Source organism: Carcharhinus amblyrhynchos, chromosome 8 (assembly GCF_965287045.1).
Source record: "Carcharhinus amblyrhynchos chromosome 8, sCarAmb.v2.hapA, whole genome shotgun sequence".
NCBI classification, from domain to species: Eukaryota; Metazoa; Chordata; class Chondrichthyes; order Carcharhiniformes; family Carcharhinidae; genus Carcharhinus; species Carcharhinus amblyrhynchos.
Window position 1 is genome coordinate 28,795,208 of NC_137331.1, and position 451,149 is coordinate 29,246,356.

The 451,149-nt window shown below is 44.4% G+C and overlaps 2 protein-coding genes, 1 long non-coding RNA gene and 1 pseudogene across 9 annotated transcripts; 1 reads left to right on the top strand and 3 right to left on the bottom strand.

Moving 5' to 3' along the window:
- Positions 1-17,597: 17,597 nt before the first annotated feature.
- Positions 17,598-49,686, bottom strand: LOC145346489 (uncharacterized). The gene is made up of 3 exons (XR_013887700.1): positions 49,609-49,686; positions 39,157-39,316; positions 17,598-19,114 (listed from the first exon to the last, which is right to left on the bottom strand). It is a non-coding gene; the product is annotated as an uncharacterized LOC145346489 (long non-coding RNA).
- Positions 49,539-151,637, top strand: grhl2b (grainyhead-like transcription factor 2b). Of its 2 annotated transcripts, XM_080193811.1 has the most exons (16): positions 49,539-49,860; positions 63,521-63,710; positions 63,806-63,873; positions 73,994-74,411; positions 88,944-88,999; positions 90,194-90,350; positions 95,896-96,007; positions 124,029-124,123; positions 131,948-132,106; positions 135,759-135,846; positions 135,964-136,103; positions 140,295-140,332; positions 141,219-141,307; positions 142,510-142,595; positions 148,450-148,514; positions 150,464-151,637. In XM_080193811.1, the coding sequence occupies exons 1-16, from the start codon at positions 49,841-49,843 to the stop codon at positions 150,576-150,578; spliced, it is 1,896 nt and encodes a 631-aa protein (XP_080049937.1). In that variant the 5' UTR covers positions 49,539-49,840; the 3' UTR covers positions 150,579-151,637. The 2 variants fall into 2 exon arrangements, with proteins under 2 accessions (XP_080049937.1, XP_080049938.1); XM_080193812.1 differs by lacking the exon at positions 148,450-148,514.
- Positions 138,886-139,550, bottom strand: LOC145346917 (cytochrome c oxidase assembly factor 3 homolog, mitochondrial pseudogene; annotated as a pseudogene).
- Positions 151,638-164,599: 12,962 nt separating the features above from the next.
- On the bottom strand, positions 164,600-432,739 carry LOC145346490 (neurocalcin-delta). Of its 6 annotated transcripts, XM_080193816.1 has the most exons (9): positions 432,608-432,739; positions 350,290-350,340; positions 286,525-286,600; positions 208,793-209,253; positions 182,001-182,106; positions 175,790-177,197; positions 170,618-170,739; positions 165,688-165,816; positions 164,600-164,783 (listed from the first exon to the last, which is right to left on the bottom strand). In XM_080193816.1, the coding sequence occupies exons 4-6, from the start codon at positions 209,168-209,170 to the stop codon at positions 177,100-177,102; spliced, it is 582 nt and encodes a 193-aa protein (XP_080049942.1). In that variant the 5' UTR covers positions 209,171-209,253; positions 286,525-286,600; positions 350,290-350,340; positions 432,608-432,739; the 3' UTR covers positions 164,600-164,783; positions 165,688-165,816; positions 170,618-170,739; positions 175,790-177,099. The 6 variants fall into 6 exon arrangements, with proteins under 6 accessions (XP_080049942.1, XP_080049939.1, XP_080049941.1 ...); XM_080193813.1 differs by having other exon boundaries at positions 164,600-165,816; XM_080193815.1 differs by lacking the exons at positions 350,290-350,340; positions 432,608-432,739 and adding an exon at positions 330,547-330,798 and having other exon boundaries at positions 164,600-165,816.
- Between the last annotated feature and the right edge of the window lie 18,410 nt (positions 432,740-451,149).

A 451,149-nucleotide genomic window follows, 5' to 3' on the forward strand; every position in this document is an offset into this window, starting at 1 on the left:
TTTCCGACTCCAGCCCAGCCCCAGTGTATTTGCTCTGCTGCTAAAACCCTCATTCATTCTGTTACCTCTAGACTTGACTAATCCAAAACAATCCTGATTCGACATCCACATTCTACCCTCCCTAGACCTGGTGTCATCCAACTGCTGCCTGCGTCCTAACTCATGCCAAGTCCTATTCACCCACCATCCAACTCCTAGCTCCCAGTTAAACAGTATATCAATTCTGAAATTATCATCCTTGTTTTCAAATTGCCACGAGTTCACCCCTCCCAATTTTGGTAAATTTCCCAACCCTCCAAAATTTCTGTACTCCTCTGATTCTGGCCTCTTACAGCATTTCCAATTTAATCACTTTACCAATCTGATAGTTGTGCCTTCAGTTACCAAGGCCCTAAACTTTGGAACTCCTTCCTTAAACCACTCTGGCTCGCCGCCACCTTTCTTTCCTGGAAAGTGCTCCTTAAAACCTACGTCCTTGTCCAAGCTTTTAGCCATCTATCCAAATATCTCCTTTTATGACTCAGTGTTAAGTCCTTCTTTATGACACTCCTGTAGTAGCACAGTGGTATTATCTCTGGAGTAGTAATCCAGAGACCCAGGGTAATGCTCTGGGAACCAGGGTTCACATTTTCGTATTGAACGTTGGACCCTTAGAGGATGAGAAGGGGGACTTAGTGGTAGGGGATGGGGATATGGCTGAGGTCTTGAATAACTTTTTTGTTTCGGTCTTCATGGAGGAGGACGTGAATAACTTGTCGGGTGTTAGAGATGGAAAGGTGGTAGGACTGGAGGGTCTCAATGACATTACTGTTACTAGAGAGGCGGTCCTCAACAGACTGGAGGGGCTGATTGTGGACAAGTCCCCAGGACCGGATGGAATGCATCCAAGGGTTCTGAAAGAAATGGCGGAGGTGATAGTGGATGCCTTGGTGGTTATTTTCCAGACGTCGCTGGATTCCGGGGAAGTGCCGGAAGATTGGAAAATGGCTAATGTTACGCCGTTGTTTGAGAAGGGTGCCAGGCAAAAGGCAGGGAATTATAGGCCGGTTAGTTTAACGTCTGTTGTAGGTAAAATGTTAGAATCCGTCATCAAGGAGGAAATAGCGAGGCATCTTGCGGGGAATTGCTTGATAGAGCAGATGCAGCACGGTTTTGTTAAAGGGAAGTCGTGTCTGACAAATTTACTGGAGTTCTATGAGGATGTGTCTAGGGCGGTGGATAGAGGAGAGCCGGTGGATGTGGTCTTTCTTGATTTTCAGAAGGCGTTTGACAACGTACCTCACAAGAGGTTATTGCAGAAGGTCAGGGGGCATGGAGTTGGGGGTAGGGTGTTAGCGTGGATAGAGGATTGGTTGTCAAATAGGAGGCAGAGAGTGGGGGTCAATGGGTGCTATTCGGATTGGCGGTTGGTAACTAGTGGAGTGCCCCAGGGGTCGGTGCTGGGGCCTCAGCTATTTAGCATTTATATAGATGATCTGGAGGAGGGAACCGAGTGTGTGGTGTCGAAATTTGCTGATGACACCAAGATTGGTGGAAAGGCAAATTGTGCAGAGGGTGTGCAGAGTCTGCAGAAGGATCTAGATAGGCTGGGCGAATGGGCCAGGAAATGGCAAATGGAATTTAATGTTGGCAAGTGCGAGGTGGTCCACTTTGGTAGGAATAATGGTAGGAAGGATTATTACTTACGTGGCGAAAAACTGCAGCAGGCGACGGTGCAGAGGGACCTCGGGGTCCTTGTGCATGAGTCACAAAAACCCAGCTTGCAGGTGCAGCAGGTGGTCAGGAAGGCAAATGGGATGCTGGCCTTCATAGCGAGGGGGATTGAATATAAAAGTAGGGAGGTCTTGCTGCGGCTGTATAGGGCATTGGTGAGGCCGCAGCTGGAGTATTGTGTGCAGTTTTGGGCGCTGTACTTACGCAAGGATATTTTGGCCTTGGAGGGAGTGCAGAGGAGGTTTACTAGGCTGATGCCGGAGTTGAGGGGGTTGAGCTATGAGGAGAGGCTGAATAAACTAGGCTTGTACTCGTTAGAGTTTAGAAGAATGAGGGGAAATCTCATTGAGACGTATAAGATGATGAATGGGATGGATAGGATAGAGGTGGAGAGACTCTTCCCCCTCAGAAAGGACAGTAGGACTAGGGGGCACAGCCTCAAGATAAAGGGGGGGGGCGGTTTAGAACGGAGTTGAGGAAGAATTTCTTCACTCAAAGGGTGGTGAATCTCTGGAATTCTCTGCCCGTTGAAGTGGTGGAGGCTACCTCGCTAAATATTTTTAAGACGCGGGTTGATGGGTTTTTGATAAGAGAGGGGATTAAGGGTTATGGGGAGAGGGCGGGAATGTGGAACTGAGCCACGACAGATCAGCCATGATCTTATTGAATGGCGGGGCAGGCTCGAAGGGCTAGATGGCCTACTCCTGCTCCTATTTCTTATGTTCTTATGTTCTTATGTAAAATATCTTAGGATGTTTTACTATGTTAAAAGCACCATATAAAAACAGGTTGTTGTTGCTGTGTACAGATACACATGAGCTAATGTTATAAATTGTTTACTGTAATTAAAAATAAATATTACTGAGTCCTTTGGTTATGGGATGTCTATTTTTCCCCCTATATTAATTATTTATGTTTAAATTTTCTGAAATTCTCATGTTGGGATACAATTCTGCCTGTGCCCCCAGATCTTGATGTCTCACCCAGATCTACAATTCTCATTGTCCCCTTTCCTGAAGGACCAGACTCTTAATGCTTCATGCCTTTCCACCACATTTCCTAAGAAACCTCACTGAAGTAACCTTCAGGAGGGATTTCTGCTCCTGTTTTTGTCAAGTGAGATTGACAATGGGAATGGAAAATCTTGAAAGATGTCTAAATCACGTTTCTTTTTTTATTAGTGTCACATGTCGGCTTACATTAACAGTGCAATTAAATTGCTGTGAAAATCCCCTAGTCACCACATGTCGGCACCTGTTCTGGTACACGGAGGGAGAATTTAGCATGGTCAATGCACCTAACCAGCACGTCATTTGGACTGTGGGAGGAAACCCACACAGACACAGAGAAAATATGCAAACTCCACACAGTGACCCAAGCTGGGAATCAAAACTGGATCCCTGTTGCTGTGAGGTAGCAGTGCTAACTACTGTGCCCCCATGCTACCCAATGTTTCATGCCAATGAAAAAGGGTGATGCAATTGTCCCTGACCCCGCCGGTGACATAATGGAATTCCCGATGTTTAACATTGGGAACATCATTTCCATACATTTACATCTAATTATTAGGCTTCTCTGCCTGAATCCTCTGCCTTCATAAGAAAGCCTATTCACATTGGCATGAGGGTAGACTGGTGTGAATTATAGCTGGTCTCTCAAGGCGTGCATATGGTGGATCAATATACCAGGGAGCTCAGGTGAGTGTATCACTCAGTGGGGAGACAGTCATGCCTGGGCACTGCCTGAGCTATTTCAGGTGTCATGCTCAGGCAGTGCCAGAAGGGAGGGGGATCCATATGAACCTTTGTAACTGGGGAGGGCACCCTGACCTTCATAAAACCAAGTTGCTGACAGGGTGGGCTCTCTGCCAGTGTGATGTTATGGGACCCACCGCCCCTTTAGGTATTTTGCACTAGATCCTGAATGATGCAGTGGAGAAATGCGACTTTAGTACTGGCAGCTTCAATGCCACTCTTCCTGCCTGCTATTGGCCTTTACTGATATTCTGCCCATTGTTTCTGTGTGAGCAAATGCAAAGTGAGTGTTGACAAGCAAACCCATATCCAGTGGCAATCATCACGTTTGGGCCTAATCTTGTCCCTGACTGGTGTCCATACATGTCATTTTCCTCAGAGACCACAGGATTGCTGAAAAGTGAGAAGTTAAAACTGTTTTCATTCCTTTGCAGAGGCAAAATGTTGTCCAATCTGAGATCAACTGATGCAGTGCAAAATAAAATCTTCTGTATGGTTTCAATATCTCACAGTATACTTAATAACAAGGCTCGGGGAGATGCATTACATAAATTTATCTATTCTAAAGTTGATCCAATGAGTACCTGAGACATTTAGACTGGACCAGGTGTGACTTCTCATCTATAAATACTCTCAGCTGGAGCAACAACTAGGCTATGGTAGAACAGTTCTTATCTAACATACTTAAGAGATGTAGATTCAAATAGCACCATGAGAATTTGTGAATTTGAATTTGTTTCATTAAATAAAACTGAAATAAAAAGCACATATCAGCAATGGTGCCTATGAAGGTACTGGATCATCGTAAAACCCAATGGGTTTGCTAATGTCCTTTATGGGAGGAAACGTGCTCTCCTTATCTGGTCAGACCCACAGCAATGTGGTTGACGTTTAATTATCCTCTGAAATGGCAGGCCACTCAGTTGTATTAAACCACTGAAAAAACATTCAAAAAGTACCACATTGACTGCAGCACAAGGGCAATTAACGAATGGCAATAAATGCTGGCCTTTCCTGTGACAGTGACATCCCACAAATGAATTTTCTAAAAATTGCAACTGGCCTCAGGACTCAAGACTAAAGGAGGTAAAATTAGCTTGAATTCTTGCTCCTGACTGATAATATGTAGAGTCCGGTAAAAGGCAGAATTACCTCTTGTTATAAGTGGCACTCATTGTGAAGCCTCTATGAAACATTCAGAGGTCCAGTTGAAGGTCTGCCGATTATTGACTCAACCTACACAACTAGTTGCTGTCAAATTGCAAAATGGAATGAAGTACTAAGGTTAGTGTGCATCAGCATGAAAACAGTTGGCTTAATGTCACAGGCATTTAAAACAGCCTGAGGCATTAGGTCAACGCCTTTTCACTTCTGTATGTACTTGTTGCGTCATGGGAGTGTTAAAGACCACACATATTCACTGTGGCTGGTGTGTGTGTGTGAGCCCTGATCACTGCCAATGTGTGGGTCTCCCAGTGTTGTTGGTGCAGTAAACAAAAATATAGAGAGTTCCTAAATCTGTTGGTGACAGAAAGCCACAATTTCCAGGAGTCTTGGTCTCTTGCTGCCTGAGTACAGTACAGATGTGTTATGCCACTCTGATGTAAATCTAGGATAATTCAGTATCTGTCCCCAAACACACAACTGCACTTATTTTTAAATAGGCAGCAGAAAACTCTTATAGTACATTATTCTTCGTCTGTACTTCCAAGATGGCCGTTTGAAGTCAAACCAGAAAAACGGGGACCCCTTCTTTTGCATATTTGGAGAAGGGAAGAAAACCAAGGGAAAACAGAAGAGAATTTATTAAAATTATCAACTTGCTTAGGATTGGCTCCTGTTTACTTTCGTCAATTAATTTGGGGCTTTTTGTCAAATACTTATTTTAAGTTTTCCTTTTGTTTTCTAGGTTTTAAATTAGTTATTGTTTGTACTTGTTATGAAGCCAGACCACTCACGTAATTGTTAGATTGGCAAAAGGTGCAGCAAAACGCGATCTGAATTTGGAGTGGCCCACTTTTAGACACATAACTGGAAGTGCGCATAAAGTATGTCCCCCACCAAGAAAATCCAGAATGTTGGACAAAAGGCCTCATTTGAATAATTTGGGGGAGCTGTCATTACTTGCTTGGATTTTCATTGCCTAGTTTTGGGACAATCAATTTGGAAAATTCCTGTGGTTGCCGTAAATGACCTAGAAGAGGCCTACGCACCACAACAATTCTCAGATGGTTAAACATCTCCACGGTATTTGGCGGGGGTTGATTAAAATGGCAGTGTTACTCAAGGAAAAGCATAGATTTTTAAAGATAACTTATGCTTATCACTTCCTTAAAAGAAGCCACTTGGACAATCCAAAAGTAGTCTTGTGGCAACCAATGAAAAAGTAGGGAGCTACTTCAAAGAGAACTTCAAGAGGATATATGTTAAAATATATGGGATTGTTCTTTTATAGATAAGAATGCAGAGCACAAAAAGGAGAGAGTTGAGAATTAAAACAAGTCGTTGGGTAGGCCTAGACAGAATATTATTTAATTTTGGATATCTTATTTCAGGAAGGGTATCTAGGCAAAGAGAGAGTGCAGAAAGTATTTGCAGAAGATGGTATTGGGGCTGAGAGGCTTTTAATTATAAGAGGCAAGGCCCAGAATTTTCCAGCTGTTCAAGCTGACGGGATCTTCTGATCCCGCTGAAGGCACACCCCCACTGTGGGTTTCAGTTAATGGGAAATCAGCCAGAGAGTGGTGTATCTGTGGAACTGTTTGCCATAACAGGCTGTGGAGGCCAGGTCATTGAATGTCTCTAAGACAGAAATAGATAGGTTTTCGATTAATAAGGGGATGAGGGGGTTATGGGAAAAAGGCAGGAGAATGGGGATGAGAAAAATATCAGCCATGATTGAATGGCGGAGCAGACTCGATGGGCCGAGTGGCTTAATTCTGCTCCTATGTCTTATGGTCTATGGTCTTATCCCATTGACAGCGGCAGGACCAGAAGATCCCATCGCTGGTGAACAGTGCACCACTTCCCTTTGTGAGAAGTATGCTGCAGGAAGGCCTGAGAATCCCTCCTCCAAGAGAACAGCAGCTTTTAAAAATTTGACCAAAGTAGCTTAGGAGGGGATCTAACTGAGGTTCAAAATTCAGAGGTTAAGATGAGGTAAAAATAGACAACTACTCCCACTAGGTTTTACAAATTGGGCCAAATTACTTCTATGTTGTTGAATAATTCAGTGAAATCAGAATTCACATAACTTTTCATGTCTCACCATCCTACTGATAGGCTAAATATGAAACAGAATGAACTATTTGGGACAGGAGAATTGCTGCGTTATGAAGGAATGATGACAAAGAAATACAACTTAAACTGTTTACTATAAGATCTTCAGCAGTTCTGACACAACATTCTCCCACCCTCTGCCTTTTCAAAAAATGACACTTGTATACATCCAAAGTCAGTCCATAGTCCTTGAGCTTGAGGTGTGCTCTGATCAGCCATCCTGAGTGTGTAATAACATCAGTTGGCTGTGCTTCGGATGCACACAGCGCATAGCATCAGATGTGCTTGTGCTGTGTACAGTGACTGCAGGAATTGGTGCATTAGTAACAGGAGAGGGATCCAACTCTATTGGTGCAGGAGACGAAGATCGTGGACTTGGTGTGTCAACCTGGCACTCACCTGATGAAGGAACTGTGCTTCAAAAGCTTGTGCTACCAAATAAATCTATTGGACTTTAACCTGGTGTTGTGAGACTACTTACTGTGCCTACCTCTGTCCAATGCTGGCAACTCCGCATCATCTGTATGCCAGCTAAGTAATCAACTTCAAACTACCCTGAGGATGAATCAACAAAGACCAGATGCTGTTTCCCATTCCAAGCAGAAACAGTGATGGACCATGGAAGGTCTGGGCCCTCATGGAGGTGCAGTGGTTTTTTTGGTTCAATGAGGTTTTAGCATGCTGCTTGGTACACATCTGGGCACTTCCCTCTCTATGTCACCCGACAGTGAGGGCCATTACATGATTTTCTTTACCCTATACCTTCACCTCAAGGTGTTCTTGGTGGAATTGCTGGGCATAGTCGTACTTCTGTGGAGAGCTGAGGATTACGAACCTCCGGCCATGCAGTATCAGTTCATATTGTACAGTTAACTCCTCTTCCATGATGGAAGAAGCATGGAGCTCATGGGGAAGCTGCTTTGACATCACAGGCCATCTTTTCATCATGACATCATGGAGCAGCTTGCATGGGTGATTCATTTGTAGGGCAACTTTGTGTTCTTCAATTATGCGAGATGACAATACTTGAATTGTAATAATATCAGTGGCCTGAAGATCCGCATGCTACATTCTGGTAAGGAAGCCCTGGAAGGGCATCAGCGAGGTACAGCTCCTTATCGTGCTTGTAGATCACACTGAAGTTGTAGCATTGGAGCTTGTGCATCATCTGGTGCAAGCGTGGTGATGCAGTATGAAGGGGCTTTGTAATATTGGTGATGAGTGGCTGGTGATCAGTTTTATTGTTGGCGGGAGGGATGGGGGAGGGGGCATAGATGAAATCGTGGAATTTCTGATATGTGAAGACTAGGGCAAAGAGTCCTTTCTCAATCTGAACATAGTGAGTTTCCACGTCAGTGAGAGTCCTTGATGCAAAAGCCACTGTTCTACCATTCTAGATACTGCTCTGAGTCCGTGCTGAGATGCATCTGCTGATAAGAGTAAAGGTGCACAGATCCCTGAGTTTGCTGAATGCAGCATTGTGATGCTCCTGCCAACACCGTACTACACCCTGATGAGAAGTTCCCAGAGCAAATGAACTTTGATAGATTGTTCATTATACTGAGCCACGGTCCAGGACATGCTTGTCCTCAGGAGTGGATATTTGCCGTATAGTCTTCATAGAATCATAGAATCTTACAGAGCAAAAGGAGGCCATTCTACCCATTGAGTCTGCACCAACCACAATCCCACCCAGATCCTATTCCCATAACCCCATGTATTTACCCTGCTAGTCCCCCTGACACCAAGGGGCAATCTAGCATGGCCAATCAACATAACCCACACATCTTTGGACTGTGGGAGGAAACCGGAGCACCCAGAGGAAAACCACACAGACACAGGGAGAACGTGCAAACTCCACACAGACAGAGGCTCAAGTGGGCAATTGAAACCAGGTCCCTGGTGCTGTGAGACAGCAGTGCTAACCACTGTACCACCGTGTTGCCCATTGTCTTATCTGGATCTGGCTCCGCACCATCGGCTGTGAGCAGATGGTTCACATAGGGAACCTGGCTGACCCTGAATCTGCATTTAGCAGAGTTGAGCTTCAATTGTCTGGTCCTGATTCTGTTGAGCAGAGGTGCATCATGTTCTTGCATTAGATGACCCCAGACAAGTATGGCATCGACAACGATTTCACAGGGCTGTCCTGCAAAGAGCTGCTCCATAGACTGTTGGAAGTCTTCACTGCTAGTGGAGGTACCAGTGGATGGCATGTGGAGGAACCCATGTCTGCCCACTGGAGACACAAACATAACGAGCTTTGAAAATTCTTCATCCAACGGGATTTGCCAAAATCCACTTCCAGGAGATTGAACATCTTAGCATTTGACATGTTAGCTATGTTCTGGTCAACCATCTCCATAGGATGGTGGTGTCTCAGAATTTCTTCATTCAGGTGAACTGGGCCACTGCAGATCCTGACCATGCCATCTTTCTTTACCATAGCTACCATCGCAGAAACCCACACTGTGGCCTCATCTATGAGGTTACGACACCCAGTCTTGTTACTTTATCCACTTCGTCAACTACTTTCTGTTCCATGGCAAGGGTAGCAGGCGTTACTGAGTCATCTAGCCTCAGGTGATATATGGCAGACAGCCTCTGAATAATATTTCAATCAAATAGGTCTTTGTATTCTAGCAAGTCTGGGGCTTAGTGCTATGGAGTGTGTACATTCAGCCCAAAGTGGAGTAGTCCCAGTGCAATGCTATCCTAGAGACCCAGCAGCGGTTTTATGTTGTGATCAACTGTGTGGAACTGAAACGTGTCCTGCATGCAGTGCAGGGTGACTTTGCCTTCTGCACATATGGTTTGTCCACCGTATACAACAAGAATTATCTTCTTGGTGGAATCTAGTGCAGAACAGGACTCAATTACCCACAGAAGCAGTTTCGATAATACATTGCATTTTGCTCCAGTGTTGATTTTGACTTTAAATTTGGCATTGCTGTGAGCAATATTTAACATTGCGAATACATCCTTGAAGAAGCTGATACTTTTGCAGTCAAATGTTTTAAGGTATTTGATGCTCTAGTTGCTTTGATTTACCTCCAGCTCATTCTCTTTGTTCTGAACCTTGGTTGATAGCCAGCTGCAATGTTACTCATGATTGTGGCAAGTTGCTGTAGCTTTGACCTGCAACACTTGGCAAAGTGATTTCATTTGCTAGAGATCTTGCAATGCTTATTAAATGCAAATTTAAACGTTTCTTTTTTGTGGATGCTGGCTGCTGCAGTCTGGGCAGGATGTGTTCTACAGTGAGAAAACGTCCGTTTATCCCCTTAATTCCTTGGTGTACTTCTCGGACTGCTCATTTAGCATGCAGGTACTAATGGCGGATTCTAATGTGAGATTTTTGTCGTGGAGAAACTGCTTTGGCCATAACATTGCTGTGTATTCCACACATTATACAATCTCTTTTTTGCCAGAATTTTCAATGTTGAGGTATATGATTGTACTGATTCATCAAGTTTCTGGTTAGTGGTCTTAAAAATGTGTTTTTCCATGATGACATTTTTACATATCTGTTCAATTTTTTCTAATAGTACCTCAGGGACCTCTTGGTCTTCCTCCCCTTGGAAGAAGGATTCCAATTTTTTTGACCATCCCTGTGCCCACTAGGTTCAATAGTGTGTTTGCTTGTATTTTCTTCAATATAGTAAGAAGTTCACAACACCAGGTAAAGTCCAACAGGTTTATTTGGTAGTAAATGCCACTAGCTTTAGGAGCACTGCTCCTTCATCAGGTGAGTGGGGAGTTCTGATCACAAACAGGGCATATAAAGGCACACACGGTTTACAGAATACTGATTAGAATGCGAGACTTTACACCTAATCAAGTCTTAAAGGTTCAGACAATGTGAGTGGAGATAGCATTAAGCATAGGTTAAAGAGATGTGTATTGTCTCCAGCCAGGACAGTAAGTGAGATGTTGCAAGCCCAGTCAAGTCGTGGGGGTTACAGATAGGGTGACATGAACCCAAGATCCCGGTTGAGGCTGTCTTCATGTATGCGGAACTTGGCTATCAGTTTCTGCTCAGCGACTCTGCACTGTCATATGTCATGAAGGCTGTCTTGGAGAACGTTTACCCAAAGATCAGAGGCCGAATGCCCATGACCACTGAAGTGTACACCAACAGGAAGAGAACAGTCTTGCCTGGTGTCGAGCGGTGTTCATTCATCCGTTGTCCCCAGTATACCATGCCTCAGGACATCCTTTCCTGCAGTGTATCAGGTAGACAATGTTAGCCGAGTTGCAAGAGTATGTGCCGTGTACCTGGTGGATGGTGTTCTCGCGTGAGATGATGGCATCTGTGTCAATGATCTGGCATATCTTGCAGAGGTTGCTGTGGCAGGGTTGTGTGGTGTCATGGTCACTGTTCTCCTGAAGGCTGGGTAGTTTACTGTGGACAGTGGTCTGTTTGAGGTTGTGTGGTCGTTTGAAGGCAAGAAGTGGGCTAGTGGCGTTTGTTACCAAATAAACCTGTTGGACTTTAACCTGGTGCTGTGAAACTTCTTACTGTGTTTACCCGAGTCCAACGCCGGCATCTCCACATCATTTTCTTCAATATATCAGAGAGGCCGGCTTGGCTGTATATGTGTCATTCCTTTTCAAATCGTTTCCAATGTTGGCGATATTCTCATCAAAAATTAATGGGTTGATCTGCTGAAGACGTTGTGCTACCTCAGCCCCCTCTTGACACCAGATGAGGTTGTTGGGTTGTGTCGGAATGATGATAGAGTCATAGAGGTTTACAGAATGGAAACAGGCTCTTCGGCCCAGATTGTCTATGCCACCCTTTGTTTTAAACCCCTAAGCTAATCCCAATTGCCTACATTTGGCCCATATCCCTCTATTCCCATCTTACCCATGTAACTGTCTAAATGTTTTTTAAAAGACAGAATTGTACCCGCCTCTACTATTACCTCTGGCAGCTTGTTCCAGACACTCACCATCCTCTGTGTGAAAAAAATTGCTCCTCTGGACACTTTTGTATCTCTCCTCTCTCATCTTAAACCTATGCCCTCTAGTTTTAGACTCACTTACCTTTGGGAAAAAATATTGACTATCTAGCTGAACTATGCCCCTCATTATTTTATAGACCTCTATAAGATCACCCTTCATCCTTCCACGCTCCAGAGAAAAGAGCCCCAGTCTATCCCCCTCTCCTTATAACTCAAACCATCAAGTCCCGGTAGCATCCTAGTAAGTCTTTTCTGCACTCTTTCTGGTTCAATAATATCCTTTCTATAATAGAGTGACCAGAAGTGTACACAGTATTCCAAGTGTGGCCTTACCAATGTCTTGTACAACTTCAACAAGACGTCCCAACTCCTGTATTCAATATTCTGACCAATGAAACCAAGCATGCCGAATGTCTTCACCACTCTTGTCCATCTGTGACTCCACTTTCAAGAACTACAATTTAAGTATTTATTATAAGATCTTTAGCAGCCCTTACACACAATGCCTGTAGCCACACTGTTGAGAACTCCCTCACTAATGACATATCACTCCCTGTGTGCAGGTCATGGTAATACCTACATGAATACACATTCTACACTGAGATTTCTATGTGAATGAAGACTGGACAAGCATGTGTAACTTAATGGCCAGTTCATTAGATGCAGTTCCACCATATGATGGTTTGTCCTGTGTTAAAGATTCTGCACATTTATATTATGGGTTGTTTTCAGAAGTAGGCAGCAAGCCAAAACAATTATACAGATTTGTTATTTAAGGATTATCATTGCAAGTTTAATTATCTGTTACTTCACCTTGTCTGAAGCAAGGGGAGGGTCCTTGGTAGCCAACAATCCAGAAGCCCATCCTCAGTCACAACATTTGCATTTTGTACCTGCTTAGAGCTACCTGTGTCAGTTTTTTAAATTACACCAGTAAAGTTGAGACTGCCATGGACAGAAGTGCTGAAATGTAACTAAATCAAGAAGAAAGCAATGGAATTTAGGCACTCAGACAGAAGCAAAATATTGCAGGTGCTGGGAATTTGAAATAGAAAGAAACAATGCTAGAAAAACTCAGCAGGTATGGCTGTCTGACTTGCTGAATATTTCCAGCAATGCTTTGTTATTGTTTGTAGTTCAGATTTGGTCGATGGGGCTTTGTTGTGTTTTAAAATAATTTGTTCAGAAAGGTGTAATTTCTGAGCTGTGACTTGTACAATCTAGTCCCCGACATTCACTTCTTTAATGTTACTCCGATCATATGACAGTAATTGGTGACATTTTTCATTTGTATGACATTAACTCTTGGAATCATTTCATTTTCTCTGCACTCTTGTTACATTTGTGTGGAAAAAAAACAACCACTGTGCACAGTTTAGACATGCCTGTGTGTCTCAGAGCTAGAGATGTCAGCTTAATTGTGCATCATGTGAAGTGATGAATTGGATTTCAGATTTTGCACTTTTTTATCCTCCCTTTGACTCATGCTATTGCATTGTAAAATCCTTGTGTTAATTCAGAGTGGGCAGGGAAATTCTGCATAATAGTTAGACTGGTGCAACCAAACATAATGTTGAATGCAAGTCAGTAACCATCTTTACAATATAAAGCAAATAATTTGCCAACAGAGACTTGACGAGGAGACTACACCCAAAATGTTAACATTTCTTTTCCCTCTATGCACCATGTTGCAACTCTGTGCATTGTCACTATATCCTGTTTTCTTTGCAGTAGCATTGTTGAATCAAAAAGGCAGCAGAATTCTTAACTGAAATGGGCACATAAATTTGAATCAGAAATTCCTGACAAGAGGGACTCAGTATCTATCCGGCAATGTAAATACTTTGCTTGTAGCTGATGTAAATGGGAAATGCCAAGGCCAAAGTGTGTAAAATCCTCATCTATGAGTTGCTGATGATGCCACACTGACATCCCATACTGACATTCTCTTGTAGCAGCCAGTAGATCGGTTCTCCCCGAGCCTGCATGTTGGACTGACAATCAGCATCAGGAAGATCAGGACGTGGACTTCACCGCCCATCCACATCGACAGTCTCATTCTGGAGGTTATCAACAATTCCAAATAATTAATCACCAGCAACATGTTCCTTTTGTGACACCGAAATCAATGCCAGGAAAAGCCGCAACTATCTGTCAACGTTGAGAAGGTGAGTAGCAGTACGGTGGCACAATGGTTAGCACTGCTGCCTCACAGTGCCAGGGGCCGGGGTTCAATTCCGGCCTCGAGTGACTGTCTGTGTGGAGTTTGCACCTTCTCCCCGTGTCTCCGGGTGCTCCAGTTTCCTCTCACAGTCCAAAGATGTGCAGGTTCGCCATGCTAAATTGTCCCATGATGTGTAGGTTTGGGGGAAAAGCAGGGTAAATGTATGGGGTTACGGGGATAGGGCAGAGGAATGGACCTGGGTAGGATGCTCTGTCAGAGCGTCAGTGCAGACTCAATGGAGGGACTCTATGATTCTGTCAGTGTGGAGCAATATCATAAACTAACCAAAAATACTAAGCTAGTGTGTACCAGGCCTGAGTTCTCAGCATCCTTGTTTACAGTGACAAATAATGGACGAGTTACGCAAGGCAAGAAAAGTAGCTGAACAGCTTCCCCCTCTGCCTCAGATAAATATTGCGCAATTCCTGGCAGGACAGAGTGCCGAATCTAAAAGTACACCTGTGATCACCAACATGTTTGCTCTCTTTAGTTAGCAGCAACTATATTGGCTGGTTTAAGTTTATTTTATTAGCGTCACAAGTAGGCTTACATTAACACTGCAATTAAGTTACTGTGAAAATCTCCTAGTCGCCTCACTTCAGCACCAGTTGGGGTAAACTGAGGGAGCAATTTAGCATGGCCAATGCACCTAACCAGCACATCTTTCAGACTGTGGGAGGAAACTGGAGCACCCGGAAGAAACCCATGCAGAAATGGGGAAAATGTGCAGACTCAGAACAGACAGTGATCCAAGCCGGGAATCGAACCTGGGTCTCTGGCGCTGTGAGGCAGCAGTGCTAACTACTGCGCCACAAAGATAACAGCTGCATTCCCAAAATTGAGCTTGCTAGTGGCGTGAGACCACGTGGTGACCACGTCTGCAATACAACAACATCTGCAAGCAAGACCTCAAATTGGAGTTGGTCCAATTAAGGCAGTAAAACTAGTTGCGCACCTTCTTCAACATCATACCGTCATTTACAGGCAGACTGGGGGGTGGCGAGGGGCTCAAGTGATAGCTGGCCACCTTCCCTGCTAGGTTGAAGGTGGTGGAGAATGAAAAACATTATCACCCCAATTTTCCATCCTTTTCAATCCGATGTTGGGCAGAAACGCAGATGAAAATTGATTATTTCCTCTTCGTCATGTACTGTGATATTTTTTGCATGTGTGTACACTTCAGTTCAGCTGGATTGTTCAGTAGTGATTTCAAGCTGGCGGCACGGTGGCACAGTGGTTAGCACTGCTGCCTCACAGCGCCAGGGACCCAGGTTTGATTCCTGGCTTGGGTCACTGTCTGTGTAGAGTTTGCACGTTTGCCCCGTGTCTGCGTTGGTTTCCTTCAGATGCTCCGGTTTCCTCCCAAAGTCCGAAAGACTTGCTGGTTAGGTGCATTGGCCATGCTAAATTTTCCCTCAGTGTAGCCAAACAGGTGCCGAAGTGTGGCGACCAGGGGATTTTCACAGTAACTTTATTGCAGTGTTAATGTAAGCCTACTTGCGACTAATAAATACATGAAAACCTCCACTGGAGTCTCCATAATTGAAGATTGATATCCTTGGCATTGTTGTGAAGGATCCTGAAATCACAGTATTGTTACAGTGCAGAGGAAGGCCATTTGGCCCATCGTGTCTGCACTGGCTCTTCAAATGAGCTTTATGAGTTAGTGCCATTCCCCTGCATTTTCCCTGTACTGCTGCATATTGTTTCTATTCAAATAATCATGCACTGCCCTACTGAATGTGTTAATTGAAACTGCCTCCACCGTACTCCAGGCAGAGAATTTCAGACTTGGACAACTTGTTGTGTGAAAACGTTTTTTTTCTCTCACATTTGCTTCTTTTGCAAGTCACTTTCAATCTGTGCTGAATTCTTCTGGATTCTTCTATAAGCAGGAACAGTTTCTCTCTACTTACTGTGTCTAGCCGCCTCATAATTTTGAACATCCCGTAGTGTTCTATTTCTAAATCTCTTAACCTTCTTCTTTCCAAGAAGGAAAAGGTCAGAAGGAATTGACAAGATGGCAGCTTTTCAGCTATATTTAATGCATTTAAGATGTGAAAACTGAAACAAAATGTTGGAGGTTTGTACACAATTTTATTGCTGGGTGATTCGTTTACTTTAAGATGAGGTATAATCTAATGATTTGTTTCTCCTTGTAGCTGTTCCCACAACTGTCCTAACAATATCATTATCAGATTCACAGGAGGGGAGATGGAACTATTGTGTGTGGGCAGTATGGTGGCACAGTGGTTAGCACTGCTACCTCACAGAGTCAGGTACCAGAGTTCAATTCTGGCCTCAGGTGTCTGCGTGGAGTCTGCATATTCTCTGTGTCTCCGCGGGTTTCCTCCGGGTGTTCTAGTTGCTCCCACAGTCCAAAAGACATGCTGGTTAGATGCATTAGCCATGTTAAATTCTCTCTAAGTGTACCCGAACAGGCGCTGGAGTGTGGCAACTAGGGGATTTTCACAGTAACTTCATTGCAGTATTGTAAGCCTACTTGTGGCACTAATAAATAAACTTTAAATTTTAACTTTAAATTGTCCCTTAATGTCCAAAGATGTGTAGGTTAGGTGGATTGGCCATGGTAAATAGAAACCTTACAGTGCAGAAGGAGCCATTTGGCCCATCGAGTCTGCACCGATAACAATTCCACCCCAGACCCTATCCCATAACCCGACACATTTACCCTGTTAATCCCTCTAACCTACACATCCCAGGACACTAAGGGGCAATTTAGCATGGCCAATCAACCTAACCTGCACATCTTTGGACTGTGGGAGGAAACCAGGGCACCCGGAAGAAACCCACGCAGACATGGGGAGAATGTGCAAACTCCACACAGACAATGACCCAAGCCACTAATTGGGCCCAGGTCCCTGGAGCTGTGAGGCAGCAGTGCTAACCACTGTGTCACCATGCCGCCTAATGGATGCGTATAGGGAAGTGGTGGGGTGGGGGTAGATCTGGGTGGGATACTCGTTCAGGGAGTTGGTGCAGACCTGATGGGCTGGGTGGGCTACTTCTGCACTGTAGGGATTCTATGATGATATTTTTAAACATTGCATCTCTGGACACAGCTATGAGGATTTTATCTAGGTCTCACTAGGTGCAGGAGGCAACCTGTCTACACTTGTGTTAACACTGTCCTTGCATTGTTCTGCGCTCTCTTTGCCAACTCGTAGACCTCCTGGGTATCATGTCACAGCTTCTAATAAGAACCTTCCTCATCACTACCAACATATTCTGCCTCTACAGAAGAACTGGGACCTCCTGGGGGGCCAGGCTTGTGGGGGATAACTCTGCAGTGCCACTGCCCGTTCTGAAATTAGTTAGGCATTGGTCCAACTGGAGGTGGGAGGTCATGTGATGAAACTTCCCCGGAAAGCATCCAACCAAGGTTGGCAACCCTGACTTTTGGGCCAATGATGTGGGTATGCCGGCGTTGGACTGGCGTAAACACAGTAAAAAGACTGACAACACCAGGTTTTAGTCCAACCGATTTATTTGATAATAGACTCACAAGCTTTCGAGGTTTCCCTCTTCGTCAGGTGAATGGAGAGTTCTGAGGCCAGAACTGAGGCCAGCTTGTGAGTCTATTATCAAATAAATCGGTTGGACTAAAACCTGGTGTTGTCAGTCTTTTTACTGTTTTGGGCCAATCCCAGCAAGTGATTAGCATCTAAAGAACAATACTTCAGTGCAGGCAAGGAGGTAGTGCCTTCAAAGAAGAGAAAAAAATTGGCAAGAAAGGAAAGTTCAATGTAAGCACAGAGTAATATGAGAAGACCAAATAACACTTAGCTCACTGACTCTTCCAATGCACTGAAACATCAGAGGCTTTGCTGAAGGAGGTGAAAAAGCACAGGTGATGCCTCCAATTCCATGAAATCTCCCTAACACCTCAGGCAGAGTTGTCCATACTATGGTTCCTGGCCCAAGTGGGATCCGTGAACCCTGGATATCTGATGTATGAAGACCTAGTAAATCTTTTTCCTCTTCCTGTGATTGGCAAATCTAATTTATTTCTCCTGCATTTTATGTTTTAAATTCAGATCTGCAGGTTACCTCTCTACCATTTTTTATTTTCTCACATTGGGTTTGTGTGGCCTTCCCATGTCCTTTTCCTCCTTCCATTTGCACATTCTTTGAAACCTTTATGCCTCTACCAATAATCTCTTTTTTTGTGTACACTAGGCTGTGAAACGGGAGTGTTACAAGCACCAACTTATTTATTCAGTGCAATGATATTGGGTCACGTTGCATTGCTCTGGATGTTCTTCATGTATTCTCTAATGCTGTGGTCCAGTGTTCCCCCTTCACTTGCTGCTACACTGAAAGAGGATGCTGAACTATTACTTCCCTTGTTCTGGATGACTTTGGCAAGTGTCCTCTGTGAGGCTGAGGCCTAGAAGGCCCTGCCACATTAGTAGAATCCTGCTAACTGGCAGGAGGAGCTTCTGTCACCATGGCACTGGTTGAGGACTGTCAGTAGCGGATGGATGGAGCCCCAGCAGAAGTTCCCTGAGAGGTGCTTCCAGATGGCAACCGTAGCTGCTAATCTTCCGTTACTAGGTCTGTGTTGTTCAATGGCTTAATGTCCATGCTGCCAGTCCTCCAGTTGCCCTGTCCCTGGGTACCTGAGCTCAGGTGATGGTATGCAGGTTGGAACGCAAAAGCACGATTGCATCTACAATATATTCAGTTTGCTCCTCTAGGACAATTGCCAGTCTGTCCATGGAGGACACGGCACTCCAAAGGGTGGGTGATCTCAGTACAAGTTGCCTAGATGGAGAGCTCCACAGTCTGGGCCAGAACATGCAATCCCTCTGGTATATTCATCAAATCTTCATACACCTCTTACTTGACATCCAGCATCTGCCGCCTTCCAGTGGAGTCCAAAGGTCCATCATCTAGTCTCTGGATCACATTGCACACTCCTCAGAATGTCTGAGGTCTGCTCCACCATACTCTCCAGCAACTGCACATGCAAATGTAAAATTCCCTCTCCAGATTGTGACGGCTCTTGTCCTGAGGTACCAATCTGTGCCGAGATGCCAGTCGCTGCGCTGGTGCTTGGGTCAGAGAGAGGATGTGATAGTGATTCCTCCCAGTGTTCTTCCTCATCCTTGGAGGGGAATGATCAACATCCTGGTCCATTGAAGAGGCTTCATCTGCACAAGAGAGATAGAGGTAAGTGTTTAAGTCACAAACCTGTCCACAGCTGTGCAAGGCCACAATGTTCGGCAACATTACAAACATGTACAACATGAGATATGACACAATGTAAACACACTGCAACATCAAAATGCTTTCGACTAGGAAATTTCTAAGCAACAATGCATCTGCAATCATAGAATTCCGACAGTGCAGAAGGAGTCAGTTCAGTCCATCAAGTCTGCACTGACTCTCTGACAGAGCAATTTACCAAGGCAGTCCACCCATCCTGTCCCCACTGTGTCCCCATAACCCAATGCATTTACCATGCTAATCCCTCTAAGCTACACATCTTGGGACGCTAAGAGGCAATTTAACATTCCTAATTTCCCTAACCTACACTTCTTGGGACACTAAGGAGCAATTTAGCATGGCCAGTCCACCCAGCTGGGTAAATATGTGGGGTTACGGGGATAGGCCCTGGTGGGAATTATTGTTGGTGAGGCTTAATGGGCCGAATGGCCTCCTTCTGCACTGTAGGGATTCTATGATTCACCGAGGAACGTCGCTCAGCTTCTCCAATCTATCCACGTAATTGAAGTTCCTCATCAACGCAACCATTCGCGCAAACATTTTCTGCACCCTCTTCAATACCTTCACGTCCTTCCTAAAGTGAGGTGCCCACTATTATCCAGTTGTGATTATTCATTATAACTTCTTTGCCCCTTGACTTATTCAATTTTTAAAGGATTTTTCTTTAAGGCATCTGTTGATGGGTACACACTCGAAAATACACCCATGTCTTCACATAACAGAGGCTCAGTAAGAAGTCTCATAACACCAGGGTAAAGTCCAACAGGTTTATTTGGAATCATGAACAGTGACTCACCTGATGAAGGACCCATGCTCTGAAAGCTCGTGATTCCAAATAAACCTTTTGGAATTTAACCTGGCATTGTAAAACTTCTTACTGTGTCTACCCCAGTCCAATGCCGGCATTTCCATCTCACAACAGAGGATGACTGACCTGCCGTGCTTCTCTAGCATGGTCTTTTTGTTCAAATTTCCAGTAGATATGTTGACTCATCCCCCCCCATTGCTTCCTCATGAAAATAAATGAATGACACCAAATTTAAACAATTCCTTTGAAATTCAGCTTGGTGACAGGGTTGGTGCTGTTGTGACTTTAATTGTGACTGAGCGTGTGTTGGAGTCGCTCCTATTTGTACTCTTCGAATTCAGTGCTTTGCATTGTGAGCCCAGGCAGTGAGCATTAGCAAGTTATTCAACTATGGCTAAGTATTTACACATGACTTAAAGTAAGCAAACTGGACAATATAACAATGTGACTAAGCTGCCCTCAATCAAATCATGCTCAAGAGAAAAAAGGGAGTTCAAAAGGTTCTTTGTGATGAGGCCTATTTTAACTCTTTACCCTGTCTTGTTAAACCAGGTGAGCATAGAATCAATTGTTGGCTCCCATTTTTAAATTGTAGTTTGAGTTCTGTCCATAATTAGCCACAACCTATGAGGGAGTGTAGACATATCCCTCTGTTAGAGAGGGAGAGAGAGAGGGATAGGTGGTTACCATTCTGCACCAAGCATGGCTGACCAGGAATCTCTCCCTCTCTTGCCACTTACCATGGGCATGTTGGAATCTGCCCATCGTGAATGCTCCTTCCGTATGGAGAAGGATTTAAAGCCAGAGCTTTGCCTCAGAGACCAGGATGCTACCTAATGAGTTAAGTAGGGTTGAGAGACTTATCCAAATATAATATAATTCTATTATCTTGATTACTGAATTAATGAATGACATCTTTAACATATAAAAATGTTCTCCAAGAGTTGGAGATTCAAATTCCAGACAGCATGATTCACACCGGTGCGTTTCCGAGTTCTGATCTTACTGGCCCCTCACCGGAGCAGCAGTGTGAAACACACCGTGGGACCGCAGAAATTTTATACATTAGCATGTCATTAGTGACCACGCTCTCCTGGGCTTCCCCTATCCCCCCTCACCAGGTATTCAGCAGATGCCAGTGTACCATCATGCCGGTGCCATTTACAACAGATTCACCTAGATATGAGCCTGTCACGGGGGTCTCCCTGGGGTCATAATTGGGGAATATTAGGCAAGCGGAGGGGGGGTGTGGTGTACAGCCCCAGGAGAGAGGGACATGGCCGGGCAGTGACCTGGCAATTCCACCTGGCAGTGTCCCTTGGCACAGGTTGGCGCTGGCAGCCAGGCACTACGGCAGTGTCAACCTGGGCCAAGGGGCACACCTCTCTGGGAGCGTCATGGTGTGGGGGTTGGGGATTTAGATATGGAGGTGGCCAGACGCAGTCAGAGGAACAAGGATTGCTGGCAGTGGCTCTTTTGGGTGGCGGAGGGGTGCTGGCTCAGACAGTGAGTGGGGTGGATGGGGGATTGTAAGGTGACAATGATTGGGGGATAGCGAGAGAGTGCCGATGTTCGGGTAGGGGTAGAGAAGTGCCGACTCTGATTGTAGGGGGGAGACCCAGAGATCACAGTGGTGGGCTGGTGGAGAGGTTTCCTCAGGGGCACCCCAATTTCTAAGAACCAGGATTTTGCCAGCATCTGAAGCCACTGCCCACTTTATGTTTTTTGGCACAGTGTCATAAAATCTGGAGAGAAAACTGACCTGTTTCAATGGAGAGAAACACATGGATTTTCTTGCCAGAAACAACACTGCCATTTTTTGGTAAGATTTCACCCATGGTGCTTTGAATTAATTTGTTTTTTAAGAACAAGCCATTGTGTATTTCCCAACCCCTCGGTTTTTGTGCGATCCAATTTCTGCTCATATCCCACAGCAGACTCGAGTTAGGATTTGTTCTGAAGGTTAATTTATTGCACATATCCAAAAACCACAAAAAAAAGTGTCCACAATTTCTTACCCTGCATTCGTATAGTAAAGGGAGGGATACAGTAAAGGAAGTTATATTGTGCAGGGACCATAGAGAAAGTAAACATTGGAACCCATGTGAATCAGAGTCCAGAATCAAAATCAAATGAGGAATCTTTCAAAGATGCCAGATCCCTGATGTTTGATTGTGTAAGATTCACTTTTCCAGTGATAGTGTTCTCACAAGATGAAGTAGGAATGCAGAGATTGAATCAGTTCTGTAGGCAATGTTATGAAAATTTCCCAGCAGAGTCAGGTTAGATGGGGCCAGTTGTCCAACTTGCCCAAAGCTTCCTTCTGTGTGGCCTGTCCATTGGATGTTATGAGGTAGAGATGCCGGCGTTGGACTGGAGTGAATACAATAAGTCTCACAACACCATGTTAAAGTCCAACAGGTTTATTTAATAGCACAAGCCACTAGCTTTCAGAGCACTGTCCCTTCATCAGGTGAGTGGGAGTTCTGTTCACAAACAGGGCATATAAAGACACAAACTCAATTTACAAAATAATGCGAGTCTTTACAGATAATCAAGTCTTAAAGGTACAGACAATGTGAGTGGAGAGAGGGTTAAGCACAGGTTAAAGAGATGTGTATTGTCTCCAGCCAGGACAATTAGTGAGATTTTGCAAGCCCAGGCAAGTCGTGGAGGTTACAGATAGGGTGACATGAACCCAAGATCCCAGTTGAGGCTGTCCTCATGGGTGCAGAACTTGGCTATCAGTCTCTGCCCACCGACTCTGCGTTGTCGTGTGTCATGAAGGCTACCTTGGAGAACGCTTACCCGAAGATCAGAGTCCAAATGCCCGTGACCACTGAAATGTTCCCCAATAGGAAGAGAACACTCTTGCCTGGTGATTGTTGAGTGGTGTTCATTCATCCGTTGTTGTGTCTGCATGGTCTCCCCAATGTACCGTGCCATTGGACATCCTTTCCTGTAGCGTATCAGGTAGACAATGTTGGCTGAGTTGCAAGTGTATGTATCATGTACCTGGTGGATGGTGTTCTCACATGAGGTGATTGATGGCTTCCGTGTTGATGATCTGACATGGATGCCATCATCGACATGGATGCCATCATCTCATGTGAGAACACCATCCACCAGGTACACAGTACATACACTTGCAACTCGGCCAACATTGTCTATCTGATACGCTGCATGAAAGGATGTCCCGAAGCATGGTACATTGGGGAGACCATGCAGACGCTACAACAACAGATGAATGAACACCGCTTGACAATCACCAGGCAAGACTGTTCTCTTCCTGTTGAGGAACACTTCAGCAGTCACGGGCATTCAGCCTCTGCTCTTCGGGTAAGCGTTCTCCCCAGCGGCCTTCACAACATACGACAACGGAGAATCGCTCAGCAGAAGCCAATGGCCAAGTTCCATACACATGAGGATGGCCTCAACCAGGATCTTGGGTTCATGTCACACTATCAGTAATCCCCGCGACTCGCCTGGGCTTGCAAAATCTCACTAATTGTCCTGGCTGGAGACAATACACATCTCTTTAACCTGTGCTTAACCCTCTCTCTATTCACATTATCTGCACCTTTAAGACTTGATTACCTGTAAAGACTCACATTCCAACTATTATTTTGTAAATTGAGTTTGTATCTTTCTATGCACTCTTTGTGAACAGAACTCCCCTGCTGAAGGGGCAGCGCTCTGAAAGCTAGTAGCTTATGCTACTAAATAAACCTGTTGGACTTTAATCTGGTGTTGTGAGACTTCTTACATTGGATGTTAAATAGCAGATCAGGGTATGCAACTCAGAGAGTAATATTAATCTCACATAACAGCAGAAAATGCTGGAAAATCTGAACAGGTCTGACAGCAGCTGTGGAGAGAATCAGCTGTATCAGGCTATATCAATTCAGCTGCCCTTTCTATATCATATAGCAATGTGCATAAAAACCAGCTGTATCAATATCACCCATATTATACCATCACCCAAAGTCAGAATTACCCCTTTGTTTGAATAACTCACACTGCTTCAGAGCTGGGGTGTAGAAACAATTAGCTGTCATTTAATCTCATCAAACAATCGCAACATTCTCACTCAGCTTTTCAATGCTCTTGCATCAGCTGTTTAAAATACAATTGTTCTTCATTTAAATGCCCATTGCCTGATATTTATATACAAACATATTGGAACAGGAGTAGGGCACTTGGCCTCTCGAGCCTGTTCCCCCATTCAATAAGATCACGACTGATCCAATTTCAACCTCAACTCCACATTCCAGCCTATCCCCAATAACCTTTCACCTCTTGCTTATCAAGATTCCATCTGCCTTTGCTAAGAGTGGTACAGTGGCACAGTGGTTTACACTGCTACCACACAGTGCCAGGGACCTGAGTTCAATTCCTGGTTTGGGTCACGATCTGTGTTGAGTCTGCACATCCTCTCCGTGTGCATGGGTTTCCTCTGGGTACTCTGGTTTTCTCCCACAGTCTGAAAGATGTGCTGTTCAGGTGCATTGGCCATCTAAGTTCTCTCTCAGTGTACTCAAACAGATGCCAACTGGGGGATTTTCACTTAATTGCAGTGTTAATGTAGGCCTACTTGTGGCACTAATAAATAAACTAAAGATATTCAAAGACTCTGCCAGAACCACCTTTTGAGGAAGAATTCAAAAGTCTCATCAACCTCAGAGAAAAATATTCTCTTCATCTCTGTCCTTAATGAGCAACCCTTTATTTTTGCCCCTAGTTCCAGATTCTCCCACAAGAGGAAACATTCTCTTCACATTCATTGTCAATATCCCTCAGGATCCTATATGTTTCAATCAAGTCACCTCTTATTTTACTAAATTCCACTGAATCCAAGCTTTGCCTGTCCAGCCTTTCCTCATAAGACAACCTGCCCATTCATGATATTAGTCTAGTAAACCTTCTCTGAACTGTTTCTGATGCATTTAGATTTTTCCTTAAATAGGGAGATCAACACACTCTCCTGTACTCCAGATGTGGTCTCACTAATGCCCTCAGAACCATCATGGAATCCTAACCTCCTTATCACCATTTACATTCCCTTTGTCCAATTACAACCCCCGCAATATGCCCCCACCACCCTCATTGTGTAAACCTTGTCCTTTCTTTTCTTCAGTTCTGATGAGGGGTCATCCTGACTCGAAAAGTTGGCTCTATTCTCCCTCCATAGATGCTTTCAGACTTGCCGAGTTTTTCCAGCATTTTCTGTTTTTGTTTCAGATTCCAGTATCTGTACTATTTTGCCTATTTCAAGTCAGTTTCAGGCCCTTCAGTTTACACTATTTGTTTTGGTGCTTCCAGTTCACTTGAGGGCCTAAACATTCAACCTTGTGGTGCCAGTTTTCTGCCAATAAACAGTCTCCTCAGCTTTCAATATTGGAAACGTATGCCAATTTTTTTTTTGGTGTGTTTAGTGGGTACCTATCCCACAACTTCCTCACTTCACACTGTTACATCTCTTTCAATGTTGGAGTCTGTTGGTGAGATACTGTTATAATGGAACATCTGGCAGATCTGATATAGAATTTGCTGCAGAAATAATGGTGAGGTTAATAGTGTTATATTCAGCAGGACCTGGACAACATTCAGGCATGGACTGCTCGGTAGCATGTAACTACACGTGGCACAGTGGGGCAGCACGGTGACACAGTGGTTAGCACTGCTACCTCACAGCGCCAAGGACCCGGGTTCAATTCCTGGCTTGGGTCATTGTCCAAGTGGAGTTTGTACATTCTCCCTGGTCCAAAGAAGTGCAGGTTAGGTTGATTGGCCATGGTACATTGACCCTTAGTGTCAAGGGGATTAGCAGGGTAAATAAGTGGGGCTACAGGGATAGGACTGAGTGGGATAATGGTCAGTACAGACTCAGTGGGCTGAATGGCCTCCTTCTGCACTGAAGGGTTTCTGTGCTTCTGTGTAACATTCATGCCACACATGTGCCAGGCAATGGCCACATTTAACACAGAATCTAACTATCACCACTTGACATTCAATAGCATTAATATTGCCAAATCCCATACCATTAATCTTCTGGACCATCAAGTTGACCAGCCATATAAATACTGTGACTACAAGAATATGTCAGAGATTAGGAATCCTGAGGCAAGTAACTCACTTCCTGACTCCCCAAAGCCTGTCCACCATCTACAGGGCACAAGTCAGGAGTCTGATGGAATATTCACCACTTGCCTAAAAGAGTGTATCTCCAACAACACTCAAGAAGCTCAGTGCCATCCAGGACAAAGCAACTCACTGAATCAGCATCGCTACCACCACCTTAAACATTCCCTCTCCCCATCACTGATGCTTAGTGGCAGCAATGTGCACCATCTACAAGATACATTGTAGCAACTCACCAAGGCTTCACCAAAAACAACTTTTAAACCTGCAACCTCTACCACCTAGAAGGAAAGGGGCAGCAGACATCAGGGAACACCAGCACCTGCAAGTTCCCCTCCAAGCTGCACACCATCCTGACTTGGAAATAAGTCACCATTCCTTCATTGTCACCTGGTCAAAATCCTGGAACTCACTCTCTAACAGCACTGTGAGTGTACCTACAACACATGGATTGCAGCAGTTCAATTAGGCAACTCACCAGCACCTTGTTAAGGGTAATTTGGGATGGGCATTAAATGCTGGTTTAGCCATTGATGCCCACATCATGTGATATAAAAAGCTTAAAATGGTTATAGCACGAAAGGAGAGCAAATTGTCTTTTCCTATCCAGGCTGGCTGCAGGCAAGAGTGAATCCCACTCCCCTGCCATTTCCTCAGATCAGGCTGCACCTTCAGTACTGTGCCCAGTTCTAACCGCTGAGCAACAAAGAAGCTATTCAATGTCTGCAGTCATAGCAGAGAAGAGCCATGAAGCTGATCCCCCATGTCAGGGGTTCAAATTGTGAGGGAAGTTTAGAGAAAAGCTTTCCAGCTTAAAAAGGAACCTTTTGAAAGGTGATTTTACAATTTGTATACAAAATAAGGAAAAGCATGAAAAGATAAATATAAAACACTAATTTAAATTAAATTGTGGGGTAGGATACGGATTCAAACTAGTGAAAGGTAAATTTAAGACTTAATATTGGAAACAATTTCTTCTCAGAACTCAGAATGTATTTATGAATAACATGGTTGAGGTTAAACTGTAAATTTGTTTAATAATAAGTTTCATGGAGCAATGTGGGACTCTAGGTTCTTTCTGCACAGATAAATTAGACTGTACCAATTGGTCTTCCTCATCAGTAAGTAAGCATCTTGTAATCTAAGTCCTTTATCTCCTAATTGTGCATACTCACCCATATGGCAATTAACAGTCTTCTACCAATTACATCATCTGCTAAAGCTAACACATTCAACTATCTTTCCATTCACAGATTAGTTAACAATTCTGCTAATGTTGCAATGATGTGGCTTGGATGGTTCTAATTAACATAACAATAAGCAGGGATGTTAAAAATCCTAAACACACCTACTTATAGCCCCATAAAATACTTCCTTCTACTGAGTATTCTTTCGTTTTTTTGTAAAGGGGTTTTAATGATTATGTGCTCCTTGATGGATTAGTGCCAGTAGTATAATGATCAGCAGATTCTATAGGGATTGTTCTGAGCAGACATGAAGAGTGTATTGGGGGAGGGCACGGGATAGTGCTTCAATCTGAAGCTTTTCAACTTTAGCCCTTGCACTTTGAGGGCATACCAATGAGATTAGCTGCAGTGTTCCCCAGCTACTGCTGACACTCAGACTACTTGTTTGAACCCTGGTGCTTGGAGTCTGCATTAGTCCTTTTGCATACTCAACCCTGTTCTCAAACAGCAGAAGCACTTTATCAATAGTACTTATTTCAGAATCTAACTTAATCAAGTGTTGCTATAAATGGACTACATGTAAAGTTCTTACTGAAGATCATTGAGCTGAAGTGTTGGGCAGTATTTCATGCCCTCCACATGGCAAGTTTATTGGCATAGATGGCATTTAATCAGATGGGAGGGTGAAGAGTAGAGCCCTTACCCAACTATCACTCTCCTCCACCCCACCCTGGTTAAGTCTGTGGAGGCAATTAACACCCAATTAAAAGCTCAGCCATGTGGGAAGCACAACAAGCAAACCTGGGGAGGTTTGAGTGAGGGGGGAGGGAAGGTGTGGTTTCTCTCAGAGACACTACTTAATAGCTAATCGAGGAACCTGACAACAGGAAGCTTGGGAAGGGAGTCCACTGACAGCAATATTATGGTGGGTGGCCAATCAAGACCTGCCCAGCTTGGACTGCTTTTGCTGATTGGACTAGCACTGCATGGGGGGTGGGAACAGAGTGGGCACCAGGTCCAATGGGAACTCAGCCAGTGGAAGGCATGGGAGGGTTTAAAAACTCAGAAAGCAGCTCCCTGAATGCTCCCAGGAGTTGTGAGGGATGTTGAGGGAACTATCTATACCCAATATGATAACTTCCCTGTTGTCTTGCAATGGCATCAACACATGGTAGTCATGGAAGGTTCTGCACGGACTCTACCAAGACAAAGACTAATGCACACAGACTCTCATGGATCTGTGCCAGATTGCCCATGCAACATCTGTGCCTGATGGATGACTCCAGAGGTTCGTCACCTACCTCAGACTCAACAATGTCCTGGTCTCCAGAGGTGCTCCCACTGTTGGCACCCTTTCTTCCTCTGTCAGCTCCTCACATGAGTGTGATGTACCCTCAATGCCACACTGCAGCTGATAACCTAATGCACACACTGGGGCAAGTCAGGTGGGCACTCTACTCTGTGTTTTTCTGATGCATGCCTGAGAGTCCTATGGTGCAGATCAGTGCCAGGTTGCACATTCTCATGTCTAGGAATGGCAAGAGAAAGTCACTTCACTTGATCAAAACTGCCTGTCAGAGGTTGCTGCCCAGATCAGTGGATATGATGTGGTGCATCAAACGTAGCTTCTGTGCTGCAAAATGTTCAATAACCTTGTGCGATTACAAGGGTAAGTGCGATGGCATGGAGCTGTCCGGAGAAGTGTAATCAGATGCCCATTCCTCTGTGCTGTCAGTTAGCTCAGCTTGCTGGACAGCTGATTCATTCAGAAGGCCCTGCCTTTTCAACTTTGTCCCTCACCTAAAGATGTGGTGATCCTCAGGTTAAATCACCACCAGTCAGCCTATAGACAAGGGGTGAGTTTACCTTTACCTCTGTGCCCTCAGGGGTCTGAATATGTATGCCAATGGGCATTAAAGCCTGCCCTGTCATGGCTGGAATGTCAGCCCAATAGGTCTCAGTGCTTTGTCAGGAGAAGTGTGCCTCAATGGAATGGACCTTCAGGGACACAGAGTACTACTGAGGCTTTGTATTGTTTCCTGTCAGGAGAAGACAAGTTACAATGCAGCAGAGCTCTGTAAAACCAGTGCGGGCTCCCAAATCTGCTTGTGTAACAAAGCATGAGTGTGATGCACTGGAACTGCACTGCCACCAGCCATCTCACTCCTCTATTTGAGGTGAGGCAGGGGTTTGTGGTGAAGGTTAGAGTGCAGATCCCACATCTGTGTGCTGTAAGTACAGAAAATATTACGGGCTTCTGTCATCAGAAAGTGAACTGTCACAGCCAGATTGTCCATTGAAGCTTCAATGAGATAGTACCATGTGTTCATCCGGCAGTGAGGATCCTCCAGCAGCAAACAATAGGACCTGGGTGGAATTGTGACCAGTGCTGGCTCGATGGGCCAAGTAGCCTCCTGCACTGTCAGGATTCTACGATTCTTAATAATAAACACCTTCACAAAGCAAATCCAAAGTAAAGGTTTAATAAAGAAATTTCATTACACAACCACCTGGGCCAAGTGCTGGGCTACACAAATGCTCCCCTAATCTCCATCTCCTTCTTATTTCTACAGCATCAGCTGACCACCACAGCATGTTGCCATTGGTTACATTGTAACGCCATGCAGCAGGTCTCCATTGTCTTCTCAGCTTGCCTAGCTACATAGTGACTGTGATGATTGAATTTACTGATCTTGTGCTTCCATTCTGCAGATAGACCATCTGCAGGAGCTGCAAGTGACCACAAGGAACCCCAACGTTAAGCTTTCAGGAAGACAGCACTCCTTCATTAGCTCACACCATCTCTCAGGACCAGGTACCAGTGCAGAGACTCACACACCGGTGTGTGCATTAGGTTATCAGCTGCAGTGTGGCATTGAGGGTACATCACACTCATGTGAGGAGCTGGCAGAGGAAGAAAGGGTGCCAACAGTGAGAGCCCTCAGGAGACCAGGACGTTGTTGAGTCTGAGGCAGGTGACGAACCTCTGGAGTCATCCATCAGGCAACAGATGTTGCATAGGCAATCTGGCACAGATCCATGAGAGTCTGTGTGCATTAGTCTTTGTCATGGTAGAGTCCGTGCAGAACGTGAGTACTGTGTTGACCCTTAACACCGAGTGCATAGCCTCCTCAAATGAAAATGTGGCAACTCGTGGAGAGGCAGCTCCAGGAGTAGAATTGGGGGTTTTAGGGGCCATACTTGGACTTGCAATCCAGCACACTGACTTTGACCTCAGGAGGTCACTGCCAGCCTGATAGATGGATGAGGTACCTATTCTCTCTGCTATGTGTCCATCCATCAATAATGAGGTGTACCTCACTCTCATGGATGAGCTCCCTGTCATCTCTGTGGGCTCCTCTCAGGGTGCTTTGGACAAGGCCACCAACTCCTCCATCGCTCTATCAGTGGCTGCTGCAACTGATGATGCCATGACTGTTACGAACTGCCCAGCCACTGGCCAGAGGACGATTGCCAAGGTCATTACAGGCACTTAGACAGCAATGTCAGCAGGCTGCCTCCAATACCACTGCCAGTGAGCCTGGGGTGGAGTTGAAGGCACCTTGAGCACAATATTTACATGTCACGGGTGACATTATTTGCATTCATTATTTTGAAATTTGTGTTAGCATGATAAATTTTGTATGTTCTTTTTCTGTTCATCTGAAGCAACATAAACATTTCCATTACTTTAATGGACTGAAATTGGCTGGATGCTTTGAATAGATGCCAGATGCTGCACAGGCTTGTAACTGGCGTTGTGTGGTGCTGACATTCTGGGTTGGGCACTCATTTAATGATTGTAAAGGAGAAAGTGCCATTGAGGCTTGTATCTAACACCAGCAAAATTTCAGCGGTATGTCCCATTTATGTCAGAAGTGTTGCTAGACGCTCCTCTTTAACCTTGGCAGTCAGGTGTTGAGTATCATGTTAAGAGATAATTTTTGTCTGTAATTAAAGGCACAGCACATGAATGGCTATTGCTATAGTGGAAAATGCTATGCTCTACCATTTGTTTTCCAGTTACAGGCAATTTAGGGCAGCATGGTAGCACATTGGTTAGCACTGCTGCCTCACAGCACCAGTGATCCGGATTCAATTCCGGTCTCTGGTCACTGTATGGAGTCTACACATTCACTTCGTGTCTGCGTGGGTTTCTACTGGCTGCTCAGGTTTCCTCCCACAGGCCAAATATGTGCAGGTTAGGTCAATTAGCCATGGTAAATTGACCCAAGTGTCATGTGGATTAGGTAGGTAAATATGTGGGGTTATGGGAATAGAGCCTGTACGGGATTGTGGTCAGTACAGACTCGATAGGCTGAATGGCCTCCTTCTGCACTGTAGAGATTCCATGTTTGCACCTATCCCAAACAGCAGAAGGAGCAAGGTGGAAAATGTAAACTGCAGTTCTGACTTTGAAAGTGGATGTGTACAGCCTGTCACATATCTGGCTAATTCTCTACTGCTACTCTGAAATAAGCCTTGCAATGTAAAGATATTCTCAACACCTTGCTTCAGTTGAAAGAAAGGGAGAATGTGCATTTATATAGCACCCCTCACAATCCCAGACTGTTCCAAATTGTTTTATAGCCAATGAAGGATTTCTTTTCTTTTGCGGTGTAATTGTAATATAGGAAATGTACAAGGCCATTTGCACATAGCAAGGTTCTACAAACAGTCTTGATACAAGTGATCCGAATACTTGTTTTATTGATGTTGGCTGCTGAAGAATTAATATCGGTCAAAACATCAAGCAAATCCACCCTAAATTTCTTAGAAATAGTGCCATGGGATTGTTTACATCTACCAAAGAGGGCAGATGGGAATCTTGGTTTAAAGACATCCCCAGTACTGCATTCTCTCAGCACCACACTGAGTATTAACCTGCATTTTGTTCTCAAGCCTCTGTCCTGCATAACATGACAAATTAGTGGTCAAAAATTTATTTTGTTTGATATTTATTATCTTCCTTGCTTTCAAGGAAAAGAACTTCAGATGCTTCTTGTTGTGATGTTTTCTCCTTTATAGCTTAACCCAAAAGTAGGGGTTGTCAGCTAACCCAATCATTGGATCTGAGTGCTGCTATTTAATGGGTCACATGGAAACGTGTCTGTGTGAATGACTTAACCTTGCTTCAACCCAGCCCCTTGATAAACTGCCTAGACTCTTCTCCCGTTGTCCTAGCTTGGAGCAAGGTCTTACCACTGCAGAATCATAGCTTATTCCCCACGCCATCGCTCAATGATGTAGTGCACTCTATACCACCCATCTATTATAGATTAGATGTAGTTTACTGAATGCCTGAGGGAGACAATAGCTCACTAAATAGCTCACAAGTGACATGCTGGAAGTTCTATTTACAACAACAATAACAATTTACATTTATATATTGCCTTTAACATATTAAAAATCTAAAAGCACTTCTTGCATTTATTAAACCAATGTGACACCAGAACATGGAAGGACAGATGACCAAAAGTCTGCTCACAAAGTAGACTTTAAGGAGTGTCTTAAAGAAAGAGTGGGAGATAAAGAGGCTGAGAGGTATAGGGGGAGAATCCTAGAGTTTGGGGCGACCGCTAATGTTGAAGCAATTAAAATCAGGGCTGAACATAGGGCCAGATCTGGAGGCATGCAGAGATCTCAGAGGAGTTTAGAGCTAGAGGAGGTTAGCCAGCGGTACTCAATACACTGGGAGATGTTAGAGAGAGTGAGATCTAGGGAGCACTGGTGAATTGATCATTGAAACTATCATCACAAAGTTCCTGCATCAATACAGGAAGAGAGGAAAAAGATCTAGGACATATAATAAGAGGGCTGTAACATTGGTTCCAGGATGTTTATTTCGGGAAGTGATAGTGTGTTTGTATAGCACACTGGTGCAACCCCATGATATGGCTGAGTGCAATTCCCAACACTGTTGGGACATCTTGGTTTTCGAGAGGCAACATCAAAGAGTAACTAAATCTCATATCGAGATTTGGGTACCTGAACAATGAGAGGTTATATAACCTTGGAATGTTTCATAAGAGAAAGTTTAGGGGAATCTTATTGAAGTATTATTCCAAAGTCCTGAGAGTTGAACTCAGCCGTAATAATGCATTTAGTACAGTCACAAATCCTATAACTCTCAAACTCAGGAGAAATGAGCAAATAATTTAAACTGAATGTGTTTACACAGAGGGTGGTGAATGTGTGCAAATCACTACTGAGAAAAGTTGTGGAACTGGATTGTACATTGCCGAATTTAAGATCAACTTGGATGTAGATGATTGATTACTATGAAAAACTGAGCCATGTTTGATGTTTCCTAGACTTTTGTCACCAATGTAACAGTCTTTTCCAACGTTTTTGATGGCTGTGAGCCATGCTGACCAGGACGGTTTCATTCCACAGTCTGTGCTGAGTTAACAGAACAGTGATCTAAAATTGATCTCAACATCCATGGCTGGAGGTTAATAATGGCAAGAGATCCATGGCTAAAGGACAACTCAGTGGCTAGCATTGCTGCATCACAGCAGCAGGGATCCAGGTTCAATTCCCGGCTTGGGTCACTATCCGCATCTTCTCCCTGTGTCTGTGTGGGTTTCCTCCAAGTGCTCCGGTTTCCTCCCACACTCCAAAAGACACGCTAGTCATGTCCATTGGCCATGTTAAATTCTCCCTCAGTGTACCGGAACAGGTACCGGAATATGGCGACTAGTGGATCTTCACAGTAACTTTATTGCAATGTTAATGTAAGCCTATTTGTGACACTAATAAATAAACTTTAAACAAACCCTTCCGACAATAATGGTTCAGCGTTTCAGCAGTCACTACCTACATTTTCAGGTGAAGAGTGGACACTCGCACATGATAGCGGAGAATCACATATAGGGGTGAAACTTTTCTATTTATTATGGATTCCAGAAGATAAGGAGTCAGGAAGGAGCTTTGAGGCCTGTTTCTGTCAAATGTTAATGGAATATAGTTTTGATGAGCTGTCAAATTGGTCTGTTTTTACAGTGAGTAAAAATTCATCAAATCTTGCTTAAATCATTTTCTTTATTCATAATTTGCAGAAACAAAGCATCAAGACAAAGATGGACTGATTCATCTATCAATAAAATACAGTGGCCTGCCAACATTGTGGGTAAACGTCTTTGTTTATCTAAACAGAAATGTATAGAAAACAGTATTGTTTGGGGTATATACAGTACTTAGAATAAAGAAACCTAAATAGCATAGATCAGCTTTGTTTAATCCAGTCAACATTCATAATCTTAAGATAAGCAAAATATTGTGGATGCTGGAAAAGCAGGTCTGACAGCATCCGTAAGGAGAGAAAGCAGAGTTAAAATTTCGAGCCCTTTGATGTTTCATCAGAACTGAAGAGAGGGAGAAAATGTTAGAGTTGTGAGAGATTGCAACAAAAAGTAGCAACTTTAAGAACAAAAGACAGGTGGTTTGATGCAGGAAGGTAAGGGGGGGGGTCTGCACTGAGGCAATAAATGTTTGGATTTTTTTTAAAAGGGGTTTAGATATAGGAGGAAGTTCAGAAGTGGAGGGAAACCTCAGCTAAGGAAAAGGTAAACATGTCAGAATGCACCATTTTCAAAGGTGACAGCATCAGAACAGATGTGATGGAGACAAAGAAACTGGGAGAATGGGATGGAGTCTTTACAAAGAATGGGAATTGGGGGTTTGTAATGAATATTGGTGGTCAGTCCATCATTGGAAAGGGAAGTCAGAGAGGTCAAGGAAGGGAAGTATTGGAGATGGACCATATGAAGGTGAGAGAGGGGTGGAAATTGGAAACAAAGTTGATCATTTTTTCCCAGGTCCAGACGAGGATGAAACGACACCAATTCAAGTATCAATGCAATAGAGAAAGAGTTACAGGGGAGGGCCTGAGTAGGACTGGAACAAAGAGTGTTCCACATAACCCACAAATAGACAGGCATAACAGCAGCCCATGTGGGGACCCAAAGCCACACCTTTTACTTGCAGGAAGTGAGACAAGTTAAGGAGAAATTATTCAGTGACAGAAAAAGTTCAGGTAGAGGAGAGGTGGTAGTGGACGAGGATTGTAGGAGGGTACAGATGATGGAACAAACTGGTTTGTTAAATAAAATTAATGGTATGCAAATCCAGTTTCAGATGACCTTCAGCCATGAATCAGGACTGCGAGTTCCCACCTTCATTTCACGCTGTCAGGAAACTGATTCTTTTCCCTCTGGTCACATTCTCGTCCCCTCCTACCCACCATGACCCCCAACGCCGACATTTGATGACGGGAATTCCACTGTGAACCTGCCCTATGTCATTTAGGACACCCAAAAACGGGATCTTTATCTAAGGATTTGAGCACATAACTGGAATGACACTGGTGTGCAGCATTGGGAAAATGCTGCATTGACAGAGGAGCTGTTTAGAAAAGGTCCAGTGTACCTCTTCCAATTAAAATTGATGGTAAGTATCCCAAGGCACTATTAGAAGAGCAGCAAGGAGTGCTCAATTATAGTTCATTATTTGTAAAGTGTTTTGGAAATCTTTGTGGACAGTAAGATGCTGTATAAGTATAAATTTTTTTTTAGGTGCCTTGCAACCAATATCCCAAATTTACATTAAATGGTAATTTATCTCCTTGCTGTTTGTGAAGTCATACTCTGTACAATGAGGTAATCATGTTTTGTACATAACAGTAGTCTCTGTGCTACACTGTAATTCATTGGCGGAAGTCTCTGGCTGTTTGCTAACGGTGGATTCTCTGGTCCCACAGCCAGCCCACCCCTAGCATGGGTTTCCCGGCGGCATGGTGTGGCTACAATGGGGAATCCCATGGAAAATGTCAGGACCAGAAAATCCCGCTACTAGCAAAAGGCCTGTCACTGCTGAGAAATCTGCTGATGGGAAGGCGGAGAACTATATTTAAAGCACTTTGAGAAGTTTCTGAAAGCTGTGACCAAGTGCATAAATTAATATATTTTCTTTCTCCACCATGGTGATTGCAGGGGTACTGCCTGTGACCTCAGTACGAGGTGAAAATCAGCTATTACACTCACCCCTGATAATTATCCATGGATTCTCCAAAAACTACTATTGGACATTAGGAAGGAGGATGAGACTGTGCTTGGATGTGCTCATAACCTACATAGTCAAATAGTTCACATACATTCAAAGCTCAGATGTAAATAATTGCATGCATATTGGATGGGTCAGAAGTGCTCGTGAAATTGTATTCCAAAAAGATGCTAAAAGGGGAGGGAAAAGTGGCCAAAGGAAGATCATCTCAACAGACCAATGATAATTTTTTTGGAAAGTCTATGCCTATTTGATTTAATGGTTGGGTGGTTGGTTACTAGGATAGGTTGTTGGTGATCTGGACACCTAAAAACTTGGAAGCTCTTGACTCTTTCTACTTATCCCCGTTGTTGTAGACAGGGACATGTTCTCCTCAATGCTTTCTGAAGTCGATGACAATCTTCTTCATTTTGTTGACATTGAGGGAGAGATTATTGTTGCCGCACCAATTACCAGATTTTCTAGCTCATTCCTGTATTCTGCCTCGTCGTTGTTTAAGATCCAACCCACTACAGTGGTGTGTCAGCAAACTTGAAAATCGAGTTGGAGGGGAATTTGGTCACAGTCATGGGTGTCAGATAAGAAGAAACAGGCCCACGATTGGGTTCCATTTGCCAATGAAACTTGTTTCTCATGTTGAACACTTGAACTCTGTACACACTGCACAGCAGTCTGAAGATGCATGCAGATTACTTACCACTAACTTGCAAATTCAAACTATGCGTTCAGAGTTCTTGGCCTGAAGTTTATCCCAGTGAGGTTCCGTGTTGACACTTGTGTTGCTGCTCAGAGGTTTCATTCCAGAAGTCAGCATATTACATGGCAAAGGGAATGCAAGGAATCAGAAACCCTCAGTCACCCTGAGGCATTCACTTATTTCCAAGATTCTTTGAGGCAAGTTTACATTTGCCAATTGTACAGTTCAGGATTGCTGCTACAGCAGACATCTCTCTCCTGTGACAAGTGCATTTCCTGCATAAAGCCCAGTCCACACAGGCAACGTGGAATAATTATTATTAGAAACATCCCTCTCAATACATCGGAGGACACCCCCCCTCCCCTTGCTGTATGCTGAGCATTAACAACATGCACTTTCCAATGAATCTGCTGTTGTATTTACTGCAAATGCCCCACATTCATGTTTAGTTGAGATTTTATTTTGGATCAGAGGAATTTTGGTTTGATCTAATAGCCAAATATTTCTATTACCTCAAAACTACCCATTCAGATCATCAGTTGCCTTAATGTCATTCCATTTGCTTTGGGATAAAAAACAGTTACAAAGATTAGTCTCAAACATTTTTTTCCCTCTTCCACACACCCAGCAGGAAGTTACTCATCTTGCCTGAGAAGGGTTACAGAGATAAATGGCTTGTTCTGGCTGGGTGCCGGCTGCTACGTCCCCTCCTGATGGAGGAATGATGGGTGTGTAAGAGACATTGTTAGAAGAGGATGGAACACTGTATGATTTTTGTGGCTGGAAAACTGTGGATATGAGCCGATAGCTTAGTCTTGCTTTAGAAGCAATTTTAAAAAAAAGGGCCATAAGGATATTGTATACAGATAAGAAAAAAAAACTGGGTGCAAGGGTTGGTCATTTTCGAGTACCAATGCCTAGCACAATAGAATAATGTAGTATTGTGCCTTGAATTTCTCCATTGCCATCACTTCTGATGAGTTCTCAGACTCAGCTTAATTAATGAGCTCCCCATGATGCAGATGAGAAAGAGAATGATGTATCCAGCACATGCTGGGCTAAATTTCCACATGGATGGTGAGGTGGGACCAGAGATATCCATGCCAGCAATTTTGCAACATCTGTCAACATGTTCTGCTAGTGGTCTGTTTTGGGAGGCTGCTTCTGCAGGGCACCAGCTACCCAGTGAGTGATATATGGCCTTTTATGGCTGCTCAATGTCGTCAGTTTGCCAGGGCTCCCAGAGGAAACAATTTACTTGGAGGCCAAGTTCGAAATCTCCCTCAGGATTCTGCTGCCAATATCTGGGTTCCTGATATCCGTCTTGACCTGCGAATGAAAATATTGCCCATTGTTTTTAGCTCTCTCTTGAATAGCAGCTATTTAGGTGAAGTACCAAGGGAACCAGTGCCTCTGGAACCAGATCTCAGCAGTGGTCAGTAACTTCACATAGGGTAGGATTAGCTTAAAGATGACACCTCAGGTGCCTTTGCACAGAACTTCCTTTCTAGTCTCAGTTCCATCTCATCATCATGTTGCATATCCAGGGGTACTGCAACTGCAGTACATATCTACTGCAGGCTCTGTGGACAAATCAACAAATCAATTACCTTCCCTGCAAAGATGCTGTGGCATTCCCCAGCAAACCAGCAACTCACCTCCAGTTACACTGCACACTTCCACAAATATTGTAATCGAAGAGGGAAGCAAAATCATCTCACCTGCAAGTTGGATGGCTGGCCCTTTAAATAACACTGATGGGGAGATCCCTCCTGCTGGTGATCACAAATGGGTGAATATCACCTGTGCTGAGTGGGCCTGACAGCCCATGTTTCAAAAAGCTCCTGTCAAATACGTCAGAATGGTTTTTTGATGTTGAACTCCAACCAGCTGGGACACTTCTGGTGCAAGCACAACACAAGCCTGCAGGAGTACTCTGCCCAAAGAGTGCCATACTGGCCATGTCCAATACACCATGTGTGTTTGGGTGAGAGGTTCCAAAGCATCAATTCCAATGGAAATCCTAAAGGAAGTTAGAGGGAAGAAAGACATTTGAAAAGTTATGGTTACCTGCTGTTCTTGGGCTAGGGTACCATATGTGTGCTTGGGTAGAAAAGGATCCAGTTCAGCAGTTATCAGTGCCATCACCTCATTCAGCCTTGCTTATGGAGATATTTCTCTCACTGCTGAGCACAGCTCATCTTCTTTGGAATATTTATGCATTTTAGGTCTGTGAATGCAAACATTTGTCATTTGATCTTATTTTTATGGGAAGGGGATGAGTATGAAAATATTAGTTTCTTATCTCATATCCCAAAGTGATAGCAATTAATGCCTCAATGTATTTAAAAATTGTACGTTTTAACTCTGACACCGTGAAGCAGAGCTGGGATAGCACTCCATAACCATCTCTTTGTAGGCAAGCCTTTATGGTACTGGGCAATGCCTCCAGCAGAGGATCAGGCTTAACTGGTGATTCACCAGAGTTAAATAAGCTGCAGGTACTTATTTTAACATTAACACACAGTCAGAGAGAGAGACACATTGATGTTGGAGGAAGTCTCGGTGGGATCCAAATGCTCATAACTTAACGTAACATGGGAAAACGTTTTTGGATGGATGGGCCAAATGAATATATTTGGGGGAGAAGGCAGGTGAATGACAGGAAATGAATTGCTCATTCATAAGAACATAAGAAATAGGAGCAGGAGTAGGCCATCCAGCCCTTCGAGCCTGCCCCGCCATTCAATAAGATCATGGCTGATCTGTCGTGGCTCAGTTCCACATTCCCACCCTCTCCCCATAACCCTTAATCCCCTCGCTTATCAAAAACCCATCAACCCGCGTCTTAAAAATATTTAGCGAGGCAGCCTCCACCACCTCATCGGGCAGAGAATTCCAGAGATTCACCACCCTTTGAGTGAAGAAGTTCCTCAACTCCGTTCTAAACCGCTCCCCCCTTTATCTTGAGACTGTGCCCCCTAGTCCTACTGTCCTTTCTGAGCGGGAAGAGCCTCTCCACCTCTATCCTATCCATCCCACTCATCATCTTATACGTCTCAATGAGATCTCCCCTCATTCTTCTAAACTCTAACGAGTACAAGCCTAGTTTATTCAGCCTCTCCTCATAGCTCAACCCCCTCAACTCCGGTATCAGCCTAGTAAACCTCCTCTGCACTCCCTCCAAGGCCAAAATATCCTTGCGTAAGTACAGCGACCAAAACTGCACACAGTACTCCAGCTGCGGCCTCACCAATGCCCTATACAGCCGCAGCATTCCAAGCACCAGTGCAGACATAATGGGCTGAATGGCCTCCTTCTGCATTGTAACAATCCTATGATTCTGCTCACAGATTGAACTAAGCCACCTATAATGTGTGGTGCCACATGGTGCAAGAGACCGCTCAGAAAATCTAAAACTATATTGTGCTTAGGAAACATGTGGTTATGATGCTAATGGCCAGAATTTTCCGGCCGTTCACACTAGTGGGAGTCTCTGACCCTGCTGTAGTGAACGGAGACTTGGCTAAGCGCCAAATTCTCCGTCCCCATTTGAATGGTGGTGGGACATGAATAGTCAGAAAATTCCAGTCAATACGTCCCATTCAGACTGTAAGTAACTGATTGTTCCTTACTGTTATGCTTTGGGGCTCTAGCCTCTCCTACAGCAACGAGCAAAAGAATAGGTAGCCACAACGCGGATTACTTATTTGATCCATTATTGTCACATGTATTAGTGTACAGTGAAAAGTATTGTTTCTTGTGCATTACAGACAAAGCATACATTTCATATAGAAGGAAATGAGACAGTGAAGAATGTAGTGTTACAGTCATAGCTAGGGTGTAGAGAAAGATCAACTTAATGCAAGGTATGTCCATTAAAAAGTCTGAAAGTAGCAGGGAAGAAGCTGTTCTTGAGTCAGTTGGTATGTGTCCTCAGACTTTTGTATCTTTTTCCTGATGGAAGAAATTGGAAGAGAGAATGTCCGAGGTGCTTAGGATCCTTAATTGTGCTGGCTGCTTTACCGAGACAGGGGGAAGTGTAAACAGAGTCAGTGGATGGGAGGCTGGTTTACATGATGATTGGACTTAATTATTTAACCAACAAATCAGCATTTATTGAGATAAGTGTTCCCCCGTCACAGTCTAAGACAGAAGAGAAATAGTACCCTGCGAATGCCTCCAGTGACGTCATAACAAAGATGCATTGCTTTACAATACATAACACTAATGCATACTACCAACGATTTAATCTGATCCAAGGGAGCTTGTGTGACCTCTTCCCACCACTGCCAAAAGGTGCAGCAGGTTTGTCTGTTTAATGAGTGGCATTTTTAAAAAGAGGCACAGTGGCAAGCCCTGCTGCCTCACAGCAAAAAGTCTGACAACACCAGGTTTTAGTCCAACCTATTTATTTGATAATATACTCACAAGCTTTCGAGGGGACTGCCTCTTCGTCAGGTGAATGGAGAGTTCTGGCCTCAGACAGAGCATATAAAGCACAGACAGTACCAGGGACCCTGGTTCAATTCCCAGTTTGGGTCAATGTCTGTGTGGAGTTTGTGTGTTCTCCCTGTGTCTGCGTGGGTTTCCTCCGGGTGCTCTGGTTTCCTCCCACAGTCTGAAAGGTGTGCTAGTTAACTGAATTGGCTGTGTTAAATTCTTCCTCAGTGTCCCAAATGTGGTGACGAGGGAATTTTCACAGTAATTCACTGCAGTGTTAATGTAAGCCTACTTGTGACTAATAAATGAACTTCAACTTTAACTATCCTGTTGAACATGTTTGTAATTCCACGCTAGCAGTTTTAATAGCACATCATCCTTATAATGATATGTTTTGTACTTTTCCATTCTACAGCTATACACTTTGATTTATGATTGTCACATGTATTAACATAAAATGAAAATATTATTTCTAATGTGCTATACAGACAAAGCATACCTTTCATAGAGAAGGAAACGAGAGACTGCAGAATGTAGTGCTACAGTCACAGCTAAGGTGTAGAGAAAGATCAACTTAATGTAAGGTAAATCCATTCAAAAGACTGACAGCAGCAGGGAAGAAGCTGTTCTTGAGTCGGTTGGTATGTGACCTCAGACTTTTGTATCTTTTTCCCAAAGGAAAAAAGTGGAAGAGAGAATGTCCAGGGTGTGTGGGGTCCTTGACATAAGAACATAAGAAATAGGAGCAGGAGTAGGCCACCTAGCCCCTCGAGCCTGCCCCGCCATTCAATAAGATCATGGCTGATCTGTCGTGTCTCAGTTCCACATTCCCGCCCTCTCCCATAACCCTTAATCCCCTTGCCTATCAAAAACCTATCAACCCGCGTCTTAAATATATTTAGCGAGGCAGCCTCCACCACTTCAACGGGCAGAGAATTCCAGAGATTCACCACCCATTGGAGTGAAGAAGTTCCTCCTCAACTCTGTTCTAAACCGCCCCCCCTTTATCTTGAGGCTGTGCTGCTGCTTTGCGAGACAGCGGGAAGTGTAGACAGAGTCAATGGATGAGAGGCTAGTTTGCGTGATGGATTGGGCTACATTCACGACCTTTTGTATGTAGACCCTAGTGGTCTTGGGCAGAGCAGGAGCCATACCAAGCTGTGATACAACCAGAAAGAATGCTTTCTATAATGCATTTGTAAAGTTGGTGAGAGTCGTAGCTGACATGCCAAATTTCCTTAGTTTTCTGAGAAATAGAGGCATTAGTGGGAGAGAAATAGAGGCATTTCTTAACTATAGTGTCAGCATGGGGGGACCAGGACAGGTTGTTGGTGACCTGGACACCTAAAAACTTGAAGCTCTTGACTCTTTCCACTTTGTCCCCATTGATGTAGATAGGGGGATGTTCTCCCTTCTGCTTCCTGAAGTCAATGACTATTTCCTTTGTTTTGTTGACATTGAGGGAGAGATTATTGTTGCCGCAGCAGTTCACCAGATTCTCTATCTCATTCCTGTACTCTGTCTTGTCATTGTTTGCGATCTGATGCACTGTGATGGTGTCGTTAGAAAACTTGAAAATCGAATTGGTGGTGAATTTTCTACACAGTCATAGATGTATAAGTATAGTAGGGGGCTGAGAACACAGCCTTGTAGGGCACCGGTGTTGAGGATGATCGTGGAGGAGGTGTTGTTACCTATCCTTCCTGATTGTGATCTGTGAAATAGGAAATTCAGGATCCAGTCACAGTCGAGGTGCCGAGGCCCAGGCCATGGAGTTTAGAGTTGAGCTTTGTGGGAATAAAAGTGTTGAAGGCTGAGCTGTAGTCAATAAATAGGAGTCTGACATAAATGTCCTTGTTATCTAGATGTTCCAGGGTTGAGTGCAGGGCCAGGGAAATGGCGTCTGCTGTGGACCTGTTGCATCAGTAGGCAAATTGTAGTGGATCCAGGTAGTTCAGGAGGCTGGAATTGATTCGTGCCATGACTAAGCTTTCGATGCACTTCATAATGATGGATGTCAGAGCCACCGGCCGATAAGTCTTACTTCCATAAAGATATCCTAGCTTACAGTGAAAGAAATATAACTGAATACCTTGTAGTTATTCATCCTAAATGCAGGGTGAAAACTCCTTAATATTGGGTATACCCAGGGTTTTGAAATAGGAAACCGGTATCAAATGCAACAACATAGCATTTTTATTAGAGTAAATGTATGGAAGTGCTTCACATAATCAAACAGACACGACAAGCCATCGTAGAAGAGTTCTTTAGAAGTGTAGCTAGAGACAGGTCCTTGGGAGGCTTTGCTATATAGTTATGAAGTGGATTGCCAAGATGCCTGAAGATTCTGCTACTGTTGGTGTGTTTAGGCAAGGGAAGAATAGGTAGAGGAGATCACAATCAAAAAGAAGAGGACGGGCTAGGACTTGGAGTTGGAGGAAGTTGGAAAAGCACAATGAGCTAAAGAATTTACAAATCAGGATCAAGATTTACCAAATCTTTCAAAGTCTTGATATTGACCAGAACCATGTGCCGAGAACAAGCACAAGTATCCAGCAGGACTTCCTTCCTAATTTCAATCTAATTAAGTTGCTGCCATCAGGGTTGCTGTTTTGTTCAATAAGGTCGCTCTCCTAGAGATACCAGCCCTACCAGAAAGCCAGAAGGTCACTGGAGGTGCTGCCTGCTGCCGAGTCAGGCAGGGCTCCTGCAGCATTCAGGAAGCAGGTCAAAAATGTTAATAGAACCAACTCCGAGGAAACCTCTGGTTCGACGAGGCCTATCTTCCCTCCCCACGGGTCTCACAAAACTACAAAAACTCTTCTTCCCCAGACTGTCCCTGGGAGGCCACTCTCATTCAGCTGGCCACCTTTCCCTTAGAGGTGGTAAATGCGCAGGGGCTGGCGAGCCTGGCAAAACTTTAATGGGGCCTTTGCATTTTTAAATTGCCTCCTTGTGGCAGAGAGCCTGCCCCATTTCATTCCTGCTGTCGGTAAAATTCCTTGATTGTGGGACATGGTCGTGGAACGGATCCGCCACAGCGTCCTGCGATTTTATAAGCCCTCCCATCTTGTTTTCCATCTCACTGCTGGCTGGTAAAATTCTGCTGTTTTAGATGACTGAGGCTAATCTCCAGCATCAGAAAATGTCAACAAATCTATCAGGTTAGTAATTTAGCACAGAAGCTGCTGCATTCGAGCAGTGTTAGTACCTTATTCAAATCATGTTAAGCTCCATGTGATTTCTTCGCAACAACTACACCAACAGAAATACTTATTGGCTTTCTGTGGAATTAAAACATTTTTCTAAAATTACTGAGGACCTCTTTGTTCTACAAATGCACTACAGCATACAACTGACCTATCAACCCTACCACTTCATGCAGCAGATTACTGAAGTTAGGATTGCTATTTTTTGCTAAATCCAAAATTAGATAAGAAGTTGCAAGGCAACAAAGGATAGGTGATAGACTCATGTCAATAATTCTAATAATAAATCCTTTAAAGTTTTGTTGACTAGTATGTATTGGCACTCCATGGGAAATTTTATTATTGTTTGAGGGTAGGTTTTGCAAAATTTGCATTTGATGTTTTCTTTGCTGATTAAAAACTTCCTCGAAAACTTTAATCCATAACTCCACATTATAAAACACATTGGCACAAAGTGTTGTAGAAGGTTTCATGTGCTAATGGATCTCATAACCACAGTCATAACTTGCCCAGTGAACCATGTTGGGAAGTGCATATGTGTGCAGAACAAGAATCCCCTAAGGCTATCTCACGCTCAATGCTTTTCCGTTTTGGATTTGGCTGAGTGCGGTGGTTCGTCAGAGGGCTATAGCAAGAGCCAAATTAATGGCTCAGCTACCAGGAGGGTAGGAGGAAGAGTGGAAGTTCTATAGTGGTAGAGGATTCTGTAGGGGAGCAGCCAGGTGCTTCTGCAGTCATAGACAAGACTCCAGCATGGTATGCTGACCTTCTATTGCCAGGGTCAGGGATGTCACAGAGCAACTGCAAGACATTCTTTTGGGGGAGGGTGAACAGCCAGAGATCATGGTTCACATTGGGATCAATGATGTATCTAAGGGGATGAGATCCTGAAAGCACATTTTAGGGAGTTAGGAAGGGAATTAAAAAGCAGGATCTCAAGAGAAATGACCTCAGGATTACTCCTGGTGTCATAGCCTATTGAGGATAAGAATAAGAGAATTGGGCAGTTCAACATGTGGCTGGAGAGACAGAGAAAATGAGGGCTTTGGATTTCCTGGGGCATTGGGATTGTTTCTAGGGCAGGTGGGACCACTACAAGGAGGACAGGTTACATCCTATAAAAACTGGGACTAATGGCCTCATGGGGAGGTTTGCTAGCGCTGTTGGAGAGGGTTTAAATCAGATTGATTAAAGTTAGTTTTGGTGAGTTAGCTCATGTATAGTCTCAGTGGCCATGGGCCAGTGAAGAGAAAAAAATCAGCCAGGGATATTGCATCTGTTCACTGCTCATGCCCATGTAGCCCAGCACAAGTTACAACTTCAGGAGACAAGGCGAACAAATGTGAAGGGAAAAGATCTGTTTTTTTTTTACACAAGAAATACATTGGAATTAGTTTCTTAGCTGGGGATGCACCTATCCCATTATCAGAATATGATTTCCTTAACACGTAGCTACAGATTCCTCCTATGTTGATAGTTTTTTAGTTTTCAGCATGGTAAAAGTTAATAAGCTGCTTTAAGTCACTCATGATCTGTTTGAATTTATTTTGACTACAGTTAAGCGTTATATATCTCATCAATAGATTTAAATCAAGCTGAATAGGACATGCTGGAAGGACTTAGCCGGTCTGACAGCATCAATACAGACAGAAACAGAGCTAACATTCCAGGTCTGTGACCTTTCTCTCATCACAGGTGCTGTCAGACCCACTGAACCTTTCTGTTTTAATTTCAGATTTCCAGTATCAGCAGCATTTTGCATTTGTCTGAATGAGCTAGGAACTGTTTGCTTGTTTTCTTATCTCCCTTACCAATTCTTTCTTTGGATTTTTCCGTTCCATAATGTACAAAATACATGAACTCTTTCCAGTGCATTTCTCAAAGTTTATCATTTATATGATAATTGATTGTTTTTCACTGAATAGTGAGACCAGCAATGGTCACAGTCTATGGAACCATAGAATCCCTACAGTGCAGAAAGAGGACACCCGACCCATTGAGTCTGCGTTGATAAAAATCCCACTCAGGTCCTATCCCGTCACCCCACACATTTACCCTGCTAATCCCTCTACCTACACATCCTGGGAAACTAAGGGGCAATTTAGCATGGCCAATCAACCTAACCCACACATCTTTGAATTGTGGGAGGAAACTGGAGCACCTGGAGGAAACCTATGCAGACACGGGGAGAATGTGCAAACTCTGCACAGACAGTGACCCAAGTGGGAATTGAACCCAGGTCCCTGGAGCTGTGCGGTAGCAGTTCTGACCACTGTGCCACCCACCATTTGTCATGCAAAGAACGTGCAAACTCCACACAAGACAATCACCCAAGGTTGGAATTGAACCTGAGTCCTGATGCTGAGGCAGCAGGGTGCACCCTGTGCCACCCTATTTATATTTCAATCTATAGTATTTTGAATAAATCTTGGCTGGCTCAGGGAATTCTATTGCTATAATAAATGTTGATTATTTGTTTCTAATTTTCTCCCAAGTGTTAAAATCAAAAACAAAAACAGAAAACAGACCCTCAGTACATCTGCATTTGTGAAGAGCACAAATTAACATTTTGGACATATCAGAAAAGTAGAACAAAAGCTAATTTCCTTCCTTTCAGAAAACAATGGTCTACACCTGAAACACCAACTTGTATTCTTGACACAGACACTGCCTGTGGCACGGAATGCTGCCAGCAATTTCTGTTTTTGTTTTGAACATCCCCCTGTTTATAAAATATTGTCCAGTGTCTACACTGTTGATTCCCGCTTCCCTTGGATATAATCAATTAATTAACTATCATGCTATGCTTATCCTTTATCTTGTTGCCTATTTTGCCTGATGAACATCAGACACCACTGCCATTTCTCAAACTAAGTTTCATTGCTCTGACTCTACAGGGTCTCTAGAAACAACACTGATTGGAAAATCCACTATCTTGAATGTGTCTGGTATTGACATTTTGCATTCTTAAGTGCTGGGCTTCTTCCGCGTGCTATCTCTCCCTCACATTGCATTTATTTATTAGTCACAAGGAGGCTGACATTAACACTGTAATGAAGTTAATGTTAAAATCCCATGGTCACCACACTCTGGCGCCTGTCAGGTACACAGCGGAAAAATGTAACATGGCACATCTTTCAGACTGTGGGAGGAAACCCACACAGACATGGGGAGAATGTGCAGACTCTGCACATACAGTGACCCAAGCTGGGAATTGAACCCAGGTCCCTGGCACTGTGAGGCTGCAGTGCTAACCGCTGTGCCACTGTGCTGTCCATACAATGCTGCAAATTCCATCATTTAAGTTTCAATGCCAGTCTTTCCTTACTTTCTTGAAAGCCACAGGCAATATTGGGATGGGGTTTAATGACCAACACTAATCAGACATCATATCCAACTGACTTTCCTTCACATGGAGACTCGATGGTGAAAACAGAGAGGCATGGCCGAGCAAACTATTTCTCTCTACGGATGGTGCGTGACCAGAGGTTTCTGATCCTATCTCAAAAACACGTAACATGTAACTTTTCACAGGATAGCAATCAGCAGGGAAAACATTGATGGATTTTCCTCCTTCCTAACCAAAGGAAACTGACATCAATTATTTGTCCTTCTCCAATTAGTTCAGTATGGACCATGGATCAAAGCAGAATCTTACATGATCTGCACAGTTAAATAACACACCAATTGGTGTACGTACCCCTGGATCCATCGGTGAATCTAATCTTACTCCATATAAATACATATACTTACACAAAACATTCATATCAACTTGATTTACATTTAATGTTTCAAGTTTGGCTTTCTTAAAAAGCATGAATAATGAGTGCAGAAGATAACCTATCACATGTATCTCCTAAGCTAACAACTGTCATTTACACAGGGTTGTATATGGAGGTTGAATAATGGATACCGTGCCTTAAAGTGATTACAGAGCAGTAATCCAATCAAGCAGTGTTTGAGAACTTGAAAACAAAATTGCAGTGGTTTATATAATTGTCATCTGAATCCTGAAATTATGTTGCTGCCTTGAAACTACTCCAGGTTACTGGTTTTTGAAAAAACTATATGGTAAGCTTCGTAAAATGATTTTATTCAATTCTGAGTACATTTCAGTGCCAACAACAGGTGGTGGAGCAGAAGGCAGTTGCCAGTGTATCTCATGCTGTTGATACACTGACTGAATGATTAACAATTGTGTTACAATCCTAACCAAGAAATACTTTGCAACAAGTTATCATACATTTCTACAGCCACTTTCCACACACACTTAACATATTCCATTTCCTCCATTTAGCATAGAGTGATATTCCCTTTCAGTGATGTTATTACAACAAACAACACTTGTGATCTATCTCTGGGCAGCTATTTTCACTGGTAACACATTTTGTTTTCTCCCTCAGTTCATCTTAATGTTATTGTTTTATCCCCATGCTCATTTCTTCCATTTGAGCACCAAACTCCACATTTCCAGCACTGTCCATTTTTTTAAAAAAAATCCATATTCTTCTTCTCAGGTGTGTGTCAAAATCCGTGTTGGTGTGATATTCTCCAAGATTAGACACCATTGCTCTCTTTCACTCTTCCACCCCCTCTCAGGTACAGTACCTCTGTGTCTGCATGTGTGTGCGCGGCTGTGAATTCATGGTGGGTGGATCTATGCACCTTTCATCCAGTCACTTACCTGGTTTCGACATCTGGTGCCGCCCACTGGAATCTGAAAGCATTCCGCCTGGAAAAAACTTTTTTTTTACCTCCAGCACCTCACCCAACTGAAATCTGCATTTTCACACACACACACACACACACCTTTATATATAAAAAAAATTCTTGTTTTCTTTTGGAAATTCTCTTATCAACTTGTACTCACAGTCGAGTCCCACTATATTTTTCAGAAGGAATTTTGATTTCATCCCCTCCTCCTCTTCACCTTATGCAGTCCTGCAAGTCTCATGTAGCCCAGGTACATCGTGGGACTGCTCTCATCGCACCGGTTCTGCAGAAAGTGGAAAAGAGGAATTACCTGTAGCCCGGGTTCTGCCTTCAGACCGCACCGCACCGACTTGAAAGTCCAGTTTCGCAAGAAGAAGAGCCGGGGAAATATGTCACAGGAGACGGACAAGTAAGTGAACCTACTGGTTCTGGCTGTCTCTTTATCCACCACTTTATCTCTCATGGTCTCTTCTTTTTCCAACACTTCCACTCCCACCTTACCTCAGCAAACCTGACTTCTATCCGCATATTTCCACTGGATCATAATTTTATGAACTTTTTTTTATTAGTTACTGGATTCTGCTCAAGTTTGCCCTCCCCAAAAAAAACAAAACACCAATCGGCCATTTTCTGACCAGGGATCCAAGCTGGAGTTTTTTAAATTCTCCCCTCCCTCAGGAAAACAAAAAGAAAAACAAATGTTTTTATTTAGTTTTGGTGATACTCCCTCCCGCTGGTGTTGGGTGGATTTAGGCGGGATGGGGTTTTTTTGGGGGGGAGCGAATGTGCGGCTTTTCAGTGCTGGGCCCTGGATGAGGGGGGACTGAACCTGACCAGTCTCCCCCCACCCCTCTCCAGCCTGGGGGGAGGGGAAGGCTGTTAACGTGGCTACGCTTCCCCTCTTCCCCCACCAACCCCCCCCTCCAGCCACGGAGGGGGGCTGTTACCTGGCCAGTTTCTCCCCCACCCCCCACACCAACAGACCCTCACCTGTGGCTGGGGCTGTGTTACCTGGCCAGTTACCCCCACATACCCTCACCTGGGGGTGGTGCTGTGTTATCTGGCCAGTTACTCCCACAGTCCCTCACCTGGGTAGGGGTGGGGGTTGTTCCCTGCCCAATGTTTTTCCTGCCCCCCTCACCACCCAGACCCTTACCTGAGGGGGGCTGTTACCTGCCCAGTCTCCCACACCCCCCCGACCCTCACCTGGCGGGTGGGGGAGGGGGAGGAGGTGGTTATTATCTGACCAGTCTCCCCCTCACCACTCAGACCCTCATCTGGGGAAGGAGGCTCACATCCCAGGTGGGCTCTCCAAGTGCGTCAGCATTGCGCCAACAATTTGTAGAGAAGGGGGGAGTGTGAGAGACTCCTATCCCATCCCCTAGGGGGAAATGTGTGCAACTCCCACCCCTCCCTAGGGGGAAGTGTGTGCCACTCCTACCGTTCTCTGGGAGGGAGTGTGTGAGATGCATAAAAAAAACCCACAAATGAGGAGGAACCAACAATTGGAGTTTCCTGTCTGGGTTGTTTATGATGCCCCGATCGACCACCTGTCCCACCCCTCTTCACTGTTGTAAAGTTGACATGATATATAAATGGAGACTTTACTTTAGAATGAGCAAAGACGCACACGCACACACCCTCTTCCATATTGTGTGGAGTAATTTGAAACCCACGACTATATTTCAAAACATGCAAATGCCACAATAATCAAAATCCTGCCTGAGGATTTGTTTTTCTCTCTGTTTGAGGGTTGTTGGACTAAACAACTGGTCTCCGGTCTGTTGCTGGGGGTGAAGTCTGGGGATCTCACACACTCTCCTAGCTAACATTAAGGGCCTTTAAATGGTCATTGGATAAACATATGGATGATATTGGAATAGTGTAGGTTCGATGGGCTTTAGATTGGTTTCACAGGTTGGTGCAACATAGAAGGGCCTGTACTGCACTGTAGTGTTCTGTGTTCTTCCCCCCCCCGCCCTTCCCAGTGCAGTGTGGGAGGTCTCAAATACTACACCGCCCCCCCCCCCCCCCCCCCCGCCTGCCACCAGAGGGGGAGGGTGTGGAATCTCAACATGCCCCTCCTAGAGGGGTGAGGGCCTCCAACACTCTCCTCTGGTGGGTGGGAGTCTCCAACACTCTGCCCTGGTGGATGGGGGTCTCAAACACTCTCCCCTAAGGATGGGGGTCGCACCCCCCCCCCCGAGCGTGGAGTGGGGGTCACATGTACTCCCCTTGAGGGTGGGGTGAGGGTTGCACAGACTACCCCCCCCGAGGGTGAATTGGGGGTTGCACACACTTCCCCTGAGGGTGGGGTGGGATTTGCACACACTTCCCCCGAGGGTGGGGTGGGAGTTGCACACACTACCGCCCCCCCCCCCCCCCAACCCCCGCCGAGGGTGGGGTGGGGGTCACACACGCTCCCCCCTAGGGAGGGATGGGGGTTGCATACATTCACCCCCAGGGGATGGGTTAGGAGTCTTTCACGCTCCCCCCTTCTCTAACATTTAACACCATCTTACTTCTCTCCAGTGAGTGCAACATCCCTCTTGTATTTATTCCTTTGTGTTTCACAATTCTGCAAGCATGCCATTCATTAGTTTGCACTCATTCCTGACTCATTTTCTTTTCATTTAAGCAATGCGCGGACAGATCCTCTAGTGTAAATATTTAGAATTTTGTTTAAAAAAAACTCACTTACTTGCCTGGGTATCTAATATGAAAGGTGGAAGAGGACAAGTTTCTTAATGTGAAGGACTTTAAAAGAGATCCCAGGCCACTGTCTAGGACTGAGGTTGAACTGGGTGAGAGTCCCTTTAATAATTCTCATTGTAATAAAGAGACAATATTTGTGTTTCTGGATACTAGCCTGGGGAATGACCGATCGTCTTTTCTCACATAGAAGTGGATCCCGGGGTAGCTGCTGTTGTTTTTCTTGTTTACTGCCACCTTCTCCCCAGTTGTATAAACTTTGTTTTTGGTGGAGGAGGGGGTAAGTTGGGAGGCAGGAACCTGTTTTTAAAGTACACCCCAAAACAGCTGTTAGTTTAAAAAGGGGGTATTTAGGCAATACCCCCTTTTTAAACTAACAGCTGTTTTGGGGTGTACTTTAATTCCGCTGAAACCTGAACACATTCCGCCAAATAAACAGGAAAGGAGAGGAAAGCACCCAAAATAATCTTGTGGGGGATTAATGGGTGACCATTTGATCTTTGTTTGATTCCCCTTTATCCATCTATCAATCCTATTGGCTGTGGGGCTTCTTTTCCCATATTGACACATATCAACTCTGAACTCAGTACAATAATGAGCTCGAAACAGCTGGAAATGCAACACTAAAAGATAGCAGCAGATCAGGCCTAAAGCTAGCATGTTGCCACGAGTCTGACCTGGAGCAGATGGGTAATGGTGTATCGTCCATAAATGGGAATTTAAAAGCAAAACACTGTAAGCGCTGCAAAGCTGAAATAAAAACAGGCTTGGTAGGTCAGAAAGCATCTGTGAAATATTGAGTGAAGTGGGGGTGGCATGACGGCACAGTGGTTAGCACTGCTGCCTCACAGTGCCAGGGACCTGGGTTCGATTCCTGGCTTGGGTCACTGTCTGTGCGGAATTTGCACGTTCTCCCCATGTCTGCGTGGGTTTCCTCTTGGTGCTCTGGTTTCCTCCCACAATCCGAAACACGTGCTGGTTAGGTGAAATCGGCCATGCTAAATTCTCCCTCTGCGTACCAAACAGGCGCCAGAGGGTGGAGACTAGGGGATTTTTACTGTGACAAATTAATAAATTAACTTGAAAAAAGGAATTCTCTCACTTTGACTAAGTGGCTGAGCAGGAACATAAGAGTATTTCCTGCTGCAGACGTTGATGGGAAAACATGCCAAATCTTCTAGCACCAACCTTATTAATTATGCACTAGTATATTACACCATATTCCATGATAGGGTGGCCTGGATGGTGCGTAGTCCATCATCATGTCCGGATGCCATATTGAAAAGGTGCTCACAACACTGACCCACTATTGGAGAAAGAAGATGGACCTCCTGAAAATGAAGATAGAGTCCCTACAGTGCAGAAGGAGGCCATTCAACCCATCAAGCTTGCATTGACAACAATCTCAGTTAGGCCCTATTCTTGCAACCCCATGTATTTGTCCCGCTAATCCCCCTGACACGAAGATCAATTTAGCATGGCCAAATCAACCTAACCCGCACATCTTTGGACTGTGGGAGGAAACCGGAGCACCCAGAGGAAACCCACGCAGACATGGGGAGAATGTGAAAACTCGGCACAGACAGTGACACAAGCCAGGAATGGAATCTGGGTCCCTAGCACAGTGAGGCAGCAGTGCTAACCACTGAGATGGATCATTGGGAGCACTATGAGACAAGAAGATGGACAAAGGTGGATGTCCAGGAAAATTCTGAAGCTAGAAGCTGGACCCCTTCCAGGACTCCAAATCTGGAAGGTACACCTGACCCCTGACCCATTGCTGTGGTGTTCCAGGGTCAGGGGCTGCAGGCAGCCTCCACTCTGAACTCCAGAGGCAGCCTCAGCCATTGTTTTATTATTGTCACGTATTAGCATAGTGAAAAGTATCACTTCTCGTGCACGATACAGACAAAGCGTACCATTTATAGAGAAGGAAAGGAGAGATTGCTACAGTCATAGCTAGGGTGTAGAGACAGATCAACTTAGTGCAAGGTAGGCCCATTCAAAAGTCTAATGGCAGCAGGGAAGATGCTGTTCTTGAATCATCTGGTATGTGACTTCAGACTTCTGTATCTTTTTCCTGACGGAAGAAGGCGAAAGAGAGAATGTCTGGGGTGCATGTGAACCTTAATTATGCTGGCTGCTTTAACGATGCAGGGGAAAGTGTAGACAGAGTCAATGGATGGAAGACTGGTTTGCAGAAAGGACTAGGCATCATTCATGGCCCCTTGTTGTTTTTTGCGGTCTTGGGCAGAGCAGGAGCCATACCAAACTGTGATACAACCAGAAAGAATGTTCTCCATCATGCATCTGTAAAAGTTGGTGAGAGTCGTAGTGGACATGCCAGATTTCCTTAGTTTTCTGAGAAGGCTATGGTTCAGGTTGTTCAGGTGAGTCTTGATATCTGCACGCCACATTGTCCCAAATTTGCTTCCCATTAACTTGTTTTCCCACTGGTATTGTGGGAAATCTGGCATGTGGAGGGCGGCAGGGTTGGGCCTTCCAATTTTTGGGATGCAAATGAGGTTCACACTGGCCTCTGATGAGTTTTCTGTCCCACCATAACGGGCACCAGCAAAAGGAAGTCATGTCTGACAAATTTACTTGAGTTCTATGAGGATGTGTCTAGGGCGGTGGATAGAGGAGAGCCGGTGGATGTCTTTCTTGATTTTCAGAAGGCATTTGACAAGATACCTCAAGAGGTTATTGCAGAAGGTCAGGGGACATGGAGCTGTGGGTAGGGTGTTAGCGTGGATAGAGGACTGGTTGTCAAATAGGAGGCAGAGAGTGGGGGTCAACGGGTGCTATTCGGATTGGCGGTTGGTGACTAGTGGAGTGCCTCAGGGGTCGGTGCTGGGGCCTCAGCTATCTACCATTTATATAGATGATCTGGAGGAGGGAACCGAGTGTATGGTGTCGAAATTTGCTGATGACACCAAGATTGGTGGAAAGGCAAATTGTGTGGAGGGTGTGGAGAGACTGCAGAAAGATCTAGATAGGCTGGGCGAATGGGCCAGGAACTGGCAAATGGAATTTAATGTTGGCAAGTGCGAGGTGGTCCACTTTGGTAGGAAGAATGGTAGGAAGGACTATTACTTACGTGGAGAAAAACTGCAGCAGGCGGCAGTGCAGAGGGACCTCGGGGTCCTTGTGCATGAGTCGCAAAAACCCAGCTTGCAGGTGCAGCAGGTGGTCAGGAAGGCAAATGGGATGCTGGCCTTCATAGCGAGGGGGATTGAATATAAAAGTAGGGAGGTCTTGCTGCGGCTGTATAGGGCATTGGTGAGGCCGCAGCTGGAGTACTGTGTGCAGTTTTGGGCGCCGTACTTACGCAAGGATATTTTGGCCTTGGAGGGAGTGCAGAGGAGGTTTACTAGGCTGATGCCAGAGTTGAGAGGGTTGAGCTATGAGGAGAGGCTGAATAAACTAGGCTTGTACTCGTTAGAGTTTAGAAGAATGAGGGGAGATCTCATTGAGACGTATAAGATGATGAATGGGATGGATAGGATAGAGGTGGAGAGACTCTTCCCGCTCAGAAAGGACAGTAGGTCTAGGGGGCACAGCCTCAAGATAAAGGGGGGGGCGGTTTAGGACGGAGTTGAGGAAGAACTTCTTCACTCAAAGGGTGGTGAATCTCTGGAATTCTCTGCCTGTTGAAGTGGTGGAGGCTACCTCGCTAAATATTTTTAAGAAGAGGGTTGATGGGTTTTTGATAAGAGAAGGGATTAAGGGTTATGGGGAGAGGGCGGGAATGTGGAACTGAGCCACGACAGATCAGCCATGATCTTATTGAATGGTGGGGCAGGCTCGAAGGGCCAGATGGCCTACTCCTGCTCCTATTTCTTGTGTTCTTAAACTCACATTGGTGTGAAACTGACTTCTGACCTCTCATCACAATTCCCACTGTATCCACCATCAAACATGTTGGCGGAGGCTTGGGAGAATTCTGCCCATTAACTCTTTTTTTTACTCCATGGATACTACCTGATCTGTTGAGTATTTCCACATTTGAGTATTTCTAGTGTTTTTTGTTTTTATAAATGGATATGTAAAGCTGTTTTCTTATTGCTGAGTTAAAAGTGTTTTTAGTTTTAGTTTTAACATCAAAATCCAAGAGCCTCAATAGGCAGGGTAGGTTTAGAAAAAAATAGTTAAAATTGCCCTTTTACTCAGACCATCAGTAACACGAATTGTTTTTTTTAAATATGCAGTTAAGTGAAATGACAACCCACAGTTCGTACAGTTTATTGAATTCACTCATAAGTCTGAGTGGCTGTTCTAAAAATTTGTGTGTCATAGAAGCAGCTGTATTAAACTCTGCTTCCTAAGATTGTTAGCCTGGGATTGTGGAGGTAGCAGTATAAGCCAGTCCTAGTAGTGACATCTAGCATAGAGTGAACTAGGAAATACATAATATTGGTACAAGTACCAATGTTGATATAAAAAAGATAGACTGGAGCAGTTTCAGAAATACCCAAGGAGAAAAAGTAACAGCATCTTTTCAATTCTTTCATTTTAAATTTTCACATTGACATATCTTTGGACAAGAACATGAACATGATAACTGAATGCACCTGATTTAAAAAAAAAGTCAAATTTGTTGCTGAGAATCCAGTGCCAATGTTCTTTGTACTGGAGATGTGATTATATGTATATAGTAGGCATGCACGGTTGTATCACAAACACAGCAGGCACATATTTTGGTACCTGATTTTCAGTGTGATAAATGGAATATTTCTATCTCCCACCCCCCCCCCCCAAAAAAAAAGCTGGGATGGATCAGTTCCTGCTGATACACTCAAAATATCAGCCACAAGGTGGTGAAAATGGACTTGAATGACTCTTTTTGATTTTGACATTTGATTTGATTTATTTTTGTCACATGTATTAGGATAAAGTGAAAAGTATTGTTCCTTGCATGCTATATAGACAAAGCATATTGTTCATAGGGAAGGAAAGGAGAAATGCAGAATGTAGTGTTACAGTCAGAGCTAGGGCTCAACTTAATGCGAGGTAGGTCCATTCAAAAGTCTGATGGCAGCAAGGAAGAAGCTGTTCTTGAATTGGTTGCAACATGTCCTCAGACAAGGTCATTGTGTCAAGGCCATAATACCAATGGGTACAGATGTTTTGGTTTTGTTCCCACCTTTCTTGAAAAGGCTGGTTCACCGTGGAGTATGGTTTGTAACTAGCAGTTGCCCTTTGTTATATTATTCAGATGGTTCCTTTGTGAGCTTTAAACAGTCAACTGGAGGGATGTTTGAGGGGGTGGAGAGAATGGTTAGAGAAAGAAAGTGATAAGCCCAACTCAGATTATGTGCATGGATTTAGCAGCAATCACTGAATAGTGCCTGAACTATGGTTCAATCTTTCTTTCTCCTTGGCTCACATGAGCTGGATGTAGTGTTCAGTACGAAGGGCTATTAGGATGCAATGTTAGCCAAACATATATAATTAAGCACAGGTTATAAATTAATATCTGGCCTTTCTGGGTGGCATTTACTCAGTAAGAAATTTACATAACACATTTTACTTCCACTTTTAATAGATTGGGAAGAGAATACGGTTCCCACTTCAAAAAAGGGAATTACGAACATTTGTTTGCATTTCAATCCTGTGCAGGATTATTAACTTAATTGTTAAGAGTAAAATGAGTGGTTAGTGCTGCTGCCTCACAGCACCAAGGCCTTGGGTGACTGTGTGGAGTTTCCACGTTCCCCCTGTGTCTGCATGGGTTTCCTCCAAGTGCCCTGATTTCCTCCCACACCCCAAAGATGTGCAGGTTAGGTTGAATGGCCATGATAAATTGCCCCTTGGTGTCAGGGGAATTAGGAGGGTAAACATGTGGGGAAATGGGGATGGGACTTGGGTGGGATTGTTGTTGGTGCAGGCTCGATGGGCCAAATGGCCTCCTTCTGCACTGTAGGAGTTCTACAATTCTATGGAGAGTATAATAAGACCAGTAAATAGCACATCAACACGTATTCAGACAGAGAAAGATCCTGGATGAGCAGCCTCCTTGCTGGTGAACCTTCTTTTCACTCTCTCTAAAGCTTCCATGTCCTTCTGGTAATGTGGCGACCAGTAAAACAGACCAATAATCTGCCTTATTGCTACAGAAATGTTGCTAGGAATCAGATAGAACCAGGTTGCTAAAATATTGAGCAGTGATGTACAGGATGCCCTGAGGCAATTCCATAGTATCGAATTTATTCACATAAATCATCCCTTCTATTCTTGGCACTGCTTTTGTTTATGACTTTTCTTGCATTCAGCTTCTGTGGTGCTCACCAGTTTGACAGTTATTAAAATTCAGTCTCGCGCTCAGGCAACAAAGCACTTTCCTCATAGTAAAGTCAGATATTTTCTGTGCGGGATTTTTCTCAAATGTTTATTGAAGAGTTGGGAATTTTTTTTGTCTTCATGTGGGTTCAAATCTTCTTGAAGACTTTGTGGTAGAACTTCTACCGGCTTACTGGATTTCTCATCGGAGTTATGGCAGCGAATGGGAGAATCCCCGCTGGAAGTTCTGGCGTTATTCAAACTTGCATTGGACTGACTCATCAACAAGGGTTGGCTTTTCCTGTGCTTTTTATTTAAAGTAATTGACTGAAAGCCTGTACCAAAGAGGGGTGATCACATAATTCATTGAGATTTTCAACAGGGTTTGTCAGTTGAGGATTTGTTAGAATGACCTATTTATTTTTTTCCCTCTCTTTATAAGTATTTTTGCCAGTTTTCTTCCCCAATTTTCCTTATCCCACTACCTTTCATAGGACTATAGTTCTTCTGATGCTGGAAGCATTTTGGTACCTAGGTACCTCTTCTTTCTTGGACAAAGTGTCAACAGACTGTTCAGTTGTAAGTGGTGTTGTGTTTCAATTTAATTAGGCCCATACCTAGAATACTGCGTACAGTTCTGGTCGCTGCATTGCAGCAAGGATGTAATTGCACGAGACAGGGTACAGAAGAGACTTAGAAGCATGTTGCAAGGAATGGAGAATTTTAGCTGAGAGGAAAGCTCAAATAGGCTGGAGATGTTTATTTGGAACAGAGGAGGTTGAGGCGAGATTTAATTGAGGTGTACAAAAATTGAGGTGTTTGGTTAAATTGGATAGGAAGCCAGTATTTCCCTTAGCAGAGAAGTCAGTAACCAGGGGACCTAAATTTAGAGTCATTAACAGAATGATTAAAGGGGAGAGAAAGAGAATTTCTTTTCACCCAGAGGGTGGTGGGCACCTGCAAGGGTACCTGAGAAGCAGAAATGTTCAGTACGTTTAAAAATAATACTTGGATGTATGCTTGAGGTACTGTAATTTATAGGGCCACAGACTAAGAGCTGGAAAGTGGGATTAGACTGAGCTGGCAGAGCCACAATAGGCCAAATGGCCTCTTTCTGTAAACTTTGTATGTTATGTTTCAATGGGATCACGATGCCACGAAAATAACACCAAAAACAAGAAAGAGCTATTTGGAGCATCTCGCTTCCTTGTTCTGATACTTTGGGCAGGAAAACTGGCCAAAGTGTGCTGGGAATCATAGAAAGCCTCTTGTTCCTCAACTAACTCAGAACAGGATGGGAATTGTAAACCTAAAGGTTCAGGTATTCACTCCTAAGGGGATAGTATGTCAGAAATTTCTCAGTTCTGCACTTCCGCCTTTGAAAAAGTCCTAGGGGTTGGGTACAAAATGGAGACAAGCCTACCACCCTGGGCATAGATCGGAGGCAGTACAGGGACTGCCAAGTGCCTAGGTGTGCTGTTTCTAAAGTCTGCCTTTGTTCTCTGGGACACCCCAGTTGTTTGCTCATATTTTAGACCTTTTAGCTCTTATCCCTAACTTCCTCCACCTGCTCCTATGCTAACTCTTGCCACGCACTCACCTCAATTGTCCCCATACCCTCCAAGTCATTTCATGCCCTTAATAGTTCCCTGTGTCAACTTAATGCCAACTCATGCCAACACACCCACCACCTTTTCCCTGATGAAAGTTGTCTGATTGCTACAACTGACCTCCGTGCTCCAGGCAGGGGTTTAGACAAGAAAGGGTTCCTGTTATTGGCTATTCAGTAAGCCCACCTGGGAACTGTACATGTGTGGTTGTCAGGTGAGCATGTTTAGTGATGCTTGTCCTGTGATCAGCTGGCCTGATGCTGTTTGCTATCTAGACTTGCATGTGAATATTTATTATTTAGATGAGTTAGTGAGTGGGGAATGACTGTCTGGAACCATGATGTCTGTACCTTCAAAGGAGTGAGGGGCAGAGGGGGTCTTGTTATTTTTCAAGGTTTAGTTTACTACCTAATCTTCATGAAGTGAGTGACTAAATCCTGAGCGAAGCTTGAGAAGGTAGCACTGAAAATTCTAACAGTGAACCAAATAATTTATGTGACCATATGCCCTTGAGTCTCAGTCGTAAATACCACTTTCCATTGCGACCATTTTATATGCAGGCCATTAGAAAGTGAATGTTTGATTCCGATGCTTTATATTTATCTTAAGTTTTTTGAAATCATCTTTCAGCACAGAGATCCAGGTTCAAATCCCGGCTTGAGTCACTGTCTGTGTGGCGTCTGCACGTTCTCCCCATGTCTGCGTGAGTTTCCTCGGATGCTCCGGTTTCCTCCCACAGTCCAAAAGATGCGCTGGTTAGGTGCATTGGCTGTGCTAAATTCTCCTTCTGTGTACCTGAATAGGTGCTGGAGTGTGGCGACTTGGGGATTTTCACAGTAACTTCATTGCAGTGTTATTTGTAACACTAATAAATAAATTTTAAACTTTAGCACTGGCAGCTTTAATTACATGATTCTGTAATGAGGAACTAACTCTCCTAAGTTAGCTGGTACCCTGCAAGGGCAGTTGAAAGCGTTGGCTCTTGCTGATGTGTGGTTCCTTGCGGGTTCTACCCCCTCCTCTGTTGTGTTCTCTGTCTCTGCCTCTCTCTCTCTCTCTCTTTCCTAACACCAGACTTCCTGTATGTCCGTCTCTCAATTCTTTCTTTTTTTCTTTCTTTTCCTTCTCTTTTACTCTCCCACTCTTCCCTCCAAGCTGTCTATGTTACAACTCTCCTAAGTTTTCCTCCTTAACTCCTCCTAAGCTGCAAATAAACATTTGACAAATCCTTCCTGTTTTAATACTTCTCAAAGTTCTGACATCAATACCTTGTGCTTTGCTTCACTGATTCTGTCCAAAGACCTCAGAACTGTGGGGCATCTTACCTTATTCTGTTTTCCAAGCCTGTCTCCATCAAGTCAATACTGGGTCTCCTATTTTTATTTGTCGTTGGTATTATCTTGGATCATGGGTTGTTGTATAAGTTTACCAACTTAAAAACAGCCAGATGCTTGGTGTGGCTTTTAATTGTGAGGAAATTGATCAAAAATAACGCAGACACGACAGATTTACTGTTTGAGTGCTTATTGTTTAGCACTGCTGATAATCAATTTTCTATCAAAATAAATCAGGAGTTGGATTGACTGAACAGGATCCAGGTCCAACCCTCTGGCAAGGCAACTCCAGAGTTACATTTTTAAAAAGAAGTGAAAGAAAGACTTGCATTTATAGACTATCGTTCATGGCCACAGAATGTCTCAAAGCTAATGAAATACTTTGGAAATGTAGTCACTGTTGTAGGAAAAGGGGGAGGCAATTTGCTCAGAGCAAACTCCCACAAACAGTAATGAGATAATGACCAGATAATCCGTTTTTGTGATGTTAATTGAGGAAGCCAGGTCACTGGAACACTCTCCTGCATTTTTTGTGTGAAATAGTTCCACTGTATCTTTCACATCCACCCAAGCATGTCGATGGGGCCTTAGTATAATGTCTTATTCAAAAGACAGTGTCTCCGACAGTGCCACACTCCCTTGGTGCTGCACTGCAATGTCCTCTGCCTTGATTTTTGTGCTTGAATCTAGAACCTTGTTACTGGGCAAGAATGTTGCTCACGGACTGGCACTACTAACTTTCGTGCCTGGAATAACTCTGATTTTTAAAAAAATACTGCAATCTGATGAACTGTTTGCAAAGTTCAAAGTTTACTGTTTGTGTTCATGTGCTTTTATTTCACGCCCCAATTTTCACCATCCTCTTTTTTTATCTAAAGGCTTTGACTCCTTGCTGGCATGTGGTTCCATCTGGGTTTGTAGTTATGATGATTCCCAAAGGGGGTTCTCTTCATTCTCTCAGAAATGAGTCTTCAGTGTTCTCCTAGTTGAGACACATTGATAAAAGTCTAATTGCAGGTCATGTATCCTCCCTTGCTGTCAAATGCATGCTAAAAAACTGGGGGAAATTTGCTGACTAAATGCAATGAAATGAGTCAAATCATCTCCTGAGTGAAACAAATGAACAAGGGTTCAGGATTTAGTGTCAACCTACACTTCACTTTCACTGGGGCGAAATTGTATAACTCATGCGTTTGATTTGATTTATTATTGTCACATGTATTGGGATATAGTAGGAAACATTGTTTCTTGCGTGCTATACAGACAAAACACACTGTTCATAGGGTACATGGCGAGAATATAGTGTTGCAGAATATAGGGTGCAGAATGTAGTGTTGCAGTTACAACTAGGGTGTAGAGAAAGATCAGCTTAATATATTGTAGATCCATTCAAAAGTCTGATGGCAGCCAGGAAGAAGCTGTTCTTGAGTAGGTTGGTATGTGATCCCAGACTTTTGTATCTTTTTCCCGATGGAAGAAGGTGGAAGAGAGTATGCCCTGGATGGGTGGGGTGCTTGATTACACCGGCTGTTTTTTCAAGGCAGCGGGAAGAATAGATGAGTCAATGGGAGGCTAATTTACATGATGGACTGTGTACGTTCCCAATTCTTCGTGGTTTCTTGCAGTCATGGTCAGAGCAGGAAAATGTATGATACATCTGGAAAGGATGCTTTCCATGCTGCATCTATAAAAGTTGGTGAGAATCATAGCAGATATGTTGAATTTCCTTAGCTTCCTGAGAAAGTAGAGGTGATGGTAGGCTTTCTTAATTCAGTGTCAGCGTGGAGGGACCAGGACAGATTGTCAGTGATCTGAAGACCTAGAAAATTGAAGCTCTCAACTATTTCCACTTCCTCACTGTTGAAGTAGACAGGGGCATGTCCTCCTCTGCGCTTTCTGAAGTCCATGACTATCTCCTTCGTGTTACTGACATTGAGGGAGAGATTATTGTTATCTCACCAGATTCTCTATCTCTTTCTTGTACTCTGTTTCGTCTTGTTTGAGATCCCACCCACTAAGGTGGTGATCTTTGATTGCTGGTCTGTTAATACAACAACTACACTATACCATTAGAATAGATAGTCAAATATTGCTCTGATTAGTAATCAGATTTGTTCTCTTCTTTTGCCAGCAATAAGCGTTTGGTCGTGGTATTACAGAATGACACAAACCTTCATCCTAGACGTGCTTATACAAGCGAAGATGAGGCCTGGAAGTCGTACCTTGAGAATCCATTGACAGCTGCTACGAAAGCCATGATGAGCATCAATGGTGATGAAGACAGTGCGGCTGCCTTAGGATTGCTTTACGATTACTATAAAGTCAGTCTGCTTATACATACCAGTTACTAGTTTCTGCTCAGTCTTTCCTTCTGAATTACTGTTATATTCACTCTCTGAATTTGTTCTGTCGTTAGGTTCCTCGAGACAAAAGACTTATGCCAATTGGGAAAGTAGCTGATGCACAGGATGATCAAGAGAAAAGGTACATTTATTATTTTCTCAATCTTCTGGCAGTGGAGGGTGTTGGGACCGACTCTGTAGATATATGAACTGGGGTAGTGGTAAGTGGGAATCGAATAGTTGAATTAATGAATTCCTGGCCCAGGATCCAGATGCGCAGTGCTATTTAGAAAGGTTGAATTGCTGTGTTGACAATCTCTGATGATGTTACTTCTCCAAACCTTGGTGCAATCCTCCACAATTCAACAAGGTCGCATGAGGCTCCTTATGATCCACATCTAGGGATATTCCCCCAGATCTGGCGTACAATCTGGCCTAGCATGAGGCTACATGCAGAACAGAATAACATAGTGGTACAAATAGGGAGAGTGAAATGTGCAGGCCTGCAACGACTAAACTAAGGTGCAATCTCCAAGATTATAGTGTGTGCATTGGTGTTAACATTGGATAATGTATCACCTTTTATGGTGAATTAAACTTTCAGTCTCTAACAAAGGACTGAGAAAAGTGAACAGGGCAGAGTGCATGCCCTTGCTTTCCAGAGAGGGGCATCCACACACAATAGTTGAAGTTTCTTCCCTTCACACGGGTGAGATTCTCGTCAAAATGAATGTACTGTCTGCCTATGGAACTGATCAGTCCCTCCCACATCAGGGAAACCTTCTCTCCTATCACTATCAGTTAATCAGTGATCTGTACAATGCTGGCTTCCACCAAAGCTAACTTATGAAAACCTACAGAGACTCAGGGAAAAGACACAGGGATAAAATAACCATGGAGGGATTTAAAGACAAATACAGTTTGACACCAAGATGGACAAAGCTTAGAATCATAGAGTCCCTACAATTCAAAAGGAGGCAATTCGGCCCATCGAGTCTGCACCGAACACAATGCCACCCAGACCCTATTCCGGTAACCCCTCATGTTTATCCTGCGAATCCCCTTGCCACTAGGTTTAATTTAGCATGGCCAATCAACCTAACCCGCACATTTTTGGATTGATGGTATTACTTATCGAATACAGGAATGATTAATGATATATGACTTTGATATGAAAGGACGAAAGACTTGATATGAAAGGAGACGGCACGGTGGCACAGTGGTTAGCACTGCTGCTTCACAGCTGCAGGGACCTGGGTTTGATTCCCGGCTTGGGTCAATGTCTGTGGAGTTTGCATATTCTCCTCGTGTCTGCGTGGGTTTCCTCCAGGTGCTCCGGTTTCCTCCAACAGTCCAAAGATGTGTGGGTTAGGTTAATTGGTCATGCTAAAATTGTCCCTTAGTGTCCTGAGATGCGTAGGTTAGAGGGATTGGTGGGTAAAATATGTAGGGAAATGGGGGTAGGGCTTGGGTGGGATTGTGGTTGGTATGGACTTGATGGGCCGAATGTCCTCTTTCTGCACTGTAGGGTTTCTTTCTATGATCTATGATGATACAAGTCAGCAATGAGTGTTCTCTGCCCACTTGATAGTGTGAAATGGAACAAGAATCATAGAAGAAGCACTGCAATCCAGAAGGAGGCCATTGGCCCAAGGTATCTGCACTGAGACTCTTTCAGAGTATCTTACCCAGTTCTTCTCTGTCTGATCCCATAACCCTGCACATTTAGTATGGCTAATCCACCTTTGGAGTGTGGGAGGAAACCAAAGTACCTGGAGGGAGTCTAAGCAGACAAGGGGAGAAGGTCACTCAAGGCCAGAACTGAACCCGGGTCCCTGGTGCTGTGAGGTCCATTATGTCACTCATTAACAGGAGCTCGGATTTAAAGTTTTTAAAAAGTTAAATTATTGGTCACAAGTAGGCTTACATTAACACTGCAATTAAGTTATTGTGAAAATCTCCTACTCACCAACTCCAGCACCTGTTTGGATACACTGAAGGAGAATTTAGCATGGCTAATGCACCTAACCAGCACGTTTTTCGGACTTTGGGAGGAAACTGGAGCACCCAGAAGAAACCCATGCAAACACAGGGAGAATGTGCAAAGAATGCAGAGACAGTGACCCAAGCCGGAAATTGAATCAGGGTCCCTGAAGCAGCAGTGTTAACCACTGTGGCACCATGCTGCCCACTTTTTAAAGATTTTATAAGCACGGGTAATTGCATCTGGCCAGTATGGGGATTGAACCAATGATCTGGGCATTAGTAGAACCACATTCTAACCGTCTGTGGTAAATGACCAACAGCTCTGGCAACTGCATAATTTTATCCTGATAAGACAAAGCCAGTTGTTGCTCTGCCACTGTTGTTCCCTCCTCCTGACTGGAAACAGCTGGCTAAACAGGCCAATGATCAAAGCTAAGAATTTATAACTCAACGAATAAGTGCCCCGATGATTAAAAGTGTTACATGTCAGAAGAGCCGCTGATGTATTTGAATCATACCATTTGCAGTTGAAAGCAGCTAGATTCCAAGTAAAATGAAAGTGTGAGAATGCGAGAAATGTGAGCTTTGTGAAGTGAAAAGACAGGTTAACAGTCCTCATGTATCATCTATCAGGATATTACCAGTAGGGAAAGACTACTTCATTCCAACACAGCCAACAAAATTGTCACTCTGTTATTCAAATTACTTGAATGTCCTGCATACTGTCAAAAATGTGCAAATGCCTTTGAGGGTGCTAATGACTTCAGTCAGACACAGGAACAGCATCCTTAATACAAAGTATTGAGGTTAGGAGACCCAATCACACTTGCCTTATCCTGACCTGCATTATCAATGTATGAGGAGCAGTGAGGAGCACTTTGCTTTGTACTGAAATATTTAAAAGATGTTGTTTCATTTAATTCAATGTTTAACATTGGAAGTTGATGTTTGGGAAATCACACTTTCCATCCAATTAAAGTATAATTTAGACTTGGAGCTGATGAAAATCCTCTAGTGAAAACTGAAAATGCTGGAAAAATTCAACATCTCTGTCAGCACCTCCGGAGAAAGAAACGTCTATTAACTTCCCGAATCCGTGTGACTCTTCTTCAGAGGAGTTCCAAATTGGGAGATTTCTGACTGAAATTACCTGTGTTGTGTGCTTGAGAAAATTCCTCTCAAAGTAATGGGCAAGCTGGTGTATACTGTAGCAATGTAATTTGTGTGAAGTGAAACTGGTGGCAAACAAAAAATACCGATTCCAAGTTATTGGGCATCATTTTCTTCTGATGACAGACTGACTGGCAAACCAGATTGCTGACCTGTATGAATTTTGCTTATATCCAGGCAAAATGAAGGTACTTAAAAAAAAAATCAAATTCAACTTCGGAGATTCAACTGGACATATAGTGCGGCAGATAAACCACTGTTTCATCATTGCCAGTGAAGTTTTTATTCCACCCTGCAGTGGGCATGCAACTGGACAGCAAGAAATCAAGGGCTGTAGGGTAGGGTGGGGGTGGTGGTGGGGAGAGTAGGACCAGAGTATTAATTTTGATGATCAGCCCTGCCATGATCAAAATGAATTGTGGAGCAGGCTCAAAGGGCCAAATGGCCTACTCTTGCTTCTGCTTTCTTTGTTTTAACCCCAGAGACCGGGACTAATGCTTAGGGGACATGAGTTCAAATTCTGCCATGGCAACTGGTGAAATTTAAACTAAATTAAATCAAAATAAAAATGTGGAATGAAAACCTGGTCTCAGTAATGATGATTATGTAATTACTGGATTGTTGAACTCCGCTTCTTCACGAATGTCCTTTTAGGGAAGGAAATTGTGTTGTTCCTACCCAGTCTCACCTATATGTGATTCCAGATCCAAAGCAATGTTGTTGGCTCTTAAGTATCCTCAGAAATGGCCTACAGGCACTGAGTTGTATCAGCTAGACTGGGCCTGCAACTGGTGATGGGGGCACCATCATGAGGGGAAAAAGTTACTTGACCTCATTTTCACCAGTTCATCGGTGGTAGATGCCCCTGTCCGTGCCATTATAAGTACCAATGACCACCTGCCAGTCCTTCTGGAGATGATGTCCCACATTCAAGCGAAGCAGACAATCCATCATGTTTGGGATTTAATATGACATTGTGGCTGTCATATTAAATGGGATAGATTCAGAGCAGAATTGGTAGCTCAAAGACACTGTGAGCCATCAGCAGCAGCAGAACTATATTCCACCATAATCTGTGATCTCTGCAATAAATCTTTGGAGGCAGAAGTCCGTTCACCAGAATCTCTTTATTTACAATTCCAACAGCAGTACTCAGAGTGCTAGCAGTCAGCAGTACCAGAGGAACTGACACTTCCAGTTGAATACCAGGAAGAGACTCCCTGATTGGCCAGTCAATTGCCTCCTTAATCAGGAAGTTCATATTCCAGTAGGCCAACCTCAATGGCCTGATTGAAGTCATTACATCCTCGCACTATTACCATCGAGTTAGGGGGTACAACCAGATTCAATGAGAATTGCAGGAAATAATGAATGGAATAGCACCTGATATACCTAAAAATGAGGTGCTTGCTGAAGCTACAACACGGAGTTGTATAAGTGTGAAACAGCAGAACTAGCATGCCATAGTCAGAGTTAAGTGACACTGCAATCAGAAGATCAAATCAAAGTTCTGTTGTCCTCCACAACCAGTTGTGAATCAAGGTGATAATTAAACATCTAATAAGAGCACGAGGTTCTTCAAACATCCCCATCCTCAATGATGGTGGAGCCCAGCACATCAGTGTAAAAGGTAAGGCTAAGGTTTTTGTAGCCGTCCTTAGCTGCTTCATCAGTGACCTTTGCTTCTAGGGAACAATTCCCTGGGAAGGCCAGGAATATGGAGTATTTCCTGCTACAAAGGCTGATGGAAAAGGGGAAGAATTCTTGCCCCAACCTCATTAATTATGCAACTGAGTGAGTTTGCCCAGTTCTGTGATGGGGCAGGCCTGATGACACAAACTCTGTGAGAAGTCTCACAACACTAGGTAAAAGTCCAACAGGTTTATTTGGTAGCACAAGCTTTCAGACTGTCGGAGATTTGGTAGCACAGGCTGTCAGAGATTTTGCAAACCCAGGCAAGTTGTAGGGGTTACAGATAGTGTGACATGAACCCAAAATCCCGGTTGAGGCCGTCACTAATTGTCCTGGCTGGAGACAATACACATCTCTTTAACCAGTTTTGATTACCTGTTAAGACTCGCATTCCAACTGTTATCTTGTAAATTGAGTTCGTGTCTGTTTGTGAACACAAATCCTCACTCACCTGAAGAAGGACCAACACTCTGGAAGCTTCTGCAACCAGATAAACCTGTTGGACTTTAACCTGGTTGACTTCTTACTGTGATTCCTCAGTCCAACACCAGCATCTCCACATCATGACAAACTCTACCCTCCTATCTGGGCACAGCATTGAAAAGATGCCCAACATGACTGACCCACTATTGAAGAAAGAAGGTGGACATCCTGAAAATGAAATCGGATCTCCGGGATCCCCCAAGAATGAAGATGGTACTCCAGGAACGTTTTGAGGCTAGAAGATGGACCACTTTCTGGGCACTGAATCTGGAAGGCCCACCTGTTGATAAGAGAATAAGGGATATCATGGTGGCATAGTGGTTAACACTGGTACCTCACCGCCAGGGACCTGGGTTCAATTTCCGGCTTGGGTCACGGTCTGGGCGGAGTTTGCAGAGTTTTCTCCGGGTGCTCCCATATCCTCCCACAGTTCTGCGATGTGTGCGTTAGATTGATTGGCCATGCTAAGTTGCCCCTTAGTGTCAGAGAGTTGCCCCTTAGTGTCTCCTTAAATTTGTTTTTGTGTTCTGCGCTCTAGGGCTCATGTGTTCTGCACTCACGATTCATGATCGTTTGAGTGAAGTCATTCCTCCTTATTTCTGTTTTAAACCTGCTACCCCTTGGCATAAAACTACAGCCTCTCATTTTAGAATATCCAACAAGGGGAAATATCCACTCCACGTCTCCCCTGTCAATCTCCCTCAGCATCTTGTATACCTTCATTAGATCTCATTCTTGTAAACTCCAGTGAGTATAGGCCTAAACTGCTCAATTTCTCTTCATAAGGCAAGTCCACCATCCCTGGGATCAATCTAGTAAACCTTTTCTGAAACGCCTTTCATGCATTTGTGGCCTTCCTTAAGTAAGGGTTCCAAAACTGTGCAGTGCTTCAAATGCAGTCTCTCCAATGCCCTGCACAGTTGCAACAGCACTACTGCAATCCTATCCCATTAGTAATGAATGCCAAAATGCTGTTTACCTTCCTTATTACCTGCTGCACCTGCATATTAACTTTCTGGGATTCATGCATAAGGCTCAGCTATTTACCATTTATATAGATGATCTGGAGGAGGGAACCGAGTGTATGATGTCGAAATTTGCTGATGACACCAAGATTGTTGGAACGGCAAATTGCGCGGAGGGTGTGGAGAGTCTGCAGAAGGATCTAGATAGGCTGGGCGAATGGGCCAGGAAATGGCAAATGGAATTTAATGTTGGCAAGTGCGAGGTGGTCCACTTTGGTAGGAATAATGGCAGGAAGGACTATTACTTACGTGGCGAAAATCTGCAGCAGGCGACGGTGCAGAGGGACCTCGGGGTCCTTGTGCATGAGTCGCAAAAACCCAGCTTGCAGGTGAGCAGGTGGTCAGGAAGGCTAATGGGATGCTGGCCTTCATAGCAAGGGGGATTGAATATAAAAGTAGGGAGGTCTTGCTGCGGCTGTATAGGGCATTGGTGAGGCCGCAGCTGGAGTACTGTGTGCAGTTTTGGTCGCCGCACTTACGCAAGGATATTTTGGCCTTGGAGGGAGTGCAGAGGAGGTTTACTAGGCTGATACTGGAGTTGAGGGGGTTGAGCTATGAGGAGAGGCTGAATAAACTAGGCTTGTACTCGTTAGAGTTTAGAAGAATGAGGGGAGATCTCAATGAGACATATAAGATGATGAATGGGATGGATAGGATAGAGGTGGAGAGACTCTTCCCGCTCAGAAAGGACAGTAGGACGAGGGGGCACAGTCTCAAGATAAAGGGGGGAGCGGTTTAGAACGGAGTTGAGGAGGAACTTCTTCACTCAAAGGGTGGTGAATCTCTGGAATTCTCTGCCCGTTGAAGTGGTGAAGGCTACCTCGCTAAATATTTTTAAGACACGGGTTGATGGGTTTTTGATAAGCGAGGGGATTAAGGGTTATGGGGAGAGGGCGGGAATGTGGAACTGAGCCACGACAGATCAGCCATGATCTTATTGAATGGCGGGGCAGGCTCGAAGGGCTAGATGGCCTACTCCTGCTCCTATTTCTTATGTTCTTATGATATCCAGATCCTTCTGCACTGAAGCATTTTTAAGTTTCTGTCCATCGAGATAATAATTTGCCCCAACTGATTAACTTTTTATTGGTTAGCCAATTCTCTATCCAAGCTAATAGATTATCCCCAACCTTGTGGGATATTACCTTGTGTATTAAAGAACTCCTAATCCAACAAACGACAATGGTCACAGGTTTGATTTCAGGTCGTGCTGAATTAGCTTATCTCAACTGGGGCAACATTTGGCCTTTGCAGTTAGTCATGATACTGGATGAACAAAATTAGCTGCAGTTTCATCTTTTGAACCAAGAACTATGGGGTGGCTTGGGTCACTGTCTGTATGGAGTTTGCATGTGCTCCCCATGGCTGCGTGGGTTTCCAGTGCTTTGGTTTCTTCCCACAGTCCAAAGATGTGCGGGTTAGGTGTATTGGCCATGCTAAATTGTCCCTTGGTGTCAGTGGACTAGTTAGAGCAAATGCATTGGGTTATAGGGATAGAGCCTGGGTGGGATTGTGGTTGGTGCAGGCTCGATGGGCCAAATGGTCTCCTTCTGCACTGTGGGATTCCATGATATACTGTGAATCTGTGATTCTATGAACTCCCTTTGAAAGTCACTACTGGTACAATAATGAGGCTCACGCATATAGAATTATTACTTGAACTCCATCACTGTGGTGTTCTGGGGTCCAAGGTTACTGGCAGCTTCTATCCTGAACTGCTTTGATTTGGTTTATTGTTGTCATGTGTTTTGGTACAGAGTGAGAAGTATTGTTTTTGCATGCTACAGACAAAGCATACCGTTCATAGAGAAGGAAAGGAGAGCGTGCAGACCGTAGCATTACAGTCATGGCTAGGGCATAGAGAAAGATTAACTTAATCCGAGGTCAGTCCATTCAAAAGTCTGACAGCAGCAAGGAAGAAGCTGTTCTTGAGTCGGTTGGTACATGACCTCAGACTTTTGTACCTTTTTTCCAATGGAAGAAGGTGGAAGAGAGTATGTCTGGGGTGTGTGGGGTCCTTAATTATGCTGGCTGCTTTTCCAAGGCAGCGGAAATGTAAACAGTGTCAATGGATGGAAGGCTGGTTTGAGTGATGGACTGGGCTTCATTCACAACCCTTTGTAGTTTCTTGCCAGAGGCAGTCACAGGCATTGTTCAGGTGAGTCCCAAATTCTGCACCCCACTTCATTCCAGATGTGTTTTGCACCAGCGTGTTTTCCTGCTTGTGCTGCAGAGAATTGGTCATGGATGGTCAGGCCTTCATATGCATTCCATTAATGGGCTGCAATTGAGTTGGATGCTGACCTTCAGTGGATTTATCAATCCACTGTGATGGGGCGCAGTAGAAGATCCAGCTGTAAATTCACACTAGTGTAAAACTGATTTTTGGGCCTGAATTGGCTGATCTCTGCTGGGGCAACAACTGGGCTTTGCAGTTAGTTATGGTTTTTTGGGCAAAATCAGCTATAGTTTCAGCTTTTGACCCAATTGGTGCATGGTGAACCCTCTTTGAAAGTCTATATTGGTACAATATTGAGGCTTTCATATAAAGAATTATCACTTGAGCCAGGAATTGGAACTGACCCTATTGCTCATGGAACTGTTTTTAGTTAAGGAGAAGCATTTTTATTTATCATACTATCAAAATCTATTTATTTCTTTTATTGTTGATGTGATTTTCTTTTCATATTCTTTTCTGATGGTGTTTATTGCTTGATTGAGTATTGTCTAGTCTCTGGTTCCATGATGCAAGTCACCATCATTTGTTTGAACTGACAGCGCATGTTGCTGGACTGTTTGGGAGATCTTGGGTCAGTATTACAGATAAGCCCCTGTCAAGCTTCATCCAGCCATATGCATGCAATTCTGACTGGTAGTCATTAGATGGCCATCAAGCAAGAGAACTCTGGCCATCTTTCATTTTTGTTTTCCTCCCTCACCCATGGGTGGCAAGAGCCACTTTTCCAACTCAACACGGATTGAGCCTGGGACCTTTCCGATGCATGACTCAGCTAATTAAATCATTGACCAAGGGGAGGGAAGAAGCTGACAAGCTTGGGGGAAAAGGAACAAAACGTCTGTTCATGTTCATAAATTCTAAAAGAAGTGAAAGAAATGATGGAGAATACAACCCTATTATGTCATTGCCACTCCATGTTGAGTATAAGCCCATAAGACCGTAAGATACAAGAGCAGAATTAGGCCATTTGGCCTGTTGAGTCTGCTCTGCAATTCAATCATGGTTGATAAGTTTCTCAACCCCATTCTCCTGCTTTTTCCCCGTAACCCTTGATCCCTTTACCAATCTAGAACCTATCTATCTCTGTCTTAAACGCATGTAATGACTTAACCTTCACATCCTTTTGTGGCAATGAATTCCATAGGTTCACCATCTTTTGGCTGAAAAAATTCCTCCTCGTCTCAGTTCTAAAGAGTCACCCACAAAGTCCATGGGTGGTATAGAGGTTAGCACAGCTGCCTCACAGCGCCAAGGACCTGGGTTCGATTCCGGTCTTGGGTCACTGTCTGTGTGGAGTTTGTTCGTTCTCCCTGTGTCAACGCAGGTTTCCTTCGGGTGCTCTGGTTTTCTCCCACACTCCAAAGATATGCTGCGTAAGTTCATTTGCCATGCTAAATTGCCCCTTAGTGTTTATGGGGAGGCTTAGCAGGGTAAAAACATGGGGTTATGGGGATAGGACCTGGGTCAGATTGTTGACAATGTAGGCTTGATGGGCCAAATGGCCTCCTTCTGTACTGTAGGGATCCTATAGATTCTATGTCCCTTTACTCTGAAGCTGTGCCCTTGTGTCCTAGTGTCTCCTGCTAAATATAAGTAATGTTGTTTTCCTTGAATCCCATTTCAAAAGCTCTTATTCTCCCATTTTTTCCTGTGCCTTGATTTATCAGAAATTGCCTCACATCATCTGATAATCAGAACGATCTAGAAGTCCATGACAATCGAGTGCAAGTTCTCAAGTCCCTTCCAGTGAACCTGTCCTTGCACCCGGAGCATTTGGACACTTCAAAGCGGGGAGAGCCTTATGGCACGAATCCAGCTGAGAACACACCTGTGTCGGTGGCTGGGGTGGCGGTGGTGAGCATCAAAACGGAAGGATACCCCACCAGCTACTCGGGGACAATGACTCCCACTGTGCACTATAGCAGAGCTGAGAGCGATGAACAGCGAGGGGTGATCTTTGAACCGAACCTTGGCAGCAGCCAGTATGAAGTGTTCACTGTCACACACACCAACTACCTCAAAGATGACCAGCGCAGCTCACCTGACAGCAGCTACAGTGAAACATTTAAGGATGGAACAGTGGAAGTAAGTTGTGGTTTCAAACTAAACCGATATGAACCTATGTTATGTTATACTTATGAAAATATGCTTCGTTCCACCAAGGATTTGTACATTAGATACATTAAGGGTCACTTTCTCCATGCCAGGGCTGTGGTTGGACGCTGGGTTAATTGAAAGTTTCAAGGGTATAGTTGATGCATTTTTGTTGCATTGGGGTATGTAGCAAAGATGGTGAAATGGAACTGAGGTACACGTTAGCCGTGACACAACTGAAAGATAGAACAGGCTGGAGGGGCTGAATAATCATCAGCCCTATCTTCTGTTGTCAATGAAAGGGCATATCTAGGTCATGTTGAGATGGCTTTTGGCATTAAATGACTGAACTAACCATATATGATACAGGTACAATATCTCAGACCCAGTTGTCTGAAAACAAAAGATGTCCAAAACTGGGCATTTTTATAAGCTGCCATGCGTGAATTTTAATTTTTAGTAAATTGTAAAATAACTTGGCTGCTTATCTGGCTTGGTACTGCATTGGTGCGGTGGTGTGCCGGACCAGATACTGGCTTTGCTCATTGGATTTTTCCTGCACTTTGCGTTGTCCCAGTGACCCTTGACCCCCTCCCAACTCAGATTCAGCTGACCTGGTCTGAACCTTCCAGGCTGACCCTGCCTCAATGCCCGACCCAAAAGCTGCCACTGTACATTAATGTTCTGCTCTCCTAACCCCTATCTACACCACACTTATTTCATTGATCAGGCTGGGGAATGAGTTCTTTGTGATTGCCTTTGACACCTGCACTTCAGTTAACGTTAAATCAGGATTGGGTTTGCTTTCAATTCTTTGCTCTTTTCAGTATTTGCCTCTGAAAACTGCCAACGTGATATTTGGTGTTGGTTTTACAGTAGTTCTTCCTATTCTGAACAAAGAATCCTCCTGCCTTATTTGGGTTGTTGCAAAACCTGTCTGAAGAAATGAGAAGCTTGGAAAATAAAGGTTAAATTTTAAAAGCAAAAATGACCACACCTCTGTGGACATATACACAGTTATTTGTGTACACTCAGTGATTTCATTAGCTTAACCTGATGCTTTCCAATCCCAGAACAAGTCAGTGAAAGGCGTGTGCAGAAAACTGCCGCACATAGATATAAACTATTAACATTTAGGGAGCAAATGAACAGGTTTTCCCCATGTCTGTGTGAGTTTCCTCTGGGCGTTCTGGTTTCCTTCCACAGTCCAAAGATGTGCAGGTTAGGTTGATTAGCTGTGGTAAATTGCCCCTTAGTGTCAGGGATTAACAGGATAAATACATAGGATTAAGGGGATAAATCGTGGGTGGGATCATTGTTGATATAGACTTGATGGGCCAAATAGCCTCGTTCTGCTCTGTAGGGATTCTATGTTCCCGCTGAAGGAAGGGTTAAGAAACAGAGGACACCAATTTAAGGAGAATGGCAAAAGAACCAAAGATGACAAATCATTAGGATTTAGATCTACCTGAGAGTGTGTTGAAGGCTGATTCAACAATGACTTTCAAAAGGGAATTGGATAATTATCTGAAGAGAAAATGATTTACTGGGTTTGGGCAGAAAAGACAGAAAAATAGGACTGGTTGGGTTGCCATTGCAGAGACCTGGCATTGACATGATTGGCCAGATGACATCTTGTATGTTGTGACCATTTTATGATAACCTCAATTTTCAGTATTTAGCAATTTATTTGATGTACACTATACTCTGAACCCAACTGAGTTTAAATCCCATTTTAATATTTAGAAATTCTGAAGGACTGTTTCAGATGAATAATTTTATGATGAGAGGAATATTTTCATTCCGATGTAGCAATAGCTCTTTGAATATATAATGGAGTAGTATGTATGTTATTATTTTCTTTTTAGTTGGGAGTTTATTCCCAATTGTGGAACAATAATTTATTTGGATTATTTAGGAATACGAGAAACATTCCAAAGGTGAATTTATGCAATGGTTTTAGTGTCAGTGGGAAATGATTTCAACTTCACATCAATGTCTAAATATGTGACCCTGTGAAGGGAACAGCTCCTCAAGCTTCATTTTGACTTTGCATGGTGATCAAATCCAAAGTGCATTCAAAAAATTTTCAGAATGTGGATCATATTTGTTTTTCTAAAAGGACGATCACATTTGTAGTCTTACCAGTTGTTCCATTAATTACTCGGAGAGCAGAAGTTCTCCTCTTCCCACTCTATAAAGCAACTAAATTAATGACTTTCAGGGTGGCACAGTGGTTAGCACTGCTGTCTCTCAGCACCAGGGACCTGACCTCAGGTGACTGTCTGTGTAGAGTTTGCACGTTCTCCCCATGTCTGTGTGGGTTTCCTCTGGGTGCTCCTGTTTGCTCCCACAGTCCAAAGATCTGTGGGTTGGGTTGATTGGCCATGCTCATTGTCCCCTTAGTGTCAGGGGGAGTAGCAGGGTAAATGCATAGAGTTCCGGCGATAGGGCCTGTGTGACGGTGTTGTCAGTGCAGGCTTGATGGGCCGAATGGCCTCTTTCTGCACTGTTGGTATTCTGTGATGTGTGTGTTCAGCATGTACAGAGCACCCCGTACTGGACAGCGTTCTACTATCCAGGGACTGGAGTCTGCAGCTACTGATCTCAGAGTGATAGCTGTACAGTAAATAGTTTATTGATGGGATAGTCCAGGAGACCGGTGATGAGGAGAAATTTTTCCTAACTATTGAAAATTGAATTCATCTTTAAAAGTCAAAGTGTGGGTAATCTTCTGTTGTGTTATTAATTCAAGGTATCTTAAGCCTGAACATAACTGTGGAGTTCTTCAGAATTGTAGAGGTGCTGGAGACCTTCATAACAACCTATAAAACATTCCACCATCATATCCATAAACAAGGGTATTCCTATATTGTTTAGTGAAATATGTCTCAATGTCATTGCTTTCAAATCACATTGAGTACCAGTAAATCTCCAGTTGTTGCAATATAAATCCTACAGTGCAGGAGGTCATCCAGCCCATTGAGTCTGCACCAACTCTCCGACAGAGCATTCCACCTAAGCCCTAACCCCAAAATCTCACAAATTTACCCCGCTAACCCCCCTACATACCTTGGGACTCTAAGGGGGATGGCCAATCCACTTAATCTGCACATCTTTGGACTGTAGGAGGAAATTGTAACACCTGGAGGAAACCCACACAGATATGGGGGGAATCTGCAAACTTCACACAGTTATCCAAGCCTGGAATTGAACCCAGGTGCTGTGAGGCAGCAGTGTTGACCACTGTGCCACTGTGCTGCCCTCCTAGTAATAACACCTAGCAATAGCACCCCGCCTAGCAATAACTGAAAACCAGTAAGAAATGATTCTGTTTGTAGGTGTGATAGATAATAACGTGCAGCTTTACTTGCACAGTGGCTCATTTTCTCAACTCTCTTTCGTATGTTACAATCGTGCAAAACATTACAAGCGGTGTGTGTCCACCCATGTGAAGATTCTGGCTAGTTCACCATAGGTCATCATTGACCTACTCCAAGATCAAAGCCCAGGAGTTCTTAAATAATTAAGAGTGCAGCGGAAACAAGAGATTTATTCTCAACAATGTATCATGACAAAAATGGTCAACCCACAATAAATGTAAAGCCAGCTTATCCTCATTTGTCTACCAAAGGTTTGAGTGAATGAGCTAGAGATTTGAGGAGAAGGACTCCAATGAGGATTAGTAATCTATACCTCTTGTACATTTTGTATCCCTTTGCTCAATGGAGACGCAGCAGTTCTGGTACTGACTGATGGTACTCATGATATTTCTCCACTAGGATTAGCATCCTGGACTACAAGGAATGTCCATCTTTATTCCCTATAAAGGAAGTAGGACTGATATTGACACATTCAGTACAATGAATTTGCTTTTTTGCAGGCAAAGAGAGATTGACTTGATCTATCTTGGGGCAGCAAAATGAAAATGTTCTGCTCAGGCAGGAGATGATTTGGTTCCTTTCCTCTTCCCCTGCCTTCCCCTAAGGGCACTGATTCACTCTGAGCTCACAGCATGTCATCAAATCTCTCTGAGTCTGAACACTGACATTACAGCTGGGCTCACTTGTGTTTTTGCTTTAACCTCTAACCTCTACTCACTCAGATTGAGCATCAAAACCCTGGTTGGTTTGTTTGTCTTCCCAGACTTAAATTTTGATCCATTTAAATTATAATCTCTCAGCAAATGTGGCAGCCAATTTGTGGATAGCAAGCTCCCATCTGCAGTGATTCAGTAATGGCCAAATGATATTTTTATGATGTTGACTGATGGACAAATATTGATCAAAAACACCAGGGGTAACTTCCCTATGCTTCTGTAAAATAGTTCCATGGGATCTTTTATGTCCATCTGAGATAACAATCAAGACCTCCAACCAGGAGAGGTAGCTCTGACAGCACAGTGTTCCCTCAGCGCACCGCTGGAGTTGTCAGACTTGAGATTTCTACTTAAGTCCTGGAATGGGACATGAAATCACAACCTCATGGCTCGTGAGTGAGAGTGCTGCTAGCCACTGAACCTCAGCCTGAATGAGGTCCAGGCACAGATCAACAATGATCTAATAATTGTCGGAACTGGTTCGAGGGATTGAGTGGTCTACTCCTGTTCCAATAGGCTGAATTTTAACCTAAAAAGAACCTGTGAGTTTACATCAGTGGGGGATTAAAGTGCATGAAATTTCTTTTGTGACCTAAACCTGCCTCCAATCTGTCCATTTCCAGTTTTAACTGAAGCCAGAAGTTAAGTGGGCAGCTAATCTCCTGCAAGGAAGCTGTGAGCCTCATTATCGTGCAGGTTTCCAACTGTCAGCCAGCTTGCCCGGGCACTGGCATGGTCATGGTACATTCAGGAGTTAAATGTCTTCACTACTACCTCCAGAATCCAGTTGTCTTCCAGAGAAATCTCCACGTTCGGGTGACTTCCGGAACCTCTTTTCTCAGGCCTGCCATTTTATCCACATCACCAGGCAGTTGACCTCCCCTTCACTGAGCCACACCCCCACCCTCCAACCTACCCCCCAGCCCTGCATTGGCTGCCCACCAGATTGACCTTCCCCATTCCCACCTTTCTTCAAGCTGAGACATTGGTCAACCTCTTCCCACCATCCCTGACAGAAGCATACCTGTTGCTAGCCAGCTCCCTGCCTAACCAATGCCCTGTTAGAGAATTGATGCAAACTCGATGGGTTGAATGGCCTCCTTTTGTACTGTAGAGGTTCTTTGGTTCTTGGAATCAATTGGCTGCAAAATGCTTTGGGATGCCCTGTGATCATGAAAGGAAAGCTGGTGGAACAGAGGTAATGTCATTGGAATAGTAATTGAGAGGCCCAGGCCTCTGAGGACACAGGTTCAAGTGCCACCATGACATTGAATTTAAATTCAGTTAATAAATCTGGAATATAAAGCTTGCTTTGGTGATGGTGATCACTGTTCTGAGGACCTGTCTGGTTCACTAGTGTCCTTTTAAAGAAGGGAATCTGCCATCCTTGCCCTGTGTGGCCTACATGGCAATATGATTGACTCTTAACTGTCCTCTGAAATGTTCAGCCTGCCAGTGAAGCCCACATCCCATGAAAGAATAAAAGGAGGTAGGGTGAATATTTCTGCTTCTTCAGTCTTCATCTTTTTGTTGTCCTTTCCCTCATTTGACGAATATCTGTGACGTGATTGTTGGATTAATTTACTCCATATGAAACAGATAATAAGCCTGAGCTCTCCCCTCCCCCCCACCCTTTGGATTGTTAAAGTTCTGCATTCCACCATTGAGGGTTCTACTAAACGTTGCCTTGAGTTATTCAGCAGAGAAACAGACCACTTGGCCTGTGTTTATTTTCCACTTGAGCCTTCTCCCGCACTTTACATTACCTCACTATATCAACATAGTCTTCTCTTCCTTTCTGCCTTATGCATTTAAAATATCTCTTTAAGTGTGCCTAATGCAACATTCCTTTGGGTTTCGTTCTCAGTATGATTACCTTCTTGCATGTAGGGTGACTTTTGAAAAATTATGGCCATTAAAAAATGGTGGAAATCATTGATACAAGTAATGGATGTGAAATTGTATTTCATTGCATGGTGCATCCCATCTCAAAGCTCCTTGACTGCAAAACCCATTGCCAATTAAATCAAAAATAATGTTGGAAACACTCTGCAGGTCAGGCAGCATCTGAGGAGATAGACAGAGTTAATGACCTTTCATCACAACCAAGGAAAAATGGAACTAGAACAGGTTTTGAGTAAGTGAAAGGGGTGAGGGCGGAGAAGAAATAGTAAAAGGAAGGCCTGTGATTGGACATAAAGATTAAATGACAAAAGATTTTGTGGTACAAAAGCCAAATGGAATGGTAGTGAATAAAGAAACAAAAGATGTGCCTGGATGAGGTGTGAATGGCTGGGTAGCAGCTGTCCAAATGCGAAGGAAAGGAATAAAGAAAGTAACCAGAGTAAAAAATAGAATCAGCAATGAAATAAACAAAATGGAGGCGGGGCACTGACTTATAACAGAGTTCAACTCCATGATAAGTCCAGTAGCGATGGTGCGATAAGTTGTAAGATGAGGTGCTTATGCTCAGCTTCATGGTGAGAAGGGAGGGGGTAGAAGGGCAGGTATTGTGTCCCCTCCACTTGCAATGGAATCAGCATGTGACCAGGAAGAGAAAGTGTCATTACTTAGGTAGGGTGAAAAAAATTGCAATGTAATGAGATGGGTTTCTCCACAATAGAGCTGCAATAGATTGCAGGATTGGGGGGTTGGGGCACTGCGGATGAGTGGCTTCTGAGTAAGCCTTTGCAGCTGATGATTTTTTTTAAATGAGCTCAAATTCCCCTTGAAGGTATGTTCACAAAGTCATGGATCACCACTAGACAGAATCTTTTTGTTTAAATGCAGTCTACCTTGGGACACAATTAACCTGACCATTCTTACTATGCTGTTAAAAGTGTGGTGTGTTTCTAATTCCTCGAGCGTAACTAAATCTGCTAGCATTACCCTCAGCAAAGTTTTATTTGTCTTAACTGTTTTGTACACAGTTGGTGAAAAGTGTGTTTAACTGAGGTTGGAATTAAAGCCAGAGTTGTTGCACAGGGGGAATGGAAGTGAGTTAATGGTTTTTGATAGTTTGAGGAAAGGCCATGGGGAAGTATGGAGCAGCTGCTACATTGTACTAAAACCTTTATTTTGGTTTCTGTTCCCTCTCTTCAACCTCCACCTCCTTCGTTTACACCCGTCCTGCTCTAGAAGTTCTGACTTTTACTAGGGTGCAGTTTCCACAGCTGTGGAACCTCCCCTTCCAATTTCATGCATGAAGACAATAATTGACTGTCAACAGGACTGCTCACAGCTGAGTCTGAATCTGACCTTAACTACTTCCCATGCAATTGCTAAAATTAAAGCAAACTTGCATAGAAACTGGAAATCTGAACTAAAAACAGCAATTGCTGAAAATTCAGCAGGACTGGCAGCATCTGTGGAGAGAGAAACAGTTAATGTTTTGAGTCCAATGTGACTCTTCTTCAGAACTGAAGACAAGTCACATTGGACCCAAAATGTTAACCGTTTCTCTCTCCACAGATTTTTAATTTTTTAGAATTAATTTAGGGAATGTGGGCAATGCTCGCTAGACCAGAATTTATTTCCCATCCTTATATACATCTTGAAAATGTTGTTATGAGTAGCCTTCTTGAGCTGTTGCAGCCCATGTGGTGTAGGTGCTGTTAAGAAGAGAGCTCCAGGATTTTAAGCCAGTGACACGAAGGGACAGCAATATATTTCTAAGTCAGGATGGTGAGTGCTTTAGAGGCGAACCTCCAGATGGTGATGTTCCCAGGTATCAGCTGCTCTTGTCCTTCTAGATGATAGCAGTCGTAGGTTTGGAAGATGTTGCCTAAGGAGCCTTGGTAAGCTCCTGCAGTGCATCTTGTAAATGGTACACACTGCTGGCATTGTCCATTGGTAGTGGAGGGAGTGAATGTTTGTGGAAGGGGGAGCAGTCAAGTAGGCTGCTCTATACTGGATTGTATCAAGCCTTTTGAGCATTGTTGGAGCTGCACTCATCCTGGCAAGTAGAGTTCTATTACACGCCTAACTTGTGTCTTGAAGAAATTGGACAGGCTTGTGGTGTCAAGAGGTGAGTTACTTGCAACAGGATTCCTACCCTCTGACCTGCTGTGGTAACCACAGTATTTATATGACTAGTCGAGTTCAGTTTATTGTCAGTGGTAACCCCTCGGATGTTGATGGGGGATTCAGCAATGGTAATGATTTTGAATGTCAAGGGGTGATTGTTAGATCTTCTCTTTGGAGATTGTCATTGCCAGGCATGTATGTGGCACAAATGTTACTTACCACTTTTCAGCCTGGATATTGTCCAGATCCTACTGTGTTTGGACACGGACTGCTTCAGTATCTGAGGAGTCACAAATAGCACTGAATATTGTGCAGTTACTTGGAAGGAAGGTCATTGATGAAACAGTGGAAGATGGTTGGGCCTAGAACACACCTACAGTGGAGTTCTGGAGCTGAAATAATTGACATCCAACCACTACGACCAACTTCCTTTGTGCCAGGTGTGATCCAACTAGCTGAGAGTTTTCCCCAATTCCAGTTTTGCCAAGGCTCCTTGATGCCATGCTTAGCCAAATGTTGCCTTGATGTCAAGGGCAGTCAATCTCACCTCACCTCTGACATTTATCTCTTTGGTTCATGTTTTAACCGAGGCCGTAATGGGGTCAGGAGCTTTTGGCCTTGGTGGACTCAAACTGACCATCAGTGAACAGTAAGAGCTGCTTGATAGCACTGTTGATGACCTCTTGCATCACTTTGCTGATATTTGAGAGGATTTGTCCTGTTTCTTGGGCAATCTGGACAATTTTCCACATTGCCGGGTAGATGTGTTATAGCTGTACTGGAACAGCTTAGTTAGGGGTGCAGCATGTTCTGGAGCACAAGTCTTCACTACCATTGCCAGAATATTGTCAGGACTCATTGACTTTGCAGTATCCAGTGCCTTCAGCTGTTTCTTGGTTTCACCTGGAGTGAATTGAATTTGATGAAGATAGGGATCCGTGATGCTGGGGACTTCTGGAGCAGACTGAGATGAATCATCCATTTCTGGCTAACAATTATTGGGAATGTTGCCACATGTCTAGCCATTTCTGGTTTTAGCCCAAATGATCACATTTTTCAGAGCAGACCTCATTGGGTAGCTGGAGGCGGTATCCTGTCTGACTTCACCTCACCTCAGTCAAATTTAATATCTCCGCCCCAAATTATTCAAATTTCCAAACTTGGTATACAGACTGAAGATTGAATCTGAGATTGCACAGCTTAGTATTGTGTACTACTATGAGAAATTAGATTTTCAGAAGGAACTCCTAGAAATACTCTGATGAATTGTCCTGTTTTTTCACATTCTAGGAACTACTGCCCTCTTAAGCTTACCTTCCTTGGGTGTTCACCTTTCATAGTCAGTTGAGTAATTGACTTGCGCAACAGACATCGCAACCATCGCCAATAGCTGAAGCAGTCAAGTTGCTCCCATATGATTTATAATGACATCAGCATCAGTTGCTGAATCCAGCTACTCTCACTACAGTGCTGTAGAGTCTCCATTGCATTTTGTTTTAGTGATGCACTGTCTTCCCAACAAGCAGGGGCTTTAGACCTTGTGGTTTGGAGTTTCTATTTTGGGTGCAGTAGGGAAATTGACCCAAAGATGCTCAAAATTGCATCAATTTGGTTATTCTGAGAGAATTTATTTGCATAGTCAAAAACTGAAAATCTTCTATATACCAGGAATTGTAATAGAATGTAATTATTTATTCTTTTTCTTCCCAAAACAATTATTCCTTCATGCATTAGGTGTGTCGTTATAGCAACAGTTAAAATTTGGGGGTGGCACAGTGGTTAGCACTGCTGCGTCACAGAGCCAGGGACCCGGGTTCAGTTCTGGCCTTGGGTCACTCTCTGTATGGAGTTTGCACATTCTCCCCATGTCTACATGGGTTTTCTTTGGGTGCCCCAGTTCCCTCCCACAGGCCCAAAGATGTGCAGGTTAGGTGGATTGGCCATTCTAAATTGCCCCTTACTGTCAGGGACTAGCAAGGGTAAATGCGTGGGGTTATGGGGATAGGACCTGGGTCGGATTGTGGTCAGTGCAGTCTTGATGGGCTGAATGGCCTCCTTCTGCACTGTAGGATTCTATGATGCTATGTAAATGGGCTTAATACCAAAAATTAGTCACTTTAATATGGTTATCCGGTTTTGATTGAGTGTTAAAATAACATGCGGTTTAGCTCAGTTGGCTGGACACTTGGTTAGTGATGTAGAGTGATGTCAGCAGTGCGGCAGAGGTTATTCATGAAGGTATTGCCTTCTCAACTTTGCCCCATACCTGAGGTGTGGTGACTCTCAGGTTAAATCACGACCAGTCAGCTCTCCTCACTCAAAGAGGAGAGCAGCCTATGGTCATCTGGGACTATTGCAACTTTAATCTTACCCAAGATAACAGAAAATGTCTTTAGAGAACTATGCTGTATTGGTCTACACCAGTCAGTATCCTAGAACTCTTAGTAAATTCCAGGGGAAGGTAGGGAGAAGCGTCTGAGATTTGGCACTCTGTCGCTGCAAGATGGAGGTTGGTAAGCCAGACAACAAGCCCTGTGCTTGTCAGCAGGCTCAATAACAACGTCACAGAACGGAGTAAGGGGTAAGGGGAGCAGAGAAATTAAGATGGCCAATGTCATGCTGACTGGTCTTAAGGTGAGAGATTACCTGTCTAGGTAATTTTTGGGGAAGTAGTGGCATTTATTCCACCTACAGTTTTTTTAGATGAAAAATCAATGAAATTTGAATGAATAAAATGGGTCGCTATTTTTAAAATGATATTTCTCACAGTGCTTAGAAAAGTAAATTGGGGAGAGATAGTATTTGGAAGTCTACACAGATTCGAAAGTCTCACACAAAGTTTTCCATCGATATTTGGAGATCTGGGCTAGGAATCTAAAACATTTCACAGAAATGCCTTTTTCAAATGTGTTGAATGTCTTTGGAATAATCTTCCTTTAATAATTCAGCAAAACCGACAAGAGCAAAATGGTCAGATCAGTGGTATAAATTGGCCATAAAAATCCTCTTGCTAACTTTTAATAATGTATCTCTTTACTTGCTTAACCCTTAACTTATTAAATATTTCACTCAGCTTCCTGATCACTGCTTCCCACCCCTAGATCGCTGCATCTCTCAACTTGTCATTTCTCTCTCTGACTCTCCTGTTCGCTGTCTCCCTCCCTGACCCTCCTGCTTCCTTCTTGCATGCTGTCTCCCTCCCTGACCCTCCCACTTGCCACCTCCTATCTGCTTGCTGATCCCTTCTCCCCAACCGTCGATGTGAACAAGGGCTCAGGAAGAGAAGTGGTGAACACATGAGTGGCGGCAAGTGGAAGGGCCAGAAAAAGAATGAGCAAGTGGAAAGGGAGGCAGCAAATCAGAGACAAGAGATAGTGAGCGAGAGGGTTGGGGAGGGAAGCAGCAAAAGGGATGACCGGCAAACGGGAGTGAAGTGATGAGTGTGAGGGAAGCAGCGAGTGGAGGGATTGATGAGCAAGCCTCAGGAAATACAAACTCTTGAGTGACAGCTTTGGACTCCAGGAAGTGACGTGAATAACTCTCACCTGTCAATTCCACCCAGTTAATCAGGTCAGGCGTGGCTCTCATTTCTTACTCTCCTCTCATGGAGGAGTCTACCAGTTCTTTATTTATGGGTCAGAGTGTCAGGAAACCTCAGTTAACCATCAGGATGTGTATGGCTTGTAATAATGACATGACCGTACAGCTTTGGGGAAGGGAGGAGGGGAATCTGCTCTTTGGGGCAGCTTTTCACTGGCATGGTTGGATGACAACAGGGTGGTAGAGCCTGAAAATAATGGGATCAGCAAGGATCCCCCAAACCAACCCATGGAATCAGTGAAATAACCTCTTCTTTGTTTAGTCAATTTGATCCAAAAGTGGCATTAAAAATTATACTTCTGGCATGAGCTGAAGGAAGTTACTAAATTCTGTAATGGTCAATAAGCATGTGCACGAAGTTAGTCATTTAATGTTAATCCTAGCTGAAAGGAGCTTTCTCCCTGACACACAGGCCACCTCCGCTGATGTTGGCAGAACCTTTTTCCAATGTTGAGTATTCCTGAAAAGAAGGGGACTCAGGCCAGTCAGCTGGTCACATGCAGTGACCAGCCAATTAGCAATGTACATTTCAGGGGCACAGCCAATTGTGTGGTGGGGCCGGAAAACACTAACACCGCTTTTACCTCAGGGGTCAAAGGTACGGGCGCTATGATTGAAGAGCACTCGGACAGGCATCCACTCTCTGTAAAGCCAACAGCATTGTTCTGCCAGTCTGAGAGGAAGAATTAGAATTGAACCCCTCCCCACTTGGCACCTTTGGATCCCTGGAGCAGTATGGCATCACCCTACAACCTCCCATATCACCCAGGCACTGCCTTCCATGACCCTCGATCACTCTTGATCAACCTAAAGCTGGCTCCCACTATCAACATTAAGCTGTTCCCAGTATCCAGGCCCTCTCTCTACCCTTCACCTGTTCTCACCCAACCTCAACTCCATCACCTTGATCTCACTCTATCATACTTGAGCTGTCTTGGCCACAGATTACCTTCCCTTTATCCTCCAGATACCTCCCTCTGTCCCCCATGATCCCCCTTAAGTTGCTGTGGCCTCACCCTCCTTGCCACTGACAGCCACACCCTGATCTCCCTGGATAGCCACCACTGTCCCTGACACAGGCAGTCATCCCCTGACTTCCCTGGACAACATTACCTGAGCTCTGCCTCCTCTCCCCTGGCCCAACAAAATTAGAAATGTGGCTTTGATGAACTTCAAATCTATTAGGAAGACTTTTTTGCCTGCTGCCCATCACCGTTAACTAGTTGAAATCTGAAGGCACATGTTTGCGATAGTAGATTCAACTTGCAAAGATGCAATTTAATCTGGAGACTGTGTTTTAATGTGTATGCCTGACATGCTAACACATTACAAATAGGTTCCTGTCACTTGCTGTTTGGTAGCCGTGTTCTGGGATTTAATCTGCTTCTAACTTCATGCCCCATCTTCCATCCCACCATTAAGAAGCTGACATTTCACCCCCCCCACACACAATTAAGTGTCCCCAGCCACCTCGTTTCCTGCTTCTGAAAGCTTCACATGGGTCCACGTTGTGTGGGAAGTAGGGCTCGAAGTTGTTCCTACATATTGTGTATTAGAGAGTTGCCCAGATACTCGAGGGGGCAACAGGGGAAATTGTACTTGTGTGGGAGACAAAGATTCACCCTGGGAATTCCAGTTTTCATCCTGTTGTTGCAGAACTGTCACACCCAGAGAGTGCTATTCCATCCATTTTTTTTAAAAAATGACAATGTGATGCATGAGAAAATAATCAAAAATGAAAACTTAACTTTTTTCAATGTCTTGGATCGATAAGTTAAAACATTTGAAGATGATGGATTTTTCTTTGGGATGTGTCTTGCTTTGTTTCGGACATGTATGGATGTTTGCACCAGGGACAGAGAGGTGATGTTAATGAAGTGCTTTGATGCTGATCTTGCAAACTTCAGCCAGCATCAATCAGCTAGGCTTGGATTGTGATGAATAATCACTCACTTACGTGACATTGGGTTGGAACCCAACAGTTGGGGATCACTATTTTGGGTTGCCAAGCCTGTAATTTCTTATACAGGGACTACATAGCTGTGGGAAGTAAGTGTGTGTGTGGGAGGGGAATTCTCATGATCGTATAAATAAGACACTTTTGGAAGGAAGGAAGATTTTAAGAATACTTGCATCTTGAACGAATATTGAACAACAATCAGGGAAGCAGAGCACAATTTTTTAAGCTGTGAATCAGAGGTCATGGAGAGGGAGCAACATAAATTGCTCACATCTTAAACAAGTTTTTTAAAGTGATTGGAAAATAGCATTACAAGTATTATATGTACGTCTGTAAGTATCGTTCAGTATTGGTAACGTGTAATATTTTCACCTTGTGTCACCCTAGAGTAAATCTATAGTTTACTAATGGGTGAACTGTTAGGCTGAAGTCAGACCAACAGCTAAACATCAGAAACTGTGCTGCAAATCCTTGTGTGTACAAGATCCTTTTCACATCAGAAAAGTCAAAATGATAGGGGTCTGTAACAGATTACCCGACATAAATAAGGTGCTACACAATTCCTTCCAACTGAACCTGCAGCCACTGCAATATGTCTCTGTTTTATTGTGACTGGAATATGATGGCGAGATACAATGTATGACAGTGAATTTTTCTTTGTCATTTTGTACTTTCCATCACAAGTTGGGTTGCTGAGCTGTAAGTTCATTTGGCAACTGGGGAAAGGGGCAGCCTAAACGTTCCTAATGATTCACTTTTAAAATCTTTGGCTCTGTCATCTACAACCACTTACTGAATATACTACTAATCCCATGCCTTTTGCTTCCTTTAACTGCAGAAATACCGCAGCTCTTCATTAGGGGATGAAGAATTCATCTATGAGCATTCAGGAGGGTAAGGCATTAGAATCTCTGGAGAGATCTATGTATTTGGAAACTCCATATTATGAGAAGCAGCCAGATGCCCTGGTCAAGCACAATGTGTGATAGACCCTATTCACTAATTTCTTGGCTCAGTCTTTTATGTGAGTTGAATGGTTTCTGTGTTCGACCCTATGTGAGTCTGAGGTAATGTCCCCTGAGATAAACTAACCCACTGAACTTGTTGCCAAGACTCTTGAATGAATGTGTGGGTGAAGTACTGATAGGTGCCCAGTACTGAACAAACAATATCCCAGCAAGGAGTTAATGGCCTCAGGAAAAATGAATTTAAGATGAAATAAATTAAAGACTATCAGTGTTGAACAGTTTTCTGTTCTCTTGGAGATATTTTTCTGTTCTCCTGGCTATTTTCTCCCTTCCTTTCTTTGCATGTTCTCCGGGTGGAGTTGATGCAGGTTTGTCAGAAAGATTCTGATGATGGTTGAGCATCTGAAATGCCAACTGCCTTCACCAAATAGATCGTAGAATCTCTACAGTGCGGAAGGAAGCTATTTGGCCCATCGAGTCTGCACTGAACACAACCCCACCCAGGCCCTATCCCCCATAACCCAATGCATTTACCCTAGATAGTCCTCCTGACACTAAGGGACAATTTAGCGTGGCGAATCCACCTAACCCGCACATCTTTGGACAATGGGAGGAAACCAGAGCACCTGGAGGAAATCCATGTGCTATGGCTGTTTGCTGTTTTTAACCAGTCTCTCGACTCCCTAACCGAGGGAGGAATATCTGGACACCTTTCCAGGAGTCCTCCTGGCTTCTCAAAACTGTTCCATTGCAATTGAGACAATCAGTTGGACACAAAGCTTCAGCCCTCCCAGGCCCTTCAACTAGTTTTGCTGCTGTTGGTATGTCTTAACCAATCATGGTATTTTATGAAGCTGGTTTGTTTTAGATTGGTGCTGCTAATTTAATGTACTGCATTTTATAGAAAATAAAATTATTCATGTCATTTAGGAGAGTGTAAAGAAGATCTCTGTGATAAGCAACTGCGGTGCCACACCTTCTGAACAGACATTAGATCCAACCAGTATTTGTGCAAATTTTTAAGTCTACCTCCAAAGTATGAACATTGACACTTACTAGACCCTTAGCATGTTTCCTTGAACTGTGCACTCACCCATCATTAATTCTTCCTTTACTCCAGAGATTCGTTCCAGTACATGTTGGAAGCCACAAAGTCTTTACGTCAAAAGCAGGGGGAAGGGCCGATGACCTATCTGAACAAAGGACAGTTTTATTCTATAACACTCAGGGAAACAGGAGCCAACAAATGCCTTCGCCATCCGATCAGCAAAGTTAGGGTAAGCTGTTGTGTTTCTGAGTGGAATTATGTTGATTTGCAGGTAGCCTGCATGTAGTCACTGTGTCTTTTACCACCAGTCAATAGATACAATGCAATTTTCATGCATTTGAAGGAAATTGCAAAATGGATCTTTGCACACTTGGGTTAGGGAGGGTTAAAATTGATTAGTATTTGTGATACAATCAGAAAATACTGGGAACACTGGCAGCGCCTACAGAGAGAGAAGCAGAGTTAATGTTTTGAGTTGAAAATAACTTCTTCAGAACTACAAGACTTTCACGTGAGGGGAGAAAACTGCAGAGTGTTGGGGGGAAGAGGTGCTGGCAGTGAATACTAAGGTAAGGGGGTATTTACTATTATTGCACAATTTGGTTTTAAACCGCGAATGTCCAATCCAGATGGCTGTTTTGTAGTTTCAAACTTTGCATAAGTGTTCCTGTGTGAGAAGGTTGTGCTTGTGATTTGCATAAAAGCATCGAACCAAAGCAGCATAATTCCAATACCATTTTGGACAGCAATACTTAAGTGATGCAGCCAATGATTAGTTTAGTTTATTTATTAGTCACAAGTAGGCTTACATTAACACTGTAATGAAGTTACTGTGAAAATCCCTAGTTGCCACACTCCGTCATCTGTTCGGGTACACTGATGGAGAATTTAGCATGGCCAATGCACCTAATCAGCACATCCTTCGGACTTGGAGGAAAGCAGAGCATCCGTAGGAAACTCACGCAGACATGGGGAGAACGTGCAGACACAGCACAGACAGTCACCCAAGCTGGGAATTGAACCTGGGTTCCTGGCGCTGTGAGGTAGCAGTGCTAACCAATGTGCTGCCTGTATTAAATGCTGACATGAATTTAGTGGTTTCACTGGTTGTGGACTCGAGCCCCACTCAGAATCTAGACTGACATGACAAGTGTAAGGAAGAAGTCTGAGCCACAGTGTCTGATGAAAGGTCAAACTGAAGCTCTGTCTGTCTTCTCAGCTGAATTTAGAAAGATCTCAGAATCGCAAAGTACTACAGTGCAGAATAGGCCCTTTGGCCCATCGAATCTACAGCATCACACGAATGGCCCTGACCTCACCTAATCCCACTTGCCAGCACTTGGCCCATAGCCTTGAACGTTAGGCATGCCAAGTACTCATCCAGGTAATTCTTAAAGGATGTGAGGCATCCTGTTCCGCCACCCTCCCAGGCAGTGCATTCTCATTGTACTGTTTTGAAGAATAGGTATTCCTGGTGTTCTGACTAATATTTTTCTCTCAAGTAACATCACTAAACAAATGTCTTGGTCAGGATTTTATTGATGTTTATGGGTCCTTGCTATGTAGATGTTGGCTGTCCATAGTTCCTACATTTCTGAAAGCAGTTTGGAGAGTCCTAAGGTTGAGAGCCACAATTCAAATGAAAGTCTCTTTTTCTCTTCATGACAATTTGATTAAAGCCTGTGAAATAATTTTTCAATTTAGTAGTTAGGAAAAATTGAAAAATTTAATACATAACTGTTTCCATTTAAATTAAGTGTAATTCCAAGAGACATTCATTTCCACTTGTTAAGCAGAACCTTGAAAAACAAAAGCACTGCCTAATGCAGAAGCTGTTTTTAACAGACACCAAATGGCTTTGACAGATAAAGGGCAGGATTTTCCAGTCCCCACCCTGCGGCATGTTTTCTGTTGGGGGAGGCAGCTTGCCATTGGCCACTGGCGAAATCTTCTGATCCTGCAATTTGTGTGGCTCGTCCAATATGCCATTAGGGAACCTGCCTTGGAGTGGGGTGTGTGGGGGAGCCTTTGGCAGGAGCAGAAGATCCTGCTGGCAGGAAGGGGGAAATGCCATCCAGTGTGTCTCATTTACCCATTGTCAGAGCTATGCCTCTGATATTTGACGTTATATGCAGGAGGAGGAAGAAAAATAATTCAATTGACAGACTCAACAGCATTGAGAGGGAGACCTGCATCCATAATAACTAGAGACAAAATTTTATGGCCCTATAGTGATGGGGTGGGCTGTAAAATGTAACAAGCTGTTCAAAAGTCTAATGACTTTGGTGGGACTATAAAATCCACTGGCGTGGAATTCTGTCTTCAGCTCTGTACATATCAGCAGGGCCCATAGAATATAACACCAGGCAGAAGAGCCCATTTCTGGAGCTGAGGACTGCATAGAACTGGTCCGTCTGGGGTCATTTTACAGTTTAAAAAATACCGTTGCTCATCGTTCTACTGCTCAGTTGCTTCTCTTGCTTAAAAAATGATCAGCCTTACTCTCGAATGTACTGATTGATCCATTTATCTTTCCCTGGAGTCCTTTTCACACACTTATCATCTATGTTCAGTCTAAACTGTTCACCTTTCCCCTCTCCTCCTCTCTTCCTTCCTAGCTTCAGTTACACGGTTTATGAAGCAGGGCTTATCTATATTCTTTAGAATTGTGAAAAATGTCAGCAATTGCCTTTTCTCCAGTGGCAACATTTCCAATTTATTCCAATTATATTTAGTGTCTAGAATTTCTGGAATCTGTTTAGTTACCTGCCGTATAACATTCTGCCCTCTTGAATGCAAAGGTCATATTCACAATTATTCTTCTCTTCAAAAGCCCCAGGTTTCCTGTGGGAATTATTTTTTGAGTAATTGGCTCATAATTCTCTAAATGTGGTTAAAGAGAGTCTAAACCCTCCGAAGTACACACACATAGTTTTGGAAAACATTTAATCTCTCTCCCTTACATTTGCAATAGCAGATTCATTATTCTGTTTAACAGGCTGAATGTTTTGTGATGAATGTAAAAGTGGAAGATTTTCTATCCGTGACAACCAAGGCAGAATTTTAATTGCCAAAGGAGTGGGGGATTGCGGGTGTAGGGGGCTAATGCCTTGAAAAGTGGCATTGGATCATGACATCGATCCTGTCTTCTGAATTTAACCTGGGTAGATTTTCGGATGAATAGGAGGCTCCTGCAGATCTGGAGGAAGAACATAGGAACATAGGAATTAGGAGTGGGAGTAAGCAATTCAGCCCTTTGAGCCTGCTCCATCATTTAACATGATCATGGCTGATCATATCCTGGGCTCTACTCTACTTTCCTGTCTGCTCCCCATTGCCTCTTATCCCGCTTTTCATTAGAAACATATCTAACTCTTTCTTGAATCTTTTGATTGATCCTGCCTCCACTGCAGTATGGGGCAGTGAATTCCACAGATTCACAACCCTCAGTGACTAAAACATGTATATCTCCAATTACCTGTAATGTGGAAATGCTGGTGTTGGACTAGGGTGGACGCAGTGAGAAATCTCACAACACCAGATTAAAGTTCAACAAATTTATTTGGAATTATGAGCTTTTGGAGCACTGCTCCTTCATCAGGTGAGTCACTCTTGGGGGCAATAGGTAAAATTGTGCTTGTGTGTGAGACAAAGGTACAACCTTGAAATTCTAGTTTTCACCCTGTTGTTGTGGAACTGTCACACCCAGAGAGTGACTCACCTGATGAACGAACAGCACTCCGAAAGCTCGTGATTCCAAATAACCCTGTTGAACTTTAACCTGGTGTTATAAGACTTCCTACTGTATCCAATTACCTGAGGATTTAAGCTGGCAGGCTGATATTTACAGCCTGTGCATGGATTTCCTGATCAGTGTGGGGTCAGCTAGGTGAGAACAAGGCAGGGAGTGCTTCGTCAGTGAAACCGATAAGCTGGGAAGCCTTCCAGCAGTGAAACTGAAGAGTAGCTGCAGTCATGCCTAAATGACATGTTGCTTTTCAAAGAACAAAGAACAAAGAAAATTACAGCACAGGAACGGGCCCTTCAGCCCTCCAAGCCTGCACTGACCGTGCCGCCCAACTGAACAAAAACCCCCTATCGTTCCAGGGACCATATCTCTCTCTTCCCATTCTATTCGTGTATTTGTCAAGACGCACCTTAAAAGCCACTACCGTACCCGCTTCCATTACCTCACCTGGCAACGAGCTCCAAGCATCCTCTACTCTCTGTGTAAAAAAATCTGCCTCATACATCTCCTTTAAACCTTGCCCCTCGCATCTTAAACCTGTGCCCTCTAGTAATTGACTCTTCCACCCTGGGAAAAATCTCCTGACTATCCACTCTGTCCATGCCTCTCATAATCTTGTTGACTCCTATCAGGTCGCTTCTCAACCTTCGACGTTCCAGTGAGAACAAACCAAGTTTCTCCAACCTCTCCTCATATCTACTGCCCTCCATATGAGGTAATATCCTGGTAAGTCTTTTCTGTACCGTCTCCAAAGCCTCCACATCCTTCTGGTAGTGTGGCGACCAGAATTGAACACTACCTTCCAAGTGCGGCCTAACCAAGGTTCTATAAAGCTGCAACATGACTTGCCAATTTTTAAACTCGATGCCCTGGTCGATGAAAGCAAGCATGCCATATGCCTTCTTGACTACCTTCTCTACCTGTATTGCCACTTTCAGTGACCTATGTACATGTACAGCCAGATCCCTTTGCCTATCAATACTTTTAAGGGTTCTGCCATTTACTGTATATTTCTATCTGTATTAGACTTTCCAAAATGCAGATTAGGTGGATTAGCCGTGGTAAATGTGCAGAGTATAGGGGATAGTGTGGGTGGGTTGTGGGCTTGAGTAAATGCTGAGTTGGTGCAGATTTGATGGGCTGAATAGCCCCTTTCTGCATTGTAGCAATTCTGTGATTGATTCAACGGGAATTGAAATCACTTTGTTTTGTTTCTGCTTCATAACAGAAGTTAAAAATTTGTTAAAGTGCCTACCTACTGCTATTGGCTATTTACTGAAATAAATACATAGCTTTGCATGAAAATGGTCTTTTTGCTGATATGATGGTTCTAAACAATTAATTACACTAAATGCTGCTCTAATAGCAGAAGCATACATTAGGTCTCAGCTTGCATCTCACAGAGTTTAGCTGAAGATTGTATGAGATGGTAAGGACAGTGTTATATCTCTTTTCTGTAAGAACTACAGCTTGCTCTGTTTCAGTGGAACTGGGTGTAGGGTCTGTACAAATTGTAAGTGATGAGGAAAAAGGCAGCTTGTTTGCAAAACATGACTTTGAAGATAGGGTATAGGTTCTTTTTGAGGGACTACAATATGAATAATGAGAGCTTAAACTACCGAGTACAAACAAATGTGAATGGAAGGAATGTGCAAATGGTTAGCAGTGCTGCCTCACAGCACCAGGGATCCGCATTCAATTCCGGCCTTGTGTGACTGTGTGGAGTTTGCACGTTCTTGCTGTGTTTGCATGGGTTTCCTCTGGCTGCTCTGGTTTCCTTCCATAGTCCAAAGATGTGAGTTCATTTCTTGCAATACATTTTCTTTCTTTCGGAAAGTTTTATTGTGGAATAAAATCTCTGGTGTATTCCCTGGTAATGGTAAGGAACTGCAGCCAGTTATGGAGTAATTATGCTCTGGTGGAGAAAATATCAAAAGGCTATAAGGATTGAAAAATGATAAATCTGAATGCTTTGTAATTTATTGCGAGATATTAAGAATATAACCTGAATAATCCTCTTCCCCAGAGTGTAATAATGGTGGTATTCAGTGAAGATAAGAACCGTGATGAGCAACTGAGATATTGGAAATACTGGCATTCTCGACAGCACACTGCCAAACAGAGAGTCCTCGATATTGGTAAGTGACTGTCCAAATGGAGCCTGTGCCTATCACAGAGTTATTATCATAATTAAAGCAAAAGATTCTGTAATTGTAATGATACCAGTTAATTACTATGCAAAAATTTTGATATTTTAAAAGAGAAGTTTTTAATCTGTGCTGGTCTTGCGGGGAATTTTTATTAATTTTGCAATGTATTTGGGGTAGAAATTTGTCTTGGACAGTGGCACCAAATAAGGAGTATTGGATTGGCTGCCCATTACATGCGGCATCTATTATTTAATTCCATTGACTGGAATGACATAAAATATCATACTTAATCAGTATCCAGTTTGATACCACCTGTTTGGTGCCACCACTTGAGATGAATTTTAATCTCTTTGTGTTTGATTTAATTTTTTTGGCCAGTATTCTCCCTTTTGCTCAGTAAGGCAGTGAACTCCTTCTGGGTGTGAAATGAGTAGTTGTCCAGTGGCAAGCTTCATAAGTAAGCTTAGACTGTGTACTGCTGGGTAGCTCAACATTGGAGTGTACGTCAGTCAAGTGCAATATTGTTCTCACCCAACACCCCTTATGTACTTCCTGCCAGGAATTATGAGGTATCAAGTCAAGGTGATTATGTTAGCTGAGATTCTCCCACAGTCCTTCCTAAGAATTCTGCAGCTAGATGTCAGCCAATATCTATTCTGGTTCGGACCAAATATTAGTCAAATGCAGGACTGAACTTGAACTTCTAAGCGGCTTAGCTGTGTGAATGTAGCACAATCCAGCATGCAAACCAGCCTACCGTCCGTTGACTCTGTCTACATTTCCTGCTGCCTTGGAAAAACAGCCAACATAATTAAGGACCCCACACACCCTGGACATACTGTCTTCCACTTTCTTCCATCAGGAAAAAGATACAAAAGTCAGAGATTATGTGCCAACCAACTCAAGAACAGATTATTCCCTGCTGCTGTCAGACTTTTGAATGGGCCCACCTCGCACTAATTTGATCTTTCTCAACACCCTAGCTATGACTGTAATACTACACTCTGTTCTTTCCTTCTCTATGAATGGTATGCTTTGTCTGCATAGCAAGCAAGAAACAATACTTTTCACTGTATACTAATACATATGACAATAATAAATCAAATCAAATCATCACACTGGGAAGTATAATTATCCAGAAGAGCCCTAGTGGGGTCATTTTTCAAAAATTTTTATGTTCTTCGAATTATTTGCTTGACATAATTTCCATGGCACCTAATCCACAAAATGTCACAATTTATTGTTCTATACATCTGAACATAATGAGTTGCTTCCAAGTCAGTAGAGGGAAAAAAATAAGTATGTAGGTTTTGCGAATTTGGAGTCTTACATTACATGTTTCCTGAGGTGCAACTTTGCTTGTCACTCCGTTAATGGTCTGAGGGGCTTCTGTTTAAGGATGTTCCCATTCTGTCTAAAATCCTAACTACAGTAGGATTACCGAAGATATGACAGTTGTATAACTGTGTAAACTGAATTGTATATTTGTGCCTTTCTCACGCGTGCTTCTCCAATTTCTTTGAAGGCTGAGAAAGCACTTGATGAAGTGAGACCACGTGTGACTAAATAAAGTGCATTACTTCACACCTAAAATACAAAAGTGTCTTTCCACCACCCATCTGCCTGTTCCTCTGACCTGACTGAAATTTTGCAGAATGATCAGGATAGGCACCTGGCTCATCCTTGGGCCAGTTGAGGCTCATAAATGGCCAAGCAATGGTCGCTTAAGGCTTCATCCTACTCCCACTGGTATTTTACCTGAGGCCATTGGGAATCATGACAGCTTTAGCTATGAGTGCTACTGTCAGGCAGGGGAATAATGATGGGACCTCCTTTGCAGGTCCCCTGGTCCCAACAGAGTGAAGCCCACTGCCTCTAGGTCCTGCTTACAACCCTCACTAAGACCCCCAAGCCTGTACTAGCAGAGCTCCTCAGCATTTCCAGTGGTGGCCATAGCTCCTGGCTGATGCTGCCAGGGATAAGAGCCGCCAGCCATCTGATTGACCGATGGCAGCTTTTTAACGGTGGGATTTCCTCCTGAGAAAGGGGTGGAAGTCTTGCCTTAAAGCAGTTAATGCTACTCCCAGTATTACAAAGCTATGGAAATGCCATCAGGATCATGAACTGGCTCTTCTTCTGCCATTTTAACTGGGGTGGTGACCAGCCAATAAAATCCAACGCATTGTATGTTTTTATAAGCTGATTCTGATGACTTTGTTGCCTTCTGTTTCCAGCTGCTGATGTTTCTGTATTTTACCTTTCTCTGATCTTCTCATGGCCAGAGAATTATTGGGGACTTTCCAATGTGATGGGTGTGAGATGTTTGTTGATTCCAAAACAGGCTAATAAATTGCTTATTGTTTATAGTTTTGGGAGCAGGTTCTGCTTTTTATCTGGATGATTTTTTACCTTTCTTCAATTTTTTTGGTGTTAAAAGAACCTTCTCATTTCATCTGAGCAAGCAGAAAGGGCCTCACTTGATCTCCTCTTGTGTAAGTTTGATGTTGCTTTATTGGGATTAATTTGATTGAATCTTAGTAAATAAATTCCTCCATCAAGAATTTGACTGTTAGTTAGCATTACAGCTACGCTCTGCCACTGCATCAAATTCATGAATTCTACTGAAAAACATGATTACAATCAATACATTAAAATAAATTATTCTGGAGATGTTGATCATTTTGGTATGGCCATGTTTAGAATCATAGAATCAAATCCCTATAGTGCAGAAGGAGGCATTCATCCCATCAAACCTGCAGCAGCAACAATCCCACCCAGGCCCTATCCCCGTAACCCCACTTATTTACCCTGCTTATCCATCTGAAACTAAGGGGCAATTTCAGCGTGGCCAATCAACCTAACCTGCACATCTTTTGGACTGTGGGAGGAAACCATGGCACATGCAGGGGAAACCCACGCAGACTTGGAGAACGTGCAAACTCCACACAGACAGTGACCCAAGGCTAGAATTGACCCTGGATTCCTGGCACTGTGAGGCAGCAGTGCCAACCACTGTGCCACCATGCCCATTGTGTCAGTACCTTTGAACTCCGCAAGGATCTATAGTTGGTTGTGTGCTGTTTCTGATCTAGATGCTGTCAGATGGTGTTAGCCACATTCATGGTGCACAATTTGAGCTTGATGTGAGTGAATGGGTTTTGAATGGGTTAAATTTGGGCCAGTGGAGTCAGCTGCCATGCATATGCGGACAGCAGTTTGGTCATGCCATGTGGAGAAGGCCTAATTTCAGTAGAGAGGGGTGTGGCTGGTAGGGGCCGACCATCAGACTTCATACAGGGCATGGCTAAGATAACAATCAGATGTGCCATGAAGTTATTGAATGACGGGAGCAGGCCTGAGGGGCAGATTGGCCTCCTCCTATTCCCAATTATGTTCGTAAAATCAGCACTACAAAGATGTAAGCGAATGGACATATACTGAAACTCATCTAGTGGAACAGCATGAGCGATCAACCAGTAACACTTCATTTTCAATCAAAGATTTCCAAAAAATGTTCCATCTGTCCTTTAAAAGAAGTCTGTGCCAAGTTTAAACATTCAGAAAAGTGTGGGATCTCATGCTATTCATAAATGAATGTATGACTGACTGATGCTATAGGACTCTTACATCGCAACACAAGGTTTCTTTATGAGTTTTACCAAGTGATGATTGGCGCATTATAATGAGCAGAATAAATGCTCATACATTTTTCTCACACTGAGAAGGTGCATTATTACTATCAGGACTTGTCCACAGGACGTATGGCATAGAGTAGACCCTCGCATGTCACACATAGTATCAAATGTTGATCAGGTTTTTTTCCCCAGAATCAACCCTCTTGTCACTTTAAATGAATAGAACTTTAATTTCAGACTTGAAACAAAGGTAAGCCAGTTCTGTGGATGGATGAGGCAGGGTAGATAGGTCCTGTGCTATTATCTACTCGCATTGCTGTCACTTGGATTGCTGTTGTTGATAGCAGTCCAGACACGAACAAAGGTAGAGGAAGCAGTGTTACTGTTCATTTAAATTCATTCTTGGTGAGGGCATCGCTGGCTAGACAAGGATTTATTGCCCATTGCTTATTGCCTTTGAGAAGGTGATGGTGCCTTCCTGATCAGCTACAGGCCATGTGGTGTAGCTATGCCCACAGTTCTGCGAAGGAGAGAGTTCTAGAATGTTGACCCAGCGACAGTGAAGAAACAGCAATATATTTCCAAGTCAGGAAGGTGTGACTTCGAGGCGCATTTCCACGTGGTGTGTTCCCATGTATCTGCTGCCTTTGTCCTTATTGATGGTAGTGGTTGTGAGTTTGGAAAGTGCTATCTCAGGAGCCTCCGAGAGCTCCTATAGTGCATCTTGTCGATGGTACACACTGCTGCCATTGTTCATTGGTAGTGAAGGTAGTAAATATTTGTAGAAGGGGTGCCAATCAAGCAGGCTGCTCTATCCTAGATAGTGTTGAGCTTCTTGAGTGCTGTTAGAGCTGTACTCCAAGCAAATTGAGTATTTTCCATCAGACTCCTGACTTTTGTCTTGGAGATAGTGGACAGATCTTTGGAGAATCTGGAGGTGGCTAACAACTGCAGGATTCTTAGCCTCATACCTGCTCTACTCCCCACTTTCCAATTTAAATGTCTTGATGCTGTTTTTAATACTTTTATCCACTATAAAATCCACCTTGTTGTCACTCTAATAGACAGTAAGTTATTCCTTTACAATTGGGAATGCTGACAGTTCAGGCGCACAAATTGTCAGAAACTGGAGGAGGGTGGTTAGCGGAAGGTTGAAAGGAAGCTTGATCTTTATGGCACATGCCCCACCTCGCAGTTAATTTACTCTGAGAGCAGCAGAGCAGCTTATTGTTGTGGGTTTGTAACGATCAGAGAGTACAATCTGTGGCAGTAAAAGTAAAAACCTTTCAACTGTGTCCTAATTTTGAGAACTTACTTCATCTTCATTCTCGAGAGTTGAATGATAATTAGTGCTTGATTTCAAGTGTTGGACAGCTTAATGGCTGAATAATAATTTATACGATATTCTGGAAATCTCCTGCCCACTTCCCATACCATATCTTTTTCTTTCTCTGCTCTTCTTTTAATTTTAAGTAGTTTTTACGCTCTTAGTGTTATGTTGCCTGTTTTAAAGACCGACTTTGTACCACAGAATTACCAGAGAAGTAATTTGTCATACAGGTTGGAACAGTATCCCTTTGACCTCTGATATGTACTGTTAGTTAACCTTGGGTTTAAGATATGTCAACATAGGCTCCAGTATAATGCAGATATTATTCTTAGGGGCTTTAATTGTGATTTCACCCCCCCACCTCACCCCCCCCTCCCCTCCCCACCCCACTTCACATTTGACTCCCTCCTCACCCCACTTCACATTTGACTCCCTCCTCATCCTGCTATTGACGCTTGCTACTTTGGGCTACACATGAAGAGTACCTTTTGACACTTTGTACTGTTTTCCAAAATATGTCACAGCTGTCGATGGAGGAGGAAAGAAAAGGGAAAAATACTGGGGTGCCTCATTCTACTTGAACCATATTGTTTGCAAGATGCCACCTATGTCTCTACATGCCAGAGATGTGTGCTTCCAACTACATGTTTCAACAAGCTGCTTCATATTATGACATGACTCAGTCCAACATGACTTCATCAGTCCAAAACATTTGCATGAACGTATCAGTTTAAACTTGTATTGGAGTCACACACACACACACACACACACACACACACACACACACACACACACACACACACACACACACACACACACACACACACACACACACACACACACACAAACCCACCACCCCCCGCCCCCCACTTCACTTGTAACAATGAGGTAGGATTAAGGAGCTACAATTCTGAAGTCCAACCCAACCCACCGTCATGCAACTGTACAGTCAGGATCAGTTAACCCTGCATGTACCTAAGAATTTTTTTTGGTGCAATGACTTAACTGATTTGTTTTGTAAACTTTCTAGAGCCATGTGGTTGAACTTTTTAAGCCATACTAAAAGTTTATTTATTAGTTACAGGTAGGCTTACATTAACACTGCAATGAAGTTACTGTGAAAATCCAGTTATGCTAATAGCCAATTTTTTTTAGTGGATCTGATTAAATTGTCCAGTTGCAGTGAAGTTTATTTGCTCTGAGCAGCATTTTTGAATTGTATGTAAATGCTGTTCCTAATGCTCCAACATAACATCTTGTTAAACTATTGTATTGGAAGGCCCATGCTTATTGCTCAGGAGGAACAGTGACTAAGGTGCCGACTTATTCTCAGAATAAAATATCTATGGAGATTTTCTCCTGTTCCACTGTTGATGAGTTCTTGCTCGGTGGTAAATTCTTCATTAAGTTTTGGGTTTTGAATTAATCCTTGTCAACATTCATTCCGGACAGGAGTGCGCAGAGACCAGACAGATGTTGCAGAGCAAATTTCCTTCTTGGGGTTCTGTCAATTACGGTTTTCTTTCTTCCATCAGTAATTTTTATATATTTGCTCAATCTGTTTTAGCAATTGCAACTGCTTTATTGTGCTATAGGATGTAGTCCTACTGCTGACAAGAATGTAGCAGAGTCTTTGATCTGTGATGAGGCAGGTGATGGAAATTTGGTTTTGGATATTAATCTAAATATAATTGTTCAAGGAATGACATAGGAGCTGGGCGTTCTGTGTAGCCTCTAGTACATTTTTAGTTTTGCATCATCCCATTTGTGGCATGCATAAGATGGGCATTTTGATTTGTGAAAAAACACAGGGCCTAGAAAAAGTGGGCGCTGCTTCAACTCCCGTCAACAGTTACCTGAGGTTCTCTGCACTGACTGTTCCGCTGATCCATTATTGGGGCTCACTGCAATCTCATGCCTCAGCTGGGAGCATTCAGCACTAAGTCAGGTGCCATCTATTGAGAGGGGCACGAAACGAGGCTCAGTTGGGGGAGGGGGTGGTGAGGTTGATATTTGCATATGTTTGTCATTCCAGGGACCAAATGAGCAAATTTCAGAAACACGAGGGGTGGGATTCTCCCAAAAAATTCCAAGTGTCAAACTCACATAAGAACTGTAGTAAATCCTACTGGTTTCTTTCAGTGAGATTTTCAAAATGAATCTCCCATACTGTATGCACTGCAGAGTGCACTAGTGTAAATCTAATTTAAAATCTGTGAGCAGGGTCTATTCCTGCTGGAGAGGCTGGCAGCCGAGCAGGCCACTGCGCCTGCACTGAAATCAGCACTGCCCCGCACTGCTGACATCCCGATCGCTGGCCAGCTCAATGGCTGGCCAGCTCCATGACCCTTGATATTGCTGGCATGCAGACACCCCCAAGGCGCCGATCGTGGGCCAACCTCGATGCCCCCCTCAAATCAGCCTCTCAAATCTCCCAACCCTCCCAGCCTCCCAACCCTCTCAAATCAGCAACCCTGGTCGCTGGCCCCTCTCTGTCACTGCTACATGCAGAATGGCAGTGGGACCCCCACACTTACCGATTGCCCAGTAGGCAGTGCCACCTTGTGCCTTATGCAGTGCCGGGGGCCAGGCTAGCACTGCCATGCTGGCAATGCCCAGGGGATCCCTTACCCCAACCTCCTGAGGGTCCTCCATGGCCCCACCATCACTCCAGCGGGGTCGGGCTGTCAACTCCCCACTAGTGGGAAGCTATTGTAAACCCACTGAAGGGAACCACTCCTGGTGGGAGAGGGGATTCCAGTAGGCCCGAGACTTCAGTATTTGAATACATTATACAGCTCCGTGCCTATTTCTGGCGTGGAGCTGACGGTGCTGTAAATCCGATGGCCGGAGACTCTGAGAAGCCTGCAACATGGCCTCTGCTTGAGTCTCCTGACAGTGGAGCGTAGCAGCCTGGAAGAATCGCACTCGCAGTTTGGGACAAAAATTAACTGAATTTTTTTAAAAAGAGTTGAGTTTTTGGAGAAAGAAACAATTGCTGAGCAAAAGTACAGCAATGTCATAGCAATAAATTGTTAAGTTTAAAAAGAGTAAGAAAAATAATTAGTGTGTGAGTGGGTGCGTGCATACGTGTTAATGTGGACTTGAGTAAAACCTTCGATAAGGTTCCTCATGATACAGAGGCTGAAGTCATGTGGGATCCGACGAGACCTGGTAAGATGGATACAAAACTGGCTTGGGCACAGAAAGCAGAGGGTAGCAGTGGAAGGGTACTTTTCTGACTGGAGGTCTGTTCCACAAGGATCAATGCTGGGATCTCTGTTGTTTGTAATATATAAAAACGATTTGGAGGAACATGTAAGTGGTCTGCTGGGTGTGGATCGCAGAGAGGTCTGCACTAACCAATTTACCACAGTCTACCTCTCCAATAGGACATGGAACTACTTGGAGAAGTCCAGGAGTGTTCTCTTGTTCAGCCAATGTTATTCCATCAACCAATATTGGTAAAACATTTTCTTGTCATATATCTCGTTGCTGTTTAAGGAAAGATTGGATAGATTAGTGTTGTTTTCTTTGGAACCACGGAGATTGAGAGGAGAGCTCAATGAAGTTTGTAAAATTATGAGTGGCCTAGATAGGGTGGATAGGAGGACCCTTGGCTGAGGGTCCAAAACCAGAGGATATCAATTTTGGCTAGAGGGTTTAGAGAGGAAAATTTTCACCCAAAGGGTGATGGAGACCTGGAACTCACTGCTTGAAAAGAGGCAGAAATCCTCAGAAAATGTGTTGGTTGTGCACTCGAAATGCTGTAACCTACAGGGCTGCAGGTCAGGAGCTGGAAAGTGGGATTAGGCTGGTTGGCTGTGCGTCAGCCGTCACAGGTACAGAGGGGGTTAAATGACCTCCTTGTGTGCTGTAAGTTTTTCAGATTCTATAACCTTTCTAGGTGTGAATTACATTTCTCAGCATTGGAAAAGTGACCACACTTCATATGTGCTTCATTAGCTGCGGAACATTGTGAAATGTTGAGAAAGGCAAGTGTATTTTGTTCTTTACATCTTATACTTGTTCATCGCATACACGCGATGGGTCGTACTTGGGCTGCTCTTGGTTGTTCGAGATTGGCCTAGTGCTTCAAGTCGTTAGTGTGTGCCTAAACTGGACCAGATACTGGGCAAGACGACAGCTCAGTGGCTATCACTGATTGCTGTACAGACACATGGATTTGGGCCAGTGTCTGTGGGACTTTGCGCATTCTCCCCGTGCTTGCGTGGGTTTTCTCCGCGTGCTCTGGTTTCCTCCCACACCCCAAAGATGTGCTGTTAGGCTGATTGGCAGTAATAAATTGTCCCTAAATTAGTTTCCCTCAATGTGGATGGCCATAAAACATTAGACAAGGGTCATGGGTGGAGGGGGGGCTGGTGGTGTTAAGATGGTGGCGCGGGCTCGTTGGGCTGAAGGGCCTGTTTCCCGGGCTGTTTTTGTTCTTTGTTCTTTGTATCTTCTGGTAGATTGCCATATTAAACACATTGCCATGTGTTTAATATGCAAGAAAATGGCAAACATTCCTGTGATAGTGACCATCAGCGATGCGCGCTTTCTGTGTGCTGCTTCCAGCTGCTGAGCTTTGAGCTTGATTCTCGGTGACCAGACCTGAGCAAAGTACTCGAGCTGTGGTCTGCCCAGAGTGCTGCACAGTTTGATTATGATTTCCTCACGTTATATTCTATTCCTTGCCCATGCAGTTCAATATTCCATTAGCTTCATTGATTGCCGCTTTGCATGGGTTGTAGACATTTCATATTGAACGAATTAAGATTCTTGAATCTCATTCATTTCTATGCTAAACTAATTCTGATGCCATCTGGGAAGTATTTGCATTGCTCATTTCCCCTTCCTGTGTGTAGCACTTTAAAATTAATTGAATCTCTCATTGTTTGGGATGTGGGAGTAGGAGAAAAAGTTTCAATATCTTTATTACTTGGAAATGCTGAAAGCCAGGACATTTCTGGCCTTAGTTCTAGAAAAAATGTGGCAATGTTGTGCTATGTAATGAGCATTCCCAACATCTTGTGTAAAAACAAATGATGTTGATAACAACACAATCATGGGAATGTAATTTTTCAAATTCATTTATGGAATATAGATGTTGCTGGCTCGGCCAGCATTTATTGCCCATCCCTAATTGCCATTGAGAAGGTGATAGTGAGCTGCGTTCTTGAACTGCTGCAGTCCCTTAGGTGTAGCTGCACCCACAGTGCTGTTAGAGAGGGAGCTCCAGGGTTTTGATCTAGCGACAGTGAAGGAATGGCAAAATATTTCCAAGTCAGGATGGTGAGTGACTTGGAGGTAGTGGTGTTCTCAGGTACCTGCTGCTCTTGTTCATCTAAATGTTTGTAGTCATGGGTTTGGAAGGTGCTGCCTCAGGAACCTGCAGTGCATCTTGTAGATGGTGCACATGGCTGTTTCTGTTTGTCAGTGGTGGAGGGAGTGAATGATTGTGCAGGCTGCTTTGTCCTGAATCGTGTTAAGCTTCTTGAGTGTTGTTGGAGCTGCACTCATCCAGGCAAGTAGAAAGTATTCCATTACACTCCTGATTTGTGCTTTGTAATTGGTGGACAGGCTTTGGGGAGTCAGGAGATGAGTTACCTGCTGCAGGATTCCTAGCCTTTGATCTGCTATGGTGGCCACAGTATATATGTGGCTAGTCCAGGTCAGTTTCTGGTCAATGGCAACCCCCAGGACATTGATGAGGACAGAATATTTTTAAAATTTGTGAGAGGACGAATCATCATCCAGTATCATTAATTCATGCGAAAATCATATTTTCAATGCATTATCATTTGCGGGAGTCCGTGATGACAATGAAAGTCTGTCTTGGCAGCTTACCAACAGACTTTTAAAAACAAAAAAACTTGTCATATTTCAAAGCTAAATAAGAACATAGGAATTATAGTGGTAACGAACAGGAGAGAAAGCATCTCATTTTATTTCTCAGAAAGGTGAATTAATTAGAATACTCGCTGGATTGTGTATTTAAAGGAAGATTTCTGCCCTACTTAGTTTTCAGATCACATTGAGTTTATCTGAAAGGGTTTAAAGTTCACTTGATTTGTTTAACAATGTTTGTTCCTTTTCTTATTTAGGATCCCTATTGAACCCCTGTGACTGTAAACAGCTGTGCTGTTTAACTTCCATTAATTAGATCTTTGTTTATTTACACAATCACTAACCAATCAATCATGTACTAGATAGCTAAATATGTTTTAAATATCTTTTATTGGTTATTTATTTCCTATTGCTGATAGTGCAGGCCCAGTCAGGTGTCCCACGTGTTTGATTAATGTATATTTGGTAACCATTTTCCAAATTTAAAAAAAAGTTAACTTTGGATAAATGGATATTTAATCCATACCTCAGACTCCAGAAGACCTTAATTTAGAGAGCTAAGGTGCATATTTCATAGAATTCCTACAGTGCAGAAGGAGTCCATTCAGCCCATTGAATCTGCATCGACTCTCTGACAGAGCACCTTACTCATAGAACATAGAACACTACAGCACAAACAGGCCCTTCGGCCCACAAGTTGCGCCGATCACATCTATACCTACCAAGCCATAGAACTATCTGTAACTTCCAATGCCATTAGATCCCATATACTCATCCAGAAAAAGTCTTTTAAAAGACTCAGGCCCTCTCCACTACCCTATCCCTGTAATTCCACACGTTTATCATAGCTAATCCACCTAATTGCACATCTTTGGACACTAAGAGGTAATTGAGCATGACCAATCCACTTAAAATACATCTTTGGATTGTGGGAGGAAACTGGAGCACCCAGGGGAAACCCATGCAAATGTGGGGAGAACATGCAAACTCCTCACAGACAGTTGCCACCATGCGCCCCACAGCACGTGTTATGCAGTGGTGATGCTGCCCAAGCAATCTTGCTGATGGATGTTGAGGTTTCCCATCTCAACGACATTCTGTACTCTTGTTTTGTCCAAGCTGTGTTCAACATGGAGGAACCCTGATTCAACAGTTGAGGGTGGTTATAGTTGATCAGCAGGATTCCTTGCCCATTTTTGTTCTGATGCCATGAGATATCATGGGGTCCAAAGCCAATGTTGAAAACTCCCAGGGCAACTCCCTTCTAATTATGTGCCTCTGTGCCCACTTCTGGTGGGTTGCCAATGGGACAGGATAGTGATGGGGATGGTGATGAATGAAGTCTAGGACATTGGCCATGACATATGAATTGTTGAGTAGGAGACTATGTTAGACTGTTGAGTGATTTTTCTGTGGGTCAGCTGTCCCGTTTTTGAAGCAAGTTCCCTGATATTAGCACATTGCAAGGTCAGTTAGACAGGTGTACTTTGGTCCTTTCCAGTGCCTTAGTCGATGCAAGATGATCCTCACTCAACTTTGCTCAACAGATTAATATAACTGAGATGTTTTCAGAGGGTAATTGAGAATCAAGCACATTGTTGTGAGTCTGGAGTCATGCCTGGACTAGACTGGGTAAAGGCATCTCCATCCCTGAAACATGAGTGAACCAGACAAGTTTTTAATGAGAATCAATAGTTTTTTTATGATCATTATTCCTGAGGCTTGCTTTTTATTTGAGATTTATTCATTAAATTTAAATTCCGTCATGGTGGGATTTGAGCATGAGTACTGGTGTCTGGCTCATATAAAAGCACTCTGCCGTTGTTCTGTCATCACCACTGCTGTGGAGTCCTGTGGGCCTGGTTGCCTCAGGTATTAGTTTATTAAGCCAATCAAAGGCATGGACACTTATTGCTTCCTGAGGTGGGGATTTCATTTCCCAAAACCTTGCGGTTGAGTGTTCTTCCTTGTGGCCAGTTTTAGAAAATGCCATCTGCAGGTTTGTTGATCGAGCAGAAGGAACGCAGTCATGTGAGGTTTTTTTTGCATTCAACTCTATGGTACAATTGCCTGGGAAGTGTGGTTCTTAGGCTGGCAACACCCTGCCCATTCTTTGTGACGCCTTTTCAAATGAGCTTGAGCACCGAGGGAGCACCTGTGTTTGTGCATAGCCCAGCACCACAAACACTGAAGGGCTGAGGTACAGTCCAGGTGCAGGGCCGGTTTGCCCTTCCAGTGGTGCTTGCCAGTTACTTACTGAGTTGCCTTCATCAGGGCCTCTAGAATACAGTAGAATCTTGGGGTCAATCTCTACCCAATTTCTGAATCACATTAATAAACTTATTTTTATGTTTAGAAAATTTAATGGCTCTTTATTGAAAAATGCATTATAAAAATAAAGGTTTACTCAACTATAGTTAAAATTAAGCATAACTGGCCATTATTGTGTGTACATAAATATATGTTATATTTTATAAAGAAAAGCACTTTCACCACAAACTTCCTTACAGAGGAAAGCAAAGTTTAAAACTAAATTTGATTCAGAAAATGCTATTAGATGCAACATAATGCTTTTCCACAGATTAAACTGCCATTAAAACCTAACTTTAAATAAAACTTTTGACAGGGCAGCATTAGGTAGCCGTAAGACACCCCTTCAAGTTATCGAGCCCTCCGAGTCAGTGTAGCTATATCTGAGGAGCTCTGTCCTGCATGCCTGAAATTCTGATGTGGAGATGCCGCGTTAAGAAATAGGAGCAGGAGTAGGCCATCTAGCCCTTCAAGCCTGCCCTGCCATTCAATAAGATCATGGCTGATCTGTCGTGGCTCAGTTCCACATTCCCGCCCTCTCCCCATAACCCTTAATCCCCTCGCTTATCAAAAACCCATCAACCCGCGTCTTAAAAATATTTAGCGAGGCAGCCTCCACCACCTCAACGGGCAGAGAATTCCAGAGATTCACCACCCTTTGAGTGAAGAAGTTCCTCCTCAACTCCGTTCTAAACCGCCCCCCCCCTTTATCTTGAGGCTGTGCCCCCTCGTCCTACTATCCTTTCTGAGCGGGAAGAGTCTCTCCACCTCTATCCTATCCATCCCATTCATCGTCTTATATGTCTCAATGGGATCTCCCCTCATTCTTCTAAACTCTAACGAGTACAAGCCTAGTTTATTCAGCCTCTCTTCATAGCTCAACCCCCTCAACTCTGGTATCAGCCTAGTAAACCTCCTCTGCACTCCCTCCAAGGCCAAAATATCCTTGCGTAAGTACGGCGCCCAAAACTACACACAGTACTCCAGCTGCGGCCTCACCAATGCCCTATACAGCTGCAGCAAGACCTCCCTACTTTTATATTCAATCCCCCTTGCTATGAAGGCCAGCACCCCATTCACCTTCCTGACCACCTGCTGCACCTGCAGGCTGGGTTTTTGCGACTCATGCACAAGGACCCCGAGGTCCCTCTGCACTGTCGCCTGCTGCAGTTTATCGCCACGTAAGCAACAGTCTTTCCTACCATTATTCCTACCAAAGTGGACCACTCGCACTTGCCAACATTAAATTCCATTTGCTATTTCCGGCCCATTAGCCCAGCTTATCTAGATCCTTCTGCAGACTCTCCACACCCTCCGCGCAATTTGCCGTTCCACCAATCTTGGTGTCATCAGCAAATTTCGACACCATACACTCGATTCCCTCCTCCAGATCATCTATATAAATGGTAAATAGCTGAGGCCCCAGCACCGACCCCTGGTGCACTCCACTAGTCACCAACCGCCAATCCGAATAGCACCCATTAACCCCCACTCTCTGCCTCCCATTTGACAACCAATCCTCTATCCACGCTAACACCCTACCCCCAACTCCATGCCCCCTTACCTTCTGCAGTAACCTCTTGTGAGGTACCTTGTCGAACGCCTTCTGAAAATCCAGAAAGACCACATCCACCGGCTCTCCTCTATCCACCGCCCTAGACACATCCTCATAGAACTCCAATAAATTTGTCAGACACGACTTCCCCTTAACGAAACCGTGCTGCATCTGGTCTATCAAGCAATTCCCCTCAAGATGCCTCGCTATTTCCTCCTTGATGACAGATTGTAACATTTTACCGACAATAGACGTTAAACTAACCGGCCTATAATTCCCCGCCTTTTGCCTGGCACCCTTCTTAAACAACAGCGTAACATTAGCCGCTTTCCAATCTTCCGGCACTTCCCCGGAATCCAGTGATGTTTGTAAAGGCATCCACTATCACCTCCGCCATTTCTTTCAGAACCCTCGGATGCATTCCATCTGGTCCTGGGGACTTGTCCACAATCAGTCCCATCAGTCTGTCGAGCTGGACTGGGGTAAACACAGTAAGAAGTCTGACAACACCAGGTTTAAGTCCAACCGATTTATTTGGTAGTAAATTCACAAGCATTCGAGGTTTACCTCTTCGTCAGGTGAATGAATGAATGAGTCATTCACCTGACAGAGGTAAACCTCGAAAGCTTGTGAGTTTACTACCAGATAAATCAGTTGGACTTGAACCTGGTGTTGTCAGACTTCTTACTGTGCCTGAAATTTTCCATGGGGTCCCCCTATCATTTCCGGATATTTCCAAATTCTTTTTTATGAGGTGCATCTATGTCTGCCGCTTACGAAGAAGATGTCTGTAGTCTTGGACTCGGGCAGGAACTCAGTATGGTGAGATATCATGCTTTCGTGTCTAATACCAGGCAATCATGCTAAGCCAATTGCTCAATTTCGTATAGTGAGAATCCCTAACCCTAAGAGAAGACATTCTTCGAACAAGGTACACGTTAGGATAGCAATTCTGTGGCTGTACATAAATCTCACAGTTAATTCCAAGGATATGGAATTATGGAATGCTTACAAGCCTTGGCTATCCTTTAAATGTATCATTGTTATCAATTAAATGTTACGGCGTTAGCTTTGTTTCTTTACCAGTTTCCACAGTTTGAAGGCGTGAACTTGTAATGACTTCAGTCAGGCCATTGAAGTTGGCCTATTGCAGTATGAACTCTCTGATTAAGGATCCAATTGATGGGCCAGTCAGGGAGTTCATATTCCAATAGGCTAATCTGTTGGTCTGATTGAAGTCATTACAGATCTGCTGTAGGGTTACAGGAAACAAAGGCAGGAATTTTCTCATGGAATCAGAAGGAGGCCCGGAGATTCTGAAATAGAAGCATCAGACTGGCTCCCCGATGTGTTCCTGTCTCTGGCCACTTTTCCCAAGGTTGGGTTTGGTGTCGCAGGTACTGGTTTATTAAGCCAATCAAAGACATTGGACAGGCCTGGCAGCAGTGGAATGCCAGTGAAAGCCAATGAGATAGCATGTAACCAGCATTTTCATAGCACAATGGCAATTTGCTGGAGGTGAATTCTACCCCTACCATGTTTGCAACTCTCCTCCTCATTAGAACAAAGCAGGAGGTCTGAGACCATAATTTGAGTTTGCATGTTCCTGTTTAAAGAAGATTTTATGCAGCACCTGTGCAGAAAAATGCAGTCATTTGAAGATCATGCCATTACAGACTAACCTCCAAGATGTTATTTCCCAATACTTAAAGGATTCTGTATCCATCATTAGGTGAGTGCCTCCATCTTGTGGTGCCCTCTCACTCTGTCTGAGCAGCACTCCCCTCTCTAAATGGAGTGAGGAGCAGTGGAGGATCTTTAAGGAGATCTTTCTTGGTGCTCAGCAGAAATTTATTCCGATGGTTAAAAAGGACCGTAGGAAGAGAGGTAATAAGCCGTGGATAACGAAGGAGGTGAAGGAAAGTGTTAAATTAAAAGCGGAGGAATTTAGAGTAGCTAAGAGTAGTGGGCGAGAAGAGGATTGGGAAAGGTTTAAATGTCAACAAAGATTGACAAAGAAGTTGATAAAGGAGGGTAGAAGAAGCTATGAGGCTGGGCTAGCACTTAATATAAAAAAGGATAGCAAGAGTTTTTATAAATATATAAAAAGGAAGAGGCTGGCTAGGGTGAACGTTGGTCCTTTAGAGGATGAGAAAGGGGAGCTAGTGGTAGGGGATGGGGATATGGCTAAGGTATTGAATAACTTTTTTGTTTCTGTCTTCACGGAGGAGGACGTGAATAATTTGCCGGGTGTTAGCGATGGAAAGGTGGTAGGACTGGAGGGTCTTAATGACATTACTGTTACTAGAGAGGTGGTGCTCGACAGACTGGAGGGGCTGATTGTGGACAAGTCCCCAGGACCGGATGGAATGCATCCGAGGGTTCTGAAAGAAATGGCAGAGGTGATAGTGGATGCCTTGGTGGTTATTTTCCAGACGTCGCTGGATTCCGGGGAAGTGCCGGAAGATTGGAAAACGGCTAATGTTACGCCGTTGTTTAAGAAGGGTGCCAGGCAAAAGGCGGGGAATTATAGGCCGGTTAGTTTAACGTCTGTGGTAGGTAAAATGTTAGAATCCGTCATTAAGGAGGAAATTGCGAGGCATCTTGAAGGGAATTGCTTGATAGGGCGGACGCAACACGGTTTCATTAAAGGGAAGTCGTGTCTGACAAATTTACTGGAGTTCTATGAGGATGTGTCTAGGGCAGTGGATAGAGGAGAGCCGGTGGATGTGGTCTTTCTGGATTTTCAGAAGGCGTTTGACAAGGTACCTCACAAGAGGTTATTGCAGAAGGTCAGGGGACGTGGAGTTGGGGGTAGGGTGTTAGCGTGGATAGAGGATTGGTTGTCAAATAGGAGGCAGAGAGTGGGGGTCAATGGGTGCTATTCGGATTGGTGGTTGGTGACTAGTGGGGTGCCCCAGGGGTCGGTGCTGGGGCCTCAGCTATTTACCATTTATATAGATGATCTGGAGGAGGGAACCGAGTGCAGGGTGTCGAAATTTGCTGATGACACCAAGATTGGGGGAAAGGCAAATTGTGCGGAGGGTGTGGAGAGTCTGCAGAAGGATCTAGATAGGCTGGGCGAATGGGCCAGGAAATGGCAAATGGAATTTAATGTTGGCAAGTGTGAGGTGGTCCACTTTGGTAGGAATAATGGTAGGAAGGACTATTACTTACGTGGCGAAAAACTGCAGCAGGCGACGGTGCAGAGGGACCTCGGGGTCCTTGTGCATGAGTCGCAAAAACCCAGCTTGCAGGTGCAGCAGGTGGTCAGGAAGGCGAATGGGATGCTGGCCTTCATAGCGAGGGGGATTGAATATAAAAGTAGGGAGGTCTTGCTGCAGCTGTATAGGGCATTGGTGAGGCCGCAGCTGGAGTACTGTGTGCAGTTTTGGGCGCCGCACCTGCGCAAGGATATTTTGGCCCTGGAGGGAGTGCAGAGGAGGTTAACTAGGCTGATACCGGAGTTGAGGGGGTTGAGCTATGAGGAGAGGCTGAATAAACTAGGCTTGTACTCGTTAGAGTTTAGAAGAATGAGGGGAGATCTCATTGAGACGTATAAGATGATGAATGGGATGGATAGGATAGAGGTGGAGAGACTCTTCCCGCTCAAAAAAGACAGTAGGACTAGGGGGCACAGCCTCAAGATAAAGGGGAGGCGGTTTAGAACGGAGTTGAGGAGGAACTTCTTCACTCAAAGGGTGGTGAATCTCTGGAATTCTCTGCCCGTTGAAGTGGTGGAGGCTGCCTCGCTAAATATTTTTAAGACGCGGGTTGATGGGTTCTTGATAAGAGAGGGGATTAAGGGTTATGGGGAGAGGGCGGGAAAGTGGAACTGAGCCACAACAGATCAGCCATGATCTTATTGAATGGCGGGGCAGGCTCGAAGGGCTAGATGGCCTACTCCTGCTCCTATTTCTTATGTTCTTATGGATGGTCAGCCCTCCCTTCAGCCTCTCCGATAGACTCTCCCATAACATTATGCCACCCACCATAACTATTTTGATGGAGAATGCAGAGTGGAACTATAAATTGGCCACTACCTGAAAAATTAGGCCAATGGGCATGATGCCAATGTCCTTTCAATGACGTTGTTATGGTTTGGTGATGTCAATTATGTTAAGTTAAGGGAAACAGGTGGTAGATGGGTGACTGGCCAGTTGTGTGTTGTAGCAGTCAAGCCTAGAGATAACATGAGGGTTTCAGCAGCACTTTAACTGGGATTTGAGGTTAGTTGGGTAATGTTACAGGGGTGGAAGCTAGCAGTCTTGGCGTTGGTGACTTGGTTACCTTGGAGACAGTTACAACACCAAGATTTCTCACAGTCAGTTCTGCCTCAGGCAGTTGCGAAGAAGATTCCACCCATTGTGTTTTCAGATAATATTAAGGGGCAGCATGAGAAATACATGAAATAACATGAAATATAGCACCTTTCCCAAGCCCCGAAATTCTCAAAGCATTTCACACCCAATGTATTGCCCAGTGCAATCACTGATGTAATATTAGAGAACACAGCAAACAACTTACATGCAGTGAGATCAGGCAAATGGCCAGATAATTTGGGTTAGTGATGTTTTTGAAGCATAAAAATTGTGCTGGAATACTTGCCTATTCTTCTTCAAAATGCCACAGCAGCTTTAATATCCACTTGAGGGTGATGTTTAAAGTTCCATTTGAAAGATGTTACTCTGCTGAAATGTGAGCCTGATGTGCTGTAGTGCTTGAATTCATGACCTTGTTGAGTTGAAAATGCCTCTACTGAACCTAGAATGACAGCAGAAGTTAAATTGTACCTTGTGCCACTCTGGAAACTATGACTCACTTATACATTGATCACAAGTTCATTACAGAGCAGAAAGGCCATTCAGCACATCTGAATTCATCCAAATTCTTTCACATTGTACTATCCAATTCTTTCTTATTCAATTCCACCATGCCACCATGTGGGTGGCACAGTGGTTAGCACTACTGCCTCACAGCGCCAGGGACCTGTGTTCAATTCCAGCCTTAGGTGACTGTGTGGAGTTTGCATATTCTCCCCATGTCTACGTGGGTTTCCTCCACGTGCTCTGGTTTTCTCCCACAGTCCAAGGATGTGTGGGTTAGGTGGATTGGCCATGATAAATTAGTAACAGGGAGATTAGCGTGAAAGATATGTGGGATTATGGGGATAGGGCCCAGGTGAGATTGTTGTCAGAACAGGCTCGTTGGTCTGAATGGCCTCCTTCTGCACTGTAGGGATTCTGTGATTCCATTTGGATATCCATTCCATGTATTAATCATTCTTATTGATGTCAGTCTTAAATTTGCCTACTTCCATTTTGAACATATCCCTTTGACCCACTCTCCCAAGTGATTTAAAGTCACTTTCTGGACTCAGCTTTTCCATTCCATGAAGTATCTATTTACCGCTGTAAGAGTACCTCTTGAAGGCTTGTTTTCCAGGATGAAACACCCAGGTTTCTTTAGACCCTGTCCTATAAACCAGGCCTCTGGGGCTTTTCTTTGGCCTTTGATGCTTGGGTGTGCCCATCACGTCTCAGTAACAAGGACTGGACACAATTGTAGTTTGATGAGACATCAGGGCCAGATTTCCACAGTTGGGAAGACTTCACAGGTCTTTAAAAAAAAACTGGTGGGCTGCACCCAGATGCAGAAGTTTCTCTTTCCGGGAAAATCCAAATTTTCAATTTGGGGAAAAGGGGCAGGACGTGATTCACTGAGGAGGGAAACTGGAACTGAGCAAGCCATTTGAATTCAGTACTAAGTTCAAGGGCCATCTTAACTGTTTCAAGAGCCTTGACTAAGTGTGGGAGTCATGAATGGATGAGATAGATGTATGTAAATACTCTTGCAGGATAGGTAAAATCTGTATAACTCATAACCTGAGGATTTTTAAATGCTCCACTCTTTAATGATGTAATAAAAAAACAAGCTGCATATTTGTTTTGATTTATTATTGTTGCGTGTATTGGTATACAGTGAAAAGTATAGTTTCTTATGCACTGTACAGCCAAAGCATACCATTCACAGATTACATAAGATATAGGAGCATAATTAGGCCATTTGGCCCATCGAGTCTGCTCTGCCATTCAATCATGGCTGTTTTGATTCTCATTCCCATTCTCCTGCCTTCTCCTCATAACCCTTGATCCCTTTATTGATCAAGAACCTATCTATCTCTGTCTTAAAGACACTCAATGACTTGGCCTCCATAGCTCTCTGTTAAAACCTGGGGAGAAGGAAAGGAGAAGATGCAGCTGTCCATCAACTTAATAAGACACCTGTGCTGGACTGCTTTGATTGACAGGTATAGGTTAGAGAAAAAAACATTAGCACCAGTTTGTGATGTTTCAGTGGAGCTCCTTGTTGACATTTTCCTAAGGTCTATCATTATGTCATTACGAATGCTTGGCCTAGTTTCAAAAACTGAAATTGCCTCAGCAGTGGTTCTGAATTTACAGTTTGACTGACAGCTAAGAGTTTGTTGAAGAATTAACTGTCTTTTGTATGGGATATGTAAGAAGTTTGTTTTTATAAATGATCAACCAGTTCAGATTTTGAAACTTTGGGTTTTATAAGAAGGGGCTTTTCTCACTATCAAGCTCATAGGAGTGAGAGTTGTATTAGATTATTAAAAGCTTATTTTTTCATCTCCACATGTCTCCTGAGGTCTGCCTATGGTGGATATTGGATGAGTGGCAATGGAGATGGCATGGAGTGTATGAGGGGTGTTTGGAGGTGAGTAGGGAGTGTGATGGATAAGGGACAGACGGTCTAAATAACTGAGCTGAAGTTCCAGAGAACTGATGTACTTCTGGGTTTGGCAGATCCACTTCCATCCCGCAGCCACTCCTGCCCTCATGGAGCAAAAGTCCCATGAGTGGGGGTACTTTTTAATCCAGGCAGTCTGCAATTACTTTCTTGGGAGCCAGTATCAGGCCCATGTCAACTTGTGTTTTACTGTTTGGCTGTACAGTTTGGCATACATTACTGATTGATTTCTTGTACTGGTTGAGAATTGAGTCCAGCAAGGTCCTTGCCTGACTCTTTAATACCATTCACAAAGTAATTGTTATTTCTTTTCTCCTCTGTGCAATTCTTTACAGTTGTCTAAAATTAAGTCTGACATTCCATTGCTTTGCAACTTGGATATTTTGTGATTTCTGAATCCTCCACCAATTTGGTATTATCTCCAAATTTGACCAGTTTGCATTGAGCTTCTAACTCCAAATCATTGATGTAAATTCCAAATAATGCTCCCTGGGGCATCCCAGTCTAATGCAGTTCCTCCGACATTTAGCCGCTTCTCATTCTTGCACAGTATTTGCCATTAATTTTGTGTTATTTTACATGACATTGTCACTTATGCCTGAAGATTTGTCTGTTTTGAACCATGTTTGCTGCCCAGGATTTCTGTCTCAACTATATTGATGACTAATTTTGTGTGGGCTATCTGTGTTTATGAAGGGAATGTTGTTCATGCCTTTCTTTATGGATACTTGGAGGAAGTAAGTCATTACCCGCCCATCTGACCTCCACTTTAAAATGGTCATTTTCATATTTATATCTCTCTGAGGCTTTGCCCTTCTCTTTCTCTGTAATATTCTTCAATTCTACAATCATGTCGTCCAGAAGTCTCAGAGATTCTGGGCTTCCTGTATATCCTCCCCTATGTCCCACCATTGGCAAATGTGTCTCCTGCCATTAGACCGAATGTTCTGAGATTTTCACCCCAAACACTTTGGCCTCTATACTTCCCTTTCCTACTTCAGTGCCCTCCTTTAAACCAAATCTTTGACTAAGCATTCGATCAGTGTGACAAGCCTGTTTGTACCTTTGTGGCTCCCAGCTCTTCCATCTGCTATCTTATTGCTGAAATTATACAAAGGACTTATTAGCTTTATTTCATTCCAACAGCTATATTTATTTCTTAGTCTATCTTTTGCACCCCTGACAGTTTACATTATACTTGCACTCTTACCCCCTTTATGCTGAGGCTGCTTGTAGCATTCGTACCATTGCTGAGGTTTAACACAACCTGAGCCTGGATTGACTGTGGGGGTTCTCTGTTCAGTTGCATGTTGGATACTTCACTTTCCAACTGAACCTTGAAGGGAATCTCAGCCTCGCCAGGTTTTACTGCTGTTTCTATTCCCTGTCTTTCCTCCATCTCTTCTGAAGATGTTGGTGCCTTGCTGGGCTCTGGCTTATGGTGTCAGGCATCCCCCAGGAGGCCATTTGTGGATTCTTCTGGCATGGACTGCTTGGTAGGAAGTTGAAGCAGTGAACTGTGCCCTTTTAATTTCTCCTCCATAACCAAAGGATGTGAAGGCAATTTAGGGAGCCCTATTGACGCCCTCGCTGAGTTCAACTTATTTACCACAGGCCAGAGGTGAAAGCACAACCATCCTGGTCTCCATGACTCCAATACACATATCCTTATTCAACTGAGCTTTCAGGAAAATCAGTGCTGAGTTTTAGCTACTGGGTACAGAGTGTATCACTGACTGGGTACATGCTGACTTTTAATAAACTGACACCTTTGTTTGTGGATAACCTGACCTGAAATGCGTGCCAGTATGAAGTACTGTAGCCTAGAGGTGGCGAGAATTCTACATGCATCATCTACAGGCTAACCAGAAAAGGCTGTGGAGATATTTGTGACCACACATTTCAGCCCCTGAGCAGAAAACCCTGCTGGGAAAAAATATAGCAGGACGTTGCAGAGTAGAAATGGGGGTTGTATCCTGGAGCAGGTTGAGGTGGGCAATCTGCTTTCCACAGTAGTGCAAACAGTGCTTCTGATAGTCATATACTTGATCGTGTTTACCTTGCACTGATCAAGCATCAAAGCAAATGTATTCAGGAAGTTGTGGTCCTCGGGAATTGTTAACTAGATTTGCTTGGCTTTGTTCAAGGTTAACGGGACCTTTCCTGATACAATCAGTTAACATACTGTCAGCCAGGAGCAGGCTGCTTTGTTTGATCATGGGCTCATTCAGCCACAGCTCATTTGATATGGGCCACTGGGGTGGAGGTTTCTGTTTTATGTTTTGTTTTAAGGTTCTGACTTCATGCTTTTATGAAGCGATGTTTATCCCTGGCTCCTTGGTATTTAATAATATTAAATGCAATGCTTAAGCAGGGTTTCTTAATCATTGACTTGGATTTTGTAGAATAACATCCATCCTTCAGTGGTTTAGTGGCTCTACGTATATTAAACTGGCTATTGCTATCAGCATGTCAAATTATTGGGTGGGATGAGCAGAGCAACTCGTGTCGGTAAATATGATGGTCCTACCTTTTAGATTCTATGTCATCTAGTCAGTGTCCAGGGTGTCTTTAAATGGAATTGCAATACAAATTGTACAACTCTGGGCTGAGGCCTCACTCTGTTGGACTTTCACTTTTTTTAACAGATGACAAAAGGTTGGGAAGTGGGATTAGGCCAGATGACTACTTGTCAGTTGGCATAGACACAATGGCCGGAAGGCCACCTTCCATGTTGCAACTTTCTATGATTCCAGGAAGAGCCTTGAAGCTCTGTGATATGGCCATTCTCTGTAAAAGTGTTAAACTCTTGCAAATTTGGTTTCTACAGCAGATCAACATGTAAGGAATAAAAGGCATGCTTTTCTGAGCAGCATCACGTTCTGCAGTGCAAACTTGGCTCAATGGTAGCACATCCGTTTATGAATGAGAAGGTGTGGGACATAAAATTCATTCCAGCACTTAAACTTGGCTAATAAATCAATGCAGTGGTGGAACATTGTTTATTTTTTGATGGGAAATTAAACTACTCGTGTGGCTGCTTAAAGAAAAGCCTCTGATGGCATTATTTGAAACAAAGCAGGGGAGCGAGATTTCACAGCATTGTTGGCAGTTACCTTGGAACCCAGTGGTCATGATCTTTTTGTTGTTGGTGGAATCTTGTTGTGCATAAATTGACTATTGCATTTTCCTACATAACAAGCGACTAGACTTCAAAAACGCTACGTATTCGCTGTGAAGCAATTCAGCATATCTGGGAATACGATCCCTGACAACAGCACGGTCAAGGAAGGATGCAAATACCTTGGAAGTGGGTCAGAGGAAGTTTATTAGATTGTTACAGGTGGGACAGTGGTTAGCATTGCTCTTTCACAGCTCCAGGGACCCAGGTTCGATTCCTGGCTTGGGCCACTGTCTGTGTGGAGTTTGCACATTTTCCCATGTCAGCGTGGGTTTACTCCAGGTGCTTCAGTTTCCCCCCACAGTCCAAAGGTGTGCGGGTTAGGTGCACTGGCCATGCTAAATTGCCCCTTAGTGTCCTGGGATGTGTGAGTTTAAAGGATTCGCAGGGTAAATATGTGGGGTTGGGGGTTAGGGCCAAGGTGGGATTTTTGTCGTTGCAGATTGAATGGGCCAAACAGCCTCCTTCTACACTGCAGGGATTCTGACGTCTGTCAACGACAAGAGTCACAACTCCACAACCAAGAGAGCACAGTTATGGGGGACACGGTGACACAGTGATTAGCGCTATTGTCTCACAGCGCCAGGGACCCGGGTTCAATTCCCGGCTTGGGTCACTGTCTGTGTGGGGTTTGCACATTCTCCCCATGTCTGCGTGGGTTTCCTCCAAGTGCTCTGGTTTCCTCCCACAATCCAAAGATGTGTGGGTTATGTGGATTGGCCATGCTAAACTGCCCCTTATTTTCAGGGGATTAGCCAGGGTAAATGCATGTAGTTATGGGGATAGAACCTGGGTGGCATTCTGGCCAGTGCAGACTCGATGGGCCAAATGGCCTCCTTCTGTACTGTAGAATTCTATGATACCTGGAATGAGCAGGTTGCCTTGAGAGAAGTATGGAAAGACTGGGTCTGTTTCCACTGGAATTTCGGGGGATGAGAGGTGAATTGTTTGAAGGCTATAAGATTCTGAATGGTGGGCATTGAAAGGATGTTTTCTCTTTGTGGGTGAGTCCAGTACGAGGGGGCACTGATTTGATATTGGGTGTCACCCTGATAGGACAGAGAAGAGGAGAATTTTTTTGTCTGAGGGTTGTGTGACTTTGGAAGTCTACCTCAGAAGGTGGGGTAAGTGGGGTTGTTGAATATATTTAAGGTAAAAGAAGGCAAGGGAATCAAAGATCTCAGGGATAGATGGGGAATGTGGAACTCGACACAAACAGATCAGCCATGATCTTATTGAATGGTGAAGCAGGCTTAAGGGGACAAATGGTCTACTTCTGTTCCTTTTTGTATGTTTTGTAAATCACCATTGACTTCGGCGGGGCTGGAAGATCCCACTGGCAGAAAGCGTGCCAGAGTGGGAAGTGTGGTGGTGGTGCTGGAGAATCGTTTCCTTGACGTCTCAGTACATTTGCTCAGTGAGTTTATCCCAGTAAGTAATGGAGTGATGCACAACCAGCAAGGCCTTGTATATGATCTCTGCTTTGTCCTGACTTGATTTTATCCAGGTCAGTGGTACGGCCATCAAGGATGAATTTAGGGAGCCTGTGCTCTGGGGCAGAGAAACTGGCCTGAGTCATTGTTGTTGATGTACTATCCAGCAACCTTGGTTGATAGTCATGTGGCCTGACTATCAAGATATGAAACGATAATGACAGTTTAAGTGAATTGGAAAAAACTATGGCGTATGGATTTTAATGTTGGCAAATTGAGATTGCCCACCTTGGACTAAAATGGATAGAATAATTTCTAAATGGTGAAAAGCTAGAAAAATCGGAGGTCTGAATACATAGGTGTCCATGTACATAAATCATGAAGATACCATGGACAGGCTGAATTAATATTCAGAAATGTGAATAGAATGCCAGTCTTTTATCTCGAAGACTAGCTTGCAAGAGGGCAGAAATCATCCTTGAGCTATATAAATCCCTGATTGAACTGGGAGCAATTTTGGGCAGTACATCTTAGGAAGGATATTTTGACTTTGGAAGGAGTAAAGTGTAGATTTAGCAACAAAACACTCGGACTCCAGCTCCAACTTACAAGGAGAGATTACACAAACCAGGGCCATACTCCCTGGAAGTTAGAAGGTTCAGATCTGACTTGCTGTAAGATTATTGAAGGATGCAGAGTCAATAGGGAAAATCTACATTTGCTGCCAGGGAGTCTGGGACTAGGAAGTGTGGTCTAAAAATGAGAGCTAGACCTTTCAGGAATTAAATTTGGAAACATCCACACACACAGGCTGGGAGAGGTTTGGAAGTCTCTTCCGCAAACAGCAATTGGTCAGTTGTTCATTTCAAACCTGAGATTGATAGATTTTGGTTAACTAAAGTTATTGAGGGGTAATGGGCAAAATTGGGTGTTTGGAGTTAGGTCGCAAATCAGCAATGATCTCACTGAATTGTGGAATAGGCTCAAAGAGCTAAATAGGCTACTGCGGGTGCTATGTTTCTCATTTATTGAATGGCCTTCCGGATAGAGGAGTGGGGGCCAATGCCCTGGAGTCATTTAAGAAACTTGATTGGAGGTTGGCAACTTAACTTGTTCCTTGAAAATAACCTTCCTCCTTTGTATTTATCTTGCAATCTTGTAATACATACAGAACCCTTTTTGTCTGAATATTGATCTGCAGCTTTTGCAGTTCTGTGGGTTTGCATAGCTAAATACTGCTACTGTTGAAATATGGTATCAGATGATGGTGTAGGTAAAGTGCAGTGAAAAGTAACATAATTTGCTGTTTCAGATTACTCCTTACTGAATAAACTGGGATGTTGCCATCTAATCTGCAATACTCAGAACAAAAGAGTACCTGTCATTATTAAACTTGAGCTTTAGGATCTTCATCCATGCTCATCCATTCAATTATTTTAAATACAAATTATACTTTCCAACTTTCCTTATAACTTGGTAAATGACATGGGCTATCATTGTGGACATTCTACTTTAAAATTAAGTGTCCTAAAACATCTTTAGTTGCTCTGGAAAGGTGTTTGGGCCATTTGAGAGGGCATTAAGATGGTATATATTATGAGACTTGTGTCATGTGTAGTACTGGATCAGATAGCAATGCCAGGTTCCCTTCCCTGATGAACATTATGGCACCAGTCATGTTTTTACAACAATCCCATAGCTTTTCTTGTACATTGCTTGGAGAGCTAGCCAGTCTCCAGTTCATGATGGCCATTCTATGCCCTTGAGTCTAGTTATTGCCAGGTGGTTATTACCATTAGGGAAACACCACAGAAGAGCCTGTTCTTTTTTCTAATGTCGGTCCTGACCTCATCCTCAAGTCACGCCTCTTCCTCCACAAGCTAATGCTTTTGCTCCTTTTAAGGTTGACACTCATCTCTCTTTTGTTTTTAACCTCTACAGCTGATTATAAAGAGAGCTTCAACACTATTGGAAACATTGAAGAAATTGCCTACAACGCCATTTCCTTCACATGGGACGTGAATGAAGAAGCCAAGGTGAGTTGATTTTTATAATGAATGGTCTTTGTTGATCCTGTAACTCAGTCATTTGAATCAGAAGGTTGTGAGTTCAAGTTCCACTCTAGAACCCACAAACAATCTTGGTCATTACTCCAGTAGAGAGCTGAGGGACCTGTCAGATAAGGTGAGCTATTAAGCTGAGACCCTTCCTGCACTCTTGTCCAGGCTAAAAAAAATCCCTTGATGGGATGTTGAAGAAGACCAGGGGAATTGACCCCGGCGTCCTGGCCAATGTATAGCCTCGTTTTCTTTCAGTTGTCTTGGCTGAAGAGGAATTGGTCAGTGTGTGTCTGCTATTGACAGGTGAGGTCATTTGGTCATCACAGCAGCAAATCTTCAAATGGAAACACAACATTCTATTACCTGGGAATTCTCTTGGATCTGCCCAAGTCAGAAATGCAGAGACCCTGGTCTGCATGTATGTATGGAATTTCCTCTGCACTTTGCAAAGTTTCAACAGAATGGGACAAGCTCAGAGGAAATCATTGTATTTAAGAGTGTTTTTAACTTTGTGTATTGTTTTTCAATATTTGCACTCCAATCAGAATAAACTACACGGAAAGTCATTAATCTTGAACCGAAATGTAAGCTATCAGTACATTAATGCTGTCAGGTATTCAATGGCTGTGATTGAGAAGTTCATCGTAAATAGAGAGGGGGTAAACTTGAAGTAGAGTTCGGGAGTTCTCCCTTTTAAGCAGGACTGATTGATTACCATTCTGTTAGTTTAACATTTGACAAGGAGCCAATTAAGCTGGTCAGGAAATGTGATCCCATTCAGGATGGTAGGAAGGGAGAAGTTGGTGGGTGAACAGAAACCATGATTCTAGCTGGGCCTACTGGGCTGAAAGAGTGCCACCAGTACTCTCTGCCAGAAAATCCAAAACTACTTACTTAAATGCACATAATGAAATAGCCAATATTGGAAATCCATTGATTAGGAATAATTCATAAACTTACCTCATGCTTAGAGAGAAACAAAAATATTTCATAGGAACATTGAAATAGGAGCAGGAGTTGGTCATTTGGCCCTTTGAGCCTGCTCCGCCATTTGTTATGATCATAGCTGATCATTCAACTCAGTAAGCTGTTCTTGCTTTTCCCCCATATCCTTTGATGTCTTTAACCTCAAGAACCATAATTAACTCCTTGAAAACATATGATGATTTGGTCTTAACTGTTTTCTGTGGTAGAGAATTCCACAGGCTTACCACTCTCTGGGTAGAGAAATTTCTCCTGATCTCAGTCATAAGTGGTTTACCTTATATCCTTTGTTTGTGACCTCTAGTTCTGCCACAGGGAACGTCCTGCCTGCACCTACCCCGTCCTGTCTTGGTAGAATTTTATGGGTTTCACAGATTCCCCTCTTATTCTTCTAAACTTGCAGCGAGTATAATCCTAACTGATTCAATCTCTCTTCATAAGTCAGTCCCGCCATCCCAGGAATAAGTTTGGTAAACATTTGCTGCACTCCCTCCATAGCAAAAGCATCCTTACTCAGATCAGGAGGATTAAGCCCATTTAGAATGTGCGTGGGTGTCTTATGTTTGACCCTTTTTAAGGAAAGGTACATACATTCCAGAATAATCTGCTGGTTTTTGCCCCATCAGACTTGAGTATCTGACTGTGCCCATTTGCAGATCAGACATAGTCTGAATTTTCACAAAAAGACTAAGATCTGTAGTTGACAGGAGAGTGGAAGGGAGACTCTGAAGTTTTAAATCAGTGGTTTAAACCCACCACTCTTTCCACTAAGCTAGAATGCAGAGCTGAAGTGACACGTGTAGGGTCTGGTGAAAACCCCAGTTGGACATTTTGATTAAGCAGAGCTGTCAACTCTTGGCAGACTTCCCTATTGTTAACATCCCCCCCACTCCTCTTGTGTTGTCTGCTATTTAGGCCATTAAGAGAAAGGTTGTGTTTTGATAGTGTTGAATGACTGCCATTGACTGAGCATTCCTCTGGTAAATGGATAGGCTGTGTTATCTCTTATGACTTTAAACTTCTCGACAAGGCTTATGCAAAAATGGTTTTGCAACAATCATTGTTGGCTACGAGACTGTAGCTGTCCCAAATTAAATTATCGATTTAGTCAAACGAAACAAGAATATTTAAATCCTGTTCTTGAAACGTGGCTTAGCTTTTAAGCCTCCACTCTACCACTCCAGACACGAATTGTCTGCAGGACTAAGGGTTACAATTAAACTTACTATGACATTTCATGTTGCTAGGATACAGTCATAGTTGAACTGACTTGAAAGGTTACTGCAGGAAGAAAGTTTGTCAGGTACATATTATTAACAAACCCTGGCTCTCTCAATCGCCCCTTTCAAATATGTGAATTTTTGACAAAGGATGCTGCTACTCCTGCCTGCCAAAAATGGTTGCAATGATTTGCACACGTTGGCGCAACATGGCAGGTATAAAAATTGTTCCTCTTAGTTGGTTTGTGTATTGGGTCAGCGCTGTAAATCGGTAAATATTCTCTGCCATAGTATGCTTGGATGAATGTTCAAGTCCTGCATTTCACCGTTACTGTCTGCAGCTGCATTGAGCAAGTGGTCAAGACGATAGATTAATGATGTAATCCAGTTGCATGCAGTCAGAAAAGAAATCCTTCCCAATGTGGTCTCTGGTGCCTCCTGACAGCAAAGCTACAAGATGTTTTCTTGGCAGTTGGGAAAGTAAGCCTTAGTTTTGTTGCCTTTCTTGGTTGTTTTGCCATTGGCTGTCTCCACAGAGTTTATCATCTTTCCTGTTAGAAGTCTACACTGAAGTTCAAATGCACCAAAGATCTGTTGAGTTTTTGTGAAAGTTGGAATGTGTGCACAATGAAGTCTATGATAGTTAAATATTAAAGTGTTTCCTGACAATGTGTTTCTTTTGACATCTCTTAATTTGCCTTTGGGCAAACGTCTCATGACTATCACCAATCACACTTTATAATCAAGGGTGGAATTTTATGCTTTCCTCAGGGCGGGTTCTGAGGGGATGGGAGGGTGAAGACTGTAAAATTGCGTGGGTGGGATTCCACCCAGAATCCCATCTGCCCCAACCCAGATGCAATTTCATAATTGGGCGGTCAGGACCTGAGGTGGGAAACCTATTAATGTCCTTAAGGGTCTTTTCCTGCCCAGCCTCAATTTTTAGGCTGGAGGAGCGGGTGTGAGTAGGGTGGGAAACAGAGAAATAAACATTTCTCCATCTTGGCAGGGAGCTAGGGAAGGTGGGGGTTGGGGGGGCGGCGGGGCGGGTGCAGGGAGAAGGGAGGGGCACCTCCAGGACCTTGGAGCTCTGGGCCTCCCTACTCCTCTCACATCATCCCAGGTCATCCCCTACCCTCCCACCCCTGGGAAGTGAGAAATGTCTTGGGACTCAGTTCCAGGCAGAGCATGACATACCATTTCAGGCCACTGCAGCGCTATGCCTAGCTGGGTTGGAAAGCAGTTGGCCAATCTGATTGGCTGACAGCCCTCATGGGTGAGTCTTCCTTCCAAAGGTGGACAGAAGCCCTGTCCATTCCCAGTCAACGCTCAAATGTATGTTAAGTGGCAATGGACTTCCGAGAGTTGAAGGAGTGTGTTATGTGCCAGTTCCAAGGATGGCATGTGCCGATCACTCACCAATTTCATAATTCTACCCCAAGTTATAAGCAACAGAAGGAAAGAATATTTTTCAGTTTATATTCTTGTGCGAAATGCTTGTAACCATTTCTTTCTACTTTGGTTGACTATCTGACGAATGGTAGATGAAGTTTAATTTAGATAAATGTGAGGTGATGCATATTGGTAGCTCGACCCAAGGCAGGACATATTCAGTTAATGGTGGGGTGTTGGGAGAGTTGTAGAATAAAAAAACCTAGGGATGCAGGTTCATAACTCCCTTGGAAGTGGAGTCACAGGGAGATAGGGTGGTGAAGAAGGCATTCGGCACGCTTGGTTTCATTGTTCAGAACATTGAATACAGGAGTTGGGATGTCTTGATGCAGTTGTACAAGACATTGGTAAGGCCACACTTGGAATGCTGTGTACAGTTCTGATCACCCTATTCTAGAAAGGATATTATTAAACTGGAAAGAGTGCAGAAAAGATTTACTAGGATGCTACCAGGACTTGCTGATTTGAGTTATAAAGAGAGGTTGGATAGACAGGAACTTTTTTCTCTGGAGCGTAGGAGATTTAAGGCTATTTCCCCGGGTTGAAATGGTCGCTACGAGAGGACACAGATTTAAGGTGCGGGGAGGAAAGTACAGAAGTGATGTTAGGGGTAAGTTTTTCACTCAGAGGGTGGTGAGTGAATGGAATCGGCTGCCGTCAGTGGTGGTGGAGGCGAACTCGCTGGGGTCTTTTAAAAGACTTCTGGATGAGTATATGGGGTTTTATGGGATTGGGGGTTATAGATAGGTCTATAGATTGGTAGGTGTTGATGTGATCGGCGCAACTCGTGGGCCGAAGGGCCTGTTTGTGCTGTAGTGTTCTATGTTCTATCTTATAGAGGTTTATAAAATAATGGGGGCATAGATAAGATAGATAGTCAACATCTTTTTAAATGGTAGAGGAATCTAAAACTAGAGGGCATAGGTTTAAGATGAGGAGGAGAGATACAAAAGGATCCAGAGGTGCAATTATTTCACACACAGGGTTGACAGTGTCCGGAACGATGTGCCAGGGGTAGTATTAGAGGCGGGTACAATTTTTATTCTTTTAACAAGTATTTAGACAGTTGCATAGGTCAGATTGGTATAGAGGGATATGGGCCAAATGTGGGCAGTTGGGACTAGCTTAATTGTAAAAATGGGGCAGCATAGTCAAATTGGGCTGAAGGCCATTTCAATGCTGTAAATCTCTATGGCTCTATAAAGGCCACCTTCCATTGTAAAAACCTTTATTCTCTAATTGGGAAAAATAAAAGAACTATTAGTACAGAAGGAACCATTTAACTCCTTGACCTTGTTCTGCTAGTTGCATCAAAGCTGACCTCTACCACAACCCTATTATCTGACTTTGACCATATCCCTTGATACCATTACCTCTCCACCTCAAAATTTCAGATGAGTCAGTATCCACAACCTTTTGGAGAAATAAATTGCAGATTTGCTCTATTAAGAAAACTGCTTCTTGACTTCATGCCTGAACAGCTTACCTCTCATTTTAAGAGGATTCTCTCTGGTCCTTACAAGAGGATACGGTACCTTGTATCTATTCTACCAAATACTTATATATCAGTTACAAGAATCCACTTTTGAATCCATCCGCCATTGGTTTGCCCATAAGAAAGAGAGAGAGAGGAAGCAGCCATTGCCACCGCCAGTTGTGCCGCAGAATCAGACCCAGAGTGTTCTAAACCCGGGAAGGATGCTCACCTTTGCGATATCTGCACTTGCCCTACTCTGACCTCCTGAACATCCCCGATTTTAATTGTTGCCTCTTTGGCCATGCACTATAGGGTTTCTATGAAAAGTATATATTTGAACCTTCAACTGCAAGGACCCTAAGCTCTCGAATTGCCTCAGTGATCCACACTTAGCTCCTCTACCTCTCTTTTCTCCTTCAAGATGCTCCTTAAAACCTATCTCTATATTAGAGGCTCTTTATCTGAATGCACGCAGCATTCATCAGTTCGAATCCCTACAGTGCAGAAGGAGGCAATTCAGTCCATCGAGCCTGCACCTACAACAATCCTACCCAGGCCCTATCCCTGTAATCCCACATATTTACCCTTTTAATCCCCCTGACACTATGGAGCAATTTAGCATGGCCAGTCAACCTAACCGACACATTTTTGGACTTTATTTATAAAGTTAATTGATGAATTATGGACACAAGTGGAAATAAATGGATATGATGTGATCAGCCATTGCAGGGATGTGGTTGCAAAGTAACCAATGCTGAAAGATGAGTATTTATGGGTTTTTGACATTTTGAAATGATAGGAAAGAAGGAAAAAGAAGTGAGCTAGCTCTGTTAGCAAAGGGTGAGATTAGTATGACAGTAAGAATTGATCTTGGCCTGAAAGATAGAATCAGCTGGGTTGGGACAAGAAATAGCAAAGGAAAGATGTCACCGATAAAAGTAGTCTGCAGGACCCCTAACAAAAGCAACTCTATAGGACAGAGCGTAAATCAAGAAGTAATAAGGGATTCTAATGAGAGTACTGCCATAATTGTGAATACTTTTAATCGTCATATTGATTGGACAAACCAGATTAGCAAAGGTAGCTTTGAGGGTGAGTTCAGAGCATATTTGGGACAGTTCCTTTGAGCAGTATGTTGTGGAACTAACCAGGGGATAGGTTTAATGATCTCACAGTAAAGGATTCTCTAGACAAGAGTGATCAAAACAGGATAGAATTTCATATTCAGTTTGAGGGTGACAAATGTGCGTTTGAAACTAATGCCTTAAATTTGAATAAAAACACTTTTATATAGGTACATATAAAGACAGAGTTAGCTAGAGTTAACTGGAAAAATAGATTAAAAGGTAAACAGTGACAGACATTTAAGAATATTTCATTAACATGGAGTTTAATTTAGACTAATGCGAGGTGATGCATTTTGTAGATTGAACCAGGGCAGGAGTTAAGAGATTTAGGGGTATAGCTCCTTGAAAGTGGAGTCACAGGTGGACAGAGTGGTGAAGAAGGCATTTGGCATGCTTGGTTTCATTGGTCAGAACATTGAATACAGGAGTTGGGATGTCTTGTTGAAGTTGTACAAGACATTGGTAAGGCTACATTCGGAATACTGTGTGCTGTTCTGGTCACCCTATTATAGAAAGGATATTATTAAACTAGAAAGAGTGCAGAAAAGATTTACTAGGATGCTACCGGGACATGATGATTGAGTTATGAGAGGCTGGATAGACTGGGACTTTTTTCCCTGGAGCGCAGGAAGCTGAGGGGTGATCTTATAGAGGTTTTTAAAATAATGAGGGTCCTAGATCAGCTAGATAGTCAATATCTTTTCCCAGAGGTAGGTGAATCTAAAACTAGAGGGCATGGGTTTAAGGTGAGAGGGGAGAGATACAAAAGTGTCCAGAGGAGCAACTTTTTCACGCAGAGGGTGGTGAGTGTCTGGAACAAGCTGCCAGAGGCAGTAGTAGAGGCAGGTACAATTTTATCTTTTTTAAAAAGCATTTAGATAGTTACATGGGTACAGTTACAATGGATATAGAGGGATATCGGCCAAATGCAGGCAACTGGGATTAGTTTAAGGGTTTTAAAAAAAAAGGGCAGCATGGGCAATTTGGGCCAAAGAGCCTATTTCCGTAATAACTCTCAAGAAAGATGTGTTTAAAAGCCTCTACGAGAAGGATGCTCCACCTGTGACTCACTAAGGAAGTGGGTGAATTCTCAACTGAAAAGTCAAAATTCCAATTCTAGCCATGAGCGATATCTGGGTTCCAATGCAGATCGTAGCCCTCCATTTTGCGTGTGGGGATGCCTGAAGACTGTCGATCCCGTCAGTCGGTCATCTGGCAGTTTAAGACTGTTTAGCAAAGAGGATAGTGAAGGCCCCATAAGGGGATGAGGGGAGGCAGTAGCAAGAAATTTCCTTCCTTGTAATGTGAGATGACTTCACGGTGACCTCCAGCTCACTGCTGTGCTGCACCTGCATTATGGAACATGAAACCCCGTCGTTATGTTTACTAAACAAGTGGCGCCCATCATGTTCTTTTGATTTTGATAATCCGTTAATGGGTGGCGTCTGTTGCCTAGGGAGCCATTGAGTGTGTTGATGTCACTATTTTGTCAATATTCACAGTTGCTGGTGATTTATGACTTTTTTATTTTCTCCCCCAGATATTCATTACTGTGAACTGTCTCAGCACAGATTTCTCCTCGCAAAAAGGGGTGAAAGGACTTCCCCTCATGATACAGATTGACACCTACAGCTACAACAATCGCAGCAACAAACCCATCCACAGGGCCTACTGCCAGATCAAAGTGTTCTGTGACAAGGTACGGTGTACAATGCATGCTGGAAACAGCATGGATTATATTTTTCAGTTTTTTTGAAAAAACTTCTCAAGTTCCTTGAAACATTGTTTAGGAACAACAGGTTCATTATCGTTAGAGGGTTCTTGTGCAATCGTAGATCCACGTCAGGAGTTCCCTTCTCAAAGGAAAAGAATAGCTTGTATGATGACTGCCAAAATGAAATGTATAGGCTTGCTGTGTCGGCACTCTCTAATCCAACAGGCCAGGGAGCCATTGGCTTTTCTTAAACATGGTTTTCTTACTTGCTTTATAAAACCAATATCTCCTGCAGTTAGTACATTTCTGGGACAGTACTGCACCACAGATTGTGTGAGTGCACAAACAAGTAAGCTTTCACAAAGAACCGTATGGGAGCCAAAGTTTTTTTTCTGTGACCAGTTTTCATTACATGCTGATACGACATGATAGCACCATCTAATGCTCATTGTTAGAATTACACAGAGCAGGTCCAATGAAGAGATTGTAAAACGAATCATAGAATCCTTACAGTGCAGAAAGAGGCTGTTTGGCCCATTGAGCCTACACCAACAATCCCACCCTGGCCCTAGCCCCTTAACTACATGTATTTATCTTACAAATGGGCAATTTAGCATGGCCAATCAACCTAACCCACACATTTTTGGAAGGTGGGAGGAAACCAGAGCACTCGGGGAAACCCATGCAGACACGGGGAGAATGTGCAAACTTCACACAAAAAGGGACCCAAAGTCAGAATTGAATCTGGGTCCCTGGCGCTGTGAGACAGCAGTGCTAACCATGGTGCCACCATGCTGCCCCTTATGTTGTTATCAACAGGTAAACCTTCCAGATTTGGTGCCCAAAGGTCAACTAGGTTATTGGTAAGTAGATTTGCTTTGGTGATTGGGAAGGGTCTGATAGGGCAATGAGTGAGCAGTTAGATTTTTTTTGTGCTTACAGCAGTCATAACTGAACTGGAATAGTGGGTAGAGACTCACGAGACCTGATGCACAAGCCTTCAGTATTACAGTTTTTAAAAAATTCATTCATAGGATATGGGCATTGCTGACGAGGTTAGCATTTATTTCTCATCCCTAGTTGCCCAAGTAGGTGCTGGTGTGCACCCTTCTTGAAATGCTGCAGAGGTACTTCCACATCTTATTGTAGCAGTTTTCTAAAACTCAGAGGTTTGTCCAGTCATTCCAGAGGACAGTTAAGAGGCAACTCCATTGCTATGGATCTGGAATGCTAGCAGGGCCGGTGGAAAGTTAGGTTGATGATGATGAGGTCAAGTTGATTTGTCAGTCCATTTCCCAATTACGATACAAAGTCGAAAAGCAAGCTGTGAGGGGAGGATATGAAGAGTCTGCAAAGGGATGTGGATAGATTAAGTTTGCGGACAAAAATGTGGCAGTGGAGTATAATGTGGGAAAAAGTGAGGTTGTCCACTTTGGGTGGCAAGAATAGAAAAGCAGAATATTATTTAAATAGTGTGAGACTGCAGAATATGGTAAACCATACTCTGCTGTATGTTGCCAAAGCAGAATTATGGACCAACCCCAAGCAAATCATGGACCAATCTTGCCTAATGGCAAGCCATGGTTGCCATTGCTCATAGAAGGCATGGTACTGAAGTAAAAGGAGGAGGAAATTGCAGGATTTTATAGTACATGGTGTCCTCGTACGTGAATCACAAAAAAAAATTTGCAGGTGCAACAATAATTAAGAAGGCAAATGGAATGTTGGCGTCAATTGCCCTGGGATTAATGTAGGGATATCTGTTATATCTGTGCCTTACATTGGTGAGCCCACATTTAGGGTACTGTGCATAGTTTTGGTCTCCTTATTTAAGGAGGGATATAATTGCATTGGAGGCAGTTCATAGAGGTTCACTAGGTTGATTCCTGCAATGAAGGGATTGTCTCGAGGAAAGGTTAAGCAGTTCAGGACAATACTCGTCAGAATTTAGAAGAACACGAGGTGATCTTACTGAAACATAAGAGATTCTGAAGGAGCTTGACAGGATAGATTCCAAGAAACGTTTCCCTTTGTCAGAATCTAGAATGAGGAAGCACAGTTTCAAAACAAGGGGTTTCTCATTTAAGACAGTGATGAAGAGAAATTTCTTCTCTTGGTGGGTGATTGATCTTTAGAATTCTCTTCCACAGAGCAATAGAGATTGGATTATTGAATATATTCAAGGCTGAATGAGCAGGTTGCCGATTGCCAAGGAAGTTGAAGATTCTCAGGAGGTAGAAAAATGGAGTTCAAACCATAGTCAGATCAGCCAGGATCTTACTGAATGGTCAAGCAGGCTTGAGGGTCCAAATGGTCTACTCTGCACTTATTTCTTATGTTCAATGTTCTGACAGCTGTGCCCTTCAGATTTTGACCAGCATTATGAGTGATGCTGCAGAACTGAAGTTCCTCACTCTCATCCATGCCCTTGCTTCCTTCAAGTAGTGTTCAGGGGTCAGGCAGTAGAAGGTTTTGAGCAAGAGGTTTCCTTGCACTTGTTTAGTCAATAGCCATGAAATGTCCTGGAATCTAGAGTCGATGTTGAGAGCCACCGGACTGTGCACCACTATGCCCCCAAATCAGCTGGGTCACTCCCGCCAATGGGACATGACATACACAAGGATATTGATGGAGAAATGGAAGATTGGCTATTTCTGTGGGGATGGCTAAGATTGCCTCTCGGAGCTTCACCAATCACCAGCTGTTGATGAGGATGAGATAGCAATGTTGATTGCCTAATGCACTGCCAAGGTAATTGCTAATTGGTCTATAAAATATTTTCCCTATTATTCAGTTTCATAGTGATAGTTTTCGAGCCACTACAGAAGGTGTTTAGAATAAACCACATGTTGTAAGACTGGAGTTGCATGGCAGATTCCCTTCCTGATCAAAATTAATGAACGGGATTAGTTTCCATGATAATATAACTACTTTTGTAGTCACGTTTTCTGTCATAAACACAACTAACCTGATTATCATTTTTGGACAGCTTATCATTGTGGAATGGCACGATGGCACAGTGGTTAATACTGCAGCCTCTCAGCACCAGGGACCCAGGTTCAATTCCTGGCTTGGGTCACTGCCTGTGTGGAGTTTCCATGTTGTCCTCGTGTCTGTGTGAGTTTCCTCCAGTTGCGCCTGTTTCCTCCCACAGTCTAAAGATGTGCAGGTTAGGTGCATTGGCCATGCTAAATTGTCTCTTAATGTCCAAAGATGTGTAGGCTAGATGGATTAACCATGGTAAATGTGTGATGTTACAGGGATAAGGTGGGGAGAGGGGCTGGGTAAGATCTCTTTGAGAGTCGGTGTAGACTTGGTGGGCCAAATGGCCTCCTTTTGCATGTAGGGATTCTATGATATGAAATGACAATCTTTAGCTTCCAAATCCAACCATTATACTGCCAAACATATTAATTTATTCTTTTGCATTTAATCTCTCTCATTCCCAACTTTTGCTGTAATTGCAGGGGTGAAGCCAATCAGTTTTCAAATGAGGAATATCAAAGAATTTGATTGTTTTTAAAAAAAGTCTCTTCACTTCATGTCCAAATACAGTTCCCACTTCCTGATGCTGATGGTCTTACTGTAGTAACACAGGGATTTTTGTATCTATCAAATCCCTTTTTCTTACCCTTAGGGAGCTGAAAGGAAAATCCGGGATGAAGAAAGGAAACAGAACCGGAAGAAAGGGAAAGCTGCGGGAACAGTGAACCAAGTAAACCCTCGTAAGCAGATTCAGTAACAAAATAGTCTTTTTTTCCCTTAAGAAGTTCAAGTTCTTATTGTTACCTCGTGCGAGACATTCCTTTAGGATAATGATGTGTTTCCTCTATGGCATTCAGCATCCGAAGGCAAATTGAGCAACGCAGCCTCACAGAAAAGGAGTGATGCTACTTTCTTCAAAACTATGACTGACCTGGATTCCCAGCCAGTTCTCTTCATACCGGATATTCACTTCGGGAATCTCCAGCGGAGTGGACAGGTAAAAACAATTCCCCCTTCTGTCTCCTGGCTGGCTTCCGCCGCGTAAGCGTCTCCATTTTAAATAGAGTAATGATAATATTTAGGCCGGGATTATCTGGTCCGACGTTGGCAGGCATTGAGATGGGACAGGGAAATTTGGAGATCCATTAGGTGGGATTCTCCGATCTTGTCCGTGCCACCCCGTTTTTAGTGAGAACGGAGAATTTGATGTTCCGACCAAAACTCTGCTCGCTTTCAGCAACACCAGAGAATCCCAGCCACGACTGAGGATGGAGGCTGTCTGTTCTCCAGAATTTCTTGTCCAGCCCATCAGTGTCGGAGCTGGAAAATCCCACCCCTTGAGGCTTAGTTGTTTGACTGATAGGGCGAAATTGTCTTGTCCCGCCTACCACGGGAATTGGACTCAGTGGGACAGGACCATGCAGAGATCCTTTGACCTTGAGTGGGATTTTTCCAGTCTTGGGGTAAGCGCTGCTGGAAAATCCTGTCCATAATGTCCAGTATTTGAACATGGAACTGTATATAATCTTCATGGCTTCATATCACACCACGTAATATGATGATGCATTGAACCCGTGGAGTGTTTGTTTGAGGGAGGGGAGTGGGAGTGAAGGTTGGGGTGGAAAGTCAGGTTAGGAGTCAGCTTGTTTGTTATAGTTCCTTAGCTTTTATCATCTTTTATTTGCCTTGTTGGTTTCTTCAGCGACAGTGACTGCTTGTTGTAGCACTCTTTACAAGTGTCGTGCTTCCCAGCTCATTTCCTTTGAATAAGCCGCATGCTTACTTGTACATGGGCAAGCACTGTCTTTGAAAAGTCACCTTTCGTTTTTGAACATGTTACCGTTTTTCTAAGAGGGTGGGGCAAAGAGGGGGCAAGTGGATAGTGTTGCATCCTGGGTGCTGTGACTGATAGGAATGCAGGGAAAAGAGTAAAAGTTGTGAATAATCAACTAATAGTAGCATTTTCCAGTAATTGACCTACTATTTCAAAGATTCCTGTGTTGCCGTGGATGGATGAAGTTAGTTTATCAATACAGGTACTAATCTACCTAGTAAGCCAGTTAGAGCAGGAGGTGACTGCACGTTTTGTTCACCATGTTAGGGAAGGAAATAAATAAAAGCCCATTATTCATGCCTGAAATAGGTGCACACCCAAGTCCCTGGCGCTTTGAAGCCACTGTGCCACCCAAATGTTGTACAACATTGGTTTGCTGTTCAAGCCCGCACTGGCTTTCAGGTAAGTAAGTTCAGGATTCATGCTCAGATTCATGTCAGGACATGAGGAATCATTTCTGGCTCTACACTCAGGTTACTTACTTCCCTTCTCAGTCGGCAGGTGCTCCCTTGGGCTAGTTTCCCTCGAGTACCTAACATACTCGAGGGGCATAACATCCATCCGAAGCTCGCTCTGCAAGATTGGTTTCCCCAAGAATCCCAAGCTGCCCTTGGCTGTACTCGAGGGAAACTAGCCCAAGGGAGCACCTGCCATTGAGAAGGGAAGTAAGTAACCCAAGTGTAAAGCCAGAGACCATTTGGATTGTTGCTTCATTGCCACATTAGAGAACTGATTGTTGTCACTCCTACCACATTATACCTGGCCTCTTCCACCACTTGTGCTTTGGTTTCTTATGCCAAACACCTGATCCTCCTCTATACTCCTCATGTCCTGACATGAATCTGAGCATGAATACTGAACTTACTTACCCGAAAGCCAGCGTGGGCTTGAACAGCAGACCAATGTTGTACAACATTTTGGCGGCACAGTGGTTGGCACTGCTGCCTCAGTACCAGGGACTTGGGTTCAATTCTGGCCTTGAGTTACTGTCTATGTAGAGCCTACACATTCTCCCTGTGTCTGTGTGAGTTTCCTTCGGGTGCACCGATTTCCTCCCACAGTCCAAAGATATACAGGCTAGGTGAATTGGCTATATTGTCCCTCAGTGTGGGATTTTCTGGCTGCACTTGCCCCAAGACCAGAAAATCCCACCTGAGGTCAACGGACCTTTGCATTGCCCATGTCCCGTCCACTGTGATTCCTTAAGTGGGCGGGATGGAAAAATTATGCCCTTCGTATCTAAAGATGTGTAGGCGAGGGGATTAGCAGGCTAACTATGTGGGGTCATGGGAATAGGGCTTGGCTGGGAAGTGTTGGTGTAGACCCAAAGGGCCGAATGGCCTCCTTCTGCGTTGTAGATATTCAAGTCATCTCCATTATAATGATGCTCAATATATGGGAATGAAGAACCACATCATTCACATTCAGACCAAATCAGTGTGTCTGCATTCCTGGCCCTTCATCTTTTGTACATTTTTTATTAAAGTGGGAGTACTGTACTCTCTCTGATAACAGTCTTTGGGAATATTTTAGCAATGATGGGATAAGAGCCACATTGTGTATTCACCCTGCCAACACATTTTGATATGATTTGCCTTGACATTTTATACACTGCAAATGGAAGAAAAGAATACTAATGTTTTTTAATAGAATGCCGATTAAACTGCTTTAAGAGTTTAAATAAAATAGCTGATAGTCTAGAAATGAATGCTTGTGATATGTGCATAAGAATGCAAAACTTGATTGGATGACAGTGGGTTCTGTATTTGGATAGGAAATGCAATGATTTTTTAATTCACAATTTGATTAGGTTTCTTTTTAAATACATCATGGGATGTGAGCATCACTGGCTAGGCCAGCATTTGTTACCCATCCCTAATTACCCTTCAGAAGGTTGTTGTGAACTGCCATTTTGAATCACAGTGGTCCATTTGTTGGAGGTCCACTACTTTGATGTAAGGGGAGGAATTTTGACCCAACACCAGTGAAGGAACAGCGAGACAGTTACATCTTTTGCTTCTTCTTCCAAATCATCCAAAAATCGTTCAGATGATACTGAATAAAATGTGTATCCATAGATGCCCAAGATGATTGCCCCAATAGCCAAGCCTGTAAACACATTCCTCCCGCGCCGTATCTGCAGATTTGTTTTGCCACTGAGCTGGCTCTACTTTCCGCATGAACTCAATTTGTTCCTTGGTCAGATTATTGCTCTTTGAGTCTACACATTTAGCAAACTCCAGACCTCTTTGAGAATTTGAGGATGGTATGTGACTTGAAGGAGAACGTAAAAGGTGGTGAATTTTCCATGCATCTGCTGCTCTTATCCTGCTACACGGGGGAGGTCATGGGTTTGGAAGGTGCTGTCAGAGGAGGTTTGACAAGTTGCTGCTGTGCATCTTGCAGATGCACCATAGAAAGTAGTCTTTCTGGTTGTATCACAGCTTGGTGTCGTTCCTGCTCTGCCCAAGACCACAAGGAGCTACAAAATGTCGTGAATGTAGCCCAATCCATCACACAAACCAATCTCCCATCCATTGACTGTGTCTACACTTCCCACTGCCTCGGCAAAGCAGCCAGTATTATTAAGGACCCCACGTACGCCGACATCCTCTCTTGCACCTTTTTCTGAGGTCGCGTACCAACCGACTCGAGAACAGCTTCTTCCCTGCTGCCATCAGTCTTTTGAATGGACCTACCTTGCGTTAAGTTGATCTTTCTCTGCACCTTTGCTATGACCGTAACACTACATTCTGCATTCTCTCATTTCCTTCTCTATGAACAGTATGTTTTGTCTGTATACCACGCAAGAAACAATACTTTTCACTGTACATTAATACATGTGACAATAATAAATCAAATCAAAATCTTGTATGTAGTACACACTGCTGCCACTATACACTAATGGTAGATAGTTTGAATGCTGAACATGGTGGATAGGGTAGCAGTCAAGCAGACTGCATTGTGCTGGATGGTGTTGTGCTTCTTGGGTGTTGCTGGAGCTGAGTATTTCATCACACTCCTGACTTGTGTCTTATAGATGGTGGATGGGTTTTGGGGAGTCAGGAGGTGAGTTACTCACTGCAGAATTCCCAGCGTCTGATCTGTGTTAAGCCATTTAAGCAAATAGCAACTTATATGTTCAAATGTTGAAAATAAAACACTGCTGGCAAGGGGGTTGAACTGTAAAGCGCAAATCTGTCAAGCTTGCCAGATAAGACAGAACTGGAAATTATCCACAGTGGAGGAGTTTCAAACTGACATGCAGAATTTTATGATTTCTCCTCCTTGTCCAGCACACAACATACAACACTTTGCATCGTGTTTCTAAGGATATATTTTTCTGTTTTATAGATGTACAGTGTCAGCACTGATGATATGGAGAGAGAAGGGTAAGCATTCCATTATGTTTGTGTCAAACTGATGGTGATGGAGGGTTGATTTTTTTCAGTAAATTGCCTGTACTGGCAACGGGCAGAATAATACAGAGAGAGTTGCTAAAAATGATGTACGATCACCAGAAGCTTCAAAATATGTAGTCTGGACATCACAGTTGCATTAAAACAGAAGACATGGGAATTCTGATGTAATGAAGAATTTTTATTTTTAAAAACACCAGCCAGAATTTTCCAGCCACCCCCTCTCTCCCAGCTGCAGGTTGACAGAGGGAGCAAACAGCAGGACAACCGGTTGACAGTGGGGAAACTTGCAGATCTCACTGCTGGTCAATGACAGGCCACGTCCACTGATACAAAACACGCTGTGCGGAGGGTGGAAAATCCCAACTACAGTGTCTCTCCCTCTCCCTCTCACTGCCAGCAAGTTCAGTTCCAAACACCGAGATTGATTTGGGCAATCCTTCACATCAGGCTTGTTCATGCAAAGGGTCTCGTTCCAATTTATTTTGCAATCACAAAGGTTGATTAGCAAATTTCAAAATGACATGGATTGGCGCAACTTTAGACATGAATTTCATTAAAATGTTGAGGCATGAAGGAAAGAAACCACTTGTTGAGGGGAAAAAAGTAAAACAATAAATTGATAATTTAAACTAATGAGTAATTAATAAAGATGACCATTAAAATGTGGAAGGGTCAAATTGGGACAGTCTGCGTAGCTATATTGGAAGTATGATCGACCAAATGCACTTCCTTATTCATCATTCTCCAGTGTAAAGGCAAAGCATTCTGTGGAAGAATATTATATCTTCTTAGTCCATCTGAAAATTGTTCCATAATGGGCTTAAAATTCTAACAAGTGAACTTATTTCTTAAACAGTGTCCTTGTGAAAAGGTTGTTTCGGTCGTTAGATGATGAATATCCACCAACAGCCACTAAACAGATAAGAGAGGACATACATAAAAAAGGTACTTTCCTGACCTTCGTTATATTATTTTGAGATTGAAATGATGCTTTGCAGAACGGGGGTGCTGTGGTGGTAATGTAAACGTGCGTTTAAATCCTATCAAAGCAACTGGTGGAGTTTAAATTCAATTCATAAAAATTGGCAATATAAAGCTAGTCTCAGTATTGGTGGAGACTTTCGGACCCATTTGGGAAGGATATCCCATCTTGGAGAGCAACCAGCCAATCCAATTGGCAGCAGCTCTGTAGTCCCTGCAGTGCCAGGTTTGAGTGGTGGTCAAAGCTGGCACTGCAGCCGTTGCCAGAACAGGGAGAAGTTAAGAGGCTGGAGTATAGGTAAATCAGGAGAATTGGTGGTGCCTGGCTGACAGGTGAGGAGTACTAGATTTGGGAGTCTGGGAGTGGGGGGATGTAGTCTGGGGGTGAGTTGTGTATGATGGGCGCAGGACTCCCAAAGGAGGCTCCCTAACCTTGTGCCCAACACCAGCTTGCCCAATAGAAGATGCTAGGGTACCTGCTTGGGATTGGCCTCTCCTTGTTTTAAGTGGCCATTTATTGGTCATTAAAGGACTTCAGTAAGCCAAAGGCAGGCAGGTCACCTGACACCCCCACCGCAACGCATGAAATTGGAGAACAAGTTAACGCAGGGGGGACACTTGTGTTTTATAAGCCCCATCCCACCCACCTTCAAACCTGTTGGCAGGAGTCTGTAAAGTCCAAATCAGGTGTGTTTATGAAGTTGTTTTCCAACAAATTTATCAAAGGAGCATTCATTGTGGTAAGAAAAAGATCAAGATGTAATTATGCAATGTGCAATGGGAGAGCAAGAGACCATAATAACTGTCTTCATGTTTTGGAAGTAAGCACTCCAAAGACCTGTGGAAGCAACAATCGGGTGGGAATAGTGAAAATAAAGGGGAGGGGGAGTTCAGTTATGTTGGTGATTTGGGTATCTGTGCTTCATCATTTTTCAGCCATTAACTTTAGTCAGCCAGAAATGAAGAGTCTCATTAGGAGTTGCTGACCAGTGCTGTGGACAGCAATACACTACCCCAGGAGCAGGATTTCATTCGAGCAACTTTTATTCATCAAACTGATGGTGAAATCCAGATTCTGGCACAGTTTTACACTGATTCATTTCCCTGTGACAATGGGGTAAGCGTATTAAGATGCTTTTAAAGCCCTGAACCCTTTGTATTTCCAGTCCTGCTGTATGTACGGAAAGAGTCTGATGAGGTGTTTGATGCCTTGATGCTGAAGTCTCCAACCTTGAAGGGGCTGATGGATGCAGTTAAGTCGTTACTTTCATTTTAAAATCTGAATATCTCCCTCACTTCAAAATTAAATACAGAATGTCATGCCAGAGTAACAAGCAGTAATGTGTAGGTTAGAGTTACTAATGACAGCTGCTTCTGGACTGTGACAGAGACGGGATTAGGAGAGGCAATGGATTGTGGAATCTCAATTTTAATGCTTCTTATCCAGAGAGAATGGGAAGAGACTAAATTTGGTCATGTCGAATTAGTGGCCCGAGGCCGCCGACCTCCATCCCTGCCCTGCCAAGGCCACCGATGTTCCTACCATTGCCTCATTGATTTTCCAGTTGCCAAGACTCCCACTCTTATAAGTAGGTGTTGTGCAATGTGCCTGCATGTATTGTAAGGTAAAGCTTCCTCGGCAGAACAAGGCATATATCTGGGATACACCACACACAGTATGATGTATGGAGTTAAATTTCAATATCGCTGAGCATGCAGTCTACAAACTGAACTCTGAGTAAACAGCCTACCTGAATGGAACAACTCCATGCGTGACCGTACCTTGGATCTGTAAATAGTTAAAGGCTAACAATAAATGGTTCATGTTTAATTATGCAAGTTTCAAGGTCTCCTCATTGAGACACCTAACAGAATCAATAAATACAACATCTGGTGGCAGCAAAGAGAACCATAAATATGACATGGTTGGCACTATTGGGATTCTCTAGAAAGTATCACAACAGTAGGTGGGTAGGGGGGGTATAAATTCAAAGGTCAGAGCCTTAATAAAAAGTCAAGGGTAGTCCTGTAATGTCTGGAGCCCAGCAACAGAACCATGACGGGAAGCGGCAGCTGGCCAGGAAAGGCCAAGTTAATTTAAACATTTCTTGACAGAATTTCTCGTGGGCCAGGAGGTGAAGGAATTCTGCATTCCCAACCAGCAAATGGCTGCCCTGGTATCCCCTTCTTCCCCATCTTTCACCATGATCACTTCCAGAACTCTGTCCATCTCCACTAGCTACTGGGGGCCTTTCCAACAGATTCTCATCAGCAGTCTCCTACCATCAGACTCCCATTCATGTCAGCAAATCAGGCAATGACTCTCACTGGATAAGGGGTGGGATCCCGGATCTTGTATTTCAGTGAGTCTAGGCTGTTAAGATCAGCGGTATCTCAATATTCTCGAGTGTGCTGCCTGCCTTGAACGTAAGAACATAAGAACATAAGAAATAGGAGCAGGAGTAGGCCATCTAGCCCTTCGAGCCTGCCCCGCCATTCAATAAGATCATGGCTGATCTGTCATGGCTCAGTTCCACATTCCCGCCCTCTCCCCATAACCCTTAATCCCCTCGCTTATCAAAAACCCATCAACCCGCGTCTTAAAAATATTTAGCGAGGCAGCCTCCACCACTTCAACGGGCAGAGAATTCCAGAGATTCACCACCCTTTGAGTGAAGAAGTTCCTCCTCAACTCTGTTCTAAACCGCCCCCCCTTTATCTTGAGGCTGTGCCCCCTAGTCCTACTGTCCTTTCTGAGCGGGAAGAGTCTCTCCACCTCTATCCTATCCATCCCATTCATCATCTTATATGTCTCAATGAGATCTCCCCTCATTCTTCTAAACTCTAACGAGTACAAGCCTAATTTATTCAGCCTCTCCTCATAGCTCAACCCCCTCAACTCCGGTATCAGCCTAGTAAACCTCCTCTGCACTCCCTCCAAGGCCAAAATATCTTTGCGCAGGTACGGCGCCCAAAACTGCACACAGTACTCCAGCTGCGGCCTCACCAATGCCCTATACAGCTGCAGCAAGACCTCCCTACTTTTATATTCAATCCCCCTCGCTATGAAGGCCAGCATCCCATTGGCCTTCCTGACCACCTGCTGCATCTGCAAGCTGGGTTTTTGCGACTCATGCACAAGGACCCCGAGGTCCCTCTGCACCGTCGCCTGCTGCAGTTTTTCGCCACGTAAGTAATAAGTAAGTAAGTGTGGAAAGAGAGTTTCAGTTTTGACTCTGAGCCTAGGAAGCAAGCTGTCCAGTTTGGCTGGGAGTGGACGGGGAAATCTCAAGTTGAGGAGCACGTAGTAGCCAAGGAATTCCAGTCTATTTGACTTTTGAAAGCACTAAGCTTTGAGCTGAACAGATTGACCCAAAGAATTTACATAGAACATAGAACACTACAGCACAAACAGGCCCTTCAGCCCACAAGTTGCACCGATCACATCTATACCTACCAAGCCATAGAACTATCTGTACCTCCCAATACCATTAGATCCCATATACTCATCCAGAAGTCTTTTAAGAGACCCCAGCAAGTTCGCCTCTACCACCACCGACGGCAGCCGATTCCACTCACTCATCACCCTCTGAGTGAAAAATTTTCCCCTAACATCTCCTCTGTACTTGCTTCCCAGCACCTTAAACCTGTGTCCTCTCGTAGCGACCATTTCAGCCTTCGGAAATAGCCTCCGAGAATCCACCCTATCTATTCCTCTCAACATTTTATAAACCTCTATCAGGTCGCCTCTCAACCTTCGTCTCTCCAGGGAGAAGAGACCTAGCTCCCTCAACCTATCTTCATAAGGCATGCCTCCCAATCCAGGCAACATCCTTGTAAATCTCCTCTGCACCCTCTCAATAGCTTCCACATCCTTCCTGTAGTGAGGTGACCAGAACTGCGCACAGTACTCCAAGTGGGGTCTGACAAGGGTCTTATAAAGTTGCAGCATTACCTCTTGACTCCTAAACTCAATACCTCGATTAATGAAGGCCAGTACACCATACGCCTTCTTGACCACATCCTCCACCTGCGAGGCCGATTTAAGAGTCCTATGGACCTGGATCCCAAGATGCTTCTGCTCTTCAACCTAGCTAAGACGCCTACCCTTGATATTGTACTCCTGCATCCCGTTGGTCCTGCCAAAATGGACCACTACACATTTATCCGCGTTGAAGTCCATCTGCCACTTCTCCGCCCAGTCTTGCATCCTATCTATGTCATGCTGCAACTTCTGACATCCCTCCAGACTATCCATAACACCACCAACCTTCGTATCGTCGGCAAACTTACAAACCTATCCCTCTACTTCCTCATCCAGGTCATTTATGAAAATGACAAACAGCAAGGGTCCTAGAACAGATCCCTGGGGCACTCCACTGGTGACCGACCTCCATGCAGAGAAAGACCCATCCACAACCACTCTCTGCCTTCTGCAGGCAAGCCAGTTCTGGATCCACAAGGCCAATGCCTCTTGGATCCCATGCCCTCTCACCTTCTCAAGAAGTCTTGCATGGGGGACCTTATCAAACGCCTTGCTGAAGTCCATGTAAACCACGTCCACCGCTCTTCCTTCCTCAATGTGTTCGGTCACATTTTCAAAGAACTCAACTAGGCTCGTATGGCACAACCTGCCCTTGACAAAGCCGTGCTGACTATTCCTGATCATTCTAAACTTCTCGAGGGGATTGAGCTATGAGGAGAGGCTGAATAAACTAGGCTTGTACTCGTTAGAGTTTAGAAGAATGAGGGGAGATCTCATTGAGACGTATAAGATGATGAATGGGATGGATAGGATAGAGGTGGAGAGACTCTTCCCGCTCAAAAAAGACAGTAGGACTAGGGGGCACAGCCTCAAGATAAAGGGGAGGCGGTTTAGAACGGAGTTGAGGAGGAACTTCTTCACTCAAAGGGTGGTGAATCTCTGGAATTCTCTGCCCGTTGAAGTGGTGGAGGCTGCCTCGCTAAATATTTTTAAGAAGCGGGTTGATGGGTTTTTGATAAGAGAAGGGATTGAGGGTTATGGGGAGAGGGCGGGAAAGTGGAACTGAGCCACGACAGATCAGCCATGATCTTATTGAATGGCGGGGCAGGCTCGAAGGGCTAGATGGCCTACTCCTGCTCCTATTTCTTATGTTCTTATGTTCTTATGTTCTCTAAATGCTCATAAATCTTGTTCCTCAGAATCCTCTCCATCAACTTACCAACCACTGAGGTCAGACTCACTGGTCGGTAATTTCCCGGGCTATCCCTGTTCCCTTTCTTGAAAATAGGAACCACATCCACAATCCTCCAGTCCTCCGGAACCTCTCCCGTCTCCATCGACGATGCAAAGATCATCGCCAGGGGCTCTGCAATCACTTCCCTCACCTCCCACATTAATCAGGGGTACATCCCATCTGGTCCCGGCAACTTATCTATCTTGATAGAATTTAAAAGTTCCAACACGTCCTCTTTCTTAATATCCACATAGTCAATCTTTTCAGTCTGCCGCAAACCTGTAGTACAACCTCCCAGATCACTTTCCACCATGAATACTGAGGCAAAGTACTCATTAAGCACCTCTGCTATTTCTTGCGGTTCCACACAGACTTTTCCCCCTTCACCTTTTATAGGTCCTATCCCTTCTTTTCTCATCCTTTTAATCTTCACATATTTGTAGAACACCTTGGGATTCTCCTTTAATTTTACCCGCCAAGGCCTTCTCATGGCCCCTTCCGGGTCTCCTAATTTCCTTTTTAAGCTCCTTTCTACAAGCCTTATACCCTTCTAGATCCTTAACATCTCTTCGCTCTCTAAACCTTTTATACGCTTTTCTTCCTGACCAGGTTCACCACAACCTTTCTGCACCACGGCTCCCACGACCTACCACAACGTCCTTGTCTTATTGGAATGTTGTCGTGCAGAGCTCCAGTCAAACATTCCTTGAAAATCCTCCACCTTCCTTCAGTACTTTTCCCCAAGAACACCACCTTCCAGTTTACTCGTCCAATTGTCTGCCTGATGTCATCATATTTCCCCTTACTCCAGACAAACACCTTCCTAGCCTGCCTGATCCTATCTCTTTTTCCAATGCTATCGTGAAGGAAATAGAATTATAATCTCCATCCCCGAGATGCTCTCCCACCGAAAGATCTGTCACTTGTCCTGGTTCATTAGCCAGCACCAGCTCAAGTACAGCCTCTCCTCTCATAGGCTTATCCACGTGCTGTGTCAGGAAACCCTCCTGAACACACCTAACAAACTCCTCCCCATCCAAACCCCTTACCCTAGGGATATTCCAGTCGATATTTGGGAAATTAAAGTTCCCCATCACGACAACTCTGTTATTACTACATCTCTCTAGAATCTGTTTCCCTATCTGCTCCTCAACTTCCCTGTCACTATTGGGCGGCCTATAGAAAACACCCAGCAAAGTTATCGACCCTTTGCTGTTCCTATCTTCCACCCACAGAGACTCCGTAGACAGTCCCTCCACAGCATCCACCTTCTCTGCAGCCATGACACTGTCCCTGATCAACAGTGCCACTCCGCCACGTCTTTTGGCCCCTGCCTGTCGTTCCTGAAGCATCTGAATCCCGGCACCTGAAGTACCCAGTCCTGTCCCTGAGACATCCAAGTCTCTGTAATGGCCACCACATCACATTCCCAAGCAGCAATCCACGCCCTAAGCTCATCTACTTTGTTCACTACACCCCTGGTGTTAAAATAGACACACCTCAGACCCTCAGTCTGGGCACTTCCCTTCTCCATCACCCGTCTAACCTCCCTCTCATACTGTCCACAGTCCTTCTCTACCTGGGAGCTAACCTCCTCGCTCTCAGTCTCCTCATCTCCATTCCCTCCCCCCAACCTTTCTAGTTTAAAGCCCCCCCAGTAGCCCTAGCCAATCTTCCCGCCAAGATATTGGTCCCTCTGGGATTCAAGTGCCAACCGTCTTTACTGAACAGGTCACACCTGCCCCTAAAGAGGTCCCAATGATCCAGGAACCAGAATCCCTGCCCCCTGCTCCAGTCCCTCAGCCATGCAGGATTTATTTTATTTATTGACAGGAAATTTATTGACAGGAAATGCTAATTATGCCCCTTTTTTCTCTGCAATGATAGTTATCTGACAAGTATGGATTTCCAGCAGAAAAGATTGGAAAGATTTACAAGAAAAGTAAAAAAGGGTAAGGTACCATGAGGGTAAAATGGAAGGGGCCTTGAGTGTCTTGATTTTTTGTTGCCTTAAACTTTTTTTTCTTAAGGTGGTGCCGGAGCGAGGCGACTTCTTGCAAGCTGCGCCCAGCATACCTTCTAATTCTATCTTTGACCCTTATTTTGTGCTTCTACACTCTAGCTTTGATTGTAATGCTGCATTCTGCACTCTCTCCTTTCCTTCTCTACGAATGGTATGCTTTGTCTGTGTAGCGCACAAGAAACAATACTCTTCACTGTATGCTAATACATGTGACAATAATAAATCAAATTAAATAATGATGGAAGCAAAAAAGTAGCAAACATTCCTGTATTCTGTCACTTTGCTTTTCCAGGGTAAGTTGCAGATCTAAGAATCATTTATCAACTAGAAATTCAGGGTGGCGATACCCTATGTGTTTTCTGTAATAGAAGTTGGAGTGCTCATTGATAACAGTCGTATGTTCTCTCCTACTACACAAGCACAAGAAAATGAGATTAGCTACTCGGAATTAGCTTTCAAGAGCCTGAATGGAACGACAGCATGAAAGATTGTTCTTTCCATTGCTGCCACAGTTTCTTTTTAAATTGGATTCGATGATCCTAGGGAGCATCACACTGGGTTTAAGAAAGGATGCAGATTTTTTTTTCTTGAGCCATTGTACTGTTTGTGTCCTGATGGACTTAAACACTGGACTGGCTCAGCATTTTAGAATCTCTACAGTGCAGAAGGAGAACAAAGAACAAAAACAGCCCGGGAAACAGGCCCTTCGGCCCAACGAGCCCGCGCCGCCATCTCAACACCACCAGTCCCCCTCTCCACCCATGACCCTTGTCTAATGTTTTATGGCCATCCACATTGAGGGAAACTAATTTAGGGACAACTTATTACTGCCTATCAGCCTAACAGCACATCTTTAGGGTGTGGGAGGAAACCGGAGCACCCGGAGAAAACCCACGCAAGCACGGGGAGAATGCGAAAACTCCCACAGACACTGGCCCAAATCCATGTGTCTGTACAGCAATCAGTGATAGCCACTGAGCTGTCGTGTATGCCCCTCGTTGGACACAAGGCAGACCGACTTAAAACCTGTGAATAAAAAGAAAAAAAATTATTGTACCATATCCATTTATCTTACCAGGGACGCCCCAATGCTAATGACCCTTATTTAAAACAATCTCCTATATCCACCCATCTCCAACCCAGTCATGTGCCTGTCTAAGTTACTCTTAAATGACTCTAGCGTGTTTGCCTCCACCACCTTACTTGGCAGAGCATTCCATACCCCCACTACCCTCTGTGTGAAAAACCTCCCTCTAATATCTGTGTTATACCTCTCCCCCCTCACCTTAAGTCCATGGCCCCTTGTCCTACGTGTCTCTATCATAGGAAATAGCTTACCTCTGTTTACTCTGAGACCATTCAGACTATCAATCTGCATCTACTCTCCGACAGAGAAGCCCACCCAGGCCCCATCCTCATAACCCCACATATTTGCCCTGCCAATCCCCCTAACCTACACATCTTGAGGCAATTTAGCATGGCGAATGCACCTAAACTGCACATCTTTAGACTGTGGGAAGAAACTGAAGCATCCGGAGGAAACCCATGCAGAGACGGGGAAAATGTGCAAGCTCCACACAGACAGCCACCCAGGGCTGGAATTGAACCTGGGTACATGGCGCGGAGAGGCAGCAGTGCTAACCACTGTGTGACGTGCTGCCCTTAGTGTGGTACAAGCTCACCTGATAGTTTATTTGAGCCAGCAAACCTGAAGTCTTGGGGAATGCTTTTTGTATCTTTTAAATTTACGGAAGAGGATTGTGTCAGTCTCTCAAAAGCCGGATAACTGAGCACTGTAAAGAAAAACCTATAGTAATGGTTATTCTGTAAAGCTAATGCTTTTTGTTAGATATTAACCTTTGCCTTTCATTAAACTAGAATTTTGGTAAACATGGATGACAACATCATTGAACACTACTCCAATGAAGACACTTTCATTCTCAACATTGAAAACCTGGGTGAGAGCTTCAAAATCACACTGACTGAAATTTAACATGGTTTTGGCATCACATCTAAAAAAATGTCCTCCTTCGAGAAATGGATCAGTCTGATACACTTACAGACCTGATTGCTGGTTAATTATCAATGATGAATGAAAAGGAGCTTGCTTCTATCAAGTGGACAATCTTTGTACATATTTCAGAAATCAATGAAGCGGAACTGGCATTTTCTTCTTACATTTTACATCATAACATATAAATATTGACTTTATTAATATAGTGCTAAATTATTGCCCCAAAGACTTCAGAATAAGCAGAATGGTGGTGTTACTGTGAGGACAATATTTTAGCTCTTGTCAGATATTTGGTATGGACAACTCAGCCTGGCATCCTCCTCTCTCCTTTCTCCTGTGCTGATTGCTGTCGGTTTTGCGTTCAGTTATTGGTTCTGATCTCACGCCGGCCTATCCAGCAATACCTCAGAACAATTGTGAAACGGAAAAAAAGTAAAGGTCAGTCTAAATGAAGGGCAATAAGACATGTTTCATTGCCTTTGAAGGTAATTGTCAGAGCGTCTATATGTGATTGCATTTGTGATAAGATTGGCATACACTTAACACTCTGGCAGGCCACACATTGTCACAAGTGTGTTTGCTTTGGTTCTCTACACAGGACCAGTAACATCCATTTTTAGTAGAATTTGACACTAACTGAAATAGAAATAGCAAATATAATTGTAAAAATTGTCTATAATGTGCAATATTAAATTTTACATAAGGCACGTTTACTGCCATTATGCTTTGGGTTGAGGGTTTTCATGGTAGCTATGTATTTTTATTTTTTAATATGAAGCCTGTTTCCTCCTTGTCTATATATTAAGTTTGAAAGGCATCATGAGATTATGCAAAATAACTGTATAAACTGCTATCCAGGGTATTTAAAGGATTTGGGAAACTTGAACATTTTTACAAATTGAGATTTAAAAAACTGTATACAAGGTAATATTTTTGGAACTGGGAGTTGGGGTCTTTTCAGACTTTAAAAAGACAGTTGTATTTTATTTTTTGTATATTTTTTTTAAAGAGCAAAATAAACTTCAGAATGTAAATTGATTTCAGTCATACTTGTCCTATTTGGGAAGAGGCAATTGTAGCAGAGGCCATTCCTCTCCTCCCTTGAAACATCTACCTACTGCCAGACTCAGAAGTTCAAATGTTAGTTAATTTTTCACTTCCTTTCAATCTTTCCCCTCCTCTCCATCACTCTGTCTCTCCCCTTTCTGCCCTCTTTCTCCCTCCCTCCTTGCCTCATCCCTCCAGTTCTTTTCCATCCTTTTACTTTCTTCTACATTTTCCTTTTCCCCTCATTGCTTCACTACTTCTAAAACTTTTCCTGCTTCCCCCACCTTCCATTTATTTTTGTCTCTCCCCCATCCACCCCCACTTCCAGTTTCGCCAGCACCCTCTTTGATGTTTCTTTCACATTGGTTTTGGTTGCTTTTCTCTGACGCAGAGTTTGCACGTTCTTCCCGTGTCTGCACGGATTTTCTCCGGGTGCTCCAGTTTCCTCCCACAGTCCAAAAGACGTGCTGGTTAGGTTCATTGGCCATGCTAAATTCTCCCCCAGTGTACCCGAACAGGCCCTAGAGTGTGGCAACTATGGAATTTTCACAGTAACTTCATTGCAGTGTTAATGTGAGCCTACTTGTGACACTAATAATAAATAAACTTTAAACTTTTCTTCCATCTCTCAGTATATTGTTTTCCTTGGTACTCTCTCACCACTGTCTGATAGATGACGAGATACCGCTAGCCCTTCCCCCAATCAAAACTGCTATTTAAAAAGTAGCTTAAAACAATGGCAATTCTGCATGTCAATGTGAGGGTGAGATGACAAATCAATCTATAAAGCAACATGTTCTGTTCTGGTTTAAATATTTTCATTGAAAACCTTCATCCTCATTCGTGGCTGGGATTCTCCAGTGCTGCTGAAAGTGAGTGGAGTTTTGGCTGGAACACAAAATTCTCTTCTCATTTGCAGCAGGACGGCCACAGGCAGGATCGGAGCATCCTGCTTCTGTCTGTGTAGCCATGATTCGCTTAAGATGGTAAAGATTAATCAGCAGCATCCTCAGGATATGAATCTCTCCAACGCCAACAAAAATAATCCTACAGCTACTAAAACAGCTGTGAAAAATCATGCATTTTGTATGAGTGATGTTTGTAAACGAATTGGCGCAAACATTTCTCTCACAGGAGAGTGGTTCTCACTATAACCTTTTGTTAACTTTTGAGGTGTGGAATTCTGTAGAGAATTTTGTGTGTGTTTCTTGGGGGAAGGAAACGTTGGATAGCATGGAATAGGAAGGTAATAGGACAAGATCGAGGTTGGAGTGTTGGGAAATAGGAATGGGTTGACCATGTAGGAATGGTACTGATACCTAGGTGGAGATTGAGAGTGGAATACTAATCAGGGGAAGGGTGAAGAAAGAGCAGACAAAAAGTAAAGGAAAACTGTCACTAAAGTGGACACGGTAAGTAAAGTAACTGTGGATTTAATTTTTTTGTGAAGTGAATTTTTTTTGAACAAGTGTAATTAAAAATTATTTGGTAGCTGATGATGGCATGTTTGCTGATTGTTGAAAGAACTCTGCCCAACATGATCTCTAAGTATCAAAAGCATTTATATTAGAGCTTGGAACAGAAGGCAAATTGCCTTCATGGGAACCCAAAAGTTTGAAGATCCTAAAGGAAGGAGGTAATCATTCTCCTCAATCTTTGATAAACACCTCTTCCTTCAGATCTCTGCATGATACCAGCAATATATATCCTAAATGTCACTGGTCGCTCTTCATAAGTGTCTTTGTCCACATGGGTTGTTTGGATGTACAACAACAGTTCATATAGTTGAGCAGTCTTCTGCTTTGGAATAAGTTTTGACTTGCTTTTTGCTTCCTTACTGGCTAATCAGATTCTGCTCTCTAATTTTCCTCATTCCCTTCACATCCTAGGCTTCAATTTTATTATCCCCAGATGTGATGAATAAGCACTTTTCTGACAATAGCTTTCCTATACGAGCCCATTCTCAACCCTTATGCATATTGTATCTTTAATAGCTTAGTAAGGAATGTGGGCATGATGATAAATGAGCTGATTTGATTTATTATTGTCACATGTATTAATAGCCAATGAAAAGGATTGTTTCTTGCAAACTATACGAAAGATTACCGTTCATAGAGTACATAGGTGAGAAGGCGCCGAATGTAGTGTTACAGTCATAACTAGGGTGTAGAGAAAGATCAGCTTAATACATGGTAGGCCCCTTCAAAAGTCTGATGGCAGCAGGGAAGAAACTGTTCTTGAATCAGTTGATTTGTGACGTCAGACTTGTATCTTTCCCCAACAAAAGAAGGTGGAAGAGAGTAAGTCCGGGGCATGTGGGGTCTTTGATTATATTGGCTGCTTTTCCAAGGCAGCAGAAAATGTAGATGGAGCCAATAGATGGGAAGCTGATTTGCGCGATAGACTGGGCTATGTTCACAGCTCTTTGTAATTTCTTGCGATCTTGGTCAAAGCAGACGCCCTGCCAGGGTATGATACATCTGGGAAGGTTTCTATGGTGCACCTATAGAAACTGGTGAGATCGTAGCAGACATGCCGAATTTGATAAGACTGTCAATTTGAAGCAAAATTGAACAAGTTATTAAGTAAATGACTTGCTAAGCTAGGCATTAATACACACAGCCATGGGCCAACAGAGCATTCAAAAACCCGGAAGCAGTTTGTCTCATAGATTTCACAAACTCTGGGATTTAAACTCTCAGTGGTCTCATTACACTTTACTTTGTTCAGTCTTCTCATTGTTTTGGGTCTTGTATAGTTTCTCCTTTTTGGAGCTATCTTCACTACAATAAACCTAATTTTGAACTGCTTCCTTTTACACTAAACAGTTCATTCGTCTCCTCTTTTACAAACCAGCCAATTGACTGGTTAGCAGGACACATCATTGATTTTTTTGATTGGCCTAAGCATCTGGCATCAATTCCTAATTTACAACATTCCTAAATATAGAGATACAGAGGGACCTGGGAGTGCAGGTGCACAACTCTCTGAAGGTGTCGACACAGGTAGAGAAGGTTGTGAAGAAAGCTTATGGAGTGCTAGCCTTTATAGGAAGGGGTATAGAGTATAAGAGCTGCCGTCTAATGCTTCAGTTGTACAGAACGTTGGTTAGACCGCATTTGGAGTACTGTGTCTAGTTCTGGTCACCTTACTACCGGAAGGACGTGGCAACCCTGGAGAGGGTGCAGAGGAGGTTTACCAGGATGTTGCCTGGCATGGAAGGACTGAGTTACGAGGAAAGGTTGGAGAAACTGGGGCACTTCTTAGAAAGATGGAGATTAAGGGGGTGATATGATTAGAGGTATATAAAATACTGATGGGAATAGATAGAGTCAATAGCGGTAGGCTGTTCCCTAGATTGGGGACAATTATGAGAGGTCACGATCTAAGGGTGAGGGGGGAGAAGTATAATTTGGATATGAGAGGAAGGTTTTTCACGCAGAGGGTAGTGGGGGTATGGAACGAACTACCGAGCAGGGTGGTGGAGGCAGGCACATTGGACTTGTTTAAGGTTTACTTAGACAGACACATGAGCGAAGCAAGGATGGAGGGTTTATAGTAGAGGGTATTAAATCGGGTCAGAGCCTCGGGACGACACCGGAAATGTAGTTTTAGATGTTAACGTATTGTCTTTTTATTCCACAGGGTTGGTCCACCTTGTTGTCAAACGAGGGGCATGCACACAGTGGGTCGTGCGTGGGCTGCTCTTGGACGTTCCGGGAGTGGCCTAGTACTTCATGTCGTGTGTGCTTGATCCTGGACCAGCAGATGGGCACCGCAACAGCTCAGTGACTATCACTGCTAGCTGTGCAGATACATGGATTTGGGCCTGTGTCTGTGGGAGTTTGCGCATTCTCCCTGTGGTTGCGTGGGTTTCCTCCGGGCGCTCCGGTTTCCTCCCACACCCCAAAGATGTGCTCTTAGGCTGATTGGTGTACCAAATTGACACTATTCTCCCCTGAATCTGGCTACATTAGGGGTTCCACTCACATACACACAGGGCAGGGTAGGTGTGGGAAGATGCGGCGCGGGCTCGTTGGGCTGAAGAGCCTGTTTCCCGTGCTGGAATGTTCTTTGTTCTTAAATAAGAAAGTGTTCTCACACTTCCAGACACCTTATCAATTTGTATTGATTCTGGAGCATTTACAGCAATTTCACGTAATTATGAACAAGTATGCAGGCTAAGGTTCGCTCAAAATCCATACAAAAGTGTGAAAGCGACAGAATTTGAATGCATGGTTTGAGTCTTCTACAATGTGTGATTCTAAGGTATGATATTCTCATAAGGGAAGAAGATTCATTCCAGAATTAAAATTCTGTTGCCTCCTACAGAATTTATTTTCTCTCATCACTTCTTCACTCAAGTCCAAAAAAAGTCTCAAGATAGAACTAATGATGAGGCAGATTATGTGTTTTAAATATTCAATCTTGGGATGTGGGTGACACTGGCTAGACCAGCATTTATTGCCCATCACTAGTTGCCCTTGAGAAGGTGGTGATGAGCTGCCGCCTTGAACTGCTGCAGTCCATGTATTAGTACACCCACAGCACTGTTAGGGAGAGCGTTGCAGGATTTTGATCCAGTGACGGTGAAGAAATGGTGATGTATTTCTAAATTAGGAGGCTGAGTGGCTAGAGAGGAGTGGTATTCCTGGTGATGGTATTGCCAGTTTCTGCTGCCCTTGTCCTTCTAGATGGTAGTGACCAGGGGTTTGGAAGATGTGTTTGAGGAGTCTTGGTGCATTCCTGCAGTGCATCATTGATGATACCCATTGTTGTTACTATGTGTTGGTGGCAGAGAAATAAATGTTGCCAAACAAGTGAGCTGCTTTGTCCTGGTTAGTGTCAAGCTTCTTGAGTGTTGATGGAGCGGCACTCATTTAGGCAAGTGAAGAGTATTCTATCACACTCTTGACTATTGCCTCATTGTGGGCAGGCTTTGGGGGTGTCAGGAGGTGATCTACTTGTCCCTGGATTCCTAACATCTGACCTGGTCTGGTAGCTGCAGTATAGATATGACTAGTCCAGTTGAATTTCTGGTCAGTGGTAAACCCCAGGCTATTGATGCTAGTGGATTCAGTGATGGTAATGCCATTGAATGTCAAGGGGTGAAGCTTCAATTCTGTCTTGTTGGAGATGGTCATTTCCTGGCAAATGGTGCAAACGTTACTAGCCACTTGTCAGCTCAAACCTGGATATTGTCCAGGTCTTACTGCATTTGGACTGCTTCAGTAACTGAGGAGTTGAATGGTGCTGAGCATTGTGCAAATGATTAGTGAATATTTCTGAATTCTGATCTTATGATGGGAGGAAGTTCATTGATGAAAATTGATGGTTTGGTCCCAGGACACTACCCTGTAGAAGTCCTGTAGTGATGTCTTGGAACTGAGATGATTGATCTCCATCAGCATCAAACCGTTTTCGTTTGTGTTCAATATGTCTCCAACCAGCAAAGAAATTTCTCCATGATGCCCATTGACTCGAGTTTTGCTAGTGCGCCCTGAAGTCATCAAATACTGCCTTACTATCAGAGGTGCTTACTCTCACCTCACCTTTGGAGTTCAGCTCTTTCGTTCATATTTGAACCAAGGCTTTAATAAGGTCAGGAGCCAGCTGTCCCTAACAGAATCCAAACTGGGTATCAGTGAGCAGATTATTGCTAAGCAGATGTTGCTTTATGGTACTGTTGTTGACCCCTTTCATCACTTTGAGAATAGACTGATGGGATGATAATTGGTCGGGTTGGATTTGTCTTGCTTTTTGTGTTCGGGACATATCTGGGCAATTTCCCACATTGTCGGGTAGATGCCAGTGCTGTAGCTGAGCTAGAACAGCTTGGCTAGGGCTGCAGCAAGTGCTGAAGCACACGTTGTAAGTACTATTATGGAATATTAAATATTTAGTGTTGCCATCTTAAAATAGCAAATTAAATTCATTGTCTCTGCTGTTGCAAAAGTTGTGACTTTGGGATTATTTCAACAGACTTTGGATCTCCTCATTGGCTTAACTCATTGGTTAGCTTAAAAGAAACATTAAACACGATGCTTTGTGTGGCTGAAGGAGGACATCATTTGGAATTTAAATATTCAACATGTTTTATTATTTTCACAAGGAAAGATTTAAAATAGGCAGTGCAGCTAGAAGAAAACATTAATTTTTAATAAATTATTTTCATGTTTGTGAATAAGCCATGAGAGATCCTATGTATGCTTAGCCCTGGTTGCTTCAGTCTACATAAAGACTTCATTTTAAGATATTTCTGCCTATGCAATTACATTTAAATGCTAGGATGTAGGGGTTAACTAACACTGTTAACTTGACTACATTTTAAAACTCAGAAGGCATGCTGAATTAGCTAAAAATTAACTGCATTCCTGAAAGGTACTCAATGCAGGCAAAACAAGTTTTTCATAACAGCAGCTACAAGACTTGTTTTTCTAAACAGAGACAGAATGTGAAGGACACTTACAACAATGAGATAAGGGTTGAGATATATTGTGGAATATTAGGGAATTTCCCTAATAACCCAGGGAATTATAGGCCGGTGAGCTTGACTTCAGTTATAGGCAAGCTAATGGAGAGGATCCTCAAGGATAGGATGTATGAACATCTGGAGCGCTGCAATCTGATCAGGGATACGCAGCATGGCTTCGTTACAGGGAGGTCGTGCCTTACGAATCTAGTGGAATTTTTTGAAGAGGTGACAAAAACGGTTGACGAAGGACAAGCCGTTGATGTCGTCTATATGGATTTCAGTAAGGCGTTTGACAAGGTCCCTCATGGTAGGCTGATAGAAAAGGTGAAGGCTCATGGGATACAAGGCCAGGTATGTAGATGGGTGGAGAACTGGCTTGGGAGGAGGAGACAGCGAGTAGTAGTGGATGGCTCCTTTTCCAATTGGAGGTCTGTCACCAGTGGTGTGCCGCAGGGCTCGGTACTAGGACCTCTTCTGTTTGTGGTATATATTAATGACTTGGAAGAGGGGGTAGGTGGTGTGATCAGCAAATTTGCTGATGACACTAAGATGGTTGGATTGGCGGGTACTGAGGAGCAGTGCCTGGCAATGCAACAGGACATAGACAGGCTGGTAGATTGGGCAGATAGATGGCAAATGGAATTTAATCCGGAGAAATGCGAGGTGATGCACTTTGGCCGGAATAATGTGGAGGGGAGTTATACGATAAAAGGTAGAACTATCCGGAGTATAGATACGCAGAGAGACCTGGGGGTGCAAGTGCACAAGTCCCTGAAGGTGTCAGTGCAGGTGCAGAATGTGATGAGGAAAGCGTATGGTATGTTAGCCTTCATAGGAAGAGGTATAGAATATAAGAGTAGGAGTCTGATGTTGCAGTTGTATAGAACGTTGGTTAGGCCTCACTTGGAGTACTGTGTCCAGTTCTGGTCGCCGTACTACCGGAAGGATGTAGAGATCCTGGAGAGAGTGCAGAGGAGATTTACCAGGATGCTGCCTGGTATGGAAGGGCTGTCTTACGATGAAAGATTGAATGAACTTGGGCTGTTTTCCCTTGAGAGACGTCGGCTGAGGGGGGATCTAATAGAGGTTTATAAGATTATGAAGGGGATAGATAGAGTAAATGGTGGTAAGCTTTTTCCGTTATTAGAAATAGATAGAACGAGGGGTCACGGGCTTAGGGTGAGGGGGGCTAGGTATAAGACAAATATTAGAGGGCAGTTTTTCACGCAAAGGGTAGTGGGGGTGTGGAATGCACTGCCGAGTAAGGTGGTGGAAGCAGGCACGCTAGGGTTGTTTAAGAGTCACTTAGACAGCCACATGAGCGGGCTACATATAGGGGGATATAGTAGGCCTTACTAAACATTGTAGGCTTGGGAATACGTTTTGCCTCAGGGATGTTACAGTCTTTGTCTGTTTAATAATGAATTTTTTGTCTCCACAGGCATTTAAGTCCGGCAAGGGGCATGCATGCGGCAGGTTGTAGTGGGCTGCTCTTGGACGTTGCTTCGGGAGTTGCCTATTGCTTCATGTCGTTAGTGTGCTTAAACTGGACCATCTCGAGGGCAACATGACAGCTCAGAGACTATCTCTGTTGCTGTGCGGACACATGGATTTGGGCCTGTGTCTGTGGGAGTTTGCGCGTTCTCCCCGTGGCTGCGTGGGTTTCCTCCGGGTACTCCGGTTTCCTCCCACATCCCAAAGATGTGCTTTTAGGCTGATTGATTGGGTACTAAATTGTCCCTAAATTGGACCTCCCTGATCCTGGCACATTAGGCGTAGACTAAAATCATGAATAGGACACTGAGACAGTGGGACGGCGGCGCGGGCTCGTTGGGCCGAAGGGCCTGTTTCCCGTGCTGTGTTGTTCTTTGTTCTTTGTTCTAGTATGTGTTTTCAGTTCAGTTTCAGGATCCTGTTCAAGCTCAGTTCAGGGATTGGCTTAGCAGCCAGTCTCCAAGTTTGCTTTTTCTTTTTGCTTCTATCATGTTAATTTTCTTAAGTCCTGTTCAGTAAAATAAATTCATTTTAAAATTTGTAGCAGTACTGTCCCCTCGTCTGTTCAAAGGCATGAATGGACCGAACAACATGCCTCTTCCATTCACTGTAATACACCCCATAATTGTGAGAGTTACAGTCAGCTGCTTGACTTGAGGTGCAATGGATTTCAGAGTAAGTCAATAGAAGGAGCAGCATGTGTTAAATTACTTGAAGAATTTCCTCAGGCATCCCTGAAGAGTTCAAACATATCTATCAACGAATGATAAAGCCTGGGCTGTGACTGACTAGAAGGGAGAAGGCTCAATTGGGAAGACACAAAATGCAACAAGAGATTTTTGGTAAGATCATACTAAAAAAATGTTGCTTCTGGCATGAAAACAGAGTGATTCCTGCCAACAGCACTCCATGTTTTCCAGCTGAATCTTTTGTCTCATTAGTGAACACTTACATGCCCATGAGTATCACACCACATTTACGGTGTGTTCTCTCCGTTTCACCCATCCCGCAATGATTTAACTGCTGTGAGAACTGGGGAGCTTCATATAAATGGCTCCCCAGCACTTGTCCCACAATGACAGCAGAAGATGGCAGCGAAGAAGGGAGCACTGTACTTTTCAATGAGGATCTTCACCAAGATGCTGGATGGGCTACACTACCTCGAGGAACTCCTGCAGTGATATCCCAGGACCTGCACCATCTTCCTTTGTGCAAGGTATGACTCCAATCAATGGAGAGTTCCTCTGATCCCATTGTATCAGTTTTGCTAGACTTGATCACATGCTGCCTTGATGTCAAGGGCAGTCACTCTCACCTCACCTCAAGTTCAGCTCTTTCACACATGTATGCACCAAGGCTGTAATGAGGTCAGGAGCTGAGTGATGCTGGTAGAACCCAAACAGGGGTTTGTGTGAACAAGTTATTGGTGAGTAGATACTGCTTGTGAATGCTGTCAACAATAATGTCCATACTCTGCTGATGATCGTGAGTAATTTGATGGGGCAGTAATTAGGTGGGCTGGATTTGTCCTGCTTTTTGTGGACAGGACATATGCCTGGGCAATGCCTGACGTTGCTGGATAGTTGATGGTGTTGTAGCTGTACTGGATCAGCTTGGCTGAGGGTGCAGCAAGTTCCAAAGAAAAAAGTCTTTAGTACAATAGTTGGAATATTGTCAGAACCCGTGGTTTTGGTGATACCCAGTGCCTTCAGCCATTTCTTTATCACGTGGAGTGCATTGAATTGGCTGAAGACTGACAGCTAGAGGAAGCTGGATGGATCATCCACTCGGTATTTGTGGCTGAAGCTTGTAACAAACACTGTGATTCTGAAATGAACCAAACATGCTATTGTAGTTTACTTCTAAGTTTCATGTAGAAATCAGGACGCATTAAATATTTCTGTATTTTGAGGCTTTCAGGAGTCATTAGCATTGAGGGTGTGCACGTGGAGACGTTAATGCTAAACTTTGGTTAAAACCTGTACAATCAGTATTTACAAGAATTTAGAAACTAGTAATATATTTGAGAAAAGCCAATATGATTATGCCCCTCTGTATTTCTATTTCCTCTCAACAAACTCAACCATCTATAATGTTCATATAGTCACCATATAATGGTAAGCATGCTGCTGTCTATGGTAAAATTATGTCCTCCTTTCTTGTTTTTACACATTGGGCATGACCTAGCAGCCTCGTTAGCCACAGGCACAAATCCCGTAAAGCCCGTTAAATCTTGGGAGCGGCCAAAAACAGATGTGCGCCAGTGAGATCTCACTTTGAAATCTTTCCTGCTCCCCCACCCTGTCCCGGAAACCCTGGCACCACTAGTGATGTAATCTTTCTGAGCATGAACCAGATTTCCATGTGTTTTAATTAATTTAATTACTGGGTTTGACCCCACAACATCTGCCCACAACAATTCTTTCCCCACCTGATGGCCAGCGCAAATCATTACTGATTATTGATCTATTCGCAAACCAATAGAACTTCAGAACCATCGTTCTAGACGTCCTTACACTCTGCAATGTTAGTCACCGCCTCAAAAACACAGCTAGGTTCATTAGATGTAACTAAGCTTTTACAAATCTATGCTGGCTCTCTTGCTGGTCAACTCGTTTGTACAAATGCTCTGTTATTCTGTTTCTAATAATAGATTCTAGCAACTTCCTTACAACAAGACATTGGATTAATAGACCTGTGACTTCCTAGCATATCTTCCCTCAAATTTTTAGACAATTGAATGACTTTCATCATTTTCCCAGGGGATAATTGCTGAATCTAGAGAACTTTGATCGAAACGATCACACCTGAAGCATCTGTGATTTTCACACCTCCTTCTATGAATATTTTGGAGTCTATTTGTCTATTCCTAATCTCATTAGTTTCTACATCACCATTTTTTTAAAAGTCATACTGAATTTTGTTAGTTCCTTCGTTTATGATTTGTTTTTTCTTGTATCGCTGGTACGTTCTCATTCTTTATGCTGAAGTCCAGTACAATATCAGGTCAGGCAGCATCTGTGAAGAGAAAAATGGGGCACTGATGGAAGGCCAGAGACCTGAAACATTGGACTGAATTTTTGTGGAGTTAAGATGACCTTTAAAAATAGGGGGACAGGTTCCATTTTTGCCAGTAGGGAAAAGGGAGGTGGGTGGGATGGGATGTGAATTATACAGGAGGGAAACCTAAACTCAGCAGAGCCATTTGAGCTTACTGCTCAGTTCAAACACATTCCATTTTGGCTGTTGAGATATACTTAAGGTGTAGTGCAGAGTCATGCGTTGGATGGAGTAGATGTAAACTCTCTTACAGCATGATTAAAGTCTGCATAATTGTCATGATCTTAAGTTTTTAAAAAAAATCTACTAGTGAAACTGTTTGAAAAAGATGCAACTGTCAGCAATTACTTAAATAAATCCTCTGTTGGACAGCTTTGATTGACAGGATATATTGTGTAGCATCTGTTCAAGCTGTTGCAATGGACTTCCATGTTGACATTTCCCCAAGAGCTAATCTTAGTGAATGACTGCATTTCAAAAAGCTAAAATCACTTCAAAGTCTGAGTTTATAGATCGATTGAACAACTTAAAGGCATTATTAAAGAGCTGAGAGGATATGACCAGAGGTTTGTTAATATAAGTGGTGAATCATTTGAGGAGATTTAAGAACATTAATGCTTTCATGAGTGGGAGATTTTTTCAATATCAAGTCTGCACAGTGAGAGCCACAATAGCTGTTTAGAAGTTTTTTCATCTCCTTAAGGCTATTGAAGTCTGCCCATGGTAGATACTAGGTGACAAGATATGGAAGGGGCTAAAAATCTTCTAAAATAACTGAGACCACATCCTAGAGAATGAAATAAGCTTTCTAACTAGTTTGCTTCGACACTCATTTAGTGGGTCATCCACTTTATCCCACTGCCTGCTCCGCTGGAACAAGAATTCTGTGATTCGTGACATGTTTTAACAGAGGTGGGTCCAGCGAGTTGGGAAGTTTCCTGACTTAAGCTACCTGCCTTGATAGTCAAAATGCAGCCTGTTAACTCTGTTTGTCTCTCCAAAGATGACTCCAATCACAATATCACCTATGACTGTGTCTTATGGGGCCTAATTACCGTGGTCAACTTCTTTCTCTCTAATACTTGGGAGAAATATTGAGTGTTCTCTCAAAAGTTTGTTTCTTGCATTCCCTTTCTTACTGATTTGAAATTTATGTTGGCTTTCTTGGCGAGAAGATTGGAGTACAAGGGCAGGGATGTCTTGCTGCAATTATACAGGGCTTCAGTGAGGCCACACATGGAATATTGTGTATGGTTTTTGTCTCATTATCTGAGGAAGGATGCTCTGGCTATGGAGGGAGTGCAGCGAAGGTTTTCCAGATTGATTCCTGGAATGGCGGGACTGATGTATGAGGAGAAATTGAGATGGTCAGGATTGTTATCACTGGAGTTCAGAGGAATAAGGGGGGAAATCTTACAGAAATCTATAAAATTCTAACTAGCAAGACAAGATAGATGCAAGAAGGATGTTCCTGATGGTGGTGGGGGGTGTTCAGAATCAGGGATCACAGTCTGAGGCTGCAGAGTAGACCATTTAGAAGAGAGACGAGGAGAAATTTCTTCACCAAGAGAATGGTCATTATCACAGAAAATTGTTGAGGCCAAAACATTGTATGTTTTCAAGAAGCAGTTAGATATAGCTTGTGGGGTGAAGGTGATCGAAGAGGAGGAGTAGGGGCAAGTGGGACTAGCTACTGAGTTGGATGATCAGCCACGATCATAATAAATGGCAGAGGTGGCTCGAAGGGCTGAACAGCCTCCTCCTGCTCCTATTTTCTATGTCTCCTTTTGATGCGAGTTAAATCTCTGTCAGTCCCTGGGATTTCTACTGTTCTTTTCATGACTTGAGGTTCAATCAGAGCCATTTAGTGTCCGGTGAGGAGCAGGGTTTGCACTCCCTTAGTGAATTATTGAGTCTGGGTAGGTTCATCAACTTCCCCGTTTATTTCGTGAACACAATTCAATTCAACACAGAATCACATTGAGTGCTGCACAACGTTTTCTCCCCAACATTTTAATCAAATGGAACTTTTTTCTTTTATAAATGCTTATTTTTGTAAAGAGGATCTCTTTTCAACACATTTGGCAACATTGAAAATAGAAAGTTAACTGCAAAATACACAAAAAAGTACATAGTTAAAAAGTAAGTCTTAAAAAATAAAATCAATAATCACAGCTTAAAACATACCCAGCCCCACAAAGTATTAAAGCATACTTATACCCATCTGCTAAACATGGTGCAGTTAGTGTTAATGAGCTTTGTATCTGTTCTCCTTACACCATTCACAAGGTAACAATCAGAATAACATGTCATTAGCATGCTACATACACATTATGGCATGCACCATGTACCAATGTATGGGAAACCATGTATACTTGATTGTACAAGCAAACAATTAAACACAGAAAGGGAAGCAGTGGCTTGTGCTGAAAACACACCAATGAAAGTAAAATAATCTTTTTGTCTTCTCCAATTTTGCCCTTTACACAATTTCTCCTAAAACCTGGTGGAACTGAATGTGAACCCTATGGAAGCAGCCAGTCAGTATGAACTACACCGTGCATTCCTCCCTACTGATATGTGTTAACATCTTTGCTGAAATGCTTAGCATCATATCGCCTCCATGAAATATTAAACTGAAAATAGATTAAGCTCCTGTGAGGTACTGTACATGAATGCATTGAACAATTAATGCACAGTTCCTAATTTATTTTGGACACCATTGAGACCAGATCATGGAACAAGACTAGTGTTTCTGCTGGGGTGTTTGATTTTCTTTTCTGAAATGTGACTGAAGAGGAATTTTTTTTAGCTCAGTTGCCAAGGATCATTTTCACAAGAGGAAGGCAGTTCTTAACACTTCCATTACATTTGATTTCTCCTCATTCTATGTCCATTTCTCTTGATACTTATTTTTCCTTCTGCAATTGGGTAACTAAACAGAAACTGTTTTATCTCTAGCTACGAGTGCATTGTAAAGTTCTGGGATCTTTAATAACAACAAAGGCTTACTTTGCAAAACTCAGTTGAGCAGTAGCGAGAGCGATATTTGATGGTTCCTCCTCAAGTGCTTTAAGCCTTGGTACCTGCTCAATATGACCAGTATGATTGCCTTAAAACAATGGTTCATCACAGTGCTTCCTTTAAACAAGAGGACAGTCAGTAAATCTTCTCAGGTAAGAGGGAAAGGAACAGATATACCATTAAATATTGTACAAAATGTGAAGGTTCCATAAAGTCAGATAAAAACACATAGCTGCAACCTTAGATTTCTTCTCAGATAGTGTTCAATTGGCCTGGCTACAAGTCACCATGTGACATCTTTCCAGTCATAATGATCTTACTTGTGGGAAAATACGATGGAATCACAATGAGCATTCCTGGCCACTCTCAACTTTGAGTGAGCTTGACTCCACCCAGCCATCTCAATAAGGAATGGCGTACTGCAAAAAGAAACTAGGCGTTGGAATTAGTTATAAAGGGAAAAGAACGCTGGAGGAAGTGAAGACCTTTGACAGACATACATGTAGGACTGCACTGAGATCCAGAACCAGGAATAGACGTAGATGGAAGTCATTGGGTGACTGAGCAGGGGCTGCTCCTAACACAAGCTATGCTGTTAACACGATGAGAAACATGTGAATTAGGAGCAGGAGTAGGCCATTCTACCCCTCGAGCCTGCTCTGCTATTTGATAAGATCATGGCTGATCTGATCTGCCCTTAACTCTACTTTTCTATTTACCCCCTATACTCCTTGACTCCCTTGTCAGTCAAAAGAAGGATCTAACTCAGCCTTAAAAATATTCAAGACAGTAATTCCACTGCTCTTAGGGGAAGAGAATTCCAAAGACAAACACCTTCTGAGAGAAAAATTTTTTCTCATTTCCAGCTTAAATCCAGGAGATCTCTTATTTTTAAACTATGTTTCCTAGATTGAAGAAATTGGGGCTCTTTTCCCTTGAAAGACGCCGACTGAGGGGGGAATCTAATAGAGGTATATAAGATTATGAAGGGTATAGATAGAGTAAACAGAGGTAAGCTATTTCCTATAATACAGTCACGTAGGACAAGGGGCCATGGACTTAAGGTGAGGGGGGAGAGGTACAACACAGATATTAGAGGGAGGTTTTTCACACAGAGGGTAGTGGGGGTATGGAATGCTCTGCCAAGTAAGGTGGTGGAAGCAAACACGCTAGAGTCATTTAAGAGTAACTTAGACAGGCACATGACTGAGTTGGAGATGGGTGGATATAGGGGAACCTTTAATTAAGGGTCATTAGCATTGGGGTGTCCCTAGAAATGTAAATGGGTATAGTATGATAATAATGTTTCTCTCTTTTCATTCACAGGTTTTAAGTCGGTCCACCTCGTGTCCAATGAGGGGCATACACACGATGGGTCGTACTGGGGCTGCTCTTGGTTGTTCGAGATTGGCCTAGTGCTTCATGTCGTTAATGTGTGCCTAAACTGGACATGATACTGGGGAAGACGACAGCTCAGTGACTATCACTGATTGCTGTGCAGGCACATGGATTTGGGCCGGTGTCTGTGGGAGTTTGCACATTCTCCCCATGCTTGCGTGGGTTTTCTCCGGGTGCTCCGGTTTCCTCCCACACCCCAAAGATGTGCTGTTAGGCTGATTGGCAGGAATAAATCGTCCCTAAATCAGATTCCCTCAATCTGGATGGCCATAAAACATTAGATAGGGGTCATGGGTAGAGAGGTGGTGTTGAGATGGCAGCGTGGGCTCGTTGGGCCGAAGGGCCTGTTTCCCAGGCTGATTTTGTTCTTTGTTATTTGTAGTTCCAGTCACCCCCATAAAGGGAAACATCCTTTCAGCATCCACCTTGTCACACCCCCTCAGGTTCTTATTTATTTCAATATGGCCACCTCTTATTCTTCCAAACGCCAATGGATAAGGCCCAACCTGTCTAACCTTTCATCCCAGGCATCAGTACACTGAACTTTCTCTGCACTGCTTTCTATATTTTTCCTCAAATAAGGCAAAAATACACAGTCTTCCAAATGTTGTATCACTCACATCCTGTACAACTGTAACAAAACTCCCTACTTTTATATTCCATCCCCCTTGTAATGATGAGAACATTTTAATTGCCTTCTTAATCATGGACTGTACCTGCATACTAACTTTTCCAGGTTCACATATCAGGACACCCAGATCCCTCTGTACTGCAGAGTTCTGCAATCTCTATTTAAATAACATTCTTCTTGCCAAAGTGAACAAGTTCACATTTTCCCCCCTTACTTAACCTATCATTAACCCTTTGCAATCTCCTTAGGACCTCTTCACAAACTCTCCCACCTATCTCTGCTTTATCATCCAATTTAGCAACCATGCATTCAGTCCCCTCAAATAAGTTATTGATTTGGATTGTAAATAGTTGAAACCCAAGCACTGATCCCTGTGACACACCACTCATCACATCCTGACAACTCAAAAATGACCCATTTATTCCCACTCTTTGCACCCTGATCAGCATTTATTGCCCATTCCTAGTTGCCCTTGAACTGGACAGTAAAGATAACCATTTTGCTGTGAGTCTGGATTTACACGTAAGTCAGACTAGGTAATGATATCAGATTTCCTTTCCTATGGGCATTAGTATAAGGATGTTAGAGGTGAGTACCGAGTGGCAGGCTTTTCTGCTGTGTTTGTGATGAGGTTGTCATGAGTCTGAAATTTTATGTGTGAATGCATTTACGGCACAGTGGTTAGTGCTACTGCCCTGAAGGGCCCAGGTTTGATTCCAGTCACTGTCTGTATGGAGTTTGCACACTCTCCCCATGTCTGTGTGGGTTTCCTCCCACAGTCCAAAGATGTGCATGCTAGATTGGTTGGTTATGCTAAATTGGCCATTTGTGCCCCAGGATGTGTAAATTAGGGGGATTGGCAATCTAAATACATGGGGACCTGGAGAGAGGGCCTGGATGGGATTATTGTCACAGACTGCAAGCTTGATGGGCCGAACAGCCTCCTTCTGCACCGAAGGGATCCTATGATTCATACTCTTCGATGACCTGAATGACTCTTTTGGTGCTGCTACAATGCTCTAAATGTGGAATTCTGTACAAAAACTACCTTTGGCACCTGCTCCCTCTTCTGAGGTTCATTCATGAAGTCTTCCTAACCATGCACCCCCCCCCCCCCCCCTCCAACCGCAATAGAAACACAGCTTCCTTCCTGGCCTCCACCTATCTGATTAATACCATGCGAATCTTTCCCTGGTATGTCAACATAGCTGTTGTCACTGAACCTTCTTATTTGATACCCAGCATCCTGGCATACATTCCATTTTACAGGTTCTGTTTATTTAAAACGGAAAATCTGGAACGCATGGTTAGTTCTGAATGAAATTCAGCCTCAATACAATGCCACAGAGATAATTGACAGCTTATGGCCAAACTACACTCGTGCGCTGCTTACCTCAAATCAAATTGGCGTTGGCAAATCACAAACTGCAGCCCCTACTCCTCAACAACAGGGATAACAACAAAATGAATTTCCAATCCACAGTACTTGAACAGGTTTAGCCATTGAGAAGAATTGTGACTGACTGCTGGTTAGTAATGAGCTGGCGTGTGCGCTCGCCTTCCATCATGACCGATCTGCTTCTAAACACAAAAAAGGCTTCAGACCATTGACAATGTCTAGTAAATGTGGAGTTTTATCTATTTAATACAAAGCTGAATTTTCCAGTTTCTCTCTATCCAGTTACAGGCTATGAGCATTACTGGCACAACCAGCATTTATTGTCCAGCCCTGATTACCCTTGAGGTGGTGGTAGCGAGCTGCCTTCTTGAACTGTTGTGGTCCATGAGGTATAGAACCAAACCTCCACCCCCCTCCCTCCATGTTGTTAGGGAGGGATTTCCAAGACTTTAACCCAGCAACAGTGAAGAAACAATAATACCAAACTTGTGAGAGCCTGTGTGAGAGTTCCCAAGGAGAAGGATGGACTTGGTACATTTTAAACCAATGATAGATAGGTCAGGGCATTCACTAAATGATAAGAAGGAGGGAACTATAAATGAACTAATAGATTAAGGGCTGCTTATACAGATATCACCTAGAGCTATTGGGTAGGAATAAAAATTAATAAAAACACTAATGAAATGTTGACTTTTACCTGTGGGAACTGTAATACAAAGTGGTAGAAGTCTATTAGAATTATATAAAGCTCTGATTTGACCTCATTTTAAGTTTTGGATTCAATTCTGGTACTAGATTCAGTTCAGTTTATTTATTAGTGTCACAAGTATGCTTACATTAATACTGCATTAAGTTACTGTCGCCACATTCTGGTGCCTGTTTGGGTACACTAAGGGAGAATTTAGCACTGTCAGTACACCTAACCAGCACATCTTTCGGATTGTGGGAGGAAACCAGAGCACCCAGAGGAAACCCATGCAGACATGGAGAAAACATGCAGACAGTGACCCAAGTCAGAAATTGAACACGGGTCTCTGGCGCTGTGAGGAAGCAGTGCTAACCACTGTGCCACCATGCCATCCTGGACATCAGGAAGGTGATATTGAAGATGAACCTTCAAAGGGATGCAGCACTGATTCACCAGATTGGCACCAGGCCTTCAAGTATTCAGTTATGAGGGCAGGAGGCACGAAATGATGCTGACTTTCCCTTGAGTATACAAAATTGAGGGATTAAGGGACTAGCTAACTGAGGCCATACAGTTCAGCCATGATCTAACTGAATGTCACAACACAAGTAATCCTGTTCCTTTGTTTCTCATAGAAAATAGTTACTGGGAAGAAATATAAGAGGAACTGAAGCAGTTTGGATGAGTCAGAAGCTACACAAAGGCAATCACTAACACTGTTTAAATACTGTGGATGCTGGAAATCTGAACTAAAAACAGAAATCGTCTATTCCATTCTGCTCACAGGTTATAAGCCTCTCGCCATAATGTTTTTTGCTCAATAGATGGCGCTTCAGTACCTCCAGTATGTTCTGTTTTCACCTCTATACAGCTGTTCAGATGGTCCATCGATTCGTCCAGCACAGGTTTGCCAACAAATTTCCCCTTGGAAAAAACACCAACTTATTACTTTCAAATAACAACATGGCAAAGCAAAACCTTCAGGAATTCACAGCCCACAAGCACAGATGACATCCCTTTTCAAGCTGCAATCCAAAATGAGTTTATTAAACAGAAAACCAGCAACAAGATTGAAAATAATTAGCCGGCGAATATTTCACCCTGCATCTTCAAATGCCAATTTGTTTTGTCCTAGAGTACAGAACTGGTGCATTGAGAGAACAACCTCCCCATTTGCAATAACATCTCAGGCTCCTTTATGCAGGCAAATTGATGCTGTTGTGTGAGGAAACAAAGGAAGAGTGGAATTTAATCTCATTTTAGCTTCTTTGTGCATCAGCATGCATTTACAAACCTGATCAAACTTTCCCCAATAATTAATTATCCCAAGATGCCGCCAGAGTGAGGTGATTTCTTGTAAGCTGTGCCCAGCAGATCGCCTAATTCTATCTTTTACTCTCGTTCTATGTTTCTAAAACTTTATTCAATCTCTTTTAAACTCTCTAACAATGCTCTAATCCATCTCTTACAGATATGTCGAATGGACCTACCTCGCATTAAGTTGATCTTTCTCTGCACCCTAGCTATGGCTGTAACACTGCATTCTGCACTCTGTCCTTCTCTATGAATGGTATGCTTTGTCTGTATAGCATGGAAGAAACAATACTTTTCACTGTATCCTAATACATGCGACAATAATAAATCAAATCAAAAACCAAGTCAAAGATGCAATATGATGTTAAGCTTCACTGATCAAACCCCTTGCAGATTTAAAAGTGGCAGATTTGTTACCTCCCCTAAGGTTCAACCATTTCACAAATTAATTTCCCAAACTTTACAGTTTTTCTCAGAACAGAACAGTAAAAGAAATTGATTTATGTTCTTGCAGGAAGATGCACACACATTATACTAAAATGAACTCGCAAGATGTTTGAAGAGGTTCAAGCACTTGATAATCATCTCACCAATTACACTACAAAACAGAGGAGCTGATTCTTATCTGAAGCAAATGATTGGAATTCCACACGTGAGTCTTCAGATTATATTGTTCAAGATACAAATGGAAACAATCAGCCAAATGACATGAGTGAAAAGGGAACTCTATTGTGGACAAAACAGAACGAACGGAGTGTAGGAGTATACTTGCAAACAAAATCCCAATAAACATCTTGCTTATTTTTATGCCATTATTTTTACACAACATAGCTCCACAGCACAAGCTGGCCCCAAGAAGGCCATTCGGCCCAGAATTCAATGCAGGAAGGGGATAAAGCAGCAGCCACTCGGGAGTGAGAAGTTGTAACATTTCAAGCACCATACAGTTCAAAACATCAAAGAATGCGGCTAAGTCACAGAAACCAATTACTTTTAAAAGAATAGTGTTTCTCCTTTGGTGTTACGTGCCAACATGGAGCACTTATCCATAACAGTAGTATAAACAATTCAGCACTTAGAACCTAAATAGAAACTTAACCAGGCATAGACCCAATATAAAGAAGTTACTTGTTGGTAATTTGGCCAATTATTTCTCATTACTCAATGAGAGAAATGTGTATAAATTAGATATGTCACTGACAAACAACAGCCAATTCCTCTTAAACTAAGTAACTCTCAACTTCAAGATAAATAAAATTCTGCAAAGCCACCTGATCTAGAAGGAAACAATAGTGACTGAATGCTGGTTGGTCGGGTAGATGACTGCCAGGAAAAGAGTGTGTTTCTTGCATCCAATGACAGTTTTGAGATTTCCCCCCTCAATTACTATGCGGAGCTCAGTCTGATTGACCCAAACTGTCACTTTACATCTGTTTTCTCTGTTGCACCAGTGTATGTACTGTAAATTACAGCATATAAGCCAACTTTTGAATCCCTCAAAAATCCTTCCAAAAAGGGCGCTAACTTATAAGCGGAATTAAAAATGTGAATCGCTGGTGTGGCTGGTTTGAATGTGAAAAACGTCCACTAGTAATTCATATTAAATTAATGGCCTGTTTTATTGAATTAATTAATTCTACAAACATACCTTTAATTACATTCAAAGCTTTTTAAAATCATCAAGTATATTGTCTTTGGCATCCAATGAAGAGGGTTCATCAGATTCATTCTGAGCCGCTTTGGGCTATGGTATCATGGCAAGGATCATTCTCTGGATCAGTTTTGCTGTCAGATTCATCACTGTAAAACAAATCATCTTCTCCCCTATATCCGTTGAAGTGGATATTCTGCATTTTTGAATCTTCTGATGATATCTGATGCATTAAGAGCGTCCCATGATTTAATAAAGTGACCATGGCAGCACAGTGCTTAGCACTGTTGCTATACAGCACCAGGGACCTGGGTTCGATTCCCAGCTTGGGTCACTGTCTGTGCAGAGCTTGCACATTATCCCTGTGTCTGCGTGGGTTTCCTTTGGGAGTTCTGGTTTCCTCCCACACTCCAAAGATGTATGGGTTAGGTGGACTGGTTGTGTATGGGATTGCAGGGATGGGATGGGGGTGGGGTCAGCCTGGGTGGAGTGTTGTTTTGGTGAGTCAGTGCAGTTTTGATGGGCTGAATGTCCACCTTCTGCACTGTAGGGATTCTATAAAAACCTCAAATTTTTCCACTCTCTCTGAAGGTTTATTGTCTGTCAACCATCCGCCTATTACATTCAGTATGAACAAGATACTTGAATGGTTTGTTGACACATGTTTCCAAAGGTTGACCCATGGACTTGCTACCCATGGACTTGCTAGTATAACCCACAATGTGGTCATTTCTTTGCACCCTTTAATATCATTGATTAATGGAATCAGAACATGTCCCATGCTAGTAAGCGACATGCTTTACATAGGCCAATGAAACGTCTATTTCCCAATCCATAATTTCAACTGCACCAATTGTTGTCAGGGATACAGGAGTTTCTACAGAAACTTGATGCTCAGCATGGGTTTATATTAAAAAATTTCCATAGGCTTTAATTTCAAACCATTTGCCTTGCAGGCCTGTACCACCATCAATCTTGCCCTCTCATATACTGTGGTTTTCATTTGAACTATTTTTAAACCTTTCCAGTCCATTGTGTGGCTTTTTGGAATATAGAAATCCATGAACTTTTCATCCTTCTGTCAATGTGACTTATTGTTTGCTGATGTTCTTGTTGCTATCTGGCCTCTGAGTGATCTTAATCTTCTGCCACAACACAAGACTGTTCCATTCCATAAAGTGGCCTCACTGACTAGCTGTTGTTCTGAAATCTTTGTAGGACTCAGGGATTGATTTGGCTCACTTAAGGGCGTGCATGTTCATTACCGACAATGGCTCCCATTCGTCTCAGGGATGTTTGGCAACGGGAGTGGAAAATATCGTGAAGAGTGCAAGTTTGCATTTTATGTCAGTGCAAGTGTTATGTCACAGTTGTTCACCCCCACCGCTGCCCATGAGTAACACTATCAGACCTGGACACACCAGAATCATCCTCTATCCAGGTGGCATGATAGCAGAAAGGTGTGAAGCCTGGCTGGTCTCTGAAGATGTGCACCTAGTGAGCAGACCTCCTTCCCAGGGAAGCTCAAGTGGTGCAGCGCTCAGTGGGAGAGACTCATGCCCAGATACCCCTAGCATTGCCCAGGCACCCTCAGGCTGGGTGTGCCAAGGTAGTGCCTGGAATGGGGCGGCCTTTGAAGTTGGTAATCCAGATCCTTGAGTTTCTAAGTTGCTGACGGGGTGGGTGAATCAGAGACCACCCTGCCAGCAATATGTTGGGCACCCATCCCTTGACGTTCTTCTTCAATGTCCCAGAATACATGGCTGAGAAAACGTCTTCGCTGTCGCTGGCTTCAACACCACATTTCTGACATCAGCCTTTGCTGATTTCCGGGAAAAACCTGACCAATGTAATCATTCTGGAGATGTTTGAGAATCCATTCTGATAGATGCCTCTTAAGATTAGGCCAGTGGCTGGTCCCTGTTCTAATGGCACATTTGGTTTCAGGCATCTTCTTCAGAGCAGATTCTTTCTTCTTCCAGTCTTACAGCAGATTTTCACTAACAGCAAATTCTCTTGTTGCAACACAATTATTTGATGAGTTAGCTAATACGAAAGCACCTTCATACTTCATCTGTTTCACTGGAGGACCAACTTCCTCTCGTCACTCGCCAGGCCAAGTGTCGACTGCTCTTGCTGGGCGTGTCTGAAACACCTGCGCATTTTCTTTGCAACATAACCTACATTGTCTGCTTGTTCCTGCTTGGGGTGGCATGATAGCATAGTAGTTAGCACTGTTGCTTCACAGTTCCAGGGACCTGGGTCCAATTCCGGTCTTAGGTTACTGTCTATGTGGAGTTTACATATTCTACCCGTGTCTTCTTGGGTTTTCTCCAGGTGCTCCAGTTTCCTCCCACAGTCCAAAGATGTGCAGATTAGATGGACTGGCCATGCTAAATTGCCCCTTAGTGTCCCAGGATGTGTAGGCTGGGGGATTAGTGGGGTACATACGTGGGGTTACAGGGATAGGGCCTGGGTAAGATGGCTTTGTCTGAAAATTGATGCAGACTCGATGGGCCAAATAGCCTCCTTCTGCCAACCTACAGTACAAGGCAAGTAACACATACATTACAAGGGTGAAAAACTGAGGCCAACCACTGTAGCATTCAGTAGATGGAAACAAGTGGTTGACTTATACATCAGCATCTGCCAAGCATTTGACTTCTGGTGCTGAAAAAATGGGGTCGTCTTATATGCCACAATTTACAGTATTCCCAGTCTGTCTAGCCTCTGTGTATATTCTTGTGAGATGATCCCATTATTAAGTTGTTGTTTGGGACTCTGGCCCTTGAGAAATGGTCAGTGGCTATGATGCAAGTGTATTGTTGGGAATGGCTGAGAATTATCTTAAAGATTAGATTTGAAATAAAAGTGATGTGTTTAGGATGCAGACACACTCCATCATTATGGTAACATGATTTAGGGGAGCCAATCATTTATATCTAACAGTGAGGCTTGCACAACAATAAATGTCCTATAAACTATATTTAAAAATCTACATACACTTACAATGCCATTTTCTTTCCACTGTAAGATTCCAAAGTCCACATTTACAATGGACTCTGCCCATGTAAACTTGTCACGTTGTAATTACACCCTCCAGTGAGTAGGTGGCGTTGTCGCTCCTCAATATTGTATCTCCAAGCTCCCAACATGCACCTATCCTCCAGCTGACTTCTTCCTGTCAAATTGCTGCAGGTTTTGTTATTTAACTATAAATAATAATATAAAATCAAAGTATTATATAAAAATAAGGACAAAATATATGACTTTAAAACAGAAATAATATTGGATTCCTCCATGCCCTGGTCCAATTAGCTCTTGTCCTCTTCACCTGAACACTGCACTCGACGCCCTGGGGAAAAACGTTCAACTTCAAGAGGTCAGTGGGAAGAGAAATGGGGGAGGGTGCATAATGGACAGCCTGCTCCATTATTGCCTACTTTACTCTCCTGTCAAAGCTGAAGGTTTCACCCCACAGTGCAGTGTAACAGGGACCAACCCTAACCGCGTAAAGTGTGACATGAAAACATTGGCAGTAAACCTCCAGTAACCTTATGACAAAGAATTTTACAATCAAGAGCTTTGCAGGATAATCCTGACAGTTTTATTCCAAACCTTTCCTAACTCATATTTGTCAGACTTGATCTAACTCAAGTTTAGCAGCAGGCAGTGCTAGTTCTGATACATGGGTACCAAGTACCCCCATTACAAGTTCTACAGCAATTAGCTCTCCCATTTATACTCAATCCTTTTAATTTGAACAACACTGGGTTTGACTTACTCCCAATGTACTTGAAGGTTTGTACCTCTTGTACAAGGGCTACAACATACACATTCGCCTGACTGACTTCTGCTTGTCTTTAACAATATTGATAACTTTGCTTTCTCTCTGAACTACTTCACTGGCATGAAGAGTAACTGGCATCTGATCTGCTAGGGAACATCTCACCAACACAAGTATCTGGCCTCTTCCAGTTCCATGAATGAGAGGCACAAGGTTACAAGTCCTTCTTGAGTAGAAGTAAAATCAAAGCCTTTTTCTTCCTAATTCAAATTAAAAATTTCAAACATCTAAGAGATTTCTGTTCAAAGTAACTACAATTATTGTGACAATACATTCACACAGCTTTTTTTTAAAAAAAAGGTTCTGGGAATATTTCCGGACACAGTGTTTAATTAAACAGCCATTTACAAATTCAGAATTAAAAAGCAACAGGGCTAAAAGATGGCAGGTTCAGCCATGAACATGTGACCAAGTCACTGGTGGTGTCATGGCAGGAAGCAGAGACACAGTCACACTTTTCTTCATTTTGGAATTAGAATTGACCAGCAGTGCTGGGGTCACACTGAAGGAGACGGACGATGGAAGGGTCACTTTTGGCACCTCGGATGAACTCTTCAAGGGATAGCTTTCCTAGGATAAACCAAGCAGAATTTCAAAGCATGAATCATTTAAGATAAATCAAACAGAGCGGAAAAGTAGAAAATGTAAATGACTAGGCAGAAATACTGGTTATTCTGAACACATTTTTGATAATTTTCTTAGGCTTTCTGAATAATCAGCCTTGCGTATCTATGGGCAACAGCACTTCAGGATTCTTTCCACCACTGGAAATCCATACTCAAATCAACATTTCACCTTTCACCCCAAAATACCCACAGGGTCTATATTCTCTTTCATCCTTCATAGAATCCCTACTGTGAAGAAGGCTATTCAGTCCATCAAGTATACACCCACTCTCCAACAAATCTAGGTCCACCCACACCACCACCATACTTACCCCCCTACCCCGCCAACAATCAAACCCCATGCATTAACCAATGCTAGTACCCCAATTTATCCATCTTTTTACATGAAGGGGCTATTTGGCATGGCCAATCCACCTAACCTGCCCATCTTTGGACTGTGAGGAGGAAATCGGAGCACCCGGAGGAAACCCATGCAGACACAGGGAGAACATGCAGACCACACACTGTCAGTCACCTAAGGCAGGAATCCCTGCCGCTGTGAGGCAGTAGTGCTAACCATTGTGCCACAGTGCTGTCAAATTACCAGCAGAGCATTTTCAATTGGAATATCTTGCCGATCGAGAATGAGGTGGAAAGTCTTCCCCAAGGACTGTATAGGTCAACATATTGTAAGGCTAGGTATGAAGCTAAACTGGAGAAACAAACAAAGGCTTGAGGCTAACATTGGAAGTAATCATGGGTTCTGGAGCGAGGTATGGCCCAAACCAAAACACTTGGTGGGTGCATGTTCCCCTCATCTTCATTTTCCCTCTACCTGGTTGCAGGGGTTGGGAGAGACGATGGTGTAGTGGTAATATCACTGGATTAGTGAGCTAGAGATGCAGACTGTGCTCTGGGGGCAATGGATCAAATCCCGCCATGGCAGCTAATGAAAGTTAAATTCAACTAATAAATCAGGAATTAAAAGCTCATCTCAGGTCATGGTGACCATGAAACCATTGTTGATTCTCATAAAAACCCATCTAGTTCACTAATGTCCTTTAGAAAAGGAAACCGGCCATCCTTACCTGATCTGGCTGACTCCAGAGCCACAGCAATGTGGTTGATTCTTAAAATGCCTCTGAAGTGGCCTAGCAAGCCACTCAGTTCAAGGGCAATAAGGCATTGCAACAGATGCTGGGCCTTGTCAGTGATGCCCACATCCCATGAAAGGCTAAAGAAATAAAGATTCTGATGATTTAGCTCACAGTCCATGCCAGCTCATGGGCAGCACGGTGGCACAGTGGTCAGCACTGCTGCTTCACAGCGCCAGGGGCCTGAGTTCAATTCCAGCCTCGGGTCACTGTCTGTGTGGAGTTTGCACATTCCCCACGTGTCTGCGCGGGTTTCCTCCGGGGGCTCTGGTTTCCTCCCGCACTCCAAAGATGCGTGGGATAGGCACATTGGCCGTGCTAAATTGCCCCTTAGTGTTGGGGGATTGGGAGGGTAAATATGTGAGGTTACGGTGATAGGGCCTGGGTGGGATTGTTGTCAGTGCAGACTCGATGGGCCGAATGGCCTCTTTCCGCACTGTAGGGTTCTGTGATTCTACGTATTCTGTATTAATATATGAGATAAATCAGTTTAAAAAATAATCAGAGTTATGAGGGATGTTTTTCCTAACTCAATTTCAAACGGTAGACCAAATGTTAAAAATGACAGTCAGGTTCTTTGATGTGTAGATTAGGTGAGAAGCAGAAGCTTTGTTTTGAGGCACTAATCAAATCATTGGCCTTTTGAAAGACAACGGATAGCTTATTTATTGATGCCAAGTGGAACAGTAATATGGTTTCAGTTGCTGGAAAAGGCTGGAATATGTAAGTTTACAGACAGATGTAATATATCTAAACAACTGAGCTATCAAGGGAACACTGTCCAAATTTGAATTGTTTAACACATCAAGCCAATTTGTTCATTAGCAAACAGATGACTGATTGTCTGTCTTTTGGTCTGGATTATATGCTGGACCATTTCTCATTATCTTCAGTCCAGTTCCAGTAATTGACGTTGTTTCTTTGTTAACTTCATCAGCCAACATGAGATTGACTTGTTCATATCAAACATCACATCAATAAAGGTTTACAAAAGACATCATCAAAATAACTGACTGTGTCATCAATTGGTTGAGAAATACATTTGAGAAAATAACAATTTAACCCTTCTGTTATTATTTTGGGTGGCACGGTGGCACAGTGGTTAGCACTGCTGCCTCACAACACCAGAGACCTGGGTTTGATTCCCTGCTTGGGTCACTGTCTGTGTGGAGCTTGCACATTCTCCCAGTGTCTGTGTGGGTTTCCTCCGGATGCTGTGGTTTTCTCCCACAGCCCAAAGATGTGAGGGTTAGGTGGACTGGCCATGATAAATTGACCCTGGTGTCAGGGGCATTAGCAAGAGTAAATACATGGGGTTGTGGGGGATTGTGGTTGGTGCAGATTTGATGGGCCAAATGGCCTCCTTCTGCACTGTAGGGATTCAACGATTTAACAGTTTCAGCAACTTATTGCATCTTTTGTTTATGATCTTAAATAAAAAGAGTCTGATTATTTAATTTAGCCTGAAAGTGTTGGTGTAAATATTGCTATTTACTGTCTTTCAAAGTAAACAAGCAAGAGTATGGGGAATTCTGCATATCGCAGTTCAGTTGGATATATGTTATCCATTCATAATGGTGTATGTTTGAGTTTTTTGCATGGGTTTATCTGTTTATGAAGTGTCTCCCTGCTGTGGTTTCATGAGATGGTCTAAACTGTATCAATGCCAATGCAAAATGTTAAATAAATTATATCTCTGGCTTCTGATATGTCCAGTAATGGCCAGCTACTCTCCTCATTACACATGGGGCTGCCTCAGTGTTCCAAACTGGGAGAGAACAAAAGGGTTTCAGGGAAAGGCCAGGAAAGTGGGCTTGAGGAATGTCAGATCAGCAATGATCTTGAGTGGTGGGGCAGGCTCAAGGGGCCAAATGGCCAATTTTTGTTCCTATTTCTTTTGGTCATATGGTCTTAAAAAGACAAAGTTCAATGTTCCTTGTTAGGATGTGAATGATTCATGGAGAAACCTTCAGGGCTCGGTGACCAAGCCTGTGATATTAGCCCTGAGACAAACAACCTGACAATGCTCACAGTACGATACTCCCTGTTTATAAAAGCCTCACACAGAATCAAATCACTACATTGCAGACAGAGGCCATTCGACTCATGAGTCTGCACCAACTCTTCAACAGACCATCCTACCCAGGCCCTAATGCTGTCACCCCACATATTTACCCGCTAATCTCCCTGACCCACACATCCTGCAACATTAAGGGGCAACTTAGCATGGCCAATCAACCTGACTGGCACATCTTGGACTGTGGAAGAAAACCGGAGCACCTGGTGGAAATCCATGCAGACATGGGGAGAAAGTGCAAACTTCACACAGACAGAAAGCCGAGGCTGGAATTGAACCTGGGTCCCGGAAACGCAGAAGCATTTAATTCCTTTGTGTGTTATTTTCAGTGCACCCATTACCTGGTAAACAGCATCATTTTGAAGATATAAACCAATGGGGCAATAGCTTTAAAACAGCACAGACAGGGATTTTAAGTTAAAATGAGCTAAAATAGTAAATATAGAACCATAGCATCCCTACAGTGCAGAAGGAGGCCATTTGGCTCCTTCAAGTCTGCACCAATAACAATCCCACCTAGGCCTTATCCCCATAACCCCACATATTTACCCTGCTAATCCCTCTAACCTATGCATCCCGGGACACTAAGGGGCAATTTAGCATGGCCAATGCATCTAATCCGCACATCTTTGGACTGTGGGAGAAAACCGGAGCACCTGGAGGAAACCCACACAGACATGGGGAGAATGTGCAAACTCCATGCAGACAGTGACCCAAGGCTGGAATCAAACCTGGGTCCCTGACACTGTGAGGTAGCAGTGCTAACCACTGTGCCGCTCCTATGTATGTATGACGGGAACAGATAATATTTATTTATTGCTCATCAGCTGGTCACATTGACGAGAAATTTTCAACACAGTCACCATTCAAGATTTGTTCTCACATTTAAAAACAATGTACTCTGGGAATTCTGTAAGAAACTTGTTCTGAAAGATAAGTATCAATGGAAAGTAATGATTAGCACTGCTGCCTCATATCGCCAGGGACCTGGGTCCAATTCTTGACTTGGATCACTGTCTGTGTGGAGTTTACACATTCTCCCTGTGTCTGCGTGGGTTTCCTTTGGGTGCTCTGGTTTTCTCCCACAGTCCAAAGATATGCAGATTAGGTGGATTGGCCTTGCTAAATTGCCTCTTAGTGTCTAGCAGGGTAAATCCATGGGATTGTGGAGATAAGGCCTGGGTGGGTTGTTGTTGTTGGTGCAGGCTCGATGGGCCAAATGGCCTCCTTCTACACTGTAGGGATTCTATGATACGTTCTGCAGCGCTGTATTAAAACTAGAGCTATAGATAATGGACTCTAGTTCCCAACTATCCTAGCTTCTGTACAAAATGCTGAATACGCTGGTGCTAAATTCCTCTCATGCTATTTTAATAAGTGGTGTTAACCAAGTTACCTCACATAAACCCCACCAGTCAGCAATACATCCCAGTGTGCCTTACGGAGGAGGTTATGACGTTGAGCTACAGTTTGAAGACATTTTGTAAGAATTAAAGGCTGGAGGCGATTGGAAGAGAAGTCCCAGGTATGAACTCACCATCTCGGTTGGTATCCATCTGTCGGAAGATTTTTTCCGTCCTCTTCTCAGGCGTCGACTCATCTTCTGGCATCTTCATCACAGAAGAAACCATCTTATAGATTGCCTATGTCAAATTAAAAGATACGTCAGGCAGTTTTATATCAACCCAAGTTCTCACCAGCAAAGCTTGGCTATCAACCTAATGTTGAGTTTGGTGTCTGTGCCTTAAATGGACAAAATTTGGATGGAATGATCTCCACGTTCCTTTCTGAGGTTCAGAGATCATGAAGGTGATCTACATCCTGTTACAAGTTTTGGGTTTGCCTTAGGAACATTGAGATTAGCTACATAAGCGTCCGAGTGTTTAACATTTAAGAATGTGCTAGTGTCTCCCAGAGTTAAGTTAAACCTAGCAGTATAAGACCATAAGACAGCAGCAACAGAAGGCGGCCATTTGGTCCATTGGATCTGCTCCACAATGATAGTATCCCCCAGATGATCTGAACTGAATATCTTACCCGAGAAAATAAAAGCTTAAAACTGTGGATGCTGGAAATCTGGAATAAAAACCAGAATTGCTGGAAATAATCAGCAGGTCTGGCAGCATCTGTGGCGACAGACTTCAGAACTGGAGAACAGTTTCATTCTCTTGAAACATTAACTCTGTTTCTCTCTCCACAGATGTTGCCAGACCTGCTGAGTTTTTCCAGCAGTTTTGTTTTTTTACATGTGGCCCCATGCTCCTTTCTCCAATCTGTTCTTGAAGATGGGCCAAGATGCCTTTTTGAGACAAGGTCCGATATTAATATAAAAACAACCAGATTCTATCAGAAGGTACATAAAGTTCAAATTCATTTCAACCATGTTAGCCAACAAAAGAAGAAAGTATCAGACCTTTTCAAAGGAGATAAATTTGAATCACAATGAGTGGCACAGAGGTTAGCTCTGCTGCCTCACAGTGCCAAGGACCCAACAAGTTCGATTCCAGGCTTGGGGTCACTGTCTGTGCACATTCTCCCCGTGTCTGCATGGGTTTCTTCTGGGTGCTCTGGTTTTCTCCCACACTCTAAAGATGTGCAGGTTAGGTGAGTTGTCCATGCTGGATTGCCTTTCAGTGTTCAAAGTTGAGTAGGATAGGCAAATTGGCCATGGTAAATGTGTGGGGTTACGAGGATAGGGCGGTGATGGGGAGGCCTAGGTGGGATGCTCTTTCAGAGAGTGGATGCACACTCAATGGGCTAAGTGGCCTCTTCCTGCACTGTAGGGATTTTGTAGTTCTATGCCAACTGAAATGCAATTGTTTTACAGGCAGACATCAATATTCAGAATGACAGTTAAAATCAAATCTCAACTTAATCCAACAAGATGACTTGAGAACAAGAAAAATATGCATCACACTGCCTTTATTACTTAACCTCTCCTGTTTGGTTTGCTGTTTGTGACCAGTTCTGGGTTTGCTCTAACTGTGGCTTTCCTTGTGGGGCCCAACTTCCTCTGCTGCCGAGGTCTTCTACTTTCTCTGAGTATTCACAGAAAGTGGAAGGCTGAGGTCATCCACACCTCCTCAATTCAAGGATTCATCAGGTGTCCTGTCAATCATAGCCAATGATCCGTTCTCCCACAAGACTATTATCAACAAATACCTAATTGCTGAGCTCCTCTCAATAGTCGTAAAGACTCGCCAAGTTCTCTATAACTGTCTGCTTTGGGTATCTCTTCTGAATCTTGAACTGTGGTTCCCACCTCTGGCTGTTCTGTGAATTTAACCTATTGAGAGTGACATTTAACTCAATTTTTAACAAAATTAGCACCACAAAACCCTCCCCCTATATATATATGTATGTGTGTATATATATATATATATATCTTGAGGCACTAAGGGGCAATTTAGCATGGCCAATCCACCTAACCTACACATTTTGAGAGTCTGGGCGGAAACTGGAGCACCCAGAGGAAATCCACGCAGACTCGAGGAGAACGTACAGACTCCACACAGAGAGTCACCTGAGGCTGGAATTGAACCTGGATCCCTGGTGCTGTGAGGCAGCAGCGCTGAGCACTGTGCCGCCCACTTCAGAGCCTCTCACATGTAGTTCACAGTGGCACAAACCTTATCACATGACTTGTGCTGTAGAATACAAATGTTCATCTAACTGGAACCATTTCAGTGTTCTAACTCTATCTATTCACATTTCATATTGAAACCAGAGTTAACTGGTTGTTGATTCCATTGTCCTGTTGCAGGTCTCTGTGCTTTATAGATCCTATTCTATGAATAAGAATGGAGAAGGGAAAGCTGTATGTGGGAGATTATCAGATGGCCACAGAGATTTCTTTGCAGCAAAGAATCTATTGCACCCCACCCCCCCCAACGTGTCCAATCTAAGATTAGACATTCTGAATTGTAGAAAAGATATAAAATTTAGTTCAATTCAAATTGTCTGGTTTGGTCTTCAAGAACCAAAAGCCAGAGTTTTCCTCCATGGGTTAGGCAGATGTAGGTGTAGCGTAATACTGGAAGGGACGAGATTCCCTCTGGGTTCCTGCATGCCCTGACCACACAGCGATTTTATGTCAAGGTGGGTAAGGTCTCAGACGTGAAGCCCACCCTTGCCTCAACTGATGCACTTCAGTGGGCAATTAGTGGCCACTTAAAGGGCCATTTCCCACCCAGCCCCAGCTTTTAGACTGGCAGGGGGATTGAACTTTCATGGGGGAGTCCTGAAATACAAGTTATATCATGTATGGGAAAGGCGGTGGGGGGACAGAGTGCCTCCAGAAGCCCCCTTCTTAAATCAAACATATTTTGCCCCCCCCACCCCTGTTTAAGATCCAGTGGTCTCCAGATATCCCTCCCCTCCAAGATCTGATAGCCCCCACTGTTGACTGCAAGGCTTTCCCCCCTGCCCTGGAGCCCCTTGAACTTACTTTCGCCTCCAGAACCTGACTTTGGTCTCCAATGTCCTGTTGGACTTTCTCTTCTGTCCACTGCGGCGCAGTTGCTCCAGGGACTGGAGAGCTGCCGGCCAATCAGATTGCCTCATGTAAGGGGGTGCAAGTCCCACCTGCAGCCAATCAATGCTCATTGAGTCATGGTTTGGCTGGGTGGCAGACAGTGCTGGAGGGGACGTGTTCCTTGCTGACTCTTTAGATGGTGGGAGAGAAGATCTGACCATCTGAAGCATTCAGGACATAGTGACAAGCATCGTGTGAATAGAAAAACCTCCTAGTGTAACAGCGTGGAACAATTTTCTGCCTGTGGTGCTGGATATAGTGAGAATGGTACCCTCTGTCTTTGGCTATGTGTGACTGAGGGAGTTTGATGATCAGAGACATTTACTGTCCATTATTGACGTTTCTCATCCCAGTGACTACAATCAAATTACCAAGAGAACAGACAACTTTGATATTCAGAATATAAAATGTGTCCTGTATCTTCTTTTTTTGTTCTGAAGAATAATGTATATAATCCACTAAAACCCTTTTTCTCTTGATTCATAAGAAGAAAGAGGCTTTGAACTGCTTCAAAGATAAAACCTGGTAGAAAATTGGTCTATATAAGCACTGCTGCGCGTAAACAGTTTAAAGAGGTTAGGGAGAATTGTGGATGTAGTGTACTGTCAGCATTGCTATGGCGATGGCAAATGGCTGTTAAGAGGATGCAGTTGGTGACATTGGAAGGTTTTCTGTTTAACAGTTGCGATATTAAATGTCTTCTGCAGCTAGTGAGTTACGTGTTGTCTTTTTTCTCCCTCAATTATTTCCTCAACCTCTCATTTTGCTGTTTCCTCAGAACAAGCCCTGCACCCAGTCATGTCAGCTGGAATCCAGTCTGTCCCTCTAGGTCCCTGCTAATTAAGCCACCGAGGGATTGGTAAGAAAGAGCAGCCTTGGGCAACAATCTCCAGAGTACGCCTGCGGATTTCAACTATTGGGCTGTCGGCAGTGCCAGCGGGGGGGTGTCCCTGGTATATTTTGAGGGTGTGGCCCCTGTTACTATGCACTATAACTGGGTGCTGCCAGAGGCTCACACAACAAAAATATGCCTTGAGGGAGGAGAAATCTGGACTGGCTGCTGGGTGTTTATTCTTGCAGATTCCTGAGATTCACTCCTGCTCTTGGGGATGCCACAGTGGTCAGCACTGCTGCCTCACAGTGCCAGGGACCTCGGTTCGATTCCCAGCTTGGGTCAAAGTGTGTACATCCTCCCTGTGTCTGCGTGGGTTTCCTCCAGCTGCTCCAGTTTTCTCCCACAATCCAAAGATGTGTGGGTTAGTTTGACTGGCCATGTTAAATTCCCTCAGTGCCGGGGCGGGGGGGTGCGGTTAGCAGAGTAACCATGTGGTGCACAGGGATAGGGCCTGGGTGGGATTGTTGTTGGAACAGCTTTGGTGGGTTGAATGGCCTCCTTCTGCATTGTAAGCGTTCTATGTTTCTTCCTGAACCTTCACATATAGCCCAGAATTTTTCAACTGTTCACGTCCCACCATCGCTGATAGCAAGGTTGGAGAATTTGGCGCTTAGCCAAATCTCCGTTCACTGCAGCGGAACTGGAGAACCCCACTGGTGTGAAGGGCCAGAGAATACTGCCATGATTTCAGCACCTGACTTCTCAGGCCTATTCTGGCCATATTATTGAGTAGAAGCCCCATGGCTGACGCTTTGCCCAGCCGACTGTTAACAAGGCCTTGTGATTCCATATGAGTTTAGAGGAATGAGAGGTGATCTTACTCAAACATATCAGATCCTGAGGGATTTGACAGGGTGGATGCTGAAAGGATGTTCCCCCCTTGTGGGAGAGATTATAACCATGGGACTCAGTTTAAATAAGAGAGATTGCTTGGTTAAACCAGAGATGGGGAGAAATCCTTTTGCTCAGAGGGTTGTTAGTCTGTGGAATTCTCTTCCCCAGACGTCAGTGGAGGCTGGGTCATTAAATATTTTTAAGGCAGTTAGGTTCTTGATTGACAAGGGAGTCAGAAGGAGAAGACCAGGAAAGTGGAGTTCAGGCCACAATCAGAACAGCCATGATTGTGCTGAATGGCGGGGCAGCCTCAAGGGGCCGAATGGCCCTATTCCTGCTCCAAATTTGTATGTATGAATCAGATGTGACTGCAGCTACATCATTAGGTCTATGGTCTAGTATTACATGTACAACAAGTCACACAAATGCTTGGCATTTACTTTAACAACATTATTAATTACGCGAATCATAAACAAGTGTTCCAACGCTCCCCAAACGCATAACTGAGATGGAGCTTCACCTTTCTCCACAGGAACTGCAGTCGGTATGTTGACATTGCTGAGTTTACATGGCCTTTTCGCTCCTTAAAAAGAAGTTCACGTATTTGAGTGAAATCTCTGAACCTGAATGGCAATGCTTCTCCCACAGATCCCACCCAACCCCACCCCAACCCTCAACCCTTTCCAGTTCACAAAAATCACCTCATATTTTGCCTCTTCTCTCTGACTCAGACCGAATTGGAACATAACTTCAACACAAAACCGGTGGCAGAGGGTTTGGAACTCTCTTCCATGAATGATAATCGATTTTAGGTCAATTAGTAATGTTAAGTCTCAGGTTGCTAACGTTGATTAGTTTACAAAAATCAAAGGGGTGCAGAGCAAAGGAGTTAAGCTGCAAATCAGCCAAGAATCCACTGAATGTTGGAACAGGCTTGAGTGACTAAAATCCGGACTCTTGTCTCTATGTTCCTACATTCCTTATTTAAACAGGATATGGCAGCCACCACAGGCATCACCCCAATCCCATTGAGCTGTCACACCCTCCACCCTATAACTCACTCCATTCTTCCAAAGCCTTGGTCTCAGTCACACCCGTTCTGATCATACAACCTTCTACACCAGTGTTTCTGAGGTCTCATCCAATTTTGCTCAACCAAGGAATCCCCCCCTTAATCCGTGCCTGACGGAACCCCTCCACCCTGTCTGCCACATCTTCTGTCATTACCCCTTCCCCTCCCTCCTAGAACCATAATAGGATTCGCCTAATCCTCACCTTACACACAACCAGTCTCTGGATTTAACAGGTCACTTTCCACCACCAAGCATACCTCCCCCTCCCCTCCCATTTCAGCATCTGAGTGCACCAGGCTATCACAGGGTGATATCACTGCACCTCCATCACTCCCAAAACCCAGTCCCCTGCAAACCCCAGCTTTCCCTGTAAAGCAGGAGATTGAAACACCTGCTGTTTCAGTTCCTCTCTCAATGTCCAAAGGCCCCAAACACTCGCGAGGCAATGATTCAAGTGCACTTTTTTTAATGTCAATGTGAATTCCTCAACACTGCCTCCCAACCACTGACTGTGTCTACACTTGCTGCTGCCTCGGCAAAGCAACTAGCATAATTAAGGACCCCACGCACCCCAGCCATTCTCTCTTCCACCTTCTTCCATCAGGAAAAAGATAGTAAAGTCTGAAGTCACATACCAACCGACTCAAGAACAGCTTCTTCCCTGCTGCTGTCAATCTTTTGAATGGACTTACCTTGCATTAAGTTGATCTTTCTCTATACCCTAGCTATGACAGTAACACTACGTTCTGCACTCTCTCCTTTCCTTCTCTATGAACGGTATGCTCTGCCTGTATAGCATGCAAAAAACATTACTTTTCATCATAAGTTAATGCACATGACAATAATAAATCAAATCAAATCAAATCTCTGGCGAGACCAAATGCACATAGCCTAGTGGTATTATCGATAGACTATTAATCCAAAAGCTCAGTTAATGTTCTGGGAACCTTGGTTCCAATCCCAGATCAGATTTCCACCATCCTCAGTATTTTGCATTTGTAAAGTGTTGAAATGTCGGGTGGTGAATAACGGTGTTTTAAACTGTCCATTTACTTCCAAGATGACTGAGAGTCGGGTCTCAAGGACAGCTAATCAGTAATTCCACCTGGAAACATATGATTCATGTTGCCATGAGTTGGGCTTTGAGAGGAAAAGTGTCTCCAAGATGGCCCTAGAATTCACAGAAAAGTTAGTCTGCTGAGATCTGGGAGAGAGCAACCATTGGCAGCAAGATACTATGGTTCATCATATAAGAATGTGAGTGGAGTTGCACTCGGATCAAAAAGATTATTTATGAGGAAGCTGGAAGATTTGCCTAGCTTTTGTTACAGGAAGAATCTCTTAGAGGAAAGGATCATTGTGACAGTTCTGATATAAAACATTCTCAGGCTGAGAAAGGAAAAGAACAGAATTAAGCCCTCAGGAGCTTAATTCTTAATCTTGGATCCCTACAGTACAGAAGGAGGCCAATCGATCCATCAAGTTCATACTGCCAACAATCCCACCCAGGCCTTATTCCTGCAACCCCACATATTTACCTCTCTAATCCTCCTAACACTAAAGTCTATGGTCTATCAATCTAACCTGCACACTTTTGGACTGTGGGAGGAAACCCACACGGACATGGGGAGACTGCAAACTCCACACAGACAGTGGCCAGAGGCCGGAATTGAACCTGGGTCCCTGGTGCTGTGAGGCAGCAATGCTAACCACTGTGCTACCATGCCACCCTTAGACTTTTCTGGCAGAATTGAATGTCTACTTAAAGGACAGTGTAAAGTATATCTGTGAAATGCATTTTCAGTTGTGCTGAAGGGAGATTGTCCTATTTTGTGGTTTACGTTATAAGCTAACAAAAAAAATGTCTAGTCAATAGCGCTTTTAGTTTTTTGTTATAGTAAAAATCTTAAAATGTGAAATCTCATTCGGTCATCCTTTCAGCTAGCAACTGGAAGTTCAAGTTCCTTTCAAAGTCATCTATCTCTATGGAGATCATAACACCTATCTAAGCTCATTTGTTGCGAAAACCCACATTCATCCCTTTGTTACTCAACTGTTTCAATACAATTTTGGCTGGTCACACACAACCTACCCTCAGTAAAGCTGAAGTTACTCAAAGCTTTGCTGTCAGCATCAAGTTCCATTCCCTTATCGCCCCTCTGCTAGCTGACCCACAATGGCTCCTAATCAAACAATGTCCCGATTTTCAAATGATCATCCTTGTTTTCAAATCCCTCCATCACCAGACCCCTTCCTCACTCTTTCAGAGTTCCATAGTCATCCAGACGTCTGCACTTATGTAACTGAGAACCCTGGTTTTACTTGTTCCAATATTGGTGGTTACACCTTCACTTACCCAAGCCCTAAGCCCGAAATACTCTCCCTACACCTCTCAGCCACTCCACCACAATTTTCTCCTTTAAGATACTCCTTCAACAAAAATATATCTCTGAGACCAAGCCTTTGGCCATTTGATCGAATTTCACCTTACACAGTTCTTAACCTCCTTCTGACAGCAGAAATTGTCATGCTAATGGATCAGTATTCATGCTCACAGGGTGGAGATTGCAAAGAAAACAGCCTGTTTGTAACCTGGGACAAAATGAAGGGCGGCGCAGTGGCACCATGGTTACCATTGTTGCCTCACAGCGCCAGGGACCCGGATTCGTTCCTGGCTTGGGTCAATGTCTGGTGTTTGCACGTTCTCCCCGTGTCTGCGAGGGTTTCCTGCCACAGTCCAAAAATGTGCAGGTTAGGTTGATTGGCCATGCTAAATTTCTCTTTAGTGTTAGGGGGATGTCAGGGGGATTAGCCAGGGAAATATGTGGGGTTACGGGACTTGTGTCTGGGTGGGATTGTTGTTGGTGCAGGCTTGATGGGCCAAATGGCCTCCTGCACTGTAGGGATTCTATGATCGTACGACACTGAAATACTGAATCCTCATTCTCTGGACTGCAGATGGCGCTATGTTTATGCTGTTCCACACATGCAGTGGGTTGTGCTTTGTGGAGGTGTAAATGGTATTACTGTCTGATATTGTTAGATAACATAGGGTATACGACACAGAAACAGGACATTCGGCCCAACCTGTTGATGCTAGTGTTTTTGCTCCACTTAAGCCATTCCTTCTCCCCCAAATGCTTGTCTATTTTTCCCTTAAATGCATCAACCACTCCCTGTGATAGTGAATTCCACATTCTCGCCACTCTTTTCCCTTCTGAATTCCCTACTGGGGTTTTATTTGAATTCATCATGGGCATCACTGGCTGGCCAGCGTTTATTGCCCATCCTACTTGCCCCCGGAGGGTAGTTGAGACTCAACCACATTGCTGTGGTTCTGGAGTCACATGTAGGCCAGACCACGTAAGAACAACAGATTTCCTTCCTTAAAGGGCATTAGTAAAGCAGATGTGTTTTTCTGACAATTGACAAATGTTTCCTGGTCATCATTAGATCATTAGTTCCATATTTTTTATTAAATTGAATTCAAATTCTGCCATCTGCCGTGGCAGATTTGAACCCGGGTCCCCAGAGCATTAGCTGAGTTTCTGGCTTAATAGGCGAGTGAAAATACCACTCGGCCATCGCCTCCCTGATTGGTTTCTTGGTGACTATCCCATACTGATGGTCTCTGGTTATGCTGGTTATGTGTGGCAGAGTGGTTAGCACTGCTCTGTCACAGCTCTAACACAGTCAGAAGTCTCACAACACCAGGTTAAAGCCCAACAGGTTTATTTGGTAGCAAACGCCACTAGCTTTCGGGGCTCTGCCCCTTCATCAGGTGAGTGGGACGAAGGGGCAGAACCCCGAAAGCTAGTGGCATTTGCTACCAAATAAACCTATTGGACTTTAACCTGTTGTTGTGAGACTTCTGACTGTGTTTACCCCAGTCCAACGCCAGCATCTCCACATCATGACTGCTCTAGGCCCCTGGGTTCAATTCCGGCCTTGGGTCACTGTCTGTGTAGAGCTGCATGTTCTCCCTGTGACTGTGTGGGTTTCCTCTGGGTGCTCCAGTTTCCTCCCACAGTCCAAGGATGTACAGGTTAGGTGGATTGGCCGTGCTAAGTCGCCCCTTTGTGTCAGGGCAAATTGAAGGGTAAATATAAGGGGCTATGGCGATAGGGCCTGGGTGGGTTTGTTGTCAGTGCAGGTTTGTTGGGCTGAATGGCCTCCTTCTGCACTGCCGGGATCCTATGATTTACCCCACAAGAGGAAGCATACTCTCTGCACTTACTCCATCCAAAGCTTCCATATTTTTAAATATCTCCAGGAGAACACCTGTCAGCTGTCTTTTCTCAATGCAGAAGAGATCCCGCTTTTCCCTGACACATACCCACGCATTTCCAGTTATCTTCCTTGTAAACCTTCTCAGCACCCTCACTGGTGCCTCTATATCCTTTTGATAATTTGACAATTAGAGCTACTTGCAAGGTTCGATACAGGTTTAGTGTCATTTATCTACTTGTTAATTCTATCCTTCCAAAAATGAAAATTGGGTTCTTGGTTAAGACCTTATGGCCTTGTTCACCTTTAGTAATTGTTGTATTTGTACTCTTGTTACTCTATCTTATCTAGACTTACAACTTCAAAGTAATAAATGACATTACTATTCTTTCTATCAAGATGTGCTACCTCACATTTATCTGTGTTGAATGTAATTAGTCAATTATTTTCCATTATGCAAATATATTCATGTCTTAGAATCACTACAATGTAGAAGGAGGCCGTTTGGCCCATCGCATTTGCACCGATTCTCTGATAGGGTAATGTACCCAGGCCTGCTCCCCCACCCTATCCATATAACCCTTGACCATGGCTAATCCCTCTAACCTACAGATCTTTGGACACTAAGGGGCAATTTAACATGGCCGATCTACCTCACCTGTACATCCTTGGAGTGTGGGAGGAAACTGTAGCACCCGGAGGAAACCCATGCAAACATGGGGAGAATACGCAAACTCCACTCAGACAGTGACCCAAGGCTGGAATTAAACCCGGGTCCCTGACGCTGTGAGGCAGCAGTGCTAACCACTGTATCACCATGCTGCCCTGTAATTTGTTGCGGTCCAATTTGGTATCATCTGCAAATTTAGAAGTTGTGTTCTTGATTCCAAAGCCTGAATTTGCTGAGAGCAGCAGTGATCCTTGTCGAACATGACTTCCCACCTTCTGCCACTCTGCATAAATACGCTTCACTCCCACTCTCCACATTCTGTCTTGAAATCAGCCAGCAATCCATTCTGCCACTTGTCCCCTGACTTTGCATTCTCTGGCCTGTTGTGATCCTTGGCCAGATCCCAAGTTGTTGGTGAGATCTAGTTTGGGACCAATGATGTTTTGTTTAAAGTAGACAACGTGTGAGATTCAACACACTTACCCAGTGAATAAAGCCTCAAGATTCCACGAGTTTCAAACAAATAAAAACAATCAAGTTCAGAAAGATAAAATAATTTACAATCTCTGTCTTACATTTTAATATTTAGGGTAAGTGTGTGGTACATGTAAATCATCAGGCACAAACTCACCTAATAAATTAAAAATACGACCAAAACACATTCCACGGGTTTCTCAATAGTCCATCCAGACATTAGTTACATTGTGAGCCAACCAACCCCACTGAAGCATTGTCTTTCACATGAAGACTTTTAATCTTTACCTTTGAAGATTTCGCCTCAGAATTCTTTCCAAAATTTGCTCCCACTCAGATGGTTTCAGTTGATGGATTCGTAAGGTTTCTGTCTCACCTTCCGAGATTCTGTTCCCCTGGATTCCAGAATATATTCAAGGATCACTCACAAGCATATTTTCAGCAATTTGGCCATTCCAAGCAGAACACCACTGTTCCAAAGAGGCGCCTTTGTCCCAGAGGCCCATAGTAGAGTTACCAATCTCCAGTTTCCTTCTCAGATCTTCAGGGATTCTCTAACACCTACTTCAAGCCTCAGGGCTTTTCCTGAGCCCGGTTCACTTACAGTCTGTTTTGTGTAGCTCTTTCTTTGATTGGAGACTGGTTCTCTTTTTCTTCATTTAAATGAGCGCTTGAAATGCCATAGCACACAAAACTACAGACCAATTGCTGGAAAATGGTGGCACAGTGGTTAGCACTGCTGCCTCACAGTGCCAGGGATCTGTGACTGTCTGTGTGGAGTTTGCACATTCACCCTGTGTCTGAGCAGGTTTTCTTCGGGTGCTCCGGTTTCCTCCAACACGCCAAAGATGTGCAGGTTAGCTACATTGGCCATGCTAAAATGTTCCTTATTATCAGAGGGATTATCAGGGTAAATATGGGGCAGAGTGGAAGTATGGGAATAGGGCCTGGGTGGAATTGTTGTCAGTGTAGACTTGAAGGGCCGAATAGCCTCCTTCTACACTCGTAAAGATTCTATGATTCTATAAATAGATAGGTGTTTGATGGCTGGTGCAGACACGATGGACCTGTTCTGTGCTGTACAGCTTCATGACTCAATGACTTAACTCAACAGTTGGTGCAGTTCAGCATCCTCGTTTTGTTTGGGCCAGCGTCCAGGCGATAAAGAAGGTGGCTGTATATACTTGGGACAGATGACCAGATATGGAGCACCATAGAAGGCGAACAATCCAGCGAGTGACCAGGGAGGGGGAAGGAGTGGAGATCCCGTGAAATGTTCTAGGGGTAATGGACCTGTTTCTATGTCTTCTCCCTGCCTCTAGGACACTTCTTGGGATCTTTCCCTGTCCCCTTACCTTGTCCATTACCCCTAGAACATTTCATGGGATCTCCATCCTTTTCCTCTCCCTGGTTCGTTCTGTATCTGGTCATCTGACCCCTGTATATACAGCCGCCTTCTTTGTCACCCAGATGCCAGCCCAAATGAAGTGAGGATGCTGAACTGCACGTGTACAGCCGCTCCCAGCCTGTGCATACACAGGAGGTCCAACCACTGTGGCAACTTGGAATTCTTGACCTTTGTTCCCAGCTAGTAGGTGAGGAAAAGTTTCATAACAGATGTTATTCACTACTCTACAATGGGGGGACCTATTACAGAGCTTTAGAAAGTCCATATAAATTACATCCACTGCATAACCTTTGTGTAACTGTTACAGAGGTGATAAATCATCATTGTTGGTTAAAGACAGCTTCATTTAGTTTGATTACTTTATTAGTGTAACACTGCAATGAAGCATCTATCCAGCACATCTTTCGGACTGTGGGAGGAAACTGGAGCATCTGGAGGAAACCCAAGAAGACACGGGGAGAACGTGCAGACTCCGCACAGACAGTAACCCAAGCTAGGAACTGAACCTGGGTTCCTGGTGCTGTGAGGCAGCAGCGCTAACCACAGTGCCACCGTGTCACCCTTGGAGCAGTGAGAGGAAATCTTTTGTACAGCTTCCCCTGCTGTGACACTGTGAAGAGACAGTGACCTGCAGCAGCCCAGCTCTCTCACTGGCAGTGTGGGGTAAGAGAGAGCAGAAATTCTCTGCATTGGCAGTTCTTTCCAACACAAAGAAATTTCTATCAACGTTGAGTTGGAATTGGCAACTTTCGATCGCTTTCTCCCTGGCAGCAGAATCAGTTGCAAATACATCCACTGAGCTTGTTTATCTAGGGGTATAAGGAGTAAGATAAGGGAGTGGGAAGAAGATCCAATTAAGTGCTTCATATTGCCGTTCCTGCATAGTTCTGGCACCTATGATTGATCTAAGAACTGGTAACTAGAAACAGATGATCTTCACGAAGGCCAGTGAATAAAAACCTATCCTGTGGCAGTCGCCACCATCCATTCTTTTCTTATGAAGATTAAAAACTCCCACTGTGTAACTGTGATAATCGCTACTCTGCTATGGTTAGTTGAGTCTAAGGACACTGAGAGAATGCTTTCAATGGTACAGCCTTTTTACAAATGTCATGTTTCAAGGCAAGTTAGAATCATAGAATAGAAAAAAGTACAGCGCACGTAGAGACCATCTGGCCCATTGGGTCTGCACTGGCACTTTCACTGACCAGTGCAGTAATCCCATTCCCTAGTTTTTGCTGCTTCAATCTATTTTACCTCCTGCAAATATTGTGAAAGCTTCGATTAAATCTGTTTCCAACATTCTATCAGGCAGTGCATTCCAGATCGTAACCACGAGTTACATAAACAGGCTTTTCCTAACGACACCTCCTGCTTCTTTTACCAAACGCCTTTTATAGGACAATAACCTTTCCCTCAATGTCAACAAAATGAAAGAGATTGTCATCGATTTCAGGAAGTGTAGCGGAGAATATGCCCCTGTCTACATCAATGGGGACAAAGTAGAAAGGGTCAAGAGCTTCAAGTTTTTAGGTGTCCAGATCACCAACAAACTGTTCTGGTCCCCCTATGCCAACACTATAATTAAGAAAGCCCACCAATGCCTCTACTTTCTCAGAAGACAAAGGAAATTGGCATGTCAGCTACTTCTCTCACCAACTTTTACAGATGCACCATAGAAAGCATTCTTTCTGGTTACATCACAGCTTGATACAGCTCCTGCTCTGTCCAAGACCGCAAGAAACTACAAAAGGTCATAAACGGAGCCCAGTCCATCATGCAAACTAGCCTCTCGTCCATTGACTCTGTCTACACTTCCCACTGCCTTGGCAAAGCAGCCAGTATAATTAAGGACCTCACACACCCCGGACAGTCTCTCTTCCACCTTCTTCCGTTGGGAAAAAGATACAAAAGTCTGAGGTCACATACCAACCGACTCAAGAACAGTTTCTTCCCTGCTGCCATCAGATTTTTGAATGGACCTGCCTTGCATTAAGTTGATCTTTCTCTACACCCTAGCTATGACCGTAACACTACATTCTGCAATCTCTCATTTCCTTCTTTATGAACAGTATGCTTTGTATAGTGCGCAAAAAAAAACTTTTCACTGTGTACTAATACATGTGACAATAATAAATCAAATCAAATCAAATATTAAATCTTGTCCACTTGTTTCCACCCTGCAGTTGTTAGAAACAGTTTCCCTAATTGGAACTCTATGTTTTTAAACGCTAATTCTCACTTCACTTCCTCTGCTCAAGGGAGAACAAGACCCACTTCTTCAGTCCATCCACATAAAATTTAAAGTTTATTTATTAGTGTCACAAGTTAACATTAACACTGCAATGAAGTTACTGTGAAAATCCCCTAGTCGATATACTCCGGCGCCTGTTTGGGTACACTGAGGGAGGATTTAGTATGGCCATTGCACCGAACCAGCATGTATTTGGACTGTGGGAGGAAACCAGAGCGCCTGGAGGAAACCCATGCAGACACAGGGAGGATGTGCAAACTCCACACAGTCATCCAAGGCTGGAATCAAACCTGGGTCCCTGGCACTGTAAGGCTGCAGTGCCAACCACTGTACTCCCACTTGGGCACTCAAGTAGGCAGCAGTGGACCGTCTTGAGGATCGAGGGCCCGAGTGGGAGAACAGAAGTCCCACCTTCTTACAGATATTAGCCAATAAGAGGCCAGCACAACTGGGGAGGCCTTGGCTCCTGCCAGAATGGCAACCATCACAGACCCAGGCTCCACGAGTGACCGGACTACCGGTAAGGAAGGGAAGGAAGGGTTTTGCAGGGTGGGGGTTGGGAGAGAGGGGTATGAGGGCAGCAAGATCGGAGGGGGCACGGAGTGTGGTGGTTTGAAGCCAGCAGCCTCCTTTGAGGTCAGGTCCCTCAATCAGGCTTTGAATGAGGAGCTTCCTTTGGGAGACTGCAAGCTGGCCATATGCACACCTCTGCCTATAATGCACACCACAGGTCATTAATACCAGCAGCAGAATGAGGCCCTTAAGCTGTTACCAGTTGTCTCCTTAAAGGCTTCAATCGGCAGCTGGGGGCAGGAAGTGGGGGTTGGGTGTCCAACCATGGGCCTTCCTGCAGCTGACTTAATACTGGCAATGGTGGGAAGGCAGGGGTGTTCAGCGACACCATCCTGTTTAATTAAATGCCCTTCCTGTCCCCAAACACGCCACACGAGAGGCAGAAAATTTTTACCCACCGTATTTTTGCCACAGCATAAACCCTGCCCAGATTTAGTCTCATGAAGTGACGTGGACAATATATTGTGGCAGGAGCTGGGCAAAAGCAAGGCTGCCCTCCTGCCTGTGGACGGGGAAACTCACCAGGGCACAATTATCAGGATTTCACCTCCGGACAGAAATGGCCTCGATCGACTCTGTGCAAAAACTATTTGAAACACTTTCAAAACATCTGGGCCACGATTTCTCAGCGGGTAAGAATCTAAGCTGTACCGCAGAATCCACCCATCTTTAAACAGGATAATGCATTTTAAAATAGGAGCCAAACAAAGTGAGAAATTACAGAACAGGGAGAAAAATTGGATCACGATTTGGAAGTACTTACACTTCAGTGGTTTCTGGGAAAGGAAATGTTTGGTGCTCAGCCAGTTACACAGATTGTAAACTGAGTCGAGATCCTTTCAATACACACTGCCATCCATAAAGCAATATCGCTACTGCGATTTTGTACAGACTGATGATACTGATGGCATGTTAGCAATATGGTAGTTATTGTGTCTATTATAACGCTCCAGGGGATCTTAGAGTCATACATTACCAAAGAGACCCTTTGGCCCATCGAGTCTGCATCGGCAAAACTTCACTAAATCCTCACTAATCCCACTTTCCAGCATTGATCAATAGCCTTGAGTGTTGTGACAGTTCGAGTGCCTGTTCACATACTTTGTAAAGATTGTGAGGTTTCCTGCCTCTACTACCCTCCCTGGCAGCGCATTCCAGATTCCCAACACCCTCTGGGTGAAAGATTTTTCCCCAAATCCCCTCTAGATTCCCTGACTCTCACACTAAAATGATGCTCTCTCATTACTGAGCCTTCGACTAAGGGGAACAACTGCTTCATATCCACCTTGTCCACAGTCTTATACACCTCAATCAGGTCCCCCTTCAGCCTTCTCTGTTCTGAAGAGATAACCTGAGCCTCTCTAGCCTCTCTTCATAGTTCAAATGCTCCATTCCAGGCAACATCCTGGTCAATCTCCTCTGCACCTTCTCCAATATAATCACATCCTTCCAGAGGTGACCAGAATTGTGTACAATGCTCCAACAGTGACCTAACCAAGGTTTGTACGGCTCCAACATAACCTCCCTGCTCCTATAATTCATGCCACCACTCACTGATAAGGGCAAGTGTCCCATGTGTCTTCCTAACTACCCTATTAACTTGTCTTGCTACCTTCAGGGGTCTGTGCACAAGGACCCCCAGATCCCTCTGATATTCTGAGCTTCCCAGTGTCCTGCCATTCACTGAGTACTCTCTTGTCTTGTTACTCCTTCTAAAGTGTATCACCTCATACTTTTCAGGGTTAAATTCCATCTGCCACTGATCTGCCCATCTGACCAACTCATTTATACCTTCTTTCAACCTAAGACCTTCTTTCTCACTGTTAACCATCTTAACAACCTTCATGTCATCTACAAACTTATTTATCACCCCTCCCTCTCCCCCCACCCCCATATATCACATCCCACCCCCCACCTATATATACATAAACCACAAACAATAAGGAGCCTAGAACTGATTCCTGTGGTACTCAACTGGACACCCACCTCCAGTCACACAAATAGCCTTCTACCACCACCCTCTGTCTCCTACCACTCAGCTAATTTTGGGTCCGACTTGCCAAGTTACCTGAGATTCCATGTGCTTTTACCTTCTTTATCAGTCTCCTGTGTGTGACCTTGCCAAATCCATATAAACTACATCAACTGCAGTGCCCTTATCTACAAACCTGGTCACAGAACTATAGAATCCTACAGTGCAGAAGGAAGCCATTCAGACCCTCAAATCTGCACCGACCACAATCCCACCCAGGTCCTATCCTCATAACCCCATGCATTTACCTAGCTCGTCCCTCTGATGCTAAGTGGCAATTTACCATGGCCAGTTCACCTAACCTGCACATCATTGGACTGTGGGAGGAAACCAGAGCATCTGGAGAAAACCCATGCAGACATGGGGAGAATGTGCAAACTCTGCACAGAGAGTGACCCAAGCCAGGAATCAAACCTGGGTCCCTGGCACTGTGAGGCTGCAGAGCTAACCACTGTGCCACCTCCTTGAAAAATTTGATTAAATTTGTTAGGCATGACCTCTCCCTGACAAAGCCATGCTGACAATCCCTGACCAAACCTGGCCTCCCCTAGTGGAGATTAATTCTCTCCTTCAGAACAGTTTCCCTGCCATTGATGTGAGATACATTGGTCTGAAATTCCTTGTTTTATCTCTACCATCCTTCTTGAAAAGTGAAATCACATTAGCTGTCCTCCAATCTTCTCCCCTGTGGCCAGAGAAGAATTAAAAGTTTGGGTCAGATCCCCTGTAATTTTCTCCCTTGCCTTCTACAGCAGCCTGGGATATAACTCACCCGGTCCTGGGGATTTGTCCATTTTTAAGACCACCAAAACCTCCAATACCTCCTCACTCCCTATGTCTAAACGATCAGGAACAGTGAAGCCTAATGGAGATTAGGCCCATATTTTCAACCTGGAAAATCCCGAGTTAGGCCATTTCCCAATGTCTTAACCCTGCCCCCTGTCTGGCAGTGCCTGGCCCACACTATTTTCATGGTCAGATGACAGGGACTTTCTGGCAAAGCAGGTCAAAGACCGGAATAGAAGCACATGGACGCTGAGGTTAGGGAAGGTTATTAGGTCATTGGCCCAGGTCTGTAAATGACTGTTAGGCACCCAATCCCTCACCCTCTCACATTCCTTGTGCCCCCTCTGCACTCCAGCCCCCATGCACCTCCCCCGCCCCACCCAGTTTTCACTATGGACTGAACTTATGAGCCTATAATAATATTGGGAGGTCTTTGAGATGCTCACAAAACAGCCAAATAAACAAAGTCATCTGAAAACCTCTTCAAAATATTTTAACCCTTTTAGGACCTCATAAAATTGGTAATCACAAAGCTCTTAGTGCCCTTGGGAATTGTATCTGCAATCCCTGCTGCATTGAAGCCTTAAAGGGGTTTGGATCTTTGCCAAGCTTTTGCAATAGGATTCCAAAGCACAACTGTGTCAACAAAGATTCTAGAGCTGCACACGCTAAAGTATTTTGGAGCAGTGGAACAGAAAACCATCTGTTGCAGTGCTTCAAAGACTTAGCAGATGATTGAACTGTCGTACAAATGAACGATTAAATTACAGGGGAAAATCTGAATCTCAATGCTCTTGAATGCAGAATAGTACTTTATCAACTGGATAAATACTCTAACATATCTGAACACTTTTTCATCTTTATGGTGCTGGTCAATTTAATGATCATTTAGCTTTCCTAAACAAAATTCTCCCATTAACATATTTAACTTATCAAATATCTATATAACAAATGACGTTGTCAACACATTTCACACTTTGTCCAAACTAGGCTCCCTGTATGGTTTTCATGGCTCCTCTGAGTGACATGGACCACGTTTCCTGCCAAAACACACACGACTCTATGGAAATAGTGGCCGGGTTGGGGATGTAAATATCCCACCCCAGCAGTGGAGTAGACAAAGGCAGGATTGCTGATGGTGAGCTCACTACCCTCACCTGTATCCTGGGGCCATAAAATCAATCCCACAAGATGGAAATAGGAGCAGGAATCCCAGAATGGGGCCCCATCCACTGACTTTAAATCCCACCCACCTCTCCTCTAGCCTTTTCTTTCAAATGTGATAGGCTTATCTGACTACAGGCTGAATCTAATTGGCCTAAAACCAATTTCGAAACCAAAAACAGGAGACTGCGTGACTCACTGCAATCGGGGAAGGTCAGGATTTTGATCTCTGATTGAATACTAAATGAAAACTTGCCAACAAAGTTGTAAAAGTGTTTTGCTCAGACACCAGTATCAGATTACTATCTTATCTCCATGATCTGCGTTTGGGTAGAGCCAACGAGCATTGTATTCAACTGAGTTTGAAATGCAAGGGCTGGAAATTGCTCTGGCTGATTTGATACAAGTCTGGATGAGATTTATAAGTTCTTAGTTAAGCCACTGTACAGGGAACCATATGAAAGGAACATCTGATTAATTATCTTTTGCCCGATTTAAGCCACATCACCGTAGAGGGAGCAGCATTGATAAAATCCACGAAGAGTACGTAACAATGAGTCTCGCTCACTCTCCCAGCTGGGACAGTTGGCAGGGTGATGTGGGGGGGCGGTGTGACATAAAACAGAAGAGATAAACACCATCAGGAATGTATTAAAATAGCAAATATTGCGTTGGTAAAATGACTGTTTCTTACTGGATTACTGGCAAGGGTGTGCATTCTGACAAATGGAAAACAAAATAATCCACTATCCAACTGGGTCATACAGAACTGGTTTACTTCTCAGGCACCTTCGCTGCTCAGTATTTAACACGGGAGATTCATCTGGCACAGACGACAGCCTTTGGTTGTATGGTTTGGTCATAAGAGATAAGAGCAGGAGCAGGCCATTCAGCCCATTGAGCCTGTTCTGCCATTGAGAAAGAATGTGATGGATTTTTGTTATGTTCTTCATTTCCTTTCTTATCTCTCTAACTCTCGATTCCCTTGTCAATCAATCATCGATCTACCACTGCATTGAATCTATTTAATACATCCAGTCCCCATTGTTCTCTGGGAAGAGAATTCCAAAGACTAATACCCCTCTTGGAGAAGAAATTCCTCCTCATTTCCATTGTCAATTGGAGACACCTTGTTTTAAAAATCGTGTCCCACGAAGGTGGGAGGCGATGGCCCTGTGGTATTATTGCTAGACTATTAATCCAGAAACTCAGCTAATGTTCTGGTGCCTGGGTTCAAATCCCATCACGGCAGATGATGGAATTTAAATCCAATTTAAAAATCTGCAATCACTACCTGGAATTAAGAATTTACCAATGACCAATGAAACAAATGTCAATTGTCGGAGAAACCCATCTGGTTCACGAATGTCCTTTAGGGAAGAAAATCTGCTGTCCTTCCCTGGTCTGGCCTGCATGTGACTCCAGAAATATGGGTGACTCTCAACTGCCCTCGGGCAATTAGGGATGGACAATAAATGCTGCCCAGCCAGTGATGCCCATGTCCCACGAATGAATATAAAAAGAGGAAACAGCCTCTCAACATCTACCCTGACAATACGATCATTCTTCCAAAGTCCAGTAAGTAAAGACCCAACTGGTCAACCTTTCCTCATTAGAAACCCTTCATCCCAGGGATCAGCCTAGTGAACCTGCTCTGAACTGTTTCCAATGCAAGTACATCCTTCTTTAAGATGCTGTAAACTGTACACAGTCCAGATGAGGATCACTCCAATGTCCTGTACAGATGTAGCAAGTCTTCCCTGCTTTTATAACGCACCCCTTTGAAATAGAGGCCAACATTCAGTTTGCCTTCCTAACTACCTGCTGCCCCTGCATGCAAACCTTTCATGATACACTGCACTTTAGTCAAAGATCTGTCTCTCCCTTAGGCTGACTGAGAAAATCTACCTCTAATCTGCCTAGAAGATTTAAAAAAAACATCTTTCTGCATTCACCGTGAAGTCCGAAACAATACGAGTAAACACTGTTGTCTTGTGTTCTGCTGATTATTCCACCAGCAATGACCCGTCCCACCACCTCTGCACCATCTACTGTAGAGAAGGACAAATTCCACCAACATCGCCAAGGCAGATTCACACCCAAGCCACGGGGCACCCTGACTTGGTACTATGTCGCTGTTTTTTACTGTAAACCTTGTAGGACAAAGAAACATAGAAACTAGAAGCAGGAGGAGGCCATTCGGCCCTTCGAGCCTGCTCTGCCACTCATCTTGATCACGGCTGAACATCGAATTCAGTATCCTGATCCCTGAGGACCGAGGGAAGGAGTCATCAGTCTCCCCACAACCCCAGACTTCCCAATTGCCAACTCCTCCAACAACCTCACCCCCCCCCAACACAATTTGGCTGCAGTGGACAGGGATCTGAACAAGAACGTACAAATGGAATCTGGATATTAATACCAACTGCACCCACCTTCTGTAAATATTGGGGCTATGGAGTCAGTAGTGGGGGAACTTATATCCGCCTGTACCAAGCAGTGAGGGGGCAGCACAGGCCATCTATAGAATTAAGCTCATCGATTCTGTCCTTACACTGTGTCTCAGATTCCACACCCCCCCAGCTCAAAGTAACTGCGTATTTTGTAAACATTATTTGACGCAGTATGGTAACTTTTATCACCAAGTGAGAAATGGATGACAGTGAATTTTCTTCAAATTTATTCATGGAACATAGGCATTGCTGGCTGGCCAGCATTTATTGCCCATCCCTAGTTGTCCTTGGAGGGCAGATTGCTATGGATCTGAAGTCACATGTAGGCCAGACCAGGTAAGGACAGCAGATTCCTTTCCCTGAAGGGCATTAGTGAACCAGATGGATTTTTCCGACAATCAACAATGGTTTCAGAGTCATCAGTAGATTCTTAATTCCAGATTTTTTTTATTGAATACAAATTCCACCATCTGCTCTGGGTGGGATTCGAAGCCGGGTTCCCAGAACGTTAGTTGAGTTTCTAGATTAATAGTCTAGCGATAATACTACTAAGCCATCGCCTCCCTACTCCATAGTGACTGCATGTTTTACACACTGCCCAATTTTGCATGCCTGGCAGTGAATTCACTATTGCCTGCTTTTTAACCAGTAATAAAAGTTTAATTAATCCTCCCTTTGCATGCTGTTTTTTCACTTGTGCCTTTGCCACACTTTCTGGCTATTCACATACACTCCAAAAACATATTTCAGCCTAGATGATGTTCTCCAATGCCAACTTGAGTCATAGAATCCCTATAGCCCTTTGCACCTGCACTGAATTTCTAACAAAGTATCTTAGCCAGGCCCTCTCTCCCACCTTATCCCCTTAGCCCCACACAGATCCTGTGGCTAATTCACCAAACCTGCACATATTTGGACACCAAGGGGCAATTTAGGATGGCCAATCCACCTAACCACCACATCTATGGACTTTGGGAGGAAACCAAAGCACCCAAAGGAAACCTGCACAGACACAAGGAGAACGTGCAAACTCCACACAGACAGTCACCCAAGGCCGGAATTGAAGCCAGGTCTCTGGCGCTGTGAGGCAGCAGTGCTAAACACTGCGCCACCGTGCCGCTCTGCTCAACATCTGAAGTTGGAAGATCTCCTGTTATTTTATATCATTTATTCTGGTTTCATTTTGCTGTCACTCTCAGAGAGCAGTCTTCAATACGCAGACAAAAGATAATGCATAATCAAAGACCACAATGTTCTTCAGAGCTACATGCTTGTGAATTTTAAGAGGTTTCTGCTGCTTGAAAACTCAGTATCCATTTTAATTCTCCCTCATTACTTTCACAGCAATGACAGGAGGCTTTTTTTAAAATCATTTATTATTCCTGAAATAACCAATGAAATCCTATTTTATTTGGTTAGATAAATTGTATGAAGCAGACTTTATTTTTAGACATTTTTGAATAAGAGGCTGCAACAACACTCTTACTGATACCTGTAAGTGAGACACATGGAGTTATATTTATTTTATTTAATCGTGGGACATGAGTGACGCTGGCTGGCCAGCATTCATTCCCCATCCTTAATTATCTAAGGGCAGTTGAGAGTCAACCACATTGCTTTGGCTCTGGAGTCACACGTAGGCCGGACTTGGCATTTGCATTAGTAATAACAAGAAGGTCAGGTGAATTTCTGCAGGGGTTTTCCTGCTGTCAAACCCTAATTTCAGAATCCTGGAAAAATACTCCTCCCAGCGCAACAATTCTTTGTTAAACTTTATTTGTCATTTACGTTAATGATTTGGATGAGAATTTAGGAGGCATGGTTAATAAGTTTGCACATGACACCAAGATTGGTGGCAAAGTAGACAATGAAGAAAGTTATCTAGGATTGCAATGAGATCTTGATCAATTGGGCCAGTGGGCTGATGAATGGCAGATGAGGTTTAATTTAGATAAAAGCATTTTGGTAGATTGAGCCAGGGTAAAATTTACTCAGTAAACGGGAGACGGGAGACCATTGGGGAGAATTATAGAACAAAGAGATCTCGGAGTACAGGTTCATAGCTCCTTGAAAGTGGAATCACAGGTGGGCAAGGTGGCATGCTTTTTAGAAGACAAAATTGTACCCGCCTCTTTGGCGTGCTTGGTTTCACTGGTCAGAACATTGAAAGCAGGAGTTGGGACGTCTTGTTGAAGTTGTACAAGACATTAGTAAGGCCTCACATGGAATACATAAAAGTAAAGTAAAAAGTTTATTTATTAGTCACAAGTATGCTTACATTAATACTGCAATAAAGTTACTGTGAAAATCCCCTAGTTGCCACACTCTGGTGACTGTTCGGGTACACTGAGGGAGAATTCACCTAACCAGCACATCTTTGGACTGTGGGAGGAAACCGGAGCACCCGAAGGAAACCCATGCAGACACAGGGAGATCGTGCAAACTTCACACAGTGACCCAAGCCGGTAACTGAACCTGGGTCCCTGGCGCTGTGAGGCAGTAGTGCTAACCACTGTTTCACCGTGCCACCCCGGTACAGTTCAGCTCACCCTATTATAGAAAGGGTAATATTAAACTAGAAAGAGTGCAGTAAAGATTTACTAGGACGCAACTGGGATTTGATGGTTTGAGTCATAAAGAGAGGCTGGATAGGCTGGGACTTTTTTCCCTGGAGTATAGCAGGCTTACGAGTAATGTAATAGGAACCTACAAAATAGTAGGGTCATAGATCAGCTAGATAGTCAATATCTTTTCCTAAAGGTAGGGGAGTCTAAAACTAGAGGACATAGGTTTAAGGTGAGGGAGAGATACAAAAGGGCCCAGAGGGGCAATTCTTTCACACACAGGGTGGTGAGTGTCTGGAACAAGCTGCCAGAGGTAATAGTAGAGGCAGATACAATTTTGTCTTTTAAAAAGCATTTGGACAGTTATATGGGTAAGATGGGTATAGAGGGAAATGGGCCAAATGCCGACAACTGGGATTAGCTTACTGATTAAAAAAAAAAGGCGGCAGGGACATGTTGGGCCTAAAGGCCTGTATCCATGCTGTAAACCTCTATGACGCTATAATTTTTCAAGTTTCCATTGCTCTTGCAGACCATTAAAGCACATCTCTACTGTAATCAAAGACCCAGTGAACTCAGTGGAACAGCTGGATGAACTATTCCTTCCAGGTTTAATCACAAGTTGAATATTGAGAAGAAAATTGCAATTATTGATGTTACCCAATGACCTAAAAGGGAATTAGGAGAGAACATGATATTCTTATTCCTTCCCTCACACTGTCAATACCATTATGGTGATTCGGTGACATCTTAGTATGGGATTTGAATTGAAGCCCTCAGATCACCAAATTTATTTGGCACACCAGTTTTCAGTTGTTTATGACTACAGATCATAGAATCATAGAACCTACGGTGCAGAAAGAGGCCCTTCGGCCCATCGAGTCTGTACCGAACACAATCCCACCCAGGTCCTACCCCTCCATATCCCTACATATTATACACACTAATCCCTCTAACCTCCACTACCCTGGACACTAAGGGGCAATTTCTTAGCATGGCCAATCAACCAAACCTGCACATCTTTGGACTGTGGGAGGAAACCCGAGCACCCGGAGGAAACCCATGCAGACACGAGGAGAATGTGCAAACTCCACACAGATAGTGACCCAAGCCGGGAATCGAAGCCAGGACCCTGGAGCTGTGAAGCAGCAGTGCTAACCGCTGTGATACTGTGCCGCCCTACCACTGTGCTACCATGCCGCTCTGGAACAAGCTGCCCAGACAAGGTCCCAGACTGGATGCTGTAGTGAGCCTATTGATCGGAGCCTAATACATATTGCTATGGGTCACATACTTCACTTCATTAATGAATTAAACTGTAACAGTTTGGATCGCCTGACAGATTAATTGGAGCCTTTGTTGTTTTATTTTTGAAATTGTGGCTATGCATGAGTAATACTCCCTGTCCAATTAAACATCATCAGGCACGGTGGCACGATGGTTAGCACTATTACCTCACACTGCCAGGGACCCGGGTTCAGTCCTGGCCTTGGGTCACTGTCTGTGTGGAGTTTGCCCGTTTGCCCTGTGTCTGTGTGGGTTTTCTCCGGGTGCTCTGGTCTCTGCCACAGCCAAAGATGTGTGGGTTAGGTTGATTGGCCGTGCTAAATTGTCCCCTAGTGTCAGGGGGATTAGGAGGGTAAATATGTGGGATTGTGGGGATAGGGCCTGGGTGGGATTGTTGTTGGTGTAGGCTCGATGGGCCAGATGGCCTCCTTGTGCACTGTAGATTCGAAGATTGTATGATTTATGATAAAACGGCACTGCAGAGAAATCAATAATGAGAAAGTATGTGTGCCTTGCCTGAATCTTTTGCTCTGTGACATCCATATGGGCAAATTAACTTCCAATCACTTCACCTAATGTCTTCATTCGGCACACAGGGCACAGTGATTTCGAGCACAATAATGTGGCTATTTTAAACTCAGAGTCTAAACCCAACTTATCGCCATAAGTGGAGACAAAGAACATAAGAAATGGAATCCACATCATTATTCATTTATGGGATGTGGGTGTCACTTTATTGCCTACCCATAATTGCCCTTCATTTCTGAGGGCATTTAAGAATGAACCATGTTGCTGTGGCTCTGGAGTCACCTGTAGGCCAGGCCAGACAAAGAGTGCAAATATCCTTCCCTAAAGGACATTGGCGAAACAGATGGATTTTTCCAACAACGGTTTCATAGTCCTCGTTAGACTTTTAATTCCAGATTTCAAATTCAAATGTTACCAGATGCCGTGATGGGATTCGAACCCGTGTCCCCAGATCCTGACCTGGGTCTCTGGATTATTAGTCCAGTGACAATACCATATGCCATTGCCTCCCCATCAAACGTTGTAATTGTATGTTGTAATATATAATAAATTCAAAGCATTGAAGGGCATTACCTGGACAATCTCTAACATTTCTGACTTGCTGATATATCCATTTCCGTCTAGATCGTACATGCTGAATGCCCACTTTAGCTTTTGTTCCAGCTTGCCTCGCGATGTGACACTCAGTGCAATGATAAACTCCCGGAAATCTATTGTCCCGTCCCCATTGGCATCAAAAGTGCGAAAAACATGCTCGGCAAATTTGGAAGCGTCCCCATAGGGAAAGAAGTTCCCGTAAATTTTCTTGAACTCTTCCATTGATAAATTCCCGCTGGGACAATCCCTGAGGAAGCCCTTGTACCACTCTTGGATCTCGTGCTCTGTGAAATCTGTGCTGTCCAGCAAATCCTGCATCACCTCAGGCCGTAGCTTGCTGTTTTGCTTCCCCATCTCGAACTCAAAGGCCTTCAGCTGTGCAGCAATTCCAAAAGAACCCTTGATTTAAGCCACAGTAGAGCAGGAGCCAGTCCGATCTGCCAAGGAAAACGATATTCCCCATTAGCAAACTGCACAATGTCAAAGTTTAAAAAAACATACATTGAAATACACGCTAGAAATAGAATCAAAAAATATTCAAAATACACAAGGGGTCAGTCAATAACTGAAGGGTGAAAGTAAGTTAATATCCTGGTTGAAATCCATAGCAAGACCTTTATTTGAGAGAGTTCTTGAGTATTAGCAAGAAGGTTTCTTTCACAATCACCTCAGTCCTGATGCCTTGCTAGATGTTAAAGAGATGCTGCATTAATGAGACAGATTTGTCAAATCTTTCTTGTGCTATATTTAGCAAGTAAGCACAGCCAGGAGAAAGTTCATCATTATTATCACAGAAGAATCAAACGCACATAATGTAATAAAAACAGAAAACACTGGAAAATCTCAGCAGGTCTGACAGCATCTGTGGACAGAGAACAGAGCCAACGTTTTGAGCCTGGATGACAGTCATAAAATTCAGGAGATTTTTTTTTAAATTGCCAGTTTTTTTTTACAGAGATGCTTTAAAAAGCATTCATTATCAACTACTAGAAAATTTTAATCTTCATATAGACTGGGACAATCAAGTTGGCTAGGATAGTCTAGAGGATTAGTTTATTGAATGCTTTTGCGACAGTTTCCTGATCCACTAAGGGACCAACAAGGAATAAAGCTATCCTTGATCTAATATTGCATAACAAAGCAAGGTTTATTAGTAATGCCATTGCAAATGACCTACTGGAAAATAGTGACCATAATATTATCGAATTCCATGTTAAGTTTGAAAATGACATACTGCAGCTATAACTGGCTATAGTTTCTTAAATGTGGAATTATGAATTGTGATTCTCGTTGTTATAAAGGATTATGCACTTAAATGAAATTTGTCGTTATAGGGTTTTACCTGCTTGAAAGGAAGCAAATGTAGTAAATTATTTTTATGAATAAGATTGTTTTTTTTCCCATACAGTGAAGTCTGCAATAGACACTTTGAACTATATGCAATTTTATTCCATCTCATCTCTGTACTGATCCTGAGGTCTGCCCATGGTGGATACTGGGCGAGTTGGCATGGCAGGTATTTCACCCAAAGGGTTGTGAATCTTTGGAATTCTCTACCCCAGATCATTATGGATGATCCATCGCTGAATATATTTAAGATTCAGATAGGCAGATTTCTGGTTCCTCAGAGAATTGAGGTAAATGGGGCCTGGAAGGGAAAGTGGAATTGAAGCCAAAGACCAAATAGGGCTGTAGTGAATGGTGGAGGTGGCTAAATGGGCTGTACTTGCATGATCAATAATTATTATAAAATACAAGTTATTTGCCCACCTTCTTATTCCTGTCATTGTCCGTTTGCGCTACACAAACTCATACTGATTTTCAGTTATCCTTTCATAATTGTCACAAGTCACAGCTCATGTTAATTTCCCCTCTATTAATATCCTATAACATTCTCATTTAGCTCTCTCCTTCTTGGCCATTTTGCAATCTAACACCACAATTCCAGAATCAAGATTGACTAACGCCTTAACAATTTTTCACCCACTTCTTTTACTAGCTTGAGTTATCAATTTTGGATCCAGGAGATTTGGCTACTAAAATTCCCCATTACCATTTTTTAAAACTTGTATCGAATTTGTTAGTTCTTCCCCTTCACTTTGTATCTCTGGTGCTTTATCTTCTACCGAGCAATCCATTGCTGCTATATTTAATTATGCTGCCAATTGCTGATTTTGAATTATAGTATTACTTGTATCTGCCATAAAGGTAGCCATGTTGCGCTGAACCACCCTCTTCCTCTTAAGATATATATATTTTTCCAAGTTAGTTTTTTTATTATTCATTCATGGGACATGGGCATCGCTGGCTGGCCAGCATTTATTGCACATCTCTATTTGCCCTTGGAAAGCACTTGAGAGTAAACCACTTTACTGTGGCTCTGGAGTCAGATGTATGCCAGATGAGGTAAGGACGGCAGATTTCCTTCCCTAAAGGGCATTAGTTTCCCAGATGGGTTTTTCCGACAATGGCTTCATGGTCATCAGTAGATTCTCAATTCCAGATTTCTTTTTATTGAATACAAATTTCACCATCTGCCGTGACAGGATTCAAACCTGCATCCATAGAAGATTAATAGTCTAGCAATAATACCACCAGGCCATTATCTCCCATCTTGCTGTAAACATCCATTGCAATCTTTCCTTGCCTTTCCATAGATAATGTAGAGCAAACCCTCACTAAGAGCTATGAATGTGACATTACTTTAGAAAGCTTGGAACAAAATTTTCTATTGACTTCAAATATCTTCTGTTGCAGAAGGAAAAGCACCCTTACTGCATGGCAAGTGTCAAAGACATTTGAGAACTAACATTTGAGTAATTTGTTGCCATGTTAAGCACAGACTATAATAGTTAGTTGAAGGGGATGCAAGATAGCACATTGCCTGCCACCTCCAGGAACCCGACCATCAGGTCACACCGCCCACCACATGAAGCGGGCAATGTACTAGATTAAAAAAATCTACCATATGTTGTATTATATGCAGTAAACAATTTTTAGGGGTGAATTCCATTTATGTACAATTCAGTGCAAGTGTATCATGTTTATACAATACAGCAAAATTCAAGCCTGGTGCATTTCAATGCATTGAACTGAGACACGCTGTAATTCAAGACTCTCAATGAAATCAAAGATGACCAAATTAGGGAACGTCTAACTAAATATACACACACACACACACACACACACACACACACACACATATAGAGAGTAAGATGGTTCAACTACCATCTTGAGTTTTCACTCAGCAGAATGTTTATCTGGATAAGCAGCACAAAATAAATTCATCAAAATAAAATAACTCTATATCAAATGTTAATTCTTACTTAGAATTGGCTGCACAATATTGTCATGACATGGGCAGCACGGTGGCACATTAATTGGCACAGCTGCCTCACACTGCCAGGGACCTGGGTTCAATTCTGGTCTCGGGTCACTGTCTGTGTGAAGTTTGCATGTTCTCCCCGTGTCTGTGTGGGTTTTTTCCAAATGCTCAGGTTTCCTCCCACTCCAAAGGTGGGCAGGTTAGGTTGATTGGCTGTGCTAAGTTGACACTTTGTATGGGGGTTTGGCAGGATAAATATGTGGGGTTACAGAGGTGGGGCTTGGGTGGGGTTGTTGTTGGCACAGGCTTCCTGGGCTGAATGGTCTCCTTCCGCACCATAGGGATTCTATGATTTTATTATGTTCCAGTACATTTTGAACCTCCAGGAAATGCTTGAAAATTTTGAACAGAAACAGATTAAAATGGCAACTGCCAATTATGTGATCTTTGGCATTTTGAGTTCCTGACAGTCCTGAGTCTCAAGCAAGTATTTAATTCAATTTGGGATTAACAGCCTTGCTTAAAAAAATACACATCCCTTTGTCTAAGGATGGACCATCAGAGAAACAGCTGTAACATTCCCAACTGTTTTACCATGAACAAAAACAACATCAAAACTTCATGCATGTTAAGTCAATGTGAATGGATCCATTCAACTTTTCAACCTATTATGATGGCCACTCATCCAAATGAGACTGGGTGAATTTTAACACTGGGTCAAATAACAACATAGTATATGTAATCATCACGCCAACCCTTCCTGGAAAAAAGCACTTTGACCTTGTACAAGTCACATGGTGAGGAGACCATTGTGAAAGCTTTTAAAATAACAGCACAAGCTGTTCCATGATAAAGCCATCAAACTTGATGAGAGTCATCCAAGCAGCCAAGGTAGTAAATACCAATACTGTAGGAATGAGAAAAGGACTCCTTCCAACCTGTTCCAAGTTTGAGTTCACCTGAGACCAACTCCCCCCTCCACCGGAAATCAAACTATAGGAAGTCTCGCAGTTTTTTGCTTTCCAAGACCTTCACTTCAACTAAAGCATCAATACAACTAAAGGCCTATTCACTTGAAAATGGCAGGGAGGAACCTGATTCTAAGGTTGTGCTTCACCAACAGATGCCAGCCCCACTGTAGGAAATGGAGCGGCCAAACTAAATGGAGAAATCAGGGGGCTGCTTTGTTTGATTGCTGGATACTAATTAGAGTCTGGTTAGAGCCTCCAAGTATCAGGAGGAAAGAATTCCTAACGGAAAGGGAAGTGCCGCAGTGCAGTTGAAGCATGTTTTTGGCGTAGCATTTTTCAAGCAGATTGGAGCCTCTTGCTCCAACACGTACTTGCTCTGCTACTGGAAGGCCACCCATGGTTTCACAGATAGCCTCGTAACGTGACAGCTATCCCATGTGCCGGATTAAGAATCCAATTCAGGGTCAGGAGAGCACCCTCAGGTAAGGCCACATTTGAGTGGGGGACTAGTATTCAGGACCTGTCGCCCTCCAGCTCTTCCCAAATCCCTGGGAGTGGGAAGGTCTTGGAAAACCAGAGCGCCACCCATGGATGCAAAGTTACCACCTTGCCCACCTCCTCAGCTAAACCAAAATTCAGAGCACCCCCACCCTCATCTCATGACTTGGATCTTTCTGTGTGACACTACATCCTGTCCAAACACAATGAAAAAAACTCAGCTAAACTGCTTTTAGAGATGGCGGAGTTATATCAGTGAGCATCAGTGGAGTTCAGCAAAGTGACTTGATAGATCAAGGAAACGGTTACATTTGCTCAAATCCACTTTCACCCAAAGCTCCTCTACCTTTTATGTTCACGCTTACGATACTGTAGGGTTAGGCATAGCTTTTTTGAGGCGATGCTCTCTTTCCAAGTGTTAGTCGCCAAGTTTCTATGAAAATTAAGAGTGAAACATGTGAATTGAAGGATGAATCAGTTTTCTGACATTTGTTTTCCAACCAAATCTATTATTCAAACCTTGTTTCCATCTGGTGAATATTAGATTTATGGAGATACAATTGGTCGGTTATTATATCACTAACTCTGACTCATTATGGGGCCTTTAAGGGCTCCTTTTAGTCATAACATAGGATCATTTGTTAACAGTTGTAACTCTTCATACATCTCTGATAAAGGATAGCTACTAACTAGCAAACCTGAAAACAAAACCCGACTGCCACTTGTAGTTTTAATCCTATTTAAACTTCTTGCTGGTATTTTCCTTAGGATCTTTTATCATTGTCCTTTGAAGCTATGACTCACACTGAAAGCTCTACAGCTGCCTGCAGTTCCCCCAGACAGTAAAGCTTTAAGGTCAATGAATAGGAAGGACAGGAATGGGATAAGAAAGCCACCTGCTCGAACTGTCAAGAAGAAAGGCACTGGGGCGGCCTTCTTGCAGAATTCCTTCAATACTCAATGCACTAACCTCCCTTCCTCAATAGTCATTCCTTCTATCTCTTACACACACCCCCAGTTGTTAACAATTCCTTAGTACTGTTCTTCCTGCAGCACAATGGTTAGCACTGCTGCCTCGCAGCACCAGGGACCCAGGTTCGATTCCAGCTTCGAGCAACTGTCTGTGTGGAGTTTGCACATTCCCCTGTGTCTGCTCCGGTTTCCTCCCACAGTCCAAAGCTGTGCAGGTTAGGTGGATTGGCCATGCTAAATTGCCCCTTAGTTTCCCAAGATGCGTAGGTTAGTGGGGTAAACACCAGGAGCTACGGGGATAGGGCCTGGGCAAGATGCTCTGTCAGAGAATTGGTGCACTTGATGGGCAGAATGGCCTCCTTCTTCACTGTATCTATGATAAAGTTTATTATTGAAATGTTGTTGGGAGATCTGAGGTATATAAGATGCTAATGGGGATTGACCAAATAGACATGGAGAGGATATTTCCTCGTATGGGGGAAATCTAGAACAAAGGTCATATTTTAGGATAAGGAATAGCAGCTTCAAAACAGAACGAGGAGAAACTACTTCTCTCAAAGGGTTGTGAATCTGTGGAATTCACTGTCCAACAGCACGGTAGATGCTGGGACATTGAGTAAACTTAAGGAGGAGATAGATAGTTAGTAATTGGTTGAAGGGTTATGGAGAACAGACAGGAAAGTGGAGTTGAGGCAGAGACACAATCGGCCATGATCGTATTAAATGGCAGAGCAGGCTCAAGGGGCTAAATTGCCTACATTTGCTCCTCGTTCTTATGTTCTTACACCTGTACGGCAGCTAAAGCAACATTCAGGGATTGTTAACAATTGAGTATTCGGGTGGTACATGGAAGAGATGACTATTGGTTATTCCCAGTCAGAGAGCAGGAAACAAAGAATGTAAGAGGGGGACAAGGAACTGGGATCACTTTAGTTCAACAGTCTCACAGTGATGAATTTAGAGGTCATTAATGTCCAGAAGTAGTAGAGAAATGGAGTTCAATAGAGGAAGAAGGGGATTTCTGTCTGGGACGTACCAAATAAAGTTGAGCAAGCGGCTGTGTACTGGTGTACAATCCAGAGTTCAGCAAGTTACAGCAGCATGGTGGGCATGAACTCAAAAAGTTGGGCGGCACGGTAGCACAGTGGTTAGCACCTCTGCTTCACAGCTCCAGGGACCTGGGTTCGATTCCCGGCTTGGGTCACTGCCTGTGTGGAGTTTGCACATTCTCCTCGTGTCTGCGTGGGTTTCCTCCGGTTTCCTCCCACAGTCCAAAGATGTGTGGGTTAGGTTAATTGGCCATGCTAAAATTGCCCCTCAGTGTCCTGGGTTGAGTAGGTTAGAGGGATTAGCAGGTAAATGTGTCAGGATATGGGGGGGGGGGGGGGGTGGGGCCTGGGTGGGATTGTGGTCGGTGCGGACTCGATGGGCCGAAGGGCCTGTTTCTGCTCTGTAGGGATTCTATGTTCTATGTACTGTAGGACTTGAAGCAACTCAGTAGCAGCAGCTGAATCAGAGTAAACCCCTTAGACCTGAGGAAAAGCCCTTCAAATAACAGTCACTCAGTTAAATGATAAGTTTGGCAATATATGCAAGATTAAGTGGTCTATTTTCCTCAGCACTTACCCAAATGTGTATGTTCCACATTATGGAGTTAGCAATCCTTTTGTTGCTTTTTCTTTAACAATGTTATACAATTGACACTTGCTGTATCAGATTAACTTGTAAAATGACATATAGAAGAGTCAATTTCCGCGAAAGGTCTATTCCGAGAACTGATACTGCCAACTGACTACACAGCAATTCACGAATCGAACAAGTGACTGTTCAGCAATGCCACCTGATCCCTGGGATGAGATGAGGTTATAAATCGCGTACTGCCAGCAAATTATCGCATGGTAGTTACTGACCAGCTTAATACATTCAATCAATACTGCATAAAGAAAAGGAAGTTGAAGGAAATAATAATTGTGGGACAACCATCAAAAATCTACCGTGTGAAGCAGTTGGTTAATGGAGACGAATCATTGAATAGAATCTGTACAGTGCAAAAGGAGGCCATTCAGCCCATCGAGCCTACACTGACAATAATCCCACCCAGGCCGTATCCCCAAAGCCCTGCGTATTTACTGTGCTAATCCCCCTGGCACTAAGAGGCAATTGAGCATGGCCAATACACTTGGGTGGCAATGGTCACACAGTGGTTAGCACTGCTGCCTCACAGGTCTAGGGACCCCAGTTTGATTCCTGGAGAAGTCTGCACATTCTCTCCATACCTGCGTGGGTTTCCTCCAGTTTCCTCCTATAGTCCAAAAGACAGGTGGTAAGATACATTGACCATGCTAAATTCTCCCTCAGTGTACCCAAAGAGGCATCAGAGTGTGGTGATTCAGAGATTTTCACAGTAACTTCACTGCAGTGTTAATGTCAGCCTACTTCTGACACTATTAAATAAACGAACCTGCACATCTTTGAAGTATGGGAGGAAACAGGAGCACCCGGAGGAAGTCCACGCAGACATGGGGAGAAAATGCAAACTCCACACAGCCAGTGACCTGAGGCCGGAATTGAACCCAGGTCCCTGCTGCTGTGAGGCAGCAGTGCTAACCACTGTGCCACCGTATTGCCCACCACTGTGCCGCCCTGTCACCCTAGCAACATACATTGAAAAGGTTAACAATGTCGGAACATACCAGAAACCTATATTTTGAGCACAGCACTGATTCTGGTGCTATTGCTGTATTCTGAACAGGGTGGTACCTCGGAGGCCAGCAGTCAATTCCTTGCTAAGATGTCAAAAGCAGGGTAAGGGAGAGCAAACAAGAATGAGCGCTGGGGGGCCCCAGTTTGTTCTGGCCTTGGGTATCCTCACATTTTTAAAAGTTATCATTAGCCTGACCAGACACTGGGCAAGGTCTTCCATTACAATATTCAAGTCTTAACAGAACAAGTCTGCATGAGTAGATTCAGCACTGGATTCAGAGCTCCGTGACATATCCAGCAAGATAGCAGATAAAAGGGTCGATTTCCAGGATCTCTGAAACCTCCCATATTCTTGGGGAAAATAGTTCTGTGATGGACCTACAATCAAATGACAATAAAGCCAGGGCAAATTTATATAAACACAAAATTATTGCGCACGCTGGAATCTGAAGCAGAAAATGCCGGAAAATCTCAGCAGGGCTGACAGCATTTGTGGAGAGAGAATAGAGCTAACATTTCACCGGCAAGTCTGTCTGAGGTTCGTATGATCTCACCCAAGGCCAAAGGAGAATGCCGCTCTCCGAGCCTCGCCCGCGCCCAGAATCAGGGTGGGGATGCTGGTAAAATTCTGGCCTTCAAGTCTGGATGGCCCTTTGTCAGAGCCACATCTATACAAGTCAGGCTTGGCCTGAGGCACTTCTTTGAGTTGATATCTCAGCACAAGAAATTAGTAACACGTTCGCAAGCACATTCTCTGACTGGTATTTCACCAAGAGGTGTGAGCTCATTTATATCAATTCCGCTAATGCCTTTGTTAAAGCATCGCAGCTTTAAACACTGGTTAAACATTGGTGGAAGCGTTGTCAATAACAACACTTAAGAGGCATCTGGATAGATACCTGAATAGGCGGGGAATAGAGGGATATGGACCACGGAGAGGCAAGAAAATATTAGATTAGAGGGGCATCTGTGTCGGCACAAACTTGGTGGGCCGAAGGGCCTGTTCCTGTACTGTTACTGTTCTTTGTTCTAATTTCATCCAAACCTGTTAAAAAGTGTTTCCCTCCCCCACAGAACAAATACAATAGTTTCCCCACCCCAGTAACTGTACTGATTTTAACAACAGGACAGGAGTAAACGGAAGGTTGTCAGCAAGTGGCAAAGGATTGCTGGGAGGATTGAAAAGTGCGCAAACAATTTTAAACTGATCCTGAAGGCTCAACTGCAGCTAACACTCAGAGTTTTAATTTGGCGTAATAACAAACTTTACATCATTTCATTTTGTAGGTTACATGTTGCATTCAAGTCATAACAAGTCTGTATGAATAGATTCAGCACTAGGTTCAATGCTCCCTGATACACCCAGCAAGATAGCAGGTAACAGAGTCGAATTCCAGGTTATCAGAAACATTTTGTACCCCTGGGGAAAACAGTTCTGCAATGGACCTACCATCAAATGACAATAAAGAATCGTACAGTGCAGAAGGAGGCTATTCGGCCCATTGAATCTGTACAGACCACAATCCCACCCAGGCCCTATTCCCGTAACCCTCATTTACCCTGCTAATCCCCCAACACTATGGCCAATTTAACACGACCGATCAATCTAACCCAGACATCTGTGGAGCATGGGAGGAAACCGGAGCACCCGGAGGAAACCCATGCAGGTACACAGCGAACGTGCAAACTCCACACAGACAGTGACCCGAGGCCAGGAATTGAACCCGGGTTCCTGGTGCTGTGAGGCAGCCACGTTAACCACTGTGCCACCGTGCTGCCAAGGCAAATTTATACGAAAGTAAAATTACTGAGGATGCTGGGATCTGAAACGCAAACAGAAACTGCTGGAACACTGTTGCCTGAAATAAAGTATTTAGCGGCATGTTTAATTACATGAGTACACATGATTACATGAGGATATTAAGTGACAGTTTAGGAAGTGGGACGTATTTAAAGCAGCGTCCAGCTAGACCCCGTCCTTAAGCCATGAATATAGTATCTGACTCGCTCGCCACTCCCTGCACAATATGTTTAGCTCCATATGCCCTTACTGACCTCTGCAATATTTATATGCTGCAATCTATTTCACTATACACTGCACTCCAGCCTATCACATGAAATATTAACATTCACTAAGGACCAGTTATGACTGTTGGTGAAGGCAGGTTTGCCCCATGGTACACCCCAAACACTGATTCAATTTTCCATCCAGTTTTTTTTTAAAAAAAGGTTGTTTTAAAAAATTTCCATTGGGTTGGGTTTGTTTTTAAAGAGCAAAGCAGCTACTTTTCTACTCATCTCTCCTGGTCTGGGGAATTAAACATTAAGACCATGTGAGTTGCATACTACGGACAGTCAGAAACATTTGAGCATGCACAATATCCCTGCCATGCAATATCGGGGAATTTTGTAGTTAAGTTTATTTATTAGTCACAAGTAGGCTTACATTAACACTACAATGAAGTTACTGTGAAAATCCCTGAGTTGGCGCACTCTAGCATCTGTTTGGGTACACTGAGGGAGAATTTAGCATGGACAGTACACCTAATGCTCCCTGATATACCTTGCGGACTGTGGGAGGAAACTGGAGCACCCAAAGGAAACCCGTGAAGACACGAGAAGAATGCGCAAACTCCACACAGGCAGTGACTCAAGCCGGGAATTGAACCTATGTCCCTGGTGCTGTGAGGTAGCAGTGCCAGACACTGTGCCACACTTAGATAGTAGATCATATTTCTAATTATGGATGTATCGATCAAACCTGCAGCCTTTGATCATTTAGACATGAGAATTTGACTGACAAATCCAATTTTTAAAAATTTATCCATGCAATGTTGGTGCTGGTTCCAAGGTGCATATGTGGATGTGTGTGTTTGGGTGTGGGTGTATGTGGGTGTGTGGGTGTGTGTGTGTATGGGTGTGCGCATGTGTGTGTATGGGTGTACATCTGTGTGCGCGTGTGTGCATGTATATGTGTATGCACATGCATGAGTGTGCGCATGTGCATGTGATTGATCACCCATCCCTAATTGTCCTGGGAAAGATGGTGGTGAGCTGTCTTCTTGAACCGTTGTAGTCCCTGTGGTGTGGGTTGAGCTGCAATGCTGTTAAAGAGAGAGTTCAACAACAGTGAAGGAACGGTGCGATATTTCCAAGTCAGGGTGGTGCGTGTGACTTGAAGGAGAACTCGCAGATGGTGGGTGCACCCAAGTGTTTGCTGCTTTTTTCTGCTGGCTGGAAGAGGCCTGGCGTTTCGGAGATGCTGACAAAGGAACCTTGGGCCAGTTGCTGCAGTGCAGCTTGTAAATGATACAGGTACAGTGTGTCAATGCTGGAGAGAGAGAGAGAGAGTGAGTGTTTAAAGTGGTGGATGGGGTGGCAATCAAGTTGTGCTGAGCGGTGGGGAGTTGTGAGTGCTGTTTGAGCTGCATATCCAGGATGAGAAGCATGCTCACTTACTGTAATAAGTCTGCGGAGGCAGCAGTTCCTTCACCAAAATCCCTTTATTTACAAATTCTAACAGCAGTACACAGAGTGCTAGCAGTTAGCAAACTACCTCCGGGGGTGTCAGAGGAACTGACATTCCCGGTTAAATACAAGGAAAAGACTCCTTGATTGGCCCATCAATTGGATCCTTAATCAGGGAATTCATATTCCAAAAGGCCAACCTCAATGGCTTGATTGAAGTCATTACACTTACGTAATTAACAGTCCAACACTCGTAGCATGCTTGCCCACGTGTGTATCTGACTAACAAGACTGAAAAGCAAGGGGTGCCCCTTATATTGATGAGTGAACAGGATTGGAGTTAAGTAGTTCCCTGACTGTAGCTGACATTGTAAGATTGAGTTCATGGTTTGATCTTATATGTGACTGACAGAGCAAAGTTGGATTGTTTTCTGAGTATTTAAAAGCAGATTGGGTAAAAGGTTGAAGTCTGGGCATCGTTTGACTGTGTCCTCCTGTATTTGTCTAGAATGAATAAAAACAGCTGTTTGAAATGTTCTGCTGATTGAATTTGGGAGACGGCAAATTAAAATCAATCACATCACATGATCCATATCTTAACCATACACTATTTACTTTCATCTATTTGGTGGAACGGATTTTTGCTTCACCGCACACAATAGCTTCTCCTTGGCATTCTAACCCCAGTGCCATGTGGCTGGTTGATTTTTGTCAGTCGACAGTGACCCCCATGGCCCTGGCCCCCCCAGATACGGGGGCAGCAGTGTGAAAGGTCCACAGCGGGAAAGCACAACATTAGTTTGTTCAGCTGCATTTTCTTTCGTAAAGTGTGGTCTCTGATAAAGGGCTCACAATTACATGCTAGCTTTATTTAGAAATTTAAACAAAAGCATATGCCCACTGCCTCTTGGCATTATAACTTGGCACTGACTCACCCATAAAAGCACAGAAAGCTTTCTTTTGCAGAGTAATTTATCCAATGAATTTGGATCAATCCATACCATGAAATGCTGGGTCTGTATCTCCTAATTGTTTGCAGCTAACAAGCATAGATAGACAAGATACATGCGTGTGTGTGTGTGTGTGTGTGTGTGTGTGTGTGTGTGTGTGTATGTATGCGTGTGTCTGCACACCTGTATGAGTATGCATGTACACGCATGTGTGTCTATGAGGGTGCACATGTATGTGTGCACGCGTGTGGGGGGTGTATGTACGCGTTTGTGTGCACGTGTATTTATGTGTGTGTTGTATGCGCGTGCATGTGCATATGCATTCATTGTGTGGACGTGCATGCACGTGTGGATTTTAATGTCGCAATCCCGTTACAGTGAAGTACGTGCTCTATTTGTCAGTGACAGCAGCTATTATTAACCGGGGACAGGTTCAGGCATTGATCTGAAGTCTATATAAGAACTGGATTCTATCTGTGTGGGGGGGAGGAGAAGGGAGTCTGTAGCTGTGGGAAGTAAGAGTTCTGGTCTGAACTGACATTCCATTTTCAGGCATACAAGACCACTTGAGACCAGTACTCATTTCGCATTGGGTGGGTTATGTGAATAAACCTACGTTAAAGAAATACAAACAGAAGATGATGGAAAAACTCATCAGGTCTGGCAGCAGCTGTGGAGAGAGAAACAGAGTTAATGTTTCGAGTCTGTTTGACTACTTCAGAGCTAAGGAGAGGGTGAAATGTGATGGATTATCTGCAGTCCAAGAGGGGGTCGAGGAGACTACACAATCAGTGATAGGTGGGAGGCAGACGAGATTGCAACAAAGATGTTCAGGGCACAAGACAGAGGAAATGTTAATGATAGTGTGAAGGAAGATGGAAGCTGCTGAGAGCACCCACCAACAAATCAAATAAAGCCCCCAACAGTTTCACATTTTCTTGTGCGTTCAAACAACAAGTGTAAGGCATGGTAAAGAGGAGGAAGTAGAATTTGTGATTTGTTTTGCAGCCAATGTGTCAGATATGGTTCTTAAATTTGTAGTGGTTTGGTTTTGGATATGAATCATTTTCGGGTGTGCGCTTTCTGATTCAGCATCACACATCTTGGACTTGTTGGAATGTGAAAGTTTAGCATCTGAATTCTGCTCAAGGTGCGTTCCCTCCTGGAAACAATGCATCAAATCTTTCACACTAATGTGCCTGCTGTCAACAACAACAACTTAGGATTATATAGCACCATGAATGACAAATCCCATGCAGCTTCACGGGACAGCTATAAAATGATAATAGAATACCGAGCCACATACAGTGATACGCGGTCAGATGAAAGACCGGTAGGTCAAAGAGGTAGGTTTTAAAGAGCACCTCCCAGGAGAAAGCAAGGGAGAGTCAGAGAGGCTTAAGGAGGAAATTTCAGAGTTTATGACATAGGCAACTGTAGGCACAGTAACCAATATTGGAGCAATTGAAATCAGGGATGGGCAAGAGGTCAGAATGAGATAATGGCAGACTCAGAAGGTAATGGTGTGTCTTATAGGCTGCAAGTTTTACACAGAACATAAAAACTCCACAGTGCAGAAAGAGGCCATCTGGCCCATCAAGTCTGCACAGACCACAATCCCACCCAGGCCCTAGCCCCATATCCCTACATATTTACCCGCTAACCCCTCTAATATGCATCTCAGGTCACTAAGGGGCAATTTTTAGCATGGCCAGTCAACCTAACCTGCACCTCTTTGGACTGTGGGAGGAAACTGGATCACCCAGAGGAACAGGCGTAAACACGAGGAGAATGTGCAAACTCCACACAGACTGTGACCCAAGCCAGGAATCGAACCCAGGTCTCTGGAGCTGTGAATGTGCCGTGTGAATGTGGCTCGAATTAACCAAAAGGGTTCAGATAGGAAAAACTTCAGGATTGAGGAATAGTTATCGATTCTTCAGGATTGAGGAATAGTCATCGATCCTTCAATCCTTCAGGATTGAGGAATGGTTATCGATCCTTCAATCCTTCAGGATTGAGGAATGGTTATCGATCCTTCAGGATTGAGGAATAGTCATCGATCCTTCAGGATTGAGGAATAGTCATCGATCCTTCAATCCTTCAGGATTGAGGAATGGTTATCGATCCTTCAGGATTGAGGAATGGTTATCGATCCTTCAATCCTTCAGGATTGAGGAATAGTTATCGATCCTTCAATCCTTCAGGATTGAGGAATAGTTATCGATCCTTCAGGATTGAGGAATAGTCATCGATCCTTCAATCCTTCAGGATTGAGGAATGGTTATCGATCCTTCAGGATTGAGGAATGGTTATCGATCCTTCAGGATTGAGGAATAGTTATCGATCCTTCAATCCTTCAGGATTGAGGAATAGTTATCGATCCTTCAGGATTGAGGAATAGTTATCGATCCTTCAATCCTTCAGGATTGAGGAATGGTTATCAAATTGCTTAACTTAAACCAACAGCTGTTCTCCCATCCTCTTTGGTTTAGGCCCAATTTTCAATGGAAGAGATCATCAATGGTCTTAGTGTACAGATTGCAATGTAATGCTGTGAACTACACCAAATTGTAAGATTACAGGGATGAAAATGGATTACAGCTCACCTTGTACTCTGCCACATTTTCTCTTTCTATTGTTTCACACTCCACAGGCGGAATTTTCCAGCCCTTCTGGCCAGAGATTTTCCAATCCCGCCAGACTTTTGAACAGTTCATCGCATTTTCCCTGCAGCAGGGACATAAAACTCCTTTCCAAGTGTTCATCCAATCTTTCAATTAACTTCAGGAATAAACATATTTAACTAAAGTTGGTTCTTCGTATAGCAAAGGGTGGGAATCTCCAGTCTCATCCGTGGCTGCCCGGTTGCGAGTGAGAACGGAGAATTTGGAATTCCAGCCAAAACTCCATTCATTCACAGAGGCACCGGAGAATCCCAGGTCAAGAGTTTTATGGCGATAAATTCACAACTATGATTCATAGAATCATAGAATCCCTATAGTGCAGAAGGAGGCCATTTGGCCCATCAAGTTTGCACCGACCACAATCCCACCTAGTCCTGTCCCCGTAACCCCACATACTTACCCAGCTAATCCTAACCTACATATCCCAAGACACTAATGGATAATTTAGCATGGCCAATACACCTAACCCACACATCTTTGGATTGTGGGAGGAAACCGGAGCACCCAGCGGAAACCCACACAGAAACGGGGGGAAAGTGCAGACTCAGTAGGAATCATCAAAAAGAACTTCAGTGCCATTCACATTTTGTGCAATTAGCAGTGAAAAAGTTACTTTGGTTTTAAAATCTGCAAGGAAAGTGTGCAGAGCAGGACAGCAGACTGCACCTGGCCATTCCTTAATGGATCTTGCAAGTCAATTCTAACTGCGCATGCACAGCAAGATCCCAGCTGCAGCACATGAGCCCAAACACACATCGGAAAGGAAGGGCAACAGCATCAAAGCACAATCCCTCCAATTTATAGTGGGCCAGTCCGCCCAGACACTATCTGCCCACCACACGTGTGGGCCAGTGTATTGGATTAGATCAATTTTTGCCAGAATGGGGGGTGGGGTGGGGGGCAGAATCTTCAAAGCGATAGTCAAGAAAAAGCTGCTGTTCCACCTTTTCTCTGACTACTTATCTAAAATATACTGGAGACAAGGACAGTAAGCCCTGGTATTGTAGGAATCAACTGTTTTGTTCCAAGGATGTGACAAGAACGGTTTTACATTCCTATGGCCTGAAAATCCATCTGTGACGGGGTCACTTCCTCCCCAGTCGGATTTTGTGGAATTGGAAATTTTCTTGGAGTGAAACTTCAGCTTTTAAATGTCTAAATGGGGTCAATGTTATTAACGCTGATTCCTGTTTCCCTGGCTACTGTCTCAGATTGAACCAAACTGATTGCATCTCTGCCAGTGTGGCTCATTTAAGGGGGCGTTCCCTGAGGGCCACGTGCTCGGGCTGGACCCTATGGAGTGTCGAGGCAGGAAACAGAGGCAATTGAGTGTGAGGGCACATACCCCGGGTCAAAAAGGCTCAGCAGTTAAAGTTTATTTCTTTATTAGCCTTTCATAAGTAAGGCTTACATTAATACTGCAATGAAGTTACTGTGAAATTCCCCGAGTTGTCACAGTCCGGCACCTGTTCAGGTCAATACACCTAACCAGCACGTCTTTCCGAATGAGAGGGGAAACTGGAGCACTTGGAGAAAACCCACTCAGACACAGGGAGAACGAAGGAACTCCGCACAGTGACCCAAGCCGGGAATCGAACCTGGGTCCCTGGCACTGTGAAACAGCAGTGCTAACTACTGTGCCACCACGCTGTGTACAGTCACATAGTTATTCATAGAATCACGGTCCAAAGATGTGTGGGTTAGGTGCATTGGTCATGGTAAATTGTCCCTTAGTGTCCTGGGATGCGCAGGTTAGAGGGATTAGTGAGGTTATGGAGGGGTGTGGAGTTATGGAGATGAGGCCCGGGTGGGATTGTTGTAAGTGCAGACTCGATGGGCTGAATTCTGCACTGTTGGTCACTCAACAGATAACGGTTACATGCTAAAAACACGTTGCAACGTCACAATACAATGACCTAAAAAGGTGTATGTAAAGAGATCAATTCCAGAGGCAGCAGCAGCAAAACTATCATACAATTGATCAATTGCTTGGATTGGTCTAGGGTCTATTCTGTCTGTTCCAATTTGTATATATATCATTAATCATTGCTTTAACACTAAAGCCTTTAGTTCTGAAGCATCAATTCCACAATTAAATCTTGCTCACACATCATACATCGCCCACATCGACTCCTGGATATGTGAGCTATGTATTCTGATTTTTTTTATTTGTTCATGGGACATGGGCGTTGCTGGCAAGGTTCACATTTGTTGTCCATCCCTAATTACCCTTGAACTGACTGGCTCGCTACACCATTTCAGAGGATATTCAAGAGTCAACCACATCCTTAGCTCGCCTGGTGTCACATGTAGGCAGATTTCCTTCCCTAAAGGGCATTAGTGAACTAGATGGGCTTTAATGACAATTGATACTGGTCATAGTTAGACTTTTAATTCCAGATTTTTTATTGAGTTTAGATTTCAACATCTGCTGTGATGGGATTCGAACTTGAGTCCCCAGAATATTACCTGAGTCTTTGGATTGCCAGTCCAGTGACCATACCACTACACCATTGCTGCTCACCAGATAGATGAAAATGGCCTTTTACAGTCCCAACTCTGAGCTTCCCATGACATTGGAAGGGAAACGGACAGATAAGTCTTTCTAACGGCAGACATATACAGTAGATAGGTGATCTTCCAAAACCCCTTCACAGTGACTGTGGAATGCAATCGTGATTAATAATGATCCACATGAAAGAGATCAGATAGAAATCAGGATGGGTTATACTAAACAAAAACACAAGATAACACAAATGTTCGTTTTGACATCAGAGCTAATTTTCCAAGAAAAGTACTGGAGTTTACATTTGCCATTCACCGCCTCCCCCCACCCCATCCACTTATGACAACAATGAACAGAAATAGCTAGGAATTATTTACTCAAGTCCAAATTTACTGCCTTTGATTTTTGGCCAGCAGAATCTGGTGGTACTAAAGCTGGAGCAGTGAGGAAAGCTGACAAGATAATTGTTCAGCTGCTCCTATGATTCCAGTGACCCCCGCACGCGATTCGCTGGGACCAATTGCCATGGAAACAGAATAAATAACATTCAGGAATAAAACTCTGCTTTTAATGGCTCAGCTGCATTAATTTGTCCTTTTTTTAACACTCTCAGTTCCTCTGAATGATTTCAAACCAATTTGAGCAACCTGCCATGGTTGTTTCTGGGTTCTGATCAACGTGAGAGGCGCAACATTTTAAGATGACCCCTGACTGCTGCTTTTCCAATGCAACTCATTGAGAAATCAGTCAGCAAAGTGTTAGCAGACATTATTGCCAACAGGCCTTCCCATTCTCATAAGCATGGTGGCACAGTGGTTAGCGCTGCTGCCTCACAACACCACAGAGACTCGGGTTCGATTCCCGGTCCAGTCTGTGTGGAGTTTGCACATTCTGCCCTGTGCGCTTCAGTTTCCTCCCACAGTCCGAAGATGTGTGGGTTAGATAGATTGACTACACTAAATTGTCCCTTAGTGTCAGGGGGATTAGCAGGGGAAATGTGTGGGGTTTCGGGAATAGGGCCTGAGTGGGATTGTGGTCGGTACAGACTTGATGGGCCGAATGGCCTCCTTCAGTACTGTAGGGATTCTATTCTATATGGGTTGAAAATGATACGCAGCCCACCTACCCCACCTGTACTTGTCCACTCACCATTTTCAGAAGGATTGAAGAAAGCATGGAATGAGAAAAGACCATGGCCAGAATTCGATCATACTTTATGCCAGCGGGATTTTCCCATCCCGCTGCAGTGAATGGAGATTTGGCTGGCTGCCAGATTCTTCGACCTTCCTGCAGCGGGAGCGCAGTGTGAACGCTCCATGAGATCACGCCCCATTTCTTCAGAACAAGCGCGCTAGGAATTTAGTTGCCCAAGTGGACATCCAAATACCTCCCTAATTTCACAACTTCCATTATTCCATCGTGGCTATTTGCTCACGCAGGATTACATTTCCACTCATTCCCAACTGCACCAGAACCATATCGTTCCCATAGGACACCTGACCATCTTTCAGATACAATACCACGCGCAACAGTGCAAATCAAGATTCCAAGAGCGTGCTTTTCCATTATTTTTCTTTTGATGGCAGATTAAGTTTTTTTTTATTCATTCATGGGATATGGGTGTCACTGGCTGGCCAGCATTTATTGCCCACCCTCAATTGCCCTTGGAGGACAATTGAGAATCAACCACATTGCTGTGGCTCTTGAGTCACATGTAGGCCAGACCAGATAAGGGTGGCAGATTTCCTTCCCCAAAGGACATCAGCGAACCAGATGGGTTTTTCCGACAATCAACAATGGTTTCATGGTCATCAGTAGATTCTTAATTCTAGATAAATTTTTGTTTACTGAATTCAAATTCCACCACCTGCTGTCACGGGGTTCGAACCGTGATTCCCAGAACATTTGCTGGGTTTCTGGATTCACTGTCAAGCAATAATACCACTTGGCCATCACCTCCCCAAATTGTGGGTAGTTTGTGCCAGAATCTCCAATTGGGGCTACCTGGGATTGAGGATATAGATGTGGGGACAGGAAGTCCCCGCTGACAACACGTGCTCGTGATGTGATCTCTCCACTGCCCAGTCACCATCAGAATAAACCTGGACTGTGCAACATACCAAGTGAATGAACTGTTTGAGGTTGACTGGAGAGGGACACAGAGAGGGAGAAAGAACCTAAGAAAGACAGGAGGAATAAAATTCTGGGATGGACAAAATATGAGTTCTTTCCATCAAAGGAAAAAAATTCATTGGAATAAACGTGGGCTGAATTCTCCAACCTCAGCTGCAGCTGGGAGTCCAGCTGCAGTGAACAGAAATTTGGCTGAGCATCAAATTCTCCGTTCTGGCAGGCAGCGGCAGCGGGGTGTGAATGGCCAGAGAATTCTGGCCTCAAGTGCTGGATAATGGCAGCGTCTATGGAGAGAGAAACACAATTAACCTTTCGCGTCCGTAAGACTCTCCTTCAGAGTTCTGCATCTTGCTGGGGCTGCTCCACAAAGTATTGGAGTGTGTCTGTGCACTTTTCATAACTGAACCACAAGACCCTCTGAGTAGTAACAGCTAACACATTACTGTACTGCATAGCTTACAGGTGAAGTCCATAGCAGTAGATAATGACAATAACAGATTTTGCCACAAACAGCGTCAGATCATCAAGGCTGCTCTGTAGGCAATTGAAAGTGATATAAAATGTGTTGAGCACATTTCAATTCAAAATGCTGTTTGATCAGAATGATGGCATGAATACACGTCACCTAATTTGCACAGCAGACTTCTGTCCAGCCAGCTTGTAATGTGGTATTGCTGCAGCTTTATACTTGCTTCCCACTGCTGTGCAACTACAGACAACCAGGGTGGCACAGTGGCTCAGTGATTAGCACTGCTGCCTCACAGGACCAAGGTTCGATTCCCGGCTTGGGTCGCCGTCTGTGTGGAGTTTGCATGTTCTCCCTGTGTTTGCTTGGGTTTCCTCCGAGTGCTCCGGTTTCCTGTCACAGTCCGAAAGACGTGCTGGTTAGGTGCATTGGCCGTATTAAATTCTCCCTCAGTGAACAGGCACTTTTCACAGTAGCTTCATTGCAGTGTTAGTGTAAGCCTATTTGTGACTGCCAAATAAACTTTATTATATTTAAATCAGGTCCTATAATGCATTTCGTACCCCTATGCCATTTGAACTAAAAACCATACAAGTCACATCCAGTGTGAGATCAGCCAATAATCCTGGCATGATTGCTGTCCCATATCAACCGAAACAGTATTTAAGAGAGACACTCAGATAAACTAAGACGGATGATTTGCATTGCCAGGAGCGTTTCCAGGTTACTTCTTCACACAAAGGCTTGTGAATCTGTGGCATTCCCTGCCCAGTGAAGCAGTTGAGGCTACCTCATTGAATGTTTTTAAGGCAAGGATAGATAAATTTTTGAACAGTAAAGGAATTAAGGGTTAAGGTGAGTGGGTGGATAAGTGGAGCTGAGCCCACAGAAAGATCAGCCATGATCTTATCGAATGGCAGAGCAGGCTCGAGGAGCCAGATGGCCTATTCCTGCTCCTAGTTCTTATGTTCTTCCTCACTTTTTCTGCTTCATCACCCTCAGTAATCTCCACTCATTACGAAGTGCACTATGATCACTACATTCATTCGAATGAAGTAACAGCCATTTGAGTCATAGTTTGAAGATCAGGGATAAACCTTTCAGAATCGAGTTGAGGAGAAAAAGTGAGGAAAAACTAAGAACATAAGAACTAGGGACAGGAGTAGGCCTGGCTCCTCGACCCTGCTCCGCCATTCAATAAGATCATGGCTGATCTGTCCGTGGACTCACCCAGAGAGTGGTGAATGTGTGCAATTCACTATCACAGAACGTGATTGAGGCCAAAACATTGTGTGATTTCAAGAAGAAATTAGATGTAGCTCTTGGGACTAAAGGGTTCATGGGGTATGGGGGAACGGGGGGACCAGGATACTGAAATCGATGATCAGCCATGATCAAAATGAATGGCAGAGCAGGCTTGAAGGGCCTGCTCCTGCTTCTAGTTTCTATGTTTCAATAAGGCCATTGCCATCCCAGGGGCTACGTGTGGAGGAATCTATCTGAAGAGCAAAGTGCCCGGGATGTTATGTTTCTCTGGTCAGGCTGGAGCAGGATTTCTGCTCCCTTCAAGCAGAGCAGGCTGGCTACTGGATCAGGGGAGTCTTGTTTTGCCAGTGACCCGGAAAGGTAAGCCTTTAGCTTTCTCGCCGCTGACTCATTTCCAAATACTACAGGAACATCTCCTACTCTGGCAGCACACAGCTACATTAGCAGGTCACTGACAGCCTCAGTGTTGAGCAATATGTCACCGTGCCCATTGACTCAACATGAGAGATCTGTAATCAGAGCCTTTAACAAACTGCTATTTTCTGTATAGTACGGAACCTCTACGACAGCAGCTAAACAGCATCGATTCTCCCCTCTCCAGACAGGCAATTTCTACACAGACAACTGTTCTAAACAGGAAACGTCAGGGTCACTTGAGTTCAAGTTTCCATGTTGATGTTTCTAAGTTGGTTGGATGACATCTTGTGTTCTCCCTTATTGATGCAAGCATTTAGAAATGCGCAGGAAATAATCCTCAGTGCGACAAACTAAAAAGCTGACTTCAAGTAATGACAAACTGGGGTGATGGGGGGAGTGGGGTGTGTTGTTGGTGGTGATGGACACTCTGACTTCCTGGGTATCAGTCCTGTACCCATTAAAGGGTTTGAATAGGTGATTGGCACTGGATAAGCTATCAACCCCCAGATGCAGGGTATATTAACAAGCTTGCGGTGTCAGGGCCCAGTGTTGGCCAGGTTACAATGCCCATCAAGGCAGTCGCCATCTTGAGATGGAAGATTGCAGCAGGAAGAGGACCAGGGGGTAGAGTTCCCTAACACTTCAGCTAGAGAGCTGAATGTTGCTCACACAAACTACTGAGACCAAAACACCCTGTGCTAACCACCCATTCATCCTCTGGGGATCAGTAAATTGCTCTCTGCAATCACCGGTTGTGTTATCGATTATAAACCAATGCAGCTCTGTGCAGCTTGTCACCTGATTATGTGGTGAGATTTTCACTCTTTTCCATCCAGGACTGTAAATAAGCAACATCTCTCATAAAATGGTCAAGGAACCCACCATGTGGCAACATTTTCATCCTTTTATCCTTGCTGTTCAAGTGAGTTGACCCCATTAATACACGACAGGCTGTATACATTTTCTTTCTGAATAATTAGTGTATCTAAACTATGTTAAAATTATGATGTGGAGTTGCCTGCGTTGGACTGGGGTAAGAATAGTAAATAGTCTCACAACAACAGGTTAAAGTCCAACAGGCTTATTTGGTAACACGAGCTTTCGGAGCGCTGCCCCTTCATCAAATGAGTCTCACCTGATGAAGGGACAGTGCTCCAAAAGCTTGTGCTACCAAATAAATCTGTTGGACTTTAACCTGGTGTTGTGAGACTACTTACTGTGTTAAAATTACTTTTGGATAGTTGACTGCTTATTGTAGGTATTTTGTGGGCCTTGAATACAAACATCACACAGATCTTAAGGAGCTGTAGATAAGGGGTAAAGGAAACTGTGCTGAGATGCTGTCCAGTTGGCTGGCGACTTGGACAGTTGTACCCACTCTTGCTGCTCTTGTGAAGGCATTACTGCCAGTGACATTGGCTCTCTTTAGCAATCACTGTCTTAGTCTCGGGCTGCCCCTGCAAATGATAGATAGCATCTCCCTCATTGTCCTCATTAGTTCCACTGTGACCTACAGGGAGGCAGCAAGAAACTGTGGTGGAGGGAGCTGGGGGGTAGAAGAATGGGTGCCTTTACGTATACTATCTAGTTTATCTGTACGACACAGTGGCACAGCGGTTAGCTCTGCTGTCTCATAGCTCCAAGGACCCGGGTTCGATTCCCGGTTTGGGTCACTGTGTAGAGTCTGCACGTGTCTGCGTGGGTTTCCTCTGGGTTCTCTGGTTTTCTCCCACACTCTAAAGATATGTGAGTTAAGTTGATTGGCCATGCTAAGTTGCCCCTTAGTGTCCCAGGATGCGTCGGTTAGAGGGATTAGCAGGGTAAATATGTGGGGTGACGTGGATAGGGCCTGGATGGAGTTGTTGTCAGTGCAGGCTTGTTGGGCCGAATGGCCTCCTTCTGCACTGCAGGTTTTTTATGATTCTATAACAAGGGGAGGTGATGGTCTAGTAGTATTTTTGCTAGACTATTAATTCAGAAAAAAAGCTAATGTTCTGGGGACCTGGGTTCAAACCCCACCACAGCAGGTGATGGAATTTGAATTCAATAAAAATATCTGGAATTAGGAGTCTACCGATGGCCGTGAAACCATTGCCAATTGTTGGAAAAACCCACCCGGTTCACTCATTTTCTTTAAGGAAGGAAATCTGTCATCCTTACCCGGTCTGGCCTACACGTGACTCCAGAGCCACTGCAATGTGGTTGACTCTCAACTGCCCTCAAGCAACTATGGATGGGCAATAAATGCTGGCCAGCCAGTGATGCCCATGTCCCATGAATGAATTTACAAAGTATCCATGCAGAAATGAAGGGAGAGAATGTATTCTTGCTCTGGCAGGTGTATTCCCACTTTAAATAAACCTTGGTATGGGCCCAAGGGTTTGTTTTAAAATTTCCATGTTGGGTAATACAGGAACAAAATACCAACGGGTGTATGGACTTGTGAAACTCTCCTTTTCAAGGTACTTTTTTTTGACTAATCTCTCTCAGCCCCCCCAAGCTTCACCCACTTGTGTCTGGGCTCAGGATGGTCTGATGTAAAAGGCCCCCCCAACTAAGAGGACTCTGAAACCAGCCATCACAGGCAGTCCAAGGGTGACAAGCCATCCAATTCCTCCACTGGTGAGTACCAGACTCCCTGCATGAATTCACGACTCAATCAGAAATTCGCGTACTTGAATCCCTGCACCACAATCCATGGAATAATGTCCTAACATTCCCACACCACGCACAAGCCAATCTTTGAAATACTGCTGTTTGGTGACAGCATGAAATATTAACGACTATAGATCCATTTATAAAACCGCTTTGGCGCACACAACTCATAAAAAATCATTCACGCTGCTTTAAAAACATTATCCATCTCACGATATGTCATTCTGGAAAATTAACAGTTGTGTGTGATTAATTCTGTTTGATATCTGTGTCACTTTTATTGGTCATAAAGTTCACTCTTCATATTTCCCTCAGATCAACAGGTTTAAGTATTGATATTTGCAGCTTGGGAGCTTTGGCCCTTGTGAGCTACCTGTTGGGGCTTGATCACAGTTGCGGGGGGGCTGTGTACTCCATGTTCAGCTCCCAGCATATGCTGTTTCCTGTTCAACTTGCATAATTTTTAAAAAATTCTTTCACAGGATGTGAGCACCAGTTTAAAGTTTATTTATTACTGTCACAAGTAGGCTTACATTAACACTGCAATGAAGTTACTGTGAAAATTCTCCAGCGGTTACACTCCGGTGCCTGATTGGGTACACTGAGTGGCCAATGCACGTAACCAGCAGGTCTTTCGGAAAGGAGGAAGGAAATCGGAGCACCCAGAGGAAACCCATGCAGACATGGGGAGAATGTGCAAACTCCACACAGGCAGTGACCCAAGCTGGGAATCGAACCTGGGTTCCTGGTGTTGAGAGGCAACATTAACCACTGTGCCATCATTATCAAGGCCAGGGTTTGTGGCTCTTGTCCAATTGCCCTCAAGATGATGATGGTGAACCACCTTCTCAAGCCACTCCAATCCATTTTATCATAGGACAGCAGATACCATTGGTTGGTCTTAACAAAGACTTTGTAGTTAGCTGTATGTATTAACTACAAGAACCATGTACAGTAAACGTTACACGCTAGGAGCTGTCTACATGCTCGCCCATACACACATCTCTGTCCAACACTAGACTGACTCCTAGGAATAGGTTATGTGTTCTCTTATATCACTGTGTGAGTGTCCTGTACTTGATCCCACATTAACCTAAGTTGTGCCAGAACCTTACATTACTCCTTTGGTGTTGGTACATCTTCAGTGCTATTAGGAAAGGGATGCCCCAAGGGACTTCACAAAAAGGAGAATGAGCTTTAAGTAGGAGTTAGTTAGGAAGATCTGGGGTGGAAGTTTCCTCTCCCTTCCATGGTGTGTTTTGCAGGGATGGGAGGCGTCACATCGCTTGCTGGTGGCAGGATCCGGCCGTTGCCAATGGCGTTTCCCATTCCCTCACCGCCCGGAAATCCGTGGTGGGGAGGCACCGTCATTGGGAGCATAAAATCCCACCGGCGTAAATGGCATCAGGATTTCGGCGATGGTTTAATATATACATTTCTATGATGCAGAGGGAGACGGAATGTCGATCAGATTTGGAAAACGCATATGTGTGTTGCGAGATTCTCTGGCCTCCCAGCCTCATGTTTCCTGCCCGTGGGAGGTGGTGTGTTGTTTGCTAGTGGCGGGATTCTCAGGTCCTGCAGTGGTCAATGGGAATTCCCACTGACGTCACCCTACACCGGCGGGACTGGAGAATCCCAACAGCGTGAACGGCAGGTTCTCCAGCCGGAATATGGAGCAAGTTTTCAGCCACAGCCTGGTTGAAGTCTAAACAACAACAGTCAATGCTGTAGCGAGATAAGCAGCTTTGGTTATGGATACAGCATGGAGCTCCAAGCTCGGTTGGAGATACGAGGATGGTCAAGCTGTACACTGTTGCAATCAGCAGTATTTCATTTCAAAGTTGTTTCAGATGTGTAATGCAGTCCAATTGCACAAGAATCTCAATGTGTCCAATCATTTTTCAGCATCTTCGACCATCACAAAATTCCTTTCTATTTCTTTCAGATTGTGATTTTTTTTAAAACCACTTCTGCTGCCTTAATCTCACAATATCTCAATAAGTTAGGGCGTCATGGTGATTAGCACTGCTGCCTCACAGCACCAGGGAACCGAGTTCGATTCCTGGCTTGGATCACTGTCTGTGTGAGTTTCCTCCGGGTGCTCCAGTTTCCTCCCACAATCCAATGTACTGGTTAGGTACATCAGCCAAGCTAAATTCTCCCTCAGTGTACCCGACAGGCACCAGAGTATGGCGACCAGGGGATTTTCACAGTGACTTCATTGCAGCCTACTTGTAACACTAGTAAATAAACTTAAGTGATGAAGCACTTCTGTGAAAGTGCATTGCTAGTACATTTACCATTGATGTTGCACTTTCACTTATGTAAGTACATATCCACAGTAAATATTCAACGTGGTCCCATTTCTTCTTTCATTTACCATGTTGTGTTTATCAGTTTTCAAAGGGTGCTCCTGACTACCCTTCGAATATAATTGTAGAAGTATTTTGTGCTGAATTTCATATTCCTGATGTGCTTACTTGCATACTCCTTTTTTGTAGCCATTACTATCTGTTCACCTTTTCCTGCTCTTTGCTTCTCTCCCATTCACCAGGGTTAGTATTTTGTTTTGTATTTTTGTGTGTTTTTTTTAAATTTGACAAAATGCCAATGTCCGTTGCTTCTGACAAGTAGAGTTCTTGCTTTGTAGGTTTGCTCTTTATCAAGTTTTTTTCTGAGTGCCACACAGTAAGTTCCCTACAGGTAAGAAATGAAAATGTTCACTTTTATATCTACATATAAGTTGTATGTACCCTGGCGAGCTTGGTTTCTTCCAGGACTCTGAGGTGTGTACACATGCTTTCTGCGTTCTTGGGGACTGCTCACACCTTGGCTGATCCTGCGTGCCAGTAACACAGGCTGGGTGAAGACAGCAAATGTGGAGAGTTGGCTGGAAGGACCAAGTGGAGGCTGGGCAGACTAAGAGGGGGATGGGCTGGGGTGGGAGAGAGGCTGTCTGGGTCCCTTTAAACATGGCAGGCAGACCTTGGATTCCACGAGGTAGCAAATTCCTGCCCGCGCAGGATTGGGCATCATCAGTACCCACTTCCCTCTCCCAGCAGAAAAAAAATCTGAAATTACAAATCTACTGATGACCATGAAACCATTATCGATTGCTGTAAAAATCCATCTGATTCACTAATGTCCTTTAGATAAAGGAATCTGCCATCCTTACCTGGTCTGGCCTACGTGTGACTCCAGAGCCACAGCAATGTGGTTGATTCACAACTGCCCTCTGAAATGGCCTGGCAAGCCATACAGTTCAAGGGCGACTAGGGATGGGCAATAAATGCTGGCCAGCCAGCGATACCCATGGCCCATGAATGAGTAAATCCTGCATCTTCTGCATCTCCCAATCAAACCTTCAAAGTGGAAGATTCCACTCTCAGTAACTGTTTTTGCTTTTCTCTTTTTGAATCACAACTCTGGACTCGATCATATTGCTATATCATATCTGATTGCTATTACATAAATGGTCAAGGCCATTAGGCTGTTAACTAAATTTGTCTCATTCCCTCAATCATTAAATATGAGATGACTTGTCATTAATGATTATGTTTCAGCCTCAGCTTGTTTCCAGAGCACCTTAGATTGAAGCTAAAAATATTTAGCGTCGCCATTTGTTTACAAGAGGAGAAGGTCCAGAAGGCCCATAATGATGCAATCATAATAATCTAAAGATCATTTATGCTGGTTTCCCCTGGCTAGTGTTTGAGTGGGATGGAGGAGGGGATGCAGTCTCGGAATAAGAGGTCAGCCATTTAGGACTGCGATGAGGGAGAATTTATCAGGCAGAGGGTGGCGGCTTTTTGGGATTTTCTATCCCAGTGGGCTGTGAAGTCTCACCATTGAGAATATTCAAGATGGATATCGATGGATTTCTAGATATTAAGGGATATACGGATCGAGTGGGAACTTGGCACTGAGGTAGATCTAGTTAAACAGTGGAACAGGCCAAAGGAGGCCAAATGGCCCGCTCATAGAATCCCTACAGAAGGAGACCATTTGGCCCATCGAGTCTGCACTGACCACAATCCCACCCAGGCCCTATTCCCATAACCACCCAAATTTACCTTGCTAATCCTTCTCAGACTAGGGTCAATTTAGCATGGCCAGTCAACCTAACCCGCACATCTTTGGACCGTGGGAAGAAACTGACACAGGGAGAACGTGCAAACTCCACACACACAGTGAGCCGAGCCTGGAATTGAACCTAGAGTCCCTGGAGCTGTGAGACAGCAGTGTTAACCATGCCAAAGTCCTGCTCCTATTTCCGATAAGAATAATCACACAATGGATGTCATAAGATTGAGCGATTATGAAGAGATAGAAATGTAAATCTACTCATTTTGTTCATGGAGATGGTGCCCTCAATACTTCACTGTTATTTTGAAGTAATTACTGTGGTCTTTCTTTTCATTCTTTCCCCACAAAACTAATTTCTGTGAACCATCTAAATAACTCGCACCATTCCAATACCGTCCTCATTAACTTAATACAATCTGTCTCCTCGTTACTGCACCTTCACAGCGAGATGGTGCTCACCGTGTTACTCAGACTTCAGACAGATCTAACACTGGAATGTGATGGTTTACAGCTCCGCCTCACCAGGGAATCATGGGACAACATAACAAAGGCTCAGGCTAGAATTTTCTAGAAGTCCATAGAAGGGAATGTCCCACAAGAAGACAAGTGGGTTGCAGAAATGGCTCCCTCCTTCAATAAGTAGTCAAGGATAAACCAGGAAATTGTAAGCCAGTTGGTTTACTTTCGCTCTTGCCATGAACAGCTGCAGACAGATGGAAGCAGATCTGACGAAGGGTCATCCAGACTTGAAACGTTGGCTCTATTCTCTCTCCACAGATGCTGTCAGCCCTGCTGAGATTTTCCAGCACTTTCTGTTTCTGTTTCAGATTCCAATATCTGCAGTATTTTGCTTTTATTATATGAGGCAGATCTGGGGACGGACTAGGTGAAGGATCTGTTGAAAAGTCATTCCACTGATCCATGTCACTTCCAGAATGTTCTGTTGCGCGGTTAAGGCAAGAAGTTGAACACAGTCATCCAAATGTGGAAGCACGTATTCAAGTCACTAAGTAAAGTCCGACAATGGCTATGATGCACTTTGCACTGGCTGGAATAACATTTGATGTGCCGAATGGCCTTTCTGCGGCATTCCATAGTTGTACAATTCTATTTCGTCAGAGCCTCAAACAACCAACTTTAGATAGGTTAGAATCCAGTTTGACCTTAATACTTCTGTTGTGTTCTTGGTTTCCTTCCTTTAAGTGCAAACTCCATCCAAGTCTCCAATTCTTTGACACCAGTCTGCTCACAGCTGATCTCCCCTTGGGACTTGGGCCTATTCTTTCCAATTAGCTTATTTCCTAGTTGGCCCATTCAAGGTTGCCTCTTAGTCTGAAGCAACCTTTCACACCTACCTACAAGGTAATCATTTACTTAAAGGCTCTATGGTCAGGCCAATACATTACTTGGCAAACTGGTTACTTAGAAGGTTGAGTTCCAAAAAAAGTGAAGTATTATCCAATTTGTATAAACATATTGAGGATACAGTATGATAAAAATGTTGACACAACAAAATGTGTTTTTTTTATTCATTCATGGTATATTGGCATTGCTGGCTAGCTAGTGTTTATTGTCCATCCCTAGTTGCCCTTGGAGGGCAGTTAAGAGTCAACCACATTGCTGTGACTTTGGAGTCACGTGTAGACCAAACTGGCTAAGGACAACAGATTTCCTTTCCTAAAGGAACCAAATGAGTTTTTTCTGCCAATCGACAATGGTTTCATGACCATCAGTAGATTCTTAATTCCAGATTTTTTTAATATCGAATTCAAATTCCACCATCTGCTATGGCGGGATTTGAACCTGGGTCCCCAGAACGTTAGCTGAGTTTCTGGATTAATAGACAAGCGATAATACCTCTAGGCCATCATTTTCCCTTATGCTTCATATCTTGGGAAGGTGGCTGTGGAAAAAGATTCTGGCACTGTAAGCCTCAGCAGAAATACATACCGAGGAAACTCTGACTAAAAGCTTCAGTTGAGATTTGACATTAGATAGATTTAAATGCATATAAAATGGGATCATTACCCTGGAACAGCTTAAAGGTTACTGACTTGGCATTCCAATGTTCTTAAGGACAGGGTGTGACTGTCATAAGTATGGAAAAGTAACACCACAAGTTAGCAGGAAAAGTTTTAACCACTCAGGTCCCTGTTGTAAAGCTGTAGGAGTATATTATTGGAGTTCAGGCTTTGAATTAACACACTTGCATGATTTTCTGCCCATTAAATTGAGCGACAAACAAAAAACCATTTGAAATGCCTTGGTGGAAATTAAGTTGTAATTCCAGCTATGACCAAATATTTAATTCACTTTATTCTGCAAGATGAAAGATTCTCACTTCAACTAAAACACCATGGAGTTGCTGGGACTTGTGAAACAAGAATTAAAAGCAGTTAAAAACTACTGATGCTGTTTACGTTACAACAATTGTGGAAATTAAGTTATGACAAACAACTCTGTCAGGTAATGGAAATGCTCATTTGCAAACAAGACCTTCAGTGAGGCCAACACTTGTGTAGTCAGGATAAGAGACTAATCTAACCTTGTGTCAGTTTCATAATCACTGCATTCCAGACTAGGACACAGCATGAAAACAAAGACAAGTTACCATGACAAATACCAAATAACAAGATATGATGACATATTTCACTAATGAAAGAGACGGTTTTCTACTGGATTAGAAAGGACAAAAAGTTATGCTATGATTGGGGGACTATATATGCAAATGAAGGATTAGAAAGTTGCTGATTTCTCATTTTCTGTCATTAACTATAAGTGCTAAGTATCTGTACGAATCGACAGAACATCATAGTGAAATTCACTGTTCACTGTGTCTGATCTCTTTGCTAGAAAGTAATAATGGAGGGAGTGCAGAGGAGGTTTACTAGGCTGATACCGGAGTTGAGGGGGTTGAGCTATGAGGAGAGGCTGAATAAACTGGGCTTGTACTCGTTGGAGTTTAGAAGAATGAGGGGAGATCTCATTGAGACGTATAAGATGATGAATGGGATGGATAGGATAGAGGTGGAAAGACTCTTCCCGCTCAAAAAAGACAGTAGGACTAGGGGGCACAGCCTCAAGATAAAAGGGGGGCGGTTTAGAACGGAGTTGAGGAGGAACTTCTTCACTCAAAGGGTGGTGAATCTCTGGAATTCTCTGCCCGTTGAAGTGGTGGAGGCTACCTCGCTAAATATTTTTAAGACGCGGGTTGATGGGTTTTTGATAGGAGAGGGGATTAAGGGTTATGGGGAGAGGGCGGGAATGTGGAACTGAGCAGCGACAGATCAGCCATGATCTTATTGAATGGCGGGGCAGGCGCGAAGGGCTGGATGGCCTACTCCTGCTCCTATTTCTTATGTTCTTATGTTCTTATATTAATAAAAAACTTAAATATTTGAGTACTCACCATGCATTATTTGGGTTAATCCTCAACACCCCCACCCCAGCATGTCCAAATTCTTGATAAAGCATTTTGTCCATGCAACGCTCGCCATAACGGGGGGAAGAAAGGTGAACGGCGGCTCAGATAAGTAGACCGAGTTGTGCATAATGCAGACAATGGGATCTCCATCTTTAAGAAAAGATATACTGGCATTGGAGGCGATACAGCAAAGGTTCACTAAACAGGTCCCCCTGGGATGGGGGAAGTTGTCCTATGATGAGAGGCTGAGTAAATTGGGTCTCTATTCTCTGACGTTTTGCACAATGAGAGTCAATCTCATTAAAACCTACAAGAATCTGAAGGGGCTTGACAGAGCGCACGCGGAGGAGGGGTTGTTTCCACTGGTCGGGAATCTAAAACTCGGGGGCACAGGCTCAGGATAAGGAGTCAATCATCTGGATTTGAGATGAAGATAAACTACCTCATTCAGACTTATGAATGCACTTACTTTATATTAAGCTGATCTTTCTCTACACCCTGGCTATGCCTGTAACACTATATTCTGCACTCGCGCCTTTCCTTTTCCCCTATGTACTCTATGAACAGTATGTTTTGTCTGTGCAGCCCACAAGAAACCATACTTCTTACTGTATCCCAGTACATGTGACAATAATAAATCAGGTCCATGGGTTGTGAATTTTTGGCATTCTCTACCCCAGAAGGTTGCAGATGCTCCATCATTGAATATATTGAAGATTGAAATAGATATTTTTTGGTCTCTGAGAACCATGGGATGGGGAGGGTGGGCAAGAAAGTAGAAATGAAGCCCAAGATCTGTCATGATTGTATTGAATGTTGGAGCAAGCTGGATGGGTTGAATGGTCTATACTCCTGCTCCTATTTCCTTCTTCTCGTGCTCTTGGAACCAACAAAGGAAGGTGGCTCCCTCTCCAAGGCTAAAGGGCATATTCCAATAGAAACAGGGCTAAGGTAGTCACCTCACTCCTTTGTACCTCTTTGTAAATGTGCAGTGTGTCTCCAAGTGGCTGCACCAGTGGTGTTGGGGTGAGACTCTTACAGAACCATACGTTGGACATCAATTACCCACTTAAGCACCTCAACTAGCAGTCAGGTGGAAAATTTGCCCCTGAGCCTTCCTCTGGCAGACAGTGGGAAGCCTGCCTACCTCAAACAGCAACCACTCCCGTCATCAAACCCGCCTTTACAGAATGGCATGAAATTCTACCCCAGAGGCTGCTGGGTATTATTACCGGTTTCTGTTGAACCAGGCCCAGATTTTCACTTCCAGGTCAGGTGCACAGTGATGGGAGATTGCCTGGCTCTGCAAACCTGAACCTGACCTTTAAAAATAGTTTCCTAGACATTGGATTGTCAGTCTGGGGAGAGGGAGTTGGGGGGGGTGGGGGGCGGGTGGAGACAGGGATGGTCATGCTGGATATAAAGTCCTGAGTGAGCCTGGGCAGAAGGCCTGTCACAGGCTCCAGCTCTACGTCCAAACCAAAAATTAAAACTTTAGCCCTGCCATCCTCACACACTCCCAAACTCCCCATCCAAACTAACCCATACCACCTCATGTCCCCCACCCATCCCCATAAGCCTTTATCCTGACCATGTCAACCTATACCTTTCCCCACACCCCATTAGGCTCTTTATCACCCCTATGCCAACTTAGTGCCAACTCTTCTCAACCCATGCCACACCCCACCCATCATCCTTTATCCTTATATCTACCATGTGAACACACTCAGTTTCTAACCACGGGCAGACCTCAGAATCCAAGCAGAGATGAAATAAAATTAACTGCTATATAATAAAGCTTTAAACATCTATTGCAGGTTTTACAATTTTGAGAAAAAATGCTCCCATTCATAAAAATCCCAATTACTACATTTACGTTCTTTCAACTAAATAAAGCCTTTTAACGATAAGCATTTCATTTAATTGCACAATCTTTTATAACAGCAAACAATGGAAATCATAGTCTTATATCAAAGCATCTAACATTAGTAAGCTACCAATTTAAACTATGAACTTTCAGTCACCCTACTGTGATAATGGATGGTTGTGAAATCAGTCAGACACCACTAATCCAATAATATAAACCCATAGGTTTATGTCAACAGACAGATTGGAATAATTAGCTTTTTTTAAAACTTTTCAGGTTTTCTTTCAAAGGTTTAAAGGACAAGACTTTTAAATTCCTTAACAGCTTTGCAAGTCCTTTTGACAACTCCCTTTGACATGCGCTTCTGACAGTTTTAAATGTTGATTTTGACAGGTTTGTTCACAGTTCCAGTTAGCTTGTGTTTATCCACACTTATGCCTACTTTTAACAGTTCAAAGGGATAGCTGACCTCTACTAAAAGTGGCCCGGGGCCAGATACTAAAGGTATTTTAAAATGTAAAGAAACAGCACCAATAAGACAGAAAATAAGAGATGAAAAGGATTCACAAAGACAGAGCAGATGAAGACAGAGAAAGAGGGCACATCCATTTTTCTTTTACTTTTTTTTCAATCAGATATGAACTCTACCACCTGGACCTTATTAACTCTTCTGACTTCAGCATTTAGTAACTTTTCTAATTTTTTTTTGGAAGAAGCAAATTAAGGACCACTCGATATCAATCTGGCAACATAACTGGGCTAATCTTAAGTGAACTCCTCCGTGGGACAAGGAATGTTGCGAGCTGACTGGGAACCTTGCCAGTATGAACTCTGCCCTGAAGACGTGTGTCCTGTAACTATGGTGAAGGCATTTATGCTGTCTGATTACTAACTGACTTGGCTTGGTTGAGTAGTCTCTTCACGAAACTTTCTTCAGCCCTAGTTTGGGAACAACCAGCTCCTAAGATTCACCCTTGGCCCTCAAATGTCCTACATTTCCAGCACCAGACATGCCTTCCTGATCCCTTTCAGCTTTCCGAAGGGATCATTCCCTCCACAACACCTTGGTCCGACTGTTCAATCACCCATAACAACCCGTCCCCCTTCCCCAGCAGGTACAGGAGATGCAGCACCTGCCTTTTCACCTTGTCCCTCCCCAGCCCCCATACACTCCCTTGTGCACTTAGACCTCTTGCAATGTAGCATACTGCAGTCACGATGTGTTTTCCCACATTGGAGAGATCAAATACACATCGGGGGAAGATTTTCAGAACATTTCCATTCCGTCCTCAAATGTAACTTTTGACTTTCTGAATGCCTTCTATAATGTTCCAATAGAGCTCAAGGAACAGGACCTCATAGAAATGGCAGGAGGAGGCCATTTTGCCCATCACCGCTTTTCCAACAATGCATCTTACCCAGGTCCATAACCCTATGTATTTATCCTGCTAATCCACTTAACCTACATATCTTGGGTCACTAAGGGGGAATTTAGCATGGCCATTGTATCCAACTTGCATACCTTTGGAGTGTGGGAGGAAACTGGAGCATCTGGAGGAAACCCATACAGACACGTGGGTTTCCTGGTGGGGGTATAAAATAGGCTGGATACCAACTCCATCCCTTCTTGCTCAGCCCTTTAGCATGGTAGGTGGGGGGAAGGGAGGGGTTAAATCAGCAGTCTGTCTATCATATTTAAATAAATAATCAAGGGTCAATAGAGCTTATTAACAAGTCAACTGTAGCTCGGTGGCGCAGTGGTAAACACTGCTGCCTCACAGTGCCAGGGACCCGGGTTTGATTCCCTGCTTGGGTCACTATCTGTCTGGAGTTTGCATATTTTCCCCATGTTTGCATGGGTTTCCTCTGGGTGCTCTGGTTTCTTCCCACAGTCCAAAGGTGCGCAGGTTAGGTGGATTGGCCATGCTAAATTGCTCCCCACCCTTTAGTGTCAGGGGGACAAGCTAGGGTAAATATGTGGGGTAATGGGGATACGGCCAGGGTGGGATCATGGTCAGTGCAGACTCGATGGGCCGACTGGCCCCCTTCTGCACTGTAGGATTCTATGATTCTAACTGACCCCAATATTACACTGCCCATGCTTTAACACAAGTTCCTGCGTGTAGACAGGTCGGAATGGACAGGCTGTTCGTTTTTAGAAGGGCGGGAAGGAGAAGGGATACTATTAGCAGACAGTGAAAAGTATTGTCTCTTGCACACTATACAGACAAAGCATACTGTTCACAGAGAAGGAAAGGAGAGAGTGCAGAATGTAGTGTTACAGTCATAGCTAGGATGCAGAGAAAGATCACCTTAATGCGAGGTAGGTTCATTCAAAAGTCTGATAGCAGCAAGGAAGAAGCTGTTCTTGAGTCAGCTGGTGTGCGACCTCAGACTTCTGTAACTTTTTCTCGACTAAAGAAGGTGGAAAAGAGAAAGTCCAGGTGCGTGGGGTCCTTAATTATGCTGGCTGCTTTTCCGAGGCAGCGGGAGGTGTAGACAGAGTCAGTGGATGGGAACTATGTATCATTGGTGGCCATACTATAGCCACTTAGGCCCTTAAGCACACCCCCATTCTTTTCCTCTGAACAATCCAACCCTTTCTCCTGTCTTCCCTCTTTCCCCAGTCAATTCTGCTCCCTCTTACCATTCCACCCAAACCAGCCTCACCTCTTATTCTTTAACTTCCCACCCACTCTCCCTCCTGAAGGTGCACCATCCGAGACAGGAAGGAGAAAGGGTGCCCTTTTGCATTAGGTTCACCTCTACTGCCTGTCACTAAAACCCGCCACCCCCAACCCCCTCCCTAAACATCTCAATTGTTGTGCAGTGAATTGGCTTCCTGTTGACTTTGTTTCTGGGGTGAGTGAGGAGCGGGGTGGGGGGTGGGGTTCAGCAAGTCATCCATTCTCCTGTAATACACAGTCCTTTACCTGTTCCATTTGGTATATACCGCTCTGTTTTATCGTTTCAGACCAGATTGAACTCGCAATTCTATTGCTACCTTGAGTTGTCAACCGATGGGAAGCACAAGGGAAAACTCAATCAGAACTGTCCTAGGGGCTGGGATAGGATAGATAGGAAAGTATAGAGAGAGAGAGATCATAGAGAACAGAGGGGATGGGAGTGAGACTTTGGATTTGACTGCAGTCGATAGAATGTGATGGTGAAGGGAAATCTTGGATGGTGCACCTTCAGGAGGGAGAGTGGGTGGGAAGTTAAAGAATAAGAGGTGAGGCTGGATTGGGTGGAATGGTAAGAGGGAGCAGAATTGACTGGGGAAAGAGGGAAGACAGGAGAAAGGGTTGGATTGTTTGTTCAGAGGAAAAGAATGGGGGTGTGCTTAAGGGCCTAAGTGGCTATAGTATGGCCACCAATGATACATAACTCCCATCCATTGACTCTGTCTACACCTCCCGCTGCCTCGGAAAAGAGGCCAGCACAATTAAGGACCCTATGCACCCAGACATTCTCTCTTCCACCTTCTTCTGTCAGAAAAAAGATACAAAAGTCTGAGGTCGCACACCAACTGACTCAAGAACAGCTTCTTCCTTGCTGTCATCAGACTTTTGAATGGACTTACCCCGGACTACACTGATCTTTCTCTACACTCTAGCTATGACTGTAACACAACATTCTGCACTCTCTCCTTTCCTTCTCTATGAACAGTATGCTTTATCTGTATAGTGTGCAAGAGTTAATACTTTTCACTGTATGCTAATACACGTGACAATAATAAATCAAATCAAATTCAATCTTGGCATATTCAAACATCAAATGGTAGGTGTGGGTCCCAAGTGAAGATCCAGGTCCTCTGAAGAAAAATTGGCAGATTTTCTTTTTGATTTGTTTTAAATTTGGTCCCCTGACAGATCCTTATGAACCTGCGCAGAGACAATACTGGAGCTGTCAGCTGGGCACATATACCATCATCTTCTCTGGACGGTGGCTGCATCAGACTGTCAGAGCCAATTAGCCTAAAAATGACTATTAGTGACAAAGGGAAATTGGATAGGGCATCTGAAGAGGAAAGAAAACCTGCAGGGCTCTCGGGAAAGGTCAGGGGGTGGAACTAGCTATGTTCCTCGGGCAGAGAGCCGAACAGACATAATGCACCTTCATAGTTATAACCATTCTGTGCTGGTACATGGATACCTAACCTTTTGTATGTCAAGCCTCTATTTTGAAAAAAGTGTTAACCCATTCTAAATATCAGGCCACTGCCTCTGAAAAGATAGCAGTTGCCTACACAGAGCTTTTCTACCCAAATCCCACACAGTAATTCCTGTCTTCCTTCTTACTCTTTAGACCTCTTCAAAAAGACTGATTTTGACTTAAAGACTTAGAAAGGAAAAGGATTGTATACAATCATTTAAAAAAAATCAAATTATTAACTATCTGTGAACAGGAATCTGGAACTGCATTTAATTATTTTGGATGATCCTGACTATTTCCAGTGCAATCTACAATCTAATATACCCTTATTGATTACTGATGCCTATTGATTAGGCAGTTAGATTATTGGCAATCTATTCTACTCCTATCGATTTCTGAAGTCTATCGCTTCCATCAGCCCAGTGGGTAGCACTTTGCCAGGCACCCGGATTTGACTCCCGACTTAGGGAGGCACGGTAGCACAGTGGTTAGCACTGCTGCGTCACAGTTCTAGTGACCTGGGTTCGATTCCCAGCTTGGGTCATTGTCTATGTGGAGTTTGTACATTCTCCTCGTGTCTGCATGGGTTTTCTCCGGGTGCTCCGGTTTCCTCCCACAGTCCAAAGATATGCGGGTTAGGTTGACTGGCCATGCTAAAATTGCCCCTTAGTGTCCTGAGATGCATAGGTTAGAGGGATTAGTGGGTAAAATATGTAGGGATATGGGGTAGAGCCGAGCCAGGATTGTGGTCGGTGCAGACTCGATGGGCCGAATGGCCTCTTTCTGTGCTGTAGGGTTTCTGTGATTCTATGGAACTTGGATCACTGCCTGTGTGGAGTCTGCACATTCTCCCCATTTCTGCATGGGTTTCCTCCAGGTGCTCCGGTTTCCCCCCATAGTCCAAAAGATGTGCTGGTTATATGCATTGGCCATGCTAAATTCTCCCTCAGTGTATCTGAACAGGCACCGGAGTGTGGCGACCAGGGGATTTTAACAGTTACTACATTGCAGTGTTAATGTAAGCCTACTTGTGACACTAATAAACTCAAAGCTGTTAGAAAACACCAGGTCATTCTAAACCTTTGTCTCCAAATAACAATGCAACACACAAGGCGGAAAGAATATGGGATTGGTTCTAACCATTTTCAGTCCTGTATTCATATTGATTTGATTGCTGCTGACAGGCACTATCCAATCAATTCGATTGGTTCTGACAGTCACTGGTTACATTTTGCAACTGACCCGGTCCGTCTTTCAATTCTCCTGGAAATTGCCTTGTTGGTTAGGCCATCCCGTGGCCATCCAGCATGCCCTGAAATTGGCACCATGCCCACTGCTCCTACAACACGGACATTGCAAGTTCCTTTCCAATACTAATCTGCTACTGCCTGTAGCCTGGGGCCCAAACCCCCTCCAGCTACTGATACAGTAAGTAGAAATGAAATCTGAATGTGGAGCCTGACCAAGCAGGAGGGCTCCACAGTGTGTGGCTCCGGCACATTCCCTTCCCATCCCACCCTCCCCTAGACTCTCAGTGTAGACTCTAAATTGGAACTTGAGCTGACTGATCCCACTCTTCCCCTGTAATCAGCTTCCTGCTATCCTGGTTGGTAACGGGAGCACTCTACTAAGGAGGCCAGTGGATAAAGTTCCAATGATCCCACGCTCCTTAATTCAATGTCTTAGCCACTGTCTCTCATTGCTCCTTGTGGAACCCAGCTGGGTGCACATTACCTTCTTGTGTTCCCCTTCATCATAGCATGGAGTACATGTTACTAAATTCTCAGGTGCTCTGGGACAGCTAGTGGTCATGAAAGGCACCTTATAAATGCAAACTCTTACTTAGAATCATAGAATCCCTACAGTACAGCAGGAGGCCATTCAGCCCATCAGGTCTGCACTGACTCTCCGACACAGCATCCCACCCAGGCCCTATCCACATAACCCACATATTCATCCCACTAATCCACCTGACATACAAATCTTGGGAAACTAATCATAGTTCATAGAATCCATACAGTGCAGAAAGAGGCCATTCAGCCCATTGAGTCTGCATCGACCACAATCCCACCCAGACCCTATCCCCACAACCCCATGCATTTATCCCAGTAAATTGCCCCTGACACTAAGGGACAATTTAGTGTAGCCAATCAAGTGGATATTCAGAGGCTTTTTCCCAGGGCTGGAATGGTTGCTACGAGAGGACACAGGTTTAAGGTGCTGGGGAGCAGGTACAGAGGAGATGTCAGGGGTAAGTTTTTCACTCCGAGGGTGGTGGGTGAGTGGAATCGGCTGCCGTCGGTGGTGGTGGAGGCAAATTCGATAGGGTCTTTTAAGAGACTTCTGGATGAGTACATGGAATTTAGTAGAATTGAGGGTTATAGGTAAGCCTAGTAGGTATGGATATCATCGGTGCAACTTGTGGACCGAAGGGCCTGTTTGTGCTGTAGTTTTTCTATGTTCTAATCCACCTAAGCTGCACATCTTTGGACTATTGGAGGAAACTGGAGTACCTGGAAGAAACCCACGCAGACATGGGGAGAACATGTTGACCTCGCACAGACAGCGACCCAAGCTGGGAATTGAACCCAGATCCCTGGTGCTGTGAGGCAGCGGTGCTAACCATTGTGCCACCGTGCCACCCACTCCTCACTGGTCATACATTTCCCAGAGGGCATCACTTTTAATGGAGTTATAAATTCACAATTGCTATCATGCTCCCACTACAGTACCTACTTCCTTTCTCATTGGGGGATAATTTTTAAACAAATCCATCTTTCTCGGCCTACCAGAAAGGATGTACACATGCTGGAACAGCCATTTTCCACTTGCCTGCTCCTTCTGCCTGTAAAACCATGCTCAGCTTTTCAAGCAGTGATTACCAGCTGCAGCCTTTTGCTCTGAGGAACTTTTCCAAATGACAAGTCACAAATTTATAATCCTTAATATAAATGTTTAGCCAGCCAGCTCTCAAAGTGTTTCTCCAGCCCCCAAGCAGATTAATGATTTATTCTGTTCAACAGCAGCTCAGTGCGAGTCATTTTAATATGCGGAGACAGGGATGGGACAAGTACTCTTCTCCTAAACATGTTTGGGCACACGTTACTACAACAGAACGCACTTAAATTGTTAATCCTCTATTAAGGGGAGAGGCCCAGAGTACAGAACACCACCTTGATTGAAACAAAGGTCAGAGGGATGGGGCAGAAAAGTTGGCAACTGTTTTGTACACGTGAACATTCATTTTTGACAAATCGCTCTATCCCCTTTAACAGCATTGATTTCTCTCTGGGGCATTGCTACATGGGTGCTGAGCACAGTTGTAAAGCTCACCTTCAAGTGGTCACTCTTCGTGTCTGAGCTTAGACCATAAGATATAGGAGCAGAATTTGGCCATTTGGCCCATCAGGTCTGCTCTGTCATTCAATCATGGCTGATAAGTTTCAAACCCCATTCTCCTGTCATTTCCCCATAACATTTGTTCCTCTTACTAATCAAGAGCCTATCTATCTCTATTTTAAATACATCTAAAGACCCAACACGGTGGCACAGAGGTGGGCACTGCTGCCTCTCAGCGCCACGGACCTGGGTTCAATTCTAGCCTCAGGTCACTGTCTGTGTGGAGTTGCACATTCTCCCCATGCCTGCGTGGGTTTCCTCCAAGTGCTCCAGTTTCCCCCCACAGTGCAAGGATGTGTGGGTTAGGTTGACTGGCCATGCTAAATTAACCTTAGTCGGGGGATTAACAAGGTAAATATGAGGGGTTACAGAAATAGGGTTTGGGTGGTATTGTGTTTGATGCAGAATCGATGGGTTGAATGGCCTCCGACTGCACTGTAGGGATTCTATCCTGTGATTTCATGGCCTGGTGTTCACAGCCTTCTGTGGCAATGAATTCCACAGATTCACTACCTTCTGGCTAAAGAAATTCCTCCTCATATCGGTTCTTAAGGATCATCCATTTGCTCTGAGGCTGTGCCCTCAGATCCTAGTCTCTCGTACTAATGGAAACATCTTCCCCACATTCACTCTCTCCAGGCCTTTCAGTATTCGAGTAAATATTTCATCATGCCTGAGGAGGGCATCACAACTGAACCTCATCTTCACCTCCATGTTTCTGATGAGGATTCCCATCTTGTTTTTTAACCAGGTGCAATACTGCCAATCATGGCCTTTCTTCTGCCACCCTGGCTAAAATCAGCTAACTCAGCACAAAGTGGAGGTCAAACCTAGAGTCATCATCTTCTAGGGGACATCGGCTCAAGGTAAAAGGGGGAAAGTTAAAAGGAAACGTGAGAGGCAAGTTTTTTTTTACACAGAGGGTGGTATGTGCCTGGAATGCGCTGCCAGAGGAAATGGTAGAAGCAGATACTATAGCCACGCTTAAGAGGCATCTTGACAGATACATGAATAGGCAGAGAATAGAGGGATACATATCGTGTCGAGACAAAAGGTCTTTAGTTTAGAAAGGCATCATGTGTTGGCACAGCTTTGGTGGGCTGAAGGGCTGGTTCCTGTGTTGTATGTTCTTTGTCATTATCATCAACTTGTGCCTTTAATGTAAATAAACACCACGAGGAACTTCACCCACAGGAAACTTTCCACTGTTTGTGTCAGCTGCTAATTGTGTAAATATAGGACATCGTTCTAGCATTTGGCAGTAATTATGAGTATTATCCCTGGCAAACACATTGCCTATCATCTTTTCAAGAACATGCATTATTCCAGGAATACATGCTTCCTTGTACTGTGGATGGTTCACAGTGGGACAGAATGGCCTTTACCATGAAGCCGGGAAAGACCGAAAACCAATAACGATGTTTGGGAAGATGCACATCTCTCACTGCCTTCACAACATTGTAGTGTAAACTGCAAACAACTCTCGATCAGGTGCAATAAACTCCACTCACAATGAAATTAAAACAGGCATCTAACAAATTCGAGGAGGAATCTGTGACACTATCCTTTCTTTTAAAGACATTACCACTATTCAATCTATGAAACTTGGGTTGGAAACTTAGCATCAGTTCAGCATTTGACTGGTCTATCACAGTGTACATGATTTTTAACATTGTATTAACAGCAATGGAGTTAGAAATGGGTAATTTCTTCTACTGGGGGATTTTCATCAGAATTCAACATACAAGAGAAATACTGCGTCCTATCTCATCCATTGACTCTGCCTACACTTCCCGCTACCTTGGAAAAGCAGCCAGCATAATTAAGGACACCACGCACCCGGATATTCTCTCCTCCGCCTTCTTCCATTGGAAAAAAGATACAAAGTCTGAAGTCACATACCAACCGACTCAAGAACAGCTTCTTCCCTGCTGCTGTCAGACTTTTGAATGGGCCCGCCTCATATTAAATTGATCTGCATTCTCACCTTTCCTTGTTCCTTATGTACTTTGTGAATGGTATGCTTTGCCTGTACACTAGCAGTACGGTGGCAAAATGGTTAGCACTGCTTCCTCACAGCGCCAGGGACCTGGGTTCAATTACCTGGTTGGGTCACTGTCTGTGTGGAGTCTGCACATCCTCCCCGTGTCTGCATGGTTTCCTCCGGGTGCTCTGGTTTCCTCCCACCGTCCGAAAGATGTGCTGGTTAGGTGGACTGAACATGCTAAATTCTTCCTCAGTATACCTGAACATACGCTGGAATGTGGCAATTAGGGGATTTTCACAGTAATTTCACTGCAGTGTTAATGTAAGCCTACTTGTGACTAATAAATAAACATTATAGCACGCAAGAAACAATACTTTTCACTGTATCCCAGTGCATGTGACAATCAATTAAATTAAATCAAATCAATATTTGTAGGAGATATCAAACTGCAGGTATAATTAACACTGAGCAAGCGAACATTAGCAAATTTGCCAACTGGACAATTAAATGGCAAATGAATTTAAAAATGTGAGAGAATGCACTTTGGCAGAAAAGGCTGAAATGTCACCCTTAGAAATGATAAACCAAATAGGATGAACGAGCAAAAAAGATCTAAGGATCAACTTGGAAAAAAAAATTCAAAGCAGCGTAGCAGGTCAGCAAAGCAATTAAAAATGTTAACAAAGTACCGGGATTCATTTCTGGATGTGTAGAATTCAGAAGTAGTGTCTACACAAGACCGTGATTAGGCTGCATTTTAAGTAACGTTTTCAAGTTAATTTCAAGTTTATGGGTGGCACAGTGGTTAGCACTCTTGCCTCACAGTGCCAAGGGCCTGGGTTTGATTCCTGACTTGGGTGGAGTTTGCACATTCTCCCTGTGTCTGTGTGGGTTTCCTCCAGGTGCTCCAGTTTCCTGGAAATGAAAATGAGTTTCCTCATTTTTAGCAGTCTTAAAATGTGTAGGTTAGGTTGATTTTCCATGCTCAATTGCTCTTAGTGACAGGGACAATTTACTAGGGAAAATGCATGGGGATAGGGCCTGTGTGGAGTTGTGGTCAGTGCATACTCGGTGGGCCGAATGGCCTCCTTCTGCACTGTAGGATTCTATGATTCAATAAATTGCACAATTCTGGTCTCTACTGTAGAAAAAAACACAAGGAGGAAGTGCAAAAAAGCTGTAAGAGGATTCTACCAGAAATGAAAGATGACTGCTGTTTGGACAGGTTGGGCTTTTTTTCTTGAGAAAAGTGAAGACCTGGAGGAGACCTTATAGAGATCTTTAAAATTATGAATTGGCTCAACCAACGAAGATGCAGAGAGTAGCCAAAGCTAGTGGCATAAAAGATGAGACAGTGGTGTAGTGGTCATGTCACTGGGCTAGTAATAGAGAGGCCCAGGCTAATGGCTTTGGGAACACAGGTTCAAATCCCACTATGACAGCTAGCGAAATTTAAATTCAATTAGTAAAACTCTGGAATATTAAGTCATGGAACTCCCATTAATTGTTGTAAAAATCCATCAGGTTCACTAATACCCCTTACGGAAAGAAATCTGCCATCCTTCTTTAGGATTGATGTGACTCCAGACTCAATGTGATTGGCTCTTTACTCTCAACTGAAATGGCCAAGCAAGCCATTTAGTTGAAGGGGGCTTAGTGATGAGCAACAAATACCAGCCTTACCAGCGACAGCCACTTCCTATGAAAATATTTTGAAAAAATGTACAAGATAGCTCCTGTAGATTCAAAGAAGAAATTTGATTATAAGGTGGAACTGTTGAGGCAAAAAGCCTTTTAAAAGGAAACAGACAAGTAAATGAGAAAAAAAGGATAGGGTTGGATGAGAATGCTGTAACTTTGTAAACAGAACAGAGCAGTTACTTTGTTTCTATGTTGTATTATCCAAGTAGTTGAAAATTACAGCTCAGAAACAGGCCTTTTGGCCCTTCTTGTCTGTGCCGAACCATTTTTTGCCTAGTAGTTGAATGCAATGAATTGTCTCTGCATCCAATGTGACATCTACTACCTGTCCTGGTCCCCGCATGCCGACACTATAGTTAAGAAAGCCCACCAACACCTCTACTTTCTTAGGAGGCTAAGGAAATTTAGCATGTCGGCTACAACCCTGACCAACTTTTACAGATACCCTACAGGAAGCATTCTTTCTGGTTGAATCACAGCTTGGTATAGCTTATGCTCTGCCCAAGGCTGCAAAAAACTACAAAGGGTCATGAATGTAGCTCAATCCATCACACAAACAGGCCTCCCATCCACTGATTCCATCTACACTTCCTGCTGCCTTAGAAAGGCAGCCAGCATAATTAACACACCCCAGATACACTCTCTTCCACCTTCTTCCATCAGGAAAATGATACAAAAGTCTGAAAACATGTCCTAACTGACTCAAGAACAGCTGCCATCAGACTTCTGAATGGACATACCTCGCAGTAAGTTGATTTTTCCTCTACATCCTAGCTATGACTGTAACGCTACATTCTGCACAGTCTCCTTTCCTTCTCTATTTACGGTATCTTTGATTGTATAGCATGCAAGAAACAATACTTTTCACACGTATACCAATACATGTGACAATAATAAATCACATCTATACTTGAACTTCCCTCTGATAAGGTAGCAGAAGCAGCGGGACTCAGCGTACTGCAATCCTAAACTCGTTTTCGGTAGAGTCCGTTTTGGAACCACGATAAACCAACGGAAAACCCAGTGCCTCCAGCCTATTGTTGACTTCCCATTCTACCCCAGCTCACTGTCCATCACAGTTCTAGGCCTTTTCAGTTCTGTGGGAGGGTCAATGGACTCAAAACGTTAACCATGTTCCTCTCTCCACAGTTGCTGCCAGAACTGGCTGAATATTTCCAGCATTTTATGCTTTTATTTCAAGAAAGCTGGTGCGGCTGGGTCAGAAAGCTAAGATTACCATTGCACATGACCATTAAGATTAAACAGAAAGTAAAACCGGCGACCAGCACAAAAGTCATTTGGAATCACGAACACATACTGAGCAGGAATAGGAGCGCACATTCGATAGACAGACTATTGGTTGCTTTGATAATTGCCTGTACATTCATGGAACTGAGGAATGGCAGTCCCATGTAACGAAACATCCTGCACAATTTTTCCATCAAGTTCCAGCGATTCCAGAAATTACATCATGCAGAATAAAACTGCCTCAAAAATGTGGGCTTGTCCTGCCTAAGAACAGCATCATGTATTTCATTACTTAATCAATGATACTCCCAATACCAGCCACGTCTGAGGTTTCCTTGAATGAGACTAACATTTTAATACTATATTATGGATGGATGGCGACAAAAATGAATTCAGAGGTACCTACTGCTGTGTCCAACCCTTTGGAATGTTCCAAGATATAATCTAAGGTGCTATATAAATGCAAGCACTTTATTTTCTTAACTTGGGCTACAGAGTGTATAGAATTACCCCAACCAGAATCTCCAAGTCTAAATTCCAAAGGGGCTAGTTTTGGGGCGACAGTGTTTAGCACTGCTGCCTCACAGCGCCAGGGACCCGGGTTTGATTCCAACCTTGGGTGGCTGTGCAGAGTTTACACATTCTCCCGTGTCGGCATGGGTTTCCTCCGGATGCTCCGGTTTCCTCCCGCACTCCAAAGTTATGCAGGTTAGGTGGACTGACCATGTTAAATTGTCCCTTAGTATCCCAAGATGTGTAGGTTAGTGGGGTTGGCAGGGTAAATGTGCAGAGTTATAGGGATAGGGAAGAGGGATGCTCTGTCGGCGAGTTGGTGCAGACTTGTTGGGCCGAATGGCCTCCTTCTGCACTGTAGGGATTCTGTGAATTGAAAGTGAGACTGATGGAGGCCACTTCAAGTAGGATCTTTGCCATTATGCTGGCCCTGAGAAGTGTAGATCAACCATCTGTTTATAACCATCATAACACATACATATCTTAAACCAAGTTGGAAAAGAAGTCTTACTTTAGCATCGTTGAAGAACAGCTAGGATCGAGCACACTGTTAATATTTCATTTGTTCAACAGAGTTCATCCTATTGCAGGATCAGCCAATGCCCAGGATCTTTCTAATGGTATTGTTTGACTAGACCTTTGCCCTTATCAGTGGAAAAAGGCCCACTCAGGGATAGAATGGTAGGGGAAATCATCTGGAAAAAAAGCATCCCACTCACAAAGGACTAGCCAACATGCTACTTCTAATGACCCTGTGATTGACACACACTAATCTTGTGCACTGACTAATTCTTTTCCGCCCTCAATGCAGCCAAAGTTCCAGACATTTTTATTCGCGGGTTTACCAAACTGCTGCGGTTAGTGAAGTAAAGCACCCAGAGGCTCAGAAGCTTTCTTCTTCTGAAAATTTAATTTGATTGAAGCTTTTAATGAGAAATCCCCCCCACCGCTCATCAGCAATCAAGATGTAGCCTTTGTCTTGCTGGCTCCCATCAAACAAGCGCTCAACTGTGTGGGACATGAATCAAAGCCAAAACAAAATCCTTTGATTAAACTATTCAAAGGGGTTTTGCTTAGGCTCCCATTCAATCCTCAGACTGGCTCAGTCTGATAGGAACTGTCAAAGGGGTTATTTTATCAGTCTCCTGGGGGAGTCCCTGTTAACCCTTTCACATACTGTAGCTATTATGCTGTTAGCTAGGAAACACTGCAGTGTGCTCTCTACTCTGTGTTGGTCCGCTATTCAAAAACTGTTCTAAGAATTCACCAACAATTGGATGAAGCTTTTACTGCCGACACCCCTGCAAGAATTTCAATATGATCTGAGCTAAAGTGATTTTATTTTTTTAAATTCTGTCCTTCAGTCATCCTTGAAAAGAGCAGGGGCAGATTTTTTCTCTGCACGTGAGAAATGTTTAGACACATTAAATAAAAATCCCATCAAAATACACACAATGCAAAAGCTTGTGAGGAAAATTATTTACAAAGGGACACAGCCCTTTATTTAACTGCTCTCTCAAGCTGTTATGCTACCTTCAGTGCCTTGTTCACAAATGCACGTGAACGTGATCAGCATTGTGTAGCTATGATCGATACAAACCATTGTCTTATGCAGAGAGATGCAGACGATATTCGAGGTTCTGATAATCTCTGCAAATTGTGAGGATGGGGCTGGGGGCCTGTTTTTAATGCAGTTACTTTCATTAAGCAAGCAAAAGCTTCGTTCTCCATGATGTTAACAAACAAGTACTAACAAGGTTAGCAATGCTTTGATTTCATTTGATTTGATTTATCAGTGTCACATGTTTTAGTATACGGTGAAAATATTCTTTCTTGTGCGCTATACAAAGCGTACTGTACGAGACCCCTTGGGGTTGAGTGACCATAACATGATTGAATTTTTTTTATCAACATGGAGAGTGAAGTAGTTGATTCAGAGACTAGGGTGCTGAATCTTAATAAAGGAAACTATAAGGATATGGAACATGAGTTGGCCTTGATAGATTGGGGAGAGTTACTTCAAGGGATGTCAGTGGATAGGCAATGGCAAACATTCAAGGAACATATGGGGGAACTGCAGCAACTGTTTCTTCCTGTCTGGTACAAAAGCAAACTGGGTAAGAGGGCCAATCCATGGATTATGAAGGAAATTAGAGAGTATCTGATCTAAGGAAGAAGCATAAAGATTAGCCAAGAAAAATAATAAGTCTGAGTATTGGGAGCAGTTTAGAATTCAGCAAAGAAGGACCAAGGGATTGATTAGGAAGAGGAAAATATGGTACAAAAGTAAGTTTGCAGGAAACATAAAGGCTGACACTAAGAGTTTCTATAGATACAGGAAGAGAAAGAGGTTGGTGAAGACAAATGTAGGTCTCCTACAGACAGAAATGGGGGAAATGTATAATAGGCAAAGAAATGGCCAAGCAATGAGTACATACTTGGGTTCCGTCTTCACAAATGAGGACACAAACGTTGGAGAATGCAAGATTTAGAACAGGGAAGAACTGAGGGAAATCAATATTAGTAGAGAAATGGTGCTGGGAAAATTGATGGGATTGAAGGCAAATAAATCCTCAGGGCCTGATAATCTACATCCCAGAGTACTTAAGGAAGTGGCTGTAGAAATAGTAGATGCATTGATAGTCATCTTCCAGGATTCTATAGACTCTGGAACAGTCTCTGCAGAGGGTAATTAATGTCACTCCAATATCCAAAAAAAGGAGGTATAGAAAAAACAGGGAATTACAGACCAGTAAGCTTAATATCTGTAGTGGGGAAAATGCTCAAATCCATTATCAAGGACTTTATAGCAGAGCATTTAGAAAGCTGCGGCAGGATCAGACAGAGTCAGCATGGATTTATGAAGAGGAAATCATAATTAACAAATCTGTTGGAATTCTCCGAAGATATAACCAATAGAGTTGCCAAGGGGGAACTAGTAGATGTGGTATATTTGGACTTTCAGATTGCATTTGACAAAGTCCTGCGCAAGAGATTGTTGTGCAAGATTAAAGCGTATGGGATTGGGGCAAGTGTATTGAGATGGATAGAAAACTGTTGGCAGAGAGAAAACAAAGAGTAGGAATCAATGGGTGCTTTTCAAATTGACAGGCAATAACTAGTGGGGTGCCACAGGGATCGCTGCTGTGACTCCAGCTATTCACAATATATATTAAAGATTTGGATGAGGGAGCAAAATGTAACACCTCAAAATTTGCAGATGATACCAAATTGGGTGGGAGGGTGAACTGTGATGAGGATGCAGAGATCCTTCAGAATGATCTGGACAGGTTGGGTGAGTGGGCTAATCAATGGCAGATGCAGTATAATTTGGATAAGTCTCAGGTTACTCAATTTGGAAGCAAAACAAGGTGGCAGATTACGACCAGAATGGCTGTAAATTTGATCTGATTTATTATGGTCACATGTATTAACACATAATGAAAAGTATTGTTTCTTGCATGCAATGCAGACAAAGCATACCATTCATAGAGAAGGAAACGAGAGAGTGCAAAATGTAGTGTTACAGTCATAGCTAGGATGTAGAGAAAGATCAATTTAATGCAAGGTAAGTCCATTCAAAAGTCTGATGGCAGCAGGGAAGAAGCTGTTCTTGTGTTGGTTGGTATGTGACCTCAGACTTCGGTATCTTTTTTCAATGGAAGAAGGTGGAAGAGAGAATGTTTGGGGTGCGGGTTCCTTAATTATGCTGACTGCTTTGGTGAGGCAGCGGGAAGTGTAGACAAGTCAATGGTTGGGAGGCTGGTTTGTGTGATGGAATGGGCTACATTCGTGATCATGAACCCATGATCATGGATTGGTAAGTTTGCTGATGACACAAAGGTTGGAGGTGTTGTGGATAGTGTGAAGCGATGTCAGAAGTTGCAACGAGACATTGATAGGATGCAAGATTGGGTGAAGAAGTGGCAGATGGGCTTCAACCCAGATAAATGTGTGGTGATTAATTTTGGCAGGTCAAATAGGATGACCGAATATAATATTAAGAGTAAGACTCTTGGCAGTGTGGAAGATCAGAAGGATCTTAGGGTCCGGGTTCATAGGACACTCAAAGCAGCTTCCCAGGTAGAGGATGTGGTTAAGAAAGCATATGGTGTACTGGCATTCATCATTCGAGGAATTCAGTTTAGGAGTCGGGAGATAATGCTGCAGCTGTACTAGACCGTGGTCAGACCTCTCTTGGAGTACTGTGCTCAGTTCTGGTCGCCTCATTGCAGAAAGGATGTGGAAGCCATAGAAAGGGTGCAGAGGAGACTTACAAGGATGTTGCCTGGATTGGGTGGCATGCCTTATGAGGATTGGTTGAGAGAGCTCAGTCTTTTCTCCCTGGGGAGACGAAAGATGAGGGGTGCACTGATAGAGGTGTATAAGATGTTGAGAGATATTGATCGAGTGGATTCTCAGAGGCTTTTTCCCAGGGCTGAAATGGTTGCCACAAGAGGACACAGGTTTGGGGTGCTGGGGAGTAGGTACAGTAGGAAATGTCAGGGGTAAATTTTTCACTCAGAGGGTGGTGGGTGTGTGGAATCAGCTGCTGGCAGTGGTGGTGGAGGCGGATTCAATAGGGTCTTTTAAGAGACTTTTGGATAAGTACATGGAACTAAGTAAGATAGAGTGTTATAGGTAAGCCTAGTAGGTAGGGACATGTTCAGTGCAACTTGTGGGCTGAAAGGCCTGTTTGTGCTGTAATTTTTCTTTGTTTCTATTTGTAGTTTCTTGCAGTCCTGGGCAGAGCAGGAGCCATACCAAGCTGTGATACAACCAGAAAGAATGCTTTCTATGGTGCATTTGTAAAAGTTGATGAGAGCTGACATGCCAAATTTCCTTTGCTTTCTCAGAAAGCAGAGACATTGGTGGGCTTTCTTAACTATAGTGTCGGCATGGGGGGACCAGGACAGGTTGTTGGTGATCTGGACACTTAAAAACCTAGAAGCTCTCGACTCTTTCTACTTCGTCCCCATTGATATAGACAGGGGCATGTTCTCCTTTATGCTTCCTGAAATCGGTGACAATCTCCTTTGTTTTGTTGACATTGAGGGAAAGATTATTGTCACCGCACCAGTTCACCAGATTCTCTATCTCATTCCGAAACTCTGTCTCTTCATTGTTTGAGAACCGACCCACCACGATGGTGTCATCAGCAAACTTGAAAATCAAATTGGAGGGGAATTTGGTCACACAGTCATAGGTAGATAACCAGTAAAGTAGGGGGCTGAGAACACAGCCTTGTGGGGCACCAGTGTTGAGGATAATCGTGGAGGAGGTGTTGTTGCCTATCCTTACTGATTGTGGTCTGTGAGTTAGGAAGTTCAGGATCCAGTCGCAAAGGGAGGTGCCCAAGTCACGGAGTTCAGAGATGAGTTTCATGGGAATAATGATGTTGAAGGCTGAGCTGTAGTCTGAGATAGGCATCCTTGTTACCTAGGTGTTCCAGGGTTGAGTGCAGGGCCATTCATTGGGAGAGGGGGGTGTGCAGCGAGACCTGGGTGTTCTTGTGCAACATTCACTGAAGATAAGCATGCAGGAGCAGCAGGTGGTAAAGAAGGCAAATGGTATGTTGGCCTTCAGTGCGAGAGGCTTCGAGTACAGGAACAGGGCTGCGTTGCTGCAATTATACAGGGCCTTGGTGAGGCCACACCTAGAGTATTGTGTGCAGTTCTGGCCTCCTTTTCTGAGGAAGGATGTTCTTGCTCTCAAGGGTGTGCAGAGAAGGTTTACCATGTTGATTCTGAGGATGGTGGGATTGATGTATGAGGAGAGATTGACTAGGTTAGGATTGTTTTCACTGGAGTTCAGACGAATGAGGGGGGATCTCATAGAGACTTATAAAACTCTAACAGGACTAGACAGGGTAGATGCAGAGAGGATGTTCCCGATGGTGGGGGAGACCAGAGCCAGGGGTCACAGTCTGAGGATTCAGGATAGACCATTTAGGATGGAGTGATAAGACATTTCTTCACCCAAAGAGTGGTGAGCGTGTGGAACTCATTACCACAGGAAGTAGTTGATGCCAAAACATTGAATGCATTGAAGAGGCGGCTAGATATAACACTTGGGGCAAATGGGATCAAAGATAATGTGGAAAAAGCAGGATTAGGCTATTGAGTTGAATGAACAGCCATGATCGTAGTGAATGGAGGAGCAGGCTCGAAGGGCGAAATGACCTCCTCCTGCTCCTACCTCCTATGTTCATAGAGAAGGAAAGGAGAGGGTGCAAAATGCAGTGTCACAGTCATAGCTAGGGTGTAGAAAAAGATCAACTTAACGCGAGGTAGGTCCATTTAAAAGTCTGATGGCAGCAAAGAAGCTATTCTTGAATCGGTTGGGATGTGACCTCAGACTTTTGTATCTTTTTCCCAACAGAAGAAGATAGAAGATAGAATGTCCGGGATGTGTGGGGTCCTTGATTATGCTGGCTGCTTTTCCAAGGCAGTGGGAAGTATAAACAGAGTCAACGGCTGGGAGACTGGTTTGCGTGATGGATTGGGTTACATTCGCGACCTTTTGTAGTTTCTTGCGGTCTTGGGCAGAGCAGGAGACATACCAAGCTGTAATACAACCAGAAAGAGTGCTTTCTTATGGTACATCTGTAAAAGTTGGTGAGAGTCGTAGCTGACTTGGCAAATTTCCTTAGTCTTCTGAGAAAGTAGAAGGTTTGGTGGGTTTTCTTAACTATAGTGTCAGCATGAGGGGACTAGGACAGGTTATTGGTGATCTGCACACCTGAAGCTCTCGACCATTTCTATTTTGTCCCCATTAACGTAGACAGGACCATGTCTATAGTAGGCCTCCATTAGGCTTCGTCAAGTCAATAACAATCTCCTTCATTTTGCTCACATTGAGGGAGAGATTATTGTTTTAGCACCAATGCTGGAGTACAGTGAGGCATAATTAGTTTTAGATTATGAGCTTGACAAACATATAGCCTGGGATTCTCCGGTCTCTCACACCCAGCTACCATTGTCGGCGAGAACGGAGAATTTGGTGCTCAGCCAAATCTCCATTCAAAATAGCAGGACTCTCTCGTTTCCTTTTGTATAAACTGTGCACTTTGTCTATATAGCGTGCAAGAAACAATACTTTTCACTGTATCCTAATACATGTGACAATAATAAATCAAATCAAATCACCCCAATATAATTGTCCCGTACCAATTGTTATTTGAATGCCCAATACAGTGATTTGACTTCATGAGTCAGCAATACTGAGAATACAATTCAAATATTAAGTATGCACCATCCAATGCAGCACTGACACAGACAGTGAAGTCTTGCCTTAGTCTCTGCTGACAATGCAATGATTGACCTCGATGACTGAGCTAGACAAGGGGGGGAAAAGCATCATCTGGACCTCCTAGAATCATAACTGGAATCATAGCCTGATCTAGGTCAGTGCCTTCATGAAAAGAGTAGCATTAAGGAGAGGAAAAACTCTTTTATTCCTTTAACGTGCACCACCAGCATTAGCGCAAAAGGGCTTGCTTGTTAAATATTTCAACTGAACACTGTATCACATGCTACAATAATACCAGGCTGCATGATCAGCCATCACGCTGTGATGGAGTGCTGATGTGATGTGCTTAAATAGCATCATCCAACAAATTTATCCATCAACATCATTCTTGCCCTTATAAAGTCCAAAGTGCTCAGTGGAAAGTTAGACCTCATGGAATGTGTGCGCAAAGCTTCTGGCCCAGAGGTAAAGACACCATCCACCATACCACAAAACCTCCCTCCTCTCCATGTGATACAGAGTTACATGTTAAATCTGTCTGTGTGATACAGAGTTACATGTTAAATCTGTCTGTATGATAGAGTTACATGTTAAATCTGTCTGTGTGATACAGAGTTACATGTTAAATCTGTCTGTGTGATAGAGTTACATGTTAAATCTGTCTGTGAGATACAGAGTTACATGTTAAATCTGTCTGTATGATACAGAGTTACATGTTAAATCTGTGTGATACAGAGCTACATGTTAAATCTGTCTGTGTGATACAGAGTTACATGTTAAATCTGTCTGTGTGATACAGAGTTACATGTTAAATCTGTCTGTGTGATACAGAGTTACATGTTAAATCTGTCTGTGTGATACAGAGTTACATGTTAAATCTGTCTGTGTGATACAGAGTTACATGTTAAATCTGTGTATGATACAGAGTTACATGTTAAATCTGTCTGTGTGATAGAGTTACATGTTAAATCTGTCTGTATGATAGAGTTACATGTTAAATCTGTCTGTGTGATACAGAGTTACATGTTAAATCTGTCTGTGTGATAGAGTTACATGTTAAATCTGTCTGTGAGATACAGAGTTACATGTTAAATCTGTCTGTATGATACAGAGTTACATGTTAAATCTGTGTGATACAGAGCTACATGTTAAATCTGTCTGTGTGATACAGAGTTACATGTTAAATCTGTCTGTGTGATACAGAGTTACATGTTAAATCTGTCTGTGTGATACAGAGTTACATGTTAAATCTGTCTGTATGATACAGAGTTACATGTTAAATCTGTCTGTGTGATACAGAGTTACATGTTAAATCTGTCTGTGTGATACAGAGTTACATGTTAAATCTGCCTGGATGATACAGAGTTAAGTGTTAAATCTGCCTGGATGATACAGAGTTAAGTGTTAAATCTGTCAGGGATCGGAATTCAACTTTGGCCTCGGGTCACTGTCTATGTGGAGTTTGTAAATTCTCTCCATGTCTGCATAGGTTTCCTCTGGGTGCTCCGGTTTCCTCCCACAATCCAAAGATGCAGGGGTTAGGTTGATTGGCCATGTTAAATTGACCCTAGTGTCGGGGGATTAGCAGGGTAAATATGAGAGGTTACAGGAATAGCGCCCGGGCAGGATTGCAGTTGGTGCAGGCTCAATGGGCTGAATGGCCTCCTTCTGCACTGTAGAGATTCTGTCGTTAGCTGTGAAAATTTGGAAATGGCAAGGTTACTTTAATCTTTATGTCCCCCCCAACCTGGTCAGCTGGCAGGATTTTAAAATCACAACAGCACTCCATTCTGCATCAGCGATTTCCTTTTCTCACAGGTTACAGGCTTGAACAGATCCCTTTGAAGTTCTCTGAAAGAGGAGGTGTCAATTTCACTGGGGGTTCCATTCAACATACACAGCTATTCACTCAGCCCCAGTGTGTTCACATAGCTGTTATTTGAAGTTTCTGAGCTTTCCCAGAAAGCTGAAATCTTTGAAACTCTGTTCCATTGAAAACCTTTGATCGCTTTCAATTTCATAATACAGTGTTTTGAAATAAGCTTTGACAGACAGGCCTATGGATTTCTACTCAGCCTCCAGTCAGCTGTGTTTATTTACCTTTCCCTTCATGCTTGAATGCATCTCAAGTACTCCCATCGTTAACTACAATGTTGACAAAGACTCTGACTGTCACCTGTGGCATTTTCAAAGGGAATAAGTGATTTAAAAAGGGCACCCCAATCTCTGACCAGCGGAGCTGGGTTACATGAGTTGCAGATTCATCTATTTGCATCCATTAGGTGGGTGAATCTCACCTGACAGATGACTCCTGTGCAGTGTGATTCACTTCCATTTTCATATGAAAAAAGGGTGAATCGTGCCTACAAATGTAAACTGTTACCTGGCAACAGGCCGCAATTGTATCCATGTTCTGTTCTTAATCAGTTTTATAATAACGATACTTGTCATCCTGAAACATAAAAAGGGGGCACAGTGGTTCGTACCCCGCTGCCTCACAGCGCCAGGACCCAGGTTCAATTCAGGCCTTGAGTGACTGTGCGGAGTTTGCACGTTCTCCCCATGTCTGCACGGGTTTCCTCCAGGTGATCTGGTTTCCTCCCACAGTCCAAAGGTTGACTGGCCTTGCTAAGGTGCCCGTTAGTGTCGGGGGATTAGCAGGGTGAATACGAGGGGTAATGGGGATAGGACCTGGGTGGGATTGTCATTAGTGAAGGCTCAATGGGCTGAATAGCCTTCTGTTGCACTGTAGGGATTCCATGATTCTATGGTAAAACCAAAGAGCTTATGGGGTAAATTGTACCATCCTGGCTGCCATGGGAATCAGAGTGGGTGAGGGGCGGGCCAGCAAAATGTCCATTGATCTTGGGAGGGATTTTCCGGCTTGGGGGCGAGCGGGTCTGGAAAATCCTGCCCTATATCTCCAAATTCCTTCAAATTGCCTGTTTGAAGTACCTTTGTGACTTCTGCAGTGGAAATCACAAGATACAGATTGTCATCCTGTCCACTGACACTGACTGGCCAGGAAACCATGGAATGATGTGTTAATAACTGGCTGGCTTAAAGAGCCACCAGCAAACCTCACTGACTTCACGACCCCTATCCCAGCTCCTGGCATGTTAGAATCTCTAACTCCAGCCCAGTGCCTGTACGGTGTTAAGCTGCAGATCATTCCGATATGGAGCTGTGTCTCAGCAAAGCGACATCTATTTCCCACATTGGCAAACTGCATTTGTGAAAGGTCACCATTACGGTGATGGTTTGCAATCTGTTGCGGGTGGACGGTTGGAGATTTTCACAGGTAGTGGGCCCGCCAAACATGATCAGAAAGTGAAAATGTAAGCCCTCTTTCTGGAAAAAAAAAACACTGGGCACAAAACTCAAACAGTGCCTAAAATTCCAATAAATTACTCAAGAATTAATACCCTAAAATTAAATAATGTCTGATTTTTTACAAGAATGCACTGTCATATCAACGTCAACTGGTGAGGAGAGTGTGAGAACTGGTATTCAGATAGAGGATCAGACATGATCACACTGAATGGTGCAGCAGGCTCAAAGGGCCAAAAGGCCTACCCTGCTCCTATTTCCTGGGTTTTGAACGAAGATGATTGATTTGTCAAGATAATAGATTCAATGGTAGCACTACATTTCTTCGACACACTGTTCAATCATTGAAAACAAGCCTAAGACAAAAGATAGTTATAGCATCTGCAATTGCATCTGGTATTATCATTTTGTCACCTATTCAAAGCCCAAGGATCATTCATTCTGTTCCACATTTACACAAGGCTAATTGAAGAATGCTGGAAACTCACAGTAGTTTGTCATTGAGCAGACAAGGGACAAGAAAATCCAGCCCCGGCACTCGGTTTGAAAACCAACCTTTGCCAGATATTACAAGCGCTAATCCCATCATAATCCTGGACATTTACCTGGATGGTGTGAAATTCAGGCATTAGAAAGGCGTGATTATAACTCACACTTTATTTATTTGGGGCTGCTTCATAGAATTCTGCTACAGGCCTTAAATACCCTAAAAGGGGCAGTTCACAAAGACCAGCTGCAAAACACGTGGCCAGATTTACAGATTCAGTTGGAATCATAGAATCCCTATGGTGCAGAAGGCGGCCATTCGGTCCATTGAGTGTGCACTGACTATCTGACAGAGCATTTTATCCAGGCCCACCTCATTCCCTTAACCCCACACATTTACCCTACTAATCCCCCAAGTTTACACATCTTGGGTCACCAAGGGGAATTGGAACACAGCCAGTCCGACTAACTGGCACATCTTTGGACTGTGGGAGGAAACCCAGAGGAACCCCGTGCTGATATGGGAGAACATGCAAACTCCACATAGTCACCCGAGATCGGAATTGAATCCGGTTTCCTGGTGCTGTGAGGGCCCTTTGGATTGGAGAGCTGAATGGTCACAATCCAAGTAACTTGGAGAGGGTGGAGGAAAGCAGGACCGTACCATGGCCCCACGCTCTGCCTTTTGGTGCAGAGGCCTAGATCAGGGAAGACAAGCTGAGAAACCCAGACCTTCTAACAATGCATTTCATCAGCACTGATGTCAATTAACCTGATGCATATTCACATTCTTAAAGAATCATCCAAGAATTCCAACAGTGCAGAAAGAGGCCATTCCACCCATCGAGTCTACACTGACCACAATCCCACCCAGGCTCTCTTCCCATAACACTTTATATTTATCCGGCTAATTCTGCCTGACACTGGGGTTAATTTAGCATGGCCAATCAACTTAGTCCATCTAAGGACATCTTTGGACTGTGGGAGGAAACCAAAGCACCCAGAGGAAACCCACACAGACATGGGGAGAACATGCAAACTCTACACAGAGAGTGACCCAAGGTCGGAATTGAACCCAGGTTCCTGGCACTGTGAGGCAGCGGTACTAACCACTGTGCCACCCTGAAAGGTTTTGTGCTGTGATTGTTTACCAACAATGCCTGGAATAAGAGGGTTGTCGTGGTTTTTATGAGGGGAGATTGAGTAAAATGGAGTTGGATTGTGGGAGGAAACCAGAGCACCCGGAGGAAACCCATGCAGACACGGGGAAAATGTACAAACTCCACACAGAGAGTGACCCAAGGCCGGAATTGAACCCCGATCCCTGACAGAATAAACGATCATTTTATTGATGCATAGGATTCTGAGGCTTGATGATAGGTGCCAAGAGACTGTTCCTCCTGATAAGAGTCCATACCTGGGGTCATAGCTTCTGAATAAGGGGTCTCCATTTAGAACGGAGATTGGAAGTAATGTCTTCACTCAGAGGGTTGTCAATCTTCGGGAATTCTCTACATCACAGGGCTGTCATTGAGTATATTCAACGCTGAGATTGGCTGACTTTAAGGGAATTAAGTCAGAATCAGCGAGGTGAAGGATGGCACGGTGTTACAGTGATTAGCACTGCTGCCTCACGCCGCCAGGGACACAGGTTCAATTCCTGGCTTGGGTCACTGTCTGTACGGAGTTTTCAGATTCTCCCCTGCATGGGTTTCCTCCGGGTGTTCTGGTTTCCTCCCATGGTCCAAAGATCTGTGGGTTAGGTTGATTGACTTTAGTGTCAGGGGGATTAGTTGGATAAAAGAGGGCTGCGAGAATAATGCATGGGTGGGATAATGATTGGTACAGACTCGATGGGCTGAATGGCCTCTTTCTGTGCTACAGGGATTTTATGAAAGACCAGCCATGTTTTATTAAATGACCGACAGGCTTGTGGCCTACTCCTCACATCTTTAAACCCTCGTGAAATACTGCTTGCTACCTACACCAGCCATAACACTGGCTAACCTGCAGAGCCCAGTTTTACTGCACCTCATTTTAATCACAGGTCCCTCATTTTGTATCCTTTTCAAAAAAAAGGCAATAGCTGTGGGAAATTCATAACACGTCAGGAAGGCCAACCCCTCTACGAGAAGGGCGTTGTGCACATTTGGAGAAGCTGTGACGCCAATATCAGCTGAGGGTCTCTTACAGCCCATTCTGCTCCTCTTGTTTCCTACATTAATAGCCAGCTAACCATTTCCTAAAATCCTCGCCTCTCACCCCTTTGACTGAACATGATTCCGAATCTTCAGGAAACCATTTCAGTCGTCCTTCCTCTTTGCTTCCTCTGGGAACAGAATGATAACTCACAGGCAACTCAGTGCCACCCTTCTCAACCTGTGTACTCACTCACTCATGCTACAAAGCACACTGGTGAGGCCACAGCGGGGGTATTGTGTGCAAATTGGTCCCCTTATTTAAGGAAATATGTAAACACATTAGAAGCAGTTCAGAGAAGATTTATTAGACTAATACCAGAAATGGGTGCTTTGTCTTCTGAGGAAAGGTTGGATAAATAAACTAGAGCTTAGAAGAATAATAGGCAATTTGACTGAAACTTTTAAGACCCTGGATTGGGTGACCGTCTGCGTGGCTTTCCTCTGAGTGTTCTGGTGTCCTCCCATAGTCCAAAAGACATTCTGGTTAGGTGCATTAGCCATGTTAAGTTGTCCCTCAGTGTCCCAAGGTGTGTAGATTAGATGGATTAGCCATAGTAAATGTGCAGGATTACGGGGATAGGATGTGGGGTGTGGGTGGCTGGGGAAGATGCTGAGTCAGCACAGACTTGATGGGCCGAATGGGCTCCTTCTGCACTATAGGGATTCTATTGATAAGATGGATGCGGGGAGGATGTTTCCTCTTGTGGAAGTATCTAGAATCAGGGGTCATTGTTTGAAAATAAAGGGTCGCTTATTTATGATGGAGGTAAGGAGAAATGTTTTCTCACAGAGGGTCGTGAATCTATGGAATTTTCATCCTCAAAAGGCAGCGGAAGCAGAGACTTTGACTATTTTTGAGGCACACCTAGATAGATTCTCGATTAACAAGGGGGTGGAAGGTTATCGGGAGTAGGCAGGAGTGTGGGATTGAAGTTACAAACGGATCAGCCACGATCTTACTGAATGGCAGAGCAGGCTCGAGGGGCCTACTCCTGCTCTTCACTCATATGGTCCTAATATCTGAGCATCTGCAGGTACTGCTCCTTGGGCATATACAGGTAAGGGAATCCCTCCTGGTATACTCTAACAGGGCAATATCAGTAGCTGCAGTTAGGTTACCACCTTCAGTGCCTTTCCATTGCTCATCTTCTAGTTCAAGAAGGAAAACAGAGGCAAGTCTCTATTAAATAACGGCACCTAGCAACGCACAAAGGCAGATGGCAATGTAAATGGTAACAACTGTATAAATAGTGAAAAAGGCCAACAAAAATAATGGCAAGGCACTGACTGCAATATAAACTTCTCAAGCTGGTCTCTATAAACAGTCTTAACATCTAAATAGCAGTTTCAAGCTTGCCTGAGTAATACGCAGCATAAAGGAGGTGAAACTTATTAAAAATGGTGCGCACGGTGGTAACATTTCATTCCCGACTCATTAATACATACACATTAAAGTAGATGGACAGGCACCTCTAGTGACCATGGACTATTGCGCAGGTCCAACTGCCCAAGTGCCAGGCTGAAGTAGAGCTGGCTAAACATGGGCCGGCAATTTCTGGTGAAGGGAGGTTGAATGAAGGGTGAACTCCGCCAGTGCGGGCAGGAATTCGGGCTGGAACTTGTGTTTGGCCAGGTTTTTACCCCATTGCAAGAAACATGCAAAAATCCCAGTCAAGGAAAACCTTCTGCCTGCTCTCTGAGTCAGGGAGTGGTACCTGGAGCTGGAGTACAAGTAGAAGTGGTTCCCAAACTAATCCCGGAACGTTGGCATTTCACGTCCTTATTTAGGCCTTCTAGAACTTTCCCCCATTGAAAGCTGGCATGCACCCCTCATGTTCCTTTCTATGTCTGAACTGCCCCAAGGCTAGGGCCAGGATTTTCCAGCCCCACCCAAAGCCAGGTTCTTCCAGTCCTGCCAAAAGACAATGGAGTTTCAGCTGGCTCGCCGCAATGCTAAACCTACACCCTCCGCCACTAAAACAGGTCTGCCCCACGTCCCCCATCCCCAACCAAAACTGGCCCCACCACACCGAAACTGGAAAATCCTGGCCCCCATCCCCAAGATTTGGGTCAAGATCTGTAAGCTTGTCCGTGGGTGCACGAGAATCCCGTCCCACTGCACACCCCTTGACAATGTTGACATTCTGGAAATTCAACAACAACAACTTGCATCTTTTAACCTTGTAAAGTGAAGGCACTTCCCGAGGAGCATTGAAATAAAATGACACTGAACCACATTGGGCAGTATTAGAGCAGAGTAATCACAACACTGGCATATTGGCCTCCTGTCCTGCTTTGTGGCCACATTCCTTCCAGCCAAGATTTGGAACGTTGGGTGGGATTTTCCAGCTGTGCTTGCCCCCCCCCAAATCGGAAAATCCCGACTGAGGTTAACGGACCTTTGCATGGTCTGCACCCCTGCTCCCCAACCCCCCTTTACGATTCCTGTGGCAGGCGGGACTGGAAAATTCCCCTCATTATCTCCGAGCTTGCTGAAGTTTTATGTTCACCTTGGTCCAGAATGCCGAAAGTGACAAACAGCAATAGAGGCGAACGGAACATCTTTTTCAGCAGCGTTTCCCCAACAGCATCAAGCACATCAAGGAAATGGAATAATCGAGTATTCTGAAACCGGACAGCTTGTCGTCAATCTAACATCACTGGCACGTACTTCACTGCATCAATCTTTCACTTACAATTCTTACAGCAGTCATGTTCAATGGGCTTTCTGGGTGAAATTGGCCATTTAATAACAATCTATGTGAAGCAGCAAGTCATTTCCTGCGGCGATTTTCTGAGCACCAGGAACTGAACTCATTCATTTGGAGCTCATTTCCTGCAGATTTTCTACATTCCAGCAGCTTGGCCTGGGTTCAAACCCGCATGTGTGAGATGAAAGAACAATCCAGTGCGTTATAGAGCTGTGAATTCCTCGAACGTGACCAGTGTCTTTTACAACCAAAAAAGTAACAGGCAGCCATTCAGATTCAAAGGGCCAATTTCAAATTGGGAATTGTAAGGGAAATATCTTCACTTGGTGAATCCGCAGGAATCTATTCCTGGCCATTTTTGTTTGGAGACTGTACTGTTGGTGGCCATAAAACAATCCTTTCTGCTGCTGAATTCAATATTAACCTGTATTAACTTTATTAACAAGTATTAACCTTAACCTGGTGTTGTGAGACTTCTTACTGTGTTTACCCCAGTCCAATGCCGGCATCTCCACATTATGCTGAATTTAAGCACAGAGGGCAGGGGGAGGGGGGAGAGCCTCCTCTGGCACCTTGGGCGAGCCGTTGGGGCTGAAAGTACTTTTTAGAAAAGGCATTTTTTGTTGCTCAACTACTGGGTTCCATCAGCTGACAAGGGCAGGAAAAGGGTGGGGCAGCGGCTCGAACATATCACACAATGCCATAAAGGTTTATTCTGATAGCTGGAAAAGGTATGTTTCTCTGAGCTCAAAGTTTATCTATTAGTGTTACAAGTAGGCTTACATTAACACTGCAATGAAGTTACTGTGAAAATCCCCTCTCTCCCAGTTAAGGGACATGTGCGATAGTTAGTCGTGACTCAGTTTGCCAACACAGTGGGAGGCTGAAGTGGCCAAGAGGAGTTCCACAATGTTATTGGAGGCAATCTTGGACAATTCCAGGGATCCTAATCCCATTGGTGTGTCACAATCTCCCAGTATGCAAAGGGTATCAATCCACCATTTTGGATCCTTTAAATAACTCTTCCAGCTTTTACAGATGCACCATAGAAAGCATTCTTTCTGGCTGTATCACAGCTTGGTATGGCTCTCGCTCTGCCCCAAGACCACAAGAAACTACAAAGGGTCGTGAATGTAGCCCAGTCCATCACACAAACCAGCCTCCCACTGACTCTATCTACACTTACCGCTGCCTCGGAAAAGCAGCCAACACAATTAAGGACCCCACGCACAGTCAGATTACTAGTCCTGTATCACAATCGCCACACATGGGGGCAATTTTCCTGTCCCGCCTGCCATGAGAATCGTAGCAAAGAGGGTAGACCATGCAAAGATCTGTAGGCCTGAGGTGGGGTTTTAAAGTTTTGGGGTGAGCCCGTCTGGAAAGTTACTTCACTTCTGACAGAGCCAATAAGAAGAAGAATTGAAAATAAACAAGGGTCAGGAATTCCTTCTTACAAGAGTTTCCATTGTACGACTGTGAAGCGATGACAACGGGAGCAGCTGTTCCTCTGTGGAAGCTCTCGCCAAGAATTTTATTATTCCAGTGGGAGATATGGAGGACATCACGAAGCGGGGAATCAAACACAGGCGCAGAATGTGCACTGTCTGGAGAGCATAATCCACATCTAACCCCACTGGACAACTGGACGAGAATTGTCCAAGTTCAAACTCCTGATAGGATATTACCCTGTGCTGGGAACCATCCCATACTCAGAATGAAATGAGAAACTTTTGATTATTCCAACTCTCTTAGCAAAGTACAGGATACGTTAACACTCTCCTCTCCCCCGGTGACCCCCTTCCCGCCCCCTCCCCCGGTGACCCCCCTCCCGCCCCCTCCCCCCAGTGACCCCCCTCCCGCCCCCTCCCCCCAGTGACCCCCCTCCCCCCAGTGACCCCCCTCCCGCCCCCTCCCCCCAGTGACCCCCCCTCCCGCCCCCTCCCCCCGGTGACCCCCCTCCCCCCGGTGAGCCCCCTCCCGCCCCCTCCCCCGGTGACCCCCCTCCCGCCCCCTCCCCCTGGTGAGCCCCCTCCCGCCCCCTCCCCCCCGGTGAGCCCCCTCCCGCCGGTGACCCCCCCCTCCCGCCGGTGACCCCCCCCTCCCGCCCCCTCCCCCCGGTGAGTCCCCTCCCGCCCCCTCCCCCGGTGACCCCCCTCCCCCGGTGACTACTCTCCCGCCCTCTCCCCGTGACTACCCTCCCACTCTCTCTGTTGTTGGTCTTTCTCTGTATCCCCAGCTTGATTCTTCTATTCCCCAGTAGATGTGACACTGGGCTATGTGCAGTGGAGCAACTAATCTACCAGCTACAAACAGCGCATAATATAAAGAAAGGAAGTCAAAAGCAGTCACATCTGCCCCTAAAATATGTCACCAGTTTAAGGGCCCCTCCAAAGCACATTATTATTAATCTTAGACTTCAATTGAAGGAAACTATTCCTTTACAGCCAGCCACTGCACAAATACCCAGCTGGGAATTTATAAAGAACTGTAAGTGGTTACAGACTGCAACAACATTCCCTGCAGAAGCTAATATCTGTTCTCTCCATTACGGAACGCAGATTGCTTTACACAGAAAGGATTAGATTTCTCCGACGTGCGGCAATCAGTTTGCAAATCAACTCACAGGCTGCACAATCACAATTATTTCTTCCTGACTGCACCCCCTCTCCCACCCAGATACAGAAAGACATTTCTGAGCCATGAAGTTCTGCCGCTTAAATCAGCGGATGAGATTGCTGCTCTGAATTATTGACAGGATCTTCATCTTTGCTCACTGAGTGACGACTAAGGATTCAAGTTGCCCTAAATACGGGGTGAGTTTTCCCTGCCTGTCCGCCACAGGAATCGTAGCAGGTGAGGGGGCGGACTGCCCAAAGGCTTGTTGATCTCGAGCAGGGATTTTCCGGTTTCAGTGCGAGCGTGGCTGGAAAATCCCACCCTCTTTGTTTCAACACATTTACCTGGTATTTAATTACAATCACCGGAACACTACCACCTCACCCACCATTCACCGCGGGTGAGGGTCCGACAACAGAAATCTCCATTGGTCTCGGGTGGTCGTTTCTGGTCTTGCCCCAGCCAGGCCGTAAAATCCTGCCCACTGAGTGGGATTTAATGCCTTCCCTCCCATGGTGATGGGGGGTATTTAATTGGGCAGACGGTGGTGAGCGAAGACCATGTTCAGCCCTATTACCACAAATGCCTGTATAAGGCCCTCGTCTCATCATCACTGGAATTCACCCAGTGCGGGACAGGGCGTCCGCCATGTTGGAAAATCCGAGGGGTAAATGTTCGGGTCGCTTACAGGCTGACGGGATGGGTTCCTCATTCAAAGGCAGTCGGTCCCTGATCGAAGGTTCGAGCACGAGGAGGTGGGAGGCCCACTGAGACTAATTCTCTTCTTGTTGCTCACCAACCCCCCCCCCCCCCGCCCACCGCTCCTCCACTGCCGGTAGGCACCGTACCAGCAGCAGCCAACTCTCCACCAGCGGCACACCTGAGCAATGAAGAGCTGCTGGCCTCTGATTGGCTGGTAGCTTTCAGCTGATGGGACCTCCACCTTTGGGGTCCTTGACCCTGGAGAATGCCCACTGCTGCCCAGTGAAGTGCCTGTTTTACACTCAATTTAATAGACCTCCCCAAAAGGAGGTAACACAAGCCTCCTGCTAGCTCTCTAGTCCTGTTGCTTCCATTAAATACTGCCCTGTGTAACTGCAAAGTATATTATAATGTTGTATCAAATTCTGTTATATCAAATAATGAGGCATTATCTGTTAATACATCAACAGATACTTGTTAAGGCTGTGGCCGGATGGTCAACAGCAACAGTTAAGGCAACAGTTTATTGTAACTTGACTAAAATTCCCAGAGAGTAAAGCATGCTGGGAATTTGGTCAAGCCATATTAAACAAGTCAGGGACGACTGCAGCAAGACATGACCCGACCTGTGACCTGACATTGACCAAATAAGAAAGGTTATTTTCACTGGTGCCAGACACCCCGGAGCTATTGTTACCTTATATGGTGAAGCTGTATAACTTACATACAGCTTGGTATAAACATTTAGGAGTTATTTCGGAGTAATTCTACTGAGTATAATCGAATATTGTGATTAGATTCCAGTGATATTATTGGCTGAGTGCCAGAGAACATTCTGGAAGAGTGTGAGAAGTTTAAGCCGTGCTTTCAATCTTTACCTTCAGCAAAAGCCTGAGACTCACATTCGCAACATGTTAACAATGCGATTCAAGCAGCTTCACATGATATTGATTTTTGTATGACAATTTTATCAATACATTGCAATGGTCAACTTCCACCAACAAGGGATTGTACAAGAGGACAAAATTAATGAGAACAATTGACAATAGGAATAATATTGATAACTGTCAACAGCTAAAGTAAATTCAATACCCAGTATAAAGTACATACTGGGTATATTATGTATATGGAGCAGCATGGTGGCACAGTGGTTAGCACTGCTGCCTCACAGCGTCAGGGATCCGAGTTCAATTCCGGCCTCAGGTGACAGTTTGTGTGGAGTTTGCATGTTCTCCCCATGTCTGTGTGGGATTTCTCTGCATGCTCTGGTTTCCTCCCACACTCCAAGCATACACAGGCTAGGTTGATTGGCCATGTTACATTGACCCTTAGTGACCCCAAGATGTGTAGGTCGGGGGATTAGTGGGCAAATACGTGAGGGTTATGGGAAAAGGGCCTGAGTGGGATGTTCTGCTGGAGGGTCAGTACAGACAAGATGGGCCAAATTGCCTCATTCTGCAGTGTAGGGATTCTATGATGCTCTTCCATGATACATATATAACATACACACACAAACACAAAGACACACACACACACACACACAGCTCAACAGAGAATAAGGTCCTTGTAGGGTCTGCTGCAGAGGAGTCAGGTGAGGACTGAGGTTGGTTGTCCTATTCCTTCACAATTTCCTTCGCCGTGACTTTATCAGCTCACACTCTCAGCAGCTTGCAGCCTTCAGGCTAATGCAGCACCTCAAGGTTATAATTCACATCCCTGATCCAAAATTCCTCCACAGCCTCACACTACCCCTCCCTCACCCCGTGCCCCCCAATCCCCCACCCTCTCTCTGTAATCTCCCACAATTCCACAACTCTACAGAAATAGCAGTGATCATCTAATTCTCACCACTTGGCCATCCGCACTATTAACTGCTGTGCCATTGGTGGCCATGGGATGCCAAAGTCCTAAACTCTGGAATTCCAGCCAAAACCTTTCCACTTCTTTATGTCTGTTTATCCTTTAAGTAGCTCTGTAAACCTAACCTGCATAACTAAGCTTTTGGCTACCTGTCCTAACTCCACCTCAAGAGCAAGTCTAATTAACAGTTGACACCGTCTGTTGTTTGGCCACAGTCGAGCGATGACCCCTTGCACTGTAGAATCACTGCACGACCCCTGCTGTCGGTTCAGCAGATGTATCGACTGTGTCCAAGGCAACAGGGAAGACAACGGGAAGACTCAGCGCAAAGCAAATCTTTCCATTTGACTCTCTTAAAAAGAGCCAATCAATTTTGTTTCTGGTTGCTACTAATTACATGAGACTCAAGTTCATTCATTTATAGGACATGGGCGTCACTGGCTGGGCCAACATTTATTGCCCATCCCTAGTTGCCCAAGGACAGTTCAGAGTCAACCACATTACTATGGCTCTGGAGTCACATGTAGGCCAGACCAGGTAAGTACAGCAGATTTCCTTCCCTAATGGACATTAATGAACCAGATGGTTTTTTTCCGACAATCGACAATGGTTTCATGGTCATCAGTAGATTCTTAATTGCAGTTTTTTAAAATTAAATTCAAATTCCACCATCTGCCGTGGCAGGATTCGAACCCAAATCCCCAGAACATTAGCTGAGTTTCTGGATTAATAGTCTAGCAATAATATCACTAGACCCTCACCTCTCCCTGTGTTGTGAGGTTGAGGGAGGGACACACAAACAATATGAAAACAGCTTTAATGGCAGGAGTAACATAGATGGAACAGGTTAGACTGAGGGGCTCGCTCATCATAAAGCTTTCTCTATTCATTCAAAAAGGTTTGTTCATGTGAGGATGGTAACAGTGCAGATTAGTGTTATTGTTTGGGTCACCCTCTTGCCCAGTGGCTCAGTTCCAGTTTTCTGTGGACTGATTAGTTGCCTGCCTTTAGACATTGCTTCATTCATGACTGTATTCGGATGAGCAGTCAAACTGCCCAGTTTACAAGTTGTGCATTGTTACGCTCATGACATTATGAAATGACTAACAGCAGCGAGGTCGGTTCTGGGTTTAATCATTTATTGAACACAGCAATGTTAATTGGGAATTTAAATAAAAACAATGGTTTTATTTAAAGTAATGGGTACTTGCACTTCCTAAATGACAAAACGCATTTCCCACGCATATCGTACAGGTTTATTCATCGACCCAAATCTTCCCATCTCCAGACAGTCCAATCGGATCCCTCAGGATATGCTTCAGGACTCTGTGAAAGACCCAGTGGAATGACTCTATGTGAACTGGGTAACTTCCCCCGTTTGTCAGGAAGCTCCCAAAGTCTCCAACTCTGAGGTAGAATCAGAGGCTTAAGATGGTTTTGACATATTTACCTGGTTATTTATCCAGACAGATTAAAACCCAGTTTGGCATCTGGTAATTATACAATCTGCCCCTGGTTGGCACTGCTGCCTCACAGTGCCAGGGACCCAGGTTCGATTCCCGGCTTGGATCACTGTCTAAGCAGAGTCTGCACATTCTCCCCATGTCTGCATGGGTTTCCTCCAGGTGCTCCAGTTTCCTCCCACAGTCTGAAAGACGTGCTGGTTAGGTGGATTGGCCATGCTAAATTCTCCCTCGGTGTACCCGAGGTGCTGAGTGTGGCGACTAGGCGATTTTCACAGTAACCTCATTGCAGTGTTAATGTAAACCTACTCGTGACACTAATAAATAAACTTTAAATCACTCCCACTGATGCAACCCACACACCCTCGATCTCAGCTGATCCTCCAACTCACCCACCCCATCTGATTAGCCCTCAGCACCTGACTCCCCGCTAACCCTGACCTCCGACCCAACCTCACCCACCTACCACCCTACCTTTCTATTCCCTTGCCTCACTGACCATACCCTCCCTTACCCGTTTATTTTATCCACCCGATCCCTCACTCAGTTACCTCACTGATCTCGCCCCCTCACCTCTAAAACACTTATCTCACTGACTCTACCCCCTCACCCACTACCTCACCCCCTCATCTTCTCTCTTAAAAGAAGCACTGGGATGTTGAAACTCTTTCCGTACCAGTATACGGCAGCTTGGATTGGAAAGCAGCTTCTGCATGGATTCGCCTCACCAACGTCTCTGAGGTTTCTCACGCTGAATCAGTTTGGAAGGATCCAACCATCGGATGATTGCCCCAGAAAAAAACCAGAGGAAAGCGAGCGTGAAATTTTTGTCCGGTCAGGCTGCGAATGGAAAACTTGGACCTTTGTCTTGGGGTTTCGCTCAGCAAAAAGTTCATGTCTCATTGCAGACAACATTCACAGGCATGTACAATGAGAACCCTGGGATTTGACTACAAATACTCAGCGGGGATATAGCCACAATCTGGCACATCTGGCTCTGAACTGGCAACCCTTCACTCAGAAAGGCCATTGTTATCAACATCAAACTCTCCTGGGTCAGGAACATGGGTCAACAAATGACAATCTTGCCACTTAAGAACAGGCCTTAAAGAGCGTTCCTGTTGTAACAACGCAAATTCTTCCACATCCCAGATATTATGAATTTTCTGTGTAAACAGGCTGATTAATCAAGAATTATGGACACTTGTTGATAGCTACATGACATTTCAGGATATTCTCCTGCCTATGGCCCAACTCATAGCAAAGGAAGGAAAGATATTTACATAGTACCTTCTGATAGCCTCAGACCAGCCAACACACTTCCTCAGTACTGCGGTGCCGTCACTGTTACAATTGAAGCAAATGTAGCACAAAGCAGGTCCCACACATTGAAAATGAGATAAACGGCTAGGGAATGTACTGATTTACTGGTCTTTCATTTCTTTTGGCCGGTGGCTGGTTTTGAATTTATGCGTTACTTGACATCCAGAGTTTAGTTCGTAGACGAACACCACGACCTGGTGATGTGAGAGGGCCCATTCTCTCAACAAACTAAGAATAAGTTGTTTGTGCAAACCCTGACAATGGTTAGCACTGCTACCTCACAGCGCCAGGGCCCAAGGTTCAATTCCAGCCTCGGGTCACTGTCTGTGTAGAGTTTGAACATTCTCCCTGTACCTGCGTGGATTTCCTCCGGGTGCTCCGGTTTCCTCCCACAATCCAAAGATGTGCAGGTTAGGTTGATTGGCCATGATAAAATTGCTACTTAGTGTCAGGGGATGTGGGGTTTCGGGAATAAGGCCTGGTGGGATTGGTGTCAGTGCAGGCTTGATGGGCCAAATGGCCTCCTTCTGCACTGTACAGATTGTCTGATTCTACTATCCCACTGAAGTAACTGAAAATCACCTTCTGATTGCCATGCATATTGACAAAAACTATATTTATCCTACAATAAATCAACACTTCAATACATATTTATCTATTAATGTCACAAGTAGGCTTACATTAACACTGCAATGAAGTTACTGTGAAAATACCCCAGTCACCGCACTCCGGCACCTATTCTGGAAAACCGAGGAAGAATTTAGCATGGCCAATGGACTAACCAGTATGTCTTTCAGACTGTGGGAGGGAACCAGAGCACCAGGAGGAAACCCACGCAGACATGGGGAGAATGTTTAAAATAAGTTTAAAGCACTTTACTCTTTGTAGAACTGTTTAAAGCATTTATTTATTGTATTTACTGCTTTAAGAATTCTGAGGGTGTGGTGAAAAGGCATTTGTGGACCAGCCAGCTTTATTTATCAAGGGGCCACACGGTGAAGCCTTCCATTGTTTGCTGGAGCTGAGAGAGAGAGAGAGAGCTAAGATTTTACCTGTTAAACACCTGTTTAAAATAAGTTTAAAGCACTTTACTCTTTGTAGAACTGTTTAAAGCATTTATTTATTGTATTTACTGCTTTAAGAATTCTGAGGGTGTGGTGAAAAGGCATTTGTGGACCAGCCTGCTTTAAATCAGCGCCAGGTTTAAAAAGGAGGCCTGGTGTAGACAGCGGGCAGCGTCTGAGCGGGCAGCGGAGTGAGTGGGAAGCAGAGTGAGTTAATAGGGCTTAATATCAAAAAGGGCTGGAAGGAAAAAAGGCCAGGTGAGTTTGTTTGAAAAAAAACAAGGAAAAAATTTTTTTCAAAACTGCTACAGCAAGAAACAAGGAAAAAAATTTTTTTCCCCATAAAAAATTACAGTGAATAATGGAGGGGCATGTGATGTGTGGTTTCTGTATGATGTGGGAACTGGTGGACCCCAGGGTCCTTCCCAGTGACCATGTCTGCAGTAAGTGCAGGTTGCTGGAGGAGCTCCAGCTCAAGGTTGGTGAGCTGGCCTCTGAGCTACAGACACTGAGGCTCATCAGGGGGAGAGAGGGTGCCCCTAGACTGGCTAAATCTAAGGGTCAGGGACAAAAGGGGGCTGCTGGGAGGAGGAGGAAGGGGGGTGAGGAGCGGAGGCCTCAGCCTCTTAATCTGCATAACAGGTTTGAGGTTCTTGCTTCCAGTCTGGAAGAGGACGAGGCAGGTGAGGTTGGTGAGCAAACTGCACACGGTACAGTGATGCAGCAGGACATAGGCAAAGAGAAGGGGAAAAGGAACGTAGTAGTGATTGGAGATAGTGGGGTGAAGAGTATTGACACTGTCCTTTGTCACAATGACAAAGTGCACAGAAGGGTGTGTTGTCTGCCTGGTGCTCGGGTATAGGATGTCGCAGCTGGGCTGCAGAGGAACCTGGAGTGGGAGGGTGAGAACCCGGTCGTTGTAGTACATGTGGGTGCCGGCGACGTAGGCAAAGTGCGGACTGAGGATCTGGGGAGGGAGTATGAGAAGCTGGGAATGGAATTAAAAAGTAGAACCGACAAGGTGGTCGTCTCTGGGCTACTGCCTGAACTGAGTGCAGACGGGCGTAGGATTGACAGGATAAAGGAAGTGAATGGGTGGCTCAGGGATTGGTGTGGGAGGAATGGGTTCGAATTTATGGGGCATTGGCACCAGTATTGGGGTAGGTGGGACTTGTTCGGGCGGGATGGGGTTGGTCTGAATCGTGCTGGGACCAGAGTGTTGGCGAATCGAGTAAAGAGGACTGTAGACAGGGCTTTAAACTAATTAGGGGGGGGGAGGGTGCGAGGGTAGGTGACGCTACGAGGTCTAAAGTTAAGGATAGGGTACAGGTAAGGGAAGAGGCCGAGGATGTCCCAATTGGTGGCGTTACGGCAAATAGGGTCCAGGTGAAGGCTGGGATGAAAGCGCTTTATCTGAATGCACGAAGCATTCGGAATAAAGTGGATGAGCTGGTGGCGCAGATCGACACAAATGGATACGATCTGGTGGCCATTACAGAGACGTGGCTGCAAGGTGACAGGGACTGGGAGATGAATGTACAGGGCTATCAAGTGTTTAGGAAGGATAGGCAGGAGGAAAGAGGGGGTGGCGTAGCTCTGCTGATTAAGGATAGTATCAAGGTGGTAGCAAGGGATGATATCGGAGCCAAAGAGCAGAACGTGGAATCGTTGTGGGTGGAGATTAGGAACAGCAAAGGGAGGAAGACGCTGGTGGGTGTCGTCTATAGGCCCCCGAATAATGATCTGGAGGTGGGGCGGGCTGTTAACACGCAAATAAGTGCGGCGTGCAGGAATGGGACGGCAGTAGTTATGGGAGATTTCAATCTGCATATTGATTGGTCGACCCATGTTGGACGAGGTGGGCTCGAGGAGGAGTTCTTGGAATGCTGCCGGGATAATTTCCTTGAACAGTGTGTGTTGGAGCCGACGAGGGAGCGAGCTATCTTGGATCTGGTGCTATGTAATGAGGCGGGTAGAATTAGGGACCTTGCGGTGAAGGATCCTCTTGGAGAGAGTGATCATTGTATGGTGGAGTTTCTGGTGCAGATGGAGGAGGAGAAAGTGGGTTCCCGGACACGTGTCCTTTGTTTGAATAGAGGGGAGTATGGTAGGATGAGAGAAGAATTGGCGAATGTGGACTGGGGGAGTGCGTTGGAAGGTAGGTCTGCTGAGGAGCAGTGGAGGATCTTTAAGGAGATCTTTCTTGGTGCTCAGCAGAAATTTATTCCGATGGTTAAAAAGGACAGTAGGAAGAGAGGTAATAAGCCGTGGATAACGAAGGAGGTGAAGGAAAGTGTTAAATTAAAAGCGGAGGAATTTAGAGTAGCTAAGAGTAGTGGGCAAGAAGAGGATTGGGAAAGGTTTAAATGTCAACAAAGATTGACAAAGAAGTTGATAAAGGAGGGTAGGAGAAGCTATGAGGCTGGGCTAGCACTTAATATAAAAAAGGATAGCAAGAGTTTTTATAAATATATAAAAAGGAAGAGGCTGGCTAGGGTGAACGTTGGTCCTTTAGAGGATGAGAAAGGGGAGCTAGTGGTAGGGGATGGGGATATGGCTAAGGTCTTGAATAACTTTTTTGTTTCTGTCTTCACGGAGGAGGACGTGAATAATTTGCCGGGTGTTAGCGATGGAAAGGTGGTAGGAATGGAGGGTCTTAATGACATTACTGTTACTAGAGAGGTGGTGCTCGACAGACTGGAGGGGCTGATTGTGGACAAGTCCCCAGGACCGGATGGAATGCATCCGAGGGTTCTGAAAGAAATGGCGGAGGTGATAGTGGATGCCTTGGTGGTTATTTTCCAGACGTCGCTGGATTCCGGGGAAGTGCCGGAAGATTGGAAAACGGCTAATGTTACGCCGTTGTTTAAGAAGGGTGCCAGGCAAAAGGCGGGGAATTATAGGCCGGTTAGTTTAACGTCTGTGGTAGGTAAAATGTTAGAATCCGTCATTAAGGAGGAAATTGCGAGGCATCTTGAAGGGAATTGCTTGATAGGGCGGACGCAACACGGTTTCATTAAAGGGAAGTCGTGTCTGACAAATTTACTGGAGTTCTATGAGGATGTGTCTAGGGCAGTGGATAGAGGAGAGCCGGTGGATGTGGTCTTTCTGGATTTTCAGAAGGCGTTTGACAAGGTACCTCACAAGAGGTTATTGCAGAAGGTCAGGGGACATGGAGTTGGGGGTAGGGTGTTAGCGTGGATAGAGGATTGGTTGTCAAATAGGAGGCAGAGAGTGGGGGTCAATGGGTGCTATTCGGATTGGCGGTTGGTGACTAGTGGGGTGCCCCAGGGGTCGGTGCTGGGGCCTCAGCTATTTACCATTTATATAGATGATCTGGAGGAGGGAACCGAGTGCAGGGTGTCGAAATTTGCTGATGACACCAAGATTGGGGGAAAGGCAAATTGTGCGGAGGGTGTGGAGAGTCTGCAGAAGGATCTAGATAGGCTGGGCGAATGGGCCAGGAAATGGCTAATGGAATTTAATGTTGGCAAGTGTGAGGTGGTCCACTTTGGTAGGAAGAATGGTAGGAAGGACTATTACTTACGTGGCGAAAAACTGCAGCAGGCGACGGTGCAGAGGGACCTCGGGGTCCTTGTGCATGAGTCGCAAAAACCCAGCTTGCAGGTGCAGCAGGTGGTCAGGAAGGCAAATGGGATGCTGGCCTTCATAGCGAGGGGGATTGAATATAAAAGTAGGGAGGTCTTGCTGCAGCTGTATAGGGCATTGGTGAGGCCGCAGCTGGAGTACTGTGTGCAGTTTTGGGCGCCGCACCTGCGCAAGGATATTTTGGCCCTGGAGGGAGTGCAGAGGAGGTTTACTAGGCTGATACCGGAGTTGAGGGGATTGAGCTATGAGGAGAGGCTGAATAAACTAGGCTTGTACTCGTTAGAGTTTAGAAGAATGAGGGGAGATCTCATTGAGACGTATAAGATGATGAATGGGATGGATAGGATAGAGGTGGAGAGACTCTTCCCGCTCAAAAAAGACAGTAGGACTAGGGGGCACAGCCTCAAGATAAAGGGGAGGCGGTTTAGAACGGAGTTGAGGAGGAACTTCTTCACTCAAAGGGTGGTGAATCTCTGGAATTCTCTGCCCGTTGAAGTGGTGGAGGCTGCCTCGCTAAATATTTTTAAGAAGCGGGTTGATGGGTTCTTGATAAGAGAGGGGATTAAGGGTTATGGGGAGAGGGCGGGAAAGTGGAACTGAGCCACAACAGATCAGCCATGATCTTATTGAATGGCGGGGCAGGCTCGAAGGGCTAGATGGCCTACTCCTGCTCCTATTTCTTATGTTCTTATGTTCTTATGTTTTTAATGTGCAGACTCTGCACAGACAGTGACCCAAGCCAGGAATCAAACCTGGTTCCCTGGCGCTGTGAGGCAGTAGTGCTAACCACTGTGCCGCCTCTTTATACCAGAGATTTCGATTGCACTCCAATCCAGTCAGCCATTTTTCTAAAAAACATATGAAAAAAAATTGCCATCGGAGTACGACCCACTCTGCCCACCACTGCTCATTGGATCTGGCCCATCCTCGGTCATTGCTAAAGGATTTCCCAAATCCTTTCATTAGACTTAGGAGTAGAACCCTCTGCCCCTTCTGGGTTGGCAAACCCACTCCCTGGTCACTGATTGGCCTGCTCATCAAAATCACATTGGGTGCCACACAGTGAAACAAAATGGAGTCGGGACCTGTAAAAGCGGCCAATATGGGGGTCACAAACCACCCCCCCACCCCCCGCACAAAACTCCAGCCCATGGGACTCAAGTCAACATTAGCATTCTGCCCTGGTACTCTGAGGGGCAGCCAGTACCCGGGGAATTCTACACCAGTCAGTGCCCTCAGACATGGCAAGAAAAGTTGGGCGTGGATTGGAAATTATGAGTGTTACCATCCCTCATTTTCCGAAAAATCACTCTGTGCAATTAAGAAAAAAAAACAAGCATTACGCGCTGGCATATCTTAAATGTTGCTAAGCAACCGTATTCAAAGCTTAATCTTGTCAATGTCAACAAAACGTTCCATTGAAAATAATCCGTCTGCAAAGCAGAAACACAGGAGGAATGCACCATAAATGTCAGATATATCCTGTAAAAATTATATATATACAAATTTGATCACTTGAAAATGGAAAAAGCAAAAAATAGACCAGAAAATAGTATTGCTTTCGGCTAGAAACACCTCTCACAATGTTCAGTATCGGACTACAGCATTCAACACGCTCGCAAGCTCACACAGTAATATTTCATCACCACTACACATCCCATTTGACAGAAAGCAGAACACTATACTCACTCGCTCAACCAAAATTCACGGCACGTCTCCGACAGTCTCAGAATGGCTCACCCTCACACTGCGAAGCACCAATAACCTGCAAAGTGAAACATCTTCAATTAGCACCTCATTAATAACTCCCATCAAATGGATTGATACTGACAGGAATGGTGTTGTGTATCAGCACGCAGAAACCTGTCCTCACTGCACTGAAGGGTTAATATTACACCCCCTCAAAATTTCACCAGAACTACAGTTTATTCCTCAAGTGCAAAACTCTGTGTGTGTGAGTGACTGTGTGCGTGTGCGTGTGAGAGAGTGTGCATGAGAGTGGGTGTATGTGTGAATGTGCGTCTGAGTGTGTGTGTGTGTGAGCATGAGAGTGTGTGTGTGTGTGAGCATGAGAGTGTGTGTGTGTGTGAGCATGAGAGTGTGTGTGTGTGTGTGAGCATGAGAGTGTGTGTGTGTGTGTGAGCATGAGAGTGTGTGTGTGTGTGAGCATGAGAGTGTGTGTGTGTGTGAGCATGAGAGTGTGTGTGAGCATGAGAGTGTGTGTGTGTGTGAGCATGAGAGTGTGTGTGTGTGTGAGCATGAGAGTGTGTGTGTGTGTGAGCATGAGAGTGTGTGTGTGTGTGAGCATGAGAGTGTGTGTGTGTGTGAGCATGAGAGTGTGTGTGTGTGTGTGAGCATGAGAGTGTGTGTGTGTGTGTGAGCATGAGAGTGTGTGTGTGTGTGAGCATGAGAGTGTGTGTGTGTGTGAGCATGAGAGTGTGTGTGTGTGTGAGCATGAGAGTGTGTGTGTGTGTGAGCATGAGAGTGTGTGTGTGTGTGAGCATGAGAGTGTGTGTGTGTGTGAGCATGAGAGTGTGTGTGTGTGTGAGCATGAGAGTGTGTGTGTGTGAGCATGAGAGTGTGTGTGTGTGAGCATGAGAGTGTGTATGTGTGAGCATGAGAGTGTGTATGTGTGAGCATGAGAGTGTGTGTGTGTGCATGAGTGTGAGAGTATGAGAGCGTGTGTGAGAGTATGAGAGTGTGTGTGTGTGCGTGAGAGCGTGTGTGTGAGCGTGAGTGTGAGCATGAGAGCGTGAGTGTGAGCATGAGAGCGTGTGTGTGAGCATGAGAGCGTGTGTGTGAGCATGAGAGCGTGTGTGTGAGCATGAGAGCGTGTGTGTGAGCATGAGAGCGTGTGTGTGAGCATGAGAGCGTGTGTGTGAGCATGAGAGCGTGTGTGTGAGCATGAGAGCGTGTGTGTGAGCATGAGAGCGTGTGTGTGAGCATGAGAGCGTGTGTGTGAGCATGAGAGCGTGTGTGTGAATGAGTATGAGTGAGAATGTCTGTGTGAATGAATGTATGTGTGTGTGTGTGCGCGTGTGTGTGTGTGAGAGTGTGTGAGCGTGTGTGTGACTGAGTGTGTGTATGAGTTAGTGTGTGTGAAAGTGTGAGTGAGTACGTGTGTGTGTGAGTGTGTGTGTGAATGTTTTTATATATGTGTGTGTGTGTGTGAGTGAGTCTGTGTGTGAGTGAGTCTGTGTGTGAGTGAGTCTGTGTGTGAGCGAGCGTGAGCGTGAGCGAGCGTGAGCGTGAGCGAGCGTGTGTGAAAGTGTGAGTGAGCGAGTGAGTATGTGTGTATGTGAGTGTGAGTGTGTGTGTGAATGTTTTTATATGTGTGTCTGTGTGTGTGTGTGTGAGTCTGTGTGTGAGTGACAGTGAGTGTGTGAGTGAGTGTGACAGTGTAAGTGAGAGTGTAAGTGAGAGTGTAAGTGAGAGTGTAAGTGAGAGTGTAAGTGAGAGTGTAAGTGAGAGTGTAAGTGAGAGTGCACATGCGTGTGAGGCACAAGGATCAAAATGAATGGGGAAGGTTTTGTTTTAAATTGCATCCGCCATCACTTGCCGTTGGATAGATGTGTCCCCTGTGCACTCCAACTCAAGATATTATTGTCCGCTAAGTTGCTGAAGGTGTGAGCTGGTCCCAGCTGGGAGGGTAAGCTGGGGTCTGAGTGAACCAATGAGATTTAAAGATTGGGAAAAACAAACAGTCGGATAAATTTTCCAGTCCCGCCCACCTTGTATGTGTGTGTGTGAGAGAGAGTGGGGAACATCACCGGCAGGACAGAAAATTTAGCAGGAACATTGAAAGGTTGGTTGATCTCGACAGAATTTGTGGTCTCGGTGCAGACATGACCAGGAAATCCCACCCAGTGAGTGAGTTCAAGGGGAAAACAAAGTCAAGAAGGGACAGTTCCGGGGGGGGGGGGGGGGGGGGGGGGGGCGGAGGCGGGGGGGGGGGGGGGAGAGTTCAAGGGGGGGTGGAGAGAGTTCGGGGGGGGGGGGGCGTGGAGAGAGAGTTCGGGGGGGGGGGGGAAGAGTTCAAGGGGGGGTGGAGAGAGTTCGGGGGGGGGCGCGGAGAGAGAGTTCGGGGGGGGGGGGAAGAGTTCAAGGGGGGGTGGAGAGAGTTCGGGGGGGGGCGCGGAGAGAGAGTTCGGGGGGGGGAAGAGTTCAAGGGGGGGTGGAGAGAGTTCGGGGGGGGGCGCGGAGAGAGAGTTCGGGGGGGGGAAGAGTTCAAGGGGGGGTGGAGAGAGTTCGGGGGGGGGTAGAGTTCATGAGAGGAAAGAGAAGAAGAATTAAAGAGTGAGAAGGAAAAAAATGGATTGACAGAGAAAGGGAATAGAAAAGCCAAAAAGAACAAAAAAGAATGTAAAAGTTGACCATTTTTAAATCTTCTGAAACTGAGAATGTCACATGAAATTTTCAATACCTGAGAGGTTCCTGAAATTAACTTTCTGTAGCAAAGGCAACTAATGGACAAATAAAGCATTAGGATCCTGGACCAAATCCCACGATATATTGCAAGTATATTGTAGACTAGACCCCAACTATTCTTTTATTGTTTGGCATAAATGTGAGGAAAGGATACATCACTCCAGGAGTAATCCTACTGACAAATTCGGGATCTTTTATCAAACAAGTTATATTCATAACACAGTTAAATATAACTCTCACACAATAAAACAGTTTAACTTTTAACAAATGAAAAATCCTTAAACATGAAAAAACCCTAATTTCTCACTTATCACTAATTCAGATGCAAGTAAGCAACAGTCTTCCCAAAGATTTAAACCCACTTTCAATATAGTTAGCAAACCCAGGCATACTTGCTTTAAATCGGTTTAGAGCCATGAAGCCATCACAAAAAAGACAGGCTTGCAGAGAGTATCTTGGTTCAGAGAAAGAACAGGCAGTAACTAACCCCAGAAAGCTGCTTCTCTCTGCTACAAAACAAGCACCTTCCATCAATCTCATGATCAAAATTTTAGAGGAGGCACTGATAGTCATCTTGTTGCTGGACAAGTAATCCAGAGACCCAGGGCAATGCTCTGGGAAACCTGGTTCGAATCCCACCAAGGCAGTTGGTGAAATTTGAATTCAATAAAAATTTGGAATTAAAATATCTAATGTCCTTGAAATCATTGTTGATTGTTGTAAAAATGCACCTAGTTCACTAATGTCCTTTAGGGAAAGAAATCTGCCGTCCTTACCTGGTCTGGCTACATGTAAATCCAGCTCCACAGCAATGTGGTTGATTCTTAATTACTTCTCAGGGATGGGCAATAAACGCTGGCCCAGCCAGCAACACTCATATCCCATGAACAAATAAAATGGAAATATGACCCTGTATGCCTAAATTCACCTCCTACTACTTTAATCAAAAAAACCCCAGAGGTCCTCTCTATTTACAAACAAGAGTGAATTAGCCTTCTGCTAAATAAACACCACATGGGCTAAAATGAGTTATTATCCTGCCTTCTCCACATCTCAGCTGCATTTCTTCCAGACATACCGACTGGCTGTAGAAAAAAACTGAACCTTAAAACATTCTACAGAAGCATAAGAGATACCAAAAGCACAGTATCATCACAAAAGCAAGTTCCTAACACAAGGGAGGAGCGAACGGCCAGATCCCAACTTTTTGGTACAAGTCAGACAGAAACTTTTGGATAGCTCTGCTTAACCACACATCTCCAGCGCGTTGTTGCTGCAGTATTAACTGATAAATAACAGAGAATGCCATTAGTCTGGCTGTTATTTTGACAGCAAACTCTGGCCCATTACCTTATCATTGTCTCAATTTGTGAGGACCTATTCAGAACATATAATTTGTTATCATGACATTTTTCACGCTTCCAGGAGTCTGTGGTAAGTAATTCTTTGAAGAAGCTGGATAATGGTGACCATGGAAACGGCAACACTGCATTATATCACTAAAGACAACAATTCAGTGTGGCAGCATTTATGGGTTACAGTTTACAAAGTGAGAGAAGAGCAGAACGCACCTCTACCTTGTATCTTTCTCATTGAGTGCCTAACCTTTCACTACCTAGTCAATCATTTGTGGGCGGCAGATTGCTGTAATTCTCCAGTTTCAACTGTGTTCCGCACACTGAGAAGTTATAACAAGGAGGATGAGATCTCATCTACCCAACATTTTCATTCCCCCTCCTCCCAAGGCAGAGGGGGAACGATTGTGACAGTTCAACTCAAGGGCTTCTTTCAAGTGAAGGAGCATTGTTGTTGTTTTTCAGGCCTGGATCAAACTAAAGTCAGGTTTATATACTACAAGAGAGAGGCAAACTCTGGTATCTAGACACCACCCAGTTTAGTACTGGACCCCATAAGACCAGTCATGTCCATGCTAACTCCTTACACGGGGGCTACAAATAAGAAGATTTCTGTTTTCTCTTTGGTCTTTATTGACCCCGTCAGTCAAAATCTGGCGTCAATAGGTGCAATGCTGCCTCTCAGTGCGAGGGACCTGGGTTCAATTCCGGCCTTGGGTGACTGTCTGTGTGGAGTTTGCACATTCTCCATGCGTCTGCGTGGTTTTCCTCTGGGTGCTCCGGCTTTCTCTCACTAAGATGCACAGTTTAGGTGGATTGGCCATGCTAAATTGCTCATTTTTGTCCCAAGGTGTGCAAGTCAGGTGGATTGGCCATGCTAAATTGCTCATTTTTGTCCCAAGGTGCGCAGGTCAGGTGGATTGGCCATGCTAAATTGCCCGCTTTTGTCCCAAAGTGTGCAGGTCAGGTGGATTGGCCATACTAAATTGCTCATTTTTGTCCCAAGGTGTGCAAGTCAGGTGGATTGGCCATGCTAAATTGCTCATTTTTGTCCCAAGGTGCGCAGGTCAGGTGGATTGGCCATGCTAAATTGCCCGCTTTTGTCCCAAAGTGTGCAGGTCAGGTGGATTGGCCATACTAAATTGCTCATTTTTGTCCCAAGGTGCGCAGGTCAGGTGGATTGGCCATGCTAAATTGCCCGCTTTTGTCCCAAAGTGTGCAGGTCAGGTGGATTGGCCATGCTAAATTGCCCGCTTTTGTCCCAAGGTGTGCAGGTCAGGTGGATTGGCCATGCTAAATTGCCCCTTATGATGTGCCGATTAGGGGGATTAGCGGGGTAGATAAGTGGGAATACAGGGTTAGGGGCTGGGTGGGATTGTTGTTAGAGAGTTGGTGCAGGCTTGATGGGCTGAATGGCCTCCTTTTGCACTGTCAGGGTTCTATGATTCACAGCAGCAGGATTGAGGCACTCTATGACCTATTCCTGTTCTTAATCTTGTTAGATACCAGGAATCTTGAGTTTTTGCTCCTTTTCATGCCCCTGTCTACATCAATGGGGACGAAGTAGAAATGGTTGAAAGCGTCAAGATTTTAGGTGTTCATATCACTAACAACCTGTGCAGGTACCCCCTATGCCGACACTATAGTTAAGATAGCCCACCATGCCTCTATTTTTTCAGAAGACTGAGGAAATTTGGCATATCAGCTATGACTCTCACCAACTTTTACAGATGTATCATAAAAAGCATTCTTTCTGGTTGTATCACAGCTTGGTATGGCTCCTGCTCTGCACAAAACCACAAGAAATTACAAAGGGTTGAGAACAAAGCCCAATCAATCACTCAAACCAGCCTCCCAACCATTGACTCTGTCCACACTTCTCACTGTCTCGGAGAAGCAACCAGCATAATTAAGGACCCCACACACCCTGAATGTTCTCTCTTCCACCTTCTCTCATCAGGAAAAAGATGCAAAGATCTGAGATTACGCACCAACCGACTCATGAACAGTTTCTTCCCTGCTGCCAGACTTTTGAACGGACTTCCTTGCATTAAGTTGATCTTTCTGACACTACATTCTGCACTCTATCCTTTCCTTCTCTACGTACTGTATGCTTTGCCTGTATAACGCACAAGAAACAATACTTTTCACTGTATACCAATACATATGACAATACTAAATCAAATCAAATCTTTTCTGGAGTTTGTTTTCCACCTTTGAAGATGTCAACCCCATACTGTCCAGGCCTCAGGGTTGCACATCCTCAAGGCCCCCTACAAGACTTCCTTGTACTGATTTACCTCTTTCTAACACATGCTGCTAATAGTTATTCTTTCTAATCCCCGGCACTCCAGTTTACTTATTCAATATGGTCCCACCACTATCTTGGTTTAAAATGGAAATGAGAATCAGCCACCATAAATGGAACTCATTTTATCAATTCATGAGAAGTAACAAAGTTCTTCAACCCCCAACTTAATGGAGAATCTTTTTGCCTTTCCATAAAATACCTGTGGGTTGAATAACTGAATCACATAACTAGCCACAGAATGTTTCTAAGGATGTAAAATATGAGCGAGATGTTGGGAAGGTTTTTAAAAGATACTTTTGATCTCATATGTGGAAAATCGTGTTGCCTGAACCCGGATGTACCTTTCTGAATCCTTATCCATCAAGAGCAAAAGCCCTAAAGTATTCCTGTCAGTTCCGAGATGGCCCTTCTGTCTCAGTGTGGGACTTGGTTCTTAGACAGACTGTAGATGTGCTCTGATTTCTGCTTAACACTTGTTTATTAATGGATAAATAAATTAGTGTAGGCACATTGCTCCTAGGCATGACTGCAGCCACACTCTCAAGAGAGTGTGAGAGAGATTGTCTTAACACTGCTCAGCTAATGTTCCGGGGACTCAGGTTCAAATCCCGCCACAGCAGATGATGGAATTTGAATGCAATAAAAAATATCTGGAATTAAGAATCTACCGATGACCATAAAATCATTCACTAATGGTTCACTAATGTCCTTTAGGAAAGGAAATCTGCCATCCTTAGCGGGTCTGGTCTACATGTGACTCCAGAGCCACAGCAATGTGGTTGATTCTGAACTGTCCTTGGGTAACTAGGGATGGGCAATAAATGCTGGCCAGCCAGCAATGCATGAAAAAAAATATTTCTGACTGACGTCATCCTCATCTTTGTCATATATTAGCATATCCCACCTGTTAACCCTTTGTACTAGGCATTCAAAAAGAAAATGAACCTTTTCCAAGTTAGATTTGCATTCCGTGATAGATATGCAGTCAAAGGTCCCGAGAGGCCAAACTCAAAACTTTTGAATTTGTCCCTTTCAATGGCAGAAACATCCAGAGCTGGAAAAGCTGGTGACGCAACATGTTCACATGTGACATTCCTCTGTGGTTAGCCTCACAGCGTCAGGGACCCAGGTTCAATTCCCAGCTTGGGTCACTGTCTGTCTGGAGTCTGCATGTTCTCCCCATGTCTCCGTGGGTTTCCTCCAGGCGCCCCAGTTTCCTCCCACAGTCCAAAGGTGTGTGGACTGGCCATGCTAAATTGCCCCTTAGTGTCAGGGGGATTGGCAGGATAAATATTTGGGGTTATGGGGATAGGGTCTGGGTGGGATTGTTGTTGATGCAGACTCGCTGAATGGCTTGTTTCTGCACTGTAGGGATTCTACGATTCTATGAATTAACGGAATGAGACTCCACATTTGTTAATTTTCAGGGCCAATGAGGTTGCTTGGCAGTTGTTAACACTTACCATGGAGTTGAAAGGGTGCTTACACGGAATTGGATAAGATATAACTTTCTGTGGCGAGATTAGTTTCTTTCTGTCATGCCAAGAGAGCAATTTCACATCATCCGATGCAGTTCAACAGTGAGACAGACATTGAGATGCCATTTTTGCAGAAGCTGGCAATGGAGTAGGGCAACTGCCCCTCAACAAAAGCTGACGTATCATTCCGGCTTAAATAACACCCAGTACCATCAGCCTCACCTTCTGAAAAATCTGAGCCATTAAGAATTGTTGCACTTGGTCCAGAGGCGAAAGGGAGTGATGTTTCAAAATGTCTCCTTGCCGGCTCTGGCTCATATTTTTCTCCCTCATGTAATAACCAAATGAGCAAGGAACTGAATACAATTTCTAACTTCAACGCAATACTTTCTCAAGGTTCAAAGCCCCATTAAATACACACACCGGCATGTTAGTGGAAATAAGCACTTGCATTTTATAAAGAGCCACCTCAGGTATACCACCGCTAATAGGTTTGTGCTGTCCAAACATAAGGAAAAATATCATCAGAACGGAGGTGGCTAAACATTCAAGCCCCCAAAGTTTTGCAGAGGCTCTCATAGGATCCTGGCAATCCCCAAGTGAAACTATTATGCGTGCCATTTCCCCAGTTTCTGTGGCATAGTAACATCCCTGCCTCTGAGCCAGAAGCTCTGGGTTCAAGTCCCAGCCCGAAACTCGATGACCAAGGAAGGTGCATTCATAATGTGGTCAAACAGTGCCAACCTTCAGATTCCTTCCAATCCTGCCAATGGCTGGTGGTAAGAGCGGGAGAGTGTCCTAGTCAGCCATGTTTGGTGCAAAGTGGTACCCCTCGAGCTATAAGTTTCTGGTGTCAGACCAGAGACCTATTCTAAGAGTTACGAGCAGTGGAAACAGATGATGTCTTAACGCAGCCACTAGTTACAGAAGGATTACCCAGGTGTCCGATGAATTCCTCTCCAGAGTTACAGTGAGTTATAATGGGAATTTAATGGGACAGTAACAATTGTAATTCAATACTCCAGGGGTTATTATAATCCTTGGGAGAAGAGAGGAGATATAATTAATTGTTTTGGGAGGTGGGGGGGGCAGTGACAGGATTGAAGAGCTGGGGGTTGGAGGGTTGCTGCTGAGGAACACAGTATGGTGAATTCAGCAGAAACCAGAACTGGAAGTGTGGCATTCTTCCCAGTCAGTGAACGTGTTTCATGCTTGCTTTATTTACCCTACCCCCCGACAAAAGAAAACTTCTCACGGCTTCCAAAAACTTCAAGAATCCATAGGGTTAACCCGGGAATGCAATTTAACTCTCCACATTGTACCATCTTTACACATAGCACCAGTGTAATAGGAAAAGTGTTTTTGCTAACGTCAGAACCAAGGAGACAACAACAAAAAGGCTATAATAAATTCATAGCAACTTTCGCACAAATCCCGAACACACCAGAATATGAAAGGCAAATTACTTGTGCATATTCCGTGTGTCAAAGCATGGCTCACATCACGCATCCACCGTTTCTGCCAGGCTACAGCGAGTGATGTGAACACAAGAAGAAAGTTTCACTGGAAAATGAGAAATCATAATTGGCACAAGTGTTATTTTTGTGAATTTACTGGCGTGTTTCTTTGCTACCCTGCCAATTCTGAAGATTTTCCAATCAACCCAACCACACAAGCAACGCAGTCATAAACATAGTAACTGCCATTGTTAATGTAATTGGGTTTGTGTGCATTTCAAAATGTGGATTTGCTCACATCTTTCCTCAGGTTTTATTATTAAATTGGATTTGAGATGTGGGGGCCAGATTTTCCGACCTCCCTGTGGTGGTTTTATTGGCAGAGGGAAACTGCGAGCCAAGCACTGATCCTGATCCTGCCACTGTCAATGGAAATTCCTATTGGAGTCACGTCACCCCCCCCACACACACAACCCCACCATCAGGGAATCCACGGAAGGGGGCTGGGCTAGAAAATCCCGCCAGTGTGAATGGCCAGAGAATTCCAGCCATGGTGTGTGGCAGAGCAGGCTGCGGGGAGGCAGGCAGGCATTCCAGCTTGGTGAGCAATGAGGTGATCTTATGAATATATACAGTGCCCATCGGAGATGCAACCCCCCCAGATGAAATGGTAAACTGAGGGCCCATCAGCTGGAAGAACACTAGAAAAAGGGGAGGACGAGGCCATTCAGCCCCTCGGTGAGCCTGCTCCGCCATTCAATAAGATCATGAATAATCAAATTTGTGGCCTTATGTCCATTTTCCTGTCTGACCCCACCCCATAATCAATGACTGTCCTGTCAACCATAAATCTATCAAATTCAGCCTTAAATATATCAATCACCCAGCCTCCACCATGACCTGGGGGAGAGAATTCCAAAGATTCAAGGCCCTCAGAGAAAAAAATTCTTCCTCACCTCCGTCTTAAACAGAAGACAACTTATTCTGAATCCGATCCCTGGTTCTCGATTCCCTCACAAGGGGGGAAACATCCTCTCAGCATTCAGCCTGTCAAGCTCCCTCAGAATATTACAGGTATCGGACCCCATACAAAATGGCTACCGCGTTCCTGCATCCATCAGTCAATCTTACCCAGCGCCCACCATTTCATGTACTGAAATTCCTTGCGGACAACAGAAGGAGACTGGAATGGCTGTCAATTGTTGGCACTCTGGCAAAGCGGGGGCTCTAATAATAAAGCATTTCCTCTCTTACTTCTTCCACAGATTCAGGGTCAGATCTGCCATCCATATGGATCACCAAAAGCCATCTCTTCATTTGGGGACACAGTTTCAAATATGGTGGAGCGAGGTTAACTCTACACAAAGCTGACATCTCACTGAGATACCTGCACTTACCCCACCAATCTTTCAGCGCACAGAACTCATCATCTTCCTATAATTTGTCCATAATCATCCCTCCACATGGGATATCGACTGACTGTGATGTCTGGAAATGATTGGGGAAAAAAATCACTACTCCCAGTGGCTGGCCTACCTTTCCGAGTTCTACCCGCAATCCAGCTTGACTGGTCAATCTTTACACAGGGCCCGAAATACTACAGTTCTGGCTGTCATTGGTCTAAGGCACTGGTGTAAGGCTCCAAACACTCTAAAAATGGGCAAAAATTTCCCAGTGGGAAGCTTCTGAAATTGGGAATGTCTGAACTGGGAGGATAGATTGGGTAAAAAGTCGTGACATTATCTGAAAAAAAAGGATTCCTCAGTTTTCCTCTCTTCCCCTGCTCCTAGGCGGTCTTTTGGAGTTTCAAGTTAGTCACAAAGCAGTTTCTTGAAAATTAATTCTCAGGATATGGGCAGGGCCAGCATTTATTACCCATCCCCAAGTGAATGGCTTGCTAGGGCATCTACTGCTAATCACATTGTTGTGGATCTGGAGTAGACCAGACCAGGTAAAAATCACAGATTTTAGATGGGCTTTTAAGACAATTGACAATGGCTTCATGGTCATCATTAGAATTTTAATTCTAGATATCTACTAAAATTCAAATTTCACCATCTGCTGGGATAGGATTTGAACCCGGGTACCCAGAGGGGTCTCTGGATTATCGCCACTAGGCCACTGCTTCCTTCTGCCAGCACAGAACTCCAGGGCACCCAATTTTAGTATCATAACCGCAGCAACATTTGTAAAAGACATGTGATCCGACGTCTCGATCGTGTGGCCAGAACATCACTGCTCCAGTAATGCCTTGACTGATATGTTGGCAGCCTTAGTCAGATTGCAGAGAGTTAATTGGACTCTGAACTTCTACCCTGAGGTATATAGTCTTGGAGCCAGCTAACCATCCCATTCCCCACCCCCATCCCTGCCACCACCCAACCCTCCCACTCCCACACTCCTGCGGAGGCCTAAACACATTCCCTGCACCTATAAGCTGAAGTGGAATATTTTCATTCTGTTTTCAGAGTGTGCGCGTTCCCACTGTGATCTCAAAATAGAACATAGAACAGTACAGCACACTACAGACCCTTCAGCCCTTGATGTTGTGCCGAGCTATGTCCGAACCCAAGATCAAGCTATCCCATTCCCTATCATTCTGGTGTGCTCCATGTGCCTATCCAATAACTGCTTGAAAGTTCCTTACGTGTCCGACTCCACTATCACAGCAAGCAGTGCATGCCACACCCCAACCGCTCTCCGAGTAAAGAATCTACCTCAAGACATCCCTCCTATATCTCCCACCATGAACCTTAAAGTTATGCCCCCTAGTAACAGCTACATCCACCCAAGGAAATAGTCTCTGAATGTCCCCTCTATCTATCCCCCTCATCATCTTATAAACTTTATCAAGTCCCCTCTCATCCTCTTGCGCTCTAAAGAGAAAAGCCCCAGCTCCCTCAACCTTTCCTCATAAGGCCTACCCTCCAAACCAGGCAGCATCCTGGTAAATCTCATCTGCACTCTCTCTAATGCTTTGACATTCTTCTTATAGTGAGGTGACCAGAATTGCACACAATATTCCAAATGTGGTCTCACCAAGTTCCTGTACATTTGCAGCATAACCCCACAACTCTTAACCTCAAACCCCCTGTTAATAAACACAAACACACTATAAGCCTTCTTCATGGCCCTATCCACTTGAGTGACAAATGTTCAAACTCTACTGCCTGCAGAGTGCTGCTAAACATGGTGCGGCCTGTCGCTAATCAACTCTGCAGCCGCTGGGTTCCCCCCTTCCAGCAGTTCTGAAGAGACAAACGTGAAGGCTGGAAAAGCAGATAACAGCGTGGACAAATTGAAATGGACAATATTTAAAGCGTCCAGTGAAACTGAATATTGCTAAGGACAGGTTACAGGGACTCAACTACACATTGAGTTGGCAGCAACTGACAAGGACTGACCGTGAATCACATCTCATACAATCATAGAATCCTACAGTGCAGAAGGAGCCCATTCGGCCCATCAAGTATGTACTGACCACACATGCCCTATCCCCATAACCCTATGCATTTACCCAAGCTAGTCCCCCTGACACTAATGGACAAATTATCATGGCCAATCCACCTAACCCGTGGCACAGTGGTTAGCACTGCTGTCTCAAAGTGTCAGGGACTCAGGTTCGATTCCCAGCTTGGGTCACTGTCTGTGCGGAATTTGCACATTCTCCCCATGTCTGCATGGGTTTCCTCCAGCTGCCCCAGTTTCCTCCCACATTCTGAAAGACGTACTGTTAGGTGTATTGACCCAAAACAGGCACTGGAGTGTAGCAACTAGGGGAATTTCACAGTAACTTCATTGCAGTGTTAATGTAAGCCTTACTTGTGACGAATAAATAAACTTTAACTTTACTTTAGCTTTGGAATGTGGGAGGAAACCGGAGCACTCGGACATAAGCAGAACGTGCAAACTTCACACAAACCCGAGGCAGGAATTGAACCCTGTGAGGCAGCTGCGCTAACCACTGTACCACCATGCCGCCCAATTTAGCCCTCCATTTCCTGAGAGAGCCGTGAAGGGTCCACTGGTGCGGTGCCAACAATCCCTCCCTCAATGTCAACAAAACAAAGGAGATAGTCATTGAGTTCAGGAAGCATAAAGGAGAACATGCCCCTGTCTTCATCAATGGGGATGAAGTAGAAATGGTCAAGAGCTTCAAGTTTTTAGATGTCCAGATCGCCAACAATCTGTCCTGCTTCCCATGCTCTATCCAAGATGCAAGAAACTACAAAGGGTCATGAACAAAGCCCAGTCCATCACTCAAACCAGCCTCCCACCTACTGACTCTGTCTACTATTCCTGCCGCCTCAGAAAAGCAGCCAGCATAATTAAGAACCCTACCCACTCTGGACACACTCTCTTCCACCTTCTTCCGTCAGGAAAAAGATTCAAAAGTCTGAGGTCATGTACCAACCCACTCAAGAACAACTTCTTTCCTGCTGCCATTAGACTCTTGAATGGACCTACCTCGCATTAAGTTGATCTTTCTCCACACCTTCGCTACGACTGTTAGACTGCATTCTGCATTCTCTCCTTTCCTTCGCTATATATGGTTTGCTTTGTCTGTGTAGCGCGCAAGAAACAATGCTTTTCATTGTATACTAATACATGTGACAATAATAAATCAAACCATTGACTGATTTATGCCACTAGTAGTTGCTCATTCATGGGATGTGGGCGTCACTGGTGAGACCAGCATTTATTGCCCTTAAGAAATGGAAACAGATTAGCAAAGCAGCCAAATAGGAATCAACAGATAAGCATAGATAAAACTCAAGGATTCTCCCAAAGCACCTGCTAACATAGCCAAGAACAATGCAAAGCTTCACAAATTACACCTGCACACTGAACACAGAGTTTAAAGCAGAATTAAATCCAAATTTTGGAAAGTGCACAGCACTCTCAAGATTAATAAAAATCAATACAGGCATTTAATAAAGAAGAACTTGGAATTACCTCACACCTTACATTGTCCCATAAACTAAATTGGACTTAGTAAGGTGCCATAAATAGCAGTGAGATAAATGGCCAGTTAATCTCTTCTGTTTCCGTGATAAATGTTGGCCAGGGCAGTGGGACAAATCCCCTGCCCTTTGCCAAATAGTGGCATCCACGTGACGGATGGATGGACAGAACCACAGCCTACTGTGTCACGCAGAGGCCAGAACTCCCTTGTCACCCTCAATGTGTGCCAACCATGGGGCGAGCCAATACATTTATGTCTCTGACTAAGCTAGACTCAACAAATAACAATGATGCCTGTTCACTTACTCACAGACACAGAGTGAACACTTGATTGTCACTTGTCCAGGCGCTATGTAAACCTTCAACATCGCACTTGCCACATTTGGGAAGTTTCTTTCAGTTTTGAGATTTGATTTACATTTACATTCGATCCATCATATCAGGACAGGAGCTGCTAATCGCTGCCTTAGATTGGATCTCAGATCAGGGACTAGTTGATCATCACTAGCATCAATATATAAGCTGCACTCCCGCGAGAGGAATAGGACAGAAATATCACTCACTACCCACACACTTGGGGTGTCCAGCTAGAGACTGAGATTCCCCAGAATGGTTCAGGAGACTCGAGGTACTTGGGCCAGGTCACAGACACAACCAGGACAGATAGCAGCCCACTGATGTATGAAGTAGATGAAATATCTGTCAGAGCTGACAATTTTAGAAACTTTGCTCGTGACAATGGCAGTCAGAGTAGGCAGGTGATCTAGGTCTGGCCTCAGGTACAGAGTCATTGACTGCACACAGACATGGCAGTCCAGGGCCTCCTAGAATAGCACGTGTATTTATCACTTGCAAGAGCTTCTACTCACAGCTTGGTATGGCTCCTGATCTGTCTAAGACCGCAAGAAACTACAAAGGGTCGTGACTGTGGCCCAGTACATCACTCAAACCAGTCTCCCATCCATTGGCTCTGTCTACACTTCTTGCTGCCTTGGAAAAGCAGCCAGCAGAATCAAGGACCACACGCACCCCGGAAATTCTCTCTTCCATGGGAAAAGATACAAAAGTCTGAGGACACATACTAACCAACTCAAAAACGGATTCTTCCCTGCTGCCATCAGACTTTCACATGGACTTATCTCACACTAAGCTTACCTTTTTCTATATCCTAGCTATGGTTAATACAACATTCTAAGCTTATCCTTCTCTATGTACGGTATACTTTTTCTGTATAGTGCACAAGAAACAATACTTTTCATTGCATACTATTGCATTCAACAATAATAAATCAAATCAAATCAAATCAAACAGCATATGGCTGGGGTGCAACCACAAGATGTTTATGCAGGGATTTACGGGATTCCCAAGCATGTTGCCACGGTGGTTTCATTCTGCAGCATTCCAAGCTACTCTTATGTATTTGGATCTGGAAACAAGTGTAAAAGGTAGTCACTAGTGGGTAAGGGATACCCCCTTTCAATGTAGTTGCATGATACCTGTCAGAAATGCCAACCCAGAAGCCAACCAATTCCATAATGACTGCCATATCACCACCAGATGCGAGAATCGCTGGCTTGCTGAAAATGTGTTTTAGTTGCCCAGATCTGGGGAAGTCCTACAGTTCACGCCAGCCCCAGGATCACAACTGCACAGCTTGAACCAACAGGAGGAGCAAGGTCACCCAGATTGTATCAATGGAACCATGTCACCAGGAATTGCAATGGCCACGTTGCCTGCAGCCCAACCAGTGCCATTGATACACAGCAAACACTGAACATCCCACCCCATTGGTTCCAATCACGTTTTCCTATTCACTGTCAAACAAATGAAAAGACATCTGACCACCTACAGCCCAAGAAAGATGGAAGAATGGTGAAAAAAGTAACATTTGTGTTACATGTACTATTATCATTTGTGCAACATTTACCTGTCATGCCAACATTGCTTTCCTGACAAGTAGTGATAGAGTCATAGAGATTTACAGCATGGAAACAGGCCCTTTGACCCAACTTATCCGTGCCATCCTTATTTTAACCACTAAGCTAATCCCAATTGACCGCATGTCCTTCTATACCCATCTTACCACATAACTGTCAAAATACTTTTTAAAACACAAAATTGTACCTACCTCGACTACTACCTCTGGCAGCTCGTTCCAGACACTTTATAACATTACATCAACAGAGTAAAACGGAGTTCTCACCCATTTTACACGAGAGTTCCTTTCACCCTTGGGCTCGACGACATGCATTCACATTGCGTAGAACGGTTCTGATTTCATCCTGATTCTCGAATGTCACTCAGGACACCGAACAGAAAATACACTCTTCTGTTTTTGCATAAATATTGTGGAGCATTTAGAACCACGGCGCAGTTAGCAGCACTCTTGCTGTTAGGTCAAAAGGTCCTGGATCCAAGCAACTCCACAGATTTGGCTGCCAGTGTGGTGCTAAGGGAGTGCTGTACTGTTGTCGATCTTGCACTTGTGATGAGACAGTGAGAAGGCCGTGTCTGAAACTCGAATGGCACGAGATGCAGGAAGTTTGTCCTGCTCAACACAGCAAATACAACTAAAAATAACCCAGAGTGATTAGTCACTCATATCTCTCCGTCAGGACTGCTGGTGGAGAAAGCTGCAGTGTTTGCTTACATAACAAGAGTCATACATTTCAAAGCAATACATTGTCCAAGGAGCTTTGAAATGTTTAGATTTGAAAGGTACTACATTAATACAGGTCTTATCAAACCACTTTGCTCTTTTTAAACAAAAAAAGTGATAATTCCCAAATAATCAAAAGAGTTAATTAAAAATCCACCAATGGAAAAGTCTTCTTCATGTTTGGCCACACAAGTTTCACTAAAATTAAAACAGAACAATAAACTTTGCACAAGGACCCCATGGATTAAAGCTGTGAGGAAATGTAAATTAGGTATTACTTATAAAGAAGGACCCCTGGATCCAAATTGACTACTTAAGAAGTCTCAGAGCAACAGGTTAAATCGGAATCATGAGCTTTCAGAGCGCTGCTCCTTCATCACATGAGTCAATAACGCTCCGAAAGCTCGTGATTCCAATGAAACCTGTTGGACTTTAACGTGCTGTTGTGAGAGTTCTTACTGTGCCCACTCCAGTCCAATGCCAACATCTCCACATGGTTACTAAATTGACAGTTTAGAGTTTTATTTATTAGTCACAAGTAGGCTTACATTAACACTGCAATTAAGTGACTGTGAAAATCCCCTAGTCACCACACTCCGGCACCTGTTCAGGTACACTGAGGGAGAATTTAGTATAGCCAATGCATCTAATGAGCACATGAGGGTGACACGGTGGCACAATGGTTAGCACTGCTGCCTCACAGCACCAGGGACCCAGGTTTGATGCACAACTTGGGTCACTGTCTGTGTGGAGTCTGCACATTCTCCCCATGTCTGTGTGGATTTCCTCCAGGTGCTCCCATTTCCTCCCACATTACAAAGATGTGCGGGTAAGGTTGATTGGCCATGGTAAATTGCCCCTTAGTGTCAGGAAGACCAGCAGGGTAAATATGTGGGGCTACAGGAATAGGGGCTGGGTGGGATAATGGTTGGTGCAAACTCGAATGGTGTCCTTCTGCACTAGGGATTCTATGATCTTTTCTGTGGGAGGAAATCGGAGCACCCAGAAGAAACCCACGCAGACATGGGAGAGAACACGCAGACTCCGCACAGACAGTGACCCAAGCCAGGAATCGAACCTGGTTCTCTTGCGCTGAGGTAGCAGTGCTCAGTCAAATGTGGTCACTCTCATCTCTTCTCTGACATTCAGCTCTTTTGTCTACGTTTGAACCAAGGCTGTAATGAGGTCAGGAACTTAGTGACCCTGGTAAACCCAAACTGGGTGTCATTGAGTAGGTTATTGCTGAGTAAGTGTTGCTTGGTAGCGCTGTTGATAACTCCTTCCATCACTTTAAGCTATTAAAACAAAAAGTGAAAAGGTTTTGCTGCAAATGAGTGTGAAAACTTACTTCACAGTAAGCTCACATAAGTAACTTCAGACAATCTACTTTGATATATCGGTGTTCAGGATGAAGGAGGATGGTGTCAAAGCAGCATTTAAATAAGAATCCATTCTACTTTCATTCTCTCCCTCCCATCCCACGTACTCTCCTTAAATTTAAAAAACTTTTATTTTTGTTACTCCTCCTCAATGATTCCCTTGGGATCAAGTGAATCTCTTGAAGAGTATACTGGGTGTAGGAGTAGAGTTAAGAGAGAAATCAGGAGGGCAACAAGGGGACACAAAATTGTTTTGGCAGATAAGGCAAAGGAGAATCCAAAGAGCTTCTACAAATACATAAATACAAAAGGGTAACAAGGGAGAGAGTAGGGGATCTTAAGGATCAACAAGGTCATCTATGTGCGGATCCACAAGAGATGGGTGAGATCCTAAATGAATATTTCTTACCAGTATTTACTGTTGAGAAAAATATGGATGTTAGGGAACTTGGGGAAATAAATAATGATGTCCTGAGGAGTGTACATATTACAGAGAAGGAGGTGCTGCAAGTCTTAAAAGTGCATCAAGGAAATTGCGGGTCCCTTAACCGAGATATTTGAATCATTGATAGTCACAGGTGAGGCGCTTGAAGATTGGAGGGTGGCAAATGTTGTGCCTTTGTTTAAAAAGAGCTGCAGGGAAAAGCCTGGGAACTACAGGCCAGTGAGCCTCACATCTATGGTGGGTAAATTGTTGGAAGGTATTTTAAGAGACAGGATCTACAGGCATTTAGAGATGCAAGGGCTGATTACGGACAGTCAGCACAGCTTTGTGAGTGGAAAATCATGTCTCACAAATTTAATTGAGTTTTCTGAAGGGTAACCAAGAAGGTAGATGAGGGCAGTGCTGTTGATGTTGTCTACATGGACTTTAGCAAGGCCTTTGACAAGGTACCGCATGGTAAGTTGCTGCATAAAGTTATATCTCATGGGATCCAGAGTGAGGTATCTAAATGGATACAAAATTGGCTTCTTAACAGAAGCCAGAGGGTGGTTGTAGAGGGTTGTTTTTCAAACTGGAGGTCTGTGACCAGAGGCGTGTCTCAGGGATCAGTGCTGGGTCCACTGTTATTTGTTGTTTATATTAATGATTTGGACGAGAATATAGGAGGCATGGTTAGTAAGCTTGCAGATGACATCAAGATTGGTGGCATAGTGGACAGTGAAGAAGGTTATCTCCAATTGCAATGGGATCTTAATCAGTTGGGCTACTGGGCTGACGAATGGCAGATGGAGTTTAATTTAGACAAATGTGAGGTGATTTATTTTGGTAGATTGAACCAAGGAGGACTTACTCAGTTAATGGTAGAGCATTGGGAAGAGTTGCAGAACAAAGAGACACAGGTGTACATGTTCATAGCTCCTTGAAAGTGAAGTCACAGGTAGAGTGAGTGGTGAAGGAGGCATTTGGCATGCTTGATTTCATCGGTCAGAACACTGAACACAGAAGTTGGGATGTCTTGTTGAAGTTGTACAAGACATTGGTCAGGCCACACTTGGATTACTGTGTGCAATTCTGGTCACCCTATTATAGAAAGGATATTATTAAACTAGAAAGAGTGCAGGAAAGATTTACTAGGATGCTACCGGGAATTGATGGATTGAGTTATAAGGACAGGCGGAATAAACTGGGACTTTTTTCTCTGCTTAGGAGGCTGAGGGGTGACCTTATAGAGGTCTAGAAAATAATGAGGGGCATAGACAAGGTAGATCTTTTCCCAAAGTTAGGGGAGTCTAAAACTAGAGGGCATAGATTTAAGGTGAGAGGAGAGAGATACAAAAGTGTCCAGAGGGGCAACTTTTTCACACAGAGGGTGGTGAATGTCTGGAACAAGCTGCCAGAGGTAGTAGTAGAGGCGAGTACAATTTTATCTTTTAAAAAGTATTTAGATAGTTACATGGGTATAGTGGGTACAGAGGGATATGGGCCAAATGTGGGCAATTGGGATTAGCTTAGGGGTTCTTAAAAAAAAGGCAGCATGGACAAGTTGGGCCAAAGGGCCTGTTTCCAAGCTGTAAACCTCTATGACTCTAATAACTGAAAACTAAGAACAGCAGAGAAGGCTAGTCAGTCCCTCGCATTAGATGCCATTTGAAAATGTTGAGAGAATTTTGCCAAACAATTAATAAGTTTTATCTATAGGACACTCCTGAACAATTTTTTACCAATCTTCAGGCAATTAAAATAAATGTAGATGCAATTAACCAAATAGTTAGATGTTGACGCCTTCAGGGAAGGTGGTGGTTTCGTGGTATTATCGCGAGACTATTAATCCAGAAACTCCACTAATGTTCTGGAGATCTGGATTCGAATCCCGCCATGGCAGATGGTGGAATTTGAATTCAATAAAAAAAATCAACTGATGACCATGAACCATTTGTTATCTTAGTTAGGCCGCACTTGGAATATAGCGTTCAATTCTAGTCGCCACACTAACAGGAGGATGTGGAGGCTTTGAAGAGAAAATTTACCAAGATATTGCCTGGTATTCAGGGCATTAGCTACGAGGAGAGGTTGGAGAAACTTGGTTTGTTCTCACTGGAGCGATGGAGGTTGAGGGGAGACCTGACAGAAACCTACAAGATTATGAGGGGCATGGACAGAGTGGATAGTCAGAAGGTTTTTCCCAGGGTGGGAGAATCAATTACTAGGGGGCATAAGTTTAAGGTGCAAGGGGCAAGGTTTAAAGGAGACGTACCAGGTGGATTTTTTACACAGAGAGTAGTGTGTGCCTGGAACTCGTTGCCAGGAGAGATAGTGGAAGCGGATACGGTAGTGACTTTTAAGGAGCATTTTGACAACTACATGAATAGGCTGGGGATAGAGAGATATGGTCCCTGGAAGGGTAGGGGGTTTTAGTTAAGTTGGGCAGTATGGTTGATGCAGGATTGAAGGGTTGAAAGACTTGTTCCTATGCTGTAATTTTATTTGTTCTTTGCTCATTGTCAATTGTTGGAAAAGCCCATCTGGTATTCTAATGTCCTTTGATGAAGGAAATCTGCCTCTCTTACGTTGTCTGGCCTACATGTAATTCCAGATCCACAACAATGTGGTTGACTCTCAACTGCCCTCGGGCAAATAGGGATGGGCAATAAATGCTGGCCAGCCAGTGCCACTCATGTCCCACGAATGAATAAAAAGAAGGTAGAGCAGACCAGTAACAAATAATATTTTTATTTGAATTTAGGTGGTATTTTTGTTATGCAAGCTGATTGCCAATCGTAAATAGCTCCTTCTAGAACACTGAACAGCTTCTATTCATTATACATCAAAAGCTCTGGAATTTCAACAAATGCCTTGGTTATAATTCAGCTTTAGAGAATATCTTTAAAAATGCTTATAACACACCAGCGCAGTTTTCCAAAGGAAAGATCAGCGGCCTTGACAGTCAATGAGGATGAATAGGGCAACGGCTCCAATCTCAAGTTGGCTTCATGCCCAGTCAACTGTAGACTGCGATCAGGGCCAAGGTTGGCACTGCCAAATACTAGCAGTCAAATAATTAGGAACTTATGGAATAGGTGCTTATTAAATTATCTTCTTCCAAAAATACATTGGATGGTGTTTCAAGCAGATAAAAGGGATTTCACCCAGTGGCTGGGAGAGCCCCATATTACCTCTTTTTGGAAATGCCCATCAAATCAGGCAGCATAAGGACACTTTAACAGGGCAAATGTGGGCTTTCTGGTGGATGAAGTACCCAGAGATTGACAGCCCCACCTTAGCAGTGGTGGCTGTTGCCAGTACTACACCCACCCGAGGTCTTTGGCCCAAGAACAGGAGAGTAATGGCAGGTGGACAGGGGTCGACAGCAAGGGCAAAGGGGTGGTTCTCAGCTGGACTCGCCATTTTCCGATGCCATGTGTCTCAAAGAGACACAAAGTGCCTGGGATTGCACAATTCCCTCCTCCATCCCCCCCATCCCCTCAGGAGTCTGCAGGTAAGCACAACAGGGTTTATTTTTTCAGGCCTGATGAGGGAGCCGCCATCGCCCGAGCTGGGTGAATGCAGAAGCAACATGAAATCCTTAAGTGGGCATGATTACCACCCCCACCCCAGGGTCTAAACTGGCAGTGGGGTGCAAATGCTACCCAAGAGCCTTCCCAATATGGACTTAAACTGGGGAGTGGTGTGAAGGCAACACTCATTTAAACCCCAACCCCCACACCACCAAACTTACCATAGGGAGGACAGTAAATTCCAGCCATTGCATCTAAAAGATCTCCTCTGAGTGGGAAATAGAAGCAAAGGGAGCGTTAAGGAACGACGAGGGCTCAGTTTGCCAATGGAGGGCCAGTGAGAGACCAACATCGCCTATAGGAAAGTCCTGTCGATATTTCCTGCCAGTCAGGCCATGGAAAGGTCACTGAAGGGGTTTGGGTCGGGCTGGAGGCTGAAAGTCTCGTCCACTGAGAACTGATGGCCAATCAGAGGCTGGTGCTGAAATAACATCCGCTGGAGGCCCAGGAATGTGGGTCAGAGGTCGGGGACGGCAGGGCGGGGTCGGGAGGGCGGGGTCGGGGGCGGCAGGGCGGGGCCGGGGACGGCAGGGCGGGGCCGGGGACGGCAGGGCGGGGCCGGGGACGGCAGGGCGGGGCCGGGGACGGCGGGGTCGGGGCCGGCAGGGCGGGGTCGGGGACGGCAGGGCGGGGATCACCGGGAGGGGTTTATAGGGAGGTCAGCAGCAAGGGCAGAGGGTGGTTCTCAGCAAATACTCGCCAGCTCCCTCTATCTCCCTGATGCCAGGTCCCTCATCAGGTACATGCGGTGGCACAGTGGTTAACACTGCTGCCTCACAGCGCCAGGGAGCCGGGTTTGATTCCTGGCTTGGGTCACTGACTGTGCAGAGTCTGCGTGGATTTCCTCTGGGTGCTCTGGTTTCCTCCCACAGTCCGAAAGCAGTGCTGGTTAGTGCATTGACCGTGCTAAATTCTCCCTCAGTGAACCCAAACAGGCGCCGGGGTGTGGCAACTATGCGATTTTCACAGTAACTTCATTGCAGTGTTAATGTAAGTTTACTTGTGACACTAAAAATAAATAAATACATAAAGTGCCTTCAAATGGGGGCCTGCTGGGATATCTCGAGTGATCCACACAGGCCGTGCTCCCTGCATTGAGACTCAGTCACTGTTGAGTCAAAGCATTGGCAGCCAGAAGAGGCCCTCAACCCAGATTTTACTGTCCCTGAAATTCCTCAGTTGGTGCTCCGGTGGGAAGGCTGCCAACGAGCTTGTTTGACTCTGCCTTACTTGGGATGGAATTGGGAACGTAACAGGGTCCCCTCCTCTCCCAACCCCACCCCACCCATCCAATTAAACCCTCTCCCCAGGTCCAAACTCAGAATGGGGGAGGGGAATATAAAATACTGCCCTTATTCTAAAGAGACCAGTGCACAAGACAGATGTTTTTCATTTGGAACTTGCTGCGTTAAGACACTCCTGTGGCTCACTGTATGTATACTATCTGATGAATGAGCTCCAGTATGCGTGCTCTGTGTCGCCCTGGTCCATGTTGGCTTTGAACCACATGCTGACGCCAAGAGGACCTTTCAAATTGAGAGACCATTTCCTCTGCTTGCTATTTATAGCAACATCTTCAGTGCGTGTACAAGCAGAGTGTTTACTCCTTGCAATGAAATTGTAAACAAAGGAAGTCTTCCCCTGACTCTAAATTCTGTGCCTTTAACCCATGATTCAAAAGGTTTTACTTCCTATGAACACTGTCTGTGAACAGGAATATCATTTATATAGACGGCAACTGAAGATATTCACTATCCGACAGGGGTTTATTACTCGCTCAGTTCCCAATTCCTCTACCCTGAGAGACCCATATCTCAACAACAACTTTGATTTAAATAGCACCTTTAATATGATTGAAAAGTCCCACTGGCTTCACAAGGGTGTCTGAAAACAACCTCTGAAGGAGATTTTACACCAGGTGACAAAAAGCTTGGTCAAAGAGGAAGGTTTTAAACAGTGCCTTCAGGAGGAAGGCTAGCTATAGAGAGCAGATGTTTAGCAACTAAAGGCAGGGCCCACCTATGGTGAGGCTGTTAAAACCGGGAATGGGCCAGGATCAGAGGAGTGCAGGTATCTCAGAGGATTGTGGAGCTGGAAAAGATGGAAGAAAGCAGGAAGACAAAAAGGGGACACGAGATTGCTTTGGCAGATAAAGCAAAGGAGAATCCAAAGAGCTTCTACAAATACATAAAGGGCAAAAGAGTAACTAGGGAGAGAGTAGGGCCTCTTAAGGATTAACAAGATCATCTATGTGCGGGTCCACAAGAGATGGGCGAGGTCTTAAATGAATATTTCTCATCAGTATTTACTGTTGAGAAAGGCATGGATGTTTGGGAACTTGGGGAAATAAATAGTGATGTCTTGAAGAGTGCACATATTACAGAGAATGAGGTGTTGGAAGTCTTAAACTGCATCAAGGTAGATAAATCCTGAGGTCCTGATAAAATGTATCCCAGGAAGTTGTGGGAGGCTAGGGAGGAAATTGCGAGTCCCCTAGCAGAGATATTTGAATCATTGATAGTCACAGGTGAGGTGCCTAAAGATTGGAGGGTGGCAAATGTTGTGCTTTTGTTTAAGAAGGGTTGCAGGGAAAAGCCTGGGAACTACAGGCCAGTGAGCATCACATCTGTGGTGGGTAAGTTGTTGGAAGGTATTTTGAGAGACAGGATCTGCAGGCAGTTAGAGATGCAGGACTGATTAGGGACAGTCAGCATGGCTTTGTGAGTGGACAATCATGTCTCACAAATTGGATTGAGTTTTTTGAAGGGGTAACCAAGAAAGTAGATGAGGGCAGTGCTGTTGATGTTGTCTACATGGACTTTAGCTCTTTGATAAGGTGCCACATTGTGGTTGTTGCATAAGATTAAATCTCACAGGATCCAGGATGAGGTAGCCAAATGAATACAAAATTGACTTGGTGACGGAAGACAGAGGCCTGTGACCAGCAGTGTGCCTCAGGGGTCAGTGTTGTGTCGACTGTTATTTGTCATTTACATTAATGATTTGGATGTGAATTTAGGAGGTATGATTAATAAGTTTGCAGATGACACCAAGATTGGTGGCATAGTGGACAGTGAAGAAGGTTATCTTGGATTGCAGTGGGAATCTTGATCAATTGGGCCAGCAGGCTGATGAATGGCAGATGGAATTTAATTTTGACAAATGCGAGGTGATGCATTTTGGTAGATCGAGCCATGGTAAGATTTACTCAGTTAATGGTAGGGGAGAGTTATAGAACAAAGAGGTTTAGGGGTACACGTTCATAACTCCTTGAAAGCGGAGTCACAGGCAGACAGGGTAGTGAAGGCGGCATTCGGCATGCTTGGTTTTGTTTGTCAGAACATTGAATACAGGAGTTGGGACATCTTGTTGAAGTTGTACAAGATGTTAGTAAGGCTACACTTGCAATACTGTGTACAGTTCTGGTCATCCTATTTTAGAAAAAATGTTATTAGAAAGAGAGCAGAAAAGATTTACTAGGATGCTACCAGGGCTTGATGGTTTGAGTTATAAGGAGAGGCTGGATAAACTGGGACATTTTTTCTGGAATGTAGGAGGCTAAGGGATGATCTTAAAGAAGTCTATAAAATAATGAGGGGCACAGATCAGCTGGATAGTTGATATCTTTTCCCAAAGATAGGGAAGTCTAAAACTAGAGGGCATAGGTTTAAGATGAGAGGGGAGAGATACAAAAGGGTCCAGAGAGGAAATAGTTTCACACGAAGGGTGGTGAGTATCTGGAACAAGTAGCCAGAGATACTAGTAGAGGCAGGTGCAACTTTGTCTTTTAAAAAACGTTTGGACAGTTACATGGGATATAGACCAAACGTGGGCAATTGCGACTAGCTTAGTTGCTTAAAAAAAAGGGCAGCATGAACAGGTTGGGCCGAAGGGCCTGTTTCCATGCTGTAAACCTCCATGACTATATAGGGAGTCATGATGTGGAGATGCCGGTGTTGGACTGGGGTAAGCACAGTAAGAAGTCTCACAACACCAGGTTAAAGTCCAACAGGTTTATTTGGCAGCTTTCGGGGTGTAGCTCCTTCTTCAGGTGTTCACAAACAGAGCACATATAGACACAAACTCAATTTACAAGAAATGGTTGGAATGCAAGTCTTTACAGGTAATCGAATCTTAAAAGGTACAGACAATGTGAGTGGAGAGAGGGTTAAGCACAGGTTAAAGAGGTGAAGACATTGTGGTTCAGGATGAAGCAGATGAGTTATCAATTCAACTCAGTTATCGCTACAACTCATCCGCTTCAACTCTCTCCACCCATATTGTCTGTGCCTTTAAGACTTGATTAGCTGTAAAGACTTGCATTCCAGCCATTATCCTGTAAATTGAGTTTGTATCTTCATATGTCCTCTTTGTGAACACAAGTCCTCACTCACCTGAAGAAGGAGCGACACTCTGAAAGCTTAGGCTACCAAATAAACCTGTTGGACTTTAACCTGGTGTTGTGAGACTTCTTACTGTATAGGGGGTGGCAAGATTTGATAACAGTATGATAATACCATAAACCTGAGAACCCCAAAACCTCAACCCCGAGGATCCTGAAGCCTCAAACCTCTGCCATGTGGGACCTTGGGACAACATCCACCGCCCCAAGATGAAAATGATCAATTATCTTCATCAATTCCTCGAAAAACTCAATCAAATTAGTGAGACATGACCTCCCCTTTATAAAACCATGTTGCCTCTCATGAATACATCCAGCTACATCCAAGTGGGAGTAAATCCTGTCTCGAAGGATCCTCTCCAATAATTTCCCTACCACTGATGTCAGGCTCATCGGCCTGTAATTATCTGGATTATTCTTGCTACCATTTACCAATCTCGTCCTTCCCTTAACCAAGTCTCTATAATAGTAACAACATCACAGTTCCAAGTACTAATCCAAGCTCTAAGTTCATCTGCCTTACCCGTTACACTTCTTGCATCAAAATAAATGCACTTCAGTCCACTTTGATTAGCAACCTCACTTGCCTGCTCTTTCTCTGAATCTTACTGGCTCTACTCTCTGGTTCCCCTTTAGTTAATTGACCTTTGCTTTGGTTTCCACTCCCCTGCCAAACTAGTTTAATCCTCCCATGGGACACTAGCAAACCTCCCGGCCAGAATACTTATGCCCTTCCAGTTTCAATCCAACCTGTCCTACTTGTACAGGTCCCACCTGTCCCAGGAGAGATCCCAATAGTTCAGATATCTGAAACCCTCCCTCCTACACCAGCTGTTTAGCCGTGAGTTGAGCTGTACTAACTTCCTATTTCACTGGCACAGGTTATAATCATGAAATTACAACCCTGGACGTCCTGCTTTTTAATTTTCTACCTAACTCCCTAACCTGCTGCTGCAGGACCTCGTCACTCTTCCTACCTACATCGTGAGTACCAATATGTATCACAACCTCTGACTGTTCACCCTCTCCCTTCAGAATGCATTCTACCCATTCAGAGACATCCTCGACCCTGGCACCAGGGAGGCAACATACCATCCTGGAGTCTCTTCCACGTCTGATGCACTCAGTGCAAACTGCACCAGGTATCAGATGGACTGCAGCAATTTTTAAATGCAATTAGAGATGGGCAGCAAATGGTGGCCTTGCCAGGCTGGTGTGGTCAATCTTTACGGGGTGTATCCAAGGCTGTGATGCTTCACCAGGCAAGATGTGATGTATATATTCAGTCACCATCAGGCAGAAAATAGTAGCAGACCCTGAGGTTCCACTTATCAATCAGCCTCCTTGCTATTGTTGTACAGTGTTCTTTCTTCAGATTAAAGAACACAGTATTTTAAGTTACCATTCCTTTTCATGGGTGGCATGGTAGCACAGTGGTTATTCCGCCTTGGATCACTATCTGTGTGGAGTCTGCACATTCTCCCCATGTCTGTGTGGGTTTTCTCTGGGTGCTCCGGTTTCCTCCCATGTCAAAGATGCGCAAGTTAGGTGCATTGGCCATGGTAAATTGCCCCTTACTGTCCCAAGATGTGTAGGTTGAATGGATTAGCCATGGTAAATGCGTGGAGTTATGGCGATAGGGAGTGGGAATGGGCCTGGGTAAGATACTCTGACAGAGAGTGGGTGAAGACCTGATGGGCAGAATGCCTCTTCTGCACTGTAGGGATTGTGGTTTATGATTCAGGTGAGATCAGAAAAACACAACAATGCCCACTTTTTTTTATTCATTCGTGGGACATGGGTGTCGCTAGCTGGCCAACATTTATTGCCTATCCCTAGTTACCCTTGAGAAGGTGGTGGTGAGCTGCCTTCTTGAATCGCTGCAGCCCATGTGCCGTGGGTTGACCCACAATGCTGTCAGGGAGCGAATGGATCCCACTGAAAGAATTTAAAAGTCTTTTATATGCTTCAGCGCCTTCCATTAACTTCCTGCCATACTCTGCAAAATGCTGTAAAGATCTACAATGTTAGGGTATTAAACGAGCATGCGTTGCTGTGTACGCAATAAGTTCGGCCTTGAGTCTTAATATTACTCAACAGCGAGCTGTAATATCATCAGTATTTGGTGGAGAGGAATTGTTTGATGGAGCTGTAGTTTCCTCGGAGATGCTTCTTCTGTGTCTGGGAACGGTGGCACGGACCTGACACTGAAGCTACTGACATGAAGAGAAATGGAAAAGAAACCAGAGAGAGTGTAATCATTACGTGCAGAACAAGCCCAGCCAACAGACTGAAGCTTGATATATGTGCCTGGCGTGGACTCGATTCACAGGAACAAGATACAAAGAATCTGGCTTCTGAGCAAAAGCACTTAGACAAAGAAATTTAGCTTAAATAAATATTATTAAATTGAATAAGTGAAATCTTGTTCCAGATCAATCATAATTTCCACTCTCAGATTCTTTTTGGCTGGGTTCATGTGCTTGTGGGAGTTGAAGTAATTCTGGCAGGAGCTAAACGCTAATCACGCAGTTGCCATCAAACCGTTAGCCAGGGTCCAGCCTGCCTCCTTCCATGGTCAACAAAGTATCAACTGGTTAAGTGGAAGGTCAAAGATGAGAGAGAAAGTTGACCAACTTCACCAGAATTGTCCCTTTCAAGCCCATAAATGGAAAGATTCAAGCAACTTGGATAATATTGCCCACATCTGGGTCAGACTGGTATTTCCTTTCCAAAGGGTTAGCTGCAAACATCCTGGAAGGTTTCAGTCCCATTTTGGTTAAAATGGCACCTCAAGTGAAGAAAGTAGCAGGGTGGGCAGGGTCCGCAGGGGGAGCTATGCAGCTGTTTCTGGGCGGGTGACTTACCGTTGTTATAATTCAGGTCAGAAAGTCCAAAGCCTTTTATGAAGTCTGCCTGGATCATACGTTTTACACTTTGAATTCGGCTAGGGTGAGCATAAGATATTTCACTTAAGGTATGATGCAACTGACCCACTAGGGAGCTTTTATCAAACAAACTTTATTTAAGAATACAGTTAACATGTATAAAAACAAAATTAATAATAATTTTCACCAATGACAAACAAACAAAAAAAGCAACCAGGATATTAATAGCTAAATACCATTCCAACCAAAAATATTCCACAAAAAAAACCCTTGCCACAGAAAATTTAGCACAGAAAATACAAATGCTCACATAATGCTAGAGCTTAGTCCTTTGGTTCGACGCTTCAGATCTCTTGATACACACACAGACAAGCTTGAAGTCAGAACAGCTTCCTAAAACACCAGGGAGGGGGAAAGGCTCTCGGTACGAGCTAGCAAACCACCAACAGAATTTTCACTTCAGAAAGGCAAGAAGCCTCGCTTCCAGTTAGCCAGCAGAATTTACAATCCCAGGGAGAGAAACACTGCTTCTCAGCCTGATGTCCAAACATCTTCTAACTAAAAAAGCAGCCAACTGAAAACAAAAGAGCTCCTGTCACCAGACCTGCCAATCATTCTTCCCCCTAATGATGCAAGTTCATAAAAAATCCCAGAAAGTACCCAAGGCCCAGAGCAAAGATAAACAGAATCCCACTTAAACCACTGAAGCAGCAATAAAAGGAATCCTTGTGGTCTGGCAACAATGAGAAGAAAATCCCAAAGCTGCTTAACTGCAGAGAACATGATTTAAAAAAAATTCTTGAAGTTGCACTGATGTCAAACTGTGTGATATCTTGCCAACTCTCTTTGCTAAAATAATTTCTCACAGCTTTCTTGAGAACGATTACTCTGGCTGAAGTGCAGCTCCACTAGTGCACAGCAGACATGTTGAGAGTGGAAGATGTGAGTGGCAGCTCTGGGGCCAAGCAGGTTAGTCCATACTCTACCAGAGGATAATGACCAAGAACAGGAATCCTGGCCATTATCCCCAGATTCCCAAATGTGCTGAGGCCCAATATGATTAAAACGGAAACACTGGCTGAGTGGTGTTTCTGTTTTAAAGGGAAGGCTTGTACCCTTGCATTGGAGGCAGAAGGTTGAGAGTTCAGGACCTTGAGTGCAGTATTGTGGGTCTGCTGCATTATCAGAGGCGCTGTCTCTTGGATGGACATGATGGGCTGGATTTTCCCCCTTCTGCACCGCCCCAGAATGTTGTTAGGAATGGGTAAAAGTTGGAATCCAGTCCAGTCAACACCCTGTAAGCAGATGCCCTGTCATCAGGTTCCCTATTATAAAGGTCTAGAGAAAATTGGAACTTCACTTCTCAGGCTATCTTTGTCACAACAGGGATTTCGTAACCCTATTGAACCACTTGGTAAGGCAGGATGTGAATCTTGGGGGAAGCTTGCTGAGGAGTCTGAAACCTTCTGACAGGTAAGTTTACTTGCCAATGCCCCCCTCTTATTCCCAATGCTGTGCCCCTGCATATCTTCTGTGCCCCCTTCCATAGCCCAGCCATGCATCCTCCATACCCATTCTTCCACTGTCCACAATGCACATGAACCTTTGGCCAATCTCACTATATTTTAAAATGCTCCTGAAATTGATACAATAAGCAAAGAGGCTTTGTACGTCTCCTTTATAAAAAACTGTTTATCCTATAACCTTTCAAAAATGTCCATCAACAATGTTCATTCATAGTAGCAATGAAATAAGTTTTCATCTTCTAAATACCTCTTAAGCTTGTCCATCAAACAAAGCTAGCATTCCCCTTCAAGCTGCATAAACAGCCTCATGCTAAGCTAAGTCCATTCACCATTCTTGGAGCTCAGCCAAGCATTCACAATGAGCCCATTTAGAAAACAAGGTGCCTGGCCACTTATTCAAAATATTTCTGTGAATACAGTTGCCAGATGACCCATTATGAATGTTTGGTTGAGGTCCAAGATGGGACACTGTAGATAATGTTGACAATTTGAAGTGCCGTACCAGCTTTGTTTGACTGCTAGTTTCGTGGTGTTTTAATAAGTTTTTCTTTCTTTGATCTGTCTTCCAACACCTGGAAATAAAAGTACTGTGGGTATGGAGTAATGTGATGGGACCCAGATTGCACAGTCAGGAGATGGCATGACTTGCAGTTCTCAGTGCTGAGGGGACCAATAGATCCCATTGTGCTACAACAACAAGTTCAAAGAAAATCAGGGGAGATCTCTGAGCTACTATTCACTTGCAAAGCAACATCTTGCGTCTTTCTTAGTGGTTCTCAGATTTATAGAACAATTATCTTAGAATTCCGACAGTGCAGAAGGCCTTCAAGCCTGCACCAACATCAGTCTCACCCAGGCTCTATCCCTGTAACACCATATATTTACCCTGCTAATCTCCCTGACACTATGGTGTAATTTAGCATGGACAATCTCTCTAACCCACACAACTTTGGAGGAAACCAGAGCACCCGGAGGAAACCCACACAGACATGGGGTGAATGTGCAAACTCCACACAGTCACCCGAGACTGGAATTGAATTTGGGTCCCTATCTCTGTGAGGCGGCAGTGTTAATTAATGTGTCACTGTTCTATTCAGAAGTAGAACCGTACAGTTCCTCCAACCTTCTCTATTCAGCTGCATCATTGCTGGACTGCTCAACTCCCTTTATGCACCTTAACTCCATATCCCTCCATACTCTTACAAATCCAAAAAGAACAGAAATCACTGGAAGGTGTTCTGAAGAGCTCAGCATGGTTCCTGTCAAAATAACATTGCATGCAAGGAATTTAAAATGTATTTTTGCAGCAATAAACCTTTGAAACATCAATACAAATAATATGATGTGATGTGAGTGTTATGGAGCAGTGCATTCATCAACACAGTTACAGCAATGCCAATAGCAATATTAATGGCAAACACGCCCATTACAAAAATTCTGAATGAATCAGACTTTAGGGTTTTTGTTTGATTTGAATTTGGACAGCCCAATAAACACAAGGGCTAGGATTCCCCAGCTATGCTAGTCCAAGGCTGGAAATTCCCACTCGAGGTCAACGGATCTTTGAATGGTCTGCCCCTGCCTGCTACGATTCCTGTCGTGGGCAGGATGAAAAAATTCTGACCAAGCTCTCTGGGATCTCTGCCTCTGGGGTGGCACGGTGGCACAGTGGTTAGCACTGCTGCCTCACAGTTCCATGGACCTGGGTTCAATTCCTGGCTTGGGTCACTGCCTGTGTGGAGTCTGCATGTTCTCCCCATGTCTGTGTGGGTTCCCTCCAGGTGCTCCGGTTCCCTCCCACAGTCCAAAGATGTGTGGGTTAGATGGATTGCCCATGTTAAATTTAAAAGGGGCATGAAAGACGTGCTGGTTAGGTGCATTGGCCATGCTAAATTCTCCCTCAGTGTACCTGAACAGGCATTGGGGTATGGTGACTAGGGGATTTTCACAGTAACTTCATTGCGGTGTTAATGTAAGCCCACGTGTAACACTAATAAATAAACTAAACTAAACTCAGGTTTGACTTTTATACTGAATGAAGTTCACTCCAGCCAGAGAAAACGAACACGACAAAATTATTCAAGACTAGCAGTTCAAGTTCAAGAGGGAGCACTTCACACTGCCAATGTATCTAACTACCATATCCTTCAGACTGTGGGAGGAAACCCACACAGACATGGGGAGAATGTGCAAACTTCTCACAGACAGTGACCCAAGGCCGGTAATCAAATCCGGGTCTCTGGCGCTGTGAGACGGCCCAATGCTCTACCTTTCTAGAAGTTCCCAGAATATTGGTCCCATCCATCCCTAACCCACACACCCCTGCTGCTTGGCTTTTCCAATTTCCTGCTCCCTCCATCCAGACCCCTACCCACACTTCCCAACATCACCCCCCACCACACTCCCAAACCCACCTGCCGATTACACTCAGTTTCTTTGTAAACCTGGAAACATTTTCCAATTGGCTCACAGGGCTTTCTACTGTTCCCTCATCATGTATAGAAAGCTAAAAGTGAGTACTTTACTCAATTGCTGGGTTCCACTTGTACTCATTCCAACTCCACAATTCCTCTCTCTGACCCCAGTATGCTAACAGCTGACTGCTCCACCTTTTTGTTTCCATCTCCATCCACATTATTTCATAGAAAAACTACTCCACTGTTCCAACAGAATCAAAAGTGAATTTACTGGCATTACAATTATATCTATGGAACGTTTTATTATTAAAATGCTTCAACTACAATTAATTCTGATTAGTCCGTATAAGCTTGCAAACTGGGAAAGACAGAAGTCGAGAACCCGAACCAAAAAAGTGAACAGCAGCCGTGAACTAAAGGGATTAATTTGTGAAGGGGACACTAATTTTCCTGTATCTCAGCTTGCTTCTGCACCTATCTGTGGCACCATTCAAATCCTATTTTTGGAAATGAGCATAATCCCGGTTGCCTTCAGTATTACTCATCAGTTTGATTAATTACAGAAATGTCTCACTTCCAGGAGGTGAAACAAAAATTTAACTCGTCATGCGAGGGAAATTGACATTCATGCCAACAGAATTAATGGTTTGCTTGGTACGTTCGAGTAAAGTGATTGTAATCTCTTCATAAATTGTTTGGCAACTTCCCAGTAAAACACAAACAGTTAAATGGCTGGTAACAATCTGAAGGGTATTTTTATTCGTTCATTGGACATGGGCTTTGCTGGCTGGCCAATATTTATTGCCCTTCCCTAGTTGCTCGAGGGCAGTTGAAAGTCAACCGCATTGCTGTGTCTCCGGAGTAACGTGCAGGTAGACTGGGTAAGAACAGCAGATTTCCATTCCTAAAGGACATTAAAGTGGACCCTAAAGTGAACCAGATGGGTCTTTACGACAATCGACTATGGTTTCACAGTCATCAGTAGATACTTAATTCCAGACTTTCTTTTATTGGCTTCAAATTCCACCAGCTGCCGTGATGGGATTTGAACCCGGGTCCCCAGAATATTAGCTGAGTTTCTCGATTAATAGTTAGCGATAATACCGCTTGGCCAGAGTCTTGGTTGTGGACAAGCTGACAGTTCGTAATTTTAGCACAATGGGACAACCAGCTGAGCAATTGCAAACCACTCCAATGAAGGGTCATCCAGACTCGAAACGTTGGCTATATTCTCTGTCAGATCTACTGAGATTTTCCAGCATTTTTTACAATTATACTGTAGTGCCAGTGTACCAGCTGAGCTTGTGTGGAGTATAAACACTGGCAGGAATGACAGGGGCTGAATGGCCTATTCCTGTACAGTAAATGTTACCTCCCATCAGGATAGAGTTTACCTGTCTCCACGGCCAAAATGACGCATTGGAGTGAATCCATCTGATTGAGACCTGACTGCAGAGTTACCCAAGGAACCCACTTGGCATCTAACACGTATAAACTGCCTCGGAATTACTGTACATTTCCAGCATTTTCTGCTTTTATCACTAGCGATTTAAAACTATATATATTTATTAGTCACAAGTAGGCTTACATTAACACTGCAATGAAGTTACTGTGAAAATCCCCTCGTTGCCATACTCTGGCGCTTGTTCGGGTACACTGAGGGAGAATTTAGCATGGCTAATGCACCTAACCAGCACATCTTTCTAGACCGTGGAAGGAAACTGGAGCACCCAGAGGAAACCCATGCAGAGATGGGGAGAATGTGTAAAAGCCCACACAGACAGTGACCCAAGCCAGGAGTCGAACCTGGGTCCCTGGCGCTGTGAGGCAGCAGTGCCATTGTGACCAAAAAATAGCAGGTTACATCAACAACTTGCTCATCTCAACCTTCTTTCATGACCAGAATCCAGCCTAGAATTCCTCTACTTATTGACGTTACAAATAGCTTTTCACTTGGCAGGAGTGTCGGAGTAAAGTCTAACATAGGGAACAAACAAAAGACCGATGGGTTAACAACAATTGATAACTATTCCAGAATGGGCCTGTTTAAAGACACAAATAAAGCCAACTGTTTATTGGAACACTTTTTAAGTTTTCCAAATGTTAGCAGCATACATTTGCTTGAAAGCTGATACACAGCTGAATGATATCAAGTCTTGCAGACTCATTAAATGGGATTGAAAATGGAGCTAGATTTAATGCTGCTTAAAGTATTTCCCAATAAACCAGCTCTGTGTAATGAATTCTCTATGTAATTGGGTTAACACCAATAAGATAGTCACCACCAATCAAACTGGGGCGAGGAATATGACCAATCTACAATGAAAACTTGAGGTGGATGACCCTGGGCAGAAGCGAGCCACACGGGTTGGCAGTTGACTGACATTATTCTGTGGGCTCAGGGCAAAAAAGTTCCAACATTTCTGGTGTCGTCCTTCGAGCAAGCTCAAGAACTTCCTGTCAGCGCTGTTCAGCTACTCAATGCCTAGCATAAACTGAGAGAACATGTGCAGCCTGCACTCCACTAATCTGGACTTTGAATCATAGAATCACAGGATCCCCACAATGCAGAAGGAGGTCATTCAGCCCATCGAGTTTGCACCAACAACCACCTCACCCAGGTCCTATCCCCATAACTCTATGTATTTACCCTGCTAATCCCCCGACGCTAAGGGGCAATTTAGCATGCTGAATCGACTTAACATCTTTGGAGCGTGGGAGGAAACCCACGCAGACACAGGGAGAGCGTGCAGACTCCACACAGTAGCTCAGCGAAGGACGGAATTGAACCCAGGTTCCTGGCGCTGTGAGGCAGCTGTGCTAACCACCATGCCGCTTCACCTGAAAATTGTAAACAGAGTCAGAGAACTAGTGTAGCTCTCCCGGTATGCACACTCAGGCAGCTCCCTACCTCAAACAGGCATTTATCGGACCATCTGAAAATGTCATCACGCCAAGCCTTGGTTAGCAACGGAACAACTCGGGTCAGTCCCACAAAATTCAACTGCCAGTTTCCTAAAGCTTTTCTGGGCAAGAAATCCGCATTTGAAGATCATCCTGGATATTTTCCAAGTTTTCTCCTCATAATTGATTAAACTATCTTGTGTCAGACTTAGAGGGATCTGGTTACCTTGTACGGTTGTGTCACATTGTTGGAAAATGGGTTTCTGATTGAAGTTCTCAACTGCTCACAAATCTGATCTTTTCCTTGTGTAGGGGTGGCACAGTGGTTAGCACTGCTGCCTCACAGCACCAGGGCCCGTGGTTCAATTCCAACCTCCAATGACTGTGTCTGGAGTTTGCACTTTCTCCCTGTGTCGGTGTGGGTTTCCTCCGGGTGCTCCGGTTTCCTCCCACAGTCCAAAGATGTGCGGCTTAGATGGATTGACCGTGTTAAATTTAAAATTTAAAAGGGGCATGCTAAATTGCCCCTTAATGTGCCAAAATGTGTAGGTTATGGGGATTAGCCATGAAAAATGTGCAGGGTTATTGGAATAGGGGCAAGGACCTGATAAGAAACTCTGTCAGGAAGTCGGTGCAGACCCAATGGCCTCCCACTGCACTGTAGGGGTTCTACGATGCTGCGGGTTAAACGAGATGTAAATCCTAGGCTGGCTGAAAGAGCTGAAAACAAAGATACAGGCCCAATAGTGTTATTTGCATTTTGGGTTGCTTTTAAACCGTGCACCTCAGATCCGAATGCTAGCAGTGGCCCACCATCCCTTCTCCTTCTCCTTTACATTTTCCTTTTAATAATTATATAATCAACCTTTCTAAAAATCAAAATCTCAGTCTCAAAGCTGTATCTTTAAAATCCAGAAGTGAATTGAATCAAACAGAAAGCATACGGCCACTCCTGACACTGTGCGATACCTGGGGTCACAATCCCAAACTATAACATTAGTTGAATTATCTGATGCGCTTTTTGAAAAAAATGTAATTAAAGATACTGCCAGAGTTTGAACTGGAATTAAGTCATAACCCTGTGTTTCAATTGTAAGAGGTTATTCTTTGAAAACCTTTTTTTTTGAAAAAATGTAATTTCATTTGAGAGGTTGGGTTAGGGATAAGGTTTAGGATAGTGTTTAGCAGGATGAGGGGGGGGATCTTATTGACACTTACAGGATACTGCCAGGTCTGGATAGAGTGGACGCGGAGAGGATGTTTCCGCTAGTAGGAAAAACAAGAACCAGAGGACACAACCTCAGGCTGAAGGGACAATCCTTTAAAACAGAGATGAGGAGGAATGTCTTCAGCCAGACAGTGGTGAATCTGTGGAACTCTCTGCTGCAGAAGCCTGTGGAGGCCGGGTCATTGAGTGTCTTTAAGATGGAGATAGATAGGTTCTTGATTAAGAAGGGGATCAGGAGTTATGGGGAAAAGGCAAGAGAATGGGAGTGAGAAAAATATCAGCCATGATTGAATGGTGGAGCAGACTCGAATGGTGTCATTCTGCTCCTATGTCTTATGGTCTATAGTCTTATAACATCTGCTTGGAGAAACTATGTTGCTTGAAAGGTTTTTGTCTGCGTGATATTTTTGCAAACAACTGGCAAATTAATAATTAATAAGAAGTGGCTGGCTCATTTCCTAGGGGACATCCAAACCACACCAATCCGGATGGTCCGAACTCAGGAAAGGCCTATATTTATTCATGGGATGTGGGTGTCACTGGCTGGGCCAGCATTTATTGTCCATCCCTGAGAGCATTTAAGGGACAACCACATTGCTGTGGATCTAGAAATCTACCCCACCAGGTAAGCTTGGTGAACTTCCTTCTCTAAAGGACATTTGTGACACTGCTGCCTCACAGCGCCAGGGGCCCAGGTTCGATTCCTGGCTTGAGTCACTGTGTGCACGGAGCGGTGTCTACAAGTTCTCCCTGTGTCTTCTCCGGGTGCTCCGGTTTCCTCCCACAGTCTGAAAGGTGTGCTGGTTGGGTGCATTGGCTGTGCTAAATTCTCCCTTACTGAGAATAGCCTAGTACTTCACGTCGTTAGTGTATGCTTGTACAAAGATGTGCTGTTAGGCTGATTGGTGTAACAAATTGTCCCTAAATTAGTCTTCCCTCAATGTGGAATGCCATAAGCATAGACAAGGGTCATGGGTGGAGAGGGGAGTCATAATGTTAAAATGGTGGCGTGGGCTCGTTGGGCCTGTTTTGTTCTTTGTTCTTTGAACAGGCGCCAGAGTGTGGCGACTAGGGGATTTTCACAGTAACTTCACTGCAATGTTAATGTAAGCCTACTTGTGACTCTAATGGATAAACTTTAAAGGAGGATTTTTACGACAATTGGCAATGGTTTGACTTTAAATTCCAGATTTTTACTGAATTCAGATTTCACTAATGCCATGGTGGGTTTCGAACCCGGGTTCCCAGAGCGTTACCCTGGGTCTCTGGATTGCTAGTGCAGCAACAATACCGCTATGCCACTGCCGCCCCTGCAAATCTCCCATTTAACGGACCTGGCCATCTCTGGCCAGCTTGATGTGTGCTAGCCTGCCACAGTGATCAGATCCTCACATTTAACAACTGACAAACAGGATTTGTGGTTAAAGAGCTGTGAAGAGGGTGGGAGTGATTCAGCTACTCACCTCTGTTGAGCGAGATGATTCATCAGGTCGTCACAATTCCTCAACATCAACAAAATGAAAATGAAAAATTTCTTAAGCCATTTGGATCACTGCACAAGTGATATAGGCAAAACAAGTTGAACAATAAGGGCAATAAAATTCTCTCAATAAAGGAAACGTCATCCCTTATTCATGTTGACGATCTGCGATCTTTGAGTTGGATCAAATCAAACATTGAGGTCTTGACTCAGACAATTGCCTGCAACTCAATTCAGATCTCTCTGACCATCATCCCAGTACCAAAGAAAAACCAAACAGCGTGCCTTAATGACCATTGTCCGGGGGCTCTGACATCCATCATTATGAAGTGCTTCAAAAGGTTAGTCTATCACACAAACCAGCCTCCCATCCCTTGACTCTGTCTACACTTCCTGCTGCCTCGGCAAATTAGCCAGCATAATTAAGGACCCCACGCATCCCAGACATTCTCTCTTCCACCTTCTTCCATTGGGAAAAAGAGACAAAAATCTGAGGTCACATCTTGACCGACTCAAGAACAGCTTCTTCCTTGCTGCCGTCAGACTTTTGAATGGACCTATTTTGCATTAACTTAATCTTTCTCTACACCCCAGCTATGACTGTAACACTACATTCTGCGCTTTCTTGTTTCCTTCTCTATGAACGGTATGCCCTGTCTGTATAGCGCACAAGTAACAATACTTTTCACTGTATGCTAATACATGTGACAATAATAAATTAAATCAAATCAAATCCCCAGTATTATTATAAACGTTATTTGGTAAAAGGTGGAAAGGTGGCACAGTGGTTAGCACTGCTGCCTCACAATACCAGGGACCCGGGTTCAATTCCAGTCTCGGGTAACTGGCTGTGTGGAGTTTGTACATTCATCCCATGTCCTTTGGGTGCTCTGGTTTCCTCCTGGTGTTATCAGACTTTTTACTGTGTTCCTCCCACACTCCAAAGATGTGCAGGTTAGTTGGACTGGCCATGCTAAATTGCCCCTTAGTGCTATGGGGATTAGCAGGGTAAATACATCAGGTTACAGGGATAGGACCTAGGTGGGATTATTGTCACTGCAGGCTTGATGGTCTGAATGGCCTCCTTCTGCACCGTAGAGACTCTATGATCACAAAGGCCAGGAGGATGTGAGATGTTTCGCTTGGCAGTTACACTGGTATCGGGTGTTAGTCTGCTTTCGTCCTTTGCTGTAATTGATCACCATGTTTTATGCCATCATATTCACAATGGATAACGGTGAGGAGATAGGTCTCAAATACTGCCTCAGCCACAAATGGAATTGAACTGGTGCTATTGTCATATTTGACACCTCATCCTGAATCCACTGAGCTCACTGATCCCTTGCTGCTGAGCTCACTATCCTGTCGTACCTTTGGAAAATCATCCCTCAGTCATTCTATTTCTGTTCTTTGTAATTCTTGCTGCAATACCAGAGATCAGTGTCTTATAGGACCATAAGATATAAGAGCAGGAATAGGCCATTCAGCCCACCGAGTCTGCTCTGCCATTCAATCATGGTTGATGAGTTTCCCAATCCATTCTCCTGCCTTTTCCCCGTAACTTTTGACCACCTTACCGACCAAGAACCTATCTGTCTTTGTCTTAAATACACTCAATGATCTGGCCTCAACAACTTCTTGTGGCAAGGAATTCCACAGATTCACCACCCTCTGGCTGTCCTTGCTGCCTCTCCAACCTGGACGACTCCTTAACAACCAGGACCTGCACGTTATTTGGGATACAGATTGACGAAAACATTGCCAAAGTTTCAGATTGAATTCAATTGAGTCAACAGTGTAATCTCGCATCCTGTTTACGTTGTTTGTCATCATCTCCTACTGCTTCCACACAGCGAGTAATATATCAACTAGGTTCCCTTCAACCCTTTGACAAGTTCTATCCCACTCCCTATGTGTTTTCGCTAATATTGCTTCTGGACATTATTCCTATAGAAATGTGGAAGTTGGAAGCAAGAGTAAGCTAGTTGAGCCTGCTCTGTCATTTGTTATGATCATGGCTGATTGTCAAATTTAATATCCTGATTCCCCCCCAAATATCCCTTAATCCCTTTAGCCCCAAAGTTATATCTAATTTCTTCTTGAGATCACACTATGTTTTGGCCTCAACTACTTTCTGTGGTGTGAATTCCACACATTTACCACCGTCTGGGTGAAGAAATTTCTCCTCACCTCAGTTCTAAAAGGTTTACCCCTGACCTTCAAACTATGATGCCTAGTTCTGGACTCCCCCACCATCAGGAACTAGGTGGATAGTCAGAGGCTTTTCCCTCAGGTGGAAATGTCCAATACAAGGGGGGCACAGGTTCAAGGTGAGAGGGGGAAAAGTTTAAGGGAGATGTGTGGGGGAAGTTTTTCCACGCAGAGAGTGGAGAGTGCCTGGAACAGCCAGTAACGGTGCTAGAAGCAGGCACATTAGCAACATTTAAGCAGCATCTGGATGGGTACATGAATAAGGAGGGAATAGAGAGATATAGACTGAGTAAGAGCAGAAAGTTTTTTTTAGTTTAGTTAGGGCATCATGATCAGCACAGGTTTGGAGGGCCGAAGGGTCTGTTTCTGTGCTAAAGTTTTCTTTGTTCTTCCTAAACCCACCTTGTCTTATCCTGTCAGAATTTTATACGTTTCTATGAGATCACCTCTCACTCTTCTACACACCACTGAATATAATCCAAACCGATTTAGCTTCTCCTCATATGAGGGACCTGCCGTGCCAGGAATCAGCCTGGTAAACCTTCGCTGTACTCCCTCTATAGCAAGGAAATCCTTCCTCAGATAAGGACACCAAAACTGCACAATACTCCAAGCGTGGCCTCACCAACACTCAATACAATTTCAGTAAAACATCCCTATTCCTTTAGTCAAATCCTCTCAGTATTATTAGTGCATGTGACCTAGTCTATATTTTCAGAGTTGAAACCCTTTTAAGACAGCCCCTGACACCTTGGTTCCACAATGTACATTGACCCTAATCAGTTCATATTCTAAAATGAAACTGAATGTATTGAAACAATATTTACATCCCATTATGAGACTGGGAATGAGAATTTAATCTATCATTCAGAAAGTTTAATTGGGACTTAATCACTTTGAATTTTTTTACAGCTTATTATTAGTCTCCAGTGAGCATAGAATCCCACAATGCAGAAGGAAGCCATTCGGCCCATCAAGTCTGCACCAACCACAATCCCACTCAGACCCCATCCCGCTAACTGCTGTGCCACTCTGCCACAATATGCTGAGTGTGCGCGGCAGCATTCACCTTCCTTCTACTATAATCAAGACCCCTTGCAGTGATTTAGCTGTTAAAAGTGTGACCTTCCAGCTTGGACGTATTCCAACAATGAGTAGTCCACCACCCCTAAACCTGGTAGGAAAAACGGTCTTACAGTTTTGATGCACATTAAGGAAATGTTTCTAATGATGTACGAGAGTGAGTATTACATTCTTAATATGTGATATAGGAATGTGAAAATGATGGCATTCTATAGTTTGGCTCTTTTAATCATAGAATCCCGACAGTGCAGAAGGAGGCCATTTGGCCCATTGAGTCTGCACCGATTACAATCCCACCCAGGCCGTATTCCCATAACCCCACTTATTTATCCTCCTGATCCCCCTGACACAAGGGTCAATTTAGCATGCCAATCAACCTAACTGCACATCTTCGGACTGTGGGAGGAAACTGTAGCACCTGGAGGAAACCCACGCTGACATGAGGAGAACGTACAAACTCTGCACAGACAGTGACTCAAGCCGGGAATCGAATGCAGGGCCCTAAGCACTGTGAGACAGCAGAGCTAACCACTGTGCCATCTCATCACCCCAGGGATTTCAATTTGCTAGTAAAATATTTGGGAGAACGTTACCAAGTAACTCAGTTAATAACAATGTGTTCTCCCACAGCTTTGAGTGTGTTACGGGCAGCTCCATAGTCTCTCTCTCCCTGGAACTTATTTCTCCTTACACAAGAGTATCAATCAAGCAGAACAAAATGGCGCGCAGCATTAACTAGTTCATTCTCAAAAAAGAAACCAAAAGGTTAGAGGGGAGTACCAGAATAAACTAATCCAAGAGACAAAATGCAATTGAAGGGAGAAATGCAGTAGAAAGCAACTTTATCATAAATATTTCAGAGCACTTCAGTTGTGCTTGGTTTAAATGTAGTTCTTTACGAAAGAAATGGATAAGAAACAAAACGCAGTAAAATGAAAACCGACGCAAAGTAATGACATGACTGTAATACATTATTCCAGATACATTAACTGTCAGCGCTGTCCCATCCCCACTTCTAGGAGGGTTGCATAGGAGGAAATTCCTCCATAACACAACAGCGCAAGAGTTAAAAACAGGAAGATTGCAAGCATGGAACAATTATTTCCATGCACGCGCCTGCTTGTGATCTTAATTTGAAGAAATAGAAGGAGCCTCTGTGAAAGCAGAAGAATTATAGCTGGTTGCCACCATGACTCAATGTGTAAATGTGACAATCCTGTGATATATGTCACCTTCCTGGTGTGTTCGAAAATTCGGGGAGACTTTGCAAACGTTTCTCATGAAGACAGCTCCAATTTGAAATGACTTAGGACTCAAGCTGACATCGCAAACTCACTCGCTGATCAGTTACACGATAATTATCCTTAAAACTCAGTGGCAAGTTTATTGAAACAAAGTGAAGCTTCATACGTTTAAAAATGATGCCATGATAACTAGCGTGGTAACCACAAATAAGCTTTCATATTGCTTTCCCCAAAGGTATTAATCATTTTGCAAAGCTTTACTTTGCCGTATCTCACCTGCTGTAGAATAAACTTGTCATTGGTTCTGACACGAGATGCAACAGTGCAGCAAGCAGTTCTAGGAGCCTGAGCCCGGCTGAAAACTCCCCTTTCGATCAGTGAACATTTCTCATCCCTTTGTAAGCTGCATTTGATTTTAACATTTTCTTTTTCAATGGTCCTCTCTCTATTTTTATTTTGGAGCTACATGTACAAGTTCACTCGGCCAATCGTTCCACTGCTTTGTGCCTGCCTCCTCCGACATATCTCCACCAGCCCAGCGTGGCCTCAGCTTAATTACTTTTGCGTCAATGGTTACTAAGCAGTTCCTTGAAGGTCAACCCAATTATTTCCTTTAGTCGTGAAATGTTACTTAGTTACTTGAAATGTCAGTCAGAGGGGCACGACATTCTTTGAGTTACTCATTCACTTTTATTGGAGTGACTGTGTGCGCACACAGCTCGGAAGACAATACCTGACCACGTTGAGGCCTTGTCACAGGCCGTCCATTAACGTTTTGTGATAGGCTTTAAACAACAAAGTTGCCTTACCTGACAAACAGGCTCCATGCCAGCTTGCTAATTGGTCCAAAGCCACCCTGACACATTAGAACCCTAAAGGGATCTTCACTGAATGTCACATCAGCCAGTATGGCACAGGAATAGGCAACTGTACTCGGTCAGTTTGGGGAAACGAACCCAGGACCTTGGTGTAAGTAGCACCACACTCTAACTGTCTGAGCTAACTGGACATCCTGCCTTCAGGCAATTTCGTAGCTCCCCATCAGGGAATTGAACACCAGTCACCTGCGTGATAGCAGGGATACTAACCACTACACCAATGGGAAACTGCTTTTTTGCACGGCTGCGATGCAACTGAGAGGCAGTCTGCACTGCACCAACCAAGGGCTTTACACTGAAATGACACCAACCAGCACTGCACAGACACAGGTAATTACGTTTCACTAGTCGTGTTTCAGGGACTTGTAAACTCCTTCAGCGTAAAGGAGAACACGCCCCTGTCTACGTCAACAGGGATGAAGTAGAAACGGTCAAAAGCTTCAAGTTTTTAGGTGTCCAAATCACCAATAACCTGTCCTGGTCTCCCCATGCTGACACTATAGTTAAGAAAGCCCATCAACGCCTCTACTTTCTCAGAAGACTAAGGAAATTTGGCATGTCAGCTACGATTTTTACCAACTTTTATAGATACACCATAGAAAGCATTCTTTCTGGTTGGATCATAGCTTGGTATGGCTCCTGCTCTGCCCAAGACCGCAAGGAACTATAAAAGGTCGTGAATGTAGCCCAATCCATCGCTTAAACCAGCCTCCCATCCATTGACTCTGTCTACACTTCCCGCTGCCTTGGCAAAGCGGCCAGCATAATTAAGGACCCCATGCACCCTGCACATAGTCTCTTCCACCCTCTTCTGTCGGGAAAAAGGTACAAAAGTCTGAAGTGACACGCCAACCGACTCAAGAACAGCTTCTTCCCTGTTGCTGTCAGACTTCTAATTGGACCTGCCTTGCATTAAGTTGATCTTTCTCTACACCCTAGCTATGACTGTAACATTACATTCTGCAATCTCTCATCTCCTTCTCTATGAACAGTATGTTTTGTCTGTATGGCGTGCAAGAAACAATACTTGTCACTGTATGTTAATATATGTGACAATAATAAATCAAATCAAATCAACTTGGCCCTTTCCCAGGCCTCCCACTGTATGAATGGCAGAAGCTTCCCCACCTCCTATCTAAACCAGCAGACACTAGTTTATTCCTACAATAATCTCCCACCAATCCGGGAACACAACAGTGGAATTTCTGGAGTCCTGTCTTTCTGCATGAGAAATGAGATCGGGGCAAATTTTGCCATTTCGCCTGCCAGGGGAATTGGAGTGGGTAAGGAGCGGACCACGGAAAGGCCCACTGACCTCGGGTGAAATATTCCGGTTTCGGAGCAATGTGGCCAGAAAATCTCACCCATTGTGTTGCAATGCTTGCCTTTTCACTGCTGCTTCACATAACTTCAGTTTAGGTTAAGTTGATATGTCAGGAGCCCTGTTCATGGCTTCCATATTATGGAAGAACCCGAATTTTGTGTGGCCCCCAAATCAGGAGCGAAAACCCCCTTGCCATATCTAACAGTGTGGTGATTGTGTCGCTGGACTAGTAACCCAGGAGCCCATCTTAGTCAGGATTTAAATCCCGAAATGGCTTTGGACCACTTCAGAGGCTAGTAAAGAATTAATCACATTGCTGTAGATTTGGAATAGCATGTAGGCCAGACTGGGTAGGGACAGCAGATTTCCTTCCCTGGTGTGCCTCAGGGATCTGTTTTGGGGCCACTGTTGTTTGTAATTTTTATTAATGATCTGGATGAGGGTATAGTTGGGTGGATTAGTAAATTTGCTGATGACACCAAAGTTGGAGGTGTGGTAGATTGTGAGGAAGGGTGTCATAGTCTGCAGGGAGACTTAGATAGGTTGCAGAGCTGGGCCGAGAGGTGGCGGATGGAATTTAATGCGGAGAAGTGTGAGGTAATTCACTTTGGTAGGAGCAACAGATGTGTCGAGTATAGGGCTAACGGGAGGACTTTGAATAGTGTGGATGAACAGAGGGATCTAGGTGTGTGTGTACATAGATCCCTGAAAGTTGGGAATCAAGTAGATAAGGTTGTCAAGAAGGCGTACGGTGTCTTGGCGTTTATTGGTAGGGGGATTGAATTTAGGAGTCGCAGTGTAATGTTGCAACTGTACACTACTCTAGTGCGGCCGCACTTGGAGTACTGTGTGCAGTTCTGGTCCCCGCATTACAAGAAGGATGTGGAGGCGTTGGAGAGGGTGCAGAGGAGGTTTACTAGGATGTTGCCTGGTATGGTGGGGAGGTCCTATGAGGAGAGACTGAGGGATCTAGGGTTGTTTTCGTTGGAAAGAAGGCGGCTAAGAGGGGATCTTATTGAAACATATAAGATGATTAGAGGTTTAGATAGGGTGGATAGTGATAGCCTTTTTCCTCGGATGGAGAAAGCTAGCACGAGGGGGCATGGCTTTAAATTAAGGGGGGGTAGCTACAGGACGGATGTCAGGGGTAGGTTCTTTACCCAGCGGGTGGTGAGGGATTGGAATGCCCTGCCTGCTGCAGTTGTAAATGCGTCTAGTTTGGGGGCGTTTAAGAGATCTCTGGATAGGTTTATGGACGAAAAGGGATTGGTATAGGCTAGTGGGTCATTGTTTTTGTAACTGGTCGGCGCAACATCGTGGGCCGAAGGGCCTGTTCTGCGCTGTAATGTTCTATGTTCTATGTTCTATGTTCCCTAAAGGGACATTAGTGAACCGAATGGGTTTTTATGACAATCGATGACAGTTGCCATGGTCACCATCACTGAGACTCCCTTTAAATTCCAGATTTTTTTAAACTGAATTTAAGTTTAGTCAACTGTTAACTAGTCCAGTACCACTACTGGGGCATCACATACTGAAACACTCCACAAATACCACTAGTGGCCAGCAGTTCTAATCCTGCTGCATATAAGGCAGAAGATGATGTACAGAATGTGGTGTTATGATTACAAAGGGGAGGGTAATCTTCTCTCTGAGAACCAACACTCAACCCTCAAAGATAAGTATCTTCCTTTCATAATCTTTTAAGGAGTGTGTGAGAAATGCTACAATCTGCCTCCAGCAATTTTTAGTGATTAAACCAAAAAATAACTACCTGGGACTCTCTCTTTAAAAGAAACGAATAACACTTTATCTAACCAATGGTGAACAGGTTAACTAGACTATTAACAAACTGAATCAAATACTATTCTAATGGAATGCTCTTTAGATAATTACAATTCCCACTTATTAACAAACAATAAAATAGAGTTTCTTAGTCACTCTCAAATGTCAATTAGGTTTGTAGTCTTCCGGAATCTTCTTTCTTCTATTCTTGTGTCGTTCTGAGACGAAATGAGATCTTAAGACATAAGATGTGGCTTTTACATTGGCTGAGAGTTGTCTGTGTCTCTCTGCCTAGCTGTTAGCTCTGGCAGGCTGCCTTCTTGTGGCATCGGGCCCTTTGGAGCTGGGAGCAGTGGCATTTATACCGTTGATGACACAGCAAAATTCACACAATAGGATTGGTTTATTGGTTATCAAAATATTAGAATTCAAATCTGATAGGCTGAAGCGATTCAATGCTTATTTTAAGTTGATTGGTTAACATTCAAAATCATGTTGTGATTCAAATGCTAAAGCCTGCTACCACAGAAACCCTGTTGTTTTTGCCTCTCCGTACAATGTTTCAATCTGCACTAGATTCTTGCATCTGCAACTCCCCAGCACACAGATAAATTTAAAATCACCTTTTAAACAAATATTTTTTACCACTCTTAGCATTTTACCCATATTTATGTTTATAATTTTACAAATACTAATTTCACAACACTGCCCACAACTATTTCACAAATATGCAACACACTCGCTAACACTTTTTTTTCTTCCTCCGATACTTTCCTATTATAGCTCTCCCACAGGACACTGACTCACACTGGGATACAGTTCTTTGCGTGTTCCGCTAATCAGTTAGATCCTTGAAAAACATGTAAATTACCTTCCAATTTCCCGATGTCATACAGACTGTCAAATAAAGACATCATGAATAACAGCCAGTATGCCATCGCCCAAACAAAGAACAAACTGATACGATTTATACAATTATAAATGGAAGTTTTTTTTAAGTGTTTGTAAATTTAAGCATAAATCGTACTGGCATGTTTCAAAAACACTTGGAGTCGCAATTAAATGGAGATTTTCATGTCATGAATGTGTGTTCCCAGGAAAGTCAGTGGAAAAGGAAATTGGGCACTGGGTGAAATCAAGTGCCAGTTCATTAAGGGCCATTTTGACAATTTTACCAAAGAACCACATTAGCCCCAGTGGTCGATGGGAACTCAAATCTGACCAAACACATCCCCAGTGAAACACAAACATCAAATAAAATCAGAAAATTATCAAAACCTTGGGCTGTTTTACCCAAACCCCTATGAATACAAGGGCCAAGCCAGATGTTGATGGATGGTTCATGTCATCTCTCTCACCCACATCCCCACCCCCAACCCCCTTCTGTCTAAAACCGGGGTGAATGGTGTGCATTTGGCATGCTTAAATTCTGGGAGGTGGCAGCAACGTGTTATATAGTCAGAAACGAGTGACCCTGGCAGTCCTCAACATCAGGGATGGGCAATAAATACTCATCAGCGCCACCCACTCTCTGTGGCCATTTTTTAAACAAACTCCACAAATCACTGCCTGGGTTGTCACGGAATTGGGGAGATTCTGCTCAGGATTGAAAATTGAGGACAGGTCCCGGATCTAGAAGTCCCAAACCCATTCTTGATGTTTCCAATATTGAAGCTGTGTGAACGTGGGTGGGGTTTTCAGCCGGGCCATTTAAAGAGATTGGGTGGCACGGTGGTTAGCATTGCTGCCTCTCAGCGCTAAGGACCCAGGTTTAATTCCAGCTTCGGGTGACTGCCTGCGTGGAGTTTGTACATTCTCCTCGTGTCTGCATGGGTTTCTCCCATTGCTCCAGTTTCCACCCATGCTCCAGATAGAATCTTAGAACACTACAGTGCAGAAGGAGGCCATTCGGCCCACCATGTCCGTACCAACCATAATCCCATCCAGGCCCTTTCCCCATAACCCCACCCATTTACTCCAGCTAGTCTCGCTGACAAGAAGGTACAATTTAGCATGGCCAACCTATCCATCTGCGGACTGTGGGAGGAAACTGGAACACCTGGAGGAAACCCATGCAGACATGGGGAGAACATGCAAACTCCTCACAGACAGTGACTCGAGCTGGGAATTGCACCGGGGTCCCTGGCGCTGTGAGGCAACAGTGCTAACCACTGTGCCATCATGCCTCCCAAGATGTGCAGATTGGCCGCACTAATTGTCCCTTGGTGACCCAAGATTTGTAGTTTAGGCAGGTTAGCAGGGTAAGTGCATGGGGTTATGGGGATAGGGTGGGGGATGGGCCTGAGCAAGATGCTCTGTCAGAGAGAGTCGGTGCAAACTGATGGGCTGAATGGCCTCCTTCTGCACTGTAGGGATTCAATAACTCTATGAAACTGGTCAGGAGAGCTACAGGAGACAATGAAACAGAATTCCATCTCCCCATCCCCCTCTACCCACCAACTCCACAGAAACGCCCGTGCCACTACTTTGTCTAATGCACAGCAGAACAGGAGCACCTCTGAGGTTCTGATCCAATGAAGTCCTGGGAATATAAAACAATAACAATGTCAAAGTCTTTGACAAGTAATCAGAGAAACAGTTAAGTTGTCAAGTGATGGGGAATATTAGAAATCAATTTGTCACGTCCATTTTCACAGAGGAAAGCTGAGAGGCAGGAACATGAAGCAGACGGTGAGGTTGGAGGATGTAAAGCAGTGAGAGGAAGAACGGATTCTCCTACCTGCCCCTCTCGGCTGGAACTTTTCCATCCCACCGCAGTGGACAGAGATCTGGCTGGGTGCCAAATTCTCCAACTCTACTGCAGCATGAGTGATGGTGGTAGGAACGGCCATTAAGGGCGTGCCCAGAATGTCTGCTTTCTTTCTACCATGAGTGATCAAGAATTGGAATGGGTTTCAAGGGCGGATGGTTGCTTCCAGGACACTAGTTCAATCTAAGTGCTGGAGTGGGTCACAGTGGCTTGGTGTACTGAAAAAATGGGTGGGAAATGGGCTGAAAAGCATCTTTTTCATCCAATCCAATAACTCGCAATCACTTTATGAGCTAAAACATGACCAGGCCACCTTAGTAAATGCAAGATACGATTTTCAAATGCTTAACCTTATCCAACACAGTTCCTATGCTCATTTGTATAATGATGCAGCCGTGCTGAACACTCACATGCAATGCCAGACCTTTAAGAATAGCACAGGACATCAGTTTACACTGTTCTACTGACAGCACGATGTGGAGGTGCCAGCGTTGGACTAGGGTAAACACAGTAAGAAATCTCACAACACCAGATTAAAGTCCAACAGGTTTATTTGGTAGCAAAAACCACTAGCTTTTGGAGCACTGCTCCTTTGTCAGGTAAGTGGGAGTTCTGTTCACAAACAGGACATATAAATACACAAGCTCCATTTACAAAATAATGGTTGGTAAGCGAGTCTTTACAGGTAATCAAGTCTAAAAGGTACAGACAACATGAGTGGAGAGAGGGTTAAGCACAGGTTAAAGATGTGTGTATTGTCTTCAGACAAGAAAGTTAGTGAGATTTTGCAAGCCCAGGCTAGTCGTGAGGGTTACAGATAGTGTGACATGAACCCAAGATCCCGGTTGAGGCGGTCCTCATGTGTGCGGAACTTGACTATAAGTCTCTGCTCAGCTTCTGACAGCGTACATCCCTGCCAGTGGGAAATGCGTGTAGGCCTTTCATCATCTAAATCATTTCAGATTGAGGCAGGATTAAGGAGCATTCTGACTACAGTATAATCTTAAGTATATTAAAAGAAGTATAAAACATCAAAGAAAAATTTATGTTCAGCTACTTTCTAATTAACAAGACTTGTCCTTGTGTAGTTAATTTCATGAACTTTGGACCCAAAGCTCTTTACAGCCAATTGAATACTTTTGATGTATCATTGCTGGATGAAATGGGGCAGCCACTTTGTGCACAGCAAGCTCCACACACACCAATGTGACAATGACCAGATAACCTAGAATCATCGATTCCTGACCGTGCGGAAGGAGGCCATTTGACCCATCGGGTTTGTACCCACTTTCTGAAAGAGCATCTTACCCAGGCTCACCCTGTAACTCTACACATTTACTGCCACTAATCCCCCAAACCTACACATCCTGAGACACTAAGGGGCAAGTTAGCACGGCCAATCTGCCTAACCTACACATCTTTGGACTGTGGGAGCACTCAGAGAAACCCACACAGATACAGGGAGAACATACAAACTCCATATAAAGGGCCCTGAAACCTCTTTTGAAGTTCTTAATTGATGTATTAGCAATTGCAAGAATCCAGACTAAGGAACATATATCCTTTGTCAAAGACAAAGTGGATAAGTCTTCTTCTTTGGCAGTTCCTCAGGGTTGAGGGTGACTTGCTTCCACTTTGGGGAGGTGGGTTCTGTGGAGGGGTGAATAGTCCAATCCTGGAGCCGCTGACTCTGCCACAGGTTTAGCGTAAATTGAACTCGGGTCCCTGGCGCTGTGAGGCAACAGTGCTAACCACTGCCACCGTGTTGCTCTGTTTAGGGACGGGCATTTGTCAAGACATCAGGAGAACTCTTGCGGTCTTATTTAAAATAGCATCATAGAATTTTTTAACATTAACCATGACAGATCATGGGCAGGATTCTACGCTCTGCTCCCCCAACCCCCAGAAACCCACCCATTCACCTACTTTAAAAGTGGCCACTAGGGGCCTTTCCCACCCTGCCTCAATCTTTCATTGAGTATCCACTCATTGCAACTGGCCATTCTTCTCTCCCCAATATGTTCACCAATCATATCTCAAATCTTCCAGGTTGCTGGTTTCAGAGATGTCTTCGTCGTCTCCAAACATCTGACAAGGCCAGTGATTTAAATTGGAATAGGAGCCATTGAAATCCTACAGTGCAGGAGGCTATTCAGCCCACTGAGCCTGCACCAACAACAATCCCACCTATCCCCATAACCCCACATACTCACCTCACTAATCCCTCTAACCTACGCATCCCAGGACACTAAGGAACAAATTAGTGTGGCCAACGTCCCTAACCTGCACATCTTTGGACTGTGGGAGGAAACGGAACACCCAGAGGAAACCCATGCAGACACAGGGAGAATGTGCAAACTTCACACAGACAGTGACCCGAGGCCAAGAATCGAACCCAAGTCCCCGGAGCTGTGAGGCAGCAGCACTAACCAGTGTGCCACCATGCAGCCCTGGGGTGGGTGGCAGGGAGGTGCCGGGCGATGGGATGGGGACTGAACACCAGTTAATCTAATCATTAAGCCTGCCTGATGATTGACTCAGGCAGAAGAACCTGGAATGCCAGCATGTCCTCATGGTTTGGATAGATCTACCCCCAACTCCCCAACCCACGTATTGGTCTCTAAATCATCAACAAGGTTCACGTATACAGTTACTGCCAACAACTACTATTCATCCTCCCAAAACTTCTCAACCTAGCACCCAGAATTTTGTGTATGCGGTGGGCAACTTAAAACTGTTCCTGACAGTATGAATGCCCATTATTCAAGAAAATTAGGGAAACTCCCCCATCTCCATTCCTGAAACTCCCCAAGAATATTTGGATATCATTCTTAATCCCTCTTTTTAGCACTCAAGGTAAAGTAAATAGTTACATTCATTTAGGATCTTTTATATTGCAGGATTTCTCAAATTAATCACTTATGGACTATAGCCACTGTTTAGTTACCAAATGTGGCAGCCAATCTGCAACAGAAGAATTTCCTGTCCCAGGGCTGTATTTTTATATATTAATTTATGACACTTTAAAAATCTGGACAAGGTCTTTCAAATGACTGAAGCCATGGTTGGCTTTGACTCAAACAAAAGGGACTTTCAGGTACTCAGACAGGCTGACACCTCGTTATCACTGAGGAAATGCCAATGAGCTGGTCAGTTGCAGAAGACCAACTTCCCAGGGAATTATACAAAGGCAATTTACATTTTACAAGCCAAATCTACCAGTCTGATTGAACAAAGGGCCCTGAAACCTCTTCTGAAGTTCTTAATGGTTGATATATTAGCAATCGCAAGAATCCAAACTAAGGAACATACATCCTTTGTCAAAGACAGAGTGGATAAGTCTTCTTCTTTGGCAGTTCTTCAGGGTGACTTGTTTCCACTCTGGGGAGATGGGCTCCGCGGGGGAGGTGGGTTCCGGGGTGGGGGGTGGATGGTGAATAGTCCAATCCTGGAGCCGCAGACTCTACCACAGGTTTGGCGGGTGGTGTTTGATGACGTGGGTGAGTGAATGGTAGGCTCTGTGCTCTCTTTCCGCTGTTTATGTTTGGCCTCTGCATGCTCCACCTGGTGGTGTTTGAATTGATTAGTGCCTTCAAAGGCGCTCCTTCTCCAGTTTGTGCATTCTAAGGCAAGGGATTCCCACGTGTCTATAGGAACGTTGCATTTATTTAGGGAGTTTTTCAGAGTACCCTTGTAGTGTTTCCTCTGGCCTCTGAGCGATCGAGTGCCATTGCGGAGCTCGGAGTAGAGCACATGTTTTGGGAGTCTTGTCTTGAGCATGTAGACAATGTGGCTCACCCACTAGTCGAGTGTGACTAGTGCCTCGAAACTGGAGAACACTCTCATTGGTATGCATTAACTGCCAATGAATTTGCAGGATTTTGTGGAGACAGCGTTGGTGATACCTCTCCAGGGATTTGAGGGTCTACTGTACATTGTCCATGTTTCTGATACATACAGGAGAGCAGGGACCATGGCTGCTCTCTAGAACATGTGCTTGGAGCAGGTCTTTGAACACTCTGTTCCTCGGGCGCCTGAAAACTGCACTGGCACACTGGAGTCGATGCTGGATTTCATCATCGATTTCTGCTCATGCCGAGAGGAGGTTTCCGAGATACGGGAAATATTCCTCATTGTCCATCTCCGTGGATCCTGATGGTCGGAGGGGCTGTTTTATTTGGCAGGTGTAAGCTGGTAAAGAACCTTTGTTTTCTGGATATTTAGTCGGAGGCCCATTCTCTTCCATGCCTCGGTAAATGTGTTTGTAGCTCGGCCTCTGAATGTGCGCACACGTGGGTGTTGTCTGTGTTCTGCAGCTCAATGACAGAAGTTGGGGTGGTCTTGGTTCTTGGCTGGAGGTTGAAAAGCCTCCTGCTTGTCCGGTAGGTTAGCTCCACTCCAGCGGTGAGCTTCAGGGTGATAGGGCAGAATGATGCTGCGAAGGAGATGGAGAAGAGCGATGGTGCGATGACGCAGCAACAATCCCCAAAGTTAGTAGAACCTGTAATATTATCTTGCAGAGCTGTAAGGCACAGTCTGTCACCTTCCCTCAGCCAAGCAGCCCGTGTACAGGTTTGAACTCCTGGCTCCATCTACGCTGTTTCTGCTGGGACCTCTGAACTCGGTACCATTGCTTACAAGATTAATTCACCTCTACGAACCCACCTCATTGTGGAAGTCACCTCCACTGGAAAAATAAGTTATCCAGCATCAGTTTTCAACCAACTGACCTCTGCAAATCAATACACCATTGAACCTTTGATTCCAGACTCTCAGAAGTTCTTCTTTTCCCTGTACCTCTTCTATTTTTGTATTCCTCTTTTATTGTGTGAATGCAAAAGGGCAGGGGGCGTTGGGAGAAGACATTGTGAACCCTCATCCACCCTTTGAGAGTGTACAAAATAAACTAACTCTCTAAATTTACCTTATCTCGGGTTTGGTGTGGGGTTATTAACACTAAATTGGATCACACCAAAACTGTGGGGGTTGGGGGAAAAAAACCACCGCTTTTAAAAGGGAGAAATCAAAAATCTAATCAGGGTTGTTTAAATTCCATTCCATCCTGTCCGCAACATCCCAAATAGTTGAAATGAGGGCCCCTGTATTAAGAAGGAATGTTAGCCAGGAGAACTCTGTACCCCTCCCCAATTAATACCCTGGGATTAATTTTACAACGTATCCAATATAGTTTACTCCCTCAACGCTATGTGGAGGTGCCAGCCTATTGCACACAATCTTGAAGACGACTTGAACCTACAGGAGAACCTCCAAGGGGAAAGCTGCGACTGAGCTAGCCTGTCCATTTAAATGCAAAAGTGGTATACGATATTGAGGTGCCTTAGGCATAGGTAGTTGGGATCTTTAATCACAGGACTTCCGAATGTTCTTGCTAACTTGATGCAAGGCCGAGGGTCTTTTTAAGTGATTGTCCAACATGTCATTCTGATGCCTTATATCTCTGCATCACAGAATTCCTACAGTGCAGAAGGAAGCCATTTGACCCATTGAGTCTGCACCAACTCTCTGACAGAGGATCTTATCAAGCCCTTTCCCTCACCCTATCCCCATAACACTGCACATATATACCATGGCTAATCCCCCCTAACCTATATGTCTTGGGACACTAAGAGGCAATTTAGCGTGACCAATCTACCTAAGCTGCACATCTTTGAAGTATGGGAGGAAACTGGAGGAAACCCATGCAGGCAGAGGGAGAACATGCAAATTCCACACAGTTACTCGAGGTCGGAATTGAATCCAGGTCCTTGGAACTGAGCGGCAGCAGTGCTTACCACTGTGCTGTCTTAAATTAGATGGACAATCTTATATCTAGTCCTGTTCCACACAGTTCAAAGGTTACTGAACCTTTCACACTCAATCTACACCTGACACATCCAACTCAGTTACTATTTTGACAATGTTATTAATGATCACATTGACAAGTCAGGTCACAGGATGATACATTTATCTGACAGTTCTTTCAAACACTTTACAATCATATTGCATGGCTGAGCCAATGGGACAGCTGACAGGTGTGGTGACTGATGCAAAGCTTTCAAAATTCAGGTTTCCTCTGAACTGATAAGGCACAAAGATTTTTTAATTATAAAATGCAATAGCTGTCACTAGAAATGAGGGACTTCCCAGGTCTGTTGATGTAACCTTAACTCCAGTGCTAAGCTGTGTTTACATTTAAAAGGAATCCAATATATCTTGCTCACTTTACCGGTTCCATGTGATGGTTGCAGTGTTAATAATATCACAACTCTCAAAATCCACACAATTTCTTGATAAACAACAGCCCAACAATATTGCAGCTGTTCACTCTTTCCTGGATTCAACAAGAACAGGTGAATGCAGGGACTCTGGGTTAGCTGCGCTGTTACCAGTATTCAGAGACAGATTATGTACAGGTGACATGGTGGCATAGTGGTTAGCACTGCTACTTCACAGCACCAGAGACTCAGGTTCAATTCCGGTAGCAGGTGACTGTCTATATGGAGTTTCCACGTTCTCCCCATGTCTGCATGGATTTCCTCCAGGTGTTCTGATTTTATTCCCACACTCCAAAGATATCAGGTTGATTCACCGTGCTAAATTGCCCCTCAGTGCCAGGGGGATTTGTAAAGTAAATAAGTGGGGTAATAGGGATAGAGCCTGGGTGGGATTGTGATCGGTGCAGATTCGATGGGCTGGAAGGCCTCCTTCTGCACTGTAGGGATTCTACGATTCTATGGATTCGATGTGTTAATGGGAGGTAAGAGCAAGCCTCAGAACGGAGCCAGCCAGTGTTGGCTTCACCGTAAAATATCCCCATCGAGTGTGGTGAAAACCAGCAAAGTTGACAACCCACCAACTCCGAATGCTGCAATCGTTCAAAATCTCAAAGGTGAGTGCTCTACAGGTGAAAAGAAAGGGTGTGTTTTCACGATACCGACCAATATTTATTAAACACACGGGGAGGCAGTGGCATAGTGGTATTATCACTGGACTAGTAATCCAGAAACCCAGGGTATTCGAACCTGGGTCCCCAGACTAATCCCACAATGGCAATGAAATTTGAATTCAATAAAAATGTGGAATTAAAGTCTAATGACGACCATGAAACCATTGCCGATGGTTGTGATAACCCCTGTGGTTCACTAATGTCCTTTCGGGAAGGAAAATTGCCGTCCTTGTCCGGTCTGGCCTACACGCGACTCCAGATCCACAGCAAAGTGGTTGACTCTTAAATGCCCTCAAGGATGGGCAATAAATGCTGGCCCAGCCAGCGATGCCCGCATCCCGTAAATATAGAAATAAAAAGGTATTCCAGTTGTGAATCTGACTGTCTGCTGTGGGAAAAGGTTAACACAAATGTTCAGAGATTCCTCTCCTGGGTAATTTCAGCATCAACAAACAAACACGCTAAATTAACAGAGAACAGAAATTTGGACAAATTCCGACATCTCATGGAGGTCATTCCAGGGCATTGCTTTAAATTCTTCATTTTTGGTGTATTCAAGGGGTGAATTCAACTTCTTGGTTTTGTTAAAACTAAATTAAGTTAAATTAAACTAATCCCTTCTGCCTGCCCTTGGTCCATATCCTTCTATTCCTTGCATATTCATGTGTAAAAGCCCCTTAAACTTCCCCATATTGTATGTGCCTCCACCACCATTCTGATCAGTGCGTTCCAGATACCTACCACTCTGTGTAAAAAACTTGCCCCCAAATCTCCTTTGAGCTTTCCCCCCCTCACCTGAAGTGCACACCCGATCCCATTGATCCCAGAGGATAACAATCGTATAGATCCCAGCGGATTGACAGCGAGCTGCACAGCACCTCTTCTGTTGTAAAATAGGGGGAGGGGTGACAGTTTGGATCTTCTTAATAGGGGCAGGGTGTGGTCAGCACTGCTGCCTCACAGCGCCTGGGACCTGGGTTCAATTCCTGACTTGGGTCACTGTCTGTGTGGAGTTTGCACATTCTCCGCGTGTCTGCGTTGGTGTTCTCTGAGTGCTCCGGTTTCCTCCCACAGTCTGAAAAACATGCTGGTTAGATTGACTGGCCATGCTAAATTGCCCCTTAGCATCAGGGGGATTAAGAGGATAAATATGTGGGGTTACGGGGATGGGACTTGGGTGGGATTGTCGTCAGTGTAGGCTCGATGGGCCAAATGGCCTCATTTTGCACTGTAGGTTCAATTTCTATGACTAATATCTCCGATTGAGTACTGATAATCTGTAACGCAGTTCGAATGGAAATGGTTTCTATATGGTGTCATTCAACAAATGTTAAATAGAACAACAGATGCTGTGTCAATATGCGTTTAACTAAAGCATTAAGGCAGAAGCCAAGTTTGTCACAAGGAAATAAACTTTACTCCACATCCTCTTATTTTCATTAAACACCTTGTTGTATTTGTAGATCACTGACAGCTGACAGTGCAAGATCGTGACACGGAACACCAAGGATTCAATTAAAAAAAGACCGATTACAAACCCTCTGGCTTTCATCTCTATGTCAGGGATGGCACAGTCATTAGCACTGTGGCGTGGGCTTGGGTTACTGTCACTGTCTGCGTGGAGTTTACACACACTCCCCGTGTCTGTGTCAATTTGCACACTCTCCCCATGTCTGTGTGGGTTTCCTTCCACAGTCCGAAAAATATGCTGGTTAAGCACATTGACCATGGTAAATTCTCCCTTGGTGTACCCGAACAGGTGCCGGAGTGTGACAACTAGGGGATTTATACAGTAACTTCATTGCAGTGTTAATGTAAGCCTACTCATTAATAAATAAACTTTACAAAGATAGAAAGTTAAATGCTGTAATCTCAGAAAAAGGGAGTATTGCTCTGGAGAATGACAATTGTGCAGGCTGGAAGGAGATATTCCTGAGTGGCCTTCAGTTCATTCCACTCGGCACAAAGGACTGTCACACTGTTCACAAAGGGATATTCGGGAAAACTCTCCAGTTTTCACACTTTTGTTGGATTTTAATTTTTAAAAAAAAACAGGAAGATGAACTTCTGGAGCAACTGATTAGAGGGAGCCTGGGTTTCCAATTTTGACCTCACTGTTAGCTTCAAGCGTATCCAGGTTAGGTTCAGTAGAGATGACAGTGGGGAGGTTGTGCTATTAACACTACTTAAAAGCCCAAAATGCAGAAGGAAATACCTTTAAATGTTCCCAGTTTTCTGAGCAGCAAATCTTAGCAGCGCTGAGATCCACATTTTGGCGCCAGCTTGTAGCAATTTTCCCCATGAAACGAGATTTTAATGAAATTATCAATGCATTTCAAATACAAGCTAAAGAGTCAAGAGTAGGTGTTGGTCCATTGGACAGGGATCTGCATATAGTGCAATTCTCCCAGAACATTTCCAAATGCAGTCGCTGGGCAAATCTACCCACACCAAAATATATTTTTTAAGAGGTTAGGGAGATAGTGGGGCCTAATGACACCGGCAAGACATGTTTCTTAGAGATTGGCGCACCCTTTATAAAAAGCACCAAACTCAAAGTAAAGTGACAGCACCCCACCCCTCCATCCACCCAATCCCCAACCTCACAAATGTCAGGGACATGGGGTACACCCCACAACCCTTGACCAGAGAGGGGCAACATACCCCTTACCATCCCTCCCCACACCACACAGGCATTAGGGTGACCTGACACCTGCCCCCCTCTGCCCAACCTCAGCAACATCAGGCCCCCTCACCCTTGACAATGTTGGGGTATCAGCCCAACACCCCTCCCCCCGACCCAATCACAGGCATAAGCCCCTTCCTCCCCCCAACAATGTTAACAACACCCCGATCTAGGGTTGCCAAAGGCCTCAGCCCCTGAATAGCAAGTTCAGGAATAAGTTAGGGAAAAAGATCCTCGAATGAGCTCAGATTGTACAGCTGTGCTTTCTAGAAATCACTTCAGAGTTGAAAAATATCCCCTTAAAAAATGAGCTCAGACTGAACAGCTGCACGTTTCAGGAAGCACTTCAGAGTTAATGGATCGTGAAGGGCTATATGAATAAACAAAGATAAACCCACCTTTGAAAGAATCAGGAACTGCCACTCAAGGTTAGTGGGGTGTGAAATGGAATGTGAACAAAGCCCTTCAAAGCTTTTGAAAGCCACAGAAGGAAAACTAACCCCTGCAACCTCAGTTCTTTGTAACTGCCACACAGAGATAGTTCAAAGCTTTTAAAAGCTAAAGAGATTAGCCAGTGACCACCATCCCAGGGGAAATCCCCGAACCCTGCCCCAAATTCCCCCCAAACCCCAGCTCCTTTGAAGGATGCCCCCCCCCCCCCCCCCACCAATCACCAGCAGCCTGTCAATGGATGCTTTGCTCACGGGGCACACTGGAGGTGGGCACTGAGTGGTACTCACCTGTTACTGAAACGTTCAACTTTAATCTTGCTAACAAGATTAAAATCAATGCAAATGAGCTCAGGTCGGGATCATGCTCTTTCGCCCAATGTTTCTGATACAATAGGGGACAGAATAACTTCACACCTTTTGATGAACCGTTGTACATTAATATCCCTATCTGTAAATTCCAGGCCCACATTTCAAATGTGTGATATACTAAACACAGCAAAAGATTGAAGTGCATCAAAGATACAATGTCCAGCATGCATGGGGCCCTTAATTATGCTGATTGCTTTGCTGAGACAGTGGGGAGTGTAGACAGAGTCAATGGGAGGGAGGCTGATTTAAGTGATGGACCGAGCTTCGTTCACAAACCTTTGTAGTTTCTTGCTGTCTTGGACAGAGCAGGAGCCATACCAAGCTGTGATATAACCAGAAAGAATGCTTTCTATGGTGCATCTGTAAAAGTTGGTGAGAGTCATAACTGGTGTGCCAAATTTCCTTAGTCTTTTGAGAAAGTAGAGGTGTCGGTGGGCTTTCTTAACTATAGAATGGAGAGACCATGGTTGGTTATTGGTGATCTGGATACCTAAAAACTTGAAGCTCTCGACCATATCTATTGATTCTCTATCTCTTTCCTGTACTCCGTCTCATCATTGTTTGAGATCCGACCCACTACGGTGGTGTCATCAGAATCCCTACAGTATAGAATGAGTCCCATTGAGTCTGCACCAACCACAATCCCACCCGGACCCTATCCCCATAATCCCATATATTTATCCTGCTAATCCCCCTGACACTAAGGGGTAATATAGCACGGCCACCCAATCCACCTAACCTGCACATCTTTGGGTTCTGGGAGGAAACTGAAGCACCCGGAGGAAACCTATGCAGACACGGGGAGAATGTGCAAACTCCACACAAACAGTCACCCGAGGCTGGAATCAAACCTGGATCTCTGGCGCTGTGAGGCAGCAGTACTAACCATTGTGCCGCCGCGCTGCCCCCGGGACCATATTTTGGTCCTGCCACTGTCAATGGCCAGAAAACTCTGGCCAAATAATGTGATCGCTCAGAAAATGAACAAAGTTTCACACACAATGTGGATTACAGATTGGCTACTTGACTGAGAATCAATGAACAACGGGCCATTTATCAGAAAGTCAGGGATTTGCTCCATTTGAAAAACAAATAACTTTGATATGCTGATTTCACGGAGCAGTGGATTTTCTCGTGCCTTTGATGGCTTTCCAGTCATCTCAAATATTTCAACGGTGGGGGTGGGGATGGCGAGGAGGGGGTGTCAATATTCTTCTGCTCTGACAGAGTGTCAAACAATCAACAATTCAAATCTCATTCTGAAAAATGCCATCCTTTGTGATTGAGCTTTGTCTGAGCGTACCTTGACAGGGATTCTGAACAATATTTCTGTGGTGACTTCATTTAGAGTTCAGTTAGCAGGGGCGTCGATGGTGACACTGGCTGCTTTGCACCTTAAAGGAGCTGAGTAACCCATTAACACTTCTACTGCATCGATCTATGTTTCACCGTCACTATCAATGTGTACAAAGATTGCTGGAAATCTGAAGCAAAAGCATGAAACACTGGAAACATGTAACACATCAGTCAGCACGTGTGTAAGGAACGTGTGTTACTGCTACACGTGTAGGCCATAAGATACAGGAGCAAAATTAGCCCATCACATCTACTCCACCATTCGATTGTGGCTGATAAGTTACTCGACCCCATTCTCCCACCATTTACCCCATAACCTTTGATCCCCTTACCAATCAAGAACCTATCTATCTCTGTCTTAAATATGCTCAATGACCTGACCCCCACAGCCTCCTGTGGCAATGGATTCTACAGATTCACCACTCTCTGGCAGGAGGAATCCCTCCTCATCTCGGTTCTAAAGGGCCCTCCCTTTACTCTGAGACTGGGCCCTCGGATCCTAGTCTCTCCTCCAAATGGAAACCTAATATCAGAACACGAGATGGTTTAAAAATGTGCCACACTGCACTGAAAGCGGTTCACTCGCCAGAATAATAATGAGCTCATGCTTATTGACTGAAATGTAAAACAGGAAATGCTGGAAACACTCGAAATGTCCGGCAACGTCTGTGGAGAAGCAGAGGGTAACTGCCAAAACCTTCTCTCTCACACCCATCCCTGCCTTGCCCCACCCCATGGTGGACATCCCACCCCATCCCCACCTCAGTCCCTTGAGTGGCCAGTTAAGGGTATCTCACCACCTCCTGAGTCTGGCCTCTCTTCTCCCGTCCTGCGAGACCCTCCCTTCTCCCCTCTAAAACACTTCACATTTTCCTGGCTTCTCCCTGTGGAACTGGGACTCTGGGGCTTTGTGGGGGCTGGGTTGTACTGGCAGCAGCCACAGTCTCCTCCAGGGCACCGTTGAGTGCAAGAACTACCAACCCCTGATTGGCCAGCCACTCTTGGCAGGCAGGACGCCATCCTCTGGGGTCCTCAGTGAGGAGGAAGGCTGTCCGTTTAACTGCCTGATGGGCAGAAGATAGGATAGACTTTCCCCTTCTGAGTCAGTGTCTCACCTCGTTTTTAGGCAGTGGGCGGGACACCCATCGTGAATAGAAGATTCAGCCCAATCTTTCTGGCGTGCGACCGTTCATCAGGACGCTGATGGTTGAGGGGCACATATTGACCTGGAGAACTTCCTGTTCCACTGCGACTAACGCCCTTTGACCCTTCACCTCAACCCAGGTGGGCAGGCGGGGCCTTAGTTTTAAGCCTCATGTGACTGACGGCAGCTTCTTTCCCAAATGTATAAAAATTAACTCTGGATACACGGTCCCACCACAGAGCACATCATCGCACAAAAACAGAGCAGCAGCTGCTTCATGCTCACACTTCCATGTTAGTTTTTTCCTACCTGGAATCTCTCGGTCCTTATCTCTCCCTCGGAGTGGGAGCCTCTCGTTTTCTGTAAGAGGTAAAAACAATAACATTGTGAGTTCATTGCAAGTTCACGCTTCTTTTGGAAAGTTCAGTTTGAAATTCAGGTGATGGTGGTGGATGGATTTACTGATTAGTAAAGCACCATTTCCCTCTAACTCTCCAACACCCACTTTCAGCAGTCAAATCTGGAAGCACAAATTCAGAATATTACCCCCCCGAAACACATTCTTCATCACAAGCTCGTACAATCCTAATAGCTTGTTTTTCAAGTGGTGACAATCTACTTACAATTAGTCCACTTCCCTGCCAGGTTTGTGAATATTCTGTCACTGTACAGCTACACAGATTATAATTCACATGAGTTGCACTTGCTATCGCCATTGGAGCAAAGTTAACTTAGGGAGCAAATCGGGAATTTAAAAAAAAAGCAGCTCACAGTTCTTAGGATAAGGGGCAGCAAATTTAAAACAGAGCTGAGGAGAAACTACTTCTCCCAAAGGGTTGTGAATCTGTGGAATTCGCTACCCCAAAGTGTGGTGGATACTGGGACAGTGAGTAAATTTAAGGAGGAGTTAAGGCAGATTTTTAATTGGTAATGGGTTGAAGGGTTATGGGGGGAGGACAGGAAAATGGGGATGAGAAGCATATCAGCCGTGATCAAATGGTGGAGCAGATTCGATGGGCCGAATGGATTAATTCTGCTCCTATATCTTATGAAGTCTCAGTAATGGTGACCAGGAAACCTTTGAATTGTCAGAAAAAGCCATCGGCTTCACTAATGCCAGAAGGAAATCTGCCGTCCTTACCCAATGTATGACTCCACACCCAGCAGACACCTATGCTGGCACAGAGGAGGGAGATCCACGGCCGGGGAAGCGATGGCCTCGTGAGATTATCGCTAGACTATTAATCCATAAACTCAGCTAATGTTCTGGGGACCAGGGTTCAAATCTCACCATGGCAGCTGATAAGATTTGAAATCAATAAAAAATATCTGGAATTAAGAATCTACTGATGACCATGAAACCATTGTCGATTGTCGGAAAAACCCATCTGGTTCACCAATGTCCTTTAGGGAAGGAAATCTGCCGTCCTTACCCGGTCTGGCCTACATGTGATTCCAGAGCCACAGCAACGTGGTTGACTCTCAAATGCCCTTTGAACAAGGGCAACTAGGGATGGGCAATAAATGCTGACCAGGCAATGACCCACAAATGAATCCAAAAAATATATATCTTTTGCCCTTCAGGCAATTAGGTGGAAACAGTAAGGCCTTCTGCCAGGCAATAAGCAACTGCCTGCCAATCAGTGGCTGGCAGCTCCTACGCTGAGCAGGGGCACGGTGGCAGTGGGGGTGGGGAGGTCTCACAGGCAGGAGGGGTGGGGGTTTGTAGGGAAAAGCAGAGGCGGTGTAGCTGTGCAATGATTGAAGTGGAGGTAGGGCAGGAAGGCAGACCATGAGCCTTCCCCAGAACTCCCTTCCAGGGGAGGTGAGAAGTGGTTGCTTAGCAGTCCCCATGCCAACCCGCCAAATCTTCAGGCCCGCCCTCCTCATTCCCAGCCAGGGGGCAGAGAATTCCCACCAATTATCTCAGGATGACAAAAAGGCACAATTCACAGGTTGATGATCCAAAATCACAGAACGTGCTTTCAAAACAGGAAAATCTACAGGATTTCAACACAGCAAAGCGTAAATGTACCGCACTCCAGATTCACACAGAAACCTGGCCAACCAGACATAACAGCTGAGGTAAAATGAAAAAAGGATAAGCAACCAAGGCTGATCTGCACTCAATCTGGAAACTTACATTTAGAATTTTAGAAACGCTACAATGCAGAAGGAGGCTAATCAGTCCATTGAGCCTACACCAACAACAATCCCACCCAGGCCCTATCCCCCCAGCAAACCTAATTCAATCATGTAAGCTAAAGGATTATTTTTGATACAAGTGCGGTGGATTGGATGGAGCTGCCGGCCCAGACAATTTCCATCCAGATTCCTGAAGGAGTGGAGATTTGGTGGAGGAGGAGTTTGTAAGATTATTGGAAAATGGCAAATGCATCACTTTTATACAAGGAGGGTGGTAAGGGCATTCCTAGCAACTACAGCGCCAGTCAATTTACCACCAGTTTTCTTTTAAAGGTGCTTTCACTTAATAAAGAGCAAATGATACACTCACTACATCCTCACTCCTATCCAATGACTTCCCTCAGTATAGATTTGCTTCACCATATGGGCATCCAGGCTCGCTCTGAGACTCCATTGAACACAATCCTCACCATCAAGCACTGCTGCCTCACAGCTCCAGGGACCCAGGTTCAATTCCAGACACGGGTCACTGTCTGTGTGGAGTTTGCACATTCTCCCCATGTCTGCGTGGGTTTCCTCCAGGTGCTCTGGTTTCCTGCCACACTTCAAGGATGTGCAGGTTAGGTTGATTGGCTGTTCTAAATTGCCCCTTAGTATCAGGGGGACTAGCAGGGTAAATATATGGGGTTACAGGGACCACAGCCCAGGAGGGATTGTTGTCAGTGTAGGCTTGATGGGGCAAATGGCCTCCTTCTGCACTAAAAGGATTCTATGATTGGAAAACTACATCTGCACCATAATCTACTCATGCCTAGTCCAGATCAAATGCACATTAGGCCGCAGTCTAGTGGATATTATTTTACCTCACATAGGGACCCTCAGGCTGCTCCAGAACACCCAGAGGGGCTTTGCTTAAATTCACAGTGCCCTCCACACCTTCTGGTTGTCCTGGAACAACTGGAGATCCTTTGGTGCCCGAGGGTCTGGAGTATTTGCCAAAGCATCAGCATCTTTCCAGTTCTCCTTCACGGATGTATTGAGTGAGTGTAGAGTGAGAGTTTGAGGTGAATGGGGTGTAGACACTCCAATCTACTCCTCCTCCTTAAGCAGTTATCTTGCTAACCTCCACAGGTTCACTCACACCAGTAGCGGCTGTGTCTAGAAATTCCCCTCAGAAGAGGGAAGCTTACCTCATGGCACTTTAACTAACATTAAGAAATGACAGGATGGATGAGGAAAACTCCTGACCTCCTGTCGGAGGAGCCTCTCGCGTTAAAGTTTATTTATTAGTCACAAGTAGGCTTGCATGCGATGAAGGTAGTGTGAAAATCCCCTAGTCACCACACTCCGGCGCCTGCTCGGTTACGCCGAGGGTGAATTTAGCATGGCCAATACACCTAACCCACACATCTTTGGACCGTGAGAGGAAACCGGAGCACCCAGAGGAAACCCACGCAGACACGAGGAGAATGTGCAAACTCCACACAGACAGTGACCCAAGCCAGGAATCGAATCCAGGTACCTGCTGCTGTGAGGCAGCAGTGCTAACCACTGTGCTACCAAGATTCAAAACTAAACAGCAAAAAACAAATTCACGAGAGTCTGGAGCATGCTGCACCGTTAGATGTGGAATCAATTGAGGCATTTGAAAGGAAAGTCAGAATTCAGTATGGAAATAAAGAGTCATTAAAGGATACAAAGCAAGGGTAGAGATTTGGGATTTTAAAAAGAGTCGTCCCCTCTCTCACAAACCAATAGCATGTTTGTTGGGCCTACCCTTCCTGTTAAGTTCCTACAGAGGCTAACGTAATGCAGATGCTGATATTTTCTTAAAAGCTAAATAGTTGGTTCCGTGCCGATAAATTCCTTGAAAAGAATAATACTTCATCCCCCATACTCTTTGTCATCTGTTATTTCTCGGCCTGCCATAACACAGCTGCTGCCAAAACTCAAAATTTCACTCAGATGAAACACTGCTACTAGTCTGAAATGTCTCTGTCCAGGCAAGGCGCCATTAACCCCACGTCAATTGTCGCACAGTTCATGTTGTTAGCACGGATCAGTGCTGAGAGTATGAAGTACAAAACTGTTCGCTGCCTCATCTCAATCCTCGATGGCCCTTTGAGAAAAATAGAAAATAACGGATATAGCCAGAGGGTCAGTTGGCACTGGTGGAGAGTGCAGGGAAGTTAACATTCAGAGATGTTACACCACAGGGTGAGATTTTCCAGCCCTTCTCACCATTGGGATTGTCCAGTCTTGCCGAGGGTGATAACCATTCCCTGTCGCCACACCCCACCCCCCAGCTGCCCCCGTGTAGTAGGTTTCCTGGTGACGGGACAGGCAAGCCATACAAATTACCATCAATCCAGCGAGACTGGAAGACAGAGATAGGCATGCCATACAAAATACCTCAGTGGGACTGGAAGATGGGGACAGATGTGCCATACAAATTACTGTCGACTTCGGCGGGACTGGAAGACAGGGACAAATAAGCTATACAAATTACCATTGATCTCAGTGGGCGTGGAAGATGGGGACAGGCAAGCCATACAGAATACCATTGACCTCAACGGACCTGGAAGACAGGGACAGGTGCTCTATACAAAATACCATCGACCTCGGCAGGACTGGAAGAAGGGGACTGGCGTGCCATACAAAATATCACAGGCCGTGGTGGGGACTGGAAGAAGGGAACGCCATACAAAATACCATTGCCCTTAGTGGGACTGGAAAATCTTAGCTGCTTTTTTTTTCTGTCATCACTCTTCCACTAACACATTTAACGTGTTCTTAATCATTGGCACAAAAATCGCAGTTTGCGACAGTTGTGTTGAAAATCAACATGACGTTCACAATAAATGAGAGTTTGCTTTTGGGGCCAAACTGGAAAAACATTACTGCAGACAAGTCAATTCCAACAAAGGTCATTAACACTGTGTACAATTTCTGAAGATTCCGGTCCCTCACGTAGTCCAGACAGTCCCAAGCCTTTTTCCCCAGACTGCCATTACTAATCACTGGAAGCAACTTTAAACAGCACACTTGTACAAAAGAATGTCAAACGCTTTCCACTAAAGGTTACTAATGCAGTGCTTCATTCAAACTGTCATTGTCATGGTGACGAGTGCATCCCTGACTAACAATTTAACCACTTCTTGTGGAGAAGGGTCTATTAATTGAAGGCAGGAGCTTTTTTCATCACATCATTGGCTGCTGCATTGGCTCTTCTGAGTGTCTTGGCAAATTCACACACAAAAAATAATTCTCCCAGCAACGCAAGCACAACAAAACATGCACAGAGGAGAATCCTTCCACTCTCCCTTTCCCAACAATTGCTTTTAACCCTTAGTGTCAGGGGATTAGCAGGGTAAATACATGAGGTTATACATAATAGGTCTGGATGGGATTGTTGTCAATGCAGGCTCAATGGGCCAAATGGCCTCCTTCTGCAGTGTAAGGATTCTATTGTTCAGCTTGGATGTATAGTGTCTGTGGAACTTTCATTTTTCCTCCTGTACCTAGGTTTGACATAACCCCCTCCCGAGTCCCATCGAAGGTGAGGAATTGGGGAGGGCACCAGCCAATGACATTGAAGGCACCACTACTATTCCCTCAGTGGTGGGTCCCCCATGCCAACACTAACTGTGCCTTCACTGATGGGTCCCCCATACCAACACTAACTGCTCCCTCACTGGTGGGTCCCCCATGCCAACACTAACTGCTCCCTCACTGGTGGGTCCCCCATGCCAACACTAATTGCTCCCTCACTGGTGAGTCCCCCATACCAACACTAACTGCTCCCTCACTGGTGGGTCCCCCATGCCAACACTAACTGCTCCCTCACTGGTGGGTCCCCCATGCCAACACTAACTGCTCCCTCACTGGTGAGTCCCCCATGCCAACACTAACTGCTCCCTCACTGGTGGGTCCCCCATGCCAACACTAACTGCACCCTCACTGGTGGGTCCCCCATGCCAATGCTAACTGCTCACTCACTGGTCGGTCGTCCATGCCAGCACTGCCTGCTGTCTCAATGCCAAGTTCCCCCATACCAACACTAACTGATGGGTTTAGCCCATCAGCTTTACTTTATCAGGCGATGGTGCTTTGATTGTCACGAGGTGGGATCTCCATCCCACTCCAGGAGGAGATCCTAGCTCAGAGAGCTGTCAACCAGAGAGCGGGGGTGGTGGTCAATGATGGACACAGACACTTGGATACACCTAAGGGTCTAGCTGGGGCCAGGCTGACAGACTGTAATGACTGAGGGGGTAGGGGGTAGGTGGGGTGGGACCTCTGATTAGCACCCCGTCAAGGGGCAAGGCCCCCCACTGTGATCCAGAACCACAGCAATGTGGTTGACTCTCAACTGTCCTCAGAACAAGGGCAACGAAGGATAGACAATAAATGCTGACCAGCCAGCGACATACATGTCCCATAAAATGGATCAAAAGAATAATTAATTTCCCACTGAACGGCCTCAATTGGTGAATCTGTGGAGCCCTTTGCCACAAAAGGCATGTGGAGGCCTGGTCACTGGGTGTCTTTAAGACAGAGATAGACAGGTTCTTGATTAATACGGGGATGAAGGCTGGGGAAAAGGCAGGAGAATGGGGATGAGAAAAATATCAGCCATGATTGAATGGTGGAACAGACTCGATGGGCCGAGTGGCCTAATTCTGCTCCTATGTCGTATGGTCTAATTGGGTCACAAGCCGGAAACCCACTCCAAACCCCCACCATTCAGTCAGAAAATTGTGGTGGGGGGGGGTTGGTGGATATGGGCATGGGTTGGCAGGCATGTACCTCTCTGTTTCATACACTGTTCTTGCCCTTGCTGAATCATAGAACCATTAGGACCCTACAGTGCAGAAAGAGGCCCTTCGGCCCATCGAGTCCGCACCGAACACAATCCCACCCAGGCCCTACCCCCATATCCTTACATATTATACCCACTAATCCCTCTAACCTACACATCCCTGTACACTAAGGGGCAATTTCTTAGCATGGCCAATCAACCTAATCCACACATCTTTGGACTGTGGGAAGAAACCACAGCACCCAGAGGAAACCCACACAGACACAAGGAGAATGTGCAAACTCCACACAGACAGTGATCCAAGCCGGGAATCGAACGCAGGACCCTGGAGCTGTGAAGCAGCAGTGCTAACCACTGTGCTACCGTGCCGTTTCACTGCCACATTGCTTCCTCCAAATTTCCCCTCATTCCCAAGGTGGGAACTGAATGACTGTCAGGCAGACGGCTGTTCGAGCTCTTTGCTACAGAAATTCAGTCTAGCCGTCTCGAGAAGAGCCGGAGACGGAGCCACCCCAGCCGATCAAAGCAAGCGAGCATCCACAGCCGGATCATTCTTTCCAGTGTTGTACCAACAACAACTGCACTGACTCGCACGTTGCGGGGTTACTACAGTTCACAGCACTGACAGGCATTCTGTGGGTGCTGCAGTCAGAGATCTGCCCACGATTATGACGGCTTGTTCCATCTGTAAATCCTCTAACTTGTGAGCGTGTGGTAGATAGATTGGAAAAAGCCAGGGCTGTTCCCCTCCCTCAGGGTGGCACGGTGGTTAGCATGGCTTCCTCACAGCGCCAGGGACCCAGGTTCGATTCCGGCCTTGGATAGCTGTCTGTGTGGGTTCCCTCCGGGTGCTCTGGCTTCCTTCCACAGTAGTCATGATATGGAGATGCCGGCGTTGGACTGAGGTAAAACACAAAGAAATCCCACAAATCCCAGTTTAAAGCTTGCGGCGTTTGCTACAAATAAACCTGTTTGGACTTTAAACTGGTGTTGTGGGAGTTCTTTGTGTTTTTCCTTCCACAGGCCAAAGCAGGTTAGGTAGATTGGCCATGTTAAATTGATCCTTATGTCAAGGGGATTAGCAGGATAAATACGTGGAGTTACGAGGGTGGGGCCTGTTATTGGTGCAGACTCGACGGGCCGAATGGCCTCCTTCTGGGGTTTCTATGATTCTAAGTCTAGATCAGTGAAGCAAAAATGATCAAAAGTGCTGAGAAAAGACTGGACAGAGGTGTTGAAAATCATGAGGGGTCTCAACTAAGAAATTTTACCCACTGGTGGGGAAGCAGGTACACAGATCCCAAACTGTGAGGCACAAGAACCAAACACAACCTGAGGAAAATCTTACCTGGCCAACGAACGGTTATAGCCTGGAACACACAGTTTGAAAAGGCTGCTGGAGAGAGGTAGATTCAATCATAGATTTAAAAGGCGAGTCGGATACGCCGGCTTTACAGCACTTTGGGGAATGGGACCAGCATAATTGCTCTTGCAGCAAGCCTGTGTTAGCCTTATAGGCCGAATGGCCACCTCCCTGTTCTAACCATTGTATAACTCAAATCACTGCAGGCATTTCTTGCCCTGCGGAAGTATGCACTTTGCTTCAGGAAAGAACACTCTTCACAGCTTCTTAACTAAGAAGCAATAATCAAGGAAACAAGTTTCAGTTGGATGAGGGGTCATCCAGACTCGAAACACTGGCTCTCCACTCTCTGCAGATACTGTCAAGCCTGCTGAGTTTCTCCAGCACTTCTGTTTTAGTTTTAGTTAGAGGACTGGCACTCCATAAGGCCTCAAACTGATAATCCATAGAATGCCAATACAGGAATAGCGAGGTCTTGCTTCTATTGTGTCAGAATAGCATGTGCAGATTTGATCCCCTCTGTGTGGAGTTTGCACGTTCTCCCTGTGTCCACGTGGGTTTCCTCAGGATGCTCCGGTTTCCTCCCACAGTTCAAAGATGGGCAGGTTAGATGGATTGGTCAAGCTAAATTGTCCCTCAGTGTCCCAGGATGCGTAGGTTAGACAAAGTAGCTGGGTAAATATCTGGGGTTATGGGGATAGGGCATGGGTGGGTTTGCCCAATGGCCTCCTTCTCCACTGTAGGGCTTCTATGGATTCTATTACCTCAGAAAGGTGGAATGCAACAAAGGTTGACCAAACTTGTTCCAGAGATGGTGGGATGTCTTGGGAGGAGAGGCTGGACAAACCTTATTCTTTGCAGTTTCAGAGAATGAGAGGTGATCTCATTCAAACCCACAAAATACTGGAAGAAATAGACAGATACAAGTAAGATGTTTCCCCGGGGCGGGGGGGAATCTCAAAATAAATGGGATGTCACTTAGGAAAGAGAGACAAGGAGGAATTTCTTTACTCAGAATGTTGTGAACCTTTGGAATTCTCTAGCCCAGAGAGCTGCGGAAGCTCAGTCAGTGAATGTCTTAATGCAGAGATTGATATATTTCAGATTAACAATGACGCAAGTTATTTTGCGAGATTTTACAGCCTCGCTTGACCCGAGACTGGAAAATCCCACCCAAGGTCAACAGACTTTCCCTTTGTCCACCTCTTGCCCACTCCAACTCCCATGGCGGGCGGGGTGATAAAATTCCAGCGACTGAGATAGTAAATGCCTGGAATGTGCGCCAGAGTAGGTGATAGAGGCAGATACAAAAGCAATGTTTAAGGGGCATCTTGACAGGTCCATGAAGAGGCAGGAAATAGAGGGATATGGGTAGTGTAGAGCTAAGGGTCTCTAGTTTAGAAAAGTGACATGTATTGGCACGTGCTACATCGGCCAAAGGGCCTGTTCCTGTGCTGTACTGTTCTTCGTTCAGGTTATGGGGATAGTGGATGCAAAAGGCACTGAAGTGTCTGATGAGCCATGATCATGTTGAATGCCGGAGAGGCTTGATGGGCTGAGTGGCCTACTCATGTTCCAATGCGAGTTCAAATCACTCCAGCGTTTGAGAATTTGAAATCAACTTTAAAAATCTGGAAATGAAAAGGCCGGCATCAGTTAAAAAGTGGCTACGAAATGGCCAGGACCGTTATAAAAACACAAACTGGTTCAGAATTGTTCTTGATGGAGGGAGTCTACCATCTTCGCTCGGTCTAGCCCCTGTGTGACACTAGCCCCACTCCACTAAGTCATGATAATTAATCTGATGCTGTCCCAGAGGGCAGTCCACTGCCAGCTTCTCAGGGTAACGACAGATGGGCACTAAATGCCACCTTTGGCAGTGGGTGCCCAGAGGATCAATGAAAAGGTCACATCCATTAACCATGTTTAATTATTCATTTTTGCCATTTAAAGTTCAAGGGTCGCCATGATTTATTCTGACAATACGTACCTGAAGTAACTTTACTGTTAAACAATGGGTTGCGTGTGACTATTTGCCACAAGACAGCAGCTTTGATAGTGGAAGGCGGTTCTCGACACGTGCGCTGTAGTGAACGCAGAGCCCTGCTATCAGCACTCGCCAGCAATACTTCAGCTGGCAAGAAATTCGAGGCAAACAGCCGAGGTCAGCAACACCAATACACGACTGAATACTTCGGAAATAGATCACCGCAACAAGATAAGCTCCTCGCAAATAACAGAAATGCCGTTAAAATATAAACAAAATGCTACGGATGCTGGAGATGTGAAATTGAAGCAGAAAGTGCTGCAAAAGCTCAGAAGGACTGGCAGTGTCTGTGGAGAAAGAAACGATTAAAATGGCCAGAATTTTCCAGCAGTTAATTTCATAGATTTCATAAGAACCTGACAGTGCAGAAAGAGGCCATTCGGCCCATCGAGTCTGCACTGACCACAATTCCATTCAGGCCCTATTCCCATAAGCCCACATATTTATGTCAGCTAGTCCCCCTGGCACTAAAGGGCAATTCAGCATGGCCGAAGCTACTAACCCGCACATCTTTCGAGTGTGGGAGAAAACCAGAGCACCCAGAAGAAACCCATGCAGACACGGGGAGAATGTGTAAGCTCCACACAGACACTGACCTGAGGCCGGAATTGAACTTGGGTGCCTGCGCTGTGCTACCCAACGTCAGAAGGATGTTCTGAGTGTCAAATTCTCCACGTTGTTTGCAGTAGCGGTGGATGTAAATGGCCGGAAAACTCCAGCCAACATTTCAAATCCATACGGTTCTGAAGTAGAGTCACGTAGAGGTGAAAATGTTATCTCTATTTCTCTCCCCCCGATGCTGCCAGACATGCTGAGGTTTTCAAGTATTTTATTACACAATCATCCCTCCCTGTTTCACCTCTTTTTTCACACACTTGGACTGGTACACCTGCTCTCAATACCTCTCCGGCTGACCACAATGAGGTCACGGTGACCACCCTCTCTCTCTAATCTAATCTAATCTTTGCTATTGGGTTCTTTGGATTTTGACACCGGTTATTTCCTTGGCTCCAAGGCCTCTCCCGTAAGCTGTCCCATCCTCTCTGAAAACCAGAATGCTCCCTTACCTGTCCAAAATTTATGTCAATCCGCTGGAGTCTACCCGCTGCATAGGGCAGGGGGGCGGAGGTGGGCGGGGGGGGTGTGGGGAACTACTGCTCACTGCTGTGACCCTGGCATAAATGCTTCAATCTTTTGGTACAGGTGTGGGTTCGCAGTGGAGTTGCCACCAAGAGACAGACCACCCAGCAGAGCTGCAACTTGATGTTGCATCATTGGAACAGAGAAGCAATATTCAGGGCCTCAAACTAGGCCAAGTCCATCAACAGGTAAATGAGAAAGTTGTAAAAGAGATACTATAACTTCCTTCCCCTACTCAGGACTGTTACTACCACTGTAAACTTTTTTTGTTGTACTTCCAGTGAACAGCAAGCTGGGAACATTGGAGAGAAACATCAGAGAAAACATTGGACCTGGGTAATTTTTGATTTGATTCATTATTGTCACATGTATTAGCATACAGTGAAAAGCATTTGTTTCTTGTGCATAGAGAAGGAGAGAGTGCAGAATGTAGTGTTACAGCCATAGCTAGGGTGTGGAGAAAGATCAATTTAATATAAGGTAGGTCTATTTAAAAGTCTGACGGCAGCAGGGAAGAAGCTGTTCTTGAGTCGGTTGGTACGTGATCTCAGGTGGCTTTCAGAGAGTCGCTGCAGACTTGATGGGCCATACAGTTTCTTTCTGCACTGTAGAGATTCTAATGAATAAGTGGCCAGAAAAAGGAAATGTAGTGACAGAGTCTAATCCACCATGTGGAGGCAGAACAGAGAAGAGAATTTGAAAATAGCTCACTGGGTTAGCTCCCTGATGTATTCTTGCCCCTGAGTGACCTTGTTGAAGAAAGGATTAGTACAGCAACAGCCAGCACTGGATACAAATGGTGATCAGAGGGCAGGTTCCTGACATTGCTACAACTTTCCCAATATCAAATGGCCACAACAACTCCCCCCCCCCACCCCCGCCTCACTCCATCCCCCCACCTCTCAACAAGCCCAGCAGGTACCTGGAAGTGCCCTCCCTGCAGCGAGCCTTTGGGCTATCGAAGTTGGCCCACATAGCTGCCATTCCCCATGATGCCAAAGCTGTGGCCAGGAGCGGTACTGTGGAGGGTTCTCCTTCTCCGAACGATGGCCCTGATAGCTGTGGCCATTCTTTATTAATAAATTCTCAGAAACCTTCAGACAGCGCATCCATCCTAATACGCCCTCGCTGTCTCCTACCTTTGCCTGCAGTACCCACTTCCCTCCACGGGGCTGTCCACTGTCCCAAGCTTTGGCTCATTTGATTGGGCCTCCTGTCAGTCATCCATAATTGGATGGTGAATGTGGAAGTAGCCTCTTAATTGGCTGGTTCCTTTAAGATTGGGATACTTCCATTGGTCCAAACAGTGGAAACATTTGAAAGCTGGTAAGACAGTGCCATGGAGGTGGGCAGTGAGAAAGCAAGAGCTTTCACCACCTAATGCTGCCTCACTCTGTCCTGCCTGCTTTCCAGATCATGGAGGAACAGTCAAACTGACCATCAATCTTTGAGGAGATTTGAAAGCTCATGCCCATACAAATTTAGCTGCTATACAAACAGATACCACAAATCACTCACTGAATGCTTGTAAACTGCCCCACAGTACAAGAAGTAGTTTAATGAGCTCAGAAATTATTAATCACAAGTAGGCTTACATTAACACTGCAATGAAGTTGCTGTGAAAAATCTCCACACTCTGGTACCTGTTCGGGTACACTGAGGGAGAATTTAGCATGGCCAATGCTCCTAACCAGCACATCTTTCGGACTGTGGGAAGAAACTGGAGCACCCGGAGGAAACCCACGTAGACACAGGGAGTGCGCAAACTCTGCACAGGCAGTGACCCAAGGCCAGAGTTGAACCCGGGTTTCTGGCATTGTGAGGCAGCAGTGCTAACCACTGTACCATCATGCCACTCCAGTAAGGTACATAAAGACAAATTGAAAGTGTACATCTTTAATGAATGGCAGAGGTACGATTCAACTATTTTTAAAAATTCATTCGTGGGACATGGGCGTCGCTGGCTGGCCAGCATTTACTGCCCATCCCTAGTTGCCCTTGGAGGACAGTTGAGAGTCAACCACATTGCTGTGACTCTGGAGTCACATGTAGGCCAGACCAGCTAAGGATGGCAGATTTCCTTCCCTAAAGGACACTAGTGAACCAGATGGATTTTTACAACAATCAACAATTTCATGGTCATCAGTAGATTCTTAATTCCAGATTTTTAAAAAATTTTGAATTCAAATTCCATCATCTGCTGTGGCAAGATTCAAACCTGGGATTCCAGAGCAGAAACAGTTTCTGGATTAATAGTGAAGTGACTATACCAGTAAGCCATCACTTCCTCAAACATATCCTTAACTTCTCAATAACCAGGTCAAAGGGAACATGCAGTTTCCAGCAATGAGTATAAAATGGTTCTTAAAGAAATGTTTCTGTACTCAGTCAAGCATAACCAATAGCTCACGTAGATAGAATCAATTCTAAATGACCAGACCCATCTACAGGCACCAGGCATCCAGTTAGATTATAAATTGTAGGATGATTGCACGCAGCCAACTACACTGATATGATAATAACAACTTTCATCTTCAAATACATTCCACACGCTAATGTCTACTCTCCAGAATATTATGTTCAACGTCACACGGATAATATTTAAAAATTGCCTTTTTTTTTAAACAACTACTCATTAAAGGTTTTAAAGACTATAAATGGTCACTTATTAACCTCATTCTCCCGCCAGGATTAGTTACGCAGCTAGTCTGAAGATGAAAGAACAAATGTACAACGGTGCAGGCTGGAATTCTCCAGCCATTCCCACCCTGCTGCCAGCGAGAATGGAGAATTCAGCGCTCAGCCAAATCTCCATTTACAGCAGCAGAACTGGAGAATCCCAGCTGCCAGCAAGCTTGGAGAATTCCCGTCATACTGTTTTTCAAGGCCTAATGACATCCCACAATGCATTGTGGTCAATGGCATGCTTCTGGAACACTGTCACTATCTCAATGTCGTACGGCAAGTTACTACACAGTTTAGACCCCACAGCCAGATAATAATGTCCCACTTCTGCCTTTGCCAGGGCAATTAGGGATAGGCAATAACTACTGACCTGGCCCTTTAAGGGAAAAAGATTACCAGGAAACTGGACAATCTCTCTGCTTTCCTCGGAATTTATTAAACCGTTGTCACCAGGGCTCAGATCCTCCCTGCTGCATCCACTCATTCAAGAACCACAGTAAAGTGGGCAATTACTTCTTCTGGCCCCATATTATCTAGTACATGCCATTGCTGCCATCTTGGAATAGATGCTTCCTGGAGCTGGAGTGCGGCGGCTAGGGGATTTTCACTAACTTCATTGCAGTATTAATGTACTTGCGACACCAAGAAATAAACAACCTCAGCTATCACGTTCATTCATGTGCCCCAGTGTATTGAGTGAACAAGCTACATTTACATTTGTTTTTCAATTCAATAGATAAGCTTTATAAAATGTTACATTTACCAATTAGTACTTGCTGGCTCATGAGACTAACCCAGAATTTACACTGAGAAAAAAAAGTTTGGGCTCATGCTCACCCGAGTGAATTACAGGATGAATGAAATTCAACATCTCCCTCCTACAGGTAGCAAGGTAAGCAAAACCTCAACTTGTTCAACATTATTAGTATGAGTAGCAAAAGCAAAGTCACTCAAACCAGGAGTATCCCAAATTGGATCCATTTTGATGGAGTTGCGATCAGATCTCACCAAAGGCGCCATTAGGGTCATAAGGGCTCTGGATTAGAAAGACAGTAAAGCAGCTAGACGCCAGTGACAGATTGCCTGCCAGCAATCCTCCTCGCAAATGTAAAATGCCAGGTCACAGTGGCATGGTTAGATGGGCACCATCACAGATCCCATATGAATACCCAGGGCAAGCTGTCAGGATGAGGGCGGTACAATGGCACAGTGGTTAGCATTACTGCCTTACAACACCAGGAGCCCAGGTTCAATTCCAGCCTCAGGTCACACTGCAGAGTTTGCACATTCTCCCTGTGTCTGCCTGAGCTTCCTCTGGATGCTCCGGTTTCCTCCCACACTCCAAAGATGTATAAGTAAGATTGATTGGTCATGCTAAATTGCACCTTAGTGCCAGGGATACTAGCAGGGTAAATGAATGGCTTTGTGGGGATAGGGCCTGGGTAGAATTGCTGTCATTATGGGCCAAATGGTCTCCTTTTGCACTTGTAGGGGTTCTGTGATTGGATTCTATTCCTTATGGAAATGTACCCACAGCAAAGAGTCAGCAGTTGTTGGAGGGAAGGAAGCCAGAAATAAGAATCAAGAAGTTTCTCTGTGAACATGAGCTGGTGATGACTATGGATGAGTGTGTGTGTCTGGGAGGTATCCATTCACCCCCATGAACCAAACATCTCCCTTTTTCAAATGATTCAGATCTATATATTACTCCCTGACAACTTGGTTACGTTTCGTTAGAATGCAACTATTATTTGTGAGCTAGCATAACCACTTAAAGGGGGAGCTCTCGGAGGATCATGTGACCCATTCGGCCAATCAGGCCAGAGCGTGTGAATCCTGGGGCGCAGTATGGGTTTTCCTTGCCAGTCAGGGGTCATGGAGTACAGTAGCCTTTATATTACTCTCTGCATGTTGATGCTTACCCTAATAAACCCTTCATTCATTAATCTACTTGATGGTCACCAGTCTCTGTGAGATACTACCGTCTGCATCAATTGTTTAATTTTCAGCTAACATTTGCAGAAGAGGCTTTAAGATACCAAATCGGAGATGCTTCAAAAGGAGTGAAAAAGTTTGACATGGCCACATATTAGGGGTAAGTGACTATGATCATGTTTGGTCACAGTGGTAGGCTTTAAGGAATGTCTGAGGAGGAAAGGAGGAGAGATTTAGGGAGGGAATTCCAGAGCTTGGGTCCAGGATTTTTTTACATTCATTCACGGAATGAAGTGTCGCTGGCTGGGCCATCATTAGATTGCCCGTCACTAATTGCCCTTGAACTAAGTGACTTGTCAGGCCATTTCGGAGGGCATTTAAAAGTGAACCACATCGCCATGGCTCTGGAGAGACATATAGGTCAGACCAGGTAAGGGCAGCAGGTTTCCATCCCTAAAAGACATTAGTGAATCAAGTGAGCATGACAATGGTTTCATGGTCATTATCAAACTTTTAATTCCAGATTTTTACTGAAGTTAAATTTCGCCAACTACAATGGTGGGTTTTGAACTTGGATCCTCGGGACATTACACTGGGTCTCGAGTTCAGTGACAATACCAGTGCACCATCATCTCTTTATAAGGCATGACAATAGGCGTGATGTGAGCAAAATTGAAAAAACACAAGAGGCAGAATTGGAGGAGTGTAGTAGAGATGTCATCGGCTGACAGACTTACGGTATAGATTGATACAATCATTGAATCCCTACAGTGCAGCAGGAGACCGTTTGGCCCATCAGGTCAGCACTGACCCTTACCCAGGCTTACCCAGTAACCCTATGTATCTACTCTGCCAATCCCCCTAACCTATACATCTTGGGATACTAAGGGGCAATTTAACATGGCCAATCCACCTAACCCACACATCTTTGGAGTGTGGGAGGAAACCCACACAGACATGGGGAGAACGTGCAAACTCCATACAAACGGACACCAAGGCCTGAATTGAGCCCAGGCCCCTGATGCTGTGAGGCAGTAATGCTAACCACTGTACCACCTTAAATATTAAACCAAGCAAAATATTCAGCAAGTTATTGATAAATGAACATCCACTATGAAGCAAAAGTTTTCTATCTGGCCAGAAAGCCCATAAGGATGATGGTTGTGGTGGGTGGAGACGAATCAACTCAGCCCAAGGACAACACCACAGGAAGTCCTCAGGGGACTGCGATGATGAACATTTAATTCATAAAACACATTAATAATTCAGATGTAATGTTTCATCCTGGGAAGATTGTTTCAGAGAATGCTTCAAAGACTGCTGGAACATCTAAAAGAAAACGGATGTTTGGAAATGACCCATGTTTGTTTAAAAGGGTCACAGTAAAAGAGATGGAGCCATGAAATAGCTGGAGATGGACTGTTTTGGGAGTTAGAGCTAAATTTGCTTCAAAGCACTCAGTGAATTGTGAACTGTTGCATTGCCAATAATATGGGTAGAGCTTAAGAATATTCACTGGTTTCAATTTACCTGTTCTGCAGCAGTGGTAGTGGCTATATTGAAAGGGTTACTCTTAGCAAGCTCTAGGGAGCTCAGGCTCAAAGAAGCCTTGAGAGCAAGTGACAGTTGCAGTTTGTACCTTGTGTGTTTTGCAGCACACAGAGAAGCTCTGGGAACTGTTCAGTATAGTTAGGGCTCAAAGAAATCATGGCAGCTATTTATAGATCAGTGTTGCCGGGAGATTGGAGCACAGAGAAACATTGGCAGTGCCTGCTCTGTGAAAGTAATGATCTGTGAAAGAGCTGTAAGTGTCCCGGTAATAAGAGGCAGGAGTATAGTTCTGTGAAGTCTGTGGAATGCAGTCTCAGGAGAAGAGATTGAACCATCAGAAGGTGAGCTGTTGTTGTGGCAATGTGAGTTGGCGTGTCTTTTGATGAAATTCAGAGAATAAATCTTTGGACATGATGGAAGCAAAGTTTTAACAAGCTGTTGTGACCCACAGTGGTCACTGACTTCTGACTGAGTAACTGAGAAATCCGTGGGATCTGTGTTGATCACATCTGACATGTAACATACACTGTGGTGCATTTGACCACAGTTTGTCTGTTAACTCATATTTACTTCATTGTTAATTCTGAATATTAGTGTGTGAGATAGATATTGTAAAATGTTTTATTTTACAGATAATTTATAATAAAGTTTATTTTATTTGTTCAAAATCTTGGAATCTTGTGGCTCTATTCTTATAGTCGTACATGGGATTTCAAACTTCAGCAAATTTAAACATTACGTTACCGGTCTCTAAACAGATCATTAGTGTCCGAGGCCCAACCAACCTCAGCTGCTTCATCAAATAGACTTCTCCCCTTCATTAGAAGGCCAGAAAGCCAGATTGTTGATGACTGCACAATGTTAGTACCACACGCAGCTCCTCCGGATCTAAAGCAGTCTGTGTCCACATGCTTCAAGATCTGGACAACAATCAGCTAGGGGCAGATAAGTGGCAAATAACATTTGTGCCACACAAGACCATTTCAAATAAGTGAGAGTCTTAACTCTCTTTCCTTGACATCCACAACATTGCCATCACTGAATCCTGTACAAACAACACCCTGCCTGGGGGTTACCATTGACCTGTAATTGGACTGGACCAGCCACATAAATAATAATAAATAACCATTCAAAAGCTGGGAAATCTGCAGCGAGCAATTCATCTCTTGACCTCCCAGAGCCTGTCCACCATTTACAAAGCACAAATAAGGAGTGATGGAGTACTCTTCCCTTGCCTGGATTAATATAGCACCATCAGCGCTCGAAGTTCAATACCATCCAGGACAAAGCAGCCCGCTTGACTGGCACCCCAACCACCAGCATAAACTTTAACCCCCTTCGTCACTGATGTACAATGGCAAGAGTGTGTGCCACCTACAAGACGCACTGCAGCAACTCGCCAAACCTCCTTTGACAGCACCTTCCCCCACCACCTCTACCACCAGGGCAGCCTCCCACAGGAACACTGTTATAACTGGATGGAGAGATGCACGTTGATCCAGCCCCACAACTCCACAGCTCATAAACTTTAACAAATAAATTTTACTTTTATGTATTAATCACAAGGAGGCTTACATTAACACTGTAATGAAGTTACTGTGAAAATCCCCTAGTCGCCACACCCTGGCACCTGTTCGGGTACACTGAGGGAGAATTTAGTATGGCCAACGCACCAAGCCAGTATGAATTTCGGATTGTGGGAGGCAACCGAAGCACTTGGAGAAAACCCACACAGACACAGGGAGAATGTGCAGACTCCGCACAGTTATCAAGCCAGAAATCGAACCCAGAACCCTGGTGCTGTGAGGCAGCAGTGCTAACCACTGTGCCACCAAGCCACCCAATGACATTAACTCAATTCACTCACCAAAACCGCTACAGTTACCCAGAATAAGAGAGACTTTCACCAGACCTCTTACAATAAACAACAAACTTATTCACTTATAATAAAACCAGTCTGGTCAAATAGAAGGGCAAAGCTTATCAACATGCAATATGAATTACTCTTGAAATACCTTCAGGGACACACACACACACACACAGGGGCCTACACAATAAAATTTTAAAAAAGGATTCCTGCCAAAGGTTGGAGGTCAAAGGTTGAAGGTCAGGGGGATAGATGGCAGAGTCTTTGAAATGATATCTGTGATATATGCCAGTGTCTCAGTGTTGGGCCACAAATCAATCACTGTCAGTGTGAGAAACACTCGAGAGTCCTTTATCCCAATGTGTAGAGCAACTCAATAGCAGCTTATATTCATTTCCTGCTGCGGAACGCAATAAGGCCGCTGGCTGCTTCTTAGGCAGTTAGACATAGAATCCCTACAGTGCAGAAGGCAGCAACTGGGCCCATCAAGTCTGCAGCAACCACAATCCCCACCCAGGCCCAATCCCCATAACCCCACTTACTCACCCTGCTAACCCCTTGACACTAAGGGAGAATTTAGCATGGCCAATCAATCTAACCCACACACCTTCAGACTGTGGGGAGGAACTGGAGCACCTGGAGGAAACCCATGCAGACATGGGGAGAATGTGCAAATTCCATCCAGATAGTGACCCGAGGCCAGAACCAAACCCGGGTCTCTGGTGCTGTGAGGCAGCAGAGCTAAACAGTGTGCCAACGTGCCACCCCAATGTCCTTCACTTAAATCAAAACCCACTTTTTAAAACATAGTTCCAGGCATGTTATTTTTCCAAAGTCACAAGGTAACCTGTGATCCTGCAACTACCCCATTCCATCCATGCCCCCACTCCATCCACGCCCCCCACCTCCCACTCCATCCATGCCCCCCCCACCTCCCACTCCATCCATGCCCCCCCACCCCATCACCGATTTATATACATTCCACCAGGGTCACGAGGCTTCCAGTTTTCTTTCACAATTGCTTAATTAACTTTCTGTGAAAGGATGTTTTCTCCCCCTCAGGAATAGCAACCCAAGTCCTACATTTACCCTCCATCCTGACTTGGAGCTAAATTGCCATTCCTACACGTGTCACTGGGTTAAAATCCTAGAACTCCCTCCCTAACAGCACAGTGGGTGTACTTACACCTTGGGGCCTGCAGCAATTCAAACTCAGCAGCCACCATCAGTTCAAACAATGCTCCCGTCCCGTGAAAAATTTACCAGGACTTCTGATTTTGGTAGGTGGAGGCAATCAGCCTGCCATGACCCGCCAAAGCAACACATTTTAACCGGGCAGATGCTGAAGCCAGTGGGTTTTTAAAACTGCAGTCCCGCACTAGGATGTCAAACTAGATCATGCATTCAGGTTCCTGGAGCAGGACTGAACCCCCACCCTCTGATTCAGCAGTGAGGGAGTAACACACTGCGGTCCAGACTCTCGCTGGGATAGGAGCCTCTCTGCAGTGCTGCAAAGATCACAACTCCTGCTCCTGAACACAGCTTTTCCCATTTTCAGCAGGGCGGGAATGGGGTGCGGCACATTCAAGGCCAGTTACATCATCAGCTGTCTCCACAGGAGTGGGATTTTGGTAAGCTAGATTTGTGAAACCCAAATGTGCTGATTGGACCAGGTAAGAACACATCTGATCTTTGTGGGTTCACTTAATGTGCCCTTTGGATCACCTTGGGAGAGGGAAGGTACCCTCTGATGGAGGCCAAGTGCCCTTTGGGGGTAGGTCAGGTGGCCTTGGGAATTATTAAATGTCTGCATAAATGTATGTAATATTTGCATAAACTCTCTACCGTCAAGCTCACTGGAAATGCCAACAGACCTGTCAAATCACCATCAAAAAGAACTATCAGGTATGTAAAAGTCTTTGAAAAGGTTAAGTGTGTTTAAAAAAAATTGCTTGCTATTTCACTCTGTCTATTGACATAAGCCTGAGTCCATCCATTACTGGATTACTCTGCATGATTGATTTCACAACCATCCATTAGCATAGTAGGATGCCTGCTATTTCACAGTTTGATGATAGCTGTAATGATTCTCAAACTGTTTGATGTGGCACTATGAATTCCATAGGTTTTGTTATAAGGGATTGTGCACTTGATTGAGGCTTTATTTAGTTGAAGGAATGGAAATGTAGTAAATAGGTTTTTTTTAATGAACACGAGTATATTGTATAGTATGATTTGCAATAAACATTTAGAACTTTATTTGTACCTCATCTCTGCATGGCTCCTGAGGTCTGCCACGGTGGATAGTAGGTGAGGCAGTAATATAATACGTGTAAGTGCAGAGAGTGGTTTGTGAGATGGGATGTGATGGCATGAGTTGGCATTAAATTAACACAGGGACTATAAATGCGAGATAGGCAGAGGCAGATCGATTAGTATGGAGGGTATGAGGAGTTATGGGGATGGTGGGTGGAGCATGGAGGGTTTTCAGGTGGGTGGGGGGGGAATGAAGTTGGATGGGGCATGGAGAGAGTATCGGGGGGGGGGTGCAGTTTGAGAGCTGGCGCAATGTTTCATGTTTTAAACCTTTACTTTTAAACTTTGTACGCAGCGTCAGAGTTCTGAATCCGGCTTTCCAACCAGATTCTTCCCTCTTCACTCAGCAACCTCCTTCCTGTCAGTCCCAACTTCGAATGCAGCATAAGCCCCAACTAGGACCAAAAATCCAATGTCTTGGCAGCTATCTTAAAAAAGACCTGGGTTCACGGAACCAGGAATTCTCCCACCTCTGTACGGCCAACATGAAGCAGAAATCTTGGAATTGATTTATAATTGGCACAGGTATTGGGATACAGTGAAAAGTATTGTTTCTTGCATGGTATACAGACAAAGCATACCATTCATAGAGAAGGAAACAAGACAGTGCAGAATGTAGTGTTGCAGTCATAGCTAGGGTGTGGAGAAAAGTGTGAGGTAGGTCCATTCAAAAGTCTGATGGCAGCAGCGAAGAAGCTGTTTTCGAGTCAGCTGGTCTGTGACCTCAGACATTTATATCTTTTTCCCAACGGAAGAAGGTGGAAGAGCGAGTGTCTGGGGCGCATGGGGTCTTTAATTATGATGGCTGCTTTTCTGAGGCAGCGGGAAGTGCAGACAGGGTCAAATCTGGGCCTGAGGCACAGCCAACACCTTCAGAATGAACGGACAAAAACCATCTGACCGTCCAGATCAATTATCCCTCGACTCAACCTCCCCCCGTCTCATCATCAACTGACTCTTAACAACTATCTTCCTTCTCTCGGTAAAGTGGTGGGTTTCAACGGTTTAAAACAGAATGCCATTCAATTGGCAATGACGCTGATCTCTATCCTAAACAAACCGCAATGACATTTCAGAAAGCTAACCTGAGCACAATTGCATTAACCGAGATTACCTTCTGATTGTGTAATCTAATGAGAGAGATATGAGTTGTCTGCACCCAAAGCCAGTGGTCTATTAAATAGAATGATCAATAAGTCAAAGCGATGCACAAGACAGCAAATTGGGCAAAGTCTCTGCTGTTCAGAAGGGCACCCCAACTAACAAAATAAAATTCACCATCATCCGTAAGTGCCACCTTTTTCTGTACATCACTCATATGCCAGCCACAGGCATGCTGAAATCATAGCCTGGATTATCTGACTGGGCATCAAGCCCACTGGCAGTGTAAGCAAAAGTTTACCCCCCACCCTCAATCTGTTCCCCCACCCCTCCCCACCTTCCAAACACTGATTTGGCCAAAGCTCCTGCCAGCTAGTTAGCTGCCAACTAAATTATAAGGTGGAGAGCATATGTTGGCATTGTGAACACTCCCATTGGAACGCACCCAGGGCCAGAGGAAGTTGCTTGCTGCAGCAGGAGGCCAGGGCTTCCAGAGACCGTAAAGGGCCAGGCTAATTGAAAACTAGCTTGGGAAGCACATTGGAGACCACCTACCTGCTCGACCGGAAGGCAGGCATAGCTGGTTATTACAGAATGGTTCAGCAGAGAAGGGGGCCCTTCGGCCCACAGTCCTCCTGGATAGTAAGTGAGGCAGTATAGATGTAAGTGCGCAGAGTGGTTGGTGAGGTGGCATGCGATGGCATGAGTTGGCATTAACTTAACACAGGGACTATAAATGCGAGATAGGTGGAGGCAGGTTGATTAGCATGGAGAGTTATGGGGATGGTGGGTGGAGCATAGAGGGTATGAGGGGCATGAGATAACATGGAATGGGGCATGATGAAAGTATCGGGGGTTTGAGAGCTAGCGCAATGTTTCATGTTTTAAACCTTTACTTTTAAACTTTGTACGCACTCTCTTGCTCTTTCTCCATAGTGCTGCTATTTCTCCAAAAGGCAGCAGTGCAAGTGTTGCTAGAACAGGCAAAGCAGGCAGGAGAGACAATGTTAGGTAAGATATAACACAAGCCCGCCCTACCCCCATCCCCTACCTTAAAGGGATCTGCTCAAACCAGTGCTAGACCAGCCATACCCAATTCAAACGTTCCCATGCATGGGCAATTGAGTACTGTAAAAACTTCAATGATCTTGGCCAGTCAAGCGAGGTAATTGGAGCTAATCGCGTGTTCTAAGAATTCAATGAACAAAGTGTGTCTAACCCCTCCAAAATTTGTTATTAAGGAGAAAGCTCAGAGCCCTTCATTTCCTCACAGCTATGCATACAAGCCCATAACCCCACACTGTATGTCATCACTTGGTTTACACCTGTCACTCAGGTCACCATGCTGACTCTCTGGTTGGACTGTAGTTCATAGCAACCAGAGGTCATTCTTTTTGATTTGATTTATTATTATCACATATATTAGTATACGGTGAAAAGTATTGTTTCTTGCGCTATACAGACAAAGCATACTGTTCACAGAGAAGGAAACGAGACAGTGCAGAATGTAGTATTAGAGTCAAAGCTAGGGTGCAGAGAAAGGTCGACTTAGTGTGAGGTAGGTCCATTTAAAAGTCTGATGGCAGCAGGGAAGAAGCTGTTCTTGAGTCAGTTGGTACGTGACCTCAGACTTTTGTATCTTTTTCCCGACAGATGAAGGTGGAAGAGAGAATGTCCAGGGTGCGTGACGTCCTTGATTATACTGCCTGCTTTTCCGAGGTAGCAGGAAGTGTAGACAAAGTCAATGGTTGGGAGACTGGTTTACATGATGGACTGGGCTTCATTCACGGCCTTTTGTAGTTCCTTGCGGTCTTGGGCAGAGCAGAAGCCATACCAAGCTGTGACACAACCAGAAAGAATGCTTTCTATGATGCATCTGTAAAAGTTGGTGAGAGCCATAGCAGGCATGCCAAATTTCCCTAGCCTTCTGAGAAAGAAAAAATAGATAGAGGTATTCTCTCTTCTTGAATTATTTTGAAGAGACCTAATACCAGACACCGACATATAAAAGATCACGGAACCCCAAGCTCCTCCCTCTCTTACAGGGAGGAAAGTTCGAAACTCCTGGAGAGACAGGCAACACCAGGATTTGGAGACAGGAACTAAAGTAAAAGTAGAAAGTGCTGGAAAGGGCAGCATGGGGGCACAATGGTCAGCACTGCTGCCTCCCAGCACCCAGGATCTGGGTTCAATTCCTGGCTTGGGTCACTGTCTGCGCGGAGTCTGCATGCTCCCCCCGTGTCTGCACGGGTGTCGTCCGGGTGCTCTGCTTTCCTCCCACAGTCTGAAAGACGCTGGTTAGGTTCATTGGCTGTGCTAAATTCTCCCTCAGTGTACTCGAACAGGCGTCAGAATAACTTCATTGCAGTGTTAGTGTAAGCCTATTTGTGACACTAATAAATATACATAAATACTCAGCAGGTCTGGCAGAATCAGCAGAGAGAGAAACAGAGTTGTGAAACATTTTGAACTGAATATGACTCTTCAGAACTAAGACAAGATCATCAAAGTTTTTGTTTACTTTGTTACCATACTGTTCGCCCTGTTACCCTGGGCACACGACTTCCCAAAACACTCATGCTTATCCTTCTTTAGAAAGCCACACAATCCAGATATTACATAGAAACCTTACACATCAGAAGGAGGCCATTTGGCCCATTGCACCTGCACTGACAACAATCCCACCCAGGCCCTATCCCCGTAATCCCACTTATTTCACCTGCTAGTCTCTCCAACCTACACATCCCGGGACACTAAGGGGTAATTTAGCACTGCCAATCCACCTAACCCACACATCTTTGAACTGTAGGAGGAAACCGGAGCACCTGAGGAAACCCACGCAGACTCGGGGAGACAGTGACCCAAGCCGGGAATCGAACAGGTTCCCTGCAGCTGTGAGGCAGCAGTGCTAACCACTGGGCCATCCATGATTATTAATCGGGAATTTCTTGCACACCTGACACTTTTCCTTGTTTTATCCCAGCAGTCACATATCCAAATCAGTCTTTAGAAAACTGCAACCACTTGTCTTAAGCAGCCAGTAAAAAAAAACCCAAAGCAGAATGTGGTTGTTTCAAGTGCTCCCGTTTAGAAGCCTGAATATTCACACTCTGTCAATCGCTCAAAGTGTTGAGCTTTTAAAATGGCAGGACTCAGAGCAGTCATAATAATGGCAAAAAATGATAGTCCATTCTTTTTGTGTTTGTAACATAGAGTGTGCTCTCGGTTTGAAGTCTGTGATCTGATATTACTGCTCAATCTGCGGGGGCAGTGGGAGGTGGATAGAAGCACAGGGGGCAGGGGTAGAAGAGGGAATATTGCTGCATCAGCAAGCTTTCATGATGTGGGTGTGCCGGCGTGACAGGCTTCTTCTGTAAAGACTGAAGAGTTTCCAAAATGACAATGTGAACCAGGACAGGTTTGGATTAATGACCAGAACTTAATTCATCCCCTCACAAAATAAGGTGGCAGCCAGGACCACATGGGAGTGGTGATGTCTTGGTCTCCCGGCAACAGTAAAACTTCCACCAATTAAATCAGAGAGTGGGAGGGCTTTCGGGAATTGTAGACTCAGATCAAGTGTGAGATCATAAAATCCCTAAGGTGCAGGAGGCCATTCGGCCCAGCAAGCCTGCACCAACAACAACAATCCCACCCAGGGCATACCCCCCCTAGCCTCACATATTTACCTTGTTAGTCTCCCTGACACACAGTTTAGCATGGCCAATCAACCTAGCCCGCACATGAGAGAGGAAACTGCAGCACCTGGAGGAAATCCATGCAAACATGGGGAGAATGTGCAAACTCCACACAGACAGTCATCCAAGGCCAGGACTCACTCTCACCAACTTTTACAGATGCGCCATAGAAAGCATTCTTCCCTGGTTGTATCACAGCTTGGGATGCTCCTGCTCTGCCCAAGATTGCAAGGAATACAAAAGGTCATGAATGTAGCTCAATCCACCATGCAAACTAACCTCCCATCCATTGACTCCGTCTACACTTCCCACTGCCTCAGAAAAGCAGCCAACATAGTTAAGGACCGCATACACCCCAGACATTCTCTCTTCCACCTTCTTCCATTGGGAAAAAGATGCAAAAGTCTGAGGTCACATACCAACAGACTCAAAAACAGCTTCTTCCCTGCCGTCAGACATTTGAATGGACCTATCTTGCATTAAGTTGATCTTTCTCTACTTAGCTATGACTGTAACACTACATTCTGCACTCACTCATTTCCTTCTCTATGATCGGTATGTTCTGTCTGTATAGAACGCAACAAACAATACTTTTCATTGTATGCTAATACAATAATAAATTAAATCCAATCAAAAGCCCAGGCCCGTGGTGCTGTGAGGCAGCAGTGCTCACCACTGTGCCACCATGCTGCCCGAATCAGATGGAATGTCTGCTCTTGTCAGCTTGGATTTGGTATGTCCTGTCTGGGGACCATGCCTTGGATTGAATTTGTTTTTGGGGCAAGCAAGGTAGTGGTTTTGGGGTTTGCTGTGCCCGCCCTGTGCACTGAAATACTTTTTTTAAAACTCCCTGGTGGCACTAACAGGATGTCAATTCAGCTCATTACTGAACAAATTGAGGCCCAATAGCCCCAAGCCCACGCAAAAAGGTGGGGCAGACTTCCACCAGGGTCCTAAACCCCAGGATAGACCCACGATTCATCTCCCCGATCTATTAAAGAGATCACGTGGTGGGTTGGGAACACATTGGGTGCCCACTTCCAGATAATTGGCACAGAGCCTTTTAATGCCCCTGAGATGCTCAGCAAACCACGTCATGTTTATCAGTGGCCTGGCACTGAGGGGTGCAGGGCTGCTGAAATCCAATCCCCCTGGCCCTTGCCTCCAAACCAATCCCCTACCATCCCCTCCCTCCATATGCAATCTCCCTCCTGCTCTCGCTCACCTTGGGTTTGGGTTCCCTCGGTGATGCCAGGGCTCTGTTGGGTACATTGCTGACAGCTTCCAGCAGTCCCAGTGGCGTTGAGGGCAATGACAAGCTACAGGCCTCGGTCGGCTGGCAGCTCTCAGCAGGGTTGGACTTCCACCGCCCATGGTCCAGAATCCTGGGAGAAACCCAAAACTCAACTCTCCAGTATACTGGAGGGAAGATCAGGCAGTGAGGTATAAACACATTGTTTCCTATTCAGCCTCGGGTGCACTACTAGCCTGAATGGGAACTCAATGTGACCTTAGGTCCCTGACTTCAGTGTAAGATAAGGTGACAGTCCCACAATACAACTGGATCACTACTTCAGCAGTGTGCACCAAGGAGTGGGCACTGAATGCAGGGGCATCAGTTTGATTTTGAAATAATTTGGGCATCCCAATCTTTACCCCACCCCCAGGTTAGCAAAATGCCCAATCAGCGGTCTTCCATTTAAATTATCTCCCAAAAATATACAAAGGATTTTTTTTAAATTCATCACAGGACATGGGCATTGCTAGCTTGGCAGTATTTATTGCCCATCCCTAGCTGCCCTTGTTAAGAGAGTCAACCACATTGCTGTGGCTCCGGAGTCACATGTAGGCCAGATTAGGTAATGATGGTAGATTTCCCTCCCTAAAGGACATTAGTGAACCAGATTGGTTTTTCCCACAATTGGCAATGGTTTCATGGTTATCGGTAGATTCTTAATTCCGGATTTTTAAAACTGAATTCAAATTTTACCATCTGATGGGATTTGAACCCAGGTCCCCAGAACATTAGCTGAGTTTCTTGATTAGTAGTCTAACAATAATAGACCATCGCCTACCCGTTGTCTGTAGTTGTGTAGAAGCAAGTCTCCGAACCTTGCCATCAGCTCAAGGTGTCAGAGAGGAGGACTTCTGTCGAGATGGCTATGAATGTGATCGCTGAAGTCATGACCTCAACAGTGGCTGGCTCATTGCCAAGGGTTCATCTGATTTCTCTCATTATTTCCTCACTCCAGGGATCCTTTACAAATGTGTAGATTGTTAGGCCACTTCAGAGGGCATTAAGAACGGCATGCAGTCCTTTGCCGTAAAGGATGTTGGCAACTCTTTCCTTTATATGGCAATCTGGCATCTTTTATAGTCATGTTCCAGGTGCTATGAATTTCACAGCTTACCACTAGGAATGTGGAACTGTGACATCTGTTTGCAAGTTCAGGAGCACACGCACCACATTATCATACGCACAGGCAAAGCTCAAGTTCAGATAAGTTTATAAAACAGAAAAGAAGTTATAGTTATAAATTGCCTTACGTATCTTCAGAACATTTGATTTCATTTGATTTATTATTATCACATGTATTAACATACAGTGAAAAGTATTGTTTCTTGTGCAGACAAAGCATACTGTTCATAGAGAAGGAAATGAGAGAGTGCAGCATGTTGTGTTACAATCATAGCTAGGGTGTAGAGAAAGATCAACTTAATGCAAGGTAAGTCCATCAAAAAGTCTGACAGCAGCAGGGAAAAAGCTGTTCTTGAGTCAGTTGGCATTTGACCTCAGACTTTTGTACCTTTTTCCAACGGAAGAAGGTAAAAGAGAGAATGTCCAGGGTGGATGGGGTGCTTAATTATGCTGGCTGCTTTGCCGAGGCAGCGTGAAGTGTAGACAGAGTCAATGGATGGGAGGTTGGTTTGCATGAGGGATTGGGTACATTCACAACCTTGTGTAGTTCCTTGCGGTCTTAGGCAGAGTAGGAGACATGCCAAGCTTTCTATGGTGCATCTGTAAAAGTTGGTGAGAATTGAAGCTGACATGCCAAATTTCCTTAGTCTTCTGAGAAAGTAGAGGCGTTGATGGGCTTTCTTAACTATAGTGTCAGCATGGGGAGACCAGGACAGGTTATTGGTGATTTGGACACCTAAAAACTTGAAGCTTTTGACCCTTTCTACTTCATCCCTGTTGACGTAGACAGGGGCGTGTTCTCCTTTACGCTCCCTGAAGTCAATGACAATCTCCTTCGTTTTGTTGACATTGAGGGAGAGATTATTGTTGCATCAGTTCACCTGATTCTCTATCGATGTCCCAAAGGGCTTTACAACAAATGATTTACTTATCAAGTGCAGCCAATGGTTTTCATATGGACAAAGGCTGCGGCTATTTTATTTCCCCCACAAGAAGCAAGTTACATTCCAGTTAACATATATATCGTCCTCATTGTTGATGAGTAAATGTTCGTCAGAAGCTGGAAGATCTCACTCTTTGAATATAGTCACTAAATCTTTTATGACAATCAGACAGGAAAACAGAACTGTGATATAATGTCCCGTCTAATAAACAGAACACAGTTCAACTTTTGTATAGAACCACAGAAACATAGAATCTCCACAGTGCAGAAAGAGGCCATTCAGCTCATTGAGACTGCACTGACCCTTCAAAACAGCATCCTTTCCAAGCCCTTACCTTCGCCCTAACCCTATAATCCCGTACATTTACTGTGGCTAATTCCCAGAATCTACACATCTTGGGGCAATAAGGGGCAATTTGCATGGCCAATCCATCTAACCTGTACAGCTTTGGACACTAAAGGGAAATTTCGCATCGCGAATCCATTTAACTTACACATCTTTGCACACTAAGGGGCAATTTAGCATGGCCAATCTACCTAACCCACACATCTTTGGACACCAAGGGACTTAATGCACATCTTGAGACACTAAGGAGCAATTTAGCATGGTCAATCCACATAACCTATACATCTCTGGACTTATACATGTACCACTTAGTGAACACCAGTCTAGATTTTGTGTTCATATCCCAATTAGCCCAGTCAGCAGTAAAGAACCTAAATTGACTACCAAAATCCCATAAATATTTACATGCATTAGCAATATCGAGCCTTTTTCCAATTCTAAAATGTGACAATCTGTCACACGAATGATGCCTGTTCTCACACCTTTTTACTTAGAACAGAAGGAGGCACACGACAACACTTGCTACATCACAGCAAGAACTGTCTTTGGAACAAAAAAAATCATTTATTGTACAGATCCAAGTCTGTCAGCATTAACTTGTAAAATTGGTATCAAACAAACATTCTCCTGCCTAGGTTCCACAAGTGTTCCACTACACCTGTGCTTCTCAAATTGTTGTTGGAAGGACCTCTTTTCCAATGGATTGATAATCACAGAATAAATAATACTGCATAATATTCAGAATATGAATGTATTACTTGTAAAGTATGTTAATAATCTATGAATTTTAGCTGCTGCTAATTCAAATGTCAACAACAGAAAATTTTGCTCTAATGTGGCTGGAAATACATTTTACATTCCCACCAAAAGATCTACAATTCTACAATCACACCATAAAACTTGAGATCATGTTACTCAGTATGCTGAATTCCATGCAGAGACTTGTGCTAAACTGATACTGTACATTGTTAATATCATGTTCAATAAACAACAGCCTTGCTCCAGCATCATTTATAAATCCATGAATAGAGAATCCCTATAGTACAGAAAGAGGCTATTCAGCCCATCGTGTCTGCTCTGTTTGTCCAAAAGAGCACCTTATCCAGGCCCTCCCCCCAATCCCGTCCTATTCCCATTTCCCTGTGATTTATTATGGTTAATCCACCTAACCTACACATGTTTGGACACTAAGGGGCAATTTAGCACGGCCAACCCACCTAACCTACACATCTTTGGACACTAAGGGGCACTTTAGCACAGCCAATCCACCTAACCTGCACATCTTTGGACACTAAGGGGCACTTTAGCACAGCCAATCCACCTAACCTACACATCTTTGGACACTAAGGGGCACTTTAGCACAGCCAATCCACCTAACCTGCACATCTTTGGACTGTGAGAAGAAACTAGGGCACCCAGAGGAAACCCATGCAGGCATGGGGAGAACATGCCGACTGCACATAGACAGTGACCTGAGATCAGAATTGAGCCTGGGCCCCTGGCACCGTGAGGCAGCAGTGCTAATCACTATGCCACCGAGTTGCCCGAATATCATCTGAGACCCACAATGATGATCACAAATGGTGATAGCGAAAAACACAAGAACCCAACAACTTGAAGAATTGGCAAGAGAAAGGTCTGCGCGACAAGGACAGTGCAGGAAAATAGCCAACTAAACTCGAGTAAATGCCACAGGGATGGGTCCCAGGCATGTGGGACAGCAGTGCTAACCATTGTACCACTGTACCACCCTTCCTGCAAAACTCAATATTGCTCCACATTGCCCACCCAGACGAGACTGCGAACCAATACAGCGCTGCACTTGTGGGGGCTGTACTGCACTGCTGCTTCCTGCTTAACACCAAGCCTGCCTCCAGCTACCAAATACTCACTTACCCTCATCTCCAGCATTGCACCCTCCCAAGAGTAATTACAAACTATACAGCTCCTAAGATGCAAAAGCAACAGGGGCTTTTATCCCCTTGGTGCTAACCATCATAAATCATTATCCAATTAGTCCTAGCTGAAAATAATTTTGTTGTGGCACTGCTTCTTTCAGAGGCACCCTGGCACGTCTTGGCTGAGAGCCATTAGATGAGGAAGGCAACCCAACATATAAACTTACAAACACAGAACTGCCAACGTAAGAACATCCCTCTCAACTTACTTTCAGTCTCACCATGGCCGCCACACCAAAGCAACTCTATCCTTATTGGGCTAATCTTGGCTCAGCAGTAGCACGCTCACCTCTGAAGTCAAAAGGCCATGGGTTCAACGGCCTCGAGTACAAGCTAGGGTCTAAGTGCGGCACTATCAGGGCATCACCTTTTGGATCTGACATTCACCTTCTCGGTGATGATACGGTGTAATTCAAGTGCCCTGGCGAACACATAACCCCCAGCCTACATCAGGATCATCATTCACTGACAGGTTTCATTGCAACTTTTAAAAAAGTACTTAATTGACCACAAAGAGCTCTGGGGAGTCCTGAGGTCATTAAAAGGCATAATATGCAAACAAGATTTCTTCCTATTATGTTTGTCATATGCATGCATTATAATGATAGACATGGGTACATCCCATTCCAGACACCATGGGCAACTTGTAAATGACTCACTTAACTGGTTGTGGAAAGATTCTACAAACATTTCCCCAACAACAAAGCAATTCAAGCAAAAGGCCAAAAATATACATCTGAATTTACAATCTGCCCTATACTACCATCATATTTCCATATTCCTGTATCATTTAGTGTATTGCAAAGCACTGGAGAATATCCATAACCCACAAGAAACAATAGTTTTCACTGTATCCCAATACGTGCGATAATAATAAATCAAATCAAGTCAAGAAAGTTCTCATATTCTAATACACCAGCAGATAATTAATTCTTAGAGACTTTTTTTAAACTGTAAAAAGGTTGACAGTAACTTTGAGTGTTTGAATTTGTTTCCTGTTTTTGCTTTTATTTTATTTGGAATTTTATCTCATTGCTTTGCTATTAATCTCATTTATCTTCATTGTGCTCTCATTTTACCTCGCCCATATGAGTCAGCAGGTGCAGCTTCAAGCCTGTCTCCAGGATTTAAACACATCAGCCTCTATGTTACTGTTGGGAGGAGTACTGCAGGGAAAAAGGGAGTGCCAACGTTTGGGAGAGGGGTAAACCACAAGTCCATTTAGCTGGATGACCCCATGGCACAGCTAAGTGAAGGACAGAGAGTCATTGGAGGGGACTGGATAACATTCCTCCCTCGGCCTCCATCCTTCGGCAGACAGCATTTGCTGCTGGTGAGACTTGGCACGTCAAAAATGACTACAGTTCAAAACTAAATGATCAATTTTTGCATATTGGGATGCCCTGGGGACACAAGGTGCAATATAAAAGCAAGTTCTTTCCTTGAAGCTATTAGGACCCATAAGATGTAAGAGCAGAAGTGGGTCATTCAGCCCATTGAGTCTGCTCAACCATTCGATAAGATCATGACCAAACTGATGCGTGAATCCTCAATTCCACTTTCCCGCCTTGTCCCTGTAATAACCTCAGTGAGGACCACGAGGTGGGCCCCTCGGAGTACGAGCTCCCCGATTGAGGTAATGGTTGCCTGTCTAATCAGGGAGTCTCAACCCGTGTATATAACGAGGAGTGTCATGTCCACTAGCACTCCGGATTCTGAAGCACTCTTAGGAGTGGAGTTAAGTTTGTAAATAAAGGGAATCTGGTGAAGAGACATCAGCCTCTGAGGAGTTATTGCAACCTCCATAACCCTTGTTCCCTTCTTGTTCTTCCTACTTCCAAAGTGTCCAGATGTGACACTGTAAGAAATAGCAGCCGCAATATAATAACAAGGATGTCCTATTGTTATTTATTTATGGTGAACAGGAGTCAGCAAATGCCTAACAAACTAGATAAGAGCCATCAGCATTATTTTAAAGCAGAGTAATACCATTAAGGTCACAGTCATTGAGGGAACTTTGATCCCAAAGTAATTTACTTTGGCTCCAGCAGCCAAACTGAAAGCTTGTCGAATTGGGTTTGGCCCAAGTTCCTGATCAGATAGCGCTCATTGCTTTAACTCCCATCTTTTTCTTCAGATTCAAATGGATGGTGTCAAAGGAGCTGTTTGACAGCAAAACAAACCAACTGGAGTCAAGCTGCTTTAATGTTGGCTTTGTAGAAAAAAGGTAGATTCCATAATTCCAATTCTGCTGTTAAACCTGGTTTCCGTAGGCCAGCAGTAGACTCATTATCTCCTGGAGTCGGGACATCTGGGATTTAATGTAATACACTAGCCCCTTTTTGGATCAAGATCATGGAGACTTTCTCAGTTCCATTCAGGTTCAAAAGGATGCCATTGGTTTCAAACCGGCCAAATGGTTTTCTTGGGGAATTCAATCGGAATATTATTCCGTGACACAAATGTTCATCCAAACTCTGTATATCAATTTCAATCTACATGCAGAGCTCCATTTACTGTTCAATAGTAGTTCAACAGTAAAGAAACTAGCTACCCTAACTCTTTCCCAGCTTTGGAGTGCAGATCCAGTTGGAGTTGCCAACTCCCCAAGATTGACCTGAAGTCTCCAGGAATTGAAGATCAATCTCCAGCACCTTCCAAACCCACGATCACTTCCATCCAGAAGGACAAGGGCAGCAGATACATGGGAACACCACCACCTACAAGTTCCCCTCCAAACCACTCACCATCCTGACTTGGAAATATATCACCATCCTGCAGAATCGCTGGATCAAAATCCTGCTATTCTCTCTCTCTCTACTGGTATTGTGGTCAACCCACAGAACACGGACTGCAGCAATTCAAGAAGGCAGCTCACCATCACCTACTCAAGGGCAACTAGGGATGGGCAATAAATGTTGGCCAGCCAGCGACACCCATGTCCCACAAACGAATAAAAAAAAACACTGCTGTGCGCAACTCTGGTGAAAGATCACTTAACAGTAATTAGCACTGCTGCCTCACAGTGCCAGGGGTATAGGTTCGATTCCCGGCTTGGGTCACTATCTGTGTGGAGTCTGCACATTCTCCTTGTGTCTGTCTGGGTTTCCTTCAGGTGCTCCAGTTTCCTCCTGCAGCCCAAAAAACATGCAGGCTAGGTGGATTGGCCTTGGTAAATTGTCCCTTAGTGTCGGGGGTCCAGCTAGGGTAAATGCATGGGTTTACGGGAATAAGGCCTGGGTGGGATTGTGCTCAGTGCAGACTCAATGGGCTGAAAGGCCTCCTTCTGCATTCTATGAATCTGGGATTGCAATTGGCAACACAAGGTCCAGGGAATCTTCAAAGCTTCAATTTAAAATAAGTTATTTTGGCACCTATTAATCATAGAGTCATACTGTCCTGAAGAGGCCCTTTGGCCCAGAGTGTGCACAACAAAACTGCACTAAATCAGCACAAATCCCAGCTTCCAGCATTGGCTCATCGCCCTGAATGTTATGACATTTTGAGTGCCTATCCACATACTTTTTAAAGGTCGAGACATTTCCTGCCTTTACTACCCTCCCGGGTAGCACATTCCAGATTCCCACCACCCTCTGGAAGAAAAGATTTTTCCTCAGATCCCCTCTAAATCTCCTGCCCCTCGCCTTAAAATTATGTTCCTTCATTACTCACCTTTCAATTAAGGGGAACAGCTGCTTCCTATTCATCCTGTCCATATCCCTCATCATCTCAGTCAGGACCCCCTCACCCTGATCTGTTCTGAAGAAAATAACCCAAGCCTATTCAGCCTCTCTTCATAACTCAAATGCTCCATCCTAGGCAACATCCTGGTCAATCTCCTCTGCGCCCTCTCCAGTGCAATCATTTCCTTCCTATAGTGAGGCGACCAGAACTGGACACAATATTCCAGCTGTGGTCTAACCAAAGTTTGCATAACTCCAACACAACCTCCCTACTCTTATAATCGTGGCTTTGGAAGGTGCTGTCCAAAGAGCCTTGGCGAGTTCCTGCAGTGCATCTTGTAGACGGTTCACACGACTGCCACTGTTCATCAATGGTGGTGGGATTGTTTGTGGAAGGGATAGCAATCAAGTGAGCTGCTTTGTCCTGGAGTGTCGAGTGTTGTTGGAGTTGCACCCATCCAGGTAAGTGTTCCATCACACTCCTGACTGGTGCCTTGTTGATGACGGACAGGCTTTGGGGAGTCAGAAGGTGAGTTACTCACCACAGGATACCAAGCCTTTGATGTACTGTGGTAGTAAATGGCTCATCCAGTTGAGTTTCTGGTCAATGGTAACCCCCAAAATGTTGACTGTTGGGGACTCAATGATGTTAATGCCATTGAAGGGGAAATGTTTGGATTCTCTGAATGGAGATGGTCATTGCCTGGCCCTTGGTGAAGTATAATGCAAAACCTGAGAGCAAGAGATATATCTCTGTGATTTTCCTCTGATCATTTTACATTTCTACAATTTTCGTATCCAAACCTGCACCTAATCTTCACTGCAAGCCATGTGGGGATAATCTAATTAATACCTATTTGTTCAGCATCAATATTGCTTGATGAAACATCCACAAAATGTTTATTGCATCTTACAGTATTAACACGCGATGGTGGTGCAGTGGTTAGCACTGCTGCCACACAGCACCAGGGACACAGGTTCAGTTCTCAGCTTGGGTCTATGTGGAGTTTGCACATTCTCCCCGTGTCTGCATAGGTTTCCTCCGGGTGCTCCGGTTTCCTCCCACAGTCCAAAAGACATGCTGGTTAGATGCATTGGCCATGCTAAATTCTCCCTCAGTGTACCGGAACAGGCGCCAGAGTGTGGCGACTAGGGGATGTTCGCACTAACTTCATTGCACTGTGAATGTAAGCCTACTTGTGACACTAATACATGAATTTATTTATAATAAAACACTGATATGCCAAAGAGTCTTAAAATAGTGCACTATGACTAATATCTGGTTTTCTTCAGAATGGAATTCAAGATCCTGAAACTCTAAAACAGTCCTGAAAAAACTTCAGCCAAATATCACGAATCAACATCCAGTATTTTTCAAATCTTTCTCCCTGTGTTATTTCTGGCAAGTGTGTAGCCATGGATATATCTCACCACAGTATCATCGTGCCAGTGCAGCGATGTTTTTCCACTGTCCGCAGGGATTTGTGCTACATTTTGTTTCGTGAATGAAGCTCTTTAAAATGAAATTAGCTATTCCGCCGGGCATGCTTTATTCTAAATATGTAGACCTCCAATGGCAGAGCCCACACAAGGCAAACAACACTTTAATATTGAGTGAGCTGCCTTTATTGAAAACAAATGATACACAGCACCTCCAGCCACTTCAATGTCCAAGTGAAATACAGAACATTTATTACCTGTAAATTAACAGATTGCAACTTGTAAAGCCACCTTATGTTCAAGGAACACTCGTCTACAAACGTATACACTTGTGTGGGGAGAAAAATATGACTAAATCACCATGTTGTGAAAGACGTTGTAGTATTTGATGAAGAAATTAAGCAGGGCATAAATACTTCTGAATGACTTGATAGTGCTGCATGTTTTATACATATGAAGAGAGTTCTCTGTACACTAAGGCGGTACAGTGGTTAGCACTGCTACCTCACAGCACCACGGACCTGGGTTCAGTTCCCGTCTTGGGTCATTGTTTGTGCGGCGTCTGCACGTTCTCCCTGTGTCTGTGTGGGTTTCCTCCAGGTATTCTGGTTTCCTAACTCTGAAAGTTAGGTGCATTGGCCATGGTAAATTTTCCCTCAGTGTACCTGAACAGGTGCCAGACTATGGCAACTAGGGGATTTTCATAGTAACTTCATGTTAATATAAGCCTACTTGTGACTAATAAATAAACTTTAGGGTGTTTCTCATGTCACCCTTTAGAATCCTTACAGTGCAGAAGGAGACCATTCGGCCTATCAAGCCTGCACCGATGACAATCCCACCCAGGCCCTGTCTCCATAATCTCAGGTGTTTACCCTGCCAATCTCCCTGAACTAAGGGACAATTTAGCGTGGCCAATCCATCTAACATGCCCATCTTTGGACTGAGGGAGAAAACCAGAGCACCCATACAGGCAAGGGGAGAACGTGCAAACTCCACACAGTTATCCAAGCCCAGGATCAAACCCTGGAGCTGTGAGGCAGCAGTACTAACCACTGTGCCACTCTGATTTGTGCTTAAGAACTGTATTGTAAAATCAGTCTGGAGGGAACCAGAATTTTGGAATCGAATTCTACCTGATGGAATTATTCCCATGTGACATATCATGGGATAACCCATTACACCAGGGGAACCCTACGAGTGTGATTAACCTCAACTCACAAGCAGTACAGTAAGAAAAAAACTATAATTTTTTAAAAAATACCTAGGGAATCTAATTGTTTTCAAGAACCGTGAAGAGGACTTTTAAGTAATGAAAACAGAAAATGCTGGATAAACTCAGCAGGTCTGGCAGCATCTGTGGAGAGTTAAGGGCTGGAATTCACTAGCCATTCATGCCAGCAGGATTCTCTGGTCCTGCTGCAGTTGATATCCTTGTTGGTGAAATCTTGTGGTTCCAACTGTTGCTCCCTTTGAAGTTTGGCATTCTTGCATCTGCCCTGATGAGTGCAAGACAAAAAGCTTTGACAACATGTTCTTTTTCAGCAATCGCCAAATCATGTATCCAATTTATGGAAATACATCCTAATTTCTGAATCTGATTTCTTGTATTGCACGTGGACATAGTTCTAAACTGGGGTGAGGAACCTGTGTCAGCATGCTGAGAGATTACATTTTCAGGAAAATACAGTGGTAATTTTCACCACAAGAAACACTCAGATTAAAATGGAAATCGATTTCTGTTGTGTTCACTCTCCATGGTACTGTAATACTCTGCATGGAGCTGCTCAGGAAACGATTAGGACCATGCACGGCTGTGAAAAGCACGATTCCCAGTAATTTTACACCCACTGGTTGCTCTGCGCTATTGCTGGCACCCTGTGACATGTATCAAGGCTCCATTTCACAAGTGTAACAAGAACTAAAACTCAAAAGGCAGATAGGAGCTGCAAGAGAGAGATGGATGGGCAATTGATTAAATCTTGCACTTTCTTGCTGATGGTATATACAACACTGTTGAAATAAATTAACTTGCTCTCAAAATCATTCTAGTTCTAGTGGCGCACAGCAGATATTATTTGGCAACCACTCGCAACAAGGTAGGTATTTTTTTTTAAATTTCACTTGCAGTCAGTGGTCACGCTGGAAGCAACTAAGAACAACTCAGATTATAATGAGAATTAGATTGGCTTCCTGTATCACTCACATGTGTGGGCAGAGTTGGAATAAATTAGAATCACAGCAACAGCCAATTCTCCTAAAGAAAATGTATTGGCAAAAATTAAATTCAGGCAAACAGAATGTCAGGAGAAGGCTACACATAATGAATATCCTGGAAACAGCCTGGGTCAGTCAGCACGTGAACAGTAAGCTTTCATTTTGTGTTGGGGCGTTCAACAAAAAAAGTGGTACGACCCGACCCATCCATGTTTCCTGTCTCCCTGTTTTCCATAGAAATGCAACATTCGGTCCATCAAGCTCGCATCCACGCCCTGAAAGAGCACTCTACCTAGGCCCAATCCCTGCACACTAAACATGGCACATTGACTTAACCGGCACATCTTTAGACACTTAAGAGGCAATTTAGCATGGTCAATCCATCTAACCTGCAGAACTTTAGACACTAAGGGGCAATTTAGCATGACCAATCCACCTAACCTGTACATCTTTGGTGTGTGGGAGGAAACTGGAGCACCCAGAGGAAACCCACACAGACACAGGGAGAATGTGCAAACTCCGCACAGACCGTGACCTGACGCCGGAATTGAACCCGGATCCCTGGCACTGAGAGGCAGCAGTGCTAACCACTTGAATGCTGAATGCCTGCGGATTTCTCTAGCATGCTGGCTTTCGTGCTGCTCCATTCCCAGCTTGAAATATTGCGTCTGGAATAGACCCAGAAACTCAGTCCCCATCATGATTCCTATCTTGGCTTTCTCTCTGCAGCTTGTCTCTTGAGTTCTGATGAAAACTGGTATGAGAGAAATCATTTTTAAATCAGCCTTTCACTTCCTTCCTGACTGTTCCTGTTGCATGTCCTTTACTTCCAGAAATGAAACAATGACAGACTACTGTTGTCAGGAATTCAAAAACTGCACCGTGACACGTGAATAAAAAGGAGTCTGCTGTGACACATTCCTCAAAATTTAACCTTGGTCAGATCCAAAATCAATAGAATTTGAAAAGGTACCGTAAAACGATGCACCACAGAAGGCATCCTTTCTGGTTGTGTCACAGCTTGGTATGTCTCCTGCTCTGCCCAAAGAAACTACAAAGGGTCACGAATGTAGCCCAATACATCATGCAAACCCGTCTCCCATCCATTGACTCTGTCTACAATTCCCACTGCCTCGGCAAAGCAGCCACCATAATTAAGGACCCCACGCACCCCAGTCATTCTCTCTTCCACCTTCTTCCATCGGGAAAAAGACACCAAAAGTTTGAGGTCACATACCACCCAACTCAAGACCAGCATCTTCCCTGCTGCCATCAGACTTTTGAATGGACTTACCTTGCATTAAGCAGATCTTTCTCTTCATCCTTGCTATGACTGTAACACTACATTCTGCACCCTCTCCTTTCCTTCTCCCTGATTTACTCTAATGACCAGTATACCTTGTCTGTATAGTGCACAAGAAACAATACATATGACAATAATAAATCAAATCTAATAAAAATTGTTCTGCTGGTTAGAGAGTTTAAAATTATATTCAGACCTTGTGTGCGTTTCCTCTGGGTGCTCTGGTTTCCTCCCACAGTCCAAAGATGTGCTGATTAGGTGGATTGGCCATGCTAAATTGCTCCTTAGTGTCAAGGGGACTAGCTAGGATAAATGTATGGAGTTATGGTGATAGGGCCTGGGTGGGATTGTGGTTGATGCGTACTCAAAGGGCCAAATGGCCTCATTCCGCACTGTAAGATTCTATGATTCTTGCTAGTGCTAAGGATGAGGTGCGAAGAAAAATATATGCATTATTTATTCACCAGCTGGACTACATCGTAAAGGCATTTCTTTGGTGTGCGTTACAAAATGGATAGTTGCTGAGCTGTGAATATGCAAGCGTCTGGAAGTTTCCAAGTGAACATGGGCCACGCCACAAATGTCTGGAATGTTTAGCATAAACGTTTCGACCCAGTCAACACAATGGGCCACTCCAGCCAATTCTAAAGCAAAGCGACTCTTCACAGTTGCTAATCACCAATAATGGGGCTAATGGCCAAAGCATTAACTGTTCTAGCACAATGGTTTCAACAAGGAGACTTTCAGTTAATTAAACCAAAACCAGTATCATCAAGAACAAAAGCAATGCTGACACTAGTCAAATAGCTCAAGATTCCAGCTATCCTTTCTCTAACATCATGGAGGAGTGATAGGAGTTTTGTCACAAGACCACCCCAAGCTGCACTGTAATAATGTCTAGTGAAACTGAACTCAGGCAACTAATGTCCTAACCTCCAATGAGAGGAGAACTCCAAGCCTGTGCTGTCTACCATCAAGGCAGCCGAAAGAACCCTGACCCTCACCAAAAACTGCTGAGGAACTCGTGCCTCCCAGACTAATTCAGTGTGTGTGTCTTGTCCCATCACAAAGACTCACTATGGAAAGACAGATCACCTGATGAAGGAGCAGTGCTCCGAAAGCGTGTGATTCCAAATAAACCTGTTGGACTTTAACCTGGTGTTGAGACTTCTTACTGTGTCTACCCCAGTCCAATGCCAGCATCTCCACATCACCCTACAATCAGTCAACCTCCCTTCGGATGAAACTTTCCATTTGACTTCTGATTCTAGACGTGTATAAAACCCATATTGTGGTCATGCCCTGAACCCTCTTCCTTCTCCGCCCCACCCATTTACTGTGCAAGTGTAAGACAGGTTGTGAAACCTTTCCTGTGGCTGTGTGCACGTGTGTGTGAATATAATCCAATTCTTTTTATTTTTATCTTACCTCAAGTCTGCCATGCAAGTTATTTCTAGACGGTTGAAACACCCCAAATTAAAACATTGGAGAAATACATCAGCATTTATAAAGGAAGAATTAGGATTGAATAGAAAAACACCTTGCTGATTACGGAAGGGTCGATAGCGAACAGGGAAGTTCAAACTGAACCCTCCTCTTGACGGTGATACTAAGAAATGCTTCAATTACAAAGGGTGGTAAAAGTTTAGTATTCTCTTCTGCAAGTTGACATTAGGTTTTTAAAAGGAGACAGAGTTGGAGCAAAGGCTCCAATGGGGAATGGAGTTAGGTCACAGATCTGCCATGATCACAATGAATGGAGGAACAGACTGGATGGTCTGAATGGCCTTTCCTATTTTTCCCAGCTTCTCTGAATGCCTTACTGAACGTGTACGTTCATGAATACCCATTCAAGATGGCTTTGAAGGTTAAACTTGCAATAATAAATTATTGTTGGGCAGTGCCAAGGGGTGGATTCTAAGGGGAGGGGGCCTGAAGGGGAGGCAGCACATGGGGAGCAGTGTGCTCTGCAATCAAGGATCGTCGGGGCAGTGATTGACTGGCAGGGACGGTGACTGGGGGTGGCAAACAACTGGAGGAGGATCGGGGTGGGGTGGAGGTGATGTCTGGCAGAGTGACAATCTCCCAATGGACTATGTAGTATTTTACATGGTGCACTGAAAGATCAGGCACATGCCCATTATTGTCTCCAGCAGTCCATTGTCGACTTCCTGGTGTGAATAGACTCTGTCCACTTCCCCTCCTGGCGTGAATCACACATGGTCTCTTTTTTTTCCTCTAGGCATGAAAAGATTTGAATCTTTTTCTCATCGGAAAAATGGTCTGAAGCTCTCCCGTTTTCACAAATGTTTGGCACTTCACATTTTTTTGGTAAGATCGCCCTCTCCCCGCCATGTATTTGTTAAAATAGAACAGAAAAATCACAGGTTGGAAGTGCAGAAGTTTGAGAGTTGTGCCCGTAGTGTGTGCCAGGAGGACAGAAATTGAAATGTTCGCCCTTTAGTTCCCAAAGGAAAATTCTACAACTGTTGCCAAATTCATCCATCTGCAAATCTCACTCAAAGCCTGACTGGCTCCTGTCCCGGGTGGATTGCTTAAACTAGGGGATGAATAGATCACGTACAACAACTGCATTCTGTTATTCTTGCCTACACTGCCTTCCATAATCCTCGTACTGACGTCCAAACAAACATTCACCAAGCTCTCTTTTCACGTGAGTCAGCATCAATTGCTTAAAGTAAAAGTGAAGTTACAAGTTTATTTATTAAAGCACAAGAAAGGCTTACATTAATACTGCAACGAAGTTACTGTGAATTTCCCTTAGTTGCCACAGTGCAGCACCTGTTTGGGTCAATGCACCTAACCAGACATCTCAGACTGTGGGAGGAAACCAGAGCACCCGAAGGAAAGCCAGACACAGGGAGAACTCCACACAGACAGTGATCCAAGCCGGGAATCGAATCTGGGTACCTTGCGTCATGAGCAGCAGTAGCTAACCCACTCTTCCACCATGCCACTTGAAGTTGAAACCTATGGCAAATCCCCCATTCTTCTGCAGAAAGCAGACTCTTTTCTCAAAAGAATGGCATAAACTTGCTAATTTTGTAATCACTGAAAAATCCTCTAATGACATTGTTTGTAAGTAGTGTCACTGAATGTCCCTTTTAGTAGAAACAGGAGTGGTACAGTACACAGGACAAAATGGATAGTTACCCAGTAGCTTAGGTTACGGAGTTGGAAAAGATTGTGTGACAAGGTACTGTACAGTAGGTTGTTGCATAAGGTTAAATCTCACAGGATCCAGCGTGAGGTATCTAAATGGATACAAAATTGGCTTCTTGACAGAAGCCAGAGGGTGGTTGTAGAGGGTTGTTTTTCAAACTGGAGGCCTGTGACCAACAGTGTGCCTCAGGGATCAGTGCTGGATCCACTGTTATTTGTCATTTATATTAATGATTTGGATAGAATATAGGAGATAGGATTAGTAAGTTTGCAAATGACACCAAGGTTGGTGGCATAGTGGACAGTGAAGAAAGTTATCTCTGATTGCAACGGGATCGTGATCAATTGGGCCAGTGGACTAACAAATGGCAGATGGAGTTTAATTTAGACAAATGCAAGGTGATGCATTTTGGTAGACTGAACCAGGGCAGGACTTACTCAGTTAATGGTAGGGCGCTGGGGAGAGTTATAGAACAAAGAGACCTAGGGATACATGTTCATAGCTCCTTGAAAGTGGAGTCACAGGTACACAGCTTGGTGAAGAAGGCATTCAGCATGCATTCATTGGTCAGAACACTGAATACAGGAGTTGGGATGTTTTGCTGAAGTTGTACAAGGCATTGGTAAGGCCACACTTGGAATATTGTATGCAGTTCTGGTCACCTATTATAGAAAGGATATTATTAAACTAGAAAGAGTGTGGGAAAGGTTTACTAGGATGCTACCAGGACTTGATGATTCAAGTTATAAGGAGAGGTTGGATAGACTGGGACTTTTTCCTCTGGAGCATAGGAGGCTCAGGGGTGATATTATAGAGATCTATAATAATGAGGGGCACAGATCAGCTAGATAGTCAATATCTTTTCCCAAAGGTCAGGGAGTTTAAAGCTAGAGGACATAGATTTAAGGTGAGAGAGGAGAGATACAAAAAAGATACAAGAAGGTAGATGAGGGCAGTGCTGTTGATGTTGTCTACATGGACTTTAGCAAGGCCTTTGACAAGGTGCCACATGGTAGATTGTTGCATAAGGTTAAATCTCACAGGATCTAGGGTGAGGTAGCTAAATGGATACAAAATTGACTTGATGACAGAAACCGGGGGTGGTTGTAGAGGGTTGTTTCTCAAAAGGTAGGGGAGTTTAAAACTAGAGGACATAGGTTTAAGGTGAGAGGAGAGAGATACAGAAGTGTCCAGAGGGGGAACTTTTTCATGCAGAGGCTGTTGAGTGTCTGGAACACGCTGCCAGAAGTAGTAGTAGAGGCAGGTACAATTTTGTCTTTTAAAAAGCATTTATATAGTTACATAGATGAGTATAGAGGGAAATGGGCCAAATGTGGGCACAAGGCAATCCTTGTTTAAAAAATGAAAGAGCGGCATGGATAAATTGGGCTGAAGGACCTGTTTCCATGCTGTAAATCTCTATGAGGAACACTGATATTTAGTCAGGATATCGGAAGCACAGAGAGGACTGGATAATAAATGCAGCTGCAATGGGGAGATGAATTCATTAAGCCAACATTAAGCACTGGGAAAGCGTGTGTGGGAGGGGGAGATGGAGCGATGCAGGCCAGAAAGAATAACGTCAAGAAAGAAACAGGGTCAACCAGTAAATAAATAAATGAATAGAACCAGCTGTAGATGGAAATATTTTGAGTTGAACCAGATCAGCTGGGAAAATGATACAATATTCGAAGCAGGAATGGAACTGAGTGGAGAATGAAGAAACAAGAAGGATTGCCTTGTGGCTTCATGCAAATAAAAAGATAAGAGGAACAGACTGGCAGGGGTGTTCCCACCCATCTGGGGCCCCAGGTTCTCTTGCCCTCTCACTGTAAGCTGTGAGCACTACACCCAGCAGTTGATGGTCTCTCTGATCCATCAGTCTGAAGCCAGTCCCCATGTCAGGACACACAGCAATCCTGGAGAACAGGAGCAGCCGCTGACTGCAACTGGAAGGAATAACCTTCCACTAAGCAGCTAACTGCCTGGTTGGAGATACAGAGGAAAAAGGTCCTGGCAGAGGGAAACAATACCAGCAAAGGTGCAAAACCCCAGCCCCAAGTGTCAGAGACAGTCAAGTGTTTGGGAGCAAAACGGAATTCCAACAGGAGTCAGGTAATTTGTTTTCTGCTCATAAAGTTTATTTATTAGTCACAAGTAGGCTTACATTAACACCGCAATGAAGTTACTGTGAAAATCCCCTAGTCGCCACACTCTGACGCCTGTTCGGGTACACTGAGGGGAAATTTACCACAGCCAATGCACCCAACCAGCACATCTTTCAGACTGTGAGAGGGAACCAGAGCACCCAGAGGAAACCCACAAGACACGGGGAGAATGTGTAGACTCCACACAGACAGCAACCCAAGCCAGGAATCGAACCCAGGTCCCTGGCGCTATGAGGCAGCAGTGCTAACCAACGTGCCACAGCACCGCTCGTTCGTTTGTGGGACAAGGGCGTTGTAGACTAGCCAGTGTTTATTGCTCATCCCAAGTTGCCCTTATTCAGTGGGCATTTGAGAGTCAACCACATTGCTGTGGCTCTGGAGTCACATGTAGGCCAAACGGGGTAAGGAAGGCAGATTTCCTTCTCTAAAAGGACATTATTGAACCAGTTGGGTTTTTCTGACAATCGGCAATGGTTTCATAATCATCAGTAGATTCTTAACCCAGGTGGTTTGTTTTATTATTGAATTCAAATTCCACCATCTGCCATAGTGGGATTCGAACCTGTGTCCCCAGAACATTTTGAGTTTCTGGATTAATAACCAAGCAATAATATCTGTAGGCCATTACCTCTCGATTTACAGGTTTCTGCAAGTTACATCATCCACTCCTAGGACGATTTTAACCCCAAGCGGATGGCAGGAAGGGCAAAATGCATTGGCTGGTCCAAATGTCAGACCCCAGCTATTTTAACTGCATGGCCTCATTTTAGTTCCCTAGTGCACATCCTGCCAGAGATAGGTGTGATGACGGTAGATGGCAGGCAAGGGTCAAGCAGCCTCCAGGCTAGAGGCAGTGATTGGGAGTGTCTAGGTGAGAATTGTCTTATCTGCCAATGCTCACAGCAGCACTCCCGCTTCAACATAGACTTTCCAGAAGGACATCCTCTGGATAAATACTTGCCTGTCGAGAAAGGTTCTCTGCTCAGACTCTCATCAAAATGGTTTCACGGTCCAACCCTAGAGTTGCCAATTCTAGCTGGGAGTATCCCAGGAGGATTAATCTGATGACATTCTGACCACAAATTTCAAAAAAACCTTATAAAAAAGATTGGGAGTTGGGGCAATCTTACCAAAAATATTTTAAGTACCAAACAAGCGTGAAAACAAGAGATAATCATCCCCATTTTTTTGGCAAGCTTTCAGACACAATCTTATGCCATTTAGTGCAAAAAGAAAGTGTGATTCATGTCAGTAGGGGCTGTGGACAGAATCTATTCTCGCCAGAAAGCCAGCCGCTCACAACTAAATAGTCACAGGTGAGACGCCTGAAGATTGGAGGGTGGCAAATGTTGTGCCTTTGTTTAAAAAGAGTTGCACGGAAAAGCCTGGGAACTACAGGCCTGTGAGCCTCACATCTGTGGTGGGTCTGTTGTTGGAAGGTATTTTGATAGACAGGATCTATAGGCATTTAGAGATGCAAGGGCTCATTGGAGACAGTCAACATGACAGAGTGCAAACTCATGTCTCACAAATTTGATTGAGTTTTTTGAAGGGGTAACCAAGAAGGCAGATGAGGGCAGTCCTGTTGATGTTGTCTACATGGACCTTAGCAAGGCCTTTGACAAGGTGCCACATGGTAGATTGTTGCATAAGGTTAAATCTCATGGGATCTAGGGTGATGTAGCTAAATAGATACAAAATTGGCTTGATGACAGAAACTTGGGGTGGTTGTAGAAGATTGTTTCTCGAGCTGGAGGCCTGTGACCAGCAGTGTGTCTCAGAGATCGATGCTGGGTCCGCTGTTATTTGTCATTTATATTAATGATTTGGAGGAGAATATAGGAGGCATGGTTAGTAAGTTTGCAGATGACACCAAGATTGATGGCATACAGGATCTTAATCAATTGAGCCAGTGGGCTGACAAATGGCAGATTGAGTTTTATTTAGATAAATGTGAGGTGATGCATTTTGGAGGATTGAAACAGGGCAGGACTTACTCACTTAATGGTAGGGCATTGGAGAGAGTTACCGAGCAAAGAGATCTAGAGGTACATGTGATGCAGGTCTTGCTCAGGTAATGGGAGGGCGTTGTGGAGAATTACAGAACAAAGAGATCTAAGGCTACGTGTTTATAGCTCCTTGAAAGTGGAGTCACAGGTAGACAGAATGGTGAAGGCGGCATTCAGCATGCTTGGTTTCATTGGTCTGAACACTGAATACAGGAGTTGGGATGTCTTATGGAAGTTGTACAAAACATTGGTAAGGTCACACTTGGAGTACTGTGTACAGTTCTGGTCACTCTATTATAGAAAGGATATTATTAAAATAGAGAGAGTGCAGAAAAAAATTACTAAGATGCTACCGGGACTTGATGGCTTGAGTTATAAGGAGAGGCTAGATAGACTGGGACTTTTTTCTCTGGAGCGTAGGGGGCTGAGAGATCTATAAAATAACGAGGGGCATAGATCGGCTAGATAGTCAATATCTTTTCCTAAAGGTAAGGGAGTTTAAAACTAGACAACATAGTTTTAAGATGAGAGGGGGCGGGGGGGAGATACAAAAAGTGTCCAGAGGGCAACTTTTTTCACACAGAGGGTGGTAATATCTGGAAAAAGCTGCCAGAGGTAGTAGTAGAGATGGGTACAATTTTGTCTTTTAAAAAGCATTTAGACTGTTACATGGTTAAGATGGGTACAGAGGGATATGGGCCAAATCCAGGCAATTGAGATTAGTTTAGGGGTTTAATTAAAAAAAAAGGGCAGTATGGACCAGTTGGACCAAAGGGTCCGTTTCCACTCTGTAAACCTCTGACTCTAGAGGGTACCATTAAGCATGCACCGATCTCTCAGTGTTGTGTGTAAAAACGTACAGAGAACACTAAAGATTTGTCATTCAGTTCCTCTCCGGATATCACCCCCCAACTGCATTCCAGGTTCATTAAATCCATATAAAATATATTATAAATAAATTTAAATAATTCATTCATGCTCTCCCCAGAAATTGGTGGGCAGGAGGCTGAATGCGCCTAATATATGGTGGGATAAGATGGTGCATAATCAGGCATGAACCTGATTTCTGGCCTCTCATCATATCACTGACTTGCCCAGTGAGTCTTTTCTCAATATAACACACAACAGAAAGATGGTGACAAGGATAGAGTGGAACTCTATTGACATTTCATTTATTAGAAGTTAAAGACCGATGGACATTCTGTTTTTGTTGTAACATCTAAATAGTGTTGTCAACAAGGCAACAGGACTATGGAATATGCTGAGATACTTGACTCATTTAATGATATAACTCGAAATGAGATTAGATGGGGAGTTATATTCTCTTAAAAGAAGCAGTTGCCACTGTTGTGGATTATATTCTTGACTTAAAGAAACTGTCTTCACTGTCAGTGTGGTATAAACCTAAAAAAATCAAAGGCACTTATGAAAGGACATACTGGCACTGGAGGGTGTGCAGAGGAGATGCACTAGGTTGATTCTGGAGTTCAGCAGGTTGGCTTATGAGGAGAGACTGAGTAGACTGGGACTATACTCATTGGAATTCAGAAGAATGAGGGGAGATCTGATAGAAACAAATCAGATAATGAAGGGAATAAGAAAGATAGAAGCAGGGAAGTTGTTTCCACTGGTGGGTGAAACTAGAATTAGGGGGCATAGCCTCAAAATGAGGGGAAGCAGATTTAAGACTGAGGTGAGGAGGAACATCTTCACCCAAAAGGGTTGTGAATCTGTGGAATTCCCTGCCCAGTGAAGCAGTTGAGGCTACCTCATTGAATGTTTTTAAAGGCAAGGATAGATTTTTGAACAGTAAAGGAATTAAGAGTTATGGTGAGCGGGTGGGTAAGTGGAGCTGAGCCCACGAGAAAAATCAGCCATGATCTGACGGGTTTTTGATAAGCGAGGGGATTAAGGGTTGTGGGGAGAGGGCGGGAATGTGGAACTGAGCCACGACAGATCAGCCATGATATTATTGAATAGCGGGGCAGGCTCGAAGGGCTAGATGGCCTACTCCTGCTCCTATTTCTTATGTTCTTATATTCTTATTGAATGATAGAGTAGGCTTGAGGGGCCAGACGGCCTATACCAGCTCCTAGTTCTTGTGTTCTTATGAGCTGGTGCCATAGGGGTACATATTACCAATAAAATACTGGCCAAGCTTTTGAATAAAGGCAATTAATGGAAGGGGACCTGCAATAAGGCCAGACGCATGGAAACAGCAGAAAGAAATAGTTGCAGATTGCAAAGGAGCTCTTGTCCTGAACTAACAGGGCAGGTCCACCAGATTTCAGTGAGATCCAGTCCATGACAGCAAGTTCACAGTCTCATCCTTCTAGCAAAGAAGGACAAAATTCCATTTGCCTTTTTAATTCCTGCTGCACCTGCAAACCAACTCCTTGTGATTCAGAGCCAGGCACCTTTTTAAGGTCAGGGTAGATCTAAAGTTGGTTCAGGAGCCTGAAAATCCTCAGATATGATAGATATGGAAACAGAAGTTGAAATTACCAAGCATGGAAAGTTATTCTCAGTCAGAGCAAGAGAAACAGCATGTGGAAGATGTGAGTAATAGGGCAAAGATGCAATTCCAACGCCCACAGTTGAAATGAAAAGTCGAGATTCACAATTAACTTCCATCGTGGATAGTGTTGCAGACACGTCGTTTTTTTTTTATTACTGTCGCTTACATTATCAAAGTTAATGTGAAAATCTCCGAGTTGCCACACTCTGGCACTGAGAATTTAGCATAGCCAATGCACCTAACCAGCAGACTGGGAGCACCTGGAGGAAACCCATGCAGACAATGGAGAACGTGCAAATTCCGCACAGACAGTGACCCAAGCCAGGAATCAAACCCAGGTCCCTGGCGCTGTGAGGCAACAGTGCTAACCACTGTGCCATCGTGCCAGCCCCTAAAGGGGAATACAAGAAAATCCCCAAGTCACGTATGCAAAACTTATTTGTTACTCCAATAAAAGAGTATTTCAGCATTATATCAAGTTAGTGTCAGGATGGGACATGATAATATTACTTGCCATTGCTCACAGTAGTAGAGGACAAAGTCTCCCTGATGGGAAGAAATTGGCTTCAGGTGATGCAGTCTCCTTGTGTCTAAGTGGGTTTCCTCCGGGTGCTCCAGTTTCCTCCCACAGTCCAAGGATGTGCAGGTTAGGTGGATTGACCATGCTAAATTGACCCTTGGTATCAGGGGGATTCGCAAGGTAAATACATGGGGTTAAGGAGATAGGGCCTGGGTGCAATTGTGGTCAGAGCAGACTCAATGGGCCAAATAGCCTCCTTCTGCACTGTGTGATTATGAATGGGCTGAGTAAATTACAGTTGGCAAAGGTATAGTCAGCAGTAAGAAAACGTTGAGAGCACAAAGTGTTCTTTGAGGAATGAGGCAGGTCAAACAATTAAATTATCTTGACTTCAACCTTATGATGTCTAAAGGGCAATGAACATTTTGCAAGGCAAGGCAAGGCCAGTGCCTAACATGCAGTCAGAATAAAGAACTGGATATATCGGAGAGAACAGGGGATTGAAGAACAATCCTGCTGTGATCATTGAGGAATCCATTCAGATTTGTGGAGGCGATGAATAAAGGATAAAAGGATCAAGGGATATGGGTGGGAAGGTGGGTCGGGATATTGATTTTGATGATCAGCCATAATGAATAGTGGAGGCAAGCTCAAAGGGCCGAATGGCCTACTCCTGCTTCTCGTTTCTATGTTAAAGAAGGTGATTGAGACTTTCCCATCAACGGTGATTTATTTTTTAATTTAGCCAGTGGAAAGGTGGTGTTCAGTCAGATAGATTTGTCAAATCCATGTTTTTAATTAGAATATAATGTGGTATTGGATTGGGGGTGGGCACACTAAGCAGTCTCACAGCACCAGGTTAAAGTCCAACAGCTTTGTTTGGAATCACGAGCTTTCGGAGTGCTGCCCCTTCCTCGGGCGAGTCCTCAGCGGAGTGAGTATTACTCCACTCATCTGATGGAGGAGAAGTGCTCTGAAAGCTCGCGATTCCAAATAAACCTGTTGGACTTTAACTTGATGTTGTGAGACTTCTTAAATTAGGAATTAACAAGGAACTGCTTATGATTCATTCATACAAAAGGGTTATTGAAGAATCATGGAATCGCTACAGTGCAGGAGGCCATTCAGCCCATCGCATCTGTACCAACCACAATCCCACCCAGGCCCTAAGCCCACTTATACACCCTGCTAATCTCCCTGCCATTAAGGGTCAATTTAGCATGGCCAATCCACCTAACCTAACCTATACTGGATTATACCAGCATGAAAGCTTATCATTTGGGATGTCTATTGCTCCCGCACTGTTCCAAAGCATTATGGATCAGACAGTCGATGGGATTAAAAGATGTGTTCTTGGATATAATGCTGCTATATAAATACCAGTGGCTTCAAGTGGAATAGGCCGGCACACAAATGCACACACGGACACAGCATTGCTAAGCGATATGCAAGGCCTGTCATTAACAAGTGTGAAGGAATCCTTCAATGTGTATGTAGAAAACCTATCCAAAACTGGTTGCAACAATTCGCCCAACTATTTGGCCAATTTGTACCGTGCGGAATCAATCACAGTGCGCACAGGGACACCACTTCCTGTGCGCCTTGGGCAGCTCATACATACACGGACACAGCAAGCCCTGAAGACCAACTCTGTCATATATCGTGTTGCAGCTCATCGCACAGGTTAGGCAGGCATCTCTTTAGCTGAGCAAGGCAGTCCGAACATGTTGAGCTGCAAGTCCAATGCACACACATTGGGACTGGTCATTAAGAATGGCGTGCAGTTTAGAATCCCGACAGTGCAGAAAGAGGCCATCCGGCCCATCGAGTTTGTACCAACTCTCCGGAAGAGCATTTTACCTCGGTCCTTCCCCTCCGCCCGATCCCTGTAACCCCCTCCCACATGACTAATCCACCTAACCCACACATTGATTCAGACAGGTTTGTTAGGGATAACTATTCCAGTCCCTTTGTCAGGTTTACTGCTGTGTATGTCCTGGCTGGTCTTAAGACATCGCAATGCTGTAAGACATTCGTGTTGCATATGAAAGTCTGACAGATCATTTGGAATCTTGCAATACTAGACAGGCTAGGCACGCTTTCAGTGTCTTCAGCGGCTGCTGGTTTGTGATGGGTTGGTCAGCAGTAGGAGTTTAAACATCTCTTCCCATTTGATTTGGGATAAAGGCACAAAAAATTGAAAGCGTGGTCAGACAGATTTGTTACGTGTTTATTGGCATCTCGAATGGTGTCACCAAACCACTTCTGCTTCAGCGAGGGGAGGGACTGTAAGGATGCTCTGCCCCCCTCACCGTCATAACTCACCCCCTCCCCAAAAAGTCTAGGCCTCCTCCACACAAACGTCCCACCTCTCCAACGACCCCCCAGTCCTGCACCAGGTCCCCAAGAGTTCCCAGGCCGGGATCACACTCTCCCTCCTCAGACACCAATTCCGGATCACACCGGGAGCGACTGGCTCAGATTCCCGGCCATTTCTGGCAGGCTCCATCCACTTTTCCGCTCTGATCTCCAGCGGGGATCTGGCAGAACACTCTAAGCAATTCAGGACCAGTAGTTCTTTAAGCTACTCCAAGTTATGCAACAGCAGACAATTAAACTGGGACAGCTGTGATGTTTTATGGATCAAGGCTATTAAATAAGAATTTTAGTTCTATAAATAGATGAGTGTTCTCACTGAACCAAGTTAAATAAATATTCCAACATTAAAGTGCCTTGCCCAGAGCTGTAGGGTTATAAATCGTGCATGATAATCTTCTTCCAGGAGAGATACTGCAGAATAGATTCATATATACGTGTGTATTCAATTAATCTAACAATGCCTGAAGGCAGTAACACATGGCTGTCAGAAGATATTGCCATGGTGCAGCAACAGACAAAGCGATAACTATAACAATTGGCTTATAAAGTGTGGAAAGATGTCCTGCAGCACATATTAAAATTTAATAGCTGGAGAATGCTTTACCTTAAAAGTTGATGAAGTGAACATGTGGTGTAAACAGTAGTGTTGTACTTGACAAGAGACAGTAAAAATTCTATAAATGGGATTTCCTTATAAACCTGTCTGTCTTTTTTTGTTCATTTTTTTTTCTGCCCATTTTTCTCTGGATCTGGGACTCAGTGATAGCGGCTCAGCCAGTGGCCACTATCGAGCACCTTTTCCTGAGAGCAGCAAGGCTTAGGTGGGATTCCCCGCCTGGCGTCGCAGTCACTATTTTATCAGAAACAGGGAGAAGGGAATGAAGGGTTTGCGTGTTCAGGAAGAAATGACAGACCAACAGAAACTCTGCAAACAAGTCAGAGAAACAGTGGTTTTTCAAAAGGACTTTATCATCACTGTGGAGCAAGAATCATAGCATCCCTATAGTGCAGAAAGAGGCCACTCAGCCCATCGAGCCTGCATCAACAACTATCCCACCCAGGCCCTATTCCTGTAAGCACACACATTTACTCTGCTAGTCCCACTTGACACTAAGGGGCAATTTATCATGGCCAATCAACCTTAACCCACATGAGTATGGGAGGAAACCAGAGCACCCAGAGGAAACCCACGCAGACACGAGGAGAATGTGCAAACTTCTCACAGTCACTAAGCTGGGAATTGAACCCAGGTCCCTGGTACCGTGAGGCAGCAGTGCTAACCGCTGTGCCACCATGCTGCCACGTTCATCTTTCACCTCCCCCACTGCTCACACAGGTGACCCTGACCCTCGTGGAGCTTCACAGCTGACGTCCCTGTCACTATCAGCTCCTCTCCACTGACTCCATCTCAGCAACGTGCACCTCGCACAAAGCCCAAACTAGTACATTATTCAAAAGACAAATCATATGATTCAGTGAATGGTTTTTCCCCAAACCTCTTCAGACATGATATTTATCAAATCATGGTACTTGCCACAGAGACATCCCACCCCCCATCCCTCCCCAAGTACATCGCTCCCCTACTCCCCACAAAGACATCACAGCCCCACTTCCCAAAAGATATCACACCCCACCCTGAAGTGTCTCTCACATTCCCCATATGTTTCTCCCCCACAGTCCACCCCTGACATCTCTCCACCATCCCAGACATTCCTCCACCCACCCCCCCCATCCCAGTCTCTCCTCCACCCCAAAAATCTCTCCCCACACCTCTCCCCCACCCCCCACTAGTCATCTCTCCCTGACCCTCCCACCCATCTCTCCCTCATTTCCCCCCCCCCACTGACATCTCTCCCCGACCCCACACGCCTGTCCCCAACCTCCACCCCAGACTTCTCTCCCCCACCCCCCACCAAGACATCACTCCCTGAATTCCCACCCTAGATGTCTGTCTACTAACCCTCACCCCAGATATCTCTGCCCCACTAGTCGCTCCACCAGCCCCATCTCAGGCATTTCTGCCCCACCCATTGAACATGCTTAATACGAATATCCTCACATTCCAAAGGCTAAGGTGTTTAGCAGTGCTGTTTGAGTGGGAGGCTATATCCGCACTCCATCATAGTCAACCTCAAGTGGAAACTACAATCTTCAATACCAACCTTGAAGCACATATTCCAGCTTAGATTATAGAGCCATGAACATGCCACTGGCAACCAAACCCCCTCCCCACTGATCTGGCAAGCTTCACAATGAAGCTGTTCGAAGGAAAAGTGCAAGAAAAGCATCCGGAAGTAATTTTTCTGGGCCAAATGGCCTCCTTCTGCACTGTACAGATTCTATGATTCAGAGTTTTGAGCGATTTTATTCCAGCAGTGCTCAAAGACAGATGTCATTTTCTTTCCATTATGGGACTGTGAATGAAGATTGATGCCTCACTTCCTCCTTTCTCATCTCTTGCTGGGTCCCATCCAAATTCCTAAACACCTACTGACAGTGATCGGAGATAAGCCACAGAGCATCTCCATCAGTGGCGCCCTCTAACAGTCTCTTAAAGTCTGGTGGCCACTGAGTCTCCATTCCCTCTCCCCCAATACTTCAATCGCCCATTATTCAGCCACCTCCTCACCTGCCCCAGGTCTTCCTTACCCTTCTCACCCTGAGATCCGGAAACTTACCTTTTTGTCCATGCCCAGAAGTTCCTCTTCTGTCTACTGCAGGAACTGGAGAGATACTGGACAATCTGATTGCCTGTCAGCTCTGCATGACAGGACTTCCTCCAGAGTGAGGGGATGGATATCCCGCCTGCAGCCAATTGATGCTCACCAGATGGTGAAATGTTGATGGTGACTGGTGCATTCTCCGTGGCAACACCTCTACCAATCAAAATCTACATGCCAACCAATCAGCACTCTCTTCTCGTACAACACAAATTTGTCAATTTCCCTTGAATCCTTGCAAGTGTCCTGATGAGTGCAAGATGAAAAGCTTCGACAAAAACATCTCTTTTTCAGGAACATTTAACAATTTGCACATCAGTGAAAGCAGATTACGCAGCAAGTGTGAAGCAAATGTGTTTGAAAAATTCAAGGTTTGTGAGGGGAGAACCCTGCATTATTCCTCATTCTGCTACAAATCAAAATCTAACCATGCACTATCTGCACAAACTGTGCAGTCTAAAAGTGCCAGCTCCGAAGGAATTATACCTGGTAAGGAAAAGGCCACTGCTGTTCCCCAGGCTTTTAACTTTCAGCTCATCCCCCGGAAGAAAAAACACAAAAAGCGGCCAATCTGAAAATCACTTGTGATCCATAGATGATGGCTACATTCCATTATCTCTCACCCCTCACATCATCCACACCCAGGACTGCACTCCAAATGGTCATGAATAAAGCCCAGTCTATCACGCAAACCAGCCTCCTGTCCATCGATTCTGTCTGCACTTCCCACTGCCTTGGGAAAGCAGCCAGCATAAATAAGGACCCCACAAACCCCTGACATTCTCTCTTCCACCTTCTTCCGAGAAGATACAAAAGTCTGAGGTCACGCACCGACCAACTCAGAACAGCTTCTTCCCTGCTACCATCAGATTTTTGAATGGGCCTGCCTTATATTAAGTTGATCTTTCTCTACACCCTGGCTATGACCATGACACTACATTCTGCACTCTCTCGTTTCCTTCTCCCCTATGTACTTTGTGTATAGTATGTTTTGTCTGTAAAGTGCACGAGGGACAATACTTTTCACTGTATCCCAATACATGTGACAATAATAAATCAAATCCTTTTCTGAGTGGGCCATTGTGAATTCCAACAGCAAGGACAGTCTTGTCCTCAGTCTCTGCTCAGAAAGTTACAGGGAAAAGATGGGAGAATGGGGTTGAGAAACTTGTCAGCCATGATTGAATGGCGGAGCAGACTCAATGGGCTGAATGGCCTAATTCCGCTCCTATACCTTAGAGTCTTAGGAACTCCCCCAGCGCTGCATCCGCACTGACTTTACTTTTAGGTAAGAGTATCAGAGCTAGTGTGTAAAAGCAAAGAAATAAGTGACAGGATGGGTGAGGGGAGCAAAGGATGCACACCCATTGTCAACTCCCTTTGCACCATCCTCTTCAGTCTTACCGTAGTTGAAGAGGAGATAATTGTGTCACAATTCATCACCATCTTCTTCCTCCTATTTTCCCCCTCCCCCGTTGCCATGGTGAATCTATATTAAAAAGGGTAGAGGTGTCAGGAATGAAGAATGGATGAGCATTACCTCCCCTTGGGTTGGAGGGAGATGAAAGTCGGTGCTTCCCAAGAAGACAAGGGCGGTGGTGCAACTGTGTGGTCACAAATATGCTGCCGATCTCGTCACCCCACCCCCACAGAAAGCAGATGGTCTCCCCGTGTCTGTCGCCCTAGGCAACGTGTAGGGATTCCAGATGCCCCCTCAGATGATGGATTCTGGGTGAAAATTCATAGAATTATACAGTGTAAAAGAGGCCCTTTGGCCCATCGAGTCTACACCAACACGTGAGAAACACCTGAACTCCAACCTAATCCCATTTGGCCCATAATCTTGAATGTTACGAGGTGCCAAGTGCTCATCCAGGTACTTTTTAAAAGGATGTGAGGCAACCCACCTCTACTGCCCTCCCAGGCAGCGCATTCCAGACCAGCCTCTGGGTAAAAAGGTTTGTTCTCACAACCCCCCCCGTAAACCTCCTGCCCCCGCCCTGAACTTATGCCTTCTCGTGACTGACCCTTCAACTCTGGGAAAAAGTTGTGCCCTATCCACTCTGTCCAAACCCCTCGTACACCTGGGCTGTGCTCCATTTGTCTCTGAGAGATGACTGAGTACACGAGGGAGAAAGCAGGGGAAAAAAAGGGAAGCCTGTTTAAATTCAGTCTTATGTCAATGAAAACCCCTCTGTCCCATCAGCTGATGGAGAGCCTTATGTGAAACGGACAGAAATGACCCTCCAAGCTCTTTCCCACTCCGCTGCCTCTATACTGCAGGAATTCTGGTGGGAAGCCTGTCTGGGAATGGGAGCAGCTCCAAGGATGCTCTGTGTAAGACTCCGCTATACGACGCTAACCTGCCAATCTCATTCATAAGGCCCATTTGGCTGGCAGATAGGGGAGAGAGAAAACAAAACTAAAACTTACAGCGATTAGGCATATGACTGAAAACTTGCGCCCTCATTGGCAGCTGGAATTTTCCTGTGCTGCTGAAAGTTAATGGAGTTTTAGCTGGAACACCAAATTTCCCACTTCTGTTTGCAACACGCCCCACCACGGACAAAACTGGAGAATCTCACCCATTATTGCATTTGTGTACTGGGATCTTTACTTTGTATCTACTTTTTTTGATGTAGGAATGCTTGACTGAGGTGGAAACACACTCCATTCCCAGCACCCACGCAGCTAATTAGCACGGCTGCCTCTCAGTGCCAGGGATCTGGGTTCAATCCCTGCCTCGGGTCATTATGCGTGTGAAGTTTGCACATTCTCCCTGTATCTGCATGGGGTTTCCTCCCACACCCCAAAAATGTGCAGGTTAGGCAGATTGGCCATGCTAAATTGCTCCTTAGTGTCAGCGGGATTAGCAGGGTAAATACATGGGGATATTGGGATAGGGCCTGGGTGGAATTGTTGTTGGTGCAAGCTCAATGGGCTGAATGGCCTCCTTCTGCACTGCAGGGATTCTATGAATTTGTTTGAAAAGACGCACACATTCTCCAGCTTAGGAGTCATTATAAAATTACTGAGCTGTCATAAGCTTTTATTAAATGAGGGCTTTTTTTTTTAAATGCTGGAGTTAGTTGACAAGGGGTCATAACATTGTCAATGGTGCACATCAGGCCCAACGCATCAGCTATTAGTGAGTACTCAGTTTAATAAAAGGCAGCTGCACCCATTCAGAGAAACATTCGGGAATCAGGACCATCCTGCCTCAGCAATAGCTGCAATCAGACAATATCTGAAGCTTCCATTAATAGACAACGGTTCAACAGCAAAGATTGTGCCATTGCCACTGACAAGCTGCTTAAGTAAGTTTATTTAAGTCTATTTATTAGTGTCAGAAGTAGGCTTACGTTGACACTGCAATGAAGTTAGCATGAAAATTCCCCAGCCGCCACACTCCGGCCCCTGTTCAGGTACACAGAGAATTTAGCCTGGCCAATACACCTAACCAGCACGTCTTTCAGACTGTGGAAGGAAACCGGACACCCAGAGGAAACCCACGCAGATACGGGGAGAACGTGCAGCCTCTGCACAGACAGTGACCCAAGCCAGGAATCGAACCCGGGTCCCTGGCGCCGTGAGGCAACACTGCTGACCACTTTGCCACAAGAGCTTTGACTGGCTGCATCAAGCACAACAAATAAATCCACAAAAGGAGGCAGAAATAAATGACTTCCACTGAATTTAACGCTCCATTACATCTCATCTGCATATTTTACCCCAGATAAAGACAATGAGGTGCAATAGAAATATCACATGATTGTTATGGCGCAGAAGGTGGCCATTTGGCCCATTATGTCAGCACTGGCTCTCCAAACAAGCGTCAAGGGTTAGTGCCATTCTCCTGCCTTTGTCCCGTATCGCTGCACATTGTTCCTATTCAATATGCACCCGACAAGTGCATTAGTTCATGAGTTGCACATTAGTGAGCTATTGAACGGAATCAGAAATTACTGTGTCACATTTAAAGCCAACGATAGCTTCATTGTAAGGGAATAGAGTTTGGAACATTTACTACCCTGGGAATTCCCAGTTTCATTATTTTAAAGAGGAAAGAGAACAGAATGCCAATCCTGGGTGTCAAACTGGGCAGCATAAAGAAAATGTTCATTTTTATACTACACATCGGACAGTTTTCATTGGTTCTAATGCCTCTGGCAAAATGGGCTTGATTTCCTTCAGCTTGTGAATGGAGGGGTGGCCTCCTGTACTGAGCAATTCATAAAAATAGCTGTCTGCAAAACTCCTTCCAGCTTTGTTAATATGACACCGTCTTCAGTGTAATCACTGTCGGTGTGTTTAGGGATCCTAGGCTGAGGTTTTACCACCATTTCCAAAGTGGTTCTGAGTATGCATTAATGAAAAAAAAACTCCAGCAAGCACTGAAGCTAAGTACCTGCAAGAGGCCACTGAACACTGATCTGGCTTCATGCCAGACAAAGCATTGTGAAGCTGTGCTCGGGAAGAGACTTGGAGGCAATTTATAAACTTACTGAAGGCCTTTTAATTTTAAAATTTTAAAAAAAGCACAGTTGTATCTGAACAGGCATTGAAGTGTGGCGACTAGGAAATTTTCACAATAACTTCACTGCAGTGTTAATGTAAGCCTACTTGCGGCAAAATAAATAAACTTTGAAGGAGGAGGTCACTTGGCCCATTGAGCCTACAATGACAACAATCCCACCCAGGCCCTATCCCTGTAACCCATATACTTATCCTCCTAATCCCCCTGACACTAAAGGGCAATTTGGCACAGCCAATGCACCTAATCTGCACATCTTTGGACTATGGGAGGAAATTTGTAATTTTCTTTGTTTTTTCAAGTACATGAATAGGATGGGAACAGAGGGAGATCGTCCCTGGAAGGGTAAGGGGTTTTAGTTAAGTCGGGCAACATGGTCAGTGCAGGCTTGGCGGGCCGAAGGGCCTGTACCTCTGCTGTAATTTTCTTTGAGCACCCGAAGGAAACTGACGCAGACACAGGGAGAATGTTTGTGTGGAGTTTACACAGTCAACTGAAGCTGGAATCAAAGCCGGGTCCCTGGCGCTGAGGCAGCAATGCCAATCACTGTGCCACCCAATGCATATCTTGAAGCAGTTGCTCATGGAATGTCAGTCACTAGCAGCTGTTCCCAAATTCCAATGCAGTATAACTGCAGCTATATATTACTCAACAGGAAGCTGACAGACATCCAGGATTTCATTGCTAATAAAGATTTGTCATTAAGTGATTCGTGACAGATTCATATCTACAAAAGTCAATATACTTGATATACTTCTGGCCTGGAATTAATGCAATATCCTGAGTGTTATTAGACTCCAACAGATGCGTGTTTTGAATGTACGAACATGACAGCTTTATGGTGATTTTTCACTAATTCACTACAGTTTTAAGTTTGAACCAATGGTGACACTGAAAATGCCACAAGAGGGCCAATAATCAGAGGAATCACAGCTTTGAAGACATTCAATGTTTTCTTGAGAACCTTTGCAAAACTGAGCCTTAAACAGGCCATAGGAAAAGCCTTCTAATGGCTGTAGCCATTACCAGCAGGAAGTAAGATGGCCACAGATGTCAGAGGTTAATGACCGTAAGTCATGGAATCCTGTGATGCTGTCACTTGGTCCATTGAGTTGGCACTAGCTCTTTTAAAGGGAAAAAACACAACCCAATTCCTCAGGGAGCGTAGGAATTGGTCAAGCAAGGTCCACAGAGTTTGATGTTAACTCGCCTGATAGCCGAATGATGCAAATGATAGGCAATTGTTGACTAATTTTGGCAATGTCCCTCAATTCATCTACAACAGGATTAGACACAAGGCAAGGAAAACCTCGCTGGTGGAAAGTTTTGGGAATCATGTCCAAACTCACCTGTTTCTCTCAGGAATGCTGTATTTGCATTCCGTCATATCTCAGATTACTGCGACACAGAAGTGTTATTTTTAGAGAAGTGGCACAACCAGTGTTAACCACAGTCAGTGGTTAGCATTGTTGCCTCTCAGTGCCAGGGATCTGGGTTCGATTCCAGCCTCGGGTGATTGTCTGTGTGGAGTTTGCATGGATTTCTTCCCACAGTCCAAAGAGATGCAGGTTAGGTGGATTAGCCATGATAAATGCATGGGCTTGGGAGGATAGGAGCTGCATTAGATGCTCTTTCAGAGGGAGTAGGCGCAGACCTGATGGATCAAATGACTTCCTTCTGCACTGTAGTAATCCAATGGTTCTAACAACTGATAGTTATGCTTTCAAACTTGTGGACTCACCACTTCCTGATTATGTTGGCACTTTAATGTATACCCAGATCCAGTTTGTCCTTTAGCATTACTACATACCACATGCAATAGTGTTGTTGCATACTCGCTTCTCCTCGCTCTCCAAACAACCCGGAATTGCTAAATAACTGGACAGTGACTGAGGAAAAGTAAAGGAGGAGCTGGCTTGACTCAGGGATGATTTAAGAATGGCAGGCTATTTACAGTCAGGAGGGATTTGCCCTCAACATTGACACTGGACCCCATGAAGTCTCGTGGCACCAGGTCAAACATGGGCAAGGAAACCTCTTGCTGGATTACCACATGCCACCCACCCCCTGTTGATGAATCTTCCATGTTGAACACCACTCAGAGGAGGCACTGAGAGTGGCAAGGGTGCAAACTTTACACTGGGTGAGGGACTGCCATGTTCATCACCAACAGTAGCTCAGTAATGCCACCACAGACCAAGCCTGCCAAGTCCTAAAGGACATTTCTGTTACACCAGGTCTGTGACAGGTGGTGAGGGAACCCATAGGAGGGAAAAATATATTTGATCTCATTGTCAAAAACCTGCCTGCTGCAGATGCATCTGCCCATGGCAGTGTCAGTCGGCATGACCACCACACAACCCCTGTGGAGACATATTCCCATCTTCACATTGAGGAAACCCTTCATTGTGTCGTTTGGCACTACTGCCATGCTAAATGGGATAGACTTCAAACAGATCTAGTCACTCAACACCAGCCATCCATCAGCAGAATTGTATTCGACCACAATCTGTAACCTCATGGCCTGGCATATCCCCCACTCTATCACTGAGGTGTCAACCTGGTGAAGCTACAACACAGGACTATGTGAGCCCCAAACAGCAAGTAATAGACAGAGGTAAGCAATTCCACAACAGCAGATCAGATCTAAGCTCTGCAGCCCTGCCACATCCAGTTGTGAACGGTGGTGGACAATTACACAACTCAATGAAGGAGAAGGCTCCAAGTACCCCCGTCTTCAATGATGGAGGAGCCCAGCACATCAGTGCTTAAGATGAGGCTGAAGTATTCGCAATAATCTTATAGCCAGAAGTGCCAATTGGATGATCCATCTCGGCCGCCTCCTGTGATTCCCAGCATCACAGATGCCAGTCTTCAGCCAATTCTATTCACTCCACATGATATCAAGAAAAGCTGAAGGCACTGGATATTGCAAAGGCAATGATCCCTGACAATATTCTGACAACAGTACTGAAGACTTGTGCTCCAGAACTTGCCACTCCCCTAGCCAAGCTCTTCCAGTATGGTTACAACACTGGCAGCTACCTGATGATGTGGAAAATTGCCCAGGTACATCCTGTACACAAAAAGAACAATAAATCCAACTGGGCCAATTACCAATCTATCAGTCCACCCTTGATCATCCACTGCTGCCTCAGTGCCAGGGACCCAAATTCAATTCTAGTCTTCACTGACTGTGAGGAGTTTGCACATTCTCCCTGTGAGTGCGTGGGTTTCCTCCCAGACTCTAAAGATGCACAGGTTAGAAGGATCGACCATACTAAGTTGCCCCTTCATGTCCAAAGATGTGCAGGTTAGATGGATTGGCCATGGTAAATTTGTGGGAATAAAGCAGGGGGTGGTCTGAATAAGATGCTCTTTCGGGGAGTTGGTACAGATTTGAATGGCCTCCTTCTGCACTGTAGGGATCCTATGGTTCTACAGTTTAAACTGATGGAAGAAGTCATCAGCGATGCTACCAAGCAGCACTTTCTCAATAATAACTTACTCACACTTAGTTTGGGTTCTGCCAGGGTTATTCAGCTCCTACCTCATTACAGCCTTGTTCAAACATGGGCAATAAATTCCAGAGGTGAGGAGAGAGTGACTGCCTTTGATATATAGGCCACATTCAGCCGACTGTGGCATCTAGGAGCCTCGGCAAAACTGGTCTCAATGGGTATTGAAGGGGGGAGGGGGGAACCCTCAACTGGTTGGAGTCATAAATGCACAAAGGAAGATGGTGGTGGCTGGGCGTCAAACAATCATTCAGCTCAAGGACTCCACTGCAGGAGGTTCTTAGGGTGGTATCTGAGGCCCAGCCATCTTCAACTCCTTCAAAATCATAAAGTCAGAAGTGCGGATGTTTGCTGATAACTGAACAAAGTTCAGTGCTATCCGCAACCCCTCAGATACTGAAGCAGTTCATGTCCAAACGTAGCAAGACCTGGACAATATCCAGGCTTGGGTTGATAAGCAGCAAGTAACATTCATGTCACACAAGTGCCAAGCTATGACCATCTCCAACAAGAGATAATCTAAACATCACCCCTTGACATTTAAATGGCATTACCAGTGCTGAAGCACCCTCCACCACATTAACACCCTGGGGGTTACCATTGACCAAAAACTGAACTCGAGGAACCGTATAAATACTGTGGCTCCAACAGCAGGTCAGAGGGTCGGAATCCTGTGGTGAGTAACTCACCTGACTCCCCAAAACCTGTCAGGAGTGTGATAGAATACTCGCCACTTGCCTGGATAAGTTCAACTCCAACAGCACTCAAGAAGCTTGACACCATCTAGAACAAAGCAGCTTGCTTGATTGACACCCCTTCCTCAAACATTCACTCCCTCCACCACTAACACATAGAGGCAAGAGTGTGTACCGTCTACAAGATGCACCACAGGAACACATTAAGTCTCCTCAGCCAGAACCTTCCAAACATACGGCCTCTACCATCTAGAAGGACAAGGGCTGCAGACACATGGACACAGCACCACCTGGAAATTCCTGTCCAAGTCACTCACAATCCTGACTTGGAAATATTTTGCCGTTCCTTCTGTCGCTGGGTTAAAATCCTGGAACTCTCTTCCTAACAGCATTGAGAGTGTACCTACACCACAGAGACTGCAGCAATTTAAGACAACAGCTCAGCAGCACCCTCTCAAGGGCAATATGTGTTGGCCTAGGCATTGATGCCCATGTCCCATGAATGAATAATAAAGATTTTAGGGTTCTTCCAAATCCAGTATCACAGGATAAACTAGATTCCCTTTGCCTGCGAAGAATGCAGCAGCACTCAAACTCAATCCAAACTTACTAACCCCACTTGTCCATGCTGGATTTACAATAGCTGCTTGGGCAGCAAAATGCCACAGTGATTAGCATTACTGCCTCACAGCACCAGAAACCCGGGTTCAATTCCCGGCTTGGGTGGAGTTTGCACATTCTCCCTGTGTCTAAGTGGGTTTCCTCCAGGTGCTCCAGTTTCCCCTCTCAGTCCAAAGATGTGCGGGTTAAATGGATTGGCCATGCTAAATTGCCCCTTAGTGTCAGGGAACAAGCTAGGGTAAATGCATGATGTTATAGGGATACGGCCTGGGTGGGATTGTGGCCAGTGCAGACGCAATGGGCCGAATGGCCTGCTTCTGCATTGTATGAAACTACAATTCAACGCTACTTAAGCAAAAGACTGAGATTTAATGAAATAATTGCTAAATGCTTATGCACAGGCAGGCAGCTCATTACAGCTATGATTTTTCTTCTAGGCTGTATGATTAACAGGTTAAAAGGCAATGTTTAAATGCTCAAACCACCGTTGTTTGGAGATTAATGCCAATAAATGGAAATGACTCCACATATTTCTTTATTTGAATGTGTGTGTCTGGAGAATGGATCCAGATTAATGAAATACTATATACAGTGAACGGCAGCCAATTCATTTGAAACAAAGTCCATTTTTAAAAATAACTTATTCCATTAATTTCATGATGTGCACATTATACTAACTAGTTGCAGCCACATTCGCAACTGCCATCAAAATGAGATGGAGAAGGCAGGTAACTATAGGTCGGTTAGCTTAACTTCTGTAATCGGGAAAATTTTTCAATCTATCAACAAGGAAGAAATAGCGAGATATCAGGATATAAATTGTCCCATTGGTAAGACGCAGTATGGATTCATGAAGGGCAGATCATGTTTGACTAATTTGGTGGAATTCTTTGAGAACATTACATGTGCAGTGGACAATGGGGAATCTGTGGATGTGATGTATCTGGATTTCCAGAAGGCATTTGACGAGGTGCCGCACTAAAGACTGCTACATAAGATAAAGGTGCATGGTGTTACAGATACTGTATTTGCATGGATAGAGGATTGGTTAATTAACAGAAAGCAAAGAGTGGGGGGTAAATGGACGTTTTTCTGGTTGACGATCAGTGACTAGTGGTGTGCCTCAGAGATCAGTGTTGGGACCACAATTGTTTATGATTTACATAGGTGATTTGGAGTTGGGGACCAAGTATAGTGCATCAAAATTCACAAATGACGCTAAGAGCAAAGTGTGCAGAGGACACTGAAAGTCTGCAAAGGGATATAGATAATCTAAGTGAGTCGGCGAGGGTCTGGCAGATGGAGTACAATATTGGTAAATGTGAGGTCATCCATTTTGGTAGGAAGGACAGCAAAATAGACTATTATTTAAATGGTAAAAAATTGCAGCATGATACTGTGCAGAGGGACCTGGGTGTCCTTGTGCAGGAGTCTCAAGGAGTTGGTTTGCAGGTGCAGGAGGTAACTAAGAAGACAAATGGAATTTTGTCCTTCATTGCTAGAGGGATGGAGTTTAAAAACAGCAAAGTTATGTTGCAGCTGTATAAGGTGCTGGTGAGGCCACACCTGGAGTACTGTGTACAGTTTTGGTCTCCTTACTTGAGAAAGGATGTACTGGCACTGGAGGGGGTGCAGAGGAGATTCACTAGGTTGATTCCGGAGTTGACAGGGTTGGCTTTTGAGGAGAGACTGAGTAGACTGGGGCTATACTCATTGGAATTCAGAAGAATGAGGGGAGATCTTATAGAAACATAAGATTATGAAGGAAATAGATAAGATAGAAGCAGGGAAGTTGTTTCCACTAGCGGGTGAAACTAGAACTAGGGGCATAGCCTCAAAATAAGTGGAAGCAGATTTAGGACTGAGTTGAGGAGGAACTTGAACTGAAAAAGATCATTCAAACCCAGAAGGCTGAGTATGATATTTTGAAAACAAAGCTGAGACGATCAGAGGAGGAGAACAGCAAAAAAGAGAAACAGATTGAGCAGCTCTTAGACCCTTCCAAGGTAAATGAAACACCCTCAACAAGCAGTTTTCTAATCAGGTTACATAGAATTATATAAACTGTAGAGCATAGGAAAAGGACATCTGGTCCACCTGAATCACAATCCTTCTCCTGTTCCATTTTAGTTAGCCCAATCTGCACAGGATCACTGACCTCACCTTCTAAGACCTTCCTCCACAGTTTCGTACCTCAATTCCCCAATACTGAACAATCTGCTTGTCCAGTCTCTTCCCACCTACATCTGAGATTCTTCTAATGTCCTATGTCATACTGGCGCAAACTATTTCTCAACTGTGGGCAATCTCTCAACACCTCCATCCCCCAATAGAAAGATCTGAAGACTCTCCGCCTATTCCTTGAACAGAGAACTAATCAGTCCTCATCCATCTCCACCCTCTCTGCCTGGCTAATGTTCATTCATTAAATAATTTTCCCTATTACTTGACTCACTTCCTCCAAATAAAAAATGTTGTGATGGGTACCCACATGGCTCCCTCCCCAACTTTTTCTTTTACATACATTAAAGACTGTATCTGTGTCTTTTCCTGCTCTCTTGTCTGGAACTCAAATATGCTTCCATTTTCCACCCATATGTCACTTCACATGGTCCACCTGGGACACATCCTTTCCCTCCCTCTTCTTCTCTGTCTCTACTTTGGGGGTAAACTGTCTGCTAAGATTTATTGTGTGAATCCCACAGATACCCAGACTACACTTTCTCTCACCTTGCGCCTGTAAGGATTCTATTCATTCTCCCGGTTTCACTGTCTTGATTGCATTTTTTCTGACGATGCCACTTTATGCAATGGTACTTTTTATACGTCTTCCTTTTACCTCAACAAAGGACTCAGCCCCCAATCTGGGTGACAAGGCCCTCATCTATGCCCAACTCATTTTTGGCAATTCTCCCCTCACCCCTTCTCCCAGAACTGTGAAAGTTCCCCCTTTCCATCCCATCAGTCATTGTATTCAAAAGATCATCCTCTGCCATTGCAATGACCAAACTCACCTTCCCTTCCTCTCTGTCAGCATTTTGAAGGGACTATTCCCTCTTGAACACCCTAGTCCGTTCCACAATCACTCGCAACACCATGTCCCATTCCCAAGATACCTCCTATGCAATCACAGAAGGTTTAACATCTGTCCTTTTACCTCCTCTCCTCTTACCATCCAAGATCTCAAACACTGGCCGCAATTCTCCCATATGCACTAGCCACTTTTCTGGTGGGTCCGTATGGGAGATGCAAGTCTGCGGCCTTGAACAGGGATTTGTGCATGCCTGGGGAACACACTCGCATCTCCCAGAGCCAGCGAGCATTCGCTGGCCAGCCCACACTGGAAACTGGCGGGAAGGTAGGTATGTAATTTAACTATTTTTAAAATCTATTTTAAATATGTAGCTTTGCTAATTATCAGCTCCTTTCAGGTCCCCATCGAATCTGCCACCCCACTAGGAGTACTTTATTCTGGCAGGGTTCAGACTAGCTCCCTATGTTTGGGGAGCTCACGTAAGACCCTGCTGGAATGAAAGGGAGGGCAAGTGAGGCCCCCCCCCAGGGGGTCAGGTGGTGGGGAGTGGTGCCCCCTGGGCATGGGCATCCTGGCAATGCCAGCCTGTGCCTCCCAGCAGTGCCCAAGGGGCAAAGCACCCATGCCCAGGCAGCACCTTGGCACTACCCATTGGGATCAGCAGTGCCGAGGGAGTGCTGAATGCGATTACTGTCACGAGAGAGGTAGTGCTTGATCGACTAGCGGGACTGATGGTGGACAAGTCCCCAGGACCAGATGGAATGCATTCCAGGGTTCTGAAGGAAATGGCAGAGGTGATAGTGGATGCCTTAGTGATTATTTACCAAACTTCGCTGGATTCCGGGGAAGTGCCGGAAGATTGGAAAACGGCTAATGTTACGCCGCTGTTTAAAAAAGGTAGCAGGCAAAAGGCAGGGAATTATAGGCCAGTTAGTGTAACGTCTGTTGTTGGAAAAATGCTGGAATCTGTCAAAGAAGAAATAGCGAGGCACCTAGAGAAGAATTGTTTGATAGAGCAGACGCAGCATGGATTCATTAAGGGGAAGTCGTGTTTGACAAATTTATTGGAATTCTATGAGGATGTGACTAGTGCGGTAGACAGAGGGGAACCGGTGGATGTGGTGTTTCTCGATTTTCAGAAGGCGTTTGATAAGGTGCCGCACAAAAGGTTGCTTCAGAAGGTTAGGGGGCATGGAGTTGGGGGTAAGGTATTAGCGTGGATAGAGGATTGGCTGTCTAATAGGAGGCAGAGAGTTGGTATCAATGGGTGCTATTTTGATTGGCGGTTGGTGACTAGTGGAGTGCCACAGGGATCAGTGCTGGGGCCTCAACTATTTACCAATTATTTAAATGATCTAGAGGAGGGGGCTGAGTGTAGGGTGTTGAAATTTGCTGATGACACAAAGATGAGTGGAAAAGCAAATTGTGCGGAGGATGTGGAAAGTCCGCAGAGGGATCTGGATAGGCTGAGCGAGTGGGCGAGGACCTGGCAGATGGAGTACAATGTTAGCTAGTGTGAGGTTGTCCACTTTGGCAGGAACAATAGTAGGAGGGATTACTATCTAAAGGGCGAAAAGCTGCAGCATGCTACGGTGCAGAGGGACCTGGGGGTCCTTGTGCATGAGTCGCAAAAACCCAGTCTGCAGGTGCAGCAGGTGATCAAGAAGGCGAATGGGATGCTGGTCTTTATAGCGAGGGGGATAGAATATAAAAACAGGGAGGTCTTGCTGCAACTGTACAGGGCACTGGTGAGGCTGCAGCTGGAGTACTGTGTGCAGTTTTGGTCACCGCACTTGCGCAAGGATATTTTGGCCTTGGAGGGAGCGCAGAGGAGGTTCACTAGGCTGATACCGGAGATGAGGGGGTTGGACTATGAAGAGAGACTAAATAGACTGGGCCTGTACTCGGAGTTTAGAAGGATGAGGGGGGATTTTATAGAGACGTATAAGATAATGAAGGGGATGGATAGGGTAGAGGTAGAGAGATTCTTCCTGCTCAGAAAGGATAGCAGGACTAGAGGGCACAGCCTCAGGATAAGGGGGGGGGCAATTTAGAACAGAGTTGAGGAGGTGAATCTCTGCCTGTTGAAGTGGTGGAGGCTACCTTGCTAAGTCATGGGTAGATAGGTTTTTGATAGGCAAGGGAATTAAGGGTTATGGGGAGAAAGCGGGAAAGTGGAACTGAGCCACTTCAGATCAGCCATGATCTTACTGAATGGCGGGGCAGGCTCGAAGGCCTACTCCTGCTCCTAGTTCTTATGTTATGTTCTTCACACAAAGGGTCGTGAATCTGTGGAATTCCCTGCCCAGTGAAGCAGTTGAGGCTACCTCATTGAATATTTTTAAGGCAAGGATAGATAAATTTTTGAACAGTGAAGGAATTAAGGGTTATGGTGAGCGGGTGGGTAAGTGGAGCTGAGTCCACAAAAAGATCAACCACAATCTGATTGAATGGCGGAGCAGGCTTGAGGCCTTCTCCTGCTCCTAGTTACGTTCTTACGAATCAAATACTAAACTACAAATTCTCCTCTTACGGTCAAACCAGGTGCCAAGACAGAGTCCTCCGATCCTTTGCACAAAGATTTGGACAGTTTTTGACAAAGGTGCACTTTGTTTCTCATCTTTTAACTATAAAGATTTGGGACTGGACGTGACATACTACTGCTGCCCCCCAATTTAAAATATTCCCAACATGAAAGACCAATACAGTCACACATATTCAGTCAGCTATACTCAAGTATAGATCATGATAATACATCATCAGTTGTATTTATCCAATTATCATCACCTCGGTGACATTGATTACCGAGATGCCATTGGATTTCTGATGCCAGACACAGTCAGGACGACAGTGTGGCAGGAGATTTCAAATTATAAAGTTTCCTTACCTACTGCAATTGAACACAGTTTTTTATTTTAAGGTATTTTTTCTCAGCTTGTCAGTCACGCTGCAGTGCAGCAAGTATTGTGATTACCATTGCTGAATATTTAATTTGTGGGACTTGGGCACTGCTGGCTGGCCAGCATTTATTGCCCATCCTTAATTGCTCGGGGGCAGCTGAGAGTCAATTGCATTGCTCTGGAATCACATGTAGACTAGAGCAGGTAAGGACGGCAGATTTCCTTCCCTAAAGGACATTAGTGAATCAGACGGGTGTTTTAACAATTGACAGTAGTTTCATGGCCATCAGTCGATTCTTAATTCCACTGAATTCAAATTCCACCATTTGCCGTGGAGGGATTTGAACCCGAGTCCCCAGAACATGAGCTGAGTTTTTGGATTAGTAGTTCAGCAATAATGCCATTAGGCCACCGCCTCCTCCCATCATAAATTCATAAGATAAAAGGAGCAGAAGTAGGCCACGTAGCCCATTGAGTCCGCTCTGCCTTTCAATCAGGGCTGATATGCTCCTCATCCCCATTTTCCTGCCTTCTCTGCAGAACCCTTCAACTCATTACCAATTAAAAATCTGCCAAATAGCCATTGATCAGAAACTGAACTGTACTAACCACATAAACACTGTGGCTACAAGAGCAGGTCAGAGGCTGGGAATCCTGCAGTAAGTAACTCACCTCCTCCTTTCTCAGAACCTGTCTGCCACCTACATGTCAGGAATATGATGGAATAGCCTCCACTTGCTGCTCCAACAACACTCAAGAAACTCCACACCATCCAGGAAAAAGCAGCCCACTTAATTGGCACCCCATCCATCACCTTCTACATTCACTCCCTCCACCTCCGACGCACAGCGGCAACTGTACGTACCAGATACAAGATGCACTGCAGCAACTCACCAAGGTAACTTTGACAGCATTCTCCAAATCTGCAAACTCTACCATCTAGAAGGATAAAGGCAGCAGACACATTGGAATGCCACCACTTTTCAAGCCACAAACCATCCTGACTTGAAACTATGTCGCTGGGTCAGAATTCTGCAACTCCCTCCCTAACAGCACAGTGGGTGTCCCTACACCACAGAGACCCAAGCGGTTCAAGAAGGTAGTGCACCACCCCCTTCTCAGGGGCCTGTAGGAATGGGTAATAAATGCTTCCCTAGTCAGCGATGGTCACATCCCAGGAACAAAGGAATTTAAAGAGTCATTTTCATCCATCTTCAATGGCTTGGTCCCAGAAACATCACCAAAATATGTGCTGAAGCCTTGGAAGATTGGATGGTTACAGAGACAGGTTGATGCAAAACCCACCCCATTCCCAACAGGTCAGAAAACCCACCTCAAACATTCTTATTCATAAAGCATTCACAGTTGCAACATAATTCTTCCCCAAGGATATTATTAAACTAGATAGTGTGTAGAAAATAACTAGGATGCTACCAGGACTTGATGGTTTGAGTTAGAAGGAGAGGTTGGATAAACTGGGACTTTTTTTCCTCTGGAGCATAGGAGGCTTTAGGGTGATCTTATAGAGATCTATAAAATAACGGGAGGTATAAATCAGCTAGTCAGTATCTTTTCCAAAGGTAGGAGAGTCTAAAACTAGAGGGCACAGGTTTAAGGGAGGGGAGAGATACAAAAGGGTCCAGAGGGGCAATTTTTTCCACACAGAGGGTGGTGAGTGTCTGGAACAAGCTGCCAGAGGTAGTAGTAGAAGCAGGTACAATTTTGTCTTTAAAAAGCATTTAGATAGTTACATGAGTAAGATGGGTACAGAGGGATATGGGCCAAATGTGGGCAACTGGGATTAGTTTAGGGATTAAAAAGGGTGGCATGGACAAGTTAGGCTGAAGGGCCTGTTTCCATGCTGTAAACCTCTATCACTCTATGACCCAACCCAACAAAACTTCAAGTTCCTCCATGCTGCTTATCTCCATGGTTAATTCCACCCAAAGTGATCATGGGAGTTGCCAAGGAAGTCCACTTTGTCCACAGTTTAATTTTTTTTTTAAAAGTCTATTTATTAGTGTCACAAGTAGGCTTACATTAACACTGCAATGAAGCTACTGTGAAAATCCCCCAGTCACCACTCTCCAGCGCCTGTTCAGATACACTGAGGGAGAATTTAACATGGCCAATGCACTTTTGGACTGTGGGAGGAATCCGGAGCACCTGGAGGAAACCCACACAGACATGGGGAGAACGTGCAAACTCCACACTGATGCTGGAATTTTACTGCCTCACCCACCCAACGCTCACAAGGTCCTGCCTGAGGCCAACAGAGAATGCCGTTCTGCGAGTCTCGCCCACCCCGATTCTGGGGCAATCATGCCGGTAAAATTCCAGCAAGACAGTCACCCTAGCCAGGAATTGAACCCAAGTCCAAGATGCTGTGAGGCACCACTGTGCCGTCCCCTATCAGATACAACCGGATCAGAGCTTTTGATGGATAGTAAATGGCGCTTGTAGGGCACGTGACATGGAAACAATAAAAAGCAGCGGCCTCGCACACAATCCATCTCCTGTTAGGAGTGTGCAGAAACAAGATGGGGGCCAGGCTGAGCTCCTGCAGACATTGCTTACGCTGGGGAGTTCTCGGTGACTGCCGCACTTGAGATGATGGGATCTTTCAGCCTTCCAACAAGTCAGATTCTTGGGACCACCCAGGGATACCCAGCAGGTAGCTCTGTAAATCAACAGGAATAATCACAGCTGCTGTGCAATTAGGACTTATTGATATTTTAATTAGTGCAGCATTTTTGATGAGTTGTTCTAGATACACATTCCGAAACATCTCACTGGCAACTCAGCAATTCAATTACAGCTACAGCAATTAGTAAATGCTGCAGTGCTGATCATGAATGAATCCAGTATTCAGCCAGTGACAGCAATGCAAATTACCAATGAGAAATAAACACAGCAAATTAAGGAACAATCATAATGTTTAGGATTTGTGGAACAGGAAAATAACTTGCCTGAGAAGGCTGTGTTTGTGAGTCTGTAGTTTAGATGCCGAAGAAATCATTTGGAACGTTTGTACGTTTCGAGGGAGAATAAATGGAGCATAGTCGCCCAGAACCCACAAAATATTGACAAAACCCTGCAGGGAAGCGATACTCACGACCCAGAGGGAATTGCTGTAAGGAGACTTATTTTTCAAATCAAGGTCACATTTCCCTTCCTTTTTAAATTAATCTTTTTATGCCCCAAGCAGTGGCCTTAAGAGCAGCCACCATTGAGATCTCCTGGCCTGGCTTTCAAAGCACTTTGATGTAAGGTGGCTGCAATTAACAAACTTAACATAGAACCCTGGCATTGCAGAAAGGCCATTCAGTTTGCACCAACTCTCCAAAAAGCAATCACTCAGACCTTTCCCTTCCTATCACATGGCTAATCCACCTAATCTGCACATCTTTGGACACCAAGGGCTACTTAGCATTGTCAATTCACCTAATTGTATATCTTCAGACTGTGGGAAGAAACCAGAGCACCCAGAAGAAACCAATGGGGAAAACATGCAAGCTCCAAACAGGTTGTCACCCAAGGCTGGAAATGAACCCGGATCCCTGGCGCTGTGAGGCAGCAATGCTAATCACTGCGCCACCCTTCTTATTCCTCTGAAATTACACATTGCATTAAAACAATTCCTTGCCAGTCCACTTATGCTTGTGGACTGGCTAATTGTCAGAATAGTGCTGCCTCCTTAAAATACGAGTATTCTGTAATGCTGATCACAAGATAGAAGGAAGGCCTTTCAACCAGTCAGGCCTCCTACTTTAAGAACAACCATGCCTTTTTCTAATTATAGCATGAGGCAGTTTTGTTTTTAAGTCAGTCCAGTGTTTTTAACCAGCCTGTTCTTGCTGTTTAAAAGCAAATTACTGCAGATGCTGGAATCTGAAAGCAAAAGAGAAAATGCTGGAAAGTCTCAGCAGGTCTGGCAGCAACTGCAAGGGGAGAAAAGAGCTGTTGTTTCAAGTCTGGAATGTCAGCTCTTTTCTCTCCGTACAGATGTGGCCAGACCTGCTGTTCTTGCTGTCGGTTAGTTCTGAGAGGCAATCCCATTGAAACATGGAAGATTCCGATGGGGTTGACAGAGTAGACACCAAGAGGATTGCTTCCCTACCTGGGGAATATAGGACACGAGGGTACAGCCTCAGGATAAAGAGCCAATCATTTAGGACTGAGGTGAGGAGAAATTTCTTCACCCAGAGAGCTGCGATTCTTTGGCATTCTCTACTGCAGGAAATTCTGGATATTCTATCCTTGAGGTCGATTTTTGATCTCTCAATGGGTTGTACTAAATGGGAGAATAAGCTCCAGGGCCTGGTGGTCTATTTTTGCTCCTATTTCTTCCGTTCAATGCTGGAATATTGGCATGCCTTCTTAGTGTGCCTTTCACAATCTTGAAATTGTGTTTTCTGCCCTGGAGGTATGAAAGTGTTGTTTTAATTTGACAATGAGATTAGATATTGTGAAAACATCTCAATGTGTTCACATCATCTTTTTAAGATGACAAAAATTCTTAAGCAAACAATTGCCTGAAATAAAAAAATGCTATTTTTAAGAGTGAAAGTGGAACATTACTATTTTGTTGGGGGAAGTCTTTCATAGAATCCCTACAGTGCCCATCGAGTCTGCACTGACCACAATCCCACCCAGGCCCTATCCCCGGAGCCCCACATATTTAGCCTCCCTGACACTAAGTGGCAATTTAACATGGCCAATCAACCTAACCCACACATCTTTGGACTGGAGGAGGAAACCGAAGTATCTGAAAGAAACCCACGTGGACACAGGGAGAAAGTGCAAACTCCACACAGACAGTGACCCAAGTCAGGAATCGAACCCCTGTCCCTGGAGCTGCAAAGCAGCAGTGCTGACCGCTATTCCACTGTGCCATCTGTTTAATCACAGTTCTCGTCCAGTAACAGGTTTCTCCCATATAAACACACCAGTGTCACTCAATCCCAAATTCAGAGCCGCACAGTCTACTACACAACCTGGTGGCCACAGTGACCGAGCTGCTTAATGTCATCCTAACTCATGACAAATTATGAGTTAGTCGTGTGCTGGAACGGAAGAATTTTGAAGGAACAAGTGAATATCTGTAAGTCCCAGTACACGGTTGCTTTTCAAGAATTAATCTCACTTACAGATGTGCCTACCACCACACAATCCTTTATGCAATGTATCTAAGCTAAAAGAGAAAATGCTGGAAAATCTCAGCAGGTCTGGCAGCATCTGTAAGGAGAGAAAAGAGCTGATGTTTTGAGTCCAGCCAACCTTTTGTCAAAGCTAGAAAGTGGGAGATATTTATACTGCAGGGTGAGGGAATTAAAGATAGCCACAGAAACCAGCAGTCCAGAGAGAGAATAAAGGGTGTGAATGGCCAAATAGCAGAGAGGCCGAAACCAGAGGGTAAATTAGGACTGACCCTTTCCTTATCTTTTCTCCCCCTTTGCTTCCCCTTCCCCCCCCCTTTTCTAAATTTCACCTCTCACCCACCCTTTCCCCCACCTTACCCCGACATCTTCATCTGTCGCAGCTTACAATATCTCCCACTTTCTATGCCTTTTTGCTTTGACAAAGAGTCATCTGGACTCAAAACATCAGCCCTCTTCTCTCCTTACAGATACTGCCAGAGATTTTCCAGCATTTTCTCTTTTGGTTTTAGATTCCAGCATCCGCAATAATTTGCTTTTATCATATAGCTAAGCGTCACTTGAAGTCACTCGCATTAATTTATACCTCTTTGGGTTCTAATATCCTTCATTTTAGTTCAGGCACACGAGAATCCGAGTCCTCCACCCACCTCTGGAACAGCTGCATTATTAAAGATAGAGATATGAGGGGGCGACACAGTGGCACTGCGGTTCGCACTGCTGTCTCACATTGCCAGGGAACCAGGTTCAATTCCCATCTTGGATCACTGTCTGTGCAGAATCTGCACATTCTCCCTGTGTCTGCATGGGTTTCCTCCAGGTGTTCCAGTTTCCTCCCACAGTCCAAGACAAGCTGTCAAGTGTGTTGGTCATGCTAAATTCTCCCTCTCTGAATCCAAACAGGGGATGGAGTGTGGCAACTAGGGGATTTTCACAGCAACTTACAGAATCATCGAATCCCTACAGTGCAGAAAGAGGCCATTCGACCCATCGAGCCTGCACCAACCACAATCCCACCCAAGCCCTATTTCCATAACCCCACGTATTTACCCTGTTAATCCCCTGACACGAGGGTCAATTCAGCATGGCCAATCAACCTAACCTTCTCATGTTGAGTGTGGGAGGAAACCAGAGCACATGGAGGAAAGCCACACAGACACAGGGAGAATGTGCAAACTCCACACAGACAGTGATCCGAGGCTGGAATTAAACCCGGATACCTGGCACTGAGAGGCAGCAGCGCTAACCGTTGTGCCATTGTGCCACCCAAACCACTGTGCTAACTTCACAGCAGTGATAATGTAAGCCTACTAGTGACACTAATAAATAAATGATAAAATAAATAGTAGAGTGGGGAAAATGGTCGATCAGCCATGACCTTGTCAAATGGCAAAGCAGGCTCGAGGGGCTGAATGGCCTGCTCTTAGGCTTTCCATTCCTGTCATAATCTTGATGGAAAGCAGATCATCTCAAAAGTCACTGAGCATGAATTTCGATGGGGATTCTAGTGAGGCAGCTGGAACGCCCAGGAGGTAAAAACATAAAAGACATTTATGTTGCCTGCGCTGTTGAGACCCCTGAGGATGGGAGAGCAGCAGAAACCACCTCCCTTCCCCCCACCCTAAATCTCATGGCTTTTTGTCACATCGCAGTTGACCATTTTTCCACAGGTATATGAAGATGCTGGGAGGTTGAAAAATGAAGGTTTTTTTATCTTTAATATTAAAAAAGGCAGTCAGACAAAAGGCAGTTTTAAGTTAGGATTAAGCCAGCTGTTTCTTTCAGAGACTAAACGGCAAGTCATTAGCTTGACTGGGTCCTCACTATTCAGCTGGTAAACCCTGTGACCCGGCAGGCTGCAGGAAACACTGGGAAAGGGGATTTTGACACAGTGACAAAGGCTTTTAAAAACCAGAACATCGTTAACAAAACATTACGAAGGCAGCAAGGAAGATTTAAAAAAAATTGCAGGGAGATGAAGGCAGCAAAGAAGATTAAAAGACTGCAGGGAGAGTGGTTCTAGCCCTGGGATATAGGGCACAATACAGAAGGGTTGGCCCATTATAGTCAGGCAAGATAAATCACTGAAGTTAAGGAGCAAAATGTGCAGCCGTTTTATGCTGTTACGTGGAGATAAGTAGTGACTGAACCCAGTTGTGATTTTACCCGTTGCTATAAACAACTCCCCTCAAATTGGATTAAAGCAGCTTGTGATTGGAAACAATTTTGCATCCCATACTGTTAGTTCAGTCTGCCGTTGGAGAGATTGATGAGATCCCATGTGTGAAAGGGACAGGAATGCTTTTGTTACGTCCCCAGTTTTAGGCTAAATCATACAGGGCAGCGTGGGTCAACTTCCAAAAACAGAAAACGTCAGGACGATTTAAGAGAGCGACTGATGCGACTGGACCCACGACAGGACGGTGTGGGGGGAGGGGGGGATCCACAATGGACAAAAACTGTGTTGCAGCCTCCTCTTTATCAAAGGAACAAAAACAGTTCCTTAACTTTCCCTTCATAACTGGATTTGCAACATTCAGAATCACTTGTAATGCTCATCTGTATCTTTGGAGGGATATTAATATCCTTCCTACAATTCATCAGAACACCGCACAGTGGGATTTGGCCTGCATTATATGCCACAAAAATATAAATCCTCTTTACTTGTACACAGTCCATCTGTTAATGGAACTCAGGAGTTCATTTGCACCACAGTAACACATTATGCTGCGAACTTTCCAATTGTAACCCCAGAATTCCTGTCCCAATTACTCACTGCAAACCTCCGCATCCAATGTATAAAACCTCTTAAAGCCAACATCAGGTTTCCTCTTCTCTTTTTCCAAGGGGAAGAGTCTCACGCCTGCTTCACCTTTCTTCAATTCTGGCACTATCTTTGTAAATCTCTTCTGCACCCTCTCACTGCTTTGCTCACCTTCTGTTTATGCATCCATCAAGATACGCCCTGAATGTTTCTAACATGCCTGATTCCACCACCTCCACTGGCAGCGCACTCCAGGCATGCACCACACTCAGTGAAAAAATTTCTCCGCGTGTCTCCCCTTGACTGGGTTTTAGTTAGAGACCAGGTCAATCCCTCAATCGCCATGTGACCGTTAGCCTGAGAGCTACTGCAAGTCAGGATAAATGCAAACAGGAGGCAAGAGAGAGAGGGAACCCCCTCGCACCTTAAATCCATGCCCTCCTGTAGTCGACCCTTCCATCTGGGAGAAAGCCTCTGACTATCCACCCTAGTCAGCAGTTTTCACTTGTGCTGGAAGTAATATATCCTTCATTGTTGTCACAAAGCACGATAGAGTCATAGAGATCTACAGCATGGAAACAGCCCCTATGGTCTAACTTGTCCATGTTGCCCTTTTTCGTTAACCATTAGTCTAGTCCCAATTGCCCACATTTGGCCCATATCCTTCTATACCCATCTTACCCATGTAACTGTCTAAACACTTTTCAAAAAGACAAAATTGTACCCACCTCTACTACTGCCTCTGGCAGCTTGTTCTAGACACTCACCACCCTCAGTGGTGAAATTGCCCCTCTGGACTCTTTTGTATCTCTCCCCTCTCACCTTAAACCTATACTCTCTAGTTTTAGACTCCCCTATTGTTGGGAAAAGATGTTAACTGCTCGACGCCCTTCATTATTTTATAGACCTCTATAAGACCACCCTTAAGCCTCACATGTTCCAGGGGAAAAAGCTCCAGTTTATCCAGCCTCTCCTAACTCAAACCATTAAGTCCCGGTAGCATCCTAACAAATCTTGGAAATAAAACACACCATGTATTATTTCCAATCATTTTGCATCAGCTTCACTGTAATGGACGGTAGCAAATCATTTCAAAAGGGGAAAGAAAGCTTTACACGATTTGTTATCGACTAATGCAACACTGTTCCAATTATCACCACTTGTGGCAAGTTCTGCACCATTAGCGCATATGAATCAGACAGAGAACACCAACAGCCACTATATCTAGTTGTAGCTCCATGAGCAACACTTACCATGAGCTGAAACGTGTTGTTTTCCCCGTGAGGCAAAGGAACGTGTGCAAATGTGAGTTCCACCCCCGAATCATAAGTGGTGAAATGCTGATTATTGTACAATAATGGCCATAAGTGCAGTGACCAGTAGCCAGAAACCAGGAGCAACAGTATAATCACTTCTATTACCGAACCTGCTACATGAACACTCTTAACACTGCGAAAACTTCCAATATACCCCTTCAACTCTTTTACACAACCCCCTCTAGGAATCCCTGTCGCTCCCGGGTTAAACGGGAAAAAGTGGGAGAGACTCACAGGAAGGCAATCTGACAGAGAAAGGCGGGTACCTGATTCAACATCATTCAGAATTTACTAATTGCATTTAACTCACCTTCTATCCCCACTTAACAGTTTTAATCCTTTACAAAAAAGACCATCAGCTGCCACTTTGTACAAATTCTGCTTCTGAGTAGTGGGCTCTGTCAAGTTAGTTCTCAAGGCACTAGCTGGTTTCTGTCTGTCGCCGGCATTTCTTACTTTCCAGAATTCTGTCTTTCTTAATTCCCAGATCAGTTAAACACACAGCTTATTTTATTTCTAAACATGCATATACACATTAGAAGAATTGTAATCACATTCCCTGTAGAAAAAGTACCACACATTCATGAAATACTTGCTTCAAATGAAACATTTAGAAATGGATTCATTCTCCGTGCATTCCCAGTGTGTTGGGCAATATTGTTTGGGTGAAGTATTGTAACTGGAAGTAGGAAAGATGCTACTTTTCCTCCTGAGTGCTCTGTGTAACACAACCTGCAACAACAGGTTTGCCCTGATGCTACAAAGCAATGTCCCCTCTCTGGAAGAATTTGATGCCGAGAGATTGGCGTGGATTGCTCGACTCGGTTTTAATCAGAGCCCAGGTCAGTTCCTCAATTGCCCTGTGACCGCTAGGCTGAGCTGCTGCAGGTCAGGACTCAATGTAAAGGGGAGGCGAGAGAGGGAAACCCACCCCGATCATTTGAAACTTCATTTTCACCCAACAGAGGGGAATAAAGTCAAGTTCAAGCACTGAACTCCCAAATTCCCTTATCCCAGAGTGGCTCTGTCCTCTCTACCCTGACTAAGGATGAGCCAGGCTCGGCTCCATTGAAAAGATGTCTGAGCCTCTCGGGGTGGGCTGGACCTTGAATTGTTCAGTTCCTTGGCAGAGCCAGCACACAGCACAGGGGGAGAGAGATAGACCTGGTACAGGCTCCCTATTACACACACAAACACCCTCATACAGACTAACAGATACATACGTACACACAGAGAGACAGAAACAAACACATACATACACACACACATCCATACCCATACAGACACAGAGACACGCAGAAACAGAGACGCACACACAGACCCACCCCCCAAACATACAGACACACACACATCCCCACTCCACACACAGAGAGACACACACACAACCCTCCCTCACACACACAGATATACAGACACACAGACAGATGCATGCAGACACAGAGAGACATATAGACACAAAGACACACACACACAGATCTGTTGAGTACTCTCCGCAGTGTGGATCTCCGCTACGCTGCACCCAGCCCCATTTACAATAAGGCTAAACACACACAGGATAATCCAATCTCCCTGCTTCATTCAACAACACCAATCTCAAAATAAAACTCACCCAAACCTTCCTCTGGCGAGCAGTCCGCAAAGGCGGATTCAGTGAAGTGGCGATGGCTTGTAGCCGGCAGTGAAGCCTAGTTAAATGTTGCGCTCCCGATCCGGCTTCACTTCTCTCTTTCTCTCTGTGTTTCCCCCCAGACGCCCCCCTTCCCCAGCCCAGGCAGCTCCGAGAATCCAGCTCAATAGAAACAGCCCAAAAAACCCGCTGACGTCAGCCTACAGCTCCATGTGTGGCCAACTGGAGAAGCAACTCCAGGGATGGAAAAAACATCTCCAGAAAACACAAGTGTAAAAGATCACAACTCATAGACCCCCCCCCCCAAAACGGCTCAAACATCAGGACACATTTCCTCAACTGTAGGATCAAAGAGTAGAGCAGGAATGCTACATCCTAGAGTCCCAGTGTAGAAGGAGGGCTTGTCACTGTAAAGTTATTCTTGTGCATAACTGGCCCATGGAGGGGGAATGACACTTGGAAAATAAAAATATTTTTGGTATAAATGAAATTTCAGTTTATTTATCGGTGTCACAAGTAGGCTTGCATTAACACTGCAACAAAGTGAAAATCCCCGAATCACCACAGTTCAGCCCCTGGTTGGGTACACTGAGTGAATATTTAGCATGGCCAATGCACCTAAACAGCATGTCTTTCGGACTGTGGGAGGAAGCCAGTTGGACTTTAACCTGGCGTTGTGAGACTTCTTATTCCATTTACCCCAGTCCAACGCCAGCATCTCCACATCAGGAGGAAATCGGAACATCTGGAGGAAACCCACGCAGACACGGGGAGAATGTGCAGATTCCACACAGGCAGTGACCCAAGCTGGGAATCGAACCCGGGTCCCTGGCGCTGTGAGGCAGCAGTGCTAACCACTGTGCCACCGTGCCATCAAGCAAACTGAATCAAATAAACAGAGGGACAAGTTAAGGAGAGAGACTTGGGAAACGCTTTGAACTTATAGGTATAACACATGCTTCAATATAAATACACTGGCCTCAGAATCGGACCAAGGTACACAGCAGTCATACTACAGGCTGCGAGGCAGTATGGATGCTGCACTGATAGACATGGGGACAGGTGATTGTAGCTAGTTAACAAACTAGAAGACAAAGGGTTGAATTTTGCCGTCCCACCCAGCATGGGAATGGTAGTGGGTGGATCACGGACAAAGCAAAGATCCATTGACCTCAGGTGGGATTTTCTGACCTTGGAGTGAGTGTGGCTGAAAATCCCACTCCAGGAGTTAACATAACACGCGTTGCCGAATGAGAGGGTGGAATTTTCCCCTCCCACCCACCATGGGAAGCGTAGCGAGCAGAGGCAGACCATGCACAGGTCTGTGGACCTCGGGCAGGATTTTCCAGTCAGCTTGAAGACCCCACCCAGAGTCTCAGGTCAGTGCCTGAGGCAGTGAGTTTATTCATTCTTTCATAGGATATGGGCGCCACAACATTCGTTTCCCATCCTTAATTACCCTTGAGAAGGTGATGGTGAGCTGCCTTCTTGAATCGCTGCAGTCCCTGAGCTGGAGCTGCCCCCCCCCGCGGCCTGTTAGGGGGAGAATTCCAGGATTTTGACCCAGCAACTGTGAACGTTTGATGATATAGTTCCAGGTCAGGATGGTGTGTGGCTTGGAGAGGAAGTTGGAGATGCTGGTGTTCCCATGCACTTGCTGCCCTTGTCCTTCTAGAGGTTGCAGAAGCCTTGGAGTTTGGAAGATTTGCCAAATTTGGCAAGTCACTGGTGTGTGTCTTGTAGATGATACACACTGCCGTCAATGTGTGCCAATGGTGGAGAGGGTGGATGTTTAAGGGGATGGATAAGATGCCAATCAAGAGGGTTGCTTTGTCCTGGATGGTGTCAAGCTTTATCTTGCGTGTTGGAGCTGCACTCATCCAAGCAAGTGAAGAGTAAACCATCACATTCCTTACTTGTATCTCATAGATGGTGGATAGGTGAATCAGGAGGTGAGTTACCCACTGCAGAATTCCAAGTCTCTGACATGTCCTTGCAGCCACAGTATTTATATGGCTTGTCCAGTTCAGTTTCTGATCTGTGGTAGCGCCCTTCTCTGCCACCTTGGAATAAGCCCTTCCAGATGCAGCAGTCTCCAATCTCCACTCAGCGTCCTTTTGCAGTTACTGCTACTTTTGAGATCAGTCAATCTGCTGTGTATTGCAGTCTCTCATCTTGGTCAGTCAGACATCTGAAACATGTTCTTTAAGACAAACTTGTAAGAAGACCGCATTAAATATAGATTCCATTTGCCTAATACAGCACATGGTTTCTCCAGTGTAAGACACACTTCCTTATTCTAAGCTAGGGATTCAGAACCTTAATAACAAGAGCCACTTTTAACAACCGAATCAAAATGCAATATCTTAACAGCCACACTGCTGCGACTCAAATTCCAATAATAATGAAAAACAAGGCAGAGACTGGTAACGCACATATTTATATTTGCATGAATAACAAGATTTTTGTTTAAAAAAATGTTATTATAGTTTCATCTATTGTGTTTCTTTGAAGAATCATTCAATGTTTGAACAGGTTTAAAAATACATTGGGTGAAATTATCCCTTTTCCAATCTCATATCACTATTAGAAATCCCCATTTATAAAGTTAAGCCTTGTTCAAAGCGGTCTAACTTTTTTTTACAGTGGTCAAATGATTGGCAAATGCAGTATAATTTAGAAAAATGTGAGGTTATCCACTTTGGTCTGCTTTGTCATGAAGACCACCTTGGAGAATATTTATCTGAAGATCAGAGGCTGAATGCCCGTGACCGCTGAAGTGTTCCCCAACAGGAAGGGAACAGTCTTGCTGGTGATTGTCGAGCGGTGTTCATTCATCCGTTGTTGTAGTGCCTGCATGGTCTCCCCAGTGTACCAAACCTCGGAACATCCTTTCCTTCAGCATATCAAGTAGACAACATTGGCTGAGTTGCAAGAGTATGTACCGTGTATCTGGTGGATGGTGTTCTCATGTGAGATGATGGCATCTGTGTCGATGATCAGGCACATCTTGCTCTCTGCTATGGCAGGGTTGTGTGGTGCCGTGGTCACTGTTCTCCTGAAGGCTGGGTAGTTTCCTGTGGACAATGGTCTGTTTGAGATTCTGTGGTTGTTTGAAGGCAAAAAGTGGGGGTGTGGGGATGGCTTAGGCGAGATGTTCGTCTTCATCAATAACATGATGAAAGCTCTGGAGAAGACGTCGTAGCTTCTGCGCTCCGGGGAAATACTGGACAACAAAGGGTGCTCTGTCTGCCGTGTCCCGTGTTTGTCTTCTGAGGAGGTCGGTGCGGTTTTTCACCGTGGCGCGTCAGAACTGTCGATCAATGATTGAGCGCCATATCCTGTTCTTATGAGGGCATCTTGAAAGACTCACAGAACTCACACTTACCTGACGAAGGAGCAGTGCTCCGTAAGCTACTGGCTTGTGCTACCAAATAAACCTGTTGGACTTTAACCTGGTGCTGTGAGACTTTTTACTGTGCCTACCTCAGTCCAACACTGGCATCTCCACATCATGGCTTCAAATCCAGCCACAGCAGATGGCGGAATTTGAATTCAATTAGAAAATATATCTGGAATTAAAAATCTACTGATGACCATGAAACCATTGTCAATTGTTGGAAAAACCCATCTGGTTCACTAATGTCCTTTAGAGAAGGAAATCTGCCATCCTTACCTGATGTGGCCTACATGTGACTCCAGAGCCACAGCAGTGTGGTTGATATTCAACTATTCCCTGAGGGCAATTAGGGATGAACAATAAATGCCAGCCAGTCAGCAACACCATGCCCCACAAATGAATTTTAAAAAACCTGTTAGCTGCTTATCACACCAATGTAATTACTACAAACTAAATTTAATTTCTGCAGTTTGTATTAATATACATCGATCTGTGTTCCTGCTTAAAAGAAAAAGTTTCTCGGTTCATCAGCAGAGGCAGGGTATAATAAATAATATATCTGTTTCTGGTGTAGAGTGAAAATAAAGTTGCCATAGTCCCAGATGACCTTAGGTTCCCTTTGAGGGAGAGAGTCAACTGATTTAACCTGAGGATTACCACAGCTCAGACAAGGGACAAGGTCAAGAAAGTAGGGTCTTAATGAATAACCTCAGCCGGTACAAGAATTGAACCCACATTATTGGCATCACTCTGTATTGGAGAGAATGAATGAACTGAGTCTTCCAAGACACTATAGAACTTCAACAAAAACAGCTTTTTCAACACGCCTGACAGAGCAGTACTCAGAGCTATAATTCCAGCTTATTCTCAAGCTGCTCTACCCATCACAAGTGCTTACACATTCTTATACGTTTTCACATTGCAAAGCACTACATTTAGATTAGATCATCATATTGCTACTTTAAACTTGTTAAAGTTCTGCTTTGATCATGTTATGTGATCCATTGTCCTGTGTGCTTTATCTTTAATCATTTTCTGAACGTATCCTGTCTACCTGTTTGCAATATGAAAGCACTGTAGTTATCCAGCCAATTTTGATGGCATGTTAATTGTCCCCATTTCCCTGACCCACCTGACACCTTGGACTGGGGCAGAACCCAGGCATAAGTGAGTGATAGCAGGAAGGGGGGCAGTGGTTGTGGGAAGGGGATTGTGAGGTGGGGCAGAAAGGGAGGGTGGTTTGCAGCATGGGGCGGTGGGGCTGGCTCTCATTGGGCCTTCCTCACCTTCCCAATGCCCAGTCCCTTAATCAGGCACTGAATGCCTTTGAACGAGGAACCCCCACCGCTCCCCCTCCCCAGCCAGGAACCCACAAGCAATGAGAAAGGAAGAGGTTCTTAAGTGGTGGTACACCATTGTCTCGATATCTTGTTAAATTGTGTCTCTTAAGCGGTATTAATCACCTATTTAAAAGCTTCAACTGGCAGTGGGTTGGGAAGGCCCATGTATGGACCTTCTCACCAAGGAACTGACTGAGGTGAATCCCTACTTGCCACTCTCCTATCTAATTAAATGCCTCAGCCTCCAGACTCACCACAGTCTGGGGTCCCGTTCTGTTATTCTCCAAGGTGAAATATCCAAGATTGTGCCCACAAAGTCCACCTGGCCACATTACCCAAATGTTTTCCTTTCAAAAGAAACGTTAATAATGTTGCTCCAAGAGAATTTCAGTGTCCAGAGAGGAACCAGGACAATGCTAGTCAGTGTTTCCATTAATAACAGAAAATCACGGTATAAATACAGATTGACAGGAACAATGCAGAGTATTTTCCAATATTTTTGTACAAACAATGAACGTACTTATACCAAATGTGAGTCTTTATTTTGTAATGTAGACATTCAGTATTTTCAAATGAATTGATTAAATACTCTTGTTAAAATAATAGACAGAAATTTGATACAAGCACATTGAAGACTCATATTAAATTAAAGTATACCCCAATGTGTATTAAAAATAATAAACTTCAAAGTAACTGTTGATAATACTAAAGGATAAATGTTTGGCATGTTGATATACCATTGCTCTATTGTCAATTAGGCTGTTCATTGACTTGATCAGTTCCAGGCTTCTGGTATTATGTGTAGTACAATCATTTTCCACATTGGTATCAGGGAATTAAAGTTACTGATATTGTTATTATCGATCAGAGCTGATTCACCAACTGCTGGCATTTGCATGCCTTAATGTCTAATCTCCAATAAAAGGGCTTCTTCCGGGAGAATCAACACTTCCAAATTCATGTGAATAAAGCAAACTTTGATGGCATAGAATGTATTAACACAGCACCCCCCATCAGCTTAGTTTTTGCTGCAGAATTCCAATAAAGTTAACCAGACTCAGCCATGAGATATACAGAGAGTTGCCATTCCTGATTGATGCTACTGTAAGGTGTATATTTGGGTAAGGATTGCCTGGGGTCCAGCTCTGATATTCTCTGATGTGAAACATCCACCTACTGTTCAGGTTCATTGATGTGATGTTGGTTGCAGTGACAAGATAGCGAGACAATGGCGTTAACATCATTGCTTTCTTTTCTGTCTGTATTCTTCAGCAAGGACGTGAGGCTTGGGTGAGGACGCAGGCGAGATTTACTGGAGTGGTTCCCGCAGTGAGAGAACACCAAGAAAAACTTGCATGTACCTAACCACTGTTTTCCACCACCAGACATTTCAAAGAACTCTCCATAGCCAGTGAAGTGCATTGTTGCATAGTAACTGCTGCAATATTGGAAGCACTGCAGCCCATGTGTACACAGCAAGGTGGGAGGAATCCAGAGCACCTGGGGGAAACCCACGCAGACACGGGGAGAATGTGCAAACTCCAAACAGATAGGGACCCAAGATAAGAATCGAATCCGGGTCCCTGGCACTGTGAGGCTGCAGTGCTAACCACTCTGTCACCGTGCCGCTGAAGTTAAATTGGATAAATATAGCAAAAGGTGCTGTAAAAGTCAGCTTTGATTTTTTTTATCACTTCTGTAAATTTTGGACACACACAACATCTCGGCAACAAGAAATGTTTAAGCGTAAAACATGGATAAAGGAGATATCAAAGCCCCAAGAGATTTAAGAATAAGCTTTGGTCTGACGTTTTAAAGAGCCAGAGAAATTTTGTACAGATTTACGAGTTTGTATAAAAAGTATTACTGTACCCAGCCCAGTGTAACATCTAATCATTTTGGGTATTGTTTTATACCTCGACCATAGACATGTTCTATTTTATTTCACCATGTGACACCGTGATGATACTGCTGTTATTAATCCAGATAGATTTATTCCGCGGGGAAATTTGTTGTAAAAAATCAAAACAAGGGTAACTCCTGTTTCTGAAACTATAATTTCATAGAATCCGTACAGCGCAGAAGGAGGCCATTGGGCCCATTGAATCTGCACCGACAACAATCCCATTCAGGCCCGTACCAAGTAACTCCACATATTTACCCTGCTAATTCCTCTAACCGTGACACTAAGGGGCAACTTAGCATGGTCAATCAATCCAATCCGCACATTTTTGGGCTATGGGTGGAAACCAGAACACCCAGAGGAAACCCACGCAGAGAATGTGCAAATTTCACACAGTCACTGACCCGAGCAGGAAATTGAACCCAAGTCCCCGGCGCTGTGAGGCAGCAGTGTTAACCACTGTACCACCGTGTCACCCACAATGTAAGTCTGTCCAACCCTGAGACAAACAAGTCCAAAGAACTTTAGGAATGGGGCAGGTCACTAAAATGATGAGCGACCAAAGGTAAGTAAGTGTTCAGCACGGGGCTCGGAAGGGCATTGGAAGGGTGAGGGCTATAGGTGCTGCAGGAATTTTGCCATTGGGCAGAAGGAGCCTTGGCAGAGCCAGTCAGAAATCCAATGGATGGAATTTTCCCTTTTAATGTAGAGAGTGGAAGTGAGCAGGAAAGGCAGCATTAAAAGGTGGCTTTCTCTGCTGTTTTGCTCGGAATTTAGTTAAAAGAATTCGATGGAGCAGGTTCCATGCTGAAGGGACAGGCTTGGCTTGAGTTTCTTTTTAAAGATCTGGGCGCCATTTTTAAAGGCCACATGGTACACAAAAATTAGAATGGAAATCAGACCACTCCCACCCCTCCCTGGGACCACTCCCACCCCCCCCCGGGACCATTCCCACCCCTCCCTGGGACCACTCCCACCCCTCCCTGGGACCACTCCCACCCCTCCCCGGGACCACTCCCACCCCCCCCGGGACCACTCCCACCCCTCCCGGGGCCACTCCCACCCCTCCCTGGGACCACTCCCACCCCTCCCTGGGACCACTCCCACCCCTCCCTGGGACCACTCCCACCCCTCCCTGAGGCCACTCCCACCCCCCCTGAGGCCACTCCCACCCCTCCCTGAGGCCACTCCCACCCCTCCCTGGGGCCACTCCCACCCCTCCCTGAGGCCACTCCCACCCCCCCTGAGGCCACTCCCACCCCTCCCTGAGGCCACTCCCACCCCTCCCTGAGGCCACTCCCGCCCCTCCCTGGGACCACTCCCACCCCTCCCTGAGGCCACTCCCACCCCTCCCTGGGACCACTCCCACCACCCCCCCCACCCCCCGGGACCACTCCCACCCCTCCCTGGGACCACTCCCACCCCTCCCTGGGGCCACTCCCACCCCCCCCCCGGGACCACCTGTCCTCCCTGGCACAGCCCAAACATTGATCCCTGGCACTGCCCAGGCACTGCACGGACACAGCCCCCCGGCACTGCCTAGGCATTGCCCTCAGCCCTGCCTCTACCTCCCTGGCACTGCACCCAGCGCTGCCACTTGGCACTGCCCCAACATACCCCCAGTACCACTCCTGAAACTTCCCCTTGGAACTGCCCCAGCGCTGTTCCATGTTACTACCCCTTGGCGTTGCTCCTGGCTCTGCCCCCTGACATTACCCCCCATGCCCCCTGCCCAGCTTGATGCAATGTTGAGATTCCCATCACGTCATTGGTCAGGATAAGCCGGAGCAGACTTCCTGCTAACGATAAAGACGATTTGGGCCGCTCACGAGATTTTCCACTCCCGTCACTAGCAACAGGGTGCAACAGCTGAAACAGAAGTTTTAAATTTTAAGTTTATTTATCAGTGTCTCAAATAGGCTTACATTAACACTGCAATGAAGTTACTGTGAAAATCCCCGAGTCGCCACACTCTGGTACCTGTTTGGGTACACTGAGGGAGAACTTAGCCTAGCCAATTCACCTAACCAGCATGTCTTTCGCACTGTGGGAGGAAACCAGAGCACCTGGAGGAAACCCATGCAGACACGAGGATAACATGCAGACTCCATACGGGCAGTGACTCAAGCCGGGAATCGAACCTGGGCCCGTGGCGTTGTGAGGCAGCAGTGCTAACCACTGTGCCACCATACTGCCCTGTTACCCACTGAATGGAGTCAGCAATGCCCATAAACTACTTGGATTGTGCTGTGGAGATGGAGTCCCAGTAAAGGTGACCGTGTGATGGAGTCTGTGAATAAACTGAACACAGAGGAATGCCTGAAAAAAAAACCAGTTTAAACCTGAGGATGTTTGAACAGTACACTCCTTACCGAAGATAAGGCAGCTAGCTGACCATGTGCAGGAGCAGTGAGTGATGTGGAACATTGGTTTCCCAACCCTGGTGTGCTTCTGTGCACAAACTTCAATCAGAGAGTAATGGGATTGGAGAGTAGAATGCCCAGGTGTCTGAAGCATTTCCCTGTCTCTTCAAAGTGCCCATCACTGCGAGAGGTGAACAATTTGGACACATGTTCACACAGATTGGGTCAATTGTATGGAAAAGGGATTTCCTTTGAACTTAAGATGCATTGAGGGCTACTTGGAAAATCCCTGGTTAGATTCTCCTTGTCTTCATTAGATGTTGTGTCTGTATGTGTCCGAGTATCTGTGTGTGTGTGTGTCTGTGCACGTGTGTGTGTCTGGATTTTATGTCTGTGTGTGTGTGCCTGTCTGTCTGTGTATCTGCATGTGTGTGTCTGTGTCTGCGTGTGTGTGTGTGTGTATTTGCACATATGTGTCTGGATTTGTGTGTCTGCATGTGTGTGTCTATGTTTGCATATGTGTGCGTGTCTGCGTGTGTGTGTGCTTCTGCACGTGTGTATCTGGATTTGTGTCTGCATGTGTGTGTCTGTGTTTGCATATGTGTCTGCATGTATGTGTGTCTGTGTCTGCATGTATATGTCTACGTATGTGTGTGTGACTCCGTGTGGTGTGTGTCTGCATGTGTGTGTCTGTGTGTGTCTGTGAGTGTGCAGTGTACTCTAACCTATTGTGGAGTCCCACACCTCACAAACCATTCTGTTGAGCAGGATGAAGCCTTTGCAATGATCTCATGCGCACAGTGACAGAGCAGGAAAGGACAGTCTGCTGTGTAACTGTGGGAACTAAAAGTGGAGTAATGGCCATGCTACCCACACAGTGTAGGGATTCCTGACATCAACTCTGTCAATGCCTAGGCCTGAATAAAAACCTATCACTCTATTTTTTCATCCAGACCACGGGAGGTGTGGGCTTCCAATCCCACCATAGCAGGTGGTGGAATTTGAATTCAATAAAAAATATCTGGAATTAGGAATCTACTGATGACCGTGAAACCATTGTCGATTGTTGGAAAATCCCATCTGATTCACCAATGTCCCTTAGAGAAGGAAATCTGCCATCCTTACCAGGTCTGGCCTACATGGGACTCCTGAGCCACAGCAATGTGGTTGATTCTGAACTGCTATCGGGTAACTAGGGATGGGTAATAAATGCTGGCCAGCCAGGCCCATGTCCCATGAGTGAGATGAGAAGGAGCTCAAGGCGGTTACTTCTCTCTAAAGTGCAGCAAGGCTCCTTAGGCCCGGGTCAAGTCGATTATTTATTCAATGTGTTTTTACTCCAGTTAATAGAATAAATTGACCTTCGCAGCCACGGGTGTGACAACTTCCAATGTCATATTTGTCTTTCCTCATAAACACTGACCCACCTCTTCTGTTAAAAGTTCACTTGCTGTTAACGCGGACATTACTCTCGGGAGATGGGTGATTACTCACAGCCGGTTCAGAGTCCAGGGCCGTCCCAGTTATATCGCTTCACCCGATGTATCATCTCAATGACAGAAACCGTTTGGAGAAACCAGGAGACTGCAACAAAGCTGCTGCCGCCTTTGAAATGGCTCTGACAAGATCTGTTTTCATTTTAAACTCTGGGAGGTGAAGTCACCTCTCCGGGGTGGCAGAGAGTCACAATTCTGCTGCTTTGTCCTGTTTGAAAACAAGATTTGATTTAATTTGATTTGTTATTGTCACATGTATTTGTATACAGTGAAAAGTATTGTTTCTTCTGTGCTATACAGACAAAGCATACCATTCATAGAGAGGGAAAGGAGAGCATGCGGAATGTGGTGTTACAGTCATAGCTAGAGTGTAGAGAAAGATCAACTTAATGTAAGATAAGTCCATTCAAAAGTCTGACAGCAGCAGGGAAGAAGCTGTTCTTGAGTCGGTTGGTCTGTGACCTCAGACTTTTGTATCAATCAATGTTTTATATCAATGCAAGAATTTTTTTTATTCATTCACGGGACATGGGTGTCACTGGTTGGCCAGCATTTATTACCCATCCTTAATTATAAAATAGACCCTAACCCAACCCTGTTGGTGCAGTGTTTCCGTGCAGAAGGTGGTTATTACCAGGCCATCTCATGAAACAGCCACACCAATGTTAATTGTGTGAGGTGGCGGGGTATGCGGGGGGTGGGGGCAGTGAGGGGTGCAGGGGGAGGCTGGAGGTCCCTGGTACAAGTGTCGAATTGAGGATCTCCTCAGAGGACGGAGCTGCTCCACGGGAATCTGGTTCAAAGCAGTAGGGTGGCATTCCTGGCTAAAGGCTTCCACCTGCAGGCCAGAGGTGGAACAGCAATTGATGGGCAGAGGTGGGGCCTGGAGCATTCAGAGGCCACAGGCATCCAATCACTTTCTACTGACAAGATTTAACAAACTGAAACCCGGTGCTTTATTTAAACGGACTACTTCTCTCAAATGGACAAATTATTCGGAAATCATAGAATCCTGCAGTGCAGAAGGAGGCCATTCAGCCCATCAGGTCTGCAGCAGTAACAATCCCCACCTATCCCCATAACCCCAGGCTTCCCTTATTAATCCTCCTAACACTGAGGGGCAATTTACCATGGCCAATCCACCAAACACACGCATCAACAACAGAGAATCACCTGGTGAAAGTTAAGCTTGTAATATGTAGGTGAGTCTGGCCCCTCCCATTCTCTGGGTAATAAAGACAGCAGATGGCAGCTATCTAATTTCGATATTTTTAATTTTACCCCTCTCTTCTGAAGGTTTGGAGGCAGGCTGCCTTTAATCTCAGGAGAAGCAAACCTGGGACTGTGAGCAGGCCATTCCCCGGCAGAAGGCATTGCAATCTAGTCCCGTGCTGTCACCCATTTGACATCTAGGTGCTCACTTTCTGGCAGAGGTCAATGATATCCAGCTGGAGTGGGAAGCTGGGCTGAACTTTGCCCTTTCGCTATCGCTGTTCCAACTCGGTGAAGAGTGAAATCAGATCTCCCTGTCACCACCGATGGATTCTACAGTGGTTGTACTTTCATTCATCTTGGTCCAAAGCTGTAGACTTCCCCCATAAATGCCCCTTCCCTCCTCTTAAACCCTCCTGTAAAATTCTATCCCTTACCAAACTCCCAGGGTCACCCTTCCTAAGGGTGAAAAAACATGTTGGTTCTGTTGATAACATTAAGACCATAAGCTGAAGGAGCAGAAGTAGACCATTTGGCCCATCAATTACAGGCCCTTCACTGAGTCCTTAACCAGGGTATTGTATCAAGCTACACTGAAGCACCAGGGGCAATATTTCCTTTCATTGGGACAGGATAACCTCCAATGAAACATTGGGAAGATGGAAACTGCCACCATTGACCTCCACCACAAACTCTGCTGTCTCTTCACTGACCTAATTCCTCACCTCAGGTACCTTGGCCTAAAGCTGCGACTTTGCAGATTTGACATTTGAGTTGATCCCGAATTCCTGACTCCTCAGCATTCCCATTTCCAAAGATTGCCGACTTCAACCTCTGCAACATCTGCCGCCTTAGTCCATCTGCTGCTGAAACCCTCTAAACTTGCCACCATAGAATCATAGAACACTATAGTTCTATCAGGTACATGGATGAGAGGGCTGTGGAGGGATATGGTCCAGGTGCAGGTCAGTGGGACTAGGCAGTAAAATGGTTTGGCACAGCCAAGAAGGGCCAAAAGGCCTGTTTCTGTGCCATAGTGTTCTATGGTTCTAAAAAGCATAGAAACCAAAGATCCACATCTTAGGTGGATTGGCCCTGCTACATTTTCCCTTTGCGTCCAAAGATGTGCGGATTAGATGGATTGGCCCATGGGATGAGAGGGATAGGGTAGGGGAGGTCTTGGGTGAGAGTCAGTGCAGGCTCAATAGGCCGGATGGCCTATTCTGCACTGTTCTATGATTCAACTAATTCTGACCCTGCCACCAGATGGTGCTGCCAATCAGCAGAAAACAGGAATTTGTTGATGTGAATCCAGAAGATGGCGCCATCTAGGGATGGGGAGGAAATGGTTTCACACGGTACGTTCCCCACCCATTCCTATGTATTCAATGGACGGAAGGAGTGCTCCCTAGGGATACGCAAGACAGAGTTACAGATTTTGGATCCGACAGCACTTCAAAAGTTATAGGGGAAGCAGGCAGGAGAGCGGAGTTAAGGCCATAATCAGATGATTCTAGCCATGATTTTACTGAATGGGGAAGCAGGCTTGAGGGGCCGAATGGCAACTCCTGCTCTTATTTCTTATGTAGAATACGTAGCAACATGCATGCTAAACAGCAGAGGCAGAATGAGAAAGACAGACTACCACCGTGGCACCCCATTTCTCAGAACGTAATCTTACTTCCCCCCATTTTGTTTTCTGATCGACTTGAGTACATTATTTTAACTGACACCTCCTCGTTATCTGTTCTCCGGTTTGTTTGATTAAGGTTGCTTTTCTTATACAGATGCCAGATGTTCTGCACAGCCTTTTCTCTCATTTACAGCAATTTCCAGGTCAAAATCCCATAAAACATCTATCAGCAAGTACAAGGGTAATGCTGAGAGCAAAATCCAAACCTTAATTTGCCATTAACAACAGCACAAGGGTTCTTCCAGTAACATGGGCACTTTTCCATTATACTTTCATGGTCAGTCAGACCAACTTGTTCTTACCATGACCAGTTTATTTGACCATACTGGCTTTGGGCTTGACAACAGCCCTGGAGGAAACTACTGAAGAAACAGGGTGGCACAGTGGTTAGCACTGCTGCCTCATAGCATCAGGGATCCTGACTTCAATTCCCAACTTTGGTCACTATCTGTGTAGAGTTTGTACATTCTCCCTGTGTCTGTGTGGGCTTCCTCTGGTTTTCTCCACACCCCAACAATGTGTGGGTAAGGTTGATTGTCCCTTGGTGTTAGGGGAACTAGTGGGATAAATATGTGGGGATGGGTGGATTGTTTTCAATGCAAGTTCAATGGGCTGAATGGTCTCTTTCTACACTGTAGGGTTTCTATGAAAGCAGGAAATACAAAATGTATCATTGTAATGTGTTCATATATGTGGTTTTAATACACATGGCACCATTCTTTGCTGACAGAAAGAATTCATACATAGGGCCCATTTCAGCAACCATCTACTGATCCATTCCTCAATGCAATGCCTTCACCAGAGTCGAGCTGCTTGGTTTAAATTTCACACTTGGCAGTTAACTGTGTGTCACCATCAACTGGTGCACTTGCCATGGCAGCTCTACCAGAATCCATTTGCCAATCAATTAGCACACTTCTCATAGAAATTTGATTTCCCTTGTATCATATTCCTGTGAATGGCCTGATCAGAGCAAGATGAAGAGCTTCCGCCAAATATTTTTTCAACAATACTCAAGTTCTGCACCACCAAGTTACTGTTTAAATGTACATAAGGAACCAAATCCTTTCAAAAATATTTTTTCTTCTGAATGTATTTTTCTTGTTCATACACTTTAAGTATTCCAGGATTTAATTACTCAGTTGTTTAGGTTTCCCTAAAGATCCCAGGAAACCAAAGTTTAATTAAGGTTCTAGGTTTCAGTTCACATCAGTTCACATTTTTTTCTTTTGAATTCCCAAGCTATTCAATATTCTTAATTTTATCAAAATTTTTTTTGCTCCAAATGCTCAGTTTTGTTTAAAAAAAATTCTGATTGGTAATCACCATTTTAAAATATGAATTTTAAATTCAACGTATTTTACCAATACTTAGGAGTCTTAATCCAGGAATCTCTTAAGGTTAGTTTATAGGTTGACTTGATAGTTAGTGTTATGAGTCAGGTTATAAATTCCAAAGTGGTTTGTGGAGCCCGCCTGGATATAGGTTTTGCACTTTGAATTTGGCTAGAATAAGCATATATGTTTATATTTGCATATCAACATATACATGTTTCATTGCCAGTTTTATTGCCAGTTTCCAAAGTTCAAATTCTCTCTTTTTCCTTTTCCTCTTTTTCTTTTTGTTCCACTAGGGCTCTCTTTTCCCTTTCTTTTCATAGAATAGAATCTCTACAGTGCAGAAGGAGGCCATCAAGTCTGCACAGGCAACAATACCACTAGGCCCTATTCCCATCACCCCACATATTTACCCCACTAATCCCTTTAACCACACATCCCAGGACACTAAGGGACAATTTACCATGGCCAGTCAACCTAACTTACATATCTTTGGAGTGTGGGAGCACCTGGAGGAAACCCACACAGGCATAGGGAGAACGTGCAAATTCAACACACAATGGCTCAAGCCGGGAATCAAACCCACGTCCCTGGCACTGTAGGGTAGCAATGCTAACCGCTATGCCACTGTGCCGTCCCTTATCTATAATTTAAGCAGTTTCAATTCTTTTGTTTGCTGTTCCTCCCTTTCTCTTCTGTGTTTTCTTTATTTCGAATTCAGGCTGCTTTAATTCTTTTTCGCATTCAAACTGTCTCATTTGTAACTGAATTCTAGCCCTTTCCAATGATTCTGACTGTGTTTCTGGCAATTTTAAATTCTGAGCTGGCACCACAATTATCTCCCCCCTCTTTACGGTGTCAGGTAATGTCAACTGTGTTTTTGCCAATTCCAAAAACTTTGTTTTAGCCCCCTTTTGCAAACCAACCATGGGTGATTTCCTCTAATCCCAGGAATCTGTTAGCTTCTGAAAGAGCAATTCTTCCAGAGGACACTCCCTATTTAAACCTGAATATAACACTTGAAAAGAAAACACCAAGATATTTACCACTCACTGTATTTGAATTCAATAATCCTAAATCAATGAAATCAAAGAATTATAGATTTTAATCTAGCGAGAGAACCCCCAATTATTATAATTCATATCAGAAACTCAGAAGTTTTGCTGATCATAAGTTTTGCATTTTGAATTTGGTTAGGATAAGCATGATATGTTTCACCTTGGGTGTGATTCAAATAACCCACTAGGGAGCTTTTATCAAACAAGGTTTATTTAAGAATATAGTTAACATGTACGGAAAGAAAATTAGCTATAACTTCTATCAATTACAAACAAAATTAAACAACCACATTAATGTATAACCCTTAACAAATATATCTCAGATGTACCAGTCGAACAAAAACTTCCTTTAATCAAAAAAAACCTCCTTTCATGAGTTTAACACAGCAAAGACTAATGCTCACGTGGTTGGAGAATTGAAACCATAACCTCTCAACCTTGTAACTAGCAGCCCTCTGGGCACCCAGAACACTTTGAAGTCAGAACAGCTTCCCAGAACACCAGGAGACAAAAGACCTTGCTTTCAGCTAACCAGCAGAACTTCCAAAACCAGAGAGAGAGAGAAAAACACTTCTTTTCAGCTTGATGTCCCTTCTAAACAGCAGCTCAGAACTGAAAGTGAAAGAACTCCTGTCCTTTGACCTGCCAATCAGCTTTCCTCCTAACAACGTAGAGTTATAAAACTAATCCCAGAAAGTACCTGAGGCCCATAGTAAAAATAAACAAAAGCCCATTTAAGTAGCAATAAAAGGGCTTCTCTAGATAGCCAGGCAACAATGAGAAAACCAAACTGAAAAAGGTCTGCTTACAATTGTAAAGAACATGATTTTTTAAAAACCTTAAAGGCACACTAACGTAACAGCGAGGAAGGCAAATGCAACATTATCCTACTTTTCACGAGGATTAGAATGCAAAAGTAGGGTTACATAATTAAGGCCTTATAAAGCTCGGTCAGACCACATTTGGAATATTGTGAGCTATTTTGTGCCCCGCATCTAAGGGTGTGCGGTCTTGGAGAGAACACAGAGGAGATTCATGAGATGATCCCAGGAATGAAAAGCTTGATATATGAGGAGCATTTGAGGACTCAGGGTCTGTGCTCAATGGAATTTAGAAGAATGGGGGGGGTGAGGTGGAGGGGGATCTCATTGAAACTTATGATATATTGAAAGACCTGGATAGAGTGGACGTGGGGAAGATGTTTCCATTAGGAGAGATCAGCATCCAAGGGCACAGCCTCAGAGTAAAGTGATGACCCTTTAGAACCAACATGAAGAGGAATTTCTTCGGCCAGAGAGTGCAGAGGGTGGTGAATCTATGGAATTCATTGCCACAGAAGGCTGCAGGATCCATGTCATTAAGTATATTTAAGACAGAGAAAGAAAGGCTGTTGATTGGCAAGGGGGTCAAAAGTTATGGGGAAAAGGCAGGAGAATGGAGTTGAGAAATTTATCAGTCATGATTGAATGGTGGAGCAGATTCAATGGGCTGAATGGCCAAATTCTGCTCCTATATCTTGTCAAAAAGTGTTGGTAAAATTCACAGAAAATAAACCTTTAAAATATGGATCTTCTATTGAAATGTTAAATGGGAAATTCTGGATATTACTATGGACTGGTACAGGAGTCCTTCCCTATTTTTAACATTATTGTAATTTTGCATATTGCCTACACATTTATCTAAGTCACGGGTAGATGGGTTTCTGATAGACAAGGGAATTAAGGGTTATGGGGAGAAAGCAGGAAAGTGGAACTGAGCCACTTTCAGATCAGCCATGATCTTATTGAATGGTGGGGCAGGCTTGAAGGGCTAGATGGCCTACTCCTGCTCCTTATGTTCTTATTATTTGGTGAACCTTTGATTTTAGCATAAAAATACAAATATTAGCAAAACAGAACAGGAAGCCAACAGATGTGATCGACGGAGCTAAATTTGGTTCACTGCTTTCTTCAATGAGGAAAAAATAGACTTTCCTGAATTATTTGCATCAGATTTTGGGATTTTAAAAATTATGGGCAGAATTGTTTTAAGTGCTGTTTAAAAATAACATGACTAAATCTACACAAACCACTGGCTGCAAACTCTGAAGATTTATAGTCAAGCTAAATAGGCCAGTTATTATCAGTTTGAAAGAAATGCAATGAGGATCAATCCTCTCATCCGTGGGCCAATAATGAGGATCCTTCCCACCCCCAATTACATTCAGAGCAGATGATGTTTTCTAAGTTTATTTATTAGTCACTACTAAGATTTACATTAACACTGCAATGAAGTTACTGTGAAATTCCCCTAGTCGCCACACTCCGGCACCTGTTCGGGTCAACGCACCTAACCAGTACATCTTTCAGACTGTGGGAGGAAACTCCTGCAGACGTGGGAGAATGTGCAAACTCCACGGTGACCCAAGCCAGGAATTGAACCTAGGTCCCTGGCGCTGTGAGGCAGCTGTGCTAACCACTGTGCCACCCTGGTGTTTTAAGGAAGGATTCCTGGTTTTACTGGCAGGTCCACAGAGGCGTCATATTGGGCAATAGGAACACCATAACCTACAAAAGGTTCCCAAATCTCACACCAATCTGACTGGGAAATATTTATCCCCATTCCTTTGGTCAGTAGATCAAAATCTCTGAATTTTCCCCCCACCCTCCACAACCCCAACAACACTGTGGATGCATCTACACATGGGACTTTTTTTTTAAATTCGTGAGATATGGACATCACT

Bases quoted from the DNA above. Each gene is read 5' to 3' on its own strand.
- grhl2b (XM_080193811.1), top strand. From the start codon at position 49,841: ATGTCACAGGAGACGGACAA. The intron at 63,711-63,805 runs GTCAGTCTGCTT...TTCTGTCGTTAG, and splicing joins TGCTTTACGATTACTATAAA to GTTCCTCGAGACAAAAGACT. The intron at 96,008-124,028 runs GTAAGTGACTGT...TAACCTCTACAG, and splicing joins ACAGAGAGTCCTCGATATTG to CTGATTATAAAGAGAGCTTC.
- LOC145346490 (XM_080193816.1), bottom strand. From the start codon at position 209,170: ATGGGGAAGCAAAACAGCAAGCTACGGCCTGAGGTGATGCAGGATTTG. The intron at 182,107-208,792 runs GTAATGCCCTTC...AATTTGACATAG, and splicing joins AAATGTTAGAGATTGTCCAG to GCAATCTATAAGATGGTTTC. The intron at 177,198-182,000 runs GTGAGTTCATAC...GGTTTATCCTAG, and splicing joins GATGGATACCAACCGAGATG to GAAAGCTATCCCTTGAAGAG.